This window comes from Neodiprion pinetum, chromosome 1, assembly GCF_021155775.2.
Source record: "Neodiprion pinetum isolate iyNeoPine1 chromosome 1, iyNeoPine1.2, whole genome shotgun sequence".
Taxonomy (NCBI): Eukaryota; Metazoa; Arthropoda; class Insecta; order Hymenoptera; family Diprionidae; genus Neodiprion; species Neodiprion pinetum.
The window spans coordinates 5,230,509-5,787,331 of record NC_060232.1 but is presented as its reverse complement, the minus strand read 5'-3'; the positions used below and the strand labels follow the sequence as shown (position 1 = coordinate 5,787,331).

The following is a 556,823-nucleotide window of genomic DNA, read 5'->3' as shown; positions in this document are numbered from 1 at the left end:
AGTAGTTGTTTCAGTGTTCCATCACAATGACTAAACATAATTGGTCAAGAGATAAAAATATGACTTCCGCTGCGGTGGCACGAGCCTCTCGGTTCCACTGCCATATGGCTCTGGAAGTCCTGCTAGTCGTAGGTCCTGCGTATCCTAATTCCTATCCGAGGTGCGTCCCTTGCCCGCCGAGTTCTTCTGGGTCCCGAAGCAGGACGAGTTTGTCCCAAAGCAGCGGCATCCTGCGGAACCTGACACGAATCCGGGTCGTTCCGCCGAGATGAGTCCCTCAGGATTTAACGTCGGCAGAAATGTTAATTGAGGTTCCAGGAAGAAAAGGTGACACCAGATGTCGAAAATTACTGTCATTTCGATCGGCCACCTCTTCAAATTCAATTCTAACGCGAAAAGGGAAGATGAAGAAGATGAAGAAGAAGAAGAAGAAGAAGAAGAAAAAGAAGAAAATGGGCAAGAGAAGTTTTAGAAATCTGATGGTACGAGATTCCACCTTTTTCCTTTAAACTTCATTCGGGTGTGCAGAGAGCGGCTTTTCACTTGCGAATAACCACGTAGAGGTTGCAGGTATGTATAATAATGTTACCCCGGTGGCGAGAGAGGTGAACTTACGGATTCTTAGAAATTAAAATAATAATTGATGTTGCAAAAAGTATCGGAGGAATTTGCGTCGAACTAACACATCTAAGACAGATCCGAACGCTTTGACATCGTACAACGATCGGACAACATTCTCTCCGCGATCGAGCAACAGCTGGGGGATAGAGGGTGACGCTTTTATACCTATACCTACACCGTACAGACGAGTATACAGCTTACACACGGACGAATCGTTCGACAAGCGAAGTGAGTCGTCGACGATCCTCGCGGATCGAGCGAAGCGTGATGCTATGTCGGGGTGAGATGGCCCTTAAAAGGAACCACGCGAACTCTCTTAATCGATCTCGTGGAACGATCAATTAACGCTGGGCTAAATCGTACCCGAGTCGCGTTCTGCACCGCGATCGCAAACCGTGCGCGAATTGCTTTTCAACCGCGAATACGCGCCTCGGTATCGGTACAACAATCCCGGCCGAAGAACAACAAGAAACACGTTCACGGAAGTACGTATCCGAGGTACAGGGTACAAATTAAGGGCGTCGGCGAGACATCGCTCACAATCAGAGCTTAATCCGAAAATGGAAAGATTTTTTTGCAACAAGGCGTCGAGATCCTTTTCTGAGGATCAGTTGGAAGCCCTGAGAAGTACCGATTAAATCGGACCGGTACTTCCACCTCGATCCTTTTGTATTTAAAACCATATCTAACTGCGATACTGACTGGATTCATGAGTTTTCGAAAGCCCGATTTCGAACGCGTCCTTCACGCGACGTTTATCGTCAATCGTCGGCGTGAAGAATACCGCGTTTTCGGCGATCACCGTTATCCTCGGAGCAAAGAGTTGACTCTTTCCTAAATTGGTGCAGACAGGAAAGAAGATGGTCCAGTCATTGTCAGCTGCCCTTCCGGCGAGACACGTTAGCCTTTTATACCCTCTGGAAGAGAGATGAGAGGAAAAAAGCGAATGGGCAGTTCGAGGCACGGACCAAAAGGCGGGGCAGAATTCGGTCCAGCGCGTGTCGGTACAACAATGGATCTTGTTAGCGATTTCGCATTTTCGTTATAGCTGCCAAAGCGGTTCGAAATATTTTTTCGCCCATAGGGTAAATAATGTTTTTCCACTTTGACGTCTTGTAATTAACGGTCATTAGTCGAACACAACCGCCGCCTTATACATATACGAAAGAATCCTTAAACGAAGCGTTCAATTAATTTTTCCAGTGATAAATTCTCCCTCACATTATATATTTGCCGTCTTCCGCGCGGTTACGTGTCCAATCAAATATCACGAGTAAGGTCTCCGTCGTTACGTAGGAAATTAAATAAGTTTCCGCCACCACGGACCGCGAGTAGTCGGTTGCGTAAAATGTATACAGTGTCGAGTACTTTTTTCACAGCTATGGTTATTAACGGGTTAGATATGTTAATGTTATCGGTATCTCGGCAGGTGGAGCTGGTTCACCCCGGCGTTCCGACGGCCGTCGCGACTCTCCGAGATGCAGTCGCTGCAGTATGCGTACAGAAGCAGGTGTCTCGACTCATCGCCGGCAAGATCTGCGAGGGTGGAAGTCTTCAGCTTTCGGTCATTGACCGGTGCGCGCGTATTTCAGGCCATTGATTGTCCCTCGGATCGCTCGAAATTCGAGTAGAGAAAATTTTACGAAACTTTCGATCGTGTGGGAAAATTTAGACAACGCTGGAGTGAAAAATGTCTAGCGCGAACGGGAAGACTTGCCAATTCGAGGCAATCGGAATTAATTCGTCTGGTAAATGAAAACAAAATCGTTACGGGCATGTGTGAAAAATTCGAACAAGGGCAATTGCAACAAAGTTTTGTTCCTTGTGATTAACGGTGAAAGATTTACTCTTCTCTCGGGATATTTAATAATTATCACCGAAGGAAACGACGGCTTTAGAGAAATTACGCTTTCCCGAGATTTCTTCCGAGTGGCAAATTGGAAATAAATTATCCGAAGATATCGAAGCGGAGCAATTCGTTCTTTTTTTTTTTTTTTGGACCTTCAGAATTGGCTGATCGGGTTTTAATGGCCCGTTCATTTACCGAAATTCGGACTTCTCCGCGTTCGTTCCGCGCCTTATTTTCTCACCTTAAGCGAATTTTAATGAAAGATCTTTGCGGTCGCAAAACACGCGTAAATACCAAGAGGGCGTGTTTCCGGGATGCAGCAACGACGGAGGTGACCAAGGTGGTCGAATAGACCGGTCATTTCGGTTAACAAGCCCACCCAAGAAACCGTGTCGATTTAGCGATAATCATCGTAATCTAACAATGAGCGCGGGAATGAAATGCGAATTTCCAAAGGCGAGAAAAAACGTCAGGTCGAGTCCCATGACTGTGACAACCGCAAATTGTATACCTTTCGAGAAAATTTCAGAGCGGATCACAAAGTGGGTTAGCACTCTGCCGAATTAGGCAAAACGAAAAAGAGAATCAAATGTAAAAAAGAAATGGGTCAAAATTGACTTTAATTTGTATAGAGTTGACTGCAGCCTCGAGAGAGAAATTTGAAAATTAAATTGCGTTCGTTGTCAGGAGAGGAGGGAAAAATGCCTCCGATCTCAAAGGTCGCAATAATCGTTTGATTAATCACACCTGGGGCACAAAATGCGGGAATCAAACCTCGCGACTCTGTGCTGACGAACCCTTTCGCCCCTCTTGTAACTGTCAAATCGGACAGGAAGCGCTGACCAAAGTAGGGACCAATCAAGCACGCAACGAGCCAAGGATAAGATCTGCCTCGCCTTGCAAGATCGACAGTCTCGCCCCTGTGGAGATATTATCGATGTAGGCTTTAGCGTCATTTTGATAGAGGAATCGTTGAGAAATTAACGAAGCGATCCCAATAATTGCGTGTTGTATTTTTCATCGAATCAAATACAGCAATTACGTTAAAGGAGTTTTAAAAGAAATGAATAATTTTTCAAAATCACGTATAAACAATCTAGGAAGAATCAAACAAGTTAAGAAGTTCTATAAATGCAGTGTGAAGGTAACGTGTCGAATATTAGGATTTTATATTTTATTATTTGTTATTTAAACGAGTATACTTCGACGAGTGTTAACGTTTGCGACTTCCTGAACACACATGTATACATCCATATAAGTACTTTGTGAAGCAGATTTCTGAGCCAAGATTCCGACGAGAAATTCAATATTCCAGGAAGACGATATTCCAAGTTTTTAATTTCCTTCGGCGCACATGGGTTTCAGAGGCGCGTGGGCGATGGATGTTGCATCACGGTGTCTCGGCAAGCTTTGGAAAATGAGGCATCGCCACGGCGGCGAGTCGTCGCACGCTTGGACGGTTAGTCGAAGAGAAGATTTCACGCCGGTTAACCGAGAAGGCGGAGCGAAGCGAGTATTCGACGACACGAGGAAGGCCTTGCTCGACGAGCGACAATTGGGACGGGGACTAATTAATTCCCGGAAATATAAACTACGAAATATACGATATATTATGGGAAAAACTGCGCGTGTAAATATATCGAAAACCGATTCCCAAAACTCGAACCTTCTTCACCCTGTAGATTTTCCAGCATCGGTGGGAAAAATTGAAGCAAAGGATTGACCGATCACGTAAACTTGTCACACGGCACAATGGCCGGTTAAACGAGATCCATTGTCCGAATGTCAACGAGTCCCGAGAATTCTCCGTATTATTGTAATACGAAATTAGGGAGAAAGAAGAAGGCGTGCGACTGCGTTCAGCTTGGGTCGCTCCGAGATGAATCGAAAGGCGAAAATATGGAAAGGAAGGAAGGAGCCGGCTGGGCGTGTACCTAGAGTGGTCAAGCTTTCAAAGACTAGATTCCACCCGGTCTGAAATCGATTTCAGGCCTAATTTACCATCGGGACCATGTGACTCCACCCAGAAACATGTATAGCTTACGCATACATACATACAGAGGAGTAAAAACTACGACCATTTTTGGCGAACCTTCTAACGAAGGATGAAAAATACGGATGTCAGAGTTTTCCTCTCATCTACGCGTATAACGTGAAAGAACGAGTAATATTGACAATCGAACGAACAAATCAGTGAATGGCGGAACTTTGTCCTTTTCATTAGATTCTCCACGCGGACAGACTTTGAGTAACTTGAAGTATACGTTGAAAAAAGGGGGAGGGGGGGGGGGGGCAAGAAAAAAGCCAGGTATAATAACGAAGCCAAGCCGGAGGGAATCGATGGGATGCGTTACGGGGAATGGATGGTGCGGCCGAGTAGACCGAAAATTCATAATATCGCTCTCCTTATGGTGTCAAAGCCAACCCCTTCACGAGATTATGATTACACCCAACTGACTCCGTGTCTAAAGGACCTTTTTCGCCATCAGGGTTAACACGTCGAACTCTGCGCGACTCGGCCGAAGGTGTGGTCGTATAGTCACTTGTTAACCCATTGATTAAACAGGGATGTTTCTCTCCTTCATTCACCAACCAGAGCAGAGAAGACGAGGTTGGGAAGGAGAGAAAAAAAACTCATTACCCCTCCTCGAGTCGCTTGAGGTGATTGGGTACATCAGAGATGCCGCCAAAATTCGTCTCACGGACTCCCGAAGCTGGCGCCCAGACTTCGGCCGCCGAGAGGCGAGAGAGACGAACGAGGCAACTTTGGGAAAACGCCAAGGTCTACGATATTCCAAAAACTGCAGAGCCCGAAGTAGGTAACGTTGGAGGAAAAATGAATCGGGTATAACGGACCGAGTGTGAAACGCGTTGCGGTGATGGATTTTTTATTCTTAAATAATAATTAGTAAACGCGACAGCGACGAGACATAAAATTTATCCGGCAATTATACAAAGTACGGTTGTACCAAACCGGCAATCACGACTGGACCTTATCCTTCCTTGTCGCATAAAATAAAGTGCAGGCTTGGTTACCGAGTGCCTGTAAGAAGAAGATGAGGGAACATGACAAAAAAAAAAAAAAAAAAGGAAAGAAAGAAAAAAAGAAGCGAATTAGCGGTCGTTAAATAAGCGAAATATTATAATCATAGCGTGGATATATTTATGATCATGATAGGATAATTAAACGGGTACATCTCTGTATCGCGTCGAGATGATCATTTCAACGACTCGTGGTAGTTGCTGACCGGTGTAGTTGAGAATAGGCTTCATAAATTTGCTGATGTAATTATCCGGTGCGTATTGGACGCGGAAAATCGTAATTCCTGGAGGGATAAAACGGCCGTATCGATTGCCGGTCAATTCTTATCCTCCGCAGTGCAGTTTTTCGGTCCGAATATGAGAGGAGAGCCGTAGAAAGGATTATAAACGTTTTGGGGTAGTTTGAAATAATGCTTAAGGGCGAAACCCTTCCTTCGCTACAATTATCATAACAAAACTGGACGAACCGCGCTTCGGATGAGAAACATTATATATTGTACTTTAACGACAAGCTATTTCGCTCCGTTCCTCTACTTCTTCTTCGTCTTCTTCCTTTTATCACTCTTCAATTTCGTCCTACTCGAATCTCGCGTGCGACACCTCCGGCTCTTTTCGGCTCTTCGGGCGACCGAGGCATCGAACTATCACGAAGATTATTGCTTACCTTTTACTTTTCAAAATTCCTTTCAACATATCTCCATCTAAATCGCGCACCTCCACCAAGACAGTATACATATACACATTACGTATAACACAGATCTGCAGGCGTCTGCGAATTATACAAGAATTCTTTCACATTTAAGGATGCAGAGACATTCCTAAACGATTCGTGCAGAAATAAAAGGATAATTCACAGGCAGAAACTGTCGGGCAGCCACCCTACGAGTCAAAAATACTTTTCGGATTTCAGGAAGACTGATCGCCGGCGGTGAAATCGCGCACGCGCGTGTGCGTGTGAAAGAATAAAACAAAAATTTCAAGCCTTGGCCAATTATTTTCACCTCCAACGCCAATAAGTAGTTTAATTGCACGCGTCAATTTTTGTTCAAAGACAGCAGTGCAAGTTCTTTTACCTTTTTTCCCCTCTCTCTCTCTCTCTCTCTCTCTAGAATTGTAATCCCGGGAGGGATGAGGGCGAAGGTAAATGAGGCGACTCGAACGTGTTGGCTAAATTTCACTAGTCACGCGGCTCCTCGTAAAAAGGCGTCGATTCGATACGCCGGCCGATTATCTTTTGTACGATTATATTATTGGTTATTAGGTTAGCGTTAGAGGGAAGCCGACTTTTCGATGCGAAGGGGAACGGAAGAGAAAAATCGTCGTAAATTTCTGACGTCCGTGATCGTGGCGCTTCTACAAATATATCGCATGTATATATATATATAATAAAATATACGAGGATGACCAACCAAATAGTACCTGATCAATTTTCGAAACGATTTCGTATAATTGTCTCGCTTTTCGTCGTCAAAATTTTACTCACGTATCGTATAAAGAAGAAAAAATCTTTGAAGACTTTCTGCTCCTATTTTTTTTCCTCTCTCTCTCTTTTCCATTTACAACGGTGCCAATATATCTGTTTCCGTAGAACCACGCATTGTTCTGTCGCTGTTTTTTCCGTCCAGGGAAAACGAAAAGAGGAAAGAAAAAAAAAAAACGACACAGGCTACCGTTTTCTGTCAATAAGTCTTCGAACAAACATCCAGAAGCCTGTTCGACGTTTCTCACTTTATCTTTTCGAGCAATTAACGATGGCCTTAAGGACCTTGGTCGCAGCAAAGGTCTCTTTAGAATTTATACTCGAGATCCTCGGGGACAAAACGAGAAAGAGACTAGGAAGAAAAAAAAAACAACGCAGCGCAATTTTATGAGGGTCATTATCGGTTTCCTTCATCCTTCAGAATTACGGCGCCGAAGTGCAGCCTCTCTGTTTCGCCCACCTTCATAATTTATCATTAAATGAGAAGAAGAAAAATTGCGCCCGGTATATAATACATATATTCCGTACGTATCTATCATAATATATCGTACGGATCAAGTTTCTTGCGTTTCGTATCTTGTTTTTTAATCGTTTTTACCCGAATTCCCCCTACTGCGACAGGTCGTAAGCTACACGAATCAATCAAAAACTTAATTACCCCCAATCTAGGCTCCCCACTTCCGTGCCAAGGGGCAAAATATCGGAGCCAAGCGGAAGAGCCGAAACGATCCGGCTCATCCAGTAGGAATTTAATTATTTCGGGTCGCCGATCACCCGAAAATTCCAACAGATTTTCCTTTCGGCTGTTTGCCTTCTCCCCCTGCTTCGCCTGATGGCTCAATCTGAGATCCGTTGGTACACGAGTTTACAAAATTAATTGCATTTGTTTATAATACGTACATGCTTCGGGTGTACTGAATTTTTTACACACCTACAGGAGAACGCAAAACACGGTTTATAAGGTACATACAATAATTAATATAACGATCTAGTTTGACCGGGAATTTTCCGGGCAAAAATTCGCTACATACAATAATATCGTAATTAATACGGTGTATCGATGAAAGAGAAAAACATTGCGGAGTGAACCTGAAGCCCGATAAATCATGTCTCGGTGATACGAGTAAACGGAGCGAATACGAGCTTTGACGTGCATTATAGGAAATTGAAATAAAGTTGATTCATGCGGTATATAATGACTCTCTAAGGGCCAACGCTTACGGAACGCGTTCTTTTCAACTTATAAACATCGGAGAAAACGTGATCTGACGTGATCGGCTAACCAAGGAAATAATACCGGTAGGTAGGCAGGCAGGCAGGTATTACTTTCAATTTTTATCTATCGATCGGCGACTATTATCGCCTGCATATATATGTATATATATATATATATAAACCCCGCGATCCCCAGAGGCCAACTTCGGCCAATTAACCGCGGTGAACGACGATCATTCAAATCGTTTCAATCCACGCTATGAATTTTGATCACCCAACTTTCAGGTGCGGATCGTCAGACCGTTGCGCTCAAAAAATTCTGTCGTGAAATTAAAATTGCTCATTCGTTGATCGATAATCATTTATAAGCGGTTTGTCGGTAACGGTATTCCACGTATAATTTCCTTTCGTTCCGAGAGTCTCGTTATATTTTCCCGGAATAAATCCGATTCCGCAAATCTCGAATAATTTTTTGAAAAAGGAGAACGAGAAGCAAAAAACGTTCAATTTATGCGTCGTCTGCTAAATACGGTAGTGTATATGTATAAGCCGTAAGGAGACAACCGTAATACGGTTTCCCGAGCATTCCACGGTTGCGTGTTGAAAATAATTGAGACGTGGGTGGACTTCTCTAGGGTAAGTGGGGCTCGAATTAGGAGTGAAACGCGTCTCTTCCTCGGGGGATAACGCCCGCCAGGACTACATACGCGACTGCGACGTCTCGCCGGAATTTTGCGAACGGCGCCGATGACGTATGCAGCGGACAGAGAGAGAGAAAAAGACCAAGACAAGTCACACTTGCGTACCGACGCGAGGAAATCCCGACAAAAGTTCGTCGCATTTTAATATGCATACGATTGTTACACCTAGACGCATTTTCGTTTCAGATCTGACAAAATATACCTAATACGAATGCCTTCTATTTATTTATAGTATTTGAGAGTCGGTCTCAGCTGCGAAATAATCCTTCAAATTATATTGCAATATCTATACGCATATGTGTCATGCGTGTGCGTATATACTATACATGTATACTATACGACGTACGCGTATTGTGTATACGATAGAATAAAAGTGCAGCATGTGAAGTTGCATAGGGGGAAACCTTATATTAGCCTAATAACACCTCTGAACAAGGAGTTAGTTCCTTTCTTATTTTCTTTTAATGCGCGTGATAAAAAGTCACCGACAAAAGAACTATGGAACATATGCCGCATATTGTGTACAAGTCAATTGATAGGTATGCAACACCGTGCGGTGTAACACACATATGGCTGTGGTTCGTTGTATATATATATATACATATGTACGTACGATATGTAAAATACGGATTATCATCTTCCAGCGCCTTATGGGAGATAATAAACATATCCGTACATTCGATATATTCTATAAATACAGGATACTTCGGATTTACCTGCATTTCCATATTTACAAGGTCACGTCAATCCGTCCGAGTAGCAGAAACAAAGAGCCCTGAGATCCAAAGACTTCGTGCCGAAGGAAAACAGTTTCACTGAAAAAAAAAAAAAAATTAGAGAGAGGACCAAATTAAACAGCGATAACGTATGAAACAGAGTAATAGAGTTGATCGTAAAAAAAAAAAAGTAAAAAATAATGAAACGAAACGTAGCTATCGTCTTCGAACGAAGTTATCAACTCGCCGACGGATTTTTACCAAAACACCCTCCGTACCCTCCCACATATTATACGTACAATAGTTTTCATTAATTTTATTCTGTACGAATTATGTGACATCGATTTCCATTCTCTCACGTAAACTAAATTATTAACCGCCAGTCACCGTCGCATAATTCGTACAGAATCGAACGAGCATTTTGTTTCGAACGGAAAAAAAGTTAGTCCGAATGGGAAAGGCATTAACGAACATTACAGTACATATAATGTATATACGTGACGTAATTGAAGTAACGTTGCCGTGTTCGCGAGCCTTTCGCTATTCCGGCGTGGCTGCAGTATGACGAGCGTATCGTTCCATTGCGTAATAGTATATTATCACTGGGCACGCGTCCCGTCAGAAATATGCTGAACAGGTGTGGAGTTGGAGTCGAAGTTGAGAAAATTGCGGTTCTTTCCTTTGATACCTTGATACCGCATCTTCGAGGCGTCGGCAATGGCGAAGCAAGTTTGCCATTGGCATGGAGGTTTCCAAAGAAGACAATAATATCTACCTACAACGATTAATCTCATTGTCATGTTTCGGTAGCTGCGCAGACCTTCGTGACTTGAGAAGCGGAACGAGAATCGAGTATCATTGCCGGATCGAGGGGCGAGACGCGTACTGCGGGGTAGTTTTAGAACACAGGTGCGGTGAGAGAGAAGAAGAGAGAGGGGGGGGGGGGGGGGGGGGGGGGGGGAGACAGAGATGGGGGGAATTCCGAAAAAGAGTTAGGTTAGAGAATCGGATCGTGCCGCAACGACTAAATTAGATTTACGTGATTGTATAACGCGAGGAAAGAATTATACGAGGTGAAAAAAACCCTATCCCTTTCATACGACCATATACGAGGCAAACTTTTGTTATATCAACGTTGTATGGGTTGTAAGATTCTCGGAAGTTGCACCATTTAATCGTCCGCATCCGAAACTTTTGTGAAAAGGATATGTTGCATGTGATATTCTGAAGGTCTGAGCTTCGCGGCCGATAGAAGTTTTTCACCCTGCACCGTAGATCATCGCATGAAATGCACAACGCGTGCAGTCGATCGTAATACCTACTCCGGGAGAAATAATAACGCCATTTTCACCAACGACGAGGTACGATGCACTATTTTGAATGCGGTCCATGTGCCAACGTGCCAAGCTTACAATTAGTACAACATTTACTAAAATCGTTGCACTTCTCGACCCAAACTCGCGACCGCAGCCTTTCAGTGCTGGTTGCAAAACCGACGAAAAGTTTGTGAAATTATTTCAGCAAATGTATTATTTCTATAGGTACGTGGTATACGTATACGTACCGCTTACTACTTTTTAGGGTTCGGTACCTCAAAAAGGAAAAGACGAAACCCTTGTAGGATCACTTTGTTCTCCGTCCGTCTGTCCGTTTATTCGAGATCCTTTTCCTCGGGAACGGGTAAAGATATCGAGTTGAAATTAATATCAAATACTAAGGACGTCTAAGAAGCTCAAGTTTCTAAGTCAAAGCAATTAACAGATACGATCATTTGTGTGGCATATTTTACATACTCGCAAACCCATTTATCGAAACCGAATATAAGATACGTCCCGTTGACCTAGAATCATGATATTCGGAGATAAGCTAAATCTCGCAACCCAAGTAAAGGCAAAAGTCCGAAAATAGTTAATTTTTATTTATATCACATCAAAAAAAGAAAAAAAGAAAAAAGAATCAAGTTTGTACAGAACTCTCAGAGCGCGAGTTCTATTCGCAATTTTGTCCGACTTTTATCCCTTAAAATGAAGAGTACGACACGTTATTCGCGATGAAAATATCAACGCATTCTCGTCAATCCGATATCGACACGTACAATGGGATAAAAAAAATCGCTGCTCGAGCTACCTCGTTTTACACGTTTCGACAACTACTCGGTGGACGACTACGACCGTTCGTGTAATGAAAGTGAGGAAAAAAAATGATTGATTTCTAATTCTCCACGGGGTCCCGAAACCGACGAGGCAATCGTTTCACGACCAAAAGCTGACACCCTTTATCCATTCCTTCGTCCCTCGTCCTGCGCGATTGTACGCGTATCGTAAGTTGCATTTGCCGTGCAATTGATAGCTCATAGGAGCCCTGAGCTTTTTCCCCACCCCCGGTGTCTCGACCCCCGTAAAAGCGCGATTAACATTAGCCGCGAACCCCGGCACGGCAGAGGCATCGAGGGCGAAACGTAACCGATGCAACAGATGACACTTTTGTTCGTCGGTCCCGTTTGTGTGGGTTCGAATGCGTGCACGGAGGTTTCCGGAGGCACACCGAAAGCCGGCCAATCCGGAATCCACGGTTCGCTTGTTAAGGAGGCGGCTGACTCCGGCCTCGTGCCATGTGGCGGCAGGACCGACCCCTAAGCGGCGGTAACCACCCTCAGACACGTCATCGAGCCCTCTAATTTACGGGTCTGAATCAAGAATCTACCGCCCGTAATCATCAATTTACTGTTTTATTGGCTGTACAGGCCTGCGGTAAAAACAATTGAAAACAAAAAGATGGACAAGTTCTTTTTCCGACGTTAGAAAGTACCGGATATGCAGAGCTACGATCAGCGTTCGAGTCTGCGAAAAATATCCTTTCTGTCGGTAGATGCTTATACAAACGGTTGAGAAAAGTAAGTTTCGGACCTAAAAAGGTGACTCAATACCAACTGATGACGACCGAAAAAGTGACTCGAGTGATCGTTTCTTGAAAAATGTTACAAAAAGTGACTTATAGCGAGAAGAGTGACCGACTACCAGCCCTGCAACGCAACCTCAGATTCCGCATCTCCGTTACCTTCACTTTGTTCCGACGATAATTGGAGACGAGTACAATTTACCGGAGACAAGCGGATCGAGTCCTGAAGGCGCTTCTGACAAAGCTGAAACAGTTTCGTTGACGCCTCGAACCAAAGTCTCCTTCCATCGTAAATATCGGTAATGTTGTCGCCAAGAGAATTGTCGGGGAAATTTACACCGAAGTTCCATTAGTCGAGCGAGAAAAAGGTTCAGTATCAGTTCTCAAAACTACAGGCAAACAACAAAACGTCAAAAATTATGGGTCCAATTTTGTTTTCCTTTTTGCTTTACTTTGCTTTTCTTTTCGAATGGTTATGAAAACCCCCATTAATTAAATACAGGACATGTTTGAAAGATTAAGGTTAAAGTTGGTCCACTTTTCAACTCCTATTTTTCCATAATCTATGGTACATTGTTGCGACGATATAAATCGACAATCACCGATATAGAGTTGAAGAACGACGCACAGAAATCAATGCGATTATTTTTGCGATCGATCGTACAACGGAGGTATAGATTTTTGCTTCTTCGTTTCCATTGCTGGATCATACACCGCGTACAACGTCGGGTGAAAAAAGCTACGACTCATTTACCCCGAGCCGCATCGATCAAAAGTCTGTCCAGCTTTTTCCAACTCTCTGTATAATTACCAGTTGCGAGACAAACGGCTAAATTTCTCGACTTACGCCGGCGGCAACGAACCGGAAAATTGTTTTAACAATAATTGTTTGTATATACCGGCCTCTGAAAGTATCATATCTCAATACGACCGCACGTGCTCCCCGTCAGTTCACCCCGCATTTAGCAGATGAAATTTATCATTCGAGAGAGGGCGTAGGAGGGCTCGATTAAACAGGATGAGAAACAATTTGTGCGATTTTTTCACTTCTCTGTAAAGTGAACGCCACTTCCTGTTCAACTTAATTTCTCGTAACACGATCACGCCCTTTAAACGAATAATATGCATAATTTTATTTACCACTTGAAACTAACAAGAAAGCAATCTCAAGTCAATTCCTCCGATTTGATTTCTTTTGTAACATGTTACAGTAGACTAAAGACTGAGTGACAAGTATTTTTCTTTTTTCATCTGCCATTAAACATATTAAGGGGGTGAAACCACCCTCCAAAGTAAGGCATATGAAGTGTTGATTCGGCAGTTTCACCCACAACAATACAATACTTTTTAACCAATCCAACTGAAAAATTTCAATCATAACCAGAATTGAGAAATGTAATTATATTAATTACAAAAAAAAAAAAAAAACTGCCAATTCGCATCCCGACACACCTTACTTCGGAGATTGATTTCACCCCGTTAAAGTGTTTAATGGCAAATTAAAACAAAGTACGTATCGTTTGATTTTTACTTTACTACGACATATTACAAAAGAAATCAAATCGAAGAGATCGACCTGGGATACGTTCCCTGTTAGATGAACGGTATTAACGTTAAATTCCGTCAGACGAGACGAGGTTTGGAAAACGAAAAAAAAAAGAAGAAAAACCTCGAAAATTGACGTAGAGAAATTTGCCACCCCCCCAGCGTTATTTCGCAATTAACAATCAAGGTGAGAATAAAGAACAGAGTCTTCCCTCCAGCCCGTCAACTCCCTCGAATCCGGTCGCGTGGCGGCACGTGTCACCCCGAGGTGGGATTCGGTTTACGGTCTCGACGTTTCGTACCGAAAGCGTGTGCCGCGCTACAGGCAAACCGGCAGACAGGTACACAGGTATACATATCGCGATACGTGTTGGTTCGTAGGTACGTTACATATAAGCTAGGTGTATAATGCATATCCATGGGGAGGGGAGTCAAGAGAAGCGAGAGGATCCGGCGCCTCCCCGTTTCCCGTTTCATGCCGCGTGCCGTGCAGGACTCGCGTTGGAATGGTAAGCAGCAGCAGCAGCAGCAGCAGCAGCAACAGCAACAGCAACGGCAGCGGTCGAGAGAGAGTCATGTGCGAGGAAATGGTTGGCCCTCTTTAAAAGCACCGGAGCAAAACGGCACGCGACACAACCTCTCGATGGTCCCTCGCACTTCGGCCCGTTGCGCGTCGTCGTGACTATACAGGCGGCACTCCTCAACCCCTGCATTACATCCATGTCCATCTATTATCCCCGTGCACGCGTGTTCTACATACCTTCGTGCTTACGTAGGTATAGCCTATACGCTCATTTCTCGTTCTACTTGTACCGATAAAGGGCGCGTTAGGAGTAAGAATTTAGGCGAAAGGAGGAGACATTCAAGCCGGAAAGGGGCACCGATGTATTTCCAACGGTCGGATTTAACCACTTGAGGTAGAAACAAGCTTTTTTCGAGGATTTTTTTCAAAGGGAAAAAAACAACTTAATGTTAGCTCAACGAACGTTAGGGTATATTTTAAAACTGTAAGAATAAGTTTTTTCTTTTTTTTTTTTTTTTAAGTAGATGCAACGATAAACTGCGGAGCAACGAGCCCTTTCCGTGAGCGTTCTGCCACTGTAGTTTCCAATTGGCGGGAAAGACACATTTTGTAATTCATGTGTGAATCGAAAAAACTATAAAAATTCGAATTATCATATATTTTTCTTGTGGGTGAACTATGAAAATTGTAAAAAACAAAAGTATTTTTAAATAACTTTCACAGCACGTTAAGGTGATTTTTTTTAAAACTGCCCAGGCATCATAGCGGCATCAAGCACCGGTTCCGTAACTGCCACAAGTCGCGAAATGGCGTCATAAAGTGATGCAATGTTTCTGGGTGTCTCAGGTGAATATCTACTTTTTAAAGCACGTGTTCCAAGTATTTTTTAAGTCAAAAAATCCGATTGTGACCATAAAAAATTATACCTTGCACTCATTCTACAGTTTTGAACCCTCGAGGTTGACGAATTTTTGATAATTTTCTAAAATTGCGTCTTAGAACAAACTATCACTTTCTTTATTCGGGATGCATTTTTCTTTTAAAAACTACTGAAAAATACTATTTTTCTGCCAAATTACGCAATTTATCATACAGTGTAACTATAACTTATATTAGAAAAATTACTCTGTAATTCTTGAAACTGCGCATTTGGACTGAAAAATATCATCGTTCCATGTTTTTCGAAAGAAAAATTTAACCCAAAGACGGAAGATGGTTTGTTCTATGACACCATTTGAGAAAATGATGAAAAATCCGTCAACTTCAAGGGCTCAAAACTGTACGAATGCGCGGGAAAAAGAACTTTTTGTGGGTAGTAATCGGATTCCTCTTGACCAAAGTTACTTGAATCGCGTGCTTTCAAAAATACATATCTATATTCGATTGGCAGGTAAGTGGTTGATCCAAACAAAAAGTAACCCGCAGGTGAGAATTCTTTCGATTTTTGGAGCTATTTTTCTTTCCTCGCAATTCGAGATGATAAACTCGAGAAAAATATCGTATCCTTGCAATACCGCAAGCCAGGATATCTACAACGGATTATTACATTCGATGGGTCGGCAGTTGGCGGTAATGTTTACCTGCCGCACTGCCTAGGAAGCTTCTTAAGACAGACCGTTATGTACTGTTAGTCATCGAGAATGGAAATAATCTACGTCACATCGGTTTCTCCATTTGTGTACCGTACATGTGATCGTACGTATAGGCGTGTGTATAAATGTACAGGTTTAGATACGGAATCGCACGGGGAATTTACTGACAGGTTATCGATTAACCTTCGCTCATATTTCATACTTCGCATTTCACATTCATTACGCTGCGCGCGTCTTCGTTCCCTGCGCGAGAATAACGCTCGCCGATTTGTCATTTTTATTATTAACCATACACCAGGCGTCGGATCTGCGAGTACTAATTGCAAAAAAATTTCGCACAACTTTGTATTAATAGGGAAAAATCAAAGCAATCGATCGGGTTGTAAATATGGTTGGCAAATTGACGCCTGCACACCGTGTACGTCGACGTACCTACGATACAAGTTGTGCGGAAAGCAATCAAGTGCTATGTGTCTAGTTACTCAAAATTGACGGTAACTACCGAACAGAGAATAAAAGGGAATAAAGAAAGAAAAGAAACGAATATAATAAAGGATAAACGATGGGACAAAAAAGAGAATAGTTTGTTTTATTGTTTTCCCCCCGCTCCCCCGTGAATTTGATATTCAGGAATTGGAGCGAGGGGGCGCCAAGGGCGAGGGGCAACCAATTTACGAGTCATTAGCCACGCCTGGGTGGCGGTTAACTGGACCGAAATGGTACTTTGAAATCGATCGGGGTGCAGGACCGCCGACCCTTCAAAGGTCGGTTACGGTGCCGAGAGGCTCGTAAACATTTCCACGAGGTATTTCGACACATACCTACCTAAGCTCTTGGCTCGCGGACTGCACCGGGTGCCAGGAAAAAACCCGCTAACCGGAGAGGTTCGTCAGGCCCGATATCTGATTTTTTCATTTTCATTTTGCCGAGGTATGCAATATACGTATGAGGGGATTTTTTTATTTTCAAGTACGGTGTGGTATGGCGTACAAAATAAACATCTATCACTGGGTTTTAGATTTTTTGAACAATAGGTTTGATTTTTACTGGTTCCAATAACTTGAAAACCTAATTTTAAAACGAACAGCCCAAATCGATTAACTTGAAATTTTTCTAACGAATTCAATGTTATTGAATTTTTGAAATTTATATATAATTCAATTTTTATCACTGTTAAACTACTCGCTTCACCTGGAAACTCGCCTCGCAACCATCTTGGTATCAAAATTTTTGTCTTCTAACAAAGAATTCATAAAAAAAAAATTCAACGCTAATCAATTAAGGCTTAATTTATTCGATAACTGGGTTTTTGTATTTTTAGAAGCCGTAAAAATCAAACCCGTAGTCCGCCAAAGATTCTAAAGCTCGGTGAAAGACGATTTATTTTTTCTTACACTCTACTCCGTACTTAAAAACCAATAAAATTGCCAATGGTGAGGGTCAGACGTGGGTCGGTCAGGGGTGGAATGCCTCGCAAACATATAGGTCTACGTATAAGAGCAGCACGTGCCGGGGGATAAATTTATTTCCGGAAAAGAAAAGCTCTTGCATGGTCTCTGTTCGGCTTACCGTTCGTATAAATTGCAGTCATATTACACCGAAACAATCGGCCTGTTACACCCGAGTGACTGGGCGCTTCGCTGCGAACATAAATTTTTTCGCTGAGCAAATCCTCCGCTGTTGTGGAAGTCAATATTTTCTAGCTGCCTTTTCGAAGATGAAGATAATGATGATGATGATGATGATGATGATGATGATGATAATAACAATAACAATAATCATAATAATCCGCATGGTCAGAAAAACATAATGCGTCTTTTCCGCCCGCGTGACTCGCACGTTTCTTTTCGTTTTTTTTTTTTTTTTTTTTCCAACTTCGTTTCTCCGTTCTCCCATTTCCCCGTGAACGCGCCTAGAGAAGGTGTAATTTGCCGTATAGAGCCTGTGTGTGCATTAAGTACGTGAGGGGTAGATTTTCTGAGATAAATGAAAAACGGCTACCGTATATGATAAAATAAAACAACGTCTGTGCCCTCGACTCGTCGTTCAAAACGAACTGCAGTAGGGCGCGCGTAAATGTAACGGTCAAAACGCGACGCACCAAGGCTCATTAGAATTTCGAGAGGGGGAATTTTATTATTATCCAACACACGTTGAACACGCGTCGGGGCGTCGATGGCAGTGTCGAAAAAAGACTTGTTACGGTAAGAATTCTGAAAACAATTAAAAAAAAAAAAACACTTCAAGAGAAGATCACATCCGCCATGCAAGCAAGCTCCATCTCACTTGATCGTCTCGTATCCGTCTCTCGTTAAATCGATTCCTTCGTTAACTTACTGACGAATTTTTTACGGAGGTGGAGCAAAAAAAAAAGCGAGAGAGAATAAAAAAAATAAAACTTCCAACTCGCGTGGCCGAGAAATAAACGCGATACACGCTCGTGCAGTTCGCCGGTTAATTAGGGGGGAAAGGGCAGGGAACACGGTTGAGTATGTTAATCGGTCTAATAACGTATCCTGCGGAGGAACCTGCCGGGTTTTCGGCGTGTGCCGCAAGCCGTGCGGAACGCTGAGGCGCGTGAGCTGCGGCAACGATTCTCCTTTCGTGAGGAAAGGGAGGGATGGCAAAAGGTATACCAAGGCGCTTGCACATCCTCGCTTACTCGCTGCCCCTCCAGGCCCTGAACTTCCGAAGGGCGCCAAACTATCTGTAATTTTGATGAAAATTACCCGCCCGAGATATCGCGCGACATGCGGCAAGGTGGGCTCGTCCGACTGTGAAGGTAAAATACTGCGATACGTTGCCGCCTCACGCGTATGTTATATTTATACCGTATAGATACAGTTAGCTCAATTTTACAAGAATTCACCGACATTGCACGTTTTTACAATTACATTTTTCATTCGTAATCGTCAAAGTTCGTTCGAAGTCGCACCGGAATTCAATCCGGGATCGTGTTGTGAGGAAAAAAAAAACAACAAAACAAAACGGAATTACCGTATTCAAAAAGCACGCGGTTAGGTACGCCAAGTAATTTTCATCTCGTTTTATGTTGCAGACGCAAGGAATCTCACCTCAGTTATCTAAAATCACTCCAGGAAGTGTAATACAAGCGGTTCGACTCGCCGCGCGGTGGAATTGCAGTAAACACAATTTGCGACGAAGAAGAGACCCGCACACCGCGATGACACGGTAAAAAGGTAACTCGACTCTATTGAGCAGAAAAGTTTGTTGCGAGTACTCGAAATGAATGACTAATATATGTATATACCATACGATGCGTTATTACGCAATTGCAGTACGAATTACGCTTACACGTTACAGGTACGAGGTATAAATAATCTCCGCTGCGTACGGTAATAGAGTAATGAATAGGAAATTGATCCCGGGTGTTCTTGATTCGCAATTTGAATTAAATGATAATTAGTCGTGAGAGCGCCGAGTCAACGCTGGCAAATTCCTACCGGCAATCATAGGTGGAGGCGATACTTTGACATCCAGTCAAGTAGGGCGTGAAGGAGGAGGAGGAGGTGGAGAAGGTCAAGGTTGAGATTTTTCATGCAAGCGCAAATTTCCAACTCGTTACGCGTTAGCCGAAGAGATGAGGATCTTCAATGGCGTAAAATCGTGCACCTCGAAGCACACAAGCGCGGTTCAATCAAACGGTGTAAATGAGGCATAAATTAGCCCCGTCGCCATTTTCTCCTTTCTCTCTCTCTCTCTCTCTCTCGCTCGCTTTATCTATCCCGCCGCCCGGTTCTGGGCAGGATGACGAGGCAGGTGCCAGAGAGTCACTTCCTAGGTGGTGCACCATGTGGTTTGCCGTTACGTAGGAACTCTTCCAGTCCCTGTCTCTGATAGCTTTCAGCCTACGATTCCAAGCTGGGTAACCGTTTCGTACAAACAAACGAATAGCCCGAGTGTACAAAGACTGAAGAGTAATTTATCGGATACCGTACAGTGATCGGTAGCGACCTGAAACACTTCGTTCCTCGCCGAGGGGTCGAGATGGGAATGAAATCAAGCTGGTCATTGTCGGGAATGGCCTGCATCGGCGAGAAAGTAGAGCGAATACCAAGGAGGCTAAAGTGTGTAACTTGAACGTGACGAAACACAAGAAGAAAAATTATTACTGTACAATTTCCGAATGACTTTCGAGGAGTTGACGTTTAAAAACATGCGTCGGTAACGCTAAAGAAGCAAAGTAACGATTCTTCCGAAAGATGCATCGCTGTGATAACGTTACGATAACTTCATCTTCATAAATATGTAATAAAAGAAGCGCAGCGACGACTTCTACAGACTTACGTGCAGAGTTGTAAAATTTTCACTGACAAAATAATACATCGACCGTTAAATTAAATTTTTTAACGGAAATTTCTCCCAATAAATAATAACTAAATTTAGTGACCGATGGAAATGTCGATACATTGAAAAATTGAACGCGTTAATCACAACTCTGCTTACGTCAAATACCTGATGTCGAATTTCCGAATGGACTAATTTTCATCGGTTTTAACACCGCCACGTTGCCAGTGTCCGTTGCCAGCTTACGGATCGGACGGACGGACGAGATGATGCACCTAATCGGGACTACGGAGTCTCGGTGCGAGCTCAAGTTCATCCCCGTAATGAATTTAATAACGAACATCATTATGCCGCAGACCCGTACGCACAAATCAGGAATTTACATACGAGCTATTAGCAAGGTTTTTGCACGCGGTTGTAAGGTTTGCTCGAGGCGAAGAGGTGTCGTCGCGCTTTTACGAGTAGTCCCTGCTTTCGAGAAGCTCGGACGGGGTTTAACGACGATCTCAGTTATCATCAAGAGGCTCGAGTACAGCCTTCGGGCATCCTTTGGAATGAACAACCTTTCTTTCATAGTATGGTTTCTTTTCCGTGGACAGGCGACATTTCTTGCATATCGAGAATCACTCGGATTACGCAGGTGCGATCAGCGAGCTCCGCATACCTCGAATATGGAAAGGAACCATTTTCCGCAAGTTTAGACGAGGAGTTACGGAGGGACTTGTTAAAATGACTGGAAAGTAACTTTATGAAATGCCGAGCTGCTGACCCCTGGAGTTGGATCGTTGTGGCATACAGCTTGAAAAATCGTCGGAGATTTATGAGCGAGGAAACCCTCAATTAAAATCACACCCGGGGTGTTCTAATTGGAGGTTAGGATACGGCTCGTCCTTCGAAACCTCGGTATTTTGCTTAAGTCAAATGGAGTAAATTTGCTAATTTTTTTCTTCCGTATATAATCCCTAATTACGACGCGCCGGCGCTAAATGCCGAGTGGCGTGGGTCCGGCGAACGAGATCTTCGAGGTCTCCGCATCTGCTGGCGAGCAGCGCCGCTTGAAATTCATTTCTGCATTTCTGTCTCTCCACTTTTCGGAAAAAAGTTTGAACATAATTTTTTCCGATGTCAATTAAGGTAAGTGTAGCAGTTATTGACCTATTTGGTTGCATCCGTTCGATCCTTAGTTCTAAAATAACCACAAAAAATACATTTTTAGCGTCTAACCTCCAGCAATTGGTTTTAGTCATCGAGAAATTCACAATTTATGCCGTAAATTTTCTAAGTTTGTAAAATAAAAAGATCGATAATTGGGTCTAAACGTGTCGATAACTGGTAGACTTAACTTACTCGTTGTCAGCCGAGTGTCAAAGCTATAATCGGTATTTCCGTCCGAGTGCAGCTTCTCGAATGAATCGTTCGGTCATATTTCGTTGGCAAAAATAAATCCCGGCACTAAATTTCCGAGTCGAAAAGCAATTCGAACCCGGAGGCGTTTCCTATTTTGAGTAAAATGTGAGCACGTGCAGGTCGAAGCAAAAGATACCGCATCTCCAAACTCGTTATCCTCTGCGAAATTTCGCTAAATTAGTCTCGACCCTTCTCGATCCCGCCTCCGCGGAAGAGAGAGAAAAACGGTACGAGAAAGACAAATGACAAAGGTTCGTTTCAAGTCGAGCAGAACTTTCATCGGAGGGAGGATGGCGAGATCGGTTAGAGCTGGTTTTACGAAGGAATTCGACGTAAAGATCAATTATTAGGCTTATGTTTGAAAGAATTGTCAAAAAATTGGATGTAAAGATTGCATTTTATGATAACGAACGTCGGATGCGAATATCTACATTCCCCTTGTACCGATGGTGTTCCGCGTCGTGTGAAACCGGCTCACTAATATTGATACATCGGCAATGGTTCTAAGCTGCGAATGACGCGCCTACGTTTGGGAACGATGTTTGATAAAAAAATAGCCACCCCGCGAACTGGCGGCATGTTGTTAATTGAGAGGATCTAAACCAATGTGCAAAGTTTGCGAGTCGAATGTTGTGTATGCAAAATTCTCGGAGTGTACCAAAAAAATTCATATATATCACGATAATACATCGAGGTATGAAATTCCCTGACATTTCTCGGTTTTAAAAACGAAAATAGATATTTTCCAGGATTCGTTTCAATCTAACTTTACTGACAAACTCACCGTTTTCTTGCAAATTAGTTAAAACTTAGACATCAGATGTCTCCATCGCATGTTAATATAGTCCGATTCTTCTTTCGGTTCAATTTTGCTCGAACTAAATTTATAACAAATACATCAATAAACGTTCCAATCTCAAGAAACTAACGGATGATTAGAATCAGCGCTTCTTTCAAAACAATGAGGGTAGAAACATCGATCTGAGAGTATCAACTGTTTTTAGCACTTGTTTCTATTTTGCATAAGTTTTACAAGATGCTCAACATCGATTTATCAATTCTTCAAACTCCTCCAAAAACCATATTTTTCGTCACTCGTACCCTTTTCACACCGACTCCTTCAATTGTCTCGCGGAGAGTAATTTCCTAAATTTCAAGGAATCTTACACTAGTGAGAAAGTGACTACAAAAATTCCAGGATACACCCTGATCGATACGCAAGAAATTCATTTCTAAAGTTCAAGTCGAGAACCTATCGCAATTCGCACTGCAGTTTTTCAACACATCCTCCAAGCAATTTGCGCAGCAAATTTGTCTTATCCCTTAAAAAATCAATTGCTTCGAAACTAATCGTAAATATAAAGTTAACTTGTTGAATTTCACTCGTAGCGTTAACAAGATGAAAAGGAAAAGCAAAATGTGACATTGCCGTGAAAAAGGTCGCCTCAAGATCACCGCGTGATATTCATCTTAAACGTTTTGTACCGCTGGTGTCTGTTTGTTGAGCAAAACAACTAAGAATAGCCACTGTCAGCCATTAGGCGGTTACACGACGAAGATTCTAATTGGATTCTGCAAACAGAGCAGCTGCTCTCATGCCCGTAAACCCATCGAGCAACACGGTTGCGCAAAATTGTCAAATAGCGGCCTAATCCCAGAATCTACTCAACGGGACCAAGCGAAATTACGAGACATTCCAATCGCAGATTTCGAAATTCATTCTTAAAAAAATTGATCGAACAAGAATATCTATTCAACGGTTCGAACTGACGATTGATTATCTGGTTGTCAGGTTCTGTTGACCGTTGTTAAGTGCTGCTAAAATAGACTTTTGAATGTGGTGAAAAACTGAACGGCAAACAATTAGTGGAAGGATCTCACCAGCCGAGCAAAGTAGACACTCTGACATGCAGAGATCGTGTTGTTCCGGCGTAGATTCGTAAGTAAATATACAAGCTGCATCGAATCTGATGCGGCAATGGTGTATTCGCGGTAAAAATTGACACGTGGAATGATCGAGCTGTTGACGCAACAGCGACGAGTCGCGAGTAAATAGAAAGAAAACGCAACTCGGTATTCCCTGCAGTTTCAAAGTGTTTTTTTTTTTTTCTTTTTTTTTCGTTTTTCGTTTTTTGTTTTTCGACCTTATCCAATTACGGGAGTGTAGGTTAGGTTCTCGGTGTGTCAGGCCCAATAAAATACCGTCAATGACACACCAATTTCAATTAATACAAGAAAAAGCCGATGAGAGTCGAAAAAATGGCAAATAAATTTTTCAACAATCCTACTTATACTCGCAGTTTTCTCGATATTGCAGGAATCGCAGGTCGACGCGTCGCAGGCAGCCTCGTGTGGTTTACGAGGTGCAAATAGAGCCGAAAACTTGTTGCTACCAGCAAAGGCTCCGGACCCCCGCCCAACGACGTCGAGTCCGGGTCGTATAGCTACTTTACGAGATTTTAAATACCTTCGGTCAGCCGAGAGACCCAAACTCTAAACCATCTCGACAAATTTGACTGCTTTACGAGCCCTCGCCTCACCTAACACCCTTTCACCGTGGTATATAGAATATTTATAGTCGGCGCGTGCGGACGAGGAGGACATTTTATCCCTAACGATTTTCTTTATACCTGCACGCAGGACATCGGTTTAAGGATCGCCGCTTCCCTTTTCCTCGACTTCTCTATGTTGTTTCAATAAAAAATTTACGACGGACAATTTTCAACGTTTTTTCTCTTTCATCGTCATTCGACAGAGGGCAATTTTTCTACCTTGGCAAATGCTTTTTTGCCATTGACCTATGCGCGTATCGCGGAATAATCTCAAGTTAACCTTGAGAAACGAAGATCCTCAAAGTTTCAATGCTGCATCCAACTATTAAGGGATGTCGGCAATTTGAAAAGAAAATTTTTATCACTTATAAAATATGATTTTATTTGTTTTCAGAGTTTGATTTTTTTGATTTTTATAACGATTCAAAATGAAATCATACGGTAGACAAATAAATCTGGGATTAAAAATACTGTTTACTCAAACATTGTCAACTTCTCATGACGGTACATTCAACATGGCGTCCAAAAAAATATCGCCCAGAAATTAGGCTATAGTAAATTTACAAAAATAGAATAAAAAAATTACCAACACCCCTCAACAGTGAGATAGAGCATTGACACTTTGAGGATCTTCTCTTTTCAAGGTTAACTCGAGATTTTTCAACTCGGAGCATAAACATTTTTTGGAACGACCAGCCTAATTCGTATGCATCGGCGTATTAACAAAATAAAGATAAAAATTAATTTCTTTAAAAATTTTGAGTCGCGAGTAACCAAGCCGATAAGCTTCAAGCCTGCACGATTCGAGGCTTGTAAATTGAAGGAAACGAACACCGAGAGACTTGTCTCGTCTTCTGGCAACGAGTATCGAAATTGAAATTACCAATTTTCGAATAACCACGCCTGTTGCAGCGATTAAAATTAAGGACCTCTTCACCGGTTCCCTCCCCTTCGCCGTGCAGATCGTCCCGGTCAAGAGAGTTCTCGGGCCTCCATCTTGACTCGTCGGATCCGATTTCGCGCAACGGTCGACTTGGTATTCTAAACAAGCCGATGTATACCTGAAGCCTGACAGAGTCGGCTGCAGGCAGGACCATTGACTCTTTCGCCCCCAGCAAAGGAGGCGTGGTTCTTACAGCGGCTTCTACAAAGGCGCCAAGAAGCCAGCCACAGCTTTTCCCCCTTCCCGTGAGGCGAAACCCCCCACCCCGAGATCTGAAGAAAACCGGGCAACGTGGTCCAGCTTTCGATCATCAGGTAAACTCGGTCTCAGTTTACGCAACGCTCCCATCCGAGCACGACGCGCGTAAAGACGATCGACGATAAACGACAAACGATCCCATCAATCGCACTTCTCGCAAAACACTCTGTCCGTAATAAAGCCGGCGTAACATCGGCTCGATAGAAGAACCTGGTGCCGAAACGCGTTCGAATCTCTCCCCCTTGGTGTTTTACGAACAAATGATCGTAACAAACGAAGCGGCGCGAATCGAAACTCGCGTATTATGATCTGACGTTGAAAAGGGAAGCAGCAGCAGCAGCAGCGACTAGCAAGGATCGGCAGGCACAAGCCAACCACTGTTGCGGACAATATGAACACCTACGCTACGCCGCAGCGATACGAGATCCTCGATTCCGAGGGTTACGGTTCTGCCAGCAGCCCCGAATCAACGAATCCGCGAAGCTGTTGGCCGGCCCCGGAATCTCTGATACTCGGCTACCCGCAGCCACCGAGATCCAGAGGAAGCAGCTGCGACAGCGTCAGTTCGGTCGACAGTCGTAATCACGAGTACCAGGAGCTGACCGCCTTTACGGTTGGCGATAATTTCCCGGGAAATCCGTCGTTATGCGGTCCGGCGAGTTTCGAGGCGAACTGCGCGAGCAGCCTCGCCGAGATCAGTTTGTACAAGGGTTACAATCCCAGCCGTCAGAACGATTATTGCAGAGGGATCGGTAACGGAAAATCCGGAAATCAAAGCCAGCAGCAGGATTTTCAAGAAAACATCGGGAGCTTCTCGTCCCGAGGAAATTTTCCCGGTTGCGGTGAAGCTCAGTTTCAAAAATCCGATAACGTTTACCTCGCTCTCGACGGTTTGTACAACAATAACAACAATAACAACAACAACACCAGCAACAACAACAACAACAACAACATCGACAACGCTTCGAGGACCGTGACGACGTTGACTGCAACCGCGTCATCCTACACCGGTGGTATCGTCAAGTGTGCGGGGGAACAGTTTTCGCAAAAAATCGGTACCGCGGTTTACGGTAGCAATTTCGGACGAAGTTCAGACGGCTTGTTATACGCGGGTATCGAGACTCGCGTTCAGGATCAGATCCAGTGCGCGGAATTGAACAATTCGAGCTCGAAAACTTCGGAAAGCGAGGCTGTTGAACCGTCGATGAAAATCGGCGACCATCGTCGCCATCACCGTAATCATAATCACAATCACAATCACAATCACAATCATAATCATAATCATCACCCGCACGAGCAGTTCTCGACAACGAGATACGAGGACGGTGATTTTCGCATCGAATTCGAGGACGACGAGCTTAACGAGAAGGACAATTTGCATAAAGTTAAGTCCGGCGCGCCGGGAGTCGAGGTATTGAAAAAACGACGCCTAGCCGCGAACGCGAGGGAGAGAAGGAGGATGAACAGTTTAAACGACGCGTTTGACAGACTTAGGGACGTTGTGCCCAGTCTGGGTAACGACAGGAAACTCAGCAAGTTCGAAACCCTGCAAATGGCTCAGACCTACATATCGGCCCTCTACGAATTACTTCAGCGCGAATAGACGCGTTGAATTTATAATTCTTCTGATAAGAGTAACGTTCGTCGAACGAGTCGAATGATTTTCGCAAGTTGCAAAATTTCTGAACACGCGCTGCGTGAAAAAAAAAAAATAATAATAATAATGATAATGATAACAATGGTACCAGTAACAATAACGACGACAATAATAATGAATTAGCATACTTTTGAACTGATATTTCAAAGAGTGAAAAACAAAAAACAAAACAAAAAAAAAACATATATTTTTGTAACGGATATTTGTACATACATTATTGTATAGAACGGTAATTTGAACACTTTTGTAAATATATTTTGTATGTAATTTTGTAAATATACTAACAATAATAATAACATCGATAATAGTAGTGGTAATAATACAAACGTATAAGTTGCGGACCAATTATGTCGTAAAATGTTTGGTCAAAAATATTAGTTAAAAGGGCGGCATGTAGAAAGAAAAGAATCGGCAAAGTGGAGGTTTGGCAAAACGAGAAAGTGTTAAGCGATCGCGTATTACGGGCAAAATTTGAATATAAGACTATTTAAAATGAGATCGAGCACCGAGCGATACAGCATTAGTAGTAGTATTAGTAGTAGTGGTGGTGGTGGTAAAAGTATCGGTAGTATTTCTATTGTAATTAAGTGTTAGATGGATGAAAAAAAGAAAAAACCCTGTAAAAATGTGTTTGCAAATGAAGCCGACGTCGCTCGTCGCGCCTCTACTTAGCAGTCAATCACAATTAAATACAATTTTGCAGGCTGTGGGGCCGGCGGTAATGGGGCAAAAAGAGAGCAAATTGAAATCTTCTAGCTGACAGAATGATAAATGCGAAACGAGGTTCGCACACTTGAGGTTGGCGCGCGCGGCGCGGCGTCCGAGTGTCGTATGAAAATGCAAAAAGCTCTTTCAGCCGAACGCGATCCATTATAGGTGTACACCATACCTGCAACCGAAAGGTTTCTGCATATCCCGCAATTTATCGCCGATTGTGCAGGGCGACGAAGGACGAATAGATTCGGTGAAAAGCGATTCATCTCCGAGGAGCGTTAATTCGAGTATATTTATAACAGCGTTAGAGGTTGCAGACTTGAAAGATCTGAAAACAACGTCGGGCTAATCGATAGAAATTTTTCACCCCGACGGCCCCTGCGTGTAACAACGATTCGAATACAAGAAGCGAATTTTATAACGCCGGTCTGCTTTTTGCCGCTCGTCGTTGCAAGCCGACGTCTTTATCTCCGCACGAAGAGAAGTAGGCCTCCTCTTTATGGACTACACGTCGTTGAATTTCATCCACTTTGTCGTAACGCGGGAATGCACATTTGTCTCCGGTTATACCTTGACGAAATATTAAATATAAGCAATCGCTGCGAGGAAAGCGGGTCAAGTAATAAAAATCTTTCTTTCATGCCTTTAGCGTACTGCAAACGTATACAAGGTTAATTTAACACGAAGAGAATTGAAGAGGAGACGAGAAGAAAAAGAAAAGAAATTTCTCTTCTTCGTTTTCTCTTTATTCTTCTTTTTTTTTTCTCTTTTTACAAATAATTAACAATCTATCGCCGAGTACCTTTGTAAATATCTATACTATTTTTTATACATATTATTATACTCGCGTAAATCTAGCCCTACAACTGTAAGTATAAACGAGCATCTGTCTCTTATATGTGTATATAAATATACATACCGCAATTAGTGACATACATACATCGATATGTTACACATGCAAAAACGAATTCCCACCAATTATGTTCCTTTATTGAGACCAAATGTATTTAAGCAAGTGCAATGTTAATAAAAAAAATTAAAAAAAAAAAACCTTCAAAGAATCGTACACGTATACACACTGTTTCATCTTGTATCATAAAATTTATTTACCCTTTATATTATATATACCTGTTATACATCAACCGTTGACATCAAATGACTTATGTAAGTATCTATATATAATATGTTCTTCGATTTACTTCACCTCGAAAAAAAGAATAGAAAAAAAATAAAGAAACAGCAGTTTTGATCAAATGATTATCTATCCGATTTTTTTCCTCTCTTTTTTTTAAAATTAATCGTAACTCAAAATTGTAGCCAATTAGGTATATAGAATTACATACACATAATATTTCACGTGCTCGTAGTTTCGGTCAGTTAATGTTTTTTCAAAAAAAAACAAAAACCACGAACAACAACGTTCTCGTTCCAAACCGGCGTCGCGGCAGCATATAATTGGTATCTTACTCGAATGTCGGATAAATCGATCGTTGCTCGTATAGTTTGATATAATGGCAGATAGCGGCTTGTACAAAGCCAGATTCCGTCGGACAAATTGATACGAAGCTTCTACGGCTCGATTGTCGATATCTTTTTAGTCGAAGAAGCTCGGAGTTGAGTCTCTCCGGCATAACTCTACAAGTCTTCGCTCTCCTTCCTCTCCTCGGCCCGTTCCTGTAACCTAGCGATTAGTCCGCCTCCCCAATTCTCGAATTCCCAATCTTACGCCGTATCGCGTTGGCCAATTTTTCAATAGCTATCGCGAAAGAGATTCGATTCGTCGATTCTTACAATTCTAACGTAAGACAACGTACTTTCTTCGTGCTAATTACCAAGCCGGATGCAAAACTGAGTTCAGATCATTGAATCTATTTCACAAATTGAACCGAATCGTACCTCGAGAACTTTTCATCAGCTTAACCCTTTGACTGCCATTCTAGCATATTTGCTACAATTTTTTATTTAGGTTAGAAAATTGAAAGACTTTATTATTTAAAAGTGTAATTTTTCAAACGATTTGATTAAGAAAAATAATTTTTTTCAGCGGTAAAGATGCTTGGGCGTTAAAGTGTTAAACACGTAAAAGATGGTTGATGTTTTTAACGTTGAACAAATTCAAAGTTACCGAAAATCTATAACACACTCTACGGATGAACTCGCATGTCGTATATTACATAACAGAAAAGAATAGTTTCTTGATATACGATGTAGCAGAATCGATCTCGATCCGGGATGAAATTAGCTTCGAATACCAACGAAATATCCCCTGTAACTGCATATTTCGCGTGACAAATTGAATGGCGCGAAGATGACAGAGAAATACTTAGATGACAGGTACTCTCATAGGCTGCGCTCTTTCCTCACCGAGTTCACAGAGCTCACTGCCATGCTGGAATGTCCTGAATACCGCTGCTGGACTAACGCGTCCTCTGAACTACGGTAGGGTGCTCATCATTGCGCCAGCGCAGGATCAGCCCTAGCATCTCGACGAACAATTGATTAATCGTTGCATAAAGCTAAACGGATCAGCTTTAACCGCAACAATTACATTCAAATAACGCGACGCGGATATAAAGAGGAAATTATTTTTTCACATCTTCTGTGAAGGCGGCGATCGATGAACTTTTACCGCAAAGTTCTGAAATTTATGTAACAGGTATCTTGGGGTGTTCAAAACGAACAAAAAAAAAGAATAATTTTCCTATCGCTAACCGATTATAGTTAGGAAAATTCTGTTTCAATACTTTTTTTATAAAGCATGAAATTTCCTACGAGAACATGTATAAATTTAGATAGTTTATAAGTAAAACCGTTTATGAGAAAACAAAAATTCGAAAATGTATCGATTTTTTTTTATACATATAATTATTACACGGACATTGGAAAAACTAAAATAAGTACCTCTGAATATCAATACTAAGAGCTCACATTTGGCTGAGATACACAATTTGAAATGCTCTACCGAAATATGATGCGCGTTTAAAATACATATATATATTTTTCGGAACGCTGCAAAGCATCTACAATCCGCATACGCGTGGCAAATTTCTAAATCGACCGTTTGATTCTCTTACGGAAATCTTAATGATGCGAGTGTAGCGAGGGTAAAGCTTTTCGAATAACGGAATATTTATATTGATCGAAAGGGGTTGAGAGCCGCTTGGTTGGTAAATAACGTCATTTTGACGGACACTTACCGTCTCCGTCTAATTCATTCGCCGCATCGCGTCATACATTCAGGATTTTAGCAATGTCACTGTATAACCGTTCGCAACGCTCTCTCGGTCCCAGACAATATACATATATGAATAGACGGGTATGTACCGTATATCGTACAGTGTCGATATATTAATTCAAGTTCAACCGTGTAGTAAATCCTTCAAGCGATGCGGAAGTCGGTTCCGCGATCAGCGGTAAACGAAAAAAAAAAAAAAGTTGAAAGCTGAGGTAAGGAAAAACTAGAAGAAAAAAGAAACAAACAAGGGAAAGAAGAAATGCGAGAGGGACTAACAAATATACGCTCAGCTGTTTGTACTCTATATGTGTACGAATACTTTGGCTTATGATCGTTCACTCCGTTCGTAATTACTCGCAAGAGACGGCGGGTCGTTTTTCCTATTCTCCTGCAGCTTGCAAGCTCGAGGGATAAGAAAATACCTGAGAATAAATGAAACTTGACGTTAATATATGTACCTGAAATCGTAACTACATCCTGCCGACTGTCGAGACGAATTTCCGGTGCAATATAAATACTTGTATCCTATAACAAGGGAGCAACGAACAAGGATTATAGGTAACTCTGAAAGTGAAGAGTGAAGAGTGAAGAAAAATACGAAAAAAGATCAGCAATTGAAATTCTTCTCTTCTCTCTACGTGTAATTTGCTTCAGTGACTAAAAATAATTAAAGAGTTGTAAAATTGACAGTATAATAATCGACGTATACGAAATACTTCACAAGCGGCGTGTAGTTATAAGCGTTAAAATTTAGAAATATGCGAGAGCGGGTATATGTATACAAGCACCTTGTACCGAAAGGTCTCAAGCTGCACTGGTAAGTAAGGGGTACAGGATAATAAAGTCCTTAGATCTACGGAGCTGACTTGAAAAAGACGAAGAAGAAGAAGAAGAAGAAGAAGGAGAACAAGAAGAAGAAACGTGAAACGACACACGAATCAGCGACACTGAACTCTGCGGGCAATATAAGGTATAGCGCCCCGAGATTTAAGAGAATTGTTTTCGGGGCACAATTTTCTTCCCCTTCTTCCTCTTCGTCTTCTTCGCTCTCCGCTGCAGTTCCATAGAAATTCCTCCGCAGACCCGAAAAATGGCCACAGGTGAGGCCTCACTCGAGGCTCCGGTACCGGAGGCCGAATTCGGCGTCATTTCAACGGACACTGACCATTGGCCCAATTTGAAATTTTGCCCGAGGATCCGACGCCGATACCACGCATACAAACGCAAACGCACATAAACACACGTATAATCGTGTCCTTCGTGACTCGCGCCGCAAATGTCTTCCGAGAATTATCCTCGTCTCTTTTCGAGGGTCCTGACCTGTCTAGAAAAATTATTACCGTTCCATTTTTTTTTTTTTTTTTGTTTCTAATTTTTATTCCATTTTATTTTTTCTTCCGTCCAAATCCATTACCACTTTACCACACGGTTATACATGTATTCGTACACATCCACTCGGGAACGCGAATGATTAATTTCTGTCCGATTAATATTCCCCCGCATTACAGGTATATATATTATACATTATACAGCTATCAGTCCGCGTTAGAATATCAAAAATTTTTTATACGATATTAGTTTTCATCTCACGCCCCAAGATTTCAAGCGAGATCATCTCAATCGCGATTTTATTGCGGGTAAAAATCTGAGCAAGTCGTCGTGTTTTGAATCCTCCTTAGCCGCAGTGCTGGATCAAGGATCGTAATAAGGAGCGACTAAACGATCGGTTATTCGAAAGTTTGGTTCCTTCGTTCGTACGTGAATGGCGCTGCAAATTGTACGCAGCCAGGCAGGCAGACACGCCGGTATTAGAAACTGGCACGGGCTTCGATTTCGCCGGGGGCTTAGAATTCTGTCTCGTGCCACACGAACGACGAAACTGAGCGGCGAGGCTGGTCGGTCCGGCTTCGTCTTCCTCCCCTCGTTGTTCTCCCTATTATTTCCTTATTTCTCTCTTTCTCCCTTTCTTCCTTACTTACCGTCGGCTAACCCGATCCCCGGCGTTTGACCGAACCAATTCGAACAATCGGGGGGCAGGCGAAAAGTGAAGAGTATCGACAACAAGAGAGGGGCCAAGTGGAACCGAACTCTGAGGATTCTCGATCGAGCAACGCGATCCGTTAGTTTTTACAAAACGAGCGTCGCATTCTTTTTATTCGCGGTGTATGGGGAAATTCAAATCTCAGAAATTACGCATAATGGTCACAGCTAATAGAAAGACCGCAGCATCATTCTAAAACGTACAAGGGAGTAAAAACGTGTATGATCGGAATATAGAAAGAAGAAAGTGTAAAAATCGTCCAAATAAATGTACAAAAGTACAAAAAAACTATATAATTACAGAAATTCTGATGATTTTGCATGTTACACCGGTATACACGAATTTTGAGTTTGCCTTCTAGATGTCAATTTTGATTTCTTCCACGTAACTAGTAAAAGAAAAAATTGTTTTATTAGATAAAGTTTACTTTTGTGGATACCAGAACTATGTTTCGGATTTTAAGAAAAGTTAAAAAAATAGAATCTACCAAAGTAATAAATGAAGATTTTGATAATTACTCGATGTATAATAGAACGAACATTTATTTATATAAATATAAATTCGAGACCCGTGTTACATAATATATTTCGATCGCCTTTCGCATTTCGAAAGATACAGTCGCGGTCCATCCGCATTTTAACATTAATTTTCCGCATTGATTTTCGTCAACCCGATTGAACCGTTGCGCGTTGACGGATTTAAAAAAAAGCTGCGACGCGATCCCGTCGATTCGCCATTTATATGTATATTAAGAAATCGATACGCGAACGCCTCTGCAACAAAATCCTCCAAGGAAACTCGTGCATGCGGCGATACATCAATCCGGCCCACGCGCATTGTGCACGCATGCGGTACACGTATAACCTAACCGGCAAATCTCTGCACAAACGCCGTTCTTCTTCTCGTTCGTTGTGGGAGTCGAGAAGTTATCGACTCACCAGCAACGCCCAGACCTGCCTCAACTCCGATACTCAAGGCGTCTCGTCTACCTCCACCGATATCACAACGAGCTAATCTCGATCATGCGAATCCCGAAACACGTTGCCGTCTCGCATTGAGAACCGTTCGAAATCGAAAAAAGTGAAACACCGAGTCTTTGGATTAACCCGTTCGCTTTGATCGAAATAAATTAATATATTGACTCAAAATGCCTTTATTTGAGTAAAGAAACACTTTTTCAACAATTTTGTGTTGTTTTGGACATGTTTCGGAGATTGATTTTTTTTTTTTTTTTCTTCAAAATTTACATCTTTCTCGCAATGTGAGAATAATTTGACAAAATACATATCGGCAATCGATTTTTTAGAAAATTTTACGCCTATTTAAAATACTTGACAATTATTTAATATGCAGTATATCTCGATAAAATCGTAAAAAACGAAAATCAAGATTGTACATCATAGTGTAAGAGAAAGCGAATGGGTTGAACGAGTTCGATGAAACGCCGTATAACGTCGAACGATTGAACGTAGATCTTACTTCGTTCCAAAATAGTTTTCTTCAATATTTATTCCTTTATTTTTGTTTTCTTTATTTATTTTGTTTTTTTTCACTCTCTCTGTTCTCTCGTTATACACAAATTGAAACATGATCGTTAATTTTACATCATCCGCGAAATAATTGTCTGATTTTGTAAGGTTCATCGTTCGTCGATCGAGTGAATCGGGGCTGGGATCGGTTGTAGTATACAAGATTCGAAGAGGTGATAAGTTGCGCTAACGGCGTGTCTAAACAACAAATCAGCGAGTGAGGTAGGCAGGAGACTCTAGCCAACGATGCAACCAATCGGGCCGATAATATATCGATCTGATTTCACTCCAACTCCTCGGGCGGAATATGCGGCTGGCGTTTGTTGAAAAATCTTTTCCTTACATCTACATCGCGATTTTGACTATGATCGAATGATATTCAAATTAGAATACAGCTCGAGAGAGAAAACCAGAGAGGGAGAGAGATAGAGAGAGAGGCTGAATCGCGTTTGTGTACACAATAAATTGTGGGAGAAAAAAAGACAGGTAGTTAATCATCAAGTCCGAGAGCAAGAAGATAATATAAGAACAAGTTGAAATAAAAATCAAGAAAGAGGTTAATTAATCTGCAAATCGGCAATCCGTATCGTTCCCGATGTAAAATAACGAATCTTATTTTATCTTGAATTATTTTGCTCACCTTAGAATCTACATCTTTATACAACTTGTATTATACTATACTTTATGCAACAAAGAATGATAATTTCGTCGACGAATCGCGTGAATTCCTCTTTCACCCCGATCGTTTTATTAACCTTTGCGGTGATGTTAGTTCCCAATTGTACTGTACCTGCACCGTATAAAAAAATTTCCATCCACTTGCAGCGCAATTTAAACCGTCGAGTCCATCTATATATATATGTGTGTATGTGTGTATAACACGGCGTAATAATTACCACGATAAATTGCCGGGTTCGTTAGCAGAATCAATGCGAATTGACCAGCGGCGTTTTCGTCGGGCAATGAAATTAAAAAATCTTGAAATAAAAAACGCATAACGCCGACCCTTCCGAGCCGATGAAGTACAATTTATTCGCGATTCGTATATGATCGCAAGAGTTTCTACGTACACACGCGGAGTAGGAGGTGCAAAACTAGTATTACCACTTTGTAGAATCATCAGCATATTGAATTGAGAAATGTAGAAAGTCCGAGTACAGAGAAGTGAAAATATAAAAAGTCGAAATACAGAAAGACAAAATGTATAACCGCAAAATCGAGAATCTATGTACTATTCCATATTATCGACAGGAATTCTGACGATTCTGTAGTTTGGCATTCTGTGCTCTGAACTTTTTATTATTTTACTTCTCCATACTTCGACATTAAAAATTTTATAAATTCTACAAATCAAGTTTTCGCTTCTTTGAACATTCTGTATTTTTACCATCACCCTGGTAGTACCTACGTTGTCTGACCTCTCATCAATAGGTCGACGAAAACAAGAATTACAGTAAATCCTGTCGGGTTACATAACGAAACGAACAAACCCTAAAAAAGGAATGATTATTACCAGACGCTGTTACGCCTATTAGGAAGATTTTCAAGTTAGCGATAGCAGTAATTGTAGAAACAGCAAAGTGCAAGAATTCCCGAGGCAGTCTAGCTTCCGTAATCCCGGCGCAAACGGCCAACTGCCAAGTTCGTGACTCTGGTGTAATCCCCTTGAAAATCTGATACAGCTCTGAGCCGCAAACCCGACAATCCTTATCTACGATCACCCGCTTTGACGCATTAATCTAACGAGTTTAACCAGACGCTTTCAGGTGCAGCAATTCTCGCCCATAAACCTCGGAAGCAGATCTCGATATTTGACCGCAGTTATATTACAGAATTCAAATATCAGATATTACCGTAAGTACAGATTGAAGAATAAAATCTTGAAAAGAAATCAAACGCGTGACTATACGTGGATATAACGTCTCGGCAAGCCAAAGATATCGTTACAGATATTTCTAAATACCATACGGCGAGATAGTTATACGAATATACATATATAGGAGTGTACACTTCTAAAAGTCCAGCGAATCGGTTCCTTCAATCAACGAAGCGTAGGTTCGACCCAATTAGGAAATATTTAAGGCTTCAAAGAGAGCCGGAGAGCGCGAAACCAACGATCGTTAACGAGAGGAAGATTTCTGGCTCTCCCTCTCTCCCTCCCTCCCTCCCTCCCTCCCTCCCTCCCTCCCTCTCCCTCTCTCTCTCTCTCTCTTTCTCTTCGTCGATATCGGTCTCCGAGCTTTGCAGCGCACGCGAGTACCTACATCCCGATGCTTTATGACGTAACGTCTCGATCACTCCGCAAGCCCCGGGCTTAACGCAACGCAACGCAACGGCAGCATCGGAGAGAGAGAAAGAGAGAAAGAGAGAAAAAGAGAGAGAAAAAGAGGGAGGGTGGTGGGCAATTTCCAATGTCTCTATCCAGGCACCGCGGCGCGGCTATTTAATTATCACACGCGCGCGGGACGCCGACTCGACGCACGTTCGTCGATACAGATCGACGGCAAAACCTTAGGGAAGAATCTGTTATTACCTCCCCGGTAAGACGGGGAGTATTTATAGTCAGGACGGCAATCTGATTCCGCGTCCAGATAGGACGGCCCTCCTCTCGATATACGTACACATACGTATGCCTTGTCATTAGCCGATCGAGCTCAAGTGCGATACCAACACGAATTTCACGATCAACCCTAACGTATTGTTATACGTGTGTTATATGATACAGATGTACAGATACAGGGCTACTCTGATTCAGGTCGTTCTAAATCTACATTTAATATCTTGACCTGTTATTACACCGATCTCGGGTTTCCATCGTCTCCTTCATCCCTTCCACTTCGGTTCACAATCCACCACGATCAACCCTATACGAGTTAACGATGCATCGGTTGTGAAAATTGGTCGAAATGCAACGAGTCATCGTACCCGGTGTATTTGCAATTATCGTCTATAATGCCGTCTTGTATGTGATATACATACGAAACATTCGAAACAAAAACACCGTTTTTTGAATAAAAAAAAAAAAAAGAATCTAAAAACAAAATAATTCCTTTCCTCCGATCTCTGAGGGAACACTCGTTTTCAAACAAATGAATAATTGCGTTGGCATTATGATAATATAGATGAAAAAATTGGTCACTACTTCCGCATCTGTTCGAAAATGAAAATTTTCCATCCCACACAGCAAACGTAAACAAGATGCACGAAGGCAGAAGAATTCCGTTCAACGAGCTCCCGCAGAAGTTAGCGAAGAAGCGCAAGGTCGTTTGTGGCCGTAGACAAATGGCCGCGGAGTATTTTCCCGCGGTATAAGATAAAATAGCAGGGTTAATTCTACGGCTATGTAGGTATATAGAGGTAGACTTCCGAGGCGGGTAAAGAACGGGCGCAATTAGCGGAGCGCGAATATTCATCAGTGCAGTCGCAGAAGCTGCTAGTCCAGAGTCCGGACCATAGTTGAGCCATGCTTGGATAACACAGTGGTATAGCCTCTCCTTCTACACCGTTTAAGAAACTGAACAAATCGTCAGGCGACGATGCGACCAATTAACAGCGTCCCTGGCGCTGCCCCATGAACCGTAGGAGCGATTAATAAAAGGGAGAACCGAGTGGAAGGGAAGCATCGAGGAACGAGGATGACAAAAGGGAGGAGCGAGGATTGATTAAGAGCTTCGCAGTCATCGGCTGCGGTGGATTCAGGAAACGATGGTTACTGTCTCCATTCATACCGCAAACCCATGCTATTTCGAAAGGCTCGCACAAAGAGGTCTCTTAATGCCTGTGCGATGCACGGTTGGATCTGTAAGAGACGTTGATCGTTCCGTTGTTCCTTCCTATTCGAAAGCACGGGAGAGAAGAGGGGGTGGATCCCCTGTGTGAGGCAGGTTACGTCATTCGCCTCACACGGAAGGAAGAGAAGCGGAGAAATAGGGAGACGGAAAAAAGACCCCGAGTTCATAAGTTAAGCGTCCTATTCGCTTTACATCGTACACGCGTTGCCGGGGAAAGAAGAATACATGCGGCTAGCTGCACAATCAGTTGAGATATAAATACGATATGAATTACGGGAAATTATTCGCGAGTCGAGATTGCGATTTATTAACCTTTATCCGGTATAACATTGCTGGCACCTTGGGGTCGTGAACCGAAGCAATTTACTAATTTGACTCGAATATACATACATATATATTTTTATTTGGATATTCACTCAAGTGTCTTTTACAAGTTAAAAAAAGGTCGCAACGATAGCTTTTAATTTTAAGGTAGTGAAAAATTTTCTAAAAGGCGGAAACTTTCAAGTTACGAAAAGCTCGTTTAAAAACCCTTTATACCCTTTATAAATAATAAATATATATAAATATATTTATACACGTATAAATTTAAAATATATATATATATATATCAGGGGTATATTACAGGGGTGAAATTTTTGTTGTGTTATTGATTTGGTTACAGGTCTACCTCAGAAGCTCATTGATATTCTTCCCCGAGGCGTTTGATCTTTATAAATAATGATGATGCACCAGGTGCCGGTTTCAGGCAGGCGGAATGGACCCCGAACCGCTCGCAGCATCCCTCTATCGAAAACACAATGCAGCCGCTCGTATGCATGCGCACATTTATACGTACACCTATAACTCCGCGATACCGTTGTAGATCCCCATTATGAACTTGCGTGCGAGTCTTTCGGTTGTTTCTTGCTGCCCGTATAGCGATACGAGTAAAGAAGGAAGGCCGCGTCTTCCTTCTCACTTCGGAGTATCATATATGTATAACGTGTACGTACGTACGCACGTTAAAGACTAGGCGTTAAGTCAAGTCAATTCAATTCAAGTCCAAAATACCTGTATTTCAAAAATTTTACACATCGAGCTTACGCGAGTCGTTCGTTAAAAATATAAATCCCCGAAGGGAACAATCGAGACATTTTCGGGCGCGTGTTACGCCGGGATGCATCGAACACCCTTCGCTGCAAAAAAGAAGCGTGCAATTGTATTTCACGACCGGCACGCCTTGTCGCGGTCTGGAATTTTTTCTTCTCGTTTTCTTACGACGGCGATGCGACAGGCACGGCCACATGGAAGAGCAGCTCGCCTCGTAGGACACGGAGACCGGAAGGATATTGCGTAAGCGGAAATGCGTGAGGATCTCTTTGTATCTTAGGCCGATGCTTTGAGGGATTCACCTGTGGAAAGGAGGACAATGAGGAGAACGGAGAGAGGAAGAGGATGAAGGGGGGAACGGGGGAGGGGAGAAAGAATAGAAAGGATGTGGAAAATTACAAGGACCGCTGACTGACCAATCCTGAGATCAACCGAAGGTCCGGCTATTATATTATCGTAACAATTACACGTGTATAATACCGATACATATCATCGCGGTAACGCGATATTACGACGACTATTTTTGACAATTACAATCTTACACGGTGACTTGACTTTCACGTGCGGTTTTCACTCCCCTTACATGTACAAGTTACGTACGAGGTGAATTTAATCATCCGCCTGTCGGAGTTTTTTTCAAGGCCGTTCGGTTATACCTTCTTAATTTTCGCCTCGACATTAACTCGGCGTATTGTATCGTGATTACCTACCCTTATCGGTATACTCTTAAACTTGATCGTATTTTGATTAGTCCGCATGGTATGGGTGTATACCGGTATACCTGCATACGCTTATACATTATTATACGGAGAAAAAAATTATGCAAAGGTTTATTATACGCCGAGGCGGCGCGGTGTAAAAAATAAAATGTCGAAAATGTTAACTCAGCCGAAGAGTGGCGAGCCGCGCGGTTTGACGAGCGTTGAATAGCAACTATCTCGTGCGTACGAAACCCAACCACGAACGAACATGTGTAATTCGGGTTCGCACCTCGTCTCACCCGAGGTGAAAATCTGCCGGAAATCCAAACATGCAATAATAATCTTTCGAGTGATGCAATTTAAGAAACGCCTCTACGTACGTGTGCTTCCATGTACATTTAATACACGCGCGCACACACTCGTATATATATGTATACGGATATCGAAAGGCACAAAAATCCTCGGGCAACGCGAGTGGATACCTACTTTGATCATCGGCGATGTGGGGCCAATTTTACTTTAATGAGTCGCCATTTGTACCGGTCAGCAACAAAGAATAATTTATTCCTATACAAGCATTGCATAACGATTAAGCTGAGTGTTTAAAGTGAGAGTAGTCACCGTTATAACGCCGCATCACGTCATACGGGCATATAATATAATAATATTATTTACACGCCCAAGTGTGTACGAAGACGGTGTGTACGTACACGCGGCAGCACAGCATCCGAGACTCGGCCGACAATGAGAGAAGAACTCCTCACGGGGGATAATTCGACATCGCGAACGCCGTTGCAGCGGCGCAATTCCCATTTCCTTCTTTATTTCTTCCATTTTGCGTAGGCAGTCGGGAAGAAGGCTGCGGGCGCATTTGTATTATATTTATATTTATACACATACATGTGCATATCGCTTGAGCATGTACACTACGCAAGTGATACGCGAATAGGTGCACAATATTCAAATGCGTAATGCAAAATTATAGCGTCGCTCGAAGAGAGAGAGGAACCATCGTCGTCGTGAAAAGCAAAGCCGGGACGCCTGCGGTAACGGCGTCAAATTGCAACCTTGTGCACGTGGCGGATCGAGACCCTTGACTTTTGTCATAACGATCCTTGTACGCCGTATAAAAATCCAGAAGCGCAGCTGGCGTCAACGTCCGATTCGATTAGCTTTTCTTTGAACGGAGAAGAAACCACGCCGATTCCTATCTCCACATGCCGAGTCACACAATCGGGGGATAAACTGAACGCAACACGAAGTCGCGGCGCTCGAGAGCTATTCCAAAAAATCTCAAAGCGTTCATCTATTGTCAAATAAAATGATACTTGATGCGTTTGCCATTCGTTGGTAACAGAGGGTGGTCCCTTGTGCTCTGTCAAAGGGGTGCGAAGTGGAAATTAATTCCGAATGCTCAAAACTTCGAATGTTGAAAATTTCTAACGGTCAAAAATGAAACGATCGAAACTCCAAGTGGTCAAAGACGAACCATGGTGTCCGGTGAAAAATCCGTAACAAATTCAAGGACATTTTCGGGTCATCTAAAGACATTCAGGAAAAATAAAAATACACGAACGCAGAAGGCAGAGGGCAAAGGGCACTGTACATAATCCGGTTTTTAAAAACAGTTACTCGATGAGCACAAACGAATATACATCATTCGCAGCCACACCTTAAAAAAAGAATATCTCCGGGATACAAGAAAAATTCAAGGACATTTCCAGGACCTTAAGGACTTCCAAGATCACCGGAAACCATGCGAACGTTCCCTGCAACCTTGGCATATGCGGAAAAAGCTTCCATTCGGTGCATAAATGGTCTGTCCGAACTCGTGCCGTGCGGAACTTTAAACCAACATCCCCGCGTGAAGATGAAGAGCGTCTGGCAATAAGTTACCGAAATGGCGAGCGAATCGATGTCGGTTATCCGCGAATCCGACACGATCGATTGACTCGTAAGATTGGAACCAACCTATCCGTAAAATGTCCGCGCAGCTTAACCAGACAGCCGCATCTTCGCGAGGACCACACACAGAGGGTGTAGGATCGCGAACAAAGCTCGAATCCTCGAAGGCTTCGACGGACTGACTTCACTATACGAGAAGAGCAAGTCACGAGGCCCTCGATCAAAATCGCCTAATAAAGATATTTCACGCAAAATCGCTGCTCGCTATTATCTCCTTTATTTCTCCCTCGTCGTCACTTCGTTTTACAATTTTTCTCCTCTTTTTTTCCCTTCCGTTTCTCCTTATTCTTACTCATCTCTCCTCTCTTCGCCCCGTTAAGAACCCCCGAGCAGCGACCCCAGTTATTAATAAGCTACAATGCCAAAGGATTTTTCGAAAGGTTGGACGAACAACGCGGCCAAGACTCGCTCCGGGTTTTGTTTGGCGTTGTTTAATTGAGGTTAAAAGGATTCTAAGCGCTCCTAAAGCCCGGATAATTTGCCAGCCCTGCCACCCACGTTGGAAATTCAATAACGTGCCAACGCGGGAAAGTGTCCGATGTCGAAATATACTAACTCAAATATTCGCCCGACATTTTTTACTCGAAAGCATGTAATTGAATAGTTTAATTGTAAGTCATTTGCTTTTCGCTGATCTGTCATGCCTTCGAAGTGAAGAAAAACTGTACAATCTTGAACGTGAACCATTTGCACGTGAAAAAAAATGGTCAAATTTACCAAATATGGCGAAAGAATTGTTTTATAAATTCAAACAAATTTATTTTCGCTTGCTAGCACAAATTATCGTTCTCAGCATTTTTTTTTTATTGAGTAAAGTAAAAACTTTTCTTTCGCGACACGTCATTACCGTATTCAATAAAGTCAACAAATCCTTTCTCTGCGTGCGGCCACGATTTTTCACACGATTCGAAACGCAAGGTAAAACAACAAAAGCATTGCACAAAATTGATCAGCACGGGGTTTTATCGTGGCTGATCAACGACGAGCTTATAATAAAAATCAGCTCCGACTGGAGCAGATTTACTCTGCAAGAAGAATTCACCAAATAATCGTCGCGCCTATCCTCGGATATTTAATTACCTCCTCCGAGTCCGAAGCTCGTTTCAGCGCACTTATCGGATTTAAGTGCATTCGCGGCTTACGCGTTTCGTTCGGTGTGGTGGTCAGTGCGAGGCTCGACGAACGAGTGGAACCGGATGCCAGCAAGTGCGACGCATTATTCTCCCACGATATTCCGAGATAATCTCATAGAAATTGTGCCTCGCGTGTAATTTTTCCGTCTCCGTATCATCGGACTTTCTCTTTTTCGCCTACGGCTCGATTTTTCCGCTGAAATTCATTTTCGCGTTTTCGTTCAAGCGTGAGACTGATTTTCTTGAAACGACCTCAGCTGCAGTCTGAAAACAGCGATGATCGAAAATGCGGTGAAAAGATAGAGGGTAAAGAAATCTGGTTAGGTACACATATGTAGGTATGTGTAACGTAGCGTCAAGGATTTGAATGATATACCGTCCTCTACCACGCCCTCTAATTTTCACTTATACGTATTTGAACAGCGAGCAATTAGCAGTCGACTCCTTAATTATAATTACCTTCAAGGGTTAATTGTTAGAAGGAGATTTAAGAGAGGCTGAGATCTAGATTAAGCTCTCAGGATGGTTTCGCCGTTGTTCTGCAGCCCGGCAAGCCGTAGCAAAAATTCGACATCGGCAACACCGAACAACTTGACACTCGAGAAAAAAAATGTATAATTTACTTCTTCGGCGCAGGTTGTTTTATTAATTTATAGAAAAAGAAATGAGGGAAAATTTGAAAAAAATTCTATTAAAGAAGGAAATTCACTTGCGAGAAAAAACAAGAGCCAGAGAAAGAAAGGAAGTTAAGAAACGTGGACTCGCGCCCGTTTTTCAAGAGAGCGCGATTGTGCGGCAAAAGGCAGGCCTGGAAGGCTACCCGCAGTGACACAGAATAGAAACGGTACCCCAGGCTATCCACTCCTGTCTTCATTCTCGCGGGACGTTTCTTCAATCTTACGGATTTATTGTTGGCTAATGCGATTTTCCAACGCCAAGAACCCGTGGGTGGTCAAATTGAAGGAACGAAATGACGCACGGCGCAACTTTTCACACCGCACACGTGACGCGTATCATCGTCTGGCGAAAAGAGAGAGATAGCTAAATAGATAGATTTATTACGTTCATACCGATGTTGGACAAATGCATAGCGGCAGAAAAAGAATACAGGATACAATAAAGTAGGAGAAGAAAAAGCAAGTATGCAGGCAGAAAATTAATTCGAAATAGGTAAAATGAAGAAAAAGATAAAAAATTAAAGTAGACTACAGTGGAGATTACGAAGGGATTATCTTGGCCTAGGAATAGGACAAAGGGTAGCTGGCAGCGTTACAGTGGCAAATATATATGAATCAAGAAAAGGAATAACCTAAAGTAAAATAAAACAGAGGTAGGTTGTACTTGGAGATGTTTTTTAAACAACTACAAAGTACCATTTGAGGAGTACGTAGAAATAAATAGTACAATAATAATAAAAAATAAGTGAATAAGTGGGAACAACTGAGTTAAATGCATTAAATGAAGGTGAAGAAAAAAAATGGAGCACACGAGCGATACGACGAAGGTCGTGAGTATGAGCGGTGAATTAATGAGAAAAGAAGAAAGAGAGAGAGAGAAAGGTAACCACCTCCACTAATAGTAAAACTACGATCATCGCCGACTGTAATACCGTTATTATTGCACTATAATAACACAACACATCGTCGTCGCAACATATTAAGCTCCCTGCACGAGCCGAGCATGATGGTATAAAAGGATGCGCATTATATTACGAATAGTTGTTACAGGTTTAATGTACTTGCGTGGGCAACTTGGCAATGCGTCGAGACGCGGTGTATTGATTGCCTGTTAGAAAACGACGCTTAAATTAGTCTCTAATTTATAACACGCTGCTACTGCAGCAAGTTGACTACCGTTTCGAGTGATCGTGCCGCCGAGGCTCAAGTATTCTGCAAGTACTTGAGAGCTCGGTGCCCGTGGGAAAAATTTCCTGCATTCAAATCGATGAAATTTCGCGAAAAGTGTGCAAGAATTTTTGCCACGAGTTACTCTGTGAACGGTTTTCTTAACTTCGGGATGAAAATAAAAAACAGTGTAAACCCTGCACAATACACCTTATACACCTCGTCGAAGAATTGTCTAGAGAGAAACGAATTCGAAATTCAACGTCTGGCAGTGACAATGGCTGCCAGCAACGGTAGCTTCGGGAGTGTATTTTTCAAATCAAAGGAATCTCCGAGTCCGTGGTATTAATTTCGACGTGGGAGGCAGAACGCGGATCCGGCCGCTCTAAAACTCTAGTCTTCGTCTTTCGTGCCGAGAAAATTCTAATAAGGTTGAGGAAAATTGGGGGAAAGAAGATGAAACCACGCGCTTGCGACAATGCCGCTGCGGCCTAGCCTGGGGTTCGAAATAATGGCTACCGAACTACCGAATGTCATTCAGGAGTTTCTCGTCGAACAGGCTCCGAGGGAAGTGGAAACGACACCTCAATTATACCTTGGACAGGTCGTCTGCCCTCCTCCGACCAATTTCGCAACTCATCCGCAGCTTCCTTTAGAATAACTGCATCTATATATTGTAAGCGTATGGGGCATTCCACGTGAAATTTGCAAACCATGCACCTCACCTCCGTCGATTTTGACCATTTTTAGTATGATGTCAAGACTGGCGGGTGAAATTGAAGAAAAAAAAAAAAATCAAAAACTAATTCCGAATGCGCCATTTTTAAAAATGTGAAAAAATACATACATACATATGATACATATGATATGAAATATAATTTTTAAGCATAACGCGATAATGGGATCTTAATATTTACTATTTTTTTCACAACTTTTTAGTTTTTCCATGTCGGGATTGTTTTTACCTTTCTATTTTTTATATACCTCGATCTAAATAGATTGTATAATCAGATTATTTTCATGATCCCGTGATCTATTCAGACTGGGGAATAAAAATATTTTAAATCAGCTCGAATTCCGACACGAAAATACTAAAAACGTGCGAAAAAATAATTAATATTAAGATCACATTATCATATAATGCTTGAAAATCATATTTTAAATCATGTAATCAATGTGAATTTTGTCTGATTTTAAAGAACGGCATTTTCCGAATTGATTTCTCAATTTCATTTTCACTTACACTCGTGGCTAAAGAAGTTTGACAAAAAATCCGAGAAAATCGACAGGAGTGAGGTACGTGAGTTGCAAATTTCACGTAGAATGCCCCATATACAGATATACATACATATATATATATCCCACGTTCGTGTTTGGGGAGAAAATGTACGAGCTGTGTAGTTTTAAAAACTTCGATTCACGTTCATTTTCGACGAACAAAAACGGAGGAAACTCGAGCGCTGATTTATGTAAATCCAGAGACGAATCATGCGGTATAATATATACGCGATAGTGCGCAACAAGAGCCGGAAATCATCCGTATACTCTGCTATTAATGAAACGAAGATCCGAGTATAATCGTCGAGCGTTTCGTGTGCGTCAGCCGAGTAGGGCGAAAGGAGGGATAAACACCCCTTTCTACGTAATATTCAATATTCGAAAATTAATAGATCCGCTGCACCTGTTGCTCAGCAGCAACGACCAAGGACCAAGTCCTCCGACGATACGAACTGACATATGGACCGCTACAACCGCTCCGTTCTATAAGCATTTTTTTTCCCTACGCACACACGTACGACCGACACTTTTTTTTCCCCTACCCGACTCTCCGATCGTCCTTATATAATACCCTTCTCCCCGTTCATCGCGCCGGTTCATTGATGGACTAGACGCCGAAGAGACGCCCCGTCGTAGTATTACTACGCGCCAGTTCCCACACCTCTTTCCTCCATTCATCAGCTATCACGGTTTCTTTCCCGGGGCTTTTATAGATCGATTATTTCGCCTCCGGGAACCTGAGTTAAATTTTTCTCATGCCGGACGAAACCGCGCGTTCACGATTTACTTGTTTTTCCTTTTTTTTATTTTTTTTTTCAGCTTCTCGTATCCTGCACGGCCGTAACTCCATTTCCCCATTAATATTATTTTTTCTTTATTTTATAAATTTTGTTGTTTCTGTACACTCGTATAAATATTCTCGTCCGAACGTATATAGAAAAAACGACTTTCCGTCAATTCAACACCATCCGGATTGAGCCGAAAAATTGTTCTACACAAGTCCACCCAACGGTTAATTTTGACGAAAATTTGTTTCCAGTGTACATTCTTATATGCATCAATTTTCTTCATCTCTTACGTGTTGTAATATTTTTCTTAATTAGGTAAGGCTGATCAACATTTCACCGCATCGGTGCGGTAAGTAAGCTCGTCCAGGCGGTCAGTTACGAGGTGATAAAAATTGCTGTGGATGGTACGTTTAGGCAGAGATGAAACAACGACCGTTTAACTATCGCTAAATCAACTACTACGGGTAATCGGCCCGAGTTATAATATTCCCTAGGTTCACTGCCTACGTACATACGTACAAACGTACAAACGTACGGCGTTAACTCTGAGAGAGGCGCCGCGGCGACGACGAAAAAAGCATTTTCACGAAACATATGACGCTGTTAATAGGATTGAAGCTAATTACCACCCAGAAGCAATCGGGTAGATGGTTTACCAGCTACTGACTATAATCCGTATTCCGTGGTGTATGAAAATTGGATGAAACTACGACACAGAAACATGCATCTTGCTCCAAAATTATACCGCTCGAGTAACCGATCCAGCTTATTAAATATTTTAGCAAACTAAGAATTATTCAGAAAAAAGAATTAGCAAAGACTGGTAGAAATACCAAGGTTTTATATTTGGCAGAGATTTTTCTAGAAGCTGAAGCAGTGCGTCGCAAGTACGCAGGTAATAACCGACTCCCCGAATTTAGAGAACAATCGGGATAGTGTAATATGCCTAACGAACGTGAACACCTGTATCGTTAGCCTCGCCTTCTTTCATTCTAATTTTTACCATGTTTTTTCTACGCTCAATACTTATTAAGACAAGCCCACGCGTTTGAAGAAGAAGAAGAACAATAATAAGAATATGTCGTAAGACAATTTCACGGGTAACGCGTCAAGACCGTTCATCGTTATAGACTTTCCTTCGAACGAAACGGGAATTCTGAGCTACTGTGAATTTATTCAAAGCATATACGAGCCAGTCAATTTGTTATACCCATGGTAGGTTGTACGTACATCTAATGGCGCGGGGAATTGAGAAGGCGTAGATGTAAATGTAGATAGATTGCAAAGAAACTGAAACTCGTCTTCCTAAACAGCCTTACAATGATATTCAACCTTGACCACCGCCATATTCAATGGTCAATGCCCAACGCCTGAACAAACAACGGACCAAGGCGTTGTCTGCAATAAATTACACACTCTACGCTACCTGCCTAACCCCTTACGCTCCTTCTTTTGCAGAGTCCCGGGTCTGCCTCGCATTCGCGTACGAGCACCAACGTATAGCTATATATCACACTACCTACCCGTTGCATTGTATATCATATATACTTTCCTCGGCTCTACGGAGCGCCGCCTTGTTTGTCCGTAAGCAATTATTGATGAGCCGGATCGTAAGTGCAGAAAGGACATTATCGCGTTGCGTTGTCTTGCGTAAGGTGAATTTTAGTAATGTCGCTTTACCAAAGACTGTAAAAACGGAAAGGGGTATGGAAAAAAAATAACAACAAATTGGTATGTACCGTAACAATAGCTAAAGTCTCTGTACGTAGAAACATGTCTTATATGCGGGATTCTGAATCGATTTTCATATAATTACAACAATTAACTTGGTTGAAAGTTCGAGATCTCGCTAGTCAGCGCGAGAATTATTAATTACCTCATTAAGGGACGACGCGCGTTATTAAAAGTGCGGTGCAGGACCGATTTCAACTCGATTTCAAACTGGATTCCAACAATTCTTGAACCGCTGATCAATTTCATCTCAGGCTGCCGTACCTACTCGCATGCCTGTCCCACGGGCCATGACCAGTATGTGCAAACGAACCGAGGATCAGGTACCTATCCGCCTCGACTACACGCGGATACATTATACTTATATTTTTATACATGCCAGTGTCATTATAGAATGTTGAACGAGGAATGATAATTACTTCGACACTGTTACACCACATTTGTACAACAGCTATACTATCGCGGCAGTAATAATTCTCGGTACTTACTGACGAGTTGAATAGATCGATAAGAGCCAAGTTTCGACGAAGGATCGAGCATGCTTCAAGTTCATTATCGGTTTCCCTTTTATATATTTAAGTGAAAAACGTTATCACCGTCAAAACTTCGTTGCATTCTTTTTTCCCGCAGCCTTTCTTTGTACGATACATAAAAACGATCGATCCTGACGGACGGGACGAATCGCACCCGAGTCGTCGTCCTCGCCGTCGCGAGAATCGCTTGTACCGCGCACCGATTGAACGATCGTCACCTAATGCGCGCATTGCCGGCTGAAAGAAAGGATATCCGCAGAACGTACGAGGGGAAATGCCGCGTTTCGATACGGGCGATCCGCTCTTCACGATAGCTGGCTTCTCGGCGACTTTCCGCGATTCGCTATCGCGGACGCGGCGCAGCCACGGGGGGCGGGCAAATCTTCTTCTTAACGCGGTGTCGCGACGTGTTCGTCGCTGCTCGAGCGAGGCGAGGAACGAACTCGGGTCGTCGTCGTCGTCGTCGTCGTCGGTAACGAGTCGAGATGAGCCGGAGCAACGCGGCGAGGATGCTGGATGCTCTGCAACGCCGCTCAACCAGGAGCCGAGATCAGGCGGCGACGGATCAAAGCGGGAATCTCGCGCAATCAGCCCCACCGAGTGAAAAACGAAGCGCCCCTGCAGTCCGCGCGCAAACGGGCAAACGGCACTGTAAGCCTACAGACTTGTTGATCTTTCGCATTCCCCGGGGAATTATCACGAGCGCCCGATTCGAGATTCGGGGTGAGATTCGACCGGCCGAGGAAGATATTGTTCGGGGGCATTTTCCGATATGGCGTGAAGCGAACACCGATTAACCTTTAGATGACGGGGATTTGGGATTCTTGGTCTCCTACGGAAAGTGCATAAAAAAGGTATCTGATATGTTAAAACTATCATGGGTAAAGTGTCGATCATGCGTTCTTTATAGGTTAAAAGGACGCTGTAGTCAACCCTAAGGGGGAGTGTAGAGGAGGTTCGAGATTTTTAAACTTTGCGTGACTTTCAGGGGTGTTTATTTACGTATTTGCAAGTAATTATATCGTATGGCATGGTTTCCAGGTCAATAATATGGACAGTACAACGTCATTTGACCTGTTGGATTTTACCACGATTCCGACCAAACGGGTAATCCAATCCGGAATTTCTTTGTCTGGATATCTTTATTGGGCCCCTCTGTACCGACTCACTCCCCCCCCCCCCCCTCCCTTTTCCCACAAAGAATTTAAAATCGAACGAAAATGACAATAATTGCGACCAAGAAACGCAAAATTAGGAAGAAATCGGGACTATATTTTCTGGGGATTACATTTCAGAGGGGATTGGAGAGAGGGATCCAATAAAGATTTCCAGGCAAATAAACTCCGGATTGGATTACCCGTTCGGTGGAAATGGTGGTGAAACCCAATTTTACCTGGTTGGACTAATTACGTTGAATCGTCCATATTATTGGCCGGGAAACCATGCCATACAAAATACTTACTCACAAATATGCCAGTAAACACCCCTGAAAGTATGAGCCAGTTATATATAGTTGTCGTTATTATAATCAAATTTTAGTTGGACCAAAGTGATTTTTCAACTATTAACAAATTTCTATCGACCATTATCCGGCTCGACTAAAATTCGATAATAATAACGAAACATTTATTTCGGCCTGTCGAAATATACGTTTCTCAACGGTACATAAACTCTTTTCTCGTCGTGCTTTTCATTGACATCGGATCGCGGCTTGACTTTGTCGAGTGCAATTAGCCACTCCGTCACGTCGACGCGACGGAATTGTACGCGCGGCAAAAGCAGAGCTTGCACTGACTGGCGAATTTCGCGCGCAGAGATTGTCGTACCTTATACCTCTGCCTGTGCAAAAGCAGTCCCTTGGTTGAGCTTACACTACGATTGAAAAATTAATTGCGTACCCGAACGGACAAGAAACACCAAAATACCCGGCTCTCGCCGAGCGCTACGTCTTGAGACGTAGTTCGCTTTTTTCCCCCTCGATTCTTACAATATCTCGTCTCGACACGCGATCAGCTTCAATTCTTCCTGCGTATAGGACATAATCCCCCTCCAGTTTAATTTTGAATCAATTTTTTTATTTTTTTCTGCTCTATTATTCGCATCGATGATTCGCGGGTGCAAAGAAATTGAAAAGTGGAAAGAACTTCTCCGTCGCACTATTAATTGTTAGAAATTTTCAACTCCTTTCACTCGTTGATTACATATTTCGTACCGGAATGCATAATATAAAATTTGTAGATTTACGGAATTAACGATAATTAGGTGAATTTTAATCTTGGGGTGTTAATTGACGCATAATGATTATACGCTGTGAAAAAAAAAAAAAAAATCCTTCAGTCATTGCATTTATTTGATTCAACGCTACGGCTCGATTTTAAATAAACTTTATGTCTCGATGAGGAAGGAATTTTTCAACTGCAATTACGAAATGATTAACTATTCGATTGAATTCAGAAGATGCCAGTTATTGCGATCTGACGAAACTTTTTCGTCGCGCACTACACTCGATGGAATATTTAGTTGATTCCAGCTTATAATAATACACGTTAAACCCGTAGAATATTCACTCGGCTTCAATAAATGTCGGTTGCTTCAAATCAATTTCTTTCCGTTCGATTAACTTTAAAATTTGTTTCCAGTAAACTGTTTTATTGGCAGCCTAACTAAAAAATTCGTCACATTGTATACAGTTACGAGCAAAGATTTCATGAGGTGAAAATCTTGGCTTGATCGAAAGCGCAAGATTTGATGAAATCAAGTAAATTTAAATTACTAATGAAAATTTCTTTGTTTTTTTCTCCAAAATTTGTCACATTCAGATTAATTCTGCCGCTCTCTAGTGTCGTTCACATATATCAGCCAAGGAAACAATAGAGTATACATACTTCAGAGAATCTCAAAAAGAAGGAGAAGAAAAAAAGGAATGAAAAAAAAAAAAAAAAAGAGGATAAGGGAATTCAACATGCCTACAATGTTTATCGGAGGATATGTTACGCTCGAAGAGGAAAGAATCGGACAAACCTGCGCGCAGGTTCGATCGAATCCTGACGAGGAACGACGTCGACTCGCAGACGAATCAGCCAGACCGTGTGCTCGGACAACAAGAAGAGAAACAATGTCGCAGGGCGAAGGATTCGGGATTCCGAATGGAGTAGAGCCGCGGATCGCCTATAATGCCTCGGCCCGATCGGGAGGCCGCATCAGGTTGCAGGTTGCAGGTTGTCGGTCGGGTTCCTTGACTCTCCCGGATAATTATGTCCCCCGCGCCGACAACGAGGCGGTGACCAAAGCAACAACTTCTGCGGGACTCCGGGACCTCTTCGCCTTAAACGTGCGGAGGAATCGTGGCGTTGAACGTGACACTTCGGACGCCGAGGGACCGGCCGGCACCTAACGATTATAACCCGGCCGAGTGCCTTCGACGCTTCCGAATTCATCCGTCGAATTGCGTAGGAGAAAATAGGATGAAATGCGAGAAAATCAGGAACCCGAAGGGTCGCGGTGTCGGATTTTCGAAGCTGCGAACCTATGATACATGGGATAACGAAATGTGACCCGTTTTCACGCTACAGGTTCAAAATTCACGGAACAAGTAGGTGTTAATATCCGATTCGGATTTCAAACGATTGAAAAGACTTTGGATAACACATTGCGTGGAAATATTACGATTTTTTTTATTTTAATCCACTGTAATGGATCCAACGTAATAAGATTTGGAATTCTGACCTTGGATTCGTTAGCGTTGACCCAAAAAACCTAAGCCTATGACTAATTTCCATCAAAATCCGAATATTTTTAGATTTTTTCCCGCCGTGATCGATTCACCATTTTGGATTTTGAAAATCTGACATCAGATTCGTGATCAATGACCCTAAATCCATAGAGTACCGATTTTCATTCGGATCCGGTCATCCATTCCCAAGAAATCATCACTTTTATTTTATTTTTGTACATTTGTTATTTAAATAATTCGAAAAGTACTGGACCGATCAAAACCAATTTCTTTGCATTTGTGAAACATTATGCAAAAAGCGAATGGTTATACATGTATAAGGATGAATAATTACCAATAAAAATACCAAATTAAAGCAAGTTAGAGGTGTTTGTATTTTTGAAATTAGTCAAATGAGTTTTTTGAAATAGTTTGGACATTCGGATGTGGCCTTAAATCATCATCTTTGAACGAAGAATTTTTTAGATCTTTTTCGAAAATTTCAAAAATGTCATTCCGTTTTGTTCTTTAAAAATTAATAAAAAATAATGTTCGGTGAGAAAAATCTGAAATAATTCGGGTGTGCTGTTTGGAGTTAGAAAAAAAAAAAAAAATGGTGAGGGAAAGTCATTCGTCGAATTGACGTGGAATATCTCATATCTAATGTCGTTAGCACAAAAGGAAAACGTATCGACTGAGGTCACACCGATACGTCGAAATAAAATTACGTATCTCACGAAAGCTATTGTGCAGTAAAAACACAACGTACATAATAAACTTCAACTACCAACTAATCAGGGTGAAGTTAGTAAAGTTAACGTAACGGAACCTCAGGTTAAAAAATAAACATCATTGGGTAATTTAAAAATAACTTTCAACGAGTTGGCTTCTCAACATTAAAGCATACTTTACTTATAATGGTTTACTGAATCTCGGGCATACCTAAACATGCGAATCAAGTAAGGATTTTTCTTAAACACGCACCGTTACAGTAACGTTACTAACTTCATCCTCCTTACTATGCGTCATCATAAAAATAATTTTCAACGCAACGTACTCGGTCCTTCAAACATATCGACATCTTTACGATAGTCTAGACAACTTACTGCCCGTGTGTGCGTTTTTTCTCTCCGCATTGCACGGCGAGGAGATGGAGAAAAAGGTGCGATAAGTAGGAAACTCCGAGGTGTTTATCAGCGTGTAAAACATTGCCAAAGAATTACCGAGGAGGAGCAGTAACTGCAGCTACCATAACCACGCCCCGCACCTCAATAGTTCAGAGGTTAAACTCCGCTGCGGCGATTCCGCAGATTTCAGTATCCAACAAGCGCTGCATGCATGCAATTACCGATTTTTACCGATTCACACGAGGTTCTAAGGCACGAATAAGATCGATGCGCTACTGACCCTCGAAAATTTGATTACTAGATCCATCGACGTATAAGTGTACGTAAAAAAAAAAATCTACTGCAAAGATGAGTGTCAGAGAAGTTGGCATGACCATTTACAATTTCAAAAATAGTATATAGAAAATTGTGTTGAATTATGCAGCCAGGTTTGCGCTGCGTTACGGCGCAAGTCTTGTGTCCCTATGCAATTAAAAAATTATAGAACATCAATTCTTAAAAAACAGTTTTCTGCACCGTCATGACCATATTTTAATTTTTCCAGAAACTGATAGTGGTGCCGAAATTTTCCGGAAATCCAACGTCAATTACCTCGAAAAAACGGATTCGATGTTAACGGAAAGAAATAAATTTTGAAAGCTATCGTTGTCGCAAACGTAATAATTTTATCACAATTAATCGGAGAATTGGGGAAAAATTTATGTTTTATCGTTATAGAAACAATTTTTTAGATATATCATAAATTCAATTTGGACGTGAACCGTATCAGGTTTTTAAAAAAATTAAAATGACCACGCCTGCGGGGTGAGAAACTCTTTTTTTTTCAACTTTTAAAACTCCGTTTTGAAATTTCAAGACATCGGATTTACGGCACAATTGTACGTATAGTACAGTGAGCAGAAAGCTGGCAGAACTTCTCTAGAATTCAAGACGGTGAATATTGTTGGAATTGATTTATCGCGAGACATCGGTTTCAACGGACCCAAGAGCCGGGCATCACGCGTCGCAGAAACCGAGGAAGGACGTCGTCGAGGCGCAAGTCTCGTCAGCAAGGTTAGAACTTAGGGTCGAGGGTCGCCCCTTGCGTTGGTAATAGGCGGAATGCGCGCCTTTACGACTATACGTTTATCGCGGGGTATTGCAAGGAGTAACTGTGTCCGCCTGCTACAACCGGCCTTATTTATTCGATGTGGCCGACAGCCTGCAGGTCTCGCGATTAGCAGCCGTCCAAGAGCCGATTGTGAGACCGGTGCGAAGATGCGGAGCACGCGTGTGCGTGTGAAGTTCCGAATTTGAAAAGTCGCGAGAACGCCCAAGTCCGAATCATTTGGTGGGAAAACTTGGCGTAAAGAAATCAAACTTTCTTGTTTCTTCAAAGTTTGTTTTCTTTACTTCAAGTTTCGCCACCAAACAGTTCGAAATTTGGGGCTTTCGGAAGTTTTCAAATTCGGAATTTCAACCCCGCCCCGCAGCCTCCTCCTTTCCTTGATCCCCAAGTTATCCCGTTTCCGCTAATTTGATTCGCTTCAGAAATTCGTTCACTTCCGTCGTCTTGTTTACGAAAATGTTTCATTAATTATCCGTCCTATTATTAAAGAGGAAATTGTAATTCGATTTGCATCGCCGAGGATCACGGGAAAGGTGCAAAGAGTGCAGTTCGGCGTCTGGAGGCTTGATCACTGAACCGGCAAGAGCCGAGGCGAAGAGAAAGGTAAACAAAGTGGAGAGGGAGAGGCAACAAATCAAGCGAACACCTTAAACCGGCAATTTGCTAATTCTCGATAACAACTTAATTCAGGGTTTCGTTGCCGATCAAACAAAGCGTAACTACTTAATTCGTCTAATAACTCGGGAGGGGGGCGAGTTCGTGTATATGGATACAATGCGACGTGGAGGTGCGAATCGTTCGGGGGTCAAAGGTAACACCAAACGCTTTATCCTCCCCTGATTACATGATAATTACGAGCTGCGTGCTGCAGGGCAGGAACCCCGTATCTTGTTAACGCGGATGAGAATTTATATACGCAGAGTTCGCGGGTGTGCGAGCAGTCGATTTAAACGACGTGGGCTCCGCGTGTTTTTTCAAAGGCCAACAACACTCGATCCCTCCCGTCTTCTTGTTACAAAAATTAAATTATTACCCCGCAGAATGGAAGGATGAAGAGAGTGAGGAAAAAACTGCAATACGAGGCTTTTTCACACCTAATTTTAAAGTGTATATGTATAGTATAATAATTCGTGTCTGAATTCCCCCTAGACTTAAGTATACTGCCCGTTATTTAATTCATTTCATATTTGTTTCACGCACGCATAATTTGCTGGACGATCACCGCGTTATAATTTTTGTAATTTGGAAGGTAGAAAACGAAAAGTTAACACGAAGAAAGAACAACAAGCAAGTCTCTCCGGCTAATTTGTTCTGAAATCTGAGGGTCTTCGCAACCTCGAAATCGCACCAGGCTGAAGTTTAACTGTTAAAAATTTTCGTATGAAACTTCCTACACTGCATGGTAGAAATTTTATTCGGATACGGCACAATGAATTCACCACACATTTACTGTTTATTCAATTTACAAATGCAATAAATTTACTACAAAATTGAGTACATTCAAATGACTTTTTTGTATTTTTCCTATAAATTTTAGTAAGATCAAAAAATTTCATTCTCAATTTAAGATAAGTGCGTAGTAATTTGTATCGCTTCACCGAATTTCCAAATTTGCAACCTGATTTCGTAAATTGACAACTCTTTTATACAGTAAATGTGTTGTAAAATCACTATTATTTTGAACCGTGACTTAGCAGCCAAACGTTCTAATGCTCATTCGAATAAGGTTACGAAATCCTAAAATCAAAATTTTGTGCAATACCTCGAACTCTCAATACTTTTACCCAATAATGAGGATAAAACTGAAATGCATTTATCTATTTCCAAAATGTTCAACACGTTTGGCTGCTAGCTTCGTCGACATCGCACGGTTGCAACCTCTTCTCGAAATAAGAACTTGGACCCGGAGCTTAACGCGCAGCTTGCAGCGAGGAGACACGAGGTGTGGGTACTATGCCTGCATACGCGAGTCGCGAGGCGACTGACTGACGATGAGCGTGGCACCAACAACCCGCGAGTAGGTATACGTACCAGGCTATGAAATATGGCTCTGTGAACCCGGACGTATGCCAATGCCGGCTAACTACTCCTGCCCAACGTATAACCATTCGCAGTTAACGAACAAAAAATATTACTAATTATCTATACCTGGCTTGGTATAATACGTAGCGCGGACCGATCGCGCGGATGAGGAAGAAAAAAAGATTTAGAGAGCTCTAAAGTTGCAAGAGCATTATAGGTAATATATGTATGCATCCTATACGGCGTTGAATCTCGCGCGCTGGTATAACAAGAAATTGAATTTCGACTTACCCAGCACCAAGCTACCGCTGCACTCTGCCCAGCGAAATCCGCTTGAGGAAAACCGGAAACACACTGGAGATTGGAACATTGGTTGAGTTGAACGAACGTGAAGTGTCCCCGATTCGCGATCCGATCGAAAAGTCCGTTTCCATATTTCGCGGATATAAGTTTCGCGAACTGACAACGACTCACACACTACACTAGTTTACACTAGTACACTAGTTTGAAAATTCACTGAACTGCACTAGTATTGAAGAGAGTAATTGCAGGACGGTAACTTCTAAGCCTTGACATTCGTCTTTAATTGCCCGGAAGTTGACCTGCAAAAAAAATTCAATTCTCGTAATATGATTACTGATTACCAATTGCACAGAAAAACTAGATATTCTTGGCAAAATATACCATTGCTGACTACAAATAGTCATTGCGAAACTCCGGCTTCCTCTGCTTCTCCTTCCCCTTCTTCTTCTCCAACGTCTCGGCTTTTTATTCGGTTTCTTATAATCCGTGAGTATAATTGGTCCTTGTTGCTGCCGAAGCTGACCTGTAACAAATTCTCGCAAAATGATTAGTGATTATTTCGAAAAATTAAATATTCCTAGCAATATAGCACGAAATCGCAGGTTCGGAACTGCGTCGTCTTCTGCTTCTCTTTCTTCTTCAACCCCTCCAGCTTCTTATTCATCTTCCACTCCGTAAGAATTCGTCATCCCACGTTAATGCTGAAGTTGCCCTGTAACAAACACTTGCAATATGATTGGTAGTTATTCGAACAAACTTAACATTCCTGACAAAACAACCGGGATTTACAGTGGCAAAACTTGATCTTTTTCTTCTGTTTCTTCTTATGTTTCTTCATCTTTTTCTGCTCCTTCTTCGTTTTCTTCGTTTATGTTGGGTTTCAACTCGACTAAATTGTCACTCGTATGATCGTTGTTCACTAACAAATCAATTATCACTTTCTTGCGATCTAGCCGAAAGCAACGGAAATTGTCGAATTTAACGTGAAAAAAATATGCACTTACCTACGTAACGCAGTGCCAGAATTACAAGCCGTTCATCACGCTTGCATCATCGTAACGGACGATTCTCGAAGCAACGAAGGCACGACTCAAATTCACAGACACACACTCGAGAAGCAGCGATCTTATTCGCGACGCGCTCATAGAGACACTGTAGGGGACTCTTATTCGGGTAGTCTCAAACTAAATATACGCAATATTGCCATACCTATGATGTGAAGAAGAATCGTCAATCACGGAGCAATGTTACGAGCTTACCACTCACACGACGACTGCTCACCGAACACTGATTAACATGACGAGCTCCAAACATCAGACTGGCTTCCGAAATCCAGACCCAGCAAACGTAAACACAGCAAATCCGATCGAATCCCCTTTGTGGCGTATTTACGAATGCGGAGCTCCCGGGACGGTGTAAACAGAAGGCGGAGGCGTTCTTCTTAGCTGCAACGTTAATCTGCAATTCAGAATTCTCGATGTTGATTTCGACGTACGAAAAACAGTAACGATGCGAAGTTCCGGAATGTTCCGAAATTCTTCACAACAATGAAGAAGGAATACGATTTTTTCCTCTCAAGGTTTTCTTATGCTGTTCAGATTATCAATTGTACGTGACTTTTCGCGTAAGGCGAGAAAGTGACTGTCGCTGTATTTGCAGGAATACTGAATAACCAAGCTAACAATAACTTGTAAGATTCTTCGCGACAATTCGCATCTTTTTACAACTTCGACGGTGATAAGACGAACATTCGAGAAACAGGCTCGCGCCATCTTGGGATGCAACCGTTTCTTACCTCGTACATTCTTCGACATTATCATCGATGAAGATTTAAACGAGTCGTCAAAACAACTCCCTGTAGATTAAAAACTATCGCCGAGATTTTCACTCGCGAATGAATAAACTCCCAGAGTGATTCAGCGTCGATATTTCTTGATCAGGTCGAGAAAATCGGAGCCTTTTTTCGTGCCTGGGTGCAAACTACAATGACCGTGAACAATTGACGATCGGATCAACGCCATCTCGGGCAGGGACTACTTTTTATTTATTCGGACCGCGGAGGATTCCGCGGAAGAATCGACGTTGTTAGGTCGTTGATATCTGGAGAAAAAAAACTTGACAATCGCATTTCCTTCTATTTTCAAACTTGTTTCTTCACGATTACACGAACGCATATCGGAAATGCTGAATAACCCAGCAATCTGTCGAATCGTGGACACAATGAAATATAACTCCGACAAACGAAACTAGGCCCACATTGCCAGCGATTTGAGCCTTAGACAAAAAAAGAGTTAAAAATAATCAACGCATATAGAGTCGTATGCATGTGTACTTATACCTGTTGCGTGACGAGGATTGACTTGCGGTTCTCGGAGAAGTTCGATATTAATTTCAGCAAGAATTAGATTATTATCGAAACGTACGTCACGTCGTATACGAATACGGTAGACAATCAACACGCATATCGGCAGAACGGGAATAATATACCTATCGGTACTTATAAACGGAGAATCCAACGTTACGCACGAACCGAAGTGCAATTTTTCACCGTCCAAATGTTTAGGCATTGTAACGAAATCACGCGACGAGATCCCCTGCTGCACTGTTTCCAATCGGAGTAAATTTACGGACACAAATTAGACAGTCAAATCAATGTTAAAGAATCACAACACAAGCGTTAAATACGATTTATTACCGAATAGTAATCAATCATCTCCCAGCACAGCACCTATCACAATTAGCGACAATTTTCAGGCCGCGTCGGTAAGAAAGATCGGCTACGGAGATTCTAGATTTCTGCAATCAAACGCATAGTACTTTGATTTTAAGTTTATTCAACGGGTGTCGCCACCCTAATAGAAATTAGACATTCTTCAGAAGCACAATCGTGCTAGGAGATGGCCGATCCCGAATCACAAATGAGATTCCTTCTGAAATTTTTAAAAGGGAGACACGCAGTTATTTTCTAGGTTACCTGTGAGCATAACGTTGAACGTTTTGCAAGATCCAGAGACCATCGCATCCCCCCTCCGCTCCGCCTATGCCAACATGATACATCAAGTGTCAGCTTGAAAGGATCGAAGAGGTGCGGACTGCTGAACGGGGGGCGTATAGACCATGGTTCGAGTCCCGGGGGCGTCGAGGGAGGCGGAGGAAATAATACCTATGCCAAGGCATTGTTCGAATGACTTATGGAGGGGTGCATTAAACTTTACGAGAGTATCGCCTGTACGCGCTCTTCATTCTTACCCAACTCAGAGCCCTAAACTTGCCCGTCTTTAACACGACCGCAAACTACTCGATCTTGTAGCAGCAGTACTGACCGAACCGTAAACGAGGTGTTGAAAACCCTGCAATCGCCCGACGCCGTCTTGCAGGGTGGCCACACACTCGGAAAATCTGGAAAACTTGGAAATGTCGGGGGATTTAAAAGGGGTCATGGAAAACCTCGAATTGCCTGGGTATTTTTAATCTGCTCGTGAAGAGAAGTGAAAATATCAGCTTTCCGTCATGGGAATTAAAAATGATTGTTTGAGGCAACAAGTTTACTTTTTTTCGCCGAGAAAATAAATTGGCTTTACCTGACTTTTTTATACATTACATTTTTATTCAATTGGAATTGAATTTGAACCGAATATAGAGTCGATAAGCTGAACGATATAGATCTTAGTAACTTACTACAGAACTGGGAGAATGTCAGGGAAAACTAGGTTTTAGATCTTGGAAAACCTGGAAATGTCATGGAATTCTTTCCCCAAAAATTTCTGTTTTCAGAAAACTGAAAAAAAGGAAACGGTGGGTCAAGGGGTTGAAGGAAAGAAATAAAAAGCAATGGACCACTGGCCCAGATGTTTGCTTTGAGTTTGAATTTCGAATTTGAATATAATTGGTGAGATTGATTATGATTTTCCGATTGCCGAATTATCGAAACTGAGGAATTGTGGCTATAGGTATTATACATTATAATACATATATACAGTAGTACGTATTTACGTATAACACGCGAAGGAAAACTGAGATGGAAAAAAAAATTGGTATCGAACAAAAGATAATATAGTATTGTGGAAACCGAGGAGCTGCAGCGTATTAGGGGCTGTATTAAACTGAAAACACGAAATTCGTTCGAGATCCTATTGAATATTTTTTGTTACTGATCTTTAGCTCGTCTCGGATGGACAATGGAGCATCGAGCGTTAATTCTGGTGTTTAGGGCAGAGATTTGTGGTTCAACTGCAGGAGAACTTTCTGTTGGTTTCCTAGAGGGCTGCCGCAGCAAGCCAATCTTGCGGCTGCTCGTGCAGTCCTACCGTATCTTACACACCTATATGTACCTTTTTACAATATTATATCGCAAGGTGCACAGGTGCGGTGATTTCAATTCTAAACTACACCGATGCTCCCTGACATAATAATTCCCCGAAGTGTAATTATTATCTACGGTCAGGTGAAAGAGAAATAATAACGATCAATAACGGTAGCCTGCAGAAAAATGCGCGACGCTTGGCGCCAGTCTTGCAGTATCTATGTGAAATATAATCTTATATTACTAAATTATTACATTGCAAAACGAATGTATAAGAAATGTTGGATAGTTTCTTGGAGCAATCGAAAGACTCGACAGTCAAAATATTATAGTTTAATCGTGAAATACCGAAAGTTTCGATTTTTTCATACATCGCGTATCTAACGAGATAAGTAGATGAGAGCCATTATACGATCTTTCACCACGCGCAAAGGTAAAAAGGCATATTTTTTCCCCTTTGTCCGTGCGCGAAAAATGCATCAATTAACGATAAAAAGTCGTAAGTACTGTTGGTTATACCCATAATATGATCACGTTCACTAATGGAGTTTGTGCCCACATATGACCTTATACCGTTACGTTTGACATTATTCTTATAGTAAATAAAGTAATTCAAACATTCTTCTCGAAATCGACGAATCCATACGTTTCAAAGGTTTTTAAAGCGTTTACGAAAAGAACAAAAAAATGGTCGATGCAACCTTATACTATTTACAAGTGTGAGAAATCCACCAAACGTAAACCCTTTCACAATTCTGTATCAATTGTTTCGACCAATTTTAGTGCAGATATGCGTTTTGAGTGCTTCTGTATCGAAAAATAAAATCATACGCCCTTCAACCACCAAATTCACCCTTATTGGCGCATACGTCCTCATACCATTAGTCGGGTGATATATGCTTGAATCGGTGGGTTTGACTTCCGTTAATCGGTACTCACCTCGACCACCGCACCACCATGATGTACGAACAGCGAACACCAGGCCTCGACAACCAGCCGCTGGATTCATCGCGAAGTTTGAACTCACGCAACCCGGTGCAGTTGCCTGCAAAGAACATAGCAAATCTTCCGTCACATGAATCATTTTACCAAGCAGCCAAGTATATACTCCGTTACAAAAGGAGCAGAATTCTTTAACTGCAATCTCCAGCACCGTTACGAGGATATCTCAACTCTCGCCTGTTGTGCAGAGTCACAAGTATATTTGCGAAAGCGTTTATTGTATAATAATAATAGCATGACTACACATCATTTCTTTGGCGCTTTTCCGCTTCTGATTACCTTTTATTTGCCTATAGTCGCATATTCACTATTATTGTTTACTTTTAAGTTTGTCAAATTACGAGTATTTATTTCTTTCTATCCACCTTTCACCGTTTCGTGTGCAAATGAAGCTCAATTCGATCACGGATCTTGGTGAGTAATTCGCCTATGTATCAAAACGAACGTGGCTATAATGTAACCATTCTATCGCGAAAGTACCGGGAATTCTACATCTAACAAAGTCTCGACGGGATTTTTCCCCACATAATAATAAACGTACATATATCTATGTACCTATAATAAGGTATAATGCAGCAGAATGTGGCAAAAGTGCAAATCTGTCAAGGTTCCGCCATATAGAAGATCAATATCTGCAAGTACTGTTACGACAATTACAATTCGACGCATGAAAAGGAGAGTTCCTTTGATCAGTGTAGTTATAATAATTAAGCACCGGGCCTAGATTAGCAGGATAAAAGTAAGGGTAATGAAAATTGTGTGTATACAAGCAACAAGATGCATAAATTATACCTAATACAGCCGGGTTAAGACTGAATCGGTCCTCGTCATGTTGGGTATATACATATATCTGTCGAGGTAGAATCAGAAATGGTTGTCGAGTGAAAGACGCGGCCCAATAAATCTCTCAACTTTTTAACCATCGGACTTGTCGTCCGCGTATAAATATATCGTTTTCATAAATATTTATGTTGGACGACCAATTGGAGCGGAGTCCTCTTCAAGTCCAAGTCCTGCGAGTCCAAGTCCGGGGGTACATATTTGCTGCGCCGACGTCGATTCCAGCTCGCAGACTCACCCCGTCGACGACTCTCCACGATAATAAAGATATCCATTACTCACTTACTCGGTAGAAATACGTGGTTCCTTTTGCTCTTTTCATCGCGATCGAGACGCTTGCAGTTCCCTGCAGTCTTCCCCAAGGATCTGTATTCGGGAGTCGCGTGATGCTCGATGCTCCGATCTTACTTCCATGGATCCTACGCACAGCTTACGATCAATCCTGAAATGATTATACAGATTGTCGCCTTGTATCCTTAATGCGCACGCTATTTCTTCGCTCGGGTATAATTTCTACAATACGATAATAGGTGCGGTTAATGCAAGAAGTTTGAGCTTGTACTTGTTTATTGTTAATTGTTTTATTTTTTTAATTTTTTTTTCCCTCCTACCGCTCTTCTGCAAACAGAGGGGAGAAAAATGACGGAAATAATTGAGGCGAGTTTCAAACGGGTCTTAATATTTTCGGAGGCAAATGCGAGCGGTGTCGTGGGTTGAATAAGGAACGAGTCCGCGATATCATTGATGGGGCGATTACGATGCAGCCGGTCATCTTCCGGAGAATGTTTACTTATGGTCGGTTGCCGACAGGCCCTTTATTGGATTTAGTCCCCTAATGATTTTGTCAGTGGAATAAGAACCTGCCAACATTCCGCCAGGCTTGTTCTGCCCTCGTGAAATCTTTGGTAGTCCAACAGCGAGAATAAAATAACCGCTCACCGGTCGTAAATTATAAATGCCCCTGCAGCTCGAATGAATTATTGTAACGTTAAACATTGATTTCCATCACCTACTACTACCCAAGGAATGCTGATTGACAATCGTGGATTACTCCCCGTAACGAAGCCGATACCGATTCAAAGTCATTTAACCGAGCGCGAGGGGAAAATTCATCTAGAAATTATCCGTAATACTACGCCGGCAATCACGATTTCTGTACTTTTATGGCACCGCAATAATTTCTTACGCTGTTGGGCCAACGCCGACTGCAGCTGCTTGTCGTTCGTAACGTACGACTACTTGAAAAAGATTTCTAAAACCGATCAAATCCTGCGCCCCAAAGAGCCTCGTCATTATGTAGGTAAGTGCTCGATTTCTCGCCGTCGCGACACCTGCTTGACACACTTAATCTTCAACCACATACCTGTAATATGTATAAAATTTCGTTTCTAATCGTTGATCATGGGAAAGTACTAACGACTTAAAAATTCACAAATGGTTAAAATCGAAAAAAACAGCAAGAAAATACGCGGCTCTTAGAGTGATTTATAAAAGCTTTATCAGACTCCGTATACAAGATTAAGCGGTCTGTGCAAACTTCGCAGGGTGTAAAACTGTGCTGCTTGGCTACTGTTGTATCACTACCACCTGTCGCTGGCGTTAAGTTAGAGCTGTATAACTGTAACTGCCAGAGCAGCAAGAGAATCGCCGTATTATGAGTTGGATATTATTGCTTACAGGGCAGCATTTGTCGCGCAATATACCTGTCTGATTGGTTGCCAATTTGCAATTGCTCATCTCCGTCGTACGTATAATCAGCGTAGACTGTGTTATCAGAGGCTCTACGTGTATACGTATAAATCACAAATCATAATTTTCGTATGATTTGTGGTCTTGTCGCTACACGCGAAAAGTTAAACACTTACATCGATATTCCTCGCGATCAGCTGAAATTATGATCTGTGAAGTCGAGTATTGATAAGAAAATTGAAAGCTATACCGATGCAGGTATTATCGCTAGAAAATGATAAATAACTTAATGGACATGATCCCACGAGAAGCAAGTTTTTCTTGAGGAACGTCCCAAGCATTCCGAGAATCGTCCCTTCGATCATGTATTGATACAGCTATATACGTATACCATTAATTGTAAATACGATACATAATGATTGATTTTTATTTTATTTATTTATTTATTTTTTTTTGCCGAATCGAAGACGAGCCGAAAACGTGTAGCTGGGAAGAGAAGCTCGCTCGTCTACACGTCAGTTGACGTCAACTCTAAATGGAAATGTCTTAATTATCAGCGCACGTAGCCCCCTGCGTGGACTCTCGGACAAAAACGGGTCCTCCGGATGAAGCTCTTAAGGAACTCCTCGATCCTCCCATACTACACAGGTATACCATACACGATCCCTACACGAATACTAACGCACCGTATCTACACGTTACGGAAGCCTGCGACCGTGTATTTCACGCCGTCTCTTGCAACCGAGAATTTAAAGAATTTGAAGGCTCACGTCATCCGTTTCTCCACGACTAATTTCAACCCCGTTGCGCTGTACTACATCAAAATATCGACGGCAATCCTCTTTCATTGTGATAATTATTATATAAAATCATCATAACTATACCCTGTACTCGTACAATTCATCGTTCTTCGCGCAAGATGATTTTTTCGACAGGCAACCGGACATACACGAGTGTATACACGGTTAGCGTTAATAGGGAGCGAGTCCGAGTCGAGTCTCTTCGAGGGAATTTTATATTGGACAGAAATTTGACGAGTCTCATTTTGCAGAGAAAATATTTTTTTCTCCCTCCAAAGTAAGTCCTCGATATTTCGATATTAAAAACGCTCTCTGAAGCTGTCATAAGCTCGGGTATTAAGCCAAATGGATATCGCAGAGATTATCTAGTGATAAAATCGCACAATTAAAAGAATCATTTCTTTTTATTCAACGGAATGCGTGACTTCATGCACAGATTGGCCGCATGCGCAGCTCCGAAAGGTGTAGTGGAACGAGTTTTGTTATAGCTGCCGCGACGATTGGGGAATGAAAATGGAGTGGATGCCATCTTTAGCGATGACGCGACGTGTATGCGGCGAGGCAGTTTGGTACCGTTGATTCGATTATAATTTTTGTCGCAAACCGGGAACCGGGGGGTCGTTGCTCATATCGTTGAGCATACGCAACCGCAAAATGTGATCGACAAGAGGTGCTGATGAGTCGGACAGGCGGAGTCACGCTTAGCGCGTACCAAATACCCGTAAACAAGCTCGCGATCATCTCGGCGCCATCTTAAAATCAGCTGTCACAAGTGAAGCAGACGATACGCAGGTGGGGGATACTTTTTCCTTCTTTTTTTTTTTTTTTGTCTCCCTCGTTCCTTCACTTTCGTGATTGACGTTGGATGCGTCTGTCCTTTGTACAACCTCTTTATTGATCGACGTTGAAATTCTGTATTTTTCCCAAATTCTTGCCACACTCTATCCACACGTTACCAAGTTCCGAAATATCGCCTTTTCATGGCCAACGCGTTTCTATTTCTAGCCGACACATTAGCTTCACGCAGGTTTGTCATTAGTACAAGAAAACCAATAATTTCCATGCCCAAATATTGCGCAATATGTTTACTACGCTGCGTGATATTTCTCTAAAAATATTCCTTCAATTTTTGATATCTCATCCTTGGTGTAATCTGAATTTTCATCTTTATACTGTAATACAGAGGCGGGGATATGTTTTCATTCTGTCTACTCTCGGGAATGTACAAACGGCTGTCTTCTGTCAAACATCCGTATACGTAGTATTGTTCGTGTTGCAGGAATTGTCTGGACTAATTGCGAGGTCGCGGGGAGATGGAAATAAATCAACCCGATGTTCAACTAGACGACGCATCATTGGGCCTTATTTCTGTATGCGTTAAGGTCGAAGATCAGGAATCTGAATCGAATGACATAGATGTGATATGCGAGGCGAATAACTTGTGTGCGATTGAAATAAAAGAGGGACATTCGTTGATTCACGAATTGGAAACTACTATTTGCAATAACGCCGATGATCTAGAGACTTTGAGTTTGACTTTCAATGCTCTGGAGCATAACGTCGTGCGTACGTTGGCTAATAATTTGCCCGAAACTATAACATTGGGAGCTTTGCACCCAGATATAATTAATGAAGAAATTCAAAGACGAATGAGCCAGGCGACCGAAGTCTTTATCGACAACGACGACAGACTGCAAACGATCCCTTACAGCGTTCCTGATTTTTTGGATGGTTTGAGCCTAAATGTTAAAAGAGAAGGGAACGGTATCTACAGCTCGGAATGGTTGTGCATAGACCAGGAGGACACAAGTAGCACTGAACTTGAGTTGAGAGTTTCGAAAGGTGAGAAAGACAGGTCAGAAGAGCCATTGGACGTCGAGGCTGAGACTGCTCCAGCTACAAAGAGAAAAGGAAGGACGCGTGTTTTGAACGAACGTTACAGAGGTAACGTTCAGGGAAAAGTAAATAGTTCAGAAAAGGTAAAGAGGAGATTGAGAAGGAAGGGTAAGCCGCGTCAGGATTACAGAGAGAGGTTGAGAAGGAAAGCAGAGTGCATGAGAGAGAAGCGGAGAAAACTTTACGAGGAAGAAACGGAGGAGGAACGACTGCAGAGGCTGGCTAAAGAGGCTGCTAAGAGAAGGGAAATGAGAATGTATTACGAGACTCCTGAACAGAGGAGAAAAAGACTAGATGCAGAGGCGGCGAGGAAACGAGAGTACAGAATGTACAACGAGACGCCTGAAGAGAGGAGAAAAAGATTGGACCGAGAGGCGGAACGGAGAAGGATAAAAAGATTGACTTTGTACGCAAACGAAACTGCGGAACAGAGAAGGGAAAGGTTGAACAGAGAGTCTGCGAAACGACGAGAAGCTAGATTGAATCAGTATTCAAAGGAGTCGGAAGACCAGAGGAGAGAAAGATTGAGAAAGGATGCCCTAAGAGCAAGGGAAATGAGGTTCACCAGGTCTGCAATTGAAACCGAAGAGGAACGCAGACAAAGGTTAGTAAAAGACGCTCTTAGAAAACGGGAATTAAGAACGCATGGTGGGCATTCTGTGAGCAATTTCACTGAACTTCAAACCGTTCGCAGTTTTGAGGAGTTGAACAATGTGCAGATGAGGGATGACCCCGATAACCAATTGGGGAGCCATTATCTCAGCAACTGGATGATGTGGTTTCAGAATACGCTGACCCAGCCAGTTCATATCGGAGAGCAGACCATCGAGCCTCAGTCCCAAAACAACGGATGAACTCGTCGCATTACTTAGGCCCAACGAATCTAGTATACATATGCACGGCACGCGTATATAGAATCCAGAGCTTAGCGTGTATCGAGTAAACTATTAACGGTTTATTTCACGTTCGATTGAACGAACGACGCAAAGGTGCAACGACCATTAATGTTTCCATGTTTCATAATCGAAACACTCGATCTGTAGCCAGTTGTTAACGTCTGGATGGATCCACGAATGAAAATTAAATACGAGCGATAAAAAGAACTTTGAAATTTGCTCTAGAGAATTTAGGGCTTAGAGTTTATTTTGCTGGTGACTGGAACAAACTTCGTTCCACCAGTATATTTTTTATTTCCACAGCGACAATTAGTCTTTAACAAACAATGACAGTTATTTATTAATTAGTTGAGCTTGAATTTAGAGCGGCTGGTACCCACATCTAAACTTTTAAGCGTCAATGATAAGACGCGATCGATGTCCACCCAGCTCAGAAGTTTTGAGAAAATTCGTACTTTAGCAAAGTAGTGAAATCGTAAAGGAAAACTAAGCAGTAGATGGGTAGACAGCTACTGTATACTCTAGTTTTTCGATAAAATTTGTACTACCAACAAAGAATTATAGCTGGAAACAGTTGTACAGCGTGTATAATAATTTTGTTCAAGTTGATGAACTTTGATTATTACTTTTCGTTGTTACTTCAGTTATACCGTGGTCTTTGACCACTGCATTTAATATTTATATTATACATATTATATTATATAAAATATACATATACATCATACATATATCAATATATACGTATAACGATAAGTTTGTCGCATACATTTGTATTGTTATAATTATACATTGCATCAGTTGTGACAACGAGTGATTATGTACTTTCGTAAACCATACATTATAAGGAGTTTGCCGATGGTTATTAATTATTATTAGAAACAGTTCGAGAGTTAAATCCTTTTTAAATAAATGAGTCAAATCATTTGTCGGCCGTGCTGATCGTTGTTCTTTGTTTTTTTTTTTTTCTATTTCCTCGTTAAGCTTATAGATGAATAAATTACCAAACAGCACGTTGTACTTGGTTTAGGAAAAAAAAAACCAGCACAGCTAAACGCGACATAGAATTTGATCATTGATAGATCATTCCTATCTATGCCTAAAATCAAATGAATGTATTTTCAACTTCCGAATCTTACTGGTGAGCGGTGAATGAATTTTTCAAATAGTTTCCCAGATTTTTAAAGCAGAACGATTGGTTGAGGATACGCAGGCCTTAACGAAAGAACAAATCCAAAGAAAAGACGTGGCTGTATAAAAGGAGAAAAACAGGACGGACGATCTAAAGCTGCGTTCACACTTCGTTCGTATTTCAGGCTTATATATATATTGCTTACTTAGAAAAAATTCTGTCACCGATGCGAGACAGTCTGTTAAATTCTGCAATTAAAGGGCCTCGCGTCGCAGCCGCGATCGAAAATCGAATCCGCATTTTACGCTTGAAATTTGAATAACAAGCGGAGCACGTAGATGAAATTTTCTCGCCGACATATCTGCCGGCTTTTGATTGGATCCCTGAGTGACGCCAGCCGGGATCGCTGGCGTTTTCTTTCCCTCCCCAGTTCCAGTAACAAATTGTAGCAGCAGATTGTGGACTCGTGGCTGCTCTTCCTAATCAAAATTTACTGTCTCCTTTTCACCGTTAATCATTCAATAAATGCCAATTTTTTGACACGTACGGGTTCGATAAAAAAAGAAGGAAAACAATGGGAGAGGTTCGGTATACCCGCAATTTATTCCTGCGAGGTATATGCATCATTTACTTATTCGCATTTCTCAGCTTCTACATCCAAATCCCAGGTAAGAACGGCTTATTTTTATCCCATTAATAGCACCGGTTGATCCTAGACCTCGTTCAAGACAATCTTACAATTATTCGCTTGTTAACTATTCATGCCAACTCTAATAGACCTCCCCATATTTTCAGTAGTCGGCATTAGCCGCAATTGTCTTTTACCGTAATTAGGCCGGGTGTGAACTAAGTTTTTATCTTACCGAAACGACGGATTCCAGTTGCAGGAAAAATAACGCCTTCGTTTTATCTGTTCGTTTTAAGTGACCGAAGAAAAAAAAACACGATCACCGTAATTTATAGGCACTTGCTGACAATTTTTTTTCATGCAATTCTGATACTAAGCAAATTCAATTGTTTATTCTCTTACTGGATTGAAAAATAACGTTTTGTGTCTCTGACATTGAAATACCTGTAATTATAATGACTGCGAAGGAGCTGATAGTTTTAATTGTTTAAACATTAAAACAAAACTTATTTTCCTCAATAGGGTTATATGGCAACAACGGAGTCTTACCAGCCAAGGCGCAACTCGACTTGAGGGGTGGTAACACTTTGTCGCAAAGAATAAAACAGAAGCCAACATTGCTTTGGCTCGCACCATACATAAGCCTAAACACGGAGTATATGCTCGATGTATTGGCGATACTTGGGATTGTTCTCTCATTTACTGGGTAAAATAAGACTTTGTTGATTTCTATTGGTCAAAGTGGCAATTCAAGTCTTCTAAAGCTCCGCAAAAGCTTAAGATCCGTCTCTGCTACTTTATGAAGGTTTTATTTTTGTTTTTCAGATTTATATCGCAAAGGTTTTGCACTGCTCCAGTTTTTGCTGGATTATGGTCTCTCTACTACTCTCTTTATCAAGTTGGACAAACTTTCATGTCGTTTCAGTGGTGAGATTTTTTTCAAACATTTTAACACAAGCTGAACATCCCAATCAAGCTTTATTCACTTTATAATGCTTTCTAAATAAAATCCAAGGCTAGTCGGTCAGGTATACTTTCAACTATGTATTGAAATAAAACCCAAGAAATATTGCATAAGCTTGATCGGAGGCCTGAACAGGACAGTCTACATGAAATTGTAACTCGAGAATCGTATTGACACTCAACACTTGACCAGAGTATCGAATGATGTGTTTGTCAAGGTTACTGCTCACCAATGAGTGCAACTATTTTTACAAATAAAATCTGTATGCTTCCGATATCATGTCTATTTTTAACGAGATGAATTGGACTTGCCAATCTATCAAAAGATATCATCGCTTTCTTTATTTCTCATCTAATTCGTCACTTTCTTTCCTATATCATCAGTTTTGAATATTTTTTAGCTAAAAGAGTTACTTTCTATAGTAGAAACTGAAATGACAGAACAATCATATTTATTCAATTCTTAAGATTTGTCATCTGATAATGTTAAATTTTTTTTTTCTCTGAAATAACTTTTATTTACAGGGATGTTCTTCTTCTCGAAGCTGGATTCTTGTGCACTATTGTTGCACCCTTCTGGTACCCCCGCCGAGGAAAATCCAGCACTCCATCTACGGCATTGACATTTTGGGCAGTTCGTTGGCTACTCTTTCGATTGATGTTTTCCAGCGGTGTTGTAAAGCTAACTTCTGGCTGTCCGACGTGGTGGGGTTTGGAGGGTATGTGATTTTTTCACTTGAACTATCGTATACGTGATATTGCGCACAATAAATTAGACTTGCAGCTTCAGCTGCTGCTCATACTTTATTCCTCATTATTTAATATCGTAGCAAAGGGATAAGACCCTCAAAAGTGTTCTCGTGCCACAAGCGTTCGCCAAACAAATTAACCGTGACTTATTTTGTTGTTTTCCAGCCTTGAACGTGCATTTTGAGTCACAATGCATTCCTACTCCCTTGGCTTGGTATGCTCATCATCTACCGGCATGGTTTCTTCGCTTAACCACTGTAGGAGCAAACGTTTTCGAGCTCGCAATACCGTTTCTGTTCTTCTTCCCAAATAGAAAAGTTCGCATCACTTCCTTCTACTTGCAAGTAAGCATACATGCAACAAAATAATTTTTTACTTAAACGAGTTCTGTTTAGCATTTCACGTTTTTCCTGCAAATTTAAAGATTATACACAAAGTAGTCTTTTGTATGCTAGATTTCAAAGAAACGGACTTATGGCTTGCCCAGGGCGACCGTTATAAATGCATAAAGTAGTTGACACAGAGTCACTAACATGTATAAATTGTAATAATTATATTTTAAACCCAGGTATTTCTGCAAGTGAATATTATCGCTACGGGAAATTACAATTTCTTCAATCTGTTAACGATCTGCCTCTCTATATCTTTATTGGACGACCAATTCTTCTACAAGAAGAAAGTAAAAAGCAGTCAATCCGATTTCGTTGATTACTTCTCAACAGTTGTCTGTCTTTTCGTATACGCTGCTGTGATATATGGAACATACGTGTACTACAACTTGAAAATAACCGAAGATTTTACCATTGAGTCTAAGATCGGTAAGCAATGAGATTGACAGAAAATGTACTTTTATATTTTACCACAGTCTCGAAGCTCGAATAAAATTAATCAACAACAATATTGTAAAATAAAATGTTGGATTTCAGCATTTACAAAAGAGCAGTTTGATCGTGCTCTAGCCACTGTGGTTCCGATCTCTATTTACATGGGTTTAGCATCCCTTGGATTTGTTGTAGCTGAGGCTGTCACCTATTCAATCTTATCTGTGCAAGGAATTGGTAGCAAATTACTCAGCACTTTTACCACCATTATTTACACTCTTAATATTGTGTACCTGTTTGGCATTAGTGTTGTAAGTAAAACAATTTATACTACACATTATAATTCTGCAGCTATGCCTGTGTTTGCTCTCTATCCCAAAACGATGTCTGGATTCTCTTTCAACGTTTTTTTATTGATTTTTCTTCACAGGTGCCGTACGCCACGCTCCATTCTTCACACAATTCTACAGTCCCAAGTCTACTCAAGCATATGCATTCAGACGTAGATCATCTCCATCTCGTTAATAGTTACGGATTATTCCGACGAATGACAGGAGTGGGAGGAAGACCAGAAGTTATTATAGAAGGAAGCAACAGCATAGACGGACCTTGGCGAGAATATGAATTCTTATACAAGCCAGGAAATGTCAATAATTCTTTACCTTTTGTTGGTAAGTTGAAAAACGAATCTGCAGTGGCAGGCATGTTGAGTATTTAAAAAGTAAAATAGTACATATTCTTGCCGCTGTAACAGTTAACAGACGTAGATATCAATTCAAGTCTTTAGTTATTTGGTAACATTTTCCGTTGAGAAGTAACAAGCAAATTTGCTTTCAATGTTGAGCTCGATAATTAACCGATCATGGTCATTTTTTATAGCACCACATCAGCCTCGTCTAGATTGGCAAATGTGGTTTGCTGCACTAGGAACATACCATCAAAACCCATGGTTAATGTCATTAGCCTATAGACTTTTGTCGGGACAACCGGAAGTACTGGCACTTATTAATCAGGCTCAGAATCCGTTCAGAGACAGCCCGCCTAAATACATAAAAGCAAGCCTCTACCACTATCATTACACCCCATGGAGTCAAAGGTACGAGGACATTATCTTTACTCGCGTGTTGCTCACAGGAGGTTTCTAAGTTCCTAGTAATACCTAATTGAAAATTCTCGTATGTTAGACACAGTTCGACCTGGTGGACCAGGGAGAAGATTGGCGAATACTTCCCGATCTTCAGCAAAGATCACCCACCACTATTGGAGTATTTATCGAAAATGAAGATCATCCAAGACAAGCCTGATGAGCAGAGTGTGAACCCATCTTTGAAATTAATTCTAGACAGCCTGAGAGCTGTCGTAGGAAGAGTAGAAGCTAGTCTCCTTTTATGGAGTGTATTTACTGCGGGATGTGCAATAATTATGAGCGGTTATAATCGGGTGAAACACTAAATCATGTTGATCAATTGACCTTGTCTAATTTGAAAAGTTGTTGATACTAATACCGTATATTGCAAAAGTCCCATGTGGATTCCAGGTCTGAATAGAAGTAACGAAATTAGACACTATTGAATTGATGTTATACACGACACAATTATCATCATACAAAAGCTGAAAAGACTTCCACATTTGTTAATATCGTATAAACGGATAATTTAGCGTGGAGGCTATTTACTGTACTTGTTTACATAGCATGCATACTTTTTACAAGAAAATGTCAACTACCAAATAACGTTATGAAAGTGGTGATTATTTAGTTAAACACCATTTGTTGAGGAGATTATATTCTTCTGTTCGACAATGTAAACTATACAATCATGCGGATGATGTACCTATTTGTTGAAGTTTGGACGGTGTAGTTATAACGTAAACGGTCTAAAATGCAGGTGAAATATTTTTAGTAATCCCAACTGGATATAAAGTGTCTGTATCGAGGCTCTCTGAAATATGATTCTTAAATTTGTACTCATTTCTACTTAATTATTCATAATTAAATTCTGGTTGAAATCAATTTTTGAAAAGTTCATTCCACTTATAATTATGTACGTGAAATTCATTTTCTGGCATTCCTGTGAATGTCATTAAAACGCATTTCATTACTTCTAAAATACCAACAAGTAAGATATCTACAGGCGATCCATATAGTTGTGCAGACTTGTCTTTGTCTACTAATTGCGTTATCTGATTTCTATATAAAATTAAGTACGTGATGATTGGACCACAGATCCATTCATAATTAAAAATGACAGAATTATAAGTCTACATGGAAGAATTCAATTAGTTATCAGTGAAATATCACCGATCCATTTGGATCTGTATTTTATGACTTTTTGAAAACTTACAGTGATTATTTATAGATTTCGTGAACTAATACTTTGTTATGATACTAGTGTTTATTTTGTATCTATTTTTTTTTTTTTTTTTAATTGTGTTTTACATTGTCTTTCCAATATTTTAGTATATGTACGTGTCCAGAAAACAATGTGAACGTTCATTCTAGCTCGTCCTATTTAATTTACTTTTTACTATTATCCCATAATCTTTTAAGTAATAGCTATTTATATGGATTTTTCTTTCAATTTAAATATTACTCACGATTATTACTAACGCGTTGTTAAAAAAAATAAAAGTACATCCATGGAATTTTTTTGTCTTTTGTACTATGAATTTATTAATTATGCATTTTTCATTTCAAATGTGTTCTATGACTTTGCTTTATAAAACTGAAAGACTAAATAATAAAAAGATAAAATAATCCCAAGTCTTCTATACGCCTTATGTAAATTCGACGAAATAAAGAAAATACCTGAAGTACACTTCATTACTTTGTCATGTGTAATCATCAAAGATCAGTGATAATTATATTCTTATGAGTTGATTTAAAAACCGGCAACGCTTACCGAAGTCTGGGTCACCAGGTTCGATATCTCCCGATTCAATTTCTTCGCCAAATCTGTTTTCAATGTATAATACTATTCAAGCTGGAACTGAGAGTCTGCTGCTGGAGAATACATACTCTAGGTTACTGGAATTCAATGGAATTTGACACAATACGATTAAGTATTTTCGAAGCAGGGTTGCGAACACTGACACGACGGACAACAGAGAGAAACCTCTGCTCACAATGCGTACGTTCGTTACCTCACATGTTTCACGCATGTCACGTATGTACATACAAGCCTGACTTCAGGCTCTACTAGTACCAACTGTATTTCAATGTTGGTAACAATTCAACATGTTAATGGATTGTCGAGTTCGATCCACAGATTGAGCACGCAACCCGGTCATTCATTGCAAAATTCGCATCTAATGATCAGGGAGCGTAGTTGCTCTCGTTTATTCGTGGCTAGCTATAAAACAATTAAATCCACACGAAAATGATTGACTTACGTGACATCAACTCGCAAAATTCAGGTAAATTTGAAGTAATGTCGTGTTGCCATATCATGACAAACTTTGTCATTATTCCGAACTTTCAGTGAGTGCATGTGTACGTGTCTATAAAACGTTAAAAACGAGTCAAGATTCGTCGAATCTTTGTGCTTGTTCGATCTCATATTATGTATTGTCTCACTGCTTCTTTAGAGGCGTATAAATACGCCGATGATCACTCACCAACATCTTAGTATCGTCGCATAACCTCACTTTTCCTCCAACTCTATGGGTCTGAAGTCTACTCCCCACGTGAAACAATTATGCAATAACAAACGCGATACCACTGTCATTAGACTGTCGTAGCGAAATCGAGAACATCGAAATTACGTACAATTCAGCAATGACATTGACAAAAATTAGTATGTACTCTAAAGTCTCGGTATATCACCATCAGTACGCGATATTTGCACATAGCGTATAGTTGCAATTTATCGTGCTGACATCATTCTCACCATAGAAATTGTCATGACATCAATCATCAATGATTTTCATGCTAAGATCTTGGGAGATAAGGAAAAGGCTACACCTTCCGCTAGAGAGAATACAGTGTCTTCTCAGGGTATTTGGTTTGGTTACCTTGTTAAATTCCTTACATTGCTTACAGTTTGGGAATGTATTTAATTAATACCAAACTTGTTGCTGTCAATATTTCAGTCACCTCACAACCAGGATTGGCACCTCTTAGTCCATATTTGAACTTTGACCCAAGCTACCTGCCTGCCAGCCAGCCGGAATTTATATTCCCTGAAGGAGCTGTGAAACAACGAGGTCGACTTGAATTAGCCTTTAGTCAAATTGGAGCTGCGTGCATAATTGGCGCTGGCCTAGGTGGCACTTCTGGTTTTTATAAAGGAATTAAAGCCACAACCTTAGCTGGACAAACTGGCAACCTTAGGAGAACACAGTGAGTTATTACGTAATAGGATACTTTACAATAAATGGTGTAATATCATAATATCATCTACACTCATTAATCATTCGGCACATCTAGTTTCAATGCGTATTGAGGATTGTACATTTTGAAAATGCAGCAAGATTAGGACAACGCCATAGTTTCGTTGAAAGAATTATTTGAAACTGCATATTATACGTACATCTGAATCGCAATCATTTCCTTTTTTTTTTTTTTTTTTTTTTTTCCGAAATGCTGTACAACTAACAACACCTAAGCATGTACTGGTCGTCATTGTTTGTGAGTAATCTTTTCAAAATTAATTTGATCTTTTCCCAATTCCATCTCCTAAATTATTAATAACCTTTTTCTGACATATTTTCATTGCTCATCAACCAATTTTTCCTCTGATTAACCTATTTTCAAAAAAAAAATTTTGACATTTAACCTAAAACTGTCACTCTGACAGTTTCTTGAAACGTTTCAATTTTCACCTAATTTTGTACAACAACAAATATTGTTTTTAAACATATTCCTTGCTTTCAATTCAGATTTGTTATGCTGAAGCATCCTATTTTTTTGTTAATCATTATAGAATTTATCCCTGAGGATGGTCGGCAGGGCCCGGCCGAAACGTCGACTCTTTTTATATTCACGTTCTTCAAAGTATTAATTTTTCTTCTTCCTGACCGGATTTTCGACGAATTTTTTCATCTTCAATCATTTCCTTTTCTAGGTTGATAAATCATGTAATGAAGCATGGCTCGTCACTGGCAAACACATTAGGAGTCATATCGGTAATGTACAGTGGCTTTGGAGTCATACTTTCTTGGGCTAGAGGAACAGATGACTCGATAAATACTCTTGGAGCTGCGACTGCCACTGGAATGCTATTCAAATCTACATGTGCGTCTTTATTTGCAATTCCCAGTGGACTTGGTTTACTACTGTTAAAACAATTTACCAACATATTGTGCAATTGTTGTGCTCTACAAATTATTTCCATTTGAGTTTGCTTAAATATTTATTGACGATATTTTAAATTATTCATTTATTAGCGATCAATATAGAGGCTTTGTATCATACAGCAATGAAGGTGGTATTATAAATATTTTCAGCTGGATTACGGAAATGTGCGTCGGGAGGAGGAATTGGATTTGCAATAGCCGCAGCATACTGTCTATGGAATAACCGGGAAACACTTTCACAAATCAGTCATCAACGCATCAATCCGGCGTAAGAGTGTGTGTCTCAAATTCACCTTTAGTCAACCTTGTTTGCTACGAACGATCCTTCTCTTAAATTTTATTGTTATTTCAAGGGCACTTGACTAATAGCTTAATACAGAGAAAAATGTATAATTCTGACGTGCAAAAAATCAGAATTTTCCAAGTATTATACATACAAACTGTTTTGAAGAATAGGAATTGAATTTTTTAATTTTCATCCGTTTTTTGAAAGATTTTCACGTCATAGTCGCTGTACAATATCAGCTGTCGTAATGAAAATGAGTTGAGTTTTTGATTGGCTAATAAATTTGAGCAGGAACAGTTGTAGCATGTCCCAAAGTCATTTGGAGCCAATTTTAAAAACGAAATCTCAATTCTCATTAGCTCTTTTAACTGATAGTAGTGAAAATATATTAGTTATTTAAATACATGTGATTTTATTACATATTCGTATACCCACTACCACATGTATTCATTTTACAGTTTACCTGAATCATTAATACTAAACATAGTTTAATTTACAAAAAATTTTAATTACTACAGTTCAGATATTGAAGCTTATCCATCTTAACGCTTCTGACGGTAATAGGGTTTCTTTCAAAAATCCACCTTGGGAAACGAATAATAATCAGTCTGATGAATCTATCGAAATGAGTACGTGTTGATTACAGGGTCCTTACCTAAATGATGATAAAATAATTCACAGTAAAACTCTTCGACTTCTATTTGAATTACTGCGATGTGAACGTGATGTGTACATGAGAATGATAATTGTTCCACAATGCGGTAGATGTTTATTTATAATCTCTGGTAGCACACGCGGCTTGAACTAATTTATAAATACTGTTATTGAATTTCATCGATACTTGGCACAGTAGCTTGCATATTATATTTCATCACTTGCCACGAAAAACGTTCCTCTTCGTAATAAAATGAATCCAATTGAAATGTAGTATGCTGTTGTGGGCGTTCACTTCTGGTTTGATATTTAAAGAAGTAATGTGTCAGTACCGCTGAATTCGATTGAAAAGTATCGATTTTATTTTGTTCGGAATACTCCTTGCTTTCTGTTTACTTGACTCTGGTTGAAGAGTTTTTACAGTTTAAAAACTTTCCTAGCTAATTTTAACTAGGTCACTTGAATTAAATGTATTTAAGTTGAACATAAAAATAAAATACACGATTTTCACATTAGAGATTGGCTTCTACTCTGTATCCTTCATGGGCTTCATCCATATTTTTCATATTTAATGTAACATAAAAGATGGTGCTACAACTAACAATTGGCATATCTGAAATTACGTTTAATTCTAATTATTTACACACTTGGTTGACTTCGAATCTAATTTTCTTTTCATCAATCTTCACAAGTTTAACATAGATTCTTATTTTTCTTATAGACGGAAATGATCAATTGGCTACCTGCCCATATAGAGACTAGCATCGATTTCTCCCTGCCCTGTACATAGAAATTTTTTTTTCCATGCATTGTAAGACAACAATGTTTTGTTGTCCATTCAAATAAGCTATACCATAATAAAACAAAATAAAGAAACATGTAAATAAAATGTAATTTGCGTTTATATTCAAACTAAATATATTTTCTTCTAATATTGGATCAAGCCACGGACTATGTGGATCAAGCCATGTGAGCGACATAATGTAACATAACTGTGAAATCGATTACTATTAACATAAGAAGATCTGATTTTACATTCCTCTTCCATATTTCAATTTCTTTCACTATCCTTCGAAAGTTCATATATTCAACCAAGTTAAACAAATATTGGTCTGTCAATATTCGACATATGTGATTTGCATACTAGGTATATACTATGAATGAACGTGCGACTTAGATTATCCCTCAAATTCGATATCCGTTTGTGTATTTTACTTGTATTGTGTTCCCTTGGATCTTTGGTAGAAAAATAATAAAATCTCACATTCGCTGATTCATCGAGCATGGCGCTTAATCTTATCTAAGTTTATCTGATCATGCAGGTTGACCTGATATCATGTACCTGTGGTATAAAATGCGCATAAAACGTTTTCACGTCGTTTAACATATTTAAATATTCCAAGAATTGTGTAGCGTAGAAAGCGGAATTAACAATCTGTGCCAGAATTTAAATCTTATTCATGAGAAATCAAAACTCTTGTGTTGCTTCGGTGCTCGATTATCAATCAAGCAATAAATGTCAGTGTGTTCCTTGCCAAATAAATTTATCATAACTTGTAGTATGAATATAAAGTGTTGTTTGCGCCCCAAGGTAAACAGTTAATAAATATTAAATAAGAATTCATTCTATTCCATGTACACTCATATGTATATCACAGTTGACACATAATGGAATATTTTCAGCTATCTTCGACGCACTATCCAGCACTATCTCAGTCAGTGGAGTAGTATAGTTTGATCAGCTTTGAACCACATACTCGTTGTTCTGAATGGTTTGAAATTTTCTCGCACTGTGTCACCAAATTTATTACGCAGTCACTCGATCAATTCAAGCAAAGTTTCAGTGTGAAAATCGCAATACTGTCGCAATAATCTCAATTTGAAAATGTACATGAGATGTGTCACTGGTACAATCGATAAACTGCATCCTTCGGTAAATTTAATGCACCACTTTCCAGAAGCAGAAATAATATTGAGTGAAATGTTTCATTTAGACTAAATATTAGGTGAGAATAAGATATCTGCAAATTAAAGACTGAGGCTGAGGACCATATTTGTTGAATAATTCGAAAATATTCAAATTCTACAACACTAAAAAGTTTTCTGTATCATGCTGTAAAATTAATCCAAGGTGGTGAATAGTTATTTTGTATTCCATTTCTGACATGCTGTGTATTTGTGTAGCAAAATTAATTGGTAGTTATCGTGTTCTGCATTTAGCATCAGACACCGGTATATACTCTGTTTAATATAAACTGTACCCACAGTTTCTTGGCAACGCTTACAATTAGTACGGTTCTCTGCGTTCTGGAGAACGCTCAGCTCAGTTTCCATGGAAATACACGACTTTTAAGTTTTCTGAGCAGAACAAAATATGAGGAAAAATCCAATATAAATAAATGATAAGTACAGTGTAAATAAGGTAGTGAAAACGATGAGTGTGTAATAGCATATTTACGTTCAAACTGTAGGCGATATATGCGCAATGCGCGTCTGATTTTGACTGTACCGATTAAAGTTTAGAATACTTGAAACATGTCAAGTATCGAATTATATGCAAAAAGTGAACAAGCTGAAAAGCAACTTGCAGTTTTGTATTCGGTCTCTGCAATCTTGTCAACGACATCCACAATTTGTCTGCTCATAGTATGGCAGCACTGGGCTTGGACTCTAGATGTTTGTATTAGCGTAGATTGTGGGTGTATTTTGTATGGTGTCAACACATTCAGTACTTTTATGGGGGGCGATGTTAAGCTGTGCCATTTCACATCATATGGTCTAGTTCCGGTACTGATTGTCGGGCTGGTTCTTGCAATTTATCATGGTTACAGAACATGCATTAACAGAAACTTAGGGGATCCTAAACAGATTCAAATGACATCTTCATCCGACCATAGGTAAATAACACGTTAACTCTGGAATAAATACCTGATAAATTAAATTTAATTGATACGTTGTTGAATGCAGCGAACTCGAAATAAACAAATAATTTCATTCCTCAGGGCAGAGCAGGGAAATGTCGTTGTGGTGGGACCCAAACGAAGAACTATTTGTAAGCGATGGTTTTTAGCTGGATTTTTAGGAGTGTTCATCTTTTTTCTCTCCCTATCACATGCTGTACTGTTAACTGACGGGTACTATAAAACCTGTAACCAATATCGAAGGAACATGGTTCAACTCTTAGGATCGAGTGGTCGTGAAGTTCAGGTATTGTGGACGTTATCGTATTCTGTAATCAATCTAAAATAATTTCGATCGTAAATCAGAACGAAAGGGAGAAGCATAATAAATTGCTGCAACTTTCACATCAGTTTTAGAAACTACAAAAGTATTATTTCTGACAAAAGCCTCAACTTTTCAGGTGATTCATAATCGCTTATCTTGTGGAGCCGTGTTTGATTACATGGATTATCTACAGCCAGATGCTAATAACTGGAGACGCGGGGATGAGATCAATACCGGACTATCCTTGCAATTAGCTATTACAACCAGTTGGTTTAACTTGTTCGCATGGATAGGTATTCTTACTATAAACCTTCTCATGGCTAGAGAGAGGCAGATTGATTTGAATGGGAAAAGTTGTTGTTGCTGGTGACTACAAATTATATTTTATTACTAAAGATCAAATATTATTTCGATAATTGATATCCATAATAATTTCAAGGAATTACTAATAACGCAAATTGTCTTAGAACTCCGATATTGATCTTAGGTATACCGTAATGCAAACAACATATTTAGACTTGACGTATACATACATCAGACACATGACACCTTAATATAAGTTAAAGTATTTTTTTAAAGATATACTATGGAAAAATTGTTTAATTCTCATATCACATGATAATAGACTTTATTTGTAGCTGTCTTCTTTTTTTTATACATATAGGTACATTTTTATTCATTTCATGTATGTACATTGTACATCATTCAATTAATCACTCAAATGATAAATGTAATAAATAATATTACATTAAAGCCGCCTTAGTAGACAAAACAGTTCAGCACATAAATGAATATTCATACCACTGAATATTCCATCAGCCAAGTATTGAAACTTTCGAATATATTATATTTGTCCTAAGAATAGTAAGAAGATGGTTGAATTAATATTGTAGACCTGCACTATACTTGCATCTAGTACGTTCGATAAGAAATGTGGACAACTATACATATAATAATTTTAATAACAATATAATATAGTAAAACAACAAAACTGTATACATAAATAAATATACGGCTGTAATCTCTTGAAAAAAAATATTTCGAGAACGTCGACAACATTTGATTTAGAAAACTCATGATTTCAGTTATAAAATGAAGGCAAAGCAGGGTAATAGATTCATCGTAGCAACAATTCCTCGCACATTGTGAAGAAATTTGATTATTTAAGAACGCGACAAGTGTGGTTCTTAAATTACCATTACCGACTTGACAATAACTGTTGGCATATTAACATAACAAAGATGCTGATGTCAAATAAATGCTAACGTTATTTCTCTACTTCAACCTCAGGCACACCTCATTAATTTGTGTATATGTATACTATCTCGTACCTTTGTAATTTAAAATACAATTACAAGTTTAAACGGAATTTTTTTAAATGCTGAAACATTTGCTTTACAGACCGTGAATAAATCGAAGTTAGAGAGATACAGGTTACAGCAAAAGAAAGATTCATTTATGCATCCCTACGAAGAATAGAAAAATGACAAATTAAAAGCAATAAATATGCAGTTACTAGAAGCTATCAAGGGGTGGAATGCGATCAATGTTGTTTCAACTCACAAGTATTCAAGGAAATCTAAACATATATTACAACCCTTGCATTCAATAGTTGATAAATAGTAGCAATTTTATGAAGCATTTTTTTTTTTTTCGAAAATATCCTGCTTCCCATTCTCATATTTAATAAATCTGGTAATATGGTAATAGTAGAAATAATCGTAAATTAATAACAATAATATTAATAATAATAATATTAATAACAATGGCGTGAAAATACCTTCAATATTTGGTCCGTATGGATTTGAACTTAAGATGGTGAAGAAAAATTTTATTTATACGAAATCGGAAATCGATTTCATAAAGTACGAATCCAAATTTAGTTATCAGTAGCTAAGCCTGATCATTATTTTCGTGAGAAACGTTTGAATGAAACCCAATGATAAATCTAATTTACTCTGGGGTTTCGACTCTCAAAAATACATATTAGCTTAAAAACTAATCGGTTCTCTGTGGAAAATGACGATAGAGCCAAGCTTTGAAACTGATTTAATAAAAGGAAGGCACCTAAATATTACAGTCAAACTAGTTTATCTACAAGTATTATACATAAATATATATGTGTGTGTATATATATATACATACATACACACACACATATATTTATATATATATATTTTTACATACATCATTTAATTTGTTTATTTTTTGTTTTAAATATTGTTTATAGTATTTTCTCACTTTTATACTTAAATAAACCTTAGTGCAATGCTCAACAACTTGGTGAATAGACGTGTGATATAAGTGCAGGAAAGTATTCAACTTAGTAAATGCAACATAAGAATCCTATTTATAATTACTAGATAGGTATCAAATAACAAATACGAAATGTTTACGCTTCAGCATCATTTAAAAAAATTTCTAACAATCAAGAACTGCCAGTATCAGTCTCACGCAATGCTGTGATTGTGGTTATTTGAAAATCTACAACAGCCGAAATATATAAAACAACGATACTCAACTCATAATGGAAAAAATATAATGATCAATAAATGTTGCTTATGTTTCTAGTACGAGCAGCTTCACATCACTAAAAAAAGACTAAATCACTTCGAGGCACTAGCTGCACCTCTGGAGAACTGCACACCTACCAATACAAATTGGTATATTGCCAGATAGTTTTTTCGTTTATAAGCCTTTTTTAGTATATAATAGTTGCCAACTCGTATGTCACTGATTTTAATTTATAATCAGCGTCGAAGTTTTTCTATAAGTAACGAGAGCATATTCAATGCGCGGAGCACGATTATGACACACAAAAAATTAGCATCTGTAATACATGTGGTAAATCGATGATAAAAGTCTCTACGTCATACAAATTACATTGGTAATCGTACAAGTACAGTTCGAATATCCTTTGAATGTATAAATGTAGTGAAAATGTGTAACTGCAAAAATAGAGACATGTGCGTGTTTTTTTTTTTGTTTTTTTTTTGTAGTTTTTTTCCTTGTATTTTTTGGTATTAAGCTGCCAAGTACAACCTGGTTTGACTTGAAAAGAAAAACTAGTTTTACAATATTAAATGGTTTTTTCTTTTCTTCATTCTACTCATACATTATTTTTCTTCCACTTATTTATATATATTTTTTTAATGAATTTTTTTGTTTTATTGGAAAGTATAAACGTTCTAGCAACGTTGGATATATTTACCAACTACTGAGTAAGATTTATTACTAATGCTGCTTATTTTCAGATTATTTATATTAATTGATTTTTATACATATATATTTATACCTTGCTACATATTCAAGTAGTTACAACATACTTTCTTCTCTATGGTATATCTTCAGTTATCAAATCATTTCCTGAATAATATTTGAATGATTGTTGAAACTATAAATATTTGCTTCATCTAAGCATCATACAATTTTGCAGCTGGAGTATAAAGTACTGGATTGAAAATATATGATCACATAGCTTAAAAATCAGATACCTGTATGTGAATACAAATTCATACTGTATTTTTGACAAATAACATGTGCTTTTCGAGTTATTCTCAAAGACTATTGGTCTGGATATAAACATCAGTAGTGAACAGGCTGTGCTCATATTCAATCGATCTTCTTAATGGAGATATAATATCACATTTCATAGTGATAATAAATAAGTAACAGGTTCTTTTCGTCACATTGGATGTTCATTCAGCCATAAAAAAAATGTAGATCTATACAGAGAATATAATTCTCAAACCGTAATTTGCGTTGAGAAGATTTAATACATGAAAGCGTTTTATGGAATGTATGTTAATTTAGTTTTATTGAAGTCTTTAACGACCTTCCAGTTGAATCATTATGATAATCTTTATATACTGGAGAAGAACATAGGAAAGTCTTATAACATTATAACAAAACGCCTGAGTGTACTTTTGATTTACTCTCCTTTGTTAAGAAAGAATAATATGCGATTTTTATCCCAGATTCAAGATTGGATTAATTGAAGTCGGTGATACCCCTGAGTCGTAATTCAGAGGTAATTATGAGATAGATAATAAATAGTTATGCCGACAGGGAAAATATCGCAAGAATAGCGTATCTCCAGGCAAGTGTATAAGAAAACAATAAATAAAAAATGTACAAAGAACAGGCTTTACTCTGCTCACCTTGGTGTACGTTTATGGACTTGTCGTTAGATACTTTCAGCACAGACTTGTGTTTTTAGGAAAATGGATTACTCCGCCTCTTCAAAGAGCCAAATCTTTTTTCCGGCTCTCTTACTACTTCAAAAGGTGCCACTCTTGTCCCTGTTCTTCTCTCTTCGTTTTCGTCACTTGGGAAATCCTCAAAGCTCATATTACTAAATCCAGCTGTACTTGTAGAATTCTTCTTCGTTTTTGGTGTCTTTTTAGAACTAGAACTTTTAGTTTTGTGTGGCGTTTTAACTGGTAAAACGTTCGCTGTTTCAGTAAGGTTTTCATGGATGAGGTGGTATTTTGATTTGTCTTTTTTAAACTTTGGACATGTATCGGTAACTAACAGATCAGGTGACATCGGAGGCATAACTTCAGGTGGAAATTGAGGCATATGAATACTGTTCATTGGATGAACTATAATTCTCGAAGTATGATAAACCGGTTGTATGGTATAGGTCGGCTCTACAGTTTCTGATCGGCCCGATGAGTGAGTGGGTACCGCAGTATTTGATAAAATTGTACTCAAAGCGTCGTCAACAAATGTTGGTGAGTGTGACAAAGGTAAAGATGTTGGTCGTTGTTGATTGCTTATGCTCAACGATGCAACTTCGTCGAATGGGACAGATCCAAATAAATCTTTAGGTGAGCTTCTGTCTATAGGTGCTGAGTGCACAGTCACAGTGCTAAATTTCGAAGTTGAAACTATAGCAGCTTGAGATACTTGATAGTCGTTGGGCGGATGATACGGTTGCGGAGCAAAGTTTATATAGTTGGAGTACAGAGGTTCCCTCAAAGGTGTTGTTGTAGTCATATTTGTAGAATTATCACTAACTGTATAATTCGTCAAACTGTTGAACGGATTTGTAAAACTGCCGCTACTGAATGGTGAAGACCCGAACAGATCTTTGTTCTTTAGTTCTACCTCATCCACTGCTGACTGTATTGGAACAGCGAAGTCAAAACTTTCGTGATTGCTCTGTATTTTCTCGGGAACAGCTGTGGGAGCTGGAGGGTGCTGATTGTATTCAAATGTTTCATGCGTCGTTTCATCTAAGTCGACTAAAGCTCCTTCAATTATCGGTGAGCTTGATATTGGTGATACCAAATTCGAATTACGAGAAGAACTTGTATTGCTGGATTGTTCAATGATCTTTTGGGCACTTTTGTAACTACTATTACTTTTCCTAAAACTATCTGATCTAGGAAATGGCGCTAACGCGAAAACATCTTCTTCGGCTTTCCATGCCCCGTTATTAGGTGTTCGCGACGTTTCGACATCATCTGATGAAGAGTCCTCATTGAATAATAAAGGTTTCGACCCATACTGATGTCCGACAAATGGATCCCCATGCAACTGCTCGGGTTTTGCTTCTGGATCTAATTCGTCGTCCAGTAACAAGGGTTTCTCTCCATATTGATGCCCAACAACTGGGTCTGCCTGTATTGTCGGTAGCTGTTGTTCTCGATGATGTTTCTTCGGTTTCCGCATTCTGTGATCTTCTTCATGCGTCGCTACCGATTCACACTCAGCATGGTACGCAGAGCTTCCACAAGTTCTAACGCTCTCAGAGATTGTTTCATCTACTTTCTCTCGTTCATCGTCAAGATCCTGCAGTCCATCTTCGTCGTTCATTGCTTTCAAATCACTAGCCGATCCAATTGAATCATCAGAATCACACTCAACTGGAGGATTGCTTGGATCTTGATGGGCTCCTTTTTTTCTCCGCTTTAAAACACCCTTAACTCTCCTTCTCTTCTTTTTTGCTTTCTCTTCGGGTCTCTGACCATCTTCCTCATCACTATCCGAGGATATTTCATCAGCATTAAATGCCAACTTTTCATACTTTGATCGATCTTCAATGGGAGCACGAACAAATGGAGGTGAAGCGGGACTAGATTCTGCCAACAGGGACACTTCGTCGTCTATCCTAGGCAATTCAGTATCCGGACTCCAATGAGGGATGGGCACTTTTACTGCTACTTCAGCGCCTGTTCCTGAAAAATATCAAGTTCCAACTGTAAAAGACGTACGATTTAAGGGAACATACATATTTGATCAGTTAGCAAAAATGGGTTAGTAATTTTAACGAGTATGAATGAGCTTGTAATGCATTGTATTCTGTGAGTTATGATAATCATTTAATTGCGTAACTCAAGACAGAGAGAAGTTGCATTTTTTATTTGAAATCAGTAGAAGATTCCAGGTAGTATTATTAAAGTGAACTGGTACTACTTACCTACAGGCATTGAATTTAGCAAAATTAATATAAAGAACACAAAGTATACTCGATTCATAAAAAGTGACTAGCTGTTCGATATTATTGAGAAAACGGTAATACACAATTCAACATATTTTTGATACCTTCTAATGGTATTAAAGAAATGTGCAATTGTGAAATTAGAAACTATTATCCAAGTGTCACAATTTTTTACAGGGACGTTACAGGAAATCTACGGACAATTCGTTACAACTATAGATCAAGAACTGCGGGTATTGATAGATATGCTGGAAGCTTCCTCTAGATTTAATAGCAGTAAATAGCGCACCGATATCCACGAATAAAATATTGTACTAAGGAAGGAAGTTTAAAAGTAGAAAGACGTAGAGTCTGATTAGGCTTGTCGCAGACAAAATATTCTTGAAGTACTTGTGCAGCGTGCAGCGTGGCTAGCTTGCTTGTTACAGCGAGTTAACGATAATTTGCAGAAAAAAAATATACTCTTGAATTACAACAATTTTAAGATGAAGCAGTAATATATTTACAGCTAATATTAGTAGTGCCACCACCTCGTCTGGAACAGTCCTAATCAGATTCTTGAGGATCAAGGGTATTTGTCAAATAGAAGTAATACTTCTGACCAATGCTTTTACAATTTTAAAGTAACAATTTATTGATTTCCTTTATAATTTGTATAACAAATAGAGAAGAAGTATTTTGTCCATAAGATCGTCGTCAAAGGTTGAGATCTTTAGGATGAAGAAGAACGAAAACGTGTGAATAACTCACTGTAACACAACAACATACAATTTGTTGATTTTCACTAAAAATCAATACTAAGATCCTGAAAACTCTGATCATCAACATTGTTGAATAGCTGTATTTTAATATAATAATTATGAAAGATGGAACACTATATACCGTAATGTACATGTTAGTTGTCGCAGCATTTTATATCGCAGTACACCAAAAATAGCAAAGGTCCAAAGTTGAGTGTCATCTACAATGACTGTTAAGTTTTGTGCAAATAGTAACGAGGGTATTACGACTTCACCCTTGCCTCAACAAAGTATTGGTATGCATTAAAATAAAGGTGTACAGTATATTTACAGTAAATTAAAGTCAACCTTCATCACAGACATTTGGATGGACAAGCGATATAAAAAATGAATTTCAAAAGTGGCTGATCGGACAAAATAATTTGGATGATTGAAATTCACCCGACTCCCGTCTCCCAAACTTATTAGGGCGTTCCAGACAGTGGGCGTATGATTAAATTTTGTATGGCTTAAAAATGTTTGACAGTAAGCGTACGTATTACAAGCTTTTATCTTTCATTAATAATCGTATCCAAGCTCATTATAAGTTTAGTCATTGTTCATACTTAGATGTATTATTATAGTGTACTTTATTGTATACAGTGCATTTCCTCAACCACAGACAACTTCGGAAACTAATTAATTAATTTTATATTTGATTTAATAATTGAAAATATCGAAGTGCGGGAAATTTATGGTACAGAAAAATTGGCAATCACCTCAATAAAGATTATCACTAATACTCAGAGAACAAAATCTTCTCATAACTACTCAACTACAGACGTTTAACGATTTATTTTTGCAAATGGACAATGTCTTGAGTCCACTACATTCAGCTATACCACGTAAATGTCAAAGAATGAACTACTCGTGAGATGGTGAAGTATATCGACAAGATTGTGGAATACATCTTGCTACAATCTTCATACATTTGCATAAATATAGAGTAAATAATATTGCTAATTATTATTCGTAGTAATAACTGGAGATAATTCGTCAAGTTGGCAAATACTGTTTGTCTTGAAGTAAAAATTGAAATACATATTAAAACAAAAGTCTTCCTAACGATTAGCTAAAATGAGCGTATGTTGACATGATTGAAAAATAAAAGCTCTGCAAAACGGAATGATGCATTTAACTCTATCCTTGATATTAAATTTGTAGTATTTAGTAGAGGTGACGGGAATATTTCATTGTGCTTATACTCGATAGTACTTTGAACAGACAAAAAGAACGCTTTTACTGTCAGGTGCAAAATAATACAGATGCATTCTAGACAGTTATAATGGAGGAAAGAAAAAAAAATTAAGTATTATCAAAAAATTGATAATCTTGCCACCATCGCGAATTATCATACCATACACAGAATTATTACAACATATATGTATAGCATACATACAAGTGTATGCAATTCCATAACATAAGTACTAATTTCTTATCTGAATAGATGTATACGTATGTATGCATATATATTTATACGTATATATATCTTTACAGCATATGTATACATACGTATAGTATACTAATATAAAATGTTGTAGAAAGAACGAGTTTGTACCAAATGCGGTTCTGCAGCAGAAGTTCGATGCATTCAGTTAAGATATTATACAATATAATTAAACAGATCAATAATTTGAATTTAATTGTATATCTTTTTCTTTAGAAATAGCTTTCAAACATTTAATAACTTTATTCATACCGTCTAAGGCCATGTGAACGTGATGCGTTGGTTTTAATCACAGGTAATATGACAACAGTATCCAAATCTCTTCTTTCAACAACATAGCTAACTATCTACTGTACAAGTTTTTGCACGTTTAGAGCAAAAATATTTCAATTGAATAATTTGTGACATTATATTTCTTAGTGAATCACGTTATATCGTTCAGTATACGTAAACCTTGACTTATAGCGTATAAACTAAGCCTACGTGTAGAAGATGATTACGTGCTTCCTCAAAAAAAGAATGAGAGGGAAAGATAAGAACATTTTGCCGAAGTGAAGTAACTTTATGCAATGCAAGATTTACGACACCTTCGGTAACATACTCGGCAGAAGATTTAAAAACTGGCAAAGTAATTTATCAATTATCTTTGGTAAACCGATCAATGACAAGCGAAAATTAATAAACCAATTTCGAGAATGCAAATGTAAATATTTTCGGAGCTTTGAGATATATGATGTCAAAATTGTTAGTACAACGTAAAGACCAGGAGAACTCTATGGAAAACTGGAAATTATAACTTTTTAATACGTGCTACATCCAGGTTACAAGTCGAATGTTAGAATGGTATTACTATTACTATAATTAGTATTGTTTATATATACCGGCTACCAGAATAGCGTCGTTGCGTTGTTTGTCGCTACGTTAGAAATAATAATTCGTTGCTAAATTCAGCCAACGACAAGGAATTATATTACAATGGCCACTCAATCACCGTGCATCTGACAGCCGAGCTAATAATATATATCTTATATTTAAATTGTTGATTTTCGATGTATATAAAGAGCAATCACATACCTATAATAAAACTACAGACATATGCTGGAATATTCAAAAAACTTATATGTATGTATATTTGTGTACATCTTTTAAATTGAAGAATCGATCACACATTTTCAATACGGTATTCTAAATTAAAGGTAATAAAATTACGTCTGAATGTATGTAGAAGAAAATTGAGCGCAATTACAGCTAAGCAAGGACTGAGCTATACAGCATCTGATTAACTACCAGAGGATATAGATTTTGTCACAGTGAATACATCCTTGCATATAAGAACAAAAATATGGGGAATAAAATTTATGCAAAGTCGTATCACATAATAATATTTGCAACAAAAAAAATTTTAAATACAGTTGTTAGTTGTTTTGCATAAATTTTAATCAACACATAAGTATAATTGTTCTCGTTCGTTAAACGCAAATATTCAGTCTGTGTGATTGCCAATATTTTATTGCTAGAAAAACCGAATCATATAAACTTTTTGTGCCTGCAATTTCAACGTAGATAAGATGAAAGATATCTACACACATTCGGTTGCCGGATCAAGTGTTACAAGAATTAACTGATTATAATGATGTGCCGCATGAATAGCAAATGAGTTATTGAATTGAAGATACTGAATTACATTTCAAAAGGTGGATTCTCGCTCCAATATTTTTGCCAATTAAATGTAAGTATCTGTAGATAATAATATGATTAGATGAGTCAAGTATATTATTTACAAATTATTCAAGCTCAATCAAAAGGCATTTCAAGTTTTACATTATTCGCTTAGTGCAATTTTTATCTTATGAAAAGCAATAAGCCACGATGCACAATTAACACCGATCGGGAAAAGAACGTTTAGTATGTATATTTTAAAAGAAAAAAAAAGACAAGGAATTGTATGATTTTCTATTCAATTAGACAGAATTGGATAGGATATAGAAATAATTGATGGAATACAGAATGGTTTAGGTATTAGTAGAAAAGCATTGATACCAATTCTAGTCACTGTGATGCTTCTACAAATTTTTTATATTGTTATATCACACGACTAGTATTTCAATAATTGATAATAGATGCTAATTTAATTAATCGCCAGCCTACCCTAAAGAAACAACTGGCTTTATCTATATGAAAAAAAAAAAAACATCACTTAGCATCTCCATAACACAGAATAACGTAAATTGCACTTAGAAGCTCCAGCGGACTAGAATATTACAATTTTGACAGTCAAATATTAGGCATTAAAATAGTTTGCCATTTTCATTCAACATTTTTAATGGGGTTTTATCACTATAAAATATGTTAGTTTCGTTTCTTTGGTGGATTTCAGTGAATTTCATGAGTGGTGTGCAACTGGGAGTCTGCTGTGATAGAAAAATAATAATAATGATCATAATAATAGTAGTATTTGTACGCCTTTTTCTGCTAATCACTCTTCCAGGAAACATTTAATCACTGTCAAGAGAAATCACTTTCACAACTGTTCTACCCTTGTGACAAGAAAACGAGGTATTAAAAGTCGTAATAAAAAACTGTGCTATGTTATAACACTATCTCCAGATACCAAAAATCGTTATCTTGGTTAAGAAACTCGATACGAGTAACCAAACTCAATCAAAAAGACAATTTCACAATATACAGCCAACGAGATCACTGGAATGAGGGTTTCATAGTGTGAAATATTTCGAATCACAGAACACAGTACCACCATAAAAATTTATAACGTCAGTTCTAGAAAAGATATAGCGATGCTGCATTTCTAACAAAATGTACTTGCTTTTTCTGGACAAATACCGAACATTATTTGCCGATTTTTACGATGGCTATTAAATAATTAAGAACAAGTTTTTGTGATTACCACATCAAATTTAGTAATTATAGTAGCAATAAAAAATAATTCAAATAAAACGTGCTTGCTTTGACTTTGGATAATACTTCAGAATGGGAAATATAACTAGGTATTATTATTAATTAGTACGTTGGATTGAACGAAACTGTTCGTTACCGGGACTTTATGGAACTAATAACATTTATAGAAGAATGTTTTGAATAATCTATTGATCATTTGATAGTCTCTGCTCTTCTACCGGTCATCTGTAAATTTATGTAATAAAATCAAGATAGCTCGTGCCTATACTGCATTCACGATCAATGCACGCAAAGTATTATTGTTCGTCCTTTAAAGAAGTCTAGATAAGCAAAAAGGATAGTAATTTAAAAGTTTCATGCATTACCTCCTGCAACAGCTGCTGCTTTAGCTCCATGCTTATTTTTCTTCCCTGCTGAAATAAATGATGAAGTCAAGGCAACAAATTTAAACATAATAGATACAATCTACAATTTACAATAAATATTATCATCTATCAGAGAGATGTGTAAGTTATGTGCCTACTGGATAGAATAGTGTTAAATTTTATACGTAACGGAAAAAAATACCATTCCATAAGTAAAAATACTGATATCAAGCTAAAACTAACACATTTCCAGAAAAATTTTATTGAAAAACCTTAGCACTATAATTAGGAAAGTCGATACTCACTGGGTAAGCTAAATGGAGCAGATTCGAAGGGGTCTTCAGGCAACTCTGAATAGGTCATAACTAAGCTTTCACGGCTCTTCACACCACTGATGCTACTATTGCTACCTCTTCTAATTTTATCAAATTCAGCCCCAAAAATATGATCTTCAGTAAGTTGATTGAACGGTTGCGTATCTTCAAAAGGATTCCATGCAGCTACATCAGCACTTAAGGATCTACCATCTGTGCTGGTAGTTGTGCTTGAAAGTTCACCCTGAGAAAAAGAACAACTATCTGAATAAATGTAAGTAAGGCGTGTGCGATTGTATTACAGATGACGAAAAACAATCGCTAGCATCAAATTCTTACTTATTGTACACATATATATACAACAGTAATGTGTGTGCAGTGCAGAAATTGAAAATTAAAGTACTCAACAGTAAGCCAAAATAAATGTTACATGAATTTCACAAGCTCGACTGTTTACAATTAAATACAAATGATCGTAATGTATAAGGTCAAAACACCTATGATTATTTCATAGAAGTGAAGAGAGGTATTTTAGTTTCGAAGGAATTAGTAATAAGTGAACTAAAAAATAAAGGTGTGCAATAGGTACTTACAATACGTACGTGAGAGGCACTAATGCCTATGCCTGGTTTTGTATCCATTGACACATCGGGAGGTGTAGAGCCTCCGGATCGGGGTTTAACAGAGGCTTCGTACGGTGCTAGAAACTGAGAAGTTTCATTTGCAAATACTCTGTAAACATTGAAATAGCCACTGTAATTTAATTATTTAATTTAACTGAGGCGGTTCGAGAAACAATACCTTCCACATCAATGATAGCAATTTCCACCAGATTGGAATTTCAATCTACAAGTTTTTGTTTTGAAAAAAGTATAAAATAAAATTGTGAAACAGACTGCAAATATGCACGTAACTCAGAGTGATGGAATAGCTGTATATAAATTATGGATCACATTTGTATAATGAATATTCATGTGTATTAAAGAAATAGATTGCAAAGAAGAGAGCTTACTTGTTGAACGCGCTAGTATCACTGACATTCCTTCGATGTCTAGATGATGTTAGCGTAGGACTATCTGGCGGGGTTCCAGCTGAGCTGATGCTTTGACTTAGACTCTCCATTTTCGGAACAGGCTTTGGCAAGACTGGCGGTGGGACTGCGGATGGTATCTTAGTAGATGTCGTTGCCGTGAGTAATTTCGATGGCAGCTGTGTCGGTGTTGTTAGTTTTGGTGGGCCAATATTGGTGGGAGTCGTTAATTTTGGAGGTACCAAAGGTGCCCCAATTTTGACTGTACCTGGCTTAGGAGCAACAGGCGGTGGGATTTTTGCAGGTGCCATCATCACACAAGTGTCATCTTTAAACGGATCTGGGTAACCTGAGCCAGATTGTAGTGATGAAACAGGTTATCAGGGCATATAAAATTCGCTGATTCAAATATAAGCAACGTAAAAATTTTTAATACAGTTTCTTGACATTTTCTGTATATATATAGTGACATTTGACAATAGTAAGGATTGCTAGCGAAATAAAATAATTTGTATCTAAGATATTGATGATTTTATATTATTTGAGAATTAACTCACCAGACGAGGGAAATAAGGCATCCAAATTTTCCTCTTTAACAGCTGAGGCAGTCGTTCTTGAATCGAAATAATACGGGTTCTTTTCCTGAATAGTAACCGGGGATTGATGAGGGAGAGGAGAATGGCTAATCATCGGACTCTGAGATTGGCCAAACGGCGAGGGGGCCTGGGATTGGCCAAAGGGGATGGCTTGGTTCGGGGATGAGATGTGAGGACTGACCTGAACAAAGGATGATTGTGCAGACAGCTGTAAGGGCTGTTGCGGGTTTGTTTGAACGCTTTGTCCAAGATAAGCTTGTGGAGTATTAATGGGCGGGATCTGTTGACTAACAGAAGTATAGGGAATTGAATTCCCAAGCGTAGTTTGGGATTGTAATTGATTGCCCTGCCCCGATATCTGACCTATGATTTGACCACTTAAACTTATGGGACCAGCCGCTGCACTCTGACCTTTCGGCCTTTGTCTCGGTGCGACCGATGTCCCTTCAACCATCGTAACTTGTGTAAGCTTTTGAATTTTTACCGAAGAACGCTTGATAGCTTCAGATTCCAGAAGAGGACAGGGTAGAGACTCTATTACCGGGGTTGGAGCTTTCTGTAAGTATACAAAAATACAACTTCCAATAATCTTTTGAATCTGAGTCATTATAATCTGCCAATTGCTAGGACCACTCAATTGAACAGTAAAAAATACTTACGTGAAGGTTTTGTATTGGACAGTCCTTGCCTTGTAACTGGAAAGCAACTACCGAAACTTGGTATATATCTGGTCTCAGATCAGGATCGGGTTCTAACATGTATCGAATTAAGCAATGAAGTGCTTTGCTATATCTGTAAATTGAGAAAAAAGTTAATATAACCAGTCATGCTACTAAAATAAAATATTCAAGATAAGCCAAAAGTTTACCTCGAACTTTCTGGTATGGTAAAGTTTCCTGATTGAATAGCAAGCGTACTCTCGCCAAAAGGTAACGAGAAAAAGCATAATTTATATAACAGACATCCTAGAGCCTGTAATAGAATTAAATTCTTTAGAAAAGAGGGAATGACGAACAAAATTTGGATTTCTACAGCTTCTCAACCTGCATTGACATGTAATTCACATGGTAATTCAAAAATATAACCATCAGAAATTACCCAAATATCTGCTTTTGTTGTGATGGTCTTGCCGCAGTACATATCAACCATTTCTGGAGCTCTATAACTAAGAGTTGTATACTTTTTAATTTCTTCTTCTATTATAGAAGCACCTTGAACACTTGGATTCAATACTTTTCCAGTTGCAGATCCAAAATCACATAGTACGTAATGACCAGAATCTGCTAGCAAAATATTTTCTACCTGTGACAGATAAGAACATCACCATTGAAACTAGCAATATCAACACGTAAAAGAAATAAAAATTGGATACAAGTTTTTTTTTTTTTTTTCTAAGACTGACCTACCTTAAGGTCTCTGTGTAAAATAGGCGTCTGGCAATGGTGCAAACGCGAGACAGCTTCGCACACGTCACAAAATATCTGCAAGACTTCAGTTTCGCTGAATCCAGTTTGTAGCCTGCATGATTTAAAGGATAAACGTTGTTGTTTTTAAATTTGAAACGAACAGAGGTATGTGTGAGATTACTATAGATGGACATTGCTAGTTTGTACAATTGAATATCTAATAAATATCTTTTGTCTGCTCCGAAAATTGAATGTATCAGTAAAAGTAAAACTAAAATGTTAATCACAAACATTATCCACGTATAACTGACCTGTTATTCATCATTTGAAGAACATGAGATTTGCAATATGGCATTAAAAGGAGGAGTTCATGAACCCCACCTCCAGTGTGAGTGATGCTGCTATCCACATATCCTATAATATTTTTATGACCGCTGAGATTGCTCTGAAAATTGAATTGGTATGCTATATTGTACAGCAACGATAATGTAATTGTCTTTGGCCGAGCGGCCATGTTCAATATTTTCACTTTACTGTTTGTGTAACTATACAGGCATATGACAAGTTATCACAAGTGTTTACACAACCTGGCAAGGAAGCGAGCCTTTGTAGAACAAGCAATTACTCTTAATTATATTCCCATGTCCTGGGTTTACATATTCGAGAGTATCAAAAGGGCATAATCTCATCGTATAAAATTTTTGCTACAAAATTCGCACTTGTTTGTAGCAAAATTTTGAAACGAGTTTGCGATTTTCAAATACTTACAGCAATTTGTATCTCTCTTTTGCATACGTTGAGATCATGTTCATCATTGACATACATGCGTTTGAGCGCATAACGCCCACCCGATGCTTTGACCAAGAATACCACAGCAAAGCCACCTGGAATTAGGGATGTAATTTAAATATATCTAATTATTATTTTCAATAGTGAGGTGAAAATTGCTTTTTCCAACACATCTAAAATTTATTATTAGTAAATCGAGTAATTAAGTATCCAGCTTCAAATTTTTCTGATCCCTTTTTTATTGTGTCATATCATGCTCTCTGTCAGTATCATAATAATAAATATGTAAGATTAACACATGTCAACTTGATATGACGATAGAGCTGTATCATGTCTATAGTCTGAAACTGAGCTGTTTTAATTCAGGAAAGTCTAGATTATATGCCAGTGTCATTTTGATACAGTTCAATAAGTACATCGAATAATTCAGTCTGATTAATGTAAATCACCAATTGTTTTATATTAGCGCTTTGCTCGAGTTAATATTTTTAACCTTGGCAGATGAATGTTTAAATTTTTATTTGCATGTTGCGTATGATGTGAGGGGTTTTTGGTATGTGATTTTTAGCAGCGCTGTAATGTATCATCTGAAAATGATACTGATTCAATGCGATTGAATAAAGAAAGTTTTTTCGCCAGTCATTTTTATTCCCAGTTTAGCAATAAATGAATCATAAGTATTGCGTACCGAGTTGTGGGAGTGGTTTGTTGGATTAGTGAGAAATTTGTAATGAAAGGAAAATAAAGAAACTTGAGAGAAGAAGTGAACGGCTTTTATTCAAATCTGGAAAGATTAGGAGAACATCCCTGCAATCATAAAAGTTTAATAACACTCGGTAATCTATCACGGTAACGGTGCTTGTCTTGCGATAAACTTGTAGTCCCGGTAGATAAGATTGAGACATGAGATTAAAAGGCCATAGCACCAGGTAATGCTGGTTAGAATGGCCAAGAATGATCGTTGCGGCTGACTGAAATGCACGATACAAACAACTACGCACCTTCCTCAGGTTTCTTTCGAGCCTTCTGTTTTTCAAACCAACCCCACGTTGTGTTTGCACAAGTGAATCGACGAGAATAATTCGCGTTGCAAAAACAATAAAACGAATTACGTACGAGGCTGGAAACGGAAACGAATTAGATTCCATTAAGGGAGTTGGATATAAATGGGGAGTACGTACGAATGCTCGGAATCGTTGAAAATATTGAAAATGGTGTTTGTTGCCCGAAGAAATGAAAGGGCCGTGGAATTGTAATAAACATAGCGACATACAGCGATAGTAGAGATTCCAAGACGGGAAACGATCGAGGATGAGGGACGAGATATTACACGTCGCGGGTTACGCACCTTCAGCGAGGACATCTTCGACTGTGACGGTGTGACGGCCGACGACAAATACTTTGCCGACATAGCTGTTTGGCTCCTTGGCTGTGTTGTCAATCTTTGTTTCGATTTTTGAGAAGAGTTTCTTCATTTTGGCACGTCGTTGTCGTCTGCGCTACTTCTTCGGCTATCCACCCAATATTAGACTGGCTTGACATAAGGCCTCCTCACACAGTGTTTTACGATTTATAGACGAGTCTTGGCCGGCGGAGTTACTCCTTATTTTATTCCAACTATATTTGCGTCCTCGACCGGCAATCCGCGTGGAAATTGCGCGTAAACTTAACCAACGAAAATCAATTTTATCATGATAACATTCAACGTATTTCACCCAGCCGACATTTTAAGACAGCGTTAGTTGCGCATGCGCGGCAAAAAGTCACGCTGCAGCAACTGAAGTGAGGCTAATACACCGGAAACATATGTCCCTGAGTTCCGGTCTAACGTCAAGTCTTGAAATACCAAACACCGCAAACATACAAGTCTTTCCCAAACGTAAACTTCTCTTACCGTCGGTTTTAACCTTACCAACGAATTAGCGTCAAATTACTGATAATATCACAACGCCGCTGATTGGATTCGTCCCTTGTTGTTAACCTACGAACAGGAAAATGAGTGATTTAGAGGACGAGGATGTAATACTCGACGACATAAAAGCTCTCCAAGAAGTTCTTACGAAAAAACAATCGCACGGTTTGAAAAAGGAGTTGGTTTCCGAAGATCCATTTAGAACAGAACACAGTCAATGCGAGCCGTCGACGTCTCAAGCGAACAATCCTCTATCCCCGTCGAGCACGATTCAGGACTGCTGCACTGTCGACCCACTTGTCGATGGCGAAGAAAGTGATAACGAATGGAACGAGAATATCAATAGCAGTTTGGATCTTTCGAGTCCCGAGGCTGCGTTGAATCTAAATAGAAAAATAATAAATCTCTTGGTGAATGCTCAAAGAAAGCTTCGCCTCCTGCTCAAAGAGTGTCAGCGTAAACAAGTGCTAATAGATGAAAAACTTCAAAAGATAAATTCCAACCCATTTTCTAGAACGCTATTAACCATTAGCGGGATCCCATATTTCAAAGACAAGCGTCATTTTCCCGCACCCAAGAACCAGGACGCTAAGTTGAAAGCCAATCGTGGTGAGCTACAGATCATTGAACTTCCGTGCCCTTTGCGATGGACTCTGAAAGATCGGAACACGCTATGGGAGGCTATTTTTTGCGAGGCTAAGATGATTGCCCAACAAGTAGCAAGAAAACAACAACCTAATAACGGGCAACACTTGAGCTATGCAGAGGATCCTCTGAACCTGGAATTTAAGCTGACGGCTAAGAGAATACCGGAGCAGATAGCTCAGACCTTCAAGAACTTGGTTGGTCCGATAGGATCGAGGGAATTTGACTGGTTGAAAATAGCAGTGACCGATTTCAATGAAAGACATTCCGCCAGCGAGTGCAGAGCAATGTGGAACGTTTTCCTACATCCTGACATCAACAAGAGTAAATGGAAGAAGGCTGAGGATATGGATCTAAAAAAGTTGGCTGAGAATTACAACTTTCAAAACTGGGACCTAGTGGCTGAAAAATTGGGCACAAACCGTACAGGATATCAATGTTTTATTAGATTCAATACCAATTTTAGAAACAACATGTTGAACAGGAACAGTTTTTGGTCAAAAGAAGAAGACCAGAAACTTATTGACGCTGTAAATGGATTGAGGACTGGGAATTTTATTCCATGGGGAGAGGTCGCTAAGCTTATGGGACAGAGACGAAAGCAGCAGATATACATGCGCTGGAATTACAGTCTTGCTCCTAATTTGAAAAAGGGTAGATTCACCGAAGAAGAGGACAAGCTCCTACTTGCAGGTGTTAACAAGTTTGGGGCTAATTTTACAAAAATTTCGGTTTCTCTGCTGCCTCACAGAACTACGGCGCAGTTGAACGATCACTATAGAACACTTCTGCATGAGAAAAAAAATGAGTGGACTTTACAAGATGATACCAAACTGGTAGATCTCGTTGAAAAATTTGGCAACAATTGGTCCGCTATTTCCAAAGAATTCTCCAACAAGTCTAGAGTCCAAGTTAGACATCGTCATACGTCGATACTCCGATATCTGAGTCGGGGCTTGTCCCTCAGATCCATACCCAGGTGGGGACAAAAGTCTGAAGAAGTTTGCATCGAAGATTCAACGATGACTGGTGAAGAAAGGCTTCAAGAAATAAGTAGGTGTTTGAGAACTCCGTATGAAAAGAATGGAAACGATGGAAAGAGAAGTAATCTATCTGATATTGATATAGAGCTTCAGGATTACTTCAAAGGAATGTATCGAACCACTTCGAAACCTGGAAGAAACAGCAAATTTTATACTGCCGAGGAGCTCAACTATAAAACTCCGAGGCTTCACGTTATGTTGCAACTGCTGAATGCTGATCTTGATATTCCTGATGATTTCGACCAGGAACCACAGTTGACGGAAAAAGATAAGCAGCTGCTGACTTCCTTAGTAAAGTATTCAAGGGATGAAACCCTGGCGTCTGACATGCAACAAAAATTGGTTGAATATACCAGGCAAAAGATGTTTGGATCATCTATGGTGACAGAGTGTGAAGATCGTTTTATACCACCGTTTCCATTTGATGGTAAGAAAATTATCTCACGAATTAAAAAAGGAACAGTTACCGGAATAAATTACGATCCTACGAACGAGCCAACCACTGTTGAACTAGATAAAAACTTCAAAACACCTGAGCTAGTCATATCGCAAATGGGCGGTTTGCAAAGCGAACTTGCATTTGAGAAGATGGCCAAGAAATTTATCGGCAAAACCGAAAACTTTCCGACAGATACTGTGTTTTCAAAGGAGATACCTGAACGATCCGGTAAACTATTGCCGATAAAATTCATTTCCCTACCAAATAGTGGGAAGTTAAATAGTGCAAGTGAAATTATTGATATGAACGCCCCAAGTACATCAGGTATCGTTTCCAATCCAGATACAAGTGAAACAGAGCACAGTATGCCAGGTATAAATGAGTCATCTTCGAAAATTACCAGAAGGAAACTCACCAAGTATTGGCCAGAAATGCTGATACCTCCAAATTACACAACTTTACTAGGGTTTCGTGGAATATTATTATCAAAACACATTCTTGAGGCAGATAATTTGGTGGAAGACGAATATGATGAACTTGAAGATTATAGGATGACAACAGAGGGTCGACAAGCCTTGGAATTATTTGAGGAACGTTTAGCTAAGCTTTTTAAATTTCCTATAGAATTGTCCGAAGTAGCACCACCTGTATTACACGATATGAGAGAAAAAGATTTGGACAGTGTTGGGAACAATTGTCAAAGAAGAAGAAAAGGCAGTAAGGAATGTGGGGGATCGGAAACAAAAAGAAAAGCAAAGTTTGCAAAACTCAATGTTGAAGAAATTTCTGAGACATGAATTTCATAAAAAATCAGCTATCTACATTGTATATGTACAATGTATTCTCCCTTTATGGTTCAGACTTGTTAAATGACACTGCACAACCTTATGTCCTAAAGTTTACTCCAATTGTATTAACCTCTTAACCTACGATTTAAGTTCCGATTGCGTGAGCCTATAATCAACAGCAAGGTCGGTCATATGTGTAAATATCACGGCTCTCACTCGTGATTCTCATGTTTGGCCCGATCGACGTAGCACGTCTCCCATGACATTGTAGGTGCAGGGGTTAACGTCATTTCTATGTTTATCACGTATCGTATCTGTGATGATATTCATCATATTTATATACTAAAAAACTTCGCAATTTCGATTGCACTTGCAGCTAAAGTATATAGCTAATATGTATATCCATTACGAAAATACCGTTTAATACCTTTTTCTATATTTCTACAATGTAATCATTTTGTCTCATGTTTACTATATTTATGAGAATTACAGTAATTGAACAATCCAAAAATATTTTATAATCTCAAAACCGTCATAATATAATACTAAAAGAAGCTGCAGTGTCTGCTGTTATTTGTGTTTTAAATAAAAATATATTTTCTACAATATGTCGGAAACACTCAAGCTGTATGACGCCCCTATGATGTCCTTGAAAACACAATACAATTTCTTGTCGATATTACTACTCTCAGTACCATAGACGAGTTACATGTGTTCGCGGATAAGCAAGAAAGAATTTTCCTTTCTTGAAGAATTTTATTTGCGTACTACATCATAGTTACATAATATATTTGATGGGTGAAACTTTATAAAATACAACTGTTTATGCTTCGACTTGTTTTAATTCTTCACTGCTTTTCTCTGTACCATAAGCTCCCAATTCCGTCAGGAGATCCCGTTTCTTGTCAAAGTACTCTTTGAACCACATAATGTGGTCTTTTTTCTCTTGAGCAGTCATAAATGCATTTTTAGATAGCCCAACACATACTAATTCCATAAAGTGTCTAATGGGTCCTTTTCTTGGGCACCAGCCTTCTAAATACGGTTCCAGGAAGACGTGATCGGAAAAGTGTTCCTCTTGATCGATGGTTAGATCTAATAAAATAGAAAAATTCAAATTTATGTCAGGTACACGAATTATAATATTATTCTCCAATGGAGAGAAATTAGCTTATTTCAGCAAAATTAAATTTCATTGACCCGTAAGGAAACGAGTGAGAGATGGCAACAGTCGAACATACTAATTATACTATAAAATTTAATCTAATCTAGTTTTGTTCGATAAAAAAAAAACGTGCGAAATTACGCATAACATGTAAAAATACCTTGTTCATTATCAATAGGGAATCGCCAGAGTTTTCCCTGTTCGGTCCACTGAATCATTTGGTCAATAAAATGAATAGGAGGATGAGTGACTAAGAGCTTTAGATCCCGCTTCTCTAGATGGTCCCAAGTCTGAAGAGTGGGTATGTTAGGATCGACCACAGCTTCAGGATCCACTTCGAAAATACCCAATGGGTTTCCCGAATCAACGGTAACTCTTGCATTACTAAAAATCAGGAAAAGTGTTAGAAATTTCATTCTACACTTTTTGAATTTAATTGCATTGAACAGGTATTTTAGAGTATACAATTGAATTGGACAGACATGTGTATTTTTTTACGACTTTTTCCGCTGAATTTGGGCCTACTCATCTGTTGTTGGATCGGAGCATTTTGTTTAGTTTTTTGTATTATGTCATGAACCTGGTCTGCCCGGCTGTTTGATTGATATTCTTGGGGTTTTCTGCGATCTATGTTCATTCCTTTCACCAGTTTACTGCAGGTAAACAATCATACAGTATTATTTTGTGTGTATACACGTTGCATGTATTATCAATATGTTTAGTAAAATTAACTTAAAGGCAAACCTCAAATCCATGGGTTCTTCAGAACTTTTACTTGGAGTCAAGATTTTTTTCAACAACTCTGATTCAGTTTTGCTTGTATCCCCTCCAAAAGTTGCTGCTACATCTTTGGCTGCGCCGGTCAATTTCTTTTCTATGAAGAAATTTTCTATCAGGCATGATTTTTAGTAGATACGCTTTTGCCTTGTTCTCATAGCTTTTTCACTTACCAAATAGATTGACAACTGTTTTCTCATTTTTCTTTGACAGTTGGGATCTGGCATTGCTTATTTTTTTCGGTTTTACTGCAATATCAACTTTGGATGGCGTCTTCGCATTCTGCAAAAAAAAGTATAATAAATATCGTGTAAGGAATGGAAATGATTTCATTTTAATCTGATTGGTAATTTCAAGGAAATCTGTTTGATTTACCATTGTCATCGTTTGTAATAATGCATTCAACCGATCAACACGTGGCTCTTTCTTTGCAACACTATTCGATGCCACAATTTTTCTTTTATTTTTCTCATCATCCGATGAATCAGAATCAGAAGAATCGGCACTAAATAATACTTTTGACGAATGCAAATGCTGCGTTGACGTTGCTATTTGGGGTGTTATATTTCTGAAAAACAGTTCCGAGTAAATGATTTTTTATATCAGCCATACGGAATTGAGATTGAATACCATCCTGTATGCCGGATATTTATTTATTCAAGATCAGTACAGCAAATGCAGCCCCAACGGTAAGATCATTGAAAAACTTTTATTGGTAGGTTAACATTTGTGGTTAGGTCAGAAAAGCTGCAGCTTCAGTTGCATTTTTTTTTACGAATAATTAAGTAAATTGTCATTTATTTACCTTGTCAAAATGCGTAAAGTTATCATTTTATTTTTTGTATCGTACTACTGTCTATTTATGTGCTGCAATTAATCACAAACATAGGCGTGAGGCAATTTATATTAAAATCTAAGCCGATGGTAATCAGCAGACGACGTTTTTGCATTCCCGAAACGGTAGCGAGCAGCATCTAGCGGTACTTGAATGTACGAATAACACACTGTAACGATCACAATGCGATTTATAGTATCGACACAATCAGAATTTTACTCTGATCTTTCTTACGTTGCAAATATAAAAAATGTTACATCGACAAACAAATTGGTGTTTTTTTTTTACCATGTTTCTAGCTTCAGACTTTATTCGTACAGTAGTACCCAGTTAGACCTTTTAAATAATCGGCGCAAAATTATAAAGCGTCCGTAAGATTCAAATTTACGCATAAAAAAAAAAACAGTCTGTGCTGTGTACGCATGCCCGCTAGAATAAGATGTGTAGAAACTTGTTGCTAGCGGCATCCTGCATCATTGTCGTTTGGTCGCCGCGTGGAGAACCACGTGGTGAATAGTTGTGTTAGTTGAGTCGCGATTCAGTGCGTGAGTAACAATTTGACCGAGTTTCTAATTTTCACCAAAGATACGTTCGAAGTGAGGCAAAGATGGTTGACTTCACAAAAACATGTTACTGCAAGCAGAATAGCCTGCATACATCAAAGGTATGCATTAATGCACGTCGTGATTTCTGTTATCACTCAACGTTAGACCTTATATAAATTTGTTCAGCTACGCATCCAAGTTCAAGTTTACAAGGTCTTTTGGCACGTAAATTAGCAATTGCGTTAGTAGGCTGTGTCTCGATTTGTCAAAACCTGTACCCTTGTGTGAACGGAATGTCTATCTCGTTGGGACGCTTATTGTACGGACTGTACCATTGTCTTCGATGTTTTTACATATTCTAACCGCGATTCTGAACCAAGTACGTAGTGAAGTTGGCAGTGTGAAAGAATCGAAGTGTGTGATTGAGAATTTTTCGTTGATGCGGCTCGTTTCCTTGTGTGTGAAGGAAACAATCAACGATCGCGGCATTTAGTAACGTTAATGTATCGAAACATCAGCGAAACAATCATTATTCCGCAATTTTAGAATGGTTTTGAAGGAGTTGACTTTTCAAAATAAGAGTATGTTTTGTTTATCACGGATTACTAAATTTCGGACATTGCTAAAGGTGTGAAGTAACGATTTTTTTATGGAAAAATATTACAGCTATGGTTTTATGTCTTGTCGATCTAGCCTATACGTGAAATAGTTGTGCCAGGCATAATTACAGTCTTAATCGGTAACATCATTGATTGTGTTCAAATAAAGATCTCGATAAAACCTGACTTGGTTGATTAGTAACATTGTCACCGATTCAGAAGCTGCATCGATCAGGTTATGTAAAAATAGGTATGAAAAACGAGATAATTTCTCATTATCATGCGGTTTTATCATCAATAACAATTGCCATTCTGTAATCAAGTTGTATTCTAAACATTGGGCAATTATAAATCTTGTTCCATTCTTTTTGCAGTGTAAGTGTAAGTGCGTGTGACTTCGACGTACATTTTGCTCATTCCTGGATACATATTAAGAAGAATGCTTTTGGATTGTATGGTCATGATAACAAGGTGAGAAATATATTTTTTAAATGGAAGACAGGGGATCGATGCATCCATTTCTGTCAGTCGTGGAACACGTGCGAGGATGATTCTAATACCGTTGATGTAACGAAACATTCATAAATAGCTTACCTCTTTTGTAATTTTATATAAATTTGAAGGAGTTGAGTGTTTATAACACGAATATAATATATCACTTTACCACCATTTACCGAAATTCAGACAAATCTGAAGTTGAGAATTAACAATTTTTCTATTATGTGCTGCATTGCTATAACGTTACTAACTTCAACCTTATGAAACCATTACAAATCAAATGCAAAAACCTGTAAATTTGTTTTTGCATGAAGTCAGTATTTTTTAACATTACATTTTCGATTCAACACATATAAAGTATTCAGATACATGGTGCCACAATTTACTTTATACTAATTTGTCTATTCTCTTTTCAGTGATAATTCACATTTAAGTGAATTCAGGACTTGGTGATGGTATTGGTAAGTTGCATGAAATCAAGTTCCTAGTTTTGAGCCTATTGATCTCTGTACCATGTGGCATGGTGGTAACGTTTCATACTAGTTATACTGTCAAATCCTTTTTTTATAATCACTTTCATGCAAAATAAATATTCTTGGAATTTTGGCCCGTTGCCAAAATCAACCTGAACGATCTGATATGAAAATTGTGGTTTAGGAAAGATCGATAATGAATTGTGTCATCTTTGTAATTGCTGATTGTGCTGTTGTTTTGATAGTGAATTTTTCTGATATTCAATTCACACAAGTACATATTGTATAAGCTTTCGAAAAATACTGAACTGCTGATAACCTCTTTTGAAGAAAGCAAAGCCCTGTGTATTCATATCACTCCATGTCCAATTGATCTACCAATTCTGAGAATGAAAAGCTTATGAAGTAAATGTAATAACTTACATGCTGTTGGTTCGTTGTATTGCTAAAATGTGTCAACATGTAAAGGCTAGTCTGCAATCATCTAAATGTGCATCATGTCTCCTTTTATCCATGCATTTCATAGAGTGTTTACGGGTCATTGCGGTGCTTACAACATAGAATTAGATGAGTCTAGATCTAATCCTTGAAGATGTTATATCGATAAATACTTTGATCACAATGCCACAAAAACCGATACTTATTCTATTATGTTGAACAGACAATAAGAAGCTTGATGATTCTTTTAGAGATCACAATTTGCATTGCAAACCACTGATTGGAAAAATGTGTAGTTGTGCATTGTGTTTCAGATCATGATAATAATTTATATTAACATACATTTTGCTGTTTATAATTATTATACGTTCGCTTATGCTCCTTCATTTCGCCTTCACATTCACTCTCAGTTTAAAAATTCTAAACTATCCCAATGAACAATCTTTTGATTTCAATAGATTCAATCACAGATTATGAAGTTATCCAGTTCACCTGTGCCGTCTGTGTGACTATTAGAATAATCGCCATGTTTATAATTTTTCTTGCAAGCTATATTCCGCAATTTTTGTTATAAATTCCATTGTTAATATGCGTCATTTGAAAAGTCGTACTGCGCTTTTTTACGCGTGGACTTCGGCTTTTGTAATCTTGAACCTTTGTTCGTCGTGTGTCTTTAGGCAACCGACATTACAGTTAAGTATACCAAGTTGCCGGTGTATAAGGCGCCGCCTCCCTAACGAAGCTATACCTATAATCGATGTTCATTCCGAATGTTTTATCATCTTCATATTTACTTGGCAGCTTTTAAATTTCTCAAAAGTGTGCCATTACTTTCACATTTCTCTTCAAAATCGAACAACTCAGTTAGAAATCTTATACAATTCAAAATAGGTAATGTCAATTCTGTAATAAGTATCTGCAAGTATCATAAGATGACAACATGGAACATATCATTTTAGGTTTGTAGGGCTGGTAGGATTGCAGAATGAATCAGTGAACTAGGCGAGGGCCAATCGAAGTAGGCGGGCGCGTGACCACGTGGTTCTCAATCTACTCGAGCGTTATTCTGATTAGCGGAAGTAAACAGTTGAAGCTCAACTATTGGTTTTCATTAGTCCCGTCCGTTTGTTTTCGCGAGGGGAAGGGGGGGGGTCTCGTACCGTTACATTTGCGCACACCAGTGTGAAGTGATTCGCCTAAGGCTCGCGATCAGCTGTTCCTTAATCTCTGCCTGGCACTCTTGTAGATTTTCTATTTTGCTGCATTCATCGCAGTGACATGCAAGTTCCAAGTGTTTAACTTACATGTGAAGGTTTATTTTTAGTCGTTTAAGAATGCTTTGTAATAATTTAAAACCGTACCGAAGTAACGTGATCGGGTGTTGTACCGCGATTTAACGTCACTCTAACCCGGATGTGAGGACAATATCCAACCGCCTTACATTGGATACAATATTGTGTAAATGTTTTGTGATAAAGACAATTCTATGCCCCTTGTGTTTTGATTTTTGTCAGTGGGCAAGTTTGCCATATACTGTTGAAACATGAAGAGAGCTAAACAGAATGTTTTTCGTGACATCTACAATCAGCCTTACGACGATACCACGAGACTCAAACTTTATACAAGTAGCAAAGGTAATTATTTGTCAAACCGTTTAAGAAATCACCAAGTCATTCTTATTTACCTCTCATTTATAATACCTGCCATAACTAGTGCCTCTGCCTTTGACCAATACACTTTATGCACGGTTAACATACAATTTGCAATGTTACATATCCTCTAATTATCATTGCGATTTCAATACCCATTTCAGCAAGCCTACAACTCATGCAGCGAATGTCGCTATTGAAGAGATTGAAGGTCCACAACGGTTGTGTCAATTCAATTTGCTGGAATAATAGTGGAGAGTTGTTATTATCTGGGAGCGATGATCAACATTTGGTTTTAACCAATGCATACAATTATCAGGTGAATCATCAATGTTTATTTACGCTGTTGCACATATCTTTCATTGTTACTACAAAAATTTATGACCAATTAATGAGACCTTCACATTCACGGTGGTTGAATGTCAGTAAATGCATGGATTGTCTTATCTGTTTACTTATTGATCTCGTATCGACGTTATCTTTGCAAATAATCTATTGTTTGAAAAAGACCTGAGATGTATATTTATCGCACAACTGATCGATCATATAAACAATGCTCTCGTTGGATCAAAAAAATATTTGTGAATAAGCTGTCAAACAGTTGTTCAAACTGATTTAAAAACTAAAATTATAACATATCTAATCGTAATAAAAACAAACAGAGAGCATACAAAATTTGTAAGTCAGGAAACAGTAGTTCGGCATACTCGCAAAGAATTTGGAAATGCAACTGCATTTACAACTTATATGTATTTAGATTTGTTCATTAATTTATGTTCACTGTAATTTGAGGAAGGGCCTAATGGATTAAAGATTAATCTTTGTATTGAAATTTGCAGCTGAAATTGGACACAATTTCATAATTCTGACAATTCAGTATTTCATTTTGGCATCAAGTTCCGTGTATTAAATCAGAAATAAGTGCAGTAACAATGATTCCCAGTACACAAAACTTGAGTAAATAGTAGATTTTGCTCAATCAAAAGTTAAAAAAATTTTTTAATAACTGTCTCCTAGTAACGAGGCTGTAGATCAGTGCTCTAAATAATAATTAATCAGAGCATCCTATTAGATAGAGTCTGTCATCTGTTTTAATTTCTGCGTGTTTACTATTTATAAACTTGGCAAACTTCTGCCAAAACTATTCTGACACCATCCTTGAGATACAGGCATGTCGATGTTAGTAGTTGTAAAAATACTTACTGTGCTTTTGGCCTATGTTTTTATAAATTGTACAAAACAGACTTGTCATCCCATGCCTAGACATTCTTCGAGTACCACATTTTATGCAGAGATTTTGCTCCATTTACATGCAGGTGGGCTTATGTTCAGTTGCTAACAAAGTATTCGTCATAACGATTATATTCATGACTGATTCAGATCTGTAGTGATGCCAGATAGCACAGAACCTTCACCTCTACAGCGTGATTTGCTATTTTTATAATTGAACGTGAATTTAATATAGAGTAAGGTCAACAGATTGCTTGGATTGCACATGCGCCAATCATTTGAGTGGTATTTGAAATCTCTTTTATTCAATGATACCACTTAAAAATGAGAATTCGTTTCAATCATCGTCTGTTTTTCAACTGAACGTAGATATAAAAATTTATAAGCAGTTCGTTTGTAAGACTTATAGCCTACATTCAGTACGATGAACTTTGTCAGGTGTTTTTCTTAATTGATTGTAGCCTTTGCCAGCTTTGAAATTTGATTTTCATTACTGGTTTGTATCGTTACAACATGTAATACAATGATGGGTTTATGTTTGTTATATTCTAGGTGCTGACAGATTATAAAACAAGTCACAGGGCAAATATTTTCAGTGCAAAATTTTTGCCAAACAGTGGTGATCATCGCATTATATCATGCAGTGGCGACGGTATTATTCTTTATACAGGTCAGAATAGTTTCTAATCCTTGGAATACACTCGCCCGTATAGGATGTAATTTAGTTTTCACTCCTGGTATATGGTATAACGCCATTATAAGTAGAGCCTGCGTTACTATTAATGGATTTAGATTACCAACCAAATATATGTGCTTATAATTGGCTGTTAGCCAGTCCATTGGTCTTACAATCTGAAAGATATGAAACGTTATTTTCACATCAAAGCTCGTTGTCACACAGGTGATAACAGTATTTATTTTGGTAAATTGCGGTATAGATTTCCTGTTGAATGTTATCTTTATATTTTCTTGACTTTCAGATCTGATGAGAAGGGCAGAGACATTTAATAATCAATTCACATGCCACAGCGGAACCACTTATGAAATTGCTACTATACCCAATGAACCGCACAGTTTTCTCAGTTGCGGAGAAGACGGAACTGTCAGATGGTTTGATCTCAGAGTCAAGGACAAATGTAACTCCTCAAGGTGCAAAGATGTATGTGTCACACCTCCTGCCATATCTTTTTCTGAAATTTGATTGGTCAACTTTTATGGCCAAGAACAAATTTGTTATCTCAGATGAGAGATACAAAAGACACGTACAGACGGGTTTCGAGCAAACATCGTACAGCTAATGAAGTCGTATAAATGTGTTTTCTTAGGATGTACTGATCTCGTGTCAAAGAGCCGTAACAGCTCTATCTGTTAATCCACTTATGCCTCATCAACTGGCGATTGGATGTTCTGATAGCACAGTGCGAACTTTTGATAGAAGAATGCTTGGGACCCCAGCCACAGGTACAACTTCATGCATGGTTGCTTTTCTCAAAGCAGTTGATTATTGGAAAAACTCACAATGCTTTTTGCTCACAATTTTCCATTTCAGGTTGGACTGATAATGGTGGGTCAGTGAGACCACTGTGCAGCTTCACCGTTCCCGAATTTGAAGGGAATTCATACAGAATAACATCGTTGAGTTATAGTCCAGATGGACAAGACGTCCTCGTCAGCTACAGCAGCGATCACCTTTATTTATTTAGCGTAAAGGTGAATACTGCACTTCTTTGCTTTTTATTACAAAACAAATGTAGAACGCTTCAGACAACTTCAAAGCGTGGAAACTTATTGTGCATAATTAAGTGTAAAATTTCTACAACAGGATCAAGGCAGTGTACATTTGAAAAAAGACTCTGTCCTCGGTAAGGGCAAAGGGAAGAAACATCCTCTGAGATCCCCTCAGCCAGTAAGAAGATTGAGACTCAGAGGTGATTGGTCTGACACTGGGCCTGATGCACGTCCGGAACGTGAAGGTGGTCGCCGTGGTGGGACTGGTAAATAAATTTGTAAACATTGATAGTTTCGATGAACTGAATTACAAATAATATAATTCCACAGAAATAGCTCAAGCTCGTCCTGTGCTGCATACATCGTTGATGCAGAGAATGACAGATGTTCTCAGTCGTATGTTGAATGACCCTGCTACTCGAGCTGCGCTTAGCGGCGGTGGTGAAGATAGCCTTGAAGGTGTTGTAGATCAACAAGAGGAGAGTAATCAAAATGCAAGTGATAATGTTGAGAACAACAATGAAGTGAGCGGCGACAGAGCGAGCGATGAAGTCGAATCACTGGAAGGAATAACGGAGCCTGGTGAGCAAACAAATAATTTTTTTGAACAATCGGGAAAATCTAATATGTAGAATCTGTAAGCAGCACGTGATATACCATTTTAATTGGTTTTATTGGCAGTCGTTGCAGAGCCAAGCGGTAACAGTCAAGTAGAAAGTTTGAATTTGATTGAAACCGTGGCTCCAACTACCGACAGTATAATGGTAGATGCAAATGCTGAAGAGTTCGAAAATAACTCAAGCGTTCCTGTTATACCTCCATCTGAGTTACCTACAGCTGTACCTGCATTGACCGAGAACAGATCAATTCTCACCAAATCTGATGATGTTCCTATGGAAACTGATTCTAGTCATACCGATGTATCAAAGGCTTCCATCCAATCACTGAAATCACTCAGTATATCGAGGTTAGATAACCAGAATAGAGCGGACAGTGCAGTTCCCAGCACAAGTATTGACGCTAATAGAGAAGATAGTATGATAGAAAATCTGCAAGACAGATTAACCACCATGCGAGATGGATTTCTTGAACGGTATATTATCTCTAGTGGACACATAAACATTCGCTTTTTATTGTTGCCCGCTGAATCGATTTTCCTTTAATATCTCACTGTGATAAATTTCAGTCATGGCAGTGAACCAGCTGTAAGTTTAACCTACTCTGACAGAAGTTCAACAGGTGCTACCATTTCTCTAGGTGTTGGAGACGAAGTCATTCGTGATGGTTTTCATCCAGGTATGTTTGTCACCCACTAAATTGAGCTTCGTAGAACAAAAATATCATCTCGCAGTTTATATTTGCTTCCCATTCGAATTCAAGGTCCATCCAGTAGCCAAAATGCTAACAGTGCAATAGATAATGTGGGGCCAAGTCTAAATCGCAACAAACAACCGACATGTAATACAACTGAAGGTAACTGTTAATTACAAACCTTTTTTTAGAATTTTGCTTTCCAACATGTGTAAAATGCTCTTACATTTTGATTGAATTATTTTTCCTAATTTCGATGCTTGTCAGGGAAGCAGTGTGTTTATTTTATTGACTGAGCAATAATTATTCGTTGAAATACTTATATTTGTTTACTTTTTCTATGTTACCTTTTTCTATCTTTAATTCGCCTGTATCTGTACTGTGTTTATGATATTCTTTGCTTGTATTTCTTGTTATACTATCTTTATTTTTGTTATATTACATTATATTCTTATTTTATGTTATATATTTTTATATATGATGTCATTATGATTATGGCTATTTTTTCATTCTTTGTTGTCTCTGCAAAAGGGTTAACCCGCATTAAACTTTTAAATAAATAAATAAATAAATTTGATGTACACGTTTTGAAGATTCCGACGAAGATGTGTATAACGACAGTGATGATGAGGACATCAGTCCAACCAGGAGGTGCGTCCCGACTTGTTTGCTAATTTTTCTTCCCTTAAAATGAACCAAGTTTCATTTGATCTGTGAAATTTCAGGAATGTGAATCCGATTGAAACAGAGATGGATGAGGCTATAGCGAGTGCTCGTGGATCCCAGGGTCATGAAATGTTTGATGAAAGTTGTCTAACAGAATTAAGAGTCAAACAGAAATATATGGGTCATCGTAATGCGAGGTTTGTTTTTCTATTATCCACATCTGTTGAACTCTTATTTTTTCGGTTTGTGAAGACTGACGTGTTATATTGAACACAAGATTAATTTTACACATAATAATACTTGACTGATACAGTGTGTAAATAAACAATAACAAAACACTTTGAATAAATTACAAGTCAAGCTCTTATAGAGTTTATTTCAAATTCTTCACGATCTTATTTTGTGTTTACTAATTGAAATATATATCTTTCAACAAGGATTCCAGTCCATGTTTGATAAATTGGAAATGCTTTCGTACTGAAATGTAAATGAATCGCAGTACAATTTGATGGAATTTAATTAAACTGAAAGTAACAAGGACTCAGGTTCATAATGAATTTGATTTTTGATAGTAGTGTAAAATAGGAGTACTTCACGTGTGCGAGTTACCGTCTCTAATTCATATTTTCAATTTCAGCAACCCAAATGTGATATAAACCGATAACTGTTAACATTGATTATATCAAAGGGCATAACGGTTTTCAGCACTTAGATGCATTCGTACTTCCCGAAACAAGCTTAACGTATATTAACTGATGAATATTCATATATTTGGTGTCACTGACCGTTTGAACTTATCTAGTCACTGTATTGAACTCACATATGTGCCAAAAAAGCCTCCGAGCGGACAGAGCCAATTATAAAATCAACCCAAAAAAATTTCTCATCTCTTGTCCTTCCCTGCTTTGACTTTAGTTTCTTTAGGACCATGATTAAAGAAGCTAACTTTTGGGGTGACGATTACGTCATGTCTGGCAGTGACTGTGGGCATGTCTTTATTTGGGAAAGAAGTACAGCGAACCTGTGTATGCTTCTCGAGGCTGATCAGCACGTAGTTAATTGCCTACAGCCGCACCCCTACCTACCAATGTTAGCCACCTCGGGAATTGATTATGATGTCAAATTATGGGCGCCAATTAATGAGGAAACGAGTTTTGACGATAAATTTGCCGAAGATGTAAGTCTATCTTCTTTTATTGAGGCCAAATTGTTTTGTGCGAGAAATACATTCGTGATATTTTTCAGCTCAAGAAACGTAATGCCGTTATGTTGGAAGAGACCAAAGATACCATCACAGTGCCTGCAGTATTTATGATCAGGATGTTGGCATGCCTCAACCAGATACGCAGAGGTAGCGAAAACTTATAATCTTTGAGCTCCGCACTTTGTGTGCCAAGCAAATTCGATAGATAATTTATATAGTAACGTTATCTACCTCGTACCCGGCTTAAGAAAATGGTATGACTTTCACTATTTTGGAAAAGTTCAGGTAAAACTTATTTTTTAAGCGTTTAGAAAAGGTTTTACTTCACAGAGTTTCGTATCTTTACACATATCGTTGATTCACGATAATCGTAAACTCTTTGTTTCACATTCATCCATGTTAGGTGGTTAAAAAAGATGGTACATTAGTTCCATCGACATATCGTATTTGGCAAAACTCCAGTTTTCGTCTTTCATTCAATTGGGTAGTAAGTAGTTTCAACTCGTAGCAAATATTATTAAAAATCTGGGACGTTTGATGTAACAAACAGGAGCTAAACTGTTGATCTGATTGAAAGGTACACGTGTCTGAGATGCTGATTGTTTCTGAGATAAAATTCCAGGGCAGTCAAAAAAATCATGGCACAACAGGGTTGTTGGACTTTTTTACAAAATTCAACAGTTGCGTTGAACGAATATCAAATTATACAACCTTGAAGAAAGTTAATTTATTTCTTTCTTCTCCTTTTTTTCCTGAAGATATTAATTTTTATTTTACTATTTTTGCGTGTGTGTGTACATATAGTATATTTGCACACTAAAGTCTAGCAGTGGTGAATATCATCTATCGTTTCTGGATAGATATCTCTAGCTATTGGATCCTTAGCATTACCAAACCTCGATTGTTAAAGATTATATTAACTTGTGGAACATAAGTAGTGGAACGTACAAGCAATGTGTCAGGTTAAAAAAATTTATATCGCGTAGATAGAATAAGAGTTACAAATGGTTAAATCACAAGATGCCGTAAATCTGTGGAACGTGGTTTGAATTTTTTATTTCATCTTGTTATACATACACAAGCATTGTTTATCAGGTAATGATTGAATTTTGACATTGCGGTTCACGATTTTATTGGATTACACTCAATCATTCCAAGAATGAATATGATCGTAAGCTACTGCTGAACTAGCCAGCTGATATGACAATCAAAAATAAATAATTTTTAATTTTTTTTATGTATTCGAATAAAGTTCTTCTCACTTACATTTGCCGACAATGAAGTACGTACGCCATTGTACATCATTGCCAACCTATACGGATAGCATAATCAAATGGTACGAACCCTAAAATTGTATCAATTACAAAGAAAAAAGGAAACTACAAGAGGGTAAAATGATGGAAATTTGTAATTAATGTCTTCCAAATTTATGCGGGTCAAAGTTTGTGCGTAATAGCTTGTGTATCATAATCCGTAGTAGTAGTATTATTATCGTTGTTGCAAGATTGGTAAACATCGAGTCGAGTATCAAAGAAAATTTTTGGAGATGAAAGAGTAAGATAAACGTTTTTACGTGTTATTGGTTTCATCGACTGAAAATGCATATTGTATATTAAGTTTGTCCGCTGAAATATATTTTATTCAATCTATATATACACATATATCAAACTCTTACCTGAATTATCCCCTAAGTGGTCTGTCTACAAGAATTGTTAAAATATATAACACTAATAACGTTCAATCGAATGATTATTAATACCAATTTACATTGCCTTGCAACGGTACGCTTTTTATCAAAAAGGAAAGAAAAAGAAATAACCGAAAGAAATTTCTCAGTATGTGCGACTAACACACAATTATTTTCAGTGCCAATAAGTGTTGCTTTTGGCTTAAAACACATAACATGCACAAAGTCAATTGCCACATTTGAAAATGTACTTTAAGGATCCTGGGAAAGTAAGTGTGAATGTTATTTGGCTTCTAAAATGATTAATTGGGAATTATTAATCGCTAATGTTTCAGCATTGAATTACATAACAAGATTTTGGGTACAAAATTTCAACAGTTTCACCCTTGATCGCAGGAAGTATGAAAATACATTTTCAATCAATGTCTCTAAATGTCGCATGTTTTTCACCCGTCATCGGCTGACACAGCACTTAGCTTCTAATATATTTCCAACTCGTGTAACGTATTGTTAATACCGTTGCTTTTTACGTGACTTGACGTGTTTATTTACTTGATTTTTTCATCAATGGATTATTAATCAATTTTTCTAAATTTACAACAAAAAAATTCGATGAATCAACTTTCAACGTTTGCAGTTAACTTGTGTTGCAATTCATAACTCACGGTAATCTTAACAATGCACTATTTCTTCTCAGACACACATTTTCTTGATGTTTCACACGTATTTCCTTGTAGTTTTATTTAAATCTCTATCCATCAAATCATCCATGGGGACTATATATACATGTATATATACACATATATATATATATATGTGTGTGTATGTGTATGTAAAATCGGTGAATTTTTATGCACAAATGAGTGTTGCTTGGTCAATGATCATTGATTGAGTTGAGAAAAATTATTTTATAATTTGCGTACATAGAAATCAATTTGAATACTATGTTTCAACACAGATTTAGTTTTATAATTATACGCTGTTAAATTGTTTTTAAACTATCCGAGCTGAATATACGATCGTAAGGCTAATCTTCAAATTTTAATGAACTAGTTTGGGTGGAAGGATTACTAATTTTTCTACAAGTTCTTTAACCGTGTCATTTACATTCTTTATATTCCCCCGAATGTAATTGATCAACAATAAACTTTCACTGTATCTCGTTGTTTAGACATCAGGATTAGATATTACATACGCGTATGTTAAATTTATAATAGCGTTTATACTTCTTAAAATTAGTTGACTTTAAATTTGCTGAATTATCTTTTCTTCTCTCTATGATTGTTCCTACGGAAAATGGTGTATAATAAAATTGTGTAATTTCTTGTAGGGCGTGGACGTAACAGAAGGAGAAGTGGAGATGAAACCGACGAATTGAGAGGTGGATAGAAAACGTGCAATCCGCAAAATGTTTTAACATTCAAAGCTTGTATTTTAGATAGTACGTGATCCAACGACGGTTGGTATAGAAGAGCTACGAATAATCGGATTCATCCAATAGATAATTTTATCCATATCACGATTTTGTTAATTTCACTGTTTGGCTTGCAGACCGACGAGTATTAGCGTGTGGCGAAGGTAAAACAAATTTGCCCATGAGATCACTGAGAACTAGTACATTTTTACCGTAAAAGCTTCCTCGCATTGCCCCATCTTACGTAAATCAAGTCGCAGTGTTGTCGTAAGAAAAACGATAATATAGTTTTCATACGCTAACTATCAATTAAAGGTTCTTAACGCGTTAAAAATTATTACCCGTTTGAAAATTTAATCGCTTTGTCGGCACGTCGTATGTTTCGATTACTTCTACTATTTATCATCCACCGAACTGAGAAAGTCAACCAGCTTAGACGTTCAGTTGTTAAAAGTTGAACAATGCGTTCTTCGCAAGTTTTGCCATAATTTTAATTATCCAGTACAGCTATAAGTACACGAAATCGAACGAATTTCCAATCATTAGAATTTTTTTTATTATATTGTACAGGATACTCACGAGTTACGAGGTGACATTATTATTCAGAGTAACATAAATAATATTCTTATGAATCTGAATATGTAAATTCATTGACATCGAGGTACGCAATGAAATTTTACGGATAGTCAAAAGGGTGAAAATTTTACCCAATTGTTGTGGACACAAGTCTTGAATAATATATCAGCTTGGAGCTTAATATTAGATGAAAGATGTTCCGATTTTCAAGTAAACTGCAGTGATATGAAGAGTAATTATCAGCTAATAAATAATTACGATGATAACAGTGACATTGTCACAATGATATTGAATCAAAAGCCATTATAGAACTGAACGTGCTTCGTTGATCTGTATATGGAATTGAAGTTTATTTGATTTGTCTGTTTTTCAATCCTCTACTTTTATTTTTTGAAATATATATGTATATTTCTAATAATCTAATGTAGAGATGAATGTTGCATTTCTCCTCAGTTACTGTACTGTAATAATATACGTAGTCGTGTATGTTTTCGGACTGTTTAATTTTAATTGTTATACGAAAGTGAGAGAAGGATTAAAAAATAAAAGAAAAGAAAATAAAAATAGCAAATAGGTATTGAAAAATATTTTTTGAACCAGAGTGCAATACGATACACGTCGCGAAGATACAAACATACGTTCGTATTTCGCGAGGATTAGAATCTTAGGGATTGATAGATATTTGATTTGTTTACAATGTAACAGTAAGTTTGGAATGTATGTTTAATACTCTAATGCAACGCATCCGTCATTAGTTTTTACAAAATGATGTATTTATTATATAGCGAACGAATGTAGTATACCGCAATGTGAAAATTTTCGACTAAATAAATACACGTACTCGCATTCGTGCCAAGGATCGCTCCTTAATTTTTACCGGATTATTCTTTTTTCCCCCAATAGTAACGATGATATTAATAATAATAGTGCATTCCCGGTTTTAACGACACGTTGTTGACGAGGCGAAATATTGTTAAATAAATAAATTGGAACCCGACATCTAAGTAAATGCGCAACTCTTCTGCTGCGAGTAGACAAGCGCAAAACTGTCCAAAATTTTTCACCGAAGTAATTCGTCTTGTAAATGTATAATATTATAAAAATTAGACGGGAAATACAGAGTGTGGGTGAGTGGACGGTTTTCAGAACGGGGAACAAAGGAAACGAAAATGCAGAGAAACGGAAAGCAATCAACAAGAAAAATCTAATTTAATAACACAATTTGAACTATGAAATATTAGAGCATTGAATAAACATAAAATATACAAAATATAAAATCTTAAATACAAACAATAAATTCACACTAATAATAATGATTAACGCAATTTTTCGGTCTTTCTGATCATTGAATTGGTATATTTGATTGTATTGAGCAGGGTCAGCAGGGTCTATGCATGTATGTATGTAATGTAGTACTTGTATACACGAGTTTTTTATGATTAAAAAAAAAAAAAAACGCATTACCGTTTGTTGTCGTATATTACAATGGCACACTTTGGGCAATATTCAAGTACATAATATAGAGAAAATGATAGTTCTCCGAAGGGATGAAATTTTCAAACTATTTGACGCAACGTCGGATTTCTTGACATTTCTTTCGTCATTATTCTTATTCGATTGGGCGGTTCTTTTTTTGTTTTCGTTTTTTATTTGCATAAACAAACGCCCGCCTGAGCAAGCAGGAATAAAGAGACTGAGGGATAAGAAAGAAATGAAAAAAGTGAAATGAAACCACTGGGTGTGGGTTACTTGTGGATAAATAAGTCAGAAAGATCCATTTCGAGAGACACAAAAATAGCTGTAATGTATATAAGTGAAACTGCATGAGCTATATTTTACACAGATTTGTATATCTATAAATATTGTTGTTTTCTTTCTTCCTTTTCTTTCTTTCGTATGTTTTGTTTTCGTTTCTTTTCGGAACGATAGAACAAAATGGTAATCAATCGTTATCGTTATAATTATGTTTTTTTTTTTGTCTCCTTTCGTTTAATAATAATAATAATAATAATAATAATAATAATAATAATAATAATAATAATAATAATAATGATAATGATAATAATAATGTTAAGTTAAATACCAACGATAATTTAGTTGCCAATATCATCTCGCAGCGTGAACATACAGCTACTATTATTCTCAAATAATGATGTAAACATATTAAAAAAAATTTCCATCAATATTTAACCAAGAATTAATCATACGCACGTATCACATGTACTATAATCATATCGTATAGCTCTAGTAAATAATCGCACCATTCGTATATATCGATATTATACATTTGCATAGAATAAACGCCGCTTTATAAAGTCATATGGATGTAAAACGAAACTCCATTGCAATCGAAGCGTTGTTCTTTAAAATGGAAGATGGTTAATTATATACGTATAAGGGAAAATAGGAAAAACATGTGAAAGAAAAATTTTACATACGGAAATGGGAAGAAGGGAAATCAAATATATAGAAAAACGTACGACGAGTTCAGCTGCCTACGCGTATAATAGATCAATGCGAATAGTCAAAAATAAGTAATCAGAATTGTCGTATCGTTACGTCTATACTCTGAACTCAATGACAAATCGTCAGATATCGTAGCGCAGAGTGTTTGAGGCATAAAAAACAAATTTTAGAACTTGTTATACGTTCCCCTCCCTATCTCTCTTTCTCTCTTTCTCTTTCGTCTCATGTTTTCTATTCGATGCATTTCACATGGACAGTAATAGACGTGGCTTTCTAACGATGTATACGATATCTGCAGGGTACTAAATATACAACGAGACATGTATGATAGAAATAATAACGTTGGTATGAATAATTGATATTTAATAATGTACAAAAATGAATTATCTGGTTTGGAGGCGAGAAAAAGAGTGATAAAACGAAAGAAATTTAACAATCGTATCGTCGATAACATTTTCTTTTAGATAACGTTAAAAGCCGTAGCTGTTGTTTCTTTTTCTTTCTTTCTTGCTTTTTTTATTTACTATGCGTTTCCTTCACTTCGACCTTAGCGTTACGTGCAATTACTTTTCATTTTTGTCTTCTTTCTCTTTTAATATAGATTCCAAAATTCATGCAATCCTAACTCGAACTTAATTATTACACATACAGTATATTAAGGGAGCGACAACTGTAACATAATAATTGCTAAAACACGTTAAATCATCATAAGTGTAATAAGTACAAGAGATTCCCGTAATAAACAAGTCTCGGACTTCTGTAATAACGTGTTACATATATATATATATATAATAAACTTGTTAAAAAATAATAAAAAATAATAATAACAGCCCTTCCAGAGAGCATTTTTATAACAACAGCAATTGCGTTCAATATATTGTCTAATTAAAGTTATGTATATACACGATAAATTACACCCGGCGACGATGTGCGTCCAAAAAACAAAAAGAAAAAAAAAAAAAAAACACTAAACTAAATTTTCGAGTTACGGTTTTAACGAAGAAACGAGGCGATTTGTTTTACACATATTGTATGAAAATCCATACCCGCCTGTAAGAAATATTGCGACAATAAGATAATGTCGTTATGACGGTAAATATCATAGCTTTAATACGGGGAGTAGAAAATCGTGAGTAATTTATACTAGGAATTATTGATTTTCAATGTTTAATTTAACGTCATACATTGTATATAATATGGTGAAACTATTTATTCGAAGACGATCGTCGATATTTTATACCTATTACGCGGCATAATAATAATAATAAAAACAAGGATCAGGCAATGCATATTGTGTTCTCTATAAATTATCCGATAGCTGCAATTCTTCTTCGTCGGAGGAAAACTTTGATTCGTATATTATTGTTGTTGTTGTTGTTGTTATTATTATTATTATCATTATTATTATTAATATTTGTTTTTTTTTTCTTCCTCCTCTTCTTTCGTTTTCATTTTTCTTAAACATTGCAACAAATTGCTTGGGCGGGTAGGGAAAATTTCACTTGGTAGAAGGATGATTAACATAGTATATGTATACGTATAGCATTACCGTAATTAAGATAGTGAATATTTATACTATATAGACATATACGCAATATAAATTAATAAATCATATATATGTATATATATATGTATATGTATATATAGTATAATGTTTATTATAAATATATAACGTATTGAATAGACAAACGTGAATTGTAATTAGGCCAAACAATGAGTTATGGGGCGATTTGTTTGTGTGTGTGTGTGTGTGTATATGTATATCATCACGTCAGCAATATATTTCGACTGAATAGTTGCAACATTACTATCGATCCACCATCATTGAATTCTGTAGCACAGCTGCTTTACGATTATTATAATATGCAATTGTTTTTTTTTTTTTTTTTTCTGAGCAACGTTCGGTGGCAGTTGTTTATTTGAATTTTTTATTTTTTTTATTTCTGTGTCAATAATTTATTATTATCTATCAATTTACCATCGAACGTTGCTCAACGTATGGATGCTGAATCATCAGAGCGCTCGCCAGTTGCAGCAAATCAGTGCCTCGCTTTCTCTCCCTCCCTCTCTATCTCTCTCTCTTTTTACTCAATGATAATCACACGTTTCATGCTTTCAATGCGAGTATAACGAGTGATGGTTTTTCTTTTTTTCTTTCTTCTATTTCTGACTAGATAGCGAATTTACACGGGTTATCCTTCTTTTTACGGCTTCTACGGTTCGTTCATTTCGATTTTATATACATGCATTTTGCGACTTCCTTTCTTTTTTCATTTCGAAAATGTGATTTTTTACTTCATAGTCATTCCCCTTGATTGCGGAATACATTCGTTTATCTCGCATAGGTATATATAACGCATAATATTGCGTATATGCATATTGAGAAATTCTCAAGGAATCCCGATTCAGCTGAGCGAGATGTTATTATATTATATACTCTTGAATACAAATCTTTTATATATATATATATATATATATATATATGCGCGTATGTATACCGGATGAGAAACAACTATTACAGTATAATTTATATTTAAATTACAAGTCAATCGGTAATACCTATATATATATATATATGTGTGTGTATTATAACGTAATAAACAGCTTGCTTCGATTGCTTTAGGATTCATTAAGAGATTTGTAGGTATGCAATTATAATTATAATTATAATAATCATATGTATATAATAAAGACCATTAAGGCTGTATGCGTGATAACAATATATATATATATTATATATATTATATATAATATATATATATATATGTGTGTGTGTGTGTGTGTGTGTGTGTGTATATATAGTTATAAATATACAATACAAGTAAAATAAAAATCATAATTAAACATTCTCTACGTCTATATCGTTAATTGTTTTGCGATGGCGTTATAATAAGATAGTAGAATATTATTACAGTCATAAGGATGGAAAAAAGAGCAAAGAAATATATATATATATATATATATATATATATATATATATATAATGTAATAGTATGTAGTGGTGATGTTTAATTATGTAATAAATAACGTATAATAACCTTATAATAATCCCTAATATTATATGATAATGATTATTACAATAATAACTATATATGTATATAGTACATTATAGACAGTAATCATAAAAATGATGATAACCAATCAATCAATCATTATTAATTATTTTATACAACAATCACACGTAGAAGCGATGAATTAGAGTAGTAGAAATAACTATTTGTCAATTTAATCTATGTATTTATATTACGTGTGTATGTATGCATGTATGCGTGTATGTATGTATCTATGTGGTGTTTGCAATGTAGTAATTCATACGTTTGGTTTTTTCGTTATTATTATTATCATTATTATCATTATTATTACGATGGTAAAAGTGTGCTTCTATTTAATTTCTTTACTTGTGTTTTTTTTTTTCTTTTCTTTTCTTTTTTCACAAATTCTCGCTATAAAGTTGGAGATTGGAGACTTTCAATTTATATACGTAATGTATACTTGGTATAATACTTGCATACAAATGTATATTCTCGTTCGCATACATGCGTATGTATACAGATCAATCTCGTATAGGGGATTTACGAACGTGTAGAAAGGGCTCATTTTGATTAAGTAAATTCGATATATTAATTTAATCGCAATTATAATAATCACCTAATACAATTAATTAATGCGATGCACTTTTTTTTTCTTTATCATATATATATATTGTTGTCGTTTTTTTATTCATTTAATTTTTTTGTTGGTAATATTATTATTATTATTATTAACGTTAACATTATTTTTTTTATTACTTATGCAAAGAGAGATGCGGCAGAGAGCGTGGAGTGTAGGTTGTATATTTCAGACTAAAATATATATATATACACACATATATATATATATATATATATATATATATATATATATATATATATATATATATATATATATATATATATATATATATATATATATATATATATATATATATATATATATATATATATATATATATATATATATATATATATATATATGCATACATACCTGTAGCAGTTAGAAATTAGGGTGTCACACATATTAAACAAATAATGAAGAAATGATTGAATAATTAATGTATATACATTTATATATCTATATATAATATACATTCAATATTATTCGAATATTTTTCAATCGCCATATTTATTTCAATCATTTCTTCGTAATTTTTTTTAATACGTTCAACGTCATTATTTTCTAACCGATATAGATATTTATTTTTATTTACCTTGTTCGTACAAAAATGACTGTCGCAAATGAAGACATTATCATTATGTTGATTATGGATATAATATAACGTTCAAAGACGCGGCGACAAATATATTTCATAAAAGATTAAAATATTTATCATACGTGGTATAACAATTGTTTTATATTACGTATGATGAATATTAGTATTATATATGTAAAGTAATCGTAATTTTCAAACGAACCTTCTTCAGCAATTTTCATTGAAATTCTTATCGCAGCGAAAGATTTTCGTTCTTGGTTTCCTCTCCTTGATTTTTTTTCGCTTACTTCAATCACTTCGTAATTTTCCTAATTCCCCTATCGTACTTATCTTTACGTAGGATTTGTAAGGATCGAATCTGTATCTTCGAATGCGACTTGTGCAAGAGTTTGCTAATTTAATATATTTACTGTAAAAATGACCGTTGCGAACCATCGTCGTCGTCAGGAATACATAGCGGAGAATATTATCGCAATGGTAATACTAATTAGCTATATAATAATAATAATAAAACTGGCGTAATTTATTATTATTCATTTTGTTTATAATTTTATTCAAACAACTAATCAAGTTTCTAAAAGACGTTTTTGTTTTCTTTCCTTTTCTCATTTCACTCTTTATAATCAACTATGCAGTTTCATTTTGCCTTTTCACAAGTATTAGTTATAATGTATAACGCTGTATAAATCTTGCGCGACTTTCAAATAGAACAAGATTAAAACGGCATCATATACTGCATTTTAAAATCTATGTGATAAAATTTTTCATTCCATTTATTTCCATACAAGTATTGTTGCTGGTTTCTCGGTTGTTATTATTACTTTTAATTATTATTATTATTATTGTTATTGTTACTACTATCATGATTAGTATTTATTCCTTTAATTTTATTTTACTTTATCGGTTCGCTGACCCATGCGTATATTCTTTAGTGCTTTTCCTTGCGTTTTATACTTTTAATTCCACTTACACCGGGCCCCTAAAATTACAAATCTTGGCTATTTGTTAAATGATAAGTATAATAGAAATGACGATCACATCAAGTAATAACGTAAAAAATTGCAAATATCTTAGCGTAACAGTTTCCAAACCTTACATTGAATTCTTTTTTTTTTTTTTTTTTAATTTTTTTTCGTGATTTTTTTTTTATTTGTTTTTTGTTTTTCTTCGTTTTCACAATTTTTCTATTCAATACGCCTAGTTCGCAGATCAGTGTCTTAATTTGTATCGTTTAAGTTACCTTTGGAACAGAGATTTTTCTATTCTTATACAATTGCAGGGGTGAAAAAAGTTTAATCAACGACTTATTTATTTCTTAAAAATTTTTTTTTTCATTTTACTTTTTTTTTTCTTCCTCATTCCCTGCTGCGTCTTCAATCATAAGACCCTGTGATTTCTCCATCTCTTTGAAACCTATCGCTTATACCTAACTGCTTTGATTCATACGATTGGAGTAAAAAATAAATAAATGAATAAATAAATAATGACGAACAAAGCGAACGAAGTGCCAACGACAAATTTTCCTCGATCAAACTCTTCACGCGGTACTGTATATTTTTTTTATACATATATATATATTTTTATATATATATGTGTGTGTGTGTGTGTGTGTGTGAGAGAGAAAATTAATCGTACATACGAAAATACTCGAATTCATCGATCACGAGACGCGTGTAATTATTTGTACAAATTAATGAACAAAGAATTACAGAAGTTTTTACTTTTTCAATCTCCGCGCATGACGCGCGACAGTTTATTTACACTGTTCAGAAATTTAATAGCCCTTTTCAGCGTCTAAAAGGCTTTCGTTTCTTCTATCTCGCCATTCTCCCTTCTTTCGTTTCATTTGCATTTCAAATTTCGACCCACGGTATTCCCGACATTTGCGTATCGATTTTTATAATGAAAAACGACGATCATCTTAGGGCACATCGGTCGATTGTACGGCTAATTAATTCGCGCATATAATTGGGACCAAAGCGTTTCCCTTCAATGAATCTAATTTAAATACAATTCAATGTCATTCAACTCAACTCCCTTCGTATAATATTCTTCACCCTGATAATCATTTCCTACGACGTATGCTATAATGTCGTTATAAATTTGAAATATTTAATCGTTTATCTTTCAAAATCAATACCTTATCATCGGTATTCTTCTCCCTTCCTTACTTTCTTTATCTCGTTTCCCATACCGTGCGAATTGCATTATCAAATACAATTACTTATATATCAAACACCCATCGTTTATATATATATATGATATATATATATATATGTATATATAACGTGCTCTCGTTACAGCCCGAACATAAATCGCGATCTCTTGTTCCACTTCCGCGTGTGATCATCATAATATTGTATAACAATAACCGTACCGCGCGTTGTATACCTATATAATATATAATATTTACCTGTAATGAGAAATTTGAAAAAAGTGACAGTTACACACGTCGTACGCCGAACGCTAGAAATTTGTTACTCTAACTAAGCGGACTTTATTTATACTATATAATGATGCTATTATATCGAAATTACGCGACAATAATTAATGACATAATATTATAGATAGAATCAATGTATAACAATTTATCTTTACGTAGAATATATATTGAAATATTTTATATATATATATATATATATATATGTATATGTATATGTATATATATTATAACTAAGCTGAAGATAAGTTTCATTATGCATATTCTTTTCCATATTTCTCTTTTTCTTTTCAACTCCCTCTCTCTCTCTCTCTCTCTCTCCCCGTATATATTATACTTGGATATTATTCAGATTCAATTTTGCTTTCTGTATCGAGATTCTTGTTGCGGGGCCCGGCGTTCACCTTTTTCACAACTTATTGTTAGTCGGATGCACGATGTATTTTGTATACGTGTATAATACCGAATACGGCTCCGGATATTGATCATTTCACCGCCATTATCGTTTACTTTCCGTTTTCCCGACATTTCCATTCTTCATTTTCCTTTTCCTTATTTTAACTCTGCCATATCTATCTCGCATCATCGGCCAATTGTTTCCCTACCTCCCGAATTATCGTAGGAAATTTAATTACACAACTCTATTGCACTGACAGACAAACAGACAGACAGAAAGAACAGACAGACAGAATAGACAGACAGATATCATAGACAGGCATTTTATAAATTTACTTTGTCGCTCAGGATTTTCTCCTCGTTCTCTTTATTCATCCTTTTCTGTTTCTCTCTTCGTGCATATTCTTTGTGGAAAGTTTTACTTTTTGTTTTGTTTTGTTTCCTTTTTCCTTACCGCCAGTTTCAAGTTTTATTCGTTACTTTGACAGACGTTAATTTGTTTATAGTTATCTTTTTCTTGCCGTTTTATTCTCGTGAACCGAATTAATGAGTTTTAAATAATGTTATTAAAATTGTTACGCATCGTATAATATTCTGTCGTTGCGCCCGATTTATACTTCTTCAGCTATGTATGTATATATGTAACACGCGTATCGCGTCAACTAATAATTCTTTCCCCCGCGTCTCGTTTTTTCTCATCATCGATCCAACAACTTACATCATAGACCCTTCGGCTCTTTACCCATTTTTCAGTTCCCGCCTATTTTCCCCCTCATTATTCTTCGCCTGATCTGTGTTATTCCTCGTTTAATATATTTGTCGTTTCGTTTCCTCAGGTAACTTCCTGCACCTTTGCGGATCCCTTGTCCTCGTTGCCGCCACCGTTTATTTCTGGTTGAATGAAAATTGCGGAGAGCCCGTAACTGCGCTTCGGTGAAAATGCACGTTTTGCCACTTGTTGTCCCGCTTGTGCCAGACCCGGCTTTCCTCGCTTTGATGAGTGTGAGCCACTCCTTGCCTACAAGTTATCAGGTATCGTATATTTTACACTCTCACGAGCGTCAAACGAATTGCAAATTTCAATTATCCAACTCCGCCGTCATTATACTCACTTGTCCATGTACTGCGTAAGTCTGACGTAAGCGATGCAGGCCGCATCCTCGCCCAAAAGATGCACGTGGGGATTCAGTATTGTTGTATTTACCGCCTTGCAGTTCTTCGCCAAGACTGTGAAGCATGCGAAGCAGAAAGAAAATATCAGCTGTTGATCGATTTAAAAACTTCAAATCAATCTGCACTCTCGTTTTTTTTAACACCTTTTCATTTCGACGCATGCAAAGACGAGAGATTTCATAAGAAGCTGTGGCAAATTCTGTACAGGTAGAGAGCGACATGATATAGATTAAGCAGGGTGACCACGCGAGTGAAAAATATGGAAAACCTGGAAATAGCACGAAATTCAAAAGGGGACTTCAAAAACCTAGGATTGACCAGGAATTTTTTATTTGGTAACAAGGTTACTTTTATTCTTCGAAAAAACAAGTCGCCTTTAACTGATTTTTTTTTTTTTTTTTTTTTTTTTTCCCTTAAATTAAATTTTTACATAAAGTAAGAAATAAAAAATCGCGTTTCTTTATTTTTCTTTCGTGCGAAGAGAGTGATGCAAACGAGGTGTAATTACCGTTATCAAAGTAAAATTTGTGAAAGTCCATTCCCTCGACCAAATTACCTAAAGCCTCGGGTTCGAACGCCGTCAAATGCGGGTCGCAGATCTTCCTGCGGAGAACGGGAGAAACGAGAACGTAGAATAATTAGATCGTTAATTCGTTGCCTCGTTCATTACAAGTATTATAATGATGTTAATTCTTGAAATCCTGCGACTAAGTAATCATCGGTTGCATTAATTAATTGGCAATTGAACCGACGTTGTAGTGAATAAATAAATAAATAAACAAATAAAAAGAGTAAAATTTCACTCACGTGTAGGCCTCAAAGTCGCCGGTGTTTATGCTTTCGATTAACTGTTCAGTCATCTTGATTATTTCCTGACGACGAGCTGGAATTTTCAACACACCATCGTCAGTTTTAACCTCACACTCAAATTCCGCCATGTCAGACCCTTTCTGACACATCGTACAGCACAACAGCCACATGCATGAACGTTTAATTATTATGCAGTACCTATAATATCGTTATTTTAAAAAATTTTCTTTTCTTCTTTTTCTTTGTTTTTTTTTTTTTTTCGTACGTTACACCGTACCTACTTCTAACCCTTCGTCACGTGTCCGTGCACTTGTAATTTACATTTCGTTAGTAAAATTTCGGTTAGCCTGGCAAGAGTTACGCTTGGTTAACGCAATCCTCGAATTATTCACTTTATTGAGTAAACCTTCGCGTTCAACGAGTACGAATATTTCAACTTCCGACACGATCTGTGTTTTTTTTTTCAACGATACGTAGATGTTGTACGTGCCTCTATCGTCTACGATTTTGAACCTCCGCGTTTCTTGGCTTTCATACGTAAGAGTAACGCATCTCCACTGACAATATTACGAACAAATGTCTCCGAGTCGTTTTCAATTTACACCCACGCGCGTCCATACGTGCAGGGTGTGTATAAAACGAGATTTTACGTAAGTCCAAACCAGGTTTGAGATTATATACTTGATAAGGCAAAGGTGTTGCATCTACCACCACCACAGTCACGTGTTCAGGGAAACCTCGATCCTATTGGTCAACTCCTTGAGAAATTCGTTTTCTAATTCTATTGGCTAAGGGGAGTCTTGATAACGGATACCAAGGTCGTGGAGAAGATAGGGATACCCCTTCTTCTTTCCTTTCCATAACAAACGTCTTGCTCCAGATGCAGGTTTTCTTATTTATTGTTATTATTCCCGGCAAATCGTCGACAACTGTGCTCGATATTTTCACACAAATTGTAACAAATTCACGAACAATAAACGTCGATTTTCAGACACAATATTCTATTGATAATAATTGTTACACTTTTTTTCTTATTTTTGCAATTGTCAGTTGTGTTCTGAATTTTAATACTGTGATAACTATATTTCATTGTTTTTCATTCTGAGAAGTAAATTTTTATCTCCGTGTATTCTCGCTTAATGAAAATTCTTTGTTACGGTTTGACAATCTGCGAATATGGAAATTCGTGTATTTCCAACGATGTGGAAAAAATTAAGATGTCCGACGTAGAAGCGTAGATTTTTTCAAGCTATAATTTGAGAAAAAATTCTTATCGCGTGGAAAGTCGAGTGTTTTTCTATTTTTATTGAATGGAACAAAAATACCGACAGATATTTCAACCGGAATAAAGAGTTTATCTACCTATGGTTTGTTCTTTAGTCGCGGTAATAGTTTGATGGTTTCAATCGCATGTGGTTCAAAGTCACTGTTACATATATACGTATGTATGCATTTTACCTCAAACTCGTTAATATTTATGATCATAAGTCTAAGTATTACACTATCTATACTTACAAACAGTTTTTCATTGGCTTTAATTTAATTGATGGTTTTGTTTTCGATACGTATAGTAATTGAATGTTACGATTACCTGAGCACTGCGAATTCGTAGATAGCTGACTGCAGGTCTTGATAGGACAGACGATTCTTATCTCTATAATAACATACCTTTCTTATTAAAAAAAAAAGAACACACAAAATTCGGAAAAAAATAAATAAATGCGCAAAACAACAAACGGTCGAAGGGAACCGCACAGGCATGATATCTACATAGCTGTGTGTGTACGCGGCTAATTTATATATAATATGTATAAATTAAACGATATTTTCATCGCGTGAAAGCAGGGAGGGAAAAATTGAGACGATTTATCATAAGAGTAGAAATAAAACGATCTTATGCTTTTTAAACATAACAAGAGCGATTTAAAATTGCTCGTAACACACTGTACTTCTATTTTTGAATCATCTCAATTTTTCGCGATAAGAAAATAGAAACAAAACGCTTTAAATAATAAACTGTGATGGTTTAACTATTTTTCGCTTCTTTGCAATATTTATATGCAGAGTGTCCTACAATATATATACGAATATACACAGATCGATTTATGGGAAAAACTTTTTTCGGTTCACGTTACTTTGAGACGTGGTTTTCCTTTCGGTTCGCTTCGCGGATTATTTAATAAAATATCTGAAAATTTGCGTTATTCACGTATATTGTGTACCCAATACACTTTCTAGAACCGCACACGTATACGACAGGTAACTGAAATTGTGGTTTCAAATGTCAGATACACTCCACGTTTCCAACTCCATCGCGAATCGCGTGTGTCCAGAGTATAAATTTTACAAATACGTGACCGTTGCATCTGCGCAAATAATTATAACCACAATGATAATTTAAAATTAGTAATTTCTTTCTCTCTCTTCAATTATAGCGTAACCGGTAGAGATTTACTTTTTCTCTCGTCGCACCATCATCGTTTCGATAATTATTTATCTATTCCAAGATGCGAATCGTGCCTCTCCCCCTGTATCATGTTATATTTTCCAGCTGCATATTCTCTCAATTTTTCCCCTGCACATACTTATGACCTGCAGGGTCTATCAACAGTAATAGAAATAGTTTTAAACAATTTATTAACAATGACAAATGAGCCAACCGATGTATATATATACACACACATGTATATATGCATGTGTATATATATATATATTTATAACTAAAACATTATCTTACATATTTTTCTACGGTGTATAACGCTTAACAGTATCTTTTATCTTGTCCTACGTGAAAGAAAAGAAAAAGATAAAAAGATATCTTCTCACCATCTTTCTACATCCTAGTCGATCAACGAACAACTCGTTGGCTAGAATAATTATATTTCTGCAATCCGAAAGAATTAGTGTCCAAAGACCCGTCCGGCGATAATGCGAAGGATCGCTAATAGCTGTTTGTATATCGGTTTGTTCGTTGACTTTGCCGATTTTGTATCTGGCTTTTCGTCAGCCGAGCGTGTGAATTTTGATAAAACGCGGCAAGTCCGTCGCGGCGGCAATACGCTCGCGGCTAACGAAACGTTGATTTCGCCCGATGAAATACATTAGTTATTTAGGGCTAGAGCAAGCGACACCGCCTGAGCTTCGAGCAGACGTCCTCGTCCTTTTGCGGCTTACGGGACGCATCGTTCGTCTCTGATTTGCTCGTTTTCGGTGTTGCCTTTGCGGCCTTACCGCCGTCGTATTCTCCGCTCTCGCCTAGCTGGCAGTATCCCGCAGTCCCGGATGTTCCGGACATCACCTGATTGCCTCGCCCTCCGCCGATACCGTCTGATTGTGAGTCTGAACAGCCCCTCGTCGTGCAATTGATGCAAGAAGCGAACACCGAACACCAAGCCAGAGCCAATCAGCGGGCAGCAAACACGAATATAAGCATGCACAAATATGTATACATGCGCACGTGTACGCGTATGTGTATATACATGTGTGTGTATATATATGTAAGTTTGAGACTAATCCAAACTACAGCGCGACTATCAGAGGTCGTCCGCTCGGCACACCTACCAAGCCAGAGACAGCGGTCGTCATGCTGATTAGTCGAAACTGCGTAATCCAAACAGAAACACGCAAAAGGCTCGTAGCGCTTGGCGCTAAGGTTTATAATCAAACAAAGTTAATAATTATAAGTACTAGTTGTTGATTCAGGTAATCCTGGGCATAATTCCATATTGTAATTATCTGAATCGTTTGAACATATGTAAATAGTGTAAATATATTACAGTTATTACCAGCATCAACCGCAGTACTTTATTGAAAACAAGATAGCCCTTAACTACGAAAGATAAGGGATTGACTTATAAATCAACAACTATGGCTGTGGTTCGAGGAAAATTCTGCTTTGTCTCCGAGGCATTAGACGCTAGAACCACCATTTTGAGAGTTCGCACAATTCAATTAGAAGGAGAGGACACGACTTATGAATTTCCGGAACACTTTTCAACGAAAGAGAATCATCCAAAACTCTTCGAAACGAAGATCGTGAAAAATATAGTCAAGAGTGTTAAAACACGGGGAAAGTTCCGGAAGGTGTGGATTTCGCTAGTAGATGAACTTGAAGGGCAATACTTAGATGAAGAGGGAAATGTATGTTACGACGGTATTTATTTGGATGAATGTCGAGCGTATGGTGATCCCAGTCCCGTTCCCACCCATAATTTTGAAACCTTTCCGCATGAAAAGATAACGTCACGAGTGAAAAACATGATTCTGGAAAAATTCTCAGGAAAAAACCAGAACGCGGCTATTTTTATGGATCTTTTCGTGAGCGAGTGCACCCGTTTAAAATGTAGAGAAGAAAACTACGCAGAGACGTTGAGATTTTTTTTGGAGGGACCGGCCCTTGACTGGTTTCAAAGCTTTTTGAAAATAAATAGGATTACAAGGCCATGGGAGCATTGGAAAAATTCCTTTTTAGATACTTTTGCCGTGATAGGGTGGCCAGAAATAAAGTATGCATACGAATTTCGTTATTTAAATGGTTCGCTTTTAGAGTACGCACTAAAAAAGAGAAATCTGCTTTTAGACACAGATTCTAAAATATCAGAAAACACTCAAATAAATTTAATTGTTTTGGGCTTACCAGCAAAAATTCAAGTACACATAAATAGAAAAGATTTAGATACAATTGATAAATTAATGTCGCTCATAAATCAGTCAGAAGGTCTTGTAGAGAAAAAAATCAAAACAAAAATCCCAGAGGAAAATAAATCAGAAAAAAAACCATGCTCCTACTGCAATAAAAAAGGATTTCCAAACAGGTATCACTCAGAAGATGTGTGCAGGTTAAAACTCTATGATAAAGAGAAAACAAGAAATGATAAAATACGTATAATAAATAACACGAACATTGAAGAGAGCGTAGCGTCTTCTGACGAATCAAAAAACGGATGGCGACCCCACTTATCAGATTAACAATAGGTATCGAGGATACTCCAGTCGTTGCGGTATATGACTCGGGAGCAAACGTATCGATAATAAATTATGATACAGTGGTAAAATTAAAATTAAACAAAAAAATAAGTGGGGTAAACAAACTCAATACATTTGCAGGCACTACGAATACGTTAGGCTCAATAAATCTAAGAACAAAAATTTTTAATATTTCAAAAACAATATGTTTTTATATTGTAAAAAGTGTCTCTTTTCAGGATGACATTTTGTTAGGTTTAGATGCAATCAAAGAATTTAAACTGTGTCAGAATGAAAATTTGAAAATTTTTCAAAATGATACAAAGAAATGTCAGTTACATGAGAATAGGAAAACAGAATCTATGTCAACAAACATAGCGGTAAACAGTGAGATCTATTTGGAACGCGTGTGGAATAAACACAAACAGCTGTTTACAGAGGACAAGTTCAAAGTAGGCAAAGTAACAGGCTACGAGGCGCCAGTAAAGCTTACCAAAAATAAATATATTGCGCGAAAACCGTACAAATGCTCTATAGCGGATAGCGAAGAAATAAATTCACAAATAAAATCATTACTGAAAGTAGGTTTAATTGAACGCTCGACTAGTCCGTTCGCTTCCCCGGTAACTCTTGTTTTGAAGAAAGAAGAAGGGAGAAAGTCACGGTTATGCGTAGACTATAGCGAACTAAATAAAATAATTATACCAGAATGCCACCCATTCCCAATCATTGACGATCTGCTAATGCAAGTCCGGGATTGCAAATTTTTTACAAAATTAGATATAAATTCGGCCTTCTGGTCAATCCCGATTAGAGAAAAAGATAGATATAAAACCGCGTTTATAACCCAAAACGGGCATTGGCAATGGAAATGTTTGCCTTTCGGCTTAAAATCGTCTCCGGCAATTTTTCAGAGAATTCTGAGTGACGTATTAGCGAAAAACAATCTCGAGAAATTCGCGATAAATTATATCGATGATATTTTGATATTTTCAAAAAATTCTTCAGATCATTCACGTCACATTAACGAAACTCTCATCGCCATAGAAAAAGCGGGTTTTAAGTTAAACAAAAAAAAATGCACATTTGCAAAAAAGTCAGTTATCTATTTGGGACATGAAATAAAAGAAAATAAGATAAAACCTCTAAATGATAACTTAATAGCAATAAAAAAATTTCCGAAACCGCAGAATCAAAAAAATGTGAGGCAACTCTTGGGAAAAATAAATTTCTACTTAAAATACATACCGAAAGCTTCGATAGAATTAGAACCACTACATAATTTACTTAGAAAAAATGTAAAATTCGAATGGACACAAGAATGTGAAGACAGTTTTAAAAAAATTAAAAACTATCTCAGCTCTGAGCCGATATTGGCAATTTTTGACCCGAAACTTCCTATATACATTTTTACAGATGCATCCAAAAAAGGAGTAGCAGCAATTTTAAAACAACCTCAAAAAGACAATTCTATAAAACCAGTCTTTTTTTTTTCAAAAAAACTAACAAAACCGCAAGAAAACAAACGCGCTATATTCTTGGAAGTCCTGGCGATAAAAGAGTGTATTTTATATTGGCAATATAAACTTATAGGAAATAAATTCACGATCTTCACAGACCACAAACCGCTTGAAAACTTTAATGTAAAAAAGAGTAAAGATCCTGAACTATTAGCATTATTAAACTACATCTCAAACTTTGATTTTGAAATCAAGTATAACCCAGGCAAAAATAATGCAGAAGCAGATAGCTTTTCTCGAAACCCAGTACTAGATGAAAACACAAGCAGTGAAACGGCTATAAAAATAGTAAATTTTTTATCGATGGAAGAACTGAGGAACGACCAAAAACAATTACATATAAAAAAAGAGGATAAAACAGTAAAAAAAAATAACATTTGTTATAAAATCTTAAATAACAAAGAAAAAATATGGGTGACGGAAAAGTTAGGTATTCAAATGATAAAAAATATACACAACGAAAGTCATATTGGAGTAAAGCAGTTAACTCTGACTTTAACCCCAAAATACTATTTTAAAAACATGCACAAACATATAAAACTTATTTGTCGAGCATGCGACACTTGCGTAAGAAATAAATCAAGGTTCGGAAATTTTATTCAACCCCTTTCACAATTAGGTCCAGCGTTGGAGCCGTTTCAAATAATATCCTTGGATACAATAGGAGGGTTCAGCGGAAACAAATCACCCAAAAAATACTTGCATTTAATCGTAGACCACTTCACGAAGTACGCCTTTGTATTGACCGCAAAAACACAGACAGCAAAAGATTTCATAAATCTAGTAAAAAAAGTTCAGAAAAAGGGAAAAATAAAAGTACTTCTAACTGATCAATACGCGGGAATAAACTCAAAAGAATTTAAAAATTATCTAAAAGCAGAAAACATAACAAACATTTTCACCGCGGTAGACTGCCCCTTTTCAAACGGGCAAAATGAACGGACAAATCAAACATTAGTTAATGCGATTAGGTGTAAAATATTTGAAAAAAAAGACCGGCCGTGGTCAGTCATAGCTGAACAGTGTGTAGAAAACTACAATAACACAATACACAGCACAACAAAGTTTACACCGAATTACCTTTTAAATGGAATTGATAAATCCTATCTCCCGTCGGAACTTAACGAAAACAACTTAGAAAATTTAGAGAAAAACAGAAAAATAGCATTTTTAAATGCAGAAAAAATACATAATCAAAATAAAGTTTACTATGATAAAAATAAACGAAAAATAACATACGAAGTCGGTGATCTTGTTTATATTCAGAACGGAAGTCGGTTAAATAGGAAAAAACTTGATCCGGTCAGAGTGGGCCCGTTTAGAATAAAGAAAAAAATCTCTGACTTACTGTATATTATTGACTCGGGATTTAAAACACCAGAGTCAAACGTTTATCATGCAAATAAAATGATCCCCTATTTCCAGACTCCTGACTCCTGAAACATAAGTCTGGGAGGGGGGGGGGAGGGGGGGATGTAAGTTTGAGACTAATCCAAACTACAGCGCGACTATCAGAGGTCGTCCGCTCGGCACACCTACCAAGCCAGAGACAGCGGTCGTCATGCTGATTAGTCGAAACTGCGTAATCCAAACAGAAACACGCAAAAGGCTCGTAGCGCTTGGCGCTAAGGTTTATAATCAAACAAAGTTAATAATTATAAGTACTAGTTGTTGATTCAGGTAATCCTGGGCATAATTCCATATTGTAATTATCTGAATCGTTTGAACATATGTAAATAGTGTAAATATATTACAGTTATTACCAGCATCAACCGCAGTACTTTATTGAAAACAAGATAGCCCTTAACTACGAAAGATAAGGGATTGACTTATATATATATATATATATATACATACACACTTACACACACGCGCGCGCGCGCATATCGTACACGTGTGGAAGTTCATTATACAACACGCAACACGCTACGATTAACTAAAAGACGGAATTACTGCATGGGAGGTGGATTTTTTGAAAGGGACACGCGTTATATCCAGCAGCTGAATATTTTTGGGGATGGACGATGTTGATCAGGTATATTTCTTGCCGACAAACAGGGAACAGAAAGAAAACAACAAGCTGGCTTGCGACAGATTAATCGAAGCTACAGAAAGGGTATAAATCTAACGGAGGAGATTCAGTTGTCTCCGGATTGAATTGAAGATTGACAAAATTCGAGGTACTGTCGAGGAGTTCGGGGACACAAACGTTTCTTCAGGGAAGTTGAATGTGGACCTGAGGTTGAAACCATTGGGGGTACTTTCGAGGAGTTCGGAATGCAAACGTCTCTTTAGGGAAGTCTAATCTGGACCTAAGGTTGAGACCATTGTAGATACTTTCGAGGAGGTCGGGATACAAACGTTCTTGCTGCAGGAACGTCGAACGTGTAACGAAGATTAAAAACATTTGAGGTGTCGTCGAGGAGGAGTTCAGGATGAAAAAGTATCCGCGGGAAAGGTCGGTAATGTCGAGGAAGTCTTTCGCGACTATCGAACGTTTCGAATTACGTAGTTGGCAAGGAGGGACTTTAACAGGCAGAGAAAGAGAGAGAGAGGGAGATGATTGAGCGAAGTAGAGGGGTCGAAAGGTGAAAAATAAAAGGAAGCTACAGACCAGTGTTCGAGTCATGACGACGAGGCGTGCTCCCGCAGGCGTTGAGGTGGATCGTCGACGACGGGGATCCGCCGGTTTGGCTGTTCTGGCTGTTGCTGCTGCTACTGTGGCTGGAGCCACTGCCACTCCCACTGCCAGCTAGTCATGCAACCAACGAACCAACAAGGGTACATTGTGACTCGGCCTCGATATCGTAAGCCAAAAACGGAAAACCAAACGTGCAACCTCCTCATCGCCGCTATTACATGTCACGTTCGTCGTGGCTTTCCTTTTTTCCTCCTCATTATTTTCATTCTCAGATATACAGAGTCGGCGGATGGTGGCAAAGCGGTTGAGAAGGATACAAAGAGAGAAAAAGAGAGAGAGAGAGAGAGGGAGAGTGATGACGGGAGGTCAAAGACTGCGAATAAGAGAAAGATAGAGATAAAGTTACGGGTAAAAAAACACGAACCCACTCATACGATTTTTCGCCATATTATCATCGATCGATTCTCTCGTTTCAACAGGTTGCAATTGACCTTTCAATCCATTACCGACCTCGCCGTATTGCGGTAAATTATAACAATGGTCTCTTTAACTTTGTTACTCTTTTTTCTCCACTCTCCTGTTATTCGCGTAAATGGGTTCGCGTGTATAATACATAAGGATTGCAGGCAAGAACAAAGTTTTCGTCGATTCATTCTGCACTAAGCAATTTTTCACTATCAGATTGAATATCTTTATCGCGTCAAACACGATAATTTATCTTTTATGCGTGGATCGTTTGTTCATTTTTATTTTCTCCATTTCAGCCTAAATATTGTGAAAGCCTTGCAGGCGGTATTGCTAATGAGAATGTATGAAATGAAAGGCGTTAACCGCAGAATCGCTTTGTTCTTACGTCATCAATCAATGCGTTAATAATTTTTCTTAGATTCTTTTGATTAGTTTTATAGTTGCAATACTATCGTAATTCAATTATTTTCGTTATTATCATTATGATTATTATCATTGTTTATCGATTTATTTTTTTTAACAAACAAAAATTATCTTCAAACTAATAAGCTATTTAACAAAACAATATTATTCGTGTGGTTATTTATACTGGAAATATCGAAAGAATAATAAACATGTGGATCGAAAGATGGATACGCAAATACGTGTGATCGTGAATCAACAATTATAACACGTGTATAACAATGAGCATAAAAAGCAACCAATAGAACGTTTAAATCGTTAAAATTGACGATTTAATTGTAAGAAAATTCTTCGTTTTAGTCTAGCGTATTAATTAGTACGTAGTATAATATATTGTTACGCTAGGTTATCGAAAAATCGTAAGTAAAAGGGAAAAAAAAAAAAAATATATCAAGTGAAGTATAAAAAAACGAAAGTCAAATCATGCTCAACCCTAGAACGTTGTAATATCTCAACAATCAACAATCTTACCAATTTGTCCGGTGATCTGGCCATTCGGTACAATTTGTCGCTGTACGTTAGTTATATATTATATAATTATTAAGTGTAGAAGAGACGATTCTATGACCCGTCGCTGTTCATTATTACAGTAAGCATACTCTATCATAAGCATCTATTCTCGCAGAATATTTTTTCTTTCCTTCTCCCCTGAAATTTCGAATCTTATTAAAATTTCGTACACGAATAAGTTCTCCTTGCCATGTATTTAGTCTCGCAGACCTTTGGAACGCCTATATCTTAGTAAATACGGCGATTATGTCAACTGGATTCCATTTTTTACTCTTATAGGTACTGGGCTTACGGATTGTACGATGTGCGTAACGTACACGTACGTTGTATACGTAATATACGTGTTCCTGGCGTTACTAATGTAGCGTGAAAATACTGCAATATTTCTGCGTTTTTAAATCAATTAAGCTCGTACAGCATTCAGGTACTCGTATACTTGCACGCTACTGTAATTTCTACATACAACAAGCTGCGTTAAGCGATACGCCTACTTCTTTACGCAATCGATTCCGTATCTTGGTATGTTTTCGCTATTTTTTACAGTCACCAATCTTGGAAACTTGTCATATCTGTTAGTTGTTTATATGTATACAAACATAATTCGAATAATTCGAGTAGCAGTAATTTTTTATAATTAGTAAAATTTTCACAGCTTGCATTCCACAGGTGCACAAGGTATATATATATATACATATATTGGTTAATATACAAAGAAAACTCCACAACGATTAAAATTCGATAACGGATATTAGGGTGTCGAATTTATAAGAGAAAGTTGGCATGGTAATATACGTGTGTATATAATTTATAAAATGCACTCGGAAAGTGAAAAATCAGAAATTGATTCCAACCGAAAAACAAACGACAAATTTTTCCTTCACGGAAAAGTTCGTTTCGCTCTGTACGTGTGTATTACGTATGTATGAGGCGAATATATGTATAACGCATGAATCCGGACAAGGTCGGCGTAAAGAAACGAAGAAAAAAGAATACGGGAGAGAAGCAGATGAGAAAGAAGACAATAAAAAAAAAAGAATGAAAGGAAAAACTTTTGCCGCGCTGCTTTGCCTTGTCTGGCTTCTTGGTGAAGCGATAGGCGGTTAGACGGTTTACGTTAGACAGGCACGTGTGTGTTATTGTGTTGGAATTTTATACCGACGTGTAATAATTCGCTAATATATACTTATATTACAAGGGGATATCGAAAGGCGAATGTAAAGTTTTTATCAATCACAGACAGGTGAAATGTGGCGATATAGAAACGGATGGATCAGTTTAAACGTGTAAAATTGGACGATTTTTTTCACATAATTCGCATTTCAAACGCGGCGAGGAAAGATAAAGCAGTAATATAGTAACGGGGAAAATGTCGAGGGTGAGTGAAAACGTTGGATAATCACACAAAACGGTAAACGGGGGATCACGAACAACGGACGTTATACGTAATACATGTATGATAATGTGTCCAATTTATGTACAACAAAAGCGCGTTGAAAAGAAAATTCTTTGTTAAATATTACAATTAAAACTGCAGAGATATCGGACGTACGATTTTGAGGAAAATGGAAATAAAATCGTACCAATAAAACTAAATGTTGCCAATATTCCGGTGCCAAACGTTTGTTCAGAACAGTCGTATGGCATGTTTTTAAATTTCGTCAAAGAAATTAGGTGCGGCAGTTTTGACAAATCGGAGACGCTGGTTGATTATTTATTTCTTTTGTTGCGTTACGCGCTTATTTCCGAGAATTTACCGAGATCATCACCCGCCTCGTCCCTCCTTATCTCTGCAGTGAATTTGATCGAGTCAGCTTATCGAGCTTCGATTTTAGAAGCGGTGGCGTTTTCCTTACAACAATAACCATTTTACCTTGGGCACCCTGGAGCAGGACTGCGGCGATTCCTAGCGTGCTTCCGGCGGATTGGGGTTGCTTTTGGGACGGGGTTTGGCCCACCATCACCCTCGAGAAAACCGAGGCCGCGGCTGGGCTGCTGGGCGGCGTGCCTTGCGAGGCCAAGCCTGAGGGCCAGGGCGAACTTCGTGTAGATGGGGAGGAGATGACGTTAAAGGGGGTGCCCTCGTCGATTTCGACGTCGTCAATTTCGGACGCGAAAAGCGAGATTTTCGCGAGTAAAACACTCGAACGCATTTTCGTTTGCCGCAGAAATAAAGAAATCGCAACAGAATTCACGCCTTTCTCTGTTTCTGCGTCAAATGAAAAAATACATGGGAGCGTTTTTCGGAATTCTCTATAGAACGGGTCTGTCGAGCCCTTTTTCGCGTTTGAGATACGCGGACCTTGATATTTGGAAATCGGCTGGGGCACACCCTTAAGGACTCGTTAGCCGCGATGTGATCGAATTTCAAAGACCTTTGAGTCGGGTTACGTTGAGTGAAAGCCGAGCTTTTTTCCACGCGAATATCAGTCTCGTTATAAAATATCTGAATCGAAATTTAGGCAAAGGGGGAAAAGCGCTTGAGACATCTCAAAGAACGTATTCATATCTGCGCCAATGATGGTGAATAAACCAATAAAATAGCATCACCTGTGTTGCATAGAAACGAATTCGGGAAAATTCTAACGATGGAAGCTGATGTTTCAACAGATCGATAAATTTTCTAAAGATTCTTCGAATGATTTTTGTTTTTTTTTTTCCGTTTTATCAAATGTATGCACTTTTCGATAGACATATTGGATGTAAATTTTGACCATTACAAAAATTTCACGATATCTCTAAAATTGTAAAATAATTAACAGCGTTCGCGGTCGAAATTCAAGAATAAATAAATAAAAATCAATCTTTTTTTAAAAAAAATGCATCCTCGCTTATCCCGGTAACGTGTACATATTTAAAGTATTTTCGACGCCTGATACGCATCCCTGTTTGTGTAATTTTTATACACTTCGCAACGCTATTGCGGAGGGTCCGCAAATTTCACTAGAGTTTGTGGTTTCATTGAAACGAGAGTCGCCGCCGTGCGTAAATCTGTGTCACGTTGTCTCCGCGGATCCGCGAATAGCTTTGGTCCATGACACAGAGCCGTTAGATTATACAAGGTATGCATCAGGTTGTACACGCAGGGCTGTATCGACGAATGTAAATAGAGGAGGGACGGAGACGGCGAGTCGGTAAGCCGTCGAGTGAAGTTTTATACCGTGTACGTCAGGGTCTTTGAGGGAAAAATAATTTGCCATTTTCCACCATGGAACCCTCTGAAAAGTTTGTTCATGGCGAAAGAAAGGTTCTGGAAAAAGGTGAGCGTTCTACGTTACGGGGATTTTTTCAATTTTATACGTTTATTTAAATTTATCAAGTATCGTGGATAAATTTTTTTTTTTTTACGGCTTACATCAATCATAATATCAATTTACGTCGCTAAGAAGACTCATCATTGTACTATCAAGTCTCCGGTTGATGTTTGAGGAGTTGATCCGACGATTTTTTCATTACTAATTCAATCTCATAAAATATTTATAATACAATGCGTTCTCGGATGATATATCGTTGTGTTATGGATCGTAATTTTTGGGTTGAACGTAAATATCAGGAAAGAAATAATAATTTAAGCGCTACAACGTGTTTCTCCAAAAATTTTAAAATATGTGAAAAAAAAAAAAAATTAAACAATCCAATGACCGCGATCTTCGATGTAACGTAGAACGCTTACCTTTTCACGTAATTTTTCTTTTGACCTAAACAAACTTTTTAGGGTGTTGTTACGGTGGAAAATCGTGAATTATTTTTTTCTGCAACATCTCAAGTATATACATATACCATCGATCGACAAGTTGCTGGAATTACTTTAGCCGCCACGTTTAAACCCCCCTGATATCAACACGTGGCGTGCGAATTGTTGTGCAAGTTATGTAATACAGTGATAAATACACATTGTACATAGCGATAATAATGAAGGTTCGCGTTTCGCATTCGCGACTGTCCAAAATCAATATCGCGTAACATTCATCGGTAAATTCTAATCGGGCCAAAATTCGCGCGTCAATCGAGGCATCAAGGAAATGAGAAAAGTATACGATACGTGGAAAAATCGAGGTATAAAAGACTCACTACTCATCGGCTGCTTTGATGAAACCGCGGAAATTACGCTCGCTGCTGCCGACATTGCCTCACGTGTTACAAATATTTTACAGTTCTTTTTCTTCCCTGCACGGATGTGACAAAAAGAGTAGATTTTAGTCAAGACTGCGGGAACGTAGAGAATCATCCGGATTTTTTTTCAAGGAAAATGAGATCCGTTTCAATCTCACAATCTAATTTACATTTATAGTAAAAATTACATTTCGATACGGGTATTATTTACCGAAAACCTCGACGCGTCTCTCCTTTCCCACAGTTTTCAGTAAAATCTGTTCTCCATCTTTTCTCCGAGTGCACCGCACGAATCGTCCGACTTTCCTTCGCCTGCGAATTTATTATTATTTCGCAGCTGAATTAATCTCCGCGACTCTTGAGATCCCGAGAATAAAATAAAGGACCACGTCACTCGGCGACAAACTTTTCGATAATTTTATATAGAACGGGAACCGGTTTTTCCTTCTCCAACGCCAAGTTCAATTACGGATTCATCCAAGCGCCGAATGTATATCTACTTGAGAGCAGAAACGAAGCGAAACTGTCTTCTTCTCTCTATCCGTGTATCTCTATCCACACGCCTGTGATCTATTCGAGGTTGCTAAGCGGCAAGTTGCAGGTATTTCCGTCCAATCTCGTCCGACTCGAACGACCCTCCGTCTCTTATTCTTTTTCTCATGCATATACCGCGAGATTTCAATCCGGCGCATCTTATCCCCCTGATTTTATCGTATTATTATATCAAGGATGCAATTTGGGAAATGTATACAAGCGAAAAGTTGGAGGGTAAAAACATCCTCGAGCTTTTCTTTCGCGTGGGATTTTTTTATCCAAGAATTTTTCAGCTCCCAAATATTCTCGAACGTAACACCGCGTGACGTTTTCACCTCACGATCAGTCGACTCTTGGGTTAATGTTTTAATCTTTCACACCAACGACATGTTGCTTCCTATATTTATTATACATGTACACGTACTCGGCACGATTCACATCTTTATTTTTTTGTCAAAAATTAACTTTCCTCATGCCTACCGGATAGTTGTTTGGTTATTCGACCGACGTAAAAAGAGACGCTTTGATTAGTTACACGCGCATCGGCGTGTAAAGTAACGTTCACCCGTCAGATAAATCATTCATCTATGTACTGTATTATATATCGTGTATTTCTACCGTTAAAGTAGAATCGTGCTCTCGTGTTGTGACATATAATACATTTCAATGTTAGAAGTCGGAAAATAGTTAATGCAAAGTTAGTACGATATTATTTTTGTTCAAAAAGCATAAACAAGTTCTACGACATTGTATTGTTAATATCGAAAATGCTCGTTATTAAGAAAGAAAAAAGAAAATTAACTTTCTACTTTATCTCGTGAGAAATTATTGTAATCAATGTAATACGAGTGTGTACAATATTAACGTGCAATTAGTTGCATATTCATGTTGAAGAAAGAAGAAAAAAGAAACTCTGTTAATCAAGTTTCATCTTAAATCATTCGCCAGTTATATTAGACAAAAAAATAATCAAATGAAAACCAACAACCTCAACGATCAGGTATACATAATTATTGTGAAATTTATGCAATCATATAACGTAAAAATATATTCCATCTCTCAAACGCACCGAAACATGCCCAATTTACAAAACGTTACTTATTTGCGATCGATAATAATTCTATAAATATCCGATTAAATTTGTAAATCTTATAAACCATGTGTATGTAAGAAATGCAAAACGCAATTGGTTTCAATAATAAATTATTTATTCAACGGCACATCCGTTATTGTGTAGAAAAAATACATATTACAATTCCGGCATGTTTTTGGACTTGAAAGAAAAGAACAATCGATGTCTAGTAAAAATTTCAGGATATTGGAAGAAAAATTGACTACACCGGAGAAAAAATTGTTAAGTAAAACACGAGGAATCACGAGAGATTGTAAAAACGGTGGCAAAGCGTTGGGCATGTTCCGCGGTTTGTCATTGTTAGTGAAAACAAAAGCTACGTGTAACGCAAGTGAACAGATAAGACATTAATTATGCATATTATACACATATATATACATTATATGTGTGTACACGTATGTATATATATGTATATATTACAGACGACACGAATGATCGTTTTGTTTATTGTTCGGTTACCTTCAGGCTCTTTTGCTATGACCGTGATGCTCCGGTCGACGCCTCCTTTCTTATCCTCTGTACAACATACACACATACGTCACGTACATAAACATATACATATCTATGTTCATATATAATACAGGGTATATATGATAATAAAATGCAAACGTCGCGTCATTCGTTATACGACGCGTTTCATGGTGTGCCGGTTTCGTTATTTAACATACGTTACGGAAACTTTTATTCAATTATAATATTATCGTCGACGCCCATTGATAAAAATCATCCACAAATATGAATTCGGAGGGAAAAAAAGTAGGGGGGGGGAGGATATCGATTGATTTTCCTTTTTTTTTTTTATATATTTTAAGAATCATGCAAATCAGACTTTAACCCTTCGCTCGCCATGCAGGAACAATTCGACCTAAGCTGTTTTTAAAAACCCTGCACTTAAGGGTGAGCAAAAATTGTAAAAAAAAAATTGAGATGGCTAGTTTGACCGTCAGAATGATGAAATATTCAGTCATGCATTGAATAAAAATTAATAAACCTTAAGAAATCGAGTCGAGCGACCATTTCGGAGAAAGTACGAGTGGAGGAATTCGTCCCGGGTGGCCAACGGAGGGTTGATAATTTGTTGACCTAATATCGATTGAAAAATTACTCGAGTTTGATAAAAACCGCACGAAGTGACAAAATTCTCTTTAAATTTTAACGAAGTAATCGCGTTCTAGCGTACGCGCAAGCTCATCTCAAGTGCATTATTATTAAATACAGAGATAGGTATGGAAAAATATTTAGTAGAGAGAGATAGAGATGGAGATAGAAACGGAAATAGAAATATTGAGAGAGAGAGAGAGAGAAGCGGGTTCACCAATGAGGCTAATTTGCATAATAACATATGAGGGATTGATACGATTACACATGTATATTTCAATTCCTAGCATTTAGATACTGCGTCGATCGGCATGATATGATTATTAATATTCCTCATATTCAATGTATGGATGATCGATGTCTGCAATCATATGTAAAAGTGCGAACGAACGGTTTTCCATTTGCCAAAAATTGATCGACGCTAGAGCGAGGCAAAGAAAATGAAATTCCAGGTAACCGCGTTGAATCCCTTCGCAGCTGTTGCTACCGATTTTATTGCGAATTTTTCTACGTCGTGCAATTTTTGGCAGCTTAGGCTAAAAGAGATGAGAAAAAACCTTGAAAAATAAAAAACAAAAAATAAATAAATACGTAGGTGCCCTAAGGTCGATATTAACGTGCGAAAGCGGTTACAGGGACGCATGCGCCAAGCCGGGGGAAATTCTAGTTATTCAATTAATTTTTTCTTCCATTTTTTCGTTTAATTTATTTTAGTGAAAGATATTTATAAAACAGAATGGTGTTCATAAATCCATAACACCAGACTTTGGGTGTGTGAATTGTGAATTGTGGATATCTGGTGAACCCTGATATATAGTATATATATATATATATATATATATATATGTATACATATATATTTATGTATAATGTCAAATTATGCGGTATATATTAAACAGGGTGTGTCGTAAAAGTTGCGAAATTGATTCGCAAACCATTTTTCGGTTACCGTTCTATGAATTTCTTTTTCACAAAATGCTCACGTACCGTGATATATTGAATTCTCGATCTTATTCTCATATATGTATTAACGTATCATTACATGTATAGGCACTTATTTTTTATTATTACGTGAAACATTGTTCGAATATCAAACATCGTTGGATTCTTTGACAAATGGTTTACGATTTAGAAAACGAAAATTACGTGCGGTGCTGAGATTTTTTATATATATTATGATGCATATTATTAATGTATGTGTATATATATATGGATGTGTGTAATATAAAGAGGAGAATGTGCTTGGAATGATGCAAAAATGTCACCGGTTCATCTTGTGAATTTAAACTGCATTTCTGGACTGTGTGATGTCGAGTTGTTGAATGTCGCAGATTTAGATTTTCGTTTTAAACTATACAGGGCACACCTATGCTCTATAAACTACCTCTATGAGGCTAACGAACTTCGACGAACATACGTATGTATATATACATATATATCACATACACATATATACATATCTAGTCAAGTTGACAAGTATATGCGTATATTTATATGTGATATGATATGTGATATTTACCTATAAGTATTATAATAATATCCTAATATGTATATATAATAATGATAATATGTGAAAACATCAAAGGCAAAGCTAAAGCATATAATAATGATTTACGCGTGATGTGATTGGCAGGTTGAAAATTATGATTGAAAATGACAAAAAAAAAAAAAATTTTCCCTCATCTTTCTAACTTTCCAATCGATGGCATAATGCACAGCTATTTGATAATATATATTTTATGTTCGTAGTTTATTCGATTCCCTCCGTACTTTGTTCTTCTGTTTTTTTTTTCTGTTTCTCACGGCTTGTTCGTTTTTCGCAACACAAACATCAATAGATTGCCCAAAATGTGATTAAATGCCGATATTCGATCGCAACTGACTAGTCATAGCCACGTTGAAATCCGTTTGACAATGAGTGAATAAAAATTTGTACCTAATTATGCGAATATAACAATCAAACAGCTGCTGTGCATCGCCAAAGCGTAATGAATTAATATAAAACGTAAAAGTATGATTGGACGATAAATAAACCGACGGTAATAGGTACTCGTTAAATATTAATAATAGTATTAATAGTAATAATAATATTAAGAATAATGACGATATCAAACTGCGATACACATGATAATAAAACAAATGATAATAATTCGATAAAACGAGTATAATGCATACAACGAGATAAATACGTAATCAATTATTATTTATGACAATATAGTTGGGCGTACTCGTGTTGACGAACGTGATAAGCTGCATGTAGTTGAAATTCAAACGAAAGGAAGAAGATAAGCAAATTTGAAAAATCAAAGAAACAAATCAAGTAAGAATATTGTAGGAATCAATAACATATTACCTATACAATATATGTATATGTATAACAATATACTTCTTGCCAATTCGCGAAATGGATCGCGGCGTTGCGTTGTAGGGTGTAAAAATAAACTATGCGTATGTACAACAATTGACCAAGGTACAAAATTGCCACATCGCCAGTCGGTGATTCGCGTGTCGCTGCTAGTGCTTACCTATCCGCTATTTTCGAATACCTAAGTACATATGCATATATAATGTTAGTCGGTGGTGTACTTGCGATTTCTCATCTTCTCAATTCTATATTATAGAATACACTGTGATGTAAGATATTTAACGTCATACGTCTCAACTTTGATATGGTGACTGTGGTGGTGGTGAATACAAGTGACATGTGACGGTGATTTTGATGGTGGTGGTATAAGTGAATTCAATGCGACTGTGATGACGATGACGATGACGATGATGATGAAATGGTGGCGGTGGTTGCGCGGTGGATCTTCTCTTCAATCTACTACAATGCTTTTTTTCTGTTCTCGCTAGTTTATAGCACTGATTTATCAAATAACGAAATCATCATTGCCTTTTTCACTCTCTATGTATTGTACACTGTAATTCGGTCTGTCTCTAGTTTCGAGATTTCCCACCTCGGTTCACCGTGCATGAGGTCAACTGGTAGGCCCGTAATAAATCATTGCTCGCAGCTGTGTGTTGAAATTCGAAATAATTATTCATTCTATTTTTAATGAAAATCTATGTGAAGCGGTCTATTCTAACGATCTCGCTATATTTATGTATATGTATATATATTATATACGTCTATTGTACGCAAGGAATTTACCATTTCTTTTCTATTCATCGAGACATTTTTCAACGTATATAAATTCGAATATCGTGTTATTTGCGTGAAACAATTTTATACTTGACTATGTGGGAAAGATCGATGACGCTGGATTAATGTTTCTACGTGTTATGGATTTGTGAGCATCGATATTATTGCACAAACGTATATATAACGTATAATGTATAAGAAACGCTACTGTATCACGTAAATATAGCTACATGAATGTATGTTATTCAATGTCAACCACGTAAGGCGTGAAAATACAGTAGGTTTTCATATAAAACAGGCAGCAGTTCAAAGGCAAGCGGACAACGGTTTTTCCGATCGATACTTAATTAATTTCAAAAAGTTCGAAAGAAGCTTCTTTCGCACAATGAACACTCGGAGGAATTCCTGTTGCTTAATGCGCCAAATTGAAATTGTGTTATAAACGCAAGATTGCGTATTTCGAAAGATTCATTCGGTCTGAATTTCTCTACCGACCCTCATTACGTAACTTCGGAGTACAGATTTTCATAATTTACCGTCGAGGGGCATCGTTGAATTTGGCTTTCGATATTCCGGGGGAGAAAGGAAAACTCGCGATAAGGCAAAGGAAAAGAAAAACCGCGTTTCCTCTGCAGGAGGCAAAAGCAGAGAGAAAAGGAATTAACCCTTTCATTCACAGAAGCCGATACAGTGGCACCCTTTCGTTTTATCTTTTTTTCTTTTTGTCGTTGGTTTTATATTTCATGCAAAATTTTTGACATCAGATTCGCATTCAGCGTCGACAAATCCATAGGAGACGTATAATTGCACAATTTCCAAGCCAAAAAAAATTGAATAGCGTGACTGAAAGGGTTAAATAACGAACGAAAGCAATCCTCGTGACGTGAAATTACGCGATTCTCAAAATCTCGGGGGGAAGAAAAACCGAAAGAGTTCGCTTGTCGTTGAACGATCCGTTATTTGGAAAAAAAGCATAGAAAGTTCTTTATTCGTTACATCTCACGATGTTGTAGGTATTTACTCGAGATATTTGAATGTTATTAACTATATGAACAGAGGTTGTAAGTAGGTATATATAACGCATGGTCCTCAGGTCGGATTATCAACAGGGTGGCGACATTTGACAGGTAAAAATTGGTGAAAAATTTCATACAATTTTTATTTTCATCCTGCAAGTACGTAGCATGAATTTGTCGCGACCCTGTCCAAACTAAATTGCAACGAATTTTATACAACGGTATCATATTCATACCGTGTAATAAATATGGCGAGTAATACGCGGCGTGGATAGGAAAGGACATGCATGCAGTGACGCCGAATGCATTCTGTCACGTGTCGCTATCGCATTTCCTTGACAAAATGCAGCCGATTTTCATCGTTATACAATATACAATATATAATATACTCAGCCAAACACACAACTTTCTAATTTCATTTTAATTTCTTTTCGACGATATTTTCTTTTTTTTTTCTAAAAAATCCAATTGCGAGCCTATCGTACTATAGTGCCAATTTTCATATCGATCACTTGTCGAAAATTTCTTTTGTCAATGGGAGAGAAAGCAGAGAATTTATACATGTTGTCATCAGAGCCAACCTACGAGTTTCGAAATAACAAGAGTCAGTTGTGGATTAGTTTTTTTTTTTTTTGGATAGGAAGCATTTGCTTAAGCTATAAGGATTCGATTATATGCTAGACTACTCTGTGTCATAAACATTATATAGGGCACCATAACTCGTATTTAAACATTTTTCTGTACAACGTGAAATTTTCTTTTTTTTTACTCTCACTCTCATCATTTCGGTTCGAAGCAATTTCGCGAGGGCTTATAAATAACGGAAGAAAAAGAGAATTAAAAAAAAAAACACTTCTAAATCAAGAAACAAATTTTTCTGCAATTTTTTGATATTTGATCTACAAGAATTTCAATGTGACAACCTTTCCAATAGTCGCGGGAATATAATTATTGTAATATTTATCAATACGAGTGTAAGCATCCTACCTTTGACGTCATCGTCTTCGATGGTGGTGCTGCTGTCAGTGGATTCTTTCACCTGAGAACCATCTCCCTTTTTCGTGATGGTGTTTCGACCTGCATTGAGCAAATTATTTTAGTACACTTGACGGGTATTTAACGTAGCGTTGATGAGAAAAAATTCTTAAAATGTTTTTAGAGTCGTGATTTCAATATTCCGCTATTGAATTTCTATATAATATATAGCATTGTACAAAAGTGAAACGAATAATCGGTATAAATTTAGAATAACATATCCATGTAGACAATATAAAATGAAAATGGTGTAATAATAACGTCAACATTTTTTAACAACCTCAAGTTAGAAACGAACAAGAATTAAAGTAAAAAAAAAAAAATGATATAAAAATGAAATAGAACGACTTAATTTGAAAATACATTTATGACCACGACATTTACGTGTATTACATTTATGTATAATAATACACAAAGTATTAAATGTTCCTTCAGCTATCCCCAAACCGAAACGAATTTTAGAATCACGTAAAAAATGTGCATCAAAGTAGATATTAGCCATTCCGTATGATAACCGTATACATTGAGTAGTCAAAATCGCGGCGTCGTCGACACTTGAATATGATTGACATTAATCGATACAAGTTATGGATATTTTACGTTGACCGATGTTAAATATGAAATTTCTTTTATCGAGTTGTATTTTTTTACACAATCTATGTATAACAGGGATATTACAGACACGGGGAATTCTCACTGTTATCACGATCTCCGATCTGTTCGTATACAACTTCGCGACAACTTAAAAGCGCCGCCTTTTATCGTATTGGAGAGAAATTATTGCAATCAATGAAAGTGGAATTGATTTCGTTTTTAAAAATACAACCAGACGCGAATAACAGCCGGAACGTCCCGTGTTTTTTTTTTAAAATTTTTTTACGTGTGCAAGAAGAAGGGGTTTAATATGTTGGTTATTACAGAGCGTCGGAACAACATTCGGCATATCAATAACTTGGGACAAGGTTTCATTTGTTATATCGTGTTGTCGTTGTTAACAATAACATACATATATAAAAATCGTAAATAGAGACAAAAACTATAAGCGAGTGGTGTCAGTGTTCGGCATGCTAGAGTGTATACGTATATCATATGCATGTATATGTATATATATACATGTATATAACAGGTATAATAATAAACAAAATCCACTAAACACTTAGGCATCGCACTAATCGTACGTTTCGTATTTACACTGATCGTAAGTAACGTTTACTTCCGTGAATTCGAGCAAAGATTTATTTCGCCAGTAATACTACAGTTTAGGAATAATTCGTTAATCTATTTTTTGTCTGTTCGTTTTTTTTTTCCTCTTATTTAAATACTTAATTGCACTAATTATAAATCTCACTTATCATCCGAATGAAAAGAAATTAAAGCTTCGGCGAGAACTGACATCGCGAGTGATTATAAATTAACAACCAGTTTGATATTCACAATATTTTCACCCCCCCCTCCCCCCCCCCCCGGTCATTCACTCACGCCTCTGAAATACGAAACGCATGACGACGCAACATGCATCAGAAAGAAGTAATACATATATATATATATGTACAAGTTATCGTGTATGTACATACAATGGCCGCAACCCAACATACCAAGCCGTTCAATAATGTCTTTTTTTCTTCTTATATATACCTATATGTATACGTAATTATAGAACGAATTGTAATAATTGCCGGAGCAATTAATCTATTCTGCTTTAATACGGCACAATTACGTATAATTGTTGTTTCATTTTACTTCTTATTTTTTTTTTTTTTTTTTTTTCACCTCAAAATGTTCAATTACGCCAAGTTATCGTTACCGTCCGAAGTATGTATATTGTATATGTATATATTCGATGGACGTAAAAGAGAAAAGTGTGATCAACATCTGCAAGCCCGCCAAATGGTGTTGTAAAAAATATATAGTATAACAATTAGCACTGAAACTGTACAGCGATTGGATGATCACGTGATTTTTTTACGGCTCTTTAGAACAGAATAGATTTTTCCAATTGTTCATAGATCTGACTCGGTACATGCGTATACATATGTATATATAATATTTTATGTGAATAAAATTTGTTAGTGTATTGTGTTTGTTGAGCGCACGTGTTAGATAAAAAATTTTTGGAAAATATCGAAACGATTAATTTTGTAATTCGGCTTTTTTCGTTTGTTTTTTTTTTTTTTTTTTTTTGCTGACAATAAAACATGACATGACACTTGTCTTACCAGATTCTTCGGATCACAGCGTACGGCAAGATTTTCATTCGATACGATTCGATTCGATTGGTATGGTTGGTCGTGGTTGGTTTGGTTCATTGACGGGTTGGTTGATAGTAACGGGGGTGAACCAAAGAAAACAGACACAGACATCTCGTTAACATCGCTTGCTTGCTTGTTTGTTTGCTTGCTTGCTTGCTTGCTTGCTTGCTGCTAGATGCTAGGATTTACACGTACCAAACTAACTACCGTGTCGTGACGTGTGCTTTCTTTTTTTTTTATTTTCTTTTCTTTCCTACTTTTCAATCTTATCATTGAAGTATAAATACACAGGTGATATTGTGACGAATGCGTCTGTATTACATTAGTAATGCGGCAGGTTTGCGTTTGTGATACGTGTGACGTAGTTGTGTAACATGAATGGAAATGGTGTTGAAATTGAAAAATACAATATCACTTTGGCAGCAGTTTTCACGTCTTCTCTATATTATGAATTTGGCAAGTTTCGTTTTCTCTTTTCTTTTACTTTTTCTCTTTACTCGAGCATTTTACGGAGTGCGGAATTTTATTGTGTAATTTTCTCTCGACCTTACGTTCGTGTGAAAAACATAATCCGACGTGTAAAATTGCAGTGCGCAACGTGAAACTGATGAGTTTATCGAAATCAAGTGATATTATTTGATCTGATTCGACGTGTTATCACATGGACAGTTGAGACGGTGTTTAGCAAAATGCGGCATTACGTGTTTTTTTTTCTTTTGTTTTTCTCAATATGGTGATAAACTATGTTCTATGATTCTATGGTAATTATGACAGACACTACCACGTTTACATGACAGATAATATCGTATAATTGTCTTGGCCTCGTTGAAAAATTATTTCTCTCCTTTGTTTTTTATTGTTTTTTTTTCTATTCCTTACAGCTATCTCGTTTTTCTTGCATCGAATTTCAGTGGTAATCGAAGTTTCGTATAAACGTATCATTTTTTACTCGACGCTGAAGACAATTATAATATATTTTATATTCAATCGTCGTTTGCCATTCTAAGAAGAATAATCACGGTTGCAAGTTAATTTTTTTCCCCCCTTTTTTTTTTCTTATCGCAAATTATTTTTCTTAGAAATATTTGGCCACGATTTTTGAAATGATTTTGTCAAATGCAGCTCGTTAAGAAAATGAAGGAATGTTGTTAATCATCGATAAAAGTGAACCAAGAAGAAAATAATAATGAAGAAAAAGAAAAAATCATTTTCAAAATTGAAAAGAAATATCTATACGATGATTAAGTCACTATGTGTAATTCTATGAATTTTTATCAGCTATAATCTAATGATGAACAAGCACTCTATCAAGTTTCAAATGCATCAAAATCACACTGTCTAGATTTTATATATTTTAAATTTCGTATTAGAATCAAGCTAGCCTTCCCATTGGAGATATTTTTAGTTCACATATAATAGAGAAAGACAGAGACACAGTCAAGCGATCGTGACATGGATACAATAGCTATAGTTACTCGTTATTGACAATAAACGTGTGTAAGGAACATGAAACTGAAGATTTTTTTTCCTATTTTTTTTAATTGTATATCGTTATTATTCTTCTAACTCGATTAGAAATTTTTATTATTTTCATTTCGTTTTTTTTTTTTTTTTTTTTCTCATGGTTTTCATTATTTATCGTTCATATTTAGGAAATTATTCACACACATATACACACATATATATATATATATATATATATATATGTATGCATAGTAACTATCTATAAACAGATGTGTAATACGTATGCAATGAGACAATGCAATTTTAAACATTTCAACTAGTAGTGCAGTTAGTCTACGGTGAGACCTATATACCTATAATATAATATGCAATTTTCCTAAGTAATTGAAAACTATGTTTGAGGATTAGATATACAGCGTTATTGTACGTGGAACAGGAATTAAAATGTGACTCTTTGCGCGTTTGACTTATTAGTGATTTTTATGAACGAAAGTCTGGAAACTTGAGTAGGTGAATATTTTTAACTATGTTAATTGTAGAAATTTCAATTGTTTTCATCTAATAGAGTTCGTGATACCCGGACAGAAAAAAAAATATACGAACAAAACACAACGCGTAATTTTGGTTTATATAATATATATAATATATATATATCATAATACTTGCGCTGTTTCGTTAAATAAAAAAAAAAAATAAATAAATAATAAAATTCAAGTCAAGCGATAAGATTAAAATCAAATTTTATTCTACCGTCGTAATTTTGATTTGAATTGCAGATTTTGTCATAGGTACAATAATTTGTTTTGGTAGAGACGAAAATTGTGATATATGTATAATATAAATCTATGACAATAAATAAATGAATGAATAGAAACATGCTCTGAGGATGAAATTTGTATACGTGTATTATTATTGTAGAGATCGCTCAATGTTGTATAAATGACTTGTTTAAAAAAAGCTATTAAAGACTGAATCAAGTTGAAATGAAATCTGTTTTACGTTACAGACTATTTCTACTAATCGTTTTTTTTTCTCGCTACTTTCGCGACGTCGAAATAATTCTTAGAACACAATTTTATTATTTCTCTTTGTCGTTAGTCTCGAATGCGCGTGTCTTATTATGCTCGTACAATCTGTCAGCCTGTTTGTGTCTATGATGGTCGTAGGTATATAAATTTGATGAGTTATTTCGTAATTGAAAAACATATTGTTAATTTCTTTGCTTTCATTGCATGTTCATTATTATTTTTGTTTTTGCGAGGAATATACCTCCGGCCCACTTCATGTACCTTACGCATGTAATGGATCCATGTTCGTGTACATACGTATATTATAAAAGAGAATAATTTACAAAATTACGTATACAACGTTCTTCCCATGTAGAAAACGTGACACAATCCGGTTGAAAGTGTCAAGCATAACGAGGAAAACGGAATGCATAGAAAGAAAAATACAGAATAATCGAAAGAGAAAACGAAAAATCTGAACGATTTCAGCGAGATCGTATAAATATGGATTTTTAATACTAAAACAGTTTAAACTCGGTATATATGAAACATCACCGTTAACTCTCATTCGTCCGTTTTAGATATCTGTAAATTTCTTTGTAGAAAAATTTCACCCCAGCGTGTCTAGATTTTCCCCGGGAATAAGAAAATCGTCCGATAATTATCCCGAAATTGTATAACTTTCACCTGGTAAATACAAAAACGAAAGAGCGAGATGAGTAGGTACTTTTCGCATAACATACCGTCTTTATCGCTGCTTCGTAAAAACAAGTTGCGAAATAAGGGCGGCTAGTGCAGATAAACGGATCGCAACAAGAAAACGCGGAACGCGGTTCTTGCGTCTAAAGGAGGAGGATGAGAAGAGAAGGAGAGTCGGTGCGCTGTTCATCGTATCGTAAAACTTGTTTATTGTTCTCTGCATTGTGCTTTAATGGAAGTTTAATTGCCCAAGTTTTGTAGCCTAGCTGGTGTAAATCTAACGGCTAAACTTAGCTGCCGTTGCTTATCACGCGCGTAGCTTTGCGAAATACTGCCGATCACTTATCCTCGGTTTGCAAGTCTGATGCAATTTATAAATCCACTAGAATCGTTCAATCAGCTAGGCATCCGCAACCGTCTGTTTCGTTCGGTTAAACGTTGAATGCCGATTCTTTTTATTTTCTTTTTTTTCTTTACTTTTAACTTACGTTCAAGTTTCCTTCGTTTCGACGTGTAAAATTAATCGTCAGCGAGAAAGCTTGCAAGCTTTGATTACGACACTTTTCTTCAATCACAGGGTACTTTTTTCTCCTATTGTAACTTGGACGATTCGTTATCGTGCAATGGAATTCGTATCTTTAAATTTCATTTCAATACGGGATATACGGCGTGATCAGAGGTGCTGACGTACACATACCTAGAAACACACCCAAGCGTCCGACAATTGGATTATACATGTCGGAAGTAATATGTGCGTATGCAATACCCGTCGAGTCCGTCGTTGCAGCTTTCACCGCAATTCAGTTAACGCCGTATCATTGACTGATAATAAAACTGTGAAAAATGGTCAAAGGCGCGACGCGATATTGCGATATTGTACGCAGTGCCAAAATAAACTCAGGATCAAAGTGTGTAAAGTATATTAAAAAAAAATAAAAAAATAAAAAAATGAAACAATGATTGCATATAAATTTCAACCCAATAAATCTCGGAAAATTTGTTCAAATTAACGTACAGAGACATGACGTCATATAATCACCGGCTTGCACATGCATATTAATAACAATAAATAAACGAGACGAAATTGGAATTTGGCGAAATGGCTTTCACCGCATGAAATTTCTAACGATGAATTTCTTCAATCCCACAACGCGAACCAAAGAATCAAACAGAATTGAATAGAATATAATATTAATGGAATAGGGTTTATTATTATCCATAACAATATTGGTCAAACTTGGAAGCTAGGTACAGAAAGAATTTAAAGAGATAGAGAGAGAGAGAGAGGAAGAGTCATTGACTTGAAAAATTGTATAAAAATTTACTGCACGAAAAGAATACGCAACAGCAGCTGCATCATCATCTTAGGTGCGCGGTGACTCCTTTCTTTTTTGTGTCTTCGCAGATCGTGCGAGTAGGTGTAAGAACGCGGCTTCGACGAGTTTTGCATACACCCACATTCCTCGCACACACACGCACACATATCTACTCGGCTAAACATTCCAAGGGTAAAGGTGTAATGGTATATATATATGTATATATATGTAATACAACACAGGAAAAAATCTTTCGGACGATGATGCGTAGTACTAAACATAGTCGATAATACATGTGATGCAGGAAGTAATGTCAATAATAATCTCTTATATATACTATACATAAATATATATATAGATATGTATGTACAATTATGTAGGTACGATAAAAAAAGGAGCAGTAGGTTCAAGAGCGTCTTTCGTTTCATCGATGTATTCGTATAAGAACCCTCGTAGATATCACGAGGTTGAAGTTGGTACCTAACGTTATCGTGACGAAACATTGGGGAAAAAGTTACTATTTGAAAAAAAAAAAAAAAAAACGTTACAATGATTTTTAAGGAACTGAGATTTCGAAGCACGAATGTGTTTTGTTTTATTACGGTAGGTATACCGAATTTCGGAAAAATTCAAATCGCGAAATCGCAATCTTACCTCAGCATGAATCGTCACAGTAACGTTACTAACTTCAACGTAATCGTTGACACGGACTGCCCGTCGGCCGGTAAAATGAAATCAAGGACGAGAATCCGGAAGATATTACGCGTGTTTATTTGACAATTCGGCAGTATTTAAAAAGCGCGAAATTTGTTTTTACCGCAGCCTCACCATATTACAATGTTCCCTGCTGGTCCGATATTTAGCGACATTCTGAAAATTCGCGCAGATTCGCATCGTCGCACTTACGCATTTTCGCGAGTATCATACCCACGTGTATAACAGTTTGACAAACAGTGGAATTCCGGTACCGTTCGTTTTCTCATTCCCGATCTTAATTACGCGTCACTCCTTGTGCAGAGGTATGCAACGTCGTCGTCATCGTCACACATCTGTCAACTACTTCAATCGTACCATAACTTTACATACTTGACACTTCAACCAGACGGTGTGGTGTGCACGTTTTAATTCTGCGGGACGAACGTATTACGTATGCAGGGTATCGGGGATAAACACATACGGTATATGTAACTGGTGTGCAGCATCTAACTTTTTTCTCATTAATACATGTAATATTTATTCATCTTTTTACTTTATCAATTCAGCAGGATTTTTACAAACGAAACAGGTTCGCCAATTCTTTCGACAAGTTTTTGTTCACCTTGTGTGAGAGTGGAAAAAATGTGTTCGATATCGCACGTAAACCAGTCGAAAGTCCAGCATCTCACTGTCTCGTTTGTGAAAATACTGCGACAGGGATGCGACACATTAATTTCCGGTTTCTACTAGACAGGGGCACTTGGGTAAGGGGGTAGGTGGACAGTTTTCACGTGTAGGTACATATCGGTCGTGAAGATCAAAGGGATCGAATCTTTTTCATTACTACGTCAGCTCGGGTCGTGAAAATTTGCGAAGTTGGCCGGAGGTACTTACCCTGCGTATCATACTTACTGGAAAAGTTCCTTGTGGCCAACATCGTTGTAAGTATGGCGCCCTGTCAACACACGCGTTACGAAAAAAATCCGGGATTTAGTGAGTGATCTGAAGGTGGGTCAGTGGCTGCCTGAATTAATATTCGTATGAACTTCGCTAGTATGTGAAAATTATAAATTGTCAATGAATCGAAGAGACGAGTATAAGATGAATGAAGAAACGAATCGACGGAAGAAAGTAAAAGATCGAGATTAACCGTAAAAACTCGAAAGATGGAATTATATGCCGAGAAAAGAGTTTCTTTACTGTTGAAAAGCGAATATTTCTATATGGCAAAATAAATGTTTCATTATTATTACAAAATTTTACTTCGGTTATGTAATGATCTGTAGCAACTTGTTAATAGTTAACAAATCATATTTGGCTTGACATAAATTTTTATTATATGTGATGACGAGACATTTATTTCTCCATATCCAAATACAGGTTTTGTAACAGTGAACAAACTCTTTGATCAGTGTGCGTGTACACGAATAACGGGAAACAAAATTTCCTCAGAGTATGAAAAAAAAAAATCCAACAATTTCTCGAGTTATCAAAGTTTCTCTTTCCTTTTTTCAATCCCCTTTCGACCCTTGACCGTTGAGCTTGAAAAGTTTAATCCCTTGCAAGGAAGCGCGCGGGTAGTTGGCAGCGTCGATCCGAGATCGCGGTATGATTAAATGATAATTAGTTTCGAAACTGAGCGTACAAAGTTATAATTAAACCGGTTAAATCGTTCGAAGCCACGAGAAATAGTCGAGGTGCGATCAACGAAACTGGAAATTTCTATTCCGGGATTGATCACCTCGGGTATCGTTGTCGCCTGTTGCCTGCAAAGCACGAATCTTGATTTCAGGGCCCGCATCCTTCCGAGTCACCGGTGCACCGATACCGCCACGACAACAACAACAACAACCAGTCATGTCACATCCGCTCAACAATCCGAACCCAACTGCCCGCCTGCCTCCGATCCTTCTCTTCATCGTCGCCGTCCAGGAGAATCGGGCCGGTCTCGCCGCCTCCTCCGTTCGATTACTGGCTCCGACGGAGGCGATCGCCGTCGCCAATATCGCACTACGACTACCGATGCGTTCCGACGTATCGCTGACCACCGCCCGTAAACTTACTCCGGCTCTCCACTCGCCGAGAGTCTCTCCGAGCCGAGATGAGCCAGCCTGGATCGCGTCGTCGAGACTCGCGGAGCTGCTTTCTCAGGTAAAACGTATTCACGCATCGATCCTTCGTTTTCGAATTACCGTTCGTCCGGCGTGTGGTTAGAACCGATTCGAAACTCCGGACTTCCGGATTTGAATCGTTGATATCGACTCCGGTCAATTCGACGAATTTCACGAAAACTTGAATCTTTGACTTTGAAACTTTTTTATTCCGTGCCTTTTCTAATCCCGGCGGTATTTTGACGGTGAAATACTCGGTACGTTTGGGGGGGGAAGTGGGAGGATCGGACGAACGCGAACCTCGTAGATTCGATCCAGCCGAACGAGATTCGGATTTCTCGGGATGAAACAAACGTCGAGTGCATGGTGCAGGGGAAATGGAAGCTCCGAGTTGAGGAGTGCGCGATGCGGTGAAAGGTCGGCGTTACAACTTCGAACGGAACCCAACTGCGGTGGATAATGAGTCGTCGGTGAATATGTCGGGTTTGTCGGAGTCGAGGTTTCAAGCCGGTTGGGTCAAGGGTCGATTTTACGAGTCGGACCGTTAGGTGAGACCGGTGCATCGTTGTGTCGGACTCTCTTGTTCTTACCTTCAACTTGCGCCTCGCGTTGAACTTCTTCAAGCAGTCGACGGTCTCTTGCCTGTGAACGACAGACGCTACGCGTTCTCGTTGCTGCGGGACAGAGAAAAGGTGGAAAATATCAGAGCCGTCCGTTTTCGAGACAAAATTATCGATAATCAGAGATCCAGCTGCGAGGATTTATACGTACGCAGATCCATGGGTGCTTCAGAGCTTCGCTGGCTGTGATCCGTTTGGTTGGGTTAACCGTGAGCATCTGGTTGATCAAATTCTTTGCTTCGGTTGTTACGGTGTCCCATTCCGGGCTCGGGTACTGTGGAATTTGACATGGTGAGATGTGCTCGTGGTGTTTCAAGCGGACTGGGTCCTCTGAATTTTACCGAAACTGCCGATCTCTGCCTGGCTCGCAGTCAGATTCTTATAGACGTGACGAAAGATCGTAATGTCGTAATGTTTTTTCAAAAATTTAAATTCGGATGAAAATTCGAAATTCTTTTGAAAATCGTCGCGAAACGAAGCTTCCGACTGTTATCGTCGGTGCTGTTCGTCGGTCGTCGATTGTTTTTTTAAGAGGCTGTTTCTACTCACGCGTCGTTTCAATTTCAGTTTAATCACGACTCGGGTTGCGAGACTCTGATTCGAATGCAATTCACTGCAACGAAGTATGTACCTTCGTCAACCTCCGGCATGCGGGGAAAATGATAAAGAGCCGCCGCACGTGCAGCGAGAAGGTCTCGTGACGCACGGAAAAGCTTTCTACGCGTTACAAATAGGATCGTGCATAAATTAACGCGATTAATCAGCGGCGGCAAGTTCTGGGTGAAATGTCAAATTACTCCCGCCAACCACGTATACGTATTGGAGTGTATCAAAAAATGGACTACCTACTTATTTTCAAAATTCAGTCGAAAATATTGCTTCAAGTTACGACAAAAGATGCTGTCCAAGTTTCAGCTTTTATTGTTAATATTCAGAGGTACCTCGTCCCGATTTTCTATTTCCCGTTTAAATAACATGAGAAAAATTTGTTTCAAACTTTGGAATTCTATAACTCGTCGTCGCATTAGCGTACTGATAAAACCAGAACGTATTTTCGTAGGGAATCGAAAGCTCTACAAAAAAGGTCTCTTATCATTTTACGACAAATATACTCTTCCAAAAGGTATTCAAGGACCTAGTTATATAATACAGAAAACCTTGTTATAAAATATGGACAAACTTAAAGGCGGAAAAAAATTCTCAAAAAATTTTCCCCAAAATTGTACGTGCGTGCAACGCAATTCGATGAAGTTAGAAGGAGAGAAGAAGCTAGCCCGTTATTCCCATGCAACGCGCGTTACGTAAAGGTATAATTTACCTCGATCAGTTTATACGAGAGTCAGGATTAATCGAATCGAAAGCTTCAACTGCCTCCGACACGTGGACCTTTTAGTCCCCGCATCGCGTTGGTCGTTGTAACGCACTTAAATAATGGTTCAACTTACGTCGTATGCGCCGGCTTTGATCTGTGCGTATAACCGATGCTGGTCCTCGTCCCAGAAGGGAGGATAACCGACCAGGAGGATGTACAATATCACCCCGCATGCCCATATGTCTACCGGTTTTCCGTAGGGTTCCTTTTTCAGCACTTCCGGGCTGAGGTATCCAGGCGTTCCGGCGAATCCTTTAATTAGTTTTTCTTCTTATTCTCATTTCCCTTGCCATTTTATCCTTCGCTCAATTGAAATTCGATATAATTTAGGAACAACGGAAACTCCTTCCTGCCTCATGTGATTTCAGAATTTACTACTAGACGATAGATCGATATTCGTGATTGAATTTCATCGCAGACTGCATACCCGTTTCTATGCCTCTGATATTCATCGTCATCGTATCGTGCAGATCGCGTTCGATACGTAACACCGCGACACTTTTTGCGATTATTTCGCGGATCCGACGGCTCGGCAAATTAGCAATTATCGAATTTTGAATATTCAAGTGGCCGCCGGGAGTTTGTGATGGAAAAGACGATGAGAGGCAATATTGCCGGTATAACTTGACTTGCGTAGGGCTCGCACACTCACCGAACCATGCCTGTTGTTCTCCCTGCACTTCTATGGCGAGACCGAAATCCGCGAGCTTCACTGCAGCCCCTTTTGCTTTACTGGCTAGTAACAAGTTTTCTGGCTGAAAAATTGTAAATATCATGTTAAATTTTTCAGGTGGTCTCGAGTCGTCTCATTTTCAACACAAAATACCGGATTTTCAAATTTATATCTAGTCTATTTTACGAAAGCAAATTAGAGGAGCTCGTATTCCTTGGAAATTATTCGTCCCGTTTTTGTTTAAACTCGTTTTTACACCCTCCGTTGTTTGTCTACATATTTTTGAAGAATTTTCTACTTATTTCCGAAAGCATTTTAATCTTGAGTTAAAAAAAAAAAGACTTGTCATTTGAGATGGAATTGGAGACAAAACATATGTACAGGAAGTACGGAAAATTGTTTACAATGTTCGTTTAAACTACCTTGAGATCTCTGTGAACAACGCCGTTGTGATGACAGTGATGAACGCTTTCCAAAATCTGTTGAATACAGTGCGACGCGTCAGCTTCACTGTAGAATTCTCGTGCAACTATATCTTCGAAGAGTTCACCGCCGGTTACTCTGCAATTTCATCCGGTGCATGTGCGCACCTCACGTTATGCCACGAAAATTACAGGGTGCAGGGGGAAAAATGTCGGTACCAATTTTCGAAAGTTCAAATACAGTAGAGATTCGGCGAAAAAACGCCTCGAAAATTTTTGCAAGCCGTGAGGAGGAATTTTGAACGAATTTTGTGACGAGTTCGGATTGTTTTTTTTTTGTTTTTTTGTTTTTTTTTTTATTGCTTTTCTACTTGTCGGTAGATGAGTTCTTTGTGATTGGATAATTGTCTACTTTTAGTCCCAATTACTATTTCGAAATGACGATATTATCAGCCGACAATGATAAACGAGATCAGAGATCACGTACATTATTTATTGTGAAAAGCTGAATGCACCTTCGAAATTGTAATTATATTGGATCGTGATTCGGTGGCTGTACTTTGTACTTGACGTAAAGGCCTGAGCGATGAAGTTCGATATTGCAATGAGCGCGAGTTATTACAGAGACATGTCTTACGCTTCAATCACTTCCTTTCGAACCGTTGGTCCGTGATTTTTTTTCTCATATCATTTCCGTCCCTTTCTTTTCCATTCCTTTATTTTCTTTTTCCACGGTGGGCAATCGCCGGTTGATTGACCAAGGATTGAGAAATCTTTTTTTACAAAATAATAGGTCCGGTGATCAATTGAACGACGTGCGAACGCGAACAAAGAAAACTCATCGCTGGGCAATAATGAAATTATAATGAAAGACGTCGATCGCGATACGCGCAGCGGGACACGAAACGAACGTTCGCCGGGTGTCGAAAGTCGTCCGAGGAGGATCAAATATTGGTTAAACTGCTTACAACGACAGTTGCATTATACGGACGGACAATGAAAACTTTACAAATTTAATTACGCGAGAGGAGGGAGAAAAAATACCGCACTCACACGCGTACGAATAATAAGAGAAATAATAACTCGGCTGAGGACCTACTTTCACTTTGGACAATTTTTCATTCTTTGGTCCTCGGCGGCATTTTATACAGTCATGCCTGAGAAATGTTTAACATTCGTTTCGGGATACAGTTACTGCGCCGGCTCAAACTTATTGTTAATCAAAGACTCTTGGACATCGTATACGACTATCGGTATAAACGATCAAAATACGTGTACTTTACGATTCGATATAATTGGCGACAATTTCTTTTTCTCCATTTCACTTTATTCGCGAATATTTTTTCTCATACCGAGTTTTCCGATCAATTTATTCGCCGATGTATTCCATGTCCAGGCTATACGTATAGGCGAAAAATTTGCGTCACTTGTTTAAAACGAGGTCTTGCACAAATAATATTTACTCACGTATCCCCTCTCTCGTCGAGTACTTGTTACTTTTTTTTTTTTTTTTTTTTTTCGTCAATTCTACCGACGTCGTCAATCAAAAACTCTATACCGTTGAATTCACCGACAATTTTTTTCCGCTCAGAGCAGATCAATCTTCCGCCGGCCGGTTTTTTTTCTCTATCATTCTTGTGGAAAAATTCCGCAGTGTAACCGAACTTGTCAAACGAACTTTTTTCTCGATATGAGCTGTTCGTCGTGTGTTTTTTTTTTTTTTTTACTCTCCCCGTGATGGATCTTCTCGTACCGGGCATATAGTTACAACACACGGCTTGCATAAAAATATCTCAAATGGCGCTACGCAATAACGACAACGAGAATCGAATAAGTCCAAGAAGCGAATAATCATCTTCATACTCACAAGTCAAAGACCAAGTAGTGAAAGTTTTCTTCTTGTATACTGTCGTGTAATCTTACTGTAACAGAAAAACAAAAAGGTGGAAACAATTAGGCACAAACGGGACTGATCGATATCGATCTCGATCTCTCGGGGGTACATGCGACACGTCGGTAATTAGCATGGATCTACAGGCTAACGGACACGTGCTCGCATCACCGCGGGTATAACAATCGTACAATATCGTATAATACGTACGTACGGCACGCGTGTTACGCCCACCTAATTCCACCTGTGAAACTATTTCTTATTTATACATTGGCGGTTAGTAGAACGTGGCGACCATGAAACGAGTCCGCTACCGATTTAATTTAACAGCGATATTTTCTTATTTCTCCGGGGGTGTTTATAAATGTTCAATAAATATACAATGTGTAATACAGGCAGGAATCGAAATTCTATTCACGGATGGTCACGTTGCTCGAAGTAATGGGATTTCCGCGGAAATATTATCGGGGAAATAAATGTCCCTCGGAAATCCTTTAGGCTCAGAGTGTTCGACCGGAGATAAATAAGACGTAAGCGTGATTCGATTACATCATCACATTTCCCCTAAGACTCGGGTGTTATTGATGCTATACAAACAGGACTTGTAGGTTATTCGGGGAGCGGAATGAGAGGTCTTTCGACGAGAGTACACGACGCTCTTTGAAACGTGTAAAGAGTAGTACATCTAAAAAACGGTGGACTTCTGTGCTCCGAATTACCGACACGCTGCCGGTGGGTGTGGAAGCGAAGCCGCCCTGGTACTACCTACGTTCGGCAAAACTTTTCTGAAAGGTCGCGAACTTGTACCTACACCTGTATACCTCTCTATACAGCCGCTCTTTATACGGCACTCTTTCGATTTACGGCCAACAATGGTCCGTTGTACGGCGAAAAATAAAAATGATTTTACCCAAGCATTTTTATAGGAAATAAAGAGAATAAAATGTTTCATCACCCAGCAAATTATTATTTTATCAAAAATCGGAACGGATGCAACGGAATTTGCATGCGTTGGTGTGAAAATAATTCATTCGTTATACGGCTCTTCGCTTTACGACCAACTTTTCCGGGACGTATTCACACTTTAAAGCGAGGTATGGGTGTACCTGCGTAGAACCGATACACGTGCTTCGTACCAATGGCCGTCACTCAACCGCTGGATAGGAATAGTTGGACAAAGTTTGAGCGTTTGGCGTCAAGTCCGGCCGGCCTGGGTGATCGAGGCATCGTTTACAGTATCAGAGTGTCAAAGTGTCAGAGTGTCCGAGTGTAGGTTCATCGACGGTTTCGACTCCCAATAAGCCTTGCGACAGCAACAGTTTTCGACACATTCCGTACAGTAGCTGAGCTTTTTTATTTCATTTTCAGCTATAACGTACGTACCTACATATGTTATAGACGAGTCGACGGTGATGTGTACGGTAAATGAGGTGCAGAGGGCGAACGGCGCAGATGGCGTGTGATATATTGAATCTTGAAACGGTATTCGGAATGCGAAAAAGAAGAAGACGAAGAGGAAGAAAGAAACACCGCTGCGTGAGTGTAAAAGGATGGGATATCCACCTATGCGAAATTGAATTCTGATCAGACGAACTGACGTACGGGATCCTGCAGATATAGGCGGACGGCGTCTCCTAGATTCTGCTGCGAAATTCTTAAAAGGCGATTCCCTCCCCCGTAGATTTCCCCAAGGAACCGTATTATATCGTCTCTGTCTCGGATGACGCTTAATGTACGTTACTCCTTTTCCGCAGGGCTCGGTAATTCGCGTCGGGGTGAAAATCGGGAGTAACTGCATTTTCCGCAATTACTCGGTCAGCGCCACTCGCTTTCGACGATTCAAGGTTTTTACTCATCGTCAGAATCAGTTATAGCCGAGAAAGACCAGAGACTGGAGATTTCTCTGCACGGTCACTCCGATGCTATTATATATTACGTATAGATACTTCATTGAAAAATCTATCCTCCGTTTGATTTTCTGATCTGCCATTTCGTATTCCGACTTTATTTCTTCAGGGTGAAAAACGTCACCCCGAACTTCATGCGGCAGATCGAGGTAATTCTTTCTTTTTTTTTTTTTCATTTTCAATCGTTGCGAAGTATGCATGTATTAGGTAATTAGCTCGCTAACGAACCAGAAAAGCAGGCGTCAAAGGATATTCGATATCCTCGTTGCTGCTGCTAGAGACAGATTCCCTATACGGCTTCGTTCCTATAATTATTGACGAGAATCCCGCACAGGGATATCATCCACGTGACGTCATGGTGCAGCGTAATCACGGTCCAAAGCGATCCTCTGGAAGAACCTTCGGCTTGTATGTAATCGTAAAAAGCGTCAGCGTCGAAAGTATTCAGACATATCGACCTGCCGCGAAAGCTCGAACGGTAGATAAAAGTGATTTTTATCATTACCTTTCACGGTTTGCCTCGATGGAGAAACGATGTATCGCACGATTATATCCGAGCACGCGATAAGTTCATCAACTTTACGGGGGATGAAAGTCTCCGCCCCCCACCTCAGCCCCTTTCTCTTGACAGTTGAAAATTTCCCTCAAAGTTATAACCGGAGGTTTAATTTCTGGACGAGAAACTGCGATATTGCGGGAGCAGATTGCGGACCATTAACAATGCCAGGACATCTCGTTGGCGAGGTTTTGTCTCGCGATCTTTGATGCGGTTGATTCGTGGAAGCGATCGACGCGATTTCCCTGGCAGTAGGATTAAAAAGTGTGTAACAACGACAGGATCGGGGAAGAGAAATGTCGCGGTGCTAATTTCAAAAGAGCTTATACTTTTATACGCTCTTTCGGTTTCGGAAAGCCATCTAAAGCCAAAAGGTCATGTAGCATTTTTCCTCACTGCCAATCGTTAGACTTATTTTCAAGTTAGATATCGAGAAAAAAATGTACACCCGTTTGGCTTTAAACATTTTTTTATTCATTTTTTTTTCTTCAATATTTAGCTTGAAAATAAATCAACAAAACGATTGGCAATGGAGAAATTTACAAAAATCATTACGCCCAATTGGAATTAGCACCGCGATATTTCCAATGTCTCTCGCGTCTCTCCGATTCGTCGAACCTGTTTCTCACGTTCCATCCAACTTCTCCACCCTTTGCAACGGAGCGTAATTTAAGGCCAGCCGGTTTCGACGCGTGACGACCCGTGTAATTTGGATATATTTCTTGCCTCCGTCATAGCGACGAGGTACCGAATATTTGACAGTGTATATTCGTCGCCGAGCCCCGTTTTCGGGTTAATTTATCGTGAAATTGAGCAGGCTTGACGAGTGTTGTCGCGGGGCGCCGCGGCTCTGCCATTTGCAATCTGATACGTTTTGCAATTTTTTTATTCACCGTACGTCAAAACCATTCAACGTCGACCGCTCGGAGTGTTTCGGACGTTCGACTTGTCGTCCCGCCTGTAACAGGTACACCTAAGTCGATTTCATAATTTCCTCCGTCAATTTCACCGAAAGAACGGAGAAGAGAAATGCCGAGTGAAAAACTTCGTCTTACTTGATACAATTTGTATAGCACCGAGTTAAATCGGAGATGACACGAACCGTGCCGTCGAAAATTTACTTGAAACTTTGATACTTAACTAAAAACTATGTTACCTCGGGCGGGTATAAAAAATTACCGCTCTCCGCAGGATATAAGATCCTGTACGTTGCTCAACGTGCGATGTCCTCGAGGCTCGAATTATTTCACGTTATATCTATTTCATAAACCCGTTGGCACGAGCGAATGTGCTGGATAATATTTTACGATGGTAAATATATACCTACGTGAATAGCTACTGAAAAGAACGACCGATAAAAGCTTGGTCCGCATGTTCGAGTATATATTTAATTCAGGCATTATATACGCGTGTACGAGTTGTAAAATAATTACCCAATGCGTAAGCCGAACGGCTGTAATAACTTGTATATGTACGTAATTTTTACCCCTTCGGTATACGCGTAACGTATTTATTTATGGGCCGAGTAAATTATGCAAATTTAATGCTTCTCGGCTTCGAGTGTATACCGGATATATGTATACGTATATATATACACACAGGTATTTAAGTGCTCACCTATATATATATATATCGTATATTCTGCAGAGACGGGAAAAAAGTTCTTGCAAATTATTCGTTACAAGATGATGGAACTAAATCAATATCCATGTAATATACCGTGTACAAGATACACGCGCACACCGTTCTTCTTTTCCATAACATATCAGTTACTTCACCCCAGTTTTATAGCGTTTGCCTTATGCTTTACGCGAAGCTCCATTTGAATGACCCCAAATATTGATCTCTGGTTTCTTTTTGTGAGAACAACGAAATCGCGCACATGGAAACGCTCTTCGCTGATGCAAGTACGAACATTATGTTTTATTGTCGGTTCTGCCCGTATCGGACTTCGTACCACGTGCCTTCTCGAACGGCTTGGCTAATCCAAAAATGGATAAAGCGTTTCAGCCGTTATAATATGATATACGATCGGCAAAACACTCGATCTAAATTACTAATTGCAATATTGTAAAAGGAGAGATTACATCGTCAAACGTAAGATCTCGTTTATCTCTCGCATTGGATCGGATCCGGATTTGCAGTATGTGACGGGGGTCGGACGCATGAGAGAAAAAACGCGACGGAGAGAGAGAGAGAGAGAGAGAACAAGAGAAAACGAACAGCAGGACACGAACCTAATTTGGAAAATGATCGTTTGAACGCGCTTTTGTAACGCTTTATAGAGCGATGATTGAAAGGCCGGACTAGACACCGCGAGTGACTCGAGTTCAGAAGTACACAAGAAATCTCGAGTGACACGTGTCTATCTAAGTCGTCTCGCTCTTATATGCAGGTCATTTGAATATTCAGATTTGAACAGATATGCAGATTCGGAGCGGCAAATTCAGCCGGCTGATCTAATTAAGCTACGTTCGTGGCAGACCTCGGATACAACGTTCTTCAACGTTCCTTGGCACAATCCTTCGACAGGATCTTGCGTAAACACGGCTCGAATCGTCTGTTTAACGGATCAACGCAGAAATGGATTCAAGTCCGCGTCTGGATCGACGGAAGTCTCTCACGACTTCTGTAGGTACCATTTCCGCTACTCGATCCTCGCATTACTGGAGTCTGAAATGGACGATTGAACGGTTCGAGAGCTCTCGATCGCCTAACGATTCCCTCCCAGTTCTCGAAGATCGGTCGCGATCACTCGAGCACGTAGTTGAGCAACGAATCATTTGACAAGAATCGCTCGCTCATCCCTTCGCGACGAACTCTGTAGATGGGTTGCAAACTGTGAATTAATTCGACTGAAACAGTGATCGATGCCACCTGTGCGCGCGGTAGAGTGACCGGAGAGTGACGTGAGAAGAGAAGAGAAGAGAAGAGGCTGGAAATAAATTGACGCGAATCGATTCTATCGGTGAGAAGAAAATCCCGGCGAAAGGGGAAGAACGACGGTAAAATCGTTCCGAAGCACCGTCATTCGTCCAAGTGTCACCTTTCGAGGTGTCTACCTTTGTGACGCGTCGTCAAAACGATCGATTGTCTCATCGGCGAAAGGAACGAATTATTTATGACCTCGTCGGGGGGGACGAAAGCCCCTCACCCCATCCGCACCCTAAGGAGTCCATTAGCCAGTCAATCCCATCGTCATCGGTGTGTTTATGCAATGTGTATGTGCAATTTCACGCCGTCCTCTTAGTCCCGGGGTCGATGATGGATCAAAAATTAAAGCATCCCGCCTTGGACTACCCGAGCAATCAGGCCTCGCCGAGGATTACCGTAAACTCGCGATTTCGTGGATAATCTCGCTCGAATTTCGACCTTTGATTCTCGTCGGTCTGCGGAAAGGGTTGGAATCCCCGCAAAATTTAACACTGGAATGCTCGGCGCTCCGTATTGGTACAGGGCGAATGACAGACGACGAGGAAAATGGATACACAAGACTCTGAGTGATAAAAGTCTCGCTACGTATAAGCGAGAGAGGGAGAGAGAGAGAGGGGGAGGGAGAGAAGTCGAGCGAGAGAAAGGCCGGGGAGAGGGAGGAGAGAATGTACGGGCGAGTATTGATCTGCATTCCGTTCGCTGGGAACCTTTGTCTAACGTTGCTTTAAGATGCTGCTGCTGCTGGTTGCTTCAAGGGCTTCGGCTAGAAGGCGTTGTTCGGCGAACCGAGCCCTCCTAATTCATGATTTCCCTCGAGATTCGGGTAAGTTTTACACGATGGAAAACGGACGAGACCCGGGATCCATGATTGTTGTTTCACGCGCTAGCGAAAAATATATCCAGCTGTGCGAATAAAATGAATTAATTAATTAACCAACCTCCATCTCGAGGAAACGAACGAACGAATGGGAATTTTCGGAACGTACTTTATAATTGTGATGTAATTGAAAAAGAAAACTCTCGAAATCAGTAAGGCGAGTTAATTATTCGTCCCTGGAACAGAAACGAAAGCAGGGGTCGTCGAGAAAGAGGTTGAAAATCTTGCGGGAAGTGCGAAAAGTTGTTGGGGTGACTGCCGGGCAGGGAAGTCAAGAATATAGTCGTGACTTATGGCCATCCCTTCTTGTTTTCGTAAACCCCGAAAAATGGGACGGTCGATAACTGTTCTCAGGGTGAATGGAACTCGTTCCCGAGATTGCGAATCTTCCTTTGAATCTCGAGTCGTTTGTTATCAGAAATCGTCCGACCTTTTCCGAGTGCTACGATTTTATTGAACGGGCAAAAAGATGAGGAGAGAAATCCTTCTCACTATCCGTGATGTGTATTGATGAGTGTACCTACAAATACACGAAATGCCCCTTTAAGCAGCCTTCGTGATGAAGTGGACTCCGATCGGTTGTCGTCCGTCTCCGTGTCTCGTTACGGTTAACAACCGGTCACCGACTAAAAACTAACTCGGCCTTAGAACGAGAATGCAAGTCGCCGGGTGCAAGCTGATTTATTCTCCACCGCACAATATCGCCGATGTCAATTTACGCCTTGTGATTTCTAACCAGCGTAGAAACTTGTGCAAACTCTTCGATAACCATGGATCTAAAGCTTCCTAAGCTTGTTTCAACCGGAACTTTTCACCCAGTTAATCGAGCCAGTGATAATTATTGCGAATCGCCGACCGAATAGACGCGTCGTTGAATTCCACTTGCATGCATCGTGACGACCAAAGACTCTCTACCGGTTGGACTTAGAAGTAGATAGTCCTGAGTAATTACTTCTGTCGCATAGTCGAAGTCGATTAGCTATTCCGTTCAACCGCAATGCGACTAACTCAGCACGGTAGTTATTATACCTGCAGCATTACTAAATCTCGCGAATGCGGTCTGACGAAGAATTCGACAGATTTTTCCCGGTCCCTTTTCGCGGTGAGACAACACGAGGCAACAGCGTGAGAGTTCGAATTTTGGATACTCGAATGAATTTCGACAAGCGGTTGGAAGCCAAGGGTTACACGGGCTCTTTAACGAAACAATTTTCAGTTTCAATTTGTTCCGGGACCACCAAAGGGTCAAGCTTCGCTCGGAGAATTCCTACGCCGGGAATATTCATTTCAATCTACATGCAAGTACCTCAACACCGCGTAACGTATTGAGCCTAGCTTGCAAACAAGACTCTTGAACAGCTAGAACGCAGGGGTGCCTTCTAAGGCTGCCAGCCACGCGGTACCTACGTAATCTCTCTACCATGCCACGCTCTCGCCTCACCGCATCACTCGATTCTACACATCGCCGCTTTTCCACACACCTTGCAGGTGTGTACCCCTGATGCTCTTTTCCGCCGTCACCTTTCATGTATTTATTTATATAATAATACGTGTACATCCAACTGCAGATGTACGCGTCGTGTGGTATGAATTGACGTTGTTACACACAGTGGGAAACGTTTTAAACAGCCGCAGTATTCGACGTCGACTGACGGCTCTATCGACTTTTACAATCTCTCTGTGAGCTTGTTTGATCTCACTCGATGAAGGCTTCTTCCGCTCTTCACGGTTTTCGATTAAGATTCGAATGTATACGTCGTGCTATTGTCTTTATGTCTACATCGACATATTCCACCCTCCTGACGTTTTGACGTTCAAACTCGGAACTGTCTTCGCATTCGTCTGCACCGGCTAAAAGTTCTCCGGTGCCGTACGCATGAACATTCCCGTCTGGAAACATATATTTGGAGTATCCATTCTACGATTATATCATTCCACATCGTTGTTCTTCGGCAGTTCAAGTATCGAATCACAAATATTACGTAAAACTGGAATACAGTTCCAAGTCAACTATCGCAGCGACTAAATGTCAGTATAACGAATAAGGAGAAGAAACATGTCGAAGCCTTACGAATTTGTCCGGTGCTAGCAACGTCGCGTGAGACGGAAAAAACGCTCTGTGCATAAATGTGTATTGGATTGAAACAAAAAGCCGACAGTCCCTGCAGGAAAACATGCAATTTACCCATCTCAACGACAAGTGTTACGACTGGGTTATTACGCCTGCAGTTGAGTGTCATTCGCGATTCGATCGTGAATAAGGGAGACCCTGGCTGTACGCGTACGTTCTGAAGTAGGAGTAGTTATGGTCGTTGTCTATGCGGTAATTTAGAGCAAAGGCGTGTAACGACGTTGTCTGTTATACACAAGCGCGTTTATGTAATATACAGAGAGGCGAAGTTACCTCGTAGGTTAAACCGACCGTGCAAAACCGTCGCCGTGTGTGCCAGGCTACGTTTACCTTCGTACACGGAAACCTGAGGCTTGTATGCATGCGTGTATGTATGGATGTATGTATGGGTATGTATTTGTTGAGGGTATAGGCTGTTCCCACTACCGTGTCCCCCGACAACTTCTTGTGCGGAACAACCTGCAACCGACCCTCCTGTCTGCCTACGCCAGTATATAACCCAAGATGAATATTTCAATTACAAACTACGGAGTCACGCACCCTGCGAGCACGTGATAGCGGATAAACTTTTTGGGAAAGCAGCCGACGCCTAGAGCTGTTTGTAAAACAGTTCTAGTCGCTGCTATTAACCAAGCAAACGTCGGCAGTCACGTTTAAACGCCTCGAGTTCTTGTCCCGATTAATTATCACTCTTTGATTATTTGTCAATTTCACGCCTGGTAGGTATGGTGGTAAGAATTAGACGAGGGAACTCTTATTAGTCAAATGACTCGAGGGAATTGGATAAGACAAAAATAAAGGAAAAAGAATAACAACACATTGTGGAGAAAATTGTTTAAACAGTTTGTGCTGACGTTTGAATTCCAGGCGATAACGAGTTCTCCGTTCTTATACACTCGATGTTCGAGCCTAATTAACTGCCTCCTCTTATGGCGAGGGTATTGGAAAAGAAAGGAGATGAAAAAAGGGACGTTTTTTCTAGCAATTGAATGCGGTGATTAGTTTAACCGTCGTCGGTCCGATATTGCGTGTCTACCCGATCTTCTCTCATTCTCTGGATAGGCACGAATTATATGAAAACTCCTCCAAGTATCCAATCAACTGCGTATAACGACTAAAATCACTTCCATTTAACCTCATTTATTTCGAAGCACCGTAGCCGAAAAATCTTCCTAGTAATTATGGGCCGTGCGCGCGGTTTCCGTTATGCCAAACTAGACGTACAGCTACTGTAATTCGACAAATTGGGGTCGGGATAAGTGCATGCAGGCGTAATAAATCGACCATAAGTAGAAACTTGAAGCGGATAACCGACTCGATATTCGCCTCGCGATTCAGGCCTTAACTACCATAATCCCCCCGCGACTTCGACTTCTTATCTATCCGCCACCACACTGTGGAGTCTTCGCGCGGTGAAGGTTTCATCATTATCAAACTGATGGATTTCAGAAGTGGAAGGAAGGGAAGGGTAGGAAAGGCACAAGAGGGATAAAAAATTTCGCAAAAAAGTATTTCTTATGTGACGAGAATCGCGTGGAAAACCCGGCCTGTAAAAATAACTGTTTATATACCAGTGCTGGTGAAAACGATTGATGATGATCGCTGGCAGTATACCTACACAATATTGACAAAGATGTAGCGTTAAAATTGATTAAACCCGGAACTCTTTGCCCGGCTGATAATCTCGTTCACCTTACACAGCGGCGTCGAGACGCCTTGTCGTCGTCTTCGTTGTTACACAGCCCTGGCATTTTCCTTTTGTATCGAGGATACAGCTCCCATGTAAACGCCTATGTATAATACATGGACCCGATCTTACGTACCAACACATACACCAACTGCACCAACTTGCGGCGCCGTTTACTCATGACTAGGAGAGGCTGGTTCGTATACCCAGTCGAACTTTGGTCCCGTTATGAAATTGACCAACGGAATCGTCTGAATAGAATTCCCCGAGGGAATAGGGAATAGGGTTAGGGATAGCTGGGACAGGGGTGGGGGTGGCGAAGAGGCTCGCCTGGATTTCAGGAAAATCCACTTTCGGCACGGATGAATTCCGCGGGATCACTTTTCCACCTACATCCTCCTCACACTTCACACCCTTCGCCGTCTTCCACTACCTTCGTCTCTTTTTGCGGATTTTGTTGATTTGCCGCGGAGCTTATATCCGACGAATTTCAAAAGGCGGTGTGGGAAGACCCTTCCAACATTCTCGCTTATCCCATTATCGTTTCTCATTGTGTCGGATTCACCTGCTGTGCGAACCATCTTCGACGAATATTATACCCCAAGTCCCGTAAAAATCACGGGTTACCCGTGCGCTTGAAGCTTCTAAAAAGGGGGCGACAGATTTTCACCTCGCGACAACATGTTCAAGATCAAGGTTCGTACTCGATACGAGTCGACGATCAAACGTAACCGAAACCAGCGCGTGCAGGCGGATAAAAAAAATCAATAATCAAGGTCGAGTTCGTGCATAGCGGTTTTCTTATCTCGGTGGTGTTACAAACATCATTCGTCGCACTTGAGCCGCACTTTCGAGAGAAGTTCGACGATGCAACGTAAACGTAAACGGCAGATTAATGGCCTCGACGTGACATTTCTGGTTTCTTTATTACGCTCCTCAGAGGCATAGCCCTGATGTTTCGGCTTTTCATAGGATAGGATACGTGTTTGTGTCAAGGTGCGAAAGAATAAGACGGAAGGAGGGGGAAAAACTACGTTATACCACGTTGACTGAAAGTGTCTTGACTTATTTCACGCCTCGAATCATCCGTGAAGATGCGGGCGTGGATCGCGGGCGACGTGGAGCGATTATTACGATCGAAAGAAGTGACATGTCTGATCGTCAGTTGACCTCGATTTAATATGAACAGCTGTTATTAATCCAACGCTTGAAAATGGAAAATAAACTGCGCGAGTCAACTTATTGACGCGGAAAATGCGTCAACTGACGAATTTACACGAATAAAAAGTAAATCATTTAGTGCTTGTATGTATAAAGTAGGAATTGTAAATCGCACATTTCCAACGAAGCGGAGCTAACAACATCCGGTGTTACGCGATGCGAGACTGAAATTCTCGGGGATGTTGCGTCACCGCCTGGGTAAAACTCGACGGGGTGAAACTACCCTGAAAAACACGTGACGATTCTCATGCGGATGAACGGAGGGGACGCGTGTTGGCGGTAGCTGGGAGGAAATGTGGGCTTATATTAATAGCCCAGATTCCTGGAAACTTCGAGCCGTTCAGCTTACACCGAGGAACTCATGGGGAGAAACGGGGTATCCGTATCTCATAGAAATGCCAGGAAACACGCAATACTTTTGCGAAATCCCCATCTCGGGGGGGGAGGTAAGACAAGAAGCGAAAAGCAACGCTCCGTTACCGGAGATGCCTACGCATTCCTTGAGCTTGCGCGTAATTCCATCCTAGCTATCCCAGAGGCGTAAAAGTGAAAAGCTCCTGACCCTGCACACGTGGCGAATCGTACCCGCAGCTTCAAAGCTCGATATTTCTCGTTGCGTTACGATAATTCTATGATTCTCTGAAAAATTTAGAGAGAGAGTGCGTCGTCTTCTTTCGAAATTCAGATATGTAACTCTGGGCCATCGGGTATCATGGAAATCACATCAAAGGGAGTCAGTCGTTTCTTACGAAGTTTTCGCATCTTGTTTAGTTACGAAAGCCTGATGGGAAGAATTTTTCTCGTTATCGTCTGATATTTGACGTCGGCATTATCTATACTACCCATAAAGAAAAAGTTCCGGGTAAACAGTTCCGACGTAACTTACCATATATCAATTTACCCTGACGTAAGAAATTCCATCTTCTCGTGAAAGACGCCGGAGCAAACAGCAGAGGTCAAAGTGAACTTGAAAAGTTTAGGTATTGCCTTTGGAACACGGTCGTCGGAATAAAAAAAATAAGCAGGACGCGAATATATTTGATCGAAATTTTATTCATCGATGCAATAATGGTTTTCAGTGGCTTGTAGTTTAGCCACTCGATTAAACGTATTTCGCCACAGGTGCTAAGTCAAGAAAGCTTGGATAATGACGTTTTTCATGAAACGCAGCGGCATACAACCATGCAGAGGGTGGCTGTCAAGGGGGTGGATGACACCCGCTGCAACAGATGTTTCCGAGTGCTTTGTTTTTCGGTTAGTCTTTTTGTTTTTCCTTTTCTTTGCCCTTTCTCTTCCACCCTTTTCTATTTTCCTACAAAATCCCGTCACGTGTCCACAGCCGCGGTTCAAAGCACGTATATTATTATTATGCACGTACAATACGTATTTTCACGCGGAGCTTCTTCTCTGCCTCGTGCTTTGTACTCTACGATTTGCCTCCCGCCTTTTGTCCGTCGTTCGTATACGAGCCGCTTCATTTCCGTGGTTATTCTGAAGTTTGACATAAAAAAAACCAAAAAAAAAAAAATCTCTTTCCAACAATTTATACTTACGATTACGTTTACATCACATTACTTTCACACGTTGCCAAGTGATTATTTGCGAAGATGATGCTTCGTTAGATCCAACCCGCATCAATGATACTTTCGTACGTGACGTTACAATAGAACCCAAAGTGGAAAGTGAAGCGAACAATAAAATTCGTAGACCAAAACAGTGTTCAAAAAAAAAATATTTGCTTCCGTTTACTCCTTATGATACGGAGATAATTACCCTTCTTCTTATATTCGTTGATGATAAACCTTCGTCCGAAGATTTTCCTCGAATGCGATCTTGTTCGAAAGCCTTCCACCAAAGATGAAGCCGGCTTAGTCGAAGCAAACTTTGTCTCTAACTAACCGAAAGTAATATCAAGTTTCGCATTGCCCCCAAATGATCTTTCTCGTCAGCTCTTTCCGTCCCCGTTTCTCCGGTCTTAACCGCAGACCGTGTTAACTCCGACAACCTTACGCAAGCTCATGATGTTCTATCACATCCTTTTGTAAACCGAGACGATTCCTTTTCTTTGCTAAACACAAGTAAACGTCCCAACTGTACGTAAATATTAGCTACGTATACTATCATGACCTATACTCAAATAATGAACGTCGAAAAATATCGCAAGAGCGTGCAAACAACTTGTAAAACTTTCAGCGTTGCTTGTGAAAGAAGAAAAAAGAAAAAAAACAGTCGCATCAGGTTGCAATTTCGCTACAAGTGTAACATACGTATGTAGGTGTATGTGTCGAGAGTGTCGATTGCCCGTGAGTTATAACGAGAATCGTGTAAGAAACGTGGCGAATTTGTTCTTCCCTCTCTTCGTCTTTCTTCCCCCATCGGTATCTCTCGTCCTCGTCGGTGAATGGAGGTGAAAATATAGTAGGATGCTCATTGATTCCCTCGGCAAATCCTGGCTAACCGTGACTCTGTCCAATTTGGCGATGTCGGTTGTCAGTCTCGGTATATACACTCGTATATAACGCTAACAAGCCGCGGATAGAAGACGCGTGTTATACCAAGTAACACAACGCTGCACGCTGACAAGATCACAATAAAGTGGCAACCGACGAGTTTCGACATTTTTATTGATCAAGACCAGCCCCCTATCTGATTTACCGCTGATCGACGACGACGCCGCTCTCTGACCGTCGATGTATTCCCGATTCGTAAGCTGCTGTATGTATGCATGTATGCGTATACGTATGTCAGAGTCGACGCGTTCCATCGGTCTCGATCGATCGCCAGTCCTCGTGTCTTTCAGAATCAGGCTTGGCAATAGAATTATCATTTCTCTCTAATCGTTTCCCGTCTCCCCGAACGAAGACCCAAAGACTTGTCCAATGGCTTATAAAATACATGCCTGTAGAACAAGATATACAGAAGTAACGCATTTCCATAATCGCTCGATTCTTGTCGCTACCTTTCACGGCAAACATTTTACTGTACCGTCTTTAAGCTGCACGGACCTATAACCGTAAGCAATATCCGTAAAACGCGTTTAATTCCGGCCCGAACAAGAAAGAGAAACAGGTGGACTTAGGATTGTATAGAATTATTAGAATTATTGCACTAGTTGCTGATCGTCAGACTTACCGATATTTGGATGCTGTAGTTTTCTGCATATCCGGGCTTCTCGTTCAAGTTTTTGAAAATCTGAAACATACGAGACGTCTTTTTATATTACTATTATTTCCCCTGTCGAAACGACTCTTCTCGGCAGTCGAAGCGAACAATTTTGACGAACGAGAGAGGGCTGATTATTTTTCACGCTTCACAGGTAAAACGGCTAAAAATTAATTCCGCAGAGCAAATAAGTCGCGTTGTAATTCAACTTGTGCAAATTGACAATCAGGAGGGCTTTGTCGAGGTCTCGTCTTACTCCGAAGGTAGCGGCAAAAAGAAGAAGACGAAGACGAAGAAGAAGAAGGAATCGGGTTTGCAGCGGTATAACTAACGAGGTTCGATGGAAGCGCTTTTTGCCCCCGCAGTCCCGGTACTAAGCGTTCCCGTGTTTCTTCCTCGGAGAATCTTACGCTTCCACTTCAATCTCCACTTCATTTACCATCTCAATTTCCGTTTCATCCCTTTCACCTTTCCCATACACAGGATCCAACATCCGATCTCTGGCTCCTCAGGAATCGATCCGTCGATCGGTTCCAACGGGACGTTAAAGCTCAACGACGCGTTTCCAACCGCCCGTGACCCGGTAATAAAAACTCTAAAGCCTCTCGAAACGCCGCATCGTAATCAAACTTTCACGGCCTGTATTCCGCGGCCAATTTTCTCACGCGTTTATGAAAATTATCATCGGAACGATCTAACGATCTGCTCCTTCGTACCAGGGAGGGATAGGGTGCAAAGGACGTTTGATCCCTGCAAAGCTGTGCGCATTCTTCCGCAACATTAATTGTCAAAGTATGTGTTTTTTCTCTCTCTCTCTCTCTTCTTCTTTTTCATCCCGTGGCTCAACGGGGAGAACCATTTGCCGGGTCAGTGCCCAGCGACAACCTGCAGGATCATCCAAGGCACCGAGAGTGGCGAACCCAGCGTTTCTCCGTCGGTTTTAGCTCCGTGAAATTTATGCCTTACCTAGATTCTCGTCTTCTTTTTTCCTCGTCTCGTTCCATTGTGTACAAATATCTTGTGTCGCAGCTCCTCCCGAGCTGTACAGTGTTCTTTGTAGCAAATTCTCTTCTCTCTCTATCTCTCTATGTCGTATCCGAGGTAAAGCATATCATTATTATCATTCCGTTTCTCTTCTTTTTACCTCTTCGTCATTTTCATACAGCTATATTGTCTGTATTTCCCGCCGTCTTTTTATACCTATATACATAATATAACCTGCGTATACAGCAGGTGTACACGACAAATATTATACTTCTCGTGCTCGAGACGCGACAATGGCAATATGTGTGCGTATATTTTCATCGAAACATCGTTCTGCAAAGCTAAAACGCACACTCGAGAGACTTCTGCGTAGACGGCCGACTTCCAGAAACAGAAACGTGATATTTTTTATTTACTTACTCAGCGAAGTAAGGTATTCGGAGAATTCGAGAGATTTTTTCAAGAGAATTTTCCGATCGGCATACCTTATACTTTAGCAAATGTCAGATTTTACGTAATCTCGTTCATCTCATACACGTACGAACGGTACACGATGTTCCATAAAAATAAAAAGAAATTCACTCCCTCGCGTCTTTACTCTCAATCATTCACATAATACGCATAAAGCGATCGAGACTTTCGCTAAAGCGACATATTTATACAGGGTTCCTAAATTCTTGGCATCTCGTCGTTCCTCTCGGTGAGTTATCAAGGTGGTTACTCGAAAATTTCTGCGAGTTATTCCGTGCGGGCGACCTTTGCTTTCACAAATTGGTCGTTTTCCAAGATCTCTCTCTCTCTCCCTCTCTCTCTCTCTTCAAAGTTGCGGATCAACAGCGCAATCAGCGGTTCGTTTGAAAGCTTTGCTTACGCCGACTGCTGCACGGATCAATCAACGTGTATTCGATAATGGATTCACCTCCGCTATATCCTCGCAAAAAGAATAAAAATAACGTCCCGCAAGTGTGTAAGGTACAAGGTGAAACCGACCTGTCGATACCGGGTGGCCGTTGGAAGTTCGTAAATGGACTTTATTTCCGTTCTAATTGAACTGCGGATAAACGTGCGGCGTGGTTTACCAATGCAGGCAACGCTCCAGATCGTTATTCGGGCCTTTTGGAGACCGCTCCTTTATGCATGTATGCATGCGCATGCCGTACGGAGTTTGCTGGATACGTATATTCTCCGGCCTGCGTAGTTTGAATACGATAGTGGTGGTCGGGTGGTCGGGTGGTTGGGGCGGCGTCGGGTCGAGAGGGCACTGGGGCAAGGCCGACGCCGACGCCGACGTCGTTTTTTGCCGCCTTCGACCACCCCTGCACCCTGCACCCTGATGCTTTGAAACACTCGCGGAGAATAATTTGTTCGAATATTAATCAATGCGATATTTATTTTCGGTCAGCGCCGATATTTTTTACCCTCATCCCTCTGCGGCCTGAATTTTGCTCCGGTTTCAGTTTATTCCATTATTTTCCCTTTTTAATCCCTTTTTCAATTTGGATAACAGGTCGAATACTCTACGGTATGAAATAAATTTACATCTTTTGCAAAATCGCATGATAGATATAACGGGCTTTTCCACGTCAGATAGACGAATCAAAAATCATCACCGCCGTCTCTGTTTCAATTAGCAAATTTTTTTTTTTCAACGCTGCTACCTAATCCCGTTAAAATATTCTCGTGAATTTTTGTCGGATTTTCGTTTTCCAACCGTTAGCGAGTTGTAATCGAAGGCAAACATTTACCGACGAAATGAAAAGTGGTATGAGATTTTTTGTTCTTTAAAAAAAAATATATATATATATACTATATAAAATTAAAAAAAAATTCCATCTCCGTCACTGCGGTAACGAGAGTGGCTTACACAATATAGACTGTTACTGTATACAACTAAAAAACATTTTCAACAGGTGAATGTAATATACAAGTTACATTAGAAAACTGATCAATCTGAAAAATTTCTCTAGTTATTTTTTTTTATTCTTTTCTCGGGCAATTTTTTTATTTGTTTTGTTCGGATAGTCATTCGTTTTCGTGCATCACTCCCATTGATGCGATACTGAAAGAATTTTTTTTATTTTTTTTGTATTTTCTGGAAAAATGTTGATGTGAAAAATCCCATTAAATAAATCGATGATAAAATTGATGAAGCTAAACACAGCGTGAGATGAAAAATCGTGAGAGAAATTATTCCGCGGCATGTTTGGTATCGAAAAAACTTTGTACAACACGTGTGTTATTAGGTTTGTATATTTATAATGTGTACAATATTATATAAAAGAGCTGTTTCGGGGGGCCGATGTCAGACATAAATATACATACATATATATATATATATGTATGTATATATACGCAGGACACGTAACGTCACCTCTGACCTTTTCCCTCTCATCCAGAGCTAATAATTTCCTCTGAAAGCATACTCAGCCGGAGTTTGCGAGGAGTTGGGTTACGAATGAACGCTTTTCGTTGTAGGGTCGTTAATGTAATAACGCGATCCCGAAACGAAGCCGGGTGGTTTCGCCGCTATGGCAACCCGAAAGTTCTTCGATATAACGCGGTAGAAAAATTGTCGCAAAGCATCGCTCGGAAAGCGTCCCCGAGTTCGACATGCTCACGATAATTAAGCCGGCGATTATATAATGTTCCCGGCAGAGTGGCGATCGCATTTTCTCACGAATTTCAACACCGGCGTATCAGCGCTGATCGAAAATACGTCGAAGCACGGTTTCTCAAAGTCTCTTCATCTCGTCGCCTCGATAAATGGTGCAACAAATCGTTAAATTCGTTTTTCCAATTTTCTTCCGCCCGCACTCGCGCGTCTCGGACCCCGACTGTGGAACCAAACTCTTCCCAGCTGCTATGTACGCACGTACGTGACCCGGAGGCTAAATTTGTCGACACGCGGCGACCGACGAGAGACACGCAACGCGGTCGCATGACAGACCGGAATTTCTTTTACCGGAACGAGACAAGGAAGAGATCGACTCGCTTGGATTCTCCTCCGACAACAGCTCGAGTTGGCTAAGGTTAGGATCGGCATGCGCCGGGCGAAATGACAAAGTCACCACCATCCGGCCCATCTGCCACTGCCGATTCTCGTCGGCTCATCTTCTCTTCCTGCGTTTCTCACGTTTATTCATTTCACGCATCGACGTCGAGTCCGCGGAAACTGCCACGAAAACATTCGTGTATTTTCAAACGTTTCTTTCGGCATCTCGTTAGACGATTGCAGAACCATCTCGCTATAATTTCCAATTACAGATTACGTAGATGAAACCACGCGAGTCGGAATTCAATTTTTCCCCGTCATATCCGCCGAATTCCTCCACCTCTCCGCGGGGATGAGCTTGTTCAAATTCCTGAAATTCGTCAGCTTTGATTAAGCGTTTTTTTCCCCAACCCCGTGCACTCTGAAATAGCGTTCGAAAAAGGCAACGGCACTTGGGTCTGTATATCCCGGATACCGTTCGGGTGAACGAGGAACTCGGTTAATTTTTATGGCGTGTTCTCCGCGAGCACGGTGACCTCGTTTAATATTTCAGGATTACCAGTATAATTCTTGCGATCGTTGGCTGCATCGATCCGGTGAAAAGAAGAGAGGCGCAGGGGGGGGATAAGGGGGCTATTAAAGCAAAACGACACGGCATCGCTCAAGCTCAAGCTTGGCCAGGCTGCTACGTTTACTAATCAATCCTCCAGCGTTACGAGCTTATTTCCTCCTCGATCTTTCTTTTTCCTTCTCCTTCTTCCACCATGCCGAATCTCACATTGGCGAACACCTATGGATCCGTACACACGGTCCGGAAGCCGTCCCGTCTCGGGGTGAAATAATCTTAATGGACTCGACGACTGAACCTTCCGCACAGTGTGAGAAATCTAGGGATAAAATTTAGCGAATTGGGCCAAAGGCGAGCCGAGGCGAGTCAAGAAATATTACTGCCCGATGGTCATAACTTGGTAGGATCGGTTGGTCGCGATCCGTATCGATCAACCATCTGAGAAGGGCTTCTTCGTCGCTTACCCGATAAATTTAACGAGGGGTAAAATTCATAACGAGAAAGACAAGTGGAGCGTGGAATAGACGACCAATTCCAAAGCTTGTATCAAAGTGCGTATGATAAACTAAAGTTGTGACGCGCAGCTGAGAGAAAATTTGATAAACTCTTGGTTTACAGGTCGGCGAAGTTGCGTGGCTGTAGTAATTATGTTACGATTCGAGGGAGTGTGTAAACTGAAGTTTGGCAAGTTTTTGCGGCAAACTCGAGCGATGGAAAGGGCAATAATAATAATAATAATAATAATAATAACAATAACAGCAATAATAACAATCTGAGAAAGTGGTAAAGTAAACCTTTCGAATATAACACATCGTATCGATGTGTGGATAATGTATGTACATGCATTATACATATGTGCATTATACTATGAGAAGCAGGAGCAGGAGGTCTGCGTATATAACTTAACTTTGAGGGAAAAACTGCCTTTTCACGAAATTTGATACCGGCCGCCGCGCCGGGAAAAGTTCGACGATTCTTGCCTCGTCAAAGTTTCTTCTCGTGTTTCTGACTACCCAAGTGAAACTCGAAGTTATTTGTTTGGGAAAAATTTTGACGAATGGAAAATAAAAAGAGGCATAATTTCTCCTCCGTATACAGGCTATACATTATGGGTATAGAACGGACTCTGTCGAAGACATCGTACGGAACGGAACCCAACTGCGTCCTAACTTAATTAATTGTAACGTAATATCGTTTATCGGATGAGTTTACACACCGTATTTCTATTCATTGGATTAGCCTTCATCTGGCTTCGTTTACAATCACTTTGGTCGGTGGAAATTTTATATAGCCGAGCCGGCATCCGTGCCAATCAACGATAAATGCGTCTATTCATTCATTTCCGTAAAATTATTCCAGCTGGACGAGGTGAAACGTTTATTTACCTCGAATCATTTAAAAATTTATGCTACGATGAATGCTTACTCCGGAAGGCCCATCGTTGAAATTTCACCAGATTCCATCAGTCGAATGAATAATTCAAACCGTCGAAATTACCTGCACCGCGACTCGTTACGTAGCGATAAAGAAGTTCCATCGGGAGGCGAACAAAACAAAAAAAAAAAAAAAACGAACTTGATAACGAATAAAAATGAACCGCTGATGTATGAATGAGTAAATGGAACGTCGTCGGGTATTTCTTATAACCCGGTTCAAACGAGGCTGTGAATATAAGAATAGGAATATTTACAGTCACGTGACGGAGGTCCGTTAATTTCCAGCTATCAAAGTAACATCTACACAGAGTCGCAACACCGGCGAAACGGCGTACAAAGGAAAATCTGGCCATTAGTCAAATTGTATTCTACTTCCGTTCCTCGCACTAGTTGTACAAGGCCGGTATTTATGTTTTTTCTTTTCTTTTGTTTTTTTTTCATTACATTTTTTAAACATCATCAACCGAGGAAATTAACTTTGTAGATCCTCGAGCTTCTTCGTTTTCTTATTCTTCTTTTTCTTCTTCTTCTTCTTCCTCTTGGCGCTGCTCGAGTTGTCGCGAATACGTTTTTAATATAGATTCCTGCACACGGCGCGAACAAGGGTTGATTGGGAGGGGTTCTCTTTCTTCGTATGACTATATATACCCAGAGGGTGACAGCGGGAAAGAATTGGTCGAAATTTATGGCCCGACTTTGGATGCGATACTTCTCTTGTGTAATACACTTCCGACGGTGTATTATCAAAGGTCTCGGGATACGCCGACAACCTGTAGATTTTAGGAAACTGACAAATCGTCGAATTCCCGGCTGCAGACAATCCCTTACCGCCTGCAATCGATTACTGTCTCCTTCGAGTCAATTTGCACCGCAGGCTGCTATATTCAATATATACACCAAAACGATCGAGAAAGAAAGAGAGAGAGAGAGAAATGCGAGAAAAATGATTCGTTCGAATTACATCTTACCTCTGGCCGAGAGCTTTTTGGTGTTGATGATCTTCGCCGCGAACTCGAGACCCGAACTTTTCTGGACGCATCGTCGGACCACGGAAAAAGCTCCCCTGAAACAAACCGGATGAAAAATCGTGATTAGTTGGCGATATAAGAGTAGTAAAAAATTTAGACGCGCCCTAGTACTTGTGATATAAAATGTATTCGTGCTCGGTGAAAACAGATTTTCTGAAGGTCGGACCGTAAAATATTCTCTCACATAAATAAATTCGTTAGGAGTATCGGAGCCTTCCGACTCTACGAACGACAGTTTCAATTCATTCCGAAACGATTGAATCGTTCGGTGGGACGTGCTTTTAGCCTGAACTAGATTGCGAGACGTGGATTTGTAACATCTAATCGGCGTTGTAGATTAATGTTAATTCATTCCACGTATTTCTTGACAGCTGACCGTGTAACGGATCGCATGGCACCTGGACCGTATCAAAGCTGAAGGAACGATCGTCGATCGGTCGACAAGTCGGCTAGGTAAGTAATATATCGTAAGAAATCTGTTCACATGGTTGAACGGTATATAATTAAATTCCTACGGATAACGAATGCATCGTCGTTAAGTCGCCGTCGTAGAGAAATAAATAATACTCGTAATTCGTTCTCACGGATGAAGAAACCTTCTCCTTCCCATTCAACGTATCGTTTAAAAACCTATAACCACCCCGGTTTACTCCTTCGGCATCCAATTACACCCATCGGCGACCTCCGGCAAAAAGTCCAGAACTCTCTCACTACGCATCGCTCTTCGAGATGAGACGATCACGCGTGTTCGGATTACGAGTTGCGACGATAACGACGCGAGCCGAGTTCGCAAGAGATCCTGGAATCACGCCATTAGACGTTCGTTCACTCCGCAGCGTGCAGGGTGTACCAAGTCGTCTGGCGTTAACCCTTTCGTCCTCTGCAACAGTCGGATGCTCCGCGTACCATCGAAAAGATTTCAATTCCCTACCCTTGTCACAGTTTATTTACGACTTCGAATGATCCGTGTTAATTCGTACGACTATTACACAACCCTAACAGGTCTTTTTGGGGGAATTTCACCCCAAACGTTACACGCGTATTTGGATATTCAATTCTGGGAACTCATTGTTGGAGCAGGGTATCAATTTTCACCCTGTGTGACCGTTGTGCGTTTCTACCGATGCCTATAAGTCTAATTTTCGGTAAGAATAATCGAATGTTGATAGTTTTTTCGATTTTACATCCGCCATATCGGATTCGCGCGACCTTGGATGTAGAAACGATCAAAGTCTGACTTCAGATTCGTGATCAGCGACCGAAAGTATCCCCGAGTAGTAACGAAATTCAAGCCAAAATATTGAGTTGAAAACTGTTTGACCGAAAGTGTTAAAGCGAGCATCTGTCTACAGCGATTAGTAACTGCAGAGAGTGCAGAGTGAACGAATCAGCTCCATTAGCTGACGACGGTATCAAAGCAGGCCGAAGTTAGTAACGTTAGCGTAAGGAAACTACAGAGTAAAAAAAACATCTGTATTTGACAATTTTAAAATGACTTTCGAGGAGTTGGCTTTTCAAATTAACCCCGGTCATTTAAACCTGTGGAAACTACCGTATCACTTGCCCGGGGTCACCTGGACCCCGGCCAACTTTGAACCGTAATTCTGAGACAAAATTTAACAATTCAGAAATAGACTCGAATCTTAGTTTCAGCAAAAAACGACGGAGGATGTGGGAAAAACTCTTGGAGCAAAAAAAGTAAAACAATACGCAATACATACACGGAGTCTCTGTTTTTTCAATAATTCTTCATTTTACTTGCGCGAACGTTAAATTCGGTCCCAGGGTTAACACTACGTTTTGTTCGTACCGGTTTACTGCGCGAATATGAGAAGTAGCGATTTGTCTCAAAGACGCATCGTTACGGTAAGGTTACCAAGTCCGTCCTCGCGGAAGCGATCGTGATTCGTGGGTGAGGGCGGGGGTGATTGTGGGCAATCGTACATCTATCGCGGGGTAATTAGGTTATAACAGGCGAATGCAGCCGGCTCCGTAACACCCGATGCTAAGCGTTTAAACCTGGGAAGGCTGAGCCGAGCCAAAGGCGAGGCAAAGCCCCGGATGGAGCTGCTTAAGCGTCTCTACGTCCCGCAGAGCCACGTCGCAGCCGTAATGCCCGCAACTTGTTATATCCGTGCGCGGAGCCGGCATTGAGCCGCTTTTCCGCAAATCCTACAAATTACTTATAATGCCTGCGCCGGGCGGCCGAATCGCCGGGACATTTCACCGCGGACCGAGGCCGGATGCCCATTCGTGATCAGCCAGGCAAATGGCGCGGGTTTAATACACTTGCTTGGTGCAGATACGCGTGAATGTGAGAGGAATCCGAACGGCGAAACGCTTGCCGAGTGGTCGACGGGGGACAAAACGAGAGGAGAGAACGCGGCAGGGCGTTACCATGACCACCAATCGTTGATGCTGCGACTCGCGGGATCTGCCTTTTTCTTTGTTTATATATTTTCACTTATTTTGCTTTTTCACAAATCCCCCCTTTTGCCGTTTCATTCTTGCTTTTTTTTTTCACTCGGACGAGTCGGAGATACTCTCGTTTGAATTTGTCGAGAAATTTATCTTGCGAATATACACGGCGGTTCTGGGTACCGTGTCGAAAAGTAACGAACGACGGAGACTTGCGAGGAATCTGGAGAAGAGACGGGAGTAAAATTTCTCCTCTCAATCATAGATGTAATCGAGAAGGGAGAAGAGATCCATAGATCGTTACTGCTGTAAGCGGTAAGTCGAATTTCGAAGGTTTCGGGGGGATGAAATAGAGCGAAATTCTACTCCTGTATCTTCTGCATATATCTCGTGTCTCGGTTATTTCTTACTTGTTCGGGACGTACAGTCGTAAATTGATTAAATAAATCAGCAGACTTTAGTTGTAGTTATTATAAATCGAGCTGCGGATATTGAATCGTGCAAATACACGAACGAGGGTTGAAAATTGTGAAATTCAAGTCCGTCTTGTGTATTCTCGAAGTTCGAAAAACTCTTCCTCGTGCCGATATATATTCGAACTTTTGCAAGCCAAAGATATTGCCGGTGCGAAGGGGAGGACGGGCTTTCAAATCGATTGTTTCCCAACCGAATCCCGTTTCTTATACGGGGAGGGCGGATTCTCGTTCGTCGGATCGACGCATCGGAGTGAAGTTAAACGGCCTTAAATCAGCCTCTGCAAACAACCCGTTGTTTACATCCCAAGCATCCGAATGTTAATTGAATTCGTCGAGCTTAACGGGTCGCAGCAGAGGCGACAATACCGATTCGGTTGGCTGCGGATCTACACGGGGTTAGATATTTGCCTGAGAAATTTGTTCACCCGCTTGTCGGGCGTAGAAGCGAAAAAGATAATCGGATCGTAAATATTCTTTTTACGTTTCTTCGATTTATATAATAAACTAGAGTTGCAACACCTACGGTGAGTGCCAGTAACAATAAGTAGACTAATTATTGGGCAGACTGATAGACAATACGTTTTGATCAAGTTATGTTTTCTTGCTCTGTTGTACCCTTGTACCAAAAATTGGTATTTTTTTTTAACGCGAAGACTAAATTAACATCCGTTTCAATGCTAGGTGAAATTTTCGAACGCAAGTGGCGACAAATCAACCGCGACGCCGAAAAGTGGAGGACACGCGCAAGACTGTCGGCACGACTTAACTTCGTCCCGGTTTTCTTCCTCGTGTAGGTACAGGACTAAGCCGTGGTCCCGGTTACTATCGGAGGGTGAGATTCGCCCTGGTAACCACCAAAGCTGCGTCTCGCAACTTTTATCACGAACCCAAGAGGCCTGCAAGGCGGCGAGTCGAGTCGAGTCGAGGCGAGGCACGTATTTTTATCTCAGACAGCCCGGTGTAAATTTTGCTGAATATTTTCCATCCAGCTTCGGGCGAAAAGTTAATGGAAATTTGTTCTCTTATCCGAACCTTTTACCAAAAATTACCTCTCGCCTACACCGTCGAAAGAAAAGAAGAAAAACAAGTAAAACGGCACGCTGTATAACCGATGAAAATTACACTATCCTAGATCGCGTTCTCGGCCGATGTTGTTCGATGTAAGATTTCAACCCCGCAGCAAATGTCCCGAGGCGATCATTTAGCAGAGCCGAGGGATGATTTTCGTTCAGATAAAATTGGAACGAGGGGCAAAGTTCAGGTTGACCCGTTACGCGTGTCGCGTTATACGACTAAATGTCGGTCGACGTTAGTACGAAGGTTCAAAACCTACAGGAATAGTTTCAGTCCTCGACAATTTATCGCAACAAGTTTGTTATCGTTCGGGGTTCGGACCTCTCGGCGTTTCGACACTTCGAATCGACGAATGCGAATTCGTTTTATTCCGACGAGCCTGGAAACCAGGGAAGAAATTTTTTATTTTCGTTCAACTAAAAAGTGATAAAATTAACAATACGGAATATCGAATGAGAAGTCCGCGCTTTGGTATTCGCCGTAAAATTTGGTAAAATCGCGAAACTTTTTTTTTTCTCGTCTTCATTCGCACACGCGCGTGTGTGTGTGCGTGTCTGCGTGTCGAGCGGGTATTCATCGGGGATCCAACCAAATGCCTCGAGCCTGCGACGCATCTTCGCCCCAAAGTTGCCTTTTGAAAATTCGTTGGATATTCGCTGGGGCACGGCGGAAGAGGAGGAGCTTTCCCCCTGATCGTATCTTATCCCGATTTTCCCGCATGCAGCGGCTCTTCCTATTAAGAATTGACGGCTCTCTTATCTCGGCGGAATCCGCACGTAGGCCGGGCGAGTGCCAGGAAAGCCTCGCACCCTCGTTTTTGGCTATGAGGGGAGGCGAAAGCGCGGCTTGCGCTTCGAGCGAGGAGGCGAGATACCGGCAATCGTAAATATATTTTCCCGAATAATACCGCGAGGCCCCGGCAAGCGGTAAGTCTATTTTCTCTCCGCCTCCTTGCCCGGGTTTTCACGTTTTTCACATTGTCCCAATATCGCGCCAAGTGGAGCGGAGATGTCGGCCGAAGAATAAGACGGCGGGGAAATAGAACCGAGATTAATCTACCTCGCCTTGACCCTCCTCGACACCCTTGACTTCGGAAACGGGTTACCTAAATTTTTGCCTCCGAGTGACGTCATTGTTATACAGACTTTGACCGTTTCCATAAAATATGTATTGATCGCGGGTGCGAAATGATCATTTGTTGTTGTTGTTTTTTTTTTTTTTAACCGTCACCGAGGATAAAAACTACTCTTCTTGATTATGGTTACAATTTGATTAATCGGTGGTATAGATTGACGTTACCGCCTTAATTTACGAAAAAAATTTAATGAACAGAATCAATGTTGCAATAACCATGAAATGTAACATTAATAAATGTGAATTTCGACTAAACGGTGATTCGTATCACATTTTCTCAAATATTTGAACCGTTAATTTAACTATACCCATTTTACTAAAATTTGCTATTAATTAATGAAGATAATGAAGTTTTTCGGAGTGCTAAAATTCTTCGGAGAATATGTACAGGATTTTGTTCATCTTTATGTTCTCCCGATCCTCAAATTTACACTTCAATTATGCTGTATGTTCGTGTAAGAGACAATAAATTCGACCTCCGTTTTCCCTAGCCTAATTTCAAACAGGTTGTTTCGTTATAACGAGTATATATCGTGCCATTATAACCGAGTTACGTGATTACAGTTGTTCTACCGTAATTGCGTAAACGTCGAGGAGCAAGGAAGAGGGAGAAGAACAGCGAGAAACAAGCATAACGCCGGCTTATCGACCAAACTTTTATGTCTGGATCTTTCCCTATTTTTAACGCCCGGCTCTATTATTCTAGGTACGATCCTTACAGGCGGGCTGATACGCGGCCGATCGTTAGACGCGAAAAATAATGGCATATTTAATTTGCGACTGCCGTCTATTAAAAAATTCAACATCGAATATCGAGTAGCCTATAATATATAAATGTTTACTTTCCGGTTCATTGAAGCTCCACGTGCGAGTTACGCTTGCTGGAAAGCGGCAAAGTAATAGAGGAAATGTTTTCCCTTTACGAGAATTATAAGAGGAGAAAATAAGTGCGAGCCAGTCGTTTCGCAGAGTCCCTCGACGAACTTTCAGCTAATATTTGATGGCGGGTACTTTGCCTTTGTGAAAATGGAGCTAAAAGAGAAATAAAATGAGAAAACACTCCGACCTTCCTGCGGGCTACGTGGTTCGGATTTTTTTTTTTTACTCTTTCTTTTTCTTTCTTACTCTTTCATTTTTCGTTCATCGACGGTCATCTTTGCGGGCTAAAAATAATGCTCGGTATATAACGCTAGCGTATTATTTCGAAATAGAAATTAATTTTCTACGCACGATCGAGTGAAGCGGTTACGAGAGCGCGTACATTATTCCTTTTGCGTAAGTAATAATTTGGGGTAAAGTAACGCGAATTGGAATAAAGCGGATCGAATATACGTGCATATTTAACGTTCCCATTTTTCTTTAACCTTACGCCCTTGTTCTTATACCTACAGTGAGGAGGATAAAATAGAGCCGAGCTCACTCTCGTTACTTGAATGATTTATTTCTTGTTTCTTTGGCCGCTTGGGAAGCTTGATTAGACGAAAATACTCCGAAATTATCCTTATAGTCACAGGACTCTGTACGCCCGAGTAATTTTAGGGGTTATGTAATCTTGGAGTAGGTCAGAGTGTCTTATTTCTTTAAAGCTCGATCGCGAGATGATTATTCAACTGTTGAATCAAATACAACTTGGGAGAATTTGAAAAAAATCTTATCGAGAATCTGACAGCTATTTTTATTTGCAATATCAAAAAATGCGAGAAATATTGCGTTCCGAAAGTAACCTAGACTTTTGTGTTTCTGCCGTTCGAGGAGGATCCGTTTTACACGAACTAGAATCTCGAATGGAGATATAAGTTTCCTCAAAATAAAATGATAACGTAGAGGGTACAACGCCATTACGGAAGACAATAAAGAGGGAAAAAATCTCTCGAGGATTCGGGATTATGCCAAAATTTTCGACCACAAGCGCATACGAATAAGGTGAAGAGAATCTCCGTGTGTCGTGAATTTCGATTTTCCCTGTCCCCCGTATTTGTTCCTCCCCTAAAAATTAGCCGTCGGGAAACAACGTTTGATCAACAAGCGAGGAGCTTGCCCTCGTTTCCATAGACTGTAGACTCGCCGCACTCTCTCTTACTCTCTCAACTTCGAGCCCATAAACGACCCTCTCTTTCGACTTAAAATTTTTGCTGACCCGGTGATAAAAAGGAAGATACCTCAGATTCTTGCTCTCAGAGCTTTAGAAGCTCCCCCTCCTCTGCCTTCCTTTCATCCCTCTCCCCCTCTTCTTTACACTCGCGGAAGTCGTGACTTCGACACGATTCGCTGACACGTGCCGGATACAGGGGACGGTGGATCAGTCGCGATTGATCATGGAAGTCGGGTGGATCCAAATCTCCGTATCTAATTCGTATTCTTCGATTTTTTAATCAGCCACCTCTCGCCTTTCCTTTCGCAGATTACACCGGCGAATAACTTTCATCACTCGCACTTTCGTACGATTCCTTCATTCGTTTTGCGACAGAATCGCGGTGGAGTTCAGAGAATTTTCAGGGGATTCATGGGTTCTAAAAAACTCACAATCAGTGAAATTTCAAGGGAATTCGTTAAATCCTCGTAAAACTCGGGGAAAATATTGGAAAAAAATATTTCTCTGCTGTTGTGTCAGAAAAATTCTTGCAACTTTACTAGCAATAATCGACGACAAATTTAATACAGATATCTTTCACGTAGTAGAACGAACAGTTATACGACACCATTTTCTATAAGTTGCCTTGATCATTTCCGAGGCACGATACTAAGTATCATCGGTGAAAAAATGGCAGGGTATTTTGAGGAAATGGACTCTGAAAGTGAGGCAAACCTCACGGGATATTTTATTTCGATTTCCGTTGCCACCGTGGAACCGAGATTGTTACGGTAGTATAGCTCCAGTATAAGGTGATTCGCTAAAGTAAACAGACACTACAAGTTACGGTATACGTCGTGGAAATAGGTAAGACGAGAATTGAAGGGCAGAGAAATTTAAAACCATCGGTTCGATATCAGTGGACCAAGGAGAGAGCGGGTAGAAACACCCTTCGAGAGCCCCTTTCTCCTCCCTCTCATCCGCACCCCGGTTCAATTTCTTTCATTTCCTTTTTTTTCCGCCAATCTTTCTCCTCATCTTCTTCAGAGGTATAACGAGAAGGGTGCGGAAACGTATAAACGAGTCTAAACAAACAAACAACCAAACAAGCGAACGGACCCGGGTAAGTTAGGGAGGAGAGAAAGGTAGAAAAAAAAAACGTTAAAAAAATTTTAAAACAAACGAAAGATAAAAATAAAAATAAAAACAAACCGAGCAACGAGAAGGAAAAGTAGCGGGGAAAATACGAAGGAATAAAGAGGGAGCCGGGCTCAAAATTAATTGTGACTGACAAATGGCCGCAAGCCTCTGTATACCTCGGCTATCTTCTTAGTTCTTACCCTCCCTCCTCCCCCAATTCAGCTGCCCGGTAAGCGGCGAGTACGCCTTGTTTTTTCTTCTTCGCTGTCTCTGTTGTTCGGTTTTGGTTTTTGCTTCTTACTTTTCTCTTTTCTCTTTTCTCTTCACCTCCGCCTCCCCCTCCTACCTTTCGTTTTTACAACTTTCCTCGGAGCCCGCGGCCGACGAAAGAGCGAGCATTCTTTTTGTCTCGGAGCTCAAAGCTGCGGCGAAATCTGAGGCAGAGAAGCGGCATTGCGAGCCGATCGATGCGCTCGGCCTAGTCGTCTAGGGTTGTAGATATGTATCTTTGCACGTACGTATCTCCCTCCCTCACCCTTTGCGGGCGTGTGACACGTGGTGAACCTACACACACAGTCTTCCGAGTCCCGGGCTGCTGTTATGCGCAGGGGACCAAAACCCTAACTTTGTCTTCGAGGGAAGTTATCGCGGAGCTGCCGCAAAATCTGATGCAGACGCAAACGGCAGAGGCCAATTTCTGCAATTTTTTCAGGACAGTTATTGCACGTGTCGTCCTAATCATCCCCGCAATGGAGGGGTTTCGATTTAGCCACGGATATGCGGTGTGCAATAATTTTCACGAATACGCGGATACGTACGCGAATGTCTTTCGCCAGTGAAACTGTCGTTGGGACAGAATATTGGACCGGGATTAATCAAAAAGTGGTAAATAAATGACTCGATAGAATTACGGAGAAAATTTTCAATTTTGAATGAGCCGAAAAAGTCTAATTCGTAAAAATGAAGCGGAGAAAAGACAAAATGTAAAAAATTCAAAGTACGTAATAGGAGGCCAAAATACATGAAATCATGAAAACGAATAAGAATAAAGCAAGCCAAAACATAAGATCGTCAGAAATTTACTTTCTACACATTGAATTTTATATTAGATAACTCCGTACTTTTGCAACTTTTAAAATTTTGCAACTCTGTGGGTAAAATCCCTTTCTATACGTCAAACAACTTTTTTGGGTCGTGTGATTTTACGGACAGCGATGCTGATATCCAGATCGGAGTCTCTCGAAACGGTTTCTTCGTCTCTTTTCATTACGTACATCTTGTTCATCGTTATTTGAATATTTACAGTCAAACGTACCAGCCCGTCATAACTGACACGAGCTTACGCCATCTGTCGGATATTCGTGCTCAGACGATTTTATAATTAGGTATTTACAGGCAAGACGCGATAAGGTCCAAGGGTCGAGTGGAATCCTCCTTTGAAATTTCTTTTTTTTTTATATATCCACTAAACGTATCGCTTTTAGCCACTCATCTCTGCTGACCCGCGCTTCACTTGAACGACGTTTAATATGCGTGTTCGAAAGGTATCCGAGTTGATTTCCGATCCATTATGTGAGTCAGTAACTGCATTTCACCAACCTGCAGTAATAATTATCTTCCACCTTGGTTTTTAGAATCGATTATATAGAATAGTAGCACCCTTTTTCGACCAATCGGCACATTAGAAGCTCGAAAAACACATTGAACAGGTATTATTCTTTTAACCGCATTCGTCGCACCGACTTGAAACTGTTTCGAATTAACAAGTCGGCACATTCCATTCTCGTTACGTTCGATATCGGATTTTAATCGACGCGGCATAAATCAGAGCGAAAAAGTCATTTCTTTAATAGCAGTTGACTGAAAAATCATATTGCAATCCTTGATACGGAACGATTATACTTTTCCGAATCTTACAATTTCGCAATGACAACGGAATTCTTCTTATCGCGTTAAAGACCCAATTTTTCTCTAGAAATTACATAAACGTCTGCGCCGTACGTGCGGAGAGAAGTAATTCGAATTATTTTTACGGCTGCACCGAGACGACGCTTGTAGCGACGGGTTGCATATTAAAGCACATAAAATTTACTCGCGTCTAAATTATTATTGCTGCAAGAAAACTAAAAATTTTTTTGAGACGAATCGAGGCGAAATGTCGAGCTGTTTCCAAAAGTTGGTAAAAAATTGTGTACAAACCGGCATATATTTTCTTCCCATCATCCTCTGAATTTTCAAAAACAATTCCGGAAGGATGTTATCCTGCGCAACAAGGTGGGGCGTGCAAATGTCGCCGCGGATGCGGAGGCACAGCGAATGCGCCGTTCATAGGTGACTCTGGGTGTGTGGAGAACGCGGAACGTCGACGGGGAGAGGGGGGCAGTTTTCGTCCTGGGGCGGCGACGCGACGGGTCGATACTCCTCGTCGCTGACGATGAGCACCCTTGCCGCCTCCGCGGGCAGCCGACGTGACGTACGCCGAGCTGCCTACGGCCCTGAACACTGTCCAAAACTTGATGTTCAAACAGGCTTCGGGTGGGGGTGGGAGCGTACACCGAGAGAAATTTTTAGTTCCGGTTACCGCTCGGTCCTTGACTATTTTCATTTTTGTGAAAATTAGTTTTATAGCTCTTACCGGAAAGTCTAGTAGCCGTTGCTATTCTTTCTCATTACGATCACCGTTGCTAGATTTTCTTGCGACTGTTGCGAAAATTTAACGCTTGTGCAACGATAAATTGACGTTAAAGCCTTGTTTGACTAAAAAAGTAGAGTAAGCCGAACAAACTGATTTTGCGTTGCAATCACCAAAAAAGGATCGACGATAGCGCAAAATGGTTACGCGCACCTCGTTTTTCGCAATTCCGACAATATTCAAACAGTTTGTTTTTAACGATACCTGTTTTACTGAATTGTTTTTGGTTACTGTAACAAATGAAATTTTATCTCAGTGTAGAAAGATTAACCCTTTGAATCATAGTGCTAAGTATTCTTACCACCTGTATTATTATATCCGTTTTTTGTGTGTTTGGAGAACTTTGAAAATATATTTATATGCGGGCTTTTGCTGTTTCTAACAGTGTACTAATAGGTTTTCAATACTCGTGATTCATTATCGCGATATGATGTGAGTTATTATTGTTAGAAACAAATTTATTCAAATAAAAATCGTGAAAATTGAAGGAATGCTTCAGTTCCGAGAAAGTTACCCCTCTACATATATACGTCTTTTGCACAAATCATGAGTTTTTGGGTTCACCGATTCCGAATCTGAAATCGGATTTGAAAAATTAAAGATGGATCCAAAACGGCTGATGCAAATTTCAAATTTTACCAAATCCGGAGAAAAAACCCCCGCACAGAGTTTTTTGGCCGTATTCGATCAGCAGTCAACAAAACAGTTGACAATTCAAACCTGGATGCTAGATTCCGAAGTGTGCGATAAAAAAACGCGACAAGTCAGAATGTAGAGAGATGCAAAGAGAAGCATATCGATACCGAAATTTATAGAATCCTCGGAATCCTAGCCATATACGAGTAGATTCCCTGCATTGATTTCGCCGATTCTGTATTTTGATTTTCCCTGCTTCGACCTTTCTGCGTTACAAAATTCTATGTTACGTAAATAAATTTTTATCTCTTTAATAATTCGCCGCTGTTACCCTCCCGTGTTCTGATCTTTCTATACTTCAACCTCCACCCACGCTGAGCCTGCCGCTGCCGGCGTGTGTAAACAGAGGGTATTTCTGACCGAAGCGAGGGTGGAATTCACGGTCGTGTGTCGTGCGTGGATTTGCAAGGCGGTCGGCCGCATCGAGGGATTAAAAATCATCCCTGTAATTTTTGGTTGAAAAATTGGGGGGAGATGGGGAAGAATTTCGCCTTTGCCCAAGTTTTAAAAAAGACTTTTTTTCCTCTTGTTTCCGCAGAGGGGTGGATTCCGTGCGGATCGACTACTGGGTCGTCGGATGGCGCGGCGTTGCGACGCCGCATTGCCTCGGCATTATATCTGTACCGCCGTGAGGCGCGACGCTCTTTATATGCCTCGTAAAATAGTATTGTGGCTGTAATATAAACGTGTAATCCTAGGCACGTGTGAGGTGATGTAGCCTTGCGTGTGGCTCGTTAATTCTTATTCACAATCCTGAAAATTTTCTCATTTTAAGGCACGAGGTACATTTTTCACACACCTGGAAAATCTGGAAAACCTGGAATTTTATGGGGATTTTTAATTTGTTCTTGGGAAAAACTGAAAATATCGGTTTTCCGTCGTGGGAATTAGAAATGATTTTTTTGAGCTAACAAGTTTACGTTTTCTCTCCCCGAAAACAAATTGACTTTTTAAAATTCACTTTTTTGTACGTTATATTTTTCTTTGATTCGAATTGAATTTGAACCGAATATAGAGTCAATAAGCTGAATAATTTAGGTTTTAGTAATTTACCAGAACTGGAAAGATGTCGGGAAAAACTAGGTTTCAGCTCCTGGAAAACTTGGAAACGTCGTGGAATTTTTTTCCCAAAAATTTGTGGCTACCCTAAAGGAACTGCACATTTATCTTTTACTTTTTTCGAAACTGACATCCCAATTATATCGGTAAATATTATTCGTGTAAATCATAATTCTCCTTATTTAAAGAGAACTTACATACGATATACGAAATTTTGTACCGATAATACATGTATGTATATATTGTAGAATCACAAAATAGTGTCGTTTATAAAGGTGATTTGAGAAAAAAAGAAAAGAAAGAAAAAAGGTCGCATTGCACAGCTGCAAAGTTTTTGACATCAGCAGCTCTCCGTGTATCTAAGTTTCAATAAACTGAAAATCAAAAAAAAATCTAACAATCAAAAAAAAAATCTAACAATCAAAAATCCCTAACTTGATAGAAATCGATTGAAACGTGATATTTTTCTATTCTGATTATCGCCGGTTGAAATTTCGAGCAAGATGTATTATCAAGGAGTAATACATGTATGTACGAAAATTTATTGCGTTCCTAATTTTTGTCTCTTATATATTTTTATATATTTTTTGTCTTCCTTCCGAGCGGAGTGTGAAAGGCAGCAGAACTAGGTTGTAACACGCAGAAATTGACGACCGTCGGCGGCGAGCGATCGTTAACCGAGGAGTTGCCCGGGCGGCCGGGCGACCGCCAACGTTTACCAAAAGGAAACGAAACGAATGCAAGAGAGAGAGAGAGAGAGAGAGAGAGAGAGAGAGAGAGTGTGTAGGAGGAGAGGAAAAAGAGAATTAGAGAAGAGTGGAGGGTCCGGTTATAGACGCGAAGACATAATTTCGTCCCCTTTACTCGGGGATCCCGAGGGGCTCGTAGCTACTGTTCAGGGAATATTTTCAGGTATTTTCACTACGCGAGCCACGCGATGCGATGCGACGGTTAAAAGGACTGCAACGTAACGACACCGGCCGAAAAAGCACGCGGGTGAAAATGGAGCGAAAACGAAAAACCGTAAAAAAGAGAGAAAGGAAAAATAAAAATGTCGAGTGGTGCAGAAGAGCGCCGCACGGCACTTGCACGCCATTCGTTTTCATGTCAGGCTGCGGATTGCTGAGCGAATGCACCATAAATTTCGTCGGTTATTACCGCGCCCATTGAATGCACTAATAAATACCAATTATCTTTACAGCCCTTTTACCCGCAATTTATTCATCCACCGGGAGATATCGCTACGAAGCAAATCACCCCAATTCCTCGACTCACTGCGGTACTGTAATATATTTTTCCAAGACGGAAACAAATTGACGGTAACTTGAACGAAATGCACAAGACGCGCGTCGCTTTTCTTCGCATCGTTGCTGACCGTCGTTTTGTTAACTTTTTTAGGCAATCGGGCGTGGAGCTTTGAAATAATACGAATCGGTGGGCGAGTAGTCACAATCGGCAGCCGGTTGTCGTTGTGTTAATTGGAACGGACTCTTGCTTCTCTACGTATTCAGAGTTTGATTCAGAGACAAGGTGGAAGGAAATAATTGGGCGGATATTTTTGATTCGCGAACCCCTGGTCATAACCGTATCATCGTCATTGGCGTAGTTACTAATTAAATGCCTCGTTATCGCTGGGTGTGCACGAAGACTTTCCTCAACGAATTGTCACGACAAAGTGAAAGGTGTCCCAAAATTCACGCAAGAAGTGACTTTGATGGAAAACACAGGTGTATAATTAAAGATTGTAAATTTTTGTTATTGATTTTTATAAAGTTGTTGAAATTTTCCATGACCATTTTGCATAAATGTGGAACCGAATTTCGTTGATACGACGCTCAATTTCTTTCTTAAAATCGTGGGTGGTCCTGGGCTTGTTGGCATAAACCTCGTGCTTAAAAATGTCCCGAAGAAAAAATAATTAATCTCTTCACGGTTGATCAAGGTGTCCTTTATCTCTTGTACAAATGACTCATATTTCAAATTTTGCTTTAATTTTGAGACATTCTTTAGTAATCATCACTCTCGAGCAACATCTGACATCGTTATTCACAATCATATATTTATATTTGGATTTATCGAGTCCTGTTCATCGCGGAATTAATCGCGGTCTTTTTAATGAACCGTATAACGTACGAGACACTCCAGTTATTGTTGAACTTACGACAAACTCGCGTGGCTTCGTGCTTCCGCCGATATGTGACTTTTATCTTTCTCTTTTTATTTCAAATTTTTATCGCCCACGATATTTTAAGCCCTTGTGATTTTTTTTATCGCCGGAAACCGAGCCGCGACTTTGCCGCATAATCTATAATGTATGCTATACCCACATAACCACCATGCGTTTATCCGTGCAATGATAACGGATCGAAGTGCGTTAAACGTTGACCGAGCTTTTTTTTTTCATGGGTGCGGTTGTCGAGTTCCGAGTTTACCTTAAACAGTGCGGTTCGATTCGGAAGCAAAGTATCCACATTTTTACCCTCTTCTTTCGAACTTTTTTACCTTCTTCGTTCGACCGCGCAAAGCCTAAAAATTACGGGTTGAAAGTTACCGAGGTTTAGGATTTCAGGTATTCATGAAACTGCCGAATGTTCCACGCGGCTTATAAAAATGCAATCGGCCGCCATGGCCGCGGCTGAAACCCACGTGCAACCAACGGTACCCGTGTGCAGGACAAGGCCCAAAGGTAAGGAAAAATTCAACGCTCCGATCCTCGCAGGCTCGAAATGTACACGCGCTACGAATCCAACGGGCACGCGTGTAAAGGCGAGCTTCGTTAAATATGTCGGAGGCACTCGACGAGCGTTGCGATTCAGGCCTTCGAAACTGCCCGCGTGCGACTAAAAAATTCCCGCACCTGCACCCGCGCAAAAATCATTCGGACGATTTCACGTCTGTATGAAGAATTCATGAAACGAATGAATTCGTTCCTCCCTTCCCGAAATATCCGAACTTTGAAAGTAGGCGGCGGAAATCCGCTTCCTCGACTCACCGTGCGTCATGAATTTTTTCAGAGCTTGAAAAGCCGCGCGGGGTAACCGATGAAAAATGGAAAAGCGAAGAAGAGGAACAAAAGAGAAACGAACCGGGACTACAACGTTTCGCTAAATCGAAAGCATGGTAGAAATGTTTAATTTCAAGGACATAACGGAAGCTCGCCCTCGCCGCGACTTTTCCGCCGACAACGGGTCGCTTGATTAAAACCAGTAGAAGATGGAACAAAGGCGCGGGGCGAGCGGATACCCAAGACTTTTTTCCCCCGGCTCATTCCTTTCTCATCCCCGATTCCGCCCTCGGAGCACCGCTGTACTCGGTAGTTTCCCCGCCAAGTTTTACAGCCCGTGAGTAAAACTTGAATGCATTGTTATTCACCGCGAATGGATATTTTTGGAATCTAGGCCGTCAAACTTTCCCTCCTGCGCCGACTGGCTGATGCATCCCCCGAACTGCATTCCAGCCAGGATTGCCAACCGCAGGTACGATGTACCCGAGAGTGAAAAAAACAGCCAAGAGGAAACGGAGTGCTGGGAACATTGCTCGCTCTTCTCGTTCCGAGTTTCTACTCCCGTGTTCGAGGTTGGAACCAGGGACTGATCCTCGAACACTTTTGTTATGCAAATACGTTTCACTCGAGATCTGCATTTCGCTCGTCGCGTGCACTGTAAAAATTTGCGAAGACCCCTCGGATATCCTTGCGGTAGTTCGAGGTGGACGCCTGCGGATTGAAACAGGGACAAACTTTCTTAGAATTAATCTCTGCCGAGGATCTATGATCCGCGAGCGATCGAGCGAAGAAAGCACGCGTCTCAAGGCGACGTGGAATAATTATGAGAATGGGGTAATTTAGTTGTTAATAACTTGCGCTCCGCGAGCTGGGCGAGAATCTTGTGCAAACGGTTCCCACGAGTCTGCCACAGACTGCAGCAAAGCTTGCAAGCTGTACCAGAAGACTATACACCAAGGAGCGAACCACCTTCCATGGTTATACAACGACGTCACGCATTTCTAATGAGCTGAAAATTGATAAGGCTGAAGTTTGTAACGCTATTGCAATGATGCGTATTTGGAGAAAATCGTTGTTTTGCAACTTTAGGATTGGTTGAAATTTAGTAAACCGTTGATACAGCGTCTGAAAAATCAGATTTTGTAAATTCAATTTTTTCAGGTATTCGAAAGGTGCCAATTTTCGTTTCAACGCTTCGATACATCAACGTTACTAACTTCAGCCTCGTAAATATTGTTATTTTCCAGCTTGAGGAGGGTGTAAAGCAAAAAAGAAAGTCATGGAATCTTACATTCCAAAAAACTTGACACATCCAGAGTCGGTACGAAGATGCAAATTAGTGAATTTTTCCTCAACGCTCCGTTACGATAAAGTTACTAACTTCAATCTCGTGAAAAGTGTAAGATTGATCGACAACGATTCATAGTTTGAGCTTCCTCGCAATTTTCCGAATTCAGGTCGTAGGATTTAATGAAATCTTGCGTTCAATAGCAGCGGAGAAAAACAAGCGTACGCCGGTATTCGCAACCTACTGCAAAGTTGATCTCGCGACGTCGAGCATCTCAACCATCGTATCGAACAAGTTCGTTCGTTCTCACGGAACTCACGCCGTTCCACTGACCGAAGTCCGAAACGGAATTGGTATGATTAGAGCCTTGGTAGAGATAATTGCCGAAGCCTCGGTATTCTTGCCGAAGAGAAGTACGGCGAGAGGAAAAAAAGGTAGATCAAAGTTAACCGGGCTAAGAAGAGGACGTGGGGAAATGGGCTGGGAGAGGGGGGAGGATTCGCGCAAGCCGCCGATCCCGGCTCAAGGGTAAGAAAACTCAATCGTCCGACTTTCCTTCAGGTTCCCGCTCTCCGCAAACTTCTAAATTGAGTTTCGAAAGCTGCGTCTCCATTTGCGAGCCGAGCTTTGACGAAGCCTTTCTTGTCTTCTTCTTCTTCTTCTTCCTCTTATACAGACAAATGATATTTACCTCCATCGACTATCCTGTGGACTCTGATATATAATAAAGAACAGATTTTGCCGCGAATATTTCGCCGTGAATCTGTGGATGACGTTAGAGCTTCATTCCGAAAATGATACTTGTGTTTTACAATGGTGTCAAGAGTGATAATGGGAATTATATCGCGATGTGAAAAACAAAGACGAGGATGGAGCAGCGGGAGTGAATGGAATCGTCCGAAACGTCTGTTTTACTCGTTCCGAGAGGCGAGGACGAGGATGAGGAGATGGAGGGTCAAAGGGTCTGCGATACCGCTTCGCTATCCATTGGAACACCGACGTCAAACGCTTGAAAGATACGTCGGATAGCTAGACTTGAATACATTCGAAGCTTATCCAAAGCGTATTATAGTTAACGAGATATAGATTCGTCTCGGCACGCAATAATAGATCAGTTAACCCCAGTGCAGGCCATTGTGCCCGGTAAGGATCTCTCAATTGTTAAATGTACAGCCCGGCGCTGCCGGTCGCCGAGAAAATATCATCCTTCGACGGGATCGATACGTAATTATAATCGTATAAGACGTCAGTGTTCTTGTGTAATTAAATCCTGATTGAACACTATTCAATGCTCTCTTAATGCTCGTGAATACAGCCGCACAGTGTATTAATACACCGGCTTGGTCTACATTGAGTTCTGTCCAATGATCCGGTCAAAGAATCCATACCAAATTGCATTTCAATAGCTTTGTTAGCTACGCCCGCGTACCCGCGTCTCCTCAATTCTCCGCTCCAGAGACCGTAAATTGGTTTAACTCGCAGTGGGATCAATGCCGTGTTGTACAGCTCACGTGTTCATTTTTATTTATCGGTTACGTGCAGCACACTTGCATCCGTATCTCACTTACACGTCGTACACCGTTCGCATCCATCCGTGGCAGATTTTATTATCAAGAGCCTGCACCGATTTCGGGACCATGTCGCATCTTCCCTCTCTATTCGTTGGACAGTTTCCGAATCTCTGCATCTCTCGGTCTATGCCTTGTATTTGTACAGCATTATACGAAATTAGGATCCTAGATGATTTTTTTTTCTTTTTTTTTTTGCTCTCGCAACGCCAGTGAAATTGATCGGTTGACCAATCACCGATTGACAAGGCGAAAGAAAAACGAAATCAGCGGATGAGAGGGGCGGGCAAAAATTGTTCTCCCCTCCGGATGATGATCCAACTAGACTGCGGGGAATCATTCGTCCGTTCGAAATGGACGTGTGGACGCTTTTGACGTCGACCTTCTGGGATTGATCGACGAAGAGAGACAGACGAGTCAAGGGAACGAAACGAATCGAAACTAGAAAAGGAACGCGTGTTGTGAAACGTTGCGCAATGAGCTAACTAACTACATATAATATACGTACGTACGTACGTATCGTTTATGAATGCATCAGATGTCCCCGGTATCTTTGATCTTGAAGCGAAATGAAACAGACGCTTTGTACCAGCACACGTCGTCGAGATTGAAGAATTAGCAAATTCAATCGGATAAGAGTCTCACTTGAAATGGCGGGAGGGGGGCAGGTAAGTCGAAGTCGGAGAGTAAGCCTTATGAAATATCATTTGAGAACGAAGATAGTCGGTTTAGAAAGTTCTTCTTGCCAAGGGGGGATGGGGAACCACGCTCAATTCCATTCGGGGACGACAATGGACGCGATAATATATACATATATATATATATATATATATATATATATATATATACCCTAACCCTGCTTTTAGTCCTCTTATTTTTTTTCATTTTGTCATACCGTGAAATTATGAGCGATAAAACGAGACGGTCATTCATAGAGCTCAGCGATACGTTCGCGGGGCCACACAAAGCATAAATGACGGGAGTGTTGTTTTTTCATGCCCACCTGTCGCCGGTAGATCGATAACGAGTAAAACCTGCGCCGAGCAAATTAACGATGTGTCATTAGCTAATTCTGGAGAAAAAGGGGTAACGGGAATCGAATTCTAACCTTGTAAGGAATCGACGCTGAGCTTTTTTTCTTTTTTTACGCATCGTCGGAACGCTTAGGTGATTTCGTCACGCCGAGTACGGTGTGGTCGCGATTGATACACGCCTCTAGACTTTCGTGGGTTTCGCAATTTAACCTCGTCGGTATTCGTGTGTAACGCACCTTGAGAGACAATGACCCGCGAGTTTGGAGAAACGCCGGTATCACCGAAGGGAATCTAAATTAAAAGATGTCATGCTGCAAAGAGACCAGCCGGCGCTTAGAACAACAGGCTTGTTATTAATTGACGTCGTTTGCCGTAGCGTGGGAATTATTTATTTGATTTTTTTTCTTCCAACATACCAGAATTAAACAATCGCGTCAACTTCGTTAAATCCGTCTCCCGGATCAAAGGCGAGGGACGCACCTGTCATTTTTAATCGCCGTCGATGATTTCGTCGAGCGGATTCTCTCTTTCGGTGAAATCGTGCCGACGGGTGCGCGTGTGCGTGTTGAAATGCAGAAAATAAAAATAACATTGATACGCAATAACAATGAACAGCGGACCCGTGAAGTATATTCGTACAAGTGTAACATTACCTAAATATTCTTTCTTCTTTGCCAATATTTTATCCACGACCGCAGATTCCACAGCGTCTTGGCTCGGAGCCACGATATACCAGAGCGACCGAGAGGATAGTCCGAAATAAACAAACTTGCGTCTACTTTTTAGAAACAGCACGAACAGGCGCAATAATAATACCGGTCAGTTCCGCGCGGGTACGTAACTGATAAAATAAAAAATAAATTATTTTTCCCCGAGATTTCGACGTCCGAGCTTTGTGGCTGGCCGTTTGTTGCATCTGGAAGGCAAACGATCGATCGCGGTGAGACGAAGGATTAAAACTTCTCGATTCCCATCCCGTGCGTGCAGGTATCCCGCTTTATCAAACGGTAGCCGTACGCGCGGTACGTTACGAAATTGTAATTGATTAATGGGGGTCCCCCAACGTCGTACTTTCCTCTTATTATGTCACAACGGGACGCGTGCGACATTGTGCAGCCGAGATTCGATCTCCGAGCTTAGTGGCACATTTGTCTTTTCCATTCCCGGACCGTGTGCGCCACACTGTCAGGATTCTTAAAAATGATATAGAGTCCTGCGCCTGTGTCGGCGTTGCGCTCGCTGTAGGTGCCGCGATCAAATCATCATCATCATCATCATCGTCGTCGTCGTCGTTTCAACTTTCAAATCTGAATGCTCGAATGGTTTCTGCTTTTTTATTGTTGTGTTTGTTTGTTCGTTTTTTTCTTTCATTTTATTTTTCTTTTTCTCTCTTTTTTTTTTTTTTATCTTCACTCCGTTTTTTCCCCTCTTACTCAAGAGGTTGACGGGGCACGCTTGTATCGAGTCAAAACAAATCACTATCGCTCAAGCCGAAGTTGAATCTTAATTTTTCAGATCGGATCGTAAGTCAGTCTCGAAATCTGAGTGGCCGTTTCTTTGGGCGGGAGCAAAAAATGAAAAGAAAAATAATGAAAAAAGTATGAAGTAAAAAAGAAAGAAAAGAAAACGAATGTAGAAGAATGTAGATTTACTCAGATGAAATGATGGAAATGAGAGCTAAATACGGCCGTAAACCTTGCCGTTCCGAATCAAAGACATGGTCAGCATTGTTTGATCTCGTTTCGCGCTAATATCTCGACGTTTATAGGACGGCGATCCATCCCCGCTTATCTTTACCTCAATTTATTTTTATCTCCCACTCGGACCTGCCCCTTATTCAATCTAAACAATTCCATACTCGAGTCCCCTCCCAGTAGAAGTCCCTGATCGTATTTGATAGGATGTGCCTCTAACAGGCAATTACCCGTAATTCTCTCGGATGGGATTTTGACCCGCCCGCGAACGTCTTTCTTCCACCATCCTTACGGTACCTCTAATCGCGAGCCCAAGATCGCTCTTTCCATGCGAACAACGGGCTATATTATACGCGTAAAAATTATCTTGGCATACCTCGTAAAATAAGGTAAAAGTAAGCAAGTAGGAAAAGATGAGATTTGAAGATAGAAATGCATTGCACGAATATTTGGCCGTCAGGTTTCCGGGATCGAGGTTCCTCTTCGTACTCCGCTCGGAAAGCGACGTCGTTGATAAGACACCGTCGTATCTCCGGCTCCGTCGGCATCGTCCATCCTCGTCTCTGGTCCGACCAACAAAACAATGACCCACGACTGGGTAGGCAGGCACTGAAATAGCAATACGGGTATCCTCTCCTCGGCCTTTGTGGACGCGTCGCCGTTGTCGCGATCGTTAGATCTCGTATTGCCGCAGAGCCGCGTGCATTAAAGCTCTGCGCTCTTCCAAAATAGAACTACCAGTAATCACCTTGCGCCGAGGTACGAGGCTCAGCTTATCATTATTCTCGATGAATTCCGCGCTGCGGTTTTCAAAGGAAAGTAGTTAAGCGCCTCCGACGCCGCTCCCTCTCACTCTTTCGGCACGCTCAGTTTCCCGTCAGCTCTATTATCCGCCTTTTGTGCAAACCGCGGCACGTGTCAACTAAATCAAGCTTATTCGCAGGATTCCTCCTCGCGACGGGTAAAAAGAAAATTAAACGATAATACGAATTGCCGGAATGATGGTAGAAACAGGTGTCACCGACATACGGTAGACTGCACTTGCAGATACTTGCAGCCGACAAAAGTGACGTAATTACCGTCACTGAAAAACACGAACAAGAAACGTGGCCCAATCGAAACTGTGTAAACCTCCCAAACGCGAGGCATTAACATTGATTAGCGATATTTAGGACGCCCATTCTCTCTTTCCTCTCAGTGAAACTGTCAAACGAAACGGAGGCGAGACGTACTGTCTTGGATAATCCTGAAGGGGAAATGTCTCGATTGATCAGGGGCCATTCATTCCCAACCGGATGACTGGTCGTGCAGGCGATCGGATCGACGTGGCATACCTTCGGCATTGTGCTAAACGTTTATTGACGTACTTGTCCTCGACGATAAAAATCGGCTGTAGAGATAGCGGTACGTCGACTGTATTCAGCGCGTCTCGGCTCCGACCGCACAAGCTGAAAAGCTTGAGAGTACGGACAATAATCGGAAAGCCCGTTATAAATTAGCTGGATTCCGAACGTTCCGACTTCACCCCATAAACCGGCGAGTACCTGCGATCTTTTATTGCCGCAGGTAATCATCCTCGGACGGTCAGGGGCAAGGTCTCTTGTCCTTGCGGTGTTTACTTTACCAAATGTCCCCCAGTCGCTGAGGATCGGTAGTATTCGTCGTCAGTCCTCGAGTATATTTCGACTCGTTTAGGTGCCGTGCTTGTGACTCATTCACGCGTGGTCAACAACGTCGCGACGTGTTTCCGTCGGACAGACATGGCGAAACTAGTTATCCTTGTTACCGAAGTTGTCCCGCGACGTTTGTTCGAGTTTGTATCGCCTTACACGTCCAACTTACCCAGACGTGTCGTTCACCTTCTTGGCAGTTACGACGCAACGCGACGCGCTCTTCCTACCGAAATAATATGCAGGATTCAACTATCGCCGCTGCTGAATCGAAAACCGATAAAACGACGTCATTGCTCGTGTGCTTTTACCGATGAATACGGCATGGAACTGATATATGATTGAGTACAGAGAATGATTATTTCGTTTCTTCGTATACCGCTAACTGTACACATGGAAGTCGTCAATTCGTCATTAATTGTCTTAATCGAATCGCTGTCGAATTCGTATGAAGAAATAAATTAATGAGAGTAAAATAACTTGAGGAAACGATCTTTTTTTCTTTTAAACAAAATGAGGTAGCAATCGGCGTTAACTGGAAAGGAATAATCGAGATCGATTAAGAGTATTATCATCTCGTCTGTTTACCGCGCTGCCCGACATATTGACTTTGCTCTAGACTTTGAGCGTGTTTACGAAATTTTCCCTTGCCCGTAAACCCCGTGTTATTGAATGAAGCTCGTCAGTAGTGAGCGAGTATCCGTCGGGAATAGGTAGGCAAGGTATACCCTCCTGTAATACGTGAGTAAATTGTCTAGCCTTCGGCGAAATTATAACGGGATCGGGTCAAAAGGGTGTAAGGTTCGCTCGTTGTCGCCTCTGACTCTACAACCGAGTCTCCGATGTACCGAGTGTGATTCGAGCAAGATAACAAGACGTGTAAGATTCTCCTTCCACGTCGTGGGTGGCTTAAATCAGCCTTTCGATTCCCATGGTGAAGTGATCGAACGTATCTTCAGCAGTGTGACACGTGACGTCGTGTTTCCTGAGATTTCGATGTGAAAACGCAAAAAGTACCGGCTTGCCTTGCAGTTTCATCCAGGCGTATGAGGTACGTTACAATATTTGTGTATAAATAAATACGTGAAAATCTTGAAAAGATGGTAATTTTTTGTCGCATGAAATGATCGTAAATAACCCCGAGCGAGTGGAAAAATAAATTTTAATCGATCGCATCAACCGATGAACAAGATTCCGTGCCGAAGATGACCCAGCGGATATCTTGATCGCAGATTGAAGGTGGCGTGCGTAAATTTAGGCCAGTTATGATCCGGCGGAACGGTTGACATTTCTACCGCAAAAATATCCCATCCACCATCTGTTTATTCTCGGTGTGTTCCGTGCGTGTAGGCAGAACTATCAGCGTGTAATATTAGAAACTATCGCGGTTGGTTCTCTGTTGGACGTGTCGGATTCGCGGGGTTTGGAAAAAGAAAGGAGTAAACGAGGAAAGGAGGCGGAGAATCAGCGTCGACTCGAAGAGGCAAAAAACCTGAATCGAAGTATCGATAATTCTTATGGTACGCATTTGTACGATAGGTTCGTCGGGCAATCGGACTCGTAGAGAAACCAACGAATGATTGCGTAGCTCGTCTCGTTAAATTAAAAGGCTTTGATCGATTGGTTTTCTCTACCGAGTCATTCGTAACAACGTCAAACACGACAATCCGCTTCGTTTCATTTCACTTCATTCCATTCCGTCGCGGTCGACCCGAATCGGAGTTCCCGTTCCCTAGGTCGCGTAGTAGTGACCCCCCCTCGACTATTTTCCCGCTAGAAATCCACTATTTTTAGACATGCCGAAGAATAAATAGCCGAACATCGCTTCGAGCCGCTGTGTATCAGCCACCTTCCCCGCATACGTGTATATTTACAAATTATCCGCCCGCGTTCCTCGATGCATAAACGAAAAGAAAAACTCCGAGCCTATTATCGTACGTTGTGTACTCTGTGACGATCGTACACCGGGTGATCTGCAAGTGCATGTTTTTCACCACCGTGCGCAATTAATACGCACCGTAAGATATGCGGCACGAGGCTTTTAATATTCGAAATTCGAGGCTCGCAAAAACACGGCGATGATAGAAAAACCAAAAAAAAATCGTCCAACTATCAACCGATTGCCGTTGCAGCGGTGAAAATTACTCAGCAGTTTTTACAGCCAAAATTGTTGCAATTTACTCGCCCGTTTCTTTTTCTTTCCTTTATCTTTTTTCCACTTCTCTATTTGCCGTGGGCTGAATTAACGCCTATCACGTTTACCGCATGGCGCTAATTTAGTCAAGCCCATTCATCAGCATTGCGATCTAGAAGTAGGTAGGTATCTACGTTCGCGAACCTTTGCCGGGCCTCGTTGCGATGTCATCGATCTTTTAAATTGCCTCACGACGTGCCGAATTTAATTTTAACGACGTCTTGATTTCGTATCGACACTGATTGAAATTAAGCGCAGTTACTTACCGTATCAAATACGTGCGTGTGTGTGTGTGTCTATGCGAAAGGAAACAGTTGCACAATTGAACGTGCAATTATTGCGCTTCGTTTTTTCTGCACATAAATAAGACTTCGTACACATGTTATATATAATCGCTAGTATTGCTTGTATAATTGCGATTGTACTTTTCATTATATACCGTACGCAATACCGTTTCTTGTTTCTCAACTGCAAAACTTTGTGATATTTCTATGAAACCTGGTAGGTGATCAATTGTTGTTTACCGAATGAACTATCGAAATTCATTCAAGGTTATATACATGTCTCGTTCATATATATTTCAATGAAATTCAATTCCGAAGGCTCACCCGAGCTCGATATTATAGAAGACCTTGTAAGTATGTAATACCATATATATATATATATATATATATATAACTCGCGGTGCTTTATACACCTTGTATACGTGGTTACCCGGTTGACAAATCTCGATAAGCAAAGTGATATGAATCAAGTCAAACCGAGCAGACTAACAGGAAATTACCGATTCCGATAAAATCACGGACGCGTATATTCTTACTGATTGTTTCTCCATGCAGCATTGTTCGAAAATGCGTAGGGTACCTACATCGATCCGAAGCCGACTTCCCATTCCATTTCTACTCCATTCGCCCGAGTTTCTACGTGACGGTACAACAGATAAGGAAACCACATTGGTCTATCGGAATTATTATACACTACGCTGCTTCTTCGCATGGAAAAGAAAAAGAAAATCAGGCTATGCGTGGTATTTTTTATCGTAGTAGCGATAATAATTCGCTTCAAAATTGTTGTCTGTGTTTCTTTTACGCTTTTCTGCGTAGGACTAAATTGAAAGAGAAAACAATAAGTTTCTTACTTTCGATAAACCGCGCGAGATTTTCAACACCCCGGAGATTTCTACCCGGATTAGCTGTGCAAAACCATCGGTTACGTACATTCACTATAATAATATATGTTTTTATTATACGGTGTACAAATCCGCCTATAATTCAATGTAAACTGTTACAATAAAAAGAAAACTGACATCGCCGCGGCTGGACGACGGCCAGAAAATTTTGCCAGAACGATCGGTCGCTGGCTCGCTTATAATCGCGATCCTTATTCCCCGTTATACTCGTTATCGCAACCTTGTAATACCTACCACAGGATTTATACGAACCCGTTTTTAAGAAAAAAAAAATATCGCCCGGCGCTCATTCCTTTGCATTGGAAAAACGTTTTACAGTTTTATGTTCAAACATAGCTGTAAGGTCTGTTAGGGGATCAGTTTCAACGCGTGTTTCCTTCCCAGCTGACGTTGCTTCACATTTGAAGAACAACGAAAAACCTGATGTAAATGTAATATGTAGATATACGCGCAGCATGTTGTATAACGTTGAGTATATTGCGTGCTGTGGAAAAAGGAAAGAAAGAAAACTAAAAAAAAAATAAAAAATTATAGAATAAAAAAAAACCTCTTTTATCGAACAAACGGTAGGACAATCATTGACACCTGTCGCACCCAGTTTTAATGCAGAGTGTATACACCGCGTTTCGTATATTTTATTTTCCTCTTTTTTTTCCATTTGTCACGAGAGCTAGTTTTACATAAGTCTCAGGCTCTGAATAATGTTGAGAATAAAAAAAAGAGCGGTAGAAAAAATTCCGGCGCCACTCTTACGTGCGATTGTACCATTAGTTTTTTTTTTCTCCGTTGATTTTTCTTTTTTTTTTTCACATTATCCACTCATCGTCGCAGGTTAAACGTGTAATTGAGCATGATACGGCACCCGCAGGGTTGCAGACCCCGAGTAATTGTTTCTGTCGATATCATTCTTTTTTTTCGCGTTTCTTTATTTTACGCCGCTGTTGAACAACAGTAATTGGTACACAGCTACTCATTTAATTCGCTTAACGAAATTGACCTTCCGATCTAACCTCGCGATATGCAGATCATGCGAGTGATGTTGCTCAATTTGCTGAGAGAGCAAATCTATTTTCAACTGCAATTGTTCCGCGCGTATTACATTACCTATATACACTCGATTCCGTTACAACCAAACGTTTAATACAATGCACGTATGAGTAATGTATATCGCTTACGTAGCAACGTCTGACGGAATGACAAATGGCATTGCCTGAAGAACGATCGTCGCTTTCCGTCTGTCGCTGCGCGCAACGTTAACGGCTGTGTTTCGAATCGGTTTATACTGCGCGTATAATGCTTCGCGACTTGAGCGGAGAAGAAGAAAATATTCAATTAATGCGCATGTTTCGCGGCTGCATCCGCTTCTACACGGCAAGAAGATTTATCTGTCGGTGGAAATCCGCAGCGACGTCGATCGCATCCTGCATTTTTACGCTTGTCGAATTACAGAGTGCCTCCTGATTCGCCGGTCAGGTGCATAATCGTAAAATTGACGCGAAACCTCCGCTACCGAGCAGCGAGGGAGAAAATGGGGAGGAAAAATCCTCTCTGCCGATGACTTAGTGGTTCAGATTGGCCGGAAAATTCACGTCCCTTCGTAAAATAACAAAGCAGCGGTTCGTCCGGAAACTTAACCGAGGTGCGGATGATGCTGCGTTTAATTTTTCATCAACTTTAATGAGAAACTCCTGCAAGAGGAAGAGAGAAAGTGAGGGGGGGGGGGGGGTGGTGTAATTAAAATCGCAATCAGGAATCAACTCCGCGTTGAACCTTACAGCGCGGAAAACTTGAAACTGTGCAAGAAACAAAAATAGGCTACGGAAATTGTCGCCGGTTGAAAAGGCTGCGGGTAAAAAGAGGCTGAGCTGGGCATAACCAGCAAGGACAATCACTCGGTTGTTCCAGGATAGCTCCCCGAGTATCGTGAGATTCGACAGCTGTCGACCGGGTTTGCCAGTCATCCCTGTTTCCTTTTCCCTATTCTTTTTCTTCATCTTCTTCTTCTTGTTCTTCGTTTTCTTCTGCGCAAGCATCCAAGCAAGCATCGAATTTTTGGCCGCGTTGCTCGCGCTATTGACCCAGCGAGAAAAGTGCCTGGATCCTGCACCAAATGTAGATATAGATGTCTGTTTCTGTGTCCTACGAGGTGTCACACACACGCGCACACACACACACACACACGCTCCCTCCCTTTCAGTTACGAGGGTACCTTGACTTTTCCCCTTCACCCTCATTCCTCCGTCGGTCTTCTTCCGGTACCAATCCGGGTCGGGAAATTCATCAGATCCCCGGATATCCGATCCCCGAATCATACACCTCGCGACGCGTCCCGGAGGGTCCTAAACTCGAGACCCGAACGATCGAATACTTTCCTTATTACACAGGGATCATCCTCCTGATCAAGTTTTCCTCGTTCGGTTAATTTGTCCGGATGTTGGGGAAAATTAGGGACGAGCGCGAACGTGTGTGAGAAATATTTGACATCGAAACGAAAATCGAAAGCTTCTTCATTTTTTCCTTAAATTTTTGTAAAAAAAAAAAAAAAACAGTACTTTTATCGCGAGGTTATTTGACGTCTTGGAACGAGTGTCGTATAAGCTATGTTACGTAACCGAGCCCGGTGTAAGAGGGGAATAACGGTGGTTATTCGAGGCTTTTTGCAGCACCGCCTCCGTCATAACTGCCGTCATAGCTGCGAGAGTATAACTTTTTCTTCTCTACGATATAAATGTCATCCTGCGACCGTACGGTGGAAAACGGTTGACATGTCGGGGGTGGAGAGGGAAAGGAAAGGGACGGGAAATTCATCTCGAAAATATATTTGATCGTAAAATTCTCCTTCTTAGCCGAATATGTTCCGCAGGGAACTTTCCGCAGTCCTCTATTATAGAAGCGAACCAACTGCTCGCCCCGACGCAAAGAGGAGTTATATTTCTACTTCTGGCCGGCTACACGTATGATTACATGTATATATTATGGATTCATCGAATGATATATTAAGCGACACGTGCGTGGCATTGAGGAAATTTCGACGGCTCGATTATTATTATGTATCTGAACACGGGGGTGCTGGTTTATAAGGCACTGTTCTTGAATTAGCGTTGGAAGTGTGCCGATTCTTTACGGCCCTGTTCGAAATTTCGGATATTTTTATAACCTACGAAACTGCGGATGTAGAAAACCTTTCCGAAAACAATTCTTCCCTATTGTGTCGAACGGTATAATCTGAGAAGTGAAATGAAATAACGGTGAAGGCCGTATAAATCTCTCCTTAAGTTCGTTTGATGTATTCTTACCGTTATCACCCACTCTAGTTTCCCACCCTCCTCTTTCTCCCACTCTCTCACTACAGTTCCTCTGTTATTTCAACAGAACGGTAGGTACGTATTTTTCTCCCTCGAAAGTCTGACTTGCCGGAATTGTCGAGAACGTTTCAAAGTAAATATCAAGAACTTATTAATGGGCGCAAAACGCTTATCCTCATATGTCAAGTTGTACGTGTTACGACGTGTTTCTTTCGTGATATGGTACTCGTCATTTGCACGAAATTGGATGATAAAATTTGATTGATAGTGGCAGATTGATGCCTTGGATAACTTATTTCAGACAATTAATATTGTCAATTGCGAATAGGTAAATAGGAAATCGTATTCAGGCATAGAGAATGAAAAGCTTGCGTACTATATGATTTCCTCTCAAAGATTCGATGAAAAAGTAATAAAAAAAGAAACAAATAAAAAATGTTGATCGCGTACATTCGTATATTAATACAAACAGGCATCGATTCCGTCTAACTCTGTTTGCCAAGACAGCAATTTTCAGTCCCACAATCACATTCCCGAATATCGTCCCTTCTCTTTCTCTCTGCTTTTGCCGGGCTTTAAAGGCAAAGGGCCAACATTGATCGAGACGACAAGTTCGCGCGGAAAAATCTCTCGGGATGTTGTAATGCCGGAGCGTGTGACGCGTGCGGGGGAAAGTCGGTGAAGGGCAGGAGGGGCGAAAGCGAGGATCCGGACGGTTCCAGATCCCGTGGGAACAGAGTCGAGTAGCGGCCTCCGCAGGATGGCGGATCGCCGAGGCAATGACAGCACGTGTAATGTGTATGTATAAGCCGGGGGCGATCCTCGAAACCCGGGAAGACACTAGTATGCATAATTCTCGATACGTGCAAGGGGAAAAAAGGATGCCGTGGCTCATTTTTTTCTTAGTACATGAAAAATTTTGTAGTGTGGTATATAAATATATCATAAGTTGCTTAAAAAAAATCGGCTGTTTTTATTTTTTTCGATGTCACGTGTTTAATAGTCGTAGAAAGAGGAAATAAGACGCCTTTTATGATTTGAGCCGGTAATATTAATATTGAGTGATTCTCGAAAGCAGTTTTCCATTTTCTATTTAACCAACATGAGAAAATAATTTAGTTATTTCTGAATTTTGTAGCTCGGTAACGAGGCAATGCACATAAATTTCCGATGAATATTTTTGTTGGGAATTTAATGCTGTACAAAAAAAGGTGTCTTGTAATTTTTTTTACAACTAAACTCTTTGAAAATTTATTCAAGGTTAAAGTTGAAATCATGAGAAAATTCACTTTTTTCGAGATTAACAGCGAAAATGTACATTTCAACTAATCAATATAGGCAAAATAATGTACTAGTTACATTTTTTGTACTCTAAGTAAGTATTGAAAAATGATCTACCTAAATATACGTCTTTTCGTCAATTATCTTAATGAACGTGAGAATCAATTCCATTTTAAAAGCATCTTTATTTAGTAAAACAATAAATTTGCTCCAGTTGAAAATTAATTGAATGACATGATTTAACAGCGATTGAAATGTTTTCCAAAAAAATGACCACAATATTTTGTGATAAGTCTAGTATTTTCGCTGTTGATCTCGAAAAAGGGATTTCTTACACGATTTGAACAAAAAATTGTCAAAGACCTTTTTTTTTTGTAGAGCATTAAATTTCCTACAAAAATATTTAACGAACATTTACGTATGTACATTGCCTCGTTACTGAGCTACAAAATTCAGAAATAACTAAAATTATTTCCTCATGTTATTTGAATGGAAAATGGAAAATTGCCATTGAAAAAAAAAAAAAAAACAGTAGCCTTTTTTTTGGACCAGCACAATATATATTACATATATATAAATTTTACGATTTTCTTGCTAATTTCACCCGCAAATAGATTTACGAGTTTTTCGATTTGGTTTCTTCACTGGATCGTCGCGTGCCTTCTAGGCTCGCTGACTTGCAGAGAGAACTCGTCGACTTTACACGTTGAATATCGTTTTCGCGCGTATTTAACTACCGCATAAAAGAGAAGCTTTTCGGCATCGTAAATTTCAATGATCTCTCGGTTGTTTTGGCTTTTCAAAATCGCACTGCATCGGCTCGTTAAAAATCAGAGGCGTTGAGTTCGGTCCCCTATCTATGATCGTATAAACATTCCACAATGCATGCAATTAACTAGCTGCTCTTAGAGTCGCACAGTGTTCGCCGTTCATTCGTTTATCTGTGGAATACACCGATCTGACGGACGATAGGAAAACGATTGCGGTTTCTCTCCGTCTCATTCTCTCTCATTCTCTATCCACGTATCTCACACGTCACTACTTTACTGTGTTTATTTTATTCTTTCACATCCCCTCTTCTTACTCGTTCATATATCATTTTTTTTTTTTTTCTTTGTAAAATTGTGACGCAAAATCCAATCGTCGAAATAGAAAATAGAAAAGAAAAACTGAACGAAATATAAGGAAAGACGGAAGCTGCGTTTCAACGTTCAATCGACTGTTGAACTTTAAGAATCAAGAAAAAATAAAACATCAAACATACATTTGATTAATAAAAAACGAAAATTTATTACAGAAACTTGGGAGTAACGATGATCTATTAAAAATATCTTGCGAGATTATACGCTTACAAAACGGGATTCGCCATAGCTGAGAAATGACAAAAGAGTCGATTCTTCTCATCTTTGCTCATCTCAGACTGTCACGAGCTTATGTATAATTCAATTATAATTCCCGATCAATTTTAAATTATCACACGTCAGCTCCTAGGTGCAAAAAAATGCAGGGACGGTACAAGCAGACCGCACGCAGGGTATATAAACGTCGCCGATGACCTTTCCTCTGTGATTCTCTAACCAGGATTGACACGCGGCTGCCTCTTTCATTATCGAAACATCCCCCCCTCCTCCACCCTCGCCGGTTTTTCCTCCCACCTCCTCACAACCCTCGGATCTATTCTTGACTACGAGAAATTGGGACGCCCAGTGCCTTTGCTATTAATAGTAAATTCTCTGCCACGTTTTATATAGGCTACCAGATTCTTTGATCAAAATATTGACCCACGTCGATTGTACATGTATGCATACATCGAAGACCATATCACGCGCTGTTATCACCGCTGTTCGAACGCGCGTATGTCACACCAGATTCAGCGTACAATTCGTAGATAAAGAAAGGCAAGGAAATAAAAGTAGAATCAAAATTGCATTTAGAAAATAATATATTTCGAGCGAAAAATGAAGCTGGGACTTGGTACAAAAATTTATATATTGTGTATGTATAGATATATGTATTTGTGCAGGTTTTTTCGTCTAAGATTTGAATAAATTTTTTAACTTTCTTCCCTCCTTCTACCTCTCGACAGACATGCCGACGATTTGCACAAATATTTACCCGCAGTTAATTGGATATAAGAGGCAGAGGACACTACGCTCTCTGCTCTACTTTCCTCCTCTTCTGTATTCGTGATCGCGAAAACTTTCTCGCCTATCCCTCGTCTTCGCTTGTCGCATCTTTCCACGTGGTTAGAGGGTGGTTGAACCTTGAGTAAAAATTTGAAAAACTTTATGCAGACGATGTAAAGCGCCGAGTTGCCGAAGCCTAGAACTAGATGTCGAGTGTTCTTCTTATCCTAACTTCGAGTATGTGAATTGCGTCATGTTATATACATATATGCATATACATATATATTAATATGTGTAGCCTCGTCTTCGTTCCAATTTTAATTTCATTCCAATATACGTTTCATAAATGATGGATAATTTATACTCTTTTAAACAAAATCAATCCGTCGTCTTTATTTGGCTGGTGGTGCACGATGCTGTTGCGTCATTCGGTTCGATTCGACCTTCGAGGGTTCAACTACGTAGCACAAAATTCTCACCAGCTGATAGAATGATAGATCGCACATCGTATATTTTTCGGTTCGTTAAACGCGTTATAATGCGTCTTTCGATGCGTGCGTGCAACAACCTTTAAATTTATCATGCAAAGTATCGGTTAATTAAGAACGAGAAGTAGAAAGACGTCGGATAGAAATTTCTTTGAAGCAATTCCTCGCACGTTTTTTTTTTTTTCTTTTTTCTTTTTTTGCTCTTTCAACAAAACTTGGGAACCTCAACTTATTCGTTTCAAATTGCTTACATTGGAATTACGTTATTTTACATGACGAAACGCCGCGTCGTCTTCTTCTGCGTCGCGTCTCGAAAACGAATGCAGGTGTAAACTTCTTGGTGTAATATCGGAGGCAATCTTTATTACGGTCGGAGCAATAAATCGCAATTATGGCGGTTTTTTTATCCGTCTCCCTGATATTTTAAAAGGAATTTTTTCTTTGCTTCATTCCTTCTTCACTTTGCCTGCATTATTCAACATTGCACGTTTCATTGTTCTGCTTTTATTTTTCTCCACCCCCCTCACTTCACCCTATCGTATAAATTTCGCGTAATACTTTCGTCACTGGCCCGTAAGCCGCAGGTTGATGTTTTCTTTTATGTTGCACAAATGACGGTCGTAAACCTCATTTCGAGCAAATACCTTCGATAATTATTATCCGGAACGTAACCCGTAAACAACAGGCCTTTGCCGCAGCTGCAAACTACCTTTTGAATGGTACCTACGCGAATCACACGCGAAAAGAAATAAGAAAACAAAAAAAAACAAGCAACAAAGAAAAGAATCGCGAAGCAATTTGGAAGTTAATTGATTGCCCATGTACGGATAACGCCTCTATAATTATAGTGGCGTCATTTTAAATCCCATTAAAATGAATTTAAGAATGAAAAAGATAATATATATATATGCATATGTATATGATGAATCTGCAATAAAAGAGGGAAAAAAATAACGTCCGTAGTTGAGTTCGCAGAAGCTCGCAGAACGAACGTCGATTCGTTAACTCCTATAATCACCTTTGCCCCACACCTACTTGTACCGGATTTTTATAAGGGTTGAAGGGTCAGAGAATTTCAATGAAATAATGAATTACATGTTCTGGTATATATGTATACATGTTGGGCGAAATTTCGTGATCCGTCGTGAGATTCGAAAAAAAGGGTCCGGTGGACAAAAGAAACGCTGCGGGGGTGTTCGACAAGACTGTATCTGTCGGTCCTTCGACAATAATAAGAACGACGTTAACAATAGAGATAATGATAATAATAATAATAATAATAATAATTTAATGACAGCGCGAATCTCTCTGCGAAGAGTGAATCAACGGGCGCGTCCACGACGTTATAACAGGGTGGCCACCCGTCTGGAAAACCGGGAAAACCGGGAAATGTCAGGGAATTTTGTATGTCAGGGAAAAATCAGGGAAATGTCAGGGAAATTTTCGGTTGGTCAGGGATTTTTTTTTATAGAACTCACGGATTTCAAAAGCCTTGTCCATAAAATTGAGATGATATCACCGCATCGTCACAATTTTTATTCTCTTCTTATTGACGATTATAAGCTTAGTTGCTGATTGTCATATGAATTCAGTAGTACGAGCAGACATCGGTCTGATTTATCTATGACCGTCACTGCGTGTGGAGACGCACGTTCACCGACGCCTAATAGTCTAGAAAAAACGAAGCCTCAGTTTTTTAGCAATAACTCAAAGAGTAAAAGCGCTATCGAAAATTTCAAAAAGATTCTTAAAGACGAGGAAATTTCAAATAAAAAAGTTCAAGCACCCGGAATTCTATCTTCAGTATTAGTAATTTTAATTTAACGCTGAACATAGGGTTCTGCGCAACTGTTACGGCATGGACGCGCCGCGTCTAGACAGTACACCGCTCAAAATAATTGTTTTACTGTATTGAATGTCAATTTAAAAATTTTAATAAATTGTGGTGTATTCTTAACACTTGAAAGAAAAATGTCCCGTTGAAAAAATATTTTTAAGTATATTTTTCAAAAAGTTACACATTCGTTAATTAGCCATAATTCTTCGAACCTCGATTTTTATTGCAAACAGCATAAATGTTCAAATAATAGCTCTAAAAATATTTCGCTTCTTGGAGCCCCTTCTTAAATATATACTTAACAAGACCACGGAAATGGAAATTTTCATTTCTTGTCAACTTTCAAAAATCATAATGAAAGAAATAAACAACTTTTAAAAACTTTTATAACGTGGTCTTGTTGAGTTTATATTTAAGAAGGGACTCCAAGAAGCGAAATATTTTAAGAGCTATTATTTAAACATTTATGCCGTTTGCAATGAAAATCAAGGTTTGAAAAATTATGACTAATTAACGAATATGTAACTTTTTGAAAAATAAACCTAAAAATTTTTTTCCAACGGGACATTTTTTTTTTCAAGTGTTAAGAATACACCATAATTTATCCGAATTTTTGAATTGATATTTACTACACTAAAGAAATTATTTTGAGCGGTGTACTGTCTTTAGACGCGGCGCGCCTATGCCGTAACGGTCGCGCGGTGGCCTATTTTGAACGTTAAATTAAAATTATCACTACTGAAGATAGAGTACCGGCAATCCGCACTTTTTTATTGGAAATTTCCTCTTTGAGAATCGTTTTTCAAATTTTCGATAGCGCTTATACTATTTAAATTATTGCAAAAAAACTGAGGCGTCGTTTTTATTTTTGTTTGTTTTTTATTAATAACAATTGCAATTTTCATTGGTGGGAAAAATGCAAAAAACGTCCTCCTCAGAATCGCATTTCGAATCGAATGAGCTGTCGCTCACATTTTTAGGAGACTTGGAACGATTTTTCGGAGGAATCACACTTTTTGACTAGACTATAAATGTCTCGATAAATGTTATATAGAATATGTTCTACAGAACTGCATTACTCGGTATACGGCTGGCTCGGAGGTGAAGTATACTGTCTCTCGGATCGGTACAGTCTTTCCCTTTGTACGCGTTTTATTTGACTTAAAATGTCCTACGCATACGCAGTGGCTGGTAGAAAGAGACAGCATTCTCCTTCGAGCTATCTCTCTCTCGGGTGATTGAAACGCCACCACCGTGGTGATACTTTCAGTTGTTTTTATAGTTCAGTGATCAAAACACCGGCATTCTCGACGCTCGATTCAACGGAGAATTACTCAAAACATGGTTTGTAAATATGTAATTACTACTTTTATCTACAGTTTATTGCATTTGTTATCGAAGTTACTGTACAGCTCTAATTTAAATGGCGGGATTACGGAAACCGAAAACCCATTCACAAATGCATGCGTTCGTTTAATAATATAAACGAACGTTAAATAACGTTTACTGCTTAAAAATCAATACCCATTACCAATAATAATGACTACGAGAATTACCCTCATTATTAATTCTCGCTATGCATTTGATTAGTTTCCGTAAACTCGTGAATTCAAAAAGTGAGCGCTACGGTGTCACTATCGAAGTAAGTTGGGTAATCCCACGCTATTTTACCGATTATTCAAGTATATCTAATATTTATAAATGTTATTAAATAATATACATACATATTATTTAATAACATTCATTTAACATGTGGTTTGAAATTTTTTTCATATATCAAATGTCTAAATAACAAATAATGAAACATGTGAATGTATATGTCATGTAATATCTGAACGTTTGACGAAACCCTTGCTTGCGACATTGTAATTGCGCGTGGTCATCCGTCGCACCGTACTTCAAACATACTATGCCCGAATGAAATACGAAAAACGCGTACATAACAATATAAAAAAGTTGAGGTTCGGATAACAGAGTTAATAAAATTTTCAATATTTCCGAAATTATTCACATTCTTGGTTGTGGCGCATTCGTTTTTTCAAAAATTCATAACTCCGGCTACTATTTTCGTACGGGAACTGGCTCGGGTTCATTTTCTTCGCAAAGAAGGAAATCGCAAGAAAAAATAGTCTACTCAATGTTTTTGGCCTAAATATAAAATATTCTCAACTTTCTAAAACAATTCGAGGTTTTAGCAAATGTTTTTCTTTAATCTGAAATAATTCACAGGCATATAGGTATTTGTATTCTCTCAGTGCTGTGTAAATTTGGTCCTGGGACACGAAGCGAGTTTTTCTGATTTTTCATTTTTTCATTATTTATTCTGAAATGCTTTTCACCATAATTTCTTCGAACTAATCAAAGTGTAAAGAGAGCAGCTCACAACCATTCTACGTATACCGTATTGTTACATATTAGCACATTTTTTGTTCCAGAATATCCACTTACAATTTTTTTTGATTTTAACATGTTTTTATCTCAGAATAATTAATTTGTATATTGTATTATGAAAGAAATGTAGAATAAGTGCATATCCAACGCGAGAATACGAATTGATTTTCTGGAACAAAATTCTCTACTGAGTACAATGCTGTAGTACGTTTCACAGCGTGTATACCATGCAATGCATAGACTTCTTTTCAGATACAATGTCTTCCAAAGCGAGAAAAACTTCTTTCAATGAAATGTGGCTTTTGGATCCTGCACTTTCTTCCTGGTTGCGACGAGTCGAAAAAGACCCTTATTCCGCCTATTGTTCAACATGCCGTACATCATTTTCTCTCAGCAATATGGGAAAACAGTCAGTAACGAGTCACATGCGTGGGCGGAAACATACGTCTGCTGTTTCGATCACAACAAAATCTGCGAGTTTAAAGTTGTTTTTTCGAAGTAATGACGCAACAGGACATAATAGTGGATCGAACAGTTCGAAATATCCACTTGATGCGGCTGGACCGTCATCACGAAATTCTTTAGAACCAGCTCCAGTCATTACACCAATCGAAGACAGTGGACATCGATCGGCGTCACAAACAAATTGTAGACAACAAAAACCGCAAGGACTTCAGCCATTTGTTATGAATGAAAAAGTCACGACAGCTGAAATTATTTGGTGTTTACACGTGATCATGCACCATCACTCTGTTCGCAGCAGCGCATCTACGGTATCTGTGTTCAAATCTATGTTTCCTGACTCAGAAATTGCGAATAAAGTACAACTTGGACGAACCAAAATCGGGTATACGCTCTTGTATGGAATCGCGCCATTCTTCCAAAAACAACTATTCGACATGATCACTACTTGCTCTCATACAGTCGTCGGGTTTGATGAATCTTACAACAAAATTGCACAACAAGGACAAATGGACATCTCTGTACGATTTTGGAACTCCAAGTCTAGTGAAGTATGCGTGCGATATTTTGGCTCATCGTTTCTCGGATATGCAACGGCTGCAGATTTGCTGCAAGGATTCACTGAGACTTTGAGTGGAATCAACCTAAAGAAACTGTTGCAGGTGTCGATGGATGGCCCCAACGTGAACCTGAAGTTCCACAAGGATCTGCAGACTTATCTGCAAGGTGACCCTGATGACCCTACGTTATTGCAGATTGGAAGTTGTGGGCTCCATGCATTACACAACGCATTCAAGCAAGGGATGAATGCGACTGATTGGAAGGTGGTTGATTTTCTTAGAGCGCTATATAATTTATTTAATCGTGTGCCAGCGCGACGCGCGGATTACACTCATCACTCGGGGTCCAAAACCTTCCCTTTAAAATTCTGCGCGATTAGATGGCTCGAAAACGCCAAGGTAGCTGAGAGAGCCATATCAATTCTTCCAAATATTATAAAATACGTTGATGCCGTTACAAAGAACAAACGGACGCCCACCTGCAACAGTTTCAAAATCGTCGCGACAGCTATAGAAAATAAGATGCTGGGTCCAAAACTAAGCTTTTTTCAGTCATTGGCATCAGACGTAGAACCATTTCTGCGAAAATTTCAATGTGATGCACCGCTGGTACCGTTACTCTATGGGTCTTTAATCGCAACGATGCGGACTGTAATGACGAGATTTGTGAAAGCAGAAATTATTGACACTGTGAAAGACTTATCGAAAGTGGACCTTTCTGACAAAGAAAACCTTATTGGATATAAAGAAATTGATTTGGGTTTCGCAACACGAGATACTCTCCGCCGTACTCATAGCTTAAAGGATCGTGACATTAGCGATTTTCGCCGGGATTGCCGCAACGCAATGGTCACACTATGTCAGAAATTAATGCAACGTTCACCCCTCAAATTTAAACTTACGAAAGTTATTTCTTTTCTCGATCCTCAAATTGCTGGGCAGTCTACTATTCGTGATAAATATCTGGCAACCACATTAGAGATATTTGTAGAATATAAATGGCTGTCTGGTATTGTCGCAGACAGAATACAGGGACAGTTCAAAGACTTATGCGCTACAAGTCACTTTGTCGAAGCTTTGAAGACATTTTCTGGTAATGAAAGATTGGGCCATTTTTGGTTCCGTACAGTGTTCAGCGAATCTGAGGTTCCGGAAGAACTATCATCCTTTTTGAAAATGATTTTCATTCTTTCGCATGGGAATGCATCACTAGAGAGAGGATTTTCAGTAAACAAGGAATGTCTCGTGGAAAATCTTGCCGAAGAATCACTGGTCGCACAAAGGCAAATATACGATGCTATTATCGCCAATGGAGGATTGGAATCGGTTCCGATTACAAAGCCACTCATTCTTAGTGCTAGAAACGCTCACCGCAGATACATTGATGAATTGGAGAAACGCCGCACTGAGGCAGATGCCGAAAAGATTGCATTACAGGAGAGAAAAAGAGCTGCGATTAGGGTAAAAGAGTTATCTGCGAAGAAACAAAAGGTGTTGGAAAACGCTGCGAAAGAAGCAACATTGATAGAAGAGGAGATACAAACGCTTCGTAAATAAGCGCTTGGTGATACTACGAAGTCTTACTTACTATATGAGACAAATTTAGTAATAAAAATCCGTACTGTGATGTACTGTTTGTGATATACTGCTAACTTTGTGCAATTCCTATTTCTGCTAACAATGTTTATTCTATGTTGATAGTAATATGTATAGGTGTAGAGGGAGATACAAACCCTTCGCGAATAAGCATCAAGACTTACTAAATATAAAAAAACGATGTACTAACCAAAATCCTTACTGTGGTATACTAACTTTATGCAATTCTCGTGTTTGTTGATAATTTTTATTTGATGTGTTTGGTTCTATAAGTTTATTAGTAAGCGATTCAGTGATGTCTGATCATTCAATAAATGTGTGTCATGTTTTTAAGGCGTCAATTTTATTCCTTATCAACGAATAAAACTGTACCACAACCCGTAAAGATGAATGTATCGTCGTTTTTGGCCATACTTTACCTAGGTTACTATAGTTTTTAGTGATTTCTGCAGAAATTGTGCATCAAAATGTCAGGGAAAAATAATGATTTTAGTCAGGGAAAACCGGGAAATGTCAGGGAATTCCGTGAGCGGAATTGAGTGGCCACCCTGTATAATAAGTTTTAATTAACGCTAAGCAATTAAAATTGCGATTTCTCGCACAACGCCTAAAGCGTCGACCTGCGAGTGCTTTTGGTATTATAAACGATCTCTCTGTCCCTCTCATTGCTTTTCTGCGTTATATTATTATCCATATCCATTTATATGTACATAAGTTATGAAATCAATGTTGCAAACCGAAGAACGAGGGGAAAAAAACGTATAGACCTCGACTTCGATTCCCGTTGGGAGGTGTATTTGTAATATATGTATATATAATTATTAATAATTGTCAGCGTTAATTTATCGTTTGAATAGTTTTTCAGAATAACGCATTTAATTTTCATCCCTAACTATGCAGCATCGGTTAATTGAATATTAATTTTATCATCACCGCAAACAGCGAGGGGGATGATAATTTTCCTTCAACTTTTATCGGCATTCGCACGAATTCAATAGCGCATCTAAGTTTCGTTATAATATATATATGCAACTATCTACGTTTATTGTTATTTGTTGTTGTTGTTGTTGTTGTTTTTACTATGCACGCGAAGCGCTTCTGTGCAGGCGACGTGGATATGGAACGTGAAATTATCTCTGACCCTGAAAACTGTAGGGAAAATCAAAAGAAGATGAGACAAAAGAATTGTGAAGAAAACGAAGGAGCGGAAGGGGAAATAAGGCCAGAAAAAGGCGAGAAAAAAGAAGTAAAATTGAAATTTCTTTCGTCAGTTGGAGACGGACAACGCGGACTCTTCCTAATTGGCGCGCGCATACTTGCGACCTCGGGTGACTTTGTGTCGAATGTATTTTTGAACCCGAAGCCAAAGTATGTAAGAGCTGCGGTGCCGCTTCTCTAACGAACCCTAGAAATAATTATAAAGCATGCTTTTTTCCACGGTAACGGTAACTTCCTTTCCCTTCCCTTATTTTCATCGCAAAAAAGACAAAGAACCGGGCAATGGAATTATTTCGTTACCCGCCATGTAGCAGAAAGCACGCGTTATACATTATACATTACGCATTATACGTATACGCAATTTAATAATAACAGGGCTGTTGAAACAAACGTTGTAGTACAGCAAAAACGTGTAAAGAGAATTTGTTTGAAATTTCATGTTTCTTTTTTCTCTTTTGCTACTTTATCGGGAATTTTTTTCATTTATTGCCACACGAAACACATGTCGGAAAGTTTTTACTTGTCGTTTTAATTATAACGCTGAGCAATGCGGCGCAAAATTTTTTATTGATTGTCGAGTACGATGTGCAAGGAGTTTTTTTTTTTTTTTTTTTTATTAGTAATTACTTGAAAACTTTCTGCCTTTTTACGTTCTCTTTTATTCGAATCACACATTTCAAATACAATGCTCGAGATAAATAACCATATTGATTCTTTGGTCTCTAATACGTTTCACACCGTATTTGATACAGTCAATTTCATTTCGCAGGCTGAATGAACGACGCGGTAATTTGTCAGTGTCGCGACCAATCCACCATGACTTATATATTCCATCTCTGTGCGTTTATTTTAGTTTTTTTTTTGTTTTTATTTTCTTTCAAAAATTATCTTCCAATTCACGCCACTCGTTTGAAATATAATACGTCTTATGATTTGTAATCGTGGAAGATTTAAGATTTAACTATTGTAAATCGCTAAGTTACAATTAGTCGAGCTAATGCAGAAGCGAGGTTTAAATATTTTTTCTAACCGCTCGTCTCCGAAGCAATATTTCGGATCAATATTTCTGCCCTCGGACTTCCCTCCGGTTGTCATTGTTTTTAAACGTAATTCAACGTTTTGCCAATTATCAAAGTTCGCGGGGGGGAAAAAGTGAGTTTGCAGCTGAAAGAGAATCTGCTCGTTAAATTCGCAAGTCGCAAAAACCTTAGCAGACTTGATCTTACAATAAAAAGCGTGCGGAAGAAAGGTTTTTCAGTCCGTCGTTGAGAAAGTCGTTGATAAACTCACTTTCCCTTTGAATTCGCGAAATTCAATACCTGTACTTGGCAATTTTAAGCACGGGGTGAAAAATGTCGACATAAATGTAAAAATTCGTCGCGAAAAAACACGTTGAATTTGATCTTGAAGCATTGAGAACCTGCTCGTTATGAAGTAATTGGGAGTAAATCACACAGGTCGATTGAAATTGGTCACCCTAAATACACAGGGTACGTTTTAATGGCTTTTCTATACACCCACGCGTACAAATTACACTTTATAATGTGACGACGCGCGTGATGCGTGCATTTGCTCTAGGCTCCGCTAATTACAGGTTAATTAAAACTATCGAACCAACGAATTGGAAATTGCACTCTGGATAATAATTCTATCCGATCCTGAAACTCTGTTTTAATATATAATGCACAATTATAAACGGTCGCGACGAATTGGAAAATTGTTTTGTTTCGCTTTCTGTTTCAAGTTTTTTTTTTTTTCTCTCTTTTTTTACGATCGTGTTAATATTCCATTCAATAGAAAGATTAAAAAAAAAAAAGAAACAAATTTAATAAAACATAAAACTATAACAACAACGAGCTAACAATTTGCCGTCGCGAATCTTGATTAGAAACGCCTCACACACGTTTTGACATTCGTTACGCGCGCAGCTCGCGTGCCGCAAATCTTTGACTCGCGTATCGAATAGCAAAACGAGATATAATAACAAGGAAATGAAGTCTACACTTTTATACGTGTACAATATATTTTTATTGTATACGTGCGACATTCTCACGTTAGAACTTTGACTAACCTTATTCTTGTAACCTACAATTCTCCAGCATAAATGAATTTTACAATTTTTCCCGACGCATCGATCAATCGAATTTTCTGATGTTCACGAAACATTCGCACAGCTTCTATTTTCACAGAGATTCAAGCTTCGCGACTTTCAGCATCACCGAAACCGAACAATTTTCCATCCAATTATCAATTCGATGATTTCCGCGCGCGTAAATCAATCACGAATCACGTTTTTACCGTCACTTTTCTACGTCTGACCTGCACGTCAATCGGCAGATGTACAATATCGAGACGGAGAGTCGAGAAGTAGTTGCGTCCAGTAAGGGTAAGGCGTCGAGTAACGATCGCATTTTCACTGTTTTCACCCCCGTACGACCGCCGGTTCATATCGAATATTCGTGCGAATGCGAAAAATTTTTACAGTACCGAGCCGGTAAATTACGTTCAATTGACAAAAAAAAAAAAAACACGTCAGACTCGCCTGTGTGTGCTGGAATATTTAAAAAAATAAAAACTCGAACCGCAAGTAGACACGCAATTTATCATCGAAGAATAAAAAGCACACCTTGACCGTGTCGGCTGCAGTGCAGGGGTGGTTTTGCGAAAGAGGGTGTGGTCCACAGTGTGTTATCACACTTTTCTCATTCTACAATTCGGCCGCGATATATATCGCGTTACGTTACAAGTTACGGTAGAAGGGTGGAGTGGAGATCGTTGTGAAACGGGGTTGTCTGTCCAAGACGAGGGCGAGGGCGAGTCGACGAAGATTCGATTTCGAAATTCTCGGGATGAATATCGAGAATGCGTGTCAGCGTCGACGATATGCAGGCATGTTTCAATTGCGAGAACTTTGGCGCAAAGTCGAGACGAGGATTCGCGATTTGGCCGGAGACTCGAACCACCTGCACGACGAGTACGAACGTGGCTGCAAGTCGCGGGTATCGATTCGACGACAGATCTCGGCGAGCGTTTCGTTCGCACGGATCTTTGATGATTCCCAATTTCTCTTATCGCAATGGTAATAGTAATCAGTGGCGAAAGAGACTGCGGTCGGACAGAGAAATGGAGAGGAAAAACGCGCGACTCGATCGACTTCGACTTCGGACGTTGCTTTGGCCTGTTATTATATATAGCCTCCGGGCCGCCGAAACAGAGATAGACGGATAGATAGATAGAGATAAAGAGACGGAGGGATAGAGAAAGGATAGAATGAGAGAGAGAGAGAGAGAGAGAGAGAGAGAGAGAAAGTGCGAGTTTTAAATATAGACGAAATGCAATAGTCGTGTTCGCCCGGACCCGTGGTGCGTCAGTTTGGTCATCGTCGTCTGCTAGAGCGATATCCATGCGCGTGTGCATGCCTGGGTGTCTGCATGTCGCGAAACGTACGTCGGCGGCCGGCTGTCCCCGCTCTTCTAGCTTGCTAACTGCGATCGCTTCTCTCGACGGCGGGCTAAAGAGACATGGGAGATATCAGTCGGCGACTAGCGGGGGTACAGCAGCCGCGGCGGGCGATGACGATGACGATGACGATGACGATGTCGACGAGGAGATGATTTCAATTTTGGGAAATTGTTAGGGGGGGGTTCCCGGCAAGGAACGGCGGACGGACGCGAAAGCAACACGGCGTAATTTGAAAAATAACGAATGAAAGATAGAAGGAAAATAATGAGATTGAAGTAAGAAACAATGATTAAATAGAAACGATTTCATTTCATTTGACGTTTCTACTTACTTTCCCAGTTCCTCCTTAAGGTCATAGTTATCACTGAAACGCGTACAAGCTGCTGGAGCAGCCATACCGAAAACTACAATATTTACCTCACTACTGAGAAAGCGGCCCCCGACACTACGCTAGGAAACTGGCCGGTCAAATTCGATCAATAAAAACTATGGTAATAAACACAGCGATTGTTTTGACAATATTTATCAATCTCTACTATTATCGGTTATTCACATTACTCTACGGAATTATTTTACTACGGAGCGTATTTCGACCTACGTCCGTTTCACTCGGCGTCGGTGGGTCAACTGACTTGCGTCGTAGGCGCCGTATTACCACCACCTCCGATGAAATATAACCGAGGAAAAGATACTGGTTTTTTTCTCGCCGACTTATCCCCGTTTTAAAATTAGACGATTTCAAAAATTTACCACACCTATTACTTCGTCGCGAATTTATACAACGATTAGGTATAATTTGCGAATATCACCTATGCACACTCGCGGGTAACCCTACGCGTACTTATCGAGCTTCGAGCTTCGTTCAACTATTCGCTCTTCTCCTCATGCCTTGCCTGTTATACCTATACTGCGAATTGAAAATCAATAACGTTGCGGGGTAAAATATTTTAAATCACAATTTCCCTTGCACCGAACCACTCGTTTCACCGATCTGCATTGCCGATGCTTTGGAGAACCTTTGAAAATTGATTCCCAGCTCTTGTTTTTTACTTGTATTGATATTTTATAGGTACGTTGAATTTTTTTTTAATACCCATTCGCTGTTCAAACGTTTAATCAATGTACGAAGCCAACGCGCAGCTACACAAATATATTTCAAAACCCTAGAAGCTCGCTCATTCTAACCAGCGTTTAAGTCTCGTAAATCAAAATAATACCCCACTGACGATTCCTCAACTTTCTACTTTTGTTTACAAATTGTTGTTCGGTATAAATGTAGCTCGAATTTGAGGAAACTTTCACTAAAATTACATCAGTATCGATTTGTCAAAGCTTTTTCACTAAAATGCTTTGTTACTGTGAAATACTATTCCTAAATTCAGTTAGTCTTTGCCAATATTTGCAAACAATTTTTAACATTAAGTCTCGTTGACAGGATGTTAATTGCTTTGATTTTTAATCTTTTATTTTTACGGTGCGTAAATTGTATATTATTTTAACAATATTACAAAGATTACATTCTGGTCCGATACAGTATAGCTATAACCGTGATAACTAAGCGTGACGACGAATGTGTATAATAATTAAACTAACTAAATCTCAATTATATAATTCTAGAAAAATCCTTACACGATTCTATTAAGTAGCTGAATACGATAGCTGCAGCACAGAATGTCACAAGGTAACCAATGTCGCGATAGAAAGTAAAAGAGAAATAGAACAGAGAATGAATTTGAAAAGTGGTACGTGCCATGTGTTGAACAGTTACTACAAGTGACTTGAAAACTTTCGTATTTCGAGCTAAACTGTTTACAATACACAGTGCTTACACACGCTACGTACATAGATTTTTTTTTCTTCTTATAAATAAAGTATATCAGATTCAACAAATAATGAACCACAATCACAGAATACCTACAAGCGCTGTCTAAACGATGCTAAAAGCTTGTCAGAGTTTTTCCGAAATAGTTTACAAAATATAACAATTTTCCCCAACAATACTATATATATATTGAAATTCTTAAACTATAATTATTGATTTATTATTCAATACAAGTTTCGCATTGTATGATAATTCGTTTGTATTTCATTAATATCTATACATTTATATGTATAGATTTTAACATACGGTAAACGATGTTAATCGTACACACTGACGTATCTGGTTACAGATATAACCGTCCGAAACTTGTGACGTGAAATGCATGAAATGACATACTGTGTGAAAAATTTCACCTGCATCTACATATCGCGTACACACACCCACACATAAACATTCTAACGCCTCAATCCGTAACATTTTTTTCTTCGCGTATTGGAATAGTTGTATTTCGATACTTGACATACACGCGCTAATCATTGACAAGTATTTACTTTAAGTCGACGATGGGCGGTACCAATTCAAATCGAACTCGATTTCCGTGAAATTTTACCAAATCGTCTCTTGCGGCGACGGGGAACTCGGTTTTAATAATATTTCCCGAAGATTATTCCCGCACCATCCGCTCTCGAGTTAATGGAACAAAGTTTGCTTAGTATATCCTTAGAATTCTCCAAGTCCCGCAGATTCTAATCTTTTCGCTAGTAAATACACGCCTGGCAATCACTGTCGATGCCGATGTAAACAAGCCAGCCTCTCAGAATTCAGCCCTCGTTACGCATCATTGGCCACGATCCACCGACTCTCCTTATCGCCAATTGCGATTCCTAATCCTGCATGCGAGTCCTACACTACTCTACTCGACTGTGACTGACTTTGCCAAATTTCTCGGACAGTCGACGTTGCAGCCACGCAACACCGCGATGTGGAATGACAAAAGTTGCATCGGAATGACGGTAAGGATGCCTTGCAGGCAGTCTACGGTCTTCGGCACCTCCAATACTCTATCGGCAAGAGCAATCGTCTCCTTGTCTCCCTCCTCGCATATCACTATAGGTCTTCCTTCTCGGGCTGTTACTTGTTGGAGAGCGTTCATGCATTTCTGCGAAAATTTATAATTATTATACAGTTCATCGTGCGAGTACGGACGTCGAAATTAACGAGCCGAGAAGCGGGAAGAGAGCTTCCTCGGACAAAACACCGGCGTTCGAAAAATTGTGTAAACGCTTACCACGTAAACGGGATCCCTCATGACGATCATGATGACGGGCATTGAATCGTCGACAAGAGCCAGAGGACCGTGCTTCAATTCACCGGCCATTATTCCCTCGCTGTGCATGTAAGTTAGTTCCTTGACTTTCTGTGAAACAGAGAGAAAAATTCAGTGATAACCGGTCGTTGTGTCGAACGGTAGCTCACAATCAGTGTCGTCGATATGAACTCACGAGGGCGCCCTCCATGCACGTTGCGAAATTGTACCCTCTACCCATTATCAAAAGGGACTTGTGCTGGAACAGAGATTTCGCCAGTTCCTTGACCTTGTCGTCGAGCTTGAGAACCTCGCGAATGAGATTGTCGAGGTTCTTGAGTCCTTCGATGATCTGGAAAGAGAGAGATAGCGTCGTCAGAGTTACCAAAGCCGCCACGGCGTCCGTCAATCGTATAAAAATTATCGTTCCGTCACCAACCTCGAGCCGTCTGTTTCCAAGAGAGATTCTGTCCTCGCTCATAACCAGAGCAAACATCACCAGAGATATGAACTGGGATGTGTAAGCCTTCGTACTTGCGACACCGATCTCGGGTCCGGCGTTTATGTGAACACCGCAATGAGACTCGCGACATATGCTGCTGCCCACCGTGTTCGTCACACCGACGATTAGCGCTCCTCTACCCTTGCAGTAACGAAGTGCCATAAGAGTGTCCGCGGTCTCGCCTGTCGAGCAGAAACGTCACGTCCAGTTCCCGTACGTTCGAGACGAATTAAGGTCGGAATAAGAAAGTTGAACCTCTCCTTACCGGACTGCGATATGAAGAAGCAAACGTCGTCCCTGAAGACCGGTGTATTTCTGTCCAAAAAGTCGGAAGCGAGTTCGACCATCACCGGCAACTCCGTGAGCTCCTCGAGGAGCTGTCTGGTCGCCACTGCCGAATGATAGCTGGTTCCGCACCCGATAAGCATCAGTCTTCTGCACCTTTTTATCTCCGGTATGTAATCCTGAAGGATAGTTTGGTTATTCTCTGGTTTCGGGAGTTTGGGAATGGTTGGTGAAGCGCCGTTGTCGCGTTACTCACGCCACGTGTGACCCACCTTGATACCGCCAAGAGTCACGGAATCGTCCCGGAAATTAAGACGTCCCCTCATCGTGTTGACCACCGACTCGGGCTGTTCGAAAATTTCCTTCTGCATGAAGTACGAGTAGTTACCCTTCATTATTTGCTGAATTTCCATTTTCAAAGTGCATATCTCACGAGCGTGAGGGTCGTCCATCAGACGACGGAGACGATGGATGCAGAGCGCTCCGTCTTTCACCGCGGCGACATCGTCGTCCTGCGAATACACATCGAATCGGTTATCCAAGGAACGTCTTGTGCGGTCGTTCCAACCGCAAGCGGACAAAAGAAGAGAGAAATTAATTACCTCGAGGAAAATTACTCTGTTGGTGTGTTCGATCACGGCGCTCGCGTCAGAGGCAAAAAAGTATTCGACCTCCTTGTCTTCGAGGGGTTGAAACTCGGACGTGCTGTCGCTGCGTGGAATAATTGGCAAATCCGAGCCTCTTCCGTGGGGGCGATGATCTGTTTCACCATTTTTCGTTAGGCCGAATCACTTAATGATAGGAAAAAGAATTTTCCTGCACCTGACAATTTCATTCGGTTTAAATTGCAATCGTCATCAAATGAAACGAATTTTCTTTTACATTCCATTAGTATTTACAAATGAAACCTTGGAAAACTTTCACTTCAAGAACCGAACCCCTTCAAAAAAACTCGTTGAACGTATTGCAATTGTGATGCCTGTGAAAATTCTTATGTGCAGGAATATTCTTTCGCCAAGTTTTGGTGTGAAAACTTAGTCCCAAGGAGGCTATCACATATATATATATATATATATATATATATATAATGAGCTATATATATATATGTGTGTGACAAAATGACACAACATGATTTTACGTAATGTGTACAATAGATTTTTGTAACACTACAGTGGCAGGTAACGAAATTTTTTTGTTAACTTCCTTGGTATAATTTATTGAAATTTTGCGTTGTGTCATTCCAATGTGCACCATCATGCTCTTTGACGCGTCTACCCCATGCCAGAAAGTAAGCGATTATTTGAATTTAACCATCTGCTTAAAGACCGCTTAGAATAGCCCAAAAAATGTAAAGGTAGGTGTATCAACTGGCAGATAAAAAAAAAATGCAACGTACATAGTAAAAAAAGAAAAAAAAAATCATATACATCATTGAACTTAGGTAATTTATTAATAATTAAACCAAGTGATCTCGTTGTGTATAAAAGTATCGTATGTCAATAATTTACGAATACGATAATGTTGTCACAACCATCTCATACTGCGATTTTTTTTTTTTCTTCGACATTTATAAGTTACTGAATATTGATTATTTAGTCTTAAATTCAATTTATAATATAGGTATACGTATGTATACAATGTAAGTGTTTCGTACGTAGCCAAGGGATTGGACAAGTAATTCGGGAGCAAAATGAGATCATTTTGGAAAGAATTATGCGATATAAGCTCACTATAAGACGCAGCTGCTGCGGATGAAGTGTGATAGCAAGCGTTAAACGATTTTTATATGAAAAAAAAAAGTTTGAAGCACGATTTGTTTACGTTGGTGAAAACAATTTTTTTTTCAAATTCAAAAAAACATCAAATGAAATAAATACATAAAACAAGAAGACGACAGAAAAAGAAGTACGTAAAAGGAACAATAGCAAAGGAGTAGCATAAAACTGAGTATAAAGTAATACCTTGGGGAGCTGTGTCACCTTCTGCAAATCAGGGAGAAAGGGGAAAAATAAAAAAAAAACATTAGTCAGCAAACCATGCTAAAAGATATAAACATAACATAATACGGTACAAAACAGGAATATAGTTAAAAAAAAAATTAATAAAAACACATGCAAAAATTCTATTTTCGAAACTATAACTGAGATTCGGAAAAGGACGAAGAATTTGGTTTTACCACATGTAGACCGTAATGATAAATCATCAATTGTCTGATGTTCGATGAATTTGAGAAAAACTGAATGAGCTATTTTTAAATAATACCTCATACATATTTTTCAATCACCTCGTCCTTCTCTGAATATTTTCACTCCGACATATACGTATAGAAAAAGATTCAGTGCTGAATGAGCAAATGAGAATGACACTGTATTAAATATGCAGTGACTTTAAAAACATTCCGTGAACGGTAATCACTTCATCAAATGTTCGTTCAGCACTGAGTGCAGCTCAATTACTTTCTACGCGTTTAAAATTGAGAAATTTTTAACACACAGATGAAGCAAAATAATTCAACAGAAATTCATTTAAAAAAAAATACATATATATATATATACTATATATATGACAACAAAAACAAATCGACAAATCTCTAAGTGAACAAAATCATTTTACTACGGGACGAATTTATGGAGACGAATACAATTATGCTTCTTCCAGTATCTCTTTTTCGTCGGTATTTTTTTTTTCAATAATCGGACGTGAAGTTTCAACGAGCATATCATCAGCAATTTGGTCCGTTACATCTATACTTCGTTCCTATCAGTTTTTCGATATTGACTATTCGTCTCGATTATACACTTGCATTTACTCACGTGATTTTTTGCACAAACAAACAAACAAACAAGTTAAAAAAAAAAGAATGGTTACACCGTGTTAAATATCAGGTGACGTAAAAACAAAGATGTGAGTATAATTATACATAGAACAATAATAGATTATTATTATTATTATTGTTGTTGTTATTATTATATTTTCGTGCAGTTTCACTCGCCGTTGGACAACATGTTCGGAATTGCGAAAGATAAACGTTGATTTTTCACGATGACCATATTGAAAGGTCGGAAATGAAGAATATCCGAAAACCGAGTAAATAACCAAATAGACAGGCAAACAAGTCTCGATAAGTAAAAATTTGTAGCGAAGCGTATAATTGAGAGATAGGTAATAAAAAATTAGGATAAGAAATTATAAATGACGCAATCTTTTTACGTCATTCAACAATTTGCAACTTTATAAGATTAAAGTACTCAAATAGTGTGTATACCTTTGGCTTTGAGTGGGAAGTCGTCTGTTCAGGCAGAAAGTTGGGGTGCAAATCGGGGACGATTCATGCAAAATAAACATTCTCATGTAGTATCCATATCAAAATTAGATAATTCTTTCAAATCTACGTATAAACCACTGGCAATTAATATAATACTAATAATTGGAATCAACTCACTAAACACATAAACTAAACGTAATAAATCATATAACTACAATTGGCAACCTGCAGTTAAACGCAAATTTGTGAATATGTTATTTATTTATGCCGGTATTGGAGAGGACTCTGTATATATTCGATAAAAAATTTCACCTGTATTCCAAAATTTTGATGCGCTAAATTTTGCAACATTTGCATTTTAGTTGAGTAATATTAGGTTCGCGAAAAAAAAAAAAAAATACCCATGTACAATTATTGAGTGAAATATTAATACTAATTTCATTTTACAATTAATTCCGGCTTTCTGCGGTGTTTCGAAGTAAATATAAAACATCTACACGAATGATTTCTGTCTACAATGAATGCAGAAGTTGTATGCGTACGATGATTCGTTAAAAATAAATTATCGTCTAATCATATGACATGGATACTCGGTGGCGCGTGCATCGTAAGATACCCGTGACGCAAATAGTGCAAAATATTAGTTTAGGCAGACGTGCGATTGGCAACTGTACAATTTGTTAGTATCGCGCGATTCGTTAGTTCTCTTTTTATTATTGCGAATTTACTTTAGTTCATGCGATCAATCTAGCGTTAATACGTGCAATACAAATCGTGCAAGGGTTGCGTTGAGTTAATACGATATGCGATAAGTTAGAAAAAGAACGCAATTATACGGCTATGTTAAATATGCAATTGTGGACGTGTATGTAACGTTATACATTTGGAACAGGGGAAAAGGAGATAATATTCGGGATATCAACCGATTAATCTACTGCTTATTTCAACTATTAATTTACAACTCTGACCGTGTATACATGTAAGCCTGTACGTATTTACAGCTTTGACGTATATGCCAATATAGTTCGTATAGAAGTATACCAAATAATTAATATTCTGTTAATTACAATGTCATTATTATTCCATCACCAGGTGTTTTTTTTCTTTTTCTTTTTTCTTTTTCTTTTCTCTTCTTCATTTTTCGATTTTCATTTCTCTATGACCTCGCTCTTTCACAGCTCTTTGCTTTACCATCCGTCCGTAATCGTCGCCTGAGTATTCCGCCGTTCTTAAACATACTCAGGGAATAAAATTAAATATGCATACAGACATTTAGACGCCGTTTCTTTTATCTCTATCAGTTTTCTCCACTGATTCGACAGCTGGATACTTGAATTTAACACCGTTAATCTCCTCCTGATTCCACCCGTCAAATCAATCTATCGCTGTTCGCAAGTACATACTCGATTTTTTTATTAAGTGACACCTAACGCTGAAACCAAGTATCGTCAAACACTTGAAGTTTTTTCTTTCCTTCTTTCTTTACTTCAATTTTTCCGTCCTGCTCTAACCCACACGCCAGACCGCCAGATACTCACCCTTGCCATAAAGAATCGGTACGTGGTCGGTGGCGAGTCTAGTTTTGGTCTTGATACCAACTAGCAGAGGCGATCCTCGCCTAGTAGCGACACACTCACCGGGGAAATGTTTGCTCTTGAAGCAAAGAGCGAAAGCTCCCTCCTGATTCAACATACAATGGCAGAGAATTACAAGCCGTCTTATCGACAACGTCTCGAAACTTGGAACTTCTAAAACGCACCAATTGCTGAATCACTTGCTCGACCAATTCGCGGAACGAGTAGTTCGGATGCTGGGTCCACAAGTGATGAACAAGCTTCGCGATTACTTCAGTGTCCGTCTCGCTCTCGAAGCAGTAACCTCTGTGCTGAAGCAGGGTCTTCACTTCCTTGTAGTTCGTCACGATACCTGCGGTGTATGGAATTGGTATCAGTTTACGGATGCGGTCGATGTTTGTACGGACAGATTGCCACTTGCAGTTGAATTTTTATCACTCGCGAGTATCGAGAATCTTACCGTTGTGGACAACTACGAACGAGTGCTCGATGTCGGAACGCTGCGGGTGAGAATTCACTTCCGATGGAACTCCGTGAGTCGCCCAACGTGTGTGAGCTATTCCGACGTGGCTTAGCGTCGTTTCATCGAAGTCGAGCTTTTCGTCTGAGGGGGGAATAAAACGAAGAAAGTTATTAAAAGGGTTCCGTGTTCAATCGTTGGTCGGTATTAATTGCGACCAAGGCCTGCGGCATACTTTTCAAGATCTCGTCCTCCAACGCTTGAACCTTTCCTTGCTTCTTGATGACGGCGATGTCCTTTCCATCGCAAGAATCGAGTGCGACGCCTGCGGAATGAAAGGATCGTAATAAAGATTTATGGTAAAGATTAACAAACATATCTACATGCTACATCCCGTGTAAAGGAATGCAAGAAATACATTCAAAATTTCGACCTTAAAACTTGTCGCTCGAATGAGAAAGGCTGCACCGATTTCGCGCTTGAGAAAAAAAGAGAAAAAAAAAACTAATTCGAATGTCGTGAAGGCTGCGGCAGGTTTTGGTTTTTCTTTACCCTCTTTCTTTTTTCTTATTAAACAAAGAAATGTCCTCGCGATATACGATAGAGGTATAAACATTTTTTTCACGTCGATATATTCTCTATAGTGTATTTACATATTATGTTTCGTCTAGCTGAGAGTCTCGGTCAAAACCGCAAATTATTAGTAATTCAAATATTTGGGTGATTTACCGGCTGAATCGTATCCACGGTATTCGAGTCTCTTCAGTCCGCCAACAAGCAGCTCAAGAATTTCTTTCCTGCTCTTCGGCGTGAGATAGTTGAGGTATGCAAATATTCCTGCGGACAAGTATAATAATATAATAATATACAGAATTGAAATAACGCTAGGTCGAAATTTGGACAGTCCCCTTGATCATGCTGCCAAATTTGATCCTCAGTCTCATGAATTATAATTTATTATTCAGGCTCGCAACCAAGGCTCTGCCTTTTGTCCCTCGTGTTCAATTTTTCAATGCACCAAAGAGAGAAACCATATTTGTCTATGAAAAATAAAAGTTAATAAGATAATACGATCCTGCAGTGAAATGTCCTGCGATTATACAGTCTGTCATAATATTTGTTCGACTTTTAACCGAGCTTTTAACATTACACACGCCGGAGCTCTTTCTGTATACTCGACGAAATGTGAAACGGTAATCTCGTCAGGTTGCCAGTCATCTTAGAATGCCCGTGTCCTTGATAATTACTCTCAAACGGCGGCCTTTCGATTTCGGTAGAACTTTACATCTACACGTACCGACGTGGCTACGGTGCCACATTCCCTTTCATCCATCAGACGTTCCATTAGATACGAGCATAACGAACTAATGCCGAGAGAACGACAAGGTCAGAGAGAATGGTTCGCTTAGTGGTGGAACTCGATGTATTTAAACTATGGAATAACAAGAGTGAAAATAACCTCCGGGCGCTCTTCGAACAGTGAAACTAGATTCTCGGGTATCGAATTCTATCGAATGCACGGCGAACCTACGAAAGAAACACGAGTGAGAGCTGATATGACACGATGCACTCGAGCTTTCTATGCTTCCTGATCGTAGCGATAGCTGCGGTAGAAAATATTCGTATACAGAATCGATTTTCCGGGCTGACGATAAGAATACGAGGAGTTGACGATCGCTCATTTTCGTTGCGACAATCAAGAAATTTGGAAAGAGCAAGCTTCGACGGTTGTATTTAGGAGCTTTGAAGCCCGCCAAGAGTGGCACGTTGGTAATCCAAGATAATCCTGTGCCCAATCCGGCAGACACTCGTTCCGCTATCGCCTCATCAATTATACCCATACAATATACATACATGTGCAGGCAGCAGGTAAAGATCACGAGTGAAAAAAAAGGAAGGCAAAAGAAAAAAAAAAAATGGTTGCCATCGGATTTTCGCTATCGACGGCTGGCCTTCGTCGCGTTGCTAATAATTCCACTGAAAAAGTATTTTAAACAGTAAATACCGATCGTTTGTCACGCGTATCGACTGCCCAAGTGTCAAGTGCGAGCAACGGTATGAACTCACAGTGAACGTCGTATCAATTGTCCTTGTACTTCCAGCGATTCCGGTTCCCGGTTTTCACCCGCCACGCAGAGCTGGAATATCCATGGACAGTGAACAGTGCCACGTTTGTTGTGAGCTGGGCTCATCCGCCCGAATAACAGCCCCAAGCCTTTCTTTCTTCGACGTCACTGTTCGCTGTCCATGATCCTCTTAAAATTCCACGTAAGGCTTGTTTTTCATCGCGAACAAGCCGCTCGCAGGTGAAGGTATAAATTTATGGATAACGCGACTCTCTTTCTCTCTGTCTTTCTCTTTCTCTTTCTCCTTCTCTCTCCGTTGATGCAAAGGTGAGCCGGTCGTCGGATCATCAGCCTGAACCCGGGTAACTTTGAACCAAAGAATTTCCGTTGCGAACTGGCGAAAGGACGACGAGTATTAAGATTCAAGACTGTCGATGGCAGACAACGCTGCAGCCAGCTCTTCTTCGATTCGGACTGACAATGAGTTTAGCACTGTCGCTTTGCATTTCGCGACGGGACAATCGTCCCTATTCATAGTAGTGGAATAGCAACCAGGCCTCTGATATCTTCTGACCTTTTTTTCCCGGAATCTTAATCTCAATGTATTAGTTGGTCCAGGATCCGCGAATTGATAAACAATATGTCGAGTCACTTAGCCATTCTGAATTGTTATCAACAATTTTCGCAGGAGTAGGCAACTCCTGGCGATGAATCAAAGACTTTGAAACAGCGGTATAAAATACACTGTTCAAAATTGGTATGTACCAATGTCACTAATTATTGCCGTCATCGAGCGTTTTCCGCTGTTTCATGTACCTACGTACCGTGTACGATATCTATCGACAATAAATGCGATATCGATCTCGTATCGCGTTTTGATGATCGCGGCACGAGGATGGGACATAATAAATCGATTAGTGTTTAATGGCGCATATTGCACAGCGGCATGAATACATCAATGCTGCTTACTCTTATCGACTAATCCAGGTAGGCTAATATCGTTGTATCCTACCCAATATAATAATAGTCTGAAGATCAGGTATTCCGATTGAATTTTGCTTTTTTCAAAAAGCGATAAGCTGCGAGACTTTTAACTATCAAACATTCGCGGTGCGGTTCTATTTCGCTGTGACATTATATGACACCGAAAGTCTTACGACAGCTATATCCCAGAAAATGTTCCGTCTCCTATCCGCGATTGAAATTTATTCAGGCTCGAAAAATCACCACCGTAAATTTCGTCACCGAGGGAGACGAACTGTAATAACGATATTTGAAACTTGTAGGTTAATAAGTGAAAGGGAAACTTGCCGCTGCACTTACCGCCGGTCTAGGACTCCCGTTATATCACGTTGCATAAAAAATATACCGCTATTATAGCCACAAGGTATATAGGCGCAAAACCGCGCGGATATGCTAAAATCTCGCTAATACGTAATAATTGCGGCATGAGACGCGGGTGTAAATTTGCTCGATGCACGCAGACACGCTCGGAGCACGTATTGCCCAAACTTTCGCTCACAGCCACACACGACCGATAAATTTATTATTACATGTGAATAAAAGAGAAAAAAGTACCCGAACCCGAGTTTGCGGGCAGAATAGTATATTTAATTTATACCTTAAACATAGTTACAAACATTTAAATATTTTCTTCGTCAAGGACTCGCAGTAAAAAATCCGTCGAACCTTGTCATCTTTGCTCTGTTGATGAATAATTCAATTTTTCTTTGTGCGACAGAAGAAAAAAAAAAAAATAAGTAAATAAAAAAAGTCTACAAATATCATATTGATCTCTTTGTGAATAGTTCAAAGGGTGAATAGTTATAGACTCGGTAATTCGTTTCTCGGCTTACCTCTGGCGAGATTTTATCATCGGATCTCGTTTTCACTGTCAATTCGATGACTGTCCTGATTTTAGTCCAATGATTAAATAACATTTGAGATAGCAAATTATCGAGAGATTGATCTTAAGACTTACCATACCCATATGTTTTACTAGCAATTCTGACGATATGTGTATATCAGGTATTCGCGACAAAGAGAGATGCTTCTCTCGATAAAATCATGTGGCCAGATAAATCTTATCCAAAATTAGGTACGACGTAATGGATCTATAAGACGTTTAACAATGTCCCGCATTGTCAGATGCGAGTCAGTCTCTACGACTGGAGATCTACGAGATACGATAAAACATATCATGCCCATCCACTTGAAACGCGTGTATCAAATATTTTCATAAGTAGATTTTTCGGGGTTCTCTTTTTTCCCCCGCACCACTCATATTAGTTTTTTTATTATTATTGCTCTCATTATTGTTATTATTATTGTTGCTGTTTTATTTTTTCCGACATTGACACACGTTCCGATTTCGTGTTTTGTTCTTCGTCACGATTAATACGATGATTAGGATATCAATGGCAATTCATGACGAAACGAACATTGATGAAAAAATTTTAATGTATGTGGTATACACGAGCAAAGGGGAAAATATCTTTACAAATACAGATTATCTAGTAACATTTTTTTCTTTTCTTTTCTTTGCAATTTTGCTGATCTGTTAAAAAATTGACGCGTTAACTTTGTTCGGTAATGCAGGCACGTAAAATATGATACACCGATAGAAATATCTTCACGTCTCTTAAAATGTTTACAGACTCCGGTAGAGATGTGATTGAGGAAACTTTCTAAATTATCAATATACATATATATATATATTACATATGTATATATATTCATGCACGCCTTAATAATGTTAGCCAGTGAAACTTCAGTGCCCCCGATTATACAACATTATACACACGTCTATAAAATGTCTTGCATGTAATATTGGAATTATTTAATTGAGAAAAAAAAAGAAAACCAGCGTAACGATATAAGGATTGTTGGTAATGTTTTTATTTTGCTGAGACAAAATTTGCTAACCTTTCTGCAATAATCAACAGTGTATCGGCTGGGCGATATTACGTTACAAACGGAACGTGACGCCGTGTTTTCGTTTCCTATCCATCGTCGTGATCCACATTCTTTGCTTTGCCTCGCAACTCGCATATTTATACCCTCGTCATAAAATATGAGTTGATAAAACACCGTAATTCACGCTCATATTTTATTTTTTTCAGGGAAACTCGCACGCGTTATTACTCACTGCACGACGAGACGGCGGAAAACGTGATGAAATAAAATCGCATTCGTTACACAGCTGTGGCTTAGTTAGGCGATTATATGCTGCCGGTGCTTGCAGTGTAGGAGGAAGATAATTTTCAATTTCGAGGCCCTTCATCCCGGTTCTACAAACTGTCGCAGAACGCGTGAGTAAAATGACAGAAAAATCTGTCGTAATTATGTTGCAGTCGTTAAGATTTTTATCAATTTCGACTTTTTTTTTATATATATATATATATATGTCCATGATTATCGTTTATTGTAAGTCATTTTTGTCCATCAAACGATATTGTGTCGTGTCTCGGCAGGTACTGCAATCAATTATTCGCTGTTATTGCACTGCAGCTTTGTGATAATCGGAATTATTCTTAATGCAAAATACGTGTATACAGATAAAGGGTCGTTGATTGTAAAGATAATAATAATGTTCGTCGATCGGAATAATCCTATACTTTTCTTCTTTTTTTATTCTTTTGTTACAATTATCGATCAACACGCGCAGCGTATCGCATCTTATATACAGCAAAATTTCCATCTCGACTGAAACGATCGTAAAACCATTTTACTTTCGGTTCAAATTGCGCCTCGTTTAATTAAAATAATTCATACTCCACTTCAAGCAGTCAGATATTGATTGATCTGATTAGAACGTTGATAAAACAAAAAAAAAACAAAAAAACAACTTATTCTCTTTTGGTCTATGACCGAATAAATTTGAATCGAATCACCGCATAAGGCGTGTAAATTTGCGATTATTGAAACGAATGCGTCACCCACTTTTGACTCTTTCGAAACTCTGCTTGTCAGAATTCAGTCACCGACGTGTCTTGACTAATTTCAGCTCCACCGATTATCATTCGATAGGCCATTATTTATTATTGATATTTCGATTAAGTCACGTCTACTCTGGCTCTGAAGCGTGAAGGAAAGTTAACGAGAGCTGCATCGCCCGTGTATGGTTTTCAAAAAAAAAATAGAGGGGTTCTTGATTTTCTAACTTAATTATTAATTCGTCGTTATCGTATAATTTTGTTTGATTTTCTCGAAGCATATTTCGAATTTGGAAATTATTTATTTTACACTTGTGAGAAATTTTGCGTTTAGGTTTAGCCAATTGACGAGCGAGTTACGCAAAGGATCTGATCTGTGTAGAAAACGAACTAGCAGCTTGTAATGTATTTTCACTTTCGTAGATGCGAGTTGCTTAAATTTCAAAGAGAGAATGATAAACGAGGTATAACGAACCGTGCAAAGTTGGTCATGGAAGTTTCTTCCTACAATTAGACATTTTTTATTTTTAACGGTTTCAATTCCTGTAAAGAAATTTTTTCACTCGTCTCGGTTCAAGTCGATATTCATGTTATACCTGTACGTATGCGGCGGCAAGTATTACGCCATTCTACTCGTACCCACGTGCGTTTCGAACCAGCGTTCTAAAAATAATTCAACCCAAACTCAGGCATAACGAAGATACGTTGAATTTCACTTTCTTGTATTTCGATATGCACGAATCTAGTTGTACTCGAGTCTCTTATCTCTTTTTCGTTAACGTATAATCGTTATACGGACTAACGTGTCGAACGATAGCCTTGCAGGCATAAAACTTTTGTCGCATATTATTTCTCTTTTTATTGCTCACTCGATCTTGGATATTTCAAACGTTACGATAGTGAGCACGGTTTTTCATCCACCACTTCTTTCCACTAGTCGATTTTTCACATTCCGAGACCGGTTATTACGTTAAATTCGCCGTGCATATTCATGCCTCTCTCGAAATAATTCACACCGGTGATTATCGTCAAGACTAACGTATTATACCCTCCCGAAACGATACTTTATTTAATCATCGCAAAATTCCACGCTTTCAAACGCGGCGTAGGTATTACATGTACAAACGAATCAAACACGAAAGGTTGCCCATTCTTTTCGCCATTTCGACACTTGCTTTACCTGTTTTTACATGCTTGACCAGTTGATTAGGATAATTAGATTTATACACACTGTTCGAAAAAAGGGAAAACAAACTGTGATACTAAAATTCGTTATTTTGGAACGATACGGTATAAGAATATTATTTATGGCATTTTAAAAATTTTCCGAAAATATTGCAGAAAAGAGTGACGTTCAAGTGTTAATTGGGGTGCCGGTATAACGTCAAAGAGACCACGCAATATATATGACAATTTATACTCAATTAGGATATATAAGTCCGACTTGAAAACTACGGGAATGCTTATCGGGCAGAATTCATTCGATAGTAATCTAGCATTGAAAGTACGACAAAGTACTCAATGCCAGACATTATCTATATATACACACGACGAATCACGAAGTCCAGATTGATTCCAAAAGCCTGAACTGCTTTATATGGTTATCAAACCGCCCAACGATCTCTATTATAATTTTACCCCTCCTTGTTGTGTTTGGTGCACGAATTTTTTTCCCCACGGGATACCAGCTAAAGATAACCTTGACATTTTTCTTCGTAAACTTTGTTTAATGTCAAAGGAACTGTATAAATTATACGTAAAATGTAATTTAAATCCACGTGGCTCCTATTTCAAGCAATTTTCGATGCATCGTATAATAAATCGAATAAGTGTCATTTCTATACGCATATATATATATATATATATATACATATATTTGCCAAAGTGACTGCACGGGGTTCAAGTAAGTAACTGGTATACCGGTTTTCAACCGGTTTTAGAGTGTAATGCCAACAATTTTACATACGGGCGCATGTAAATGCTTGCACGCAGTCACACGTATAAATGGTATACGTGATGGTCGTGCTTCGGGGTGGACGTCACACCCCATCGCAATACTTTTTCATCCTCGATCGCGTCCGATCTCCGGTCTCTTGGCATATTACACCAGGGCTTTAAATGTCAGCCACTCATTCCTTGGACATGCCAGGCTCTCGCTCTCCTCTCGCCCCTGCCATATGCCTGTATTTTCCACACCTACATCCGTCTCCACACATCCATACCTGCCTTGGTTGCTCCGAAACTTTCACTCTCGCGTTATAACGCGCGCTGCTGATAGAAATGCCACATTGGCCATTGCCGAACGATTCGGATTTTGCAATATGTCGGCGACAAAACCGAGAACACGCTGACGTGCAGATTCGTTATCTCTTTATTTTCCTGCCACGAAGTCTCTCTTCTTTTATCCAATATTTGTTATTACGTACTTTCGTCCGCAGTTGTGGATTGCGGAAATTATTATATCGTTCGTTTACTGTTGAATGGTCACGATCGAATCCTCGGAATCGTTACATTAATAATGATAATAATTTATACGCTAAACTCTGATATTATCTCAAGTCGGGGCTGACAGACTGTTAGCGAGCTGCTCAATCGTGTGGCAAACACCAACTTTGGGACTCTAATCAAAGCAAACAAATTTTTCACAACTGATTTCGTACAAGCCGCGTACTTTCCACTCGGCTAAATCTAACGTTGGTGATATTTTTTATTTTTTTTTAATACATCACACACTGCGTAGTTGAATTTTTACTTTATAAAAAATTCCCTCTTCAAGTGTTACGTAGTTGTACAGATGATCTGCAGGTGGATTTTAAATCTCATGCTGAAATTTCCATCGCGATATAATTATCGGCCAGCTGCCAATTAGTCAATTATTTTCGAAGATTCACGAAACTTTGTTCAACTATTCGATACATCGAATCCGTTCCGAAGAATTCTTTGTATTTAATATCACAATATGTATTATTGTATAAAAATTTCATGCCCATTTATCAGTGTGCAAAGAAATGAAAGGTTCGAAAGTGGCCGGTAGCGCAAATAGCTGCGGTATGATTCACTGTCAGTTTGATCGAATGTACCGTACTTATTCAAGTAAGAAGATTCTTAATCTTTATCTATCTTGACTTCATTATAATGTCGTAGTGTAAAGTTTTATCTGCTTTTTTTTTTCATTCTATATTTTCCGGCACGGGTATAGCTGAGCGTGTAATTCGCTCTTCGTATATAATTTTCCACTGCGTGTCAAAGTTGAAACTCCGATACGTGCGTTCTATTCCTATCTTTGTAAGACTTGCGGCATAAATATTTAGAGCTTTACATGCGCGTATACGAAAATCAAGTATACACGTTACGACGACGAGGAATTGCGTCAGTGAAAAAATCCACCCACTGCAGGCGAAGACGGTTCTATAAATTACGAATGGCGGTGATGATATTATCATGGGATATCAATATAATTATATCGTTGTTACACATTCGACAGCTCTGCGCGGATGCGGATAAATCTGTGTTACTGTTAGTGTGGCCGAAAACATGGTCTGTGCTGAGGCAAAGAAATGTGCGCATATGTCTGCAATACCGACCTGATTCCCTATCTCGTTTCCTTCCGTTCCGTCGAAGTTTAGCAGGATTTCTACTTTGGACGTGGCGATAAAAGTAGCGCAGGAAAAGAATTGATAACGTTGCCACAAAATAAATTCGCTGTATTTTTACTGAATCGTGAAAAACAGCGAACGATAATGCGCACGTTTTCATATACTGTAAAAATTCGAACACTATGGCGAGAAAAAAAAAAATCGTAATTGATATTCTATTTTCGCGATTCTATTTAAATAAACAAATTTGCCTGTACGGTTCGACCAAGTGAGAGAAATTTTTCAGACACAATCGGATAACAGAGGGTATAAGATTTTATGCCAACAGATTCTAAATTACATACATACATTACGTACGTGCACGTTATGTGAAATAATTATTAAACCAATACGTGTTTCTTTTGTTCGTTATCGAGTAATTGCAATTTATACATTTAAAGGCTGATGCATTAAAAAAAAAAAAATATTTGGCACTGATTAAATCCTCCGAAAGTAAATGAGAATATAAAAATGACGACGTTTCGAGTGACGCATTCATAAATTCCAAAGTAAAGAACGGTCCGACGATTAATATCAGTGATAACGTTTACACGTCGTTCTAAAGATAATGAAAATTATCAATAAACGTGATTCTAGTTATTATTCAAAATTATTAGTCACGTTTTTTTTTTTTGTTTTTTTTTCGATTATCCCCATGCTACAACGATTCGTGTTTTAATTAATCACACCAGATGAACGATTATGCGGATCAACGATGATTGTACGTCTGTATATAATAATTCGGTCAAAATAATTTATTCTTGATAAAAATTTGTCGAACATCAATTACGAACAGCTTCATTATGCACGTTACTGTAAAATTCCCGGCGTTTAAATTCCGTAACATTCACCCATACAATTACAAATCTTTTTTTTTTTATTTTTTTTAAAAGTACGATCGACGCAACGTATACGCGTAAATCGAGTTTCGGTAAAAATTTCTATCGCAGAGTGTTGCGTCGAATCAAATAACGTTTCGACGTTGTTTCTTCTCTTGGATTGAAAAAATCAACGATAACGTTTCGCATTCCGTAAATCTTTGTCAGGTTTCCCCAACCGTGGGACAAATATCCTTAAACATCTGTTGGAAAAAGCGTGCGACAAACTTGTAACGCGTGGGATTCGTAGTGCGCGGGTTTTTTTCAACCGACTATACGTCTACAACCCACCGTAACACGTATACGCGCAGTTGTACGGACGTGAAGAAGCGAGGGCGCAGGCACTTGATTGACTCGATTCCGTGGCGTTTCGCGTATTACGTCAATTTCGACTTACCGCACATGCTGTCGATTTGTTGTCACTCGGTCAGGCGCCACGTAGATACAGAGTAACTCGATTAAGCGAGACGGTACTGACTCCTTGCAGCCTTGCAGGCATCTGAGCCGATACGCGGCTCGTTGCACACTTTTTATGGCACGCGTATACGCGAACACGACGCTTCATTGACAGCCCTGCCGCTGGCCGCACCTGCTGTTTTCTATGTATGCGTTGAAACCGTCCAACACGGCTTTGCCTTACGCTCAGCCGCCGCCGCACGAAACTGTCGCGTCAATCGCACCGCGGTTCCGTCCGTAAATTCTATTCTACCGACGACCCGTAACTTGTTAGTTATTTTTTTAAAAATTATTTTCCTTCAACTTTTAAACCCCTTCTGCACTTTTTTCCGGACCATTTGTATGGTTTTTTGTTTTTTTTTTTTTTCTTTTTTATTCACGAGCGTCGTACTTTTTTTTCTATTTCCCTGAATCTCTCAAATTTTTATGCAATTTTTTCACGGCCGTGCGGGTATTTGATGTTATTTTGCAATCGTTGCGACCGTGGTTGCGACTCACACGGTACCGTTTGAAGTACCGAGGCGGCCATTACGGATGCTGATAATCGAATCGTGTTTTACTTAATTCATACGTATATTTTATTTCTGTATTATCGAACGACGATTTTTTCGGCGTTTTTAATGCAGTTTTAAATTGAGCGTATCACGAACGTGAATTTATCCAGCGATTGATCGTTTTTTAATATCTAGTCAACTGTGGAAATAATCAGAATATATTGATTCGTGGTTCGACGAACGTTTTGAAATTATAATTTTTTTATTTTTTTTTATACAATCAATTACCGCAGCTGGAATGCGGAACCAGATGCTTCAAAATGTGATATGCATCTATAACAAAGACTTATTCAAGTTCGTCATGACACATACAATCCGATCATTCGATTTATTGCCTTTGAAAACATACAGATCTGTTGTATAGGTATTATATAGGTACGGATATAGTTTACCGAGTTTAACGCTGTCGAAGGAAGTTCAGTAAAAATTTGAAATATTATAGAATATATATATTAATATCGAAGTGATAAATAATTAATTTACACTTGAAAAGATAGAACACCACAGTCACTATACCGAAAACAATATGTTTTTCCTTAATCCTACTCGTGAACTAATTATTTTTATTACGTGTAGCTTGAAGTAATAATCGTAGAGTGCGCAAATAGTGTAATTTTGTTTAGCAAACGTACCTAATAGTATGCATAATCTATACGTTTTTTAACTTTGATTCGATAGGTTGCGTTTAATTTAGTTACTTTTTTGTACATATCATTAGGTGTATCAAGATTGAGCCAAGTATTAATTGTTATGTGTATTTAACTTAGACGGTATAATCTCTTCATCATCATTATCGGCTTTATTACTATTATTATTATTATTAGTTCTTTCATTAGTTTTGACATATTTTAATATAAATATATGCGTTACCCCGCTAATATGATAGTTAATATCTATTTATTATACGTGTAACAGGAAATGCTCTCTCTCTCTCTCTCCCCACTCTCTGAATGCGTCAAACATACCTGTGAATAATACCTTATATACTGACAACAAATCCTAAGCCTTGCGGTAATTATTTATTGGTTCATCAATACAAACAATAACCATTCGTCTACTTTATTCAATTAAATTCAATGTTATTTCTATACTATTATTGTTATTATTACTATTATTATTATTACTACTACGTTTACTACTTTTTTGAAAATATTCTACCGCGGATTTAATGTACCACTCAATATTTTATACAGGTGTACAGTATACGTGAATTTCGCACATGCAGTGTGTTCGCACATTCCACGGGAACATATCACTTATAGTTATCCGAATATCAACAAAATCCTGCCTCGGTTACGAGAATAGAAAAATAAGTTTATACCAGTGCCGTTTTACTTGCACTAAGGAAATTTGATGAGTAGGTATAAATTTTTCTATACAAATATACTTTTCATGACAGGAATAGTTGATATTTTGTCATACATGAGTTGGGATTTTCTTAAATGTCATTTCGGACGAAGCATATTGATGATTATTTCTTCCAACAACTTTGTTCGTCAATCATAAAAATTCCAGAGCAATAGCGATCTTGAGCGAGATTCACTATCCTTTCCGTGGCACGGGGAATCGCCTTCTGGAGAGTTTCTTCACACCGAATAATCGTAAATTTCCAAGTCGTGGTACCCAGGTTTCACGATTCATTTTTAATAATAATCGTTTGCACTTGCTGCGCCAATATGTAGTACTGAAATTCGCGAAAAAAAAAAAGGTTACAACTTTACACTGAAAAAACAAGGTGCCTCGTACAGCCGTGGTGAAATTGCGATGTTATACAAGTGGCCGTTGGTTTTTAATCATTTTTCTGGCGACACTTTTCCTGCACTTTTCTTTACAAACCTAAATCATTCTGTCTTATTGTAATTCGAAGTCCAACGGAGAACATGTATAGGATGTCTCTCTTTCAAATATCGTTAACGTACATACGCATATGCATTAATACGTATATTTGATCGTAAAAAAGGTGCCAGAATAAAGAAATGCTATTTAATTATGATAGAAAAATGTTTAATTTACGAGGTAAAGCTTATGCGTTAGTAATACCAAAATAAACGAAAAATTCTTACAACATTTATATAATAATAAAGAGAACATTTTTTTTTTTTTAATAACATTCTTTATATTAAATAACAAATTATATATAAAAAAAAGAAAGAAGAGAAAAAAACGAATCAGAACTTCCTTAATATACTGTTTTGCGAGGATTGCTGAAATGTGAAAACTTTTCCTAGGCTAAAAAGAGAGAGGAAAAAATCATCCGAAGAATTGTATCAAACACACTGTTGATGAGCCTTCAAATTACAGCCAACCTTACAAAAGATTCCATGATCTATTAAATATTAGAAATAATAAATATTTACATATGTGATACACGGTATACGTAGATCTATACAAAAATCAGTGCTGTCGAAAAGAGAGAAGAGAAAGAGAGAGACAGAGTTTGAAAGATAGAAATAAAGATAAAAAAAAAGAAAAGATTAAAAAAAAAAAAATAACAAAGTAAGCCAATCGTTAAACGCGATTATTTTACATTTTTCACCATCAAACTTGAACAAGTAGTTGAGAAAAAAAAGACACACAACAATTGCTAATTTTGGTACAAATTTTGAGCAATACGCCATTATTCAGATATAAATCCTACAAAGAAACGAAACTACAGAGGCAGAAAGAACGTGAAATTACAAGAACATTTTTACTTCCAACTATATCTTTATATACAAACGTTAATAATCAAATAAATTATTTTTAAAAAAATAGAATCATATGGAAACAAAGGAAGAAAAAAAAAGTGTCTTCAACCAGGATATAATACCTAATTCTTCAATCTCTTCTTTTATCAAGTCAAACGGCGTACAACAAAACTATAAATAAAGCTATATTTGCATAATATAAAGCGGTATGTAACTTTTCGTCTTATTGTATAAAATATTATTTCTCTTAATACCGAGCAAACAGAGTTTCTCGAAACTCACCAAATTGCTCAATCGTTCCCATCAATCTTAGGGTTACTAATTTTTCCTTCCTGTTTTTTTTTTTTTTTTTCTGTTCTATTTCTTTAACATCCAAAAATCGAACAACCGACGATCACATCTGCCATTAAAAATAAAGAGCACCTCGTGTACCCTTTGCAGAGGAAAGTGAAAATTGAAGCTCAATACATAAACCTAGTAATCTCGCGTGTTTAGTTAGTTTTTCGTTTCCTTTTTCTACGGTTCGTTTCTTTCTTAGTACATGAAAATTTCATTCCCACATTTACGTTTAAGATATTGTGATTACTATTATTATTATTATTTTATCGTATTTATTAATATTATTGATTAACGAATATGTATACGTACTATATTTATATCTTACATTAAATCGTTAATTCATTAAGAACAATATACTTGCAGACAACCTCATTGTTCCTTATATATTATATAAACAAAAACTAAGATTGCAACAATAATGACAAAATCATTATACTGTTTTGTGTAAAATCTTCGAAATAGTAAGCATCCTTAGTATCTCGATAGATTTTATAAACGACGTGAAAACAGTTACTCCTTAAATCTAAAAGAGTTTTACAATCGTTGTATTATTTTGTCATAATCGCCGCACTTATCCCTAGTTGCAAATACTAATAGCTAATCGTTCACCCTTATAAAAATAACACGCAATGAAAGGATTATCTAACATTGCTTTGTACATTCGCCCGTGCTCCAATTAAACTGAAAACCATAATTAGTGAGCTGAAGTAATTTCCAAACCATTGCAGCATGCTGTAATTGATATTTTTAAATGCATGTATAATTTTGCTACACATAGGGTGTAATTTCAGAAAGTAGCAGCTATCGAAATGGCCGGTTATTAGAATCTAGTCACATTTTATGGTTGGGGGGGGGGGGGGGGGGGGGGATTGTGTTTGATAACAAGATCAAGTTTCAAATTTTCATATCCTACACCCATTCAGCGCTCAAAAAAAGTTTTTCAATTATATTAATCCTTATGCCAATACATGTATAAATGTGAGCCTTTCCGACCATGCTTGAATGAACATTGGTTAAGTTTTCACTCAAAATTTGAGAAATTTAATTAGATTCATTTGGTTGACACGACTCAAATTAAATTTCGCGCAATATTCTTCTCACTGCGACACGACGATCCCCTTCAGATTTTCGCGATAAAAGTGCTTCAATAACGATTCAACTAATCTATTTCAAAGCTTCAAGTACACATTCGTTCCAACCTTGCGCGCATATTTATTATTATTCTGTATTTTTTATTCCTAACTAGAATTACCTATAGAAACGGGTATTACATCCCTTAATATATCGTATGTATGTAATAACTGCATTTATTTGCCAATAGTAAAATAGAATATTATTTTATAATGACAGAATATGTGAGGATCGAAGTGTTCAACTGATTAAGTGGATTATTCACAAAATTTGCATTCAAACGATATTTACAGTGATTAAAAGTGAATTGTGCATCACAATGTGTCGACAAAATACAAGTAAATTGCTGTGGATGAATTCTGAGAAATGAATAGTTATTCTTTAACCAAGGGTGCAAAAATTCTTCTTGAGATCCAAATGTTCGTCTAGACTTTGATAGAAATCGGAGAAAGAAAATATCTTTCTTGCGTTTCAACTTTGACATCACAAGTTCTCAGAATTCATTACCCGAAGTGTACTCGTAAATAAGTCCGCACATTTGGATTTTCCACGGTTCACTCTTGATTATCTAACGGAAAAAAAAAAGAATTGAATAGGTTCATCTTTCGTATTATTATTATATGATAACAAATGAAATATAGTTGTGTTAGCAAAACGAACGATATTTACAGATATTCACAGATAAATTAACAACATTCAACTAACATTAAATTACATCGAAGTTCGTAGTCACGCAAGAATTAATTACAAACGTTTTTCGTGAAATTGATTAATAAATGGCATAAATTTAAAACCACGTTTGTCTACGGACCTCCAACATCGCTACAATAATTTTAGTTTCCGTTGAATGTAACGGCTTGCATAGGAAAAAGTTGTACCAAATTTCACATTTAGACACATTTCGTCGGCTGAGGTTAACATATCATCAGTATAAATGCGATGTCAAAATAAACATTTCTTCGAACAATAAATTATAAATACTTGATCCAATGTTGGAGTTAAAATGATATTTCAAAAACCCGCCCGGGGACTAGATCTGCGTATACGTAACTTAATCTTCGGAACGCGCTACACTCGAAAACGCGACATATTATGTGTTTTGATGAAATCAAATGGAAACGTGCCCATTATTATCATGTCTTATCGCCGATTGACAAAATAGGCGATGCCATTATCAACTGAATAATAATTTAATACACTTAGCCATTACTGTTCTATTACCTACTTAAAATAACGAACATTAATAATTTAGATTTACCGGTAATCTAAATAAACCGGTACACTATCAATATACGTACTCCAATTTGGCAAATCTTCAAACATACTATTTTTCTTCCTTTCTCTTCATAATCTGGTAACGGATTTAACAAAATCAGGCACTACGAATAAGGATTTATGTTCCTTCTCGTAATGTTTAATAATGTCGAGAAAAAAAAAACAAATTTAATTCGCTGCGAATGTAAAATGCAAGTTGAATTTGATGTATTCATATATCTTCTCGTTGATTTTGACAGTTAAATTTAACTTTGATCAAATCCTCCAAAGTGGTTGCAATAAGAATTGACTGCCATGTTCCAATATTTCCTGGAGACTAGCGTTGAATTTCTTTTGAAGGAATACTTGCCCAGTCAACCTCTTCCCCATCACCTTCTCCGTCAATATCCGCACCTTCAGAGAATTCCTCATCTGCACCTGAAAAAAAAAGAAAAAAAATTACAGATCACATTTCATTCAAATAAGCAATTTTTTTCTTCTTAATTCCAGAGTAAGAAGGTTGTACATTTCTTTAGGGTTGAACCCCTAAATATTCAGACCTGCATTGTCCTAGGATAAAATTATAAATCTCTACTATACAGATGAACAATGTCGCTAATTATTTTAGAACTGTACAAAACTTACAAGTCTCTTCTTCGTCGTCAGAAGTTGAATCGCTATCAGTTTCCGAACTATCAGAATTTGCCGAAAGAGAACAATGATCATAGTCCTCTGGATCAGAATAGACCTCAGCACCAGGGAAAATGTACCTACCAGCTGTAGCTTGGTAGTAGGAATTATCTGCAATAGGAAAAAATAAGTAGGAAAAAGTTACATTTATAAATAACAAAGTACAAGTAATGGGCGAAAATAAACGTATGCATAGTTAGTTCACCTGGTAAACGTGCCGCAAGACTCTCTCTGACTTTGGCTTGCCAACAACGCCTCTCAAAATCATTTCTTTTCGTAATTTCTTCATCGTTAGAATCAGTGATCACTTTTTCTTCGGAACTGTCCACACTATTGCAACTGTCTCCCATACCAGAATCCATCGCTGAGTCAATAGAAACATGTCTTGCCTTTGAATTTATTCTTTCTGTATCTAAAATGTCACGATCAATCGAAACAGACAAATTGTTTATTGTTGTTGGAGTGGAAGTGACTGTTGTGACAGGTGATTCGGTAGCGGACTCATTTGTACTGGACGAGCTTGAGTTGAGAAGTCTTGGGACAACATGGCACTCTTCTAAGTTAAGAATCTGTCCATTATTTTCTGACGTTGATTCTACCGATATTAATCGATCATTACGCGTGGCCAGTACACGACTTGAATCGATACTGTCCAACAACTGTAGAGACGAATCAATTAACTCTGAGCTTGAGTTATTTCCAAAGTTCATTCGTTTCGGACTACTTTCGACGCTGGAGTCACCCAATCGTCGTTTTGGACTTTCGCCAAGCAAAGTGAATCCCTCGGCGTTTTCCATGTGACCAGCATGAAACGGGGAAATACAGATATCTGTGTTTTCGGAGTGCTTAGGTGTTGTGTTTGCATTGATCATCAGGCTATCTTGACTTTCTGTTGACACGTGATGCGATTTTAGATTGAGCTCAACACTGTCTTGAGAAAATTCATGATTGGTAGTAGTGTCCTGACTTTGTTCCCACGAATCGTCAGCCGTATACCTAGATGGCAATAATTGTGTAGCTTCATTCAGAAGGTTATCTTGCCAACAAACTTCACTGTAGTTGTCCCCCATTCTGTGGAAATTCAATTACCAATTTTTAACCGATGGTCCCATCGTCTGTTTTATTTTTGGTAGTATACCCACTGTATTATACTTACAAATGACATAACTGATTGATTATGACATCTCCATCGCCTAATAGCTCTACGTCGAACTTCAAATGTGGAAGAGGTTCTCGATTTATGAGAATCTGTGGTACATGAGACGGAATGGAAGATGGAATCAATGCTACTGGTCTTACTTTCAAAGAAGATCCGATAACAATTAATAAATCGCAGTCATCTTTGTCCTTTGCCATAGCGTCGTGAAATACGTCTGGAAGTCCCTCCCCAAAGAATACAATGTCTGGTTTCATTATCCCCTGATTGACTAGATCTTGAAAAATACCACGAATGTTAGTTTCCTTGGCTCAACCAGCCAAAGTGTACGTATTTGACAACTATTGCCTCACCTCTGTAATTATCATTCGGATCCATTTCCGTAATGGAGGGTAAAGTGTTGGCTTTGCATTTTGGACACATTGGAATTTTTTGGGCAAATATTTCTTCCCTTATGTCATCTGCTCTAACTTGATATTTACATCTTGTACAGGATGCTGTGGCAAAAGACCCTGTAAACAAAAATACGTCCGAAATATATATACTAAATTGGAAGTAAAACTTGTCGGCACTTGCCTTACACTTAAACCATGTATTTATTGCTGTAAAAAATAATTATCGTTACTCACCATGACATTCTATCACATTCTCAATTCCTGCTACCTGCTCGAGGGTATCTATGTTTTGCGAGTAGTTTCTAAGCAACTTCTTGTGTTTGTCCAACATCTTGATAAACCTATGGCAGGGGCTAGGCTTAAATTGGCCAGGATAAATTTCGCGAGCGAATTTGAAAAACGGTCGTGGATCCTGTGCAAAGTAATTTATATCGAACATTGCCTAAAAATGAAATGAATTCGTTAGAATCTTCGAATTATTGACACTCAATTGTATTTCGGATTGAATTAATATTAATGGACAAAAATAATACAGTTCAAGGTCGGCATTTTATTCGGGTAGACTCACTTGTGGATCGGGTAAATTAGGAAAATCTTGTGCTAGCCTAGAGTAAACGCCATCTCTACTTCTGAAGTCGGGAATGCCACAGCTCACGCTTACACCTGCTCCAGTCAGTACGATTATCTTTCGGCTTGATTTTATCAGCCTAACTACATCATTGAGTGTATTAATATGCCTAAGCTTTTGTCTTCTAGGTGGTTCTGACATCATGTTCAAAATAATCTGAAACAACAAGGTTGAAACAAATTTTTTGAATTAACACATCCACTTTCTTTTCGTTTTTGTTTGATTGTTTTTACAGCACTGTCTATTACCGACCAAGTCTTGTTTTAAGAAACATCAATAAATACTTACCTTCCACAGAGTGAGGTCATCAACCTCTTCAGGTATCTGTGTGGAATCCATGAGAAGATGATGCAGGAGATCCCTAGGATCAGCTCCTGTCAGCATTTGTTTCTGAACCCAAGAAGAAACGGGTCTCCACTGTGGTCCGTCTTCCGCCTCTCCGGAGAGCTCGGAAAGCCCCGATAATTCGGACAAGTTTGATACGGTCGACGATACGTCGTCCTTTTCATTTGCTGTGTCTGGTCTAAAGAAGCGAAATGAATCAGCCTTTATAATATAACTAGGTATGTCATTACAAGAGAATTTAATGACAATTTGATCTTACGGATAACTGGTATCTTCACTTGTGGAATCTGTGCGAGCTGGTGTTGGTACAAGATTGGTTTCTGGTGTAGTTGGTGCAGATTTAGTTCCGCCGCCGAGTTCTGTAAATCCACTGTCGCCACCCAAAGTTTCTGGAACCAAAAGAAATTATCTTATTCTCTCCGAGCTTATGATAACTAAACGAAATTGAAAGTATGTTTTATTCAGGTGCTACATAAGAAAGTGAGTTGGTGAAAATAATCTTTAAACATTTCCAACATTAATACAATTCTGTTGATAATACTCAATTTCGGCATGAAAGTTATTTTTCATACTTACATTTCATGATCAGCTAATTCATCCATATTAGGATCAGTTTATTTATGCATTCAATTCGTTCCATTGATGAAATATAAAAATCAGTGACTCTCCAAACGGATCAATATCTCCCTGAGCTTCACTAATTGGTGATCATGCCAAAAAAAAACCAAAAAAATATACTCCGCTACATGAAAATACCTTACACTTGAGGTACATTTTGTATTGCAAAAAGAAATATCAAAAGAATACCATTATTAGTGGTAGGAATGATAATTGCTTCTCTCATAATCACAATCAAACAATAATTCACATACTAGGAATCAGTAGTTTCGCAAGGAAATTGTCCCACATTAACTGAGGATGAGAAATTTTCGGACGGCTTACAATTCACATTTTCTACACATATTTGATGTTGATCGATAATTTCATACAAATGTTACAGAGGTACATGCAGAGCTAAAATGAAATGGCAGACATATCAATTTTCAAATCGTCCTTTGAAAATAAGAGTGTAACATTTATTTTTTCTAAAGTATTGAAAAAAAACTTGCATAGTTTTAGTAAATTTAAATATATTTCTTGGTTTTTTACGAAATTCATTGAAATGTAGACTATATTATAAGAGCTATAATTCTCAAATCTTACAATTTGCCTAACTTAATCTTCCTTTTGGATACCTATGACATAGTAGATTATAATCTAAATGGTTCGCTTATTAATCAATGAAGTTGTTTATATACAATTTAATTTTAACATATGATTATTACATCATTACTCAATTTACATATTTTCCATAGAACATCCATCATATAAGACATTATGTTGTGCTTTATTACGAGTAATTATACCAATTCTAAGAAAAGGAATCTTGAAAAAAAAACAATAAGAACGTAAAAATATACTTCCATGCATTATTTACATCTAATGAACAGTTTTCATAAAATCGTGTGCGGAGGCCCATCTGATGAAGTAAACTTCATAATTTTTTTTTATTTCTCTACCTGGTAGAATGAAATGAAAATGTAGAGAAATATAATGAATGATAAAAAAAAAATATGTATATATATATGTGCATCAAGTAATATAATAATAATAAAAACAAGTAACAACCGATGTGCTGTTGCATATTTGACAGATAATTTCGCGGGCTCTGGTAAACGTCAAGTTCGTATTATCTTTTGCGTTTGTGGAACTTGTGCCATCTGTGAACGCCACTAGACTACTTCGTACCGAGCGAGATCTCTCTGTCAGTGACCCCAGTTCGCGCGGAAGAACGAGAATCGAATGTAAATATTATTTAGCGAAAAATTATAAATAAATATTGACCGAGATCCGATTCGTTGCGATGAGGATATAATATGGTCAAAATTTATGCGGGGATAAGAGCGACGTTATTTTTCAAAATAGGCAAACGATGAAAAATAAAAATTTCGCCGCACTCGACGAACTGTCATGGCGGGCCGCCCCCTACGACGGACAAGAACAAACGGCATCGATGAAAATGGGCGGCCGTCTGTCGGGCCGCCATCTTTAATATAGAAAAATTTTCACTATTAATTTAGCATATTGTCTCAAAAATACCTTCCAGATCGTTGTGGACCGTCTCGTGCGACGCTTTGCAATCACCGAAATCGCGTTCCGACACCTGAGAAGTTCCGTGACCGTTACAGTCAATCTTCCGACGTTTAGCTGGAGACGAATATTCTAGCAGCTCCGAATGAGACGCCATTTTCAACAGCTATGCAATCCGTAGTTCGCTGCGTAGCCGCTATAGGAAGCAGATGGCAAGACTGTCGTGGCCGTGCCTGGCGCTGCTCTTTTCCGGTCAAATCTTTTCCGTGTCGTACGACAAACTGCCAAGATGGTACGTATTTTTCATCCGTCGAATTGAGTGGAATCTTTCATAAGAAGTGAAAATTGTTTGACTCGAATGCCCTAAATGAGTCTGAACTAATAGTTCTCCGAAATATATATCCTGTATTCCGTCCCAGTGGGTCATGGATTATTTTTTTTTATAAGTCTTCAACTAACCGAAAAGTCAGCATGGAGGAGGCTAACGCTTTTGTAACACATTTCTACGATGTTGTTGACCACGCTACGCTATACTCCGATCGGGCCAAAACTCGAGAACATGATGTTCTTACCAATTTTCACCTTGAACGAAACTCATTAGCTTCAGTGTTCCGTAATGACCGACCTAACCTCAAAGTGATATGTGTGTTGATTCTTTATTTCAGACTGAAGGCACTGCTACGATCAGGACCCGAAAGTTTATGACCAATCGGCTATTATGCCGGAAACAAATGGTAAGGTTTTTGAGCTTTTTACCGAACGATTTGTTCTTCTAATGCAGCTTTTCACTCTTGAATCCGTTCTTCTAATAAATTCAAGTAGCAAGTAATTGCATTGATCAATTGTTCCTTCAACATGACTTGATAGGAATATATAAAATGAGGGACAAATTCATCAATGAATAGAGTACATATCATAAATAGATACGATTTCACGTTTTTGGATGCCATCATAACCTGTCACCATACCGCCAATTGCTTTGTTTTTACCTCTTCGACACTATAATGTAATTCAAAGAAAATTGCAAAAGTATTGAAAGTTTCTCGCAATGAAGTGGAAATTTTATTCGTCAGGAGATCATTGAATGTATCGTAATATAGATAACTGTTGTCATTTATTCATGTAGTTGTTTGCATGCTTCTGTATTTTTCTATCAGGTCGTGGATGTGTTGCATCCCGGACAACCGTCGGTACGCAAAACAGAGATCCGTGAGAAACTGGCCAAGATGTACAAAGTGACCCCAGATGTAGTCTTTGTTTTTGGATTCCAAACTAATTTTGGAGGTGGAAAAACCACAGGTTTTGGTCTTATCTACGATACTTTGGACTTTGCCAAAAAGTTTGAGCCTAAACACAGGTTGGCCAGGCATGGTCTTTATGAAAAGCATAAGCAAACGAGAAAGCAGCGCAAGGAACGCAAGAACAGAATGAAGAAGGTACGAGGTACCAAGAAGAGCAAGGTTGGAGCTGCAGCCAAGAAGGTAAATTGATTATTTCTAACTCCTATAAGTACTCTATTATCAATTCGTAGTTTTTGTACACTGTACTAAGAAAAATTTTAGTTATCGATTTTGATCATTTAGTATTGTTTGTTATTCTCTTTAGTATGGCATTGTACAACAAATAAGATTCTTTGAAACAGTTGAAAAGTATTTCTTGCAAGGGTTTTTGAGAATTTCAGCCAGCAATTACATTAGTTACATTTAAACATTTGTGAGTTTAAAGTGTGAAAAACTGACACTGAGAACTTTGCTTTTGTACAAGCTATACTATGATATAAAGTACGTACTATTAGGTAGCAAAAGGCATGACATTTAAATAGATATCTGGTACAGGTGCTTTGTCAAAGTTTCAACTATAGTATGTACCGTATTGTTCTGATTATAAATTGATCCTGATTGTAAATAAATTTCTTGCTTTTCGACTTAATTTGAGGATTTCAATTTGTTTTTTTTTTTTTCCAATATTATTTACATATAAGGGACTATCTCATCCATAAATCAAGTGTGAATTTTTTAATGACGATTTATATTTAAAACAATACGACATTGTTAAATTTAATATCTATTTTTTGGTGATGGGTCATTCTTTTACATAATTTTTTTCAAAAACAAATATCTTGGTTCATCAGATTGTACCATCTAAAATGTAAGTCATGCAAACGTCGCCTTCATGTAATTCAATCTTTGATTAAATTTAATAATTTCCCTTCGGTTATGACGGAGTTAAAAAATAGCTTGGCTTCTACTCCGATGGAGCATTTTTGAAGATATCGGGACATTTTTCATATCGTGGCTTCGAAATTTTGAATCTATTCAGCCATGAATTTTGATGTATCATTACAAATTCGAGAACCAGTCGGAATAATATGTTACTCATTTTTACTATCATTCCTAATTTTACTGTGTCTATAAAATTTCGAAGCTATTCGGCCATAAATTTTGATGCATCATTACAAATTCGACAATCAGTTGAAATGATCTGCTATTACTTCTTACTATTATTCTTAATTTTACCATGATTCTGCATGCATTGGTGGTATACGCTTTTCTGTTCACTTTCTAGGCAAAGAAGTAGACAAATGCACATCATTCACATTGCAATTCTGTTTCTCAAGAGAGAGAAATGGCGAGAGGATGTCTCATATTTATGATGTTTAATCGTGGTCCGCATGTCCTCGCAACCGCTGCTATCGATGGGATACTGTTTTATTTTTATTTTCGATATTCTGTAGCTTGCTGAATAACTTACTACAGATTTATGAAGTTCGATTATGTCACAAGTAAATTTCGTATGGATCTGTTGAATTAATTCTATCTAATGTTTATAGTACACTCATTCAGCAAGCTGTTAGGATCATTGAATTCTGTAAGCTTATTCATTCGCTACTTGTTCATTATTGATTTCAAGATTCACATATTCTATGTGCTGCATCATAGAAAATGTACAAACACGCAGTTCATGATTTACAATTTACTTGCTGGGCATTTCTCATAATCAATCAACCATATATTTTCATTTTTCGACTTGTTCTGAATTCTGATTCAATCAAATGCATGATAAAATCGCACTCTTGCTGAACACCAGTTAACTTTTTCGTAATGTCACGAAAACGTATTTATGACAGGTTTTGACCTCCTATGATATAATTAATTTACTTATTACCTTGTAAATCATAGTGCTGCATGCTTCAGGTGAAGGGCTAAGTTTGTATCGTTCCACATTCAGTTTATTACTTTATTATCATTTCTGTCGCCATCTGGTATGAGGGAGAAACTGAAATCTTATCATCCTATTGTTCTGGTTGTGTTATTTATTTCTGAATTGTAACGGATTTATCGATGCAGTTACTTCACCATCAGAGATATTCATTGTGATGCAAATAGCTCGTTGCAAAATTGACACCGGACAAAAATTCGTTACAGTTTGTGAATGAAAGATACTATATATAATTTTATTCTTGCACTTGGGAATCATTTTGGGTAGCTTGATTACAACACCATTGGTTCTTTGTTTAAAAAAAAAAAAACCATTATAAATATCTGCCACATCTAACTTCAAGCTCACGCAGAATAGAAGATACTATGAACAATGAAAATTAGTCCATTAATTTGCTATCATCAAGTTATGAAACAAGTATACATTACACTGATATTTATTAGATCGTTAAAAGTTGATTCATTTAGTGCAAATCATAGGAGTCACTTTCTTGTTCAAAGTTCACTCATCTATCCGAATTCACTACGCTTTAAAAAATATGAGAAAATCTATCTTCCATCATTCAAATGATCTATCAAGATTATTCATTGATTTTGGCAAAACAATGTTTTTTTTTCTTTCTCTTGCAGTAAATCCATTGACGTCTACATCTTGACATGAGGCAACGACATGTAAACCTTATTATAATATTAAATAATAAAAGCCCATCTTTGTGATGTCAACTTTTAATTTTTTCTATGAGATTTTTCAACTCGTCTCAGCCACGTAATGTGTTAAATAAAACATGTACGTTTTATCTATGGAATGTACATAACTACATCTCTGGATCGTTGGGTTGTCATCATGTTTCAATGGCAAGTTTAATTCGGAAACCGGTACGTATATCTACTCTGGTATTTACTAGAGAAGAGTACAATTTCGAAGTTTTCAGGTGAGTTGAAAAATTAACGGCGGAGCCAGGAAATGGTATTTACGCAAACTATGTAACTTTTGTGAGTAACTGATAGTGGGTCGTAAGGCGCATAAATCAAGATTCAGGACTTACTCATAGACGCGCGTTCGTTATTCTTTCACCTGTGTAAAATTTGGAAGCCGGAACCATATTGGAGTTGTTTTACTTTTAATTTTTCGTGATATTACATTGATTCTTATAGAAAACTGTCTGACCCAATGTAAAATCGCGAAAAATTGAAGGTAAAATAATTCTGGTATGGTACAGACAATTGCTTTGAAATTGTACTCAAGTGTTTTAAATAGAAATGAGAACAATTAGTGTAATTTTCATTAGCCTAGCATGATTTTGACTCACACACCTCTACATCCTTACGTATTTGAAGACCCAACAATAAGTACCGTAAATCAACGAGTTCAAATTTAATAGAAAAACAACGCGTGCGTCAGTGTGTATGGCTTTCGGTATACTGACGTAATCACTTGGTTCATTTATAAATGACAATACGTCTGTTGTGTTTCGTTACCGGCGAACTGCAACACCTGCGATGTTAATGCGGTCAATTGTTGAGTGCTTTCGGTCGTTTAAATAAAGATGTTTTGCAATGATGAACCGAGAGTCAGCGCTATGGATATGGTTGCAAAAATTTTAATTGATAATCGATTGGAATTTGAATGTTAATACTTGAAGGAAATTGAAAGATAATGGACTGTTTATTTTCCTCAAAGCACACATTCAAGATCGTCCAGGTTTCAAACACTGGATGATAAGGTGACAATTATCATACGATACGTAGGTATAGGTAACGAAAAAATTGCATGGGTTAATTACAGATTAGTGTCCAGGCACATTCGGTAATTATTAAACACGAAATACGCAATTTTTAAAACAGACGAGTGCAGCAGCAAAGCCTACATGACTGGGAGAGGATATAAGGAGGTGGTAGACTGTTTTACCGGCTCGTTGTCAGTGAAATTTGATCGTGCAAATATGCAACTGATGATCAGAAACTGTGATTGTTGAACTGCTATTTTAATAAACCAGATTTTCAGGAACGCCGTTTGACTAACAATGAGTATATTATCATCAACTATTAATAATTAACTTCAATCATTACAAAACATTGTGAAAATAACATTACACTTCATGTATTTGTTCGTAACTGTTGATTTACGGAAATAGGACCCTTTTGCAAAAGTGTGCCGCGAAAAATGACTAGAATAATCGTAGCTGATATTATAATGTGCAAAGCGTTAAATAAGGCCAATGAAGTATCGCCGCTGATTTGCAAAGACCAGATTCATTAGTACGTTGAAGATTTATAGTCCAACCTCACGCGATGAACGACCATGCTATTTTTGTAACTATTCTATTTAGTTTATTTATTATCCGCGGTAAAATCCATAAAACTCTGCAGTCGTTGTAGTAGAACAAACGAAGCAAGCAAGAGCAGCATGCTCTACCTTTGGTATAATGATTAGTCAACGTACTTTACTAGCTACTTACATTGTGTGTATGAAATTATATCCACACCCGTTTTCGACTTTCGAAGTGTGAAAGTTTCATTTCCGGAGGAATACTCAATGTGCGCACACTGCACTACTGGCATACGGTAATGGTTACTCTGTAACCTGATATTTAAGTATAAATTCATCTTATCCTAGCGCCAGCTTAATCAAACTGATCCTTCAAACACCGTAAACCCCTCCAAGCTTTATTGATCATTGGATGTAGCTACATCAAGCAAACCGCACAGAGATCCAATGTTTACCGAATCGGAACTGCGCATTTAAAGTCCGAATTCAATAGAAGTCTCGATTATTTATTTGGAACTTTGTGGTAACAACGTGTGTTTTTCCTTTGAAAATGTTCGCTTGTATTTAGAATGAGGTTTTTCCGGCGTAGTATTCGCTATTTAATATTTTATCCAAACCTCGCAATCCCGTACATTAAATAATTTGTAGGTTACATATTGATGGATGTATACAGCTCTTCGAACGATAGAATCGACAATCTTTCATTAACTTTCCGGTATTCGAAAGAATTGCCGAAAATTTACCGTAATTTAACAGTACTTTGTATGTAGAGAAGTTAGTATGCGAATGGCAAAGTCTGACTGAAGAAACATGTTAGGTTTTTTAAAGTTGTTCTTAGAAAAATCGCAAATAACAGCATACTATATATGTATGATCAGGTTGTAGTCTTATATCGGTAGTTTTTAACCGCTAGGATTGGATGGTAATTACAACACGCTCTCGAATACGCTTTCCAATGCTGTACCTTTAACGCCAGTTTTGATGACACGGTCAACTGGTGAAAATTGAAAAATTGCAAGGTATTCGAGCCCCTGAATCAGCCAGCTTATGATATTCACAGTTTTGAATAACTTGGCGAAGTGGGTATAACTTGCGCGCAATACCTTAGACCTCACCTCAGACAGTGTAATTCGTTTCGGGATGGGTATTGATTTGGCATCCTGATGACGTTATATTTGCGTGAGATTACTATTTGGTCGTAGACTCTATAATCCAACCATTTTTCCGAAATCATAATGTTTTAAAGAAATCCTTTCATACATCTGTTATGCTAGGATGGTGATATCACGTATCCGAAGACTTATCACCTGAGAAGTGCTTTAAACCCAAACCACACCAGATGAAGAGCATAAACGCGCGAAACGAAATTTGTCGATTTCGGAAAGAATTCTAGACCACATTAATGGCAATGCTGATTTGGCAATGAGGTGAAAATTTTGGAAACCAGTGCCAAAATCTAAATCAAACTACAACTGCAGGCTATTTCATTATAACATTCGACGGTTTCGCTCTGATAATGGACTCGCCCGTGGCTCGAAGCTCAGCCACGTCATTTCGATCTTCGTCGAGTAACCGTCTGCCCGCTGCTGGTAGTGAAAATCAGATGTCGATGTAGTTTCACACGCAGTATAGTAGGACGCGTCGCAAGACGTCAGTTCTGTGCGTTCTTGCTACAACTTGCGGTGAATTTTATATTGGAACGCACCTTTTTAAAATTTTTTAAAAGTAACAACAGTCATCCGACCATGAGTTTCCGTTGTTCAGGCTGGACATTCGTCGTATATTTCCCTTGAAGTTAACGAGAGAACGAGTACTGGGAATCCCCGAATTTTTAAAACATTTCAAGCAAGACAAGACATCCGTTCCATAGAGAGCAAGGAATTTAGTGGTACGATTGAGGAGCAATTCTACATAGCATTTTTTTTTTTGTTGGTGTTTTGGTATTCGTTGGGAGTATAACAATCATTCAGAACTGGGAGCTATGTATCTAACAACAACTTGCAGCATATATTATTGCATAGTACCTTGAATAACAGCTATTTTCAAACAATGATTACATGTATGAATTACGTTGTTGGTTGATGACTAGGATTCAGATGGTGAGATGATAGGCTTTGTTTGTACGCGGCCTGATTTAAATGTGCACAAACTCTATGTCTGACGACGTGTTTCAAAACTGAATAGTATTGAGTGCATTTATGTCTATGAACATTACGTAGAAAAAGTGCTTTTCACATTCCCTGATTTTTCCGTCTGTCAGATGAGTATAGTTTTAACTTAATTAATGCAAAGCGTATACTTGTACATCCTGACTACGAATATAAACCTTGTATCGCAGCTTTGTTTCTATTGCCGAGTACGATCGGCAATCCCAATTTCCAGAATTTGCCCGTGGATTTAAGACTTTGCGATTCCAGAATCCCCATACGCATATTCATTGTTACGTGATTAACGCTCGGTTGTGACCTGTGGTCCCTGTGGTGGTCTTGTGGCCATGCCATCATGTGCCGCATACGTATAAGATGTCCTATCCTATATGGAGATAGCACGAATAGCCACGCACTCTGACGGTTTTACAACAAAGTATTTGACAGTAGTGACGCGTATTGAAAACTGATGATGGAAGGTAACAATTACTGGGTAACCTACAGAGCGAAAGCGTTAGTAGCGTGGTTAGTGGTAAACCAAGGTGACGCGGTCGATATAGGTTATAAAATGACGGCTCGATGTCACTGATGCATAACAGTGGATTCATCGTTAGTAAAAATCCGACAAGGAACTTGTGTTATAATGTATGCGGAACGATCAGTTGACAATATAGTGTCGATCAATTGTATACTGATATGCTACGTCTCTAAAAATAAGTAATCAATGGCGTCTACGTCGTCGCGCCCGCGTTTCGAATTACAAATCACGTCGCAGCAAGGAATTTAAGAACCAATGGCTGACACTGAAAGACTTTAATTTGACATTTATGAAATTTTTATAAAGTAAGGAGTAAGTAAATATGATAAAATTACTTCTCTAAAACTATTGGATGAATACTGGTTGAGGTTATAACCGTTATATTGTGTTAAATGTGTGATGTTAATTGTACAACATACATTGCTGTTGCATGCAGGTCGGATTTAATGCTGTTACTTACACATTTCTTATGCAGTCCATGCTCATTGATAACGTATTGCTTGTCCTGTGAAATAAAGAAACTCTGACAAGAGCATTTGCTTGAATGTCCAGAGTTTGTTACCGTTGCTAGTCATATAACGAATATGTTTCTAGCCAGCTGCTAATCACTTTTCTCTGGCCATATCTACATCGCGAACGGAAAATTACAACAGATATTGTGCAGTTGTTGGCAATTGCGCTTTTCAAACGAGTACATGGCATTTGCCTCATGCTGGTTTCTTGAGTTTCTTTATTTTTGGCTTACTGTCTTAAAAATCCCAGAATAGTAGCCTAGTTCATTTTTTAATTCAAGTATATAGGTAGAACAAATTGAATTGTTGATTTGACACGTCTAATTCAAGTCTTTATCATTTTAGGACAAAATAATGGATTTGAATCCAAACCTGCCAATTCTTCACGGATTGAAAACTCCTGTTGTCAAACTGGAGAGATGCGACAATATATGGAAGACACTACAGCTAATACGAAGAATGCAAGATACACACCTTGAAGATATTCAGGATTGGATAAAGAGAGAACCTGTAACCCCTGATGAAATACTTTGCAACAAAACACCCATGACATTCATACCTGATAAAACCCTGTCATTAAACCTTATTGGTGAACCACATTTACCAAAACCTTACATTGAGTATCATCCAATTCTCAATAATGGTAACAAGTCTTTGCCACAATTTCAATTAGCTGAAAAAAGTCGTGTTAATTTATACCACTGCGAAGTTTGCAGCAAAGAATTCTGCAATTACAAAAATTTTTCAGACCATCAAGAAGAAGTGCATAATATTACGTTACCTAAGAAAGCCACAACAAAGAAAGATAAATTTTCAAATAATTTCAATAAAATTGTTGCTTTAAAACAGAGATCTGATTCTGAGGACAGTAGTAACGACCCATTGAACAAAAAATTTATATCTGATGAAAACAGCGACCTCCAAACTGTCGTCAAGATTTTACCACCAACAACTGGTAGCACTAAGTGTAAATTGTGTAACAGATCTTACAAAAATATTAGAAAACATACAATACAATACCATAAAGTTAAATCTGTAGGTATATTGGATACCGTCTCTGACCAGAATTCGAATGAGCCAGTTGGGTCCATTTTAGAACTTGAACGATTGAATTCTGTTACGCTGGAGAGTGGATCGAAAACAGTGGATGAAGCAATACCTGTATCACGACAGAATAGATATTGTACCAATCAAAATAATAGAAATATATCTAAACGTAAACTAAATATGCCCAGTAACCAAGTACACAAAAAGATGCGTAGCATGAGCCCGCGTGAAGAACAACTTAATTCAGAAAACCCAAAAAATCTCTTGTCATGTGAGATTTGCGGTAGGAAGAACCTACATAATATAGGTCTCTGTAAACACAAGGATAAGCACAAAATCAGTAATGAAATTGAACTTCAATCCAATGTAAGGCAAACCCACAAGTCAATTGACTTCGAACCAAGATGCAAACTAAATTCAGAAACTTCAGCAACTGCCGTTACAGTACAAGATGACGATAGTAATGCTAAGCAAAACATTCCAAGGACAAGATCAAGTATCATCAAAGAACGTAGTGCTTTTATTGAAATGGTGCAAAATCCAATTGTTGCAACACTTGAACAAGATGCTGAAAGATATTCAGAAAAACAATGTTTGTGCGGTAGATCTTTCCGTAACGCATATATTCTTTTTACTCACAAATCTACCTGCAAGTTCTTAAACAGTCCTAATAGTGTTAGACCTTTGGAAACACGATCAGCAAGCGACAGGGACTCAGGTATCAGCATAACAATTAAGAAAAAGAATAATTCTTATGAAATAGTTAGCAAAGAAGGTAGTGATGAAGTGTTATTCAGAAATAATCATGATGCTGCAGAATTTGAAATATGTGATGAGACCTCAGATTCATCATCAAACAGTTCAGACAGTAGTGAATTTGACGATCCAATTGAAAGCCTTGTTCCAGAAAATTCGAAGTACAGTGAAAACCATTGTATCATCAAGTTGAAAGTGGTTGAAGAAGATATGGATGTCGAAATTGAGGATTTGTGTGATGCAGATCGTAGTAGTACAGTAATAGAAAATGGTACAAGTAAGATTTTTGGCCAGAATAAACGACAAGTTCTGTCACTGAGAGATTTGTGCAAAGAGTTCCTGTTTCAAAAAGGTGTAATGCCCAAAGGCGCGACAACTCACAAGTGTCAAAATTGCAAAATATTCCTTGGTAGCAGAGAAAAGTTGTCAAAGCACATTGAAAAGCATAAAAAAATGGTGAAGAGGTCGTGTACGTGTGGTATTAAATTTTCTGGTATAAAAGCATTGGACGCTCATATAGCATCGGTGCATCCAAAGTGTATTGAGTGTCCATATTGTAAGGAAAAGTTGAATAGTATTGCTGCTGTAGATGATCACGTTTGCATAATTGACCAGGGAGAACCATACACAGAAGATTTTAACGAAAATCATCCTTGCCCCAACTGTAATATTGTTTTCAATAATGTGACATGGTTGGACAGCCATATGAGATCCAAACACTTGGACCCAAATTTTCCATTCCAGTGCTATCAATGCCTAGAGAAATTTCCTAACGAAATGGCGAGGAGTATACATGCGCACAAGAAACACAATCGCGGGATGGCATGCTCAATTTGCAACGAAAAGATTCAGAGTCATAGAACGAAACAAAAACACGAAGCCTATCATCGTGGAGTTGGATTTCCATGTCATACATGTAAGAAAACGTATCGCTCAAAAGCGAATCAATTGAATCATCTTCGAACTGTTCACAGTGACTTTAGTAACAATAAATTGCAGTGCTCTATTTGTCAAAAAAGCATAAAAACAAAATCGTTTAGAAAGCATATGCTCAGGCACAGTAGTGTATTACAATGCGAGTTGTGTGACAAGGTGTTCTATGACTATAGAACCTTAGAAAGACACATTATGGACCGTCACAGTAACGAAAATTATCCACGTAAAAAGTGTAATGTATGTGGTGTGTCATTTCCAACTGAAGAACAGTTGGAGGCACATGTTACGGTTGAAAAATCTGTGAAAACTAATCATCGCAAGAACATGTAACGTAAACTTGTCTGTAAGGTATTCTAGCTGGAAACTATTTCCAATATACTTGTATGGAACAATCCATGTATGTTGCTGATCACAATAGTATAAGTTCCTATGACCCGGTGTATTAGGCATTCAGAGAGACTGAGATATTATATAGATAATTTAGGTACAATGTTGAATTCTTGTCAATTCTTCCACTGAACAAAATTACTTTTACTTAATGAAATAAATTATTGAGTTTCAATGTGTTTTTTCTCGCTTTTTGAGCATGATTATCAGATTCAAATATTTCACCTATCGTTATACACATCAGTATTCAAGAAGTTTCATCAAAGTTTGGATAAAAATGATAAATAAAGTAAATACCAAATTTTTACTGGATGTTAAAATTATAAATTTTTCACACGCTTATAAAACCTGTACATGTTATTCACTGTAGAATGCATCATGTGATATCTGATAACATTTAGAGTAAACCTATGTATGTATTTGGAAATATCTGAGTTGTTACTTGTCTCGAAGATGACTTTAATCGAATTACTTACGTATTAAAGAAAGTTATATTTTTCCTTAGAACAATTTTTTAGTGTGAAAATTATTTTACCATGTTTTTGAAATTTTTTTACTTGAGAATAAGCCTTGGAATTATATGTTTGTCTATTAGCGGGTATAAATGTTGTGTAATACAGAGTGCATTTGAATACATTGCAGGCAATGAAGCCTTCATTTTTTTTTGTATATTCAGGTATGATATGCATTAATTTTATATCGCTGAAAACGTATTAATTGAACAAAATTAGTTACAAGTAATTATATCTCTGGTATATAAGAATATATATGCCTACATTGTATACATATACACATATATGTATGTTGTATATCGTTTTCACGAAATCGTACTATAGCCACAAATGGGAAATTTGTGATTGCTATGACTTTTATATAGGAGTTGACTTTACGAATACTTCAGTTAATTGATGTTACATGACTGTGAAATCGTATAATAATTAACAATAAATAATTTTATTGAAGAGTTTGACCCAAATGATCAAAAGAGCCTTGAAACAGTAGGAAAAAGTTATGGTACTACTTGTAGATGTATTTGAGTTCGTCGGCTGAAAAATTTATCAACTATTATCTCGGAAGATAATTTGGCGGTAATAAAAATAATCGCTTTCTGCCATAACTTGGCTGATATTTTAAGAATTGAAATACTTTTCATGATACTGGTTCTTTTCGAATCTGTAGGTTATTTGCAAACTTAGAGAATTTATTTTTATCTAGTTTTGTACCGTGTCGCGTTAATATACACGCCCATCGAGCATTGTAAATACAGCCAAATGCCGACGTATGTAGTTATTGAATAAAAATCAGAAACATCATGCGTCAATCGACCTATTACTTGATTTACTTTACAGGTATGGAAACCGTATGAGATATCCCAATTTTGTCAAGTACGAATGGGTATGTATACGTATTATGGATGATTTGTTTCGGACTGAATGCAAAAACACAGTGTTGATTAAGGCGATTAAATACAGATTGCAGCAAGATTATCACGTACTGCTTGCGACTGTATGTGTGCAGAAGATTTCCAAAATACAATAAGTACACGCAGTGTTTCTCTGATAAATGTTTGACTCGCGGTTGGTTGATGTTTTGTTCGTCAATAAAAACAAAAATTCCTAGCAGAGCGTGGTTTCGATCCACGGACCTCTGGGTTATGGGCCCAGCACGCTTCCACTGCGCCACTCTGCTCTTTATATCTGCAGTAATCCTGATGGTATCTCAACATTGAATATTTAACACATGTTTGAGTTACGCGGAATAATTGCGTCTGAACTTCATTTGTTCAAAATCTAGTGAAGCGAGGCTCCTAATAGGCTAATTTAAATACAAATATGTGCACCTGTGAAATGGCGGGCCGAAGACTGTCCTTTGCCGAAACTAATCTACCATAAATCATAGACTACCGAAACTCCACTATACTGCAACTACTTATGAGTTGTTAACGGATATTACACGATGTATTTTAGAAAGAAGGCAGAAAAAAATATGGGTAGTTGTAATTGTGTTGTATTATTCGAATCCCCCAAAGTTACCTCTCGCGCAAAAACTTGCCGCCAGGTACAACTATTCACAGAAAATATGCCTATTGTCGGGGTCGTATGCGTTCTATAACTTAACATGATCCAATCATATCACAAAAAATTCGCATAACATATATCTATATCATGATCTTTCATGAACAAACATTCAGATCACAGACTAGGTGCTTCGTTTTTTTGAATTAGAACGTATTACATTTTAGATGAAAGTAGAATGAATTATTTGGTGCACTACACCGACGTAATTTTGCGAGAGGAATCGATTGGCCGCAGTCTCAATGCGCTGCGATCATCGAAACTAAACATTTCATAATTTTCCCGGGGATAAACTGGATTTTTTACAATAATACGGCTATAATAGGAGAATGGTAGAATCATTCATTTCAAAATGGGATTCTATTCGACACGCGCTCGATGTATTCCATAACATTATTGTTCATAATTATTCCAACTTTTCATTTGCTCTCTCGCTCCTGAATTTTCCTAGGCATAGAATCGAAACGCTGTTTTAGCCAGTGGCGAGTAAAGTATCTACGTTGGGTAGAGAAGCAGAATTGTTTTCAAAAAGTGGTCGTATGGAAAAAAATTCAGAACCACTGTGATACATCACGTATGCGCCAATTTTGATCGGGATAAAATGCATGCTCCGTATATGAGACAGTATTTAACGCAGTGGCATGATTCAAATACCTAAAAAGGTGATTGTCGGCGATTTCTTTTTTTTTTTTTTTGATAAAGAGAGAAAGAACGAAGCTTCTCAAATCTTCTAGTGTATTTTAACACACATTTGAAAGGTAAGAGCAAAAATTTTTATCATCCGACTGTAGTAGAACGGCAGCGTTATTAGCTGACCCGTTGACTGAAGAATATGTCTTTAGTCAAAGGCTGACCATCGAAGGGCCAAGCCGCTGGAATCGGCAGGAAAGATAACATGCGTATTTCTTGTCTGTAATGTGAAGACTAAAATCATTATACATCTTGTCATATCATAGATCATACATCATACATCATAAATAGTATTAAAATTCGAAACCAAAGTTTGAATGATCGGATGTTCAGAAAGTGGCGTCGCCGAAATTTTTTTTTCTCTTGACGTCATCGATCTATAGTAATCAGCTAGTCGAATTCCTCAGTCTGGAAACAACCGCGCAGTAGAGCGGACGTTTGAAAATCGCGCTCCGCGGATTGCGAGTACCGGGTTCTCTACCACCTGGATCCTGCGCTCTAGGTTCGCTTCTTGGTGCACCTCGAATTCCAGGACAAGCGCTCCGTAGTTTCTAAGCTCCAGGTCCTCTACCTGATGAAACTCGACTTTTAGGCGAGCGCTCCGTAGTTTCGGCGCTCCAGGTCCGCTACCTGGTGAAACTCGACTTCCAGGACAAGGTGGAGGAGAAGGATTTCTACACAGTGAGTATATTTTTATAATATTTGAAGGCAATTGTAATTATATTGTATCTAACATTATTTTAACTCCTCATGTATACAATAAATTATTTCAATTGATTTTTCGTGCAAGCCCAAATTCAGAAGCTATCAATGCGTTTGCAAAATTTCTAATTTTTCATAATTTTCCTACGATCTTCTTGGTGAAATCTGTCAAAGAAAAAATTATATTAATCCTTCAGCAGTATTCTTCATGTGTTCTAATACTGAAAATATTCTTAAGTATTCGAGATGGTATTATATAGCTATAAATGCGCTAATGAAATTTATTATATTGGATGAATTGATTGATTATACTAATCCTTACACAATATTTTCGATATGTTCTTATACTGAAAATATTTATGACTATTGAAGGTACAACCCAAGGTGGTTATCGGTGGTCGTTGGAGGTGGTCGGAGGTGGACGAGGAGGAGGACGAGGAAGACTAGGAGAAGAAGGTGGCTGAGGATTTGTGCTCGGTGAGTAAAACACTTTTATAACATTTGATGGCAATTGCAATTATATTTCATCTCAAATATTTCAAACTTGTCATGTTTACATTAAATTATTTAAATTCATTTTCCGCGCAAGCACAAATTCGGTAGATATAAATGCGCTAATAAAATTTATTATATAATTGATTAGTTAATTAATTACATCATTCTTTACACAATATTTTTAATGTGTTCCTATACTGAGAATATTTATTACTATTCCAGGTATAACCCGAGGTGGTTGGCGGTGGTTGGCGGTGGTCGAGCTGGACGGGGTGGAGGACAAGGATTCGTGCTTGGTGAGTTTAACATTTTTACAATATTTGATGAAGTAGAATCAGCATCAGGAGTAGGATCAGGGGAAGATGTAGAAATAGGAGTAGAAGTAGGAGTAGTGGTAGGAATGGGACTCGGAGTAGGAGTAGGAGCAGAAGTAGGTAGGGCGGGGTGGGTCGTGAGAGGGGAGGGGAGGGGTGGGAAGGGGATATTATCATATCAAGTTATCAGTAATAAGCAATTGCGGGTAAAATATTAGCTTACTTTTGTGAGTATTTATGAATATAGCCTCTATGAATATTCATTGTTGGTGTGTAAGGTCTGGAAACGTACCTACTTTCTGTAAGAGATGTTGAAGATTTTCAACATAATTATGTTTCAGTTCTGTGCCCCACCTAGTGATCCACTAGTACATATCCTCCGACGTGACATCGCTGTGCTACGTATAAAGAAGAAAAGATTTATTAAGATGCAAATCGCTCCTCTCTTCTTGTCATTGTGCTTTCAGCCATTGTTATGCTGTGTGTTTAAAATTTAGGACAGTATATAATATAGAATAACAGGTACAGCTACGAATATAGCACTACAATAAATCTTATAGAAATGAGCTCTTATTGAGATTTCTCTGTATTTATAACTCGACGCGAGAAGGCAAAAATCAATGTAATGCCATCTGTAAGGTAATTAGACTCGTATTTGCACTACGAGAACTCGTTGGGCATTTTGCGGTGAAGTTTGAAAAATTGTTGTACAAGACATTAAATAACTATAAAAATGGATAAAAAATATTATCCCCAATTGTGAATGTAGCTAATACAGCTTTAACCGTATATTGATTATGTTAATGATCTATTGTTACAAGATCGGAATTAGATAAGCTCTCTAAATACTTTTGTCTAGTCTATTAATTTATATCATGTATATGTAAATGTATATTTCTTCAGTTTATACAATCACTGCACTAGGATTACCCTTGCCACGTTTTATGGTGCGCTTGTGTAATTTGTATATTATTAACCTTACGTTTTACTCTATTTGCGACAAGTTGTGAGTGTTTCTAATTTCTTGGCAATTATTTATGTACATGTATGTGTATATATGTATATCTATACATATGCATGTGTATATACATATATACACATGTTTAAAACTAGATTTTTACAATAAACACAGAGGTTTTAGTATATTCACATACGGATTTCTGTGTATAGGTATACTTGAACTAAAATATCCTTAACTCTAATACGGAGTTCTTCGTAATTCGCATTTGTTCTTGTAACCCAATGTCCTACATACGATAGCAAAAATCGAGATCCAACTTAACTGAGTCTCAAAGCCCTGTTGACATAAAAGCAGCTATTTGATAGAAATTATAGTTTATAGTTTACACAGCCTATTGCGTGATATTTCATCATAAATACATATGTTTCAATGTATTTAGGAATAATTTATCAAATGTACAGAGGTCATGTGCAAATAATAAATGAATTCGACCGCAGTTTTATGTATTCATTAGAGCTTTAACAATAAATTTAAGCTTTGTTACTTCTTTTATTTTATTATGGATAATCAGAAACATTTCCGACTATTCGTGCTGTGGAAGCATGGGGATTAAACCAAATGTAGCAAAAGATTAGAAACAGTGTATGTAGAGTACGGGTATTTTTCTAATAATGCAAACACGTGCCGCTAGCTTAGTTTTGACATATCTAGAATACCACGCCTTGCGAATTAGCTTTCCAGACAGAGATGAATGATGAATTTTAAGGACTGCATTATCGTTGTTGAATACTCTATGCCTCGTGGGAAACGAAAATCTGTAACGATAAAATTGATGCACCGGATCATCGTCGACTTTAACTTTTGAAATGTCCTACCATTTTCGAACACCTCCTACCTCCCCCTGCCACCTCCGACCATCAATGGCCACTTTCGACCACCCCCTATCACCTTCTGCCAGCGCCGACCACCTCCTACCATTTCCGAACACCTCCAACCATCCTATTTACCTATATTACTAGATTAGCTATGATATGAAAAGAGAAGAATTATTCATTTCGAAATGGGATTCTATTCGACACGCGCTCGATGTATCCCATAACACTACTATTCAAAATTATTCCAACAACTTTTCATTTGCTCTCTCGATCTTGAATTTTCATAGGCATAGAATCGAAACGCTGTTTTAGCTGGTCGCAAGTGAAGTATCTGCGTTGGGTGGAGGAGCAGAATTGTTTTTCGTAAAGTATTCGGATGGAAAAAAATTCAGATTAACTGTAATACATCACGGATGCGCTAATTTTGAACGAGACGAAATGGATGCTTCGTATATGAGACAGTATTTAAAGCTGCGTAGTGATTTAAAGACCTAAAAAGGTGATAGGGAGAGAAAGAACGAAGCTTCTTAACACTTCGAGTGTATTTTAACACACATTTGAAAGATACGAGCAAAATTTTTCATCATCCAACTGTCGCAGAACGGCAGCGTTATTAGCCGACCCGTTCACTGAAGAATATATCTTCAGTCAACGGCTGACCATCGAAGGGCCTGGCCGCTTGAGTCTGGAATCGGCAGGAGAGATAAAGTGCGTATTTCTTGTATGAAATGTGAAACCTAAAATCATTATGCATCATATCATATCATCGTACATCATACATCATACATCATACATCATACATCATACATCATACATCATACATCATACATCACACATCATCATACAGAGTATTAAAGGTCGAAACCAAAGTTTGGATGTCGGATGTCCAGAAAGTGACGTCACCAATTCAAAATCAGCTAGCCGAATTCCTCAGTCTGGAACGAACCGCGCAGTAGAGCGGACGGATGAGAGTCGAGCTCCGCAAATTTCGAGTAAGGGTTCTCAACCTCCCGATCCCGCGCTTCGGGTCCGCTACGTATTTCGAGTACCGGGTTCTCAACCTCCCGGATCCCGCGCTTCGGGTCAGCTACGCGGTGAAACACGACTTCCAGGACACGCGCTCCGTAATTTCTTTACTCCAGGTCCGCTACCTGGTAAAACACGACTTTCAGGACACGCGCTCCGTAATTTCTTTACTCCAGGTCCGCTACCTGGTAAAACACGACTTTCAGGACACGCGCTCCGTAATTTCTTTACTCCAGGTCCGCTACCTGGTAAAACACGACTTTCAGGACACGCGCTCCGTAATTTCTTTACTCCAGGTCCGCTACCTGGTAAAACACGACTTTCAGGACACGCGCTCCGTAGTTTTTGCGCTCAAGGTCCACTACTTGCAGAAACTCGACTTCCAGAACAAGCGCTCCGCAGTTTTGGCTGTCCAGGTACTTGACCTGATGACTTTTGACCTTCGGGAGTAATTTTGCGTAGTTCCGGCTGTACAGGTTCGCGACCTCGTGACTTTTGACCAAGCACTGTGTAGTTTCTGCGCGGGTCCGCTACGCGGTGAAACTCGACTTCCAGGATAAACGCTCCGTGGTTCCTGATTCATGTTTACAATAAATTATTTCAATTCGTTTTTCGCGCAAGCCGAAATTCAGCAGCTGTCAGTCCGCTAATAAAATTTCTCGACTTCCAGGATAAGCGCTCCGTGGTTCCTGGTTCATGTTTACAATAAATTATTTCGATTCGTTTTTCGCGCAAGCCGAAATTCAGCAGCTGTCAGTCCGCTAATAAAATTTCTCGACTTCCAGGATAAGCGCTCCGTGGTTCCTGGTTCATGTTTACAATAAATTATTTCAATTCGTTTTTCGCGCAAGCCGAAATTCAGCAGCTGTCAGTCCGCTAATAAAATTTCTCGACTTCCAGGATAAGCGCTCCGTGGTTCCTGGTTCATGTTTACAATAAATTATTTCAATTCGTTTTTCGCGCAAGCCGAAATTCAGCAGCTGTCAGTCCGCTAATAAAATTTCTCGACTTCCAGGATAAGCGCTCCGTGGTTCCTGGTTCATGTTTACAATAAATTATTTCAATTCGTTTTTCGCGCAAGCCGAAATTCAGCAGCTGTCAGTCCGCTAATAAAATTTCTCGACTTCCAGGATAAGCGCTCCGTGGTTCCTGGTTCATGTTTACAATAAATTATTTCAATTCGTTTTTCGCGCAAGCCGAAATTCAGCAGCTGTCAGTCCGCTAATAAAATTTCTATTACTTTATAATCTTCTCATAATCTTCTTGGTAAATACGTCGATAAAAAAATTATATTAAACCTTACACTTGAAGGTGTTCGGAGTTGGACGAGGAGGAGGACGAGGAAGATAAGGAGATGAAGGTGGACGAGGACTTGTGCTCGGTGAGTAAAACACTTTTATAATATTTGATGGAAATTGTAATTATATTTGATCCAAAATATTTCAAACTAGTCATGTTTACATTAAATTATTTCAATTCATTTTTCGCGCAAGCACATATTCAGTAGCTGTGAATAAGCTTATACAATTTATTATATTATTGAACAATTAATTAATTATATCAATCCTTATACAATATTTTTGATGTGTTCCTATACTGAAAATATTTACATTAAATTATTTCAATTCATTTTTCGCGCAAGCACATATTCAGTAGCTGTGAATAAGCTTATACAATTTATTCTACTATCAATTGATTAATTAATTATATCAATCCTTATACAATATTTTTGATGTGTTCCTATACTGAAAATATTTACATTAAATTATTTCAATTCATTTTTCGCGCAAGCACATATTCAGTAGCTGTGAATAAGCTTATACAATTTATTATATTATTGAACAATTAATTAATTATATCAATCCTTATACAATATTTTTGATGTGTTCCTATACTGAAAATATTTACATTAAATTATTTCAATTCATTTTTCGCGCAAGCACATATTCAGTAGCTGTGAATAAGCTTATACAATTTATTATATTATTGAACAATTAATTAATTATATCAATCCTTATACAATATTTTTGATGTGTTCCTATACTGAAAATATTTACATTAAATTATTTCAATTCATTTTTCGCGCAAGCACATATTCAGTAGCTCTGAATAAGCTTATACAATTTATTCTACTATCAATTGATTAATTAATTATATCAATCCTTATACAATATTTTTGATGTGTTCCTATACTGAAAATATTTATATTAAATTATTTCAATTCATTTTTCGCGCAAGCACATATTCAGTAGCTGTGAATAAGCTTATACAATTTATTCTACTATCAATTGATTAATTAATTATATTAATCCTTACACAATATTTTTGATGTGTTCTTATACTGAAAATATTTATTACTATTCCAGGTATAACCCGAGGTGGTTGGCGGTGGTTGGAGGTGGTCGGAGGTGGACGAGGTGGACCAGGAGGAGGACGAGGACCAGGAGGCGGACGAGGTGGACGAGGAGGAGGCGGCGTGGGTCGTGGGAGAGGAGGGGCGGGGGAGGGGAAGGGAAGGGGCAGAGGTGGGCGGGGAAGGGGGTGAGGTGGGAAGGGAAGGGCGAGGGTAGGGGGAAGGGGGTGGGGGAAGGGGAAGGGGTGGGGTGGGGTGGGAAGGGGGGAGGGGGAGGGGGAGGGGGAGGGGGAGGGGGAGGGAGGGCGGGAGGGAGGGTGGGAGGGAGGGAGGGAGGGGGGTGGGAAGGGCGGGAGGGCCGGGGGGGGGGGGCGGTTCTGCTCTATGCTCTATTAACTTCAACGGGTTCGCACTGACATCCGCCCTCCCCGGCCCTCCCGCCCTTCCCTCCCTCCCTCCCGCCCTCCCGCCCTCCCTCCCGCCCTCCCTCCCTCCCACTCCCCCTCCCCTCCCCTCCCCCTCCCCCCTCCCCCTCCCCCTCCCCTCCCCTCCCCCTCCCCCTCCCCCTTCCCCCTCCCCACCCCACCCCTCCCCCTTCCCCTTTCCCCACCCCCTTCCCCCTCCCCTCGCCCTTCCCTTCCCACCTCACCCCCTTCCCCGCCCACCTCTGCCCCTTCCCTTCCCCTCCTCCGCCCCTCCTCTCCCACGACCCACGCCGCCTCCTCCTCGTCCACCTCGTCCGCCTCCTGGTCCTCGTCCTCCTCCTGGTCCACCTCGTCCACCTCCGACCACCTCCAACCACCGCCAACCACCTCGGGTTATACCTGGAATAGTAATAAATATTTTCAGTATAAGAACACATCAAAAATATTGTGTAAGGATTGATATAATTAATTAATCAATTGATAGTAGAATAAATTGTATAAGCTTATTCACAGCTACTGAATATGTGCTTGCGCGAAAAATGAATTGAAATAATTTAATGTAAATATTTTCAGTATAGGAACACATCAAAAATATTGTATAAGGATTGATATAATTAATTAATTGTTCAATAATATAATAAATTGTATAAGCTTATTCACAGCTACTGAATATGTGCTTGCGCGAAAAATGAATTGAAATAATTTAATGTAAACATGACTAGTTTGAAATATTTTGGATCAAATATAATTACAATTTCCATCAAATATTATAAAAGTGTTTTACTCACCGAGCACAAGTCCTCGTCCACCTTCATCTCCTTATCTTCCTCGTCCTCCTCCTCGTCCAACTCCGAACACCTTCAAGTGTAAGGTTTAATATAATTTTTTTATCGACGTATTTACCAAGAAGATTATGAGAAGATTATAAAGTAATAGAAATTTTATTAGCGGACTGACAGCTGCTGAATTTCGGCTTGCGCGAAAAACGAATTGAAATAATTTATTGTAAACATGAACCAGGAACCACGGAGCGCTTATCCTGGAAGTCGAGAAATTTTATTAGCGGACTGACAGCTGCTGAATTTCGGCTTGCGCGAAAAACGAATTGAAATAATTTATTGTAAACATGAACCAGGAACCACGGAGCGCTTATCCTGGAAGTCGAGAAATTTTATTAGCGGACTGACAGCTGCTGAATTTCGGCTTGCGCGAAAAACGAATTGAAATAATTTATTGTAAACATGAACCAGGAACCACGGAGCGCTTATCCTGGAAGTCGAGAAATTTTATTAGCGGACTGACAGCTGCTGAATTTCGGCTTGCGCGAAAAACGAATTGAAATAATTTATTGTAAACATGAACCAGGAACCACGGAGCGCTTATCCTGGAAGTCGAGAAATTTTATTAGCGGACTGACAGCTGCTGAATTTCGGCTTGCGCGAAAAACGAATCGAAATAATTTATTGTAAACATGAACCAGGAACCACGGAGCGCTTATCCTGGAAGTCGAGAAATTTTATTAGCGGACTGACAGCTGCTGAATTTCGGCTTGCGCGAAAAACGAATTGAAATAATTTATTGTAAACATGAATCAGGAACCACGGAGCGTTTATCCTGGAAGTCGAGTTTCACCGCGTAGCGGACCCGCGCAGAAACTACACAGTGCTTGGTCAAAAGTCACGAGGTCGCGAACCTGTACAGCCGGAACTACGCAAAATTACTCCCGAAGGTCAAAAGTCATCAGGTCAAGTACCTGGACAGCCAAAACTGCGGAGCGCTTGTTCTGGAAGTCGAGTTTCTGCAAGTAGTGGACCTTGAGCGCAAAAACTACGGAGCGCGTGTCCTGAAAGTCGTGTTTTACCAGGTAGCGGACCTGGAGTAAAGAAATTACGGAGCGCGTGTCCTGAAAGTCGTGTTTTACCAGGTAGCGGACCTGGAGTAAAGAAATTACGGAGCGCGTGTCCTGAAAGTCGTGTTTTACCAGGTAGCGGACCTGGAGTAAAGAAATTACGGAGCGCGTGTCCTGAAAGTCGTGTTTTACCAGGTAGCGGACCTGGAGTAAAGAAATTACGGAGCGCGTGTCCTGGAAGTCGTGTTTCACCGCGTAGCTGACCCGAAGCGCGGGATCCGGGAGGTTGAGAACCCGGTACTCGAAATACGTAGCGGACCCGAAGCGCGGGATCGGGAGGTTGAGAACCCTTACTCGAAATTTGCGGAGCTCGACTCTCATCCGTCCGCTCTACTGCGCGGTTCGTTCCAGACTGAGGAATTCGGCTAGCTGATTTTGAATTGGTGACGTCACTTTCTGGACATCCGACATCCAAACTTTGGTTTCGACCTTTAATACTCTGTATGATGATGTGTGATGTATGATGTATGATGTATGATGTATGATGTATGATGTATGATGTATGATGTATGATGTACGATGATATGATATGATGCATAATGATTTTAGGTTTCACATTTCATACAAGAAATACGCACTTTATCTCTCCTGCCGATTCCAGACTCAAGCGGCCAGGCCCTTCGATGGTCAGCCGTTGACTGAAGATATATTCTTCAGTGAACGGGTCGGCTAATAACGCTGCCGTTCTGCGACAGTTGGATGATGAAAAATTTTGCTCGTATCTTTCAAATGTGTGTTAAAATACACTCGAAGTGTTAAGAAGCTTCGTTCTTTCTCTCCCTATCACCTTTTTAGGTCTTTAAATCACTACGCAGCTTTAAATACTGTCTCATATACGAAGCATCCATTTCGTCTCGTTCAAAATTAGCGCATCCGTGATGTATTACAGTTAATCTGAATTTTTTTCCATCCGAATACTTTACGAAAAACAATTCTGCTCCTCCACCCAACGCAGATACTTCACTTGCGACCAGCTAAAACAGCGTTTCGATTCTATGCCTATGAAAATTCAAGATCGAGAGAGCAAATGAAAAGTTGTTGGAATAATTTTGAATAGTAGTGTTATGGGATACATCGAGCGCGTGTCGAATAGAATCCCATTTCGAAATGAATAATTCTTCTCTTTTCATATCATAGCTAATCTAGTAATATAGGTAAATAGGATGGTTGGAGGTGTTCGGAAATGGTAGGAGGTGGTCGGCGCTGGCAGAAGGTGATAGGGGGTGGTCGAAAGTGGCCATTGATGGTCGGAGGTGGCAGGGGGAGGTAGGAGGTGTTCGAAAATGGTAGGACATTTCAAAAGTTAAAGTCGACGATGATCCGGTGCATCAATTTTATCGTTACAGATTTTCGTTTCCCACGAGGCATAGAGTATTCAACAACGATAATGCAGTCCTTAAAATTCATCATTCATCTCTGTCTGGAAAGCTAATTCGCAAGGCGTGGTATTCTAGATATGTCAAAACTAAGCTAGCGGCACGTGTTTGCATTATTAGAAAAATACCCGTACTCTACATACACTGTTTCTAATCTTTTGCTACATTTGGTTTAATCCCCATGCTTCCACAGCACGAATAGTCGGAAATGTTTCTGATTATCCATAATAAAATAAAAGAAGTAACAAAGCTTAAATTTATTGTTAAAGCTCTAATGAATACATAAAACTGCGGTCGAATTCATTTATTATTTGCACATGACCTCTGTACATTTGATAAATTATTCCTAAATACATTGAAACATATGTATTTATGATGAAATATCACGCAATAGGCTGTGTAAACTATAAACTATAATTTCTATCAAATAGCTGCTTTTATGTCAACAGGGCTTTGAGACTCAGTTAAGTTGGATCTCGATTTTTGCTATCGTATGTAGGACATTGGGTTACAAGAACAAATGCGAATTACGAAGAACTCCGTATTAGAGTTAAGGATATTTTAGTTCAAGTATACCTATACACAGAAATCCGTATGTGAATATACTAAAACCTCTGTGTTTATTGTAAAAATCTAGTTTTAAACATGTGTATATATGTATATACACATGCATATGTATAGATATACATATATACACATACATGTACATAAATAATTGCCAAGAAATTAGAAACACTCACAACTTGTCGCAAATAGAGTAAAACGTAAGGTTAATAATATACAAATTACACAAGCGCACCATAAAACGTGGCAAGGGTAATCCTAGTGCAGTGATTGTATAAACTGAAGAAATATACATTTACATATACATGATATAAATTAATAGACTAGACAAAAGTATTTAGAGAGCTTATCTAATTCCGATCTTGTAACAATAGATCATTAACATAATCAATATACGGTTAAAGCTGTATTAGCTACATTCACAATTGGGGATAATATTTTTTATCCATTTTTATAGTTATTTAATGTCTTGTACAACAATTTTTCAAACTTCACCGCAAAATGCCCAACGAGTTCTCGTAGTGCAAATACGAGTCTAATTACCTTACAGATGGCATTACATTGATTTTTGCCTTCTCGCGTCGAGTTATAAATACAGAGAAATCTCAATAAGAGCTCATTTCTATAAGATTTATTGTAGTGCTATATTCGTAGCTGTACCTGTTATTCTATATTATATACTGTCCTAAATTTTAAACACACAGCATAACAATGGCTGAAAGCACAATGACAAGAAGAGAGGAGCGATTTGCATCTTAATAAATCTTTTCTTCTTTATACGTAGCACAGCGATGTCACGTCGGAGGATATGTACTAGTGGATCACTAGGTGGGGCACAGAACTGAAACATAATTATGTTGAAAATCTTCAACATCTCTTACAGAAAGTAGGTACGTTTCCAGACCTTACACACCAACAATGAATATTCATAGAGGCTATATTCATAAATACTCACAAAAGTAAGCTAATATTTTACCCGCAATTGCTTATTACTGATAACTTGATATGATAATATCCCCTTCCCACCCCTCCCCTCCCCTCTCACGACCCACCCCGCCCTACCTACTTCTGCTCCTACTCCTACTCCGAGTCCCATTCCTACCACTACTCCTACTTCTACTCCTATTTCTACATCTTCCCCTGATCCTACTCCTGATGCTGATTCTACTTCATCAAATATTGTAAAAATGTTAAACTCACCAAGCACGAATCCTTGTCCTCCACCCCGTCCAGCTCGACCACCGCCAACCACCGCCAACCACCTCGGGTTATACCTGGAATAGTAATAAATATTCTCAGTATAGGAACACATTAAAAATATTGTGTAAAGAATGATGTAATTAATTAACTAATCAATTATATAATAAATTTTATTAGCGCATTTATATCTACCGAATTTGTGCTTGCGCGGAAAATGAATTTAAATAATTTAATGTAAACATGACAAGTTTGAAATATTTGAGATGAAATATAATTGCAATTGCCATCAAATGTTATAAAAGTGTTTTACTCACCGAGCACAAATCCTCAGCCACCTTCTTCTCCTAGTCTTCCTCGTCCTCCTCCTCGTCCACCTCCGACCACCTCCAACGACCACCGATAACCACCTTGGGTTGTACCTTCAATAGTCATAAATATTTTCAGTATAAGAACATATCGAAAATATTGTGTAAGGATTAGTATAATCAATCAATTCATCCAATATAATAAATTTCATTAGCGCATTTATAGCTATATAATACCATCTCGAATACTTAAGAATATTTTCAGTATTAGAACACATGAAGAATACTGCTGAAGGATTAATATAATTTTTTCTTTGACAGATTTCACCAAGAAGATCGTAGGAAAATTATGAAAAATTAGAAATTTTGCAAACGCATTGATAGCTTCTGAATTTGGGCTTGCACGAAAAATCAATTGAAATAATTTATTGTATACATGAGGAGTTAAAATAATGTTAGATACAATATAATTACAATTGCCTTCAAATATTATAAAAATATACTCACTGTGTAGAAATCCTTCTCCTCCACCTTGTCCTGGAAGTCGAGTTTCACCAGGTAGCGGACCTGGAGCGCCGAAACTACGGAGCGCTCGCCTAAAAGTCGAGTTTCATCAGGTAGAGGACCTGGAGCTTAGAAACTACGGAGCGCTTGTCCTGGAATTCGAGGTGCACCAAGAAGCGAACCTAGAGCGCAGGATCCAGGTGGTAGAGAACCCGGTACTCGCAATCCGCGGAGCGCGATTTTCAAACGTCCGCTCTACTGCGCGGTTGTTTCCAGACTGAGGAATTCGACTAGCTGATTACTATAGATCGATGACGTCAAGAGAAAAAAAAATTTCGGCGACGCCACTTTCTGAACATCCGATCATTCAAACTTTGGTTTCGAATTTTAATACTATTTATGATGTATGATGTATGATCTATGATATGACAAGATGTATAATGATTTTAGTCTTCACATTACAGACAAGAAATACGCATGTTATCTTTCCTGCCGATTCCAGCGGCTTGGCCCTTCGATGGTCAGCCTTTGACTAAAGACATATTCTTCAGTCAACGGGTCAGCTAATAACGCTGCCGTTCTACTACAGTCGGATGATAAAAATTTTTGCTCTTACCTTTCAAATGTGTGTTAAAATACACTAGAAGATTTGAGAAGCTTCGTTCTTTCTCTCTTTATCAAAAAAAAAAAAAAAGAAATCGCCGACAATCACCTTTTTAGGTATTTGAATCATGCCACTGCGTTAAATACTGTCTCATATACGGAGCATGCATTTTATCCCGATCAAAATTGGCGCATACGTGATGTATCACAGTGGCTCTGAATTTTTTTCCATACGACCACTTTTTGAAAACAATTCTGCTGCTCTACCCAACGTAGATACTTTACTCGCCACTGGCTAAAACAGCGTTTCGATTCTATGCCTAGGAAAATTCAGGAGCGAGAGAGCAAATGAAAAGTTGGAATAATTATGAACAATAATGTTATGGAATACATCGAGCGCGTGTCGAATAGAATCCCATTTTGAAATGAATGATTCTACCATTCTCCTATTATAGCCGTTTTATTGCAGAAAATCTAGTTTGTCTCCTGGAAAATGGATCATATATAATCACTGTTTTGCTACGAAGTGTGGAAGAAATTTATTCTCCTACGCTCCCAGGTCCACCCGGGCCCATTTGCTCGCCGAAAACTGGTCACAAAAATTTACCCAGGGTTATCCGTCGTTATATTCTTCAGTCAGCGTTAAAATGCTGCCGGTTTAATGCTATCTTTATTCGTACTCAGCGCGCATCAGACGTCGCTTTCCGACAGCGGAGCGCTCGAATCCCAATTAAACATAGGCCGCGGCAGAGAGACGGACGCCTGCTACGGAGCGCTAACGGAGCAACAGCATTTTGCTGAACCGTAAACCATGCTCTAAACGGTCTTCCGACGCGCCATCGAGCCTGCTTGACTTGTGAGAGGTTATTCGAAGATACTGAAATTATATCATTGAAATGCTACGTTTCATAAACTATAATTTTTACTTCCAACGAAGTCTCAAATTCACACATGCTGCATCAATGTGTTCAGTCAATGTGAGACTCGTGAGTTATCTACGGCGATCAACTCATAACCTTAACCTGAACCAGGGCGCCAGTCACATTGACAGTGGAAATAGTCTAACATATTTAATTCACATGTCGAAGACTATGTCACCCGTTGCAGGTAAAGATAGTTTATTTAATTTCGATCGAAATACGCCGTCTCAGTTCAATACACAGAGTGCAACGGGTTTACGTTCTTCACACACCGGAATCAACATTTCAAGAAATTGCAGCAAACCTTTGATTAATTCGATGTTATTGCTCGCCAATCGCACTCGCTATACGGTTCTCCATCCTAAACATTTTAGAGTCAGGCAATTCTCAAGTGAAACGACACAGTATGTACCGCAAGTCCGGTTAACTGGAGTTTGGAAAGATATATCGGAGAGCACACCTGTTGAATTTGTACAAGATACTTTGGTCACATTTCAGTCTACGACCGGTTTACCATGGTGGGCAACCATAGTTTTAACCACAGTCATAGTAAGAAGTACTTTGACGCTACCATTGAGTCTTTATCAAGTAAATATTCATCCATTTCGTTACTTAATAGACACATAGCTATCTAGTTAGTGGAGAACCATCGCATTAAATGAGCATAATTTATATCATAGCATTACATTATTGCCAAAGTTCAAAATTTGAATATCGAAATGAGTGATATTGTTAAAAAACTGCAAGCCGAAGCAAATGTAGCTGTATCACACTACAAATGTCCTGAAGATCATGCTAGGATGCTGTATAATACAAAGGTACTTACTTTCTTTTTTACTTTCACCATAGATGGCCTATCCAAATCTTTTTGCTATTCCATCTTTTTTTCATAGGTAAAGGAGAAATGGGATGAATTGATTCAAAGAGAAAACTGTCATCCTGGTAAAGGATATATTGTATTATGGACACAAATACCATTGTGGATAACAATATCTGCTGCACTGAGAAATCTCTGCTTCATGTTACCTCCAGGTCGCACAGGTGAGAGAACTTCTCCTGATGGCTTTGTTATATATGAGACAATATTATGGAATTAATTAATGAACTGAACCAATTTTTAATAGGTTCTTATATTCTGACATAGATGCTGAAAAAAATTTCCTGGACTTGACAACCGGTGGTTTTGGATGGGTAACGAATTTGGTTGCCATCGATCAATTTTGCATAGTACCGATTTCTGTGGGACTCTTCAATTTAGCCAATATTGAAGTAAGAATAACTAATTCATGTATCTGCACTTGAATATTAATCCGTATGAAATACGATAAGCTACTATATAATCGGATAAACTCTTACAGATTATGAATCTGTTGAAAACGACTGAGGATACCAGATTACAGAAGTGTTTGCTCTATTTTTTACGATTCATTTCCATTGCAATGATACCTATTTCGATGTACGTTCCATCGGTAAGTAACATAGATTTTAAATATATGACAACGGTATATACACTTGTCATTAACTATTAGTATCTATACATTATCATCAGAATATCCTGGTTCGTTTGTTACTTACCAAATACGCACTAATTATTTTAGGCTTTACAATACGTGACTGAGATTTGTAACGTTAGTGTAACTATGGATTCATAGGAAAATTGGTCATTTGTGACGTTCAGGATTGTTTAAAATTCAGAATTATCATACATATATTTGTGCAAAGTTATTTTAAATTCGCAAAATGATTTTTCCATCAAAATCCTGCTTTGTAAATTTGACTAACATCAACCTTGTTGCAAAATGCCACTTACCCAGTCCTATTTATTTCGAATATGATGGTAAAATGCTCCACATGAGATCAGATTTTTCTATTCCACTTATAGTGCATGTGTTTGTACTGGGCAAGCAGCAGCGCGTTTGGTATTGTCCAGAATCTGCTATTGCAATCACCAAAGGTGCGAAGATTGGCTGGAATACCTCTTACTAAGACTGCAAGGACAAATCCATATCGTGAAATGTATACAAAATTAAAAACCAAATGGTACTTTAATTTCATGCGTAAAAGTAACAGTAGAATATAATTGTAAGTCTGAAGTTTACTGAAATGTAATGCCAAAGGCAGATACACGTCGCATAGGATATTCCACGACAAACCAACCAAGTTCCGTGGCACTTGAATTTTAGATTTGAATCATGTTGACTCTGTCAATATCCAAGATACTCTAAAATTGCCAGTTTTTTTTTAAATAAATTTCATTGATCTAATTTATCTTAAATGGGTTTTTGACATACTTCATAGACTACAGTAATAAAGGGAAGCGTCGTTTCCATATAAAATTCAAGTGTGAGCATGGTTGATTTGATGTAAAATGTTTCATTATACATGTTTTTATGTGTATTTATTATAAAACTCAATGTACATAAACTAAACTGATGTAGCATACTTGACATATGTATATGAATAAAGTAAAGTAATAGCAAATTATTTGAGCCCACGTACAGATATGAATTTTTCCTGTCATCTTTTTCTACAGTACAGTTATAACAATGTAGAAGTATGTTTATCAACTTACAGATGCAATCGAAGACATAAAGATAAAACAGCAATTCTCAGCGTAAATTTATACTTCAAATAATTAAAAAATGTACAGGGTTATTCGCAATTTGCCATATCTGGCAAGAGAGATGGATACCAATTTTGTACATATCTTAACATATGCGTAATGTTCATTTGAGTATCGTGCTTTCCTACCAATAAGATAGGAAAACAATTAGATAAGATTTATTTTCTCAGAAAGGAGAAACTGTTAGAAAAACATTTTGTTATGTTTACTGCTTTAATGTTATCTTCGTACTATCGATTCATAAGAAATGGTGGGTACAAATACGTCAATCATTCTATCTAGACCTCTAAATTGTAACTCACACAGCTGACATTTAGGGATCACTACAGTGAACCAATTGGCCAGCTGTGCACACATGGAAGCGTACAACTGATTTCACATGCCATGGAATGCCATTAGGCAGTGTAGGGGTGACCTTTGCTCTGCCCTAAGATAACCCAGTGTAGAACTTTGCGCTGCAAACTAAATTGAACGCATTACTCACAAGGAAGTCATCGGTAGTATAGGAATTTATAAAATAAAGTGTTTGGCACAAGTACATGGTCTGCGAGTGAGTGTTGCGTGGTGATGTTACATGATGAAAAATTAATATAATATATTAATTCGATAAAACTCTTCAGAATCCACAGTTACTCATCAATTTACCGACCATGAAACCATCTGAAAACATTTTTTTGCTTGCTGTGCTGACTATTATATATTTTTGTAATACATCGCTTGCGGTAAGATTTCGAACACTTTGGTTGTGTATTTCGAATTCATATAGTGTAATATGTTAGCAATAATAGCTTGAGTCAGAGAACCTATGTATTAATATTCATAATCGAAAATTGCATATAGATTTTCGATCCAAGAGAAACTCATGCTGTTAAACCTGCCATAAGACGCGAGTTTCCCATCCTGTGGTATTCACCAAGTAGCACGACTCCAATTCCGATTGAACCTCAAGTCCCCGAAGGAGTCAAAGACTCAGGGTTGCGTCCCAAGAAACCTGTTGTTTTCAACAATGGCGGTTACACATATTCTAAGTATGGGACATTCAATAGGAAAATAGAACAGCAAAGCACAAACAATTTCTATAATAACTACGACCAAGGGCAGGATGGTCAACAAGAAAATTCTGCTTTTCAACATCGTTATGGTCAGGATCAGAATCTCGGATACTCTGATCAAAATAGTTATTACGAAAACGGATGGTTTGTTGATAATACTAACAATCAGAAACCCTATGAAGATTTTGCTATCGAGATTAAGGTAAATATAACTCAACGAGCAGCATAAAATAGAGAGTACATGCAATTACATAGAATATTGATTAATATTTTCAACTTCTCCAAAATTAGAAGCCTTATAAAGACACAAAGGACTTCAAAGTGAAACCGGTTAAATCAATTAGGGTTGCCAAATACGATTCAGAAACTGGAGCTGTGTGTCCAGCACCTGATGCAACAGGTCAATTTGTTTACCCACCTGATTGTAAATTTTTTGTCAACTGCTGGAATGGCCGTGCTTTCGTTCAACCCTGTGCACCTGGGACGCTCTTCAATCCTGAAACTCTTGAATGTGATTTTCCAACAAAAGTCCAGTGTTATGGCAGTGAATTAATTGATTTAAATAATCAATATAACATACGACCATCGGCAAAGAAACAGCCATCACAAATTTCCGAACCAGAAAGAGAATGGAGAGTACCATCACCAACTAATCAGGCAAGAAAAATGACAGTAATCTGTACTAATTCGTTTGCTAGGAGACTGTAATGTGAGAATTTTATTTATGGTTGTCTTAGCATCCATCATGCCCACCTTCATTTACTGGTTTATTGCCACATCCAATTGATTGCACCAAATTTTTGCAATGCGCCAATGGGGTCACGTTTATCATGGATTGTGGTCCAGGAACAGTTTTCAATCCTACAGTCAGCGTTTGTGACTGGCCTTACAATGTGAAAGGTTGTGAAGGTATGATTCCTGAAAAGAATTGATTAGTAAAATTATGTTGAATGTTTCCTAGGTATTCTAGCACTGCGTCAGAACTGTTACGATAGCACTGTAATATACATGCTTTTTTATTTAATTCAAGATGCATTGAAACCTAAGACGGATCCGACACCTATTCCTGTTTGGCAGGGAATTGATATGAGGGGTGATATGAATCTACAGGTTCCTCAGGAACGGATAAAACCTGACGTAGTGACATGTTCTGAAGGTCAAGAAGGGTTGTTCCGGCATCCGACAGATTGTAAAAAATTTTTACAGTGTAGTAATGCGAATACACATATAATGGACTGTGGGCCCGGAACTGTCTTCAATCCATTAACAAGTGTCTGCGATTTTCCCTACAACGTGGAAGGTTGCGGTGAAGGTATTATAATGTAGTAGATTATTCTTATGTACAAAAATACTATCTCTGTATGACCTGTAGTGAACAACAGCAAAAAAAAAAACCATACAATTATTTTCATTTTTATGATTTTTTTTTGACAGAAGATTTGAAAACTACAACAGAAATTTCCGATTTTGGAATAAAATCCTCTGTGGGAAATTCGGAGAGACAAAGTGAAACCAGTTTTGATCATAGAACACACTGGGGTGTTGTACCGAATGTACCGAATAATCAAAGATTTGACAGTCGAAAAGATTATGGAAATAACTATAATCGTGGAAATGAAAATAGCAATCCAACTGTAAGTTGGCACCCATATTATAACTATAATAATGAAGGAAATTCAAATGATAGGATTGACAAAGGCAATGATGGCCAAACCGAAAGTTCACTAAGTGGTAACTTTAATGGAAACCCGAATACGTATTATAATGACCCAAATCGTGGTCAAAGTAACACTCATAATTCTGAGGGGAGTCAATATGGGTCAGATCAAAATATTTACGTGGACAGTAGTTATAGATTGCCAAGCGAGGGACAAAATTCTAATGAAAGTAAAAATGATGGCAAACAATTTATTATAACTCCTGCTACACCCGAAAGCGTAACGAGTCAGCAGAGCTGGAATCAACCAGAGACATTTGTTGATCAACCTGGTCGGTTTAAGCCAAGTACATGGACAGCTGAAGAGAAAGAAGACAAACACCCGACAAATCCAGTTCTGAACCATCGGTGGCAACAAGGTAGGTTTAAAATATTCTGCACATTGATTCATAGAGTACAATTATTTCCCGACAGCATTTTTTTATTTGGAAATTCGATTAGGTATTGAATTTTGTAAATTTAAATTCTATTAAATATATTTGCTTGCGATTTATCGACATGTAAGAAAAATACTGTTCTCAAAAATCTCAGTATTTTTATATTCCACAACATTGACTTGATAATTAAGCAGGTGAGACTGTATTTACTACAGTATTACTAATATGCACATTGTGAAAATAATTTGGAATTTGTCTATTTGCCATACAAAATGCGTACAGTGATAATATTTTCGTCAACGCAAGTAGAATTCAATATGCACAATAATATAATAATTCTTTTTGGGATAGGTTCAAAATCAATTGATGTAAATAAGAATCCGGGTACTGCAAACAGCATGAATGTTCTTAATGCATTGCGTCAAGATAGCATGTTTTATAATAAGCATAAACCAGATAGGAATACAGCAAATAATAACAATCCTTCTAACTTATTACAAAATAATCAAATACCTTTTTCACAATATCAACCGAATAATAATGCACTGGGGTCATCATTTATAAATGGGCAATATGCTATAACGAATCAAGGATATGGTCAAGAGTACTGGCATGCTACAGAGGGAAATATGGACGTGAATGAAACGTACGGAGATATTATTCACAGGAATTCTAGTAATAAAAACATGATCCAATCTCCAATACTCAATACTGATCAATACACCAATACCATGTTCAGAAACGGGAATTCGAATAGCAGAGTAGTAGAGAGTACAATACACACATCTAAAAAATTACCCTCAGTCAAAACTGATTTGTTAGGTCCTTCATCAGGAAAAATAGATCTGGCTGGTCACAGAGAAAGTGATCATGATCTTGATTCGAAATCAGATCAATGGACAATGAGAACAAATGTTTTTCATCAAGTTCCTAGCAAGCCTGGCACTAAAACTATAAAAAGACAAAGAAAAACAGATGGGAAGAATTTCCACTACCGAAACTCAACCGATCTGACAATGATTAATAAAAACTGGTATCCAAGTGGAATATATGCGAATGTAAATGAAATCCAGGGTCATTACATTACGAAAGAAATAGAAATTAATCAAGGACATTCTGATGCACAAAAATTTGGCAATAAAAATGGAGTTTCAGTTTTAGGTAAGCCAAAAAATTGCTTGGCATTATCAATTTATTATGAAAAACCTCCACTACAACGTTTTAGTACCATTAATAAACCAGCAAATGAATAATCCATTGAATAACAAATCGATTCTAAATATCTTGGTAAGCCAAGAACGTCAATACCAGTAGAATATGTAAATTTTCGGCTTTAAAAACATGTTACTTTAGACTAATTGCATGGGATAACTTTGTAGAAAAAATTCGACATGTACCACGGAAATTAGTCGATATACAGGATGCAATCTATATCATAATGAACCAAGAAATTATGTTTATATATATATAATTTAGCAGAAGGGGAAAGAGATTATGACACAACTGACAAAAATACACTCCACGCTCAAATTGAGTTTGATAGTGACAAGGATAATGACGAAAAATTGAATGAAACAAAAATTGAATATACAACACTTGAATCTACAAGTACTTTGATAGAGACTGAAGCCACTATGGAAGATAAAAAACTTGATAAAGATGATAGACAAATTTCTGAGGGTTCAAAAACTTCAGGAATCATGAAAGTTACTAATCAAGAAATTGATCTAGATATTTTTGGTGTAGAATTCGTAAACAGTAAAGGTGGGTAGAAAATGTTAATGTATTGCAGGAATGTTGCGTCCTCTTGTACAAAAAAGGTATTACAATATTCGTGAAATTGGTAAGTACAATATGTTACCCTTTCTTTCTAATTATCGAATTATGCAACACAAGCAGATGAAGATGACTTCAACAAAAACAACTTGAAAGTTAAATTTCCATCCAATTTCTTCAGATACAGGTCTGAATTGTAATAAAATTGTTTGACCCTTCGTTTAAAAATGACGTTACGAAGATTTGTTCTATCTTTTCAGGTGAACCTCCTTTCCCTGTTTACTTTGTACAAGGTGTTCAGCCCATAAACGGCTGGGATGAATGGATTAATATTACACCAATATCTGGCCAGGTGAGATATTAACGATGAATTGAGTATGATAAATATTTAATTACAGTACATGCAATGTGATATTGTATACTTGAGGCAGTTCCGAATAATGAGACAAGCAATTAATCTCAACTCTCAATCTATACAATGCTGCAGCTGATGAAAATTTGATGGTTCTTCAGTGCATAATATGAATTAATTCGAGGCACAATCAGCAATATGTATTTATACAACCAATTTCTAGATGCTGCGGCTGCGTGGCGGTTCTATTTTGGAGGAAGGTTATTTAGAAGTACAAGGTACTCAGCCTGGTTGGGGAATTGTATGCGATCATAGAAATGCATGGACCCTCAAAAAAGCTAATATTGTTTGCAGGCAGTTGGGATACACAAGGTATTTTAATCCGAAAATTGCATTGTATCTCATTTCTCCCCATTCGTATAAATCTTGAAAACAAACTACGCAGTTTATATGCGATGGTAAGTCAATTTTTTATATTTTTTTGCTAGGGGAGCTGAAATGGCATGGCAAGGAAATAATAATCAGAATGATGAACTACCTTGGGTAGCAGCCGACAGTGTGGATTGCATTGGAAATGAAACATACTTCCAATCTTGCAAGTAAGATTGAAAAAATACATGTCTAACAACTAGGCAATTTATACAAACTTGGATATGTATAGCCGTTACTATCACAATTTATAGCTCTGATCGGACATCCTGGCAATAGTTAATTAATTATTGTAAAATTAATTTATTGTAAACTATAACTTTCATTAAATTAAAATCAGGTTCACACACAATCCATATTGTGACGTAGCCCGCGATGCTGTTGGAATCCGTTGTTTACCAAACAGAGCAGCCTATTGCAGAGAAGATGAAATACCGCACAGAGGTTTTTGCTATCATTTGGCAAACCCCGATACAGCATTAAATCATGCTGAGGCTTTGGACTACTGTAATAGTAAAGGGGCAAGGCTATTGGATGTTCTCGATCAAACAGAGAACAATTTTATATCCGAGTGGCTGGTGCAGAGACGTCCAGATGTCAACTCTATCATGACATCAGGATTTGGTTTCACAACCTTAAACAGAACAATTTGGCTCTGGGAAGATTCGAATCATGCCAAGTTTAGGTACGTTATTGCTCACTACAATCATTATTTCAATTACACAGTAAGGCTGCTTGTAGTTGTGTATAAATTGAATTTTGTTTCTGTGTTAGGTTTGCCAATTGGTGGCCTGGCTGGATGCAGGACGAAAGAATACCTCCATCGGTTGGCTCACGTCCAGTATGCGTTGTCATGAAGCGTATATTTTCCTGCCATAATCGTCCTGACAAAAGTTGCCTGAGTGATTACTTCTTTTGGGACATTGAGGACTGTGCTACATCATCCAAAGGACATTCGTACATCTGCAAGAGGGTCTACAATGATATTGGTAAAACAAATACTAATTGTAAGAAATATCGCTTAAAAACTACAATTCTCATAACTGATGTTTCGTAATAGGATGCGTTTATGGCAAGGGCCAGCACTATTCGGGAAAAGCAAATATCACAGAATCAGGAGCACACTGTCTTCCATGGAATGACGAGGCGATCGAGCAGCATCTCCATTTTAAGGTAGGGCTGATTCATCTTTGCTGAAAATGTCCCAACCTATAATCATTCAATTTTCATTTTTGCTATATTACAGGTGGTTTCTGATGAAATTAGAGAAAAATTGAAAGAACATAACTACTGTAGGAATCCGAATCCAAACAGGGAACTGAAACCTTGGTGTTTTACTGGACTGAATGGCGAATTTGAACACTGTGACATTCCACCGTGTGCCGAACAAGGTAGACTACATTACAAATTGTACATTTTGTCGAAACTTTTGTCAATCTTTTCAAATGTATGGTAATGAATTACTCTTCAAATGTTCTTTTAGGTATGATAAGGACTGTCACAGCAGGACGCTGCAACCCAAAACATTTTGAATGCACACCTGGCGAATGTATTCCATCACCATGGATTTGTGATGGCCAAGAGGTATAGGATGATGTGGTGTCATTTAATTTTCAATTGATAAATAATGATAAGCTAACATTTCTGTCTAACTTTAAACTTTAATAACATTTCAGGACTGCACCAATGGAGTTGATGAACAGGACTGTTCTCAGCACTTGGAATTTTATACAAAAATAGAACAACATCATTTAGATGACCACGATGTAGAGAAATGGTTAAACACTCCACTGAAAACATGTGCTCTCAGATGTAAGGAAGCTGATTTTACGTGTCGATCATTCAGTCATAAGTATGTTTAGATTATATTGGTCACTTAACGATAAAAATTTGTAATCAAGTTCTAGTTTATCAGCAATTTTCTCATAAAACAAAGTAATATATGATTTAATCAATACAGTTGTCTCTGATAGTATTCCAGGTACTGAACTTTGAATACTAAAATTTGTTATTTCACATTTTAGAGCTGATGGGAATGTCTGTTTACTCAGTGACAGTAACATCGGGCTTACTGGAGACCTACAACCCTCCATAGATTATGATTATTATGAAATGGATGAAAGAAGCATCAACTGTAGTGATATGTTCGTTTGCGGAAATGGAAAATGTATAAATCAGTCACTACTATGTGATGGAAAAAATAACTGTGGAGATCGTACTGATGAAAGCAGTTGTAATTTGGAAAATTATGGATATGAAATTAGACTAAGCGGATCCAACAATACCAATCAGGGTAGAGTGGAAGTCAAAGGTAATCTTAAGATGAAAACGGTATAATAGTATTGCAATCAGTTACAATATGGTCTACGAATTACCAGTGGAACTACATCAGTGTATACCAATTGTTGCTTACCTTATTACAGTATGGGAAAAATGGGGACAGGTGTGTGACGATGGTTTTGGAATGATTGCTGCTAATGTTGCGTGCAAGGAGCTGGGTTTCATATACGGTGCTCAAGAAGTCAGGCCTGCAGGTTACTATGGCAATGCCGATTCACAGTTATTTTTAATGGATCAATTAAAGTGTAGGGGAAATGAGACCTCGCTAAGGGAATGCGATTTCGATGGGTACGTTGCACGACTAGATTACACAATTCAAGTCAAATTCCAAATTCAACATCCTTAAAACTTTTGAATATTCTCTCATGATTATAGATGGGGCATTCACAACTGCCTCCCTGAAGAAGCTGTTGGTATAGTTTGCAAAACAGCAGTGAACACATGTCAAGATGGGTCCTGGAAGTGTGACAACAGTCCCGAGTGTATTCCAACACCATTCATATGCGATGAAGTTGTAGATTGTAGTGATCGTTCTGATGAAGGTCCAGAGCATTGTGAGGTAACATCCACATATATGAAACAAAATATTCCAAAAGAGTAAATAAATTTAGAGTACCATTAATCCCATTATAATTGATTACGTGAACGTTTATAGGCACCTTTTGAGCTAAGGCTCTCTGGGGGTAGTAATCTTCTTGAAGGAAGAGTCGAAGTGCGTCACCACGGTATTTGGGGCACGGTTTGTGATGACGATTTTTCAGATACAGCTGCTACAGTCATTTGTAGATCATTGGGTTATGGAGGACCTGCAACTGCAATAAAGAATGGAGCTTTTGGACCTGGAGATGGGCCTATTTGGTTAGATGAGGTAACAGTAACTGCTAATTTGATGAACGGTAGTAATATCCGATGAAGTGTGATATTACATACACGCTCTACGGCATACTGTTAAAATACGATGAGAAAATAATAATTTTGACATTTTTTTACAGGTATTCTGCTCTGGTAACGAGACACAATTATACCGGTGTGATCATGAACATTGGGGCCGCCACAATTGCGGTCATGACGAAGACGTCGGTGTGCGATGTGAGTCTGGAGAAGTAATAAGACATGAGGTAAATTAATATCGATAAAACTTTAAGATTAGAGTAGTTTTATGACAGACGTTTAAGTTTAGAACATGGGCTTCCGTACAGTCGGAAAATATAGTAAAGTTTTTCTTAGCTCCATGATAATGTATTACTGTAAATTATAATCAATAGGAGTAGAATAAAATTTTGTTGACAGACATGCAAAATAACTTGTTTCATTACATTATACCCATTCGTTTCTTTTGGATGAAACAACATGAGCCTGTTCTACAGATTGCTTTACACAGCGGTTATTAAAACTTCAATATATGTACAGTTCAGGAATACCATATTATTGTAAAACACTTGGATGATTGACGGATATTCGAAATAGTAAAAATATCTGGTGTTATAACTACTCAAGAGTATTGAACTACTGAAAGATATATTTCGCAAATTTATTTCATTCCCAAACGTTTTAAAACGATTTCAGAAGTCAGTTCCGTACTTACCTGAGGTCACAGCCAATGATATATTGCCTACAGATTGTGGTAAACGCATTGAAGATTTTGATGAAAATGACGAGTATATGGCCAGAGTTGTTCAAGGGTCTGTTGCTCAAAAAGGGGCATATCCATGGCAGGTAAAACTATTAAAAAAATGAATTGAGCGTGAAAAGGTGTCCTTTCCTCAAACCAGTGAATATGTTTTGAACCTTTTCTTGATATCGGTCATTCACTATCTCTAGGCAAGTCTCAGAGTTAGAGGACACAGTAGATCGAATCATTGGTGTGGTGCGGTGATAATATCTCCATTGTATGTTTTAACGGCAGCTCACTGCTTAGAAGGCTATAATAAGGGAACGTATTTTGTACGAGCTGGAGATTATAATACAGAGGTGAGCAGACTTTACCAATAAAAAATAGAATTACACAATCACTTGCAATCAATGGTTTTGGAAAAAAGGTTATGGGTATGTGACAGAAGCTTTACAGTAAATCATAAAACAGTACAATACCTATGTTATAGGTTGATGACGGTACCGAAGTAGAAGCAAACATTGAAGATTACTATATACACGAAGATTTTCGCAAGGGGCAACGCATGAACAATGACATTGCCTTGGTGATGCTAAAGGGGCAAGGGATTCCTTTAGGCAGAAATATAATGCCCATTTGCTTGCCACCTGAAAACGTTGAATACTTGCCAGGATTGAATTGCACAATCAGTGGTTGGGGTAGTATTGAATCTGGAAAGTCTGGTGTGTAAACTATTACAATGTGCATATGACTGTTCTATTCAAATGATTTGAAATAAAATTTCCAATCTTTTATGACAGTTCAATCACACTTCTTGCGCTTTGGTTGGGTTCCGATACTTGATCAGTCTGTGTGTCAGGCGGATTATGTTTATGGAGAAGGTGCGATTAGTGACGGCATGGTGTGTGCCGGTTATTTGAATGAAGGTGTCGACAGCTGCGACGGAGATTCTGGGGGGCCTCTTGCCTGCATTCATAACAGTATGTATAAATTTGTGAATGTAGCAAGATGTGATTTCATATTTCTATCAATAATTTGATTTTCAACAATTACAGATGCATTCACTTTATACGGTTTAACAAGTTGGGGAAAACACTGTGGAGAAGCTAATAAACCAGGAGTATATGTTCGCATAGCTCATTACAAGAAATGGATTGAGCAAAAAATACAGCAATCTTCAGCCAGAATGTAGAGGATGTACAGGAATTTATGGGAACACTAGCTGGCTTGGCAGACGTTATCCTGCCATGTCCGGTATGTGTGTGATGATGTGTTAATATGCAAAATAAGTTAATAATAAATATAGGTATGTATACAGCTATGAACCATCGTCTCAACAATACAAATGTATTGCATGAGTATGAAATCAATCGGTTAAGTCGTTCAGAAGTTACATGATCACTAACAGATGCACGTAGGAATTATATATATATTATATATATAATTCTTATGTGCATCTGTATATATAGGAGTTTGAAATTAGTGACCACTGTGATTATATATTAAAAATAATTCGTCGAAGTTGGTCATAGTAAAAACACAATCAAACAATTAAATCTATGTGATCACATATCTAAGAAAAAAGTGATAACACATGCATATTAATTCAGATAAAATTAATATAATATAATAATGTTAACAAAAACAAAACATTGTCAAGCGCAATATTAAATGTTAACAGATTGCCTGAAGATGATTGGTCGTAGCCAATAGAAACGTCACAACCTTTTAAATAATCAATAAAAAGATTTTTCACTATGACCAACTTTGATGAATTATTTTTAATATATATATATGGGGGTAACCAAACTGGGTAACCAAAGATAATTAAAATGTAATTTTTTTACTTATTCTAAAAATATATGCCTATATATATGTCACACCTATAAATTTATCGATAATCAATCAAATTTGTTGCTTTCACTTTACAAAACTGATAATAGTTACATAATTTCTGAAACGTATGTATGTTAATCTGTACTTTATTCAATAGACATTGTCGCTTCTACATAATTGTTGCGTTCTGATATTGAATCTATTTACAACAGTAGATATATTATTATGTATAGCGTGTCAACGTAATTCAATACAAGTATAAAGCAGCATTATTTACAATAAAAAAGAAAGTTATAGATAATGATTTTGTACTGAAAATAAAGTGAATTATGGTTGAGGATCGGTTACGGTGGGAAGTACAATTGTTATCTTCCTCATTTATGGAACTCAACTGGTTCGTTTTCGTTTAAATTCCACTTTAGGTTTACATAAATATACTGGTATGAATTATAAATAGCCATTAACAATAAAATCTCAACAGCTTATTATTTAAATAATAAAATTTTATTATTTCTATTAAAAAGGTATTGTTTTGTTATATCCGCTATAATAATTAGTTTACCGAATTCGTAATTGCGACTGTTTATACGAAAGTTGCGGATCAGCTTCGGCTTCACTCTAAAAAAAATGGGTGCAAAAAAAATTGAGTGAACGAAATTAAAAATGGTTTAGCATCATACTCTTCGTGATTATACGGAAAACGTAGAGTATGGTAATTGTAAATACTCATTTATACTCCTTTGTTTTGGCATCTTGATTTCTTATCATTCAGCAATACACGTCGTACTCGTAGCGACAATTTACGACACCGACTTTGTCAAGTTTTATTTTTATGTTTATCGTCCAGATAATTTCTTCTCAATGAGTTGAAATTTGTTTACGACATAATATAACGTTCGTTTACTCGATCAAAGCGTGATATATATTTTTTAAATATATGATGTCATTACGTTGCATGATTATATTGAAAATACTGAAATTTGAATCTTTCGTTTCTTCTCAAGATAATTTGAAAAAAAGAATACAATAAATGCAACTATTGTAGTATATGATAGATGAGATGACACAAACGATTGTGTTGTGCGTTGTTTGAGAGGAAACAAAATAACAAAAGTAATAACACGTGAGGCGATTTACGAATGTTTATAATAATTCACATAAATAATCTAAATATTTTCACGCTGAGTTACTTTTTTTCACGTATGATTATTCATTGTGAGCTTTTACCTATGTGGTGCTAGGGGGGTAAAAATATGATGTTCAGACGTATAGACATTGTTACGCTATGGGAATGTTAAAAGCCAAACACGTATAGGACGAACTTAAATTAAAGGTATGAAACCAATCTTAATCTAATTTCTAAAGGCATAAAAAGACATAAGAAAAATGTCAAACGACGTAAAAGAATACCCGATGCTAAGAATAACAGTAAAGTATTATGCAAATTTCATCAACACATCTGCACATGGTTAGTTGCATGTAATTGATAAATAATTGGCGGCGAACTATGAGTTTTGGAAACCTGCACTATGGTAGATAATTTAACGTGTTACGCTACTACGACTACTATTAGCATCCGGTATCCTTTTATTTACATATACATACTCTTAAATATAATAAGTTCAACTAATAGCTAGTGACTAGAGTAAAGCAGAAATTATATGACACGACGTCATAATCATACATACGATAACATAAATGTCAGCAAGCTCGTCAAAGTGAACATTGTCGGAGCTTCAGAATTATTTCAATAAATTCACCTATAGCATTATATTGTTTAGCATTATGTTATATTTAGACAACGGGTATATACACGACAGTTTATTTACAATTGATTATTACTGTAGACATTGGTGATTAGGATTAGGTGACAGTATTTAAAAAGACTAAAAAATTATTATTAACATCCAAAAGATATGAAAATTTAGTAAAGTAAAGTAAAAATCGATGAGGAAAAATTATAATAATAATAAATAATCAAAACGAAAATGCTCCTCGACAAAGAATGATGATTAAAATTCCAAGATATTGAACAGGAATTACTTTTTTGCTCGCACGTATTTCTAAATATACGCCGTTCTCAATAAATGCGATACAATAATTAATGTTTACAATCTCTGGGGACGGTCGAGCCGAATAAATTACGAGTTACAGATCTTATCCGAGGGATATACTGCCACCAAAAAAAATTTCTGTGTAGAATTTTTCATTTTTTTTAATAAACAGGGAAACTGTATCAGAGTCACGGAAATATACTTTTCACTATAACGAAGTAAATATTAGATTCACAGTTACTAGTTGTAGTTATGAATATTGACGATTCAATTCTGGAATTCTAGTAATATTAATTTTTAATATTCTATGATACCGTGCATATAGTATAGCTATCTTCGATATATTCTATGAAGTTCAAATGCCTTGTATATAAACTTGTGGAATTCAAAATCAAGAAATTATAAATTATGAGGGGGGTAAAGGCTTTGAATTTTTTACTTGTACATGCCTGTAGCTATAATCGACTGCGACAAATGGTCGAAATATTATCAAACGATGTAAGTGAGCCGAAATCAATCTCATTCATGCAAAATAAATATATTGCATAACACAACCAGCAAATATGTGGATGAAAATATGATATAGATTTTCATATTTAAGGCATTCGATTGATTTAGGTTTAAGGAAAATATTTCTCTAAGACGTAGTAGCTGGCCACTGAAAGATTTTGATATGACTAAATAATGCAGATGGGTAAATCAAATACATACAAGACTATTACATCGAGGCGTATTGTTAATTAAATGATGAAATGTTCAATAAAACGTATTTATTTATCAGTTGTAAGTGATGGATTATTATATGAAATTATCATGGGATCTCGAAATTTATATTCACGATCGGAAGAAATTAACTTGGTCCCTATACTTTCAAATTCATTAAAAATTTGATAAAGTATATTATATATTTAAACTTTAAAAACTGTTGTAACTTGTTGTATAATCATTGTTCAAAACTAACATTATATTCTGCAGAATTAGTATACCTATAATGTAAGGTGTTGACCGTTGTTGTTCAATCGACATAATATGCTTGTACGGACACGACCAGTGAAATTATGTTTAAATCATCACATGTACAACCGTATATGAAAGATGGATTTTTACTTCGATCCGGACTGTAAATAGTGTAGAGTTATAACGGTCTTTTTAATAACTTTCTCGACTACGTATAAAAAGGTTTTAATAACGGGAAAGATCACACTCAGTATTTGAATTAGCATTTTTCTAGTGGTTGAAATAACCAAATCCGTTTAACGTTGTCCATTGAAACTTAGTCCGATTAACAATAAGTACGTAAACCGGGTTATATACTTTGTTTTCCTAAATCGAACTTAAACTACAGGAACGAATCTACTCACACCTAATTTAGCGTATATCAAAAGGGCTATGTACAAGTTGAATCGTGCGTTAAAAAGTCTACAATCTTCGCGAAGAAAATTTATCGTATAATTATCGTAAAAAAGTGACAAAGAAGAATACTTAGACTAATGTGACTGAGACGAAAGGTAAGAAAAAATGGTAGCAATTATCAAATTTATACATACGTAATTATAAGAAATATGACCGATGATTGTATTATATTTAAAAACCGTAATCTGGGTTTTGGAGAGATTTTCGATCAAAAAATATCGCGATCTGACGAATAATATAGTATTCATGTAATATCCGTATTTTAGATTTTTTAATGCACGAGGTTTGATGAGGCTTAGGAACTATTCTTACTCCTATACGATACTGTCACGTGAATCCGATGACCGCCGATTGCGATTTGAAAAATTATAATCATGTTGAAACTTGGGCAAGAATTGTTGAATGTTGAATGTATTTCATAGGAGATTGTTCCATAAAATTGGCGGCGAAGTTGGGTAGAAGTAACATGCTCGAAGAGCATTCCTCCGATCTTGCATAAGCCGCGTGCCTAGCGTCATGTCTTGAAAGTTATAATCGAAGTGGAAAGAAGAATGGATCAAAGAAAATTCCGCTCGACTAAATAATTGCCGAAAGTGTTTCAACGGTTAAGTTTGAAATTTTGCTGCGTTATCGACAATTTGTAATGTATCGTATAACTACAGTATATGTACTTATATTGAAGGTGAGATCTCTATAATGATTTCCGGGTCTATGGCCAAACGCAGACCATGCAATTGATGGGTATTAAAATCCTAGTTAATACCTTGTAATACTTTGACTATATGTATAATTCATACGTATGACGAATCCATGGGTTTAGAATCGTTTCATTCATATTATCGTCCGCATTTCAATTATATTATTTAATATAGGTATAAAGTTATTCACCCATATGTAATATTCCCTTAAATAATCGTATTCGTAATTCGCGTATTCAGTACCTTTCAAATATGACGTCTTTGAATCGCCCGTATCCAACTCACTGAGCGTTTAACTCGGATCTACGGGAAAACAAATTGAAAATAGGAATAATTGTGGATTTAGATGCGATGCCTGGTGCGAAAAACACGAAAATAACACGACCTTCAAGTACGATTTTTATGTTAAAACCAATAATACTCACTTTAAGGATTTGTAACGTTCTTTCTCTGGGTTATTATCCGGTGGTTCGCATTCGAACGACGCTAAAGCCAATGCTGCAAAGAAACCGATAAATATGTATATACATACGTTATTCAATTACTGTCACACGGCAAAGCTAAAAAGATGGTCTTCGCTTTTTGAATTTTGTTCGCAAATCATTAACAAAGTAATTAAACTTACAGTTTTCCGTGAGTACAGGGCTCGCTTGAAGAAAAGCGATGACACGCGCGTTCTTCTCGAATGGACAAGCGACTTGTTTCCATGCTATAAATTCCGTAACTTGTTTTGCGAGCTGCCAAAATTTCTCGAAATTAATGTGTCCATTTGGCAATCTGAATGAGAAAAATGAAAACACAACGTTTATCAAATCCGAATTATATGAAATTACGGAATGTATAAATCGGGACACAAGCAATTGAAAAAAAGAACAACACCTATTATGTACTCCAATGTCTAAAAAAAACCAAAGAAGGTATTATAACAGTGACGTTCGATGAAAGTTTTACTTGAATGAAATTCTCCATTACTTAAATCTTGGCTCGTTGTAAGAACAATTATTTATTAATGCAATACTACTAAAAGTTGTAACGCAGGGCTGATCCCTATCTCTGCGTGTAATTTTCCCCACCGCACGTCTAGCTCTGTACGCCTATTTTACCAAGAAATTCTCAAGCAACACGTCGAGATAACGGCTGAAAGTTTCTCAATTTCTAGGGATGAGGGCTGCGCGTTAAATCTCACTGCAAAGCCGTTACGATATAGGTATATATATATATATATATATATACGTATATATATATGTATACATACGTAACGCGTGCACGGAAAGAAATCAGGGCAAAGTGGTTTACACACGAGTCCGAGTGAATTACCTGAAGATTTTTGTTTTTTTATCAAAGACAATCATTAGACGAGTATAATGTTATTGTATCTGGGTGTAAAAAGTTGTTTGAAGAATAAAATCTGAAACAAATTTCGTTATTGGAAACCTAATAATATTTGCTTATATTGTATGACGATCGGTAAATGTTATATCAATCGCGACGATTGCACGTTGATCCGAAATATCCGTCTGCAGGTCTTGGATTTTCTGCGCTATATCCCATCTTCGTTTCAACTTTTGCCATTACAAGTTTAATAACTTTATATACAAAAACTTGGAGAAGGCGGGTGAGAGTGTGCGGCAAGGAAAGATACCGCGCGGCGTGGAAAAAAAAAAAAAAACAACAAAAAACAGGAAAATAAATATACCTATGTATGCTATGTAGAGGAAAAATAAAAAGTAGAAGCATATTGCATGTATAAATTTCTTCGAAACCCTGAACCTCTGTGATGAATATAGGCGATAACTATGCAGACGCGTCCGTTCAAGCATCAGTATCGCTTTAAAAAATGTCCCCGGAAATAAAAGAGCGATAGGGGAAAATGCGGGATGGAGGTAAAGAGAACGCGTGGAATGATCGATCCCTTTGAGTTTCAAGTCGAGGGTGCAGGTATAACCGATAGTTGGAAATTATGGTACGCGCTGAATCTGTGCAGCGAATAAGAATTTGAGAAAGGGTGAATGAGGATCAATGTAAGGATGGGGCGTCTGCTGTACGGCATTTTTCAAGATTACCTGTTTCTTTTCGATTTCTTTTTCCAAACGATATAGGTACATTGCACCAGGCGCAAACCAATCGACGGATGGTTGATTGTTCGATTTTGGGGATTTGCGAAGGTGCCGCGAGACATCGCGTAAATAACTTTGAGAGATTGAAGAGTGAAGTATAGAAAGGGATCGAATGATCATTGTGATCAAGTGTAAGACGCAGCAAAGTGGAATAGAAGAGAGGGAATGAGGAAGGCGACCCTCGCGCCTCGTTTCTTATCCCACACGTATACTCACTTGTTACTGCAACCCTCGTTCAGAAAATAAAGGTCCTTGACAAGGAGGCTGAAAAATGGCACGACTATACGCTGTCGTTCGTCAGTCGCTCCGGCGCTTCGCCACATCGCTGCCTTCAGCGTGCTTCTGTAGCTGCTGAAATTACTGCTCGGATCCATTTGGTGTTCCAGTATCGAAAACTTGGCTGACTGAACTTTCGACCACTGTGTAAAGAGGGAGAAAAATTATCTATTATTGTGCCAAATTTTCCCGGGTAAAAACGTAGGTACCCAAATTATGCGTTCAATTTTGTCCGGGACGCAAATTACAGTCGGTAAAATATGATTAGAATCCCGGTGAGGAAATTGAGTTTCCACAACTTCGCGTCATGTCTATACATCATGTTTAAATACACGCCTGCGTACAATTCGCGTGTAATAAAGTTACGCACGTCGTCAAGCATGAAAGGATCGGCGAATTACATGTTCTTGAGCAGATAATGTACCTAATGCAAATATCGGATAAACCTATACGTCGCCAATGTTTTCGTAAAACAATTACACGACGACGTAATTACCGAACTTGCACTTACGCAATGACAATTTATCTCAGGAAAAAATACCCCCGAAAAAATATCACCTGAAAAATATCTTTGTAACAAAATATCTCTGAAATAAATATCCCATTACGTTTCTTGTACGGAATAGTTCGTGTGGTTTCGAACTTATTTCAAAAATGATAAGTGATGAGCGAGGCATTGTCGTTCGTATATTATCGTACAGTTAGTAATCAGGGATGTTTGTTGGCGGATTATTTTGTCGGGGATATTTTGTTACAGGAATATTTTTTCGCGAGATATTTTCTCAGGGATATTTTGTTACAGGGATATTTGGTCGGGGGTATTTTGACGCGATGCCGTACGTAGAAATAACAATTTTAGGATTAGTTTACGTTATAAATGTATACACCGCGAAATCCAAACTATAACGTATACACTACTAAAAATATCGAAGCACAGTGAAGCTTTTCAGGTACCGCGACCCGGTCTTTCGTTGCACGATAGAAAAGTTTTTCATTAAACGATCAAATAAAAGCTCGCCGAACCCACAGTGAAACTTTATTTTATTTCCACTCTTTTCCAATCAAGGCTAAAGTCTTGACTGACCAACAATTTATCCCACCGAGCGTCGTCGACGTCGTCGTAGTCGATTCTTTTACAATTCCTTATACAAGAAAAACTAAAGCCAATGGAACGTGGTGAAGCAAAGTTTCCGGTTATCTCGCCGGAAATTTCACACCAAAGTCTGTTCCAGAGACGACCGAGGACCGAGATGGTTCGTGGAACGCGAACTGGAAGCAATAAAACAGAGGCAAAAAGGCGTCAGCGGAGTTTCGACATTTTTTTTCTTTTTCTTTCTTGTTTCATTCACGTTTGCGATGCCCCTTGAGACGCATGCATTCTGGATCCAGGTGAAATTGTATCTCTAATCCCCGTTGCCACAGGTTATACGAAGAATTTTAAGATGGTTTCGTGAATCGCTATGTATACACAGATATGATCGTATCGTGGAAAATTTTAAAATTACACCGCGAGAGCAATCATTAAATGAAAAGTCTGTAGAACTTCGCCAACGATAAATATTTGTTTCGAGAATTTCTGAATCCGCTGTTGGGTTCAGGTTGCGAAATTGATTAACGAAAGTTCGTAAATTAACAAGGACGCAAATGAAATGAACACCGAATACCTAACGCCGCCCTGCGCAAGGTAAAGCTATTACGCGAATCCACTCATCGTGGAGAGAAAGAGAAACAGTGAACAGTGAGATAGTAAAACAGGGTCGTATAATTAAAACCGTTGGAAAAACCGTTGGGAAACAGTCAAGATTTTTGTATCCAGTCACCGCGTTTATTGAAACACGGTTTAGCATCTTGAATATGCATTAACGATATTATTTCAATGTGATCATATTGAACTATAAAAAAATCAATCAATAATTTCACTGTAAAAGCATAGTTATGAAAATTGAATTGCAGACGTCGGTGTTAAACCGGTGATAGAAAAAAAATTGACTTACATTGCAGTAGCCAGTTTTTATTCTTTCAATTGAATTATTGAACTGAGTGGTGTATTTTATCGGACGCTCAGTATGAATTTAGAACAGATTTCGGAAATTTTATTTCGCGTGGCATGGATATTATATTCATCTGATATTATACACGTAAAAATTGCAGTGGATATAAGATATTTTTGAGAAATATATTTATTTACTACAAATCGCGATGTTAAATGTGCCTAAATATTGAATGAACTCATAATTTTTAAAATTACTTCAACGTGCTATCGGATTTTGCTTAAATTACAATTTGTACGTACTTATTGCGGAGAAAAGATAATGTATAAATATCATATAATTTATATCTATAATTGCGACTTACGGTTTTTTTCAGCCGAGAAATTGGTGACATGTTGAGACCGGCGATTATAGCCATGAGAGAATTAAAGTTGCCGATATTGAAACACTCCCTGGCCGTTTCTATCCAGTACTCGACGACTCTTACTCGTTGTTTCTTTTTTGCATGCTTAAAGAGGGAGGAAATACGGTTTGAAGAAAGAATCATAATTGAGTTTTTCAAATTTGTATCGAATCGAATTATCGTTAAACGCTTTACTTCTGAGATAAGAAGGAACAAGAAGAAAACGTGAGGCAAAAGAAAAAGAAAACAAAAAAAAAAAAAACAGAAAGAAGCGAGTGAATAAATGGCGAACGCAGGGAGAAGAACTTTCTAGCGCCGTGATAATCGGATAATCTGATAAGCTTTCCAACTCTCTCGCTTTAGCGTTCCTTCTCCCTCTTCATTTCTCTTTATATTTAGTTATCCTACGAGAGACTGCTACGGGAATAACTTTACTCTCTTATGCATACTCAGCCATGGCAAACTTGAAACGGGAAATAAAATTGAGAAGAAGAAAAATAATATATACAAATAAAACAAGTATAATTCAAGTTTTTCCAGTAAACTTATGTAATAAACAATATTGCTGCACTTCCTGACTTCTATGCATAATATTTCTAACCGTTATTATTACACTGTATAATTATAAAAGCGTTTAAGCACTGCGAGAAAAGTCGAGATAACATGTCAATTTTTTCCATCAAATACGTGAAGATTATTAAAACGATCATAAATTACCTTGCAGACTTCGGTTGCCACAAAGTAACTCAGTCTGTTGAACCACTGCACGTACGACTCCAAGTTTCTGGTTTTTTTCATATCTTTGAACGAAGTTTCCAAGTGCGGTGACTCCTGTGCAAAAATGAAACAAAAAGTTTTTCCCTCAAAAAAACGCTTCAATTTTCCAAAACACACCGTTTTTTTTTTTTCATTACGACCGGTATAAAAATTCATACAATTATGCGAGATCATTGCCGATTTGCGCTCGAAATAATTGGAAGACTCACTTTGGCGAATGCCTGGACAAATTCCTCCGGGCCGATGTAAGAAAGTCGTTCCAATTCTACGTGAGTAAGCTGCTGAGCGAGAACAGATGCCGATGGACAAAGCTCCGTGACGTCAACCTGGAAGAAATGGGTGAAAATTTCATTTCCACAACAGCGTGCGCGACGTAAACGGTTCAGCGTTATAATTGCGCATTTCGCGCCGGTGTTATTCACTATGATTCAGGTGCATTTCACCCACAGGGTGCGGGGGACAGGATCGTTGCAGATCCCTCCACATGCATGCATGAGAAGGGTTCCAGTGCAGAACGGGTGCGCTGTCAAACATAAATTTCCCGGACATTATTCTACCCCAGGGGGGTTTGCCATTCGCCTCTCTACGCGCGCAGCAAGTTCCGCAACTCGCTCCCATGTCGCGTTATGCTTCTATAGTATATAATTATGTACATATATATAAATATTATGTAGAGGCGTAATACATAATATACCAGTTGGTAAATAATTCGAGATTCGGTGCGAGCGGTAGGTTGTATAATTTGTTATTTCCATGTATAAAAAAATAAGAAAGAAAATTCACTCGCTCATCCGAGGCGTGACAATTATTTCGCAAGAAGTGGGGCTAAAAGCCATTTCTTGGTCTTTCCGTCATACGATAAGCGCTTTTTCTCCTCCGGTTGTTTTCATTCGCTCGTCTCTCGCGAGGAGAAACGTTGAATATTGGGATTTGTAATTGCCAGGGGCAAATACTCTCTGGTTTTCGGATTAGGCGGAAAATTCTCCGATACTTTTAGCGCCAAATCAGTAATTCCTATCCCAGACTCGGTGCCAACTATTTTGCAAATAAACCGCCCAACGACGGCTTGTTACATTCAGCGAATAACAACCGCCCGATTCGCTCGTAAATTTTCTGAAAGAAAGAAATACAGTGGGCGGTAGAAAAAGGGGTAGGATGAGGGGGAGGGGAAATTCATTAGAGCTGCACAGGTAGCAAACGATACTTTCCGCGTTCTTTATGATACCTACATGTATTTCTGCATGCAACCCTTCTATGTATACGGGGCAAAGTAGGTTTTTGCTTTTTCAAACCACGGTTTCATTCACCGAAATCGTACTGTAGCGGCAATTTCATTTCTATCCGTAACTACGTTTCGGTTTCATCATTTATATAGTTCATTCCTGTACTCTTACACTCTTCGTCAACGCTATTGGTATTTCGTCAAAGCAAAGGACCATCATTTTATCTCCCGAATAGCACGTTTTTCGTAAAATCCCGATACTGGTAAATGGAGTCGAGAGCAGTTTTAACTAATAAAAAAATAAATAAATAAAAAAAAATGCGTAACAGAAGATGGTGAAGAAAATCGAATGCAGGGATCGTGTTGTTATTATACAGTCACGGTGTGAGAAGAATGAAGTATCAAATTCTGGTTCACTGGGGACGCAGGGTTTCCGAGACCGTTTATATTAAACCTCTAACGTGTTTTATCTCACTCGATAAATCTGGCGCAATTTCCTGCTGGGATGCAATCTCCTCTCGTTCGTCTCACAATAAAAATGAAAATAAAAATAAAAATATATCGTAACAATGAAAATAAAAATCACCGCAGTAACATGCGGTATCGACGATTAACAGTGCTGTTCAAAATTATATCAAACGCAGCAGTCAAGCGAAATTACTGCAAATGCTTGGTTTATCTAACTGCAGGGCAATACTCTAATAGTACCTCACGCCCTTCGGCAAGTAATCGAATTAACCGAGAGTATAACAGCTTTGGAAGTAACATGCATCGACGAGTAACTCGGGCAATTTGACCACGGGTGTAACTAAATTTAAACACAAATATCTTATATATATATATAGATGAAACATTTGGTAAATTGATCGCAATTTGTTACTCTGGAATATAATTATTGTAAATTACGCTTTGCGGGTCTGCAAATTTAATATTCAAGAGTATTAAACAAGAGGTTTCCTGCGAAAGCTTCGAAGTGCAATTCTGTTCTTGTTGCTCTCCTCGTTGTGTACGGTTCATTGAAACTGGATAACAATTGCGATAATGAGTGTTGTAACAATTATGCTTGCTCGCGTTATACCATTTTAGAGGTTTCGTAGACTGTGAACTTTAAGCGTTAATTAACGTTATCGTTGTGTGCATAGTCGAGACTGAAAATATCAAGTATTCGCCGAGGGAAAATCAGGCACGAGTCGATTACAACAACGATATTTCGAAATTCGATGCGCAAAATTCGGTATAAAAAAATGTTTCGAGATAAAAAAAAATCTGGATTTCATAAACATTTATTTTATCTATCTTAAGAACGAGTAACTTCGTTGTAACGATACAGAGCTGAGTTATTTATAATTTCGGCAAAAGAGTGAACGATCGTCAATCGTCGTTAGCAATTTTAGATATTCAGCATCCTGGATCGTTCGGTTTTCGCTACTGGGAAGAAAATTTGCCGCACACGACGTGACTCAATCTGAATTTGCTTCATTTCCGCGTAGAACAACTTATAACTCATCCCTTGAATCGGTTAGCGATTCGCTGCACCGAAAGAAATACGCGAAAGAGGATTGGTTGAGAAAGTTCTCAGGACCGGAAACGACCGCGAAGAAATTTGCCGGCTCGTTAAAAATCGATAAAAAAGAGATTCCGCGCAGCAGCCCTCGAGAGTCGTATACATATATCTATGTATATATATACATATGTACATCTATGTAGACGGAATGGAGGACAGTGCATCAGGAGCAAGTTGAAGAGGGCGGTAAACTGGCTGTAGTTAGTTATGAGCGCGGAAGTTTGAATTGGCTTTAATGCGATAACGTTTAAGCACTTTAAGCGGCGGGGAATTGAGTCAAAGATTTAATAAAACCGCCTTGTAAAGCTGTAAGGCGAGTTGTGCTTATAGATGTTACAAATATCATCCCCCGTTTGTTTATAACGACCTCGAGAAACCTGCGAGCCTTCTTCGATTAGGCGTCAACCGGGAAAAATCACAACTTTCTCGAATCTTGCCTTGACGTGCAACCTTACGCGATATTACCTACGACAACAAAGTTGACGAGGAGGCGACGCGACGGTGAAAATACGCACCGCAGCGTTTGCTCCGCGTTTATACGCGAAGCTTGCGGAACAACGGCCATATAGCCCGTATAGATTTTCCATTAAAATACCCAAGCGAGCAATTTTGTCCCCGCTGCATGGCGCGTCTGTTCGGACCTCCCGCAGAAAACACGTACGTATATGTATATTATATATATAAATATATTCTCAGACACACACACGCGCGCGTAACGCTAGGGGGGCAATTTTTTACACAAGAACGTATAGGTATAATATATACGGTGCGCAATAATTGGTCCGGAGAAAATAATCGTCGACAAAACCGTGGAATCCGTTTTTTATTTGACCCTTTCCGTTTGACCGCTCCTATTTTTATTCATTTCCACCCCCCGAAAGCTAAAATGCTATGTGTGCTTGGGGGGAGGAGCTTCAAAGCCTTCTCATAAGGCCGGCCCTGTCCTCTCTTATCATTTTTATGGCGAATCTTTGTCCTCTCGTACACAATGCAGCACCAGCAGTAGCAGCAGCAGCAGGTTTTACTTCTCTCCGCAGAGAAAACCCGACGCTAATTCAAAAAATTCGCTCTTTCTATCCTCTCCTCTTCCTTTTTTATTTCTTTTCTTTTCTTTTCTTCTTAACTTTTTTGCCCCTCTCGCTTCACCGCTCTTTATACACATTATCCCTGAATCGACCTATAACCTATCCGACTACCATCTCCTTGCTCGATGGTCTATACGTGACTTTTATCCCTTGCTAATCAACGGGGAGGGGGCAAAATTTCGTTAATCCAAGACTTTCAGAAGGTCTAATCTGTACGAATTTATCACGTTTGTGCAGGCGATGCTGCTTCGGTAGGGAATTTAAAAAAAAAAAAAAATTACCATTTTTTCATGGTGTGTACTTGTAACAGTATCGGGCCTGAGTTTACAGAAAAGTAGCTTTGAATTAATATCGCCGAGATTAGAATCTCCTTATTTATGGAGGATAGATTGCATCGTTGTTCTATACTTGAGAAATTATATTTCACGTATAATTTATATACCCAGGAACATGCTTACAGCAACGCGTACTTCAAACCGATATTTTTGATACTTCGGAAAAAAGTGCGAGTGCAAATTTGTGATTAGGAATACTTTCCTCAATTCTGTGCATCCGCGAATAGAATCACTGACGAATTTGATAACGTGTTAAAGTCACGTCTACGTAGGTATACAAATATTGAAATTAGTATTTGTTCAGCTTGAAATCTCGTTACTCGATGCTGCGAATAAAAAAAAGAAAAATATATCAATCCGATAATTTACAACGACCGAAAAGAAGTTTAGGGAAAAAAAATTATATTTCTCGATTCAACATTGTTTGCCAAATTGTAGAAATCATTTTTGTTCAAATGTTTCAATTTTACGTCTAGTTATATCGGTTCAGCGGCTAAATAAAGGTACAAGCCACGAGTGAGAATCTTTAGCAGAATAAACACTTGCAGTTCCGTGCAAAAAGTTAGTTGGGCGTATGCGGTTTAGTTCTCGAGCAGAATTGCTAACGTTCCAATTAAGCTTGACGCCTTGTTTTCTCACCTTCGTTTCCTTTCTTTTTCTCTTTTTTAGACGCGCCTCTCACTCCCCGGACTAACTACTCCCCTCGCTTTTTATAATACCATGCACCGAGCACGGTGTGTCACTCAAGTCCTCCCAACTGAGGTATTAACTACACGGATACCTGCCTACGTTTTATGTCTTCTTATCCTCCGCACGACCGAAACGGACGTGTTAATTGCGTTCACTCGTTACTAACGGTGTGAAAACCCAACACTCGGAGTTGATTTGTCCAGGGTAACGTAATTCGACGCGCAAAACAGGGATACAATTTTTCCCTTTTCTTCTTCCCCTTGCTTCGCATGACGTAAGCGCACGACCGCTAGAAAATGGTGTTATATTAAACCTCTGAGGATTCCGCGTTCCAGCTTGAGCCAGTTTTTGCGAAACTTGTTGAAATATCTATAAATTAGCAAAATTACCATACTGCTCGAAGAATTCGTTGTCTTCCTGACGATGGCACGTATTTTTTCGATGAAAAAATTACAAGTATGCGGAAGGTAGAGAGAAAAGTAGGCATCGGAAAGTTGGAGATTTTTTATACGTACGATTTTTTCCTCTCTTAATTCAATAGGTATGCGACGAAAGCCCTTGTTAAAAATTCATTGCAAAAGTTACGCGAATGGTTTAACCGAGTTGTAACTAAAGGTGCAAGTTATAGTAAAAAGACGAAAACGAAAGTTTCGAGAAGAAATTGTCGAGAGATTTTCGCTTTGCTGAAGATAATCTCTCATATAAAATCCTTTCCGGGAAAATTTTATGGTAGAAATTGTTACGGTACAAGAAAAACTGCGTTCAAGCTTCAGCTTGACAGCGCGTTATGCGATTCTCAGACGAATTAGATCAGGACTGAAAGGGAGCTTTTAAATGGAGCAAAAGGCTTTTTGAACTATCTGATAATCCTTTCTGAATCCCCACGCTATTTCCTTCGTTCCGGGGTTGAACAAAAACGATGTAAGCCGATTGAATAGCGTTTTGAATGTGTTTTCGGTACTCAGGTTTTCATGGATTAAATCTTTTCATGGTAATGTTATGAAAAAAATAAAAAAAATAACGACAAAGTAAAGCAGAATAATTCGGATAGATTGTTTTTTTTTTTTTTTTTTTTCAATACAGACGTAGAGTTATTCTGAGCAGAATTAACTAAACGGATGCTAAACGTATACGTACGAGTATATCAATTTTATTTGAAACTTTGCGTACGCATTGATACGTAACGTTAAAATTTCCAACTGATTCAACACAGTTATTAAATTGTCTCGTTACGGCCGGCGTGTCTAACTATAGTAACTATACAATTCAATTAGAAATTACCCATAATCTAATTTTCATGAAGTACAGTGAGATGTATGGCATAGTTGGGCGTGTTCGTAGATAGGTACGTGGCTAGATAGAAGTACATACATGCTTATTATAGATACGTGTTAATGCACATGTAATACAAGTACACGGGGTTGGGTAAGTATCGCCTATATGTCGCGCAAAATTGAATTACTTGAACAGTTAAGGAAACCCCGGAGAGAAATTAGAAACGGTATTATACAAGTTGAAGTACGAAATACGCGCTGGTTTAATTCCATTGAATTCGACCGATTAATTTCGCCTTAGCATATATAGGTAGAAAATAAATTATTTCTGCGCATACGAATGAAACAACGGTGATGAAAAATGAAGGGAAAAAAAAGAAAAAAAAAAAAGAAAAAAAACACAGGAACGAGAAAGAGGAAAATTTTTCTCACCAATCGAAATCCTTCGTCATACCTACGATTCATCGGAAATTTCGCTCTCTTTCTCGCAGAATAAGCGCTACGCTGTTTACTCGCGGTTATTAGATTGAACACGCGATTTCATGATTTCCGTATATTTCAAACGAGCCCATTTATATACTTTTCATATTATACAAGTACAGGATTTCGTGATTTAACAACATCTCGTTGTGTTCTACATAGAAATTACGCGAAAGTGTATCACACAAATTGCCTACAAACAGGCAACGCAAAGGACTTACTTTACCATTGCTGTCTTGCGGATGATTCGTTTTCGTAGTCATAATTTCTCTCTCTCTCTCTCTCTCTCTATAGGCATTCAAAAATCGCAGAATCCATTGATTCCGGCAGTATAAGGAGGAGTGATAATAAAATAAGGAATCACGCCTGCTGCAATTATTACCTGAGTGAGTTGCTCGGCGGCGGCTTCGGTCGCTAATCCTGCAAGTCCTTCCTCGTACCTTTCCAAGGCCGTTAACCTTAGCAAGAGATTCTGAAGAAGAGCCGAAACCTCTTGCCTGGCGGTTGCGTCGACGGCAGCCACTTTCTGGGTGATGGCCCGCACGTGACTCATGACTCTCTCGTCCCGAAAATCGTAGGGGAACGTCTCCGTCCACTCGGCCAAGAGCTGGACGAGTCTTGGAACGAACCGATGAAGCCTCTCCTGGTGAAGCGGAATTATTTTCCTTGTATTCTATTGGGAAAATCGATCAATCCCAGAGTCTCTCATCGTCAGCGTCAGTGTCGGTGTCTTTTTCATATACCCAACGAAATCCATACGAATATACAAATATCCCGATAATTTACACTTAAAATCTGTTGCACAGCCATTTCCAAAGACACATATATCACTAATCGTGAGTACAAGAAACGGCGGAAGCATTCAAGGAAATCTCCACGTATAATCGTAGAAAATTCGTATCTCTCACCTTTCCACCCTCGCCGGTGAGATTCTGCTGGAGTTCGCATAGAGCGCAAACCTCGCCGAGGAGCTCGTGTGGTTTTATGAAGAGTCTGGCGCTGAGGAGGAAGGCGAAGAGGTAGGCGCGGTCCGGATAATACTCCTCGGTTGGCACCATGTGTTGGACGAGCGCCTCCAACGAGCCAGAGACCAGATTCCCATCCCGATACACCAGCGCCTGTATAAAACGAAACGGGACAACGCGATGATTTGGGTATTATGTAAAAATTTTCACACACCTGATTCATCTTCGCCATTATTTTCAAACTCGGTAAATGAATAAATGAATCCTTGCAGGTTGTTAGTTGCTGTGTGTGGGGGGGGGGGGGGGGGGGGGAGTCCGTACGTTACCGAAAGTAAATTGAGAAACTAATTTGCGGATGCAAACATTCCCCTGATGTCCCTTCCGCAAGCGGCAGCTAGGTATACCTGTGACAAATTTGCCTTGCCAAGATAAGTTTTCCCGGAGAGATCCTCGCTTGGTATAATCGTACGGTATAAATTGTAACGCATAGGTATACGTATAGGTAGGTATACGAAGGAGCGAATTCAAGTTGGATCGTGAGATCAAACTTTCCTCATCGTTTCTAATCAAGTACTCGACAATCGCGTCCGAGTCTTTTCCTTGAAACGCTCCTTTCTCGGCTTTCTTCGTTTTACTCCTTCACGAATTATTATTATATACATATATATAGATGACATCTGCGATATAAGTACGTAAATAACGCGGATATTTTTTTATCTCTCTGCCTAAGTTGTAATGGGTTAAACGAATGGGGAACGAAAAAAAAGCAAAAGATAAGGATAATATTTCTTTTACAAAAATGCGACAAAGGTGACGACGAGAAGGAAGGAAAAACATGATGGCTCACGGTTTTCGGTTTCAGTCAAATCTAAGCCAAGGAAATCCCGCGAAAGCTCCGCACACGGGTCAACGAAAGCTCGTCTGGGGTTGCCGGGGTTTGTTTAGCCTAGTAAAAAGTTTGCTACGAGGCGCGTGGCGTCGGTGACAGGGTTTACTGTTTTGTCACAAATTCAGTTTCCTCGTTTTGCGTCAACCCGACCGCAACACTCGCTGCGGTTTTTTAAGCTCCGTTCTCTGCTGCGTTTTGTGTGGGCATGTGCCAAAATGAATTTAGAGCATCGCGCAGAGCGAGCGACGATCTTGATGGACGTGTCGCGCTCAAAAATTTCGCTTTGGCATGATGATATGATCGGGTCAACATATTTTTTAGAATTTGGAAAATCGGCGTTTCGAGAAAGAATTGAGAACATTGGCAAATAAAGTTGTTGTCATTTTTGTACGAGTATGAAAGCCTCGCGCGGATATTTCAAATTCGATATTTCCAATAAAAGTATTCATGCACGGATTTTCTAATATTATAAACGATGTTGGTGCTTTTTCCCAAAGAAATTTGCAAGCAAATCGTCAAGATCTTGATGGAAATTGAAAATTATACGTGAAATCGACGGCTCGGCGTACAAGCTAATTCTTTCAATATACTTTTTATTGTTGAATTACTCGTGGTGTTTTTTCATTTTTGAATATCGCGTATGCTGAATAATTGGCAGGGTGTAATGAATATTGATATGGCAAAACAGCGGACGATTTGAAAGCTCGGTTTGCAGGGACGGGAGAAGAGAACGAGAGAGAAATTATTCTTTCAATATTCGTTATTATCCTTCTTTGCAATTATAAGACTCCGCGATGCTGTGCAGCTAATTGTTTTAGGATTTAATTCGTATCTCTGTTTGTTTCTTTTTCCGCGGTTTGCTCAATACCTTCGTTCCACGGTTATAATTTGATTGCGGTTAATTTTCGCAGATGTAAATTGCGGGTGAAAGACGAATCTTTGCAAGTTTTCATTTCACGGAATAGACGTAAAGTTATTACACGAGACTTTGTACAATTGCTGAATATTTGCAAAATAAAAGGTACTCGGGTCACGATATTAAGCCTGGCTAACCCGAGGCAACGTAAACTCGTATAAATGGTATACTGCAGTTTGTACATATAACGCATTCAAAGTGAGGGAAATCAGACGACGGAAAAACACAGAAACTTCTACAGCACAAGGTGGTAGTGGTGGTGGTGGTTGCGGTGCAGGGAAAAAAGTTGCGAGAAAATTTGATTGCTTTTACGACACGATTACGCTGCCGCAGACTGTATAACAATAGGTACACACAACGGCGGAGAAATAACAGCCGAATGAAAACACAAACGATATAATTCAACGACTTTTAATGTCGCTTTACATGCGCATTAAAATATATAAAAGGTATATGAGAATGAAACGATGCGTATAAAAATAACGTACAAATAACACCGTGTTTTACAATACATACCGATAATAAAGCCGATTATAATTGCTCCGTTATCTTATTATACTTATAGCAATGAGCGACGTCTGTTCAGCTAAAAACTTTCCGCGAATAAAAATTAATTTCCAGAAGATTGATCGGAATGCAAGTAGGAAAGAAGATAAAAAATGTATAAACAGATAATTATACACCCGGTAAGTAAATTCGTATTCCAGCGATCGGACTGCGGAATTTGTGGGATTTTTTATAAACTTGTTGTAATGTTAAATTTCTTATTGCTTCACACACGTGTAACGTACGGATAACTTCGGCTTCGATCGCCTGATTTTCTTCTCACGATCGTATCTCTACCCAATAACAAGAATATATATTTTCCATTTACACGTGCTCGATGCACATAAATAAATTGTAAAGGAGAAGGTGAAAAAAGAAACGGTCAAAACGAGCAGCTTAAAAAGCGTGAAAAAAACTGGCCAATTATAGCTTGAAGCGAGAAAAAATTAATTCTTTATCATCAAAATTTATGGAAAAAAAAAAACAGGCGAACAAACATCGTGGAAAACAAATTCCAATTTACCAGGTATTCACCCTTTCGTTCTATCCCCACGGATATAAAGCTTCCCGCGATACGAACATCACTTCAGAGTTAATCGCCCAAGCAAATTAAAAATAATAAAAAAACGCAATTTACAATATTGCATAATATTATGAAATAAAGCTGGACACGTTTAAAACCTGTGTTTCCTAATTACTTCGTTTCAATAATTATTATACCTTTGTATAATTGTGCATAAAAAAGTAGATTTCGACAGTACGAAGGTGTCCTCCAGGAATTTACCAACTCTTATACCATATTTTCATACATGATCTTTACATAGACACGTATATATACATAGACATGAACGTCTCGATCAGCTTCCGGTGAACCTGCAGGAGGAAAGGATTAATCCCCCCTCCCCCCCTAATAAATTTTTGCTCTCTTTTCCTTCTCCCCCGATTTTTTTCCCTGCAACATACATTTTTTCTCCTTCTCTCTATCTATCCGGACCACCCCCCCCCCCCCTCCCCTTCCCTCTTTCTCCTAAACTGTGACCCACTTCGTCCGTGCACCTTCCAATATCTCACCGGATCTATTTTCTCTCAACTTCTCTTCTTCGCCTCCCCCGCAACGTCACTCCGGTTAAGTTAAGGTTGTATTAGGTACTTGCAACGTTCTAACGTTCCACCATCAGCCATCCGCTCCTTCGGGCCGTTGCACCAATCTTCGGGGAGAAAATTGCGCTTTATTGCCCTTCACCCGGCAAGCTTGTGCGGCCGGTGAAAATACCCTCGTGAATATTAAAGCGGAGGGTTTAAAACGTTCGGCTAAATAAAAAAAAAAAATAAAAAAAAAACACCTACTTCCGGCGTGTGTATAAAAGTACGTTATACGTACAGCGATGCAGGTGCATCCTTAAGGATATTAATTTTCAGGCGTTGAGTAGCTACACTAATACGACCCAGTTCCATGCTTAATATTCCCGTGTACGTACACCATCAATCAAACATTGTGAATATAATATACTTGTGGTAAAAACGATATGAAAATGAAACGAAATGTTCATCGTTGCGGGGACAATGGTCTGCAACAAAATGAAACGAGGTGCTGAATTGTATAATATATACTCGGTTGGTATAACGTTGAAAATTTTCCCTTACACATATATTATGTATGTACTGTACGTACCATCGCGTTATAATGTTATACCAACAAAGTGGCTATGTAGATCAGTACCTATACATATACGCATGTATAAAAACGGCCCATTCGAATTCCGAAGGGAACGGCCGAGCAAACAATGAATTCTTTCTTTTCTTCGCTGTTTAATTTCGCACACATCTACAGCCAGCGACTTTAATTTTCCGTGCAGTCGTGCACCGCGGACTATGATCGGCAAGAGTAATAACGGTAGGTACGTACCTACTACGTATCTCTTTGTGCGCTTTCGAAAATGCCTCTGTTTTCGGGATAAATCTTTACGCCGATCGGCGTTCGTCGGCGTTGGTCTGTCGATTTTTCCTCAATATAGGTATAATACATCGATGGACGCGTTCCGACGTTGAAGCTGCGACGGTGCACCCATTGTCGGATAAAGGTTTTAATTTCGAACGGAATCGTTCAAACGGACCGGGAGGCATCCGATGAAAATGAAAGAGATAAAAAGATTAGGAACAAAAAAATAAAAGAATGGAGTAAAAACAGAACAAAGGAACGGAAGGGAAAGAGAAAAATATAGAAAGCAAGAGAGAGAGAGAGAGAGAGAGAGAGAGAGAGAGTGAACGAGGGAGACGAAAATAGGAAATGGGAAGTAATAGGGGTCGAGATGAAAAAATAGAAACAAAAAAAAAAAAAAAAGCAGAGAAAAGAAAGAAAAGTGTAGACCAAAGAGGTAAAAGGTAAAAGAGGCAAAACCGCTGCCCAGTCAGACTGATAAACCCGACAAAGCGCAATGGCTGAAACAGCGTCAATGGACTGGGGAGGGGGGATGGTTTCTAAATTCTTTAGGCTCGCTTTGACGGAGACGATTTACAGAATAGTAGAAAAATATCGAATCAGATTTTTCTGAAGAATAAAATTTGGCCATTTTTTCGGCAGAGATTGCAACTTTCGGTAAATATTTTTGACTAAGTGAAAAAGGCACGAGAAACAGAATAAAAATTAAAGAAAACAAAAAACAGCTCGTCGACAATTCAGTCTGGAATATGTATTCATTTTTCAAACGAACAATACACATGCAGCAGCAGCGGCATATGTCGCATTGATTTAACATGTCAACGGGCGTTTGCGAATATTTGCGAAATGAAAGACTGAAAGCAGTCTACGTGACTGACACAATACAGACTTGATTAAACTTGGCTTTATTTTTGTTCTGTTTTTTCGTTTATTATACACCCACACGCGTATAAACTATCAACGCTGTACGCTGCGTGAATTGGCCTATAGAGAAATTTATCCCCTATTCGAAAAAAACAAAAACAAAAGGAAACAACAGAAGAAACGTATAAACAAAAGGAGAGAATAAACGGAGCAATTATTGGATTGGTTTCTCTTACTTTCTTTCTTTATTTATTTATTTATTTATTTTTTCTTTTCTTCATTCTTTCAGCGATTTTTCGCAAGGCTGCAGACAAATTCCGCGCGTGTTAATCAAGTTTTTTTGCCTGGTACGTCGAGGCAGGAGGGTGTTGAAGATAACTTCGGAGTTCTGATCCGAGACGCGTGGAACTGAGACGGTAAATAATAGTTTTGCTGGGGGCGCCTCCCTGCGGAGACCACCATTCTCTTATTACCGGAAAAAAGGTGATTCCCGAAAATTACTTCGCCATCTTATCATCAGGGATCCCTCGTCCCGTTCCTTTTGCAATTTCCCGTACCTGCACCGCACACCCACGTTATACGTACACGAATACCAATACGCGAAGGTGAAGCGTTTCCTCTTCTTCTCTCATTGTTCTTCGTTCTCTGCCGGTTATTCCTTCTTTACTTTTTGCGCGAAATGTTTTTTACGCCAAGGTTTCGCCCCCGTGTTTTTCCTCGACTTGATTTCTAACCCCCCGCGGGTGAATTCGAGATGGGGATAAAAGGGGATCATGTATGCGAATAAAATAATCGAAAAGTCTGCGTCGAGAGGTGAAAAATTTTTCAAACTCGATCCGAGTTTATATATACATATATATTATGCCTTACGCTCCTGGGTTGAATTATTCACGAAGCGTTTTTGTTGTCAAAGTTAAAAATGATGCAGTATCTTTTGTTGACTGCTTTTCACGGTTCGTTCTCTCGTCGTGTTTATATCGCAAATAGAATTGAAAATAACGCTTTACTTTTCGATTAAAAATCAACGTGGGCGTATGAGTGCAAAAAAAAAAAAAAAAGCATTAAAAAACCTTGCATTTGTCCCTCCCTCGGGAAGAAACAAAATAAAAAAAAAATAAATAGAAAAATAAAAAACTGACAATACCAGCGCGAATGACTAAAATTAATAAAGTTAGACAAACGAGCCGTAATTTCGTGTACAGACAGCTGGAATTATCGGGACACCAGTAATTCTGGGGGTAACATGACGACCAATTTCAACCCTAAACCAGACCCCCGCCATTACAGCTGGATGCACGAAAGAGTATACGTGGATCTGGGTTTTGCAGTACGTATTATTAAAAGATTCGTCGAAACCGGAGAAAACACAGTTATGCACGGATTGACGTCACGTTTTAATCCAATTACCTGATTGAGAGAATAGTGCCGTTATTTTTTTTTTTTTTCCCCCTCGTCTCTTCACCGACGGAGAGAAAAAACATCAGCATCGTTAATGGAACTCGTTTTAAGTTGTCGATAATCGCATGAACGTTTGATCGTGATAGCAGTGGGTGTACTGATTTGATTGTAAAATTTTTACGGGCTTTGACGATTTTATCTTTCAACCAGTTAACGAAATTTCCCTAAATACGTGACCGAATTTGCATGTTTTCCCCGATTAATCAGAGCTGGTCAAACGATCCCCCGGATAAATATTTCAGATGACAAAAATCATCGATTGGATGAAGAGACGCGAGCGGTGAATATAACGACATTTGGAGATTGGCCGCCGCTGCTGCCGGAGGTTGATTAAATCACAGAGGTTAAAATGGTAATAGTGCCAAACCGTAGACGTGTTTCTACGCGGCGTCCATAAAACCGTTTATATATACATACAGTTACAGGTTTCGGCGTTTATTGCTGGCGTGGCCTAGTTTTAGAAACGGACGATGATTTGGCCTCAACGTGTATACCTGTAACATCTGCCAACCCCAGAGCTTTGTGCCTCTCGTCTCTCGTACGAGAAAGGATTCAATCGTACGGGGTAAAAAACATAAGATAGAATAAAGAGTAAAAAAAAAAAGAAAAAAAAATAGAGATACAAAAAGGGTGCCTCTATACGTATAATAATAGTAATAATATTGTAACAGGTACAACAGTGGGCGGGATATGAATTCTCTCGTTTGAATATTGTGGAAACGTCGGGGAATATCAACTGGGTGATTGTCTGGCACCCTCGTCGGTATAAGCTGCAGGGAGCAGAAGAAGAAGAAATGTAAATACAAATATAGTAAGCGCGAAGGGCGCGTCTGGGGCGGAAATTCCTCAATATTGATTTGGCAAGGAGGCAAAACCCGGCTCGAGCCTCCGTCGGGTAGGCGCGCTGTTTGCCTCGGCAGCCCTCAAGGGTGTCAAGGGTTGACTTTGAAATATACCGGAGGAATCACCGAGAGCAATGGACGCGCAACCCCGCCGAGGGATGGGGGTGAATAAAAGGCGAAGGCGGCTCCGCCTTACTCACGTGCTCGGTGTTGATAGCGGCACTATCTCTCGGATCCGGATGTTCTACGTTGGCTCCATTTGCCAGGCCCGGACCAGGAACAGAACCGACGTTACCGCTTCCAGTGCTTCCGATGCTGAGACCCTTCGCCCCGGTACATCCTGCCGGCGTTTGCGGTAAACTCTGAAAAAATAAATAAATATAGCCTGGATTAGATAGATATGGACGAGTTGTTTAAGAGCGGTATGCAAAATTTATTCACGTTCCTCGCAAATATAACGACGTGTGGCGAATAAGAAATACGTAAAACGCAGTTTCTCGTTGAATGCGAAAAAAAAACAACAATTTTCACTCTGTTCGATTGAAAATAATTGTACCTCTGTAAGTCGGTGTTTATTGATCTTACTTTCAAGCACAAGATTTACGATATTTATAAATCGTTGAAACTCGGTTAAAAATGTATTCTTAAAGTAACAAGTAACGGACTTTTCTCGAAACGAACTACGTATCACATACATGTTACGTACAGTTCTTTGCGGTAAATGTATTTACGTATAATAAAAGGTCCCATCGTGCGCGGGAGGTAAAAATCCGACCGAAATGGATAAAACGAAAAATGGATTTAAAAAAAAAAAAGGATAAAAATCCCACGGGGAAAGGTCGTGGCACGTTTTAAACTAGTAAGCGAGACTCTGGAAGGGTCGACGGAAGGCTGACAAACTAAGTTACCAGCGCAGAGCTCTTTCGCGCTGCACTTTACAGGGTTCTCATCCAGCACTCGCTTCCGCGAAGAATGAACAAAAAATTTCGTTTCTATACGTATCCGTATAGGTAAAATATACATACATACACGCAGTTATGTGAATACGTACTGTATGACATTTTGCTTACAGAAATGGTTTCCCGTATCTTTCAGATGGTGGGACAAAAATTCTCACAGACCGCGCGGCACGCGCGAGGATTCCTTTTATTAACAACGGAAATTGCCTGTGACCAGGATATATTACAATTCAATTTTCTGCCCGGTGCAATGTCTACGTAGGGTTTCACTTTCTTTCAATTGTTGTTAAAAAAAAAAAAAATGTTTACGCGAACTTTTCTGCAGCCGTAGACACAGCGAGAAGCATCGAGGATCGTAATTTTGCGACAAGAATCGCATGCGGAAAGTACACGTGGCAGGAAGAGAAGAGAATCAATTTTTTTCAGAGAGACCAACGCGATTCTTTTTCTTCTTCTTCGCGATATTCTCCGTTCGATTCTTTACCTTGTAATTATTACTCTGCAATTAAAAGGCATTAAAAATTCATTAAAATTGCCGAAGATGCACGTTCGGTAATAACTAACGCTCGGACCTCTGAAACGGACGACCTGATCAGGGAAAGGCTCTGATGATAGGGAGGGGATGAAAAAAGGTGATCAAAGTACGCTTCGCAGTAAAGCCCACGGAGTACCAAAGGTGAGAGACGCCGGTCGGTGTATTATAAGCGCGAAAAGACGGCGGTGCATCGGAAGACGTTGTTCCTTCGCCTTCTCGCACGCCCGAAGCTCCAATATTTACTTTATTGTCAATAGTCGAGAGGCGAGAGTGCTCTTAGAGTAATGGGGATATCAAAGAGTCGATAAGCGTGGCGTTTTACGATCTCGCAATTTCCCCTGTCCGCGGCATAATATGTTTCTATCTATACATTCTACGTTGAATATGCGTATAACGATTACCGACACGTTAGAAAAAATTTTCTCTTCAATTCGAATTCGTTCGTACCGTCTGCGTCAGCGATAGCCACTAAGTTAAAAATAATCGATGCATCGACTGACCTAAATCGATGATCGATGAAACCAAAATTTCGTAAACTTCGGTACGTAGTCTTAATGGCGGAAAAGTTTGTTGATAATTTATAGTTTCATAAAAAATATTTTTCAATATCGTGCGAAAACATTCATTTATATTTCACTTAGGACAATGATAATAATTGATACTTTAGTCACATGAATTAAGATCGTTTTGCGTCGTTCATGGGAGTAAAAAAGAAAAACCGATTGTGAGGAAAAATAATTGAGTCGGTCGATTAATCGATTTTGAAAAATAATCGATCGTACTCGATTAGTCGAGAAAACATAATCGAACATTTTTGGTCATTCTTACCCGGCGCGTTTTCCGATGGCTTGTTCCAACGGTTTCGGGAATTTGACGTTTTACGGTTTAGACCCACTCTAGAGTATACCTGTAAAAACCTCCCTGCATACGCGTCTATCTACATATATACAATATACACGTATATATGTTAGACTCAGCAAAGTGATACGAGGAGCGAAATTTATACGACAGGATTGCAGGGTATCACATGCAGGATCCGGAATAAATTTCGTTTAGCAAAAAAGGAATCGATCAATCAGTCGGACAGGGTTACGCTTCGTCTCGAAGTTTAACCGGATGTGCGGAGGTGGAAATATTATATAAGTATAGGAAGGTGGAAGTAATGCCTATACATCGCATCTGTTTGATACCCTTGTGCCTTGTAGATTATATCTCTGCGAATATGGCCAATCGTGCTTCGCTTTACCAGCGACTTGTAAGGGTGAAGTGCAGGGTTTCTTTCTAGTTATATGTGGTTTTTCATCTTTTTTATTTTCACCACGGCGAGAAGAGGCGTGACGAGGGGCGCGTATCGTGCAGAATTTAAAACCCGGAGGGGAACAAGCGGTTTCTCAGGGGAGTCAGCGAGTTTTCTTTAGCATTGAAATTTACTTTTTACTGGTTTTTGGTTTGGATTTCACTCCGGCTATCACCCTGCGCGTGGCAAGTGCGGATCTCCTACCCTCCTTTCTTTATCATTCTTAGATCGGCGCTTAAACCGATTATTAATTTCAATTCATGATCGAGTATGAAATTTCAAAACATGTAAAGAAAAATCGATTACCGGATATAATTATTGGTTTCCACTTTAAACATACAGAGTTTTTCGTTTTGTTAAATTGATTTTATTTTCAGCAAACTCTACCAATGTTTACGTTAAAGGATACCGCTGTAATGGAAAGTCTTCGCAAAGCCCCAAGTTTTGGATAAGCAATAACAGATTTTGTAGGCACGGTGGTAGAGAAGAAGGGTGATCTTAAATTGCATCTGCGCGCCGCGTTGCGTCCTCATCAATCTTAATATCAGCCAGCGATGTGCGGTACAGAAAATTTCATTTCAACAATAAGTATTACACGAGCACACAAACCAGCAGCGTTTGTTTAATGAACGCGCCAGAACCGTTGTGCAAAAAGACAAAGAAATCGCAATTTGGTACGAGGTAGCTTATTAATTTAGATGGAGAAGACTTCGCCTGATACGAGATGTATAAATAACAAGCCTTCTCTAGAAAATTACCAAAAATTTTCCAATGGAGAATATATTTCATCTTAACAGGACCGATGGAAGAATTTTATTTTTATTACGTACTAAGAGGATGATAAAAAGGCTGGGAAAAAAGAAGAAAAAAAAGTAACGGATGCGTAAAGGGACGTCCGGTCGTAAGTAATTCAAAATTGCTCGTGCATTAATATTTTTTTAAAGTATTCTTCTTTATTTTTTAATCAGTTTCCTTTTTCCACCGCTTTACTTTTCGACCTCCGTTCACTGTCTCGTTCCGCGTCTCTCCGCTTCTCTTCAGCTTTTTCAGTCAGCTGTGTAATCTGTGCAGAAAAGCGTCTCGCCGCAGCTGCAGCAGGCACGTGATTACAAGTTTTTGTGAAAGAGTCGCTATTACATTATATCGCCGAACGAATTGAATTCCCCGCTTAAATACGTTTATGGGTATGTACGTTAAGTAACGAGAGGTGCGAGCGCCGGAAGGAAAGTTAAAATTGAAAAATAATTGTTGCTCCCTGTAATTTCCGTCGCACCTTATAATACTTTCGTACAATGAACCCTTTGCACAGGTATCTCGACTTACGACCCGAAGACGACACCGCTGCCCGTCTGCCGTTTTCCGAACACGTTTCCCCGTCCGCGAAAGGGTGCTAATTGCTTTTCACACCACGTGGGAATGTTAATGAGAATTATAATTGCCGGATGTAGCCACAAGACCACCTTTTCTTCAAATGCGAGATAAAAAAAAAAAAAAAAGGATTCATACATTTTTTTCCCTCGTTTTCAATAGAATGAAATGAAAACGAAAAATGAAGAAGTAAAAAGTCGAGGAGAAAAGATTAATAATAAGAACAAAAGGAAACATCTCGAAAAGTCGGACCCTCCCGTATACAATTAGGGGAAGCTGAGTGGCTGGAATGGCCGCGACGTTCTTTGGACTTCGAACAACTCTCTGCACAGACGTTCGACAAGGAAATTTGATATAGATGTACACATCACGTTTTTTTTTTTTTTTTTTTTTTTTTACAGGTAATTATTTTTTATTACATCCTTCAACCCTTCGGATCCGCCCCAGATCTGTCAGCTTATTGGTCGAGTCTGAAATTGAATCGGTAGATATCCATTATACAGGGGCTCTTTAAAAATTCGTTTTCAAGCAATATAACTTGCGGCTCCGCGATCGATACGCTCGAGTTTTCTTATTGCCTTTTTTTCGTCACGGACAGATCGAGGTAGAAAATTTTCGAAGATCCCTTGAATTATGTTAGCTAGTTATAATTTATTTACAATATCGCGTGATTTTTGATGTGTGAAAATTACTGCTATCGCATTTGGATTGCTTATTGCATTTAGTTATGTCAGAAGGCTGCAGCAATAAAAACTTGGTAACAATCTTAATGGGTTGACATTCGTGCTTTACCCAAACTTTACAGGTAATTAAACTTTCGAAGAACAAGATGGCGATGAAACTATATACAATTTCCCATTAACCACAAAGTGCTGCTGGTATGCGGTGTACATGCATACCTGGTATACATGTGTACCAGGATAGAAAATCCAGACGCGAAACTCCTAAACTTAGTTGCCCGTTCAGTCGAACATAACAAACGACTTTCCTCAGCTCTGTTACCGATTGTTTTCGTCATCGTTTTATAAAAAATTTGGTTTTCCTTTCAGTCAATTTCGAGTATTAAGATATATGGATGAGAAGGTGTCGAAGTCGGCTTTTCCACCTCTCGAGACACTCGAGACAGTGCTAATAAGGAGAAAACAGCAGCACCTGCAAGACGTGCGAAGGACGCCGGTCTCGGTCGCCTAGAAACAACGAGTTTCAACTTTGCCAGAAGTGTGTACTTGGCGTTTCTCGTTTGCAAAGGTTAAAACGACGACCGGGATATATATACGAATAGACTTCATATTAAAGAAGTACGACGGAAAAAGAGGAAAGAATGAAATGACGGGGAGAAGAAAAGAAACTCCCGACTGCAATTGTACGAAAGTAAATAAATAAACATATAAGTCAAGCAAGAAGTCGAGCGAATAAGAAAAACGAAATCTATCTATAGTTTTTTACTCGTCTTTTCTTTTTTTATGCGATCAAATTCGGTAGTGGAAACTTGACGCGAAATGGGAGGAGATGGCGAAGACTCGGAAGATATTTCACGGCAGCTCTCACCTGCATTATCTGTATCTGAGTGTTCATTCGGTGGCTGATGTATAACGCCATTATACCGTAGCGTACTATAAATTTTCTACTCCCATAGACAGCCGTTCGATCGTTAGTTATTTGAGCTTGCAGGCTGGAGCACGGCCGACGTTTCGCGGATTCTTGATCAGAGAATTAAATCGGAATATATGAGCTCTGTGCGCGCAGTAACTAATGGATCTGGCCAATCCTCTCGGTTGATCAGAAGAGGAGAGCCGTTACAATGCTAATAAGAGTAAAAATTGTACCGGCAAACAACCCGGCTACTGTCCAATCCGCTTGTCATCTCACGATGTGTGTGTCAAAAGAAAAAAAAAAAATAGGATACGCAGTAAGAGAAAAGAAAATCAAAGCACAAACTGCGCTTACAGAATAATTCGTTCAAACTTTATTTGGTACAGCTGCAGCCTCAGTGAGTTAAAAACCGAGCGCTGACGAAATCGTGACCCAGTTTATTATTATGCAGCTGGTGCTGCATTAACGTTTTTCCTTATTTGCTCTCTCTCTCTCTCTCTACATATAATATATATATATATATATATATATATGTGTATGTATATGTATTTCAATTTTTAAACACGAAAATGCAAACTCCAGTTCTCGCTCTAATGGATATTTCGCGAGCCTTAAAACGGCCTCGATTTTTACCCGGAGCGAGAGCTGAAAACCCTTCGGATTTCCGAGTTGAAGCGGTAAAGGAGGAAGTGAACAGGGAAACAAATGATCGCTCGAGAGACCCGAGGGAGTGATTCAGGTCTGTTGGACTAGGCACATGATATCATGCATAAATACATATACAGATTCGTTGGGTAATAAAGTGTTAACCGAATACATTAGGCTGGAGGACCATTCCAGCGTTCGGGATTAATGTATCACAATATTATCACGTCTGAGATGACGTGGAGTTTAGGACATGAAACGTGGTTTCTACTACAAGCTTTTGATCGCGGGCCGATAGCCGGGTGAAAAAGGCTTGTTGATCGAAGGTTTTACGGTTTCTCGAAAGCAGCATCAGCACACGTATTCGAGGTGTAAGTGTGGCGTTCGTTCGGCGAAAGTGATGGTCGATACCGAAAGCCCTGTAGGTACCGGACCCTGGAGGTGTTTCGTGATTTCGTTTTATACTTCTGGTAGCGATTGGCTAGGTCATCATTCCTCGCCTCGAGTGATAGTGAAGAGAGGAACCAAAGAAGGAAGGAAGGAAGGAAGTAGAAGTAAGTGAGTCGGAAATACCGGGGCGATTTTCTCTTCTTTATCGTTTTCTGGTCTATTAAGATAAAATAAACGACCGAAACCGGGACCACAATAGAACTCCTCATTCACACGAGCAATCGTACGAATTGACGCAGGTCTTGAGAGTAACGCGGATGTGTTCGCACGTAGATCTTTGATAGTGTGGGTACATCGGAGTAAGGTTCGTTCTACCGAAGAAGGAACCGTCCTATTCGAGCATCCGGGTCGTTTTGCCTGCTCGTATTCCCCACTGAGCTGAACTACTACACCGAGTCATATAGTCCCTGAAATTCGCGCCGAAGGGTCGACTTATTACCTACCAGGTAGTTCCAGGACTTTCCGTAACACTCTAGAAAGAGAGTGAGTAGAGTAACGGGGTCGTTTTAATGCCTCGACTCAAGCCCGTACCAGGTGTTTAGGATCGTTAGAAATTTCCCTGGGTTTATCTCCCACGGTGAAGAGAGAGGGAGAGAGAGAGAGAGAATCATGGATGAGCGGAAAGAGGATGGTGTGCAGGATTTTAAGTAGAGGGTGGAAATCAATGCCAGCTGAAAAGTCTCGAACCTTTAAATATACATGTAGGTTGGACTTACGGATGAGGCGACATTACGAGCCCACCTTTTAACCTAGAAAATAATATTTCCCTCTTCTTGACGACCGCAGTGCCAGTTTGTGTTCGGTTCAGAGTCGTGGGGAAATTTAATCTCATTAAGCTTGGGTTATACGCCGCGCTAATCGTGTCGAGCACCCGTTTCGTCCTTGGCCCTCTTGCACTTTTTATTTGATTTTTTTTATTTTTATTTTTTTAGAAAGGAGATAGATAAATAGTGGTAGAAGCTTCGGGAGAAAGAGTGAAACGAAGTGAGACCCACACTCGCCTACCTCGTTTCACCACCACACGACTAAGTGGATACTGTAACGTGAGCGGGCTGGAAGATATTTATGATCTGTCTTGTAGCAATCTAACTTAACCCCATCCTCGGTAACAAGGGACTCTCACCCTCGCCGCCTCACCGGCTCACTGCCTCACTGGTTCGCCACCTTATACCGCACTCTCCACCTCGGTTCAGCCACGAAATGAACTCGAACTCCTCTTCTACCGACGTCGGTCCCAAGGCGAACGAACGAACAAGGAAGGAAGGAAGCAAGCAAGGAAGAAAGGAAGGACGGAAGGAAGGAACGAACGAACGAACGATCCTAAGGTCTCAGCAGCTAGCTTTTCTCCCTGCGGGAGAAATTCAGACCCTCCGTTTTCCTATCTTTCGACTAATTTAAGACACGTCTGTTGAGTGGATGCCGCTGTTCATCCGGGGCGAAGGCCAATATACAGGGTGTCCCTAAATTGCCTCCCACGGACTAGCCAGCATGATACCTCGTTAAAATCCAACCGAGAATTTCTTTTTCTGAAGCTCGTCCGACGCATAGTTTTTGAATTATAAGCGATAGCGCTAGGCCAATCAGAGTGCACCATTTCATCTAGATTTGCCGCCACGGAAATTGCTGTTTTGTTCGACTGGGTAAATTATTATTATTCGTTTACGAATTAAATATCGGCACCTCCCCTCTCTCGCTGCTGTACCCCTTATGCTTGAGGATGCGCTTCTGTTTACTCACACAAGTGTGCGCCCATGAATGTGCGGCCGGCAGCGTGGCCGCGGCAACAATACCGAGGTCAGCGCCCGAGAAGGGGTACAACAGGGAGTGAGGGGAGGTGCCGATATTTAATTCGTAAACGAATAATAATAATTCACCCAGCCGAACAAAACAGCAATTTCCGTGGCGGCAAATCGAGATGAAATGATGCACTCTGATTGGCCTAGCGCTATCGTTTATAATTCAAAAACTATGCGTCGGACGAGCTTCCGGAAAAGAAATTCTCGGTTGGATTTTAACGAGGTATCATGCTGGCTAGTCCGTGGGAGGCAATTTAGGGACACCCTGTATACGGGAAGAAAGTAACGGTTTGTTTCACGAGGTGGAAATTTCACCTCGCGAGATTGAATAGATGAATGTGGATGAAAATCGAGCGGGATCGCGAGAGCATGAAAAGCGAAAACAAAACTCGGAACTGATCGTTCCGTGCAAAGTTCTAATACATATACAATATTTAGCAGAATGGGTGGTTTTTTCTTGGCCATGTTCCCAATCGTTTTGAGCTACCGAACCACTCGCCGAATTCGAATTTAACTTTTCAGCGCAACGGACTATCCGTACAGCTATATCTACCGTGCCCGAGGGTCCATTGTCGACATGGACCGTAACAATTTGTTTATGCGCTCGCGAAACGACCTCCGGCAGGAACTTTTAGCAATCGGTTGTTGCGATTCGGGGAGAGTTTGGCCGAGTGCCACGTATGCGCGACGTTTGAGTCACGGGACGCGAACCGAGAACATATTTACCGTCGTTATACGTGTTCATCCTCAGTTCCATGGGTCAGGGAGGGGTCAGTTACCGTCAAGCTCGCTAATTAAATACTAACCGTACATCAAAAGTCCGGTCTGATTTCATCCAATTTCAATTATTACTCGGAGAGAATCGAAAGAACGAGATGAAAAATGTGGAAAGGGAACTCTGCTCACTTCGGCTCCTTCGCCTTGGTGGATAAATTCCCGGAGGGGGGCGACAGTCGGTCATAATTAATTAAGAATCTACGAGGTGATAAAACGGGAAAGTATAGTACGGATTTGCCTTTCTTCGAGTAAAACTTTTCAGGCAAGCTTCGGTTTCCGCAGACCTTTCGTTTAGAAAACGTTCAACCCCCGGCGGGTGTTTCTGGCGTTTTCATTCCGTCAGCTTCCTTCATCCATCTTTCGATCGGGCACCGCGAAGGCGGGCTTAACTCTTCCCCGCGTCCCGAGACAAACGATTCCCCGATACCAGACGGGGATGCGTCTGTTCGGGAAGCCCGATCTCGCCGGCGAGGCGTTTCTTTATCAGTCGAGAATGAAAAGGTTCGTAAACCGGGGGCAGTTTCCTCGTCTTCATCGACGACTACGGGAGGCGAGATGTTAGACGCTGTGATGTGCGAACACGAGTTAAAGAGGTCGAGAAGCTTGAGAGAAGGACAGAGAGAGAGAGAGAGAGAGAGAGAGAGAGAGAGAGTGCGACTAGAGTCGGTTAAGTTTGTTCCGCTCGACAATCGTCATTTGTCTCGGTGGGTGAGCGTTAATTAATTATTATACGGCCACGAGTGGGGTAATTAAAAGTCTGCCAAGCTTTGCGAAGTAACTTCTATACGTATGGGCACTGCAGCGCGACGAGTGTTTGTGCGCGCGAGTGTTAACACGCGTGAGTTCCGGATGTTTCCAACTTACAGGACTGTGTGCATGTACTGCGGAAGCGTTTCCACCTTCTCTGTTTGCCGCAAGCTCGGCTCAACGGCGACTCGGCGGCGTCTGGCGTAAGCCGGCAATTAACAACAAGCCAATGATCAGGGAAAGGCGTATTATCGAGCAGGCGAATGGGACACCATCCGAGTATCCGGTTCGCCTATTTACGAGAGAATCGAAAAGGTGTCGTCGGCCGACCCACGAAGGAGTGGCTTTGTAGACTTGATCATGACGGGGTCCAGACGCGGTTGAGTAACGGCCGAATAAGGACTCTTTGACGAGCGACGTGCCAATTAATGCCCTGAGGATGCGATATCCAATTCCTCATTTTTTCATCCGTCCCGACACGTTGCGTTTGTGATACCCGCAACACACGGTTGAAAAATGATTTGTTGTCCTCGATACCTGACGGGCGGAACTGAGGAGCCAGGGAATATTGATTGCACATCGGCATTGTTGTCAGGGATGGGATAAAAATTGCGAGAATAATGCGATATTACCACCCGGAATGGGATGATAAATCGACGCGTAAACTGAGCATTTTATTATCCTGAGGGAGAGGGATAGAGAGTGAGAGTGTGTGAGAGAGAGAAGAAGATAGGGAGAGGGGAAAGAGTGCGGCACTATAAAATTTGCATTATATTCACCGTAGGTTTTTGACTCTCCTCAGCCGTGTCTGAACCCTGTATGGGCCTGTGCCGCAATAGGCCTTACACTACCGGTGAAAACCTTTAGCTCGTTCGTTCCGACGTCAAAGTCAGGCTGGCGAGAGTGAAAAATCGTCTAAAATCCACGCGAGTCAAAATAGCATATCAGGCTTGAGAATGAATGGGCCGTACCGTCTGAATCAAAAGATAGGAAACGATGAAAATGTACTGTTTAAAAAATATCCTACAGTTTTGTTTGTATCAACGATATTTAGCACGAGTTAAACGACACATCTCCTATGTAATAGAAATGAATCCAACCGCGAATTTGAATATCAAAAGCTAATATATCGACAATTTCAGAAAAGATTTTAATTCGGACGTTTAAAATGGCTCAAGCTCTGATGTTTTTCTTTTTTTTTTTTAATAAGATTCTAATACTTATTAACTCATTCTGCTTACTGGCTAGGTCCCAATAAATCGTCTGGATAATAGCCACAAAAAAGTTTCCATTACGGCGTAGTTATTACAAAAACGTTACAATCGGATCAAAAATACCAGAATCCAATCACTTTGAACGTTCTAACTTTAAGAGGTTATTTTAAATTATTCATACTTCACATCGCGTTATTCCAATTGCTCCGAATCATTTCTGTAGTACATATAGTAGAAACATCGTGTCATACTATTTCACCTTCATAGGTACAAAAATAACGACGTTACCGTAAATATTTCACCGAGCTTTTCGTATTTCATAACTTTTTATTCAAACATACACAGCCCATTCGTCCTTAATTCGCAGAGAGAAATTCGATTCCAGGTGGGAGTAGGTTGAGCGAAACCGTTTTAGAGACCAATAGATCACGCCGGTTGTCATCACTTTTTCCAGCTGCATACGAGCATGGATGAGAATTGCGATTCCTCGGCGAGCCTCTGAGCTAGGGTTTTTTATTATTCAGAGATGCAGGCTCTGATTTTTATGCAAAAGAACGTCGGACGACGCCGCCACGTTTCATCGTGACCACAACGGAATATCAACTAGCCAAAAGGGAGGACCTGACGCGAGGACACGAACTACGGACAGCAAACAGATGCGACCTGTTTAGCATCGCCGACATTCCTCCCTTCCTCCCTTCCTCCCGCCGTCAAACATTCACGGAGATCATCCTAATCCCACGTCCTCGAAGAGCTGGATACCCGAGACAAAGATTTTACCCGGCATACCAAAATCTCGAGCCCCGTACAGATATTGTTTACAATCCGTTCCGAATTACATTTCGTGGGAAAATGATAACTGCGCGTAGGTTTGACGTCGAATGTCCTCCAGCCTGCAGTGATAATCGAGTCAATTCGAATAATCAAAGTACGTTTTCATTCACGGCACGAGTTGGTTACATTTCACTTCCTGGTTCGCACACTTTGGCACCGTCTTACATTCGCCATCTCGTCTGCGATATAGGAAGTCGTAAGTTAGAAATGGAAGTTGAAATTCAAAGTGCAAATCCCTGGCCAGGAGCAGAAACGGTAGTTCAACTGACATATATATTAATACCGGAGAGTTAAAAGACGTTCGTTTCCTCACTGAACCAGTCCGGTTCTGTCACACTTCGAGTATTGCATTATCGAAGTTTGAATATTGCCAAACTGAATTCACTGTTCGCCGAGTGATTTTCCCCAGGTAATTCCACTCGGTGTATTCGTCTTGAAAGTTGCCGCTTGACGCAATTGGTGAACAAGAAAACCAGAAAAAAAAAGCGACCTCTCCGTAAGAAGATACCTAATCCATAAATTAGCGTCAACGATATCTACTTCAGATCCTCACCGTCGACTTTTCGACTCGATTTCCGGTCGGCATTTTTCATTGTTAACTGTGGTGATTTTGGTGGATGACAGGAAAATTAGGGATTCACCTGTCACTCGTTTCCCGCAGGCCATTCACTCACTGTTCTCGTCTGTAGCTTCAAAAAGGTACATGGAAAAGGGAAAAGCGAGAAAAAAAAGAGAGAGAAAGAGAGAAAGAGAGAGAGAGAGAGAGAAAGGCACAGGGCATCGAGGTATGAAAGGATTGGGGTAAAGCCTCCCACAATACTTTTCAATATCACAGGTCACAAATCTTTCTTTCGCTCCGTGGGAAAAAGCTTTCCTAGACGCGACGCGACGCGACGCGACGCGAGTCCTGTTCCACCAAGCTTTTGTGGGTATGGTAGAAATCCGAAATACGCTTCGCGGGACAGATCCTCTGATATATGATGCTGTTCGAGCGCAAAAGACAGACGCAGAGAGGCGCCAAGAAACGCGCTGGTGCAAGCGGGACGAAAATTGGCAAAAAAAAAAAATATAAGAAGGACTGAGGAGATAGAGAGCGACGTGCGGTAAGGACGCGAGCCGAAGGGATCTCTATTGTCATTTCCCGCAACTTCTATTCTCCCCCCCCCCTCCCCCCGCCCGGGTAAAATTTATAGGCTGTGGATTAGACAAATGTATTGTCTACTCTGCTCCTCTGCTTCCCCTCTTTCTCCCTTACTCGCCCTTGTACACAGTCACGGAATCTCGACACCCACCAGATTATCAGATGCGATTTTTCTCCGCGGGAACGAAAAAAATCCCCCGGAGATTTTCATGCGGGGAAACGGTTCCGCCGCCTCTAGTTTATTCCCTGCGCACCGTTCAATCGGTGCCTTTACTATATATACGCGCGACACTTCACCCTGCGGAAACAACTCGTTTTATAGGCTGCGGTATATATATATATATATATGTATATATACATGTATGTATGTAGGTGTACATACATACCATTCAGGTAACTGCTGACCCTCCCCCGAGGCGTTTTCCAGCTCGAGGAATATGCGACATGTGGGACGCGTAGTCTTTACATACGCAGATGCGGATGATTGAGCCCCCGAAAGTTTCTAGGATCGGAATTGGGACGTCGCGGTGTGTAACTAAGGGTTGTTTTCACTTGTATTTCAAGCCCGGCTCCAGTCTAGCGGAAGCCGAGAGATAAGCCAGGCAAAATTTTGCCCGGGATATGACAACGGGATAGCCGAATTCACTACGCGCGTGTATAATATACATACTCCAGAAGAATCAAACATGCTGAAATTCGTAACGTTACTGTGACGATTCATGCTGAGGGAAAACCGTGATTTCGCGACTTTAGAATTGTCTGAAATTCAGCAAATCGTAATGAAACAAGACAAGACACGTGTTATGAAATCTAAGTTTCTTTAAAAGTAATGAAAACTTGAAAATAGTTAATTTCCTTCTAACGTTTTGTTGCTACGATAAAGTTATAACAACTTCAATCTTGTAAGAATCGCTGACACGTGATAAGTGAAAATATATGTTGGAGCAATACATATAGGATCAGTATACTTCTTGCAAATTATTATCTTTTCGTTGAAATTCAGGTTCGAATAATTGTCCCGCCCTTACAGGCTCGAAATGCTAAATTCCGAGGGTTTAGCTCGTTTTGCGGTAAAAAGTGGTTATCGGAGGGTCGTCGCGATGACGTCGTTGAAATAATAATACGTTCTCGCATGGTTTGATTTCGGCTCGTGATCCTCAGCTGCGGGTGGCTGCTGGCCTAGGGGTCGCCGGCATTCGGAGCGATAAGGGGAAAGTGAAAATCCGCCATGATCGTTCACAGGAATCGCCGATCTCGCGAAATTTATTTCCACCCACCGTTCACAGATTCAGACAAAATTCTACGTCGTGCATCTGCGATCCTTTGCCGTGGATGGATGATCGCGACATTCGGCGCCACGTTCGGAACCAGAAACAAGACCAACTTCTTCCTCACTAATTCGCGAAAAAGTTCTACTCGCGGTTAGCTTCTTCCAACCGAGAGCCAGAGTTTCGCACGAAAGTTTCGGACGCGAACGATTATTGATTTCTACCTCGTATAAAGAATTAGATCTTCGTAATTCTGTTACCGTGCAGTGAAATGGCGAAATGAATGTCGTATTTAACAATTTATACAAGAAAATGTTGTCTATGTAATTGTTTCGCGTGATTTATCCCAATACTTATAATATAACATTTCCTAGTAGCCCGTTTTTATTTTCCACCCAGAACAATATTTTTCAATTAAGAACCACACGTATACATGCAATAGCAATAAATTTTTCACGGCACGATTAACTAATCAAATTTTCACACACCCGCGTCTGTTATTTTATTAAACACGCGTGTAAATGTTGCACCGTTTTCGCTTAAGGATTCGGTGCAATCTCAATGATTCAGGGGATTAAGATTCACGGATTTGCGAGAGTTAGGAAGCCTAACGATAAGCTACAGAGCAGCCAATTATCCTTGCCATCGCTATGCAGGATCCCGTTTCTCCTACTGTATCCCTGAGTTATCATCGTCGTGATTTTAATCGCAAATCAGAACAACGTAAACTTTGTTGAAAAAGTTGTTGAAATTGGTAAACTCTTTTCTCTTACCCGCGATTTCACAAAGAAGTGTCACATCGTACGGCGTAAATTATATAGCCAAAAAGTGAACGAGACCACGTTAGACGATTTCGAACCTGACCGCTTTTTTATTTTCATTCTTTCATCAATTTTACGATTTTCAGTTCAGCGCCGTATACCAAGCGTCACTTTTAAATCTCCCCGTACATGTATACATATATATATATATGCGTTCCTCACTTCGTCGCAAACGTTCGTTTTTATGTCTCACAGGTGGCGAGGCAGCAGGAGAATTTCGTCCTTTTTCCTCATCTTTCTTTCCTCCTTTTCCCCATCGACGACACGTTCAACGGTATCAAAAGTCGGATAAGGAGAAGAAGTAAATAGAAAAAAAAACAAAAAATTGAATAAAAAGTAACAAAAAGCCCGAGGTAGAAATGAAAATAAGAATAGCAACGACTGCAGTCTTGAAAATATATCCACCCGTTTAAACCTCGTCATCTCCACGCCATGCACTGCAGTAAAGGATCACAACTCGTCACCCGTCCTTCTATTATAATGCGAAATTGTTACACAAGGCACTCTCGTGAGAGTCTCGCTAGACGATCCGATAATTTGCGGCCGTTCGCGTGGCCCGCGGTTTATACCGTCGACGTTGCAGTACTACTAGCAGTAGTTTAAGCACTGATGCGGTCAGGCAGCTCGATGGCTCTACGGTGACCGTCCGCCCGCCTTTCTATTATCCGCAGAATTAATGCACCTACCGATCAATTACCAAGATCGGCGACCCGCGCGAAGGGAAAATATACGACGAATTTTTGCCCTTTCGCTATATTTTGTTCGGTGCGTCGAGGATGAGAGCGGTTTTTCTTTTTTTTTAGTACTTTTTCTTTTTAATTATTCTAACACGGCAGTTTCACCGAGCGATGAAAAAAATACACGGAGACAATAACGCCGCGTTGAAATAGAATCAAGTTTCATTGTGTGGGACGAGATAGACATCTCGAAAGCCATAAAGGTTTACTTCTTGATCCGATGATTCTGGCTAGCGGAAATCGCGTTTTCCCGTCACGGATTTATCCACTTTCGCCAAGTTCTACGTGCCTTGTCGACTTTCACTTCGACCGGCTTTGCGTCGAATAACCTCAGGGCTGTCTCGCCGTTCTTTCGATCTCCGACGCGTTACATAAATTATATAACAACCCCACCCCCTTTCACCCGTGATTTAACCCTAATTTGTCAATCCCTTCGGACCCCGTCTTATCGTACCGCATATTCATCTCACGGGCATTCGAAACTTTCCGTGATGAACCGATCTTCTTGCAGTCATTATAGGCATGCGTATGATGGAGAAGATGAAAAAAAAGTTATGCAATTAATCGTAAATTACGATGGATTGAAAAAATCCCGATAGTAAAAACATCTTACTTTTACCAACACGCGTGTTTATATTCGTTATAACGCATCGCAATTGCTTTTTTCATATCATAAAAAAGGTATTAACGAACGAGAGATTTACCTCCAGGCTCAGCGGGTAATTTCGCAGCATTTTCGAATACAAATGAGATATCGAAGCGGAGAAGAAATAGCTGGGAAGAACAAAAAGCGAGAAAAAGAAGAAGGCAGGAAGGAATAAAAGGGAGGAAAGGAACTTTGAACAACCTCATTGAATCCTTCTGGATCCCGGCCTATTCTTAGGGGTTTGAGGTATCGGAAAAGGGGGATTCTTATCTTCCCGAGGGAAGGAAGGGAAGGAAAAGGAAAGGAAAGGAAAGAAACGAGCGCTCTGGCGTCGACCGGCTTCATCCCCCGTGCTTTTCCGTCTCCGTATTAACACGTACATACCTATTATACCAGATACGCAGGCCTCCGGAGTAGACGCGTAATAATATATCCGAGGTACGTGGATTTTTCTTCATTTTTTATTTTTTTTTCGTCTGTACCGCAAAAAAAAGTTGAAGGTAATAAGTTTTTGTTCAAAACTTGTTCGAAACTTATCAAAAGGAATGAATAAATTAGCTACATTCTCTGCGCTTGTTTCCAACTGATAAACCACGAATAAAGATGAAATATATATCCGTAATATCGTCGATATAGGTACGCATAATGTATATAAGGGTGAAACGAACCGATGCATGACCCATTTAACAAGACTAATATCAACTCGAAGTCTCCTTTCTGCACCCTATATTTTCAGGGGCGTGTCTGCGCGCGTGTAGCAGAGACACGGCTGCACGGCTGTACGGCTGCAGTAGCAGCGCACCTTTTCTCTTACTTCCTTCTTTGATATTTCAACGTTTCAATTTCCTCCTCCGACGTCCAGCTCTGTGTCTGCACATCGGCGCTTGGCTGGAATGGCCGGTTGAGGGCTGACTCGTTCCTTCTTTTACTCCTTCGTTCTCCTCTTCTGACGCGGCGCGGGTTTCACGAGTATAATACCAATACCTACATTGCGCTACGTCCGACATCCGGTCAGGGAATCCAAGTTTAAATTAATTGGTATCGCTCTTTCGTGAAGTTTCCTCCGTATATACACATGTATGTACATGTGTATACCTTGTTCGCGATTTTCTCGTTCTTCAATCATTGGAAAATGATCTTGTTGAAGGGTATGACAACGATGAAAAAGATGAACACCACCTCGTTGGATTCGAGTTATTTCACGTGACACGTCAAGTCAGGAATCACCGCTTCATTCAACGATCGACTAAACTGAAAATTGACTGGTTCAACGACCTGTGTTATCGCTGGATAATTTTTCAGAGTAAAAAAAAGAAAGGAACGTCTTTTCTGATTATTTTGAAATCGGAAGAAAACAGAAACTTTCACCCAGTCGTTCAACCAGTTTTTTTTTTCACAGTTTGTACGGCAGGAGGATGCAAGGGAAATGTCATGTAAGGCGAAACTTTGACATATTGAGTAAGCAAACAAGAATTATTACACAGAAAATTGAAAAAACACTAAATCGTCTTTCCACTTACTATATATTTACACACTTCAAGCTCATTAGAATCTACTTATACAAATTATTATACATGAAATTGGATAATTACTCATCAGTTATCTCTCGCAGCACGAATTTCTACTTTAAGCCATGATCGAGCCCGGGTTACTTGTACCTTCATGCCGCCACGAGAACGAATAAAACGCGCTCCTCAGTTTTCCCCAGGGATATTTCGATCATAACCAAGGTATTGTATCGTACGAAGGGAAATATGGGTATATGTATATGTACATGTATATATATATATATATATATATCGAACGGAAGCTATCGAACGGTCGTCGCAATTCAGGTAAGAAAATGTCGTTATTTTATGACACTGCTCCTGTTTTATACGTACATCCCGTGGATGGTGCAGCAGCTGCATTATGGAGGTTTGAATTACGCAGGGGTTGGAGCTACGCCATTGAAATTTGCTTTTCCTTGACGTAAGTTTTTCCTCCACCGAGCTCTCCACGATGAAGGGAGGATATTCAAAAATATGAGAAACCCTCTTTCTCCTCGCAACTTTAAGGGTAGCTTTTCCCACTGGATTATTGGGCAATTTCCAAAGATCGCGAGTCTGGTTTCGGCGATATCGGGCCTCGTGGAGTGACCAGGTGAATCCGGCCACCGAGGCAGCAACCCGACCCAACATCAGGGCTTGATTTTATGCAGGGAAATGTAAGCCCACGAAAAAAAGCACCCAGTGCTGCCGCCCGCGTTTTACGATCCGAGGTATTTGAGAATTCTAAAGCGAGAGAAGATCGAGGTTTACGAGGGTGAAATTTTCTCCAGATCGAGATGGCGGCGTCGGAGGATCGGATCTCCCGAGGAGAATCGGTTCATGGGCTGTAAAGAAAGGGTCAAGTGTAAGACGCGCGACGATCGAAGGAGAGACGATCCGGTGTTCGGTTCGAGGCAATGATCCACCCTTACATCTGAGCCCCGCTTACCACTCGCCTTTCCATCAATAAACAGCGTTCCAATAATCCCTGATAAAATTCTCGCCGGTCTGGCAAGCCAGCGGAAAATATTTCCAAATCATAAAACTGTCCCTTTCGAGGATACCGTCCGTTTAAACAATCCAAATTCGGCTTGGCGTTATTTGACGCGTACATACTTTCTTTGTCTCTCGTAATTCTTACTATATATATATATAAGATCGTTCAGCTGTAACAAACAGATTTAGCGATCATCGCTGAGATTTTCGGAAAGGGAACCGAATACTCCCTATTCTTTATCGAGTTTATTTCATCCCGCGGACGAAATACCGACGAGATATATTGTTCTGCGTCGATCGAGGGTAAGTGGAATTGATTGCCGGTCCAACTTTCGTATTAACTCTTGAGTCGAGATTCTTCGTTCGCTGAAATAGACGGAAGCTATCTGGGTCAGACGTACGAAATCTGTTCGAATTAGTATCGAACGCGTGAAAAATTCATTCCCTCTTTGACGTTAAAATTCGAGGACGAACGGAAATAAAATGCAGATATCAGTTTCTCTCTCTCTCTCTACTGTGCATAGTTGTAAAGAAATTTGACAACTTACACTTTTCAATGAAAAAAAAATTGAAATAAATAAATATAGCGTACCTGAAACGAGTGCAAAATGATGGAACAGTTCCGACGAGCAAACAAGAGACACGAAAGATTCCCGTCAAGAATTTTTGAACCCGAAAGAATAATAATAATAATCCTTGAGAAATTACATCACTTATATAATATAGTCGTGATAAACGTTCCGTTCAACTCGCCCTCTTTGTATACATGGATAAAACTCTTCCCTGACGATAAATTCTGCAAGAGGAGCGTGCACTCGTCGGGGTGATCAATAGTCTCCATACGAGAAAGATAATACAGGCTTCAATAGGTGTGCCAAAACCGCGTTCGAGGATCAATCGTAACGCGCTCGAAGGGATATCGGTGTTTCGAAATTGATCGACCGCAAATAATGAATCGAGGGAGGAGCAGGAAGAGGCGTCTGAGGGTGTTTTACGACCGGAACAAGCAGGGTGCCATCAGGATTTAACAACGTAACGCCGTTCGCCACGGCTAGGCGGCCCGCAGAGTGTAATAAATAGGACCAAAGTTACGTTGAATAAGATGCAGGTCGAAGGGATTGAACAAAGTGACCCCACGGAACGTTTCCAAGGATATTAAATCCACTCGGAGGTGAAAATATGAATGAAATTTATGACCATGTTCTTTGTTACCGCGGGAACAAGAGATAAACAAGCTTGCGCAGAGGATAAGGAGTCGTGGTGCTTTTTACGATCGCTCGGAAGCTTGACGCGGTGATATATTCATGTACCGAACAGCCCCGATAAGTCTTACCGGTTAAAAAGAACTGTGTGTACATACACATACGTAATGCAGTATCGCTGGTTTATCACCACCTCAACCATGCGTCTTACAAGGAGCGGACGAAGCGCACTGATACCGCGCATTCCTGTTCCGCGTTCAAAGCGTTTCGGATCTTGGAATTAGGTATAATAAACCAAGTAGGTATTGGAGAGGATAAAGGGTCGCGACGTTACAGGCAAAGATCGGAGGACTCGAATGTACGGGTAGGTTGGTTGCCCGGAATGAAATGAAATGGCCGCATACTTGTGCTGGGTGTGTTCGATAACCCGTACTTTCGACGACAATGAATCTTGTAACGAGGGTCCCGACTCCGCGTCCGCATAGTATGGCCGAAATCTAAAGCAAGTTCTTCGATAAATCATCGATTCTAACCCATTGTCCAGTGCCACGAGCTTATCTGACGAGTCAAGTATCGAGAAGAACGGCTTTTACACGTGTTCTCTCCTCCTCGAGTAATTCCTTCGTTATACCAAAAACTCATCGTCCCTCCGTTCCCTTCACCTCGATCTATTCTACCGTACATGTATCTCGACGACGTCGCAACTGTTTCCTCTCCCTCGTTACAACACTTTGTCACCGGTGATCATCGATTATTCGTCTTCCTCGCTACAAGTTTGGACCACGTAGTTGTATGGAAATGGAAATACCTGCAGAAATTTTTGATACTCGGTCATGTTCGTGAATTTTCCCAACACCATCCGCGTTTCGGGAAGAGTCGAGGACGTTTCTTCGGAACAGATCGTCGCACCGGATACAGGGAGTAAGAGTGGCGTCTAGGTGCCTGCACAGAGTCCGTGTATCGTATAGGTACGACATGATACACGAAGAGGAAGGGCTACTTGATTGGCCTCCACGGTACCTATAGCGAACGGTCCGAGCGACTCTGTCGATAAATTGGAACTGAGGATGGTATTTGCCGAATCATGCCAAAGCAAACAGAGCCGCTGCTCTCCGGACCTGTGCAATTTCTGCACTGTGTTTCCCTCCTTCCTCCCACCCCCCTCCTCTCTCCTTTCCGTCTCTGTCAATGCACACACAGTCGGCTACATGTTCCGATAGGGTACGGATGGATGAAGAGCGACACGTCATGCCGGGTGGTTCCTGGATGGTAGACGTGCGCATTGCACACGAGGGAAACAGGGACAGACTGCAGTAATAATTCAAATTTGCATTCCATACCGTGTTACTCCGTCGTCTTCGGGATCGCGTACATATAAATATATATATATATATATATATATATGTAACACAGCGGAACCAGTTATAAAAATTCTATAATAAAACTGGGATTTTACAGGAATAGAAAAGGAGAAGGAAAAAAAAAAAGAAGAAGAATATCCGATCGTGAAATCCTAGCTCTGCACGCATTGCAACTGAAGAACGAAGAGGAATATGAAAGGATGTTACGAGATAAACTCGTCTTCTCGTACGATTCCAGCCACGGATATATACCTAACAATGACCTATATACGTATATACCTGTATCATGAGCCTACAGATTTGATGGAAAGTAACGGAAAAATCGACTTTTCTTTGAAGTTGAAAAGAAAAAAGAATGAAACAAGAAAAAAAAAATAGGAAAAAAAAAACACTGCCAACACCGGCGTCTGGTACGAAGTTTTAATGCACTCACAGAAATGTCCAATTTTACTTCATGTTTTTTTCACCGCCTATTTCGAAAGGGACTGCGAAGTCTGAGATAAAAAAAAAGGCAGAATAGTAATGATAATAACAACAATAATAACAATGCCACGCGCGACTCTCGACCCATTTTTGCTGCCTTTGTACAGACCTATATCTATACCATACATGTATATAGAGTATAGATAATAGGAAAAAGAGAGAATGGGATTTTTCTCTCGAATCGTGATATTATTTATTATTGTACCAGACACCGCCTGGCAATTTTTCGAATTATAATAACATAAAACTAACAAGACGCGGTTGTTGTGTAGAGACGATTAATCATTATTCTCTCGAGATATTCAGAGAAGCAGAATAATAATCCAAAACGTAAACAGGGACAAGTATAAGGGAGTAGAGGACGAAAAAACTTCGTCTTTTGCATCTTGGAGTTTCGACGAATTCGACTTCACCGAATTGAGACTACAGGGTGTAGGATTGAAATTTTCAAGCCGTGCTTCTACGTCAGGGGCGTGGATTTTTCCGTTTATTTTTTACGCCCTATATAGACCGTAGGGAAGCGCGAAGGTGAGAAACTGACGATCGTCATAAATAATTTAATTCTCGCCTCTTCAACGCGGGTATAATACATACTTAGGTATACGTCTATATGATAATAATCGGTTCAAAGCGGTAGTAACGCAGTGCGAAATCTCGCTTCATATTACATAACGGAGAGAAAAAGTTGCACTTCAATATTACATCCTGCAGGACCAATTGATGACACCGCGTGCGCAATTTCATAGCGGCCTCAATCGCTTCTCAAATTGGTCGAGAAAACCGTAATAATTGTCATGAAAAAGGAATAATGTGCAAACGACCGAATTGTACATCTCGCACGTAATTGCGTAAAAGGATCAGGCTTAATTACAGCGATTCGTAACGAGGCCGTTTCGCTACACGTCACATGTAACAATGTAACATATCTGAGGTCTGATTAATTGTTCAGGAAGATTGAGCTGGAGAGAAATTTCAGGTATTTTAGCATCTCCTTTCATTATTTTCATCTCTCTCTTTCTCTTTTGCTGCGTTTCGTGCCATGAGTAGGTAACAATCAATTTGACGTCACAAGCGAAACCCGGTATCCCCTCCCCCTTCATTTCTCAAACTAGAAACTGTCGCTGTGGACAAATGACGCTTGGAAGAGCACGGAAAACCGAGTGAGAGATTAAGCGATGAATGATGCCGTTAAGAACGTGCAGAACCACCTCCGCCCACCCATCCGTAAAGCTGTGTAGGAATACGTGTACGTAAGGCAGGTTATACACGTAACTGAGGGAAGATTTCTATATCGTAGGAAAACACTCGCCTAATTGCAAAAGCCCGGTTAAAACACGCGTCTTTCTTATACGCACACACACACACACATATATATATATAACAGCGTGGAGAGAATCGCGAAATTACACGAGGCCGAATATAAACGCGACGACGTTTCATTCTTTTGGTAACCGAAGAACGTGTAGGTATCCACAAAACGTTTCACCACCGACGCACGGGCACGAAAGTATAATAGGAAAAAAAAAGTAATAGAAAGATGAAGATGAAGATGAAGAAGAAGAGTAAGAGCAGAAAAAACAAGGGAACTGATAACACAGAGATTAAGACAACGGGCTTTTCTTTTCGAAGTAAAAAACATAGCGCCGCGTCTCAGTCAGCGAATTTCGAAACTGGTCTGCAAGTATCGATTTGACTGTGAAAATTGGAAGAAAAAAAAAAAAAAACAGACGCGATTCGATATCACGCTACTGCGTGGATATATTATCATACCTCCCTACCTTTTAATCAAGATTTCCGATGATTTTTACATCAGGCTGTTGTGAAAATAATTTTATTTTTAATTGCCTAATTCCGTTGGCTGGAGTTTATGACAAAAATGAAGGACGGGTGGAGGGTGAGGGAAGGTGGAGGCGTTGAAAACTTTGCCCGTGCACGCGTGCAGATCTCTGACAAGAAGGAGATTACTATTTAGCATGAATTTCGTTAGGGTAGGTGCGAAGTTTTGAGTAACTCGATTAGTCGGCTTTGGCGAGAGGAGGCCGCTGCCTATTCTCTTAGCCTCGGCATCATCGAGGGTTTTAACCCCTCTCCCCCTATGAATCTAGCTGACAAATTGACTCGGTATAACCTGTGACAATTTTACGCCAAGTTTCCCCCGCCTCGTAAATGAAAATTATTAAACCCTTGAGTTTATATCCACAACCGTTTTGCCCTCCGTCGGTCACGATCCTGCGAAATTTCATTTGTATTACGAATTAGGTAAATCAGTATTTATACATATATATATATACAACGTACCATTGTATACGTCTACTATTAAGAAAATCTCGGAAATTGTTCCGTGCGCTAAACTTGGCGTGATCGTCGCTGCGCCAAAATTATCGTAAGGCAAATTCTGCGGTCGGTTCGCGATACGGCGAAAGATCCTCTTTGTCTTACTTTTATCTTTTTACAAAGTTACTCGGAGGCAAAATAAAAGTCGAAAAACAAAAATTCGACTAAAATACCTACGGGGAAAGTGTATAACGCAGAGATAAAATTTCTCGAATGGCAAGTTTCATTCCGCAACGAAATCCTTTGATTTGTTGGAAAAATTGTGCCCACCTAGTCGCATTTTTCCCGGAAACGCGAAAGCCGCTCACTATCAAGAATACGAGACCAACCGCGAAGAATTCGTCGCTCTCGTATTCTTTACTTTTCCCCTGTTCTTCTTTTTATTCACATTGTATTCAAATTTATCCGCGTTCATCTCGCGACTTTCAACTGTGCGTACGATATTCCATAATCCATGCGAAAAATCGTACACACCGAAGTAGTATTTTTCAGCTTAGTTACTGCCCGTTCAACTTTATTTCTGTTGTATCTTTCTTTCAATTTCCAAATCTTGCGATTCAAACTCTTAAATCGGTAAGGCGACAACAAATTGTTCACGTTCAAACAGCGGTATCGATTTGTCGTATTCCACATTCAGTTTGTGCGAATGTTTTTTCTTTTTGTCTTTATGCGACGTATAAAAGTATAATCCGACTCTTAATCCTTCAAAGGTAATCTCGCAAATGTGCTTCAACGCCTAAGAGGATGATTTTATTGCCTTCTTTTACTCGCTCCCCGACGGGTACATCTATAGTCAAGATTTGGAAGCGCCCTTAAGAAACGTTTTAAACTTGCTTCGCGTTATTAATTTTTTATTCAATTAAATGCTCGTTTGCCTGCAGAATTTAGCACGGCTATTGCATTGGTTGTAAAGAAGTGCTTTGAAAGAAATCGGTCGTTAACCACTCTCGATTAATCATGAAACATTAACTTTTATATCGTTCAAATTCCGCACGTAACGTATATCACGTTATAAAAATGATCGCGATCACAACTTCTGCACAACCACAAGAAAACATTACAGTTGACGAAAATCCTCAATTCTCTCGCTAAACTCCTTGAAATAATTAGTCTCTACAAAATACGTATTTATAACAAATTGAATAAAAAATGCGTACGCAATACAGTTTAATAAAACTATTTCGCAGCGTGGAAGTTACATCGCATAGACGAATAAATGCACCGCGACCCTGGAAAAGGCCTTCAGCCAAGCCGGCACGTAGAATTCTAAGCACGTAGATCCTAGCTGTTGATCCGAGGTGGTCACTGATCCAGACGGTAGGCTTTACGCGTAATAAATTCGACCGTAGGATAAAAGCGCAGATACAATACACACCTTGCGTTATACTATAAAAAATTCTATACTTGTTCCATAATACCATACTCGTCTACGAAGATAATTTTATCGCACCTGTGCAGAGTTCCTTTCTCGAAGAGTAAAGCGAAATCATGATGCCTAATTATTCCTGTGCGATGTTTTCACGATGAGAAAGTGATGGCTGTTGTAACGTAAATACCTTTACGATAACGTATGCGTTAATGTTTTGTGTTTTCGAGAAAAAAAAAAAAAAAAAAATAGAAATTTGTCTTTCTTTGAATCTTCGTTTTTTATTCTTCTTCATCTCGCTTTTCCCGGTTAGTCCCTCGAAACATTCCGTCGTCTGCATTCGTAATGTAATCACATTAGCGGGCACTCTTTGAGATTAATTTGAAAATTTCGTCAAAGCGTTTTTATTCGGTAGGTATAAGGTGGACGGGTGGTCGGAAGCCCGGATGAGTGAATAAGTATGTATACATACAATATGCCTATATATTATGTATTTATGAGCATACCTTGTATTATACATGGCTAAATGTATACGTGACGCTGGATACACCCTCTTTGAATTGAGTTTCAAATTAGCCGAATGAAATTCGAGATGACGTTCGTACATTAGGTTTATCGGGTACGGCGATATCCCCCCCCCCCCCCCCCCGAAACTCTTCCATTCGCCTGAATAATCGTAGCGTTGAAATTATTCGAAATTATGGAAAAGGTAAGCAGTTAAACGTGACAAGAAATACGAATCTCCAGTCAACGGCGATACGTATGTATTACGAAAAGAATAGAAAATAAAAGTAAGAGTAGATACGAACAAACGTGCAGCTCAATTTCCGTCTGTTATAAAACCTGTGACACGCGTAACGCCCTAACTCCTGACAATTTTGACAATACAAAATCTCACGGTAATACCATATAACTATTCTATGGTAATAAGAATACAACAAAAACCAAAAGACGTCGGGTCTCGATACGTAGGGGTGGGTTTCCTCCGTAGTATAAAACGAAGGAGGAAAAATCCCCTTGGAAATAACGAATCGAGAAAACAAAAATAAGGTAAGAAAAAAAGAAAAATAAGGAGAGAAAAAATAAGTCCCATCGCAAATCGAACAACTGAAAATTTCCTTTCCCTTAGAATTTCGGTGAAGAAAAGAAAAGAAAAAACGTTTATACCAATCGCACGCAAGCGTTCGATGATTGTTCTTCTTTTTCTTATCCTTATTATTTTTTTTTTTTGTTTTTTTTTAGAATCAACGAAAGGGACAAGACGACAGCAGAGGAACGACTCTGCCTTACTTCGCGAAGGTTTACGCGCGCGCACCTGTTCGGTTCACCCGGGGTTCTTATAATTCCCTGTTTCTTCTTTCAATTTTATATTCATCATACTTTATCTCCGCCGGAGTCTGCCGTACGGAGTATACTTATAATAAGAGAAGAATTCGGCAAGAGGCCTCAATCGCGTCTTACGGGGCGCAGATTTTTTCGGTATGACAGTTAAACCCGGGGAGGGGGAGAAAGCCACGAGACAGTAAATGAACGATCCGATCCGATTGCTCCGAGTCGCGGGTTTTAAGAACCGGGCTAGTTTATACGAGTGGATCACCAAAGTTCATCGCTTACGCGCAAGGTGAATGAAAATTGCGGTATCAGGAATTCGATCGATCAGAAAAGGCGACTTCGTCATTCACGACGATTCTTGAAAATTGAATTAGGTAGGTATGCATGCGAACCTGATTAAATCAGATTTCGTTCTTACATTTTTTACATTACCGTTATTGTAGGTACGCTCTACAGGTATCGAAAGTTGATTGAACCGAAATAACGCAATTCGGTGCTTGATATATTGTTTCACGATTTTAGAATTTTTTCGGAAACTGATCAGAACGCGACCGAATCATCCGTTTGTATTGAAGGTAACTCGGGGCCTGCTCAGGTTTCTCTTTGCAATTTCTTGTAGGAAAAATATTGGGACTACATTTTTTATTTTCTGTCTGTTGTTTGTAACGCGATTCTTGTACCGTTGCATACACCTGCAATAAAGAATAATCTCACACAGTGTTTAAAGCCGTTTCCGCGGTTACGGTGTTACATAAACGCACCATTTATCTTTTTCTTAATTTCCTGGTCCGGGAATCGGACATCAAGTATAATCACAAGGTTTGTATAATATTTTTCGCGTTTCAGGTTTTCTTTTTCCGTTTCCCCGAATTTAGCCGTTATTATCATCATCCCCTTCGTCCCCTCCACCCTATTTCCCTTACTCGTTGTTTACTCCCGGGAACTTTTATTCTCTCGCTTTTCTACCCTGTCGCTTCTCTCTCATTCCCGTATATACATTCTCTCTCGTTCTTCCTTCTCTTCTCTTCCCCTACCTACCCTTTTTTCCCACGAAATAAACTCCTCACCCCGAAGCGTCTAATTGTCACAGCACGATGTATCGCGTTCTTGATAAAAGACGCGAGCAAATAGACAGAGTTTTCTCTATTTCACATCTGTACATATCACTCTTATATCATTTACAGTACGAGTAAGGCGGGACCCGATATGCGCAGGTTTTTCTCCATTTTTCATCTGCAAATAGGATTGATTCCTTGTCGAGCGATGCAGGATAGCCCAGAAAGACCGCGCTGGGGTTGAATCCCGAAGCTCGGCTGCAACGTCGAACCCGCCATTCTACCCAACTCCGTCCAAACGCGAAGGATCGACTACTGCAGAGTCGGGATGCTGCCCCGGCGGTACCTCGTCACTCGTTGCAACGGGTAAACAAGATGGAGAACCTGACAGTAACGTAACTCGATAGGGACACTGACGTAGGTGCACGCCTCGCACCGGCAAATCCCGAGGGAGAAGCGAATGAGGAGGAGGATTCAAGACAGGAAGTCACTTCAATACTTCCCCCAGTTCCCAAGTTCGCCAACGTTCTCCATGCATATTATACAATACGCCTGCCTTGAGATTTTTCATATATTATTTTCCACGGAGCTTCGGAAGAGGTCGCGAAGAAGATCTTTCGTCGATCAATCTCCGGATGTGTATTTCCACGGACCTGTGCTACTTGACTTACAACCAAATTCTTTTCAAATATTTAGCGAAATGGACGTGAAAAAGAAAAAAAAAAAAAACTACCAGCGGAACGGAATATCCCGTGTTCGAAAGGTCGATTGGGAATCGACCATGCATCCGCATATCCGTGACGATCACTCGATATTCGATCATCTTTATTGAGAACGATCGTTTGCTATTACATTTCAAATTCGGGGTGTTGAAGTAATTTTTTATTTATTTTAAAAGGTTTTATAATATACGTTGCTGACGTTTATACCTTGTATCGAAATAATCGAAACGGTAAGAAATAAATACGCAAGATCGAAGATCGAAGATCAAGGTATACCGATATACAGAAACGCGAGGAAGTGAAAATCTCGAGGGTAATGAAGCGAACTATACTCTAATCTCGAAAACTTTTCGTATTCACCGGGTGTAAACTTTTCTGCCGAGTAGCAAGGAATACATTACGAACCGTAACGCATACGCATTTACGTACACATGTGTACATCTACGCACGTACAAGCTTATGTATCAATTTCAGTTTAAAAGAAACATTCGACGAGTAGAAGATGAAAGTATCCGATAGCAGTTGGAAAGTTGGCGAAGCGACGGTGGATACCTAAGGAAAAGGTCGACCGGTACAAACTGGGGAAATGACTTTGAGGATTTCCCGTCCTGAGATTCGGAAAATCTGATATACCTCCGCGGATTGGAGAGACGGTTGAAAAATAAGGGGGGGAAAGGAGGAGCCGAGAGGTTCGGCGAAGGGAGTTCTCGTCCGTCGGTCCTTGATATATGTTGAGACATTAGACCGTTCCACGCCAGAGAGAAATGCTCTTATCTAGGTAAAGGAACAGGGGCTGCTGCCACGAGCCGAAGCACAGGGCCAGTCAGCCAGCCGAGGAGGCAATGGCTCTTTGGAAAAGTATTGGCCCAATCAACGAAGAGATTTAGCTACTTGATTAATATCTGCAGGTCGTCCGAACACGGCCATCAATCCCCGAGCCAACGAGGAAACACAGAGAACTCCTGGTTATCGGCGCAAGAGGAAACCGTGCTTTATGAAAACCCCTGCAGTCCATCGTTCGGCCAAAATGCTTTTAACGCGATTGGCCGATCTGCATCTCGAGATGTACCCGCGAGTAATGACATTGGACAAAGATTTTGTCTGCATAGATAGATAGATATCAATGAAATATACGCCTCGTTACGCGTATCCGTCATTGTATTATTGCGGAGGGGTAAAAAATTTCCGTACTTCGAAATTGCGTTCATTTTTATGTACGTTTGCACTTTGACGGAAAAAGGAATGAAGATAACAGTTTAACGTTCCTCTCTTGATGATCCTCGCAACGGCGCTCTCTGCAGTGGTTGTATAATGGATAAAAATTTAATATATTCTCCGGATATGCAATGGACAAGACTTTATACACGCAAGTAGGCGTAGAACACATTCGCACCTTCGCCTCGGAGCTGGTATACATATACGTACGTATGTGTAATATTATACCTGTACTAGGACGTGCGTATATTTGTACATATTACACGGACGTTTAATTTCCCGGTGAATTAACCCACATATCGCGAACCAACCCTGCAGGCAATATTCACACCGTTAACTTGATTCGTTCTTTTATTGCGTCGTTTCGTCCACCTTCCATACTTTTCCCGGAATGTTACAGACGCATACAGACCTCAAGGAATGCATATTTTAAAATGTTTCCAGGTCTGTTGTTGTCGCAAAGTCTGGCGAGTTATAGTGTTTGCAGGCGATGCGTTAAACGCGGGCACGTTTATTGTGTATAACGTAAATACAGAGAAGTGTGTGCTTGGGATGTGATCGTTTAGACTTCCTGGTTTTCATATTCCGCCGAGATGACGATAGAAGCAAAATTCCTTTAGTCTGCACCGGTAGACCCAACTAATTTCGCCTTTGACAAGAATAATAAAGTTGTTTCGAATAGATTGAGAGCTCAAAAGTTGCAGACTCTTAATCTTCGGTACATTTTTTATGAAAAAAAAGACAAAACTATATACGAATGTATCGCGATTGGAAAGGTGAGGTGGAAAGTAGGGAAAAGGATTCGTTGCGATAATGATATCGAGTAGTACCTACCTAATATAAAAGTAAGCTAAATCTGTGGTTGAAACTACGATTTGCGAGACACCGTCACGGCTATAACCAGTTGGAAAATATTTGTAGCAAGGGAAGGTAACGACGAAGCGAAGGACGAGGTACAATAAGCGTCGTAAGCGCCTCGAGACTACCAGGCGTAGAATTATCGTCTACGTGACTTGGCCACTTTGTCACTTCTTCGAAAGATCCGTCCAATTACATCAAGTCCCTATCACCAGCGGCGTTATTCAAATTCTTCCAGAAACTTGACCCTCCGTCCCTTTCGTCTTCTCGCCTCGACTTCTTAAGCGGGAACGAAACTAAACCGAGCTTTCTCTCCGAGCTTTCAGTAGGTTGTAGGTGCAAGATGGATGTAAGGTACAAGGGGTTAGTGGTGACGGCGTTCAGGGAGCACGGCCGTCTTTATAACCGAGTCATAAATATTCAAGGCGTGAATCTGACACATGGACGGTGTAACCTATGTAGGTATAAAGGGTCCTTCTCATGCAGAAGCAGCAGCAGCAGCAGCAGCAGCAGCAGAACCTCGCAGTTTAGCAAAGCCAAAAACGTATCTCCACAGCGTAGCGTCGACATGAACTCGCAATCACACACACACGCACACACACGCGCATGTACAGTAGGTTACAAACATGACCAGTACCCGGTATACGGATGAACGAGGTGCGGGTATAAAGAGAAAGAAGGGTCATGAGGCAAGGAAGGCGTGGTTGAAATTAAAAAAGGAGAATACCAAAGGAAGTAGGGGAAGCGGGAATTTTGAAAGCAAAGTCCGACGACGTACGCGAGTTTCTTGAAAGAGACTCATTAGCTCTCTCGCAAGTTGGCTGCCCGCCCTTTTTCGCCTCCTAGTCGACTGTTCGTGCAGAATTTTCAATTCCAAGTCCCACTCTGCCTGACTGAACGAATGAACTACTGGACAAACGACGGCTGCACCGAACACTACGGAGACCGATGGATCGGACGCTTTGTTCGACACCCGTTGATTGATATCGACGCCGAACGCGGAATTAGCTGAGAGACAAAACGCCGTTCGTTGACCGAAGAATCAACCAAGGAATGAATGGTACTCGTTAGCAGGCTCCTGTTATCACACGCCAAATTAATCGGGAGACCGTCACGGATTCCACGTATCTCTACTTATTCTCTGCAGTCTCTCGGTACACTCGCATGCGTCGAAACTCCGTTACGGAGAGCCGCTGATCACCATCTCACATGATCCGAGTTTCGTCCGCTGAATAACATGCTTCACGATCGCGGTTGAGTATTGAAGTAAGCAAAGAAAATCACAATTTTCATTGCGGTCATTCGTCGATGCTAATTGTTAATAATTCATACTATCCGTTGCTAAATATGTATACATATTTTTTTCAAATATCAATTTACGTACCTTACACATAGACATGAATGAGTATCGTGAAAAACGGTGTAAGGCTTGTGATCAATTTTCATATGACACTTACCTGTAACAAAAAAGGAAACGGATGTGATTAGAACAATTTCATTCGGGTATTATACGGAATATTGCGGTTCAACAAATTTGAGAATATAAAAAAAAAAAAGAAACGATAACAACAACGAAACGTCATCGTAATCGTAAAGTTTGGATCCACGTGTAGGATCAAGTTGAGTAGAGAGAAAACGGATTTCGTGGCTGTGGTAATTTATCAGCTGTTTGACGTGTCTATTATCGTCGGCCTCTCGCCTTCTAATTTCCAATAGTACATCCTTAGTTTCTCTCTCCGTCTTTCTTCTGCCACTCTAGCATACATAAATCTCTTTTATATGCATAATATATATGCGTGCAACTTATGAAGGCAGAGAAATAATATTCTCTCTCCTTCTTAATAAGCAATTTCGTCATCGCTCAATTTCGCAAAAACTTTTTACCCGAGGAACGGTCAACAGCTCACCGCTGCATATTGAAGGAAGGTAATCAGGGCTGTTAGAGAAAATCGATTTCACGTTTTCGTATTACATTTCAACCTACACACATAATAGGTAACATGTATAAATATAATGCATAATACCGACGTTGGGAAAATAATTATTTTCGTCCCGAAAGAAAACGACATAAGGTTATCAATCATCATCGTTATACATACATATACGTCGTTATCCGCGTTGTTCGGTAACAATTGTACGGAGTGGAAGAGAAAAAAAAAATGAACAACGCGTTTCCTCCGTCAAGAATTTCCGAAGATAAACGATACCCTTAAACGTGTTTATTATTACGCGCATCAAACCGGATTATCTACGCGCGCGGCGTTTTTCTCGTTTAATAAATAAATCAGGTTTATGTATACATAGAGTGGGTATGTATAGAATTATATATATATATATATATATATGTATACGTATACCTATAACGAAATCAGGGAGTGTCAATCAATTTATCACTGCAATTTCTCTTTCTATGGGTGAAAACCGACGGAGGCACGGGGCGTACGCGTATGTCGTATAATAAAAGAACCGTCGAGGCTTTTAACGAATTAATTCTATCGGAACGATAATTAATCAGTTATGACTGATTACCTCGTTCATTTTTCCATCAAGCCAAAAAAATGTTACAGGCTTGAATAGAGACCGTCGGGTGCTATAAGGGAACAGCCCCTGCACACCGATTCAATCGCATGCCGATATATCAACGGTCAAATTGAGCGTTCGTCGATGTTTCGCCTTTTGCGTTTCGAGGGTGTGCGGAGAGGGAGTGAAGCACGATAATAATAACGGTGATGTAGGAATAACAAAAATTCCTCAACAATATATACGCATTTCGTTACATTTGATAAACCCTCCTCTGCCCCTCACATTTTATCATACATATATTGTACATATTTATACGGTATTTCTACACACGTACACGTATTGGTTACATGCGCATGCGCAGGTATTAGGCGCTCTGTCGCTACATGTCGTATATGCCGCTGGTTCGCATATTCTAAATCCCCGAAAGGTCAGAGTTTCGCAAGTCATTCAGTTTAATGAAATTTTCCGGTCGCCCTCCGGGCGTTCCGTATACAGGGGTTATAATTTGCAGGGCGAGATTTATTTCTGTATCGTCGATAAGTATCGATAGAAACGAATAAAACTGGGTAAGAAGAGAAGGCAGAAAAAAAAAAAAAAAAAAAATTAAATAAACCGTACGTCAAAAAAGCTGCAGCGATCTAAAAGTGTACGCAGGGCAAAGCTTTTGTGAAAAATTTAATTTTAATTTTCTTCTCGTACAAAATACACATGCGGTATACAAAGCGCACGTATGCATAGACGATATAACTCGATCTCGCTTAACCGAGAACTCCCTCTTCTCGCGATTGGCCTTCGACCGCAAATTGCAACTGCTCCTCCCTGATTCTCTGTAAAGTTAAGGAGTCACAGCTTTGCCCTGCAATTTGCCGCCGCAAGTTTCGACGAGGGTAATCTTCCTCGGAGTAACCAGTCATGCAACCTTTCTCTACCTTAACTAACCCAACAATGCAAACTAATTAAAGATTCATTATCAGCTTGGTGACACACAACGTTTCACCCCCTCGCACGAACCCCGTATAACCGCATGAGGTATACGCAAACTTCAACAACAATTTAACAACTGTACAATTTTTCATTTTTTGCAATACTATTTGCGCAAATTTTCATCTATAAAACGATTATCATACAACGCGATGAATCGTCTGGAGTATATGAATTTTTATACATACATATATATATATACATATATATATATATATATATATATAGAGCGCGTTCAAATATTTAACGTTTTTGAAGGAACTTTTTTGTTTTTCATTAAAATATGACAGCAACTGCGAGAGAGTTGGGTAACTGTATAATTTAACGGTTTCAAAAGCATGTCGCTGCGCGAACCTCGGTTGTGCATTGTTAATTATACGGTTAAAAGTTTGACCACCGATACGCGAATTAAAACTGGAGTGCTGAAATATTACAATACATGTTCCAATGCAAGGTGCATTGGTTAACATTGACAGATTTCGTAGCTTCGTATACGTGTGTCGTCGTCGTAAAGCATGAACAGTTGATTTTGACAGTACAACGCAGCGCGACGTGTCGCCATAAAACACGAGCAGCTGACTTCGACTGATTTTCTTCGACTGAATTTCGCAGTCGCACGAGTGAGCGTAACATGCAAGACCGTAAAAGAGCGTGTGAATGTTCCATTCTTAACGATACGAGAGGATCGATATATTTTCTGTATATAATTAAACGAATCCAAACACCCTGCGGCATGGCTGAAATTGGAAACCGTATTTTAATAGCTACTGCACAGCGGTTGAAGTAATTTTTCCAATTAAAATATTGTAAAAATTGGATTGTGTTCCATGCATAACTAACCATACGACATTTGCGAATGTGTATTTTTTGAACCAGCGTCAAATCACTATAACTAATTAAAATTGGAAATGTGGGGCAGTAAAAACGAAATAAAATCTTCCGTATCGAGGAAAATAAGAAGAAAATTTCAGTGAATAAACGCGAGATGTTAAGGTAACGAAAATTTTTATTTGGAATCGAATCCCCTGGCAGCTGACGAATTGCTCGAGAGTTAAAATCTGCGGCAGCGAACAGCAGCTGGTTGGTATTCGGCTGTGCCTCGATAATTTTACCCCCGACGACGCGACGTTTAGATTAGAGCCGAGATGACGACGGCTCGGTTTTTCTCTTCCCTATTGGTAATTTCACTGTCGGTGCCTCTCAAAGTAGCATTGACTTTTTAATTAATTTGCTTCCGGGAGCGAATGACATTCTATTTTACCGCATGGCTACCTCCGCGAATCTTTCTCTACCGGCATGTTCCGAATTACGGGCGATAAAGCACAGCTCAACTAATTATTCTATAAAGAAGGAGCCTTGGAGGTATTTTTTTGGATTTCTTTCTTTTTTTTTGTCTGTTTACATTGAAAATAGTAAAATAAAACGGTAAACATATTTGGCAATTTTCGTCAGTTCAAAACAGCTCAACTCTGATTTCAATTGTCGAGACAGATCGTCGCGTTCTGCATGGAAACTCTCATATCTACTTGTAATTGTAGGTACTTTCCTGCCGACGAGTGAAATAAACCCAGAGGTGAGAGAAAAAAAAAAAAAAAAGAAATTCAATACTAAAGTTATTATAGGCTGAAATTCAGAGAAAAAAAAGGCATAAAAATTTTATTTGATACTTTTTTATTATACGACTATAATACACCCGAATATCCTGGCCACAAAATTTTTTTATTGTCATCCCCTTTGCCGCCCTTATACGACACATCGAGGCTTTTTTTATGAACGTGAGGCGATCTTAACAATTGAAGCTGAACAAAAGGTTTGGATGAAACCAGGCGAGAACTGAATCACGTTGTAAAGATAAAAAAAATAAAAAAAAAAGTAAAAGCGAGAGAATCGTTCTATCTTTGCAATTCGAATTGCAACAATAATTGGTTGACGACCCGATATTTTCAATGTGGCTCCATGATTGGATCAAAACTAAACGTTGGAAGGGAGGTGGGAAGTAATTCTGCAGGAATTTCAAAGTTTTCAAAGAGCTTCATAACCTTCGTTTTTGATTGAGAAAGTTACCCTCTTGAGCAACGACACACCAGGTTCAAATAATTTCCTGGGGACACATAGAGAGACTAAAGGTACTTTCCTAAGAGAGTTCGATTACAGTTTAGGTACACAGAACGATATTTGATTAGTTTGAAAGTCGGCTGTGCCGTCTTGTTAGTATCCCATTCGATAGGAATGAATCTTCACGAGGAATGAAGTACCTGGACGGAGGGGAAAGGTATTATTGAACAAACAAAATATATTTCGTTGAACTTTCTCGCTACGGAAGTAGCTTCAGAGATAGTTATATAACGGGGTAGTCGGCTGGGAAGTCAGATACGGATAACGTGAGACATATTTGTCATCAGACCTGTTAAAAATGTCAGGAAGCATAGTACCGAGTTTCGAATCGTCGAAATTCATGTTGACCAAAAATAAAGAAAAAACTATTGAGACATGTTCAATTTATAATTTTACTTATACAACAGTGAGTTTTCGTTAACGGAATACAGAATTATATCATTCGAAGAATACGTTTCATGCGTATGAATAACTCTAATGCTCCGTCAATGCAAAAGATTTTTGTAGCAACGAATTTCATTAACTGTTTCAACCGTAGAACATGAATTCGAACAAGTTCGATTTGCTTTAATACAACAATTTCATATGTTTAAAACAAAACGATTGCTGTGCGTTCAATCCAGTTTTTTGATCATTTCAATCACACATTTTCTTGGTAAAAAATTCGCATTATCGCAAAGAACTCACGCCGTGTTATCCTGAATAAATCGATAGTCAGCGTGATCATGCAAAGGCTTGATTCAATTCTACATATATCAAGTTGTCGCAAGTATTTCGTCCCACACAAGCATTTTGTTCGCCGTATTCGACTACAGCATTTAATTGAATCAAACGAATATCACTTGACTCGAATAATCCTTTCCCTCCGTCTAGGTATCAAAGTACCTACGATACATAACAGCCGAGGAGGCGGTTCAACCTGCACATATCGCTTGTCTGCCCTTTCGTCGTTGGCACGAGAACTCGACGACAAATTAAAGCCAACCGAACAAAAGAGCCAAGATACAAGGGAAAGTTTTAACTCGGCACAAAAAGCCGACGGCGAAGAGTCGAGGGCACAACAAGAGATCAGCTCAACGAACAAAGTCGTAACAAGTTTTCCTGATCCTCCAGGCGTCTCTGATTAAGCTAGTCGGCGGAAGGATAAATGCAAATGCAACAGACCAAACTGCAACGTCAAAAGCCCCAGGGTTTCGTATGATTCTACCGATTTGGTTCCGCATTTGCAATACACTGGGATTTGAAATTGAATCGTCCTAGTCCAGCTTTATCCTAGCACCGCGATCACGAAATGGCTGGTGGAAAAAGTAGAGAAAAATGTAATTTTCCCACGTTTGGTTGTAGGCGGGAGGTGGTAAAAGGCGGCGGCGTAAATCGCCATCGTTTTACTGGCCCTTGTTAGCCCCCAGGACGTGCCGAGCTCCTTTGACGTTTCTGGGACAGGCGGGCTAAGAGTCAATTTACTCAGAGTCAAAGTAGGTGGGTTGCCGGTACCATTCGGATTGACCCTGGACTGCAGGATTTACAGCGAGATCCTGTAGATTCAGAAGGTTGGCGGGTCCTTCTGCCGAGGTGGCCACGAGACGCATTGGCCGCTAGGAGCCATTCTTCCTCGGAATTCAATACGAAATCAGCAAGTTCTGTTCTTCCGAGTGCAACTTCAATACCGTTATCAGAAATTAACAATAAACACACGAATACCATTCTCATATAACTTTGGGAGAAGATGGCGTCTGAATCGGTGTTAGTCAAGGATAACGGAGAGGCTGATAACAGTAACAATTTCCCGTAAAGCATAAACGTGAAAACGTCTCTGGTTGTGGGAAATTGATGCTTTTCGTACCTACCTATCTACGTACCAACCAACCAACCAACCAACCGACCGACCAACCAACTTACTCACCTACCGGTTCAAAGTTCATTTTCATTGCTTGTGTTTCGAACCAACGGCTTGTTTGTTCAGCCAGCTCCTGTAACCCCAAAAGTTATTTCACGGTGCGGAACAAGACTACGAGAATTGCTTCGAGAGGAAAGAGATGGGGTTCAAGAGGGGATGCCGGCTGTTACCGAGAACAAAAGAGGAAAAAGATAAATACGAGTTAAATCAAGGAAAATTGAGATACTGCATCTCGTCGTATTTTCAATTACGAAATACGAGTCCCGTTTCACGATCATATTTCTCTAAGAAATAACAAGACCAGATATTGGACACCTCGCCGACCTCCCGCGGGAGATTCATCAAGACACATCCAAATTTCGCGTTCAGACTTTCTTCTCTCTACAACTGGGACGATCTTTTCGTCTTTCGAGAATGTCCAAGTTATATCCGCAGGGTTAAGCCAAACGAGACCGTAGGTACGAGAATATATCGGGGTCGCTGTACCGGCTGTGTCAAGACATAAGAGAGAGCTTACAAGCTTTTCGCAACAAAAGAGAAAAAAAAAAAAAAAACGGAACAAGAGTAAACATACGTCAAATGACCAATTTCGCGTACGTTATCCCTGGTCGTGACGACAAATTGTTGCGAACCGACCGAAACACACGGTTTTTCGCGGAAAGAAGAGCGGCAGTTTGACGTCTGTATATACGCGGGTAGAGGTGAAAGACAGACACCGGAGGGCTTTACCGGGAAAGACCACTTCTTACGAAGGTGGGTTCAAATATACAGCGTGATCGTTTCACCCCCCGTTGAATCGTGATCGCGGATGTCAAATATTTATACGGCAAACGTCTCGGGTGTTTGAAGCGTCGGAGTGTCTTTTCACCCTGACTCACTCTCTCTTTTTTTTTTTCCATCTTAATCTCATCCGCACCGCCTTATTGTCAGGTGGGGCGGGGGGAATTTATCGACGAGGCACTCGAGTGTCACTGCAGAGGAACGGGGGTGCAAAATCGACAATGAAGGGTTCGCCCCGTGATCGATACGCTTGCCCGGTGCACGCGCTCGATTTCCCGGGTGTTTGACTCGGGCGTTGGAAGGTTACGTGCTCAACTCAATTACAACGACTCTTCATCGCGTTCAAAGCACGGCGCAAGGAGGGCTGCCTCTCAAGTGCCCCGTGCCTACCTGCAGGTCACCCAAGACGACGATGCGCTTCGGGCTAGACCGACGAGGGTCGAGATGAGGTGTCAAACGCAAAAGGCCATGGAAGAGGGAACAGACCAAGGGAGAAAGGAAACAGGCACCGGTTAAGGGGATCGAAGAACGTGAAAGCTCTTTGTCGACTAATTGAAGTGATTCCAGGTTCGCGCGCGGCCGCAACCATCGACATCTTCACCGACACCGCGAACCAAGTACCGCGCAACGAAGTTTTTTTATTTTTTTTCCAGTCATTCTCCTTCCACCCCCCCTTCCTTTCACCTTGTTTCACAAAATACCTTCTCCAACCGAATTCTACAGTTGACAATAAAAAAAATGGTCGGACGTTATTTAACACCCAGTATACCGCAATATTCCCGGCACACCAACAAATATCCCCCGAACTTTTCACCTTGCCTCGTCTCTCCCGCCTCGCAACGCAGCTAAGCTAATATATTTTCAAGGGTTTCTTTGCCGCTCGGTATTATATACATATATAGGTATGTGCCTATGTACCAAACGGCAGTGCTCACGGGGCCGGGATCGGAGGGTGCAAGTCGGTCGGTCGGATACGCGAGGCACACGGTAGGCGGCAGGCAGGCAGGCAGGCTGGCAGGCTGGCTCGTAATCCAACCAGCCAATTCTATCAAAACCTTAGATGCCCACTCGATCCGGGGAAAGTTCGATTCTTATATTCAATCACCGGAAGACGAACCCATCCCCGTCCCTCCTCATCCACCAACCGCGATGTATAGCCCAAGTTCGTACGTATACCGCAGCTCTCTCCCCTCGTGGATGAAGGGGTGTTTACTCGGCTCAATAATTTCGAAATGAGGATAGACTGGTATAATGGTCTTCTCAACCAGGATCGAAATTCTTCCGTTCCACAAGAGTAAGAGAGAGAGAGAGAGAGAGAGAGAGAGAGAGAGAAAATAAAGAAAACAAACGCCCTACCCTTCTCGCCCTCCGGCGTTGCTGGGGGTCGATACTTTTTCGTCGTGTTCCGATGCCCATTACGTTTTCACCCCCGGCCCGTTCCTCCAAGCCTGGTAACAACTTATTGCCCCGAGCTCTATCCCGATACCGCGAGTCCTTCCTGCAAAGAGTTCTTTTCGTCGGCTGTAAACCTTTACGGATGTGTGTTTATACTTATGTACGGCCCCTCGAGAACGGAACTGATTCTCTCCTTCTACTCGAGCTCCTCTTCTCCTAGGAGATAAGGACGTCGTTGAATTATAAGGCACTTGGCGTTCAGTCATCCGTCACAATTCATCATCCGGCTTCCACACGCTCGGGTATAACCTTATACCCGCGGCGAGGAGGCCGCACGGTGATGCAGCTGCGGTTGAGGAGGAAGCTTTATGGAATTTCGTGCGGTGCCTGAACCACGGAATTTCGTACAAGGTTCTTCGCGCGTTTCTATCTACCGCCCTATAGCCGTCTCTCTTTTGGCAAGACGCGAACCTTCTCGATACTGTACGTTGTATTCGATGGAACAATAGCGTACCTTTAAGCTCGAGGTTGGTTTGTCAAGATTATTGACCTTTTGTCTCTCACTGGTTATTACGGCAGCGAACTCTCGGGGTGACGTGTCGGTAAAGTTGCGGTTAGAACTTTACGATTATTTTCAAACTCAGACGTCGCTTGCCAAATATTATGTCGATGTATTTTTAGACTTTAGAACTTCACGACTCGTTACGAGTCACGCGTGAGAGGTGAAAAAAAATCGTCTAGCAGCTACTTTTCTCAAAAAACACCACTGAGAAACAATTTTCATGTCATTAACCGAGGAGAAACTTTCAAAACTGAAATGAGAAGCAAAAAAGGGGAATAAATTTGAAACCAAAATGACAGAGAAACGAGTACTGCGAATTAACGACATTGCAACGGTGTCACACGGGGAGGATAAGACGCGTAGATATATCAAAGTGAAATTTTTATTGCATTCGTAAAATATATACCTAGCTTCTGAGGCGAGCCTCAATTTTGACTCAACCATATATCACCGCAGAATTATACCGTGCATGAAAAATTGCAAGGACCAAATTTCAACCCTGAAATTTCACTAGCTTAATTCCAGCTGACAATTTATACCCACAAACGTTTAAGATGAAACGATTGCAGTATGAATTTTTTCGCATAAGCCCGTGGAGAACGATGCCATTTTTTCAGAAAATGCCTGAAACGAGGTTGTCATACCGTCGACTATACTCCGTCAGCTCAATCTACGTCTTTAGAAGTTGATCCCATGAAGCTCGCTCCGAACGACTATACTCCTATGTATCCTTAAAAAAAAAAAAGAAAAAATTCCAGCGCGCATAAAAACACGTGATCAATGAAGAACCAAAGAAAGATCCGGATGCCTTTGATTTTCCACGACTGGACGATCACTCGGGCCATTCTCGCTGTGCAACAATAAGAAATGAAAGAGATACGAAGAGTCGCGATCGCGCCTTAGAAAATCACGCGGAATAAAGCTTGGGATGCGGGGACGTCGGAGAGAGACGCTGGGATTCCTTGGAAGGGCGTGGAGGCCCATTGTGTTCGCGGTCTATTGTGAAGGCTGCACAGTAAGTTCGGTCGGACTTGCCAACGAGCGTATAGAGATCCGGAGGCACAAGTCTGACTACCGTTTCCACCCCCGTTGCAGAACCTTGTCAGGCCCACGAAGCTTTCTCATCCAAAGTCAGCGCGACGCTTCCGTTCCTTCGTTCTTTCCGCTTCATCGCGAAACATCAGTGTCGTCGATACAGGTTCCAACGAGATTAGAAGGGTTTCGAAGCAGCGGTATGACAAAGGAACGATTCGCTCTTAACATCCCTCCAAATACCTAACTAACAAAGGATGCTGACCGGCTAATCACGCTGTGTGGATATTCACTGGCGTTATTATGGTGATTACCCCTCCATGCCCTGCGCCTGTAATTACTACCCCATGGCAGATGCGAAACTGGCTCGTGCATCACTTTCGGGAGGTATTAGACTCGCGGTTCAAAAGGGGCTGAAGATCCGAGTCTGAGGACCGGGAAAAAGGGTCTTATAGCGAGCTGAAGGGATTTAAAAATAAAGAAGCAATTTTCCTAATCCTATCAAGTGCCACTGTAGGCATTTTATGCAAAGCCTGCAAGGTTACCTGCTATACTTTTTTTTTTTTCTTCTTCCACCAGGAGGGATTTCAGATGGGAATTAAATTTCTCCTCCCGACATGCGAGACGGAAGTTAAATACTTGTGGTCAAAGTTTACAAAAAATAATTTATAACAAATGTTACAGGGGAAATAATTCTACACCGGTTTTATAAATTGTAAAAGTTCATGGTTCTCACCGTGGCGACGCGATTGACTTGGTTCAAGTAAATCGCGATGGTAACAATCTCTCCCGATCCACTTTTATACGTCAAATAATACGTTCCAAACGATTTACGACCATCGATGCAAGGTCTTGAAGAAAAGCGGAGCTAGTAACCCAATTCGTGTTTGTGAAAAATACTGTCAAAACGTCGTAGAGCTTTTACGGCGACGATAAAATATGAAGGGACCGTCGAGTGTGTAGGAAATAAAACCCGGTGCATGCAGAGGTTCCGTAAAAGTTAGTAAAAATCTTTGATTTCTATGTTTTACACCTTGAAACGTGAAACACGCCGCGGTTGATGCAGCCACGCTTTGTTGCACAGTATGGAAACGTGTCCGGTGTACAGAATGTATCGTGTAACCCGCGGCACTACATGACGCCGTTTGTTTTCGAAATGTGCGGCTAGCTCGACGGTAACAATACTCGTTCAAACGAACACCGCATGAAGTAACACCCGTACGTTTCATAGCAGAGGAGTTTCAGCACGTACCTCGAACCTGTTCCGCGTAACCGCGACTTGCCACTAAAAATCTCTAGAGGTATATATGTTAAGTTTCTTCTCTAACGGCGTCTGCGTATAAGGCAAAGGGGTCGCATTCTCGCAAGGCATACAAATGCCGCGTAAGAAATGAAATCTTGTCTTATTGCCAAAGGGAGCCGGCGGAAACTATCCGGTAAACAAGCCTTCGCCATAAATCTCGAGGCTCGTCGTGCCTTGTCCACTAAAACTTTGCCAATACTCGACGTACCCAAAACTTGACCCAGAGGAACACTTTGAGGTGGTTTCCTCACTCGCAAATTCCTTGCATTTCGGTCACACACCAAGTTGACCCTTTGAGTGAGGTCGTCTGTATCGCATCGGAGACAACTAATTTCATCGTAGAAACTGTTCCCGAAAATTCGGCTCATTGCGCAAATTGATTTCGAAAGGCATTGCGAGCCGTTAAATCGAAATCAGGAAAAGGAGTAAAAAATAATCTCTCAAACAATCTCCATTAATGCTGTTTGTGGCGATAATGTTAAGCCCGAGTAAAACAGCCTACAACCTATCCTACGGAATAGAAATGATGTTAATCAAATTCGTATAACAAAAACTCGACAACTGAGAAAAGCTTTTACAATTACGTCCTTCGAAATGTTTAAACTCGTCATATACTCCGTTCGTATTAAAAATCATTATCGCAAATAACCTTAGCCTTAGATCCATCAAACGATTTTCCTTCCTACCCTAATTTTCGATTCATCCTCTACCGTCCAGCCGATTTATCCTCAAGGATTGAAAGCAGAGCTTAATGGACACTCGGCGAACCCCTGGAACGATCTTGTAAAAATTCCGCGAGAAATCCCCCGCCGGGTTTAACCTCGTTTGAAAAAAGATTCGCGCGTATAACACAGATGCCCGTAAGATCGTTGGCGATCAATTTCTCCGTCCTCCCCATCAATCCCCCCCCCCCCCCTCCGGTTTAAACGGGGCGGCATATCTCACCTTATGCTTTGTCCTGTGACGATGGTAGTGGTTCGGCTTCTGCTCGTTGGGGGTGGTGGGCGTGGTGGGTGACACATGGTCAAGAGCCAGGGCGGCGTTCCCGTGAATCGGAACCCTCGGCTGAGGCGGTGGTGGCGCCGGTGGTGCTTCGTGACAGCGACAACCCCCGCTCGAGGCGCCGCTCAGTGCCGCCGCAGTCAGCTTGTTGGCATAGTAGTACATCGCGCACATTTATACCACGAAAGCTTAACACCGCGGCCCCAACGCCACCTCAGTGTCATCCCTAACGGATCTTATGACGTTTCCTCTTTCTTTTTCTCTTACTTTTTCCCAACACTCGCCGGCGAATCGCTCCGAGTTCCTCCGAGTCTGTGTATCGGTTCTGCGCTGTCCTTTGATTGATTATTCTTGTCGTACAATATTTATCCCACAATCCAACCGACGACGTTTCCCTCTCCGACGAGACCAATTCACATCGGTATGAATGTCTGTATAACAGGCACTCGATGATCCGTACGTATTTATTACCGATCCGCTAACTCTCGTCGACACTTTACACTGTCACACCGCGACCGAATTATAGCAATGAAATAGACGATAAAAAGACATCGTGGAAAACACTTTGAAACAACGGATGATACAAAGCTCTTAAAACGATCTGCGTCGGAATCGCGTGTTCAATCAATTTGATTCAACAATACGTCAAAGTTTCGTCGTATACTTAGCCGCAGTATGAAAGAAACTTTGCACAGCACCATCACGATGTCGTCAATTTTTTCCTTTTTACACCCCCGACACTTGCGGATCATCAACGCACAAATTTATCACATACTTATTACGTTCACGTAATACTAGATTATTTCTCAACAATATGCATTTGGCGCATCAACTGCAACGGAAACAAATGTCGGTGGTTTTTTTTTTTTTTTTTTTTTTTTTTATATCGTCGGCATTTCGCGCGCGAGTTATTTAAATAATTATTCGCGTCCCGGTGCGTCGGTTTATTCCGTTTCGCCGGTTGCGAAACAAACTGCGCCACGACCTTACACGTACATATACGAGATCGGAAGAGGCTTACGAGACCCGAAGGCACCGAAGCGAGTCAGCCCCCAAAGAGCGATAAGGGCGCCACGCCGGTTGTCACGTAATTACATTACGAACAAGTTACCGTCAATTATTGAAACCTGTATGCACAGGGGTAGCTATGCAAGTCCTAGGTATAAAGGACGCCTACTCAGCCTCACTACCTGCAAGGTGATGTCTGAATTTCAACACCGGCAGGATGTATTTGTTCCCGTACCGGAGTTAAAGCTGCACGAATTTTCGTCTCTGCACCGACGTAATAATGCCTACACCGTCCGTACTCGTAAGTGTTGTACGTGTTTATGTTGTAGACTCGATATTCTCGTCATTCCAACGTTTATGTTTATACAAAGTGATTATATACCGGGTATAAAGACGACAGAATTTATCGATCCGTTATCTCGATAAAATTATTTACTCTGCGGAGTGTGCCTATCGGTATGATATCGCAGCGCTATAATATAAACCGAGCAAACCAATGTGCTGTGTTTTTATATCCACGGAGTATAATTGGCTGCAGCCAATTGGATTATTACCACGGTGTACGCAATTTCGCCTAAAATAAAATTAACCTAGCATCACGTGGGTAAACAATTTCGTTGTAGTAAATATATCCGGAATTTTATTGCGTATCGTCCGTTGATTAGCGATTTGAATTTTCATTGTATTTTACCGCGGTTAATCAATATTTTGCTTCCCTGTTTCTTTTAATTAACTTTAACGGACGCCAAACGAGAGAAAAAGAAAAAGTGTTGATTTTCGACGGGTATTTATTTTTTGCAATGAGGTATAACGCGAGCCTCGCTTTTCTTGTCGTATATTTTTTTTTGTTTTTATCGTTTTTTCAAGATTTCAGCACCGGCAGTGCCAGTTTTCGAGGACTCCTTATGGCCCGCGGTCTGATCCCCGTTTATTCTCGTTTGTTCCTCGTGCGAAGAAGAAGAAGACGAAGAAGGAGGAGACCGTGCAAAGCTATGCTGTAAAACCGAGCTCGGTAAATACTAGAGAAAAGAAACAAATGACAAAGCTTGAGAATAACAAAAGTACCTGTAACGTCATACGCGACGATTTCGGTGCGTTAATTGTTTGCTACCTCGTCTTATGCAGCAGCGTTTTAAACAACACGACTGCAGGACATCAGATTTAGGTTAAACGAGACGGGGTGCAAACGCAGCTGGTCGGAAAACCGCTACTTCGATCATACAGCGCAGAATAAAGCTGCATGGAAAATCGAATATTTAGCGAAATTTTACGCGGTTTTTCGCATTCGTTAACCGCAAGCTCATCGGTTCAACGCACTCAAGCTGCAAGCACGCTTTTCAGCTATTACCGTCAAGACTGACTTTTGCCGTTATTTGTATCAATATTTCTTTCCGTTTACAGGAAAGTTCCTTATCGTTTCGAATACTCGGTAGTTCTGCGTCTCAGCTGGATCACCCGTACACACCGATTTGACTTCTAGGCCGTTTGTATACACGAGAGATATACCTACATTACGTAGTACCGAATATCTGTCCTTCACTATAAGCCTCGAGGTAATCCTATCTCGCAGTTTGTCTACCCGGATTAGGAACGTAGGGATGAACTATGTGACGAATATACGTCAGACGTCCGACAAAAGGAGGAAACGCTGAAATATAATTGCAAGAGGACTACTGCATGGAGGAATAGAACGAAAATTACACTGCACGGCGAGTGTCACAGGTGAATAACAGTAACGCGGTGACCTAAATTTTTCCTAAAAAATCTCGCAGTCCTTTCCCCGTGCGACGTATACCAACGCATGATCCGAAACGGTGAATGGCAGAAATTCGGCTGTTTTTAAAAAGAATTACATAAGAATAAACCTGACGCCTGGGAATTGAGGGGCGAGGGGGAGTCGTCGAGTGGCAGAGAGTCTGAGTTAATAAATCAGACGGCTGTATCGAAGCTGGAGACTTTTCCATGGGGTGGTAAGATTTATCTCTCGTTTTTCCTCCGAGCGTTACAAACGTGTTTTCTAAATCGATAGGCAATTTGACACGAAAGGGAACAAAAGGGTTTGCTATCCTCGTTCGTGTTTGTTATACGTACAAGGGAATACAGCCGAGATTCCAACCTTATCTGGATAAACCACGACCTATATGTACCACACATGTGTACCCCGAGCTTACATCCCTCGACTTGCTCGGGTGCGTAAAACGTATACTTGAGTAATAAAGACGTACGCACGTGTACATAATGCACCTTTCTCTGAATCTTCTATACTTATGTACATAGTATAGCATACGTATGTACAAGTATACATGTAGCGTGTATACATATATACGCGCATGACAAAGTAAAGGGTGTAGAGAAATACGAGCATGCGGTTAGTAGAGGAAATTTCCCGCGACCCCGGGTTACATTTTCTTCCGCGTTAATATTTTATCTCCCACAAAACACACCTCCGAACAAACAACAATGATGATAATAATAATAATAATAACGAGAAAGAAAGGGAAAAACACCGGTTGTCTGCTTTGCTCTGCCACCCTCGAAGTATACGTAATCCCTATAGACATAATATTCCGAATTCAACCTCACGTCTCTGTCGTGGAGGAATCCTTACTCTAATAGATCGAGACTATCTTCACCCTTCGTTGATGTTCGGAAATCGATGAAGTTCAATGCAGACGCAATCGGGTTGCAATTGTTCTACTTCGAAAAATGCAATTTTTTCAACTAACGGAACAAAAATCCAACGATGCAGCGAACGGAAGTTCGACACTGTTTGTCTTTGAAGTCCAATATCAGTCACGTTTGCACGAAGAGGATAAAAATAATTTTATCTCGAGTCGATTCTATCCTTCTATATCCATTCGCTGCTTTATATACAGGTACGACTATACGTACTTGATGCCGGCAAAGAATGCTTATCACTCGATCGATGAATTAGACGGATAAGCTCGACAAAAAGCTCTATCAAACGTCTGACTTGTATTTTTCTTATACGAAGGAACAAGCGCCTGCGGGTAACTTCGCAGATTCTGACATCCGCGAGCCCTTCACGCTATCGGAATACGCGCTATTATATGAGGGGAAGAAAACAACCGGGCTGAGATTCAAACTATTTCTACACACTAACGTTCAAGGAGCTTCTAATCTTTACGAGCCATAAAAATGTTTGCCGGTGCAATTTACCGGAAAATATTTCTCCCTGCTTGTACGTACAGATAATATCTTATTCAACTTTTGGTCTTTACGCGGCGAAGAAAAATTTTCCAAGTGGTAAATACGGGGACAAAAAAATGCGAAGCGAGACGAGCTTCTGTAACAACTTTTTGACAGATCTGATGGGTGATTCCAATTTTTCTCGCACGATGTTATTTCTTCTTCTTCTTCTTCTTCGTCTTTATCATCTTCTCCTTTCTTTATTTTCTCTCTCATTTTAACCTAATTCATTCGTTTTATTTGCCCCGTAGATTCCTTTCCCAGACTTCTTCGCTCATCCTTTTTTTTCCCCCCTCTCATCTACGGTATAGCAGCAAGCGATTTGAGGAAGGGGATCGATTTTCAATCGGGTGGATTAGATTCGTTTAACGGTAATTGGCGTAGCTGATTGGACGTCGCGGGTGGACATCGGCGAGTATCGGGAACGGAATCGAGCGGCTTTTACCCGGCGGTATAGAAAACCCGATGCGTAAATTGACGCGATTTTGATTCGAATTCAATTCTTGATGATACACACGCGCAATCATTGTCAGCTCCGCCAATTATCGCCGCATTCGAATCAGCGTGCCAGGGCAGCTTCGAACTGTTCGTTATATAATGCAGTATGCCGTTGGAGATTTAACACGCGAATGAGATACGCCTAACCGGCAGACGGTAATCGCGAGTGTTTGCCATCACTGCAATCAACCATTTACAGAGAGAAATCGACGGCCCGTCATTGCCGTGAATTTAGGATCGAGTCGGACAGGCATGTAAGAAGCTTTGGTTACAGAACGCCGCGAAGCTCGCGTGTGCAGGTCCAACAGCTAGAGGGATGGAAACCCATTAGCGTCGGGAACAGGCTACTAGATTCACCCCAACGAACCGATCGATCTGATCGCAACGGATAGAGCCCGACAGAATTATAGAATGGCCGAAGATTACTTGGACTATAATTTGAATAGACGAATAATTTTGCGAAAGAGGGGAAGAACAAAGAGAGAGGAGGATAGAGTGACAGGGGGGTAGGGGGGGAGGGGTGTGGAGAATCGAACTAACGAACCAACGTATCGACGAACGCGGTATAAGTCTGACGGGAAACGCCGCATCGTGGCGGAATAACTGGTCAGATGGTGAATTCCGGTTTTACGGTGAAGGAGCGAGCGCTCCGGGTTCGAAGGATGGTGTAATAGAGTCCGCAACCTTTGACCCAGTGCATTCCGTTCGAGAAACCAGTACACAGCGCCGGGGTAAACTGTAGTTGGGGAAAATTATCTACGTGACTGAAAACTTGGTGGCCCGGTGGTGCAGGATAACCAAGTTTGCCAAACGGCACACACACAGACATACATGGAAAGATGTATACGTAGTCCTACCGTCATGTACACCGTAAGACCGCATTTATTTTCGACCGCTGGTTGAACATCGATGATTTGACTTACTCGATAATCGAAAATATGATATCAGAAATTTTCTAAGCGTGATTCACGTTTAAACAAGCGGTAATCACTAAAGCGCGATGACGGCTGGTTGAATTGGGTAGAGGTATAAAAGGCGGGTTGTTCTCTCGTTAGCTGCAGCGTCATCGCCAGACGTTGGGAAAATAAGTATAAAAATCTCGAGTTTAGAAAACGAGCTTTTCGCCACGCGATCGCGGCTAACAGAGGTTGGGCGTGTCGAAGAATCCCGGTAACGCCAACGGCAGCACGGCTTGTGCTTGGCTGGCTTGCAAATTTATGATAAATTTACTACTTCTCTATTTTTATACCTCTCATATCTATATACGTATATACCTATTGTACTGTATACCTTAAGTACACACGATGCAGGCGAAGCTCAGGTTGTAACTGGAGACCAGACAGAGGGCAGAGTTTAAATCAACTACAGAACCGCGACTTCTTTCATCTCGCAAGCATACCCATCGTTATAGAATATTTCACAGAGAGCGAGGTACGTACAGCTACAAACTATAGCTATGGAAACGTATCTATCCGCGTTATGTAAATATTGTATAAATAATACATGTATATTCGACTATATAGAAGGTATTCTGTTCAGAGAGTAAATAATATGCATGATATCGGGTATAATAAACCACATCGATTTTCCGATCAAATGGAATAATTTTCTCCTAAGTAGGTATAACGTAATCGCACGGAGGACTTGTGTAATGCAAATTCGCGACATCCTATTGTTTTTGCAAATGTGTGGATATTTTTATTACACGCAACAAAACACCGTATCGTCAGGGTAATGCGAAAATTTGGTCGTCGTCAACAATTCGCGTGAGTCAAGGATTTTAGCATTTTCTTTTTTTCATTTCCCGCTTTTTTCTCTTCTCTCTTTTGCCGTCCAATTTTGCGGCTGGTTAGATCAGGTAACGCGTGTCTCTCCGAACCGTTGACAGTTATCGAAGGTAGAAAATTGTCACATTCAAAGGGTGAGCGAGACAGCTGGGTGTCACCTAACGAGAACAGCGTAGTAGGAATTTCCACGCCGCGGAGGAAACTCTCTTGGATCCCTTGACTAATTCAATTAACCCTTGACGCACGTTCGGCAGATGGATTTGACGCGATTCTAATGTATTCCCGAAACAGGCAGGCGCTACTCGCTTCGAGTTTCCACCCGGGACTCGACTATCCTCTGTGTAAGTCCACGTGTTACTGTGTATACCTGCCTACGCGACACATGCATCTACGCGATCCAGGAGCGCGGTTCCCGCAGGTTTCCCCGATTTCCCGGTTTCCCACTTGTCAGCCAACCCGGTTGCCCAGCCGCGTGCCAGTTGCCGCGATATGCTAATTCCGTAAAACTGAATATTGAATGTAAAGTAGTTTATCTCAAATGAATTTGTCCCGCACGCTCGAATCACCGCCCACCCGTCGCGTTCGTTGGCAACAATTTTCGACCGGGGTTTCCCCAGATTTCAATTAACTCTTTCAACGTAGCATTTTTGATTAATTTTTCAATTTTCTTTTTCTTTTTATTATTATTTTATATCCGTCGCGTTGTACGAATTAATAAAATGCGAGAGAGTCCAAACAGATCGTCGTACTTGTTGCTCCATATATGGCATTTACGCGTTACGTATACGCGATTGCCTGGAAGTTATCCAAAAGAGAAAATTCTTTATCCAATTCTTAGCTCCGTACGTCCATACTATAAGTATAAGTATGTATGGAGATACAATCCGTGTTTCCCGAGACGTTTCATCACCTCGTCAATTTTCATCGACAATAATCCAAGGTTGATCCGTAAAAATATCCCTGCACGAAATTGAGTCAACGCTAATTTATGACCGAGATAATTATCGACTCGGAAGTTAAAGACGAAACGTGCAGGAAAAGTCCGTCGAGTTCGCGAGCGTCGTTTAACGTACACGAATGGCGTCCGTCTGACAGACGTATGAAAATTGAAAAAGCAGTTCGGTGTTGTACGGGCGGTAAGAAATGATGGTAAATAGGAAAAGGGTGTGCGAGAATTTCTCTTTACGAGGATCGTAAACTTGTTTTTCTTCCCAATCCCTTCGTTCGTTCGCTAAGGCATCGTGGAATCGTCGACGACGTTCGAGAACGACGAGCAGGAACAGTAGCAGAGGCAATTGCGAGGGAATATTGAATCACGTACGTCTATCAGCGAGATAGAAAGAACGCGGACTTGTTTACGGTCTGTTCTATTATTTATTTTCTCTCTCTCTCTCTCTCTCTCTCTCTCTCCCCATTTTGTTCCATGACGTTATTTATCGTTCTGCATGGTCCAGTTTGCGAATGAATATAATACATTTCTACCAGAGATTTATGACCCGGTTCACGTATTTCGTTTTATTATAAAAAAAAAATTCATCCCCCCCCCCCCCCCCCCCCTCCAAACCGGATACGTCGTCGTTCGCGTATACATATAACGAATATCTGTAACAAAGCGACGATACAATAAAAATCCCGTTCCATCGATAGAGCAAAACTTTATTTAGTACCTACGACACAGTTGCACAAAACACACGAGTTTCTCGCATATATATTTATCACTCCGATTAATGATCAACCTATCGTGCGTTATTAGGTAATTTACTCCATGAATTCCGATCAAATAGAATGAGAATAAAAATTATCATTGATGGAATTTCGGTATAGATTTTCAGCTGCTTCCGAGGCATCGATGAGCCGCGACTTTGACTCAAGGCTGACACCCGAAAGCCCGAAGTATGTAAGAAGACCGATAAACGATAATGGTAATTCGGATGACTGCGCGCACCCTTGATTCGGAATGAGCGATTTTCATTCGAACAACTCCCGCTCCCCTTCGTTCAAAGGTTAACGCACAGTTTAAACACACTTCACCGACGACGTGTACTCGAGGCCGCAATGTCGCACGACGATCCTCCTCCTCGTGGTGGTCGGGATCGATTTGTCAAGTACCGTAACTCCTCGAGTCCTCGTATTTCCCGCCAGAGTACAAGTTCCGTCAACCCTGGCCATTTCTCGTTTCCTCGGGTTGAGGCCAAGCCGGCACTGATGTTCGGTGGTGGATCGTCGCCAACCCTCGGGACTCGCGGAGCGCCAGCATTACGACCGAACGCCGTGTTGCGCAGGCGCCAAGAACCTGCGCGGGAACGGCCTTCCTTCCGAACGGGAACGAACAAGTGGGAGGAAAAGTTAAAAGGTTGGATACCTAAATGCTCCGAGTTGCCATAGAGGCGTCAGACTCTCCGTCCTCCTTCCTCCTTCCTCTTTCCCACTTCCCATATTTCCCTCATTCTCTACGTACGCAGAGAATCGGTGTACTCGAGATCCGCGTAGACCATTATGGCATCGTCTGCGACACCAAAGAGCCTTTTTCTTTCCCATCGTCTCTTCTCTCGTTCCCTGTTTATCCCCGATTGCCCACCTCCTCGGTTGAATCGTTGCGTAAAGCTTTTACCGCGACACGTCAAATCGCGTGAGTCGTTCGCATTGCTTTCTCAATTTGATCGTTGTACCTCGTCCGGTCGAGCTATCAACGTGGCTGATGCGTTTCGATGGACGGTGCGTGACTACGGACGTGATTAAAAATTCTTTGGAATTACTCGTAAAACGTCACGGACCGGTTCGCGATGGGAATTAAAACCAGGGTACCGGATTACCGACTAATTACATGCGACACCCAGTCGTACCTTTATCTTCCACGCAGTGGTGAAGGAAAAAAAGTAAAAAGAAGAAAAAAGGAAACGAAAATTTACATGAAACAAAAAAAGAAAATGAAACAAGAGTCGGTAGGTATACGAAATTGCCTCGGCCCGTAGGTAACGCTGTTCGGTGGCTCGAGGCGACGTTTTAATTGGATGTTTGTTTATTTGTTTGTTTTATAAAATACTGCTGAAGAGCCTTTGACTCGAATCACCAAAGAAAGGTATTAAGGTAAAAGCGAAAAAGAGAAGATCTAAAATACGGGAAACTCGCTGGTTGCAGGTGCGGAAATTCCGCGCGGTGCAGATAACATCAACCGCTAAATTGAGCAGGTATTCCGGATGAGTGAATTAGAACGTTTATCTCCGGTGGTCCAGAACTCCAGTCCGCGTATCAGAGCTTCTCTCCAAACCTTCTCCTGGAGAGTGAGCGAGTGAGTGCATATTGTGTCCACCCTCGGCCACCACGACTGCAGTCAAGCCGACGACTCGTCGGCGTATGTTTCTGCCTGGATTACCATAATAGTTGTAGGTACGAGCTGCAGGGACTGCCTAGTTGTCACCAGACGCGAGTCATCAACATAACAAACGCGCATGTCGCAGGTACCAACAACTGCAGCACACACCGAACATTCCGCTCAATGTACAAACATACGCAGATGCGAGTGATGCCTCATGCCAAAGCGCATCGTCCAGCTTGATAACGATTATTCGAGTATACGGAACAGTTTCTACCAAGTTGTACAAGTTTCGAAAAACATGTGTGTATATATATATATATATATATATATATATATATATATAATTATACACAGGTCAGAAATATCAAGATCTCCTCCTCTACTTTCCAGACAAAAGCGCATTGTAAATGCAAACCTCGACATCCGCGTCTGCTTTGCTAATTGTGCGCGTTAATTGGCTCGGCGAAAAACCATTTCATCCATCAGCCGGAACCTAGCAGTAAAGCAGTGCAGGCTTTAACGCGATGACAACACCGACCTATATACTTTTCCTTCAACAGCAGTACTGCGTTAATTATGCAGAACCGCAGACGTGAGGGCTGCATATAAATATGAACACAGCCATGCGTCGCGAGTCTGTGTTGGGGGGGTGAGTGATATAATTATACTTACAACGTGGGACTGGAATTGGAGTGTGAGATGAGAGACGTGTTTGAGTTCTGTTGGTTAACAAGGAGCTCCGCGAAGCACCTCGGATTACTTTCACATTACCTCGGAAAAATACTGTATGTAACGTATAAAAATGGACTGGTAGAATGGTACCGGATCATTTTCAATGTTAACAATGGCGTCACAGAGTTCGGAGAGAAATCAAGATTTTTTTTTTCCGATAACCAAGTTTTATTATGCTTACATAATTTACTAACCGTGTGTTATTTTTAGGTGGACATCGTAGTCGCGAGCATCCGCGTTTCAGAGTTCAGAGATATTTCTCTGAAAACGGCTATCCCTCCAAGTCGACGTGCGGGTTGACCGCATCGCCGTTAAACATTGGACGAGGGTATAATCCAGAAGAACTGATACTGTCCTTCGGTATTCACACAAAATTGATTAAGGTTCAATTTAACCAATTTAAAGAATAGGTATCCTGGAAGGCAATAAAATGTTTGGGGTAATATTTTAACAATACCCCGCACCGTAATGTCTGCCAGAACAAAATGACCGGACGTTTTTTCCGTCGAGGTTCGGATTTAATTTCTGCTTTGGACGGTGGCCAGGCGTCCAGGCACACGAACACAGACTTCCGGCTACCTGCTACACGACTGGATGTACGTACAAATACCTACACGGTTTCCAAATACCCGCGTACACAGCCTGCATGGCTATACACCTAATACCCTCTTGACGTATCATCACTGTGTGACCTAGATTTTCATTTTCATCATATTGCGAGCCGGGCTTCTTTTTTTTCCCCCTCTCTTCCTTCTCTTCCTATCCTGTTTCTTCCTCCGCTTTCCTTCTTTTTTATTTTATTTTATTTATTTATTTATTTTTTTTTTACAACCGTGAACCGCGCAGGTGTAGCGAATGTCTCGAGTATATACATTATACAGACTGCAGGGCAGAAGGATCGCGGTAATTACGGTGCTGCGGTCGGATCATCCTGTGCATAGTGGCCGAGCGTGACCGACGTGAAAACCGTAAACAAATCCGTTTCGGGTGAAAATGTGAACCAGATGAAGATTCGCGCGTCTGAATTAAATTGAAAGAACTTATAGGCAATGCCTCCGCGGTGCAACGTGAACCCTGCAAAAGCCAGAGAGAAATTTTTACCAACTCCCCGAGAGGCTATCAGGGACGTTATAATTTATGCTTGGTCTAGAAGATAGAGAAGGAGAGAGAAAGAGAGAGAAAGAGTAAAGCAATACGGTCGGTAACTTTACCTGAAGATGCTCGGAGCACCGCCGCGGCGTACGAAACGATGTTACACTTTTTACCCCTTAGCACCGGTGTACAAGGTAGGAGAGAGAATCAGTCCCCGGGGGATGATTATGCTCTCGCGTTTCAAAACGGGGCTTCGCTTTAAGACCCGGTGAAAAATTTCAGGTCAAAACGAGACCAGGGAAAATGGCAGGATGAATTTCACCCTTCGAAGGTGGTTGCACGTCACGAGGCGTCCGCTGGCTGATCCTGAGTTGACGTACGTGCCTTCCAGTCGCTCGTCAGCCGCGTCCTGGATCCATATCATGTCAAAAGTTCGCCTCTTAAAGCCCGGGCGCAAGTTGACTCGTGGCTTATGGTAGAAGCCGCCCTTCAGGAGGCACGGCGGGAGAGGAGAGTCGCCGCATTTTTAATCACCGTGAAAGAAGACGAATACTTTTTTTTTTTTTTTGTTTTTTTTTTTACCAGCAAAACGTGCGCGCGCGTTATCCGCGCGGTTCTGCTTAATTAAATCAGCGTAAATATTCTCACTTTTTATTTGGAGTCGAGCCAAGAGTGCGGCCGTGCCGCTTCGAAGGAGAATATATTCATCAGCTTCTGTGGTCAAATCGTTTGCGAAATGATACTAGAACGGCTAATTGACGGGTGAAACCATACCTCCGAATGAGTAATAATTTGAGGGTGAATTTTAGTCCCCAATTTTCCACCACTTGACTCGCATCAAACTCTTCTTCAACGAGTTTGCCGCTTCAAACTATGCGGTGGTGAGTCTAAGATAATATAAATATTGAAATATGGATGTGTTGTGCGTACCTATGAGAAGATTTAAACTTTCCACACGATTTTTGGTCAAAGAATTTCCCCCGCTCCCACTTTTGCTTCATTTCTCGACTTGATTGGAACAACTTTTGAGCCTAATAATACAGCACATTACACATACTTTATCAACGTAAAGGTATATATTCGAAGAGTATACAAGTTTTAAATAACAAATCGCATGGCAAATAAAAAGGTATAATATTTTATTGTTGCCGTTTAATTATCTGCAGCAATACCGACCACTCGGTACGAACCTCTGATTAATAATAACAACACGGATAGATTTGTCCCCGTCTCACGATAAACAGGAATTTACTAAACTACAACATCATTTCACGGTTAATAACGACACTGCTGTTACAATTTGTCAAACTCTGTTTGCTTTCTCTCTCTCTCTCTCTCTCTCTCTTTCTCTCTCTCTGCACATGAATAACCCAGCCATCACGCGTCATGTAAATTTCATTTATTGTATCAGTTACGAGCAATCAACCCGCCGCAAATCACTTCAGTTCAAAAGCAGACGACTTCGTTCCCAGTTTTGAGGAAATTTTTTTTCACAACGCGACAAATCCATTATCCGCGGCAACAGTCTTCGTTACTTTGCAAATTTTCCCTCCGGGATAACCTGCAGAATGAAGTCAGGGTTGATTTTCAATGAACACCGAAGGGAAATTGGATTTTAACATTATTTCACAAAAAGTTGTACAGGCATTTGATTTGAGACGACTCCCACGCCGAGCGGCTCCGGCTCCGTTTTGACTTATGGTTCCCGTAGCGGACTATAGATTCTGCCAGACGTACCTACCGCGATCATTATCTTGAAATTTATTATACCAACGGCAGTCACCTGCCGGCGGAGAGCTGCAGATAGCGTACGTGTGAAAAGGATTATTTCGCAGAGATTATATCGTTTTTGTCAAACCAAATTAACGAGTATTTCCCCGCGTTCTGCAGGGGCTCTCTCCTTTCCAAATCAAACAAAACTGTTATACGCGCGTACCAACCCCCAAATATTGCGCACCTACACCTCACAGGGTTTATTCAACGGTCCAATTTTTCTGTATTATTTAGAGCTCATTCACCGACAATGAAAAAAAAAAGATAAAAGGTGAAACAATTATTAATCAACTGATATATGTGTCATTTGTATTAAAAAGAGAGAAATAAAGAAACGATTGAAAGGGAATGAACATTAGATATGATATAAAATCTAAAACGGTGGAACAAGGACATCGAAAAATGATGAAAATTGACGTTCTTTCTCTTACATCTTTCCGCCTTTTAAATTTTCACATTTACACGCAGTCTCTTTAATCGTTATTATTGTAATGAATTCAATTCGGCCTTTCGCTGTTCATCAGCATCGACTGTGAAAATCACCAATTTTTCAGGCAGGAAATTCGTTTCTGTGTTTCTCTTTTTCTCTCTCTCTCTCTCTCTCTCTCTTTCTTCCTTTTATCTTACATCCTCAGCTCGAGAACCATCGAAGCGGACTTGATCCTGATTTCGATTTGACATTCGACCTTATTCGAATTCCGATTTCCGTCGTTTCGTCGTAAAACGGGATAAAGGAAACAAGGCGCGGAAAAGAGCTCGTGAAATCTGCATTGCAGCGTCTTAGGGAAGCTTAATGAATGTAAGCCCGTCTTCTTTGATAATTGGATCAAGAAGTGAAAAGAAAGAACAAAGCCAAGGGAAAAAAGAACAAAAAAACCGCACCCGAGACTCTTAAACGCGATATAACCAGTATTACAAAGCCGCCGAAACTTTTTCCCGCGCGCATTGTCATTGATGAAAATACAGGCTTTTATATATTCATTGATATATAATTCTTTCTCCGCTCCTTCGCTCCGCGAAAGAATTTTATTTTCCTTATTGTTATTATCATTATTATTATTATTGTTATTGTTTTTGTTGTTGTTGTTGCTATTATTATTATTATTTGGCAATGAAAAATCGCGTAACGCGTTACAACTTCGACTTGACGGTGCTGAAAGAGCGCATCAGCATTGTGCGGAGGTACAGCGGGCAATATCGGTAGACTTTATTCAAACTTTCTTACAGGCACAAGTGCGGTAGTCCTGAGTTTCTTTGAAACATAATCTGTAAGCTCAATATTGTTCGAGGTGCGGCTCAAACCGCGTCCTCTAACGACGGCGATGCGTTTCAGCAGCAGGTTTTGCAATCTCGAATACAGAGGGACGTTCTACAATTAAAACTTTTCCCCGTTTTCGCAGTATAGTTTTTTTTTTTCGTTCTTCCTCTTTTTATTCATTCCGTTCACTCGCGACGAGAAACGATTTCTCCTACAGCCGGTTAACAAAAGCTTCGACCGATGTTTGGTACAGCGTTCGTTCGCTTGTCAGCTGTACGTACAGATATATATATATATATATATATATATATATGTAAGTTTGAGACTAATCCAAACTACAGCGCGACTATCAGAGGTCGTCCGCTCGGCACACCTACCAAGCCAGAGACAGCGGTCGTCATGCTGATTAGTCGAAACTGCGTAATCCAAACAGAAACACGCAAAAGGCTCGTAGCGCTTGGCGCTAAGGTTTATAATCAAACAAAGTTAATAATTATAAGTACTAGTTGTTGATTCAGGTAATCCTGGGCATAATTCCATATTGTAATTATCTGAATCGTTTGAACATATGTAAATAGTGTAAATATATTACAGTTATTACCAGCATCAACCGCAGTACTTTATTGAAAACAAGATAGCCCTTAACTACGAAAGATAAGGGATTGACCTATAAATCAACAACTATGGCTGTGGTTCGAGGAAAATTCTGCTTTGTCTCCGAGGCATTAGACGCTAGAACCACCATTTTGAGAGTTCGCACAATTCAATTAGAAGGAGAGGACACGACTTATGAATTTCCGGAACACTTTTCAACGAAAGAGAATCATCCAAAACTCTTCGAAACGAAGATCGTGAAAAATATAGTCAAGAGTGTTAAAACACGGGGAAAGTTCCGGAAGGTGTGGATTTCGCTAGTAGATGAACTTGAAGGGCAATACTTAGATGAAGAGGGAAATGTATGTTACGACGGTATTTATTTGGATGAATGTCGAGCGTATGGTGATCCCAGTCCCGTTCCCACCCATAATTTTGAAACCTTTCCGCATGAAAAGATAACGTCACGAGTGAAAAACATGATTCTGGAAAAATTCTCAGGAAAAAACCAGAACGCGGCTATTTTTATGGATCTTTTCGTGAGCGAGTGCACCCGTTTAAAATGTAGAGAAGAAAACTACGCAGAGACGTTGAGATTTTTTTTGGAGGGACCGGCCCTTGACTGGTTTCAAAGCTTTTTGAAAATAAATAGGATTACAAGGCCATGGGAGCATTGGAAAAATTCCTTTTTAGATACTTTTGCCGTGATAGGGTGGCCAGAAATAAAGTATGCATACGAATTTCGTTATTTAAATGGTTCGCTTTTAGAGTACGCACTAAAAAAGAGAAATCTGCTTTTAGACACAGATTCTAAAATATCAGAAAACACTCAAATAAATTTAATTGTTTTGGGCTTACCAGCAAAAATTCAAGTACACATAAATAGAAAAGATTTAGATACAATTGATAAATTAATGTCGCTCATAAATCAGTCAGAAGGTCTTGTAGAGAAAAAAATCAAAACAAAAATCCCAGAGGAAAATAAATCAGAAAAAAAACCATGCTCCTACTGCAATAAAAAAGGATTTCCAAACAGGTATCACTCAGAAGATGTGTGCAGGTTAAAACTCTATGATAAAGAGAAAACAAGAAATGATAAAATACGTATAATAAATAACACGAACATTGAAGAGAGCGTAGCGTCTTCTGACGAATCAAAAAACGGATGGCGACCCCACTTATCAGATTAACAATAGGTATCGAGGATACTCCAGTCGTTGCGGTATATGACTCGGGAGCAAACGTATCGATAATAAATTATGATACAGTGGTAAAATTAAAATTAAACAAAAAAATAAGTGGGGTAAACAAACTCAATACATTTGCAGGCACTACGAATACGTTAGGCTCAATAAATCTAAGAACAAAAATTTTTAATATTTCAAAAACAATATGTTTTTATATTGTAAAAAGTGTCTCTTTTCAGGATGACATTTTGTTAGGTTTAGATGCAATCAAAGAATTTAAACTGTGTCAGAATGAAAATTTGAAAATTTTTCAAAATGATACAAAGAAATGTCAGTTACATGAGAATAGGAAAACAGAATCTATGTCAACAAACATAGCGGTAAACAGTGAGATCTATTTGGAACGCGTGTGGAATAAACACAAACAGCTGTTTACAGAGGACAAGTTCAAAGTAGGCAAAGTAACAGGCTACGAGGCGCCAGTAAAGCTTACCAAAAATAAATATATTGCGCGAAAACCGTACAAATGCTCTATAGCGGATAGCGAAGAAATAAATTCACAAATAAAATCATTACTGAAAGTAGGTTTAATTGAACGCTCGACTAGTCCGTTCGCTTCCCCGGTAACTCTTGTTTTGAAGAAAGAAGAAGGGAGAAAGTCACGGTTATGCGTAGACTATAGCGAACTAAATAAAATAATTATACCAGAATGCCACCCATTCCCAATCATTGACGATCTGCTAATGCAAGTCCGGGATTGCAAATTTTTTACAAAATTAGATATAAATTCGGCCTTCTGGTCAATCCCGATTAGAGAAAAAGATAGATATAAAACCGCGTTTATAACCCAAAACGGGCATTGGCAATGGAAATGTTTGCCTTTCGGCTTAAAATCGTCTCCGGCAATTTTTCAGAGAATTCTGAGTGACGTATTAGCGAAAAACAATCTCGAGAAATTCGCGATAAATTATATCGATGATATTTTGATATTTTCAAAAAATTCTTCAGATCATTCACGTCACATTAACGAAACTCTCATCGCCATAGAAAAAGCGGGTTTTAAGTTAAACAAAAAAAAATGCACATTTGCAAAAAAGTCAGTTATCTATTTGGGACATGAAATAAAAGAAAATAAGATAAAACCTCTAAATGATAACTTAATAGCAATAAAAAAATTTCCGAAACCGCAGAATCAAAAAAATGTGAGGCAACTCTTGGGAAAAATAAATTTCTACTTAAAATACATACCGAAAGCTTCGATAGAATTAGAACCACTACATAATTTACTTAGAAAAAATGTAAAATTCGAATGGACACAAGAATGTGAAGACAGTTTTAAAAAAATTAAAAACTATCTCAGCTCTGAGCCGATATTGGCAATTTTTGACCCGAAACTTCCTATATACATTTTTACAGATGCATCCAAAAAAGGAGTAGCAGCAATTTTAAAACAACCTCAAAAAGACAATTCTATAAAACCAGTCTTTTTTTTTTCAAAAAAACTAACAAAACCGCAAGAAAACAAACGCGCTATATTCTTGGAAGTCCTGGCGATAAAAGAGTGTATTTTATATTGGCAATATAAACTTATAGGAAATAAATTCACGATCTTCACAGACCACAAACCGCTTGAAAACTTTAATGTAAAAAAGAGTAAAGATCCTGAACTATTAGCATTATTAAACTACATCTCAAACTTTGATTTTGAAATCAAGTATAACCCAGGCAAAAATAATGCAGAAGCAGATAGCTTTTCTCGAAACCCAGTACTAGATGAAAACACAAGCAGTGAAACGGCTATAAAAATAGTAAATTTTTTATCGATGGAAGAACTGAGGAACGACCAAAAACAATTACATATAAAAAAAGAGGATAAAACAGTAAAAAAAAATAACATTTGTTATAAAATCTTAAATAACAAAGAAAAAATATGGGTGACGGAAAAGTTAGGTATTCAAATGATAAAAAATATACACAACGAAAGTCATATTGGAGTAAAGCAGTTAACTCTGACTTTAACCCCAAAATACTATTTTAAAAACATGCACAAACATATAAAACTTATTTGTCGAGCATGCGACACTTGCGTAAGAAATAAATCAAGGTTCGGAAATTTTATTCAACCCCTTTCACAATTAGGTCCAGCGTTGGAGCCGTTTCAAATAATATCCTTGGATACAATAGGAGGGTTCAGCGGAAACAAATCACCCAAAAAATACTTGCATTTAATCGTAGACCACTTCACGAAGTACGCCTTTGTATTGACCGCAAAAACACAGACAGCAAAAGATTTCATAAATCTAGTAAAAAAAGTTCAGAAAAAGGGAAAAATAAAAGTACTTCTAACTGATCAATACGCGGGAATAAACTCAAAAGAATTTAAAAATTATCTAAAAGCAGAAAACATAACAAACATTTTCACCGCGGTAGACTGCCCCTTTTCAAACGGGCAAAATGAACGGACAAATCAAACATTAGTTAATGCGATTAGGTGTAAAATATTTGAAAAAAAAGACCGGCCGTGGTCAGTCATAGCTGAACAGTGTGTAGAAAACTACAATAACACAATACACAGCACAACAAAGTTTACACCGAATTACCTTTTAAATGGAATTGATAAATCCTATCTCCCGTCGGAACTTAACGAAAACAACTTAGAAAATTTAGAGAAAAACAGAAAAATAGCATTTTTAAATGCAGAAAAAATACATAATCAAAATAAAGTTTACTATGATAAAAATAAACGAAAAATAACATACGAAGTCGGTGATCTTGTTTATATTCAGAACGGAAGTCGGTTAAATAGGAAAAAACTTGATCCGGTCAGAGTGGGCCCGTTTAGAATAAAGAAAAAAATCTCTGACTTACTGTATATTATTGACTCGGGATTTAAAACACCAGAGTCAAACGTTTATCATGCAAATAAAATGATCCCCTATTTCCAGACTCCTGACTCCTGAAACATAAGTCTGGGAGGGGGGGGGGAGGGGGGGATGTAAGTTTGAGACTAATCCAAACTACAGCGCGACTATCAGAGGTCGTCCGCTCGGCACACCTACCAAGCCAGAGACAGCGGTCGTCATGCTGATTAGTCGAAACTGCGTAATCCAAACAGAAACACGCAAAAGGCTCGTAGCGCTTGGCGCTAAGGTTTATAATCAAACAAAGTTAATAATTATAAGTACTAGTTGTTGATTCAGGTAATCCTGGGCATAATTCCATATTGTAATTATCTGAATCGTTTGAACATATGTAAATAGTGTAAATATATTACAGTTATTACCAGCATCAACCGCAGTACTTTATTGAAAACAAGATAGCCCTTAACTACGAAAGATAAGGGATTGACTTATATATATATATACATACACATACATACACTCGCTCCAATCTCCTCCGCAATTCAAATCACAACTAATCATGATCCGGTAACTGATGTGGCTAATGGCTAAGGAAGGAAACTAACCCGTTCATACGTGCATGCAGCACCAGCAGTGAGAGAGTTTCCATAATCATTATAACGTAGGTATACCTGCCTGCTGCCTGTCCGCGTATTTAGCGAGGTAAGAGCCAAGCGGAGGGAGATTTGCGCAGTGTGTTACTAGAGACGGTGCCGTCGACCCGTGCTCTGACACCCCGTCCAAAGTACTTAAGGCTTACGATCTGGATGCCGAGGGACGAGGCGAGGGCAAGGAACCAACGGTGCCCTAGACCCTGCTTCGCCTTTTCCCTTCTGTTCGCCGTCGAAAGGGCGTTGTGAGAGAGAGAGCAAGAGAGAGAGAGAGAGAGAGAATATTCAACCTCCGTTGGCGTCAAGAGGGCTTAGGCAAAGGCGGTCAGAGTATTCATTCCATTGACGTTTCAGATTTCACAAGTCAATAGGTACATGTCAATTAATGGTTATTTGAATTCAAAGCAGCAGTTATAACTGTCGTTTGTTGAAGGATATCTATACTTAACCATGGCGTAACTTGTACGAACACTGTTAGAAAATTCACAGTATCGATAGAAGTCTACACCAATTAGTGTAATATTAAATACCGTAGGTGTAAATCGTTTGATTCTCAACACCGAGTGGTCTTGAAATCGATACCTAAAATAGTGTAAACTTCTATAGAATATTTTCGACGATACATTCAACACCGCATTTCTAACAGTGCGGAACCTTTTCCACGATATCCGTTACTCTCCGAAGTTGGAAAGTGTCGATTAGCAGTTCGTTAGGTACCTGCGTAACTCTGATCAGCACAGAACCGCGCGTTATTACGCCCGGGAAATTATATAGAGAGCTGTTACACATTATGTTTCTAACGCGATTTATCCTCAATTACCACAGCTGGATTTCGAGACCTCTGAAGCTACGTCTGCAGTTGCCAAGTCGAGGATCGAGATTAACCGAAGACGTGTTTAACCCGCACTACTTCCAAGGATTATGCAGCGAATCAAATTTATAATTGCTAGGGTTCTTCCACTCTACCATTTTGCGATATCTTCACTCGATATATAATCACGAATCCGCTACACATTGGACTTGACGTCTGACGCAACTTTCCAGCCGGTGATAATTCCTCGACACGAAATGGTCTCGCGATGTATGCGAGAGTCGAAAGAAGGTATTACGCAGAGTCTGTGCGCAGGTTCGTGAGTTCCAGACGTTACCTGTCCAATTGTCTAAAGCTCCGGTTCCGAACACTCGTGGCCAAAAGTAGAATAGGACGAGGAAACGTTACGACGCTTTTAGCATCTCCGGCAAAAGTCCGGTAGCAATCGCATTAGTTACCCAACCGGAGGAGCCACGGTGAAAAATTTCTTAAGCAAAGGATCGGGTGAGCGGCTTGAGGAAGAGAAGAATAATCACGGCCGCAATGAGTAGGCAAATAGTAAAGGGAGCGAGCGAAAGATAAACGCAAGCCGAGAGAAGATTTGAGTTTGAAAAATCTGGCATATACGCATAATCGTACATCCAGCTTAAGCTGCACGGTGCATGGTAAAAGAGCGATGACAATTTAACGACCCCTGCAGTTAAATGAGACGTGAATTTTGCGTTCTGCGTGTAGCTAGATGCCACGAAAGATATTCCCATCTAGGTGGACAAAAATAAAAATACGAAAAATGAAAGGAGCGAAGGGCGTATGCTTAGCCGCAGTCTTTAAAGAGCTCGTCGCTATTTTCCCTCTGAAACCGGGATGCATCGCGTTACGCGTCCCGCAGCCTTGCGAGCGTAAAAATTGCCTCATTCCTCGACCTTTTCACCGAGAGACTTCTAACGTTGGTGCCTATGGCCTATACGTATGTTGAACGTGGCACGAGGCTAAGTGCCTGGCAGTCCCTTGTCTGTTTCCTAGTACCTCTCCTCGTCGTGTACGCGGTTCCTGCAAGCCCGGCCACCAGATAACGGAGCGAGAAGCAGAAGCAAAAGAAGAAGCGACGGTAGAGGAGCAGTGATTTAGTGCAGGGCTGCACTGCGGCTCTTGCCCAGGAGAAGGGGATGGCTCTCGGTCTCTCCTCTAGCCAGATAAATCGGTTCACGCCTCTTTCGTTACTCTTTGCAACCCACTACCCCGTCCTTACAAGACTCGAGAATCGCGAGACACGGGATCGTACAGTGGTTGGGCATTTCCAGGCTACGGACACAAATCGCAAAGCCCTTTCGAACTTTCGGAAATGCAAATACGTTCTTCCCCTTTCGTTTTCAAAGTAGAAACAGTCTCTGCAAAATTGTCCCTGTAGCAAATTCTTCGTTCCGTTAGTGATACAATTGTTACATACGTAGTAACAACCGAGCTTTTCGGCAATTTATTTGGTAAAACGAAACGAAATCTTATTCTACAATTATCTTGTTTGTTATTCGGTCTCCAACTGTGCAGCGTGTAGGGTAGTAAGAACCCGAAGCTGCAAGTTTTATTCAAGACAGTTTGCGTCTGGTTGTATCGAGCTTTAGTTTTCAAGAAATCCGAAACTGAGGCTTGGGCAAAAGCTGCGAGGGAGAAGAACAAAGTTGTGGGGAAGTGCAGCAGCAGGCTGGGAAAATACCGAAAGGACCGAGAGGATCCATCCTGCAGGAGCAGCAGACCCGCACTTGTTCGGAAGTTTGTCATTACTTTGTAGTCGTCGTACATCGGGGGCCACGTTTTTTGTCACGAGTCTGAGGCGCCCGGGCCGAGGGCGGCGGCTAATATCATTTTAAAACCAAAGTTTTTCACCCCGCTTCTTTCTTTATCATTTTTCTATACCGCAACAACGGCATCCCGCTTCGCTATAGGTATTCACATATCCCAGAGCGACGCGACCCGACCCGACCGACCGAAACGTATCCAAACTCCCAACTTCTCTCACAAACTCTCGAGGAAGCCTCTTCTAGCTTAGAGAATTCTTCTTTCTACCTTTCATACGGGACTCTCCACTTTCCAGAGTTATTGAAAAACCCAGACAGCCTCCTTCGTACCTTCGCTATTCGTATAGGTCTCCACCCTCGCAAGGGACCGCGAAGCAACCTAGATTTGGCAAAGTTCGCTACTTTTCCTGCCTGCGCGTTACAGAGATAATATTTTTCCACCATTCCTCCACGGCCACGTCTTCCGTATCGCATTCGCATCTAGGTATCTACCTGCATTTTTTTTCTCCTTACGCAAAACGTTCTCAACCGACCGCAGTAGCGTAGCTTGCGAGACTACGGAACGGGAGAACTTCGATTAAAATTACTAGCGCGTCGATGAGGATCTCGCAAAAATTGTAAGACGGGTCACATCGTTCAGGCACCGAACCGCCGGGTCGGGCTGAGCTTTTAACTGGGTTCGGTTTCACCCTGGCAAAATTTTCTGCAGTTTTCCTTGTTCCTTCGGCGAATGCGGTTGTTTTTTGATCGAACATCTCAAGGCGACTGCAGACGCGTGGTTATTATTATTATTATTATTATTATTATTATTATTATTATTATTATTATTATTATTATTATTATTATTATTGTTACAGTTAACAGTTAAACGGGACGAAAGGCGGTCACTTTCTTTAATATCGAGTAGCCGCAACTGAAACCGCATGGATACCGTGTGTAATTAATGAGAACGTTCGGGTGAAATTGTCGGTAACAGTGGGCGAATCAAGACCAAGGAGGGTAATGCATATCAAGTAACGTTGCAGCATAGACTTGGCTAATTGCATAGTGCAAAGTTACACGTTGCGTTGATGGGTCTGGACAATGTGGTTTGAGAAGTTTCCGGGCGTATCCGAGCTGCGGCTGCAGCTGATTGGAGGCGAAGAAGGTTCCGCTCTTGTTAAAAATTCATCATCGAGAAAGCGATTAAGGCGCGTGCCGCTGTATCGACTGGCCAAGTTGTGAAAAATTCGAAAAATCGTCAACTTCGAAGTGAAATTTTTCGCTGCAATTCACGCGGTTATATGTACAATATATATTATGCTTTTTGGATGGAACTATACGAGACCGACCGTAACGGTAATCGTATTACACTCGGCAGTAGTGTAAACTAGAGTGTCTCGTAATGTGTACCGAAGTGTTAAGCCAACTTCACAACGCGGTAATATCCGGCAGAATATTGCAAAGTAATTTTAGCAGGCACTGCCGTAGGTTGGCAGAATTTTCATACACTCGGGATCTAGTCTAGTGAGACTCACAATTTCCGCACGTGGCTTACGGGCGTCTGAAAGCTTGGAAGATGGCAAAGACAGGGGAAAATCCGTTGTCTTTCAAGGTCGGCATCTCATCTCGAACCCAAGCACGGTGGTATTTTTTTATGCCGTTATATTTATTCCATAGACGCGACAAGGCGCAGCCTTCCGACTCATAAATATACGGGATACGCTGTATATATATATATTGAAAAAACGTAGTCCGAAGGCACGAGAAAAAATTAATCAGCCAACATCGGTGTGTCACCGATTCTAGTGTATCCGCACGTCCCGAAATCGATACCGATCGATGATTGATTACAGTGCTTGCGAGCAGATAAATCTCGTATTGAATTCCTTTCCTATACATATACCCCGTGCAGTGTACATAACAACACCGGGATTCCTCCCCGTAAGCAGAATCAATGACCCCCGTGAACGAGTTCGTCAAATCTCGCGTCATTACCCGCCAAATTCAGATCGTAAAAACACGCTTTATTTACCCCAGAATTGTTCCGTGCTAATTTACGATCTCAACAGACCCTCGTTTTGTTACTTTAGATTCTATTACCCCGTGAAACGCGATGCGACCGTTCTCTGCACTCCTGTAGATTAAACGATCACGACAACGACGCTCTTTCGAAAACGGCACAAACAACGTCGCTTCCGGTCTCTCAGAGAACCACTCAGGGAGACGAGTCCAATCCCGTTGTCAACTCCACGCGGTTTCTTGCCCGGTTAATTTCCGATTCTCACCTACCAATCAACGAACGAAAACACCGTTCGCTGAGCCGGGCACTTCTGCGGGGTATTATTTAAAAAAAAAAAAAAACTGATAAATTTACGCTAAAAACATTCGCCGAGGTTGATGGATAGTTGAAATACTACATTGATATGCATCTTACGTAAAATTTGGTTCACACGAAGCACGTGAAACTTAAGGAAACGAGTCTATTGGAAATGAATTTTTATCGATTACGATTGTTAAAACTCGGTCATTTCTTAATTTCACTCGGTATAATTGAAACACGACGGACGCGTGTTCGGGATCAGTAACGTTGTCAAAAAAAAATAAAATAAATAAATAAAGATAAAAAAGAAAGCACGGTGTTCTCGACATTGCAGAACCAAGTAGCTGTGTAATAATATACAGGTATAACAACTCCGGTCAAGAAAATCGATATTTCATCCGGTTGGCACGATATTTTCGTTGGCTATAGAAGTACGCGGTGGAAAACCATTGATGAAAACGTGTGGGTAATACGAAAAAGCAGTTTGGTGGTCATGGATGGGCGGTGGGGGATCTGACCTACCCTCAATCGTGAGCGGTGAGGCTGCCCTGGCGGGTACGACGAGGCCGTTAATCACGCAAGTTTCCTAATTACTACCATTCCTGATTCCACCGGCGCTGGCTCAAGGCGTGTCCTCCACCCAGCAGGTCGTCATTAGGCGATGGCGTTCGCTGGCTTTTCGTTGTATCCAACGGCCTCTCGAAGTCGTTAGCAGGGACGCTCGGTGAGCGAGGAGGCCACTTTGGAAAAATCAGACACGTACTCTGCGAGTCAACGACAATTATTCCCCCTCGCGTGATCCCCGTTTCGATTCGCATTTTCCGATCGGTAACTATTTCAGGTCCCCCGTTTAATTTTTGGTACCAAAACTACCGCGATTCGACATGCACCGAAAGCTCGGCTCGGATGATAAATACGCACGCTGACGGCATCGGGATTCATGGTCGATACCGGGAGGAAAACGTGGCAAAAGTTTTCAACTCTAGATTGAAAAGGAAAGAATATTTCTGCAGGTCGGGCAACGGAAGAAGGTACCGGGTCGACGGTTCTCCGCCACGCTCCGGCGGAGCTTTGTGTCGTATTTCCAGCTCGACTAGCCGGGCGACTACGTTGTTTAAAACTTTTTCGAACCGTAGAAGCGGGCAAATTCAACCACGGCAAAAGCCATTGATAAATTCAGTTCACAAATCAGATTCGGGATTAAATCTCTTCTTGGAAGAGCCAACGAAGGGTCAATCAGGAATTCAATTTCTACCCTAAAAGTCAAAGGACAAAATGTTCTTTGGTCTTGAGGAATACACACGTACATATATGTCCATACAACCCTGAATCCACTCAGTACAAGAAATCCCATCGGCTCGTCAACGCAAATTGGCCTCTCGACGTTTGTGAAGAAAAAATTGAAATTAATAATGATATATATAAAAAAAAAAAAAAAAAAAAAAAAAAAAAAACAGCAAAGGAATGCGGGAAGAAAGGCCGGCGTTAATCATAGGAATTTCGCAAGCGGAAGAAGTCGTAGATAAAAATAAAGCGAAGTTCGGTGACATTGGAGTTTGTTTCATTTGTAATTCTTACATTGACTTTCTTCTCTCCATGGTTCTCATAAATGTGCGAAACTTTCTCCAAATCACCACGCTTAAAACTTGTTTCACGATAATTTGAAACTCGTGGAGTCAAGTTGACCGTTATACTTCACTTTCGCCCTTTGCGCCTTCTCTTTTACCTTGCGTTTTGCGAACTATCAAAATGCGATAATGTGAATTTCGCCCCAATCTGCGCACGCCGGTCACTCTATGCTATGCCTTTATATTTGCTTATTTATCACCAACTTGCACGGTAGAAAATTTTAATCCCTAGTCTCCGCGCCGTGAACGAGAATAAAAATGCGAAGCCTCTAATGTGATATTTATAGAGTACTTCAGACATGCTCAAATAAAGTTAGGAAAGCGTATTTTTCAACGAGATGGCAAAACACGCTCGACAGGAAAATATATCGTTGAGAGGTATGATGAATTTTCAATATGTACACAACGTCGCAGCAGCAGCAGCAGCAGCAGCGAGGGCTTCAACGATAAAAACATTTGGTGTGAAAAAAAGGAAAAAAAAAAAAAAAATACATATTAAAAAAAAAAAGTGAAAAATGTAAATAATAAAAAAAACATCTTCTCCGCTTTTTAGCCAAACAGCATTTCACCGAAGTTGTAAAGCTTATACATCATTTCAATTTCGTAAGAGGAAAACGGAATATCAAAAAAATCCACTGGAAATTCTCACCCTGCACGTTTCTCGTCTTCGCTTCTCCTTATATTCCCGCTTCTGTATGCATGCGAAACGTAAGTAGGCAGCTACAACGCATAGGATTTCTTACACACACATATACCTATAGGTATGTATGCATATGTTACCTAGTCATGCCCGTTTCGCCCAGCTGACGTCAGCCGTTTCATCTTACTCTCGCAGCTGTTATAATTTATATAATTTTATTCCTTCCTTCTCACCACTCCAGAACTGAAATTTTGTAATCAAGGTATCCGACGAACGATATCTCATAACAAAGTTAGATCACGTTCGTGGAGTTCATTTCACATCAGCTCAGCCCCTTCAAACGATGCCCTGGGTACTTCACTTTTACGCTACAATTTACTCTCGCCTGGTTGCGTTTTTTTTTTTTTTAGTTTTTTTTTTGCAATATTTTTCTCCCTTTCTCTCCTCATTCTCTCTTATTCCTCTTTATCCTGATCGTCGTTTCATTGGCCGGGTATTATATCATCCCGAAGCGAGAAGTCTCCTTTAACACTTACAGGCATTGTGTAGGTATTTATATACCGTAAGCCGCGATGTTGGAATTAAAAAATATTGCGGTTTCTCAAGTGTAAACGGTTCCCGGATTGCGTGAACAATGAACATTTGAAATCTCTCTCTCTCTCTCTCTCTCCCTTTATCTTTATTTTCGGAAGTTGGGTACAAAGCCCCGCGACAGCTCAGACGAAATTTATAATAAGGGAGGCGAAGGAGTTGATGAAAGTGTCTAATCAGCGAAATTGTATCCCACCGCTTTCCTTCTGTCCTGTTTCACCCTCTTCATCTCTGACTTCACCCCAGCAGGTCAAGAAGACCGGTTTATCCGAGCGACTCTTCGAGTGCGTATTTCAACGTAATAATCCGGAATACCTGACATCCATCGGAGTATGCGATCCGCTCTGGAATTTGTATTCGAGCGATGTGTACGTGTGGTATATCAATAATCCGATGAATTTCATTAAATCCGAGCCTGTCCCTGGCAACAGGAATGACACGCCGGTGGATTGGATTAAAAATCTTTTACAGAAGCTCTCCAAATGTAATTGCAACTGAGTGCAATATCGGTGGGAACCTTACCGTCGAGTTATTCAGTCCTCAAGAGAATTCGAGAGCGTCGAATCCCTTCATTCTTTATTCCCTTCCTTCACCGTGTTTTCCGACCACTGATCAACCGAAAGCACCTGGTTATACACCGAAGATCCCAGACTCGATGTTTCCGCTATAATAATACCAACGGAGTGCGCAAAGATACACCGTCGGAATTCTTTTCCCGAAAGAATAAACGATCGTTTCGTTGCATCACCCGCAAAGAAGGGTATTGCGCTTGCAATCGTACAACTGAACCTTCAGATATTTACCGTTGTTGGATAAATTGCTTGCAATCATGCCGAAACAGTTAACCAACAAACAAAACTCATATTTAAGATCCAGGGAAAAATCTGTTACAGTATCAGCGGATCGGTTACGACAAACGACTCGTCGACAATTTATCGAATCAACCCGAAACCTAACGGATAGAAAAATGATCACTCCGAAATGAGTAAAAATTCAACTTTGTATTTGTTTTTTTTTCAAATTCTCTTACTTCATTTTCTCTCCGGCAATTTTCCCATCAGTTGAACATTTCCTCCGGGCTGGTGGTGGTATAAGGCGAATGAATATTCATGTCCCTCGCCGCTTTTGGTACACCTCCGTATATTATTGTTTCACCCCACCTTAACTCGGGTTTCCCCATCCCTGTCGAATTTCGTTGTGCTTTTATTGGCGGCTTGAATACTCCTTGAAATATAATATATTTTTATTTATCTGCTCCCTATTTCAATCCTCGCAAAACGTCATTTCAATTATCGCGCCTGGATACAATTGTCGACGATCTTTTCTGCCTCGTTGGACAAAAGAACTCTGCAGTGCATCGTGTAAATAATTCGTTTGATGAATTATCGCAGCTCTGAAAATGTGAAAGCAAATATTTATTTAGCACTGCCGACTTTATGGTGAAAAGTCTTAATCAGGTATGCGAGTTCAATTATTAGTCAGTGAAAATAAAGAGGATAAGCGCATCCCCATGGTGTCTCTGCCGGTATGAAAATGAAAGTCAACTTCCACCCGGCAAATTGCCCATTAACAACTTTGAGAAAACTTTTCTAAAGTGCCCGTTTTATCCGCACTCAAATCCTCTCGTTAACTAGTTACGGAGTGAGGTGTATTGTTTTCATTTCCTTTTCCATCTTTCCTTATGCAACGGAATGAATTTAACCGGACGACTTCAAGGAGGAAGAATAGAAAATAACGAGCCAAGGTTCCGTATCAACGCATGCTCTATTCGCGGCAGATTTTCTCTGGTTGTCTGGTGAACCAGTATATATAATATACATACATACACATACATAAGGTATGCAAAATGACGTGCAAGCCCTAACTCACGAGAGAACCGCCACCCACCGGACTAAAACGTATCTTCCGCTTGAGATTAATGCCAGGCTTGATTTACAGCTAGATTTTGAGATTAACCATCGCACTGATATACCACTTGCATATATAGATATAATATGCGTGCATTATCGGGTCGTACGGCTACAAATCTATAACCATCGGAGAGATTAAGCCAGTGCATTTATGAGGCAGCGACGCGAACCTCTGCTTCTCTCCTCTTTCCATATAACTATCTCAAACGTAACAGTTTGGTATGTCAGACAAAGGAATGTAGTCACTTTTAAACTAGCTAAAGCTCATTTTTACGATTACAGAGATTTTCTTCAAGTCGGGCAACTTGAAATTACTTTGCTACGAAGATCCAACGTTTCGGGATCAAAAGACGACGTTTTCATTCGCTGGTTTACAGTCGCTATTCGTCAACTTTGGCTATAATTTACAGTTCAGAATCAAACGCCTGTAAAAAAGTATCCACTTTGAAGTCTGCACGATTGAATGGCCTTCATTCGCATCCAGATAGTCGAAACCCATGTCCCGGAATCATTTGGCATTGTCCCACTGTCAGCAATGTTGTGTATCAGCAAGTATAACGGATTAGGAGACTCGGAGAGTGAGTTATCGATATTCTCGGATTTGGGTAGTACGACTCAACTCTGAGGAATGGCGTCGTGGCCAGATGGTGTGATAAGTGTAACGTGTAGCACCAACTTCGTCTTGCCTCTAGGTAACTGTTCGCTAATTCTCGCAGTAGTTGTAATACTAGACGGTCCGTTGATTTTTAAAAACGCACGTCTACGAGCCTGTAATCCATGACTTTCGAACAGATGACACTTTTTCCGTACACTCCAAGTCAATTTTCAAACACCGGCAATCAGGTACATCGATTTTCGCGGAATTCGCGCCGAGTAATAGAAGCGCTTCTGCAGACCTGTGGTTAACAAAAATTACACTCGTTCCAATCAAGGGTCAATTAATGGGGCACACCGGTTATCTCTGGTGGTACCAGAGGTACGGTATTGAAGTCGGCACAGACCGGGGATCAGAATCAATTCCAGTTGCTCCATGTTTTGGACACGTCAATCTCTCTCTATCTCTCTCTCTCTCTCACTCTCTCAATCTCTCTCTATCTAGTGGTCAAGCAAGGTTACCTCATCGCAGGGTGCAATTGTCTTGACGGTTCAGCTACGCGACATTACCGATCGATTATTCGAGACGATTCACAATCACTGATGGAAATTTGTATCGTTTTTGCGCAACCGTTCTCGTTTATTTTTTAAATTTTATCATTATTATTATTATCATTTTTCCCCTTTAATTGGTGCTTTGATTTCTTTTCCACTCCCGGTTGAGTGCCCTTTAGTTGCGTAACAGGTAGTCAGAGGATATAATGCGCGAGAAGAGCGTATCCCAGTACTTGAGCAGGCTCGTTTTAAGCTTTTCACGAGACTTCGGATTTTGATTTCATTTTCTCTGCTTGCGTTTCTTTGATATTCTCGTTTCGTTATACATATATGTACATATTCGATAAGGTTTCGATCAACGGTACTACCTGCACCCTATGACAACCAGTTTTTCTTCTTTCAGCTAGAGTTATGCAGGATGGAATCGAAAAAATGTCAAACTTTGAGGGATTGTGCTGTACAATGTTAGTAATCTATGGTAATAGAAACGAGTCGATCGAGAATTATTTTTTATGGCATATATTATACTTCCTCAATTAAATGGTAAACACAAATCGCCGAGTTGAAAATGAAAACAAAAATGCTTATAAGTTGGGCATAAGATCACCTGAAAAATTTCACGAGTATATCCCACTTAAAGAATGAAAGGACAAATTTTTTTTTTTTTCTTTTTATCCAGTTTCGTTCCGCATCCGTAAACTTATTCCTTTTCTTCATCTCTATTTCCTCTTCAACTTTTGCGTCATTTTCTTTTTTCTTTCAGATATTTTTTCCGCCTTCTAATTTCTTCCATTCTTTTTGCTCTCGTGATTTCGTCTCTTTTTCCCCTTTAGTTTCCTCTTTCTGTTCGTAACGATCTCTCTAGGTCCCGGGACTTTACTACCTACTTTCAACTCTCGATCCAAAGTGGCCTCAGCGGTGCTCGTTAAAAATAACAAACAGCCCGTAAACGAAAGTATCACGTTCATTTTCAATTTTCAAAAACCCCAGAGTACGTTTACGGATAATTAATCGTCGAAACCGAAATTAAAGATAATAATAAACCTACATCAATCAATCCTGAACAAGTATTGAAAAGTGAATTGAGAGCAAGATGATTCGAAAGTATTGACGTTTCTCTTTTCAGCTCGACTCGTGATTTTATTCGCACGTTTTTCCACCGTCGACGTTTTGCCAAATTCCAGGATCTTTGTCCCGCGCATCCTCTCAAACCAGCCTTTCCTGGGCTGCCCACTTGGTAAATAGTCATTTTCATGCCGCGGCGTCTGTACGCTGATATTAAACTTATGAATATTTGCCGACGTACGATATGAGTTCCGCTCTGCTCGCCCCACCCTCTGGGAATGTAAATCTATTCACCGAGCGAAAAGGAATTACCTCACGCTGGTATATCTATAATCGCTCAAAGCTCAATATTACGCTTTACAAATTTCCGGACGGCGGCAATACCTCCACAACCAGCTAGTCGTACACGTGTCCACGTACGGAAACCCAATATCAATTTGCGAGAAAAACATCAAGGCAAAGAGAAACCTCACCTCCATTCCCTCGTTTTGTCGCACCCCTCCCCCATGGGTCTCGACGATACGACAAAAATTTGAAAAAAAAAAAATTTCATCATTTTATACCCACCAAGACTTTAAATCCATAACAAAGAATCAATCTCTCCCTCTTAAATGCGTAAAATCTATCCAATCCTCCCGACTTGCGATGACCCGTGTTTTCTTTTCTACTTTTCCATACGCCGGAAGCGAAATTCCCAAAGACGCATGGTCGCAATAATTTGAGTGCTGATAAATAGGATGTGGCAGGGAGGGTATCCCGGTGCACTTACGGAGAGAAGCAAAGTGGAAGGAGGTCGGTATACCTACCAGACACCGGTTGAGACCGCCGTAAAGTTAATAGTTGGAGGGCTGGGGGATTACGGTGTCACGGGGGTGAAATTTACTACGAAGATGGGGGCAAGGCAGTCGAGAAGTCCGGCGAACCAAACCGGTCGACTCCGATCGTTCCTTCCACCTACGGATGGAAGATAACCGGGGTACTTTTTCCCAATCGAAAACTGCAAAGAATAAATGCAACTCCGTTCGGCCAGCTAACCGGAGCTCGAATCAATCCGAGAGAACTTCAAAAAGTTGCCACATGCGATAATTTGCAGAAAACTGAATAATACCATTTCGTTTATTTGTTTTCTCTCTCTCCAGTCATTCGCTAGAAAGGCTGAAAATGAAACCTGCGGGCTGTTGAAGTACGAAGACGCTTAAACGCATGTACGCCGAGATTCGAAAGACTCGAGGCCTGCGTATCTCGAAATTCAGTCGGGCAGAAAAATAATCGAATTCGACAAAATATCATATTTTCAAACTTCACGGGGATCGCGGGTTCCTTCAACTGAGATGTCTGCTCTTCCGTAGAAGTTATTACTACGTGCTATACTACCCAGTTATACCTGTGTCTGAAGCTCCGAGGCCAAATTAGAGCCCAAGGAAACTTCGGACGAAAGTTAAAGCTAGTTATTTTAATACGCAAAGTTACTAAGATGCTCTCGAGGGAGAGAAAATAAGAAGGCGTGAGCGACCTGACGGCTTAACGGATTATTATACGCACGTTATTATACGTATATTATACGTTTGCAGCTTGGTTTTCTTTTTTTGTATGGAGTCGAGAAGTTTTTATTATTATTGAAAAAGCGTATACGCAAACAACGTCAATATTTGAAATGACGAAATGAAACTGCGCTCGAAATATTTTTATTTATCGTTTGGAGCTGGACTTCCATTCGATAGTTTGTAGAATTGAAAAATATTTATCATGCGTCATAATGCACGAAAATGTTATGTATTTTAGACTTTTAATTCAACGTATAACCTTTCATTACTTGACGGACGTTTTTGATTTTGAATTTTACGATCCGACAAGTTATTCCACAGTTGTTATTCACTGTTGAAACGAAACCATTCGCACCTCGCTGTGCTTTCACTGTCAGTTGGAATCAGTTATTATCGGCTCGCAGTAATTTCAAAATTAAAAACCTTTCGGAAGTTAACAATATTGATGTAAATAAATCTGTGCAGAATAGTTTCATTTTCAATCTCTGTGAATGTACGTATAACTACGTAAGTTTGGAAACATCTCGATCCGAGAAAAATAAAGATATTTAAAAACCTGAGAACGCATGAACTTACTCTTATACGGCCGCGTTCCTAATGGTCTCCGCTTGCGGGAAGTGGCGACGGATAAAAGTATGGAAAGAAGAAAAATTAGCCATTAAGAGGAAAAAAAATGAATATGAAAGCGTTCTTTCCACCTCTATTAAATGAATAATATGTATGTATAATGTATATATATATACCAAGAACACATTGCACTCGACAAAAACCGGATCTCATGTAACACCTTGTGAAATTAGTTAATTTTTGAACATAAAGGTTGACGAGAAATGACCGCGTTTCTGATCGTCACTTTTGATAATCACCTAACACGTCTCCGGACATTCCGTGAATATGTTCCATTGGTAATTTAACATTGGGTAAATCAGCCCGCATTCGTAAAATTCAGGGTTTATTCTACCGATCGAAACGCGTTCATTTTTTACGATTGGCCAAATTCTTCACTCTCTCCGATCCGATTTACCACGAATCAAACGTCGCTGAGTAAAATATACCTCCGTCTTACCATTAACGTTGAATAGCCAACTTCACCATGATACGTCTCCACGGAATAACGTGGCAGATTAATTAAAAAAGAAAAGACGAGATTCTAATTAAACAAGTTGCCTGCCGAACCACGCTTGTTTTCCGCCATTTTAAATCCACCATTGTCAAATCCTCGCATTTGCATCGGCCTACGAGACTTTGACCGCGAGTTGGCCAACTCGTTCTGTCCTCAAGCAGGTACTGCAAACCTGCCTACCTCCCTGCACGATGATGCAAGGGTAGCTTCCATGCGCGCTGGCTCACGATTTCCCGTTCAATTGTCCAGCGATTGAATGAGCTTGCGGGCTTTGGTCTCGGCTCACAGATTCCCCCGCGGCACGGTACCAAGCACAGTAGCAAACTCAGCTATAATGCACGTGTATATCGTACAAAAGTGGTTTTCGCGGTGGGCGATAGCGACGTCGTCGACGACGTTCGATCACCGTCCATGTTTCGCCCCGATCAAGGCGGCACACGGACAATGGTCCAGCTGACGGCTGCTGAGCTATTGTACCTTAGGAATGACGCGAGGGTCGTAGGCGATCGGGGCGAGGGTGCAGTTAAAACCGATACAAGTCGTCGCGGTAGATAGACGATCCGCAAATTCCCTAAATACACAATTCTCGGATTTGAAACTAGGTATTTTCATCTCTCGACTCGATACATCGTTTCAAGGTTCGTTCCTTCTCTTCGAACGTACATATACCCAACCGTATTACAACGAACCCGCCAGCTAGTATACGATCAGCTAGTTGAAATATTAATTCTATAGACGATGATTCCGACGATTCAAAATATACAAAACGCTATGTTGGGAAATATTCGCAATTTCAAGGAGACCTGTTATACGCTCTCTACGCTAGTCTACGCTCTACGGGATGAGGTTTAAATTGGAATCCGTTTATATGTACATGCCCTAGCTATCCGTATAACTTATATACAATTTATACATAGAAAGACCCGATCTTACGGTACGATAAATAAATTAATGATTCGCGGGGAGAGAAATGGCGGGTGCTAATTACCGGCGTAATGAATGCGCGAAGGGGGGGGGGGGGTGGGAGGGACGAGGGGCGAGGGGTGGTGCAGGGATCCAAAGAGCTTAGAGAACCGGCGAACGGGCGAACAGCGTCCTTTATACTCGAGAACTTCTCTTCAGAAATTCTTAAGAGAGGCGAAGCGAATGAACGAATGAACGAACGAACGAATGAACGAAAGAACGAGAGAACGAATGGTTTGAAAGGGGCGAAAAAAAAAGCTGAAAACTTATACTTGATGGGAGGGAAGGCCAAATCCGATATCCCCTCGTCTCTCTCCTTTCCCTCCGTCACTCCATCGCCTGTCTATATCCACCGCAGCACCTTTGTACCACCGTCGTCGACGTCTACGTCTGCCTTGTTGTCGTATCCGACAAGACCTCCTCTTCCTCCTCTTCCTCCTCCTCTTCCTCTTCCCTCTCTCGTTCTCTCTCTCACTCTCTCTCTCTCTACATCTATCCATCTCCCTCACCGTTCGTCTCATTGTCAGTAACATAATTACGAATTACTGCAGTAGTCTAAAGCGGAGCGAGGATAGGGAGGCGGCCTCTCTTCCTCCTCTCTCCTGGCGGACTTGAGAAGACTTCACAAGTAAGCCGCAAATTCGTTACCGAAAAAAGCTTCCTTCCATTCGCGTTAGCGGCGTGAATTTCGGGAATTACATCCTACGGTAAAACCTTTTCTCGTTTTACTCATTATTTTTATTCTCTTGCTCGTTCTTTCATCGCGAGAAAAAAAAAGAAAAAAAAGAAAAAAAAAAAACGAAAAGAAAGAAAAAATAACACACCTGACAAAAAGACGCCCAAGTATTTCAACTCGAAAATTAACAACAATATCTCTTCTATTCCGACGGACAAACTATATATTCAAGCCAGCTGCATCTGCAAAGCGAGGATCCCCTCAGCCCGTCGGTTTAATTCCTTCGCTTTTCACTGCATCGTTTGACCCTACGACCTAGTTTCAGCTTTTCTGCATCCCGCAAACAAGTTTGCGGATGTTTATTCTCATTGAAATCGTAAGAAACTGTAGTTGGGAATAAATTTTCAAACGTTGCATCGAGGTCCGGTCGTACCGCTGCATAATTTCGTAACGCAAAAATCAGGTACGACCGTTTTCAAATGCACCGTCGAAATGGACAGTGATGGTAGTCGTCCTGCCCATTTCCGAGTACAACGAAGAAACTAACCAACCGACGAACGAGTCGCCAACGCGGTTAATCTTTAGCGAGTGTGTATACCGGCTTTCCACCTGCGGGAGTTTAATGTTTAATACCGGCTGAAAGCAAGTTAATTCCGGTGCAAGTGTACACGTGGTGTATATATATATATATATATAAATGTATATATACACATATATATGTATACATAGTAAAACCCACATCATATACATACGTACGTATAATATGTGTACGTGTGGAGCGCGGAAGGATAGCCGATATTCCGAAGGCAGAGCTACTACCTAGACGTATAGGTACCGTATATACCGGGTGACGAATTAATAATGAAACGACTCTATCTCGGCGCAAAGGGTAATACTCGAAATACGGGAGAAATAAAATATAAGATTGATGCGGCGTCGCGGCGTGCATCGCCCTAATTTTACATTCTCCCTTTAAACTATGTAGGCAGGTATATACATAAATGCACCTGTAGATCGTAAATACCGTGATGATTAGAGGTGTGAAAGAGGGACAAGTTTTAGCGTGGATGGGTGTTGTAATACGCGAGCGATTTCAACTGCAAAGCATTCTAGAATCACGTTATAAATATCCGATGCGTTCCGCTGAGCGTTTATTTATTTCCTCGTTTATAGAGTGTACAGTAGGATTAAGGCAGGCTGCGCGGTTTAAAGGATTAAATTAGATCGTGTTGGATCAGTGGCTGACGAGCGAGCGACCCTTAACATATACCTACCACCCATACCTACCTACCGGACACGCGTTGTGTAATAAAGTTTGTCTTTTCCCTGTGCAGTGAAATAAAGCTCCGCGCGAAACGCATCGACCCTGCAGTCCGCAGCGAACGCTTTTTCGATAATCGCTTCTCCCTCGACAAATCCGAAATTCCATTTTAAAATACATACCTGTAGACGTGTATAATACGTCTACGTTACAGGTATATGAGACGAAGACAAGATAGAAAAAAAGAAAAAACGACAACGCGACACGAGTAACGACTTTTTACGCTGAAAGAGCAATATTTCGACGAATACGACTATACTGTCCTCCTTTTCTTTTTAACCTTTTGCGCGTTTGAAAAATTTACTTTTTCCCCCCCATCATCTTCCCCTTCGGGTGGGCGAAATGAAAGGGCAAAAGATGCAACGGCGCGCGAGCATAACGGTTCATTTGAGGTAAATTAGAGATCAGATTGTCGGAGAAGATTAGGGTGAAGTTGGACGGGCGGCGTAATTGCGTTTCGTTGTGCATTAAGTATTATAAACCCGCAGGTCTCTGTACGGTTACTGTTATTCGTACACCGTGGTGTACGGAGGGATTAGGTAAGCGCCGTGGTTTAAATGGATTAAATTAGATTGTGTTGAATCAGCGGGCTCGATCATCCCTTGCGTCCCTTGTGTCCTGCCGCTGCCGCTGCACCGAATCCCTGCAGGATTTGATACGCATCTACCGCCATGCATGACGCTGGCGGGTTAAAAACCTGGCAGAATATCGGATCGCAGATATACGTGTAGCCGAAACGTTGAATCGGCGAAAACAATGCGGTTATACACAGGCCAGCGCATTTCACAAACCGCGATTCGGACAATATTCTGTAGAATATAGATTTTATACCCAATTTTCACTTCTGTTTAATCATTATTCTCAGGGCTGTTTTCAATCATCTGCATGTACGTAATAATACAATAGTTGTATACGAATACCTGCAGTGTCGATAAATTTCGAGATGTTAGTTGCCTCGAAATCCGGCTACCCCAACGATTTCATATTTCCCATGAACCTCTTCGTGCGTGCGTTTCGCAATATTTCACGATCGAATTTTACAATAATTTCACACCATTTCATCGTCATTTCACGCACGACTTCGAACCTATATTTTTATAACGTTTCGCGCACCACTTCAAAACTATTATATCATACGCATAGTTTCGTAGAGTTTTAGAAATATTTATACAGAATACTGCCTCACATGTAAGATTACGAACATATACATCGCTTCGGCTAATTTTCACCCCATCGGTGACCGTCCGTACCGCAGTTCTTTATCGTCCGTCGCGACAGACGAAAAATAAAACGAGGTCTCGAAATTTGCGGTTACTTACGAGAAAAAAGAAAAAGAAAGTAGAAGAAAAAAAAATGGCCGGCGAGTCACTTTCGCAAACCGCATTTCCACGTTACAATAGACTTAATATACATATATATGTGCGTGCGTATATATATATATATATATATATATATATATATATATATATATATATATATATACGTATACCGTGAGATAAAAGCGCTCTCCTCCCTCTCCTTCTCTCTCCCGGCTAATTAAAAGTTATGGAGGATGGAAAATTGTCTGGTTGCGCGTGCCTGCGACTAACCCTTGGTGCGGAGCGGATAGCTATATACGTACATACACACATATACACAGCGTATATATACCTACGCATATACAGACACATTTCCGGAGCGTTTCGTTGTTCGAATAAAGATTTTAATCTGCGGGCTGCACGGCCGAGACTTAGTGGTCCTACAGCAGGCTAGACTCAGTCAGCTTATTATAAATTTTATATAAACTTTTTTCCTCAACGGTAGAAAGATGCAGATTTTCACGCCGTCAAGGGCCTCCCTCTCCCTCCTTCTCCCACTTCCACCGCCCCCCTCGTCAGGGCTAAACTCACCAACGCTGGCGAGGGCCGAGTCGTCGTTAGGGCTTCATTTTTACCCAAGTACTATCTTGATACGTTTATGCGCGTCGGAAGGGTGCGCGCTCGCTGCGTCAACGTTTTTCAGGGCATTGTCCTGGTCCCACGTTTTGTTTAAAAAAAAAAGAGAGAAAAAAAAGATGAAGAAGAAGAAGAAGAAGAAGACGAAGGTAGGAGGTAGAAGAAGAAGAAGACGACGAGCATAGTATAGGAGGGTATAAAGAAAGAGGGTAGAAAAAGGTTTCGCACTTCGCTTATTCGCCACTTGATTATAAGCATTTTTTCACTTTCGAAGGGCTTCTCCTTTTATATACATACATACATACACACGTACGTATATATATATATATACGTATAAGATCGTGCAGATTATAGTCGAGCCACGCAGAGAAAATTAGACGCGCTTCTGGATCCGCTACTCGTACCTTTATATATATGTATACTATAAGAGAGCTCCTTTTCTGCAGTGCAACTTTTCATCTAAAGCTTTCGAATATACATCTGAGTAGGCTTGGGTACAAAATGAAGCTAAAATTGACAGAAATAGGGATAGAAATTACAGGCGATAACTGGCCTTCTGCCGCAACGCGGACGTGCCTAAAGAGGAACGTGATCACGCATTATAGCGCCGCCGAGAGCCGAGCTGATAATCTGATCCGAGGTTGAGGCGTACGGACCGACGCGTACCGAAATTAACGACACACGATCGAGCCGCCCGTCGCTCGCTAGTTTGTAACAATTATCCGGCGCCATGAGGGGGCGAACCTCGTCAAAGGACGTTTGGGTCCAACTCGACCTCTGCAAGCGCGGAACCGCAGAGTGCAGATCGCTATAACACTCTACGATGGCTAGGAGGATACCATTCGCGGCGCCGTGTCGGGATCGAAAACGAGATCAAGGAAGAAGAGAGCTTGCGCAGCTCGTTTGCAGTTATTTAAATTCCATATCGTAAAAAACGATATGATTCAAGATGCGCGTTCCAAGGCTGCGGCTGCGGAGGTGCAAAAAAGTGTTTTTTCATTCCTATGTGCGAATATAATGTACGACGTTGCAGAGAATAATTGAAAACCGTGCGTAGGTGTGAGTGTGAGAAAGAAGCGTTTGCGTAGAGTCTAGTTTAGCTGTGATATCAATATTTGGTAGAGCCATTTCAGAGAGATGCGGAAATCAATTTGCGTTTCTATATACTTTATGTATTTGATACATTTGTTCAACATAAATCGATACTATATTAATATCCCCAAGTGCGGGTCGAGGATTCGGACGTTTACACCTGATTTGTGCGTTAAAAAATTCACCAAATTTGCTTTCACATACAGAGAATTAATAATACGTAACAAAGAATTTACCGTCACATCCAACACACACTGGTTAACTATACGTATAGTTTCATTTTTTACCATAATCATGAAAAGTTGATTGCTACCGACGAACGATGCTTTCAGTTAAAACCGAGCATTGTACTAGCGGAGGATAAGCGCTCTGTGTATTAAAAACAGTCGTACAGGTTGCATTATAATCGCGTTGAAATCGAGCAACGTAAGAATTTTTTTCACGCCTCACCAACAATTTTTCAACCCAATCCCTCGTACTTTATTTAATTATAAATATTGTGCGAATATTCAAGTTAAATGTACCAAGAAACCGCACGTTCGATCAATCGCCTCGTCAGACTGAAAAACAGCTTACGATACAAACTGTACAATCTTACCAAATTGTCTTGGAATTAGTCACGACCGTTATAAAAAACGTTCCTCATCTCGTACCGTACGCATAAATGTCCCTGCAGTTAACGGTACAACAGTTGCACATCTTCACGGATGAGATTTCCCGCACGAGAGATCAGCAGCGTATCGAAAAAGGGATCACCGAGTATAAAGTAGGTACACCCTCGACCACGTAGGCGAGAGAGAAGGATAAAAAGCTCTCGGGTCCAGGCATCGCGCTACAATCGATTCTCTCGGCTCCAAAGGCGTCGGCATCGGGGCATCGGGGCTCCGGTCATCCGGTCATCCTGTAATCCGGTCCGCACGTTCTCGGCTACGAATGGTCAATCTATAGGGTCAATGAGTAGGGTCGAACCGAGATACATCTACGGAGGTGGGCGTAGGCTCTCGTCTGCTCACGGAATGCGCGATCGGTGTGTCGAACGAAGACGGGCCCGCGTTTACACCTGCTTACAGCTTACCGCTCGCAACAGACGCGAACTGGAGGCGAGTGAGAAGGATGGAGGGATGATTTATTTCTTCTTCTTTTTTTTTTTTTTATTTCTCCTAATGTGGGAATGTTCCTCGCAACGTATTTGGGGAATGTATTGCGTATACCTACTTGATAGGGTGGTCCTTGAAAAGGTCATTTTTGAATGTCGATTGGCTCACACCCCGAATCGATTTCGAATTATTCGAAAATAATTTCCTCATTTTTTTTCAGATTGTTATCTCGAATCTAACGCGTGCCCGTAAGAGGGTGGATTTCCCCGTTTAACCATTTCACGGGCACGTTCGATCCACCGAACGGATTTCGATAAAAAAAAATTTGGTGTGGAGGAGTTTCTCTGGCCGCTGATTACAAATCTGAACTCGAAATTTGAAAATTCAAAATGGTGCATCCAATATGGCAACACCGAGTGAGTTTTGGGGTTTTTCTTAACCATATTGGATCCGCCATTTTGAATTTTTCAATTTTCAGTTGAGATGCGTAATCAGCGATCCAAAAAACCTCTGCATACCAAATTTCATCGACATTCGTTGGGTAGATTTAATGTACCCCTAAAGTGGTCAAATGGAGAAATCCACCCTCTTACGTGCACGGGTTAGAGTTGAGATAAAAATCTGAAAAAATTGGGAAATTAATTTTTAATTTGGAGCCGATTTAAGGGGTTAGCTGGCCAAAATCCAAAAACAACCTTTTTAAGGACCACCCTAATACTTGGCAATATGAATCAGCTCGTTTTTCATCGTTATTTTCACCGGTTTCGAAGACCTTATAAGAGGATTTCTAATTAGCCCGAAGTTTTGCATAAATTTATCTGGGTCGAGGGCGCAATCTCTCTTTCTTTCTCTCTCTCTCTCTCTCTCTATTTGAATCTGTTATATAAGTACGTATATATCTATACTTGAATAATCTTTTATATGCACGAATCCCGCGGTTAAATGTGACGAATACAAAATTATTCCGCACCGGATGCGGAGAGTTGCGGGTCGATAGATTATACTATCAAAATTGTATAACGAACTGTGATATAAACATTGCATCTGAGAACATTTGGCCTACTAGGTACCGCGTGCTTAATTTTTTCCCTCGTTGTTTCACTAAATCAATAATCAAAAATCTCTCACGACTACAGAATCAAAATTTTCAGAGTTCGTATCAATTTTACATACAGCAATTCGTTCTTCACCAACACTCTACAATTCTTTGCCAAGAATTAAATCGTAAGTATAAGAAAAGCGGCGATTTCCTGAACCAATAATATACGCTGCAATAAATTGAATTTTCTACAATATATTAAAAATGTCGTACTTATTTTTCGAAAAATATCCTCTATCCGTTTATTCAGCAAGCTTCTACCTATACAGATATAACACAGCATAAGTTAGGTATATAATACTTGACTTGCAAAACTCCTGCTAATGCGGCATATTTTTATCTCTTGACTTTCTTTACGCTTCCACATCGGCACTTTTCTCGCGGGTTCGACGAAGGCTTCGAATCTTTTTATCTCTTTCTTTTCATGTTATTTTTCCCCATGAACACATTTAATTAGCATAAAACTTTTCAGTACGGATCATCCGCACGGTTCGCGGGTAGAAACCGCGTGAAGAGGCTTCGAATTTAGAATGTAACATACATTTCCTTTTCAACATTGCGAAACGTTCGAGGTAAAAAAGAGGGGTGGAAAAAAAAAATAAAAAAAAAAAAAAAATGAAAAAACCAACCAGGAAAGCCAAGATAAAATGATCCGTCACGACATCGAATATATTCCTACCCCAGGTCAGCGAATTCTGACGATGGAATCGCGTTTGTACCCTTAGAGATAAGGTTACGACAGGTCAGTTTCATGCCCGTGTCAGCCCGCCGACACGTGTCCGTATCCGGTTTCCGTATACCTACATGCGTTACGTATATACCTAGGTATGATTTTCAACAGCGCTGCTATAAATAAATTCCGAGCTGCCCGACGGTCTTCGCCTGGTATAACCGTCAGGTGATGGTTTCCGCATTAGAAGCAGTAACGCAGCGCAAGCGGCTCTGTATAATCCAAGAGTTATTGTTGGCCGGGCGTTGATCGCGGAGGGGTCGGCGTCAAATTCATTATTAACGTATACTTCTTCGAGGGTTGATTGGGTCGGGGCAACAGGGGGTGGGAGGTAAACTATTAAAGCCAAGCGAAGCCGCCGCCACCGTGCTGAATTGGCAAATTGGTATGTACAGGTATAAGCTGAGTGGAAAAAGGGGTGAATACTCGCAGGCCAGTTGTCAGCTCAATTAATCCTATAGCGAAAAGAAATCCCGGTCAGAGGTTACCGAATTATGCACCCTTTGCTCAAATTTACTCGTACGCGATTTTACTTATACGTTAACACATGCACCCGTCGCGCTGTGTTCGTTTCTAATCGAACGTACGATATGCACAACTATCGACGCACTCCGATCGGCATAAAAGGTCACGATGCAAATTCGCAGCTGCGATATATAACACATAATTGACGAATTCGTTAATTATATACGCGGCGGCGAGGATGTGATCTGAAACCAGTTCAGCCAAATCTAAGCCAGAGGCTTTAACAACCGGTGCAGCGACTACATATAATAAGGACTTTGTAGAATTAGTCTCATTACTCTGACACAGTTGTGTATCAATGTACGTATGCACGTATACATATAGACGCGGGTTTTAATAGCTGGTTCCTATACGTGGTTTTCGGAGGTTGCGGGATTATGGTCCTCGGGTTGTGCGGCTGAAATTTGCATTGGTATAATTCGGTTTCCGAAACTCCCGTTGCCGCTGCTGCTGCCGTAGGTGGTGCTACTTGACGATGGCTGAATACCGCGTGTACGAAAACTCGAAAGCCTCGTACGGCGGAAAGGAAAATAGTTTCATTAGCGGGTCGGTCTTCGTATCAGATTTAAACCGAAACTAGGCGGGCCGACGGACAAGCAATAGCACCGAAATACGAGCAAAAGGTCGTCCGGGGTCGCGAACCGGCCGCAGGAGGCAAACAAACTTGCAGGGGTAAAACCTTTCCTCGCGCATCCCGCCGCTGCAGGACACGAGTAATTAATCTAGCCCTACACCAACCAAACACCGGGACACCTCACTAAAGGTGACAAATTGCCTTCACGCGGCTGCATCGCGGCCACCCCGTAAGCCGAATCCGTACGCATGCGTGTGTGCGTGCGTGTCTCGTGTGGCGGTTTTCCACTCGCCGAGCCGCGTTATCCAAGATTCGATTACCTCCGTGCGGATGCGGACCAGCCGGCGGATCTCTCACGATTTCCGACCATTCGATATATTTCGTATAAAAGGAACGGATTCCTTACACCCGAGTAATTATTCAGGCGAGACAGGGTCGAGTTGATACGGGTGAGAGGTGAATTTTTTTTTTTTTTTTTTTTTTTTACTGGTTAATTCGGCGCTAAATATCGGGCTACGATAGTAATATATAATACGAATATCGGTCAATCCGTAGTAGCACGGTTACGGATAATCATTAATCTTGATCTGTGCAAATTTGAATCCTCAGAATCTCCCTCGGGGAAGAGATTTTTTCAGGTCGCAAAGTGAACGGTTTCTTTTTTTTTTTTTCTCTCTCAACATCCGAATAGTTTCTCTTACGTAACGAGGAATGAGATACTGAACAAATTGAAATAAGAACGACACCTCGACTCGTAATCTCACGTCTGTGTCATTCTATAAACACTGTGATTATTTTTCTCGCCAACTCTCGCTCTCTTTATCCAAACGGAATAGAAAAATTTATACACCTCGAAAGTTTTTTCTCTCTTTTTTTTTTGAATTCCGCAATCCTTGAAACGACTGGGTTTTGATCTGGGGTTTCAAATACTCTTTCATCATTAAAAAACGGGGTTACTTGTAATTGTAGGCAATATTAATATTTAATACGGTATACAATCCTCAATATATACCATCGCTCAAGGGGTAAACAAAAAAAAAGTAAATAAATAAATGAAACAACGTCAAAAGAGAATAATAATTTTTACAGTACAAAGAACTCACCCTTCGACTGTTGCCATCCTTGGGATTGAGATCGGAAGCCACAGTGCCGAAAATCGTAGGCTGTAAAAAAAATTTGAACATTGTAAAACCCACCACTAACAGTACGATAATAGAATTGAATACGTGCAAAGCAATAAGCATGAATCTTCAGCAGGTTGAACAGCAAAAACGAACTAACGAGAATCCGTCAGTTCTGGGCGCCTAATGTGGCCTGTAGACCAACAGCAAACACAAATTTCCTTAATTTGTAACAATACATTGTCCGTAAACAGCGGCAACGATAATTGCCCTCGTAAATATGACCCGGCATAAAATTTTCTTCCCGATACTCCGCACTCCTTACCAACTCAAACGTGACCAAAGCGTTACACGTATAATGCAGACTTGGTGTGCGGGACAGATGATACGCGACATACGTATGGATATGCATGTATAAATGTATACAGGCAAGCGCCTATGCTCTATCGGTAAGGTTTGCGCACAAAGTTAAGGCAAACACGCGATAGCCTAACCCTAAATCAACAAGACGAACTCCGCCTTAGAACTGACAAGAACCGAAAACTGGATGAGTTAAAGGGACAACTTTGTATTAACGGTAACTGAAACACTTGAGCGAAGAATACATCGCCTTGCAATTCGTACAAGAATTATCTGAAAATCTAACCCTTCAACTTTAATGGTAATCATTGAGTTTGCAAAGAAGATAACGTCAATTTTTAACGTTATCTGTATCAATTTATCAATATCTGTATATAATGATAGGATGATAATTATAATACATTGAACTCGATAAATTCAAGCTTGAATAATGAATGACACTTATTTTTACAAAACATCATTATCTCGCTCCAAAATTCGTATTTTTGCATCGAAAGGCGGATGGGGAAAAGTGCACGTCGTGTTAGAATGAGAAGAGATTTTTTCTTTTTTTTGCGTTAATTTCTTCTTTTTTTTTTTTGGTTTATTACAATGACCGCACGTCCAGTTGAACTAGTTTGAAGCGAAGCTTTTGCGGCAACTCTCTGGCAAGCTCGTGTGGTGACACTGCAAGTTTAACTTTCCCGTCTCCTCCGCGCCGATTCCTGCCCTCGTGTTATAGCAAAATTATCGATCGTTGGAAACTTTGCTCTTATCTCTCACCCCACACCGAGTAAGTATAGTTGGTGCCGAACTGGTGGACGAACATCTCCCCTTGTCCACTTGGAAATGCTAATAGATTCACACGTACCGCATTCTACTATTCGGAAATAAAACATAGTACCTGTATATCCCTGCGTTTCTGCCGCACCAGCCTTAAACACTTGTCGCTAATTTCGCCTCAAAGCTTTAACACCGCCGCAGGTGTTCACGACACAGGCTTACAGATAGACTTATTATCCTTTTCGTCGTTTATGCACCAATTAAGGATCATCGAAGTTTCATTGAAATTTCGCGGAAATTATTCCCGGACTTTCGTGTGTTAAAAGTCAATTTTACTGTAGGTATAATAACGTAACGAACCGCTGATCGAAGTTAAGGGTGTGTAAACTGAATAACGTTTTATTCATATCTGCAAGGAAATACGTGTCATGAAACGTTACAATAATAACCAGGCATTTGCAATACGCTCGTGCAGAGCCGTATGGTATAATATTAGATATGCGGTACATGATGTAGAAGTAAAATTTCAATTACGTTGAATATTATATATGCGGTAGCTTTGACCGAGTACATGAAACAGCTATCGGGGAAAATAGTTTTGAAACAACAAGATTGATCGGTTTGCGCGGCACGGTTTTAAATTGCAAAAACTTCAACTGCACGCGCTATGTACATTGTTATACATATATGAGACAAATGGGACAACTTTTCTCGTATATTATATATTTCGAAAGTTTAGTTTACCCATTATATACATATACATTTCAGACTTTATTACGCGTAATACGTAGGTAGATAAAGTTGGATATATTAAAATTGGTAATAATCCTAAAATAACTCTTATAACGAATATATCTGCTCAGTCTTTCGCTGTTGGAGTTTCGTTATATCGGCGGACGCAACGTGGCTGGTGCATTTATGCGAATTGATCACTTTTTTTCTTTTTCCTTTTCGCGAAAGAACGAATCGAGAACGAAGACGGTATGAGAATTGAATTATCAAATGTCGTTACGCTATCTCCTCTCTTTTCTCTTGTTCCAGCATACGCGAAACTTCCGTGACGTAAAAATAATCCAACGACCATGATATAAAAAATTCGTATTACCTGTAAGTACACTAATGTATGAAACGACTATTGAATTTGTACGAATAGCCATAACGCGCTCACTCAAGAATCGTAAAATTGAATTACATCTTTACGAGTATATTTATTTATTGTTTCAATTTTTTGTAATCGTAAAAGTTTTCTTTAAATCGCTTATAGAGGAATGAAAAACCGGAAGGTTCTAGTGTTTTTCAAAATCGGTTCAAATTTTGAGAAAAATAAAAAATGGGTACCCGCCTTGCTTGTAAAATGAAAAAATAACCAGCGAAATTACGGTAAGGAAAATTTGATAAATCATGTGCGAAAATTCGACGAAAGAGATTCCGAATATATATTTTCTCTCCAAGTAAAGATTCACTCTTCTTTCCGCAGAGATCCTACCTATAAGTAATCTTGAAAGGAAGTAACGGAAATTGAAGGAAGAAGAAAAATCGCGACGGGGAAATTGCCGATCGTAAAATCTCGGGTGATGGAAATTTGAATGGATTAAATGGCAAAATAAAAAGCGTAGATAGGCATATGCGTGATACATGTATAGTGAAGAAATAAAACTTTCACTTATGCCGCCAAAAATTGCGTTAAACCAACAAGCCGGTTGAAAATTTTAATAAATATGAAAACATTCCCTTCGTGAGTAAAGTAACAACGTCGATTAATAAACAAACTTATAACTGATAAGCAAATATCAAAGGCGGTGTTTCGGTTTATTTTGATAAGCACGAGATTTCCAGCTTGTTCATTAGCCCGCGGTTTTATCTCCGCAGCATCGCGGAGTAGCATTTTCAGAGATAGAATCTCAGGTATCCCAAGGGTTTCCAGAGCCCGCAGGCTTCTCAATTGAAAAAGCATAGGATCGAGGCAAAAAGTAAAATAAGAGAAATCCAGATGGGAAATCAGTACCTATACCCACCAACTATATACAAACTCCAAGCCAATTACTGACTAACCGATCAAGCTAACGGTCAACTGATACGGTATGAAAAATAATCCGCGAAAATTTTTCAACAAACAAACATCCAGGCGGAACTCCAATTTGAATCCAGTCGCGATTAATTAATTATATATCATGTACAGTCTTACTTTTACCTTGATTTTTCTCAATACTTTTTTTTCCCTTTCAATTTCCGATATTGCTATAGGTACTCACGAAGCTGTGGTTTAATAGATTTCAATTCCAAAACCCTACGTACAAGCTTTTCATGTCCGTCGGTGTAATAAACAGTAATTTAAGATACCTCTACAGGTGTTGCAAGCTCGGTTGATCGTTCTTATATTAAAATTCGAAACCAGTCGATTAAACGAACGACTCAAGAGCAATTAATCGATTACTTCTCAAGCCCCCGCGATTCGGCGTGATGCGTTGTTACGTGTATATTCCACCTCGGTATCGTCTCTGCGGTGGACGTTAAACGTTTCACCTGTAACAACGCAACCCGGTATGAAAATGGCGTCGCCTTCCTCGGCGATCGGACCCGCCCTGAGCTTTCTCCTCGTCGTTGACCCGGTGAACAATTACGTCGAGGCTGGAGCCCCGGGTGAGTGCTTGTTAATACTTAAAAATCTTATCTCCGCACTTCGGTCTTTTTTTCCCCCTTGTTTCGTGCATATTTTTTAAATGTTCTACCCACTTGACTTTGTCGTTAATTAACTGAAACAAGACCGCCGACCTGCGAAGATTGAAAAATTTACCGCAATCCCAAATTCAGCTGCATGCCGGAACTTTGGGCGACGTTTTACGAATTCTCACTTCATTTTTATTTTCTTTTTCATCGTTCAACTCGTAATTCAGTACCTACGCTTAATTTACGTACATCTTTGTCAACCAATTTTTCAATCTTTCCACGTGCGTTATATTTCCGCGCTCTTGAGTGATCGACTTTTTTCTTGGTGTTTGTTTCTTCACCTCTCTGACGCGAATTGCTCTGGTAAAAATCTGATGTTAGTGCGTGCGGAAAAGGCGCGAGAAACTCGAGGGAAGTTATAATCACAATCCTGGGTACTTACTTTTAAAGCCTGTTGATTGTTAATGTGAAGATTTACGGAATTTAAATCAATTTCTACTGATGAAACTGGTCTTCTGAACATGGCGTAACATTGGCATATTTATTCAGACTCGTTTTTATCTGAAACGCGAGTTAAATCGCGCGGGTATAAAAAATATTGCGTCATTAATATTCGGATCAAGTGAATATAATCTTTACAATTTCAATATTTTTTCAAATGTAAATCAACGATAAAATCATACGAATCTAATTTGTACGATAAATTCTGCGATTTGTACATTCCGTTCGGCTGTATTGGACGAAAACTAAAAACTTGCTCTCGCTGTCTCTTGGACAATTTTAGACCACCGTAACATCGGGCCGACACTCTGATTCTGCAATATCTATTAAACTATGTCGACCCTTGTCCAACAAGGTTCAATACACTTTTAATCGGTCACCCGTCGATATCGATATCACATCTTCGATTATTAAAAATGATGAAACCTGCCCTTGATGTATAGTGTATATGGGAAATTCCGTGCGAACCCAAACAACTTCGCACCCTAATCATTTTTGATGTTCATCACAATTTTTTTTGCAATTGTCAACTCTGATATAGTACCCTGAATTTTTTCCAGATTTCTAGTTCAGCTGGTCAATTATATATGCATATTGAGAGTGGTTCAAAAAGGACGTTTTTTAAAATTCTCAAAACATTCTCGACAACTGTCTTTTCTTTTCCAAACATTTCAAGACAGGGCATACAGTTTTTGGAAATTTTTTGAGCATTTAAAAAACATCCTTTTCAAAATCACTTTTAATATTTATAAATAATCAACTAGTCGGACAAAAAATCTATAAAAATCACGGTACTGTTTCAAGGTTGGGACAAATGCAGAAAAAAAATTTCAACAAAATGAAAAATGGTAAGTGTCAAAGGTTGGTCAGGTTCGCATGGAATTTCCCATACTTTCTATATCCATACGTATATGTGTATACAATACATAATATGTATAAGAGCTTATCTTAAAATTAAAAGGGTTACTGATGATTTGCGAGATATTCCGAGACTCTGGGATACAGAGTCAAGAGTTGAAATGCTGTACGGTTTTTTTTTTTTTTTTTTTTTGTAAGATTGGTTATTATACGAATCAAGGTTTATACTAATTGCGATTAATTTTAATTAGATTTTCCACAAAAGAATTTACCCAACTATAGTTGCAAAAAAATATATAAAACATGCATATCAAGTACAGAATTTGTAAATACGGTTTTTATTGAGTTCTCGGCCGTATTTGTAGACACGGTTTGTTATTATTATTATTTAAGCCGTGTTCAATTGGTTTACGATTAAATCACGAAACGCGTAGGCTCGGACTCTTTGCGAGACAATAAAAATTCCAAGGAATTGACACAGCAAAGAGGATAGTAAAAGAATATGATAAGAATAAATCATTATACGTGATGTGTTTCGAAAATTTTCTTACAATGTTTATTTTTCCAGGTTTCTATAGACACATCCATTCGCCAATATAAATATGATAACGGATCTATTTATAAAGATTATAAATCTCGAAAAGATAATTTTAGACACTGTACTGAATTTAAACCTACTTCATATTTTTACGATTTTTCAGATTACCTCGATTCCAGAGAATTTTTCAAAAGCACGATAGTTTCGAGACATGTAAATAACACAACTTGGCCACAAAATACTCAACCGACGATGCTAAAGCAGTCAACAGCACGCAGGTAAACACTAATAAATTATAAACTGCGTCAGAATCGAGCTCGATATTAATAATTTACTCGACAGATCGCAAACCAAAGGGCAATGATTCCTGAGAACTTCAGGTACACTTTTCTTTTTTATCGTTAAAAAACATTTTCTTTCAAGAAACAGGCAGAGTGGAAAATGAGCAAAAATCAGGATGAAAATATGGGACAAGAGAAAACGGAATGGCAGAAACAAATCAAGGAGGTCTCGCTAAGGAAATATGAAAAATGGAAAAAGTATGAAGAAGAAATATCCGAAATCCGTCCACACCAACCACCGCAATAAAAGAAACGAGTAAAAAGATGAAAAACATCGGAGTAAACGATAATAATAATAAAAAAAATTAATAACGAGGTGAAAAGTGCGGTGATGGGATTAGGAAGCTGAGTGAAAGAATTCGCTGCGTGATCAGAATCCGAAAACAGAGCGGATATCGGATATCGATAATAATACCGAGATGCAAATGAAGTGATTTGAAACGGGATCAAATCCCGTCAAACAACTAGCGAGAATGTTAGTTGGGGGTGGAGGTTGGTCCGAAACTTCTGCTTCCCTTAAACATGGAGAAAAAGAATTCGTATATAATATTTCGTAGCGGATAAACGAAGGCGCGGATTCGTCTTAGGGAAAAAGTGTGCCAGTGGATCAAGGTGAATGGTGAATTCCCGATGGGGTATAACATGAGAAAGTTGGAAGTGCGGAGAGATCGATCGGGGGATGAAATTATTTACCTCAGCAATGAAACAGCCGAGAAGGCTAAAAACGACGATAAAACAAGGTGGAGGGAAAAATTAATTCAGAAATTTTTCAGAGTAGTTCAGGAGACAGAATTTCGCCGTAAAAATTATCCGGGTGAAAGATTTTCGGTGAGGAAAAATTCCGTGCGGGATGAATATCGGGAGAAAGAGATGAGAGGAAAGGAGGTCTGCACGGATCAGGTCGCGGTGAAACGAAACACGAAACGAAACACGAAACGCTACGCGGCTCGTCTGCGAACGGATAAAAAAGTTTCGGACAAGATCAGTTTGGCGGAAAACGTCAATTTCTCGACTCTCCTTACAAGGAGTGAAGAGAGAGAAAAAAAAAGCTCCGAGGCATCGGATCGTTTCTGTTATTCCGATATTTCAAGGCTTGTTAAAATTATCATCCCACCGTTCGCCGCGATTTCGATCAGCTCCGGCTGCGGCTATGGTTTGGACGTGAAGGAATCATCGATTGATCGACTAATTCCTGAAAGCAACGGGGTGTCCGCTCGGATGGAGTTGCAACCTATTGTCATCGGATTATCGACTACAGGTTGCGATAAGCGTAGATAACCGCTGCAGTTAATTGTTTACAAACTTGATATTATATATCTGTGTATATACGTGCATTATATATACTATATCATACAAATTCGTATCGATTAGTCTTCCTATTCGAGCTGTGTCCCAACAATTCTGGTTCCAGATACGTTAAAGTTTGTCGAAGAAGAATCTATTTTTTCAAGAAGCAACGGATTAAAGGAAATTATTTTTTTCACTTTACTTTATGTGATATGTCGTTTGTAAAACTCCCCATTCTGCAGAAATATTATACCTATCTTTGTTGCTAGTCAATCACGGGTGTATAAAATATAAACAAAAACTTTACAGAAGATGAGGAAAATTTTTGAAGGTTCTTTTTTTTTAACAAAATAAGAGAACCTTATTCCTAATACAAACGTACAAGGTAATTACCATTGCGGTGTTTAATTTGGTCAAGCCAAATTGGTTTGCGATTGTACCAATTATATTGATCACACACGTTTATTAATTACTCAGTAATTAATCAATCTCGATACTCGTCGGAAAGCAAATTGAAATTCCGGGATTGTTTGATGTTCGAATCACCCGATAACACGCACGCTATAGTATCCGAACATATTGTGGATATTTGTTTCGTCTCCACAATGGTGAAAAATTGATCTATCAGATTCATTATATTATCGCAAAAATATTCATATTACAATAGATTCAGAATTATTAACGCTACAGATGGGTTATACGACAATTGTCAGCATAGAAAAGTCAAAATATAGATTCATCGGAATGAACGAGCATAATGCAAAAGTAAAATACCTGCACATTTTATCAATAGAAATATAAAATTTCTTTCGATTCAATACTTGAGCTTTCTTTACTTTGCATTTCTAAATTTTAACGTTTTTATACTTCGACTTTCTGTCAATTTTAAATTTCTGCAAGATAGATTTTCGCTTTTTTCAAGAATTCTCCATTTCGACGCTTCTATTTTCTAATCCTTCGACATTTTTACCCCCATCCAATTTCATCCACGTCACTCCGAAGCTTGTTCGCGTCTCTCTGACTACGGCGACTATAATCTTACGTCTAAAACTCAGGAAGGGCGTTACACTGCCAGTTTGTAACTCCAGAGACAATCGTGAAAAACGAGCAACGCTTCACCGGCGTCTAGATTCGATCGGCGCAACGATTCACTCACCCGAGAAAAGAAGATAAGAATGACGTTGAGAGTTGTACAGACTCCCTTTTAAATCTACATCAGGATAAGATCATTGTTAAACTGTTTCGCCGCCGTCTCTTTCCTGTCCCCGTGAAAAAAAAAGCACAGCGAAATCAATGAACAAGAAAGAAAGAAATTTTAAAAGTCATTTATAAACGAGATATAAAAGTCCACGCCTTAATCGCATAAAACTTTTCATTTTTCAACAATTTCGTTGTTTAATTCGCTTTCGTTCGTCGTATAATACGCGGGGTATTTTAAATTCGAATAAAATAACCCATTTCCATATCACGAGCAAGCGATAAAACATACCGACAGACGCTCGCTATAGCATCAAGTTAGAATACTGTATATATACACTTGTACACACCGTTCATCTCCGTAGCCGTTGCACAACGCGTGTTCAATTAACAAAACTTTACGGCAAACAAGTCGACGCTGAAGTACCTATAGAGAGCGGTACCAATTATATTCTAGTCAACGATGCGACTAATGTTTCAAATTTCTACATTCACGGTATCCATGTAATTATCCACCGATAGTACAACGTCAAAGTTTCGCTCAATTTTCCCAAAAGTTTCTTCACCTTTGGCCTATATTTTCTCATACGTTTCAAAAAACTTACCCGAAACAAAGATGAAAATACAAATCCACGTCTGTAATTATACCTTTTTATTTGATTTTTTCGTTTCGCTTTTTTCATTTTGCGAAAAGAATCGAGGCTCGAAAAGAACAAGTAAGCAGATGTAATACACAGACGTGGTAAGAGAAGTTTGACCTGCAGGGACAATATCTGGCTAAAGATACATTCTTACCGTGAAAATAGGAAAAACTTTCGCGTTAAGAGCTGTACAGGAAAAGTTTCTATATCTGTAAACGGGGGTACGAAATTGGCACGCTGCGAACAACGAACGTGGGGTGTTATTATTTCTTATCTGCGGGACAGCGGACTGCCACGCGGCTGCAGGGTTGTACAGTTAACCAAGCGACGTAAAGAGACGCTCGTTTAAGTGCAACGTATCATTCTGAAGATAGTGCGCGCTTACCTCGTAACGATTATCTTCCGACGGTTAATTAACCCTTGGGATACAGTGACCAACGTGAACAGAGAGCCAAGCTTGCTCGGATATCTCAAATTTACATGGATCTGTACGTTAAGGGGTGAAATTAAAACGCCATCAAGAAACATTTCATGTCGTTTCAACAAACCAATCAAAAATCGTTCACTTTTTTGATGTTCCCGGAAGGTTATAATTTCCAATGATTTACCAATTCCCAGAGTTTTTCATTCAGGCGATGAAAAATACGTACAGGTAAAAGGAAATATCAAAGATCGCGAGGGAACGGAAGACACGCCGATAAAACTGAGACTGAAAATATTTCGCAGAGTCAAACGTTTCGTTGAAAAAACAACACCGACGTTCTCGATGACGATGAAAGGAGGGTGGTCGATACACTCTACCATCGGCAATACCCGCTTATCCCCGAGGTAAAACAATCGCGTCCCGTGGGTTCATCAATATTCCTGGTTGCGCCAGGTGGTGCAGAAGTGGAAGAGATTGTACAAGTTTCCTGTACCGCGGTATCATTCTAGCAGACTTCCCTGGACACCACGGTGAAAATCCGTTTCGCGAACAACGATTTTACGTCGTTCCGTCGTTTGGCGAGGAATCCGAGTTATTCGGAACAAGGAATTCGGGGACCAACGAGTTTTATCAGGGCTCTTAACTGGTCGCCCCGAATAAACTGAACAAGTCAGATGTGATTGATTTACTACACCGTAGGAATGTCGTAGCTTGTGAAAGCCGAGGAAGCCGGCGATGGTAATCGTAGATACACGAGGAAACGAAACGATGGGATAACGGAGCCAAGGGACAATAGACCTGCAGTCTTGGAAGTTATCAACAATAAAACAAGACCGAAGGAATATCAGGAGCAGATGTTCAGAATTGAATTGCCCATCGACGACGACAACTTCGAGTATAACGGGGGAGGGAAAAAAACTTTTACTCACAAATGACGTTGTCGAATGGAAGGTGGAACGAAGAGCTAAAAGATAAAAAAAAATAAAGACTCAAGGAAACTGCGTGACCCCACGATTGAGATTATAATATAAAAGACCAAACACGAGGAGGAATCGGAAATTGAGTGAGGTGAGCATTTTCTATTCATAACTTTAGACACCTGAATAAAATCGTCCAATTTCCTCACTGTTATCGTACTACAGCGGGGATATGAAGAAAAAACTTTTACACGGGTTACACGGAAAATGAAGAACTCGGGATATTTTCATCTTCACGCTGCACCGGCCACACCGCGGAGCTCGGTAGTAAATACAGAGATGGTCGCGTCGCATGTTGGTCACAGATGGCGAAAATATAGCTGAACGCGATTCGCCCGGTTCCTTAATATTCTTCTCTACCTCGCTTTTCCTCAAACCGTACTGAAATTTATTTGAACCCTTGGTAAACTCGTCTCTTCTTTCGTCGGTCAGCAAAATTAATCTCCTCAAAGGTTGGAAAGCATCATCAACGGAGAACAATGCGAACGAATTATTTCCACGGGATCGTTAGTCAACGAAAAACGGGCTAACGATTTTGCAAGAATTGTATCGAGCTTATGAAGAAATAACATTGAAAGCCAAGCCACGTGACAGAATTGCGACAAATGGGAAATTTCTGCACGTAATTAAGAATGTACTGACTATACATTCTGAAAAAAAGAAGTAAGTCTCGTAGACAATATTGAATGCTTTTTGATATAATAAAAATCGGATAAAAATCAACCACAATAAATACGACAAGGAAATTAAATTTGAATAATAATAATAATACCCAAAAGTTATCGATAAATCTCAAAATAATGAGACGATTCTTTAAAAACTGATGTCTATTCAGAAAAATCAACGAATTCATTTCACAAAATAATGTTTCAGAAAAATTTGTTAAACAATGCTTTGTATAAACAATTTGCTGATAACTTTTGGGCATTATCATCATTCAAATTTAATTTTCTTATCGTCGTTATTGTGGTCGATCTTTTCCCGATTTTCATCTTATCATAAAGTATTCAATATTGTCGACGAGATTTACCTTTTATGTAAGAATGTATAACCCGTACATCCTTAACAAAGCCGACTCGATAAAAGACCAACTTCATGTGCCGATGGCGTTGGAGGTAAACGGGAGCTCCGTAAGACTTTTGGGGGTAAATTACCTGCAGACATCCAGTGTGTATTGGCAACGGCGTGAAAATGCGCTGGTATGTTCCTGATTTAAGTACCTAACAAGTGTTGTTGAAAAACGGTGAAGACTCGGGAGGAGTTCATTGATGAAAGAATGAGAGGCGAAAATTGATACTGGTTCCAAATAATCGAGACCGCTATTCAAGTTTCGAATCGGTGTAACTCACGCGCGTCGATATTTCAACGAAAATCATTAACGGTTGATCGGAGGAAATCTCAACGTCTGTCGACAACAAAAGGGTTCTGTTCTCAGGCTGAAGCTAAGCCGCGGTAATCGAATCGCTAAACACGAGCAAATGATCATCGATACATAAGGAGAACGCGACAGATTAACGGATCTAGGACTACCCAACCCGGTTTAAAACGGAGGATCGACTCTTACCAACGGCTTATCCATCGTCTTAGGTACCCTATGGGTAGGTACTAATTCGTATTGGATAAACACAATTCGTTTGGTACTAACTCGCCGTACCTTATTCATCGAGACGTCGTATTCAGATGCGAGAACATCGGTTGCCTTTGTTGCGAACGGTGAGGTAGTTTCAACCAGGTTGAAATTTTAAAGGGATCGCGTATAATAGCTACGCCAAGTGAATAACCGACCGCGGTCCGTATTTAGAGACGAACGTCCGGACGAAGCTGCGGATGGATATGCCTACCTGACTAATTACTGATTATTAACGAGCCGGTATTAATCATCCCCGAGATGCAATTAAGGTGGCACATGGACGTGACGGGCTTTAGTATTCCCAGATCGATTTTGTATTCTCTCATGGCGAATTTTGTGGGTTATATTCTCATCGGTCGGTTAACCACCGTCAAGATTGCGGTGAAATTGTGTCGAATGGCGATTCTTTGAATTTGATAGTCGCGTGCCGTTCGCTAACTTCTAAATAACTGATAGAAAAATAATGAGGCAGTTGATCTGTTTCCGACAACAATCAATCGGGGAGATTCATTCGACCGAAGCCAACGATTGTTTGGCAGCAGCGCAAGTCCGCGGTTTCGGTGTTTGTTTAATCATTCAACAACGATGAATGGACAGTGGATCGAACAAATTACTATAACCACGGTGTCCAAGAAATCAGGGTTTCAGGTGTATGTACCCAGTCTTCGTTTCAGCAAACAGCTATTTCAATTCAATTCATACCGACCCCGGGACCGAAAGTAATTATACAGTTTCCCAATTAATTGCGGTTACAGATATCATGTGCCAGAACTCGGTTTAATACGAACTCTCCGGTTGATCGATTCAGACTGGCCACAAAAATAATTTCCCCGCGGAACAGTTTTCGGATGGATTTGTTAATTTCAACTGTCTTTAAAAATTCAGATAATGCTTCGTTAGCTTTGAACATCTTTACTCAACTTCGCTGAAAAAGCTCACAACTGATTCTTTCCATCATCCGACATCGATACGAAGGGTAGCAATTCACTGTTTGTGAATAATTTAAAGTACGCTTTCGATTCTCGTCGATGGTTCGAAGACATGAAAAAATATGCGTTATCTGCGAAAGCATTTCGGTGTTACGTGCATTGCGATATCGTAACGCCGGAGGAAACATCCGTTGAGAACCAACAGTTGGTCTTATTGTTAGTATCACCGAACCGGATCAATTCCAGGCCGTTTGACATTCATCGTGTCGTTTTGCCCGGAATGGTTGATTAAAATGCCGAGAGAATCTACCGCGATGGAAGTGTTACAGAAGGATTATGGGCGGAAGATATTTCAGTGAGGAAGAGTATTTTTGTGAAGAATTGGTGCGATATTCAAACGAGGGAATGTGAAACTCCGTCGCTGACAGTTGATGAATACGATCTTGAGAATTGTGTTAATCAAAGAGAAGTATTTGAAGCTATAATTATACAAGGGCGTGGAAAGGTAAATTTTTCGAATATTCGAACTCAGACGCTAAAAACGGAAAGGGAGAAAGAGAGAGAGAGAGAGAGAGTGAAAGAGAAAAAGTATATAAATGCGGAATGAGGGAATGGAAAAAAAATGTCCCACTTCCAATCGAACGGCAATCCAACTAACCCCAATCCCCAATTCACACCCAAGTTAACGAAATAAAAACGAGTCCGCAGACGCACTATAAATCTAAGATAACTTGAATTTCGATGACACAACATTTTCAGTCAGCAAATGATTGCCATTGCTGACATTGCTCATATTAATGATGAAATGGGAGTCAAGTCAAAGAATCGTTGAATGCAAATTAATAAAATTGACCAATGACATGAATATCATCGCCATCGATCAATTTCATAAAATAGAATACCGAAAACGCAAAGCCTCTAACCAACCATCTTTCTCTCCTTTATTATCTCTCTTTTCATTGTTATTGTGCGCCTTGTTGAAGGGAGGAATTCAACTTGGGTACACGCGGACTATACTCTGATTAAAATATCTCGGAAAGGGGGGATAAGATTCCTTGGCCGAGGTAAGGAAGGAGCACGTAGTTAAGGAATCAGTGTAGGTAAATTAACACGAAGCTGTAATGATCCCGAGAACTTTTGTCCGTATAGCTCTCGTGCTGAGCTGTTGCTGCTTTCGTTGCTTCCCTGGCACGAAATAATCAGACGGCATCTTAATTACGGTACTATAATTATTCAGCCCTTCCCATAGAATATTACAAACTACATACTTTGCCAGAATCTCGGATGGGCCCATCTATCTACTCCTCTCTCTCTCTCTCTCTATCTCTCTCTCTACGCTCCAAACATTTCACCTCTGCAAAATAGAACGCGACTTGGGAATCAACGATAATTACAGATGGCACGGTGCGTTATAACGACAGATCAATGTCCGAACGACATTGCCAGTACAACGCGCAATGGAAGAAAAAACAATCTGGTACAAAGAAATGATACGAGCAAAAGGCGTGGCAATAATTTATGAAAAATCCTCCGCGGTGCTGATGGGCAAAATTTACACGTTTCCCGTTGTGTGTACACATACGAATTGGATCAGCGAATGTGTGCCGGCGTCTTGCTAACGCAGGCAAGGCAGATAAAACAGAACTGGAGTAAAAGCTGAACTGGCTCACGCCAGTCTGTGTCCGTGCCTGTCTTGCTGTGTAAATGTACGTGTGTAAAAGAGGAAGAATCGGTGGTGGGTTAGCGTGTACTTGACGGAAATAGATCGATTCCTATTGACCTGAATAGCTAGGATTGTCAGAGGAGGGTGTGTGTTGCACGGCATTCGAACGGCGCGGATGTAGGTACACCGTGCTTCGGCAGAGAGAGAGGCGAAAGAGAGTGGGGTATAGTGGAAAAAAACAAAAAAAAAGATAGAGAGAGAAGAACAAAACAAAAAACACGAGAGTAAGCGAAGGGAAGCGATCCTTTCAGGATGAAATTTCTAGTCTCGTTTTAGATTCGTGATTTATTATTCCGTCGACGTTGGATAAAATGGAGAGAGAAAAAACGAAACTGCCGAACCGCCGTCTGAAGTTCGGCAATTCTGCAGAGAAGAGATTTTCGCGTGGATAGCGAAGGAACGACTCATCGCGACTTACCCAAAGAACGTAACCGACAAGTCCGGTCAAGAAGGCAATCATTAATCCGTAAAGAGTTGGCAAAGTTTCAGCCTCACTTCCACCAATATTCTCCATATTTCACCCCCTCGGTGTCTTCCTCTCCCTTTTCTTTTCTCTCTTCTTCTTCTTCGCTTCTGTCCAACGACGCCTCGGAACGAATTATCATCGATGATTGAATAAACGATCGGCAAACGTAACTCGAAAAAATTCACAAATCGACACTGCGCAATTACTCTCTACGGATAATATATTTTTAATCACAGCGTCGCGATTTTTTCACCCATACGTGGAGGAGGAATCGTTGTAAGGGGATAAAACAAAACCTCGTACGAAGGATAAATAAATTTCATCGCGAGCTGTAGGCGATATCGTTGAACGTTAATCATTTCACGATGAAAAAACAGCGCGCGCGATATAACCTATGTTTTACTCCCCGACGAAGAAGTTTCCAAATTATTCACAACTCGGACGGTATCCAACCGTTTGATTTATTCGACCGGATTCTCCGCCGTACGTAATACGACGAATCGGGGATAAACCGGCACAATTCGCGGGGGGGCTCGATCGCTTACTGCCAACCCAGTCGTGTTTTACACCGTCAAAGACCAGTTGACGCGGAAGTTCGTATTAATAGTACGACGCACAAGTGGCCGGGCTAACTATACACAACTAGACCAGAACCCGGACGAATCCGAACCGATCCTTGGCGAAGGCCTGTTCCGTGAGTGATTTCAATTTAATCGAATCTGCGTCACCCGATAACGAGGCGGAATTTCAAGATGACAATAAATTTGGAAACTTTTAAGCCTCGAGGAAAAATGTTAAGGATAAAGGTGCAGAAGTTGAATTTCGAATAGAACGAAGAAGGCGGAGGCAAAAGAGCTGACGTCTTTCAAAGACGTGATCAGCCTACTGCCGCGAGTTATAGGATTTCTGTCATCCGTTCCAAGATTGTACTTTATTTTTCACGACAGGCTGACATTCGTTACATTTCCTTTAAAACATGTTACATCCGCCGTTCTATAATCGAACCGTATATTATAGATAACAGAAAATTTCTCGGTATTATTTATTACACCGACTGCGGTGCCTCGGCACTCTCTAAATTTCAATTGGTAAAAAGTTATAAATATATCAGTGCGTATACACTGAAGATTCGGTGACTTTTCACTGATTTCCAGTGCATTCCATATCAACTGGACCAACGATAATCCCTCACCATTTTTGATTTTCTTCAGAACATTAGATACGGTGCTTCGATCACAAAAAAAGGACTTCTTGTTTTTTAAAAATTTTCTCCTACAGCCGTTATTTTCTCATATTTATTCAAACCTATCTAAGAATTGTTATTTTTTAAAAATCTCAACAAATTTTCAAAAATTTTAATACTCGTCCCGATCGTTGTGGCGCCCGTATTTTATTCCTCTTTTAGGATATTCGAAGATCGAAGTAATTTTCACACTTTTTACAACATTCTTCACCGTAGAGCGTACAGACCGAGTTGGTAAAGCATTGTCACGAGGGAATCCGCGGATACCTGAAAAGCAGGCAACTCTGAAGAACACCAAAGCTCGTGTAACATTTCAAGGGAATTTTTTGATCCCGTACTGTTGTTACCGTACTTGGTAGCCTAGTCTTTTGTGAAGTACGATAAAGTAGAATACAGACTCAGCGAAAATAAGGCGTGCACCTCTAATGAATACTAAGGTACGAAAATCAACGATCCTAGATGGAGCAGTTCCACTCCACGAAGAAAGATCGGATCATTGATCGAGGAAATTTATTTATCCGATCGCGTAATAAAGCTATTCACACGACAATCAGATGTTGAATTGCTCGCGTAAGGTGTGACATCAAAAATGCATGTCCTTGCAAAATAATCAAATTTTTACACATCGACGGAACACAAGTTTAACTCCAGGCGGGTTGTTACAGGTGTAGACGCGTTACGATTCTGTATATGTAGATGCGTATACGGCGCATATACCTAAGCCTGTAGGAAATGGCAATCTGAAAGCCGATCAATAAATCCAATTAAATTTCGAAGCGTGGCCACACCGCGTGGACCATCAGACCGGGAACCCGAAGCTACCAAATTGCATTTTATGCATGAGCGTTGAATATCCTGCAGAATATTGCGGAACGAAACGACGTTCTGGATATACGCGCCCACCAACGCGTACCGTATTATTTAATACAAATACAGACGCGTATGCACGAGCAGCTCACACGCAACGAATATAATACAGGCGCGTCAAATACATACATCAGTGGATTTTCATCCGGCGTCAGGAGCGCTCGGCTGTACGTTAATTCCAAATTCGTTTCTGTCAAACTTGTCATCGATGAATCGATTTCTAATATCAAACGACGAAATCTATGCACTTTGTCGAGACCATTTTTCTTTTCTTCTTTCACTCTTCATTCGTCACAGTTTGCGGGATCGTTGATGAAAGAAAATGCAGCCGAGTCGCGCAACGCCAGAAATGAAATGAAACGAAAAAGAAAACAATATTCGGAATAATTTTATTTCAAATTTACTTCTCGCAAGCTCTGAAATTACCAAACACAAATTTTCTCCGCAGATGGTATATTATTCTGGAGAATCGATGTACCAAAAGAGAATAAATCCTATCCGTACCCAGGTTTCTTGAACAATTTCAGGACCCTACAGGATCCAGCAAAGCCGTCGGCTGGATCAAAGTTACCGACAATCGAGTCAAGGTCTCGCGGTTACCGACTGCGCAAAGATGACTGCTTCTCCCGCATTCGGTCAGAGCTTTCGTAAACTGATGCAAGATACACGTACTCTCTACGAGCTCTTCTTTTCCATCTGTAATAAACAATCTGCATTGCCGACTCGTTCGCGGTGGGATTGATTTTGCACAGTAGTGTTAATTAATGCCTTGAGCTTTCGGCAAACTTGTATTCCGTCCGAAAGAAAATCTGAGTTCGATTATATACGAATTATGTGACAATGACTGGCGATACAGCCGACGTGAGACTTTGGGAGTCACTGTCACGTAATTCGTATAGAATCGATCTCGGATTTTCTTTCGTTCCGACAACAATTTAGCCTTAAGAGGAAGACACTACTGAAAGTTACTTTACAAAAAAACCTGCTAGTCAAAATTCGACGAGCTGAGTAAAAGAAGCTGCGAAAAATTGATTGTTGGTTAAAATCACGCCTCAAGAAATGAGTGTGATGTATGATTCACGATTTCTGTTCACACCTGCACAGTATCGCATAAGTCAAGCTTGGATGGGTTGAAACGAAAGAGGAACGAGAGAAAAAGAGAGAGAGAGCGAAGAAAAATGAGCTTTAATGTACGCAAGAAGAGAAAATTAGTAAAACGCTATTACCATATTCGAAGTATAAATACGAAGGCAAGTATTCACAGTCCCATGGACGGGTAAAAAAAGAAGCTACTGCACCGACTCTTCAGACCGCGAGGTGGAAGAATTACAGTAACGATAATGGACATATTTCCACGTATCCAGGTATCGAGGAACGTGTCAGCGTTCCAGTGCGTCTACGAGCGTATCACAGGCGCCTCTTATACTGTAACGCACGTGGCTCGCACAGTGACCCGAATTGAATTCAACTATTCCACTAACACCGAGCATCACGATCTTACGGGACTAATTCACCATAGCGTCCTACAGGCGTTCATGTGCCGATCAAGGTAACCGGTCGGTCTCCTTAAAGGCCTTGTACCGAAAGAATGAACGACCGAATGCCACGATGCGTGGGCGTTGGACTTATTGTTAATCGTGGAGGCAACGTGCCGAAGCTCACTGCACGTCTACGAAGACCAGAGTCCATAGAGATCGCGACTTCGTTGGCACTCCGCACAAACGATGGAATTGATTTCCTTTCTCGCCTCCTCTTCCGCATAGTTTCTTCGCAGTTGCGAGCGTACGAAAATTAAATTACGAAGTCTGACCGCGATTCGACCAAAAGCATGTTACGTTACAGCGATAAGAAAAACAAAAAAGAAAAGACCAGCTTACAATGTGCGCGCCTACAATTAGAGCATGATGATAACGAGTTTACGGACACATGGTGATAAAGAGAGACGAGAACAGGAAAATTCACGAGCGAAGGAGGGAGGGAGGGAGATGCGAGTCAGGACTCATGGCGAGTTCATTATCGTAAATTGTGAAAATAGTTACGGTGTGTTTTGCCAGTTGTGAGATTATGCGAGCGACCTACACTTCCAGCACAACCCGGTGATTTTCATATCACGTGACTGATATAAACCTAGGAAAAAAAAAAAAAAAATTATATAGAACGTCAAAGACTCGCAAGTGATTTATTTATTTGATAGGGTAACGAGTATTGCGTACATTGAGAACATGTGCTGACATGAGTTATGCGACATCCGAGTCGAGCTAGGCGATCCGGTGTCTGGCTCTTCTAACGACGCCTAATCAAGTGTAATTAGATTCACTAGATTCAAGTTTGCCTGAGTCTGGTATCTCGGACGTGATGGTCGAGTGCGTAAGGAACAATTCTCTATTTGTTGTTAATTTCTTATTTTTAATTCTCTCTCTTTTTTCTGCACATGTACGGTAAAACTATCAATCCTTAGTAAGGTCGCGATCCTTGCGCAAAACGAGACAGTCTGTCGTAAGACGATAATCATTTCTCTAAAGCGTTTCATCTTTTTTTCAACACTTGCCAAGAGACCATCGTACTCTGGTTAAAAATAATACGCGTAACACGTTATATACATATACATATATATTACTTATGTAGACTAATCGCAAGGTAAAAGAAACTCGGAACCGTCTTTCACGTGTATAATGTATATGTATTGAATATTGTACACACGTGACGGATAAACGCGACTACAGCATCCTGAAACTTTCTTACATTAGGTATAGTCGGTTGTCACGGTTTGCGTCGACCAGATATGGTCACGTTTGTGTATTTTCTACACGATTCACCGTCGTCGTCTACTTCGGAGCCGAGAGTAACTCGAACGAACCTTTCCTACTATGGAAACCTGGACTCGATCGCAAGCCGCTGCTATATACGAGGTTTTCTGCTTCTTCGACGGGAATTAACTCGGTGGATCTATTCCATCTTGGAGGAGAATAAAAACAATAAGATGAAGGAAGGGTACGATAAAAATCCCAAGAAAAAACATAATCGATCGTATAATGTCCGAACACACGTGTCAGGCACTACAAAAGACACAAAAGTATACCCAATGGATATAGACCTAGGCGTGGGATTCGTGCAGAGTGTTCACTTATCTCTTCCTAATTGGCTTCCTCGATTCCGGTTGTTCGATACGCGCGTGTTTGTCGATTTGTTACACGACAAAATACGCAAATTCGATTCACGCAACCTTTTCTACAAACTGTTTGCGGATTTTCCCGTTTCAGTTTCATCGAAATAATAGCTCCTTGGTATCACGATGTGTATAACAATATAGTGTATACTAAACAAGTTGTCGTAAGTTGCCAACTACCGAGTAAAATTCACTTCGACATTCTACCGATCGATAACACGAGGTATCGATTAACGCACCAATTGGACTGCGTGCATCGTGAATTTTAGATCCTAGCGTTGGACAATCGCATATACAGCATACGAATGTGAAAAATAAAATATGAACCGAACCTGTCTTAAGAAAAAGAACAAACTCGGAAGACAACGAAGAGATCGATCCGTATATGTATTTTCTTACTGTGTAACTTACCGCTGAGGTGGTCGTTTGGACTCCGGGTACCTTCGACGAGTTGGAACCGGTGAGTCCGAGTCCTCGAATACAGTGTCGCCTGCAGTCAGGATCAGAGTCCTCGCATATCGGACATCCCGGCAAAGCGCCGCCCCGTTCCCTGAGCACGTGACTGCTGCTCGTGTTAGTCGTGTATCCTTGATCGGAACTTGCGTTAGAATTTGGCCTCGATTCGTCGGAGCTATCAAAGGGCTTGAGATTCCGATGGTTATGAATAATTCCAACCGGTTCCCATATCTCGCTCGTCGACGACGTATAAAAGTTGTTCTCTTTGGTCTCTCGGCTTCGTTCGTCGACGATTTTCCCGCCTCTAGCCACCGTCACTTCTTCCTTGGTAACGACCGACGATTTAACGCTGAGCGATGTCTCGAGACGCACCGGCGCCCTTAAAAATTTATTATTCCCCATGATAGAACAAACGAGCGCGTAGAAATACGGACTTGCGCAAGCGATCCTGAAACGATCGTTGTAAAAATCTATTTCGAATCAAAAACTCCCGTCCGCGTCAGTCTTCGGTCAATTTTCAACTGAATTTATCATTCGTACGCCAGTCAATTTCAACGGCTCAAATGTTCTACCTCAGTATCCCAGCTCTGACGAGTATCTGATTGAGAAGATCACAGGGGGGAACTTGTCCCGTAACCATGGCTTCCCTGATGGCGATCCCGTCGGGTCCTTCGAGGGCAATGGGAACCCCGTTTATCAGGAGAACCTCTTCCTCCCTAACGCAGGACTTCTTTTCACAGTCAACGACCTTCACACCTGGTCCGAGGATCGACTCGACGGTCGACTGGATCTCGTGGTCGTCCATGTCTGTTCGGAGAATCCGCAAACATTTTATACATAAAAACTGCAAAACAACCTTGAAAATCTACACCGGGCCCTTGTGCGTGTAAGGATACAATACAAATTAAAGGATCGTCGATGGTCGGTAACAAGTGCATCGCGGGATGCTAGTCCGCGTTTCAGAGGGAGTCTAAAACCGGACGACGATGATAAAAGATGCAGATGAGAATTCCTTGCGCGACTCTTTTGTCGGCTGATAATCATAGGCAATGATCAGTCGCTAGACGGTTAATTTCCGGTGCAGTCACGACACCAAAGTATCTAGCCTCACCCGAGTCTTCACCTGCACCTGCTCAATCAAATACCCTTGGCAGCGTCGTCGTGAAAGGCACACAGAGACTGCAGCTGAGGTCTAACTTACGTGACTTGAAATTTCACCAGGTGACGATAACCGCGATTCGTTGTAATCGAGGAATACCATCTATATTATTCGGCTGTACAATATTACACGCAACGCGTGGCTGGAAAACGATCTTCGATTCTGTAAGGCGAGCGTGTGTGACGAATTTCTGGACGGAGGGGCGGAAATACGACGTTTCGGTTGGATCGAGATTAGGCGTCAGGATATCGTTACGACCAATGAGGATGAGATGTATAATATATTATATGTGATATTCCACGTATAAGAAAGGAATCAAGAGTGTCGAAATAGGAGCATCGAGGCACCTGCGAGTTCCTACAGTAGGTAAAAGTAACTACCCACCTGTACCTACTCCCGAAGAAACGGACGATCAGATAAATACGACGCGCGATATAAACGTAGACTAGCGGATGAGCTGTCCGGAGGATTCGGTGTGAATGTTTGCTTCCCAGATTAAGTTGGTTAAAGTAAAATAGCCTGCCGCGAAACGAGTAGGTGCCCTCGAGACATTTACTACCTGTCCGCCTGCCTACACTCTCGGCCAACTTTTGACTATGGAACGAGCATCGGGCACCCAACTAAGAACCGTCGAGTTGTACGTATAGAATGAAAAAACAAACTTCGGATGAGACGACGTAAGGATATATTATAGAAGGGAATAAAACTCAGACAGCGCCACTCTTCTAATTCTTTTCCTCCCCGTGCACTGGGCGCATGTTTGTTTAGGTCTTCCGTAAGCGCGCAACGCCTTAAGGAACAAGCATAGGTACGTACCTAGGTACATAACTTGCTATATATATATTTACGTACCCACGTTACGCCGGAATTACGAGCTCGTTACGAATTTAAGATAAAATTAAAATGATTTTTTGTTACAAAAGCGGCGTATAATACAAAGTGAGCTTTACAACTTCTCATATACTTGGCAGGGTATAGTATTATAATATAATCGTTGCAATTTTTATTGTTATTTTATATGTTTACTCCGTCGTAATCCAGCTGTTATAAAATTTTCAAAGGCCTCTTCTGAACATTAAAGATCGGGAGCAAAAAAGCTTGAATCATTCATCGCCGGTGTTATGTGTTAGCGTGGCACTAAATCGCTATATCGTGGAATTATGGCGTGGGTACGAAACTCGAGAACCGGAAACGGGGTGAGTCAGATCGCGAAGGAAGCTTATCGCGCAGTATAGTAGGATATAAGGAGGTGAGAACCTGGGCCACGTCCCTCCGGAGAAGTAAAGCGTAATTGATAGGTACACCGTTTGCACGTACGGGATGAGAATGTTTTTTCCCTGCTTCGTATGATTTGCGACGATAATACCCTTAAAGCTGGAAGTGTTATTCAAATACTGGCGGAATTCCAGCGGTTCAATCTTTGCCACGGTCAAACCCGAATCCGGTTACGAAAAGGACTTGCGCAACGTAGCGTTATATATGTAGGTAAGCATATCAAAGGCATCCGGTATTGTTAGCGATTCTTTGTGTCACCTAAGGCGTCGCAACGCGAGTGCCTTAACAAGAAGTAATTTCAACGTTCAAACTGCGTCTTCCCATTATTACTGATTACAACCGCTTAGACGCCTCTCGTCTTGACGCTGCATCCTGCCTAACGTTTCTACGATCCAAAAGGGTATGGCTGTACATTGTCGTTATTCAAATTACTTTCCCCGCGTTCGAATTCACGTAAGATTAGAATCGTAAACTTGATTCGCTAATTGCCGCTCGACACTGAAGCTGTGTACGACTATATAAAATGAAAATGGAAGCGTGAGCAGATTATCTGCAGATGTATAGGCACAGCGGTTGAACCCTTCATTCGGTAAAACAATGGATCCCACTTTAGTGTACGAATGAAAGAAGATACGTATTTTTATGAGAGTGACATGAAAGCGACTACTGCCTTTCGGCAAATAATTTCACATAATTCTACCCTTCTGTAACGCAGTAAAACTCGGTTCGATATACAAACCCAGATTTCAAATGTGCGCAATTTCAAATAAAAAGAGAAACAGAAGAAGAAGAGAGCGAGGTAAATAACTATACATAGAATTTGCGAATTATAATAACCATAACACAAAGCGTGTACGTGAAATTGCTTCGTTAACATTGCAAATTTTTCCAAGCATCCAACTATTTTCCACAGAAACTAATTTATACTTTACGTTGCGAAGCAAGTTGTTAAGGCGTACATTTTTTCAATCCTTTTATATTTGTTCTCCGCGGTATGAAACAACAACCTATTAAATATCCCTACTGCGCAAGTATAATATGTAAGAATAAAATTGCATCAAGAATGAATGAGCGCATCACCGGACAGTTTAAGAGAAGAGAAAGCGAGAGAGAGAGAGAGAGAGAGAGAGAGAGAGAGAGAGAGAGAGAGAGAGAGAGAGAGAGAGAGAGAGAGAGAGAGAGAGAGAGAGAGAGAGAGAGAGAGAGAGAGAGAGAGAGAGAGAGAGAGAGAGAGAGAGATAGAGTTTCATTTATTTTTCCACCTATCGCATGGTATCTTATACTCCAAAAATCGATCGACGCCCACCATCCCCTGCAGGCTGCAACGAATAACAGTTCATTACACGCGTAATATTCGCATAAAAATACACGCACTCAAGCGCGGGTAAAATATCACCCAGAGTCGAGCCTAGAATTGGACTGCAGGGTGCAGGGGTGAGTCTAGCCGGACTGGTGCCTGCTGCAGGATGTTGGAGAGGAAAATGTGCGGGGGGCGAGGAGAGGGAGGGGGGGGGGGGGCATTATAGTCTTGGGTCGTTGCACTCAGGGAAAAACACCCCCCCCCACTCTCGGTACTGCAACTCCACGAGGCATCGGTAAGGGTGGCGTAGAGGGGCGGTTAGGGGGAAAAGGAGGGATTGCGGTATGTCAGGGGAGCGATAGACGACGACCGAGGGATGAAACGTCGCCGCTACGACGGCCAGGGGAGGATGCCCGACGGAGATGAGCTATGTTTGTGACGCTTCAATGCTGTCATCCCTCCGTGCAGGATACGCAGAGGCTTTCGGCCTGCAACCCTCGGTAGGTGGGTACGTACATACCTGCATACCTATATATATGTATGTATGTATAGATGGCTCAAACAGCTCGCGCGTGCTGCGACATCGTTTGCACCGATGACAATGACAGTTTGGTATTGTCGCAGGAAAGCTCAAACACTAAATCGTATCGTGCATAGAAACAATTGTAAACGGATATTGTTGCGTGTAATTTCAGCGCACCGAAAGTCAGCACTTGAAACAAGCTTATTGTGAACTTATCTTAGTTCAACTTTAAAGAAATTTAAAGAAATTTTTTACAGCAAGGTGAGGTACGTGGTTATTGGCACGTTTAGACCCAATTGTTGACCCTTTTATTTCACAAAATTATAAATTTACGACACCACAAATTGTTAATTTTTCGATTACCAAAACCAATTTCCAGAGGGTTACAACCAGACACAACCAAAAAAGGTCAATAATTGGGACAGGGACACTTCACCCTTAATGCAAATTCGTAAGATACGTATTCGGTTGGATTTCTTACTTTTACCGTACAACGATAATTTGCAAATTCCATACCGCATGAAGAACGCACCGTTTCCACATCGTGAGGCATGTTCTGTACAACAAACAAGCACCAAGCAAAACTCGAAAAGAACAACGAGCGAATGCCGGGAACGACAAAGTTTCGAGAACACGTTTTATTCACTATCGTTAGCCGTATATGTTTGCAGAGAAGATAACCGGCAGTGTCAGGGTCCGGTGTTCAACCCCATGCAGCCGTTATCCCCTTCGAGCGATATGAGTACGAGGGTGAGGAGGACTATAAATTCAGAGTATGCGTATATTGCGTACGTGTTGTACGTGCAACTGTTTCATGGATGGTTGAGCTTCGGGGCATTGTGAGTACCGAAACATCTGCGCCTTAGCATCGGCAGTGAAGAAATAAAAAGAAACTCTCTCCTCGTGTCATGCCGCCTAAAGAGGCGAAAAATATCTTTTTCAATACAGGTTAGTCGGGAACGATTAAAATGATCGCCAGCGATATATCGATCGGTTCGATGCGGCCCGATATGGATGAAAAAACGCGGTAATTGGACGATCAATTAATTAGCTGTAAAACGCCTTAAAAGCGACGGATATCGAGAGGAAAAAAGTGAAATGTTTCGAATGAATTACGAGAGAAGCTCGCCCAGGCAGTGGTAATATTTTTGCAAAATATCTACGGAAGCCAGCGGTACTGAGAAGTGCGTTAAAATAAATAAACAACGCATATGGCTCGAATATTTTGTTGATGATAATGATGATAATAAAAACCCAGTGAATAGTCTATCCTTAAATAGTCCAGAAAACCTTCGTGGGTACAGCGGAAGTGGAGATAAAATTTTTACCGTATCATGTTTAACGGAATCTGATGCGCAAATCCGTGTGTATATTATACATACATATTGTACGCACTGAAATACGTTTTTCTATAAAAATTTCACAAGTTTTTCGTTTGCGGAAGTCGCGTTAAAAGCTCTCGGCTGTATAAAACCAAACAATAAATCTGACTTTATATAAGCCGGACTGCGCATTCGGGGCAAAGCAGCGAGTATAGTAAGCGCGGGGAGATTACGTCACGATCAAGTTAATTACGTTTTATTTGACAGACAATCAATCCTAATTCAGGTTATCTCTGTGAGTCATGAAAGCCCCAGAGAAGAACCGGACCTGAAAGCGAGTAAACAGAGGAGAAGAAGAGGATGTATGGCTAGGAAAAAGAGTCCGAGTAACGATTTCTCCGATATTTCCTCGCGCAACGAAAGCGATTTAAAAGTAATCAGCAGGCATTCGATCATCGCGATTACTTGGCCTGCAGAGCACAACGGACTTAGGTACGAAAATCCGAGATTCATGCCACACTACGTATAAACCCTCGACGCATTGTATGCGTACGTTTATTGTGCATTGTATTCATACAGCGAGGCTTAAACCTACCGCGTGTAACGTAATACGCCATCATCGTGACGAACAATTATTCGAGAATCGTTTACGCCTTAATGACGGACAGACATTTTTTCCCGGATCTTGAATACGCGTAAATAACGCCGTGCTAAAAAGTCCGCCGCAAATCGAGTGAAACAAATTCATTGCACACACTGCAGTATCTCTACGCCACAAGGCTTTACAGCAAAATCTCATTACGATTCGTTCCGGGACGTCAACAATGTCAAATTACTGAAATCGCACACGTACGATACCGTGATATATCAACACGCGAGTATTATATACGTAGACTAATTGGAGACACCGCGGCTTGCGTGAACGTACGCGAAGTCGCGAACTCGTCTAAGTTTAACCTTACAGACGCGTTGTTGTCGGCTGAGATGTGAACTTGAAAAAAAATGCTCGCGAAATGCTCCATTAATGATAAGTGCAACGCCGTTCACTGCTAAATTCCTAATTCGTACACGAACTAAAAATATCTCTTTGCCAACTTCTAACATTCTCATCGCCGTCATCCTCGAGCCTTAATTTAAGAGACGACTGCAACGAATTTACGTTCTATCCTTTACACGTGAGGCTGAAATTAGTAACGTTATCGTAACCAAACCTCAGGGAAAAAGTCATTATTTCGCAATTTTAGAACAACTTTCAAGAAGCTGACTTTCCAACATAAGACTAAATTTTGAACATTGCTAAAAGTGCGAATTAAAAATTTTTCCTAAACCTGCATCGTTACGGTAACGTTACCAACTTCATCCTCGTCTTTATCTTCCTACATCCGCAGAGGTAAAACACAACGAGTTTACCTCTTCGCTGTTTGCATCGACAATCTATAGTCGAACGAATCGGAGCGAGAAAAATCAGTTCAAAGCTCGGTCCGGGCTCTTTGCGCGATTACGTGTGTAGCTCACCGAGCGTGAAGCCGAACCTTTTCCTGTCGCTGTAACTTCGTTAAGTCCAACCTCTTTGTGTGACTCACAGTTGTTGTCTTTTCATTAATTCAGAGTTAAAAGAACAAAAAAAAAAAAAACTATATAAAACAGCCGCACGTCCCATTCTCCGTACGAGACCCTGTATAGATACGATTTGCCAGCTGAATTATAAAGTTCGTTTATAAGTAAATTACCGTTGCATCAGACGACGTCGTATCGACGCAGCATTACTGTGGCATACGGTTCACTGCTAAATAATTTAGAAACATCACACAGGATCCCGTTCTCTAAACTTAATTGAAAACGATCATCGCAAAGCAATAAAAATTCGATTCCCAACGTGGGTTTTTTGTAATCAATACCGGAATGAGTTCTTACATTGGTATTGGTGTTGGTACAGAAGATTATTATACATCTTTATGTGATAGTTTATGCATGTAAAAATATCAGGCTAATTCCAAACTCTAACGATATAATTTATCGATCCCTTCGTTAAACAACGAAATCTCGGTGTATCCGCAAGGTTTTCTCATTCCTAGCATCACGATGCTTCGTCGTCAATTCCGCTTCAGGCGGTTTACGATCTCGTACAACCGTGATCTAATGCGGAAAATATACCGCGAACGAGGAACCAGCCCGAAAAATTTATGAACCGGCGAAATGCTGCATGAAAATTTATCCGCGTTATTACAAAATATGTATAGGGAGATTTGTGTGGATTCCTCCTCGAAGCTGTCTAATAATACATAACGTTATAGTCAGAGTTTACGCGTGTTCGTTAGCGAATAATGTTAATTTTGTGGAGTTGCCGTATCGCGTTGATGATACAACGGTCAAAAAAGAAAATGGAAGAGGAATAATATAGTTTACGAGCGTAACTGTACGCAGGCGAAAATTTTTGACCTATATACACAGCATCTGGTTATGTAAATTATATTCCCGCTCGTTTGTCAAAAAGGACGGAGAAGTAGGCTTGTTGATCTCCGGATATTTAAAATATCCGGAACGCGCGAAGGCTGCGCAGCGTACGGAAGTGAAAAATAGTTGTATAAAGTATACCTACACCGCGGTGGTGGTTTTATCGTGTGAAAGAAGCTTGAAAAGTTGTGCGACAGCCGTGAAAGAGGCGGTAATTTGTCGTCGTCGTCGTCGAAAGGAAACAGGAAATTTGCTCTTTGACAATGGCGTGTAACACATAGCCTTGGAAAAAATTTAACGCGTAAATTCGCGTGCGGAGAACACAAGTCGTCGCTGCCGCGTTAGATCGACGTTGCAAATCTTTCATGCTCCCAAAACAATGTCCATCGTTCGTTCTATCGGACGAGTTGTCATTATGCTCGTAGACAGGTACAGGATACTTGTCATACGAAAACCAAGCGCATGATTTCAAAAATTAACGACAACGTTTCTCATATACATATAGATACATATGCAACTCGACGGAGAAGAGGAAACGGTGTCAACGACGTTGTCCACTCCTTTGGCGAGCAGTCAGCTATGCGAATACTCCAGAGACACGGTGCAGAGACAGTTGGACTACTGGGAGAGATGGATCGTCGCGAGCTTCTTCCTTTCTATCATTTGGTATCGCACTTCCACGTGTGTATAATACGCCTATCTTCACGCTGCGCCGTTGACTCATGAAATGATAAACCGAGCTGTGCAGCAGCATAATCAATTATGAACACTGCACTAGCTGCGACGGTTCGAGTGTGAAATTTATAAAAAAAAAAAAACTCGCAACAATAAACCGGTATAATTACAGTCTCACTTCTTCGCAACTTTGCCCCTCGTTGTTTTTCCTTTTTTTTTTCATTTTTTGCAAAAGTCACGTATGAGCAGGATCAGCTTTTGTCAAGTAACCATATATCCGTTTAAACAATAATCACGTCTAGTTGTAAACAATCCATAGGGTAAAAAGCGAGCGTAACTTTATCGTTTGTTTTCCTTACGAGAGACTGAAAATTGCACCGTGTCTCGTTCCGTTCCATTCCATTCCATTCCATTACATGCCATACCGTAACTTTCCGCGAAGTGACATACGATATTCGCAGCTCGTATAAGGTATAAGGTGTAAAAGTATAACTTGCCGCGGAACGTGATTTGACGAAGAATCGTGGCTATAATATAAACATTTCCATTCCCCCGTCCTTACTTACGTAACTTCGTGAATAAAATTATGTCAAGCCGTAAAGCACGAAGCATGTCTAAAGGAGAAAGAAACTTTCAGAGAACTAACGCATCGCATTTGTTGCAACGTAGCAAAGTGTTTTGCCGATCGGCAATAAGAACGTACGGATAACGGTTCTGTGACCCGTGTAGTTTGTTTTCACGATTTGGGCGTAGGCGAAATAATATGAAGCGAACGAAAAAGAATGAGCTGAAAATACAACGGCATACATAAGAGCACGTGTAAGAGGCGAGCAACTAATTATTGGCTTCAAGACTCGCGAGGGTCGGACCGCAGGCAGAATTGAATTATAACGGCAAAGTAGGTAGTTCAGCCGATGAAGATGTCCATGTTTAGACGAAGTGACCCGAGCACCTAGAAACGCGTTACAACTCTCGGTAAGAAGCCGGTTTCAATTTCCGGGGTACATAAACAAGGGATCCAGAGCCGGAGAATCTCAAATTTCTCCGAGTTTCCGATTCCTCGAAAATTCATTTTCGTTACAGGTTACACCGTGCGATGCGATCAACGATGATTGACGTTAACGCTGCTGTGCTTTACCGATCCAACACATACGTACGATCTACGCTGCAGGTGTAATTTCATTCATCGACCATTCGTCGAACAGCGAGACGCGTTGCCCGCTGGAGTTAATTAATTCAAGTTTGTTGTGCGGATTGACGGTATGAATTCAATACCAAGAGTGCACCGCGTCCTTCACACGGCGATGCGTGTGACATTCCGAAAGAACTTGATGACTTATTGTCAAGGCGATAAACTTATCGCCGCAACAAAATTTCCTTCGTTCGTGCACGAACGAGAATCGTCTCTTCGCCGGCGCTTCAGCCTTTTGCCAATAAAGGGTCTAGACACTGCGTACGTATGTGTAATATACGTGATGCGGTAAGTGGAGTAGAAGCCGAAGCAACTACTATACATCGCATCGTCTTTCAGCGCCAAAATGGCCACGGACCAAACAGGGGGGGGGGGGGGGGGGGGGAGAGAGAAAAGGAAAAGTCCTTTTAAGCCGCGGAGTCCGGCAAATACAGGAAGGGAGATGAGTGGAAGAGAAAATGATGAGAAAATACTGAACCACGTTTCCCCGAAGCTTTGGCAGACCGTTGTCTCTGTCTTACAGATGCTGCAGCCTTGCGAGGAGGCAAACACGATTCAAGAATACAAATTTTCCTTTGCACTTAGGTGCGAGGTAGAAAAATAAAAAAATGTGTACATAATATACAATCTCTCTTCTGAATTCACCGAGTGTTCGGGTACCATTATCATAATATACATATTATAATGCGATAAGTAAAGAAATCGTTTCGGAACTTTTATTATTACAAAGAACGAACAAACAGAAGCCCGTTGCTGTATGTTTTTGTTTGAGAATATTTACGGAGTGTATTAAAAAGACAAACTGAGAGAGAAGAAAATGGCTTGGATTAAAACGAATTGTAATCTTATTTTAACGCCGGTCCAAAGTGATCTCGAAAAAATCATTCCGTGCGTCTCGAGATCGCGTGCACGGTCGAGTTTCGGGTCAACCAAACCGCGGGAGATTTACGTTTATTATTTTTACGGTCTGATCAACTTCCCCGGTTTCGAGAACCGAGGCGATAGGTTAGCTTTAACGCGTCGAATCCGCATTTGGAATCCCAATGCTCCCGATCGCATCGTCGTTATATTTTAGGGACGGAACAAAGACAAACTGAAGTTTTTCCTTCTCGGCTAACAATAATCATTGAATTCAAACAATGTTGAAATCGCGCGCCAGCTGACGCATCCTTCGATATCGATTGAAAAATCGGAATTGTTCGCAGACAGCCTGTGTTCGCAACATGCAGAGCGAGTCTTGAACTTCACGTCGATAGACGTGAATGGACTCGATAATTATCAAGTTTGAAATTGCGAACTTGGGATCGTTAAGTTGAAAATACGATCGGCAGGGGATAAGGAGTATTGATCGTTAAATTGTAAGGGGGATATAAGGCAACTCCTGCGAATACGGCTTTAAAGTTTAGCAAGGGATATTCGTTGTCGGAGAGAAGAGCATAAAAATTACGAGAACTCGAGCGGATGGAAAAATAGAAAAAGTGAAAATTCAACAGTGTTTATCCAGCCGAGAATAAACAGATCAAGTCTACTTCGCCTTAATGGAAACCCTCTTTTTCTATGCATATGTATATACAATCCATTGCGAGAGAACGGCTGCAAGTTTCATTGTTAATCCGTGCAGGTTCGATATTATTCGCATCCCGTTTCTAAGAAATCAGCAAAAGAAAATTGTAGGATGGATTTGGAAGAAAACGTCCAATCAATTACAGTCCCGATTCGATACAGACCGAGAATAAAATTGCAGACTTCAAATTGTATACCTTGACTTCACATTCTATACCTTGAGGCCGGATTTTGCAAATTTCCGCTCAATTCGAAATCTATTTTCCCTGACAATTGACTTTCTTCTTGAATCCTCTTGGCGGTAGTTTGAAGGTAGAAGCGACAGCACTTCGCACGATGAGATAATAAAAATCTGACTTAAAGAGGGTATAAACAAAAGGTCGAAGGTAAAGTAGAATCTGGATGTGGTGGTTGGTTATTTATGAAAATGTCATTTGAGGAATAAAAAATTATCCCCTCGCGCGATAATAAAAAAAAAAAAAGAAAAAGTCAACTTTGAACGAATGTAGATACACACAAACACTATCAAGTTACAGTGAACGCTGGTACATTTATAACGTTGATCAGAGCGATTCGCATCGCGGTCAAATCAATCGAGCGAATTCTAGGTCTACCGGAAGTCAACGCACGTTCCATTACAATTCCCGCGTATAACTTGTACTGGCTGCCCATCGCTGTTGTACCGCAGACATGTCATAATTATAACCTCCCACGCTAGCTGCAGCATGCCGTGATTTGAATTTCAAATCAGGAAGCTCATGACGCGTGCGTCCAAGCATAATACAATTTCACCTTAATTCTCGTAATCAGCTAAAAACTTTACTGACAATCGCATCGAAACGAGAATTAATCAGTAATGCAAATCAAGGCGCGTTGAGCATCCTTCATCTTTTCCTTCTTCGTCCATTTATTTATTCATTCGCCGTTGGATATTTGCTACATACAATACATACAGTATATTACAAGATATAATTATTCGTGTTAATGTGATAGAAAACCATTTTGCTATAAGAAAAACCAGATCCAATATCGTAGGGAATAAAGTTGAACGCAGCTTTGAGGAAATTACAAAACGCATAAAATGAACAGAGGAACGAAGGAAGAAAGAAAAACTTGGAAACCCGGTACGGATATTAAATTCCGCACGCGAAATGTATATAATATATGAAGGCGAAGAAGCCATCAGGGTCACCAGCTGTGTTTTAACTTACGTCCTATGTACCAAAGCTTACCGAGAAATCGACAGTCAGCCTGCGAGCATGTGCAAGCTTCAAGATTTTGCCGAGTGAAAAAATAAGGTTACACGCTCGTCTACTTGTAACCGGCATTAGCCACGCGCTAACGAGCTACACATATATATATATATGTGTGTTGTGGAAAAAAAAGCTTCGTTGCAAGCTCCGTAAGCTTCGACATGATCAGAACACGATTCATCGTTAACGGGTGTATTAACCTTTCGATTAATCGAAGAAACGGCTGGGAAATTGTTGGGTAACGCGTTAATCAAATATCGGACAATCCAACGGCGTGTAACAAAGGACGCATTCTACCGAGACAATTAATACAATTTGCCGGAATGACCCAAGAGACAGACAAGAGAGTGGAAACCGAACCGATAATGAGGGTAAGATCCATTTGCAGAATTGGTCGCAAACGAGATTAAGGTATTTTGGATACCTATCACAGCCGCGGGTAGAACAAATTACTAAAGATATAAACCCTGACGGATTGCGTCGAGCGATAAAACAGACGCGAACCGTGACAACAATATTGCGGAGTAGAGAAAACCTGGGAGAGGGGTGGTGGGCAACGAGAAGAGATCGATATCACGGAAGGTTCGAGACGAAGTATTACTTCCGACTTGTAAAGCCGACGTAGGATGTAACACGATGGTTCCGCGGATGCTTTGACTACCCTGTAAGCCATTATACTGCAGTTGCCGAGCCAACTTTCGAAGCTTTTTGGCCAATGAGTCGCGTTCGTTCGCCCCTTGGCAATACGCGTAAGCCAGAACAGCATGACTTGTCCATTTTCCTTCCCATCGTGCTACGCGCGGAAGTACTTCCCTGCCCTGCCCTTCCCTTCCCTTCCAAGGGGAATAGATCACCCTCGCGTAATCCAGCCGCCCTTTTCATATAAGCAGACCGACCACCTTATGGAACTCCATCGCCGCTTCCAAGCTGTGGCTGATACCCAATGCTGCACGGTGATAGAATGTAAACTTGGAAGTCGGTATGAAAGTGGGTTTGCAAAAGGGTCCATCATATTCTTCCGCTATGCCGTTTAACGAAAATCTTCCCGTTGCAGGACTGAGAGGATATTTGAGACGCCGTTTAATTTTCACTGCGATCGTGCCAGGAATATCACCCTTAACATATACCGAGTTCGAAAACATTCACGTTTCTTAAATTCGACTCTTTGAGGATCCAAGTAATGTGCAATTCGCCACAATAATTCAAACTCGAATAAAATACTCAGAATGTCAAAGACTCGAGCAACGGATAATTCCCGGTCCATGCTCTTTGTCGAGTACCGTCAAGTAGTGAATCTAGCCACAGTGACCAAATTTATTTTCCATCAAAGGCGAGGCGATTCGCTTTATGTTCGCGAGCCGCAATCAGCATCTCGGTATAAGACACGCGAGGCAAAAACTGTAATACGAAGAGTCCCCGATGAGTACCGATTCGCCGGTATATATGAGTCGTGTACGATATCGCTGCGAGAGAAAAAGATGAAGAAAAGAATTACGATGACGATGACTATGAGTCACAAGACAGGCACGCGTATATTGCAAAGCGACACAGGGGACTTGATATACTCGGGTGCTTGATACGCCCACCATGAAGCTTTGGTACGCGTCATCCTCTCTTGATCGCCGTGCCCCCCGTCCAGAGAACGATGAAGATAAGTGAGAGACTTGCGTTGCCCCCCCCTATTTCTCATTTTCTCATTCCCATTCCCATGTTCCCTTTCCCCCCATTTCGCGATATCGACCAAGCATCGTAATCCGTTAGAAGAAGGACGTCGCTCTCTTTAGCAGTTAGCAGGGTGGAGGTATGTTTCACCCACTCTTCGAATCCCCTCGCTTATCCCGCATAGCACAACAACGACGAGTGAGTCACCCTGTTTTCACGACGTTCGGAACGACCCATCGCGTCTTCGTGATGGAGTTTTTCACGGATTTTCATGAGAGCTTTCGGCGGTCCGAGTCACGGGCAAAGACCGATCCATTACGACCACACTCCGGGAAAGCCGAAAAGATTCTCTCGAATACGTCGTTTCGTTTTTAACCAAATTTTCATGTAACCCAAGGATAATTTGGTGAAACTGCTCGTTGGAAACAATTTCAGTCTCCAAATCGGCATATTCTCGAGCTAGAATTCCACTCCACTGTCAGGCAAAACCTAGCGTACGACAAAGAGAGCCTGGATTAATGGTTAAGGGAAAAACGGAGGGACGTTCGATGGTTAAGTGAGATAAATATGAAAATTCGGGGAGGACGTGTTAGCGTGAAGAATCACGGGTTAAAATTATTTTGGGTTTGCTACACCGAGCGAGATAAAATGATGTTCCAAACAACAAGTACATGTCAATACTAGATACAGGTTTGATTGTTAACGTTATCGTATTTTCCGAGCATATATAATATATGTGTCTGTATAACATTTGACTTTTTGTATATTTGCACCGCATGCATAATCGTATAGATACCGTGTAGTTGGACAGTTATCAAACATTCGGATAAACCAGTCCATAACGACGGACGATATTTGACAATAATGATAACGGTATATTGTTTAAAGAAGGAGAAAAAGAAGACAAACAAACAAATAAATCGTAATTTTCTTTCAGAGAATTTCATTGTATCAAATTACCTGCACGACAAATATTGCCCGATGACGATTAGATCAGATCAGAGTGATGTTAATAACTCACCGATCGTTCTAACGACTCGATCACGCGCTGAGAAAGCATCGCGAATTAGCTCTGGCTTGAAATTCCGAACTGCGCGTTCAGACAAACGCGTATGTAATAAGAAGATAAGAGAATCAGCAAAAATGTAAGAGAGAGAAGAAAAATCTACCGGCAACCTTCGCACGTCGGGCCGCTACGCAGATTTGCAGAAAGTTGACCGCGCGTTATATTCCGAGCACGAATGTGCAGAAAACAAGGGGACCTCAAAAATTAGATATTACAAAAGAAGGAGAAATATCTGCCAGCCCATGCACCGCTCGGAGCATCGCGGTTATTGCGTTCTAGATTCGAATTGCAAGGTTTGCGAAAATTAAACCAATTAGAAAACTTGTACGATGATGCGTACGATGAAAAATCACTGAATATACTTTTAAAACGGCAATGTAACTTCGATTCTATGTATAGCATGCATAAATTTCAGGGTAACCATTAATTCAGAGAGATTCAACGGAACGGTTTCTCTTTTCGCAAAATGCAAAATGGGTACTGCAAGCTACCTCAAAGCAAACTTCCTTGCTCCGAAAATAAAAATTCTACCCACCTATACGCGAGTATAAGCGAGTCACGGTTAAAATGTTTCGCAAAACTACGCTGAAAGCCGCAAAAAATAAATGAATAAATAAAAATAATTTAAAAAAAAAAAACATATTCCAACCCACCTTATAAACCGGGGATAAACTTTTGTCTGACAAAGTTGAATCGCGGGAGGAAGACTCGAGTGTCGAAGTAACAAAGCAGAGTTGAAAAGATTTTCAATTGAAACATCTATATAGACACTCCTGAGTCCGGAGTGCAAGGCTTGTTTGACAATTTATTTGTTGAAGCCGAGCGTCGTTTCCTCGACATTTGTCGAACACAATGGTACGTACAATGTACAGTCGAAGAAAAGCGAATAAGAAAATGCAAAAACAGAAATTTGCAAGCCCGAGCTAACGAACATCATACCTTCATCGCAATTTTTTCACCAGAAATTAAAATAGGTTAACCCGATCCTCGTAATGAAGACGATATGCATATTATAGGTATGCATGTTTACAAGTTATAAATATCTCCAAACAATCCTTGCATAATAATTTATTATCCACTTGCGGGGAAACTGTTGTGTAAGGTAATAATTATCGTAAGCAAAAAGAGAGGATGAAAAATAGAACGTGACTATTTTCCATAAACAAATTCCAATACGATATTTTTATACAGCCATACGTATAAACGTGAACGCGTAGATCGCATCCTGAAGCGCAAATGCCTTGCTCATTTTTTCACTTTCGTTTCCTCGTTTGCTTTCTCTCTTTTTTCTTTCCCACCGCGACTACTCTGCACGCTCGAAATAATCCCTGAATGATAACTCGCGTTTGTTACTGGAGGGCAATCCAGCGGTAACTCCCGAGTCAGACAGTTTGGCTGGTTAAGCATCGTTTAGTTCACAATTGGAATGAAAAATTGGCATAACTCGATAAGGAAAGTTTCGCTGTTATTACATTTTATACGCAAATGAACGTTTCGCCGAGCGACAAAAAGTGCAGTCAATAAAAAAAAGAAAAGAAACCGAACGGCTGTTCCAATTATATTCAACATACACTCGCATCGTATTTTTATTATTATATTATCCAAGAGTATATTTCAAGTTTTAAAGTTTCACGTCAATCGAAAAGTCACCGTATTCAAACATATCTCTCTCAGTTTGTACGCCTTCCCAAATAATACCTTCGGACCTAGTCCAAGTGAAATCCGATGTCCCGGCTCCGTTATAGTCTATAATTTACTCATTTCACGGCCTGACAACCCGTGTATAATTGCCTACACAGAAAGAAATACGACACCGTTTAGCTCAATTAGTTATCGAACATACAGACGCCGAAATAGGTGAAACAAATTCCGATGAGATAGTGTAGCATTCCCACGCGATAAAAACTTCCGCTTTGACTTACGATTAGAGAGGCGCTACGTCTGGCTTCAGATACGTCGATATTTGAATATCGAAACAGACGCGTAAACCGGAGGGTAGAATAACTCAGCTGTCTAGGATCCGTGAAAGAAAAAAAAGACGAAAGGATTAGATTGTGTCGAACACGCGGGGGTGTGGATAAAAAATTAAGAAGAAATTTATTCATGGGAAGAGAGTTGAAGCAGATTTTCACCAGCCCGAACCGAGCAGCTGTGAAAACGAGATAGTCGGTATCCAGATAGTTTTCCGCAGGTTGAATGATCCGACTGATCCGTCACCTCCCTTTCACCTGCGTTTTTATATCCACCTGAGCAATAACCGCAATTTGTTATACCCGGTGTATGATACGCAACTTTTATTGTACTAGTTTTACACCGTATAATTTTATTACGAAACGAGGCCCAACTTTGGCAAACTCCGTCCATCCACAAATAGTTTAACTACGCTATTCTTCTTCCTCGTCATCGTCTTCTTCTTGACACGTTTATAGACACACATTTTTCCATCCACTCGTCAATCGTCAGACTCGTCTTAATGGTTCACCTCGATCGTACAGGAATTTGAAATAAGTAGTGGAAAAGTTGGAAAAATAGCCACAATGAAACGGAATGGAACGGAGCGGAGTGGAACGGAATGGAAGTATTTGGCAGAGTTTCAAGTCTCGCAGATTCCTTTTGTCCAGACGAGCGCAGTCTGGCTGGTGAACAAGCTTAATGTATTATTGTAAGCTCTGTTTCTTACGCGTTACGTATAACCGACCAATTCAACAAGTTGACAACTCCGTACGAATTCTATGCATATCTCACACTCTGACGGTACGGAGAAACTATATACTATACTATAATAGTAATACACCCAATTTCGATTGCAGAAAATAAAAATGTTGTTTCACATTTATCTGAGTTACCTATACCTACTCTGAGCATATTATTTCTATAAAAAATGTAATGAAAAATTCCAGATAACGAAACGCGCGAGTAATAAGAAACGGCTAAACGGAAAGCGCCCAAAATCTCGTGACGTCAAACATTTTCAAAGTTTTGTTTGTTCCATGGTTGACGAAACAATTGGATGCTGCACGGGAATTTCCCTGCGCCACGACTCGTGGACCCGAGGAAACTCTCCCTCTCCCTCTCTCCCTCTCGCCTGGCGTATCGATCTACCCCAAATCCCCCCCCCCCCCCTTCCTCTTCCTCTTCCTCGCGCTCTCCCATTTTCTCGCCCTCTCGTTTTAGCGGACCGAGGTAAAGAGGCGGAGAAGGAGGGCATTCTATAACCTAAGCTAGACTCTAGAAGACTCTACGGAGCATTCTTCACTACAAATCCTCTCTTTCTCTCCTTTCACTCTCTCCTCTTTTTCTCACCGACGAACCTTTTATTATTTCCCAAGCATTCCACCCACTGCATCCTAGAAGTTTGTACCTCTTGGAAGCAAGCAATTAAACATTCAAACCTGAACGACGATTCACAACGTTCCGCATCCTTTGGACCCTTAGCGGCGAACGTTATAATCAAAATTTTTTAAAAACGCCACAAACTTTGCCTGATTACCCAAAAAAAATATAACCATACATGAATTCAGTCACGTCTCGTTGAATCTTTGATGTAAGCTTCAAGAAAGAAGAGCACAATTTCGTAAAATTTCTACGCTTGGAAAAAGAACGATAAATATCTCGCGATCATTTCAAACAAAAAATTGTTTTCAATGAATTTTGATAATTTTAATCCTGAGCAACGAGAAATTGTTTGAAGAACTGCATAACCAATCGATCGCATATTATGTAGGAAAAATTGATAAATTCTATAAATTATATCCGCATCACGAAAATATTTTATACGCGTATTAAAATTTGAAAAAGAAAAAGGTCGGTACATCTGCCTGGTTGAGTAACCAATTGCGCGAAATGATTCGCGAATACAGTTTGTGTATCCAGGTAGGCGTTATTCGGGCTTACTCGCGATGGTATGGCTGAGAGAAATCAATACTCGATAAACGAGCGAAGCGTGGACCACCTATGGGACACAGAGTTCGCCGATGCGTGTAATAATTGAGGAAAAATTCATCTGCGGCACCATGCATGCATGAGTGAGACGGGAGACGTGAGTTCGAACTTGATTTAGCTCGCATGGTTTCTTCGTTCAGGATCACGTGTAACTTGGAAAATACAAGAAAGACGCATTTTGCACGATTGTTCACCTGCAATATACGCGCGTCTGAGAATTAGAAAAAAAAATTCGAACCAAATAGAGTAAAACCTAAAATCTTTTTTTCATCTTTTTTTTTCACACATATACTCAGGCTGACAACAATAGGAAATAATTCCAGTTTACGGCCATATAAACGAGAGTGTATTACGGTTATATTATATATTATACGTACACATCCACTCGAGCGGTCTTTATCCGCCTTCCGGTCAGCTTTGCACTTCCGGGACAGAAGCACGTCGCGCGGAACGTTTCGTTGCTTGCTGCGTGTGTGCGCATATGTACATACATGTACGCTTATACATACTATACTTTGACACGTCTGTACACATTGCGTAATTTTCGCGCACGTTTCGCGTTATTTGAAGCTTGCGCCGTAAGCTATACATCGTCCATACCCTGCAGTTATACTCTCCACCTCTCTTTTTTTCACAGAGACAATCATCCCGCTGCACAGCGCGGCGTTCTCTATTTTTCAACTCAAACCTTTCAATCAAGCATTTTCAGCTTTTGTCTTTTCTCCCTTTCGTTTGTCTCCCCATACCTGTGGGTTGAATCAAAAATTGCCAACAAAAAAAAAAAAAACAAACAAATGAGTAAAGATAAATAAAATTTCAACATTACCGCGATCATATAGGATCATGAAAATTGAAAAACGTTCCTCAAACGTATATCAAATACTTGAATATCGTATGTAACATCTTTCGTCGCGAGACTCGTATTCTACTCTTCTTCCTCGCGTCATTCCGCAGCCGCGTGCAGATATCGCCGCTATTGTGGATACATCTTCGGTCTTCTACTGACAATAAGGTGTTATACACACTGTTACGTTATGCAGAAACATGACGTGCATACATACGTCATACGCGCGTATCGAAATTGTGGACAAAACATCGTGGCAGCAAGACTTGTAACACCTACATACACGATACAGGCAGACAAAACGAACCAGACGTACATACCTACGTACAATTGGTCCAAATGCTCGACATAGGATGTTACAATATGTAAAACGAGTCTTCGCGGTACACGAACTGCAGGCTACATTGTTGAGAGGAGAGAATATCTGGGTACGTATGCCTACCTACCACACCTTCTCGTCGAATCTCTGCATCTCACCTCCGCGTTCTTACCTACACAGATACGCGTATGTACGCCACGTGTGTGTCACGCCTGGATACCGAAGAAAACTGTTATCTACGCGGTAGGTTGAAAATTTACCGTCTCTCTCGGTGTATTCACCCACGTAGATACCTACGTTCAAGGTGTGCGATAACGATACGTACAGCGTACACTTTACATGCTCTAATACCGTGCGTACAATGTCACCTAGAACTCCAGGCTCCAGGCTCCGGACTCCGTAGCTACGTGTCTAGGGTTCTAGGGTCTGGAGTCTAGACGATGCAGGAAGGGCGCACCTCGGCACGCCCTGCCATGGCCGGAAGTAGGAAACGACGAGAGAAGATGCCTCGGTTGTAACTTACAACGTTCTAGAAACGCGGTGTCTGTCTGTCACATCAGAGATACACACCTTGGTGAACTTTGGTTTTAAGGACCAGCCTAGTTTCCGTTCGTCTTGTAAGAATCGTACGGTGTCTAATTCTACGACTATTTCTTCATCCTTAATCGCGGACTACTTATCGCAATTTATACCTGTACCTGCTTTAGAAAATACTATACGAATCAGTGATAAAAAAAAGTTACCTAAATCTAAAGTACCAAAAATGTTTACAAAATAAAATTCTCAACAACGAGAATGACAGCTACAGCAACGTAACAATGCGGCACAAATTTCGTCGCGACTATACGTACAAGTCGTGTAGGCGACCAATTCGAGAGGCGTGCATCATTCGCGTCATCCTTTGACCATCCCTTCCCTTCCGGTTGTTATTTCCGGAAAGGGCCGGGCCGAAACTGAGGCGAGTCGAATCCACGTTTGTCTGTCTGTCTGTCTGTCTCTATAGTCAATAGTGAGCATCGCGCGTCCAGCGCATTGCTGTTTAATACTATTTGACGACACTTTACAACGAGATGTTCAAAGGCATGTTAAATTATCGAGAACTTTCCGCCGCTTTCCGCATCGCTTCCGGTATAAAGCTTGGTCAATATTTACACCGCGGATATTAGGTATAAGTACACACACCCTGCGTCAATGAAAATTGGATGTACCGAAGAGGAATAAATTTTCATAAGCAATCAAAGCCGGTAAATATGACGAGTGAAATCCTGCATTGGAGCTTGACCGAAAGTGATGCTTCTGCTTGCGTTTGATCGACCAACGATCGTTCACTGGAATAATTACTATTGAAACCTTACGTGTGACTAAAATACAGATATTAAATGGAAGATTCTCGGCGTATTTTCGATTTTACGAAAAATCTCGAGTAGGTACTGTCCAAAATCGTTGCGACGTTTATCTTCGAACAAATATAAGAGTGAAAACGAAAATACCGCCGTATATATATACATATAACAAGTTAAACGCGATGTTCGACTCTCTAGCTTTTCTGACTGCAACTGGTTTAGATACCTATATCCAAATTTTTTGGCAGAGAAACAAACACAGATTGTAAAATCGGTCTACTAGATGGACAACCTATTTTTCCAGAAACCTACTCGCACTTCGCTAGCTATCGCATTTTCAGGCAAAGAATTAAAAGAAAAAAAAAACCATCAATTTCCACTGGAAAATTTCAACCCCATCCGTAAACTGCATCGTCGGAAATAACAACGGAGGTGAATTTTGACGGATATACGGAAAACTTTTACACGGTGAAAGTCGCCTGGCGACGATCCAGGCGACAAGATGGTCAAAAGATAAAAAAAAAAAATAACACGGCATAAAAATAAATAGATAGGGGTAACACGAGATCGTGACTAAACGCCATCGAGTCGAATGACTCGTTAGAGTGCGCCCAAGGTACTTTGATAACGTCGTAGAGGAGTCGCGTAAGTGACGTCACGATATATCACGCGCGCGAGCGGTTGACGAAAGTGTCGCGAGCAATTGCTAATGACAGAGTATACCTATATTTTCTCCCTTACCTAGTATACGGGTGTGACATATGTGTGTGTATATAATAAATATTGTGAAAAAGGAAATGTAGAATCACTTTTTGGGTACAAAAAATAATGAAACGGTTAGTTATTAACGAATCATTGTACAAGTTAGATAATAAAATATGGCTTGGCAGGTATATTACCATAGGTAATATGTAACCGTAAGAGTGTTGCATAAGCAACGCGAACCGCACAAAAAGTAAGTATGACAAGGAAAAAAAAGAAAAAAAGATAGAAACCTGCAGATTTTTTTTTTTTTTTTTAGTTACATTATGTACGCGTGTACATATAAAATCACCTACACGTATAAACGTGCAGCAACGTCACATTTGATTAAAAGAAATCGACCTCATATCATAATGTGAAAAGTATAATTGCGCGTGAAAAAAATAAAATAATAATAAAAAGTGATGCAAACAATCCGCTACAGGAAAGTCAAAGTCTCGCTGTACGTAACGATGACGGTATTCGCGGTACGTGATATTGTTGATACATTATGTAGAGTGTAATGTGAACAAAAGTAAATTCCATTCTTCCGCAAGGCCGGGCGGACGGATATCGTCATTTTTTTAACACACTGCGAATATAAAAGGGTAACGTACGTACAGGTATATAAAAAAATGCGAAGATATCGTGCGTTAAGTAGGTGATGGTTTAGGGAGCGTGACAATCCTACGGACGTAACAAAGGTGTACGTAGGATATCGTGCATAGACGTACGCGGAGGACGTTAAAAATGACAAGGTAGTGTCGGTACGTGTCTGACTGACACACATCTGGCTAAACGAAGGGAGACGTGTAGCCTCGTTACGTAAGAGTTCGCGACGATGGTTGGCACAGTTCTTGTGCATGGCCCATTACTAGTTCCCGCACTACGTGGCACGGCACTAACGCCTCTAAGGAGCATTCGGACCGGCCTGTAATGCTCCAACAGCGAACCGTCGAAAGTAAAATACTGGCACAAATAAAATGGCGAGGAAAAACAAACACACGCGCCATCGATTTTGGATGATTGTGACGATTTTTCGTCGAGACAAATCGCTTCCTTTCGGACCGTTTAAACAACGAAAATCAAAGATGGAAACGATGGTTCGAGTTTTATGAAACTCGTTTTAATTCATCCAGCACGAATTTATTCGTCACAGGTTTCTGCGGTATTGAATTCTAAGATCGCTCATTTCAATCATCAGGATCTACACGCAAAGATGTTCCTTTGCCAAAGAGGTATGCACGCACACATATAGACACTCTGATAATTAAACCCTGCAAACGAATTTCTCAACTTGAAGAACTACCTGAGAAGCCTAACCATTATTAACGTCACGGTTTCAATTTCTTTCTTTTTCCCTCGTTTTTTTTTTTTTTCTTGCTTTTTCTTACAGCAATCCAAAGTTGATTCGTGGCGATGGCCTTAAACGGCATACTTATATATATGTATAACCTACTAATTCTTTCATCGCATCGCCAGAGGTACATTCAAGGACTTGCCGAAAGCCTCGTTTGTATTTCGAGTAGCGGTACCGCACGACACGCGTCGTTCCGTTCTGTAAAAAGAGAATGAGAGAAGAAAGAAATATAAAAACAAAAAAAAAAAAAAAAAAAAAAAAAAATGATAATCAAAAATCACGAGAATCGTATAAATCTCCGGTACTACCACGATTATATATATATATATCACGTCCATCTCCCCAAAGACAATATCTTTCACACTCGTTATCCTTCGAGCGGTATTAATCGTACGAAAGTACGTTTTGTTGTACTAGTGAAATAAATACGAGTACGAACGTTATCAAGTAATCCAAGCTTTGAACGAGGTGGCGTGCCGTGTCGCCGTCTACGTAACCCGGTAGACTATTAAACCACAGAGAAACGACAAACGGACACTGGTCTGCATTCGGTTCATGAATACGGTGTTGCAGCCACGTGGGAGTAGGAGGAGGAGGAGGAGGAGGAAGAAAAGGAAGAAGAAGGCGGTGAAGGAGTACGAAGAGGAAAAGGAGGAGGAGGAGGAGATGAAAGAGGCTCAGTTTGAGACGCGTGGGACCCATAGTTCGTCGAACAATAGGCGCTCTTGTGGGTCCTGAAGCACGGGTCCTGCCTCCTGCAACGCAGGCTGCGAAGCTTATGCGTAAAATACCAAAAGATGGTTGGTTATACGCATGACTATAACATCGGCAAGGCCAGCGGGAAAGGAATACAGGACTGAAAATAGAGAGGAAGAAATAATCAGCCACGGCCGCGTTTTAACCATCGAGGGTAGTCGGACGTAAACCCGTTATTTATAACGAACCAACGGTCCAAAAATGTTCCCCGTCTGACAAACCGAATGACGAAGGGAGGAGGAGGAGGAGATGAAGGTGGAGGGAGGAACTCGAGGAAGAAGAAAACGCAGCAGAGATGGAGAAAGAAAGAAGGTACAAACTAAGGTCGGATATCTGCAGGAACGAGTGGAAGAAAACAAAAATAAAAAAAAATAAATTCCTCGACCGTCTAATAAAACGATTCTCCCTTTCTTTTTGTTTCTTGGTGATTTTTTGTTTCTCTTCAACTTCGTCAAGCCGACTCACCCTTTTCAAGGATAATCATCCCCCTCCCAATCTTCGTTCGTAATTCCGTACCGCACGAATGCTCGCTCAGCTTCTCAATTAGTAGACTTTTTGTACTGCAGGTATAGTGCAACCTTCGACTATACGATATATATATATATATATATATATATACGTCAGAGACTATTTCAGGTTGACCGGAAATTTTTTACTTTTTTTTTTTTACAGAACATTGACATTTGTCATTTGTAATCTACGACAGAAAGAAGATAGAGATGAAAAAAAAAATTTGAGGCAATCTTACAATCCTGTCATACCGTGATCAGATCACAATTGGTATAATAATAGTACAAGAGTGATCGTTTGGAACGTTTGGAGTTAAGGAAGGAAAGAAATATGTGGGGTCTAACTTCCATTTGGTTTCAGATTCTTCGACGAGAGAACCTTTCCAGATCGAAGTTGTCGGGAATGACAAACACGTCGAAAAACGAATGTACGTACAAGAGGAGTGAGTAGCAGGGTAAAAAGAAAGAGTTACGGTCTAATTATAAGTAATCAATAATGATTAAAGCTAATCGAATCCCCGAGTGGTATGGCCTGGAGGATTGAAGTGGTCGATGTATGATGTATTCTATAAATAATTCAATCTTTCACTGCGGTATATAGGCATGTACTTTTAAAGGTTAATGATCTTACGGCATCAAAGGATTGAAGAAGAAGAACAACATTCGTGATATCGGATAAAAACTGGGTACAGGTGTAATTATTTAAGTATTACCTATCAGGAGGTAAACTTCATTCCGAACCTCTGGTAACGAGCAAAAATAACTCGACATTAAAATTCTATTATATTTTTTTTTCTCTCTCCCAGTTGTTTGATACGTTCATACGTCATATATTCACATGTTATATTCACAACTTAACGAGTCGACAGATAAACGGCAGATAAGATGATCAGAATCGTGCATGCGAACGAACCCCTGAATTTCCTCCGCAACAATTAACCAAGTCCAAGGATTTTAATCAGTGATTAATTTCCGGCTTAAACGAGACGATATGAGTTATGTATACGCGACAAGGGCAAACTCGAGATCTGCTCGAGTGATCGCGTTTCCCAAACGCGCACGCAACCCCTTTTCAAACGGGAAACGAATTTTTCACAACGAATCGTTAAAAAGTCTATAAATTAGTCAAATATTTCAACGTAGTTACGAATTTTCTCCATCGTAATAAACGAAGAAGAAATTCGATACAACACGAGAATTTATTACTTAAAAGTGTAAGTTGTAAGGAATCATTAACTGGCATTATCGAGCGCTAATAAAACGCTCGCGGGCGTTGGGTTGAATTTGCAGTTCCACTCAAAGGGTGATGTAAACACCGGTTTAACGTTTATCGCGTTTTGCACGGTAGGTAAAGTACAGCTTTTCCACCATAGATTCACGGTAAATCTGAGTACAGTTTGTATGTGTGTACATAAGGTAAATGTAAAACGAGTTGCAATTACGTCGCGTGGGAACAGTTGTAAAATGCATATTACACACACGTATTAAAGCTTCTAGACGATGCAGAGAACCGGCTTTGAAGATCCGGACTTTGGTTAACCGTCAACTTGTTACAACCATGACGGTTTACAGAGATGCGTGATTTGTTTTTGCTTTTGTTTTACGGTATCGCTTCTCGAACCAAATTACACAAATCAAAACTAACGACGTATTATTATTACAAAACTCGAATTATAATACCGTGCAAAGTAAAAACTGAAAGTATACCTCAATTCAATTAAAATTTCTTACGTGAAATTCAAATTTAACGGTTTTTAATACAATTTTCGCGTTACTCGGGTTCACTTTGTATATATAAATTTGTACCACAGGTTCATACTTTTGTTGAAAATCTCGAACGTCCTAATAAAAGAATTCAACATTTACGGCACCGTTAAATTTTTCCTGTATATGTTCATTCGAATAAATTTACATTTACAGTTTTCACTTACGACGAATGTAACAACGAGATGTAATATACATGTAATGGTATAATATCGTATACCGCAAAGTGCAACACGCGTTTTGCGTCCCGCTTTCTACACACGCGACTGCACAATTGTTACTATTATTATTATTATTATTATTATTATTGTTGTTGTTGTTGTTGTTGTTGTACTATGTATTTATTTTGATGAATTTGTTTCCCCTCTTCGTCTTTCATTGGCTGGTATAAAAAAGGTTTAGGAAGAGAAAGTTCGTTCCGATAGTGGCGAAACATGATCGTTATAGTTATGTGGACACCAGGAATATACATAATGCATATATATATATATATATATATACGTTTCATTCGTACATATAAACGCATGTCCGAATTACAAGAGCAAGTGTAAACGCGATTTGTATAACTATATTATTTACACGGCGTTAAGAAGCAAATCGGAAATCTCCATTCCCGAGGTCAATGACCGCGAATGGGATACGTTTCATTGTGAACGTAACGACAATGGGCTGCAGAGCTTTTAGGGTGTCGCTGTATATGACGCTTATAAACGTATCCTTAATAAAAATAAATAAATCAACAAGCAGAAGCTAGTTCAGAGGCACAGTGGTGGTTCGAGAAGTGTGTTAGGGGGGAAAAAAAAAAGTCCGCTGTAAACCAGTTTCGTTTCACCGATACATAATTTATATGTCAACGGTTGCGTGTAAGTATAACAATTAAACACAATCGCGTGTAAAAGTCTGAACCTGCGAGACAGAGTCCAAGATAACAATTAGTCAAATAAACGGTCAAGGTGAAAAAAAAAGAACGGTCAGAGTGAATTTGATGTTTTTAGAATCATCTGGAACTTGGATGTTTTTGCCATTTTTCGGTTTCCAATTTTTCTTTATCGTAAAAAAGAAGAAGAAGAGAAAAACAAATGAGAACAAGAAAACGTGAACTCAACGCCTCGACCGCTGCAGACGTGTTTTCTTTATCGAGAGATAACGTGAATTCCGAGACAAGACGTAAACGGGATTTCAATTTATAGGTTCAAACTGGCGTTCGTCCGTGTGCGGCGATAGAAAAAAATTTGAATCAAGGCATTTGCAGTCAATATTTTATATAAAATTACAGGCCTACTCCTATAGCTGTACATTTTTTATCTTGAGAAATATCGATAAAAAATGGGTAAAGATAGAAAAAGAAGCGAATCGGTACAGAAACAGCGACAGAAAGAGAGAAGGAGAGATAGAGAAAACGCAACGCGTAGGTAACTTCGCATATTTTCTAGAAAGCGTTACGATGAATTATGGAAGCAGAAAAAATAGCCTCAAACCCGAAATAATTTTCTCGCTCTATATAAATTGCGTAATATTGTATATACGAGCAAATTCAACGATATATTAGCCTGTAGATACAGTATTATAACAAACTAAATAACCAAGTGGAAGTCACAGGTTACAGTAAAGAATAAAAACGTTTTTTGAAAAAAGACAAAAACATGGAAAATAAATTTAACTGCGTTCGTAGAAACGAAGAAAAACGAAAAAGTTATAAGAAATTCATTCTTCACCGTCGGAACGAATGATTATTCATTTTAATATCCGCTCATTCGTCAGTCTTACGTAAGCAAATATTAACTTTCGACGAAACGCGAACAGCGTGTCGAAAGAAGGAGAAAAAAAAAAGAGCCCGAACAACATCAACGAGGTATAAAACAATAAGGAACACATCGATCGCGATCGTGCAATTCGACTTTCAATTTCAGGCCACATAACGTGACGTTCGCGTATCGCGATCGAAACACCAAACTCTCAAACTCTGTTCCTCATAGTCACTCCAGTGAGGCAATTCGGGCACACCTCGTCCTCCTCCTCTATAGCCGGTCTTTGGTGGTAACTATAAATAGATCGTAGAGAGGGTGGCAGACTAGCACGGTTAGGTGCAGACACGTGGTAGGTATAGTCCAGCAACATATTTTAGTAATTAATCAAACCGAAAACTCCGCAGACTCCAGGATGATGAAAATCAACAACTCTTCGATTACTTTGATCCTCCGACCAAATTTTTATCGCTCGCAAACACTCCTCTCTCTCTCTCTCTCTCTTTTATCCGAGTTGCTGGCGTACCGGATCATAACTACAGTAATATGCGATGCATATGCCCGAATTAAAGTATATTAAATGAAAATGCTTGCCGCGTTCTTTCATGATTTTCACGAGTTATAGATTGAGGTATAAGTACACTGTAAAAATAAAAAAATTGCGTTGTGGACTTCTGTAGAATATCTTTCAAAACTATTCAAGACTATTCGATGCCAATCTAACACCATCTGACGTTCAACTTTTGAATTGACCACAACAAATTGTTCTACAGTAATCCACACCGTCAATCTTTGTACAGCGTATAATCGATTATACTCGATAAGCGACCCATGTGTTGAAAAATCCCTATTGTCAGAATAATTTTCGTGTTCAGGAGATGTTTAAATGATCCAGCAAGGTGTGTGTACGTGCAATGTATGCACGGGTATAACACGCGTAAAGCAAAGGGGGAAACTCTTGACCACACAATGGCAGAGATGGAAGGAAGTAAGGAAGGAAGGAAGGAAAGAAGGCATGCTGACCGGCATGCATGGCACCAGCACCGCGTATAATACGTTCCGACTGCACACCGGAGGGCAGGTGCAGCTCGTTGCGTTGTGGGAAAACCTGGACACTGCAGCCCGTGCATGCAGGAGTGAACGGTACAAAGCTGTAACTATACCCACGTAACCCAGTAGCAGAGAGTAGGATAGGTATAAGGTTATGAGGATGGACGTTACATACATTATACGCATACATACATTAAAGTTGCAACGAGGTCGAAGTGGTTAAAATTTTGCCAACCGCAAACCGCACGAGGAAGCGAAACGAAACGAAACGAAGCGACGTTCGATCCGTGACGAATATATATTCGAAAATGAAATTCGCTTGGAAAGGTTTTCTTTCAATAAGAGAGAAGAAAAAAAAAAGAAAGAAAAATGGCGTGCCATTGGGGGAATCCATTAATGAACATTGCCATGTTTGTATTATTAATATGTTTTGTACATATATACTGTTATGTATATTATAACATATTGCGAAGCTTATTATTCCGAAAAAGGAAATGTGACGATTAGCGATGAACAAGTAATAGACGATTCGATTTTTACCCAGAACCACGGCCGTGTGGTTCTTACTCATCGAACGAATTCGGACATAAGAATTGGAAGAAATAAGTAATTCTTTTTTTATCACCGCGCGTTTATTTTCGCATGAATAATGAATTCTCATTTTACGATTCTTGCCGCAAAAACCTTTCGCCAGTCCCCCGAAACGATGAATGATATACACACCGACACACGGATTCCTACACGTGGTAAGAAGAACGGAGAGGAAAAGAGAAAGAAGAAGAAGAACGATCTCACAGCTCCGAATAGATTCATCGGTATTACTTGCCGAATGTTTTTTATACGTAAATAAAACTCGAAATGACTATTACGAAATTTCTGTCTACATTCACTTTCGATAAGAATACGCGGTTGATCTTGAAAAAATATTTCACTGCGTTCTCAGATTTTTGCAGTAATCCCGCGGTATTATATACCTGTAATCAAAGGTTCGGTACTTTCTCCTGCAGCGAATAAGAGCTTGAACATCGTCCGTTATACCGTGCGCCCAATAAACTGCAATTTCCTGCACGCGCAAGTTTTTTCTTAAGCCCCGTGTGATAAAAGTCATTAGATTTTCGATAAAATACGAGAGTCCGTATCTCACGACAATTGTCATTGAAAGTTATTTCGTCCACGGATTGAACAGCGAGTCAATGTTTTTCAATCAAACAGTATCACCGGTTTGGTGGGTCGGTTGTTTTCGGACAAAACAATCGTCGAAGTGGTAAAGGTGGGTGTATAAGTTGGCCGCAGGAATCAGCCCTCCGAGCAGCAGCCGGTTCTCAAATAAATCGATAAGAAAAATTTACGAATTCACACGAGTCTAATGATTAAAATACCGTCTTTCCACCGACAAAAACGACAAATCGCAAATTCTCCTAATCATATACCCGCATAGCGATTATTTGCGTAAAGATGAAAGTTTCGTTAGAAAGTTACAAAGGTATGTAGGTAAGAATGCGAAATAATGTGCAAAAACTTCCACAGCTCCAAGACGAGCCGAACGAATCAGCAAACTCGAAGACAAATAATTACCGTAATTGAACAAGTTCGCGTCTTGTTTCTACCCATTGCTCATTTTTCGATTCCCGCGCTACCGCATGGAAGTAGTAAGAAGAAAAGGAATAAGAAGAAACCGAAGAAGGGACGCCGAGGGATAAGGGAAGCTGGATTTTACGCCGAGGGAGAAAACAAGGTGCCGGTGGTGGCAGGGGGGAGTTAACTAATTCTGTAACCCTCTTCTCGTTCTCTGTGAGTGCACGGGACTGCCGCGTATATTCGTAAATATACCCATACATAGGTATACGATGCATACCTACGTATACACCTACATAGATAACAGGTATATACCATGGCTCGTACAAATTTTCAAATAGATTTGTAAACGCGATAGAAAAGAATTTCGGTAAACGGCAAGGTTCAAGGTACATACCGACGACAGGTACCTTGTACATATATATAACCTGCAGTAAATGAATTCACGAATTTTGTCTACCTGCGTGCCAGTCGAATGAAAACAAAGAAAACTACCGTTAGATTTTGTGCCAAATTTTTGGTAATAACATGGCGAAGAAATAAAAAAGAAAAAAAATTTTTTTTTTTATCTTCCCCAAATTATTTTCCGACGAACGTATTCTTTCCAACATTTTTCTTTTTTGCAACTGATTAAAGCGTCACGCCTAAACGTATACGAAAAGAACGAAATTCTAATACGAACAAGATCCAGTTTATTTTCACATCCTTGTACAACGGTGCGAAATTACAGTGTCGGGGGGCTGGATGAAACTTGAAGCAACCCTAATACGGTGTGTAACGTTTAAATTCAAATCGCGGTTATAACAATCGTCAATTTATTGCCTGCCTGCTCGTCACTCGCTTCGAAACTGCAGGTTGTAAACGTTAAGTAATCACTTGTTTATTTACCTTCAAACAAGTTTCGTCTACAATGATAATCGTCAATCAAATACAAATACATACAGGCTAAACGATACGTAACACCCGTTCATTATTCATTGCTAACTCTAAGAACGAGATCGGCGTATTCAAGCATTGCATTGTTCGTTGTCGTAATAATTTTACCCGGTAAATTCATTATTTCAAGCGGATAACAAATGTTGTTTTTCTTTTTTTTTTCCTTTTTTACAACACAATTCCGTACGCACAAGGGCCTGAAAAAAGTGTACAAGTCAAACTAACCTACAACAAACGTGTAACTGATGGAAAAGTTTGTATACGAGCAGATCCTGCTTTCCAATATGCACTTAATTACTTTGTACTCTGGAATATTTAAGCATTTTTATGTATTCTTTTGTGTCTACTCGGCTCTCATTGTTACCATTAATTTTTAATTTCTAAGAAAAAAAATTATTTCAAACTTCAACTTCGGTTAACTTAAGAACGATAATAATAATAATGATACGTATAAATTGTACAAATAAATACATAAGCCGTTCAAACGAGAATCGATAAAATTCAATCATCGGTTGTAAATTTTGAGCCACGTTCGTATGCATACATACATATGTACATATATGTATATGCAATGTGTGTATTATAGGGAGGCGTGTATAAAAAGGCTAAAACTGTTCGAAGATTAAATTTAGGATAGCGTTATGATCGTGAGAGAAGAAGACACGCGTTTGCCCTAGTACGAGAAGGAATCTAAAAACACGCGTGATATTCTATCTATGTAAATACATACATATGTATATATATATACCTACTCGTAGCATATAACCACTTATGTATTTGTAACGCGCATACAACGAAGTTTGTGAAATGCTGACAACAGGTGTGCCGCTCGATCCCTACGCTTTCCATCAATTTCATCCTTAGGTTTACACATGATCTATAATCTATACGATATACCTACGCATCGTTGAATTATATGAATACCAGAGTCCAATTTTCCCTTAAGAAATTATCCTTTCCGCGAAAAAAAATCTCGACTCGATTTTCGATAAGATGAGCGTAGAAAAGTGGGATGATAAGATTTCACAATAAAGCAAGATGTACACGAATGTTTGAAATTATATTCGAATCGGGATTTAAATTAAGTACAGGGGTAGAGGGCGAGTAGAGGATTAAAACGAAAGTATGCAATACAAAAAGAACAACGATTGGATCTGTCGATTAGAGTTTAAAAAACGAATTCCCCTGTACCGAACATATTTAGAACGGTCGAACAACCAACCCGGAGTTGTGTAATGTTATAAAAAAATTCAAGGAAAGGTTTATTCGGTGAAAAAAAATCGATGCTCGAGAATGCAAATTGAGAATGTATCCATCCTTTTTATCCCCCCCCAATTCGCATTTCCTTTACGAATACCAAATGAAGCTGGATTATACGTGCGTAACGTACTACATCCTAATTTATAAATGCGATTTCACCGTGATGGAGTTGAGGAGAATAATATGATTCAATCCATTGTCCACCGAGGAGAAGTAATGAGCGAAATTTTGAAAAATCCACAGTCGTAACTGATTACGGGTACAGGTCACGTGGTAAATATTCTTCGTTCAAATATTTCATTTCCAATGAGAATTTAAAAACTGTACATTACACGCGTACATTCGAGTCGAGATTAATTCAGGGTCGAGATAATTCTTGACATAGAGAGAAAAAACGTTCATCTCGTATACGATAATCCATTAATTTCGAGAAACTGCTAATATTAATGACCGATGAACTTACTGTAGTAACAATAATATAAAACTAACCTGTGCAATCGTGAATTGAAATCGGTCCCACGATCAGTTTTGATGTGACAAAAAGAAATATAATCCAAAATAATACGATATTACGATATATTGTACGTATATCCGAATAAATATAATACGATGCGGTGACGTACGACAGCACAAATCACATATTTCAATATCAATTGTTGTATATTACGTGTACAAAAAGCAAATAATTATACGATAAATATCATGTGCGATAAATTATACTGAAAATTTTGATTATGTTACGTATTATTGTTGTTGTTGTTTATAATTTTTTTATTATTTATTTCGATTACTTTTCTTCACACCCACTGAATTCTGTGTATTTCAAACTCCGCTTGAAACGTGCGCTCAAAGTTGTTTATTTATTACGTAATAAACCGGGGCCATACATATATATATATATATATATATATATATATGTATACGTATTATATACATATACTGCACTGATTATCCACAAACACTAATCACACGCGATATCGATATGGACATACAGGTGATATTTATCTCAGATCGTGAAGTCAACCTGACTAGTCATACAAGCAAAGTATTTGCTCGACGCATGACAAATAGCCAATATAATTTCGCCGACATGCGGTTTTTGACACTTGATTAACAAGTTTATAAAAAATAGCGCGGGTATTAAAGTGCATGCAAAAATACAGAATTAAGAAAAACCGAATCCTAATCATCGATCATACGGAGAATGTCTAGCGAACGTTTTTCAAAAACGTTTCATTTTCAGATTCCATTTTACGAACGCGCATCATACGTGTAACTGCAGTGTAAGATTTACATGTTGCACGTGTTTTATATCGGTATTGAATTTTCTCGTTCATCAAACGTTGTCGTTTATAATTAACAACCGAAAAACAACCGCAGTTTCTGTTTGCTCTTTTTAATTTAAGATAAATCAGGATATAAGAATAAGAAGAAACCCGTGCATCGATTCGGGACAAGATTTTCTTCTTTTATTATGTTTTCATTATCATCATTATTATTATTATTATTATTATTATTATTATTATTATTTTTCTTGTACTTTCATCGTTTGCTTTTCTATTTCTTCTTTATTGGTCCCAGGAAAAAGAGCGGGTTTAAAATTTTGGAGCAAGAAAATAAATGAAATAAAAAAAATGTCGAAATGAACGAGAGACGATACGAAGAAGTAATCGCGACAATTTTACGTATTTATACGTATATATGATGTAAACATTCGTACGTATGCGTATTATATGTACACAGGTATGCTTTGTGATACACCGTATAATACGATGTAGAAAATAAAACGATGCGATACTCGCGGCGCTAACGCTCGCGGGCAACTGACAAGTGTGACAGTCGGCAGCCAGCCGGCTAGCTGGCTTTACTTTAGCCGCCGAACACCGCTGCCAACTTAACGCCGTGAAAATCTCCGCTCGGGCGTATTGAGGCTTCCCTCTGTGTGTAGGAATATGCATCTGCAGTACATATATATACGTTTAACGTAGGGTGTGCAAGCGTGTGTTGCGTGCGCGCGCGTCAACGCGGCGTCTGCGCAGACGCTTTTACGCGCCTTCACGCACCGCGTCTTTCTCTCTCTCTCTCTCTCTCTCTCTCTCTCTCTCTCTCTCTCTCTCTCTCTCTCTCTCTCTCTCTCTCTCTCTCTCTCTCTCTCTCTCTCTCTCTCTCTCTCTCTCTCTCTCCTCCCCCTCGCAGACCACAGACTCGAGACGGTGGGCAGCCCTGACCTGTTGTGTGGGAGAGGTGCCGGATTGGAGCATTGACTATTACCCGGCGGAAAGACCGAAGGACAAGATAAAGTTGTGATAGCAGGGAACGATGCACTGACACTTGGACATTTTCAATTAGATACTCCGCGCTTAGGTTTTTTTTTTTACCCTTTTCTTTTTTTTTCTTCTTCACGGTACATTTTTCTCTGTCCACGGGGAAATTCTTCTGAATTTCAAGGCCAATGTATCGGCAAAAATTTCACACGTATCGAGTAACGATGTAGATTTCTTTACAAAAAAAAAAAAAAAAAACAACATAAAAATATACGTACAATGTAACGAACCGTTAAAAAATAATGGGATAAATTTGTCAAATATACGTTAAAAATAAAAAATTATTCACTGTTCATAATAATTATATTAATAACAAACACAGAAGTATTAAATTCACTCGAACACTCAAAGATTGTATATATATATTTCAATTTTGTCAGCGTGGTTTTTCTGCGGTGTAATAATTTCCGTGATGAATGAATGCTGGAACAACGAACCTCTCTATGGTATGCACTTGAATTATTATTATTATTATACACGCGTACGTACATATTATATACCGCGTACACATACGGGCATGAGTAATCAGGAGTTTACAAAATTGTACGTGTAGGTATGTTAATTATTCATAAAAGTATATGTACATGTACGTATACTTGTATGTATAACTCATGTCAAAGGGGCCAAACGCATAAATCTTAACGACGTCTTTCCAACGCGGCTGATGATGTTTCGGATTATACAATTATACACAACCGCGTTTGGTTGATGGATTTATTTTACCCGGCGTGTTTGGTTCAGTTTCACACCACCATAGTACGATATATTTCAATGAATTATTACCGTTATCGATTATTGATTTATCCAATTTCTCATTATTATTACTGTCGAGATCAATTCTTCACGTACGCTTACTAAAAAAAATATAAATACAGTTTCGCCTCGAATTTTTGTACATTCGTCAACTGCTGTGTACTGAACGAACTGTAACGACTGTTTTACAACAGATCGATATTTTTCCGAAAATTTTTATTTTTTTTTTTTTAAACATAACTTACGATATTCAAATTTCCAATTGAAGAGGAAGAAAAATTTCAATACCATTTTATTGGGTTCGAATATCGCTTCGAAATTTTTATATCCAAAAATGATAACCTTAGTTATGAGGTTCTTACCCCCAAGAAAAAAAAAATTACATATCCGACTGGTCTGCACTCTGTGAACAAAAAGTTAAGGCCTTTGGACGGTATTAGAAATAGAGAAGAATCGCTGCGTTTTGGAGAAAGGATAACTTAAGGCGAATCGAGACGGAGGGTAAAATCGAAATTTCGGGGATACGGTTTTACCCTGTATGATAGAAGAAAAGTCGTCACCTTTTTACTCGACGCGGAATATTCGGACGAGTCCGGGACGTTCAAAATCTTGTAAAATACCGCAATAAAGAAAAACCCACGCGATTCAGTGACAATTTTTAACTTACCCGCGGTTCGCTTAGCTACCTATAATGGTGGGAATAGAACCGGCTGTCGGTAAGGCAGCGTTCTGTTTTAGTAGCGATCGGTCAGTTCGTGATCCGTGGTGAAGAAAGGTGGTCCAGGCTACAACAGGATGCTGCCGCATCGACGATTTTTTCCCACCCCGTATCGCACTGCAGTGATCCACGAGTAGAAGAGACACTACTCACCTACCAACGAGCAGCCTCTACCTTTCACCGAATTGATGACAATTAAATTACCTGCTAATTCGCGCAATCAACTAACGAACAAACTTTCGGGCAAACAACCTGGATTCAGCAGATTGAAATTCGCCAAGCTGAAAACCCTCGTCAACCACGATCTATATATATATATATTCTCTACTAATAGCTTCTGGGATATTTGTCTAAGTGATACACGCTTTTTAGAATATAAGGGAAACGTTTGTTTTTTATTTAAACAAACACAGAGCTTATAATCGCTTCTCTTCCATCGTCGTTCATAATTTTTTATTTATTTTTTTGTTTCTTTGAATCTGCTTCGAGACTTCACAAAGTCACAATTATCACACGTGCTTAACACTAGAACTACCGAGGAAAACTGTAACACGAAGTAGGAATTTTTAAATGAAACTGTACAACCAGTCTGATAGTACAAAAATAAAATTCATTACATTACTCCTTTAGTTATCGTTATAAAAGGCAATTTCATCATTGCGGGAAAAGACGTATTATCGAGTAGAAATTTCAAATGAAATGATAAAACCAGCCGTTTTGACTGGTCTGGTAGTTCTAGTGTTGATGTTGAATTTCAGAACTTTATAGAAATTCCGAAAAGCAATTATGTCGGGATATAACGCGCGATTCTGACTGCTGCTAAACCCAACGGGGTTGAAACAAACACGGATTCCATTCCTGATAAGCGCCACAGTTATGCACGTTGTATTACAGGTATACACCGATAAGCATGCACGTAGGTACGTAAAACGAATTTTCTCTTTTCCCGAGCAATCGTGAAGTACGTAGAAACTATTCGTTCCACAGTAAATTCCTACATTTCATTTTTCGTCCCGATTTCCGCTCAGCAAAACCACGATCAGTACATATGCAGTATGTATACCTATCGTAGGTATTTTCAACCGAGACCACCAATCGGATTCACAAACGCATTACACCTACAACATATCAAGGCATCTAAAGAGAAATCGACAATCTCCTTTATGCGTGGGTTTTTATATTTCTGTAAATTCTATAAACTATGTATCAATAACCATCAAGATATTTTTCACCAATTTTATCGCCATTTGTTAACGCAATTAAAATATTGCTTCGTGAACAAATGTAACATGTTGAAAAAAGACGCGCAACAACGAAATGAAAAAAAAAATGATCGCATTCTTCCGAGAAAAGGAGAGAGCAATAAGTCTTATACGTCATATTTCTTAAAATATTGTTTCAAATAGTAGCGTAAACTTAACGGCGAATTTGCGAATCGTCGTCATTGCCACGCCTTAGCCCCAAGAAATTAGCTGAGATGATTATTATCCCTCGCCTCGACGTAGCGCTCGGTACAAAATATTCTGCAGAGAAGCTTCAGACCCTGCAAATCCACTGCGTGAAATTATCACGAAAAGCACGAGCCTCGGACAGGTATATTATAACGAATGAGGCGAAAAAAAAAGAAGAAAAATAAGAAATTGTGGGGATTATCAAAATTTCAGTGAGATGATAAATAAAAGCGTTTTAAGTGATTGCATACCGCCTAAATTTATACTCGAATTCAAGCCTGTGGTATAAAAAAGTCTATTCAATTCTACATTTATCGCAAATTTTTATATTTTGCGTTGCGTAATGTATAATATTTTGAGATTTTATACATCCACAGCCGTTTGGTATAAGGCTCGATATTGCATGACAAATAAACAAAGAAAAAACAGCAAAAGAAAAAGAAGAAAGAAATCATATTTCGCGAATTACCATCTAGATTGCAATCCTTAGATGAGTGAGAGCTTTTTTTTAATTTCAAAATTTTTTTTATTTTATTGGAATTAATTTTACGTAGGTCAACCTCGTTGCAGCAAGCTCGTTATATAAGTTACAGGTTACATGCGGGAGCCGTATTTGAAAGAAACTTAAAGAGGCTCTTTCAACCAGCTGCAAAGGGTAGGTAATTGACTTTTGCTGCAGCCGTAAGAAAGGCGCGTGGAAAAGGAAGTAAAAAGTCCGTCGAAGATCAGAGTCTCATGCAGGCCTCCGGAGAGTCGAGATGGTTAAAATCGTGAGCGGTGACCGAAAACTTCGATATTGCCTTTCCTTCTCAAGCGCGAGAACAAACGTTCGCTTTTCGTATCCAGGTATCCACCTACCTACCCACGAAAATCTGAACTGAGAGGAAAGTTTCATTTCATCAGAAGCAATATATTTCCATACAAATTTTTAGCGTTTCTCTACTTTTAATTCAATCCCCCTCGCGCACTCAATTTTCGTTATTCGAATCGTGAATCCGGAATATACTAGAAACGGATAATTCGTTGCATTTCACAAGATCAATCGAATTTCAGATTGGATGAGCTTCGTACAACACGAAAAAAACAATTTTAATTGTTTCAGGTGTTGTTATGATTAATAAATATTAATTATTGATCTGAATACCGATAGAAAAAGAGCAAAATTCCAATCCGCTTTACAGCTGAGTAAGTTTATTTCAGTCTTCAAAAAATGGAAAAAAATGGGTGAAAATGACTTTGCAGGTAGAAGCAGGTTAATGTAAGCGACATCGACGATAAATATCGACAAGCCTGCGACGCCGACGCGGCTCGCGTTCTTTGAAAGTGACTCCGCGGCTCGTAGATCGGTTCGATTCCTTTCGTCGCCCTGCCGGATGATCGATCCTCCGATGGACGCTGACGCCGGAACCGGAACTCGCCCGAAGGATCGGCGAGCCGACCGACCGCTCCGGGAGTCCGGCGTGCGGGTCGAAGGATCCCTCCGGAACGTCTTCGTAGATCGTCGCCGCAGCCTCGCCGCGGAAGTTGGCGGCAAGAAATCGGCCTGCGATTATCCCAGAAAACGCGAGTCGCCTTTCCAACCCCCGACATCGGCGCCGCAAGCTCGTCGACGATTCGTTCGCAAAGTGAAATGCTTCTCGAGCTCCGTTGCCGACTGAAGATGCGATCCTCGCGTCGCCGACCCTCCGAAGGCTGCGGCGGCTTGCGCGGCTCCTGAACTCGGCAGGTTCGATCTCTCAGAGCTGATTCGTCGCGTCGCGTCGATGTCGCTGTTTCACCTTTTAATGTCGCTTATCTGGATCGTCGTACCGGCAAACCAATTTTCACCTGCCTGCTACAGTTCAGCAAATCACAATTTTGACTATCGTTAAATGCATCTGCATCACTAACATCGTGAATTTGATATTTTTGAAGCAAGTATCGAGTTAATTTGACAAATTCCGATAATCAGTTTCCTTCAGAAATATGATAAACTTGTGATTAACCTACCTCAACCCCACATATTCTACATAGATTATAACCTCGAGGAGCTTGCAAGTTCTGAAACTTAGGGATGAAACCCGAGCGAACTGAATTGATTAGCCAGCTTCCATGAAGAAAAAACATGGCGCGTGTATACTCAGGTATAAAGTTACTTGAGATTTTCACGTTGTTTAATACCCTTGATCAAATGTATGAGTTGCCAAAAAAATGTAATCTTCGCTGACTGATCAATTTCAATTTTTTTTTCCAAACTATACAAGCATGCTTTCGATTTCTGCAAATAAAAATCGACGAATCACGCCCGTCGCCTACCGAAATGTTATTTCAGTACAGTGAAATAGGATCCGATTGATGATTTGCAATTAGCGAGGGACGCACGTATTTAGTTTCGATAAACTCGGAGATTGAGAAGGGCGCTGAAGAAGGACCAAGAGTGTGAAACAATCTTCCATTATACTTAGCCCAACATTTCCCAAACTTGCGCGAGATACACAATATACCGATACATAGGTGATATGTATATATATATATATATATATATATACGTAGATAATATACCCTTGTGCCTATCAAACTGTAATATATAGAGGTATGCTTCTCTCGATACGCTGGCAGTATTATATTATTATATTATATACATATATCACAGCGTTCCGAAGTTACTTACTTAAATGAGATACCCCGTGTGCGTCCTCTATATAAATATAATCTAGTATCATACATAATGTAATACCTGATGCCATAAAACGTTGTATATATGTGTGTATATATATATATGTTGTATATATATATAAACGTATATATATTTTCTTAATCTCTTATTATCAGAGATTGTTTCGATTGAGGGTTGCTGTATAGACATAGGACTTCTCGATCAAACTTTTGGCTCCCCCTGTGCGAAGGGGAGGCCTGCTTCCTTAATTTCACTCAAAGCATACATAAACATCTCTGTTTGTCCTGCGAGAAAAATTCCGGATTCTACAAAAAAGTCTGAATTTCTCTTTCCAAGCGATGTAAATCCATATTTCCGTGACGATTTCTCAAACTGAACAAAGTCCATACGACATACGTCGTGAACATGATATACTGTACTATAACCTACACAGGTATAACATTGAAAAGGGCGGTAAATAGAGGCGAGATTCCGCTCAAGGCACAGGGATGAAAAATTATCATACTTTTCGTTATTCTTCTTTCTTCGTAACTTTTTTCCCTTACTAATGAAAATAGCTTGCGGATATGTATAATATGCATAAGCATCGCTTGTGCCATATAGATCGAGGCAGTCCGCGATTTCTAACAGGCACAATAACCCTGTATGTTCCCGAAACTTATACGTACGTATAAATACATGTACACGGTACGTTTTGTAGTATCTTTGTGAGGGATACGCGCGATACCGACGTGATAGACCAAAGATAGAAGAGCAAAAAAAAAAAAAAATACATGTATATTATAAAAAACGAGGCGAAATACTCTCTTCCACATCTTCCCATATGCTACAGACACGTATGTGTATAATGTATAGGTGTGTAGGTATTGTGCTTCTATTCGTGGTTCAACGATGCTTCGGGCGTTATACTTTATTTATATATATATATATATATATAAATAATATACCGATGAATTTCACTGTTTCATACTGTATATCCAAAATGTATATGATTCTGCGTTATATATGTACAATAATACCGCATCGAATAGGAACATACATAATATGTACGTACATAAATAATCAGTTTCAAAGCTGAACAAATTTATTCTCGCTTATATGGATTGATGATATTATATCTGTGAACAATGGATAAATATAACATCTGTACAAGAAACAGAACGTGTATCAACTTTATGATAATTTCGTCTAGGTATCTACCGATATAATTTAAGCAAGTTTTTATACTTTCGCCATAAGTACAACAATAATGATAATGATAATGACAATGATAATGATAATGATAATGATAATGATAATGTTACGTACAGTGACGTTATAAAATTGCACCTCGCGTTATATACGCCCGCATACATACACGTATACCCATTTGTATTATATCCACGTGTGTAACAACTCAAACTTGGCAACCGTTACAAAAATATAACCCCCGAGGTAACCGCATTGTTCGTATGCGACGCGACGATACGCTGTGCAACATTTTTAGGTACAAAGCATTTTCCAACTTATATATAATCTCGCAGTATCAAGATACGGATGCAGTTCCTTTGTATAATTATAACGGGAGCAATAATAACAACAACAGCAATAATAATAATAATATTAATAGGAAAAAGGTGTGATAAAGTTTTTCGAATTAGTCGATATTTATTAATTGCGAAAAGCTCTTTCAAATGCAGAAGACTTCTACAGAAGAGTTCATTAGCTGTACCGTATATACTTTGTAAGATGAAATATTTCATCGCCGTTTAATTTTAAACTGCGACAAAAAAATCAATATTTTTTAGTCTTTGATTAAACGACGATTACATACCTGCGGGAAGAAATAAAATCAGCGAATGTGTAAAAAAAAAAAAAATCTCAGTTTCTACAGCGAAATCATATCAATCAATGTGTACATATTACAATAGAATTGAAATAAATCAAATACGCTGATATAAATCGCTATTTCGTTCTCATCGGATTTCAATTACGAAAATCGGGTGATTAGAAAAATGAAAATAGAAACAAAAATATTGGGTGAAAAGAAACAGGTATAAAAAAGAAGAAGAAAAAGATGGTGAGAGCCAGGATAGATACGAAAGACAAAAGCGTACCATAATCGACAACACTTGACAAAAGACGAAGACCCCTTTGCAGGGTGCAGCCTCACAGGTAAAAAAAAAAAAAACATTCAATTCTGGTCGGTTCAAGGGGTGAAACACGGAGATGTAAGACGGTCACGATGGCCGAAACAATGGGATGACACGGAGGCCGGAAGCGGAATAAAAGAGGGGCGAGGGGGGGGGGTGTAAAGATAACCGGAAGCACAAAAGAAGACGTGACAGCGAGGATGTACGGATGAAAGGATCCTTCGACTTGCTTTCCTTTTATAATACCTAGAAACCTAACAGAGCGTTGCACACCTACAGACCGTACCTACTGTAAAAGCAATATTTCCAAAAACTTATTACCGTAACCTGATTATTATTTACCCGTGGCGGATGCCGGAGGGATAATACCGACGAATTAATTTTATAGCAAAGATTCGTTCTCTGCGATCATAAAGCGTTAAGCTCGGAAAATTTCTTCGAACAGGATCATTCAACCCTTGAAGATGAATTTTGTTTCATGTAAATTTTAAAATCGTCACTCTGCACATCAAAGCGTTTACTCCGAAAATCGCGGAATAATCTGCATCAGCCATGCTAAATATCGCTGATTTAGATTCGTTATTTCAAAGAAGATTCAAGCAGCTTGAATGCCGCCCTCGTTCTCTTTGAAAAGATACTATAAGCCACGCGTTGTTCACCCTACCGCGAAATAACGCGTTAAGCCCGGTTTTTGAAATTTATCTATTATCCTTTCTACACGCACGTGTTTTTTCTTTCTTTTAAATTCTTATCTCTTAAGCCACGTTATATTGTATCCGGTGGTAACATTGCCACGAAGTATGAACTTTCCAATGAAATATCGCGACCCGAATTTGTTGGACAAAAATAATCAGGTTTCGCGTTTCTGGGGGTTGGAGACGTAGAAAAAAAAAATTAAATTGAGTAAAATATGAAACGAAGTTGAATAAATTTATACCGTTCAAATTGTACCTGGCGTATAGAAACGAGAAGAGAGAAAAAAAACAACAACATACCATTCGGAATTATTCTGCGAAAATATATCAACGCCACCTGATTGAATTTATGCCCCCCCTCCCCCCCTCGCCCCACCCCCTCTCTCTTTCTCTCAATCTCACTCTCTGTTTTCTCTCTGGCGCCTGCACGAAAAAACAGAGGAATGAACGAAAATATTTCGAAAACGTATAAAATTCTGCCGGGCGAACTTTTCCAAGGGAAAAGAAGCGGATAGAGTGTGCATTATACCTATACACACACACACACACACACACATATATATATACAGATATATACATACACGTCTATCGTGAAACTGTCATTTGTTTGGTTTTAAACAAAGGCTGCGCAGCCGACCTCGACGCTTTTGAGACTTTAGTTCCCAGGCAGCGCGGCGCTGAGCTTTCAGGTATAATCCGTAACGAACGCACGAGAGCCTAGGAATTAGAAAATATATCCAGCCTCCCTCAAAGTAGTATTACTCTCTCTCTCTCTCTCTCTGTACAAGGCTGTTTCGTTCGTTTCAGCTCCGTAAATCCCAGCATATATTTTTGAATGACAAAATGTTTTACCCTAATTTATTACGTTGTTGGATGAATTTTTTACACCCTTTTACAAATTTTGTACCCTCCTTTCCATTTTTCTTAAGAAATGTTGTCGCTTAATGATATTCGGCTTCTTCGTTATAATTAATTCGAACGAATTATCTCAAATTTCTCTAATGTCTGCAGTCGAACAGATCAACTTGCTCGAAATTGGCCAGATAAACTGTCAAAACTCGATATCAACTTTAGGCAACATTGAATTGGGATTAACAACGAATTCGATGGGTTCGACAGAGAAATTTACGCTCGGATTTGAGAGTAATTAAACATCAGGGAAGAAAATGTCAAACAATGATGATATTGACGAATAACACTAATATTGCACGATTATTGATCTGAATACCGATAGAAAAGGAGCAAAATTCCAATCCGCTTTACAGCTGAGTAAGTTTATTTCAGTCCTCAAAAAATGGAAAAAAACGGGTGAAAATGAGTTTGCAGGTAGAACCAGGTTGACGTAAGCGACATCGACGATAAATATCGACAAGCCTGCGACGCCGACGCGGCTCGCGTTCTTTGAAAGTGACTCCGCGGCTCGTAGATCGGTTCGATTCCTTTCGCCGCCCTGCCGGATGATCGATCCGCCGATGGACGCCGACGCCGGAACCGGAACTCGCCCGAAGGATCGGCGAGCCGACCGACCGCTCCGGGAGTCCGGCGTGCGGGTCGAAGGATCCCTCCGGAACGTCTTCGTAGATCGTCACCGCAGCCTCGCCGCGGAAGTTGGCGGCAAGAAATCGGCCTGCGATTATCCCAGAAAACGCGAGTCGCGTTTCCAGCCCCCGACATCGGCGCCGCAAGCTCGTCGACGATTCGTTCGCAAAGTGAAATGCTTCTCGAGCTTCGTTGCCGACTGAAGATCCGATCCTCGCGTCGCCGACCCTCCAGTCTAGGCGAGGATCGCCTCGAAGGCTGCGGCGGCTTGCGCGGCTCCTGAACTCGGCAGGTTCGATCTCTCAGAGCTGATTCGTCGCGTCGCGTCGATGTCGCTGTTTCACCTTTTAATGTCGCTTATCTGGATCGTCGTAACGGCAAACCAATTTTCACCTGTCTGTTACAATTTAGCGAGGAAACCAATTATAGACTGACAATGAGCAGATGTCAGGATTTTGTTCATTCGATAATCGCGATTTCGATTACCAAGTTATTCATCTTCATTAATAGTATAACCGTTCAAACTTTTTTTCAAGCATCTATTCGATCCTCCCAGTTTCTAAATAAGTTTCACAGCGACAAATCCAATGAACCTTCAAGTTTTTCCGAAACATGACAGTCTCTAGCACGATCCGAGAGCAAGGTGACAGTTATAATCAGTCGGCAGCTTCATTAATCGAGAAACTTACGGTGCTTGCGAACTCCATAATTTTCAGAATAGTTTCTAAAGATTGTCACGGTACAGAGACGACGAATTGTCTTGTGAAGAACAATTAGCGATCTCGGTTAGCGGGCATCACCAAATTGCGAATATCCCGACCAAAGACCTTTTGTCACTTTGGTAAAGGGAAGCTTTCCTCGAATAGAAGACTGTAATCTCACCTACGCATAGAATTCGAGAAGATTCACAGCGTAGCACGTTTAACACACGATAAAGCAATAAAGCGAGGAATCAAATTTGCGTGCACACACATATGTACGTATACATCAGTGATACGGTTGCGTTAACAACTGTACAGTACCCACAAAAGTTTTATCATTCGATGAAATGACTATTGCAAAAATAACCGTGAAATGAATAATCTCACTGCGCAGGTTAACGATATAGCAAACTACAACTTGAAAACAGCTGCAAATTTCATTCAACAAAAATCGTATAATAAATACATCTGACTTTAACGACGGTTTTAACATGAACTGAAAATATTCTCTTCTACGAACAGCACTCGTGAATATGAAAACTCTCTGCACCACCCAGGCAGTCAGTTAGTTAGTCAGTCTCGCTTAAAAATTTGACCAAAATAATATCCCAAGAATCCCGAAGTGTAATACGTAACATTGACGCTAACGATTGATTAACATAAGCCCCCTAAAAGTAAAAAATAAAAACAGACAAGAGCGAGTAAGATCCGTGCCCTGAAGATTCCGTACAAAACTCAATTATTATTTTTTTTTATGCGATATAACGACAAATGAACTATTATAGGAGTTTTTCCTTTACTTGTACTGTGAGACCTTGCTTCTCTCCAAATTTCATGATTTTAGATCAACGGAAAGTACCCTCTAGGTTTTGATGAGTGAGTTTGTGAGCATCAAAATACACGACATAAATGGCCGTATCTTTTGATTGCGTTGACTTAGAAGCTTGAATTTTTTACACCTTCAAAGGGCCGTAGACCTTAGTATTTGATATTAATTTCAACTTGATACCTCGACTCGTTCCTGAGAAAAAGGGTCTTGACATACGGTCAGACAGACCGATAGACAACAAAGTGATTTCCTTTTGAGGTACGAAACCCTAAAAAACAACTGCGCAACACACCCAAAACAGATTGATTGCACGTGAATGTTTCACTCGCGGTATATTTTCAAAATTACAAAAAATGCCCTAGCATGGATTCGTACCATGTACCCAACAACAAAGTTGCAGTACCAAGTTGAGCTTGTTTACGGACTGTTTACGGACGCGAGTACAGCTGACGCAAACTTGTTCGAACGTGTACCTTGCGTAGAATACCGCAGCTGCAGGTGAAACGTACTCGTATAACAAGTTCTTGTCGGTACGCGCATGTTGTATACCTACACGTGTGTAATAACACGTGCATGGAAACAGGTTAGTTTATAACCGCACCCGCGTCCATCCTTGTATTGCAAGCACGCGTCCGATGGACGCATCACGCATGTATATTGCAAGTGAAGGAGAATAGCTGCTACAAGTCACGCACATACTGCCGGCAACTGGACAACTTCGCGTCAGGTTGAAGTTGGTAACGTGACTTTAAGGGGGGGGGGCTAAAATCGTACCTATTTCTAGGTTTTTGTTTGTTTTTTTTTTTTTTTTTGTTAATGAAAACACTTTAAGCTATTTTAGTTCGAAGGCTTGATTATTTATAGTTAACAAACAATGTTAATAAACAATGAATAATAAAACCCTGAAACTGAAATTCCTATAAGTGTTTTCATTTACTTGGAAAAAAAAACCAGCGATTCACGTTCACGAAAATGGTTACTTTGCAGCCTTAGGATTGTCTGAAATTCAGTTAGTAAATCGTAACAAAAAAAAAAAAAAAACATGTTAATATTTTGAAAAGCCAACACCTGGAAAGCCGTTCTAAAATTGTACAACCATTTATTCCATCATGTTTCGTTACGTTAACGTTACCAACTTCAACATGGTCAAGTTCACTCGGTGCTGACGAATCCTCTAGTAGTCTAGTCCCACGTAACCTCGGCTACCAGTTCGCCGCATCAAATTATGCATCCCACAATTATGCCGTGGGTACCGTGTACGTATAGAGACTTCTGTATACACGCTGTATACGTATTTACGCGCGACATGTAATTACGCAGGTACGTACATACGCGTCGTTTATTCGGATTGAAATTTATAGTTAATCAGATAGTTGATGCGACGCTGCTCTGACGAGGGTTCTACGACCATCCATTTTCCCCCGCAAAACCCCTTTCGATCGGTTGTCAAAGTGAAATACCACGCGCCTCGCCCAGGCTTTACAGGAAGCGCGTAGGATAACGCGGTTTACCTCAAATTCATCAATTTTCAAGAACAAGACGCTGCAGAGTGTGTTGAAGTGTCAACTGCACGTCTCGTATCGTCGCGGACTTCGGTATTTACGGTTTAGGGAGAAATTTCGAGTCTCGATGTTAACGAGACAAGTTGAGTTTTATCAAAGTAAATAAGTTTGTACATGTGTTACATGTACGAGAAGAATTCGTGCCAACTGCGGGCGTGACGATATTTCTTTTTTTAACAATTTTTTCACAAATTATGCATACGAATAAAATATAAGCGAATGTAAAAGGTGAGAATAGACAAATTGAAAATGCTTACCCTCGCCTTTGGCGTCTGCTTGAGTCCGATGGCTGGCTGACTCCTGTTACTCTGTAACGACAAAAGGAAAGAAAAACGAATTATTAAACATCTCCAAAGTCCAGGTCAAACTGGATGTCGATAAAACAATTTCTAGTGAAAATTCAATGTCAGTTGCGATCGGGAAATTTCCGTGAAACCAACGTTGCGGTTTCGGAATGTGGAGGACCAGCAGCAGTTGCATTAGAATCAATCCAAGGTTTCCAGAAGGGAGACAAACTACGTACAAACAGAATGATAATTAAGCGGTTTATCTCGATTAATTCCGAATAATTACGTCTCTAATTAGTCCAATTACGAGAGTTGAACTGACCACAACGCCGCTCGTCCAACGCTCTGATTTGCTGCAATCCCGCCGAGATAGTCAAGGGTGGCAAGGCTTCGATACTCCCTTTGAAAACTTTCCCGCATTCTTTACAGACACGAGATCTTCAAGAACAACTTCAAGAATCACCTACCAGCATTTCACAGACGGAACTGCGTCTCTTTATTGTGTGATTTTCAAGACGAGGAACGGCGGCTGCAATGGTTCGCCAATGTTACAACGTTGTTGGTATAATAACAGAAGGTAAAATACCCAGCAACAGTAACTCGCGAATATCTTACTCCGAATAAGAAAGATACTTGAGCAACTGACGCGGCGTCCAGCAAACGACATCGATATACACCCGCGGTATTGACGAAAAAATAATATAAAAAACCAAAGAATAAGAAAAAAAAAAAAAAAAAGTAAAATAACTCGCTCGGCAGATGAAGAAACAAAGTACACGAGTCGATGAAAAAATATACCATCAAAAGTATGTTTAAAAAGCTTTCGTTGTATGTAACAACGACCGTATTATATACCTAGATTATTGCAAAATCTGCCAAATTATTTTTCACCGCAGTTTTCACAATCGAAGTTTAATATTCAATACGATAATATTCAGGCTATCGAACCTTGTGACCTAGTGTCATTATTGCTTAATTTTTTTTTTTTTTATTCCAGTTCAAAGAAAGAGAAAAACAAAATACGAAAACACGCGCGTTATTATTTGAATAAATATCAGTGTGGAGGGAAAAACATCTGGATAATAAATTAGTCGGCGTGAATTTCTGTTTTTTTTTTTTCGTCATACTTTAACTCTGTAAAATTAAAATGCCAAATGACAGTTTGTATGATGAATTTATTCATACATTTCATTAACGCGGATTCAATCAGTTCCCGTCTTTTCCGCGAACTTGTATTTTACGGGAATTGCACCATGTAGGTATATTTATAGCATATGTGTATAACATGTGCTATGTATACTTGTAAAAGCGATAAAAGCTAAAACTCCACTATACACTGTATAATAATCGCTTTAAATATTAAGAATCCGCCTGAAGAGTATACCCGCGTTTAATTATTCATCGGCGACATCGTTAAATAATAAATATCTTTATATCCATCCCCTTTGTTTCAGGGCAAATGTATACCGGCGTGTAGAGTGAAGGTAAGTGTGTGTATATATTATATATATATGTATACAATATGGACGCCGAAGAAAGAGCGAGCAAGCAAACGAAAGGGCAAGCTTCTAGTGTGTCGCATGAATATTCATTGTACCCATGGCGATAAAAGAAAGAAGGTACGTAGTATTTACCGATGATGTACCTCCGCCACTCAAAGAGGCCGGCGAGATGATCAAAAATCGCTCTTCCATTATCCGTATACACATATATTCGATAAATTGTTTCCCATGCATACTTCTCGTGCATTTGTTACATTCCGTAAAAGAATCCTCGATGCGAAAAGTATGCAAGAGAAGTAAAGGAGATACCGTAAAGAGGAACAATTTTTCAGTTTCTCTAACAAAAATGTGATGCTTTTATTTTATAATTGTAAGACGTTCCTGTTTGTGTGTATTGAAAATTATGGATTTACCTGAAAAAAATATCGCTGCAGTCACTTTGGATAAAAGAGAATCGAAGAGAGTGTGAATCACGTTCGCGGTCGTAATGATCATCTTCTTCGGACAAACAAACCGTTGACGAACAACTCGTAGAGAATTCTCTCGATAAACAGATACACCAATAATTGATTAACGTAATCGATACACCGGGTCAGATATTCGCTACGAAACATGACGAGAATCGCGCACAAGCGTAATACGCGAATATAAACCGGCCGCACGAACCTGATCGAACGAAAGTCTCGACGCTACTGATTGTGAGCACCGTTCTTGGCAAATTGTAAACACCGATCGGCTCGGCGTACGTGAACTTGAAGACGAAGAAGGTGAAGGACGGTCGAGTACACAAGGCGCTCTGCTCTGTTTCTCTGATACCCGAATGAATGAGTACACAAGTTTTATTTTTGAAAATTATGAATTGACGGCATAAATTGTGAATTTGTCAGTGACTAAAACCAATTGCTGGAGGTTAGACGCTGAATATTTATTTTTTGGTAACTTTAGAAGTAGGGATTGATCTGATACAATCAAAAAAGGTTAATAACTGGTACACTTGCTTTATTCGAAGACAATATTTCGATGCAATATAAAAGGAACGTGAATATGATACGATCACGGAAATAACAAGACGAGTCGTATGACGGACGCTGATACTATTTGATTAAAAATTAGTATATTTTGTACGTTGTACGTAATAAAATTGTATTACGCAGGTGCCACTGAGGTAAATGCTCTGCGCTCACTGACTGAAAGAGCAAATGATAATAATTCGCGGACCTGAAGCATTGTTTGGAGTTTGAGAGGAGGCGACGAGTCAAATTAGCGTTTCGACTGCGGCACAAATGAGACCAGAAAGAGATTCGGGAGAACCCGACTGCAGGCCATGTACACGTATACTAATAAATTAGTCGATATATTCGATTTTCTGTTTCGTTCACGATAGTAGATCACTGTAGCGACACAATCGGTGGAGCAAGAAATAATTAAGAACTGTAATAGAAAATTGAATCGGATGAAAAGAGCATAAGAATAAATAAAAAAAAAATTTTCTTCAAAAACCGGAACGCAGCCTACAATTTGTTATGCTATAATTACTAAAACGTTCAACTTTTTGTTGTTACACATATTCATTGTTATAGCCAAATACACTGTTTAATACGGCTTTCATTGTGTGCTGCAGAAATTTATTTTTTCATATATTGTGACGATGTATCCTATTGAAAATAAACAATGATCGTAGAACGTTGAGGGGATTAGAAGTTAGCATGGGTATACAAGCCGCAAAGGCGAAAGTCCACTCTCAACGTTTTCCAAGACAGTTACGTAAAGTGTATGACGAAAAACCCTGATCAAGTAACAAATTAATTACAAATTGACGATGACACTTCAAAGATATACCACGGAAACTTATAATATTATATCTACGAGCGGTCGAGCGTAAATGAATGAATTAATCTTCTCTTCGATAGATCTGTAACGTTTGTTTCGTGTATTTTTCTTGTCCGTCTCTTTATATTATACTCAATTGTTATTTAAACGTTACGAGATGAAAAATCACACTCTTCTCATCCCTCAACGATTGTAGAGCTTGAGGAAAAATTTTCAGCCAATAAAGATATGGCGAAAAAAAAACGGGGAAAAAACCATACGAGCGACTTTTTTCAGCCAGTCTGACGCAACGGTGTAATAAAGAGCAATTTGAATTCCGTTCACGCGCACCGAGTAGAACCTCTCGTAGAGTGTAAGTATACATACGTTATGTGTAGGCGGTATAAAACGTCTGGAGCAGCAGACGCGAATTTGCCAGGATCTTCTTATCCGTGGTTATATCGGCAGTGTCAGCTTGTGTACCGATTCCTTTCAGGGATCGGCAAGGGCGACCGTTCTTATTAATTCAATTCGAACAAACCCTGGCATCCTGAATGTCTGTATAATATATATATATACGCGGCTCCGCCGCAGGATCGACGATAAATCGAAACCCCGCGGAAATAGAAGGAAACTAAATCACGACCGATAGAAATTAGACTTTGGCGAAGGACTCTCGGAGCCGGGAATCTCGAAACCCGGTGCCTAACGGCCAACAATTCGAACGAGGGAGGAAGGGAGTGGAAATTGGCGTAACAATTACCTTATTGAAGTTCGTAAGGTTATCGCAACGATTCATGCTGAGGAAAAAGCGCTTTTTCGCGATATCGGAATTGTCTCAAGTTCTGTAAACCGTAACGAAACAAAACACGTTCTCGTATTTCGAAATCTCAGTTCGTTGAAAGTCATTGTAAAATGAAGAAAATAATGATTGTTCCCCAACGTTTCGTTACGATAACGTCGCTAACTTCGACCGTAGAAATGAACGGAAAAATGAAACGAATCAGATTCCTCTGTGATGGTTAGCGTAGTTGTTTGAACCGATAAATGGCTCGACTGATTTGTTTGAGTGCGAGTTGTATCGCAGAGGTGATTGTTTGGCTTGATCCCGACCGAACGAGACCTGGAAACCAGTTTCAAGGTCGAACACGGAAGAAGCAGGTAATAAATAATTATACGGTGTGAGACCTGAGGTTAATTATTTCGCATTTCGTCGACATTCGTTGGAAAAACATGGAGATCTAATTTACTGGACGCAGACGGTCGGTCATGCCCTGCTCTTAATTAACTTCTCTTAATTAACCAACTACAACTAACGTCAAGCCACTCCACCTGAGTATATACAATCGATTCTCTGCAGCACACTCACTAATCTAAACCTTGTTATGCCAGCGCGGAGCGATTCGGTAGCTCGCCAAAGGTTCGCCCTCCCTTTCGAATAAGGGCTTAGATCATTTTCGGTCGATTGTTATACCTACGCACTTCGTGCTTCGCCTGCGTGCCTACGCATACATATCGCTGCAGGTCAAAATTCCGCGGTCGAACACTTCCGGTGTTACAACGGTATTACAAAATAAAAAATCCGCTTACCTATTCACGCCCAGCGAACAGATCGCAAGCATTGTTTGAAACTGGTTAATTGATTTCAACGATTCAATCAACGCGTCAATTCGCTTCATTTTGCAGCGGGTTTTAAAACGTTAATCGCAAGTCCTGTCGAAGCGTGAACAATTTACATTTCATATATATGCGTCGCATGTCCTGATTCGTCTGAAAACATTAGATTCTGAATTTTCAAGATAAAAATCCAGCATCCGTTGTTGAATCGTGATAAGTAAAACAGAGGTATCAGGTTTGAAGAATTACGTTGCGAAGATAGTAACATACTTACCAACTAACAATTCAAAGAAAAATGTCACAATAATAATGTAATGTAAAAACAGTAATAATGTTTTAAAAAATTTGTAACAGCGAGGTTTTAGTGGGCATCAGTGCTATTATCTGAAAAAAATACACATCAACATACCATGCAATCTAGAAGAATTGCACTTCCTCTAAATAAAAAAAAAGTCAAATTTCGAGGGTGTGCGACTCGTCCAGATTGGCTGGTATGATGATGTGAATTTTTTTTCAGATAATAGCAAATGCCCATGAAACCTCGGAGTCACAGGTTTTTTGGAACCTTATTCCTTCTACAATAAAATATATACTGAGAAAAAAAGTTTGTCCCATGTTATTTGTATAAAAAATCTCGATCACAATGCGGACCATCTTTGAGTTGAGGTAAAAATTCTAAAAAAATTAGGAACATGTTTTTGAATGATTTGAAGTTGCTTTAGGGGGTAGGGTGGAAAAAATTCGTCAATATCCCAAATGAGGAGCACCCTGATATACATGTAACACGAATCAGGCATGCGATGGAATCGAATTTGGGAAAGAAATTACTGTAATTGAAAGCAGAATGGTTCTAACGTTTACACCTGTGCCACACATTCGCCGGCGATAAATATAAAAGAAAACACTTCGGCACTGCCGTTTGCCTACTTCCCCTAATTAAAACCAGGCATCCTCTGTACATCGCCGGTTTAAAAAGAGAAACCAAACGAACACCCCCCTCATCTATGCCTCCCTACACAGACATTTAGTATTTTCCCACGCGGAATAAATCGATTTTACACCCGGAGGGCGTAACCGTTTCGCGTTACAGGTAACACGGTAAATGAAATTCACAAAGCATGTTCATTCAATTTCAATTCAAATTATCTTGCAAAACAGTTCTCGAGTTTACATTCGCGAATGCAACGGAAGGATTATTATACACACCGAGCCGGGGTTGCATTTCACATTATTATGTACATTACATAATTTATGCATGCAGTTTCTCTGCTAGGTTATCCTACAAAAACGGTATTTCTATACTAGAACGTAAAGAGGGGGGGAACGGGATAAACAAGAGATAAAGGAGAATCGAAGTAACGAACGAGTGAATTACCTCTGCCTCTGGCGATTGGACGATCAACGACGTCCGGGGTGGTTTCTCCGGTGGAACTTTCTTGAGTGTACCGGTAAAACTGGCGCTACTACCAATGGCAAAGCTCGCTGCACTGGAACCGACGTCAATCGCGTCACACTGGGTGAATCTGTACTGTAACGAACTCCGGCCAACTTCGGTTCTATCGAACTGGGATAAATTGGGTAAGGGCATCTGGGACATGCTCGGAATTTGAATTGGGTTTGGATCCGAGTCTTCGTGTTGTTGCAAACGGGGTGAGAGTTTCTCCGCCATTTGGTTTTGGCTCTGAAAAGCGCTTTTATAACCACCGGGTAGAAAGCCTTGGTGAAGAGTTTGCTGAAGCTGATTATGCAGGTTGTTTTGATGGGTTTGAATTTCACTCTGCTGTCTGTGGAGCTGCGATAACTTCTCGCTAAATTGTTCGGAGGTCTGAAGATTCCCTGACTGCGACTTGTTTGCCGCCTGCGACTCGTTGTTGTTGCCGTGATATTGATGCCCGGTTTGAATTTGATTAAGCTTGTCGACAGGCTGAGCCTGGCTTTGCAGACTCTGCATTTTTGCCTGGAGATCGCTCTGCTGGTGCTGGAACTGCGAGACCTTGTCTAAAATTTGACTCTGATTCTGCAGACACTGAAGTTTCGTCTGCAAATCGCTCTGCTGTCTCTCAAACTGCGACAACTTCTCGGATATCTGATCGAGACTCTGCTGATTCTGCATCTGTATGTGCTGCTGAAACTGGGATCCAGACCCGTCGTTCTGAGCCTCGTTTTGCGCCTGAAGACTTTCGGTCTGACTTTTACTGTGAGTCAACAAAGTCGAGCCGAGATTGTGGCTCTTTCTATGGCTGTGAATAATGTGATCAACCTGCTCCATCGACTTGACAGACCCATCCCCAAAGTCCGTGGCGATAGTCAGGGCGCATTTGGCATCAATTTTGGCCTCGCTGATGGCCGGATACTGTTGGCACAGACTGGGACTCGTTCTCTGCGACCCAATTCCAGGCACAATAGCGCCGAGGCTGGCCATGGAAGAGGCGGTGGGCTGTTCGTCAAAGTCCTTCCGTGAAAGCTCCATGTGTTTGGTAAGATCGGCGCTCACGTGACGCAGGTGACGTCGCTGTTCCATTATCGTGTTCTGACTGATGTTCGGTATCGGCTGAAATGCCGACTGTGACATCCTGAGCTCCCGTCTCTCTTCGACCTGGTGCACGATCCTCGGGTCCTTCCGTTCTTCGGATTGATTCCTCGACCTAGGACTAGTGGAGAACATTTGCGGTTGGATCGGGGCACCGACTCCTCCTCCTCCTCCTCCTCCTCCTCCTCCGCCTCCACCGCCACCTCCTTTCTCGAGTTCCTGCCGCTGCCTTTGCTCGGCCCAAACGGCGAGCTCTTGTCTTGTTTTCTCGAAAGCTTGGTTAACGAAGGACGGTGACTTCTGGCCGGCCCGGTCCACCGAGAGGTCTCGTATCGGGACGAACGGCATCGGGGACTTCCTCACTTCGTCCATCCTCTTCTGGTCGAGAGTTAACGGCGACCGCCTGTGCTCCTCGAAGTAATCCGAGCGTCGATTCTCGTGAGATATCGATCTCTGACCGGGGCTAAGCGCGCACCCCCAATCTGGTTTTCGCTCAACGCCGATAACGCTTTTGCGATTTTCCTGACGTGACGAGGGGTCGAACGACGGCCCAATACCGACGCCGGAAAAAGCGTTACCACCCTCGTGCCTCTTCAGCTCCGAATTAGACATTTTCCGTCCAGGTACTAAAATCTCCTGGTTATCACCCGGGAACGTGAAGGTAATGGTGTCGTTTCTCTTCTGAAAGCTCGTCGTCACGTCAACGGATGCAGACTTCCGGTGTTCCGGCCGCGAGACGTAAAGCGCTGACTCGGAAGCAGCCGCCTCCGAAGCTATGCCGATTTTATCGCCATTAGTATCGATGTAAAGTCCGTCCTGTCGGGTCCTAGGATTCTGATTAATCGGAGCCAAGTACCTTCTTTCCGGATTTTCGGGGAGACTCTGAGCCCCGGTAACACCGGCGATCTCACCGCGATGAATGTCCTGAAGGTTTCCAGCAGTCCCGTCGTACTTGTGAACACCTTGCAGGTGTTGGGCCTGATTCCCCGGCTTCTGTATCGACGAAACGTCGACGCTTGCGGATTTCCGATGTCCGCTAGAATCGTGGGTGATTTTCGAGTTCCCCCGAGGCGGAACCGTCGGTTTAGGACCGCGAGTGGGCCGCTCGGCGGTCACGACGATCTGCATCCCCTGAGCGATGTTCTGAGCAATGGGCTGAATAATCGGCTGATTTTGGTACTGTCCCGAGTCCTGGGAGAACCCTTGAGGGTTCGGCGACTGCTGTCCGAACTGCTGAGGGTGCCCGATAACGATGTTTCCCGGATGAGCAGCGTACGGCACGGTTCCTGGGTTCATCACTGTCTGGGTATATTGACCGTAAGGGTACTGCTGCTGCGAGCTGATCTGGGCGAATGTTTGCGACGGTATCACAACGCCGGAATAATACGCCGGCTGCGGGCTCGCCGACTGTGACGACTGCGGTTGAACGGTTACGTACTGTCCCTGCCCTCCGAAGATCGGGACGGAATTCGGCTGGCTGTATACCGACTGATCCCGGTACGCGATGTCCCTGGTCACGTAACCCGCCCTCTCCGAGTACTGACCCTGCCCCGGATAGGCCTGCGACCTGACCTCGAACTGCGACCTTATCTGCGAGAACTGTCCCTGATCGCCGGGGTATTCCTGGCCGGTGAACTGCGGCTGTACCTGCACCGGAACTATCTGAGTCCCGGCCTGAGACACGTACTGGACTCTCTCCTGCATGGACTGGATCTTGTCCTGGCCGTACTGGGTCGGTATTTGTCCGGGCACCGGATGGCGGTCGTCGAGTTGACCGCCGGTGATCCTTCCCGTTTGAGGAAACTGGACTGGCTGCATGGTCTGCACACCGTCACCGGAAGTGTTGTACTGAACGCCGCTCTGGGTTTGCGCCTGATTCTGGTAAGTCATGCCGGCGTGACTTATCTGGTTCACGGTTCTTTCCTGGGCTCGTTCCTGCGCGTATCGTTCGTACTCCATGGTGCGATTTTCGAAGCCGTTCGAGAGATCCACCGCGTCGTTGCTCTTCTTCGGCTGCTGGTCCGACTGGTGGTGATGTTCTTTCACCGACTTGCCATTCTGACTAGCTCCGAGGGTTTGTCCCTGCAGGGAACCGGTCCCAGTGCGGTGCGACGAATCGTTGCCAACGTTCAAACCGTTCGAACCGTTTGAACCGGACTGCGACATGTTGGCCCCCACCGACGGCCTGCCGCCGATGTAGCCGAGGATTCGCCCCAATCCGCACACCGTGAATACCTTACTTCACACTTGCGACAAAGTTTCTCACAAGCATGGGGAATGACTTCCGGTCCTCTATTTTTTCTCCGCTATCGGTTCAACCCTGTCCCGGTGATCGATCAAGCTCTTTCCACACCTCTCAATAATGCATGTACCTTTCTTTATCTTCAATTTCCCCGATTCGAGGGCGATGACAGCAGGTATAATTTCTCGCATGTGAAATGATCTCGAAGTTTTATATTCCGTCGTAAATGTATGTGTATATAGATATTCATTCGACGTTTTGGTTGCGTTTTATTCAAGACTGGATCGTCGATTTTACTCGAATACAAACGTCTAGCCTAATTCGTTGATGCAATTATTTATTTATTTTTTAATACTAACAATTGTTGCACAAAGTCACATTGCAAGAAGCGCGCTGTGACTGCACGTTTATCACCACATTAAGAAATTAGTGAGTAAAATATACTCCAAAAAACTTGCGCAGAGATTATATCACCGGAAAAGCTGACCGTAATTTAATCAAATATTAATTGTGGTTTAGAATTTCGGTAGTTTAATAGAATATTTAAACCACCGCCGCATTGAAGATTTATCAGCTGACATCGAGGAGGTAGAACATTCCACAATCACGTTTGATTACAGAGGGTGATTATAAAAATTATCACAACTTTAATAGTCATAGTTACACATTCCTATTTTAATCCTTCAAAATTCGCTGGCGTTGAAAATAAACTGTTGTATAAATTTTCAAAAAATGTATGTCTTTATATCGTAGATTCGTTCAAACGACTATTACGTCTTTGATTTGATTGCACCGATTCGTTTTACAATTAATTACACATTGAGCAATTTATATAATTAAACACTTAAGTAACATAATAATTTTTTGATATTCGTTTCTTCTCCGTCAATTTCCTCAGTCACATCGATCAACCTGAAAATTTTTACAAACGCGTAATGCACATCCTCCGTTGAATGATCGCGACAGAATTTTGAAGAACAGATAAAAAAAAAAAAAAAAACGAATTCAATATCGTTGGAGTCAAAAATTATTTAAACCCAGCTCATAACGCGATATCCCGCACATATTCAACCTGTATTCACAATAAATTTCGTATACCGTCGTTGATTCAAAGATACGAGCGTGGCTGAAAAATCAGCGATAAATCATTTTCGTACATACGACAGCTGCACCGCAGCCTGTCGAACGAATGAGATTTAAGCGAAAAATAAAAGCAGGAACGGAGAGAGGAGAAAAAATAGACATTGATAAGAATGAAATAGAATTGGTAAAAAGAAAAAGGCGTGTACTCGACGCTGCAGAAACGAGGAACCAATACCATACGTATACTTCGTGTACATGTACGGGCAGCGAAATTGCTTTGTCATACATATAGGAAACGTCGTACCAACCAACCAACCAACCAACCAGAATACAAAGCGAACTATAAACAGTAGAAGCAGTAGGTTATCAAATAATCGATAGGAAAATGGTGTTCCATAGAGAAACACGCGTGCACCTCTGGCTTGCCGAGAGACAAATAAAGCGGGACGTCGATACGTACCAACGTGCCACTTTACTCTCTTCAAAACTGCAGATACCCGCCCATCAATCGCATATCAAATCAGATGAACAAACGCGGAAGGGTGCGAGATGAAAGTCGGCCATTTTCTACTTTTCACGGTAAAGCTCGGCTCCCACGCAAACTCGAGAAGTAAAATTCGCTTCTTTTTCTCTCCCTCTACCGGACTCAGTGCCGACTGTAGACGCTTTGACCAGAATTCAGGCAACGTTCACGCGAAAATGGAATTTAATTACGACTTAGGTACAAACGTGTAAATACATGTCGTAGTTGCAAACTGGCTGCAATGTTAAGGCCGAGCATTTTTTTACCAACCGGTAGAAGAGATGTGCGTGTATAAGTATGTGTATGTAGCCATCCGCGGAATGCTAGAAATGTGTTTAAGAAACTTGGGGTTGAAACACGACGCGTCCATCCTCCACCCCAGTTTTCCGCCTCTTCGACGGGGAATATCTTACGGCTGATATCCCCGCAGCACTCGCTTTTATACCGAGGTGAAGTCGAACGTATTATTCGCAATAACAAAAGGAACGAAAGTAGGTATGTCGGTATTGGACATCGCAATGTGGATAACACAGTACAACGTAGAACATTCGGATTAGGTCAGGGTTTCCTTTACGAGGCAAATAGTCAGCCGAACTTCTACCTTGTAGTTCAATTGCCGTGTACCACCGTTCCGTTAGAGTTCGTTAAGACGTTTCCCGTTACGGCTTTGAAATTCGACTAAACTACCGAGAGCGCGTAAGGCAGTAACAATAAAATAAAAAAGATTCAAGAGAGAAATAAAAGTTACGAGGGAAAAAGAACCCAATAGAAAATACCTCAAGTGAGATTAATTACCTATTCGAACAGAACTGTAAACATCATTGCATGTTGTACGGAAATTCAAGTGAGAGGTATAACAGGCTTTAATGGTAAGTGTGAGGTTAAATTTTTACAATATTTCAATATCGTCATATTCCTGTTTCTTTTCTTTGTTTGCCTTTTTCGTTTCAAGGTGCATTATAGACTCGTTCCACTCGGAGTACCTACATTATAATTTCCACGAGATTTTATGTTCCAAAGAGAGGTGCATGTGTAGGTAAAAGACTGCAGGAGTATAAAGCTCTCTGGTGTAGCAATAGTGGTCGGTTATCGTGCGATATTAAAAAATGATATTAAATATTGCAAGATTCATGCACGCAATCAGAAAATGATTCAGCAGCGGTTGCTGAGTGAAAACAATAATGAAAAAAACAATAATAATCATTTTAATATGAACCACGGTATAATCAATTGGTAATGGACGATGAAAAGTTGTCAGAATTTAAGCGATGCTAAGTTTCTTTTTTTTTTAGGGAGCCGTTCCAGCGACTCGAATAATAAACTCTGTTATAGTATAAAGCGTAGCAAAAGTGGTGCCGAGATTGAATGATAATAATGATAAAATACGAAGGAAAATTCTTTTCATTGCTCGATTCTGTGCGGTAAGACAACGGGTCGATGATTAAAAGAGAGGCTCGCACTAAGAGGAGGCGTTCCCCCGTTCGCTTCCGATTGAGGAAATGAAAATGAAAAATTGATGCAATAACCGAGGATCAATTCTCCACCCATCGTGGATATAGGCATGGTATGAGATACGAATCAATCAACTCTGCCTGCAGTCTGCGGGCGATTCACAGTTTACGCAAAACCTGAAATTCCTCCAATAAATTTATGCCATTCTCCCCAATCGTCATCGTCATCGTCATCATTATCATTATCATTATTACTGTTACTATCATCATTACGCGACGCGCCAGCGAGATAGAAACGAATATTCCGTTGAATTAACTTTATGTGTGTATTGGTACAAGGAGCTGGGAAAAGAGGAAAGGGAAGAAGAACAAGAAGATACGACAAGTCGAGAAACCCAACAGCAAAGAAAAGATTGAACAATAAAATATCTCGGCCGATTTTAAGCAACCCGCTCGGACCCTCCGGTGAAGTTGGATAGTAGAAAAGAAAAAACAATGTGCGACTCTCAATTGGATTTTGCGCCAGGAGTGTTAAAACTTTCGGTTAACTGATAAATATGGAAATGCGAAATCTTCGCGCACCGTTGCAAAGCTACCGAGTCATTTCTCTCTCTTTCTCTCTATCCCTCTTTCTCTTACTTTTCTTTCATTCCTTCTCCCAAAACATTTTTTTCCCTTTCTTTAACTTCACCGGCGTAAAATTTCCATCGTGATTCGCTTTATTTCCTTATACACAAACCGTAAGTCTCCGAGTAAAAAAAAAAACTACGCTCCCCCTTTTTGTGCCTCCTTCTCGGTTTCTGTTGAAAGAAAAAGAACAAAAAATACACAATTTACCAAAGGGAAGCTAAGCTGTGATCAAGTTGAAATGAATGAAATACTTCGTAAGAAGCTGATAAAAATAAACAAGAAGTAGAATCAGAAGAAAAAAAAAAAAAATGTTAAAATAATAATATAGAGTTGCAGATTAAATATATTTAAAGTAACAATTATTGTTACTAACGCTCAATTACATCAGTAGGAATTTTATTCATATACTTCTATATCCTAACCATATACGTAAATCTACTATGTTTAACACTCGTTTTCAAATTACTCTCTGCTCAATACAGAAACTAAATAATTACACCAAATGTAAATAATTCCGCTTGATTGTTTGTATCTGCGGCAAACTCAATGCGCATTACAGAGCTTATATACACGGCGTGTACCGAAAACGATGAAAGGAATTTTCATAGATTGAGAAAGACTTAAAAACATGGAGGGAGGAGGTGAGTGTTATTGGTATACATGTATCGGTACAGAACGCTGTTTGAGAGTTCAGCCGTTTTCGATCGAAATTCAATTATTGCTCGACGTAGCCTGCAGTCACGCTGTAGCTGATATCCCGACACATATACATATGACATATACGTATATTAGACGAGAGCGGAACGAATGTGTGTGTGTGTATGTGTATGTGTAGAGGGGGTGGAGTACGGGATTACCGGTGAGCCGAAGAGGGATATCCGCTTTGATCGTTTACCCGAAACTGGAGAAGAAAAAGTAGATGATTAAAAAAAAAAAAAAAAGAAAAAAAAAAAAGAATATATATGTACAGGCATAACACAGCGTGACTGATGTATAAAAATCAATGAAATCGCGCCGTTACCGTTTTCGAGGCTAAGACCTTTGAATGCGGTGAAACCAAACGTCGAAATCACGACCCGGTAATTAAATGAGATAAAGAAAACACCGCCTCCGTCCATTTCGTAATTAAGACCCCAAGGATGGGGCGTAATTCCATATGTAACATACACCGTATTCCCTAATTCCCACCCTGTCACCTCTCTTTCTCTCTCTCTCTCTCTCTCTCTCTCTCTCTCTCTCTCTCTCTCTCTCTCTCTCCCGTTGTTATTCCTCGTACGAACGAACCAAAGACTAAATCAGCTTACGCAAACATTTGCCCTGTCCTCGCATTCTCGAATTCACGCAGCCTCGCTCTCTACACGTCTCCGTCTCTGTTTCTGTTTCACTTACTCTTCAACATCGTTCTCCTCTCCTCTCCTCTCCTCATCCTCCCGCAAGTTTTACCTAACGATGTGACGTCGAGGTCACGACGGTCAGGCGCAAGCTCGAAATCCCCTAGCAGTTCGCTTCTCCTTTCGGTATAGCGAAACGGGGTTCGCATAACTTCGTCCAAGCTTATTCGCATTCTTCTCTTCTTCGTTTTTAATATTTTCCTTTCATTTCCTTCCTTATTATTTTCTTCACAACTACTTTTCCACGATAAGCTAATACCTACCCATGTTTCGTCTGCCTACATACATTTCGCGAAATGAAACAAATCTTGATATTAAAGGTATGTGTCATGCCTTGTGCAATATCATCAGGATCGTGAATGAAAGGAGGAGAGTGAAAGTAAATCCGATATCCTTCTTTACTCTATATCCCTGTATTGTGTATACCAAATAACATGAGTCGATAAAAAAAAAATGTAATTTTATTTTTAGTTCCTATTGAGATAAATAAATTTCGATTCTATGCATCGAATAATAACCAAAACCTTTATTTATTACTCATAAAGTAATACTTATACGGTTGATTGCTGATACGAATGCCTACTCAGAAGAAAAAGGAAAACGTTTTCACCAAGGTGTGATGGATTTTATCGTAATTAACGTCATCAGGGGCAGTATAATGAGAGCATGATGGGAGATTACGTTTGAGATTTGATACGAGAAAAAGCCCATACAAAAATAGAAGAGTTACGAAAAATGTTTATTATTAAACTTTGTTTATCAATTCTTTAACATTTGTAGTTTATTGTCGGTTATTATTTGAAAAACAAAATTATTTAAACGCAAACCTGAAGTTTGTTTAATTCTTATTTACAATACATATTTATAAAAATATGTAGTTTTTCTCAAAAGCCGAAATATCGTTTTCGCTTTGACAAAAACAAACTTCATCTAGAAGAAACTATTTTTTTATTTATTGGTCAGATAGAAGAAATGACATTTTCACATCTAGAACCCAGACTCAAAACTCGCGTTGACCGGTGTAATTTTCTAACAATCCTGCACCGAGTTCGGAAGGGTTAAACTCCGACCCCACCTGCAACCGACAGGCGAAGGCAGAGTCCTATAGAAGGGAGGCGAAGGGTACGTGAGTAGGTTTGTAAAGTTGCTGTGTGGATAGGCGAGGGCGACAGGGTATCAAATTACGAGCCTGTTGGTCGCTACGAGTCGTCTCGCGTGGATCGGCGAAACGGAAGACCAAAGGATACAGCCACTTTCGTATTATGTACAAAATAATTGAAACACCGTCTTGATCATTTATTTATCAAAGAGTTGAAAAACGCGAGTAAAATCCTTTTCCATCCGCAATTTATCGCTCGAGAATCTCGTGGGATTTTTTTCTTCTTTCTTTTTCTACTTTCCCGTTTTGTCTCGCCGAGTTTTCCTTCTCTCCGCTGTATAAAATAAGCTCTAGGTACTCATATTTTAGCTGCTTATGTATACCTATAAGAAGGAAATTGCATTGAAACTTTTGTCGATCGAAAGAAAAGCATGTTTTGCCTAAACGGAGAAACTGCAGAGTTGAGCGCGTGGATTAAATTAGCAGAGACGTGCCAGAAAAATAAATAGGTAAATAAATAAACAATCGTGACTTGTGGCATGATGAGGTAAAATTTGTGTGTCAATTAGGTGATATGTTGAAAATTTTTATACTTGACTATTTTCGAAAAGAAGCATCATTTACATGTAACACATCTCTCTTGACTCAACCTTTGGAATTTTGCCCGAAATATTGAGAACCGCTAGAATCAATTATTTCACGCATCACTCAGGCAGAGAAACATCCGTAAACAATATTTTTTATACAATATTATGTCGTTACGATGATAATGCAATGGACAAAAAAAGTAGTAAAAAACCATGGATATTTTTAATAAAAAAAATCTTCGTTCAAATAATCTTAAACCTCTATGTAAGTAAGTTTTTTCAGCAGAGCTGAGGATCTGCGGTTAAATTTTTACAAAATTGAGCATCAATAATTTTCCAAGTCTACGACGCAAACTGTTACGAAGCTGTGATATATCCGAATGTAGAGCATGTACAGGTAAACGTTCCGAAGGTGCAGCAAGCCGAATAGCAGAGTAGCCAAGCGACTCGTTCCGCAATCAGAGAGGCAACATTTCAGCTCAAATATGCGCGACGACTGCTAATTTCACTCGCTTCACCTCCGCGCCTCGCTTCGTCTGCTGGGTATGGAATAACTTTCGTCCAGGTTCCCCGGGGGGAATGAAAGAGCGAAAGATAGAGATAGAGATAGAGAGAGGAGAGGAGAGGAGAGGATGTACGCATGCATATGTATGGGTGTACCTACATAGAAATTCACAAAGAAAAATCGACCCTCGAACATTTTCGATATATGCCCGAGTGATTTTCATCGTTCCCTTCGGTCCTTGCCTCGTAATACATATAATAGTACGTAGAGCTATTTATGTAGAGGTATACGCTCTACGAGATATGTTACATAATACTAGGTACATAATATATCAAATTTTAACAGTCAGTATATGGATAATAAAGAATATCAAAATTGATCGATTTGTCCAACCGTCACAGCTATTGACTACTTTCCCCTATTTTCTTGTAAGGCTGTGATACTGATTTGGATTCTGTCAAGCATCCGATGCCTCTGAGGCATTATAATATAAGTTTGATGGAAAATGGACGTCGAACAAACCCTGCGAAATAAAATTGCTCGACGGTATATATTTTTATCCGTTCAATTTTAGTTCAATAAGTATCAATAGATGCTCTAACGAGTTTTGACAACAACTAACCGTGGTGTTGAAAAACAAGTTACTAAAATCTAGGCTGTAGAAATTTTCCCCTTAAAAAAAAAAGAAAACGAAAAATAAAAACTATTCTAACTGATAACGCGGGACATTTTTATATAACAGACACCGGATAAACTCGCTTTTTCAATACCTACCGTCAAGTTGAAAGTTTAATCGCGTAATAAAGTCGATATACGAAGCAAGTAACGTGACGCGCATGCATCGACTTTGCAGAACGTAAGTGTACGAGGTTAGCCCGATAGGCAATTCGTGTAAAAACCACTCCGTCGATCTGTATGTATGTACGTACATATATGTATATATATATCCCGGTGGATATTCGGGCACGAGAAAATTCCGTTAGTGAACTGCGCCAGTAAAAGTCGGACAACTAGCGGTCTCGGTCCCACGGGATCCGAAGGGGTTTCCTGGGTAATTTTTGTCACGCGAAAACAGCGGTACCATAACGCCGGAAGGTATTTCGCCAGACGGGAGTGAATGTATACGGCTAAATATTTAATTGCATGTTACCAGCTATGCTATGAAACGCTCTCTCGCTTACGTATTGACGAAAATATGAAATATAAGAATTAACAGAGGAGAAAAAAGTAAACCCAGATACGTTTATGTATTGTATTGAATGACGACTTACGAAGTTGGGAAACGTATCAACGGATTAACAAAACTTATTCGTGACAAGCGGAGCTTACTGTTAGTTTTTCAAATTATCATCAGTATTGTTCAATACGCAGAAATGAACGCAATATTCGAAAAACATTTACAAAGATATATAAATTTGCAAATCGACATGTAGATAATTTTTTAAAGCGAACATTTTTCTTCGACAATTGCTCCCCACGGTGCGTGATGAACATGCATCTAACAATAAACTGTGAACGTGAGACACGAGATAAAGTAGAAAAAGCCGTTCGATGCCGCAGGAGTTTCATTCCGCGACTGGTCAGCCAACGGAGTAAAAGACATTGCCGCGAGACGTGCGGCGTCTGACAAACGCGGAATGAAACTCCTGGCTTTTTCTACCGCCACGACGCGACTGGCGATATGTACGAAATCGTGAAACACGGACCCGTCTCGTCGTCGCGGATCCGATATGGTAAATAACTCGATTGTCGCAAGATTTCGCATCAAAACTCGGTCGGACTTGAATTTTTCAGACTACGTAATTATACCGTATACAGAGATAAAGAACAAAGGAAAATTCTGACGGTGAATTTCTGAGCAATGTCAGTCGACGGATTAGAATATTTTAGGTATACATGAAACAGTCCAACAATTCAACTCTCGGTAAGTGTAATTTATAAAAGGGAATTAGCAAATTGGTAACTTGCTGCTGTAGGGCGATTCGGACGGTTCTATCTTCAAACAGACACGGGATATAAACGAGCGACCCTTCGGGGAGATTCGCCCAATCCCTTTCCTCTTCCCGATGCACGGATCATATCCAATATTCAACAATTGCCTTGATACCCAAGCCCAGATTTACATCTCACCCGTCGTAGGAAATCTCGGATCTCGACTAAAGTGTCGGAGGTTCGCGATTAGCGAATTTTTCTGCACTTTGAGCGAAACTCTGACGTAGCTCGCTATCGACTTTAAATAATCCTCATTGCGCGTAACTTTACTCTCAGCTCTGCAAAAAGAAGCGCAAACGGAAGAATAATAAGGAAAATAAAACGCGAAAGAGAGGAGAAAAAAAGTGGTAAATAAAATATCGACGCCCGACCGCTGCGCCAGATGCAACGGAGGGACTCGAGGTAGATAAAGAACCCGGCTATTGCCTCTGCGTAAATCCAACCTGCAGTAGCTCTTGTTGCTCTCGATGGTGACCATTAATAGCCCACCCTTCCCCATACAGTTTTCGTCCAACTCGGTGAACAGGGGTGATTCTTAACTCTTCACCGGGTAAGCGATGCGGAAGATGTCGTGGGTTTCATCCCCTTCGCTGTTGGCTTAATCTTCGAGCCTCTGTCGTACGTCTATATACAGACGTCTATATACGGTGCGGTATATGTTGTATAAGAATGATACCATCTACCGATAAATCATCGAGAAACGTTGAAAATCGTCGAGGTGAAGTTTGTAACGTTATTGTAACGATGCATGCTTGGAAAAAGTTGTTATAGTGCAACTTTAGGATTAGTTGAAATTCAGTAAACTGTTAATACAGCATCAAGAAACTCAGATTTTGTAAATTCAACTTCTTCAGGTGCAAAATACTGATTTTTGTTTCAACGTTTCGATACCTTAACGATGCTAACTTCGGCCTCGTTAAGAATCGTCTTTTCATTTCGTTTCGTATTACTTGTTTTCTCGCATGCGATTTACCGCATCATTTCTTGCCAGTGAGGGAAAAAGCACAAGAGTCTAAAACAAAACAGCTCGCACAGAGTTTCGCCGGTAACTTGACAGAATAATAATATCTGCACCGCGTCGGCGGATTTTCGAAGCCAGCCGCAGCCGTGTTTTTCCGTTTTATATGCATATACACGCAGGAAAATATTTGCCAGTGGAGTATTTCTTCTGTGGGTATATTTTATGTGTTTGTGTGGTTGGAAAAGTTCGAATGCAACGCGAAAGACGCGGCGCAGAACGGAGAGCTTTCAATATGATATTTTGGGAGCTACTTGATATTCGGGATGCTGCACATCGGACGGTGAATCAGAATTTGGTACAAGTTCATCGGTTTTCATCCCCCTCGCGTATAAGCTTCGGTGAGAGAGAACAAGTTGAGCAAAAGAGAGCACACGTTGCGACATCGTAATAAACGTCCAGCTATTAAACGATATTTCGATTCTTATCTCTCTTAAAACTCAATCATTCACCCCACGAGGGGATTCTACGTTCGACGAGGTGAGTATGAAAAATTAAAGCGTGAGCTAAAAACTGACGAGGAAAGTATCAACCCTCCGGATGATCACGAATTCCGTTGAAACTTCTAGCGATGTTTATTTGACCAAAAATATGGAGTTTCCGATGCGCTGTTCCATCTGTTCAGGTCTTCTTCGTCCAATTTACAATAGTTTGGATGGTGCGAACTTCACTATTACTATGAATTAATAATATATCCCTTAACAATTGAATCTGTAAGATCCCGTGATCGAAACTTCAAAGAAGAACAGCAAAAATTAGTAATTAAGGCAAAAATACAGAAAAGGTTTCATTTATCATGTCATATCAACTACTGATATACAGATACAAACAATTTTTCGTCAGAGGGAAGAGAGGCGACCACCGTGAGGTGGAACTACATATTGCAAGAAAAACATCGACCCCAGAAATTTGAGTGGAATCCATGATCAACGAGACAAATGCTCTCCTGATAAGTATACATACAAAACGTTTCGTTCAAGGTAGATCACGATAAAGGACAAAAAGCATCGTTGTTTTTTAAACTCTGCGATACACGGCATTGATTACGAAAGAAAACCTAAGCTTCGCACGTATATAACTGAGCGTGATTTTAAATACGCAGAATCGAGAAGTTTGATTCTGGTAATGGTTTGGTTTCACTTTGTCGACAGTAAATGATGCAAAAATAAAATAGCCAATGAATAGGAATGAATTAAACCCTCCAATACGTTACGCACATTATTAATATAATATACATACCGCTGCGTAACGAGCAGAAATGGGTCGATACAAAAATCAAACGAATTGCAATTCAGTCTTATTGCGCTACCGCGAAGCACTTCACGATATCAACTTAAACTTTACAGTTGGAATTTTATTACCTGCAGAAACAATTATATCGTTCCACATCCGCGGCTGTCCCCAGTCCGAATATTTTTGTCTTTGAGAATCTTACTTTTGTTCTTACATTGTCAACTGAATTGTACAACACTTCGCTAAACTCAACGTTGAGTGAGGTCTCAGCAATTTATTGCAGCGCGCTAGGAGAAACGAAAGAGCCTTGATAAAAATAAATAATGCGAGTAAAAACACAGTGACAACAAGGCCGACGACCACTTGACCGAAGTTCGCCTAACACGCTATCGTTCGTTTTTATCAACACCGCCGTCGCAATGTCCACGCGACATTTACAACCCTTCGAAAGTGAAAATACGAGAAGAGGTTGGTCCGAGGAACATGGAATACGTTATACTTATGTTTTGCAGCTTAGAAATTGACGTGAGAGTTTGGCTAGAATACAAACCCATTAGCTAATAGACTAATTTCATTTCGTCAAGATTATCGCGGGTAGTAAATGTTAGTTTATCAATTCATTCACGATTGCCGATAAATAATGATTTTTGTTTTATCGTTGAATCGTATAATAAAAATGTATTTACCACGCGACACGGAACGGCGCACATGACACGCAGCTGGTGGGTGAAAACGATCGAGTTTTCTGAAGAGACTCGCAGGCGGCGTCGGGAATAGGAGCTATTATAAAATCAATACCACGTGACAATAGCTTGTCGGGTGAAAGCGTAAAAAGCGTGCGGACGGTAATAAATCGAGTTGAAAGAAAGAAACGAACCCTAGTAAAAATAAAATCGCCAGCGATCTCACGTCCGAGATTTAAAATCCGTTCATTACTAAATACGTTCGGATGAATTTTCGAATCGAATTAAAACCAGGCCGCGTACATTAAGCTGCTAAAAAATTTGCCGAAACTTTAAAAAAAAGCTATGTGCCAGGGAGAGAAATAAGCAAACAACTAGAAGGAAAAGGAAAGAATGAAAGAAAAAAAAAACTGAAAACCCGACTACTTCAGGTGACGAATTCTCGTTCCGCTCGTTCGTTCGTTCCTTCGTTCGTGGTTTGAGAGAGAGAATTTTAGCCAAGTGTGTGCGTGCAACATGTCTGTACGAATGTGCGAGAATGGCGGGGGAGGGGGGGGAGGGGGGGAACATCGCGACGCGATATGGAAAGAATAAATGAAAATAGCCGAGTGGGTGAGACGCGATGGGGATGAAAAGAAAAGGAGCGAGCCGAGAGGAAAGCCACATTTTCTGCACCACTCGAGGATACGCGACGCGATGTACGCGGCAGACTTCACCCTCAAATTATGCCTAAGCTTGGAAATTATTTCAGATCTTGCGTAAGGATCTAACGAAGAAGATAGAGAGGGAAGCTCAAGTCGTGCGTCGAGTAAATGATTAATAACAGCTTCGACAAATGTCCATTTACTTTAATGTCTCCACATTAAAATCAAAATAACTATGACTACGACGATATTCACAAAGGTGAATCAGTCGAACCGTTTGAATCAAAAGTTGGGAAAAGTGAAAAAAAATTGGTTACAAAAATCTGTGACAGTGGAATTAGTGCCAATGATCGTGAACACGATCGAAACAACATCACTATTATACAATAGACGTTTAATTTGGCTAAATTAGATAGCACAAGTTGGAATCTCGATAATTTGAGATCGCAGGATTTATAATGAGAACATCGAAAATGTTTGAAATGAGTACATAGAAAATGTAATTTTTAACGAATAGCTGTTGAATACCGTGCCTACTTACGTAAATCTATTCTATTCTCTCTGGAGATAAGTATTAATAAAATTTTCTACAGTTAATCTCTCTCTATGGCGAACATAACAAGTCTGAAAACACGAACATCGGATTACAAACACCAGAGTTTAATCATTTTTGACGGTCTAGTTATAATACCTTTTCTCAAATTGTTGCTATACCTCAGTTCGTGTCATACCAAATTGCTCAAAGTATTTACCATCACACGTAGTAGGGGGATTCTGTTTAATCACACTGTTAAAAATGATCATGAATTTATTACACATTTACTGTAAAAAAGAGTTGTCAAATTGCGAAACAAGGTTAAAAATTTACAAATTCGATGTAGCGCCGTAAATTACTGTGTATTTGCCTTTTTGCGATAAAAATGTTTGATTTTACTAAAATTCATAAGAAAAACACAACAAAAATAATTCGAATTTACTAAATTGTTTGGTAAATATCATATTTGTAAATTGAATAAAGTCTGAACCTATGGTAAATTAACTATTCCGTATCCGAATAAAATTTTCAATACACCGTAGGAAGTTCCATACAGAAATTTTTAACAATTTCGCGTCCACTATCATTGGAGGAAATAACATTGCTTGACAATGAGATTTTGTCAACACAATTTTTCCTGCTTCCGCAACTCCACCCTTAAAACTGAGAATAACCATAGCGGGAAAACTAGGACCGCTTGGAAATGAATAGTCGTGGAGTAGTTGCGGCGGTCGTTCGATATTACCACTCATCCCCCCCGGCCCAGATCGCATCGTTCGAATTGGCGAAGGTTCGACAGGTAGAGCCAACCTATCGTATCCGCGCAGCCACAGGGTACGGGATTCGCATATACGCCAGTCGATTATAGGTAATCGATGTAACACGGAGAGTTGTCACGAGGAATTATTAATCTGGTACGATTAAATATCAATTGATTCTCGGAGACTTAACACGCGATTATTGGCCTCGTTGGAAACGGTTGTGGGCACAACCACCCAGGAGAATCCTTATCTCGTCAGCCGGTTATCGCGCCCAAGCACACCTCACATTCTTCCGTCTCTCTCACATCCCTCCCGTAACTTTTTGGCAGAATATTTCAACAAACCGGACACCTAAACAATGCCAAGACCACCCTGTCTGCAGCTCTTCCTCTCTTCCTCCTCCTTTTACATGACAGGAACGAGAGATACGCCAGTGAATATGGGTAACCGGTCGTGCAGCCAGTGAAAGCAACGCTATCCGAATGGATAACAAGAATGCAATCGGTTCGTTTCTCATTCTCACAGTTGTAGGAAACACGACTCCCATTTTCCTCTCTGATGTATGAATGTACATTGCATATAGACCGACCGAAGCAAGATGAAGAATATAATCGAGGACGAAAGACAGAAGAACCGAGGGTGTAATGTCTGTTTGACGAAATAAGAGATAGAAGAAACAAGCGAGAAAAAATACGAACGGGCGAAGACAAACCCTCGTATTTCGAATGTCTCGTATAACAATGGCAATTGAGCGTTATACGTATAGCATGTGATATTTTCAAGGGGATGATTTTTCGCCGCGTGCTCAAACGGTCCTTGAGCTTGTTACGCAATCTGCGGGATACTCGACTGGGGATCGCCGACGGTGGAGCGAAAAGACGAGTAAGTGGCGCAGTCAGTCGGATCGTATCGACAGACGCGAGTGCGTTGGAATAAATATTGCTCATCGCAACGTTGAGCGAGGCTGGTTCGTTGAATCGATGCGACATCGCGATTCCCCGATTTCCCGATTTCTCGAGTTCTGCGACGCGTTCAAAGCCTACGTAAACAGAAACAGCGGAACCTCCGACGTCGACGAACGCCCGGCGAAACCGTCGAGTATCCAAGGAGACGCGGGAAAGGCGAGCGAGCTTTCCTCGAAGTGTGGGAGGAGGCCTCCCCGCGTCTGACTAACCTACCCCGACCGAGCGAGTCGCCCCATCTTGATCTAGGGACTCGCCGATAACCGATCGTTCCCAATCTCCACGTTTTTCACCCACCTCTCAGCTCACCGTATCTTTCTCAGGCGATTGTGCTACCCTCGATTGTGCACGGTGTGGAAAATGATGAAAACTGTCCTCAGCCAATCGATTCCAAGATCAAATTAGCAATTAGTCATGATAAATCGTGTCGTTCGTGACCGTGTAAAGTCGTCGATACCGCCCAGTTATTCTTCATGGTTGAATCAAGGTCGAGGCCATGCGTAACCTTGCCACGACCTCGGTGTATCATTCCGTCCCCGTTTCAACAACCCTACAGAATCATATTTCGAATTAAGAGCTTTACGAATGAGATTCCTGGAAAGTGATCGAAGCCGATCAATTTATACACTGTCATGAACGAACGAATCCTTAGGGGAGCAAATAAAAGGTATTCTTTCTATGAATTTGGTGCGGTAGTTTTCGTCCGTCTCTTACAATTTCGAAGGTGAAAATAGAAAACGAGGGTCTGAAGAAAGGCGCCTTTCTTCTTTCGGCAGGTTTCTGTCTCTGAAGAACGGGTGTTTCGAACATATTACCTATGGACAATCGATCAATCTTGGATAACGAGAATAAAAAAAAAAGAGACAAGAACAACAAAAATACTCCAGTGTTTTGCCTTCACCGGTTCCCCTACCTGCGGCGAAGCGGAACGAGGGTTCAAGTTTCGAACCTAGCCAACTCCCTGCTGTAGGAGCACGTGTGACGGATACATTAGAGGAAGCAACTGCACACTTTACCGCACATATCAGTTCCTAGTCGGCTAGACAAATGGCGAATGTTTGGTCTTTGGATTCTGGAACGAAACGACTGAATCGCCACTGGCTCTTTACTATACTCGGCTGTTTTGGCTCTGTTTTCTTTCTGCCAATCTCGGCGTAACATCTCCTCAAATTTTATCGACTCGACGCCTTTGGAGTGAATAATTCACCACTCGCTTATAGAAGTGAGGCTGCTCCTAGCGGTCTTCTGTTAATTAGTCTTGGTACACGGAATTAAAAATACTGCAGCATTGTATAAGCAGGAACGAAGCGGTTACGCATGTATGGTTAGGGTAGGTGGTAGGTAGGTAGGTAGGTACCTACGTATCGATCTTATATTCTATTAATTCACCGTGCTCCGCTTTCTAACTCGTCAGGACTTCAAAGAGCACCTTTTAAGATGACGTTACGGGTCGGAGGCTTTGGTAAAATGATTTAATTTGTCATGACGGAGCTAAGGGCGAAATTTTCACGGTACACACTTTGTACAGTTTTGTGTACTTAAACTACAAGCGCGTCTGGGTTTTCAGTCGAGCACGGTTACTGACAAATAAGAAAAAACCGAGTGGTTTGATCGGTGATATTCCTTTTCCATATTTTTTCATAATTTTTCACGTTTCAGTTGGCAAAGAATAAACCGCTCGATATCGGATGAACGAAGTACCGTAAAATTACTTTATCCCTCTAATTGATGTATCATTTTATTTGGTTAACAGTTATTAATGATCCTTCGAACTAGTTTCTTTTTTCTTCTTATTTCTGCCATACAACTTTTTACGTTAATATCCACTTAATTTCGCTCACACCATTAATCACCTAGTAGTCACAGCAGATAGACGTATACGTACTTTGGCTCTACGTCTTATTTCACGTATACCCTGTTGCATAAATATCTTTCCAGATTCCGACGAGCAGAAGATGGAGCGACAACGTAGAGGGAAACGAGATGCAAAATTATTGTAAAATAAACTTGGAGGGAGTTCGCAAAATCAAAGAATAACGACAGTTCGACAAATTAAATCCTCACTATTTCCTCGGTCAGTGATGATTAACCCTGTTTAAATCCCGTATGATATCTATTACTCAGGTTTTAGTCCCGAGGTTGAGCCGACACTGAATAGTATTACTCCGTTGAGAATTGAGTTACCTCAAATTATCACAAATTTTACCTAGAATCAGTCTCTCTCTTGCCCCGCGGTCCCTAAAATCGTGTATTTCATCAAGCCCGTTGAACCCGATTATTACAGGTTAGAGTGATGAATACGTTATATGACAGAAAATCTAGATTATTTCGTTGATTAATATCCTGGAAAAAAAGACTGAACGACAAAGGTCGATTGAAATTATATAAATTTTTCACCCCCTATTTTGTCTATATATTTGTTTTCTTCTTTTCTTTCCACTTCGACGATATTATATATATATATATATTTATTATACAGACGTCGCGCGGTCGGTTACGGAGATTTCGGGTAGCAGGACAAGTATCCTTCGATGAAGGTACAAGTAAAAAGAAGATTTAAAAAAAAAAACAGAAAAAAATACACAGAGGTATCGGTTGCTAAACACGCACAAAGGATACACAGCACGTACACATAGGCGCGCGCACACAAAGAGAGAAATACGACCCACGAGAAGCGTCCCTTAAAAAACACAGGCACTCGCACAAAGTTACAGGGTAAATTCGACTATCTAAAATTGGAAAAAATGAAATAAAATAAGCGTGCGTCAATCACATTCCCTGATGGTACGATTGCAACGCATGATCGCGTATTTCACGTTGCGTACGAATAGACCATCACGGATTCGAATCCAGCGTTACGACGTGTTCGTATGTGGCCGATGTTCACTGAACGTTGGATAGGTGTGTATACATATATATGTATATATATATATATACGCCTGTTACATCGGTAAGGCACTGTCACCAGCACCAAAGTAGCACCACCACCGAAAGCACACAACCACTTAAACCACGTGATCACGAAGGTCCCTCAGGATGCATAACCGTCGGTGTTCATCCCCAAGAACAGTATCTCTGGTTGATCGAGAGGTGTGACTGACTCGGTACGTAATCGACGACACCTCGGGTTACATCTGACACGGGATGTGTATAAAAGTAAAAGGCGCGGGTGTGTTACAGGGTAGGTAATACACGGGGGTGCGGGAGAGATGTTTTTCGTATCAGGATGGACGAGGGCGGAGGCCGGCGAGATGTGCTCCGTAAAAAATGATATCCTACGGAAGGTACGATCCGGTCTGGATCAGTCAATGCCGTCTATCTTTCGGCTTGTTAATCCTCATCGCAGGCCCGCCTTCCTTGGCTCTCTCTCTCCCTCTCTCTCTCTCTTATTCAACGTTCTCCTCTCGCACTCTCTCCCGGGCTGGGGGATGTAACACACCCAGGGCACACGGCGCGGGTGAACGCACGACTTGGCGACCTCCACCACCGACACCACCTAGCCACACTATGTGACCCTCGGCGTGACTATAGCGCGATCGGGAGGAAGTGGCTATAGCCTTGCGGCGGGCCAAGACTGTGCCGGGTTTTGGTACAGTCGGCGAGCGCGCGCGCGCGCGACCCCCATGGGCGGGGGTGTCTTTGTGTTCGTGTGTGTTTACAGGGTGGAGGGAACGCTGGCGCCGCTCACCGACTAACGGCCACCCCGCGAACCCTGCCCTCGATCGAATGCCCGATTGGTGAGCGCCCGAGAGCGAGGGAGACCCACCGAGCCATCCTGACTCTCCTCTCGCGAAACGAGTACCCTACCTACTCTGCACAATCTCCACTTAGGAGCCTACCCAAATCTCTCTTGTTTTCTCATTCTTTTTACGCACCATCTTACGACTCCTTGCACCCTTCGTGGTTACACCACTGCACATTCGCATTGCCTTACTGTAGGTGTACAGTGTACACGCAATCGAGGATTGAGGGTAGCGATTCATCGGATACGAATCGTCACCGTACTGTTCAGGATTATACAAATTTTCACAAGGACTGCTGATTGATCGAAGTGGTTATTTTAATTGACGGAGTGGTGATTGCCGAGTATTCAAAAGTCAAAAATATCGCAATTGGAGATACGCGGTCTGCAAGGATAGACGCGATGAGACGTCTCTGAACACAGCGAGTATTGCGGAGTATTTTTTTTTCCTGTAACGAGGGTGTCGTACCAGGACTTTTGAGATACACCCTCTTCTGATAATAGGCGTTGTGCGAGGGAGGGAAGCCACGGGTTATAAAGAGACCGCAAGTCTATAAAGAATCCTCGGTCCAAGATACCGGTACAGTTTCGAAGAACTCGCGTGTACGACGGTTGTTGTTTTCGCGTAGGTACGACGATGTAGAAAAGCGCGCTCCTAAGAAACTGCAGACGCGCGATTTGTGCTGACGAGAAAAACAAGGCAAACTGGTATCCTCCTCGCTTGCTGCGCCAGCTGCGCCCATTTATCCGTAAATCAAGCACAATTCGTGCGAGTACGGAGAGTCGTGTGCATGTACATACCCATTGTAAAGAAGGAGTTAAAACTGTGTCATCTCGTCCGGTATTAAAGCGTCTCCTTAGTCAGCCGAGTAAAACTATTAGGTGTACCAGGCTATAGAGCTCCAAGTTGGTAGTTGGAGTCATCTTCTAATAAAGTTGAAAACAAAACATGGCTACCTGGTATAAAAACTGCGGGGACAATGTACCCCGTATACCGACTGCACGCTGCTTCCCGCGATACCCACCCCTCTGGGTATTTATACCCCTATCCCCCTCTCTCTCTCTTTCTCCCCTTGTCTCTCCCCCCTGCCCCCGCCGTCCGACAGGCAAACGTCGTCTCTTTCTCGCCGAGGAGTTTCGCCGGACCAAGACGAGCGTCCGTCTCGCTTCCTCGTAAACTTTTCCACCCTCTCTGCATGGCTGCCGGCGCCCGCGCCCCCTCGTCGCACAAATCACCAGTGGTCCTAGCAAGTACCATTAGGTGCCTACTGCCGCTGCTGCCGCCTAAGCGCGCTACTGTACCAAACAATAAGCTCTGCAGGATGGGAGGGAGGTGGACCCCGTGGTAAGGGCTCTGCATCGAATGGGGTGCAAAAGCGTAGGACCAGCGGGTTCCCGTCTACCCTGTAACCATCATCCATCCATCCATTCATCCATCCATCCGTCCATCCGTCCATCCATCCATCCATTCGTCCGTTCGGTATGTGTTTGCGGCTACATCTGTCGGCGAGCTTTCGAGCTGCTTGACTCCCGCACATTCGTAGAGCCGGGACCAAGTCAATACCGAATACGAGTAAAAGCTCTGTTTTCCCGACTGCAGTTTTCTGCACCGAGGTAGAACGGATCGATTTAACGTAGCGTTTTCGTTAATTCGCGGAAGGAGGAAAAAAACCTGACGATAATCGGCTTTGGATAACGATTGTTATTTTTTTCGTGGAATTTGCTGTTTTCTTTCTTTTGCTTTACTTGACTCAAATTATACATCCTCAAGGGATCGCATTATGCTCAGACACCGAGGCTCCAGAAATCTTTATCCGAGAACACAAGCGAGACGAGAAATGTGAGAAATAAGAAGCGACAGCCTTGTGCGAGCATTAACAATATCATTTGTCATCGGAGTACAATACAATCAGCGTGTCATGCTCGCGGGTTTTCGCCTCCTCGTGGCGAGTGTACAGCTGTAGGTATAGGTCGTGTTATACACGTGTACAACACTCACACGTTTCTAAGGGAAAAGCTACAGTGCAGAGACGACCGCATCTATTTTCGAGGATTTTTCCAACGTATCGCGAGATGATTAATCGACCTCGAAGAATCCGTTCCGTTTCAAGTACCGAGGAGTATTACTATTCGTACTGTATGTATAATGCATGCGTATGAGAGGAAGGGTTGCGCGAGAACTAAATCGCTAAATCTCTAAGTAAATAGATTTTCCGGACGTTTTCATTGGAATTTTTTATTGGAAAGCGATCAAAGTTGCATTTTCCGTACCTACCTCAGTCTCGCGTTGAAACGTTGAAAATTAAGTGTCGCAGATATCGTGAAAGAGATGAAAACGCAACGAAAGATTCCGAGAAGAGGCAATATTTAACCGGATGCTGGATTGGCAAACACAGACAGACACACACACGCACACCAAGGGTACATCGATGTACAGAAAACGCGGAAGGAGATTCATAAATCGCAACTTATAGCCCACCTGAGTAGTGCTCAACGATTTCCTTTGAAAGATAAGGGCAAGGCCTTTCACCGGGAAGGACTCGCGATGATAAGTCGATGAGAAAGGTTTGATGTATCGTGGGCCCCAAGGATATTTACTACACGGATTGCGAAGATCTCGTACAAGACTGTAAATATTTATCGATAAAATGAAAACTTCGTGATATAATATTCAACATTTGGTAACAGAATAAACAATCGATTACCAAATTCACCTAAACTCACTCTGAAATCAATCGATTACAACATTAATAATTCCAGAGGAAACAACAGACGTGCCTTGTAGCGTTAATTTCCAGGCGTAACGAAATTGAACCAACAACGTTTCGAGCTTAATAAGCGGAGTCGTAAGATTGTAGGAGTAAAATTGACCCGGTATAATGAAAAGTTTAATCCAGTTTTGAACCCTTCCGGTATGTATGCGCTGGGATATAACAAGGATGCGTTTGCGGGAGGCTCGGACGTCCAGCACCCCGAGGATAAAGTGCCGGTGACTGCATAGAATACGTGCTCCATAGAGCCTAGAAGCCAGTCGGCCAAGTCGAGGGAAAGAAAACTGAACCAACGCGTTCCACGAAATTAGAACCGCTCTGTATTCTCCCGACTATGTAGAAAGCGCAGTATACTTAAGTACGTGAGCCCAACGTAACGCGTGTCACCGTTGCAGGTATCTATCCACCTCGACTAAGGCCGGAAAGGAAAAAAAACTATAGAAACAAAGAGGAGGAGATATAAAGAAGAGTGGCGGAGGACCGCCGACGAAGATAGTCTCGCCTTGGAGTCGCCTCGCTTTGCATATTTCCGGAAGAAAACCATCCCTGTAGCATCCCCCCCTCCGTCCATCTCCGACTGGCCTCAAGTCCGCTGGCGCAGAGTTCTTTCGAGCGAAAACGGGGGAGATACCAACTTTGCATAATTGGTTCCATCCGAAGTAACGGACGTTCGGTAGATACTCGCGATATGCCGATAGCGTTCAGCCGTGGCTTCTCCTCGTCGCCAACCTATTCACTTTCGGCTAACGATGATCGCAGCGACGAAACGGAACCGCGAACAAGAACAGGAACGGGAACAATAAGAACGACAGCTAATTAACAGAGATCTCGAATACCAGCCGTACGTTGCAATAATTTTTTAAAGTTGTGGTAATTTTCCGCGATTTCGAATATCGATCTCACACATTTCTTTTTTTTTCTTCTTCGTCATTGGGTTTTCATTTCTGGTTACACCTGCGACTGTAAATCGATGGAGCCACGCGATTTCCATAATGTATGATAAATTTTGTTACACAACTTTCGGCACAGTTCCTACAACAGGTGGGGAAAATTTCGAGGCAAATTGAAAAACATAAACACCGCGTGAATCTCTCCTGAGAGAGGATTCGTCTCGTCTCGTCTAATCCAGAGTCGGATAGTTGGAACTGATATTACCGGAAAGCTGTTTTCCTGGATAGAAATCTTACAGGTACAGCGAGGCTTGATTACTTTGCGATTCGTGTTGGTGAACTTCTGAACTCAGCCTGCCGATCGTGTATTCAATTATGATTAAAACGGCAACTTCTCGAGTTAACCAACGTCATAATTGTATTTAAATAATGTCCCTTGACATAAGATTGGTTTTAAATTATTTTCATTTTGTTTGTGTACCCGTGAAAATGCTGCAGATAAAGTCGATCAGAAAAATCTGCATTTCGACGAATGTTCTCAACAGAAAAATGATTTTCCCCTATATTCACGGGAATGGTAAGTAAATTAAAGTAAAAGAATCTAATATCTTTTAACTTTTGTAATTCCTGTTTTCTTCTTTTTTTGTCCTTCCTCTTCGCTGTATTATCATCGTTTCGTCCCCCAGCGAGTATATAAAAACCCAACGAAGCGATAGCAATCTTGCGAAAACAGAGCTAAATAAGTGGGTTACATTCTTCTAGAAATTCCAGAATATTGTCTCCGCGGTGAATGAATATGTAGTATATTTCAAGCCGCGGGGTAAATCTAGCGTCGTAAAACGCCCGTTCCTGGGGATCGTAATCGCACGAAGTAGCTACACAGTCCGTAGGTACGCGGGATGCAAGTTAAACGAAAATACGATTAGCACGTGAGTACGTGTAACAAGAAAAACCGGCGAATGCTAAAAGCATAATACATACGTTGTACGAGAAAAATACGAGTTAAACGTGCGATGCGAATGATTTTCCTTACCTTGCCAACTCCTCGTCTGTTGCACAGAATAACTCCGGCGGCGTGAATTCGATACTCCTTGTCGAGCTGCTCGTGTTGTCCTTGTATCTTCCTGCGGATGCAAAAAGAAAGAGAAAAGATAACGAGATAATGCAACAAATGGAGAGACAAAAAAAAAAGAAAATGACGAAGGTGAAAAGTGAGCAGCCGCGGGGTTTGGAATTACGCGAATAAACAAGATAACGAAAAAGAAAAATTTGAATCGTATTTTCCAAGTGAATATCGAATCCCCGGGTTGGCTGATTTTCCATTCGTTCGGCGGACTGAGAAATCGGGCACGTGGATATCTATACACTTATACAAAAGTATAAGGAAATGTTTTTCTCCACGCACAGATTTACGGATCCACGCCCCATGATTTATGAGTTGAAAAAGTTTTTCCTATTCGTATCAAGTTTCGCTCGCAAACCAACCAAAGTCGCGGGTTCCTCGCTCGCTCCGAGAAACTTCCTTGAGGTATGATAATGACGACGATGATGATGGTGAAAATCCGGCAATTATAGAAAAAGCAAACGACATCGTAGAAATTCATTGAAGCTCTAAGCCTCCTCAAATCGTCGCGGAATCTCAACTCGTTTTTAAATTCCCAACTTTTAAGCCACACTCTTTTTCTCTCTCACTCTGTCCATATCATTAGCCCGATTCTGCATCTTTATCTATCGTAATGAACGCTAAGATGCCAATCCGAAGCGACGTAACATTTCGTTGTAAACGTTAAGTAGTTGGGCCTAAGGCGATGATTCCTACCTCATGGAGTTGTTTGAAAAATTCTACCGCGATAGTAATTTGCAATAATTAATCAATTACGTTAATCATTGAAAAATATACCGAAATTCAAAATACAGATCGACATTGCGTGAAATATATTTTTAGAGGATAGATAGTCAGATAGAGAATTGTCAAAGTCTGTATCGCGAATTTTACCTGTAGATACGTGGAGGGTAGCGAAGGGGATAAGTGCAGAGAAAACGTGTAGCATATCGCCTTAAATAATGCCCACCGCCACCGCAGACTTGAACAACCTTGTCGAACGTTACGAGTGACATTGATTGGGTTCCACGGACCCTTCTTCGAAATACCGATAACCTGTCAGGCACACAAAATCGCGGTAATCCTACAACGAAGGAGGCTGGAGCTCGTTGGCTTGCAAGTGTAAATGTGTACAATCTACATATGTATACACCCATTTTGGATCTGCGTATAAAATACCGCGTTTGGGAAAGAAAAAGAGCGTAGCAGCGATGGCGGCGGTAATCCCCACCAGGTTTTGTGCTGCAAAGGAGTAGAATTTAATTAAGGCAAAGGAATAGTCGGATATAAGGATCTGCTGCCCGGAGATATTTAGATTTACGTCGACGGATTACTTAGTCTTGTATGTACACGTATAGATACGTATACGAGTCAAGATTAATCCGAGACGAAAGTAGAAGAAGAGCCAAGTCGACGTTTGCTTTTTTGCAAACCGAGACAATCTTCTTTGAAAGAGAAGGAAGGAAGGTACGTATAGGGGACTCCTCTCCTTTTCGGGTTTCCGACACAACTTTAATAAAGTTACAACGCAAACGGGAAAAGGGAAGAGGGAGGGAGGCGGATTGCATGGGACCGAAAGCAAACGGAGGCTGAGTTTGACAGGTTAATAGAAACTCTGCTATGCGCGACCTTAAGCTGTGCGATAAAACCGAACCGCCTGTAATATTTAATACTGAATAACGCTCGAACAAAACTGTTGAATGTACGTGTATAATCGTCGTTACATTCCATTTCGACAAAAAATAAATAAAACTTCCACTTAAATGTATGTACATCGAATTAAATTGATGAAGAAAAAAAAAAAAAAACCTATTTGGAAATAATTAACAAAAAAGTTTTCTTATTTATCCATCAGGTGTGAAGTTTGAAGGAGTCAACTCGCTGCTGCCACCTATCGCCAAAGCTGAGAGAGCGCGATATACTTTAAAAATGTAGGTGTAAAAAAAAAAAAAAAAAAAAAAAAATGAGAGAGAGAATTACGAGTGGAAGAAAAACTAAAAATAAGAACTTCAAATCAAAATGAATAGCCGCGAGGTTATAATACACATCCACATGTACGTATATGTATACCTATATATACCTTTGCCGAATTTGCATAGGAGGTCAGCCACTAATTGGGTTTCGGGCGAGAAAAGTGGTTTTTTTCTCATGTTTTATTATTGTTATTATTACTGTCATTATTATTACTATTATTAGTTTTTCATCCCCAACTTTTTTTCTCCATTTCGCATATTTTACGCACGTAAAAATCTTAGCATACAGATTTGTGAAAATTGCATAATACAAGATACAAAAATAATTATGATCACTTTCTACGGCCTGTTTCTATTTAGAAATAAAAACTTGACTCTGAAAACCGATTTTTTTTCATTTTATTTTCTGTCTATGTATGTATGTGCATACCTAAAATGAAAATGAATTTACAAGTAACTACCGTGTGCCTGATTGATTATTATTGAACGACATTATTTTGGTAAGGTGAAACGATATTCAACAGCGTTAATGACAATGACGTTCGTTGTACGGTTATAATAATTAATTTATTAATTAAACCTGGCAACACGAACTGCGCATAGGCAGGAAATTGACGTATTGATCGATGCGATGCGGGTTGTATTACCACCAAAGCTGCCCGCGGGGTTAAACAAACTTTTTCTCGACTGAAATAACGAAAAGCGAGGTTGAAGGTCTAGTCGAGAGATGGCGGGCTGGTGTCTCTTCCGAATGGAATCGAAATTTGATAAATAAATGAATAAGCGACGTGCGAACAAAAATGACGATGATGCTTTTTCCAAAATTCCATCGATATCGAAATAATCCTTAATGGGTAATTTTTAATCTAGCCTATAGACGTGGATTCTCAGAGATGTCGGAAAATTTAGCAGCGAATCCAATGATTCGTCGAATCTCTCGCACCGAATTTTTGAATTTGTTTACTAGTTGGAAGAAAAAAAAAATTAAGACACAATTAAACAACAGCAACAACACTCACGTTATGGCGTGAAAAAGCTCCTGGCGCTGCTTTTCCTTCGCCTTGACGCTGCCACCTTCGGCCAGAGCGGTTTGAAGTTCGCGCTGAAGAACGGCGAGTTTTCGTCGCTCTGCTTCGAGGAGTAACGAAGTTACCTGTAATCACGTAAAGATGATTAAATAACGTATCGTCACATGGTGAAAAGAAGAACAATGAGTAAACTGACACGAAATAACCGCGCCATATGTGACAGTGTTTAAAATTGGTGCCGATGTAGACTTTAGAGGAAGAATTTTTGGGCCTGATTCGGAAATTTAGCACCAGATAGAAGACCCACACTTGTAATATCAAGTCTCCGGTTGATATTTGAAAAGTGTATCCGACGATTTTCATCATTAATTCAATCCTATAAAATATTTATAATTCAATATGAACTTTTAATTTATGAGAATAAGATTCCCGAACGATAGATCCTTGTGTTACGGTTCGTGATCGTTGGGTTGAATTTAAACGTCAGGAACGAAATAATAATTGAAGTGCGACAACGTGTTTCTTGAAAAATTAAAAAAAAAAAAAATGTGGAAAGAAAGTAAAAAATCAAACGAGCGCGATCTTCCACACAACGTGAAACGCTCATCTTTTCGCACAATTTTTCTTTTAATCAAAACAAACTTTTTAGCGGATGCCACGGTGGAAAATCGTAAATTATTATTTTGTTTCTGAAACACCCTAATGTATACCAAATCGTAATCTACGTAAATTCACATCGAAAGATTTTTTACGCTGCAATAACAAATTACACTTGGAGAGTAAAAAAAAAAAAAAAAAAACCACCAGGACCATCAGATGCAGGCGAGTTTAATGCCTCCGAAAGCCAATTATGCAGAAGCCACGCGCAATAAAACCCTGACTTCTTGGCCTGGCAGCAGGGGGAGGAAAGATTGTTATCAGTGAACTGCGGCGGCAGTAGTAACGGCAGGAAAGTGGGCTTCAAGGCGTAAACGCAATTATAAATAGGCGTTCGAAACGATTTCTGTAGTCCATTCCTGGCAAAGTTTTTCTTCTTCTTCTTCTTCTTCACTCACGTACATTTATTACTCCCTGCGAGAGAAAATCCGCTGCTTATAAACATTTTAACGTACAGTCATAAGTTCCTGTCTTACAAGCACGAGATCATCCCGTCTACGCGTTATGTAATTATGCATGATAAGAAAAAGACGAGAAAGGGTTTCGATAGACTAATAATTGATATTATAACGCGGAGCTTGGGACTGTGCGCGGAAAAATATGTTATGTAAATTTTACATCTGTCGTTGTGAATACATGGACAGCACTTTTTTGGAATCAGATCTACATCAATTTTGATAAATCTGCTTAAGCATATTGTATCTTTTACTATTAGTTTTGTAACCCTCGTTATCGGTTTTGTAAATCTTGTCAGAATTGCTGTAGATTTATTCTACACCGTCCATATATTTACCACAGTAGATGTAAGACCTGCAACGTTTCTTTTCCGTGTATAATTAACCAACCCCTGAAAACGAGGGTCAATTTGAACAAATTTGAGGAAACATAATTTTACACGTTGATTTCAGACTGACAAGATCGCGACTTCTTTCATTTACGATTAGCAATATTTTCAGGGCAATCAATTGACTATACAATGCAAGCTCTGTAAATATAATTCTGAGAGACGAAGATACCGGCATCATTTTTTCTCTCTCTCTTCCTCTTTATTCACTGTTAATGTAATATCCAGTGAAAATAATTACTCACGTGTCCATTGTAAATAATTACGCGTATATTAGTAGATGGGAAGAGCGATGAAAAATTCAAATAGCCAGGTAACAGTAATTACATATTATATTCATAAAGCGAGAAATATGAGTCTCTCGTAAATTTCCTTGTCTAATAAATCTTCATACCTCTGCCCAAATGCCTTTTCCAATTTGCTTATCTATTTTCATTCTCTATATTGCGCAGACGTGAAAACAATTTGTCTTGTAATTTCAAGACTAAAATTTCTGATGACGAAAGAGTAGGAAAGAAAAAAAAACGACAGAGAGAGAAAGGGGAAAAGCAGTGCTAACTTATCACGGCATAAACGACTCACGCATATTACACCCTCCACCTGAAAGAACATTGTCATAACGACCGTCGCTTCTACTAATTGATGATTAAGTAACGACTAAGTCACGGCTTCTTGACTCTACAGCGGAGGCTGCCGTAACGTGAACACAAGTTACGAAATCGCAAATAATCTAAGATATTAGCATCGGCGTTGATTGGGGCAATTATGATTTCGCAGACCGGACGGATGAACGAACCTCTTTCTCTCTCTCTCCGTCGGCTCTGTTTTACAGTGTCTAATCGCGTAACTGATCCCGCAAGGTACGCTTGCCCTGATTTTTCCTTATTATTATCATTTCTTGTTATCTTCCTCTCCCCCTATTTGCAATTGGTAAACGTAGGAGAGTTTTCAACTCCGTTAACGACGAGTTCACGTGACTTTAAACACCGGGCAACGCGAGTTAAACCGGCCAGGCTTGCACCGACTCTCGACCCAACGTAATTGACAAGTTCGATTGGAATTCGATTTGCGATTAAAAATTCATTCTACCGGGCACTTTCCACACGTTTTTATCGATCGGACGTCGTACCGCCGACCTCGCACGCTTCTTGTAGAAAGTAGCGAAAGCCCGCGCGGCTCTCTCGAATCGCACCAATTTCGCGTAAAGCTCCGCATGTATACACGCGTTACACGATTTGTAATGAGGGGAGGAGGACGAGAAAAATGTTCGAGGGAAAGAATGACGAGTGCCGTTGCCTATCGATGCACCAACGACGATCAAAAGAGTGATCGAAAAAGAGGCAAAGATATTCACTGCAATTTCGCAATTCATCTCCGAGTAATTGAATAATTTATCTTTCAGACGAACTTCGAAGCGTTAATGGATCCAGCATCCCTTTCACCGTCTTCGTATAGACAGCACAAGGTGATCGTGTTCGGTACTTTAAAGAGGTGAAATGTCCGCCGACTAAAATAACAAAAACTCTATAGTAGTAATAATAGCTACTAGCGTAGTCCAATTATTTTAAATGCAATTTGTGTTTTTCTCCATTTTTTTTTTTTTTTTTGCTGTTGTCCATTGCTGACGACAAACTTATTATTATATCATGTAAAAACTACAATTTACGTAAGTATGTACTTGTGTTTTTTCCTTCGATTGTGGTATGAAAAAAAAAATCAATATTTATTCGCGTATTCGGTTTATACACACGGACAGGGTCGAATTTAAGGGAGGGCAACAGATACTGAAGCCCCGGGGTCTCCAAAATATTAATTTTTACACAAAATTTGCTAAAAAATAGTATGCAAAATGTGAGAAAAATACTCTTTCTGACAAAAAAAAAAGTTCACCCATTTTCATAAGAGATTTTTTATTGATTTCAACGTGGAAGAAACTTTGTGACGGTGATAATGTTGTCTTTCCAATTTTCGATGTCAATGTATTCAAAATATTCCGAAATATCGAAAAATCATGGTTAGAAAAAATGTCCGGAAGAATTTTACGGGATTTTGAAACATGGAAAAACTGCTGCGACCAAGCTACGTTCCACAAATCTTCTGATATAGTAAAAAAAATCGTTTCTTATTAGTAAAGTGTCATAGACGGACGGTCGGTATTCAATTTGGGAATGATCGGTCGAACGGTTAAGATTTTATGAATTTTAGAATTTAAAAAAGAACCGAATCGCCCCAACTTGCTTTCAAGATATCGTACTGATTTTTGTTTTTTTGTTTCACACGAGTACTGTCAAAGTAAAGTTGGTATAAATTTTGAAAAAAATCGGTCAAGCGGTTCGGATGTTGCAAAATTTTGTATTTGGAATGTTTAAATTTGGTATTTGGTTTGTATTTGTCTCGGAATAAATTATTGGAACGCTGTAAAAATGAAAATTGTTTACCTTGTTTGAAAAATAATTAGGGGCCTCCCACTTCTTGGTCGCCCTAGGGCCTGCACACGCACGGTGATTAATCAGGCAGAATTTTAATAGATTTTCGTGTATAATTGAGCAATCTGAATAATGTATTAAAATCATACACGAATATGTATGTATAAACCGCCATGAACTGCTTCTTGAATATTGATATCACAGTCTGCAATTATGTCTGTGCAGCGCAGCGGTGAGCTATATACAAAAATTATATACTCGAAAGTAGTGCTCCTTGATATGTAGACATAACTTTTTTCTTGTTTCTTTTTTTTTTCATCTATCTTTTGCAAGCGCAGTGAATGTAACCCACGGATTAAAATTGCCACGGGGCAAATCAGGTTCACTAGTAAAGTGTCTAGGAGTGCTGAACGCGAACGTTTCGTTAAAAAAGGAAAGAGGAAGAAAAAAAAACTGCAAAGGAAAACAAATATATTATATGAATACATGTTAGATCGGTCCAAAAAATGGACTATTTTTTTTCAAAGTCACACGTTCAATAGTTGTGAGAAGAGGAAACAAGACGCCTGTGAAAATTTACACCCTCAATGTTGACATTTAGTGGTTCCTGAACGCCATTTTCTATTTTCCATTTGATTAACACGCGAAAATAGTTTTAGTTTCATTCTGAATTTTGTAGCTCAGTAGCAAGGCAAAGTACATGAATGACAGGTATATATTTTTGAAGGAAATTCCACGCTCTATAAAAAAGGTCTTTTATAATTTTTTGATAACTCGAGTCTTTAAAAAGTTATTCGAGGTTAAAGTTGAAATCATGTAAAAAAATCACTTTTTTTCGAGATTCACAGCGAAATCATTAGACTTACCACAAAATATTGTACGTTTCTTTAGTAAAACATTTCAACTACTATAAAATTGTGTCATTTAATTAATTCTCATTTTGAGAAAATTGATTTTCGGCTAAAATAAGGTGCTTTCAAAGTAGAATTACATATATTACGTATTATTACTTGTAATAATTACAAAATAAATTAGCTAAATTAGAAAATCAATTGAATGACATGATCTTACAATGATTAAAATGCCTTGCAAAAGAAACTAGAAATATTTTGTGATAATTCTAGGATTTTGGCTATTAATCAACTACAACTTCCTACAACGATTAAACGTGTGGCTTTGATAAAAAAAAAATTGTCAACTTTTGTCGACCGAACTTTGTATGCATATTTATTTATATCTCTTCTCCTTTTCAATCCACAAGTAAGAAATAATTATTATCGTTATTTTCATCCGAATTAACCGACACAGTTTCGTCAATTGACGATAATACGTTACATATACATATATTCATGATGTTCGTTGTTTTTTTCGTCATTAGTCCAATTCTTTCTCCTTCACGCAGCACGAATCAGTCCAGCTCTTTTGACGTAGCTGGTACCTCGTACCCACTTACAGGGACGTCGTAGCGCCGCCACCGCGGTCAAAATTAAGATCGTATCTGACCGGTATAAAGTATAGTTAGAGGGTGGCGCGTGCCCAAAGCTCGATACACGGTGTTCGTGAAATAGGAATGAATGATACGGCTGCGGCGATAAAAATGAATGATAATTATTATATCAAACGGATAAGGGAAAGGAAAAATCTTATCAACAACAATTTATCGTTCGTATTACAACATGTGCGTACCTGTAAAAGCGTTGATTTTTTGATCTCATTTGTTTTTCTTTTACGTTCAGAGATAAAGTACCTACTCTATAACGTATTATAATCCAAGTAATCACGTTACAGGAATGTTCGTTCTTGGAAAAAATTCATAAAACATTTGTTAATCCAGGATTAAAATTTATTTTCACAAATTTAGCACGTCGTAAATGTTGCTGAGAATATGTTTTTTTTTTCTTTTTACCGCATGATATTTTATCGTTTCAATCCGTGTCGGAGAATAATATACGACTCGAGCAGTGATAATTAAACAACAACTCAATACAACTGTAATTTAATATACCTATAACTGTAATAAAAAGTGAAAATCACGGGTGCATCGGCCGTGACTAGATCGAGTTTATATCATAGTGCGGTGCGTGAATCGGTTGAAAAGAAATAAGAAATAATAAAAAATAAATAAATAATAATAATAATAAATCAAAGCGCAATGAAAGAAAAATGACGAAATATGTTTACTCGGTCGGAGTTCCTGCGATTATTTCTAAACGGGATACCGCGTATAATGAGACTCGAAAAATACGTTTTACACGTGAGGAAAAAGATTACACCGATGCAAGAAAAAAAGCTATCGACTCATGGTGTGCAGTAAAAAATCCGTAACAAATTCCGGAACATTTCCAGGACATTCTCATGTTATTCGAGGACATTAAAAATAGAATATTTCCAGGGCACAAGAAAAATTCGAGGATTGTTTCGAGGACTTTTGATGGACAAACAAAATTCAAGAATATTTCCAGGACAACTGGACACCGTGTTGTAACTGTAAGAAAGCTAGCGGAATGGTTTTACTCGATTTTGGGCAAATTTAATCCCGCCGAACCCGCGTCGCACTCCGTAGACGGTCGTAAGGCGTTCTCGTAACGGATACCTGGCGTATCTTTACGCCCGATCAAATTAGATTAAAACCTTTATATCCCATGTATAGCGTACAAATTTGGCTTGAGTGAACCAGAATTCGTCCATCTTTATCCTGCGAGCGTGCAGATAAAAGACGTACGTCGTCGTGACTTTTACAAAAACGTTTATACTCGATATTATACAGGCTTGACGCTCTATTTCCTTTCGCCAACTATACTGTAATTTACTGTATACGTATGAAAAAAATAAATAAATAAATAAATCACAGGAGGACATTTCTCTACAAATTGCTACATCATAATCATCACGCGAGTTTGCAGGAGAAGGTGAAACGAACAACGCGGAATTTATACACCTACCAATGCAAAGAAAAAGAGGGAGAGAGAACTCGTGCAAAATACGGAGATCATGTGATGTTGACTTTCCTCTTTCAGCGTTCGTTTTCTGCAGACTCACGATCCGCGCTCCACTTTCATCGGTTTGAACGCGTCCTCGCGACTCCGTCTTGCACATTGCCTTATTTTCCTCTTTAGTAAAGCCATAAGCGCGATGTTGCGGCTGTAATCCTTATCCTCTACAATTTGAACACACATTTCGAATCCAGTCGCTCGCCGTTTATACATGCATTATTCACAAAACATTTACATCATGTATACCGATACAGCATTTTCTCCGTTTTTTATACGCTCGCATCATTATCTCAATTCAGCTGGTTCGGAAATTATCACGAGGCTGAAGTTAGTACAACGTATAACCTGTGGAAATGTCAGGTACAAAATCGTTATCGCGCAATTTTAAAATGACTTTCAAGGAGTTGGCTTTGCAAAATATGAGCATATTTTACTTATCGCGATTTACTAAATTTCAGACATTCTTTAAGGTGCGTAGTAAAGATTTTTCCTACACACGAATCGTTACGGTAACGTTACTAACTTCATCCACGTGAATTACCGCAGTTATAGGCGCATAGATTCGTTTTGCGTCCTGCAGCAAGCGTTCGTGAGATAAAAACTTCTTCCCCGGGTCATGTACGTTATGTTTTACGGTTGCATCTCGCCACTTATGGTTTCTGTACGATATTATACCTAAACCAGACAATGCATAGGTACATACAGGCCCGCACATAGGCTACATAAAGTCGGCCGCAGTGCATCAGGGAGTGGCAATGCAAACCTAGGAAAATAAAAGGTTGACTAACCTCTAGCTGGACGCCAAATAGGTCTCTGGATCTCCCTGGTCGAGGCTGTTCCAACTCGCCCATCGCCTCGTTCCGTTCAACGAGACCCATGCTTGTATCACGAGTGACCTGCAACAATGAGGATAAAGAAAATAATCAATAACGAATTCCAGATTCGTTTTACTCACTGAGTCTAGAAATTGTTCGAGTTTACGGCTAAATCGAGTTCTGTCGAGAACGAAGATTACACGTATAATCGGAATCGCGATGTCCTTGGTGACTAGGTGAAGTTGGCAAAATTCATTTGTTCACCATTCAGCTGTAATTGACTTTCTTTCTATTTCTCACCTTCGATATTGGCGGACATCGAGAAACCGGCGTGCTGCAAACTCGGGCTTCGATTACTATCTAACCGTCATTATCTCGATGTATACACGTAGATATGTATATCTATATGGTATGTATGTATGTATAATCTCTTTACCTATCCGGTATTATTAATCATCGTAAGCGCGAAGAGAAGCGCAACTCTAATCTCTATAATCGCACGGCGGAATTGTACGATTCAATTTCGTACGGTCTCTGATTGCATCGGGTATACTATGCCATAGGTACATATCTACCTATCAGGTAATATAACAGGACAGGTCGCAAATACGCGATCTCCTCCCATACTGGATTTACTTTCGAGCAATAAAGGTCCCCCTGCACGTACGCCTGGTACAGTTCGAAACACTACACATTGCGTCGCGTAACAGCTCAGGTAGAATCGAGAAAAAATAAAGCAATGTGCCAAGCTGAGCATGCTTTCCGAGACCTGCTTTTCACTGCTCGAATACGGTGTCGATTATGCGATGATTAGATTCATCCTTTGATCGTGGTTATACAGGAAAATGATACGAACTCGTCGTTCGTTGTATCGGTGATAAAATAGGCGGGGATTATAGTATTTCTTCCCAATCAAGGCAACAGTTTTTTAAAACCCTTTAATTGCTATTGTAGCATATCATCTACATGGGTGAAACAGATATTTTTCAAAATAAATATCTTCTTCGATTTCAATCCGAAGGTTCTGAAGTAATTTGACAAGTATTAACGCACTCGAAAGAAAGTTTTCACTGAATGATATGATTTTAAAAACTGTTTGTTCAGATATGAAAATTAAAAAACTCCATTTTTATAAAGTTTAATTTTTCGAACATTTTGTTTGAGAAAAATGATTTTCTTCAATGGGAAATACAGGTTAACCCCGGGCTGAATTCTGATACGTTCGATGTAGCTAACCGACTCATATTATATGGATAGGTACGTTTCTCAGCGAGGTGGAGCGTGGCTATATAAGCTCGTTAAAGAGAGAGGTCATTGCCGCGCGTGGTTATTGAAATTCATAACCGTGGAATAAGATTACGTATTGTGACGGTGGGATACGTTTCCCTGAATAAGTTGGAATCGAGTATCGCGGCATTTGGGAACGACGATACCGGCGAGGTTGTGCAGATTGCGAAATATATCTTCTCATACACGCAGGGATTATGTACCTACAGGTACGTACGTAGCCGTGTGCAATGATGGACCATAATATAGTTTCGAAGAGTATAAGTCGCAGTCCGCCGTTAACGATCTGTATCTCAATACCGTTATCGCGGTAATATCGCTAGTCAAATCGCGTTAAAACTTTAAGTTTACCGCTTTGAATCCACAGTTCAACCTGGAATCGCAACTTTTCTTACACCGCTGCCCAGCTTCGGAGAGTTAGACGAGAGAATTTGCCGTGGTGGAATAAAAAACCGGCTCGAAACGATTCAGGAAGTGAGGCAGATTGTACCAAGAGATGAACAGGATCGAGATCGTCGCCTTCCCATTTCCGGTTCACCAACCTCCTCGCTCCGTAATTGTTAACCCCTGCGGTCACCGTTAGGCAAATTTTATCGAATCGGTGCAGCTCTTTTCCGGGAGGACGGAAAAACGGTGAGCTTTAAAAGTGAGGGGCGTAATAAGCAGGAGAAAATTACGGCTAAGCCGAGTTGAGGTGAGCGTTTTCCTTCGAGTATAACGTGCTGTTTGCCATAACAACGGCGTGTAGCAACAAACCCGAGTGTCAGGTGAACCGTCCGACCATCGAACAGCGCCATTGCCTTGGCGCAAAGGTAACGAAGCTGGCACACGGGGTGAAGATTTATCGGCATAGGCTTACGGAATTTTCCCTAAAAAAATTCAAGGAACGTTACTTTTTCACGGTTACTTAAATCTTGCGATGCACACTTCGTGTGTATGACACCGGTGTCACACCGAGGTGGCTGGAGATCCCACATCAAAAATCTGCATTGCCTAGAAACGGAGAGAGATATCGATTCGAATAACTTGAAAAAATTCTGGGATGCTCTTAAGCTATGATTATCACGGCGAATTAGTTATATTTTAGCAAAATGAAATTTTGAATGTGAAGGAAAAAACAGATTCACAAAACAACAAAATACAGAAAATTGATCATTACTACTCAAAACATCGTAACTCACTGAATTTTCAATTCAACTCGCAGGACACGGATATTTGAGAGAAAAAAAATACGGAGGTACTGCGCGATGAAAAAAAGTACTTATTTGAGTGAGTAAAGTTAAATTTATGGAAAAAAGAATGAATCAACGATTTTTACGATATTTCATTACTTATCTTGGATCAAGTGATATCATTTTGGAATATTTTTCATACAAAATTTACGGTGAAGATGCCTCGGGGTCGTTTTGACCCCGGCGTCAAGCGTGATTGTTAATTAATGAGGACACTCGTTGAAAGTTGTTACAGCTGCAGTACCGACTGCATCAGCAATTGAAGACGAGTGAAATAAAGCCGGTGCGGCAAGAGAGTGGAAAGAAAACAAAAAAAAAAGTTTCTACTTGAGTAACAGATTTAATTCCGCGCGCATCTCGTAAGTATTCAGAATCTTGTTAACGCCGTAACGCGTCTATGCGGAGTTGCACATAATTAGGTAACAATTAACGTGCCGTCACTATCCCACGTTAAAAGCTTCTCGGCTGTTTTGTCAGAAAGGTAAAGATCAGCATTCCACGAGCGTTCCGCAGTCTTGAAGATGCACGCCACGAATTGCCTACGCTGCAACAGCTTTTCAAACTCCGAGGCCGGGTGTATAACCCGAGTGAATAACGCGCCTAGGAGCTTGCGATTAATTAAAAATAATTAACCGCGGGTAATTTCTCGCCGCGTTTGTAACGGTAACGGATATATTCTCGGCCTACGTGAATAATAGTGCATTGTCCTTCGGAAACCGCGCGATGCTGCGAACAGCCTACGCTTGCGGGTACGATACTCTCATCGTCAACTGCACAGACAAACGTGTCACTCTCGATGCCGCGGATCTGTGCGAATTTATTACGCGGCAATTCCGCACTTCAGGAATCACCGACCATTCTTAGGGTTTAAAGGTAGTGGAGTAGGTTCTGTTTCAATGCAATACTAGACCCTGCTTTGATGTTAAAAAGTTTGCTGTTGTAGAAACCAGAACGGTATTTCGAATTTTAAGAAAAATAACCTGTTTTCTCCAACATTTATTATGAATAACAATTAAACCAACTTCAGTTTCGCATTTGAATCAGTTTTATTCAAAAATTTCGACAAAAGCAAACTTTAACCGATAAAACTATTTTTACTTTTATTCGTCGCATGGAAGAAATCAAAATTTGACATCTGGAACTCAGACTCAAAAATCGTATTGACCGATGTTATTTGTTAACGTAAAAAAGACAAAAGTAAACTTTATAAGTAACAAATGAAGATTTTGGTTATTATTCGATATATAGAATCAAAAATTATTTATTTAAATCTAAAATTGGAAAAAAAAATTCCTTGTTGACTTGTGTTATTCATTGCGATTGAGTAGCGTCAAATTAGGTTGAATCGTCTACTGAGAGCTTCAAAGTAGGGTTTGGTACTTTAATTTTTGGGAGCTGGAGGTTCAATATAGAGTTTGATCTTAAATTTTTATAAGTCGCAAGGTCAATGTAGGACTTCTAGGTTCAATTTCCTTCAAAGTAGGTTTACACGAACCTTAGAGGAGTCAAATGTGGGCGCTAAATTTCGACTCGAGCTGTGACGACTTTCGTCTAAATCAATGCTTCGATAATGTTTGTTCTCCGTCCATGGTGGAACATCTTTTTGTGAAATTTACCGGACCTCAACATTTACTCGGACAAAAGTAGGTATACGCAAACAGATCAATACTAACGAGTCTACGAGGCGTACAAACGTACCTGTAGATATATATATATATGCTTGAAAGCGGCGGTGTAACCGAGGTGACGAAACGTTAACCGAGGTAGAGAAAGTGAGACAATTTTTTTGCCCAATTTTTTTCGTCGTTATGACAAATTTGACTGGCACCACGTGCGATATCTGAGAAGAAACTTTGACCGACGCCGTTCCATCGCAGCAGTTTCTACATCTTCAACGTTTTGAAAGTCGAGATTTGTCGGCACTGATTGTGAGTAAAAACGGCTATTATCATACGAATCCATTGAAATTTCACAAATAAAAAAAAAAAAAAGTTTCTGCGCATTACCCGAAACAAATAACCAAAAAATTTGGCCAGTGATTCGTGCATCGTGTTCTTACAAAAGACCATCGACCAAGTTTTGTGAACGGTCTCTTCAAAGCGAACGATGCAAATTGTTATTTCGCCAGAAAACAACGTTCGTACTTTTTACCTAACTTGAGCCATGAGAGAACATATGTATGAGGAAAAATATAATCTTAAATGTAAAATGACCTCGGATCGAAATCTGCAAGTCCAATTTTACAAGAATCTGGAAATGATGATGAGTAGAGAAAAAAGCAAAAACCAGTTACTGGGAGTCGGAGACTGACATAAACGACAGTGAATATTGACCTTCATGTTCAAAGCACCTGCCACGTGTTTGCCGGTTGGCGATATGAAATAATTTTGATTGCACGACGACCACATCCGGTTTTCCACTTTTTTTCTTCTCTCTCTCCCTCTCTCTCTCTCTCTCTCTCTCTCTCTCTCTCTCTCTCTCTCTCTCTCTCTCTCTCTCTCTCTCTCTCTCTCTCTCTCTCTCTCTCTCTCTCTCTCTCTCTCTCTCTCTCTCTCTCTCTCTCGTGTAATACCCACACGGAGACGGCTCGTGTAGGTCGTCGTAGGTAGGTGGTGTAGTCAATGGCCGCGGTTGCCGTGGAAACGTGGGACGCCAAATTCCACAACAGACGTGACCTGGCCCCATTACGCGTCTTCCTTGGCCAGCCTCGTTATACCAAACTGGCCGACGCGGGGGGCTCCATGAAGGAAAAGGTGAAGGGGAACCCCACCTGGCGCAGTCCGTAACGATCGGGCAATCAAAGTGTTGAATTTCATTTCGATCAGGCAAATAATGAGAACATCGTCGCGGGTGCCTGGCATTGCGATCTTCGGCAGTGGGAAAAGTTACGCGGGGTGGCCGCAAATTCCATGACGTTTCCAAGTTTTCACCGAAATTTTCTCAGTTCCAGCAAGTTAAGAAAAATACAATGTACAAAAAACTCAGTTTAAGCCAATTTGTTTTCTCGACAAAAACAAGTAAACTTGTTACCTCAAAAAATCGTTTCCAACTCCCATGATAGAAAACATCTGACAATTCCAGGTTTTCCAGGTGCGTAGCCACCCTGAATATCTACACGCTCACTTCTTTCCGAGTATGAATCAGTGAAAATGCACTGGCAAAAAATCAGTGACTTTTCACTGATTTCCACTAAAAATATACACTGACTTTCTAACCGATTCACATTCAGAGAGAGTTCCAACTTCAAGATGCAATTTGTCTGAAATATTTTTCCGTAGTACCTACAATGACGAATATCATTGACACATTAACGGCCGACGCTTAGTCGTCGAGAAACTGATTTTCTTTTGTTAATAATCGTCAATTATCGATGCTCTCGCGAAGAAGTTCTTGCCACTCTAATGGGGAAATAATATATCATTTACGTTCGGTTCGTTGCGTTTGGTGCGGTAGATTCATTTTCTTATATTATCTTTGTCATGTTCATGCTCCATTTCCGAGACGTTTTAAAATGGCCGGCTTTCTTTCTCCGCGTAATTGCAGACGAACCGATACGGATGTGGTAAATATCGGTGATCAAACACGAGTTATAAATAAAAATAAAAATAAAAATGTATGACTTTAACCGCACCGGTTTTCACCTCGTTGACTTAGTTAGTCTGCAGACGAATGCCGATCTTCGCATACAAGTATGTAGGTGAATTAGACACGCGTTGACTGCTTAACATCGTCAACTTCCTAGGCGGCTATGAATATTTATAAAATTAATTCTTGCAACGATGTGTATATATATATATATATTATATTCTCTTCCTCCGCTTTTCCCTGTCTCGGCAAGCTGACATCTCGACCCAGTGCTCTCTGGGTCAATGGTCGTTGTTTCAATGTCCGACACCGCAGCTCCATTTGCCTTCTTCGTAACGTTCAGCATACAAGCCAGCTCTAGTCGTTAAATGCTATCCAAATTTGTAGTTGATGTTAATAGTCAATTTTGACTGACGACGAATCAATCACTTTGGCGCGGATTAAAGTGTGCCGTTTTTATCTTTTTCGTGGCACTGTTTGTCAATACGGACGATACTGGCATAGCATATGTAACAGCTGAAACAAGTATCTACTGTGAGCGGATCGATTAAACGAGGTATTATTAATGCATCGTATAAATTCGAGTCTCCAAACTAGTCACGATTTTCATCAAGCATCAACGTTGCATACGAATTACATACATTTCTTACAAAACTACTCTGTCGAATATACGAACTTAAAATTTCTCTTACATCTTTCAACTTCCTACTGACCCGCTGGACCGAGAAGCCCGACAAGCATTCAAATACGTCTAGTCGATCGTAAATTGAGAAAAAAGTACCGTTTAGAATCACAAAAATCAATATATCGCTTCTCCTTCCCTCCGGGAAAGTCTCGAAATGATATGCGACTTCCGAATGGCAACGGTACGTCAAAAACCTGTTCAATAAATAATTTGGTGCACAAACGCGTAAGTACACCATCGTCGCACCGACGAGACGTTGCCTAGAACGTGAAAAATTTTCATTGCTTCGACGTTTAGTTAGCTATCCACCAAACATAGCTATACCAGCGTATAAAGTCGGAGCTGGGTATAAAACAGCTGTCAAAGAAGAGGATGGGAAGAATAATGGGGGGAGTGGGGGAGGGAAAAAATGGAAACGAAGCCGTTGGGTAATGGCTGACGGCCGTTGGCTGTCTGGCCATCCGGCTGCATGGCTGTGTATTACACGTCTGCTCGTTTCCCTTTTATTTGACCGTTACCAAGAGACCGAGCGGCACGGGGCGTATGAGGCTTCATGACCGATTAAAGAGTTTTATTTTTCGTTCCGTTCCCGCAGCCGCATCGGCAAAAGCCGCGTCTCTGCATCGGGACGAAGGCAAAGCGAATGTAGGAGGAGGTACGTGACCGCGGCCAGCGCAATGGAAAGTAGTCTCCGAGTCGTCCGTCCAGCTCCTGCCTCTTTCTTCTCGCGGCTAGATGAGCGGCTGCTTGGCCGTTCGAACAAGAGTGTACGTATACCTACTGACGCCTGCAGCCTAGCCTGCTTCTGAGCCAAGTGGGTCAAACGCAACAAATCGGAGCGGTTCCCTTGACCTAGGAAACTCGTCGTCCGTCGCACGGCATTTTGAAGGATAACGAACGAACGTGCGGGTTACGATAATTGGGTCGAGGGAACGGTCGTTGGGTGATCCTTGTTCTACTAGACCTCATCCAGTCTCGCGTCCCTTTGGTACCCGTTACACGATCTCTTTCGTTTTTCTTCCTCGCAAACACTTTCGTGCTCTCTTATAACGCAGCCTCTCCACCCTTGTTTTCGGAGCACCCTGGTAGGTACAAATGTCGAGGCGGTATAATACAGCCATGTTCGCCTTCATGGTCTCCGGCCCCCAATCAGGTGACTTTGCGACAACGTCATTTAAATGCCAACGTGATATACACCGAGGGGAATACATATCTAGACGTGCCTTAAGGCCACCGGCGAATTACTATCTCTGTTCGATTTTCACAAATTTCCTCGCATATGTCGGGAGTCGTCCATTATGTTATTACTTTCCAACAGCTGAAATTACGAACCGCAAAGTTACACAGGCCAAGAGAACTTCGATACTATACGTGTAATAATGATCGAAACATTGCACGTAGTTCAAAGAATGAGACGGAGATACCGAAACCCTTATCGGTGTTTTGAGGTTCTCCGGAATTCTGTCACGAGTTTCAAAATCTAAGCAAAGAAGAAGATATTCTCGCGTAAGAAACAATAGCAATTATAGGTATATATAGTCAAGTTTAACGTGCAACGCCGCGCGATTTAAATGTAATTGATCCTGACATTTCCAAACCAATTTTCCACGCCAAGAGTTTCGACTCTTTGTATTAACTATAATATTTTATTTGTGCATGAGGAAAACGTGTAACGTGGTAGATGGTATTTCGGTCATAACGTTCCAAATTACCTTTCGATCGAACATAAGTGCAAGATTTTTACCTAGGTTGCAGCGATATTTCGACATCAGTACCGTGTTTGGAAATCGAGTGCTATCGTCGCACGAGGTCAGTTCAGTCGGATAAGAAAATCGTTATTCATGCAGGCTTGCTAGACAAGTGTAGATAATTGTTAAACTGACCGATCAAACGACACAGAGAGATTTGTCGGTGAGATTCCCAAGCTCGAATGTTTCCACGTAACACGTCCATATAAGCTCTGCGCCTATCCACGTACCAACACAACCACAACGCGGAGAGACGCGTGATTCGTTTGGTCACAATGCGTCGGTATAAGTACGCCGTATATGCATATAGAGAAAAGCTGGTTCGTGGAAGGAAGTTTTCTATCGATTGCTAGTAGAGTTTTGAGGTCAGGGCGCTGCGCCAACACTGCGGGAACGTCTGCGAATATACCTACCCATGCAGGTTCGCGTGTCGTTCCTCAAAAGCGAACTCCTGCCTGTCGTGGTTTCGCGGGTGCTGGTGTTGCTGGAAGTCCGCATGAAACCACCGCACAGACACAGTCCTGAAGCTCGACAATTAATCAAACGTAATTAAAGCCTCCGTTTCACGCCAACGAACCACCGCCGACTCGAATTCAGGATTTTTTCAACCCCCTCGACGATGATTCTGAATCCCAGGGCGGTTTTGTGCGAATCGTTATTTCTCTTCGCTCGTCGGGCCCGTCGTGTTGATCGTCGATTCCCTTCCTCGAGAATTTTTTTCCCCTGGACGGAGCATCCGGAGATATGTATACTTTGTCTCTGACTCGGACACGTGGTAAGGTTCGCAGACCTCGCGCAGGAAGCGAGCATCAGGTGTTACAGAGGCGACCCACCACCACCATCACCTGTCTTACAGACTAAGGAGTACCCGTGAATCTTGTTACGCGAGTTCGATTTCCATAGTCTTCTGTTGCGCGAGTTAAACGAACGCAGTTCCGCATACAACGAACAATAATGCCGTTTATTTATATTCCCGACATGATAGTGCAAAGAATTTTATTTTCACGAGGTTGAAGTTAATAACGTTAACGCAACGATAAAGAATCCGAGGAAAAAATAATTATTGGGGAATCTTAGGACATCTTTCAAGGATTTGACTGTTAAGAATCAGTGTATATTTTGTTGTTCATAACAATTTACTGAATTTCAAAAAGTCACAGAGTTGTACGAATTAGCAATTTTTCCTAAACATGAATCGTTACAGTCATCCTCGTGAGTTTTCATGAAAAGCCCATCGTCGTTACCTCGAAAATCTATAAATATGATGAAACCGTAGAAGTATCCTCGTGAAACGGTTTAATCACGAGGTCACTAGTTTACCACATCAGAATTGCCGATACCTAAAGACTGCTCTAAAATATATAAAAACCTGAACGATGCGGAGGCCGACCGAGGTGAACTTTGAGGATAGAACAAAGCGTTTCCTAACACTGTCACACTGCAAGCTCTGAGGGTGGGTGACCTTTAAAAGCCATGGAATTATAACATTTCTTCCGTAAAACAATCACGCAGGATGCGCTGCACGACTCAGCGTCAGTCTTCGGCTCTGCGTACAGGCGTATAAGGTATAATACACCTATGTTATAATACTGTTCAGGGTAGATACTGCATGTGATATACGCGGGTCGTGTACCTAACCCAGCCATGGAATTTTCTTATACATGAACCGAGAAACGAGGTGCGGGTTGCTCCGCAGCGACGAGTTTTTGTCCTTCGTAGCCGCTCGACGCGATGATAAAACACGCGTACAGTGAGAAACTACCCGAGTTCTCACGGGAGCGTATGTATCTGTAACACGACCTAGAGCCGTGTCCTGCAACGTCCACGTCGTAACCTTTGACCTCTTTGATCTCTCAGCGCCCTCGACAGCCTTTCGACAACTTTCTCACGTTCTCCTCGCGATCACGTTTAACCCAGGGGGTCGCTACTTCAGACGCCACCTTTCCATAGTTAAGAAATTTCGTGAAAAGTCAGCGGGTCTCCGGTGGAAGTTTTTCTTTTTTCCTATGTAACGTAACGATTTTATCTCAAGGCACGAAAAGCTCTACGACTGTATTCAATAAGGCGATCCAGCTGTACTCGTTTCAAACAATCTCTCCCCAACATCTGTCTATCCTACTATAAAAAAGAATCCAGAACCTACAAATTTCGATCAAAAGTATCCTGAGGTTAGTAATAATTTTTAAACTATACTTCCCAACGCAAAAAACTTCTAGTGAATATCAATTTTATAACGAATTATGCCTTATTTACTTCCTAACGTAAAGAATTCTCTAACGAGTCATCTCAAATCGAGCTTAATTTCGACAATAACAAAAGCGAATAATTCATATCTCATATGCAATAAACGACCGGACCTAATTTCTGAATTTTTCTTTATACCGTATGCGAAGGTACGAATGATCGTTATCCACTTGTAAAAATGCGTATTACAGTGCACGCGACGTATTTGTGTATAGATGTACGTGTGAGGTACATTATACATGGAGGACAAACGTTAAATCGATACAACCTCCGGAGAAAAGGTAACAAAAAGGTTCATCAATCATTTCACACCGAGTTTCCCTCGCACACTCAGCTAGACAGCTAGCTACCCGGGATATTCAGGTTATATAGCAGCCCGAATTGGCGTTACCTACAGTACCTGTTCTGTCCGCCCGTATCCCACACTTCCAAAACCGCGGAGAATCCAATTTATTTACGCCTCGATGATAGCATATCTATACATGCAGCGTGTTACACTAATTTATACTGGCACAAAATCAATAAAAACTATTTTCAAATGCGTATGCCGCGGTTATTTATAGTCGTTGAACCCCCGTTCTCGACCTTCGAGAAATACAATTGAAGAAAAATCGAGTTCAAGTGCAAAAAAGTACAACAGTAGAGATAACTTTGCTATGAAAAAGCGAGCACCAACTTCCCATTGCGGTGAACGCTCGATATCTTTCCATATTCGAGTAATTCTGAGAAAGAACAAGTTAATAAATTATAATAATTAAAGAAGCTTGCTTCTTGACGTTGAAAACATACTAAACCATGTTCAGGGTGCGGAAGAGTTTCTGGCAAATTTATGGAGCTTCTACTCTGCTGCATAACTATTTGATTATTGTACCGTTGTCGTCGTATTAGTTATTATTGCGACTACATCGAGCGATGAAAGACGTCGAGAAAGGCAGGAAATCAGAGCTTTCAACGAGTCGCAACCCCTCCGATTGTGAGACCATATTTCTGGTGGTGCGGGGGTAGAGGAAGGAAATTTACAAAGGTGCCACGTTGTAGACTAAAGTGCCAGTCTCGTGCTCGGTTGTAAGAAAGATAATAAAAAAAAATTCAAGAAGAATAAAATTACAAAAACTGTATTTCCGAGGAACATTTACATCGATCAATAGTGCCCACAGCGCGGTGTTTGCCCTTACGTCACCACCACGTTTTCCGCAGGTTTATTCTGCTTATATTATATTACAAGGTACAAAAGAACAACGAGTATAATCCTCGCCTGAGCAAATGACGAGCTGAAAGCTCGATCGAATGGTAGAATTTTTGTAGAACGAGAAGATACTTTTTTATCGTTTTTTTGTCATCGGAACGATTTGAAAAATCAATGTTCAGTGAGTTTTAAACTGTACACTGAAACTGAAAAGAACGACGCAAGTCGATTTCTTCAATAGCAAAAATTCCATACAACTCTGGGCGCATAACCCAGTATGCGCGATTCGATGCAACCACATAGGTATGACATTTCGAGTAAGAAATTGGCAATAGTTATTGAAAATTTGCGCACCTTAACGTAAAGGTTAGTAAGGTTGAGTTGGCGCAAAAGTCTACAGAGCAGTTATATGCGGCTGAAGCAGCAAAGCAGGAATGACGCAAAGCAAACTATTGATCCATGGACAAAGTCACGCGATTCCCTCGTAGAACGCTTCAAGCCTTTTCTGCCTTGTTTCATTTTTGCTTCCCTTTCTTTCTTTTTTCGCCGGTTTTTCTTCATTTTTTCTCCCTAACTTCTGCCCCGCAGTTTTAAACGACAAGAACAACGAGGCGCGGCGCTCCCTCACCCCACACCAACGTAATGATTGTACCCTCGAAGAAGATGGTTCCAAAATCTTTGAGGGTGAAAAGTACTCGAGGTACAATCGACCGATGTTCTTCCTTCAGCGATGAGCAGCAATACCCGCGTCAAAAGTAATTAAACAAGTAATTTTTTATACATACCGGTTCACCCGTTCAAGTGGTAAAAACCACCCCTAAAGTTGAATTCCAAAAATCGTCTATTTATATGATTTCTGTATAAGAGGAGTTGCACCCATGATTTATTGGAACCAAACTTTAGGGTTGGTCTCTGAATCTCACAAACAGCCGAATTGACGCTTAAAACGAAAAAAAATACATGTCGAACGTTCATTGATGTACTGCAACATGTCGCGTAACGAAGTAAATCAGCGAGTTAAGTACACCTCGGGTATTTTGATTCTATACCAGACTCCCCCTACAGCTCTGCAGCACTTCATCGGTGAGAATGGAGCCAGAAGATATGATAAAATGCAGGAATTGAGGAAGCGGCGAGTATAAGCGCAGGGGGAGCGTGGCTCTGGGCGTGTGGCGCAGGTAGGTCACGCGAAGAATGGGTGGAGAAAGTCCAAAAATAGTCGAAGGCACTGATAAGACCTTCGTAGGGCGACCGCCTGGCCTGACGGTGCTGCGCCGCGGCGATGGCAGGTGATAAAGCTTCTTTCTCTCTCCCCCCCCTGCCCTGCCCCTGCCACTCTCCTCGCCATCGACGGAGCGCAACCCCCGAACACCGGACGTCGGACGCCGGACGTGGAAGTGGAAGTGGAAGCGGGGCCGGAGAGTGAAATAAAGGCGAGGTCATTCCAGGGTGATATTACCGGCAACCTAGCGATGCCGAGCCTGCATGCATGCGCGTTTGTTTGCCACCCTCGTCGTCGGCCTCGCGCCTTCGGAGAGACGGAAAGTTAATTAGACGAGAAATGGCGCAAGGGTTGATCCGAAGCGGTACCTTCTGAATAAATTTAACGCCGCGACTGTCGCCGTTAGAACCAATGATGATCGAATGACTTGGACTGTGTACTTGGAGTGTCCGTCCTGCGCAACGTGTTCAGGTATCCACTAGCCACATCACATCGAAACAAAGATTATCGTTTGTACGAAACTTGACCCATCGAACTTTGTTGAAAGTCGCGATATCAGTCAGGTCAATAGCGCCGTCATGTGACCGTAGAAATAGTGGAAATTACCGTGTCGAGTCAATCCATGAATCAAGGTTGATTGTGAGACACTAACTACAGAACTATCATGGGTGCACCATGTTCATCTCTTGACGCGTAACGGCTTGTATCGTGGCGACAATTATTCATTAACCACGCGAGTCTATGTTTCGCGGAAAGCATGAATAGTTGAATGCTTGTTTCCTGCGTATCAGGACGAAGGAAACGAGCAAGGATTCAGCGTCGAAATCGAATACCCGTCAAAACCTCCTCTCTCGGCGTGTCTCGCCATTTCCTTAATTTCTAGCGGAGCTTCTATAACCCGGGGCCGGATATCAATTAACCTGATTCCTGGTGTATCCTCCCTCGCCTCATCTCCGCAGGTCCTGATCTTCAGCTTGAACGTCCTTTTCTCGCGGCGCAATCTCTCCGGGGAAAAAGGCTCATCGCCGGGAAGTAATTACCCGAGAAAAGTTTGCAGTCAGCTCCGTTAGTCGCGTGTCCATCCACGTATCTCTCGGTCTTGCAGCCCCGTTTTTAACGACGCGTTGCGGTACAAGCCGATTACGACCGCCTCGCCGTTGGGGTAAAGAGAATCAAGGGGTGGAGGTGAAAATATAGAAAGAAGAAAAAATCGAAGGGCCACAATATCGAATTTTTAAAGAAGCAGAAACATGTTTTTTATAGAGAATTTCAAAATGTTGAAAGGAAAATTGTGGGACGGTAGAAGAATAAAAAGAAAACAACACAGAATGCCAAACTCTAGAATCGTCAGAATTCCCCTCCATAATATAGAATCGTATACAGATTCTCGATTTTGCCATTACATGTTTTCACCTTTCTGTATTTCAACTTTCAATATTCTCAATTTTCTGTCCGTGAACTTCCCACTTTTTTAAATTCTATGAAATTTGGGTATTCTGGTCCTTCCGTCAATCGATAGTTCCAGTTTTTTATCCCACCCGAATCAAGGGATCACGCATCGAATCCCTGCGGCTCGGAAAATTTCACCCGACATATTATACCTACCGCGCGTCCATTATAATGTAGTTTCGAAAAGACACCTTCTTCCTTATTCTCGTTCGTAGCGGCGGCGCGGCTACGGCTCAAGTTGTAAGGGTGGTTCTTCGCCTGCTTGTCGGCTTGAATGGCGTGACTGACTACATTTACGATCAATACGCTAGGCTTCGAGCCAAACAGTTGTTAAAAGTCACGGTATATATTATTGTATACCTATGCAGGTTACCATGTAGTTTCGCTGCACCCCGTGGTACACGGCTATAGGTATACTTATCCACCTATACGTCCAATATACTTTATGTCTGCTGCGTAAATCGGTGAGGATAGGGGAATAATTGTGCGGTAAAATCATCGGATTAACGACTAAGGGTGTTTTTTTTTTACAAAGAATAGTCTTGCAAAGGGTGAGATCACTCGTTTCGCCCATCTTTCTGATCTAGTAGTCGTCACAGATAAGAAATGCATAAAAGCTTTCGTGTTTTACAAGAAAAGTAAGACTGCTGCGTCAGCCAATATTATTGTAAGTTTCTTCGTTCATCCGACTAGTTTGTAATAATTAAGTACTCTGAAACTCCACCCTCGTCAGGTTAGGGGGATTAATTTTTGTCTCATATTCTCCATTACCCTGAAAAAAATTCCCTGGTATTCCCATGGAAGTAGAATATCCTCCGGATTTCCTGCAGCCTTTGATCATATCCACCTTAATTTCACACGAAGTTGAAGCTAGCAGCCAGGATAGCAGCCAAACGTTCCGATATTCGTTTGAAGAGGGTAGTGAAGTCCGAAAATTAAGATTTTGTGAAATAGCTTCGACCCCCAATACTTTTACAGAATTATGAGGATAAAATTGAACTGCATCTTGCTGTTTCCAAAGATTTTAACACATTTGGCTGCTAACTCTGGCTGATACCTTCAGCTTAATTAATTTCACCGTAAAAATCTTAATTATTAGAAATATGGCACGGAACTGACGTTAAATATTTACGTTCGAACCGGAAGATGATGCGCATTATATACCTAGAGATCACGGAACGGGCATTGTACGACATAATCGTTTGATTGAACATTGCGAATTCGGTTGAATCTGAACATAACTAGGCATGAACCGCTGTCGCAGGTTACTATTGCCATACCAAATATGCGATAACAGAAGACTGGAACGCATAAAAGCAACTTTGACAATGGGGAAACATTCAACAATGCAGCTCGATCGGTGATCCTCTCTGTTGAAATTGATGATGTACCTACGTATGTACGTACGCAGATCTACAGGTACATCTATGCGAAGGTATAACGCTGCGAACCTGCGGAGGCTTCCGACGTCACTTCCCATTTCCGCCTAGATCACGTGTAATCGTATGGGACGAAAACATTATACCTGTCTACATATACGTTTATGTATATACGGCGTCACGAAGCGAACGGCAGCGATGTCAATTTTACATACCTGCGGCATGTAATATGTATGCACGTATGTATGTATATGGTACAGGATGCCTTATACATATCCCTCCGAATCCCTGAACTATGCCGACAGCTTGCAGGTGTACGAAGA

At 39.9% G+C, this 556,823-nt stretch overlaps 18 protein-coding genes, 5 long non-coding RNA genes and 1 other non-coding gene across 73 annotated transcripts; 14 read left to right on the top strand and 10 right to left on the bottom strand.

The window, feature by feature from the left end:
* Positions 1 to 26,025: 26,025 nt before the first annotated feature.
* On the top strand, positions 26,026 to 27,288 carry LOC124212671 (uncharacterized). The gene has a single exon (XM_046612994.2). It carries the CDS (start codon positions 26,042 to 26,044, stop codon positions 27,251 to 27,253), a length of 1,212 nt encoding a protein of 403 aa, XP_046468950.1. The 5' UTR covers positions 26,026 to 26,041; the 3' UTR covers positions 27,254 to 27,288.
* Positions 27,289 to 67,077: 39,789 nt separating this feature from the next.
* LOC124211216 (trichohyalin) lies at positions 67,078 to 70,307 on the top strand. Of its 4 annotated transcripts, none has more exons than XM_046610078.2 (3): positions 67,079 to 67,380; positions 67,868 to 69,088; positions 69,270 to 70,307. In XM_046610078.2, the coding sequence occupies exons 2-3, from the start codon at positions 67,902 to 67,904 to the stop codon at positions 69,277 to 69,279; spliced, it is 1,197 nt and encodes a 398-aa protein (XP_046466034.1). In that variant the 5' UTR covers positions 67,079 to 67,380; positions 67,868 to 67,901; the 3' UTR covers positions 69,280 to 70,307. The 4 variants fall into 4 exon arrangements, with proteins under 4 accessions (XP_046466009.1, XP_046466034.1, XP_046466025.1 ...); XM_046610069.2 differs by having other exon boundaries at positions 67,085 to 67,380; positions 69,179 to 70,307; XM_046610053.2 differs by having other exon boundaries at positions 67,078 to 67,380; positions 67,868 to 70,307.
* A 735-nt stretch (positions 70,308 to 71,042) lies between these two features.
* Positions 71,043 to 75,682, top strand: LOC124211210 (lipase maturation factor 2). The gene is made up of 10 exons (XM_046610040.2): positions 71,043 to 71,177; positions 71,660 to 71,843; positions 71,963 to 72,064; positions 72,626 to 72,819; positions 73,016 to 73,194; positions 73,419 to 73,668; positions 73,777 to 73,982; positions 74,102 to 74,342; positions 74,551 to 74,767; positions 74,856 to 75,682. Exons 1-10 carry the CDS (start codon positions 71,084 to 71,086, stop codon positions 75,121 to 75,123), a joined length of 1,935 nt encoding a protein of 644 aa, XP_046465996.1. The 5' UTR covers positions 71,043 to 71,083; the 3' UTR covers positions 75,124 to 75,682.
* On the bottom strand, positions 71,056 to 74,191 carry LOC124211238 (uncharacterized). Its single transcript, XR_006881428.2, has 2 exons — positions 74,008 to 74,191; positions 71,056 to 73,184 (listed from the first exon to the last, which is right to left on the bottom strand). It is a non-coding gene; the product is annotated as an uncharacterized lncRNA (long non-coding RNA).
* Positions 75,683 to 76,907: 1,225 nt separating the features above from the next.
* Positions 76,908 to 80,808, top strand: Tim23 (translocase of inner mitochondrial membrane 23). Of its 3 annotated transcripts, none has more exons than XM_046609184.2 (5): positions 76,908 to 77,085; positions 77,761 to 78,010; positions 78,735 to 78,904; positions 79,117 to 79,234; positions 80,628 to 80,808. In XM_046609184.2, the coding sequence occupies exons 1-5, from the start codon at positions 77,049 to 77,051 to the stop codon at positions 80,635 to 80,637; spliced, it is 585 nt and encodes a 194-aa protein (XP_046465140.1). In that variant the 5' UTR covers positions 76,908 to 77,048; the 3' UTR covers positions 80,638 to 80,808. The 3 variants fall into 3 exon arrangements, with proteins under 3 accessions (XP_046465140.1, XP_046465138.1, XP_046465139.1); XM_046609182.2 differs by lacking the exon at positions 76,908 to 77,085 and adding an exon at positions 77,265 to 77,665; XM_046609183.2 differs by lacking the exon at positions 76,908 to 77,085 and adding an exon at positions 77,265 to 77,665 and having other exon boundaries at positions 79,117 to 79,242.
* Positions 80,809 to 81,009: 201 nt separating this feature from the next.
* Positions 81,010 to 84,426, top strand: LOC124210807 (uncharacterized). Its single transcript, XM_046609180.2, has 4 exons — positions 81,010 to 81,497; positions 81,590 to 82,803; positions 82,909 to 83,113; positions 83,268 to 84,426. Exons 2-4 carry the CDS (start codon positions 82,442 to 82,444, stop codon positions 83,499 to 83,501), a joined length of 801 nt encoding a protein of 266 aa, XP_046465136.1. The 5' UTR covers positions 81,010 to 81,497; positions 81,590 to 82,441; the 3' UTR covers positions 83,502 to 84,426.
* Positions 84,427 to 86,102: 1,676 nt separating this feature from the next.
* On the bottom strand, positions 86,103 to 101,170 carry Nak (Numb-associated kinase). Of its 6 annotated transcripts, none has more exons than XM_046609174.2 (13): positions 100,570 to 101,170; positions 99,201 to 99,316; positions 98,744 to 98,877; positions 98,433 to 98,544; positions 98,125 to 98,328; positions 97,895 to 97,998; positions 97,686 to 97,818; positions 96,988 to 97,582; positions 96,413 to 96,779; positions 96,003 to 96,132; positions 95,392 to 95,644; positions 95,087 to 95,134; positions 86,103 to 89,316 (listed from the first exon to the last, which is right to left on the bottom strand). In XM_046609174.2, exons 1-13 carry the CDS (start codon positions 100,694 to 100,696, stop codon positions 87,347 to 87,349), a joined length of 4,293 nt encoding a protein of 1,430 aa, XP_046465130.1. In that variant the 5' UTR covers positions 100,697 to 101,170; the 3' UTR covers positions 86,103 to 87,346. The 6 variants fall into 6 exon arrangements, with proteins under 6 accessions (XP_046465130.1, XP_046465129.1, XP_046465128.1 ...); XM_046609173.2 differs by having other exon boundaries at positions 95,087 to 95,131; positions 95,994 to 96,132; positions 100,570 to 101,169; XM_046609172.2 differs by having other exon boundaries at positions 95,994 to 96,132; positions 100,570 to 101,168.
* Pbp95 (proximal sequence element A Pbp95) lies at positions 100,382 to 104,860 on the top strand. Its single transcript, XM_046609178.2, has one exon. It carries the CDS (start codon positions 101,217 to 101,219, stop codon positions 104,055 to 104,057), a length of 2,841 nt encoding a protein of 946 aa, XP_046465134.1. The 5' UTR covers positions 100,382 to 101,216; the 3' UTR covers positions 104,058 to 104,860.
* mRpS31 (mitochondrial ribosomal protein S31) lies at positions 104,785 to 106,954 on the bottom strand. The gene is made up of 7 exons (XM_046609179.2): positions 106,796 to 106,954; positions 106,366 to 106,558; positions 106,164 to 106,272; positions 105,958 to 106,087; positions 105,696 to 105,866; positions 105,374 to 105,597; positions 104,785 to 105,143 (listed from the first exon to the last, which is right to left on the bottom strand). Exons 1-7 carry the CDS (start codon positions 106,819 to 106,821, stop codon positions 104,872 to 104,874), a joined length of 1,125 nt encoding a protein of 374 aa, XP_046465135.1. The 5' UTR covers positions 106,822 to 106,954; the 3' UTR covers positions 104,785 to 104,871.
* A 375-nt stretch (positions 106,955 to 107,329) lies between these two features.
* LOC124220211 (uncharacterized) lies at positions 107,330 to 108,939 on the top strand. Its single transcript, XR_006883534.1, has 3 exons — positions 107,330 to 107,489; positions 108,344 to 108,440; positions 108,884 to 108,939. It is a non-coding gene; the product is annotated as an uncharacterized lncRNA (long non-coding RNA).
* Positions 108,940 to 110,550: 1,611 nt separating this feature from the next.
* LOC124215664 (DDB1- and CUL4-associated factor 6) lies at positions 110,551 to 122,368 on the top strand. Of its 4 annotated transcripts, none has more exons than XR_006882424.2 (16): positions 110,551 to 111,012; positions 111,192 to 111,346; positions 112,810 to 112,927; positions 113,238 to 113,416; positions 113,583 to 113,718; positions 113,807 to 113,967; positions 114,080 to 114,251; positions 114,316 to 114,567; positions 114,667 to 115,078; positions 115,172 to 115,281; positions 115,366 to 115,458; positions 115,890 to 115,947; positions 116,022 to 116,159; positions 116,878 to 117,139; positions 117,208 to 117,420; positions 120,184 to 122,368. XR_006882424.2 is itself a non-coding variant. In XM_046619348.2 (16 exons), exons 1-16 carry the CDS (start codon positions 110,922 to 110,924, stop codon positions 120,240 to 120,242), a joined length of 2,493 nt encoding a protein of 830 aa, XP_046475304.1. In that variant the 5' UTR covers positions 110,552 to 110,921; the 3' UTR covers positions 120,243 to 122,368. The 4 variants fall into 4 exon arrangements, 3 of the variants coding, with proteins under 3 accessions (XP_046475304.1, XP_046475292.1, XP_046475317.1); XM_046619348.2 differs by having other exon boundaries at positions 110,552 to 111,012; positions 116,887 to 117,139; positions 117,208 to 117,313; XM_046619336.2 differs by having other exon boundaries at positions 110,552 to 111,012; positions 117,208 to 117,313.
* Positions 122,369 to 128,660: 6,292 nt separating this feature from the next.
* CaMKII (Calcium/calmodulin-dependent protein kinase II) lies at positions 128,661 to 237,034 on the bottom strand. Of its 18 annotated transcripts, none has more exons than XM_069136734.1 (19): positions 236,472 to 237,018; positions 190,954 to 191,048; positions 183,976 to 184,035; positions 169,507 to 169,561; positions 167,640 to 167,778; positions 167,197 to 167,299; positions 166,618 to 166,796; positions 165,324 to 165,446; positions 165,143 to 165,226; positions 163,336 to 163,396; positions 154,963 to 155,052; positions 149,179 to 149,235; positions 144,814 to 144,963; positions 141,477 to 141,614; positions 133,969 to 134,031; positions 132,375 to 132,450; positions 132,124 to 132,170; positions 131,507 to 131,621; positions 128,661 to 131,412 (listed from the first exon to the last, which is right to left on the bottom strand). In XM_069136734.1, the coding sequence occupies exons 1-19, from the start codon at positions 236,534 to 236,536 to the stop codon at positions 131,280 to 131,282; spliced, it is 1,833 nt and encodes a 610-aa protein (XP_068992835.1). In that variant the 5' UTR covers positions 236,537 to 237,018; the 3' UTR covers positions 128,661 to 131,279. The 18 variants fall into 18 exon arrangements, with proteins under 18 accessions (XP_068992835.1, XP_046475376.1, XP_046475393.1 ...); XM_046619420.2 differs by having other exon boundaries at positions 132,076 to 132,170; positions 236,472 to 237,014; XM_046619437.2 differs by having other exon boundaries at positions 132,076 to 132,170; positions 163,354 to 163,396; positions 236,472 to 237,012.
* On the top strand, positions 152,633 to 265,587 carry LOC124215816 (uncharacterized). 3 transcript variants are annotated; one of them, XM_069136766.1, is made up of 5 exons: positions 155,885 to 155,972; positions 164,234 to 164,592; positions 191,385 to 191,466; positions 250,543 to 250,731; positions 265,456 to 265,587. In XM_069136766.1, exons 1-3 carry the CDS (start codon positions 155,915 to 155,917, stop codon positions 191,394 to 191,396), a joined length of 429 nt encoding a protein of 142 aa, XP_068992867.1. In that variant the 5' UTR covers positions 155,885 to 155,914; the 3' UTR covers positions 191,397 to 191,466; positions 250,543 to 250,731; positions 265,456 to 265,587. The 3 variants fall into 3 exon arrangements, with proteins under 3 accessions (XP_068992865.1, XP_068992867.1, XP_068992868.1); XM_069136764.1 differs by lacking the exons at positions 155,885 to 155,972; positions 191,385 to 191,466 and adding an exon at positions 152,633 to 152,802; XM_069136767.1 differs by lacking the exons at positions 250,543 to 250,731; positions 265,456 to 265,587 and adding an exon at positions 203,253 to 203,675.
* On the bottom strand, positions 237,588 to 256,450 carry LOC124215694 (glutamine:fructose-6-phosphate aminotransferase 1). Of its 4 annotated transcripts, XM_046619381.2 has the most exons (15): positions 256,266 to 256,449; positions 246,084 to 246,191; positions 245,590 to 245,679; positions 245,355 to 245,498; positions 245,080 to 245,246; positions 244,859 to 245,000; positions 243,321 to 243,344; positions 242,017 to 242,037; positions 240,658 to 240,815; positions 240,328 to 240,567; positions 240,036 to 240,234; positions 239,708 to 239,952; positions 239,465 to 239,620; positions 239,251 to 239,379; positions 237,588 to 239,121 (listed from the first exon to the last, which is right to left on the bottom strand). In XM_046619381.2, the coding sequence occupies exons 1-15, from the start codon at positions 256,270 to 256,272 to the stop codon at positions 238,876 to 238,878; spliced, it is 2,076 nt and encodes a 691-aa protein (XP_046475337.1). In that variant the 5' UTR covers positions 256,273 to 256,449; the 3' UTR covers positions 237,588 to 238,875. The 4 variants fall into 4 exon arrangements, with proteins under 4 accessions (XP_046475337.1, XP_046475348.1, XP_046475356.1 ...); XM_046619392.2 differs by lacking the exon at positions 242,017 to 242,037 and having other exon boundaries at positions 256,266 to 256,450; XM_046619400.2 differs by lacking the exon at positions 243,321 to 243,344 and having other exon boundaries at positions 256,266 to 256,450.
* Sirt1 (Sirtuin 1) lies at positions 259,704 to 267,823 on the bottom strand. Its single transcript, XM_046619372.2, has 10 exons — positions 267,643 to 267,823; positions 265,763 to 265,892; positions 265,447 to 265,681; positions 265,099 to 265,314; positions 264,765 to 264,972; positions 264,489 to 264,647; positions 264,136 to 264,412; positions 263,185 to 264,050; positions 262,935 to 263,090; positions 259,704 to 262,727 (listed from the first exon to the last, which is right to left on the bottom strand). The coding sequence occupies exons 1-10, from the start codon at positions 267,788 to 267,790 to the stop codon at positions 262,627 to 262,629; spliced, it is 2,496 nt and encodes an 831-aa protein (XP_046475328.1). The 5' UTR covers positions 267,791 to 267,823; the 3' UTR covers positions 259,704 to 262,626.
* RpS24 (ribosomal protein S24) lies at positions 267,784 to 271,581 on the top strand. Of its 2 annotated transcripts, none has more exons than XM_046619633.1 (4): positions 267,784 to 267,925; positions 268,299 to 268,367; positions 268,791 to 269,114; positions 271,482 to 271,581. In XM_046619633.1, exons 1-4 carry the CDS (start codon positions 267,923 to 267,925, stop codon positions 271,482 to 271,484), a joined length of 399 nt encoding a protein of 132 aa, XP_046475589.1. In that variant the 5' UTR covers positions 267,784 to 267,922; the 3' UTR covers positions 271,485 to 271,581. The 2 variants fall into 2 exon arrangements, with proteins under 2 accessions (XP_046475589.1, XP_046475580.1); XM_046619624.1 differs by having other exon boundaries at positions 270,199 to 271,581.
* An 8-nt stretch (positions 271,582 to 271,589) lies between these two features.
* Positions 271,590 to 279,618, top strand: LOC124215644 (protein suppressor of hairy wing). Of its 6 annotated transcripts, none has more exons than XM_046619268.1 (2): positions 271,590 to 271,727; positions 276,663 to 279,618. In XM_046619268.1, exons 1-2 carry the CDS (start codon positions 271,590 to 271,592, stop codon positions 279,384 to 279,386), a joined length of 2,862 nt encoding a protein of 953 aa, XP_046475224.1. In that variant the 3' UTR covers positions 279,387 to 279,618. The 6 variants fall into 6 exon arrangements, with proteins under 6 accessions (XP_046475224.1, XP_046475263.1, XP_046475254.1 ...); XM_046619307.2 differs by lacking the exon at positions 271,590 to 271,727 and adding an exon at positions 274,718 to 275,008; XM_046619298.2 differs by lacking the exon at positions 271,590 to 271,727 and adding an exon at positions 275,606 to 276,110.
* A 1,442-nt stretch (positions 279,619 to 281,060) lies between these two features.
* Positions 281,061 to 281,132, bottom strand: TRNAM-CAU (transfer RNA methionine (anticodon CAU)). Its single transcript has one exon. It is a non-coding gene; the product is annotated as a tRNA-Met (tRNA).
* A 1,162-nt stretch (positions 281,133 to 282,294) lies between these two features.
* LOC124215561 (uncharacterized) lies at positions 282,295 to 285,166 on the top strand. Its single transcript, XR_006882397.2, has 4 exons — positions 282,295 to 282,889; positions 283,283 to 283,387; positions 283,628 to 283,701; positions 284,061 to 285,166. It is a non-coding gene; the product is annotated as an uncharacterized lncRNA (long non-coding RNA).
* Positions 285,167 to 293,245: 8,079 nt separating this feature from the next.
* Positions 293,246 to 295,814, bottom strand: LOC124216225 (uncharacterized). The gene is made up of 4 exons (XR_006882554.2): positions 295,221 to 295,814; positions 294,723 to 294,827; positions 294,409 to 294,482; positions 293,246 to 294,049 (listed from the first exon to the last, which is right to left on the bottom strand). It is a non-coding gene; the product is annotated as an uncharacterized lncRNA (long non-coding RNA).
* Positions 295,815 to 296,562: 748 nt separating this feature from the next.
* On the top strand, positions 296,563 to 299,224 carry LOC124216179 (cytochrome c oxidase assembly protein COX18, mitochondrial). The gene is made up of 6 exons (XM_046620391.1): positions 296,563 to 297,328; positions 297,421 to 297,558; positions 297,634 to 297,781; positions 297,885 to 298,009; positions 298,099 to 298,209; positions 298,623 to 299,224. Exons 1-6 carry the CDS (start codon positions 296,717 to 296,719, stop codon positions 298,818 to 298,820), a joined length of 1,332 nt encoding a protein of 443 aa, XP_046476347.1. The 5' UTR covers positions 296,563 to 296,716; the 3' UTR covers positions 298,821 to 299,224.
* On the bottom strand, positions 297,650 to 305,923 carry LOC124216229 (uncharacterized). Of its 3 annotated transcripts, XR_006882558.2 has the most exons (4): positions 305,789 to 305,923; positions 301,169 to 305,700; positions 300,834 to 301,064; positions 297,650 to 300,354 (listed from the first exon to the last, which is right to left on the bottom strand). It is a non-coding gene; the product is annotated as an uncharacterized lncRNA (long non-coding RNA). The 3 variants fall into 3 exon arrangements; XR_011176426.1 differs by having other exon boundaries at positions 297,650 to 301,092; XR_011176420.1 differs by having other exon boundaries at positions 297,650 to 301,064.
* Positions 299,765 to 311,031, top strand: LOC124216107 (uncharacterized). 7 transcript variants are annotated; one of them, XM_069133551.1, is made up of 28 exons: positions 299,765 to 299,913; positions 299,984 to 300,085; positions 300,204 to 300,617; positions 300,707 to 301,072; positions 301,153 to 301,324; positions 301,446 to 301,727; positions 301,850 to 302,491; positions 302,861 to 303,670; positions 303,986 to 304,273; positions 304,546 to 304,637; positions 304,861 to 305,009; positions 305,126 to 305,236; positions 305,407 to 305,751; positions 305,841 to 306,055; positions 306,127 to 306,239; positions 306,313 to 306,457; positions 306,550 to 306,650; positions 306,743 to 306,918; positions 307,091 to 307,377; positions 307,490 to 307,694; positions 307,782 to 307,965; positions 308,062 to 308,274; positions 308,399 to 308,524; positions 308,973 to 309,122; positions 309,228 to 309,377; positions 309,509 to 309,740; positions 309,819 to 309,998; positions 310,074 to 311,031. In XM_069133551.1, exons 2-28 carry the CDS (start codon positions 300,014 to 300,016, stop codon positions 310,208 to 310,210), a joined length of 6,357 nt encoding a protein of 2,118 aa, XP_068989652.1. In that variant the 5' UTR covers positions 299,765 to 299,913; positions 299,984 to 300,013; the 3' UTR covers positions 310,211 to 311,031. The 7 variants fall into 7 exon arrangements, with proteins under 7 accessions (XP_068989652.1, XP_046476215.1, XP_046476232.1 ...); XM_046620259.2 differs by having other exon boundaries at positions 299,846 to 300,085; positions 301,853 to 302,491; XM_046620276.2 differs by having other exon boundaries at positions 299,846 to 300,085; positions 303,344 to 303,670.
* Positions 310,985 to 507,057, bottom strand: LOC124216220 (uncharacterized). Its single transcript, XM_046620485.1, has 14 exons — positions 504,107 to 507,057; positions 502,749 to 504,061; positions 496,416 to 496,466; positions 426,160 to 426,219; positions 335,853 to 336,014; positions 328,142 to 328,351; positions 327,616 to 327,876; positions 320,793 to 320,909; positions 320,524 to 320,637; positions 319,768 to 319,911; positions 317,353 to 317,555; positions 315,645 to 315,796; positions 315,445 to 315,517; positions 310,985 to 315,322 (listed from the first exon to the last, which is right to left on the bottom strand). Exons 1-14 carry the CDS (start codon positions 506,067 to 506,069, stop codon positions 315,301 to 315,303), a joined length of 4,845 nt encoding a protein of 1,614 aa, XP_046476441.1. The 5' UTR covers positions 506,070 to 507,057; the 3' UTR covers positions 310,985 to 315,300.
* Between the last annotated feature and the right edge of the window lie 49,766 nt (positions 507,058 to 556,823).

Bases quoted from the DNA above. Each gene is read 5' to 3' on its own strand.
- CaMKII (XM_046619420.2), bottom strand. From the start codon at position 236,536: ATGGCTGCTCCAGCAGCTTGTACGCGTTTCAGTGATAACTATGACCTT. The intron at 149,236-154,962 runs GTAGGATGCTTA...TATGTTGTACAG, and splicing joins CGAAGACGATGACGTCAAAG to AGGATAAGAAAGGAGGCGTC. The intron at 131,413-131,506 runs GTGAGTATAATG...GATAACTTGTAG, and splicing joins CTTACGCAGTACATGGACAA to GCAAGGAGTGGCTCACACTC.
- LOC124210807 (XM_046609180.2), top strand. From the start codon at position 82,442: ATGTCAAGTATCGAATTATATGCAAAAAGTGAACAAGCTGAAAAGCAA. The intron at 82,804-82,908 runs GTAAATAACACG...TTCATTCCTCAG, and splicing joins ACATCTTCATCCGACCATAG to GGCAGAGCAGGGAAATGTCG. The intron at 83,114-83,267 runs GTATTGTGGACG...TCAACTTTTCAG, and splicing joins CGAGTGGTCGTGAAGTTCAG to GTGATTCATAATCGCTTATC.
- Sirt1 (XM_046619372.2), bottom strand. From the start codon at position 267,790: ATGGCGTCTCATTCGGAGCTGCTAGAATATTCGTCTCCAGCTAAACGT. The intron at 264,051-264,135 runs GTAAGTATAATA...GAATTTCCACAG, and splicing joins ATCAATCAGTTATGTCATTT to AATGGGGGACAACTACAGTG. The intron at 263,091-263,184 runs GTGAACTAACTA...TTCCTATTGCAG, and splicing joins TCTTGCGGCACGTTTACCAG to ATAATTCCTACTACCAAGCT.
- LOC124215664 (XM_046619336.2), top strand. From the start codon at position 110,922: ATGAAGAGAGCTAAACAGAATGTTTTTCGTGACATCTACAATCAGCCT. The intron at 112,928-113,237 runs GTCAGAATAGTT...CTTGACTTTCAG, and splicing joins CGGTATTATTCTTTATACAG to ATCTGATGAGAAGGGCAGAG. The intron at 117,314-120,183 runs GTAGCGAAAACT...AATTTCTTGTAG, and splicing joins CCTCAACCAGATACGCAGAG to GGCGTGGACGTAACAGAAGG.
- LOC124216179 (XM_046620391.1), top strand. From the start codon at position 296,717: ATGCTACGTTTCATAAACTATAATTTTTACTTCCAACGAAGTCTCAAA. The intron at 297,559-297,633 runs GTACTTACTTTC...TTTTTTTCATAG, and splicing joins GGATGCTGTATAATACAAAG to GTAAAGGAGAAATGGGATGA. The intron at 298,010-298,098 runs GTAAGAATAACT...AAACTCTTACAG, and splicing joins TCAATTTAGCCAATATTGAA to ATTATGAATCTGTTGAAAAC.
- LOC124211210 (XM_046610040.2), top strand. From the start codon at position 71,084: ATGGGAGAGGTTCGGTATACCCGCAATTTATTCCTGCGAGGTATATGC. The intron at 72,065-72,625 runs GTGAGATTTTTT...TTTTATTTACAG, and splicing joins ACTTTCATGTCGTTTCAGTG to GGATGTTCTTCTTCTCGAAG. The intron at 73,983-74,101 runs GTAAGTAAAACA...TTTTCTTCACAG, and splicing joins ACCTGTTTGGCATTAGTGTT to GTGCCGTACGCCACGCTCCA.
- LOC124215694 (XM_046619381.2), bottom strand. The intron at 242,038-243,320 runs GTATACACACTA...CCTGATTTGCAG, and splicing joins CTTCCCACTCAAAGCCAAAG to AAGGTGACACAGCTCCCCAA. The intron at 239,380-239,464 runs GTGAGTTCATAT...TCTGTTTCACAG, and splicing joins CGTGCATGGAGGGCGCCCTC to AAAGTCAAGGAACTAACTTA.
- LOC124212671 (XM_046612994.2), top strand. From the start codon at position 26,042: ATGAACACCTACGCTACGCCGCAGCGATACGAGATCCTCGATTCCGAG.
- Tim23 (XM_046609182.2), top strand. From the start codon at position 77,572: ATGACATCAATCATCAATGATTTTCATGCTAAGATCTTGGGAGATAAG. The intron at 78,011-78,734 runs GTGAGTTATTAC...TTCCTTTTCTAG, and splicing joins GGCAACCTTAGGAGAACACA to GTTGATAAATCATGTAATGA. The intron at 78,905-79,116 runs GTGCGTCTTTAT...AAATATTTTCAG, and splicing joins AATGCTATTCAAATCTACAT to CTGGATTACGGAAATGTGCG.
- mRpS31 (XM_046609179.2), bottom strand. From the start codon at position 106,821: ATGATAACTTTACGCATTTTGACAAG. The intron at 106,273-106,365 runs GTAAATCAAACA...TTTTTTTTGCAG, and splicing joins TATTACAAACGATGACAATG to AATGCGAAGACGCCATCCAA. The intron at 106,088-106,163 runs GTAAGTGAAAAA...ATTTCTTCATAG, and splicing joins AACAGTTGTCAATCTATTTG to AAAAGAAATTGACCGGCGCA.
- LOC124211216 (XM_046610053.2), top strand. From the start codon at position 67,902: ATGGAAATAAATCAACCCGATGTTCAACTAGACGACGCATCATTGGGC.
- LOC124215644 (XM_046619268.1), top strand. From the start codon at position 271,590: ATGAGATTTTTCAACTCGTCTCAGCCACGTAATGTGTTAAATAAAACA. The intron at 271,728-276,662 runs GTACGTATATCT...TTATCATTTTAG, and splicing joins CAAGTTTAATTCGGAAACCG to GACAAAATAATGGATTTGAA.
- LOC124216107 (XM_069133551.1), top strand. From the start codon at position 300,014: ATGAAACCATCTGAAAACATTTTTTTGCTTGCTGTGCTGACTATTATA. The intron at 301,728-301,849 runs GTATTATAATGT...TTTTTTTGACAG, and splicing joins CGTGGAAGGTTGCGGTGAAG to AAGATTTGAAAACTACAACA. The intron at 305,010-305,125 runs GTATTTTAATCC...TTTTTTTGCTAG, and splicing joins AGGCAGTTGGGATACACAAG to GGGAGCTGAAATGGCATGGC.
- Nak (XM_046609172.2), bottom strand. From the start codon at position 100,696: ATGAAGAAACTCTTCTCAAAAATCGAAACAAAGATTGACAACACAGCC. The intron at 98,329-98,432 runs GTAGGTCAGTCT...TATCTGTCACAG, and splicing joins TTTTACACAGAGACCTTAAG to GTAGAAAATATTTTGCTAGC. The intron at 97,819-97,894 runs GTAAACTTTTGG...CTCAATTTACAG, and splicing joins ACCATACCAGAAAGTTCGAG to ATATAGCAAAGCACTTCATT.
- LOC124216220 (XM_046620485.1), bottom strand. From the start codon at position 506,069: ATGTCGCAGTCCGGTTCAAACGGTTCGAACGGTTTGAACGTTGGCAAC. The intron at 504,062-504,106 runs GTGGCGGTGGAG...GAGGAGGAGGAG, and splicing joins GCAGGAACTCGAGAAAGGAG to TCGGTGCCCCGATCCAACCG. The intron at 320,910-327,615 runs GTAATAATTGCA...CATTTCTTCCAG, and splicing joins CCGCCGAGCAACTCACTCAG to GTTGACGTCACGGAGCTTTG.
- Pbp95 (XM_046609178.2), top strand. From the start codon at position 101,217: ATGAGTGATTTAGAGGACGAGGATGTAATACTCGACGACATAAAAGCT.
- RpS24 (XM_046619624.1), top strand. The intron at 268,368-268,790 runs GTAAGGTTTTTG...TTTTTCTATCAG, and splicing joins TATTATGCCGGAAACAAATG to GTCGTGGATGTGTTGCATCC.
- LOC124215816 (XM_069136764.1), top strand. The intron at 164,593-250,542 runs GTAAAACGTATT...TATTTTTTTCAG, and splicing joins TCGCGGAGCTGCTTTCTCAG to GGAAACTCGCACGCGTTATT.